The 576,716-nt window shown below is 43.0% G+C and overlaps 1 protein-coding gene and 2 long non-coding RNA genes across 10 annotated transcripts; 1 reads left to right on the top strand and 2 right to left on the bottom strand.

Moving 5' to 3' along the window:
• Positions 1-9,037: 9,037 nt before the first annotated feature.
• On the bottom strand, positions 9,038-50,461 carry LOC132526323 (uncharacterized). Of its 5 annotated transcripts, none has more exons than XR_009542528.1 (5): positions 50,298-50,461; positions 18,961-19,109; positions 16,691-17,046; positions 13,152-13,308; positions 9,038-9,167 (listed from the first exon to the last, which is right to left on the bottom strand). It is a non-coding gene; the product is annotated as an uncharacterized LOC132526323 (long non-coding RNA). The 5 variants fall into 5 exon arrangements; XR_009542526.1 differs by having other exon boundaries at positions 49,969-50,460; XR_009542527.1 differs by lacking the exon at positions 50,298-50,461 and adding an exon at positions 49,848-49,975.
• Positions 50,462-58,699: 8,238 nt separating this feature from the next.
• On the bottom strand, positions 58,700-60,305 carry LOC132525405 (uncharacterized). The gene is made up of 2 exons (XR_009542229.1): positions 60,117-60,305; positions 58,700-59,041 (listed from the first exon to the last, which is right to left on the bottom strand). It is a non-coding gene; the product is annotated as an uncharacterized LOC132525405 (long non-coding RNA).
• Positions 60,306-188,628: 128,323 nt separating this feature from the next.
• On the top strand, positions 188,629-523,101 carry CADM1 (cell adhesion molecule 1). 4 transcript variants are annotated; one of them, XM_060160428.1, is made up of 12 exons: positions 188,629-188,758; positions 455,553-455,699; positions 457,287-457,439; positions 464,023-464,160; positions 466,333-466,491; positions 479,112-479,211; positions 482,289-482,461; positions 487,333-487,419; positions 498,646-498,678; positions 506,193-506,246; positions 517,955-518,086; positions 520,071-523,101. In XM_060160428.1, exons 1-12 carry the CDS (start codon positions 188,635-188,637, stop codon positions 520,187-520,189), a joined length of 1,419 nt encoding a protein of 472 aa, XP_060016411.1. In that variant the 5' UTR covers positions 188,629-188,634; the 3' UTR covers positions 520,190-523,101. The 4 variants fall into 4 exon arrangements, with proteins under 4 accessions (XP_060016411.1, XP_060016412.1, XP_060016413.1 ...); XM_060160429.1 differs by lacking the exon at positions 506,193-506,246; XM_060160430.1 differs by lacking the exons at positions 498,646-498,678; positions 506,193-506,246.
• The last annotated feature ends 53,615 nt before the right edge of the window (positions 523,102-576,716 follow it).

The raw sequence follows: 576,716 nt of genomic DNA, 5'->3' as shown, positions 1-576,716 counted from the left end.
TCGCCCAAGCCTGCGGTATTCCTGGGCCCCGACCCTCCCCCAGCAGAGTCGAGGCCTACCTTTCAGCTGCTGCCTCCTGACCTCAGCCTGCTCCTCCCAGAAGGCTGGAGCGAGGAGGGGCGAAGGCTGAGATCAGCCAGGTGAGCTGCGATGGGGCCGGGATGGTGGGGGCGGGCGGATCTACACTCGGCTCCACGGCTCTCATCTGCCCCACAGGGAAATTCCAGATTAGGCTCAGGGCCTGTGCTCGAACCCCCAAAGCTTTTTTTTTTTTTTCGCAGTACGCGGGCCTCTCACTGTTGTGGCCTCTCCCGTTGCGGAGCACAGGCTCCGGACGCGCAGGCTCAGCGGCCATGGCTCACGGGCCTAGCCGCTCCGCAGCATGTGGGATCTTCCTGGAACGGGGCACGAACCCATGTCCCCTGCATCGGCAGGCCGACTCTCAACCACTACGCCACCCCCACCCCCGTAACTGTGGACAGGGAAGAACCTCTGGCATGACCCATTGATGAGGTCTGGCTGGTTTGGGAGAAAGGCTTCCTGCTGTCTTTTGGGGAGCGGCACCATGCACCCGTTCTCTCCAGGCACAAACTCCCTTCCAGGGCCCCCTCATCTCACTTGGCGCAGAGGTTCAGAGCCAAGCTTCTGAGCATCCCCAAGGGTGTGCAGGTAGCCACTGCCTCCTTCTGAAAAGAGGCCCAGCCTGGAGAGGAAGGGGAGGGAGGGGACACTGCCTTCTCTGCCCACTCCTCCTGCCCCAGCAGGGGTTCCCTGGTCCCTGCCTGGTTCCACCTCCCCAGGTCCCCAAGCACTGACTCACCCCCACGGCTTCCTAAGGAGCCACACAATAGATTTATTGAGGGAAGCTATAAATTTCAGCAAGGTCGACTCTGGGAGGAGCCCGTGACCTTCTGAGGGGGCGCCCTCTGGGCTGACTGTATCCAATACAAGAGGGTCTTTCATAACCACTCAGCCTTGGCCACCGCATAGGGCCGGCCCGTGCAGGGGCGGGTGCTGAGTGCACCCCTGACCCCCCTAATCTCCCCACTACCACACCCCCATTCCCAGACAGCAGCCTCGGGAGGGCAGCGGTCACAGGAACAAACACTTCTGCTTTGAAGGAGACTATTCGGATGGCTGCTTCATTGTTTCCCCCCATTTTTGGCCTCAGCCCAAAATCGAGTTGAGGGAAGGATGGAGAAGAATAAATAACTATATCTTGCAGGCCTTTTTTAAAGTTATGACACATCAGGAGATGCCGGGAGGGGAGGGGAGGAGGGGGAAGGGAGGAGGACCTTTTCCCTCTTTATTGGGGGGAAATGGCTACATTTTCTAATACCAAGTAACTAGAAAACAGCTGAACCTGAAAACTTCAAACTTCAATCAAAGTCACTCTTACAGAGGAGTAGGTGGTTTGCAAAGGCTAGGAAATAAGAAGAAAAAAAAAGGACAATTGGTCTGGAATTAATCAAGATATTAATATTAGAAAAGGTAGCAGAACAGACAGGCTGTACCCAGGTGGCTGGGTGTGAAGAACCCAGAGCCTAGGGTCCCCTCTCAGCCCATCCCTTGCCCCTGAGAAAAGCTCATGCGTTAGGGACAAGACCTTGACTGGGGAGACGTCAGGGCAGTGTGAAAAGGACGACCCTCCCAGCCGCCGGCCACCAACCACCCCGCCTCTGCTCTGCAGTGACAGGCCAGCAGCATGGGTGGGGACATCTGTCCCCAAGGGCAGGTAGCCATGGGGCAACGTTGACTGACAGCTACAACCTACAAAGGGACTTATTTGATGGGAAACAGACGCTTGGGCTCCCCATGGCTGTCAAGCCATTCCCTAGCTCTCAACTCATTTAAACTAAAAACCCAAGTATATTTATTCCCTCATAGACCTGATACAATTCAGTGCTCCTGCCAACTTGCTTTGCACCTTTGCACACAGCAGATCAATGTGTGCAATGTAGGAACAGAGAAATGAAGACTTCGGTGAAGACCGGGGGCGGGGGGGGGGGCGGGAGGGTAGGGGCGGGCAGGCTGGGGGCTTGGCTCCGGCTCACGGCCCCCCATCCCTCCCTCTGAAAACTCTTGCTTTCCCCCACCCACCTCATAGCACTGATCTCTGGGCCTTTAAATGGGGGAGAAGGTCTTTGAGGTGTGGACACAGAAAGACAACACTTCCACGTTACCCAGAACTGGCATCTTTTTTTCATGTGCCTCACGTATAGTACGGGACCGTGATCATAAGTTCATAAAAAAAATCCATCCACATGTCCTGTTCTGAAGGGCACCCTGTAGAGCTCAGGTCCCCACTCCCCCTGCCAGCCCAAGGAGCTCCCAATTCCTAAGCAGATATTAAGCTACGTGGGGCAGGTGACATAATGTTGAACAAATACAGATGCTATTTACCCTGCATCCATTTTCCTGACTATTCTTAGGGGACTCAAAAAAAAGTTTCACTCAGTTCTGCTGTGAAAGGAGCTTGCAGAATCTGCTGTTTTTAAGAGAGTGATTCTAGCAGGTTTTGGAAGATCCTTCTCCACGTTTCCAACCTCTCCTATCACGGAGACAACTCAAGGGGAGAGGACTCAATTCTGCCAGCTGGTGTTAAAACAACAGACCTGAAGCTCATTTTCATAAGGTCACCAGCAAACTCCCTCAACACTGAAGCAAGGCCTTCTGCCCACTTTCACATACACCCTCAGGCTGAACATGCCTCCTTTTTCCCAGCGAACTTGCCCTTGATGTTCACTTCCAGCTGAATTCACTTGAATGGTGACCCCAGGGAGAGGGGCACGGTGAATTTTGCTTTGGGGTGCGCAACCCCTGCTAGGAAGGATGACTGCCTAGTAGGGTTTAGATGAAGCAAAAAGGATTCTGCATCTGCTGAGTACAGGGCTCTGTGATGTGACTTTGTGTACATTTCTAGAGTCTTCTACCAGTATCACCTCCCCACCCCTGCCAAAACTCCCCAAACCACAGATGAAAACCAGTTAGATCGATTTACCCACAGTCACACAACATGTGAGTGATAGCGCTAGGATTCAAAACCAGGTTTTCTGACCCCAACGCTAGGGCCATTTCCTTGAAAGCACCATGATGTGGAGGAAAGACGGGCTCCTGGCCCAGGCAAACCTGGATTCAAATCTTAGGTCATATCTCATTCCAGCACTTGCTAATGGCATGGCCTTGGACAATTACACTTTTTGGGTATTAGTTTCCTCATCTGTGAAATGGAGGACCTAACACCTATCTCACAGGATGGTTGGGAGGGTTACATGAGTTAACGCCTGTCAAATCTAGCATGACGGCAGGCTTGAAGTAGGTATAAATAGATGTTACATCCCTTTCTCCTGACTTTCCTCCATTTTAGAAGAGAAAAATAAGTTGAAGATATGTTTTATGGTAGTTTAACATAAATGGACAACTCAGTGGTTTTCACCAAATGCACCATGATATCAAAGGAATATTTCCACTTGCCCTACCCAGGGGCTCCCCTTCTGCCTCTTCCCAGTTACCATCTCCCTTCAAAGGTAACCACTATCCTGACTTCTAACACTATAGATTCGTTTTACCTGCTTCTGACTTATATAAATGGAATCATCTAGCATGTTCACGGTTGTGTCTGCTTGCTTTCACTCACCATATTTATGAGACTTATCCATGATGCTGCATTGGTTATAGTTTGTTCTCTCTTTTCTATATAGTTTCCCAGAGTGTGAATGTACCCAATTTATTTATCCATTCCATTTTTGATAAATATTTGGGTTTTTTCCAATAGTTTGCTTTTACTAAAATGCTGCTCTGAACATACTTGTGTCTGTCTTTTGATAAATACATATGCTTTTTCTGTTAGCTCTAAGAAATGTGTACGTTTTGTATCAGTAGAAACCGCCAAAATGTTTTCCCAAGTTTTTGTTCCAATTCTCACTCCTACCAGTAGTGTTTGAGTTCTGATTGTTCCACATCCTCACGAAATACTTGGCGTTGTCTCTTTTTTATTTTAAACATTCCACTGAAAATGGGGTGATATTTCATAGTGATTTTAATTTACAGACCCCTGATTATCAAAAGAGGTGAGCACCTTTTCATATGTTTATTGATCACTTGGAGATCTTTTGAGAAAGGCCAGTTCAAGTATTTTGTCCATTTTTTCTATTGAATTATCTGCCTTTTTTCCTATTGGGTTGTAGTGTTCTTTACATATTCTGAATATGAGTCCTTTGAGAGAGATATATTTTGCAAATATCTTCTCCAGCTCTGTGGCTTGCCTTTTTTGCCTTCTTAGTTGTGTGGTTTTATTTTTTTTATTATTAATTGAAGTTATTAATTTTAATATAGTTTAATTCATCAATTTTTTCCCCTTATGGTTAAGTATTTTGTGTCATGTTGAAGAAATCTTTATCTAGCCTGGATTCTGAAGATATCCTTCCATGTTTTTTTCTAAAAGCCTTTATAATTTTACCATTCTCATTTAGAATTATAATTATATATTTATCTGTTTGGTGTGAGGTAGGGATTTAAAAAAAAATTGTTTTCAAATAAGGATATCCAGTTGACTTAGCATCACTTATTGAAAAAGGCCATCCTTGTCCCCACGGCATTGCAGCCACCTTTATCATAAATGAGGTGACTGAATATGTGTGTGGGCCTGATTCTAGACTGTGCCATGTTCAACTGGTCTATTTGTCTATCATTTCATCTGTAGAACACTATCTTTATTATTGTAGTTTTAGGTAAGTCTTCAAGATACTTTCTAAAAAACTAATACCAAGAGCTTCGCAATCCAGGAATTGAGGAAATCTGTGCCCCCTTCCTTGTCTCAGGTAGATTGTTCTGGTGCCAAACCATCCTTCCAGTTAGTTGGATGGGAAGAGGGGAAGGAGTAGGGAGAAAGTAGAAAAATTTGTTTTGAACATTTCATCTTCAGACTAAGTGAGATTGGGGTAAATTGCCATGTGTCCTTCAAGGTGACGGAGCTTCAAGGTGAGGGAAAAACCCGAAGACATAAGAAAGTTCATAGAGCAATGGGAAGAGCTTGGGCCTGACAGTGAGAATTCCCAAATTCTAGGCTCAATCATATCACTCATTAGCTGTGTGACCTTGAACATCCCAGTTCCTCTGTCTGGGCCTCTTTGCCTTCTTCTGTAAAAAGAGGGGATGGAACTAGATGTCCTCCAATGTCCCTTCTACCTCTGAGAGTCTATAACTCTGACTCTTAGCCAAGGAAAAGAGAAACTAGTGTAGGAAATGACTCTCCAGTCTATAAAGGTATTTTCTATTACAGCAATAGAACTTTCCTATCCTTATTCATCCCCAGTGCAATATCTATTCAAAGATGTGGGCTCTGTTGGGCAGGATGTCTCCTCTGTATTCAGCATGGGGCTGTTAATGACTTCCTCTGTGCTGAGATTTGGTCTAGAAAGAGACAGGTGTGGTTTTGGTGTGAGACAGCCATGGGGTTCAAATCCTGATTGTGCAACTTACTTGCTATGTGACTTTGGGATAATCACCCCACTTCTTTCAACCTCAGTTGCTTCATATGTAAAATGGAGGTTAAGAATACTTCTCATGTAATTTTTTTAATAGACCTTTATTGGTGTATAATTATTTTACAATACTGTGTTAGTTTCTGTTGTACAACAAAGTGAATCAGCCATATGCATACATATATCCCCATATCCCCTCCATCTTGAGTCTCCCTCCAACCCTCCCTATCCCACGTCTCTAGGTTATCGCAAAGCACCAACCTGATCTCCCTGTGCTATGCTGCTACTTCCCACTAGCTCACTATTTTACATTCGGTCGTGTATATATGTTGATGCTACTCTCACTTCGCCCCAGCTTCCTCCTCACCGCCCCCACCCCCGTGTCCTCAAGTCCATTCTCTATGTTTATGTCTTTATCCCTGCCCTGCCACCAGGTTCATCAGTACCATTTTTTTTTTTTTAGATTCCATATATATGCATTAGCATACGGTATTTGTTTTTCTCTTTGACTTACTTCACTCTGTATGACAGACTCTAGGTCCATCCACCTCACTACAAATAACTCAATTTCTTTTCTTTTTATGGCTAATATTCCGTCGTATATATGTGCCACATCTTCTTTATCCATTCATCTGTCGATGGACATTTAGGTTGGTTCCATGTCCTGGCTATTGTAAATAGTGCTGCAATGCCTTCTCATGTACATTTGCCAGCCTAGAATCTCTCCACAAGGACAAGCTACTATTTACAAGCTACATAGTGTGGCTGCAGTGTCTAAACTCACTGTCAGGTGTCTCATCGCTTCTGACCTGTCCAGTTGCTTTCCTGCTTCTCATCCCCATCTGCCATAAGCCAGCCAATAAAGGTATCAGCAAATTAATCATTCACCTGGAGCCAACCCAAGGTAACACACACCTGCTCAGAGATTACTTGGGTTTATTTTTGGTCTGAGTTCCCAGATGCTTCAATCCTGGGGAATGTGGTTGTGAGTGTTTGTGAGGTCAGAGGAGAAGGGCTAAGTCAACAGGAAGAGTTAATGGGGGATCACAAGTGATTATGTTCACAAACTATTTAGCCCAGGGGCTGATGCATGGTAAACACTTAATAGTGATATCTGCTGGTATTTCTATTATTCTTATTATACCTGTTCAGTTAAAGGACAGCACAGGTGTTCTTATGTGAAAAACACCTATGGTCCTGCCCCTTAGGTGGGGCATACCTAATGTGGCATTGCCTCTTCCAATGAGGAGAATAACCACAGGATTCCATCCCCCAAGCCAATTCAGCTTTTGGTTGAAACTAAACCACTGTAGGTTACTTCTTTGGCAGGAGATGGAGAGAAAAATGAAGAGATGGATTGTTAGGGAAGATGTCTGTGTCCTCCACCCAGTGGCTCCTAGGGAGCACTTCCCTTCCCTATAGAAAACAGGATTCTCGTATAGTTGGACTCTCTGAGCTGTCAAGGGCCCCTGTGGCCAGAGAGTAGGCCTCTGGTCACTAGTCTCTTAGCTTCCACTGGTCAAAAAAGGGCCACTTTATCTTTCCCACTCCATCACTGTGCCCTGCAGAGGTGACTGCCTGCTGCTCAGTGATGTCTCTGTGCTAGAATCACCCCCCAAACCCCATCAGACGTTACAGAGAGGTATTGCCTTCTTCTCTGTCTCTTCTTCTGTGTGGCTGGAGGGGAGCAGGTTGGGCACACAGGCCCTCAGCAGGATATAACAACAGATCTGTGCATTGCATGCAGTTCCCAGCATATTTGTTTGACCCATGTCCAGGTTCACTTAGACATCTGCTTCTAAGCTGACAGCTGAACATAAAAGCAGTCCCAAGTGGCTGTTTTCAGGTCTTCAGCACTGGTTAGCCGCAGTTGGGAAATCTTCTCCTTCCCTGTGCCCTTAAGTGAATTATCACATGTTATCAAGTCAGAGCTTCGGGGTGGCCAAGCCGTAGCTCTGCTGCTCCTCCTCTGATGATCCATCACCCACCGAGTGGGTGATTAAGATATTCTCTGCCTGGGAGTGTGCATCAATCTGCGGCTTGGCTGTCCTTTCAAGGCGGCATGGCAGAGGAGCGCCTGGCATTTCTGTCTCCTAGATGTTTGAGTTGCACGCTCTGTACCTTGAATCCACTGAGAGATCCTGAGTCTGATCACCAATCCACCTCCAGCCCATACTAACTCCCTCCCAGTCATTGCCCCTGTATCCAAGCCATTCAAGGGACACCTTATTCCAGCACCAGCCCTCCCAGAGCACAGGATGCCAGGTCTGCCCCACAGTGCCCAGGGACGTGCCCTCCAGCCCCTCCTTGCCCCTCTGCAACCAGGTCATCCCTGCTGCTCTCAGCCCCCAGGCCACGTGGAGGATTAGATTGCACATGAATAAGCAATATTCACTTGGCTCTGAAAGCCTAGAATAAATCCCTTGAGCTGCTGTACGGGAGCAGTGCAATATTTCCCATCTCCTCCCCATCCCCTACCTCCCCCCTCACCCGGCTCCTATTCCATTTGAAGGCCTTTTTTTCTGGGATGTACCTGCAGGTGGGTAACTATATTAGAAAAACACCATCAAAACAAAGCATTCAGAGCAGAATACCAGATCCCTAGGAGGAGTCACTCGACTAACAATAAGGAGAGGTGCTGGAAGGGAGCATCCCCCATCTGACCTCTCTCGGCTGGGAGGAGGATGGTGGTCAGTCCTTTGCTTTCTGCACAAACTCCTACTGGTCACCAGCCCCACCTGTGGAAGGAAAAACCTCCCAGAGGCTTCACAGGAGCCACCCACCCTGTGAAAATCCTGCCCTTCAGAAAGGGCTGGAAACGCAAGGCACCCCTGTGGTATGACGTCTTAGTTAGCTCAGGCTGCTTTAACAAAACACCATAGACTGGGTGCCTTAAACAACAGACATTTATTCCTCTCAGTTCTGGAGACTGGGCAGTCCAAGATCAAGGTGTGGGCAGATTCAGTTCCTGCTGAAGGTCCTCTTCCTGGCTTGCAGACGGCCGCCTTCTTGCCGTGTGCTCTCACGGCCCTTCTTTGGTGCTTGTGCATGGACAGAGTAGGGTCTCTCTGTCTTCTTCTTCTTATAAGGGCACTAATCCCATCAAGAGGGTCTCACCCTCATGACCTCATCTAAACATTATTACCTCCCAAAGGCCCCACCTCCAAATATTACTATCACATTGGGGGTTAGGGCTTCAACAAAGGAATTTGGGGAGGATGCAAAAATCAGCCCACAGCAAGGTGACTGACACTTTTTACCAACTCACAGTGAATAGTCAACAAAAATTGTAGGAGTCAAATCCCGCCTACCACTTACCAGTTGTGCTTCCTTAGGTAAGTGACTTTATCTCCCTGTGCCTCATTTTTCTTACCTGTCAAGGGGGAAATAATGCTATTCATTGTGATGCTAAGTCACAGTGAAATGTTTAGAACTGTGCCTGACCCATATTAAATGCTTAAGAAACATGAACAATTTTTAAACTCCTTTCATCCTGCCGCCTCCACTCCCCATCCCAGGCCAAATTCCAACAGGTATGCCAGGTACAGCAGAAGTAAATAAGAGGGAAATTTTATTTTGTTGTCTTTGATGAAGTATTACCACCCTCTCAATGGTCCTTCATCAGGCCTGGAAAATGTCTGTTAAACTTCTTTGTCTCTAGCACATGATGGGTGCTCAATTAATCTATTTCAAGAGAAGAAAGAGACAGGAAAAGGAGGGAAGGAAGGGAAAGGTAAGAGGGAGGAGAGAGGAGGAGGGGTAAAGAGGAGAGATAATGGAAGGAATTAGGGCAAACCCAGTCTGTACAAAATTGAACTCATCGGCTATCTCCTCCCACCCTGGCCCCAGCCTGCTTTCCCTCCTGACTTCATTCCTATCAGTGGTATTAACATTTTCTATTGTCTGAGGCTCAAAACTTCAGGGTCATCATCAACTCTCCCCCTTTCTTGTTCCCCTTATGCATCCAACCACTGACCCATAGTAACCCTTTTTTTTGAAGTATAATTGACTTACAATATTATATTAATTTCAGGTGCCCCACATAGTGATTTGACACTCTCATCTATTCCAAAATGATCACCATGACCAGTTCCAGCCACCATCTGTAACCATACAAAGTTATTAGTATATTATTAACTGTATTTCCCATGCTGTACATTACATTTATTTATTCATTATTTATTTTATAACTGGAAGTTTGTACCTCCCAATCCCTTCCACTTATTTCACTTATTCCCCCATCACCCACAGCAGCAACCTGTATCTCTGAGTCTGTTTATGTTTTGTTATGGTTTTTCTCCTGTTTTTATTTTTTAGATTCCACATATAAGTGATATCATACAGTGTTTAACTTTGTCTGACTTATCTCACTTAACATAATACCCTCTAGGTCCATCCATGTTGTTGCAAATGGCAAGATTTCATTCTTTATTATGGCTGAGTAATATTCCATTGTATATATACACCACATCTTTTTTACCCATTTTTCTATTGATGGGCCTTTATGTTGCTTCCATATCTTGGCTATTGTAAATAATGCTGCACTGAACATTGGGGTGCATATATTTTTTCAAATTAGTCTTTTGTTTTCTTTGGGAAAATACCCAGAAGTAGATTTGCTTGATCATATGGTAATTCCATTTTCAATATTTTTTAGGAACCTCCATACTGGTTTTTATAGTGATTGCACCAATTTACTATCCTACCAATAAGTGTACAAGGGTTCCCTTTTCTCCACATTCTTGCCAACACTTATTTGTTGTCTTTTTGATAATAGACATTCTCATAAATGTGAAGTGGTATCTCAACGTGTTTTTTTTTAAAATAAATTTATTTATTTATTTATTTATTTTTGGCTGCATTGGGTCTTCATTGCTGCATGCGGGCTTTCTCTAGTTGTGGCGAGCTGGGGCTACTCTTCATTGCCATGCGTGGGCTTCTCATTGCGGTGGCTTCTCTTGTTGCAGAGCACTGGCTCTAGGTGCACGGGCTTCAGTAGTTGTAGCACGCGGGCTCAGTAGCTGTGGTTCATGGGCTCTAGAGCACAGATTCAGTAGTTGTGGCACCTGGGCTTAGTTGCTCCGCGGGATGTGGGATCTTCCTGGACCAGGGCTCAAACCTGTGTCCCCTCCATTGGCAGGCGGATTCTTGACCACTGCGCCACCAGGGTAGCCCTCAATGTGGTTTTGATTTGCATTTGCCTTATAATTTGTGACGTTGAATATTTTTTCATGTGTCTGTTGGTCATCTAAATGTCTCCTTTGGAAAACTATTTGGGTCCTCTGCCCAATATTTAATCAGATTGTTTGTTTTTTTGATGTTGGGTTGTGTGAGTTCTTTGTATATTTTGGATATTAACCTCTTATCATTGTTTGCAAATATCTTTCTCCCATTCAGCAGGCTCCTTTTCATTTTGTTGATAGTTTCCTTCACTGTGCAAAAGGTTTTTAGTTTGATGTAGTCCCATTTGTTTATTTTTGCTTTTGTTTCCCTTGCCTAAGGAGACATATATTTAAAAAAAAAATGGCTAAGACCAATGTCAAAGAGCATACTGCCTGTGTTTTCTTCTACGAGTTTTATGGTTTCAGGTCTTACATGTAAGTTTTTAATCCATTTTGAGCTTATTTTTGTATATGGTATGAGAAAGCAGTCCAATTTGATTCTTTTGCATGTAGCTGCCCAGTTTTCCCAACGCTATTTATTGAAGAGGCCGTCTTTTCATAGTAACTCTTCATAATGTTTCTCAGACATATTTTTTTTCCTTTTCTGGTAACTCTCACTGTAGTTCACAGCTTTGTCATCTCCCCTTCCCCATAATGCGATGGTCCTGCCTCTAATCTGTGTCCTCGCAACCCATTCTGTCTAATGCATCCAGGTTAATCTTCTTAAATTACCATTCCCACTGCATTATCCTCTTTCAGAAACTGACAGTGGCCCTTTCCCATGGGCCCCCGCATCATTCCAGCCTCATTCTCCGCTTCTCTTCTGTACAGATGCCCTCCTCCAGCCTGATATGTCTTCTCTCTGTTCAGGATGCATTAAGTGCATTTGCATCATGAAAAATTTCAATTCGGTGCTAGACCTGAACTGTCTGAAATGGTAGCTATTAGCCATGCTTGGCTACTGAGCACGTGAAATCTGGCTAATGCTACCAAAAACTGAATTTTTAATTTTGTTTAATTTAAGTTAAAAAGCAGAAGCAGTGTAAAATATTTTGGCATTAGACACGCTTTTATTGTTTTGATAGAAGCCCATTTCACTTTAACCATCATATCCTGTGAGATATCACTGTTGTACTGTAGTACATGTATCAGCAACGTGTGTCATTTCTTGTACTGAAAACACAGCACAAAGCGGGAGAGAGATAAATTAGGAGTTTGGGATTAACATATACATACAACTATATATAAAATAGATAAACAATAAGGACCTACCGTATAGCACAGGGAGCTATGCTCAATATCTTGTAATAACCTATAATGGAAAAGAATCTGAAAAAGAATTGATATAAATATATGTATGTATAACTGAATAACTTTGCTGTACACCTGAAACTAACACAATATTGTAAATCAACTATATTTCAATGAAAAAATAAAAGATCAAAATAAATAAATAAAAACAACACTGGTTGTGTCAGTGTCAATGGATTGATTCAGTTGGAATGATTTTATTTTCTAGGCACTGATATGCCACCGTAATGTGATTTTTAAAATATTTTATGCAGATAGCATGAGCTACAGTGATACCTATTCCTTTTGGTTTCTTTTAATGTACCTAATAAAACACGTAAAAATACATATGTGGCTTGTATTATATTTCCATCGAATTGCGCAGTAGTAGCTCTGCGTGATGATGACACGCAGGAACCTAATGGTAAGGGAGGTGGGAAACGGGCCTCCTGGAGATGGTTACGGCAGCCTCTATATTGATCCAGTCCTGCCTGTGGCATCTAGAAACCAGCTTAGGCACAGTGGGGACCTTCAGTAAATGCTGCAGAAGGTGGTAGAGTGTGGTGAGTAGGAGGAGAAGATTGGAATGATCAGACGCTGAATTTGAATCCCAGCTCTGACAACATGATGGATGACTCCAAGCCTCAGTTTTTCCATCTGCTAAACTGGAGTGTTAACATTACCGAATTCAGAGGGTTAGAGAAAAATGACATAAGATAATACCTACTCTTAGCATGGTACTTGCCGGTAACGAGTGCTCAATAATTGAGCACTAATAAATTAGTTTTGGAGGCCCTTCGATTCCTCTTCTCTGTGATTCCCAGTCACATGGTTGCTGCAGAGGATGACCTTCTGACTCACAGATGAGGTTCATTGCAGCAATAAAACCCCCTCATAGAGAAGTATGTTTTACCCATAGACTCAGCACAAAATGCATTCTCAAATGCCCATCAGCTAACCACAATGACCTGCCCTTGCAAATCCCATGATCAGCTCTGAGCTCCACCTCCAGCCGCCCTGGAGCAGGAATGGGCCCTGTTTCTATGCAGTTCCCGTTTGTCAAAAAATAATCTTCAGGATGCCTAGCCCTCCTCCCAAAGCACACCTCCAGGCTCTCCCAAGGTCAACTGAACCCCCAGGCTAGAAGTCACTGGAATTGTGGTATAAGTGACTCTCCAGAGAAGTGCTAAGGAAAGCCTCTTCTCCTTATTCTTACCTTGCTCTCTGCCGATATAAGAGGGTGTGCTGGGTCCTGGCACAACCCCGCAGACAGACCAATGTCTTGGAAACCTCTCCTGGGGTCTTGCCAGGCAGGAGGAGAGGAAGCAGTTGTATAGCTGAGTCATTGGAGCTCATATTCTCTCCCAGTGCTTCTAAGTGGAGAAGAGAAACAACAGTGATTTCAGACAACACTCGAAGAAACAAGAAAGCAGAAACCAACTCCAAGCTCTCTGCAATGTTCTGGGACCCAGAACCAAGGAGAGAGCCAGAGTCTTGGATTTAGAACCAAAGAGGCAGAGAGTAACGCAGAGAGCAGAGCACCACAACCTTCTCACAGTGAACGCACATGGGAGCCAGTCCTCTAGTTAAAGTAACCAATAAACCTACAATGGCTGTTAAGAGTCCCTCCAGTGTCACAGGGAGCTGTAAAGGGGTCTTAAAGGAGAGGAATAGCAGGACCCTTGTGGCTGTGACTGACACTTTTTCTAATGAAAGAAAAGAAGGAATTTATTAAAAGGAGCCTGAGTATCTCCCATAATCAGAGCTAAGATTAAATAACCAAGCCATGGGAAATATAGAGATGTGACAACAGACCAGCTTCGTCTATGTGGCAGAATTACTCCAAGGAGCAGAGATTACTGGGAGCCTAGTACAACATGCATTCCTCCTTTCCTCCTTAGAACCCCGGTTTTATTGGGCAGCAATGGTTCCCAGCTAAAAGATTACATTTCCCAGCTATCTTTGCAGCTAGGTTTGGCCAGGTGACTAGGTTTGGGTCAATGAGATGTGAGGAGAAGAGTTAGGCCTTCTAAAAAAAGGAGAGCCATGCTCTTTTTCTCCCTTTTGTCCTTCCAACCTCCTGAAATGCAAATAAGACCACTGAAGTTCCTGCACCCTTACTGGAACAGGAGATAACTTGGAGGCTGGAAACTGCCCTGAAGATGGAGAAGCAGAAAGATCGGAGCCTGACCTTGGAGCCCTCAGCTGGCCCTGCACTGCCTACTTCTGGACTGTTTTTACAGAAGAGCAACATATATATCTATTTTATTTAATTACTATTTTTGTTTAGTTGTGCTTTTTTGTGGCATGGGTGGGATGGGGGTTTCAGTTAAATGCAGCAAAATCCAATCTTAACTGATATACTACAATTAGGCTGTCTCCTATTTACTGTATCGTTAAGCAGACATGGTCTGACTAGCTTCCTCAGTTCTTAATTCAAAATCCTGGGAAAGCTCAGATTGGCCCAGCCTGGGTCAGCTACCATCCCTGGACCAAGCAGCTATGGTCATGGGAGCATATCCTGAGAAAACCAGGAGCTGAGGGGGGAAAGGGTGGAGCCCATGCTGACGTCTGCCCACAGAGGGAGGGGTAGCAGGTCATAGAGGTAAAGACAGAAATGAGTAGACAATGCCCGCAAGTCTACTATAAGAAGAGATGGGTTTAAATTACCTTAATCTTGGATGGACCTAGAGATTATCATACTAAGTGAAGTAAATCAGACAGAGAAAGACAAATATCATATGATATCACTTATATGTGGAATCTAAAATATGACACAAATGAACCTATCTATGAAACAGAAATAGACTCACGGACATAGAGAACAGACTTGTGGTTGCCAAGGGAGAGGTGGCTGGGGGAGGGATGGAGTGGGAGGTGGGGTGAGCAGATGTAAGCTATTATATATAAAATGGATAAACAACAAGGTCCTACAGTATAGCACAGAGAATTATATTCAATATCCTATGATAAACCATAATGGAAAAGAATGTAAAAAAAAGAACGTATATATAACTGAATCAGTTTGCTCTACGGCAGAAATTAACAGAAGATTGTAAATCAACTATACTGCAATAAAAAAGAAAAATAATCCTTTAAGGTAGTTGTGTAATATCCCCATTTTACAGAAACAAAACTGACACTGAGAGAGGTTAAAGTCACTTGTCCAATGGCTCACAGCCAGGGAGTATTGGAGCTAAATTTCAAGTCAGGGTACAATTTCTATCGCATTAATTATTTGTCAAGCTCAATTCATTATTGAGCTTCCCTTACAGAGAGAACTGGATTAGAGATGACATACCTCCCCTCCCATCCCTACCTCCACCCCCTTAAAAAGACACAGCTCTGTAGTCATGTCACTTAGAATCTAACTGGGGGGAGGGAGCAGACAACAGTGAGCCTATGTAAAATTACAAAGCAGAAAAGTAACGGTAAATTAGACAATGTCTCCAGGAGGGATGGATGTGTAAGGACTGCCCGTCAGACCCTCCAGGAGAGTCGGCCATGATGCTGGTGTTAGCCAGAAAATCTGTGAACCTGGCAGCAGAGCTGTGAGAGCAACAAATATCTTTACTGGAGCTTTTTTTTAAGAGCTTTTGATTAGCCTGAAACATTAGTGTGACTTATTTTCTCAGCTCTGGTAAATATTTAATTATCAAAAATAATGGTGTCTTTTTTTTTTTTTAACCTTTTTGAATCTAAATCACAGTGAGAATTTTATTAAGGCTGTCTTGGCAGTGAATGGCATCCTAGTGTGGCATCTTTTAACTGACATCCCTATAATTAGAAAGAATTGTCTTTTCATACCACAAATTTGAACTGGCTAATTACTCAATGAATATTTAGCTTCTTACGTAGGCAAATATTATGTGAAGAGAGGAACTTTACTGAATAAGTTTTCAACCCAGAAAACTTCCCAGCAGCCAGCTATGACCCTGTCTATCTGAGGTCTTCTCCACTGCTCTTCACCCCAACTATTCACCACCCACCTCTGCCATCTCAGACTCACATACATGGATGTACACACCATACACACACACACACACACACACACACACACACACACACACCACGTCCTGGCACTTCTGAGGAAAGCCGAGGGGGTCCTTAGTTGTTTGGATTTTCACATTTTTATTTCTTAATACTGTAAAATATTTCTGAAAATATTTCAACCACTCAGAAAATTTAAGGAATAGTATCATAAATACCCTTGTGCCCATATCCCAGCATCAAAAATAAAACATGACCAATAAGGTTGGATGCCCACATACTGCAGCCCCTTCCTCCCAACCCTCCCTCCCACTCCCTATTCCCGTGCTCCTAAATTTGACCATCTTTGAATTTGGTGTCTATATCCCTATGTATCATTCATAAACAGTACATGGCTTGGTTTTGCATAGCTTACAGCTTTTATAAGTGGTGTCACAGTGTATATACTCTTCTGCAACATGCTTTTTTAGCTCCATGGTGTCTCATAGAGTCATCCATGTTGATACATGTAGTTCTACTTCATTTTTATTGCTGAAAAGAACTCTATTCAATGAGTATTTCACAACTTACTCAACTTATTCATTTCATTCACTTGTTCATAGAAATTTAGGTTGTTTAGGTTGTTTATTATTAGAGCCTGTGCCTAGAGTACAGTTGCCCAGTTGTAGGGCAATGTATCTTCAACTTTACTAAATACTTCCAAATATTTGTAGCTCAATGAGCAACAGATAAACCACTCAAGAAAAACTGATGTTTTTAACCCACCTTACAGTTTTTGGCCTGAAGGACCGTGTCAGCATTCCTTTCCAATACTCTCCCGTGGCTTTAGTAACTTTCCAGAAGCCTCTTCTATGTTCCTTTCTCAAAGGATGCTGGTGTCAATGAACTGCCAATCACAGGCCCAAAGCCATGGCCCCAGTGAGAAGGCTGAGAAGGCTTACCTGCTTCATGTTCAAGCTGGTCTCCTTCGAGCTCTCAGAGATTTGCAGCAGGCAGGGCGGCGTGATCCCCAACTGTGTCTGACACCCACCAGCACCAGAAGTACAGAAGATCAGTGACATATACCTCAGCTTCCCAGGGCCTCAGCAGGGACTGCAAGTCCTCAGGAAACTAAAACACAGCTCCAGGGGAGGAATATATTGGTTCTGTTGTCCTAAGGAGAAAGCTGAGAAGTCTTAAGGACTTACCTTGTCTGGGGCTCCATTGCACTAGGAGGATTTCAGAGAGGGACAAGCCCTCCAGATCAAAGGAATGAGTGACTGTCTTCTGAAGGATGAGCAAGCACTGTAGTGATGGGAACAGGGGAAAGATGGAGGGAGCACAGGTCGGACTGATCCCCCAGGAATCTCCTTCTATAAGAAGCTGCTGGGTCAGTCCTTCACCAAACTCTGAAGTGTGGAGAAAAGAGGCTCGTGTCTTGAGAGCTGACCTCTGGTCTCATCAAGGGCAGATTGAACCAGGCATCCAGGATGTGCTCTGGCAGTATCACCACCAGCCCCATCCAAGAGTTCCCTTCATCCCAGGCCTCCCTGCCCCTTCTGGGAGGGCTGCTTCCTTCCCACTTAAGCACACTGCCAGGTCAAAGTCTACCGGGCTTAGGGGAGCTGAGTGCCAACCTTGAAGAAAACTGTGTTTTCTGCAGCCCTGCAAGCCAAGAAGGAAACGCCCAGGGCAAACTGCACCTGACCCCGGGCGACCTGTCCACATAAGGTCTCCACGTAGCTTTGCAGCCCTGAGATCCTCCGTCCACCTCTGCCACCATATAACTCCCAGCACTTCACAGGACCTAGTCCCTCACCCTGCAGCTGGGGGGTGGTCTCTTTACGGACCTGGTGGTCTCATGTCTCGCTGCCTCTTCGTAAACCTGGGGAGGCCGAGGCACAGCCCTCAGTAACTGAGTACTTCCTTCTGCCCTGAACTTCATCCTCTTCCTCCTTTCCCACTGGGGCAGGAACAAGCCCTTCTGACAGGCCCAGTGTGGCTCAAAACGGAAGGTAGTTCCCAAGCCACTAGCCAATAGCAGAGCTGGAATTTGCCATCAGAGTCTCATCTACAGAGGGAGGAAAGTTCCAAGATGCTGGGAGCTAAACCCCAGGAGGACCAGGGGAGCCTTATCTCTGCCCCCTGGCTGTACAGTCCCCACTCCCACTCAGCTCCGCAACAATGCCTGGACTAATTTCATCCAATTCTACTTTAAAAAAGAAATCCCCGGAAATAATTACTTTAGTCAGCCATTATTTACTTAAGTAATTCTTTACTCAAACGTCTTTAGGCTTTATTTTACTAATACTACATAATTACGTAATTGTGTAATTAGGAAGAAATCAAATGACAAATGTTTGCTGAGAACAAATGGAAAAAAAAATAGATCCTTTATTTCCCTGAGTGCTCTCGGCTCAGTATGTTACATCTCCTTCCCCTCCTCCCAGCTTTCCCCGGTCTCCCCACCCCCAGCCTCCCGCAGTGGGGATCAAACAGGAGGGGTACCTGGACACGTAGGAGCAGGTGTGGGCACCCTGAGCTGGAGGCAGAAAGCAGACACCTGTTAGAACTAACCTGTGTATCTCTCTCTACAGCCCGACCTCCCTCCCCGGGTGGGAGGCAGGAGTCAAGCCTCCTTTGGTTTCAAACCCTTACTGGCCCGGGAGATCCACGGAGCTCCATCCCACGGCAGCCCGAGAAAAGTAAGCACAGCTGGCCCTACGGATTACCCTCCTGTAAGCAAGTCCAGTTCAGCTCATCCTGCAGATTCCCGGGGCGGAGAGCTTCCCTGTCTGAAGAAGAGGAATGAAGGGTCTACTAGATTGAGAGGGGGATGGGAACACATCTGCTTTGCCACCTTCACAGGGACCCACAGTGTCTGCCTGGCACTCTACCCAAGGAAGAGGCGTGGCACACACCCCAGGACTGAGCTGCTCATAGGGGGACCCATTCCCGTGGGCCACCACGCCTCCTCCCTCCTTTCCTTCTCCAACCTCAGCAGCTGTGGAAGCCAGTGGAGCTTCCTGCCAATAAAAATCCAATCAACCACCTACCCAACACCCATGGAGTGTGCCTTTTGTTCAAGTTCTGAGGGGGACACAAAAGAGCAGGCAGGCCACAGCTCTGCTCATTAGTACGTCAGCTGCTTGGAGCTTGGCATGTAGATCAGCGTTATTCACAGTAGAAAGTTTCCTAGGCCAGCCTGCCAAAAAAAAAAAAGAAAAGGTCACTTTAAATGTCCCCAGCATCCGTACAAATAAGGAGGAGTCTGCGCCGCGGACGTGGTTATGGAGGGTCACATCCGTCTCCAACACTTCCAGGCTGTGCCCCTGAAGAAGTCACTAATCTTGCCGTGCCTCCATTTGCCCATCAGTAAAATGGGAATGGTGCACACCCTACCAGATTACTGGGAGGATTAAATGAATTGGTAGCAACAAGGCACTCAGAACAGCACGAAGGGTTATTAAGCAGGAGCTGGGAACTACAGAAGCCAACCCAGAGTAGAAAGGCTGCGGGGTGCGGGGGGAGCTCCTCCCCAACCCCACCAGCTCTGAGCTGATGATGACTCAGGAGCTGGGGCAGGGCCAGCAGGGCAGGAGGTTGGGAAAAGTTGAGAAAGGTCTTAAAGGGACTCTGGTCCCCAGGGGCAGTGCCATGGTGCCCTGTAGGAGTCCTGCTGACTGAATGCTCCAGAGAAACTTCTGCCTGGGGCCTCTTGCTTCGGGGGCCGACTGTAGGAAGGAACACAGGGCCCCACTCTGTGACATCCTTGAAGGAAACACTTTCTGAGTTTGTCTTTTTTTTCCCCTCAACAAACGGGATCAAGGGATTAAAGTGACTTCCTCCAATGTCTCTATTCATTAGTTTCATATGAAACAGACAAAAGAGCCTGTCCAAACACTAATGGTGGGTCTTCGGGTGGCCACCGAGGTGAAGAAACCCTGCTTCTGGCCATCTCAGAAGGGATCGGAGGCGGGGAAGGGGGATAATAGACGGGGCTGGGCACCCTGAGCCCTTGCGACAGCAACAGAGGGAGGAACCAGGGGTTTTGCCTTCCCAGCTCCCCAGTTCTCTCTGGAGAAGAAAGAACGTCCCCTTCAGAGTCTGAATCCCAGCGCAGCAACTTGCTATCTGAGTGGCCCTGGCAAGTCGTGTGACCTCTCGGAGCCTCAGTTTCTTCTTTTATGAATCAGGTCTTATAAAATGATTACATGATCCTTCATGAGATTGTTAGAAGTATTACATGAGATAATGCATTATAAAGCACTCAGCTCAGGGCCCTGGCACATCATAAGGACCTAACAGATGGTCATTCCTTCCTTCATTATTATTACCATTCTTACCTCATGGCACCGCTGCTAGTCCTGCCACCACAGATCAGATCTTAGAGGGGCGTCCAGAGCGGGTGCCTAGGGTAGGGGTGGGTTCCAGGCGACTGCAGGCAGCTGTGAAGTCCGTAGAGGAGAGGGGAGGGGCAACCAGGAAGAGAGGGGAGTAAAGAAAATTCTAACAGTTGGAGAAGATGGGGCAGTTCAGAGCCAGGGCTGCTGTCCCCATGCACTGTCCAGATATGAGAGACAGACTGGTTGGTAGTTCTCGGCAGAAGACAAACATACACCCAACACGGAGGAATTTCTACCCTCTTCTTTCCAGCATCCTCCATGAAGCTTCTTATTTCTAGGAGCTCCTTTGGGGTCTTTAAATTACAATCTACTGGGGTTAAGAGTCACTTGTTCTCTGTCAGAGGCTAGCCTCAGAAAACTGCACTTTTTAAGGTTTTCCCATATTGACATTCGGCAAACCAGCTGCCCACACCTCCGTCACCCTACTCAGTCTTCTGGGCTTCTGTTCATGGGGCTCAGCCTGGACATATTCCATGTGATGCTCACCAGGGCTCTTGCTGTGGCCACGCTCCCACCCTGCATTTCCTTGAAGGCTGAGCTTGGGGTCTTGTCTATGTTGTCCCACCCCTGGCTGCCAGCCTGGCTCCTATATTTCCTTTGCTCCTGCCCGCTCATGGCCTCAGCCACCCCCTAGCTGAGGCAGGTCCTCCCACCTCGTTCTGTGTTGTCCTTTGTTCCAGGCAGCTACAGGGTCAAGCAGCAAAGGAGCCAGGGAAGCCAGAGGGAGAAGAGCCACACCCCTTCTCTCTGGGTTCAATTTCAAGTTTAATTCAATGCCACGGATATTTATAGACCATCGAACACCAGAAGGCTCAGAACCAAGTGTGTGTGAGTGTAAGTGTGTATGTGTGAGAGTGTGTGTGTGTCGGGGGGTCCTCTGATGGGAGAGAGGGAGACTCGTCTCTGTTGGTTCAGCTCATGTCTTTCAAAAACATGAAATTCGGGACTCCTTCTGAATGTTCTATAGAACACATTGCAGCCAGCCAATACTGACTGATGCATGAGCTGAGTTTTTGAATCCCAGGGCTTTCGTACAAGTTGGGTCCCCAGGGTAGGGACGAAACTCTACCCCAGCAGACATCAGCTGCTCCAAATCTCCCCACTAAGCCTTGGCTTTGCCTCCTGTGGCTCGTTGGCTGAGAGCCGGTAGTAACCAGGGTAAGTCTGCAATTAACAAGGTCTCCCCCGTCATCTAACCTTAACAAGGACAGAGACAGCCAGCGCACAGCCTGCCCTCGCTGCCTCCTCTGTGCTGTTTGTTAGCCTCACAGATTATTATTAGAGGAGCCACAGAGCTAATCACCTCCCTGGTGGACACCCTGCCTCCCGCTGGCTCCGGCTCCTACATCGTCTGCGTTTGACCTGGCTTCCCAGGGCTCCCAGGCTGCCTGCTGGCGGCTCCCAGGGAGGAGCAGAGGTGAGCCCACCGGGGCAGGACTGGAGGATCGTCTCCCCCAGGAGGGTGACCTCTGCCCTGAGCCCCCGAGGACAGGGGCTGGGGAGGTAGAGGGGTGGGGGGAAGGAGAGGGAGGAGGAAGTTTGGGGAAGTACTGTAAACTAAAAATGCCTTGGCACTTACTCATCTCTGGTTAAGCCCTTGTTAGTACATCCAGAGGGATGTGCACAGGGAAAGGCAGGAAGACCAAGCTACGGCAGAGCTCCCCTCCTACAAATCAATGTCGGGTAATGGAGGAAGGTCATTAGCAATTCTCTCCTTCCCCCAAAGACTGCAGAGGAGAAAACAAACTTCAGTTCCAGCAGAAGGAATTTAAGCAGGCAGAGGAAGAACCCCCTCACTGCGAGGAGGCTTTGCATCCTTGGATAATTTCCATGCCTTCTTCTGCAGCCCAGCTAGCCCTCACCAGTTTTCACCTGACTTTTCCCCTGCTCAAACCTCCTAGGTGGCCTCCACTGGGCAGGAGGAAGTCTGAAGACAGGAACCTGATGTTGAAGCCATGCCCTTGCCACTTCAGGGCACTCTCTTGGCCTATCTAAGCCCAACTCTTCCTGCCAAGCCAGCTCAGGGTCACTCCAGCCTTCTTCTGGCCTCGGTTCGCCTGCCCCCCAGCCTTGTTCCAGGGGTAGGACCCATCCGTGCCTTACACATTTCTGAGCTCCTCCCTCCTAAGTGCGGTATCTCACACAGAGACAGCGATCAACTGATACCATGTGCTTAACACGAGGGACAATGTGAGTCCTGGTTGTTCTGGTCATTTGTAGGATGTTATAATCAGAGTTTTAGAATCACAGGGAAGAAGAGCAAGAAAGGGAATGATCAGTTACAGGACCTTATTACCCCATGTCTTCCTTGTGACCACCCTATTTGGTAGGTTTTTTTTTTTTTTTTCAGTACGCGGGCCTCTCATCGCCGTGGCCTCTCCCGTTGCGGAGCATAGGCCCCAGACGCACAGGCTCAGCGGTCATGGCTCACAGGCCCAGCTGCTCCGCGGCATGTGGGATCCTCCCGGACCGGGCACGAACCCACGTCCCCTGCATCGGCAGGTGGACTCTCAACCACTGTGCCACCAGGGAAGCCCCTGGTAGGTATTTTTATTCCCATTTTATGTATATGCAAACTGAGGCTTAGAGAGGTAATTTGCACAGGCCCACATAGCCAGTAAGTAGCAGAGCTCTGGGATACGAATTGAAGTCTAACCCCAAAGCCTAAATTTCCTTCACTATAGGATGTCCACCTTGGTCAAAACTCCCTTAGATGTGAGGTCAATTTGACCTAGGCTTCTATTACAGAACTCACACAGGATTTGCAAAAAGGTGGAGTAAGTGAGACATCACATTTCATATCACGTCCATATCCTCACCACCCCTTTGGAAGAATCCCATTTCATTTAGTGATTTCTGAAAATGAAAGGTACTCACTAATTCAACAAATGTTCAGTAAGGAAACTGAGTGCATGCAATATGCCAGGTTCTGTTTTAGGTGCCAGGAATACGGCAGAGAACAAGACAGATAAAAAGCCCTGCCCACTCATCAACAACAAAACAAATAACCTGATTAAAAAATGGGCAAAGAACTTGAATAGATATTTCTTCAAAGAGGAAATACAAATGGCCAATAAGCACATGAAAAGATGCTCAACATCACTAATCATTAGGGAAATGCAAATCAAAACCACAATGAGAAATCACTTTACACCCATTAGGATGGCTATTACGAAAAACCAACAAACAAACAAAAACAGAAAATGAGTGTTGATGAGGATGTTAAGAAATGAGAACACTTGGGCTCTGCTGGTGGGAATGTAAAATTGCAGAGCCCCTATAGAACACAGTATGGCGGTTCCTCAAAAATTAAAGATAGAATTGTTACTGAGTCCCGGCTTATACTGCTTTACACACGACAGACCAATAAATCGAGGGACAAATTGTTGGGGCAAGGGATAGCGACTTTATTCAGAAATCCAGCACACCAAGAAGATGGGTCTAGCATCCCAAAGAACCATTTTACCTGAGTTAGAATTCAGGCTTCTTTTATACTACAAGGGGAGGGGATGTGGTTAGTTGGTGCCAATTTCTTGGTACCAGAATCCTTTGTTCTTGCAACAGTCCATGTAGATCTGGTCACAATGTTCCTCCAACAAGACAAATGTTATTCTCTGTTCTGCAACTTTTTATCTCTATATGAATGGGAAAGTGTTATACCTTTAAAGGTCAGAGGCTTGAGAAGGGGCTATCCTGTATATTTCAGGCTACAGGCAACATTCTTTTACAAAGGTGCAGAGCCAGCATGACTAAGCACAGGCAACAGAGCACAAGGGTTAGAGCTAAAGCAACAGATCCAATGTGGAGTCAGGTTTGTTCTTCTTTGTTACAGAATTATCGTATGATCCCTACACTTCTACTTCTGGGTGTATATCTGAAAGAATCGAAAGCAGAATCTTGAAGACATATTTGCGCTTGCATGCTCATAGCAGCAGCATTCACAACAGCCAAGAGGTGGAAGCAACCCAAGTGTCCATCCATCTACAGATGGGTGGATAAAGGAAATGTGGTATTTACATACAATGGAGTATTATTCAATCTTAAAAAGGAAAGAGGGCTTCCCTAGTGGCGCAGTGGTTGAGAGTCCGCCTGCCGATGCAGGGGACATGGGTTTGTGCCCCGGTCCGGGAAGATCCCACATGCCACAGAGCAGCTGGGCCCGTGAGCCATGGCCGCTGAGCCTGCGTGTCCGGAACCTGTGCTCCGCAATGAGAGAGGCCACAACAGTGAGAGGCCTGCGTACCACAAATAAATAAATAAATAAAAATAAAATAAATAAATAAAAATTAAAAAAATAAAATTAAATTAAAAAAGGAAAGAAACTTTGATTAATGTTACAACATGGATGACCCTTGAGGACATTACGCTAAGTGAAGTAAGCCAGTCACAAAAAGTCAAATACCATATGATTATACTTACATGAGGCACCTAGAGTCGTCAGCTTCCTAGAGACAGAAAGTAGAATGGTGGATGCTAGGGGCTGGGGGAGGCGGGGATGGAGAGTAGTTGTTTAATGGGTACAGAGCATCAGTTCTACAAGATGTAAAACTTCTGAAGATTGGTTGTACAATAATGTGAATATATTTGACACTACTGAACTGTACTTAGAGACAGTTAAGATAGTAAATTTTATGTTATGTGTTCTTAACAACAATTAAAAATAAAAAAAATTAAAAAAAGAAAGAAATCCCCTGCTCTTGTGGAGCTTCCATTCCTGCACTGAGTTCATGCCCTGCTGGCTTTCTCCTCCTGGGCCTCCTTCCCCTTCCATGGGTGAGAGGGGCCAGGCAGGCAGTCAAGTAGCCATAGGGTTCATACCCCTGCACTGCACACTCACGCCTGACACCCCAGCATTTCTTTGCAGGTCTCCTCAAGCTGCGAGGCTCAGGCCAGCTCCTCTCCTGACCCCTGTGGCTCGCCTCACTCTCACTGGTGCCCCCTGGAGGAGGGTCATGATAGTGCTCATCACAGCCCAGATGGAGGCTCCTTGAGGGCGCATCTGGGGTTCACCTCTGGAAACCAGAGGCCTTCTCGGTTTCACCCCCCAGACTCTCCAGGGCCAGGAGTTTGTTGACTTGTTACAGATCCCCCGAGGGGCGTGCATGCGGTGTATGTATATGTGTGTGCGTACACACAGAGTAGGGGTGGGAAGGTGGACGTGGAAGGAGTCCTTCCGGTGGGACCACAGATGTAGCCAGCTGCGCGCAGGCCTCCAGCAGCCGGCCCTTTCCCCAGGGGGCCCACCTGGCGCTAATTGTGTGTTGTTCTGCCGTGGATGCAGCTTCTCCCCCAAAGTCCTCTCTGTCCAGATGTTGTCATCCGCCAACCCCATCAAGTGGCGCCGGCCTGGGGTCTGGCTGTCGCCTGTCAGCCCTGACATCTTCAGTGGATAATGGAACGCAAGGATGTGAGAGGCAGAGCAGGTGCATGCTAATGAGGAGATCAATTTTAATTATGATTTTAATTAAACACCCGATCCAGTAGGAAATATGACAAGAGCTGGGCTGGGGCTATGCAGCCGGGAAGGAGGGAGAGCTGTATGGGGAGGGAAGGAGCCTCCAGGAAGCCTCAGGATTTAAAAGAATAAAGGGCAGCACAGTTGGGAAACGGAGAAAAACCTGTGCAGCCTGAATTTTGCACCTAGCGAGGCTCTTCCTCCAAAGAGTGCTCAGACATCTCAACTCCTGCAGAGAGGGTCTCGGCCACGAGGAGGCCTCGGAGAGGTCCAGGCCCGCCCTCTGTTCACCTGGGGAAATCGAGGCCCCGGGAGCGGGGAGCTGTGACTGTCTCTGCTCTGTCCCCACAACATGCTGCCCAGGTCTCCAATCAAGTGCTGATCACACCGCATCCTCCTCGACTCCTCCCAGCCCCCATCTGTTTATATCAAGTGTTTATAAAGTGAGGGCTGTTTGTGCGATGCAAACCCTTCAGGGGCAAGGCCACAGGTGGACACTTAGAGGGTTGTTGATGCTCCTGGTGGCCATGCTTCCTACCACGAAGGACTTCGCTGTCATAAGGGGTCATCCCCAAACTCCACATTCCACTGGTGCTCTGAACAGTACCTGGCATGTAGTAGGCATTCAGGAAATGGTGTACAATGAATAATTACATGACAAAGAAAGTCCCTCAAATGTAAGGAGAAGTCAGGAGTGCACCCAATTAGTCAGTTGTTCTCAAGTCAGGCTATGAAATTTCTCAACACTGCCCTGATTGGAAGAAAGCATTGTGTGCCGTGTGTGTGTGTGGGGGGGGGCATTGCTGTGTTGTGTAAGTGGTGGCAGATGACAGCAGCTGGTGGGGAGGAAACTCAAGGGGGCAAAGGAACTAATGCTGCGGGATTCTTGATAGCAGGCAATTCTAGAATAACGCAATAGCAGAATTGCCAGAGATGTTATGGGTGAGCACTGCCCACCAGAACTTTCTGCAGTGACGGAATGTTCTATACCTACACTGCCTGATGCAGCAGCCAGTGGCCACATGTAGCTATTGAGCATGTGAAATGTGGCTAGTGTGACTGAGCTGCTGAATTTTGTATTTAATCTCAATTCATCTCAATTCAAATAGCCACACGTCACCAGTGGCTACCATATTGGACAGCGCAGTTGTAGATCACCTAATCAAATTCTCTCTTGGTCCAGCAGAGGAAACTGAGGCCCAAAGAAGTAGTCTTTGGACATCACCCAAGCTCACGCATAGGCCTTCACAGCCAGCGCGTTAAGGCTCCATCCTCTATGGCTTTCTGGTGCATAAACAGAGAGCTTGTCAGCGGCTTCCACTTCTGGGAATGTTGATAAAGTCCCTCTATAAGGCCTAAGGGCCAAGTGCAGAAAGATTCTGCCCAGTTCCCCAGATAAAGTTGCACTGGGAAGAGCTGGAGGCCAGGGCAAGACTTGACTTAATAACCCAGCTACTTCTGCCCTGTCTCCACCACCACCAGTGCCCCAGCAGGCAGGGCCCTTCTGGTTGTTCCCACCTAGGTAATGTGGGGTCTTCCCAGCCTGTTGGCCTGCAGCTAAAGTCTTGTCACTGGCGTGAACAGAGAAGCTGAGATTGGAGATGGTGGCAGAAGTTAATTGGGATTAGATGCGCATGTTCCATGGTTAATGAAAGCGCATATGGTCCAGAGCTACTTCTTAAGCCAGATTATCTTCTAATTACTCTCCCCTCCTCCCTCTCTGCTTCCTCTTCACCCTACCTGCAGCAGTCCGCCTCCACAGGTGCTCTGGAGAGGTATCGATTGGGATGTTTCTCCTTCTTGCAAGTTATGACTCAATATCTAAACCTTTTCCATAATAAATGAGGTCATTTGCAGGAGGAAAGGAGAAAACAGGGACTCTGGGCCTCACTCTGACACACCCATCAGCCCCTTCTTTCCTTCCCTCTTGTCTCCTCTGCTGTTTGCTTCGTTCTCGGGCTGCCAATGGAAGAGACAAAGGCAGGGTACCCACAAATCGCTCCTATAGTCAGAACACAAAGGATGTCTGCTGTCAACACATTTCAGACTCCCAGATTGGCAGTGACTGCAAATCAGGGAAAAGCATGGGCTACAAATCCCCAGAGAATTCCCCCAGCCTACCCCAAAGCCCCCCACTGTTGGAGCAACTGAATTCCAAGCTTCAGATGAACTCTGGTTCTCAGACTCTGGGAGCTAGCTTACCAGGAGCACCTTCTTAGAAAAGACCAGCTCCGAATTCTCTCTTCCTTTCACATGAGGAAGAGATGGAGAAGGACAGAAAGTTAAGCAATTTGCATCTGTGATTCAAATTTGCTCCTCCCAAATCTGAGCAGGTTCCCTAGCAGCCAGACCCTGGTGTGCGGTCACACTGTCCTTAGACCCAGCTCCGCTTGGTGAGTTCAGGACCCTCAAAGTAGGACAGAGGCAGCCTCGCTGTGGCCACGGCAGTCCTCCTGGTAAGGAAGGACCCTGCCTGTCAGAGACCTGTTAGCTGAAACAGACAAAAGCGTGAGAGACAACCTGCTGACCTTCTGGGGCACAGGGGGAGAGAGGTGCATCCAGGGCGAGAAGGCAGCGCGTTGTGAGACAGGCTATGAAGCCGTCAGCGAGCAAAGGGCCAGGGACAGACACAGCGTGTAACCTTGTACATTGGCCCTTCTCATGCTAACTGCGGTCTCCGTAAGAGAAAGAAATTCTCTCTTTAAAAGAACTGACAAACAAAGTGGTTTTGCAACTCCCAATCAATAGTTCCTTTTGCCCCTTTTTTTTTTTTTTTTTTTTTTTTTTTTTGGCAGTACACGGGCCTCTCACTGTTGTGGCCTCTCCCGTTGCGGAGCACAGGCTCCGGACATGCAGGCTCAGCGGCCATGGCTCACGGGCCCAGCCACTCCACGGCATGTGGGATCTTCCTGGACCGGGGCACGAACCCGTGTCCCCTGCATCAGCAGGCGGACTCTCAACCACTGCGCCACCAAGGAAGCCCTCTTTTGCCCCTTTCTTAAGGAACTCCTTCCTGAGAGCAGTGTATCTGCTAAAGGAACCAGCCAGCGCCCCTCTGTTTGCTGGTGCCCAGCCCTCATGCCTTCTTCAATTCATTTCAACAAAGTCATTGAGCATCTACTCTGTGCTTTCTTTTGTGTCTCCCCGCACCCCCGGAGAACAATGGCTCTGGAGAGTGAAGTGGGGGTGGGGGTGGGAGTGGGGAGCCAGTGGCAGGAGCAGAAATGGAAGCAGAGGAGAGCAGTGACGGACACCATGTCTTAACGGGTATTCAGACTCTTGCCTGGCTTGGTTTTGTCCCCAGCATTAGCCTGTCTCCTAGGGTTCTCCTTGCCTTGGGTGACACCTTGAGCCTCCCCCAGCTCGCTTACATGTACTCAGTCAACTGGAGATGACACCAGGCTCCAGACAAAATCCAGGTGGGAATGCCTGCCACCCATCTCCAGGGTAGTACATTCAAAGCCAAACAAATGCAGCATTATTTTAAGCTGCACACCCACACAGCGCTCCTAGGAGCATCTAGGCAGGGAGACCAGCAGAGAGATGAAGATTTCAGCCTGACAGCCAGAGAGACCCACATCTTGCCCCTGACCCTGAACGAACATGTTTCTTCTCCTGCCTGGGACTGTCTTCCCATTACCGTGCTTTGCAGACAATCAGCAAGCCCTGACCAAGAGACAAGAACTTTATTAGCACTGGTAACATCTCACATCATCCCAGGCCTTTCTGCCCAAGATCACCATGTACCCTGTAGGCAAGAATCCTCTTCTGCCCCCCTCCTCTGGGATGGGGGAAGTGTGGATGGAGTTGCTCCTCTCTCAAATTGACGATGTTGCAACCAGGGCTCAGAGCTTAAGGAAAACGCATCCAGTTAGAGAATAAATTCAGGTGGAGCCTTGACATCCTCATCTTTGAGTTTTCTCACGCCTACTGACTGTGGCAAATCCATTAACAAGTATTTAATGAGCAACTATTATACGTGAGGCATCACAGGACACTTGCAGATGTCTAAGATAAGACACCTCTTCTTACTTGAAGAAATTTACACTTTTCTTGAGGGACACTGGTGGCTACTCTAGTGCAAACTGGGGAATCCACTCACATGGAGCACAGCAGAGGGGCCCTTGGTGGTGATGCCCATGACCGTGACTATGTTACTCACAACAGGAGGAGGGATGAACCAAACACTGTAGGAATGGGAGGGGGTCATTGTGGGATGAAGGGATGGAAAGGCTTCACCAAAGTCATGGGGCTTGAGTTTAGCTTAGAAGGATGATTTGGGTTTAGTTGAAAGGAGACAGGTGAGGAAGACATTCTGATGGGAAAAATCCCATTAGGTAGGAGATCTGGTCAGAAAGACCCGGAAAGAGTTCAAGAGACACTGAACAGAACAGTTTGGCTGGAAAGGAGAGCTTATGTGAAGCAGAGATGGGAGACCTGTTTGCACATGTAAACTGGGGGCCAAACACCACTAAAGAACCCCAGGCTGAACTTTGTCCTGTTAGAGACCCACATCCCAGATCTTCCTAGTGAGGACAGAGGGATCTTGGGTTTGCGTTACTGGATAAGGTTCAGATCTGGATTTGTGGCTGGATCCCCCGAGTGGCTGGCCATGCTCCACGGGCTGCAGGGCTCCATTCAGCCTCCACCTTGAGGACCTCTCCCCCACTTCTCCTCACCCGGAGCCTGGCGCCCAGCATCTAAGGACAGCAGGAGTGATTGGGCCTCTCACTGCTGTGGCCTCTCCCGTTGCGGAGCACAGGCTCCAGATGCGCAGGCTCAGCGGCCATGGCTCACGGGCCCAGCCGCTCCCGGACCGGGGCACGAACCCGTGTCCCCTGCATCGGCAGGCGGACTCTCAACCACTGCGCCCCCAGGGAAGCCCAGCAGGAGTGATTTCTTAAATCACTTAAGATTTATGTGACCCCAACAGAGTATTTAATATCTGTAAATTCCCTTGAAACCTCTGTTTCCTTAATTGTAAAGAGGGGGTAATAATAATACTTATCTTACAGGGCTGCTGTGAGGATCAAATGAGCTAAACCACGCAAAGTGTTTTGGCATATAGTAATTGCTCTGTAAGATTGGGTATTATGATTATTATACCCAAATCCCTAATAAATTGTAGCTGTTCTTTGTTACGATGGCACTTAATTTCATTCCTTTATCTAGCAAACGCTCAAACCTCAGCTGAAGTATTATGTCTTCGGGAAAGCCTTCTCCATGTCTCCCAGCAAGAGGTAGGTAGTTATTTCCCCTGTGCATTCCTATAACACCCAGCCCACGTTTCTATTACAGCATCAGTACACTAGATTGATTTAAGTGTCTGTGTACACCCCACTCCACCACAACCACACATGCAGGAGTCTGAGCCACTTGAGAGTAGATTCCATGCCCCCGTTCATCAGCATATAGCCAGTGTCCACTTCAGGGCCTCAGCAATACGACGTTTAAGAAATGTCCATTGACTGTTTAGAAATTACCATAACATAAAATATTTGTTAATTTATGTGTCTAAACATACATAATAACACTTTATTCGTATTCCAGTCGGTGAGGTACATGCTTTGTTCCATGGGAGCAGCATTCCTTGGGGTTTGAGCAGAATTGGACCACCGAGGGAGCTGCAGCCGGAAAGTAGGATTCCCGCGTGTCTGGCCCCACTCTCAGAGGAATCCTCTGGAGCGTAGCGTCCCTCAGACCACCACTCCCACCTGCAGCTTTGGGGCTTCCCTTCCCTGCTTCAGCAACTAGGCCCTGCAGAAAAAGTCTGAAAAGCATATTTTCATGGTAAGTCAAACCTCCTCTCCTACCTTAAATGAAAGGTATTATTTTTGAGAAGAGAATGTCACACTCTACCACCAAAATTCTGCTTCCTCAGCAGAAATGCTGGCAGTTTCTCTGCACAGCTGGCAGCTCTCCACCCAAGGCCAATGCTGGGAAATTCACCAGGCCTAACGCAAATCATGGGAGCACAAGCTCCTCTGTGATTAAAACAAGGGAAAGCAAAGTCAAGGAGCCTTCACTTTGCAGAAACAGGGCAGGGGTAGGAGATACTGTCCAGACATTCCACCCCAGGACCCAGAGCAGGTCCTAACTCTTCTTGGGAAATTCACGCATCACTTTGCCAAGTAAATAAACTATCCCTCCCAGCTCAGCAACCTCTGTGCCTTTCCTGTAATAGATGATATCCTTTCACCTTCATCTTTGGTATCGTATCTATAAAAATATACACTTCTTAGCTGCCAACAAGCTATCAGTCCCTCATCTCTAAGCAATTCATTCTAGAGACAGTGTGATTCACCCACACTGAACCTGCCCTGGGTTAAAAAGCTTTGTACAGAGCTGGGAGGGTGGAAAAGGTGTCAGGCAGTGAGTGGGTTCAAATAAATGGGTAACTGTCTCTACTTTTTTTTTTAAAAAACATCTTTATTGGAGTATAATTGCTTTACAATGGTGTGTTAATTTCTGCTGTATAACAAAGTGAATCAGCTATACATAAACATATATCCCCACATCTCCTCCCTCTTGCGTCTCCTTCCCACCCTCCCTATCCCACCCCTCTAGGTGGTCACAAAGCACCAAGCTGATCTCTCTGTGCTTTGCGGCTACTTCCCACAAGCTACCTATTTTACATTTGGTGGTGTATATATGTCCATGCCACTGTCTCACTTCATCCCAGCTTACCCTTCCCGCTCCCCGTGTCTTCAAGTCCATTCTCTGCATCTGTGTCTTTATTCCTGTCCTGCCCCTAGGTTCATCAGAACCATTTTTGTTTTTTAGATTCCATGTATCTGTGTTAGCATACGGCATTTGCTTTTCTCTTTCTGACTTACTTCACTCTGTATGACAGACTCTAGATCCATCCACCTCACTGCAAATAACTGTCTCTACTTTTTAATGAGTGAGAAGGCGCTTGGAGGAACAGGTCAGAAGCAGCCTTCTGCCCCTTGAGCTTCCTGTTGTGTCAGCTTCTGTGTGTGTGGCCTAGGGGCTGATGAGCTTCCAAGTCCCCAGGCGTCCCAGAAGCACTGGCTGCTTACCTAGCCCCCAGCTCTAAGTACGGGTGCAAGGGCACCGTGGTCACATTTTCCCAGACCTGGATGATTTGGGCCCTACTTAGCCTCTCCAGCCACTCCCGCAGGCTCCTGCTTCCTGACAGAAATGTGAGTCAGCTCTGGGCAAAATCCAGATGTTTAGCTCAGGTGTTCTGTGTCTTCTGGAGGCCCTATGGCTGCGCTCAGGTGCCGACCTATTCCATCCTCGCACCCTCTGTACGGATTCAGCGTCTCTGAGGCCAGGAGGACAGATGTTTTGCCGAGATGGATTCAGGGGCACAGGTGGTGACCTATGCGTGGCCTGTAAGGTCTCGTGGCAAGGCACCCCCATCCAGAAGTTCCCCCCTGCAGGCACCTTGGCCGGCAGGGCGCATCATGTCATCGTGCAATGCTTTCCAAGGGGCCCATCTCCTCCGGAAATCTCCCAGTGACCACAAGTACCCTCCTTACCAAGGACTCTCCACTCAGAAATCTCCGGCCTGCTCCTCACTCCATCTCGGGATGGGGCTGTATGCAAACATTTGCTTTGATTTGTAAAATGATCCATATAATTAGGGAAAAGAGTTAAATGAAGGGACTGATTTCAGAGAGCAGGCTCTTAATGACACTAATACCTGACAAACGGGGTCATTATGATGGGCTAATGGGGCTTGCGAGGCAGCGTTCAGCTCTCTCAGGACACAATCCAACACACTCAATTATCTGCTAATCGGGGCCATTTTGTCAGAGGTTATTGTCCTGAAGTATCAATTATAGGAACATTATTAATACTTTATGGAGAAACCGCTTGCATGAAAGTGTTAAACCCATGGGGCGAGCACTTCACCCTTCCCCTCCCCACTAGGACCCATCATCTGCCGTCTCTTTTCACCCCCATTTAATTCCCCAACTGGGTAGTTTTCCCAGACCCCACTGGTTCTATTGGGAAGGAGCCAGGGCCATGGTGATGTTCCCAATCCTGTCACCTATGACCGAACTGGCCGAACTCCCAACTCTTAATGCCACCAGCTGGCAACAAGTGGCTTAACCTGAAGCCAAGGCATCACTGCCTCAAGATGAGGGAGGGAAGCTGAGGGCCGTAGGGTTGTAGGAACAAGAGGTTTGTGTGTGTGGGGGGGGGTGTCTGTGTGTATGTCTTTCTCTCTGTCTCCCTCTCTCTCTCTCTCTCCAGTGTTGTCCTCTCAAAGAAATGGAAAACAGATACACAGGGGCCCTCACTTCCGGATACAGCCTGTTCAGGATGCCATTTTTGCTGTTCCCTAGAATCCACTTCTGCTCCGTGCCGGACACGGGAATGTCTCACCACCATGAAGGCACCATCAACACAGAAACTGGAGGAATAACTCTAAAAACATGCAAAGGACTTTAGAGTCAGATCAATGAGAATTCCAATCCCATGACTAACTGGCAGTGGGATCTCAGGCAAGTCACCTAACCTCTTGGAGCTGTGGTTGTCAGATCTCCCAGGACACAGCGTAGCTTAGAATACCAGCTGGGCCACTTACTAATTGTGCAAACTTGAGAAAGTTAGTCCACCTCTCTGAACCTAGTTTTTCACACATAGCATAGAAATAGTTCTGTCCATATGCTGGAGCTATGACGAAGGTTAGATGAGAATGTGCACATAAGCACTGGTCCTGCGCCTGACGCATTCCATCCACGGGGAGCAGGATACTTACTCTGCAGTGGGGCTCTGGGGTTGAAATACTTGCTCCTAAATAAACAATGAACATAAATGCTCAATGGAAGTAGTTCTCTCTGTTCCTGCACTCCTGAATAATTAGATAATGGCCAGGAGGGGGAGGGTTAAGCACTTTTTCCAGCTAGAACAGAAAGCAGGAGTGACCCCTTGAGACCCCTCCCAGTGTTCTGGCGTCGTACAGAGGTGCCCAGCCCACTTGGGAGAAGCTGGCCTTTGGGAATGGGTGAGAATCTCCACTGTCACGGCCCAGCAAGTCTAGACCTGCCCCTCACAATCAGGCACCTAGCCAGCAGAAAGGGGATTCGGCACCGTGTGGGAATCTCCTGTAATCTGGCTTAGAGGCAGAGTTTAGACTCATGAAAGAAAAGTAAGAAGGAAGGAAGGGGGAATTTGCTTTGGCATTTAATGGTCTCTCTCATCACTGTCAACCCTACTCTGTGGTTTAGAAAAGAGAAGTAAAAACATGGCTGTGCTCATGCCTTCACCAACTGTTGTTGAGGACCTGGCATGAGTTGAGCAGTGTGATCACAGTCTGAATGGGAAAGGCCAACTCAGGAACAGATCAATTCTACTAGAGTTTGATCTATGTGCTAATATAAGCTTTTATCTATGCATGTTTAAAGCTTCCTGTAACTCCTGGTTAAGCCAAAGGACTGTGAGTTATTCCATTTGGGAAGCAAAGATCAAGAACAGGAATGTAGGGCTTTCCTGGTGGCGCAGTGGCTGGGAGTCCACCTGCCGATCCAGGGGACACGGGTTCGTGCCCCAGTCCGGGAAGATCCCACATGCCGCGGAGCGGCTGGGCCCGTGAGCCATGGCCGCTGAGCCTGCGCGTCCGGAGCCTATGCTCCGCAACGGGAGAGGCCACAACAGTGAGAGGCCTGCATACCGCAAAAAACAAAACAAAACAAACAAACAAAAAAAACCCAAACAAACAGGAATGTATAAAAACATTCAAGTGGTGGAAGAATTGGCACAATTGGTGATCATCCTCAGCTCAACTGAGTACAGACATCGAAGAATGAGTTTCGTTCATAACTGTGAGATCTGGGGTCAAGAGTGTGAATCTGAACGTAGTTTAAAATGCAGAGAAAGCCTGCCACCTCTTTCCTGGAGACCAGAAAGCAGTCGAGGCGTTTGGTTGACTCAAGGAGAATCCCGTCCAGGGGAGAGAGATGGTCAGCATTAAAGTCAGTATCCTCCAGATGCAGCCGGAAAGGAGGAACAGACACTTATAGACAAAAGGTCTCCACAACGTGCTCAGGGCAGCCTGACGCAGGGCTCAATGGCGAGCAGTGTTGGTTGAAGGTCTGAAGGTGCTGAGAATCAATCCTTCCGCTCCTTGATCATGGGGTATAAATGTGCTGTTCAGTGAGCCTGGGTAATTAGCGTTTGCGGTAAGAAGTTATGGGGTTAAGTGCTACCAGGGGTTTGAGCTGGGCTGACAGAGCCTGAGCCGCAGAGTAGGGTGGTTGCCTAGCAACAACACCTGTAGCACATTAAGCAGCCAGTCAGCTTTGTCAACTTCTAGCAGGGGCTTTGTAGAGCGGAAGATGGGGGTGGAGGAAGGATAAGGGGGCACAGAAGTGGAAAGCTGGACAGTGGCTCTCAAGCTGAAAGAGGGGACAAAATTGAAGGTCCCACCAACAAGGCTTTATGTCTATTTTCCTCAAGCAGGAGGCAGGTAGGCAGCTCAGGTGGGAGTCCAGGGTAGGCTCTCGTCTCTTCCTAAGACCCTCACATGAAGCACGGAGTGAGGCTGGAACCCTATTCCTCAGCCCAAGCTCTCTCTCAAAGAAGGCATCTCAGGATTTGCTGCCTTGGGGAGGGGGTGGGAGAATGATAAGGAGGCGCTTTGTGGTTTTGTTTCTGGATTGGGAGGACTGAGAGCTCTTTCTGCTGACTCATCTTCGAGGAAGGGCCCCGGAACAAAAGCAAAGACCCTGAGAGGGTAAAGTCTTTCTCACTGCCTTCCTTTCTCACCTTCCCATGCATCCCTCTGGACTGCATCTCATGCACACCTGAGATCTGACTGAAAGAAAGAAAAGATTTGGGGAAGGGCAGAGACCTTAACAGTATTGTTGCCACTGTCTTCATAGAATTCATGGTCTAGCTAGCCCCTTGACTTTTCACAGAATTCCCAAGCTGCCTCTGTGGGGGCGCGGTGGGGAGCGTGGAAGGGCAAAGAGCCGTGTACCATGTGGGAGGGGCCTATTCAAAATGTAGCCCCAGCAATCAGAAGACTTGGGGTCAACCCCACTGTGTTATGTGTAAGCGACGTAGCTGTTGGCCAATACCTGTACTGAGGCTCAATTTTCTCATCTCTAAAGTGGGTGATAATTATATCTGCACTACTTACCTTATGGGGATCAAAGAAGGCATGTTACAAATGCTATAAATCCTCCTATGTGTATAAAGTATTCGTAATACAGAGAAGACACCGATGTATCTGCTCTTTGGGACTGGCCTGAGCTATTTGCTATTTGGCCCAAAGCAAAGAGAGAAGCAGCCACGTGACTGTTGCTGGGTAACTCAGTGGCAGAAGGGCTCTGAGAGGAGGCCTATTTAACTATTCTATTGTAGGTTCACTGGTTCAAATCCAGCCCTAGGCCAACAATTATAGTAATCATTGGGTTTGGAATTCAGAGAGTCTGACTTTCAGAAGACCTCTTGCTTATCTATTACCCACTGAGTTTCTACCGGAAGCTTATGCATGAGGTCACGAAGGAGGCTGGAGAACCTGACTCATGGCCCTAAACATGCATCCGCCCACCCTCCCCTCCGCAGACCAAGCTTCTCCTTCTAGATTATCTTAAAAGGCGGTCCAGTGACAAGGGGCACGCGTGTGTCCTCTGGGTTTGGAAATCCACATCAGCATGCCAGCCGGACCTGCCGCCGCCTGAGCGGCCCCCTCCTAACTTGATCCTCCCTTCACGTCTGAAAAAGCAGGAAAGTCTCCCTTTCCACACATCACTTAAGACAGATCCTCCCCAACTCTTTAAGTCACACCACATCTGATGAGGAAAAAGGAGAATCTATGCAGAGAGCAGCAGAGAGAAGGCCCACCCAGGCTAACGCAGCTAGCTACTCACCGGCCCGGAGGGCATCAGACCTCTGTGGGGTTTTGTGGGCTCTCTGCCTGGGTGGCCCCGGGGTCTGCAGTTGCCCTGCCACCCCCAGGGTGACAGACAGTGTGACTGTGTGTGAGCTGCTCACTCCATGGCTTCTCCGATCCCCATGTTGTGCTGTTATTTTCATGCTCTGGGTTATATTTAACTCAAGTCATAATATTTGGGGTGTGGGGGGGGGCGGGTTGGAAGCCTGCTGTTTCACCAAGAAAGGCATTTGAATATTCTCAGTTCCAGAGAATTCCAAGGGCTCCGGGAAGAGAGTGAGACGGTTGCCCCAGATTTGTCTGACACATTGCGGTCACGTGGACTCCATTAGCGGATGACTGAGGCGGTGAGCAGGCAGCCTAAAGGAATGTTGTAGACACAATGAAGAGGAGCTAGGGAGTGATATCATCAGGAGGCTGATGCCTCTGGGGGTCCCAGGGCACTCGCCCCACACATCCCCAAAGGGAGGGAATCTCTAATTGGCAATATGGCCTGCCTTGTTACCTCCCCACCTCTTACAGCTGGCAGCTTTGACGTCTGATGCAGAGGCAGAACTCGAGTCTCATGTGACGTGAGAGGCACATGCAGCTCATCCCCTCCAGAAACTCTCATTCCCGATGCCTCTGATAAGAAAAGAAAGCATCCAAAGGGAGCCCATCCTCATCCCGGGAGTCAGTGTTTCCCCCAAAGAAGCCCCGGCAAGGTTAGCACGGGGCAAAATCCAGGGCTGTCCAAAAAAATGTGGAAACACACATCATTCTATTTTGTTCCTTGCAGGATAAAGATATCCTTGAGGACACAGATGCACCTGTTTCCAGCTTGTGTGGACACTCTGTATGTACTTTTAAATTCTGAATCTCTATTTTCCAAAAGTTCTTTCTATGTTACATTATACAACACATTTCTCTGAGAGACTCCAACTTTTTTCTTTTCTTTTCTTTTCTTTTCTTTTTTTTGGCATCACTTCCCTGAGCCGGGAAGGGCAGTTCAGGCACAATCCCAAATGCACGGAGGTGGCGTCTCTGAGTAGATGGAGAGTGAGGACAGGCAGGCTCGCCACGTGTTTCTCATTATGGTGTCTAGACACAGGCAGGTCTCAAAGCTGCAGGAGAGGAAAGGTGTCATGTCCCAGGGCACCAAACACTTTCTAGTCTGAGCAGACACCAATCCCCTCACCAGTGAGGGCAGCTGGCAGGAGACCCACAGAGTACTCCAGGAGGACAGGTCCTACTCACGCCTGTGAGTGGAGGGGTCCAGAAGTCAGTGACTCAGAGGGCGGAAATTAAGGAGGCCCTTGCAGTCAGAGGCTATCTTGGTCCCCAGCCGTGGAGAACACCATCTCATCTCCAGTTGGAACTAAAGCACTAAAACCAGCCTTTGCTTCACATTCATGGAAACTGACATATGGTATAATTTTTTTTTAAATCTTCCAAGTTCCCTAGGCAGCTCTGACGTGAATATTAATACTAACATAATTTCATGATGATTAGAGAACACAATTAGGGGCTATTAATAATGACACAAATAATGACATTTAAGGCCTCATTTTTAATGTGAGTAATATTCTGTCTGGTGGTATTTAAACAGTCCTGTCTGGCACAATTAGGGCAGTGTTAGGGTGCAGTCACTGCTCACAGAATCTGCCAGACCCCCCTCTCCCACTCATCTGCATGGCAGAGGAGATAGATGGGGAACGTTGCCCCAGACCTGAGATGCTCTAGCCGAGGCCCCTTGGACAGAGGGCCTTGTGAGCGGATTGCAACAGAAGAGTCCAGCTCGAGGAAGATGGCTGGTGGCTGGATTGGAGTCCACTGAGAAGCTGGTTGCTTCCATCCTTAGGTATCACTCTCCTCCTCAGAGTTGGAGGGACGGTGCAGGTTTCAATGTTCCCATATCAATCATACTTGAGCTGCAGAATGTAGCTCCCCTTCCATCCCAGAAAGAAGCCTCTCCAACCCTTTTTCCATCCCATTATCCTACTCCTATCATAGCGTCTAGTACATTCGATTCTAATTATCTGTTTACTCATCCACCTCCCAGCAGACTGCTCACTTGTCGAAGGGCTGGGCTGTCTATTTGCCTTTAAACCCTCAGTTCCCAGGCACATAGTAGGCTCTCAGTGTTTGTTGAATGACTTAATGACCAAATGACAGTGTTCTACCTTCTATCCACGGGGTGCATGTTGGAAGCTGAAATCCCATCACAGCATTATACCTGCAGGAGCTCTAAACTGCATCTTTGGGGCATTTCTGACCAACAGCAAACATGTGGAAGATGACTGGACGGGTCGAGGGGGTACAGAGAGAGGAAATGTCCGTGAAGTACAAAACTTCAGGGGCTCAATGGGTAGAAGCCAGGAATGGTTAGGACTTAACCCAAAGACCTTGACCTTGGTTAAATGGCATTAACCCATTGGGGAAAGCATACTCTAGTTTCATAATATATTTTGGTGTTGTAGACCCAATTCTGTCTGAAGAGAATTGATAGATAAGCCTGGACTAGAAACTAGGTTTTCTCTCAATCCAGGATTCTATAGCAGAAAGAAGGAACCAAACCAACAAACTCCCTGATAAGTGAGGATCTTAGATGAATAAATAGGAAGAAGAGGAGGCCAAGAGGAGGAGAGGAAGGAGGGGGGAGTTGAAAGAGGTGAGGGCGCGGGGAGGAAGGAAAGAATATTGGTGAGCATTTACTCTGGGCAGGCATTTCAGGCACTTTACACCATCTTCTCTGATCCCCACAATAATCCTATGAGATATATATTATTATTATTTTCACTTCACAGATGGTGGAACTGTAGTTTAAAGAAGTTAAATTAACGCTCCAGGTCCCACAGCGGTACGTAGCTGATCCCGGCTTCAAACCCATGTCTGTCCTACTGCAGAGCCCAGATTGTCACCATCCACTGAACTGGGATAGGTGACCGAGGAGGAGGACATGGAGGATGGCTGATGCCTCACAAGAGGGACAGGACAGCCCCTTGATGCCCCTCCCACCTAAGGATCCTGCGGGGTCTGCAGGGGGACCAACGGAAATCCTCTGGCCAAGAGCCAGAGCAGGCATCCCTGGAGCCAATGAGGGCAGGACACTAGACTCCTGGATCCGGTGGCCCTGGACATGTCCGAGGACACAGCTGGCAGGGAGCCGGCTCCAGTGCAGGCCGACGGTGCTTTGGCCGAGGCCAGCGAGGCTGCAGAGGCCGGGGCAGGATCTACAAACAGCAGGGGAAGTTAAGTGGAACCTTTCTGGGTAATTGACTCTGCCTGCCCACAGGACCCCCTGTCAGGCCCAGGCAGGCCCGGGCCTGACACACTGCAACCTGTCTGGCGTCTGTTCTGTGGGGCAGGGCGCCTGGTTGACAGCAGCCTGGTAATTTCATTATAAGACTCCCCCTTCCGTTGCAAGCCTCCTTTTGTCTGAATCCCTGATGCCCACAGGCATGATGGGCTTGAATGGAGGATGGAGGACTGGGGATGGGGGATCCAGGCTGAGCCCCCGTACTCACCAGAGGCCCTCCAGCCTCCCTCAGCATCCCTTCCAGCTGGTGAGCTGGTACCCACACCCCTCCCAATGCCACGTGCACACTATCAGACAGGCGTGGGGAATTCAGAAGGGCGCTGGGTCCCCATCAAGGGATTCTGGTAGCAGCAGGAAGCCCTTGAAAGCCCCCAAAGCTGGTCACTCACCAATTTTCTCCTCCTAGGGCAGAATACTTATTTCCTGCTGCTACTTACCACCATCCCCCAAATCCTTCCCTCCCCCTCCTGATCCGCACAGCCTGGGCCTTCTGCTCACCCATCCCTCACACCCAGGCTTCCCAAAGCAACAGCAGGAGATGTGATCTGCTTTGACAGGGACCCAGGGTCCCTGTGCCCTGACCACTTGGGGAAGCAGCTGCAGAGGGCATGTGGGGGACTCAGGAAGGGCTCAGAGGAGACGGGAGCACAGGAATCAAAGGTAGCGTGAGGACAGAGCTTCCCAGGACCCAGGTGGGGGGACAAAGAAGCAGAGCAGCCATGTAGTAACAAGCCAGGGGCAGGGCTAGACCGAACCCCCGACCCCAGCTCCTCTTTTGGCTCTGGGGTTGCTTCTCACTCTAGTTTCACATGGGTTTAAACCAACCTTCTCGTCTTCCCCTACTCACCTGCAGCTTCTCCCAGTGCCGAGGTCTAGGACTGACACTGCCATTCTCCCAGCTGCGAGTTACCTCAGGGGGCTCCTGAGTGCACCTCCACAGCCAATCAGAAGCAGAGTAACACTGATTCCCCCTCCTGGTGTTTCACTACATTCCATGGGTACCAGTCAAGGTGAAGCCTTTAGACCCTCTTGCCCAGACTTACAACTGCCTCCTAGCTAACATCTGGGCCTTCTATCTCTCCCCACGTCACCCCCTGCTATATATACCATTATCAGAATTAAATTCCTGAAGGGTAAAAGCTATATCCAACATTTACGAAGACCTTACTGTGTGTCAGGCATTATTCTAAGCACTCCACAGACATTACTCATTTGATCCTTACAACGGCTCCATGGGGTAAGTACTGTTTATCATTCCCATTTTACAGATGAAAGAACTGAGGCACAGAGAGATTAAATAATCTGCCCAAAGTTGCACAGCGAGGCAGCGACAGGGCCAGGAAGCAAAATCTCCACTCTTTCTCCTATGAGTAGCAATGCTTACATTCAGACTCCCTCTTTCTTCAAAAATGTTTAGGGTTTTCTCACTCTCTATCCCACCCCAAGTCCACCTCAGTAGCTTCCACGCCTTCAAAACCCTGTCCTAACCTAGCTTCCCAGTCTCATTCTCAACCCCGGCTTTCCAGCCTGAGCTGCTACGTTTTCTTCCCCCAGAGCTATTGAGCCTGGGAAACTTTGCTCTCGGTGTACCTTCTATCGCCCCATTTCTGCCTGCCCAAATCCCTCCCTTCTCATCCCCTAGCCCAGCCAAGTCAGTCTTTGCCCTTTTTGAACTCTTCTTAGGAAAGCAGATTGTTACAGTGGCAAGAGAATTGGCCTGGGACATACTGGGTTAAAATACTTACTCTTAAATACCTATTCTAAAATACTTATTCATGGCTCTGGCACCTTGAGAAAGCAAATTCGCCTCTCTGAAAATCAGTTTCCTTGTCTATAAAAAGGGGGTGATGATAACAGTACTTATTTTCCAGAGTTGCTGTAACGATTAAGAGATGTGATTTGGGGAAATGACTACACGGCTCCTAATGGGTCCTCAGTCAAGGTTAACATCCCCACCCGGCCCCACCCCCCAGCTTCCTGCCCTTACAGCATTCACCATGTCTCCCTGGCATTTTAGCTGTTCAAGTCCTCAGGAAACTGTAAGTTACTTAAGGGCAGGGGTGACCCATTAGTCTCTGAATTCCCCTGTACAACTTGCCAAGTACCAGACATTGCCGGGGCTCCATCAATGAATGAATAAGTGTATGACTCCATCTAAATGCTTGACCAGGGCCAGTTCAAATGTGAGAGAGAGGATCCACCTACCAAAGAAGCTAGATCCAGACGATCTCTGAGTCCCCTTCAACCCTGAGAGTCCATAACTGGAACAATCTCCTTCCTAGACAGAACTTGTGCAAAACACAGAATTCTCTCCCTATCTCACTAACGACATCAGTGTGAGGTCACATTGACTCTTCAAATCCGTTTCAAGCCCACTCATTTTTCTCCTCCAAATTCTTTTTTCCAGGGGTCTGGCATTTCCAGTCCATACTAGGAGGCTGAGGTTCTCTGGCGGCCCCAGAGCACGGCGGTCCCTGGCGGAAAAGTCAAACCAGCAAATAGAAATGTCACTCAATCATTTCCCCGTGCTTTCCTCTCATTGGCCTTCTCCACCGCATATAATGAGAACTGCTTTTTGCCCAAATATTGTTTGAATTTCAAATACACAATTTCCCCGGGGTGACCAGATGAAAAGAGAACTCGGGTTTGCAGCGTAAGACCTCTATGAGGAAGCTGCCTTGAATGAACACCAAAACGAAATTTTTATTGAGTTCCTTGAAATGATAGAAGCACATCAAGGCAACCGGGCTCCCTTCGCACTGTGGTGTGCTAAAATTATTTTAAATGAACACCACGGAAGCACCCCTCAAGGGGTGAGGGAAGAAGGAAAAGATTTTAAACGCAGTGGGCAGAATGATATATCCGTTCATTGTGTCTACCCCATCCCTACCAGAACCCCAGCATGTGCCTTCCTACGTGCCTCTCTGTACAGGCATTGACTGTCCACAGCTGGGGTTCTTAATCAGAGTGGGGAGGAGAGTCTAAGGGGCCCTAGGGCAATGGTTCTCAATCTTGGCTGCATTAGAATCTCCTGGAGTGTTTTAGAAAAAATACTGATGTCCAGATCCCACCCTGGACTGTTTCAATCAGAGTCTATGTGTGTAAGGCCTAGACCTCAGAATTTTATCAGAGCTCCCAGCTGATTCAAATGTGCAGCCAGGATGGGATGTATACATAGATTCAGAGGGTGTAACCCCCCCAGAAATGGCAGCTAAACTTTTGTATGCATGAGAATATGTGTGTTTCTGGGATGAGGGGTCATAACTTTCAGACAATTCTTTAAAATATCTGCAACTCCAAACGGGTTTTAAAAGTAGACCTATTTGGGGGCTTCCCTGATGGCGCAGTGGTTGAGAGTCCGCCTGCCGATGCAGGGGACACGGGTTCGTGCCCCGGTCCGGGAAGATCCCACATGCCGTGGAGCGGCTGGGCCCGTGAGCCATGGCCGCTGAGCCTGCGCGTCTGGAGCCTGTGCTCCGCAACAGGAGAGGCCACAACAGTGAGAGGCTCGCATACTGAAAAAAAAAAAAAAGACCTATTTTTAGGTCTACAGCTTGTGTCTTGGGTTCCTTCCAGCTGGAAAATGATATGGACCTAAGACGTTGTTGAGGGTTAAGTGCTAATCAGCAAACAAAGTTCTCTGGTTCCTCGAGGGGTGAGCTTGTTGATCAAGATCCCACAGGGCAAGAAGCTGTCAGTGAGGGGCCCAGGGACACTGACGGGGGTGTGGGGGGAAGATCCACTGAAAAACAGAGGGGAGCATTCTTGCAGGCGAAAACTGGGCACTGGGCACTCGGTGTAATTTACTATTTCGGCAGCCCTGCCTGTGGCTCAGCTGACAGCTGTGCCCAGCTTGGCCTCGGAATCTGGACATCCGAAGCCAAGACCATAGAGAGGGTCGAATGCCCAGGATCTCTTATTTTGGGAGCTCCAATATCTCTGGCTGACCAGTGCACTCCATAAAACTGTCCTGAGAGCCAGCTGGTAAGTGTGTGTTGGGGGCTGGAGAGAGGCAGATGGGGGTGGAGCCCCTGAACAGCATCCCCAGGACCAAAGAGGTCCCTTGGAGCCTACAGTACCATCAGAGCATGATTTCAGTAAATCTGGGAAGGGGGCAGGGGGAAGGCTGTGCAGGGAGGGAGGGCGCTGGGCTCATCAACACCCCAGGAGCCCTCCCGTCAAGCCCTGGAGGCCGTCCTGTCATCAACACCACTCCCCTGCCCTCCTCCTGTCCCGCCCCCACCCCCATCCCCCAGGGCCTGGCGGGACCTCAGAATTTGGGTTCTGCCAGGGTACAGCCAGGTCTGCCTGCAGCTCTGCCACTGGCAAAAGGAAAAAGGGCCAGGCTCAGGGGCTTCCCAGCTCCAAGTCAGCTGCCTAAGTGCTCAGCCCTGCTCATGAAAGGGCCCCCTCTTCCTCTCTTCTCAGCCCTGTGCTCTAATTTATCCTCCCCTTTGATAACCAACTCCAAACACATTCAGTCAAGGCCGGGCCATCAGCGCACAAAGGCCTGTGCTCTCCCAGCTGAATGCGACACTTCACTCTTGGGGGGATTTCTATAGAAGGCAAAATCCACCAAACAAGCTATTACACTTAAATCAGACAATGCCCGAGGTGAGGAGACCAGCGTTAATGACTCAGCTAGCAGCGGGCTTCTCTATTTGGAAGCTCTACCCCAGCATGGGAGAGCAACCCGCTGCCCTTCCCAGCCTCACAGCCAGATGCCTCTCCTGCTGCCGGACTAGAAAGTTGACCCTCTGTGTCCGCTGGTTCTCTGAATCCTGAGGGTTGATTTTCCCCAGGCCTGCATAGACTGACTCTTGATTCCCTTTCTGCCTAGGAAGAAGAACCGAGAAATGAAGTCTGTCTGCCCCCTTCTCTATCCTTCATTCTGAAGATGAGAAAACCATGGGAATTGTTGAAAGTCACACGGGCAGCCAGAGGCAGAGCCAGGATTAGAATCCCTTGTTCTCACCTCATTCAATTCATACAAGAACTAATATCAATTAGGTGATGCACAGAACGCACTTTGCATAGTTTCCGGCAGAGGAAAACACTCAATAAATACCGGTTGTTTTTTGTTGTCGTGGGAGCAGCATTTTTATGTGTCATTCAACTACTCAGGCAGCACTTCTCACGAGCCAGACAGTCTTCGGGGTGAACATGACACAGCGCTGCCCTCCTGGAGCTTACATTCTAATAGAAGATTTGAACTGGTCAACAGACAGTTGCGATACAGAGTGGTTAAAGATAGCACAGGGGAAGTAAAGGATGCCTCAGAAGCCCACAGGAAGCGCACCTAATCCAGACTGTGGGGCTTGGTGGAGAGAATCTGGTGTTTTAGCTGAGACTGAAGGAGGAGTTGGATCTAGCCAGGTGGAGGGGGGTAGGAAGGAGGGGGACAGGTTGGGGAAGATAGAGATTTCTAGGAGGAGGGTATAATTGAATGGGCAAAGGCAAAGGAGGTATGTAAAGGTGAATGAGGGTAAGATGCAACGGGATAACTGGGTTTGATGGGGTGAAGACAGGGTCGTGCAGGGTGGAAGGTCAATGGTTGTGAGATGTGAGGCTGGAGAAATAGGCGCAAGTCATCTCATGAATCACATGATAAGCCCTAGAAAGGAACCTGGGCTGTATCCAGAGGAGTAAGGGGATGACAGGATCCATGGGCATGGTAGAGATCTCAGGATGTATTGGGGAAAATGGGCTGCGGGGGAGCAGGGCAGGGAGAACACTTAGCAGGTCAAGCCCCAGTTTAGCACTTGTTCCAAATTCCATTTCAACCCATTACGTGGTTCTAATCTTGAGTCACCAGATAAGGCTCACCATTAACAAGACTCACGGAAGGGGGAGTAAGCTTAAAGTAGAGAGCTGTGGCCCCAGGGACAGAGAAATCGAAAGACGGGTTTCACTGGCCACTTGGCCCATTATCCAAAGCCTGGAGCGCTATATAGTGAGAGCAAGTTCTTCCCCACCAAACAGATATGTGACCTTGGGCCACCTCCATTTCCCCATCTGTACAATGAGGATATTTACTAAGTGAGTGGTACGCTGCCTTGCAGTTCTCCCATTCTGTTGTTCTATTACTTGAAATATATATCATATATTTTTATTCTAAGAAGCGTTGCTTTGCATTTTAATGTTTATAAAAACAAGACAAAATGGTTTGCATATTATAATAGAGGAAACACAGCTCATCAAAATCAAGCACGCTGCATAACCGTCCGACATTTCCTCTTCTGGGTCCAAGAGAGGCCCAGATTTGACACGGACCAGGAAAAGCTGGTTGGGACCTACGGTCCTGAGTTGTCCCAGCTTCTCCTTGCAGCCTGTGAAACCCTCTTTCCCAGGCCCATTGCCCTGAGGACTGAGGTTCTACAGAAGGCCACAGCACTCTCTCGTCCAATAGCTCTGGCAGCTGCTAAGGTAGAGACCAAAGCTCCAAGGATTCTGGGCAGGTAAACAAAACAACAAATTCAGGCTGGGGTGAGAAAAGAAAAAAACACATTAGAGCTGTTTTTGGCTGGAAAGTTGCTTTCCATCCCGTAGCTTTAGGACGCAAGCAGCATAGTGTCCAGAGGCACACAGCTGTATAGAACAATTCAAAAATTGCCTTGTTGGACTACAACGTGCCAATTTTTCCAATCTAGAGCCATTTTCACTATTACAGTCTGTGCCGTCTAAGCCGGGAGAATTTTCTTCTGGGAGGGAAAATTGATTCCGAGGTTACCATTTACCCCCATTAGCACAGCACGCCCCATTCCAAAACTATTCTTGGGAACCAAGGGGGCCAGAGGAAGCTCTAGAGACCCCTGGCGAGGTTGGTGCCCAACATCCCGGGTGCTAACAGCCAAAGTCCATTAGCCCCATGTCTCAGGGGGGCAAGAGAGTGAGTGAGGCGGAGAGAGGCGGGTGAGAGGAGTACAGAGGAATCTGGGAACGCGTTTTTCCAGGAATTCCTGGGCTTCGGAAGTTTGCTCGCACAGCTCACTGCATCTGGGTGGATTGGGAACTTCCATGAGCTGCACAGCAGGAACCAAAGCTAAGCTCTGCAGAGACCCTCTTTATTCTGACCTGTAGCTCTCACCTGTGACTGCCCTCTCTAAAGGGGGCCAGAGCCCGGCAGAGGAGTGTTCTCCAGGAGCTGGTTTGGAGGTGCCCATCCCATTCCCATTCCTTGTACCCAGCTGCTCAGGGCCCAGGTCTTTGCCAGATAACACAGCTATAAGGCAACTGGCTTTGCCTGCCCAGGTGCTCTATATGGAAAATCACTCCAAGCCATTCTAAGCACAGTCAAGAGCCAGCAGCCTTGATCATGGGGTGTCCTGTGACCTCCATCTTCCCAAACATAGAGCAAAGACCCATCAGCCCAGCAGAGAAGGCAGTGGTGACAGCGGCTGCTACAAAACAAGTAGAGAAAGACAACTGTGGGAACAAAAGGGAACAGCAGGCAACGGAGGAAAGCAGCACATCCACTGACCTCCCAAGCGTTATTTTTTGCATGCCTATGACAGAGCAGTCGGCACTGGTCTTGGATCCAGCAAGCCGGACTCTGATTTCTGGCTCTGCCACTTGACCTTGAATAAGTTACTTAATCTCTCCCAGCCTCTGTTTCTTCTCCCTTAGCCTGGAGATAAAAATAACCACCTGGCAAAGTTGAAGTCAACATTAAATAAGATAATATAGCAAAGGAGTGATTATATACTAGTTTGCTCAGCAAATATATATGTATGTGTGTATATAAACAACTAAGGAAGCCCACCATCCACTCAAAAGTGTCTCTTTATTGTCTATAGAACGACATAGTTTCATTCTTCTTGCCAGAGTTTGCTTCAGTGTCTGAGATTGTGGCTATGTGGATGACCCGCTCCGAACTGGTCAGAGAGCTTAGAAAGGAGGCCCCCTTAGTGCTGGGGGCTCTGGAGAGAGGAAAGCGCTCCAATACAGCTTGTCTTCCTTCCGTAAACATTTAGAGCATCTGCTACATGCTGGTTCCTGTACTAGGCACTGGGGCTCCCCAGTGAGCCGTATTTGGTCCAGTTCCAGCCCCCTAGGTGCCAGAGAAGCCAAGGCACCAGACCCGTAAATAGAGCTCATTACAACCCTACACGGTGAGGTCAGGGCAGGCTCACTGAGAGGGGGTCATGGGACCGAAGGCGCGAGGAGGGCCTCCCAGGGGTGGGTCCGGGCACAGCGGCTGCTTCCGTCCCTGCAGAAACTGGGAAGTTGACCTCTCTTAGTCATCGGGTGATTTGTGTGGGAGGGGAGGGGAGCGCACGCGCAGGGCTAAGTGCTGACGGGACGTCCCTGTCAACACAATGTTCCGCCTGGCCGGGCCTTCATATATAAAGATATTTAATGAATTAGTTAATTAATGAGAGGAGTTTGATTGATAGATCATATGGCGTTCGCAGCAGGGTGAGTCTGACCCTCGATATCGCCGCCTCGGCTGCAATCCGTCCCCCTCACTGGTCGGGAGAGCGCGGTGGCTCCGGCAATTTGCATGCATTTAATGTAGCTCTTTAATAGGATGTAATGTTAGCGAAAGCCAAAAGCGCAGCAGCTGTAACTTAAAAGACAGCCCCATTACTGCAAGCCTTATAATTAGGGTAAGAGGGAGACTCGGTCTGCCATATGTTAAACTCTTTTGAGGTTAATAGCTCTGTAAGATTTTTGCAATTTAAAAAAATTACACTTGAAGGATGATGACAAGGCTCATCAATGAGGAGCTTCTCCACCGGAGGGAAGGGACAGAAGGAGCCCATGTCCCCCAAGGCCCTCTTTCCCGGGGACGTGGCCAAGTGGCCCCTCTCCCTCCACAAGTCACTCCTGTCCCCACCTGCTTCCCGCACCCCGGCCCCATTAGCGCCTGGCCGCAGCTCAGCTTCGCGGAATCAGAGCTCGCCCACCTGGCTCGGCGCAGTCCCCGCAGTCCCCGCATCCTCCAGTCCCCGCATCCTCCGAGGGAAGGAGGGAGGGCGCCAGGCGATCGGTGCGCACCGTGCCGGGAGGAGCGCGGCGCGTGCTTACCTTGCAAAGTCCCGGGCAACTCCAGAGCAATTACGGGTCCCCGCAGGTTCCCGGGCGCTGTTTGCACATTCCCGGCCTGAATCAGAGAACACGCAGCAGGCGCTGCCCCGGGGTGGGGAGAGAAATTCGCTGGGAATTTGCTTGGTAATTGCCGGGCACAAGGCCCTGGGGGTGTTTGCCATCTCTGTGCCACAGCCCACGCGGCAGGGTTGGGGATGGGGTGAGGGGCGAGTGTGATGCGGAGCCCTAGCTTGGGCCCGATGGACCGTGGAGTGCTGGCCCCTGCACCCCGACCGCGATGTGGAACAGGAGGGCCTCCCTCCACTCACCAAGCCCTTGTGAGCCCGGCTGCACCCTCCCAGGCTCTGGTGTCTTTCCCGAGGGCCCCTTCCCAGCGACCCAGAGGCCCCGGGTGGCGGTGGGGGGCAGTCAGCGGGAGTCTGTCTCTGGAGACTGGAGTAGCCTGCTCCCGAAGTCCAGTCCCACAGCCTGAGCCCGGCGGGGAGCCCGGGAGGGGCAGCCCGCCAGGCACATCCTCTTCCTCAGGAGTTCTGCCGCCGGCATCTTTCCCCTCCCCCTAGCTGCCACGCGGAGTGCGTGGGAGTCGGACCAAATTCCTGATAACAGACATTCCAGACAAAACAAGGGGAAAAAAAAGAAAACCCTCTTATTTTATTATTATTTTTTTAAGGGGACTCTTGTTAAAAGGAAATTACGGGAGCGATCAAATTACTGCTAATTGCACAATCACCTGATTATCTCTGGTACCAAAAATACACGCGATCCTTTTCCCCTCCCAGCCACTTAAAGAATTCTCAGGGACATCTCTTGGGGAAGGACACAGCTCTCTCTGGCCAAAACACCAAAGAATATGAGGAAAGGGGGCTCGTGGGTGAGGGTAGCAAAAGGAAGATTCAGAGAGGCCACGGTAGATCCCCAGAGAGGAGAAAGAAAGGTTTAGGACAGGATTAGGGAAGAGATGGAGTAGTGGAGAGAGGTGGCCGAAGAGAGCAAGAATGCATCTTCCGGGGAGTTATATGTCAGAGCTCACAGGGCTCCAGAGAGGTGAGACCCATGGAGGTGAGGTCACTTGCCCAAGGTCTTTGGAGCTCGCTGCCTGAGTGTAGGCTGCCTGAGTGTGGGCTGCCTGAGTGTGGGCCAATGTTGGGTGGGGCCTGGGGGAAGCTGTTGAAACCCTCTAAACCCTCATTGCATTTGGGGGCAGAGGTTATGGTGGGCTTCTGCAACCCAGGTACAAAAACCTTTGTTCATATTACAAATCTTGATTTGAAATGCTGCTTATTGGGAGCTACTGAAAATGAGCACAACAGGAATAGCTAAATTTTGTTAGTGCTGGTTTATAAAGCATTTTCCCATCTGCTTTCTCACATAATTCTCTCACCTACCCGTTCCATCGGAATCCCCATTTTCGAACGAGCTAACAGAGACTCAGAGGATGTGAAGAACTCCTCAGAGGTCATTGGAACACGTAAAACTCCAGGCCCGGCCTCTGCCCTGTGTCTCAGAGCCCGTCTTGGAGAGAGGAGCCAAGGCTTAAGGGATTTCTCTGTGTGGGTCTGAGGCCGTGTAAATAAGGTGCTGAAGTTAGGTTTTATTATCTCCTTTACATTCATTATTTTTTTAAGTCAATGGCCCGGGCAGTCTCTCCGCTTGGATGTGGCTCAGTCATCTGGAGCTATTTTTTTTTTCCCACGGGAAGGGACTTCAGTTGACACGCCAGCCTGAAATGTCACTTTCGGGTCACCAACGATGCCTCAGCTCCTTGACGGGAAAAGGCACGGATAGATCCTGGTTGAAGAGCCCACTTCCTGTTCTCCCCCACCCATTTTGCCAGCCAATCAGGATGAAGAGAGAGACCTTTCCCCCAGTTCCCCATCCTCTCTGCTGCCACAAACTGGGGAGCAGGAGGCTTAGAGGATGCAGCCCCAAGAACCCTGTCAGTGCCATGCAGACACGAGGGCCACTGCAACTTCCCGGAGACTCTTTGGCAGTCAAGACCCCTCCTCCATAGGCACCACATCCCCACCACTCGTTTCCCCTCGGAGCAGCCATGGCAGATTCAGGATTACCATCTACAGATCAGTAACAGGCCAATGACGGGCACCTTGCCTGCAGCCAGCGGGACCTCCCTCTGGAGGAGCAATGGGGGTGCATGCAGGAGCATAGGTTCCCTTCATTAGGGCAGCTGGCCTCCAAGTGAGACCAGAGCAAGGCTGAAGACTCTCAGGACTGGGGGCTGGGAGGCATCTTCCCAGGAAGGGCTTTGAACTCAGGAGAAGTGAGGAAGATGTGGAGGTGAATTGGCCTAAGAGGGTCTCTCAGGGGAAGAGGCTGACCCCAGGCCTGTCCACCCATCCAACCAGCTCCCAACATCCTCTCCCCCTACACACAGCCCACTTGAGAGAAGTTAATAAAAAGTAAACAAGCCAATTCTTCCCATCAACTACCCCTGGGCAGAAGGTCCCACGGCCGAAGGGGTCAGTGGGCGGTCAAGCAGGCTATCTGAGGCCAGAGCAGGCAAAGGGCTTGAGCTTAGGGCTATTTCCCAATAAAGCCCTGCTTGACGAAGTCCCCAGGCTCTAGAGAGGCCCCTTCCCCTAAAACCAAGCCCTCCATCTATTTAGGAAACGTGGTCCCTGTGATATAGATGCTGAGGGTTAAAGATGAATCAGGCTTGCCCTGCTAGGAGGTTAGAGTCTACTGGGAAAGACAGACACGTGGCCGCTTGACTTGGAGAAATCACATATCTCAGAGTTCAACACCCTCAAGTCATAGAGAAGAGGAAACAGAGGTTGGGAGTGAAATGCCTTGAGCCAGTTTCCCCAGTTAGCGGCTGGATCTCGGTGGAAAGCAGCTATCCCGACTCCCCGTCCAGTGCTCTTCCCATCACGAGGCGGAGCTGAGCGGGAGCTGGTGCTGCACTCAGGCCCACGGAAGAGCCGCAGCCCCCGTCCTCACCTGCCGCTCTCTTCCAGGTGAAGAAGCATGATTAGCAGCCACTTCTCAATCCTTCCCGCTCGGCCAAAGGTCTGGTGTTTCATTTCTACCCAGCAGAGGAGCCAGTAACATTTAAATTATTTCATTTGAAAGGAAATTTCCTCAACCCCATCTATTCTCAGGCAGGATACCTTGGCCAAGACAGGACATAGGGAGACTGGGGACACGGGGCCGCAAGAGGGGTGGTGGACCACAGCTGGAGTCCTCTCCTGGTCAACCAAGGGGAATGCATTTTGTATTGCGCTCTCTTGTTCAGTGAGAACAAGGTTGGGTACTCGCTACTGTTCTGCCATGCCAGACCACCTCCAGCCTCAGGGCCTTTGCTCTGACTGTTCCCTTTACCTAGACTTTCCCAGCTATCAGCACGACTCACTCCTTCACCTCTTTTAAGTCTTTGCCCCAAGGGGACATGGTGAAGGACATCTCCCCTGACCTCACTAAGTAAAAGCGAAATACCCTCCTCCCCATGTTCAGCATCCCCACCCTGCTTTCCAGTTCTCCATAGGACTTCACGACTTCTAGCTTATTATATAATGTATTCACTCGTCATATTTTGTGTATGTCCCACTTCTGCCACCACTAGAAATCAAATGTCAAGAGGCCAAGGGCCTCCTGTGTTTTGTTCACAGTAGCTAGAACACTACTTAGCACGTATTAGATGCTCAGTAAATAATGAGTAAAGGAATGAATCAAGAGTCTTCAAATATGAGAGCTGGGAGAAACCTTGAAAATGAGCTAATCTCAAACCCTCAAATTGTGGGTGAGGAAAACGGGAGCTGGAGAGAGTAAGAGAAGGAGGAGGTGGTGACATTTGAGGTAGACCTTCTTTCCCTTCTTCCTCTTTTTCTTCTTCTTCAACTAGTTCATTCCATGCATTTGTTTATTCATTTATCCATTCAGAAAGTATTCATTGGACATTTACTACTTTCTAAACACCGTGCAAAGAATAATCATAATGTTAGACACATATTGATCACTTTGTTCCATGTATCTCATTTGAACAACCCTGTAAGCTTAGTTGTCAGTATCCCCATTTCACAGATGATAAATTAAGGCTCAGAGAGGTTAAGCAACCTGCCTAGTCACACAGCTAGAAAACGGCTTAGGTGAGACACATACCAAGGTCTGTTTGACTCCAAACTTGTGTGTTGCACCACGACATCTTTTTTCCCTCTTTTCCTTTACCTTCCTGTCTCTTGGGCCAGACTAAATGGCCCAACCAAGGTGGCAGCCAAGGTCACCCAGAGCTGGAGCCCTTTTGAAGTGGCACAATCCTGTCGCTCCAAAGACCCCCTCGAAGCCACCTCTCTCCACCCCATCCGCCCTCCTCCTCCTGGCCACACGTGCTGAGCCCCACATACAGGCACTGGTATGATTCACAGCACCAAGATCGGTCCCTGGGAGGGAAAGAGGGCCCATAAAACCTTACGGCAGTTTTATGACGTATTCTTAGCTTTTACAGGCAGACGGGGCGGCCGAGGCTGGTGAACAGCAAGTGTCTTGGGCAGATGGGCGGGCTCCATGGACCAAGAGCTAGTGAGAACAGCTGCAAGTTTTTTTGTGAAGACAGCACCATCTTTTAGCCGCCCAAACGGGGAAGGGCAATGCAAGAAGCAAATATTTCTTCAGACCTCTATAGTTTAAAGAACGCCGACCAGGCAAAGCAGGTATTATTTCAGATTCACAGATGAGGAACCCTGCAGAGAGGTTGTGGAGACTCCAGCTTTCCTTCCTGAATTCAGATCTGATGCTATGCTCCTGGGACCGCCTGGCACAGCACTGACTCTCAATGACCCCTGCTACTTCTGCCCACAGAGACAGGCAGTACCAGGCAGTCACCCCTTATATGGTCTCAGTCCAGACTCCATCACCAGGACATCCCAGAGCAGCTCCCGAGTAAATTTCTGCTACCAACATCCAAGTATTGGGGAACATTTTACCCATGTCTGTGCCCCCGGAGCCCTAGCTCGACTCCTCCACCTCCCTTCATACTTCTCCTCTTCTATTCTGCAGGCCACCCCCATCTCATCATTTCCAATGCACAGCTTATATCAGCACCAGATGCGGGGGGGTTCGGAGAGATGGCAGTGCCTCATAGATGTAATCACCTGCAGTCTCTGATTTATTCGGATCATTCCTGAATTTCTAATGAAAAATAAATCACGTGGGTCTGGTTGTGCCTTTTGGACAGATGAGGAAACAGGTTCAGAGAGGTCAAGCAATTTTCCCCAAGTCACACAGCTGATGATCGAGAGAACCAGGATCTGAATCAGGTGTCCTGACTCAAGTCCAGGTCCCCTTCCCTTCTCTTCGGTAAGTTTCAGAGAGTCCCAGGTTGCTCCTAGTGGTTCAGTGTGGCACTGTTTCAGATTCAGTGGGAGTATTGCTTTCTCCCTAGTTGAAAGCTAGGACTGGCTTTCTTAGCTACTTTGACCCAGCGTGTCTGGGCATATTTTAGCTTGTGGTTTTTCTAGTACGTGGGTGGTCTTCCTTAGTTATCAAATGCCAACACCAGCCCCCCGCTGAACACAACTAGCACCTCTAACATCCCCTCACGTGGCCTGAGCTAGGGACCCAGTTAATCATCCTTAGGCCAGGGGTCCTGCATCTTTGGATTACTAAGTTCAAGAGGTGTCCTAACTGAAAATCATTTGTCCAATCATCTAGCATGGTTTAAACTCCTCTTCCATGGAATCTTCTTAGTGAGGCTTTTCCGGGCTTGGCTCCTTGACAACACCCTGAAGTATGGTGAACAGGACCCCATACTAATCTGGGCCCCTCCTGTCCCTGAAGCCTCATCTCTCTCTATGCCTTCTTCCCCTCTCTCCCCTGCTCCAACCCCCTCCTCCATGTCCCAGTCACTGGCAGTGCCTGCAGCCTCTCAGGGGCCGTCCCACCCCTCCAGCCCACGCTGCTCCCCCACAGCTGTGCAGCCCCCCTGTTTGGATGCCCTCCCAATCTCCTTTGCCTGCCAATCACCTACTCATCTGTCAAGAGACAGCACAAAGGTTGCCTCCTCTGTGAAGCCTTTCCTGATACACATGCCTGTCTCTCCCGCCAGAGAAATCAACCACCCCTCCTCTGCGCAGACCTCGCTGTACCCTAATGAAGGAACTAGCTCCCTGCTGGGTCTGTGAGCATTTGGAGAGCAGGGATGCTCTTCGATCTCTCTCATAATCTTATCAGAGATCCTGGTACACTGAAGATGCACCACGTGTGCTCACTGAATACAGAAAGACGTTAACGGATGACCATTGGCTGCATGCGTGGAAAAAGAAGAAACTACGCCATCACAGAGTTTAAAACTTCACCTGTGTGTCCATCGATGGATGAACTGAAAAACAAAATATCATCTATACATACAATGGAATATTACTCAGTCTTAAGAATGATAGGAATTCCGACTTGTGTTATGACATGGATGAACCTTGAGGACATTATGCTGAGTGAAATAAGCCAGACACAAAAGGACAAACACTGTACGATCCCACTTATATGAGGTACTCAGAGCAGTCCAATTCAGAGACAGAAAGCAGATGGTGGTTGCCAGGGCTGGCGGTGGTGGTAGGGTGATCACGACTCCCACAGGGGAGTCTTCCCATGTCCCCTCAAAGCCCTCCCTGGTAGTGGAGCAGTCTGCCTCTCCCCCACAGCTACAGAACATTTCATAGCAGTGAGTCTGCCCCGGTGGGATTAAGCTCTACCCTAGCCCTCCCCTTCCTCAGTGTAACCGGTGAAATGTTGCATCTGGACTCTGCCTCAAAAACCAGTGTTTGGGAGATTTTTACCTATACACACACACTTTTGTTCCTTGATTTACACAGAGGTACCACTGGCAGGCTTTGCATTTCTGGGCTGTCTTGCTTTGCTCGCCTCACACCCTTTGGCTCCTGAGAATGCTGGGAAACTCAAACGACGGCAGTGTCCCTGGCCTGAACCCTTCAGCTCTTACCAGACCCTCCTCACGAGTAGCTCTGCAACCCTCTGCAGTGGATGGTCGGGTGCTGACAGCAACGTGGTGGGAAGCAGGCGAGCATCTATCCAGGAGCAGCAGGGGAGAGCTGGCGTGAAGCCTCCCTTCCCCGCACAGGCCATGAGGAGGAAGAATAGTTAAGGCTGGAACCTTAAATGCAAACTGCTTTCGAAGAATCTGTCACACACGGAGCGCCTCCTAGGAAAGTCGGACCCTGAAAACTCAAGTCAGTGTGGTACTGGAGGACTCGTTTATTGAGCACCTATTATTTGCAACACGCTGGACTGCATACTTTGGGCTGTACCTGCTGCAGCACCTCCAGTCTAGAAGGGCAGATGCCAAGGGCCCAGGCAGATGCTACGTTGTAATTCAGGGCCGATGCACGGTGTCAAGACATGCATTTCAAATGCCTTAAGGGTTCAGAGTGGAAGCGAGATGCTCAAATCCTGGCAAGGTCTCCAGCGAAGCCAGCCTATAAACACAGATAGCCTGCGGGCCAGTGTTTCCAGGAGAGTAGGGAGCACATTGAAAGGCTGGCAGGATCCATTATTCGTCTGGAATAGAAGAGGCTAGGGCCATACACTGACTACTCCTCCCCAAGCAGGCACCTGGTGTTTTCCCAAGCCTTGGAATAGGAAGGAGAGAGATACTGAAGTCCCAACCAGTCCGGAAAACAAGATATAGGTTAAGCAGAAACAAAGCCAGTCTTCAGGTTCAGATAGACCTGCGTTCAGTCTTGGCTCTTTCACTTACTGTGTGGCCTTGGGAAAGTTACTGAACCTCTCTGAGCCCTAGGTTCTCCATCTGTAATAGGAGGATGACAACCCTTTCACGTTATGAAATAAAGAGGTGTATGGAAAGCCTCTAGCATAGACCTGGGAAGGAGCTGGCACTCAGTCAATGAGAGTTGGTATTATTGTTAGTATCTGTAAAATTTGCCTGGGTGTTCCTTTGGGGCTTTTGATTGATTTATCTGGTATCCAGGTAGGCCACATAGCCCTAGAAGTTTCCCAGTGCTGTTGGGAGATTCCTTATTTCTGAGCTTGAGACATTGGTGAAGATGTTGCATGGTCCAATGTTAATTAGTACTGATATAGGGTTTTGGTGAGGATGAAATGAGCTACCATACATAAAAGAGCATCTAGCAGCATCCGGCACAGACTAAGTGGCAGTGTGGTGTAGACGTGCAGAAGGGACTCTGGAGGCAAACTCTGGGGTTTGTTGCTTGGGGTGTGAGCCTGAGCACATTATTTTTAAGTTCTCTGTGACTTGCTTTCCTCTTCTGTGAATCGAGGATGGTAATAATGGTGCTCATCTCACAGCGTCGTGGGATTTTCATGGTATAATACGTACAGAGAACATGGAGAAGTCCCTCACCCTCGGTAGGGCTCTGTGAGTGTTTGCTCTCATGATTATGACGTTCTGTGTCCATCTTTGCCACGGCTGTTGTTTGGGCCAAGAGCACTGGACCTGAACCCAGGAAACTCACGTTCAAGTTCTGGCTCCGACAATCGACGGCTGCCTAACAGCGGACAGGCGACTTTGCTTCTCTGAATCCGTTTCCGTGTCTGAAAACCGGAGACAGTAATGCTCATCCCACTTACCTTGATGGGTTAATGTGAGAACAAAAGCACTTTGTAAACTGTAAAGAGTAATAACATTATAACAGGCAAATGAAAAAATAAAGTTGTAACACAATATTAAAGTACCTTTTTAATTTGTGGAAAAGAGAAAAATAGAGAGAGATAAACATGCATGTTTATTCGGAAATGGGAAATTTCTCAAAGGATAACTGGTGGGACCTAGGAGATGAGAATGAGCTTGGGACATTAACATTTTACTTGAACCCCTTCAGTACTATTCAAATACATTTTTTGAAGCAAGCATGTTTTCCTCACCTAACTTAAAACCAGAGCAATATTTTCCCGGACATAATGGATTCTTAGTAGATTTCATAGAACTTCAGACAATTCGGATGCTTGCCCTGGTTCTGAAGTAGAAATGAACAGGCACTCGTGGCGTCAGTTTTTCCATCGGTGAAATGGAATAGCCATTTCCTTGTCACCGCCCAGCTTTACAAAGCTATGGGGAAGATAAAGATATGATCCCGAGTAAAAATAAAAATGAAGACAAACACAAAACCTTTTTTGAAACTAACTTAATTACCTCTAACCGAAAATCCACGAGCTTCTAGGTCTGTCCTTACATAGGCATGGCTCCCACCCAGAGCCTGAGGGAAAGGAGATGCACTATCGTTTCTGCCCTGGGGGGCTCGGCATTGGTGTTCACAGTGACCCTGCACACAGCCTGAGCAGGCCAGGGCCCCTACCCTGCCGTCCGGACTGCCAGAAGAACCCACCCCATACACACAGACCCAGTTCAAGGATCCGGAGAGGAGGACTCTTCAAGGAGCCCCAGAAGACAGACTGCGTTACCTCCCACCTAAGCGAGACACCTCTGCTGCTCCAGAGGAGAGGCGAGAGGAAGCCAGGCTGGGGAACTGGCTTGAGCCCCCAGACCTCAGACCCCACCCCCCAGCCCCATGTCCCCGCCCTCCTCTCTCAGAGCCTCCCAGAAGCCTCTCTCCTCTTCCCTTCCCCGGGGCAGTGGCTGCTTGGTATTCACACCATGTCATGCTTGCCTGTCTCCATTTGGAAAAGTCTCTTTGTGACCTCTCTGTATCTCTCAGTTGCCTTTGTGGGGGGAGGGAGTGAAGGGGAAGGGAGAGAGAGATCATCTCAGCATTTACCCAATTAGTGGTAATTAGAAGGCAAGGCCCGATGCTCTCCTCGCAGCTGCTCCAAAGGGCAGAGACGGCTCCGGAGTAGCTGCTAAATGGGCATTGGACACACTCCGTCTGTGAGAGCTCTGAGCAGCCGGCTCCTGGCCCTCAGAGCCCCACCTCGCTCCCCGCCCAGCGGACACCCTCATCTTTCTCCCCACAGCTGCTTCTCCCAGGTCATTTCTGGGGTTTGCCCTGGATTCTCAGCCCCCAAAACAGCAACCATGGGCTGTGTCAACCAGGGCCCCCTCTGGGCCTATACCTGGGTTTAGGCCTGGTTCCCATGGTAACCCAAGCCCCACCCCCTGCAGAGTGCAGCTCCCAGGAATGGGCATCTACCTTCCCAGGACACCCACTGCTTTGGTTCCTAGTTACCTTGAAGTACTCCGGTCCGGCACAGAAAGCCCTACGAGGCAGGGCAGCAGGTCCTAACTCCATACTCTTGGGTCACAGTTGGGTCACAATTCCTCTTCCACTCACTTGGGTCCGGACCGCAGGTCTACAACTGCAGTGGAACCTTAAATCTGATGGCATCTCAAGAGGTCAGCGTGTCTACTCCTCCTCAGCAGGTGATCTCAGTAGGTGGAATGGAATTGAGAAGCTATTTTTACTCGGAGCACGGCCTGCCCTGACCCCGGCATAAGGAGCCAGCTGTTTGGGGACTGTCCATTTTATTAATGGCTCTGAGGAGCCTCTACGGAGATCCATTATCTCCATGCCAGGGAATATACTATTAATTCCCACCTGTGCCATATTACCTACAGTTAGTGGTTGGTACTTTTCCACGGTCTCACGACACATCTTAATCAGACGGTGAGTGAGTTTAATTAGCCGAAGTATAGGTTTTATTTTTTTATTCATATAACCACTTAATCTAATGGAAGCCTATTATCTGTGGCTTCTTTCCCATGCATAGTTATGGCTGTTTTTAATTGATGGTGCATCAGGGGTTGCAGCTACAATATGGCAGCTGGAACACAAAGTCGCCTTTCCCCAGAATGAAGGTTGAGAAAATGCGTTGTCAGGGAGGCATCAGATTTCCTGTTTTCACTGAGATGTGAGCTCCCATATAGAAACTGCTGGTACCCGCCAAAAGGGAGAAAATGCGGACCTCAGCTGGGCAACCCCTGGGCTTCACTGCTGCAAAATGCGCTTCAGGAGCCCTGGGGCAGAAGCCAAATCAGGAACAGCTGGGGAAGGTAGCTATTTGTCAATCCAACCAGATCATAATCAACCCCAGGGCAGGAACCAAGTCTTTTTCTTGTTCTGTTTCCTCCACGCCACAGGCCCTGGGACAGGCTCAGGTACCTGTGTGCTCTCCATAGACAGGTGGTGAATTAAACTCAGGGCTGAGATGGTGCAGGAAACCCGGACTCTTGCAGAGAGAGTCACCATCTTGAATGTGAAGATGATCCTGAAGTTGCCCACGCAGAGAGGGATCCGCGTTCAGAGGTGAACTGGGGCTCTCAGTCCATCCACAGAAGATCCTAGCTGTTCCCATTGAGAAATCAGACCCTGGTCTTCAACTGGGATGGGTTACCAACGTTCCAGTGACCATCTGGGACAGAGTGTGATCTCTAGGAACCAAAAAGTGTCCCATTCACCCAGATTGTAAGGGAAATGAGCGGAAGGGTGGAGTATCTGGTCAAAAGTAGGAATCCATCCATTTTCTTTGTGTGTGTGTGTGTGTGTGTGTGTGTGTGTTGAAGTATAGTTGATTTACAATGTTGTGTTAATTTCTGCTGTACCACAAAGTGATTCAGTTATATATATATATATCTTCTTTTTTAAATATTCTTTTCCATTATGATTTATCACAGGATATTGAATATAGTTCCCTGTGCCATACAGCAGGACCTTGCTGTTTATCCACTCCATATATAATAGCTTACATCTGCTAACCTAACTTCCCACTCCATCCCTCCCCCCAACCCCCTCCCCTTTGGCAACCACAAGTCTGTTCTCTATGTCTGTGAGTCTCTTTCTGTTTCATAGATAGGTTCGTTTGTGTAAATCCATCCATTTTCTAATAACTCTAAAAGGCTTGGTCTTCCTAGAGGTAAGCTGTCTTGAAGGCTTGGTAGGAGAACCTGGCAGCCGGTTAGCAAAGCCCCAAGCTGACCCAGAATGGAAGGACTCGGGTCTTTGATCAGTTTGCCGAGTACCTTGGGCTGAGCGAGACAGGGAGCCCTATTCACCCCTGAGGGAAGCTGAGGAGCTGCGGACAGGAAGTGTTGTCCCTCTTGCCCACCCGCACACGCCCACCCTCACTTTACCTCTTGCCTCCAGCTCTCCCCAGACCCGTTAGCTCCAGTCAGAGGAAATCTGCATAGCTAGGTTCAAAGCCTTATTTCCCCTCCTGCTTTGTCTCTTCCTGTTAAATAATGTGATACAGAAAGGAGGCCACGGGAAGGAAAGGTGCTGGATCTTTCAGGTTGAACCGTCTCTTCCAGGAGCCTCCAAGTTACCTGGGCAGGAGTCATGCACTTTCTCTCCTGGCCCCTGGCTCTAGTGGGGTATTACTGTCGGTGACATTGGGTTTATTCCTCCCTTCCCATTTTGCAAAAATATGTGTACAGAGACTCCTGTGCCTGACCCACAGTCAGCAGCAGACAGAAGCCACAGATTCCTGTTGCAGCATTTTACAGGGTGACGGATCAGATAATGTACACTTAGCGAGTGCACAAATAATGTGAATCAGGGTTGGCATAGTGCAGTGAGGTGTAAAAAAAGCAATTTGAATTGTTCTAGGGAAACGCCAGAGCCGCTCTGACATGCTTGCTTGCCAGAACGCTGCCCTGTGCCCCTCCGGAGGGCTGAGCTCCAGGTTCTGGCTGGAATGGCAACGAGGCTGCCCAGCACGGCTGGCCTGAAGGGGAGCTCCCCCAGAGACGGGAGAGGGTCTGCGTCCACACACAGAAAGGAGATGGCATGAGTGAGCGGATGAAACGGGGCTCCAACTCACACTGGAGGGGATAGTTTGCCCCACTGAGCTGTTGAGACAATCATAGTAAGGAGGGAGGGAAAGAGAACCAGAGAGACTAAACTCTGTGTCCCTGGGGATGGCCACACCTGGGCAGCAAGTTGATGCCGGATGTGTATCGACTGCGGTAGATCTACCCTTAGCCTCCCTGGACGGCCAGAAGTCATCTAGTCCATTCCTCTGCCTCCAGACAGAACTGTGCCTCCTCCCCCACACAAAAAAGTGGGTTCTGAACTTGTTTCAAAGGCTCTTCAAGAAAAGGAGATTTCACATCCTCTCTTCATCACCTGTTCTTAGTGTCTCAGTATGCCCACCCTCTGCAAGTTCTTCACTTTCAGTCTAAGTCAAATCCTTCAGGCACCCTTCAGCTTACACATTTTCACGAGGGTCTGGCCACACTTGGTCAGTTGATGGCATTCGAGATTACGTGTGCCCAAGCAAAGACCTGGCCGTAGTGCCACGTCCTCCCTCTCCCGGTGAGAGGGGCGTAGATGAGGAGGTAATCAGCTCATCCCTCGGGCCAGCCTTCCTCCCGCTGTCCATTCCAACCCTGGTTGCACTGAGCCTGCTTTGTCAAGTTCCCATTGCTCTCCATCTCTGCGGAGCCAGACTACCCGTTGACACTCTGCAGGTTGACGAAGCCGACCCTCCTCTGGTGCTGTCCCCATCAGCCTCTGTCCTCACAGCCCCTCCTCCCAACTTGCTGCTTCCATGAGGTTTCCTGTCCAGAGCAGGAGACAGGCTGTTTAACACTGTGACACCCACTGGGCAGCCTTACCTCGCAAAGCCAAAGTGTCTCTGCAACCCTCCCAATGCTGACCTTCCCCAGCCCTAAACATCATCCCCCAGCCCCCTGGGGGAAACCAAGGCTCTGCGCACAGAAGATGGTCAATAAAATGGTTTGAATTTATTTTTCAATAAGAGCAAGCAGACATTGCCAACCGCTTCCATTAAATACCTTAGTCAAACCAAGCTCTAAGCCTGAAACTCAGCATCTGGGTGGTCTACGAGACCTGGTCAGAGGGGAAAGTGGTAGGAAATCTCTTGACTGTTTCACATGAAAGCCGATTACAGGGAGAGTTTTTTGGTGGCTCGGGAAGCTGAGAGGTTTCGGGATAATGGATAGCCAGGCTGCCGCCTGCCCACCTGCGTTACTGACCACAGGGTGGCCAGGCAGGGAGCCCAGCGCAGATTAAGAACCCAAACAAAAGGGAAGATAAGACAGGCCTGGGGACAGGCAGCCTGCTGAGGGACTGGTTAAGGCCTCCAGATTTTTTTCCCAGGAAATCTGGGGACAAATTTCCATGTTGTCGTTGCATAAATTTGTGGGCTGATTTGCATACATTTGCATTTTGCCTTCAAAACACCCAAACTCCCAGAATATAAAATAAAATGCAATTAATTAATTAATTAATTAGCATGATGGATGGCAAATGCAGCCAAACTAAAAATACAGTATCAGTGAGGGACCTTGATAAAGGGACAGATTTTTGAGCTTGTCCCCCTAACCCAGGATGGATCTCAGGGATATGGTACAACCTGTTCTGAAGTTGTCTGTCTCCCTGGCTAACAGTAAGCTCTGGGGAGCAGGAACAGACAGAATTCTTTGATCCCTACATTCCTGGGCTCCAGCACAGGGCTTGTCACATACGAGATTATTAATAACTGTTTGTAGAATATGTGAATCAATGGCCAAGTGAATGAGCGACTCCCCTGCAAACTTATGATCAGATGATAGGATCAGAAAGAACTTGGGACTTCCCTGGTGGTGCAGTGGTTAAGAATCTGCCTACCAATTCAGGGGACACGGGTTCGAGCCCTGGTCCAGGAAGATCCCACATGCATCAGAACAACTGAGCCCGTGCGCCACAACTACTGGGCCTGCGAGCCACAACTACTGAGCCCACGGGCCACAACTACTGAAGCCCGCATTCCTAGAGCCCGTGCTCCACAACAAGAGAAGCCACCGCAATGAGAAGCCCGTGCACCGCAGCAAAGAGTAGCCCCCGCTCACCGCAACTAGAGAAAGCCCGTGTGCAGCAACCAAGACCCAACACAGCCAAAAATAAAATAAATTAATTAATTTTAAAAAAAGAAAGAACTGATGCTCCACCCTCCTAGGAACCAACTAGACAAGATTCAGGGCTGCCCTCGGAGGAAGAAATCTTCACAGGCCAGCGAATCAGTGACATAGTTCCAGGCAAACCCTCTGGGGCAGAGTTCTGGGAGCAGGTTTGGAGAGATTCCAGAGCATGTGGGCTGTCCCAGCCCAGGGGCAGGGGCTTTTGGTCCTGAGCAGGTGTGGACAGAGATCTGGACCACATGATGGCATAAACCAGAGTGCAAAGAAAAGGCAGTGGAATCTGCCCTGTGTGTCCAAACAATGAGGCTTTATGGTCTTCTGAACCCAGAAAGGACCCAATAAGTGACCCGGCGCATCCATCCTCTGTGCCTAGCACAGGGCTTTGCACAGAAGTGATTCTTAGCGAATTTTTACTTAAGTACCTTCTACTGAATACTCAACAAATATTGATTAATCCACTGATTGACTGACTGATTGATTCTCTGGTCACCTTTCAGCAGTCCTTAATCCTCTCCTCAACCTCAACATCTCACTCAATAGATACCACCCCTCCTCCATGCTTACAAACACACGGTTTTCAGAGACTCCAAGAGAGCCACCATCTTGTACCATGTAGCCCACACATATGATGGTGTTGGCCCCACTGTTAACTCTTTGAAACAGGCAGTTCTACCTGATATCTTACCTAATCTCACTTACTACAACAAGAGTCTGCTCTTTCTGATTCCAAACATTTGGAAAAAGTATCAAGAATTACTTTTCATTCTCCACACATCTCCCATATTGTTGATTGATTATAATGAACAGTCAAGAGAATGGACTTTGGAGCTGACTGCCCAGATTAGAATCCTGGCTCCACCCTCCCTTGCAGAACAAGTTGTCATCTCATCTATAAAATGGAGATAATAATGATAGTGACTCCATAGGGTTGTCGTGGGGATTAAATGAGACAATATCCACAGAACACTTAGAACAGTGTTGACACATGGTAAATGCTACCCGAGTGTTAGTTCTTCTTATTACTTTACAATTGAACCCCTCGTCCTCACTTTGGAGAGAAAGGTGAAACAGAAATGGCTGACTGAAAGTGATGACGATTTGTTGGGAGTTTCACAGAAGGGACTCCTCAGGATGCAGAGGGGAGATTGAATCGTTCTCTCTTCACTATGCATCTCGCAAAATATAAACTTGGAATCTAATGCCTGAAGAGAAGCCAGGATGCTGTTTGGATAAAGAGGCGAGAGGCTCTCAGGAGCTGACCCAGGCATCTTCATGTGGGACAGGTGGCCTGATTAGGGACACCGGTAGAGCTGGGGATTTGGGGATGTGCCCTCCGGCTTTGGGGATCAAGCTGATGTGAGGCTTGGGGAGCAGATGCAGAGGAAGCAAGCCCGCCCGGGGATTAGCAGCCAGGGCATTCTCGGCTTTGGGCTCTGGGGAAGACAAATGAGAAAGTCCTCACTTAGAGGATGCTGGAAAATCCCAGAAAGGGCACCGGTGCTGACACTGTTTCTCCTTCCGTTGCCCTGGCTCTATATGCAGCTTGGACACGTGACCAACAAAGAAGAGGTTTTGAAGAAGCAACCGGCTTATCCGTAAATTCCAAGGAAAACACCAAGTAGGGATTCCAGAGCCTTAAAATTTTCCTGACTTGATGTGAAGGGAATCAATAAAGTGTCAGGTTCCTACCGTAGGGCCAGGTGCTTTTTTGCTGACCTTATTAAATTCATTCTTTGCAACAACTCTGAGATGTAGGTGTTAACGGTTCCCATTTTACAGATGAGAGTAGGAGAGATTACAGATTTGCCAAAGCTCTAAAGGTAGATAAATAGAGGATGCTGTGTTAGAGGGCAGGTCTACCCAGCTCCAAAGCCTGTGCTCTATTTACCACTTTGAAGGAAGAAGGGCACAAATTGGGGACAAAAAATGGGAACAGAGGTGTTGAGAAAGGAAGGAGATGCAGGAGCTTCTTGGTGGTTGGGGAGGGGAAGAAGCAAGAGCTGGGAAGTTGTGTGCATATGACATTAAGTGAATAGTATGCAAATGAGATGCAAAACAACATGCAAATGAGTACGTGGAGTTTTTTTTTTTTTTAGCCAACCACTCAACTCCATTTGGCACAATTGCAGCACAAGGCGTACCTGCCCAAAGCTAGCAGTACCCGTGCTACAAGCAGAAATAGCTTCTGGGCTAGAGATGCCCCTTTCCCACTCTTTCTGGGGTCTCCTTCCTCCATCCTCCTGCACTTGTCCTTTGCGCCCCTCACCCCTCCCCCGATCCTGAGGCTGAGGCCAATCACAACAGCCTCCCCGCCTCCAGACACCCCAGAAGACAACTGGTCTCATCAGCCTCCTAATGCAGTGACCTCTCACCCCTTGATCTATCTCCATTTCTGTTTACCTTCAACTGGGAGGCTTTCTGGCCACCTGGGATCAACACTGCCACTTTCCTGACCCCGCTTGTCAAGTGAATCTCCCAGCCCAGTGCCTTCCTTCACTAAATGGCAGCAGAGATGAAACGTACCCTTTTAAGGGACTGCCTCTGACACCGACCACAGTCAGCAGCTTCTTAAGTTAAGTATGACAGCTGCTTCCCCGCTAGTCTCCAGGGAATCTGGAAGAAATCTTACAAGGTGATCTTCTGAGACGCTTTATGTAGACAGTAGCTGGTAGCCTCTCGCATTCTTACAGGTGCCTGAAAAGGAAACTAGGGTCGGCCCCAGCTACGCATGCCAATTTTAATCCCTTCTTTTCTGTTTGGAAGTTCTTGCCAACGTCTACCTTATACCCTCACAATCATAGTGTCAGCCTGTTCTCTGCTATTTTGTCCTTAGTGGAGGTGGAGAATCTCTGCCCTCTCACCTTTTAATGTAAGAAAGGAATGGGGAAGTAGAAAGAATACACTTAGCAATACAGAGTTGAGACACTTATTGACAAAATACTGGGCTTTTATTTTCTCCCGCCTGCTCAGAAACCGTAGCTCATGTCCAGGGCTCAGTGCTGAGGGCCCAGGAGACCTCCTGGCTCTTGGCACAAGCAAATCGTGCAATCTGAGGAAGGCTCTGATCTCTTTGCACTATGTCTTTTATGTTTCCAAAAGGAGCTCAGGGTAATCATTATGTTTTCAAAGTCAATATCAGAAGAGCCATTTGCAAGATGGACTGTCCATGAGGGGGGTCACTGAAAGGCAGTAACCTATTGGCCAAAATATTCTTAGGAGTTGACATAGTCCAGCTATAGGAGTTCATCTTCTTTGAGAAGTCTTCCTCCCTTCTCTAGGATTCAGATCCAGATTCAAGTAACAAATATTAGGTGTATATTATGTACCAACCACTGTGCTAGGTGCCTTCAGATACATTACCTTTTAAAAACTCATCATCATAAATACCTTCAAGATAGGTCTTCTTATCCCAACTTAGCAAATGAAGAAACCAAAAGTCATGGCTAATTTAATAATTGCTCAGTCTCTTTGGGTACCTTAATAGGAAGTCTTACCAGATAGCTACTTAAATGCTTTCTTTTAATAAATTTATTTATTTATTATTTATTTTTGGCTGCGTTGGGTCTTCGTTGCTGCGCGCGGGTTATCTCTAGATGCGGCAAGCAGGGGCTACTCTTCATTGCGGTGCTCAGGCTTCTCGCTGCGGTGGCTTCTCTTGTTGCGGAGCACGGGCTCTAGGCGCACGGGCTTCAGTAGCTGTGGCTCGCGGGCTTAGTTGCTCTGCGCCATGTGGGATCTTCCCGGACCAGGGTTCAAACCCGTGTCCCCTGCATTGACAGGCGGATTCCTAACCACTGTGCCACCAGGGAAGTCCCCCTCAAGGCCTTCTTAATGCTACTTTCTTCTCATCACCTTCTATTCCAGTTATGAAAATCCAGTGGTAAGCTTGACCTACCTTTTGTGGCATAAGGTTGGAGGTGGTTGCAGGTCCCATTCCTCAAAGCCTGCCCTGCCTCCCAACATTGAAACCCACACCTCCGTCCCTACTGGAAGGAAGGAAGCTCCCCAGAAAAGGTGAGTCAGTGGTGCTGGAAAGACCCTCTGGCAGGATCACCAGCAAAGTGCCACTCCCTTATGACCCTCTGGCTTCACGCTACATGACTCACGATTCCAACTTCAGGCAGTCTCTCTTTCTTTTGATCTTACCATTCCTGGCATCTTCAGCGGGGAGGCTGGGGAAGCAGGCTGGAATATTAAGGGGACACACGTAGGCTGGTGACTGCATTAAATGCTGTAAATTTGGCATCTACGTGGGCCGCCGTTTTGATAAATAGCATTTTCATTATCCAAATCTTTCCATCTTTGGGCTTCTGCTGATCTAATGCTGGGCTGACCTGTGTATGAAGTGAGCAATACAGACCTTGTTCTGCCCTCTGAGAGCTGAGATATGATCTCTCCTCAAGATGGAAACCTCCATCAGTTGAGACAAACACCCTAAATGCCATACCACTAGAAAGCATGAAAGAAATCAAAGATATTAAATTGGGGTAAGGCAAAAATTATAAAGTTTCCTCTAGGCCATTAGAAAATTTCCAGTTTCCCCTGAAAATTGTCCTATACTGATTCTTCTCCATACGTGGCGGTCTCAGGAACTAGAACAGCGTGGGGCAGCAAGTAGGCAATGCGTATATTTTATTTTTATTTATTTTTTATTATTTTTTAATGCGTATTTTTTTTTAATGCGTATATTTTAGATGGATGGCGAGATGAATGGATCTTAGATGAATGGATAAATACAGTTGGATCAAGAGGCAGCATGGAGAAAGTCTTCTCTGATGCCCTAAAACTCACCATCCACATTTGGGCAAATGACCTTGTCTTATCATTTCACCCCCATTCACACTCTGCCTACACCAGCCCCCAGGGAGTTTGGCTGTGCCTTCGTCACATCTCTACAGAAAGGCACGTTAGACACCTCTTTCTGCCTGGGGAAGCTTGTCTCTAAGCACGGGGACATCTGGGATTATGCCTGGCCCCGAGTTCTTTATAAGGAAGCCTTAGACAATGGAGGCCCAGCTCCTTGGGAGCCAAAAAGCTTTGTGAAAAAGGCAGCTAGTTAGAGAGTGGACAGTATTTTTAAACGCATGAGTGTGCTGAATAGTTAAGCAAAAACTTTTGTTTTCATGGAAAAATTTCCTCCAAATGCTGCATCAAGCAGGGTACTGAATTTGCCACAGGCAGTTGTTGGCAAAGACAATGAGACTGTGTTTCTTCCAGTCCAGGGGAATCCAGATCAGACCTCCAGGCTATGGTCTCCAGTCCAAACACAGCCCATTCTTTCTGATGCAGAACAGTCACTCTGGGAAAATGTCTTTCAAAGGTCATAAGCCTTTCCCCTGTGTTACCGAAACCACTCATGCGCTTCCCCTGTCTAGATTTTCCTGGATCGTAAAATTTTGAAGCAACCAGTCCAATCCCCCATTTTACAGAGGAAAACATCGAGGACCAGAGAGGTTAAGAGATTTGCCATAAGTCCCACAGCAAGTGAATGGCAGAGCTGATTATCTTAAATGCCGATTCTTACCCTTTGCTCTCTTCTCTGCCAACCCAAACACAATTCATCATTTAATACCCTGCCCAAGTCTCCCCTCCTCCCCAAATGCTTCTTGAACCCAGCACCCTACAAAGATCTTTCTCCCCTTCTCTGAATTCTTAAAACAGTTACTTCTTAGAATGTTTACACTCAGCATCATTCATGAAATCATTGGCTCCCACGAGGTCGCATGGCTAGTGAACGATCATCTGTCAATATCTTTTTGACAAATGTATTCCAAGGCCCTGAAGGGCAGGAACTCTCTCTTACACCTCTTTTGTATCTCCCCTCAGGGCAGAGCATGTAAGTGATACTTGATGAATGTATGTTGAAAATGTAGCTCAATGGATAGATGGATAGACTAAATGATGAATGATAGCGTTTAAAAGGTACTTAATGAATGAGAATAAATGAAAGGATAAATTAATAAAATTATTCTAAGCAGTTTAGTACAAGTATTTGCTTAAAGATGCAGCACCTCCTTACTGTACATATGTACGTACATATGTACAGTATATATATATGTACATACACAGTCACAGTGATTAAGTGTAACAGTCCTCAGGCCATTTCACTTTGTATTCATTTCATAGGTGATGAAATTGAGTCACAGAGTAAAGGGAAGGAACCAACCACTCTCTCATGGCCAGGAAAAGACACAGAAGGGATTAGAGACCCAGTTGGAAATACACAGCACACAGTCAACCATGACGAATTTCTGTTTCTTTAGAACAAAGGATGAATAATAACCTAGGGCACCTTCCAGTGGGTGCTCTCAGGCCCTGGGGGGCTGAGAGAAGATAATTCTACTCTTCAGAAAAAGAAAAAAAAACACACATAGTTAATGTTTCTTTTTTATACCCAAAATTACAGGTATGACTGGTGGGTCATTAATTACAAAACCGCCTTAATAAGCTCCAGTGAAGGCATTTTTAAAAAATTCTCTAAGTACTTGTAGCAAATGTTAGCATTAAAAATTACTCAAATCAAAATTATTTACCAGTATGGTAATCCTTTCCAAGACAACTCTAGACTTGAAGTCATTTTCCTTACTAGTACCACCCAATAGAATAATTGGCTGCAATTAGCAATGACTTTGTCATTCCTTCCAGAATTTGGCTTCAGCAACCGTGAAACATGCAGATTGTCTTCTCTTTCCCAACAGGGACTCAAAGCTTCTGCAAATCTTGTCCTCCATTTAGAAAGGGAAAGGAAAGTATTCCCCCATGTAATGCATCATGGCATCGCAGAGATGGAGGGGGTCTGCCATCGCTCAGCCCAGAGTTCCTCAGAGGGTAGGACAAAAGGTAATTTAGGTGATATACAGATGAGCCTTAAAGAAAATTAATAGTTAAGTTTACTTTAATCTACATTAGAAAAACATATGACTTGCTCACCAAACCCGGGTATTTTGCATAGTATGTTTAGAGCGAGGAAAAATTTTTTAGTAAGCCAATTGAAAGAAACATATTTAAAGATCTGACAAAACGCCTCATAAAAATAGTACTTGAATAAGTTGAAGTTTGGAAAATACTGATAGCCACACAACCTCATTTTATGGGACCAGAAACTGAAGGTCAGAGAGGCAGCTATGGGAGCAGAACTCAGCTCTGGGAATTGCCAGACCAGGTTTTCACTCCTCTAGACTCTGCAAGGTCTCCCTTCACCCCAGAGCAGCTGTCCGGAACAACGTGAGATTGGCAAAGTTTCTTGTGTGTCTAGGAAGCCACGTTTCAGGATTGTGCTTCCCTTCCCCAGCCTTCTCCCACTCTTTCCCCCACCCTCCAAAGTCCTGATCCCCCAGTGAGATAACCTATGTTCAGATCGTTTCAAAATCCACCATCTTCCCCATCACTAGCAACTCACACACCCACTAAACCATAGTTATCCTGGAGCCCCATTCCTTCATGGCCCCATTTCAAGTCAGTTATACCGATGGGTATTTTTTTTTAATTGAAATATAGTTGATTTACAATGTGTTAGTTTCAGGTGTACAGTGAAGTGATTCAGTTACAAATTCCTAATTTATCCCTCTCCCCGCTTCCCTTCCCCTTTGGTAACTATAAGTTTGTTTTCTATGTCTGGGAGTCTCTTTCTGTTTTGTAAATAAGTTCATCTGTATCATTTTTTTAGAGTCCACATGTAGGTGATGTCATACAGTTTTTCTCTTTCTTTGTCTGACTTACCTCACTTAGTATGATAATCTCTAAGTCCATCCATGTTGCTGCAAATGGCATTATTCCGTTCTTTTTTATGGCTGAGTAGTATTCCATTGTATATATGTACCACATCCTCCTTATCCATTCCTCTGTCAATGGACATTTAGGTTGCTTCCAAGTCTTGGTTATTGTATTTAAATAGTGCTGCTATGAACATTGGGGTGCATGTATCTTTTCGAATTAGAGTTTTATCTTTTCTGGATATATTCCCAGGAATGGGACTGCTGAACCCTATGGTAACTCTATTTTTAGTTTTTTAAGGAACCTCCATACTGTTTTCCATAGTGGCTGCACCAAATACCAGTGGTTTAATATGCTTCTCTTTGCTGGTTACATCAACTGGAAGATGCTATCTCAATTGGCGAGGTTTGGGATTTGGGTGACCCATTCTATGAAACAGTCGTTTGATTAACAACGCTGCTTTACAGAGAGTCTCCAGCTAGGGGACCCTCCTTGCTGGCGTTATCCTTCCTGCCCTCTGGCCTGAGTTGCACAGACTGTATTGATGACATTTTGTAAAGTTAGTATGCATCTCACTGAGTTCAAGTACATGGGCAACCTGGTCCCCCAGGCCAGGACCTTCCAGGGAGCCAGAAGAAAGACAGCACTGGTTGGTTAGCCTAATCCACTGACCAGAAAAGGATCCTCCAGTAGGAGCTGGGGCCTCAAGGATGCCTGCCTCTTTCAGAGTTTTGTTGTCTAGGGGAGTGTCAGCCTCATGACTGCTCCTTCTTTTTTTTTTTTTTTTGCAGTACGCGGGCCTCTCACTGCTGTGGCCTCTCCCGTTGCGGAGCACAGGCTCCGGACGCACAGGCTCAGTGGCCATGGCTCACTGGCCCAGCTGCTCCACGGCATGTGAGATCTTCCTGGACTGGGGCACGAACCCGCGTCCCCTGCATCGCCAGGCGGACTCTCAACCACTGCACCACCAGGGAAGCCCGACTGCTCCTTCTTTATCCAGAAGCTTCTGGCCAGTTCTGGCCTCCTTAAACCCCTTTGATTCCTAAGTCTGGGTCTTACAGAGGAAGATGCCCAATTCCCTGGCTTCCCTCAGCCGATCCCCACCCAGCTTCCCAGAAGGTCGAGTAGAGCTGTCTGGGGGCCACGGCTAGATCAGTGTGTTTCACTGCTGAGCCAAGTGAAGGGAAGGGTCAGACCCGCCCCTCCTAGGCCTCAGTCTCCTTGACTATAAAATGAAGGGGCTTGGTTTAGAGAATATCTCTGGCGCCCGTCCAGCAGTCCTTGACCTCTCCCTACCACCAGGCTTTCAAACATTTTTCTCTTGAGGTTTCCTTTCTGTGTCTTGTAACCGCATTCCCCGTGAATGATAAAAGCGCTCCGGGTGCCTCCATTAGATACCTTGACAAAGAGCTCTTCTGAGTTCCTTCTTGGCCTTGACAAAGACTTTAAAGCTGGAAGAGCGACAGCATTGTTTTACTCTTGAAGGCCTGGGTGTTCGAGGACAGAGGGCATGAAGAAAGAAGATACCGGAGTTGGGAGGACAGGCCATGGAGTCGGGCAGACCTGGGTTCTGAGCCCGGCTGTACCATTGCTGGCCGAGTGCCGGGAGCAGGTTACTTTGCTCTCTGAGCCTCAGTTTCCTCGTGGGTAAAATAGGGTAACAAAGGCACCTAGTTACAGAATGGCTGTGACAGTAAATATGATCACTTTTGGAGCTAATATATGGAAGTCGCTCGGCCAGCACCAATGGTTGGGTTTGAACAGCTCTGCCAAGAACCTGACCAATCCCCGTAAAATCAGTCTGCTTCCATAGACGACTTTCTCCCAAACCCCAGACTTAAATTGTGTATTGAATTTTATCCCAAAATAAAAGAGAGGAGGGGGAAAGCCTGGATCAAACACAGAACGGCCAAAAATAACAGTGTTGCCCCAACCCAAATGGCAGGGAACAGAGAGGGTTGCTGGAAGTCTGGGTCGCCAGCTTCAGAGTTGCTGCTTAAATCTGGAATCCTTATGCCCACCACTATCCCCCGCCACCCCATCCCTTTTCATCCCTTCTCCTTTCAATCAAAAACTTCAAAGAGACGCCCAGAGAAGAGAACCGTGAATTCTCTGCTCACTAGTTTTCATGAGAGGAAACCAAAGAATGTTTCTTTTTGAAACTGCGTCTGCTCATCCAAACCAATTTTACTAGCTGGGGGACTTGAGCTTACAGGCAGGCTCGGGGACTGATGAAATTCAGATGTGAGGCTGCAGAGAGACTGCAGCACTAACAGGAAAATGAGGGGAGCCGGGCATGGCTGGGCGAGGGCCTGGACAGCAGGAGAGGGGACTTGGAGAAGGAGAGAGAGGTACCCAGGGAGAGACAGAGAGGAAGAGAGGAAGGGGGCCAAGAAAGCCTGAAAGGGAAGAGATAGATGAGACAAAGCCCAATAAAGCATTTTATTTTTCTTCTTTAAAGAACAAAAAACAAACACACTGTTTCAACTGACGGGAAATGTTCGTCTGCCGAAGGCATTATTAGGACAAGAGATAAGGAAACCACAGAGATAGGAAATAATTATTTTGTATCTGTCTTTATAAATGAAAATGAAGGACATTAAATAGGATTTCGATTTTCAGGGACAGAAGGGAATGAATTAGGAAATATTCTGATAACACAGGAAATGTTTATTAAAAGGTCAGAGGGGGACTCTTGAAACTGACAAGGACTCCTGGGCGAGATAAAAAAACCCACTAAGCTGAGGAGGAGACGGGGGGGGGGGCACCCCTTGTGCGAGATAAGTCAGATCAGGATGGAGGATGGATGGAAAGGGTGACTGACCCCTTGGCCGCAGTTGGCAGCTGGTGACCCAGCGTAACAGATGTGAGTCAGGCAACTGCACCCCGAGCAAAGCAGATGCGGGCAGAGGCATCCAGGGCTGGACCCAGCCTCAAGAGGACCTCTCCTTCTCACTTCAGCCCTCCCCCCAGCTCGTGGGATGGATGGAGCTTGGAGAAACTGCGTGGGAAGGGCAGAGAGGGAGGGAGCCGCATCAGTGAGAAGGCCAAGCTCACAGTCGCTGAGAATCCCACACTCTTCAGAGACTCACAAGGCCACCGAGTCCGCTCACCCACCTCTTGGTCTTGCAGGTGTGTATCCCACCTGGCCAGGAAGAAGCATCTCCAACATTTCCCTACTCTGTCCAGGGAGGCAGCTGGAAGGCAGCAGTTAGGAGCCCGGGCTCTGGCATCAGATTGCCTGGGTCTAAATTCTGGTTCTGTCCCTTTCTAGCTGCTAGCCTTGGATAAAGTTATTTAACTTAGTGGACCCTCAGCTTTCTCAGCCGTAAAATGGAAATCTAACGGGCATACCTCTTTTGTAGGGTCGTTGGAGGGATTAAATGAGATTGTAAAAGAAAGTTCTTAGAACAGTAAATATACTACAGAATAGAATGTACTTCTTATAGCAATTATTAAAGGCATCCTGGCTTACTTTCAAAACCTATGTTCCTCTTTACGTCTAAGCTTCATCCCTCTTGCTGCCATTTGAGCCCCTCCTGTTTGGAATAAACACCCGCTCATGTCCACCTATACATCTTCCGGTCTTGGACATTGAGCTCTGTCTGTCCCAGAAATGGCTTTTCCTCACCCCCTCCTGTCCACCACCCCGACATCACCTTCAAAGCCCCAGCACGGCTGCGGGTGGAAAACTTTTTGACAGCTGAAACCAGTGTCTAACTGGCCATGTTACAGGTCCTCATAGGAGAGAAAGCGGTGGATCAAATTCAGGGGGGAAGGAAGAACAGACCCCATCCCCTAATCTCCCGGAACCATGCAGCAGAAGAGTAGTCCGTTTCAGGAAGATCCAAATGCTCACTTCATCTTTGATTTTCCCTTCTGGCTCTGCCATTCCCTACAGCCACTGATCCCAGGGACTTTGCTGGAGCCATACGGCCGCCCGCTAAATTGGCTGTTCTGGATGGTGAATAGAAAGAGGAGGGGGGCTGGGGGCAGAGAGAAAAAGAAAGATACGTTGAGGGGAGGGGATTAGGGAAGATGAAAGAGGGAGATGAGAGAAGGAAGATCTTTCACTGGACTCCTCTTACACAGACCTCCACGGCCCCCGAGAACTTGGGGAGGTTTTGTTCCAGGAGAACTTTCCTGGTCTTCTCACTGTGCGGTGGTTGTCACAGACTGAACTCTCATCTTCCCAAGAAGTGGGAGGGGTGGAGGGCCGGGCCCCTGCTGGAGAGAGAGACCAGAAGAGGTTGGCTGCCACAGTTTGCAGGGGAAGCAGAAGAGAAAGTAGACCCTCCCAGGCGGGGCAGGACTCAGCGGGACCCAAAGCCCGGCCAAGGAGCTGCGTACAAATACAGGAGTGGCAGCATGGATTTGGGGATGGGATGCAAGCAGCATCTATTCCAGCTGTAAATCTGGAAACAAACAAGGGCTACAACCCGGCTTGTTGGATCTAGTGAGAAGGCAGGCACCAAAGCAGCAAATGTCCCCCTCACCACCGCCATGGCTGGCCATTAAAATTCCCACTAGGCCTGGGAATGCAGTGAGGCCTCTGTGGGTCAGAGGGTCAGGAGATCAGAGCCTGCAGCAGCATCAAGGGGGGATGGGCGGGGGGAGGGGGGCACAGAAAGACCTGTGAATTGGCAAGTCACCTCTTTGTGGGGGACAGAGAGGGTCTTCTTTAAGGGACTGCTGCTGTAAATTCAAACCCAAGGCAGCTGGGTTTGACAATCGCAACTCAAGATATTTCCAGTTGTCCCGGTCTTAACAATCATTAGGTAGCCCACTCCAGGATAAAGTGTCCATCACTTTGTTTTCCCAGGGCAGCCCGCTGAAGCAGCTGCAGCTGATTTTAATGAGACGTAATAATATTCTCTCAGTTCCTCAAGCTATAGACTGAGCCCACCGAGGGAACCTGCTCAACCCCCAAAATGATCAGACTTGTCAAAATATGATCATTTTGTTCCTTATTATAAATGAAAAGAAGATATGATTTAAGTGTCATCCTCTGGCGTGTGAGCCGGATTCCTATAAATCAATCACCCAAAATAAACTCTTTGGAGTGATTTCACTACAAATATGCTGGAAACAATTTCTTTAAACAAAGCATAAAAGTATTACTGTATCCCTCCAACATCAAAATGGCTTTAGACGTGCATTATTGGGTTGCTGGGGTGTTCTTTGCTTAAAATGTGTTGTTTATGGTTTTGCGCCTGACAGGCAAAGTCAATGCCTGTCTGCTGGAAACCTCCTGCTTGTGTTCATATCAGGTCCCCACAGTAAAATGGTGAGAAGAGGAGGGATGCCGGGGCGGGGGAGACATCTAAGGGCCGGGCTGGGGTCCCTAATCTCTGCAGATGTGGCACTGCATTTCCAAAGTGGGTCCCATCGCATCAAAGAATGGTAAGCCGTTGGTGTCACGCTATGTTCTGCTTGGGGCGGATTCCCAGGTGTGTTACTTACTAGCCCTGGGATTTGGGCACATCTTTCTTTCAGTTTTGTATCTTCAAAATGGGGACCATGCGGACAACAATAGCAACTAGCTCATGCAGTTTTCGTAAGGAGCCAAGAGGGGTTAATACGGCAACGCACTTAGAACGGAGTCAGCCCTGTGTGGGCACTAGTAACAATAGATATTCTTATTGTGCATTATTTTTATTAGAAAGCCAGACACTTCCTGTCCCAAGGAAGTGCTATGGAGCGAAACTGTGCTTGGACCTCCACAGACTCTGTCATTTGTCTTGACTTTGTTGTTTTCACTTCATTCTATGCAGGGAGGTAGACTTGCAGAGGACAGTGAGTGGCCCGATGCCATGGAGTTTGGAAGCCCCATCAGTGTTAGAAAAAGACAGTGCAGGGAAGGGAGTGGGGTCCTCAGAAGTCTTCCACAAGTAGGATTTGTCTCTTGAGCCCCACCTCTCACCCCTTCTCATCTCTCTACACTCACCTGGACAGGCATTGCTTCCACGCCATTTTGTGATGCTCCAGTCCGTCTGCACTTTAACAACCTTGTACCTCAGTCGAGATAGAGTCTGAAAAGTTTAATATCATGTCAAATGAGAGAGCCAATAAAACTTGACATTATTAATAGGATGTCAAGGGTTTTTTCCAACTGCTTAGGGAAAAAACATTGTGTCCCATTAAGTGTAGCTCCTTGCACTGAGAAATATTAAGTGACTTTTCAGTGACCGCCAGCTGGAGCTGTTAGTTTTCCTTCATAAGCATTGATGCCGTCAATTCTGAGAGGCGAGGCGAGAACCTTTTAGGAAGGTGCTGGATGAGCCCGTGCAATCAGAACAGCTTTGAGGTTTCCCTGAGAGCTCTCCTTAAGTGGGCCTGCATATGGAAATGGGGCTATGAATTATGAAAAGACTTAAATACATTGGGCTGAGTGAGCATGAGATTTCAGACCCCCTCTGTCCATTTATCCCCAAAGGACTGCAGTGACCTCTCAGGACAATTTGGTGTGGACTCAAAAACAAGGCGAGAGTCCCCAGGAAGGGAAAAACAGGGCTGCTTCTCCCTGCCCTGCTGCCCCATCCCCCAGCCTTCAGTGGGCTCTCGATGGGCCCGAGAGCTGCGGGCGCTGCAAGTCCCACTATCACTGTCCCGGGGAGGGTGGGGGTGGGCGGTGAGTGCCACCAGCTGTTGCCGCCTCTGCTGGCACTGGGCTTCTGGAGAGGAGGCTGTCAGGGAGCTGCAGGGGCCTCTGTCTCCCTTGGCCTGAGGCCATGGTCGCCTTCCAGCACGTGGCTTTCCAGGCCGGTTTCCCTTCCCGGGAAGAGGTCAGGCCTTAAAATAAGCTGGCGTGACTCAGCGTCTGAGTTGGGACGTGCTTCACAGAAGTGCCGGCTTTTCAGGATCGTGCAGCTGGAGTGGCTGAAAAGAAAACTCCAGAGGCTCCGCCCTGCGATTCCAGGGTCTGTTGGCTGCTCAAGCCCAGCTAAGATTGTTTCTTCTGTTCCCACCTAGACCGCTTGGGAGCCAGCACTTCTATGCCTCCCTATCCCCGGAGAAGTAGATTCCGTAGTCTTTACCCCCTTTTCCATGCCGCCATTTGGCCCCGCTGTCTTGCCACCTTCTCCGTGGGTTGTCCTTTATGGTTCCCATCCCAGCCGCAGCAGCTTCTTAGGGCATGTACCTGTGTTTTCATTCTTAGGAATCCAGGGAGCTGGCTGAACAGACGGTCAAAGGCTGGTGCTTATTTATAGAAGGGTGCAGTATTTACTGGAGAGTTGTATTGCTTTCAGAAGATCAAAAGAAAGACCTGGGCAGCCAACAGGACAGTGCTTATTTATCCTCTTCTGATGTTCCAGTCAACAGGCTCCTCCTTGCCCTTTGTCCCCTGTCCTGCACCATCTGGGGGCACCTGACCCCTGGAGCCGGCAGATGGAAGGCAGCTTGTGCTTCTTAAATTTCACCCAACACTTGGGAGACCCTGGGGAGAAAGCCCTTGGGATGACCCTCATGGCACCCAGAGCACTCACACCCCAGCCTCAGCTGCCAGGATCGGTGATGAGGAAAATCCCTGCCGGTGGATTCCTCTCTTCCCCACGGAAGCTCAGGTTTGAGAGACTCGGCCAAGGGCAAAAGAGGCTGAGGGAGAAATTTGTCTCTTGCAACATAAATGACAGTAGCAGCCCCTCTGTTCTCAGTGAGCTCAGGACAAGAGGGAAGAAAATTATTACGATTGTGGAAGGGACTTAGGTCAGATGCTAAGAAAGAATCTCCTGACTCACAAGACGGTGGCCTCGATGAAGCCGTGGAATCTTTGCAAGTGCATTGGTTCTTTTGCTCTGAGGTCCCATCTTCATCCCAGCTCATATCTGACAGTGACTATCTAGCTCCTTTCCTTTTCCGGGACATAATCTAAGAGATTCAAATAGCTGACTTGGGGCTCTGAGGCACTAACTCCAAGAAGATAGGAGAGAGGTAAGTGATACTTGGGTAAAGAATGAAATACAACCAGGTACGCACACCTGGGTTAGCGTGGAGGCTGCATGGTGTTGTGGAGAGGATGGAGACCGGAAACAAGAGCCACCACGCAAGGGGTCAGGAGCAAATTCATCTCTACCCTCTTGGCGTTGATGTCACCCTCAGTAAAATGGGGAAAATAAGACCTGTCTGGACTTACCTTAGACTTGTTGTTATGATCAAGTGAGATAATAGATATAAACATCTCAGGAAAAAAGGCAAATTATTTTAAGAGATACTCTTATCAGCCCACCCTTCCACTCAGAGGTGGAAGTGAGGGTGTCCTCTAATGCCAGGAGGTAGAGCCAGGTGATATTTAAGACCCCTCTGGCTCTAAGCAGCTGTGGATATATTCTCCTATATGTTTCGCTTAACCAACTCTTCATTTGAGGCAGGGCAAGGAAGCAGAGTGTATGAGCTGGCAACTCTTGGTTTATTCAGAAGAAAAACTGACCTTAGGGACACAACCTACAACATGGATGAACCTTGAAGACATTGTGCTAAGAGAATTAAGCCAGTCACAAAAGAGAAATACAGTATTTCAGATCTCACTTACATGAGGTATGAAGGGTAGTGAAATTCACAGAGACAGAAAGGAGAATGGCGGTGGCTAGGGGCTGGGGGAGGGGGGGGGAGGGGGAGTTATTTCTGTAAAGGTGTAGAGTTTTAGTTTGGGAATATAAAATGTTCTGAAGATGGATATGGTAGCACAAGAGGGTGAATGGACTTGATGCCCCTGATCTGTACACTTAAGATGGTAAAGGTTATGTTAGGTATATTTTACCATAATAAAACTCAAACCAAAAACTGACATCAGGCCAAACAGCTATCAAGTAATTAATTCTGATTGATTCAAACTAGGACTAGCCTTAGCCACTAAAATGTAGTCCCATAACCAAGTGACTGGCCACAGTCACTGTGAGTTGGGAAGGCTGTCCTATTTGCTGTCCCATTGGTGAGGGCAGCAAGGCAGGGTTCAGCATTGGTATGGGGGTGTCATCAGTACCCCTAGGTGCCCAGTGTTGTGCATTCCACAAAATCTGGGGTTCTGAGAAAGCACCAAGGCTGCACCATTACAGCTGGGATAGCCCAGTACCATCTTAGGCCCAGCAATTGGAGCCTTTCTCCAAGGCAAATGGAAGGGAATTGTTCCCACTCCCTCTTGCTGCAACTCAACCTTCCTTCACCTTCCTGCTTTAATGTCTTAATCAAGTGGCAGATGAGAGGAACTGATCCATGCAAAGGACAGAAGGTTCGACAAGATGTGTGGAACCCACTGCTGCTCTCCTCCCCCGCGTCAGAGTCGACGCCCCACCAAAGAGAAAGACAGGGGAGCTAGAAAATGAAAGAGAAAAAGGCGAGAGAGATTTTGTACCCTTAAGCCTCCACTGCCACAGTTCAAAAGACCAATCTTTACTGAAAATAAATTTAAAGGAGAATTTTTGATGTATATTATGGTCTCTGGTGGTAGACAAGAGCGCTGCCGGCAGTATATGGAGTTATGCAAAACCAAACTGGGATTACTTAAAAGTGTCTGTAGTGCTTTGATTAACTGGTATGTGTTTTATTTTTTATACGACACAATCACAGGCCTACACTGATAATATCTTGCTATTACTGTTTGACACTTGAAGCTCTATTTTTCCTATGACTTGGAAGTGGGCCTTGTTCAGTCTGGGGCAAGGGTCAAAGGATCAAGATGATCCCAAAGGGGATAAGATGGAGACTTGCCCACCTCACATTTTTTTTAAATGCAATGTGTAAAAGACCTAGGACCCATCGTAGAAAGTAAAGAAGTGGGGGACAGACGTGGTGATTCAAGGATCTGGCCAAGAACATGGGCTATAAGAGAGTCCAGCGACCTTCTGAAGTTTCTTATGTCCATCTGGAAAATGTCCCCCCCCCATTAATACTTCTTCTAGAACTAAGGTTCCATGCTGATTAGAAAGCTGCAAACCCCTCTTTCCGTGTTTTGCTTTGTGATGCTGGGCTGGGACTCTGCACATTGCATTTCTCCTCAGCCCCCTGGCTCCTCTTTGGTTCTGTCAATAGGGAGAGCTAGAGGGAGACTGGAAAGCTCGAGGCCTGGAGACAGGATTTGCTCCTTCCTCTTCACTTGCTGCCTCTGCCCCAGCATAGGAGCCCTTTGCCCAGAGGCAGCAGTTGTTTCCAGGCTCATCCAGTACCAGGCTCACTGCATCCCCTCGAGATCCCAGCACCAGCCAGGCAGTTCTCCTTTGGCAGACAGAGTCCCAGCTCTGCAGATCCCCTTCCCTAAACTCGAGTCACTGGCAGCAGTGGGTCACACTGAGCCCTGGGGCCCCTCCTTCAAGCTCCAGGTGCATCAGCAGCCCCCCCACCCCTGTAAGGTCTAGATCCCAGTGGTACAGGGTCCCTCCTGGGAGCTTCTAAGTTCTGACAGCCCCAAGCTCTTCTCTTTGCTCACCCAGACCTAGGTAATAAGTGCCTGCTTCTGTTGAACCAATCCCCTGTGTCAAATCATTTCTGTTGAAATGCCTGGTGTGGTTTCCATCTTCCTGACTAGACCCCAACAATACAAGTCCCTTGAAGTAAAGTCATGCTGAGCACAGAGGGCACCATTCTTCCTCATCCCTGAGGCAAAGACGATGCAGACCAGAGCTTAGGAGTGACTGGGCTGCATCCCTGAGGCTCACAAAACCCAAGAGGAGAGGCCCACAGAGCCACATCGGAGAGTAATTCTGAGGGGGTAAGGGCACCAACTTGATGGCTGAGAGACTCAGGAGGAAATGAAAGAATGACTACACCTCTAAGAGTAGGCAGGGGCAAATCCATTCAGCCCTTTGCTGTTGGAGTCCTTTCTGACAGTGAGATGGACTCTGGAACGTATCTGCTCTGTTTGTGGAATGGGGGCAGAGCCATGGTCTTCCTGGCTGGCTTTCCCCAACTGAGTCTCCTGCCACCCCCGGCAGAGCTCACAGGACAAACTCAGAGACAATTTTCTTTCTACTTTTCAGACCTTTCTCAAGGACCAGTCTGCCTCTCCCCCAACTCTAGTTCCTCACCTGTCCCTGCTTGTTACCCACATGAGCTCACACACCGCACCACAGGGTCTTGTCTGAAGCCTGGGCAGAGAATTCCATGGTTGACCCTGACATCCTCGTCCATTGGTGTCTAAAAAAGGAGCAAGTCTCTGTCCTCACTGGGCTACGAGGCATGTGTTTGAAGGCATGAACACCACATTCCTATGTTCATGGCTATGGCCTTCCAGCCCACCCAGCTATCTTGGCACGAACTTGGGGCCATCAGGAGTCATTTCATTCCCCCCAGCCCCGCCCGCAGCCAGATTCTCTCTCTAAAATTCATCCATAGGAAGGAGACCTCTGTTCTTGAAACACACCCATGAAATTCCTTTATCACTGAGCTGTGTCATCTTCTCTCCCACTCAGGTAGACCTTCTTTTAGCAGAGTGAAGTCAGGAGATGGAAAATCTGGGTGAAGACTGACTATTTCACAGGGCTGTTGTGAGGGTCAAATAGGACGATATATGTGGAAGCATTTTGTGCACAGTCAAGCTCTGTACAAACGGGAGGTGATTTTATCACAACAGTTGCTACCCAAACCACTCACTACATGATTATTATTTAACTCCTCCTTCTGGCGCTTTAAACTCATTTCTTTTTGCTCTGTATGGTTGGGTGATGGGTGTAGCTTTCACCCTGGGGCTCCAGATGCACAGACAGAAGAAGGCCAAGGCAGCCATGTATCTCCAGCTCCGATTCTCAGAAGCCCCTCCATGTCCCTGGCTGGCCCAGTTCCCCAGAGCACGGCCCTGGCCATCCCTGGGGAGCCATATTTTCAGGCCTGTCTAGTTCCAGCTGTGGAGCCTCTTCAGGCCAGTCTGGCAGGAGCCCAACCAGCACCTGCATGAATCATCACTGCCCATGGCCCATTATGCAGGTCGGTGTGGCTGCCTGAGGAGGCCAGGGCCCTGACCTCAGAGGTCGCTGTATTATTTATCACCTTTTGTGTCGTGGGCAAATTTGGACCTTTGCCCAGCCCTGGGGAAATGGCTTCATCCCCATTCCTTCCCATGGACTCAGGGAATTCCACTCTTCATTTTCTACCTCATAGGAATAAACAGTGGGAAAGAGAAAAACTTTATGTGCTCCCATATACTATGTCAAATTCCGCAGTTAAAACACAACAACAATAGATTGAAGAGGGGACTCCAGCCTTCTAAGAGCTTATAAGGGGAATGAAAATCATCACCTATGGGAACAATGCTAGACCCTTACAATCAACCCAATGCAGCACATGTGCTAAACAGCACCAGGCAGTGGGGCCATCAGACTTGGGAAGGATTAAGGGAGGTAAGAGTAATCAGGGAATATTTCTTAGAGAATGTCCATTTATCTTTCTTTATAAACATGTGCTTTGCAGAAAGTTAGAAAATGAATACGTAAAAAGGAGAAAAAAAATCACCCATAATCCTTACCTGAAGATAACCATCGTCTACAGGTTGATATATGCTTTTCTAGACACTTTTTTTTTTTGCGGTACGTGGGCCTCTCACTGCTGTGGCCTCTCCCGTTGCGGAGCGCAGGCTCCGGACGCGCAGGCTCAGCGGCCATGGCTCACGGGCCCAGCCGCTCCGCGGCATGTGGGATCTTCCCGGACCGGGGCACAAACCCGTGTCCCCTGCCTCGGCAGGCGGACTCTCAACCACTGCGCCACCAGGGAAGCCCTAGACATTTTTTGATGCATATATTTATATTCATACAATTTTAATAAAAATCAGATTATTCTGGGTGTACTATATTATAACCTACTTTTTCCACTTAATTTCCTATGTCAATAGATATATATATATCTTCATTATTTTTAATGACTACTAAGTATTCTATTGTATGAATGTAAAAGAGAATGTGTAATATTTTTTAATGAGTCCTCTATTATTGGGCATTCCAGGCATTTCCAGTTTTGTGCCATCTTAAACAATGCAGCAGTGAACATCCTAGCACCTACCTCTTCATGTACATGTGTGATTTTTTTTTCTTTAGGATAAATTCCTAGAAATAAAATTACTGAATCAAGGATTAACATATTTCTAAGGTGTTTATTATACTTTGTCAAATTTTGACATATACTATAATATACTCTTTAAATTTTGCACCAAGTTCCACTCAAAACCGACAGAAAAATATCAAGTTTTAAATTAGGCTTTGGAGGTAGGGAGAGATGTTGACTCGACACTAGCCGTGGAGATGAATTTGGCAGCTACAAGGCACAGATGGGGTCTAAACAAGTCATTCATTTATTCAACAACGTTTATTTACCCCCGACTATGAGCCAGGCACTACACTCAGCTCTGAGGTACAAAGACAACAAGACCTTTGAGAAACTCACAAGAATGGGAGTTGGAAGGAAACTGAGTGTGGCTTAAGCAGAGCATCTGTGTTGGAAGAATGGAAAGTCATGGAGAAGAGCCCAACGGTGATGGCCCTGAGGACCTGGCTGAGGGGTGGGATAAGAGCCCGGTTCTGATGGTCTGTGGAGTGATGCTGACGGGTTAAGAATGAGGCAGTGAGTTAAACATACCTGGATTGCGATTCTCATTCATCCACTGTCTAGCCCTATGGTCCAAACAATGAATTTAACGTTTAGAGTCTCATTTCTTCAACTATAATATGAGGAATAGAATGGCTACCACATCTGGCTGTTGTGAAGGTAAAATAAGGTGCGTTAAGGGCATACTACGGAATAAGTATTCAGTAACCATTAGCTATCGTTCTCATGTTGAAACGAGGTGGAGAGCAGGTTGCTGCAGATCTGAGAAGATGTAATGGTCCCACATCCTTGGCCCAACGGCAGGCTGGGTTCTGTCCAACCTATACTCTGTACAGCTTAGGGGCCCCTTTCCTGTGGACCTCATAAAGGCTGATGTGGGGTGGTGAGCTCTCTCAAAAGAAAAAAAAAAAGGAAAAAGAAATAACGCTGACAAAAAAAAAGAATATCCCCGACCTAGGTGACCCATGAGGTCCTTGGGACAGGGACCCATGTTGGGTCACTACTATTTCACCGCAACACTCTTCCTGCGCACCTGTCACGTTGCTGGCCAAGTTCTGTGGAGGCCCCTCCAGAGCCTAGACTTGAGTCTCCTAAGCAACAGGGGCTGCCAGGCACCTCTATGAGCCTGTGATCTGCCTGTTTGTCCAGTGACTACCTGTCAATCTCCCACAGTGTCACTTCTGATAAACAACAGTGACACCTTGATACATCAATTCCATCTGAGGCTTCCCTGACAGGCCTTCCAGCTCCTGAATCACCGGTGATGATTCATGGCCAGGCATAAGCACTGATGGACCCTTCCTTCCTGGCTGGGCTCTGTGTCAGCCTCATCCTGTCAAAGAAAGCTCCAGCCTTCTCCTCAGGCTCGTTTTACCATCTTTTGCCTGCCTCCCAAAGAGAAGGGGGATATGTTTATGCATGCATGCTCCCATCCATCTATCCATCCATCTATCCATCACAAATGTGTCTAGGAAAATTCAATGTTAGCAGGAGGCTCAGAGGGGAGGGAAGAGAGATGAAGTCAGTGTCACAAGGTCTGGGTTCCAGAACTGGCTCTCCCTCAGTGTTCCCGTGGTTCTTAAAAAGTCATTTAACCTCTTTTCGGTGGTATAACTGCAAAAATCTCTGCTCCACAGGTAAGAAGATACGTTGTATGATTGGAGAATGTTAACGTAAAAGGGGAGACCTTCAAGATTGTCAGGTTTAACTGTATTTATATTCATCCATTGGACAAATATTTATTGAGTGTCCATTTTGCACCAGGCAGTATTTTAGAGTTGGGAACATATCAGTGAACAAACAGATGAAAAACTCCTACACTCACGGGGCTTACCGTCTAATGGAAAGAGACAGGTAGTAAACCAGATAAATAAGTACAATACAGAGTATATTAAGGAGTGATACGTGCTAGGGAGAAAAATAAAGCGGAAAAAAAAGGAATGGAGAGCATTCGGATTTAATTTTAAAAAGAGTAGTCCGAGATGACCTCACGAGGAGGGAGATCTTTGAATGGAGGGAGGGAGAAAAGTCACATAACTCTCATGGAAAGAGTACTCCCCTTGGAGGCAACAGCAAGTGGAAAGATCCTGAGGTGGGAATGACCCAGTGTGTGCCAAGAAATGAAGGCTCCAAGTGGCTGGAACAGAGTACCAAGTGGCTGGAACAGAGTACCAACAGAAGAGGTACAGGCCATCAACACTCACACAACCTTGGAGGAAAGGACTTCGGATTTTATCCTGAAGGAGGTACTGGAAGGTTTTGAACAGAAAAGGGATAGGGTCTGATTTATATTTTAACAGGATCATTTTGGTGCTGTGCTGAGAATAATATAAACAGTAATCACCCAAACTCTAACCCTAATACTTACGTAGTACTTCCTATGCACCTGGCACTGTTTTAAGTTCATTTATGCATCTTAACTCAGTCAGTCTTCATAACAACCCTAGGAGGTAGTCTATTATGGTTCCCATTTTACAGATGAGAAAACAAAAGCATGGAGAGGTTATCAAGAACCTGGCCACACAGCTAGTCAATGACTGAGCCGGTTTGGAATCTAAACAGGTAGGCTGCCGATTCTGTGATTTCCCCGCCCTTCCCTGCTGTCGAATCAGGCCAAGGGTAGAAGCAGCTAGACATGCCAGTGGTCTACAGCAAGGCATGTGGGGACGACGGTGGAGAGAATGGATCTCATTCTGGCTGTATTTGAAGGTAGAACCGACAGGTTTTGTTGTCAGATCAGATGCGGGGGCGGAGTCACGTTGGTTTGGTTGCTTTCATTTTAGCTTGATCCACTGGACAGATAGAGTTGCTTTTAACTGAAGTGGAGAAAATGGAGGAAGGGAAAGAGCAGGAGTTTGGGACACACTGATTGGAATCCCTGTCAGACATCTAAGTTGTAGGAGATGAGCTTAAAAGAAACGAAGAGCGTCTCAAGTATTTGCTCAACATCGTAGAGCTGGTTAGCGAAGAGAGTTAAATCCTTCCAGTATGAGCTTTTCCCCCTCTTTGTGCTTCTGAGCACCTTTCCACTTTCAAGTCTACTGTGGTACATCATTTGTTTATCAAAGTGGAAATCAGGTGCTGGAGGAAGCTTCTCCTTACCTCCTCTTTGCCGGCTGGGGTGACAGTGTGTGTATGCTGTGGTCCAGGGAGGGATGGGGGACTGGCGGGGACTGGTAACCCAGGTCACTCTCTCCCCAGGTGGTGAGGGAGAACCGGCTTTAAATGTTTACAGAATTCTACCATTTCTCCCTCCTCAGAGGGAAGGACCCCTGAAACCCACTGAAGCTGAGGCGTTTGGCCTCCCCAGAAGTCCATCCTATGTTGACCAGGAGGCAGGCAATTACATGGGGGAACCGCAGCAGCCCCTGGCATGCCGAGCTGGAGAGAGCTGCCGGTGTTTCTCTGGGTGGCGAGCTGCTATTTAAAATCAGGCTTTGTTTCTGAAAATGAGACAGATGGGGCTACATTCGGTGGATAAAGACATTTTGTTGAACTTTCAAAATGGGTATTATTTTCCATTTACACTTATTTCACGGAGAATTGTAAGAAGATGAGATTGTAGACATGTCTGTGATATGCAGTAATGAGTGACGGATCTTTGAAGGTAAAAATATCTCTAGGATACTTTTTTCTTCCCCCCCCCCCTTTTCCTCTTCTCTCTCTCTCCCCTCTGGGCCTCAGGTTGGGAGAGTTTAGGTTTTGTTTTCTTTTGTTTTTAATATCAAAATGGAGAGTGTCTCTGGTGGGAGTATAGACTCTTCTCAGCTCAATGTTTGTCTTAATAAAGGTTAAAAGAAATGAAATAATATTAAAAAGGCTCTCAGGAGACAGGAGCACCAGATGCTGCCTACTCCCTGGATCGCTGGAGGGGGAGGCAGGATAACAGGGCTGTGTACCCCACAGGTACCCTGAGTGGCTGATCCCAGCAAGGCCAAAAACCTCTGGGAACAAAGAAACAAGGGAAGACAAAGAGGACTGGAGAAGAAGAGGATAAAGGAAAGGACAGGAAGTCGGAGTCCAAGGAGACGCTGCTATCTTTCTCCACATTCAAGGCTCTCTCCTTCTCTGGGGTCTGGCATTGCAAAGGGTAGGCATCCCAGAGAAGCCAAAGTCAACATCCCTCCCCCTCTTGCCCTCTACCTCCCCTTAATTGCTTTGGAAGGAAACCAAGAAAAGAGAAACTAGAAGGTTCAGCTTGATTTTCTTGGATAAGAACTTAGATAAGGAAATCCATGGGTGTTTATTGAATAAATAAATGAATGAATCAGTAGTCTACTAGCCACTAGAGCAAAGAACCAATACTCGAATCAGGGAATGAATTAGGGAATCAGTGAACTTGGCATAAAGTCTCAGATTTCTTAACCTCCTGCTCCCATACACAGACTTCTTTATCTTTGTCTATTGACAAGGTTGACATTCTCAAAACAAAACAAAACAGAAACCCCATGGAATTTATCACCATCAAAGGCCTGTACCATGCAAGGCCTACATCCAGCTATGTCCTCGTAAAAATACTGGAAAAAGCTCTACCCTTTGTGTGTGAGTACTAGGTAGTAGAAACAAAAGTTTTAAAGGAAGAGAAGGAAATATTTTCCAATGTACTGAGTTCAAACCAAACATTGCACACTTGCAGCCTAACTCAGCCACTGGACAGGGTTCAATTTTAGAGAGTTTTCACTTTTGAAGTTCCTTCCAACTGTGTTTTCCTTCTCAGCGTGTTTCAGGTACAACCATCTTCCAACCAACCAGTACTGATTGAAGAGATGGGCTTTCCCTTCTTCAACGTAAATTCTTCTGGGAAGAGGTCTACATCTTCTTCCTCTTGGTGTTGCCCAGCATCTCCAGTCCCCAGTGATGGCTCCAAGGCCATCAGTAGCTGCCTCTTGAATTGAGCATAGTCGTGTCCAGAGTTCCAGCTTTTCTCCCAAAGACGATGTTTCATTAGGCTCCAGCAGATGTCAATTGTAAATAGCAACTTTGTTTTTCAAGGCCAAATACGCTGGAGTCATCCTTGACTTCTCCCTGGGATATTATCCATAAATTCCCCTGGCACTGGTGAACCAGCCTGAAAGACACAGGGACTTGCTAATTAACTCTTCCTAATAACTTGAGAGAGCTGAGAACTCGGATACATAAGATCCCGTTAAGAGAATGTCCTGCATTTTTATCTGAGGGCAATAGATCATAAGGGGCAAGAAAGGAAGAACTATTTGTCTCTGAGAGCATAATTTATATTCAATAAATTGGGAAGGGGGACCTGGGGGTCAAATATGGGGAAGGATGCCAAAAGCAATTCTCCACTCAGGGAAGGACTACGTGGAAGCAGAAAGTGAGTGGCGGGTCCTGAACAGCCCAGAGAAGATCACTTTCATGGGTTTTATTGGGCAGAGGGTAGGGTGACCTGCTTCAAGATTCCACCTCTGTCTAATGGGAAGAGAGACCAGGAGACCGAGTGGAAGAAAAAGATGGGAGAGAGGCAACAGGCCACGTGGGAGTGACACTTAGGGTACCCCAGCTCCTTTTCCTTACCTAGAAGCAAAAGGACCTCCTTCCTTGATGTCAGGCCATGTGGGAGTGGAGACATTTGGCCTGAAGACTAGAGATGCCCAGAGTGTCAGAGAAAGAAGGGCCCTGAGCGATCACCTCCCAACCCCCCTACCCTACAGATGCAGAGACTCAAGCTCAGAGAGGGGGCAGTGAACTGCTCTACCTGGAATCACCACCTCTTCCATAACCCTCTCCAATTTCCTCCATCCCACACCCATCCTCACTCAGAGGAGGAGACCGATGTTCCCAGAAAGCGCACCACATCTTGGGTCATATTTCTTTTTTTTTCCTACTGCCTTTCAAAGGAGTCCTGGATTTTGAAAACACAGTCTCCAGCCCTGACAAGTTTGAAAACTGGTCCCTGTGAGTCCCTCCCTATTTAGAAAGTAAGAAGGACAGCAAGGGTGCAGGGTTCCCAAACACTAGTCACTTGGGGAGCAGTTGGAGAGCCTGCTAAAAATGCATATAACCTTGTCACACCCCCTGAAAACCGACTCTGCATGCGCAGTGTGGGAATCTGTAGTTTTCATCGGCACCTCCGGTGATTTCCAACCATTGAGGATGGAAGACACAGGGACTTGCTAATTAACTCTTCCAACAACTTGGAACCCTGTGCTAGAGGAGAGCATGTGGATGAAACCAGTTGTATGTATGGATGGGGCTGATTGCCTTTGTCCATCCATACAGTGGGAAAGGAGTCCCCACTCTCTGCTTCTGACCTGCCCAGTGAGTGGGTGAAGACAAACACGATCAATGGATCAGAAAAGACACCGGGCTTCTCTGAAGATGCTCTGTGTGTCTAGAGTATTATTGATTCCGATTTCAATTATCGTCAGTTTTATCACTCAGTCCTTGAGGGAAGGCTGATCTGAGACAGGGCCACGCCTGCCCCAAAGTGACCCTTCACTCCATGGTCCACCTTTTGCCAGCCCCGCCCAGGATGTGTATTTCGGCAACTGACCCCCATTCTGGGCTAGCCCTTGATTTAAGACCATGGGGAAGTAATTAAAGGTAATTGAGGCTGCAACTTCTACATGAAGACATACTGTCACCTGGGCAGTAATTAATCACTTCCTCTACCCTCCCTGCAACCAGCATTTGGTTGAGACCAAACTGGACCTTGATATCCACCCACACAGGCTGACTTCCAATTCTCCCCCAAACCTTGACATGGTCAACATGCTTTAATTACCACCATGGCTCATCCTCCATGCTCCCCCACTTAACATTCACAGTGGTCCCCATTTAACATTTTTTGGATGTGCACCAAAGGCAGCAGAAGCCCTCACCCATGGCTTCTGACCATTTCACTTCCCCAAGTCTACTATGGAACATTCCAAAAAAGATAAAGAGCAATGCTCCCCGGTTGGTCAATGTCACCACCTGGGTTTTCTGCACAAGTCCTGGGTTTTACGTGCCCCACACTATTCTAAGCTCACAACAGAGATAACCATCTGGTTGTGGCCCGCCTTCCCTCCCAGGGTGGGCAAGGGATTATGGCTGCTTTAACGCTGGGAGATTAGGAGCTTGTAAAGAGCCTTGTGCTCCGAACAGGGATACAGTTACATAAGTCCACCAAGCTTGGCACTGTAGGACGGTGGGCTCCAAGTGGCATCTCATTACAGGGAGGCTGATGGCCACAGCTGAAGATACTGTCACAGGACCCAGGTCTTGGCCCGCTGATATCCCTCCAGCAGTTGCAGTAAAACGGAAATTAAGTGCAGTGTCATGGCCATTTAGGGCATTAAGAATGGAAGGAGCCCTGGTGCTGCTTCCTGGCCCCTTGCCCACCTTATGAACAAGGTGCACACAAGGACTTGTGCTGGGAGAGGGAAACAGCTGGAGCACAGAGACTTTCTCTGCAGGTAGGGATACGAGGAGAGGAAGGAGGTGAGGGGAGTCTGTCCCCAAATCACCTTAGCTGAGAAGGAAATTGGCTTGATAAATGAGGAAAAGGTATCAAGCTCTGGATGAAACTCTTTAAAGGACGTTTTCCAAGTTGCAATTTTCTCCAGGTCCTGAATTTCCACTCTGCCCCCCCACCTTCCACCCCAACACACACACAGACACACAGCCAGTGTGTGGAGAAAGGCATAGGCAGAGGACCAAATCAGCATTCTCTGACGCCCCCCCTCGCAACATCTGTAACTTGCTTGAAGCCTTCAGTCTACTGGGTCCCTGCAAGCCTTCACCAGCCGGCGAAGTTCTCTAGCTCTGAATCTGGGGAAATCCTGCCCTTGGTCACCATCCAGCCCTGGATACTAGGGCTATTTGCTAAATCCAGTCCACAGGCCCCAGCACTGGAGGAGGGGCTGAGGGCTGGCTGCTTTGCTACTCACCTGCCACATCTCCCCACCGACCTCCATGCCCATACAACCCTACTTCCTCTCCTCACTCACCCTGACCTTTATTTCTGGCCATTGTCAGCTCCTCCTAGAAATTGCAGAGCCAGACAGATTTGGGGAACGCAGCAGAGCGAGGGAGCACCATGGTTCCCTCTGCCTCTTTCACCCCATTCCCACTGACACGCACACGCGCTTCAGGGGTGCTTGTGTCACCTCCTGCCCAAGTCAGGCTGGCCTTGGGGGGACCCCAGGAATCTCTAAACAGCCAGCCCGAACCTTCCACTCAGCGCGCTGCTTTCTTATTTCTTTGCCAACAGCTGTGTAGCAGAGGTGAACTGGGACATGGGAAACACCAGCTCACTCTGGATAGGGGAAAAAAATTAAAAAGCCCGTTTTTCTGTCCTGTCAGGTCTATTTAAGTATTTAATGAGGTGAGATAGTACCAATAAATTTAACATGGCACAATAACTCTGATGATGTGGGCCACAGACTAATAAGCTTCCATCCCAGGGACAGAAGAGTGATCTCGCCTTCACTAGATCTTATCGGGTTTGATTGCTTTGTTCAGATATTAAAAAGGTTGAGCAAGGACTTTCGGGCACTGCCACAAATCTGTGCGTATACTCCCAGCCGAGATAGATTGAAGCCAGACCTCGGAATACAAGGCTGTTTATTTTAATTGACAATTGAGAGGAGTGGAATAGGTAGAGGGTGGAGGGTGGTGGGAACCACAGGGGTGCCCTGTGATTAGGTGGCTGGATGGTGTGTTTTCCCCTTCTCTTCAAAGTTGTGGCACAGTTTCAAATCTGAAGGTCTATCCAATGGAGTGTCTACTCCTGAGGCTTCAAAGAGTCTTTTCCCCACTTGTCTTGAGCAAGGAGACAGGACATTGACCCACGTGTCACCAGTTATTTCTGTCCTCACCTCCCTCGGGTGAGGCCTGCTGCAGACGTTTCCCAGGCACTCATGTACAGTCCAGGCTGCTGCCCCCAGATGCACAGAGCCTCCCCTTGGCCCGCAGATTTAGGGGGCCGTCAGTAAAGCTCTTTGAGGTCAGAGACCACATGTCCCACTTCTAACTCCCCACAGCATGCAGCAAAGACCAGAACTTCTAATGTGTGATATGCACACTTTGCGGGTAAGTACAACAACTTCACACTTGGCCTATGACTGCCATCTTTAAGTTAACATTTAGATATTTATATTAATGTACATTGTATGCATAAGCCTAGTGCCACAAACTTGCCCTTGGTAACTTATTTGTCTGGTTCAAGATAACTTTGTAGTTTCCTTTCCTAGGACTTGTTAAGCACCAAAAGACATTTTGAACTGTATATATAACCAGATGGTTAGCTGTTCTTGTTTTACTTCCTTTGACAACCTTTGAATTAAAAAAAATCAAATTAAAAATATATATTATATACATATATATATATATGACTAATACGTCACACAAAATATCACGGATATTATTACTCAGGATAAGGCAAAATTAGACCATGAGTTTTAAAGATGAGTCAAGTTCAAGTAAATCACTACAGGGAGAATCCAAAAGAGTCAAGTTTGGGAAACACTGTATTCGCTGATTTACTATTTGATTGATTAGTTGGTTGGTTGATTTGTTGGTGCCTTTTTGGTTGACAGATTTTTTTCCCCCAAGATTTTATCATGAACATTTTCAAACATAACAGAAAAATTGAAAGAACTGTGTAGTGAACACCCATACACCCACGACTTAGATTCTACAATTTTTATTTGTTTATCACATACCTGTCCATCTAGCCATCTCCCATCAATCTATCTTATGTTTTTGCATGCATTTCAAAGTAAATTACAGACATCAGTACACTTCAACTTTAAATACTTTAGCATGCATATCATTAGAGTTCAATATTTGTTTGTGGTTCTTTTTTTTTATTTTGGAAGTAAAATTTACATACCACAAAATGAGCAGAACTTGAAAATGAGTTTTGATAAATGCATACACCTATGTAACCCAAAACCCTATAAAATTATAGAACATGACCATCACCCCAGAAAGTGATGGTCATGCCCCTCCTCATGCCCCTCCCAATTCAGCCCCACTCCCTTCCTACAGAGACAACCACTGTTGTGATTTTTTTCATTGTATATCAGTTTTGCCTTTTAGAGAACTTCATGTAAGTCAAATAATATACTGTGTACTCTTAGGTAAGGCTTCTTTCACAATGTAAGGCAAAATGTTTTGCCTGTTGATGCAGGTATCAGCAGCTTGTTCCTTTTTATTGCTGAGTGGTACTCCTCTGTATGTATCAGTGCTCCTGTCAATGGACACCTGGGCTATCTCCAGGTTGGGGACATATAATCAATTAAGTTACTATGACCATTTTCCTACAACTCTCTTTGTAGATATACATTTTTATTTCTCTTGGATAAATCATTAAGAGTCTTATTAGTGATCATAAGACAGGACTATGTTTTAGTTTTAGAAGAAAACTCCCAGATCATTTTTCAAAGTGGTTGTGTACCGCCACCCACAATGTCTGAGAATTCCTGCTCCAATAACTTTGCCAACATTTGATATTGTCAGTCTTTTTCATTTTAGTCACTCTAATGGATGTATAGGAGTTGAACCCTTTTTAGTGTGCTTATTGGCCAGTTGTAAACTTTGCTTAGTGATGTATCTGTTCAAATCTTTTGCCCATTTTTCTGATTATGTTGTTTATCTTTTCATCCTTGAGTTGTAGCCATTCTTGGTACATTCTGGATACCAGTTCTTTGTCAGATATGTTTTGCAAATATTTTCTCTCAGTCTGTGGCTCACTTATCTGTTTTCTTAATAGTGTCTTTGGTGAGCAAAAGTTTCCTATTTTTATAAAATCTAATTTATAATAATTATTATTGTTTTATTTTATGGCTATTGTTGTCAGTGTCCTAAGATATCTTTACCTACTACCAAGTCACGAAAATTTCCTAGGTTTTCCTGTAGAACCTTTATGGTTTTAGCTTTTACATTCAGCTCTATAATTTGTCTCAAATTAATTTTTGTATATGGTAATTTTTGTATATGGTAATTTTGTATAAAAACAGAGCTCAGGCTAGATCCCAGGGCCTTTCACTGTGCTATACTGTCCCCCTCAAAAATGAATGTCACATTCTCTGTTATCCAAGAGCTTATGTTTTAGTGAGGAAGTCCAACATATTCACAACCAGCCATAATAGAAGGTGTTTTCAGTTAAGGCCCAAACCAGAAGTATGTGCCACAGGAACATGGAGATTCTGGGTAATCACGGAAGGCTCCCTGGAAAAGGAGGTCTTTGAGTTGGACCAGAGATGTGGAGAAAGAACACACCAGTCAAAGATATTCCAAAATGAGCAAAAGCTCTGGGGTAGAAAAGACTAAGCTCCTCAGTGTTAAAATCTGGATCCCTGTAGGTATGAAGCAATAGACATTGCCATGTTAATAAAAGTATTTTGATGGTCATAATACTACTCCTCACATTCCTTCTGATGGAAAAAGAGTCAATGGCTGGGGCAAAGGTCCTATGAGTTGATATTTCTTTTACACTCTGTCCCTGAAGCTATCAAAATTATGAATTGAAAACCCTGTGTTTCTGAGTGTGTTTAGGAAGGCAGGTTGAACAACCTCAAGGTAAGAAAAGTGTAGGAGGGGGAAAGGAAGCAGTAGAGCAGAAAGAATTCATAAGTTGGTGTCAGCAGACCTCAAATTGAAACCTGTCTCTTAAATTTACTAACTGTGTGATCTTGCACAAGTCATGTAACCTTTTGACCTCTCATTTCCCCATTTGTAAAATGGGACTAATCATAACGCCAACCTCCCTAGGTTGTTGTGATGTGTCAAAGAAATAAAATATGTGAAAGCACATCACCCTGGGCAGAGAACTGTGCAAAGGGAAAGTAAGTCATCATTATTATAAAGAGTTTTCTTGGGGCTCAGCTCTAGGAGCCCATACTGCTGGGCAATGACTCAGGGAGGCAGTAGGGTCAAGGGAAACAAAGGTACCCATATTTACAGCCAATCCCTGACCAATGTCTTCCCTCCTCAAAGACGAAGAGTTGGTGGATACACACACGGATAGCCTTATTTTTTAATCTTTCCCATTCAAAGCCGCCCTTGAAGTTTACTTAACTCTATATCTACTGTGCCTTGGGGCGGGTGGGTGGTCTTAGGAGAGGAGAGAAGATAAACACAGGTTATTATTTCCCCAGACTACATTGACTCCATCAGATGGAATAGGTTAGGTTATGCTGCAGTAACAAACACAAAGTCATACCAACCTGGAACAACAAAAGGTACTATTTTGTGAGCAATATAATAGACTGTAGAACAGAGCTGGGGACTTTGTTCTTTATCTCCTCACCCCAGGACTAGACTAACAGAGCAGCCACCATTTCAAATATTACCAGTCAGCGTGACAAAAGAAAAGCCAGTTTGGGAAGATCCTACATCAATAATACAATGCTCTGGCCTGGAGTGGCACTTGTGACTTCGGCTCACAACACATTGTCACCTGGTCAAACAGTCAAACTCAACACTAAGGAGGCCAAGAAATGCAATCCCACCATGTGTTTAGAAGGTGGCAAACTGGAAATGTGATAATAACTCTTATGGCTGCCCTCTTCACTGGACCCATCATGCTGTTTCACATTCGGTGGCTTTGTACGTTCTGTTTCTTCTGTTTGGAATGACTTTATCTCTTCCTAGAGGCCACCTATTCCTCTTCTAAGACTCATTCAAAGGTGCCGTCCTCTGCTCTCGAAGCCACTCCACAACTCCTTATCACATTGCATTGCAATGTTGAATTTATCTGTATATTTCCCTGCTACACTGAGAACTCCTTTAGAGAACAAAATAAATGCCTGTAGGCTGAATAAATGAATTCTGATCCTCCTTGCCCAAGATGGCCTGATCTGAATCCCTTACCCCTCCCTCAGAAATGGCCCAGAATGTTATGGAAGGAGAAAATCAAGTTTTGCCATATCCTCTCCCAGTGTCTTCACCATAATAGTTCACATTTAGCAAGTGCTAGCTTGTACCAGGCACAATTAAGAGTGCTATTTGGCATCTAGTTTAATCCTCACAACAGCATTATAAGGCCCCTTGAGTTAGAGATTGCAGTATTAAAGTTTAGAGAGGTTTTGTGACCTGCCCAAGGTCACACAGATAGTCAGTGAAAAAAAACAGGCCTGGAACCCAGGCCTAGGTCAGAGGCTAAAACCTGTGCTTTTAGCCACTCACTGTGTTGCCTCCATGGGTTACAGAGATAGGCCACTGATAACAGGCCCATTCCCGTGGGCTCTGATTGGCCCACATTTTATAAGCGCACCCCTGGCAACAAAGACAGTGAAGTCCCTTGTCCATGGTCCCTAATCAAATGTGTGCAAAGATTAGAGAATGAGAATACACTAGAAACCTTACCTCATTACAGTTCCATTTGGTTGGAGCCCAAAGGAAGACCCATCATGGTAACTGGCCTGCTCTGACCACGACAAAGAGAAGACTGGTATGAATAGTTCATCGAATTGAGATTATTTAGCCTGAAAAAAGAAAACTAAAAGTGACTTAATAAATGTTGGTTGATGACCAGATGTTTACTAAATCCACTGAGGATAAAAAAGACAGCACTTAAAATTCAGCTTGGGGGATTTCAATTAGGCAGAAAGAAGATGTTCTTAAATATCTTTGACTAATGAGGGATGATGGCGTCTTCTTTGAGTCTAGAGGCCTATTCAGTTATTTATTCGTTTATGTATTTAGCCACTTAGTCATTCATTCTTTTAGCAATCATTTATTAACCAGATACTGTGCTAGGTACTAGAAAAAACAAATATGAATAAAAATAATTCTCTGCCTTTGAGACTTTCTTCTTGGAATCTTTTTCCAAGATGTAAAATTTCTTTGAAAGATACACAACAACTCGTAACACTTTGAATACAAATACATTTTTACATTTCCCAGGGAGGCCCTGGTTACCAGACATGATGTATATTGCTTGAGATGGTAAAGGATGAAAAGAAAGGGAGGGAAATTTTTATGGATTCCATTGGTTTCCTATGGCTGCTGTAACAAATTACCGCAAACTTAGGAGCTAAAAACGACATGTATTTAGTCTCTCACAGTCCTGGAGGTCAGAAATCAGTTTCACTGGGCTGAAGTTGAAATGTTAGCAGGGCTGATTCCTTCTGCAGCCTCCGAGGGGAGAATCTTTTCCTTGTCATTTTCCATTCCAGTGGCTGCTCGTATTCCTTGGCTTATGGCCCCTTCCTCCATCCTCAAAGTTCATCAACCCAGTCCTTTCCTTCTGTCATCACACCTCCTATCTCTGACTCAGACCCCTCCTCTTTCTCATTCAGGACTGTTGTGATTACACACTGCCCATGATGATAATCTCAAGGTCCTTACCTTAATTACATCTGCAAAGTCCCTTTTGCCATATAAGGTAACAGGTTCTAGGGATTAGGAGATGGACACATTTGGGGAGCCATCCTTCAGCCTGCCCCAAGGACAGAAAGAGTATTACAGCAACTGTGCCTACTTGGCCATTGTATCAGGATTGGCCCTGACATTCTACATTGCTGAGGTCGCTATGGACTATGGGAGAGTGTCTTGGCCAGTGACACGTAAATAGCTGATGCTGGCAGAGTCGCTGGATTTACCCTGTAATACGGTCAGCCCTGTGGGGGAGTTTAGGTATTGTACTGGCTAAAGGCAAGGGAATAGATGAAATAAACCTTTTACATCCATTCCAGTTCTGTAATGATGGCTAACACTTATTAAGCATTTATTATGTGGCAAGTACCAAGCTAAGCACCTTATATATTTTAAAGTTATTTATCAAAGTAATCTGTGTACATAGTTTAAAAAAAACTAATAGTGCTAAAAGACTCAAACAATAGCAGTCTTCTGATCTACCCTTCCTCACCTCTTCCATCCCACAGAAATAACCTCTCTGAACTCAGTACTTTCTCCTGGCATTTACCTCCAATTTTAAATAACCTGTTTATACTGCTATTTCTTGAGTTATCAGTTTTAGACAGTTTCTATTAAATTCCAATTGTTGCAGTTGAGAATTCGCTTTCTTGTACACTGTGAACCTTCTTCCTACTGTCTCTCCCCTACCCTTCTGGTGTAATTATATAACAATTACTATAAATTAGTAGTCTACTATAAATTAGTAGTCTGTATTTATACTATTAAGACTGCATGAGGGGGGCTTCCCTGGTGGTGCAGTGGTTGAGAATCTGCCTTCCAATGCAGGGGATATGGGTTCGAGCCCTGGTCTGGGAGGATCCCACATGCCACGGAGCAACTAGGCCCGTGAGCCACAACTAGTGAGCCTGCGCGTCTGGAGCCTGTGCTCCGCAACAAGAGAGGCCGCGATAGTGAGAGGCCTGCACACCACGATGAAGAGTGGCCCACGCTTGCTGCAACTAGAGAAAGCCCTCACACAGAAAAACGAAGACCCAACACAGCCAAAAATAAATAAATAGATACATTTTAAAAAAAGACTGTATGAGTATTATTCACTGCCGAGACAGGTATTTTACCATAATTATGTGTCATTTCTCATAGATTGTTTTTCCTGGAGTTTATAATTGCCTGACTTTTTAAAGTTGCTGCTTTACATGAACCAATTACTCTTTTCTTTCTCCCAAATGCTCCAACTAATCAATCACCTAGCAAGAATTTTCAAAATATTTATATCCGTCAGTTTCTTTTCTCCCCATGGTCCTCCATCCTCCCATTCCAACCTGGACCTTTCCCTTTGAGGTAGGTGCAGGACTGTTGTCCCAGGACTTGACTATTGCCATCTTTCTACACTGGATACCCACAGCAGATAAGTGCCCCACAGCAGGTAAGTGTTAGACCTCAGATTTGAATACAAGTTTGTCTACATCAAAACCCCACATGCTTAGCTACCATTGCTATATAACTTCTATAATTCAAGCATTTTAAAGAGTGGCTATAAAGTTTGACCAGGAGGTAGTTACCACGTGGAAGTAGTTACTGTTGGTGGTTGTGTTGCTTCTGAACTCTACACTTGCACAAACTTTCAAAACAGATGACAGTTCTCAAAGTGTTGGGATTTACTCATCACACCTGGAATAAACAGCATGCAAACAGGGAATTTTTTTGTTTTAACCTCACAGACATTTCCATGTGAGTTTGTTGCCACTTTGGGAATCCTTCTTTCCTACTGTAAGGCTTTGTTCAGAAGCAACATCTGGTGGCTGTGGGTTTTTTTTTTTTTCTCCTTGATTTATTTATGTTATCTACCTTTTCCCTGTGGTCTGGAAAGACTTCCAGTGGGCATATAGCCTGCCCAAGCAGAGGGGCAATGCAGCTTCTGTCTGAACCACGTACCGCTCTCCCCATCCACCCCCTCTCCCCATGCACTCACACACACACAGACTCCTGGGCACTCAGCCCCAACTCTATTGAAGACAAAAGAAGGGTCTGGTCAGTGTCAAAAGATATGAGTCTTATCAACCTGTTTGGACTGGAATCATGAGGGTAAGAGGCGCAAGGAAGGGGGAAGAAGGGAAGGGAGCTAAGAGAGGATTTAAAGCTGTCTCAAATATTCCTAAATGCAATTTTGCATCTTCTCTTTGATACTCCCAACTCTACCACAAACATAGACAGATACCATGGAAAAGCCAAAATTACAATCAGATTTTACTATGTATCTAGGTGACACCACAGAGTCCCCACAGGGTATAAATCCTTGCAGAAACAAATGCCCAGTGATGCAATTGCACTGTAGTGGTCTTACCCCATACCTCTCTCTCCTACTTTCTCCCTTTCTCTTTTGTTCTTTTTCTTCTCCCTCCATTTTTTCTTACTCTCTTTCCCTTGTTTTTCTCTGGTGCTCCTTCCTTTAAAAAAAAACATCCAGCCACCCTCTATCTGTTTGTGCTCTGTGCGTGGAGCTCGGGGACCTCCCCAGAATAGTTTATTATGGCTTTTCTGTTTAGCTCAACTGCAGTCTAGCAGAGGCAATACAATCATGTCTCAGCTCCATATGGTCTCAGAGGCTGACAAGCAGAACAACCTCTGCTTTGTTTGTGTTTTACTTATGGTATTATGGGAGCCATGTGGGGCTGCTGGGCAAGGTTCCTCCCGCAGGACAGATCAGAGAAGGAGCCAGGCTCCACGTCATCCCTGCCCACCTCCTTACACACACACACACACACACACACACACACACACACACACACTGCAACAACTCAGGGCATGGTAAAGACAAGAGGATAAGGATCAAACCCAGAGAACATCAGAGGGCCCACAGGGAAGGCAGTGTTTCGGGGATGGTGGAGGTGAGAGGGGGAAGGGAAGTCATATTTATGGAGGTGTGCACATATTCTGCTAGACTCTTAGGTAATAATCCTCATACAGCTCTTTGGAATATATATTGTGCCTCATTTTCTCTCAGAGGAAACTGAGGTCAGGAATCTACTTGGCTTTTTAAATTTTTATCTTTTTAATAGATCTTTACTGCAGTATAATTGCTTCACAATACTGTGTCAGCTTCTGTTGTACACCAAAGTGAATCAGCCATATGCACACACATGTTCCCATATCCCCTCCCTCTTGAGCTTCCCTCCCATCCTCCCTATCTCTTGGCTTTGGCTTTTTCCCTATAAGTGGGAGAACTGGCATTGAACCTTTGTGTGTTTGATCCCCAAAGTCATTCACAGTTCATTTCAGTGTTTCTGTCTACAGTGGGTGGTGGGGTGGGTGCGATTCTTAACAGCTCTTCTCAGCAAAGAGCCCAGATACTATAGGCAGTGACATAGGGTAGATCACCACCCTCCCAAACTTGTAACAGAACATGGTTATGCAAGGTCACAGGGGGTACCATCATCTTTAGACCCCAGAAGGCATACGTCCCCAACCCCGGCCACTGGAACAAATGAGGTTCTATGTCTCAAAAGCATTTCGAAAAAGGTGAGATTTCAGTGCAGCACGCTTACAAGATGGCGTCATCATTGCTGCAATTACAATAATGAGGTTTTACCTAAAAATGCAGAGGATGACTCGGTGGGGAGGAGTTAGGAATATGTTAGAGATAGAACAATGGAAGGCCCAAGCCATGAATAATTATTGGGTATCTTTAAGGTTCTACAGACTAAAAAAAAATTTTTTTTTAATTTTAAAGCATGTGGTAGACAGATCCATGGACCACATAGCTTAGATTTTTCTGGAAAATTCCAATTCTAAATATTCTCTTTAATGGAAGAGAACCAATGACAAGTACTGTAAGGTCTACAGTTGAGCATCTGAACCATATGAAATAATAACAACAGCTAATATCTGTTCCATGCTCTCTGTGAGCAGATTCTGTGCAATTCATTCACTATCTCATCTAATCATTGCAACCACCCGTGATGCAGATGCTATTATTAAGAGTACCTGGCTCACAGAGGCGATCAATAAATATTTGTTAAATGAACATCACCTCTGTTTTCACCCCAGAGAAACTTCATAACATGTCCAGCATCACACAGCAGGTGAGGGTTGAGTGGGATGTGAACTCAGGCAAACCAACGGCCACCTGCCCACTAGACCCCTGCCCAGCACAGCCTGCATTTTTAACCCCCTCATTCTGCTGCTTCTCCATAAGGCTCTTAGATGGACTTTTCCACCTGAAAAATCATGTGATCCAATATGTAATTTGCAATATCTGACCACCCTATATGCAAAACGTGGCCAAGGGATCCTGTGTGGCTCCGGGTGCTATGGGGATCCTACAAAGGTTGAAGAAGTATTAAAGGTATAAGGGCTGGTTTCCAAGGAGAAGCAAACTGTTTCCCTGGAGAATACTGACAGCCCAGGCTATGGGTACCACCGTCTGGGGAGACCCATGGATGGCTCCTTTTGATTCTGGGCTTGAAGGAGGGATCGGAGGGGAATCCCTCTGTTACCAGGAGGGTGCCAGCCCAATGCCCTGGTCCCAGCCACGAGCAATGACTATCTTCTCCTTCCCTCTTCCCCTTCAGGCCTCAGGCCTGAGTCACAAGGAGTGATCCTAGTCTCTAGTGTATCTAGACGATTTCGTCAATTTTACTCGCAGTAGCTGGAGCAATGGAGGCAGTGAGAGTTTGCATTCGCAGGGCGCTCCTTATGTACTAGTGACTTGATTCACATTTTCTCATGTATTCTCCTCACCCACTTTGTGAGATCAATTTTATGAATCCCGTTTTGCAAATGAGGAAACTGATATATCGCAGATTAAAATGAAGCTTACACAAAAAGTCAGCACCCAAATGGGAATAAATAAATGTTACAGGTAGCCTTGAAGAAGAAAAGGAATTTTTTAAAAATCATGCTTAGGAGCTTAACCATGGGAGAAAGTAAGGAGAGAAGGTTCCTTCTTTCCCTTGGAAACAGGAGAGGGTTACGGGGAAGGTGACATGTATATGACTGTATTTTTTTAGTACAAGCTAATTGAACCCCCTGATTCTCCTCCACCATCTGTGTCCCAGACTCACTATCTCACTATCTTCCTCCCACCTACCGCCCAACAGCTAGTCACTATAGTAGCCTGGAGCCCACAATAACTCCTAATTTCACCAGAGCCAAGAAGAAAGCTTTGTACTCTCTGCACCCACAACTGGGTGCCTCTAAAAAAGAGTGTGTGCCCAGCATTCATTCATGCTACAAATATTTGTTGAGTCCCTGCCATGTGCCAGGCACATTTCTAGACGTCAGAACAGACCAGTGAACAAACCAAACTAAACAAAACAAAAACAAAAAAAAGAGAGACCCTGCCTTCATGAAGATTATGTTCTACCAAAGAGGCTTACAGTGTTGGGGATCATCACTTCCTCCAAGAAAAGTCAATCCACCAAGGAGCCCAGAAATAGTGACGGAGCTTTGAGGTGCTAAGCTTTGCATATGAGGCCTGTTGTCACATCCTCCCAGCACCAGCCTTTCCCTCAAGGGCCTTTTGTTCCAACAGAGAAAGACAATTCCAATTCCCCCTAAGTCAACCCTGCCCCAGCAGTGCCTCTGACTAGGCCCCTCTCAGCCCCTGCACTCCAAGCCCTGGCTTCTTCACTGGTTTGCATCATAAATGTATAATGCCAGTCGAGGAAAGGCACCCAGCCCAACCCGCTCTGCCTTGCATCCATAACAACCTTATCAAAGGGTTTTTTTCCGAGCACGGAGAACAGAGAGCCCTCCAGGTTTTGATTCATAGCAGGTGAAGGCTGGATGGGCTGAGAGCTGATTGAAATCATCGAGGTCAACAAAATACAGCTGAGAGTGCACAATAATTGAGAGAGAAGCATCACTTCCTTGTTTTTTGTGATCCCCTGCACTTTAGAGCTCCTGCTTAAAGGGAAGTCTTTGTCTTACACATTTTATGGCATCGGTGTGCGTCTTATTTGTATAAACTTCGGGTTTTGCTGACCCAAAATTTCCCCTCCTTTTGTCCTGCAGTCGACTAGGTATTTTGGTAGGGGTGAGGGGATGGAGACTGAAGGGGGCTTTAGACTCTCTGGATTTTCATGTTGGGAGGAAACACACACACACACACACACACACACACACACACACACACACACACACACACACACACACACACACACACACACACACACACACACACACACACATCCCTCTTTAGGTTTTGTTTCAGGAGAAGAAATTCAGCACTCTACCATAGCCCTTTGGTGCTGATAGGAGTACTGTGGTGTATCAAGGGTACAATTCTAACCAACTCAAGGGCAAGTGACTACACTGTATTCAAAGTCTGCATCCACACATCCTCACACACACACACGCACACATGAGCACTCGCGCATGCACACACACACTCCCTTTAAAGCGGTTCTCTCTGGACTGAGCGTCCACTGAAAGCAGGAGCTCTGTCTTGCTCAGGGGCTCCTGAATACGAATCACAGAGCTCAGCACAGGGTTGTTGGTTGAATGAATGACTGCCCAGCTGAGACTTAGCGATACTTCTAAGTATCTCCTGAGACTTTGCTTTGCCAGGAGATATGGATCTGTAGATGAGCTTTAGTCCTTACAGGAAAAGAGAAAACCATCATGTGGCCACAGCACCCAGAGGGGATACTGGCGAGGGAGTAACTAACCCAGAGCCTCAGGGGACATTGGCGAGGCGTCAAGGACTTAAATGGAAAGCGACATTCTTCCAACTCTGGGGTTAGCACCTTTGTTAGCTGTGAATTTGAAGGTGGTGCTGATTTGGACTCTTGTTGAGACTGGCTCAGGGAATTTTATCCACTGGATTCCACCCCGCCAGAAGGAACTCAGCATCCTGCTCCCCAGAGGGTTGATGATGTATTCCATCTCACTCTCCACCCAAAGAAGTTTGCTGTCTATTTGAGCCCCTCCCTGTGAAGACAAGTCCTGACGTCTTAATTCCTGGTCACAGAGCTGAACTAGGGAAGTTCTCACGACTACCTTCTAACCTGGGAGTCTGTTAGCAGTAAACCCAGAAAGATGTTTCTTCTTGGATTGAAAGCCCTTCCTGCGGGCTGAAAAGGGACCCTGAAAGCACATGCTGCCATCTACATAAGGGAAGTAGAGATTTCGTGGTCATGGTATCATGCTCACCTCCCCATTTGTAGAATTAGAAGAGGTTGAGTCAGGTTCCTTCAGTCAGTAACAACATGAGATAAGCAGCCCATTCTGCCATCATCACTCATATTGGCCATGGCAAAGGCCTCCAAATGTGTCTCTCCCTATGTCTATCTATGTTTCAAACTGCTGCCCCAGTAACACTCCTGAGAAATAAACCTGACAGATAATAATAAGTGTTGGCAAGGATGTGGAGAAACTGGAACCCTTATACATTGCAGGTGGGAATGTAAAATGGTGCAGCTGTTCTGGCAAAGGTTCAAAAGGTTAAACAGAGAGTTACCATATGACCCAGCAATCCCACTCCTTCGTACCCAAGAAAACATATGAAAACATACGTTTACACTAAAACTTGTACGTGAATGTTCATAGCAGCATTGTTTAGAATAACCAGAAAGTGGAAACAACCCAAACGTCTATCAACTGATGAATGGATAAATAAGATGTGGTATATCCATAAAATAGAATATTATTCAGCATTATGGAGGAATCTTGAAAGCATTATGTTAATGAAAGAAGTCAGTCACAAGAAGTCACATATTACATGAGTCCATTTATATGAAATGTCCAGAGAAGGCATAGCTATAAAGACAAAAAATAGGTTAGTGGTTGGATACACACACACACAAAAATTGCATTGTACACGTTTAATAGTGAATTGCATGGTGTGTGAATTGTGTCTCAGCATAACTGCTACCAAAAAAATAGAGGGAAAAATAGTTAAATCTGCTAATTTTCCTGCTAAAGACTTCAGCTTCCCATCACCCGAAAATAAAACCCAGGCTCCTGGGCCTGCCACCAAAACGTCCCTTGACAATTTGATTCTACCCTATTTTTCAGCGTCATCTTCCACTCCCCTCGATAAATTCCTAAACCCCAAGCCTCTTCTGTCCTGGAACGGAAAGTGCTGTTGCTGTCACAGGAACCCAGGCCTTTGCATTGTGCCATTGCCGTGTGGAACACCTTTCCCTGATCTGCACCTGCCAGATGCTGGTTTATTCTTCAGGATTCAAGATGAACATCACCTCTTCTGGGAAGCCTTTCCCAGCTTTCCCAGGGATGGCTTCTTGCGCTTCTGGGCTGCCACAATATGCTGCTTATAGTCTATTCGGGTGCTTATCACATTTTATTTTAATTACCTGTCTACATGGTGCCTGGACTGTGGACTCTTCAAGGACAGAGGTTTTGCCTTGTTTATCTTCATATCCTCTTCTCCACCTCACTCCCACCACATGTCGCTAAACAAGTGCAGAGAGACAGAGAGACAGAGAAGGAGAGAGATACTTGCACAGTTAGGACCTTGCACAGCTACCGTCCAACCCATAGCTAGTTAACAAATGTAAGAGGAAATATTTTTTTCTTTCTCTATAATTGAAGTACATTGACTTACAATATTATATTAGCTTCAAATTTGTAGCATAGTGATTCAATATTTTTATAGATTATACCCCATACAAAGTTATTATAAAGTATTGGCTTTATTCCCTGTGCTGTACATTACATCCTTGTACATTACTTACTTACTTAATACCTAGTAGTTTTACCTCTTGATCCCCTTCACCTGAACAAGTGGGAACATTAAATATTCCCAAACGTTAAAGGGAGGAGAGACGGGAAAGCAAGCGAAGGAGACAGACTCTGGCACGGGAGGAATGAGATTTGCATCTCATCCACTTGTTCCAGCTGAGCTACCTTGGTTGAAAACCAGTTTTCTCCATCACAGAAGATAGTACATAGCTGGGTGGTCTGATGCTCATATATAATAACAGTAGCTGAGTGGTGACCCTGTGTTGGTCACACGTGTTAAAGGAGTTTACATACATGATCTTATTAACCCCTGCAGCAACCCTTTGAAAGAGTTACTGTGCACATTTCTCAGGTGGGAGAGCTCAAGGCATTCAGAGGTCTAGTTCTGGACCCCAAAGCCTGAGCTTTCAATCACCTCAACAATTTGCATGTGTAAACTGCTAGTTGCTACTGATTGTTTCACTTTCAGAGGATCCTGGAGGTAAAGAGTGCTGGGTACCATTCTAAGAACAGCTTCCTGACTTGGACTCGATTCAGTTCCAAGTGCTCTGCCTTGCACATCAGTTGACTAACCTGGGCCTCTCAGATTTTACCACGGGGCAAATGTACACATGTTAACCTCCCTGCACTGCTCACTGCCCAGCCAGGCCTCATTCATTTTGAGGACCCAACGCAAATGCAGTCTCCTTTAAGACATCTTCTTAAACAACGTTTCCTGTATTCTTCAAGGCCTTACACTTTGAATCACTTATTTTAACCACAGCCTCTAAATTTCGCCTTCCATTCAGAGACAAAATTGTCGATTTATACCCCGGCTTCCATCTCCTTACCGCCCGCCCACTGATTGGGTGGCATCCTGCAATGCAGATTCTATCCTCGCCACCCCGTTAGAGCTACGTTCTCTGACATTAGCTGCAGCCCCGCCTCAGGGCCAGTTCTAACACATCTTCCAGGGCACTGCTCCCTGGTTCTCTCAGCACTTGACACATGACAGCCCTGACTCTGCCCTACTGGACCCTCCCGCCTCCCTCCTCAGCGTGCATCACTCCTACCCTGGCCCTCCCTCTCCCCACCCCCACACTCCTTTCCCTCCCTGGGCCTGCCCGAGGCTCAGGTATGTGGCCCTAGACCCTCCAGCCTTCACACTCTGTACCTTGAAGTTCGATGTCTTCTGTATCTCAAGCTCCAGCCCTATCTTCCTTCCTTAGCTCCAGTGGAGCATCTCCAACTGCCTCTGGACATCTCTACTTGTATACCTCACTGTCACTTAGCATTCAATCTGTCTGGACCCTGTGAGTGCTTCTTTTGTATAAGAGCTGTAAATATCTTGAGAAACTATAAGATACCTCTCCCGTTTTTCCTTACCCCACACTAAACTGATCTCTATCAAACCATCACATAAACTTGTTTATGCCACCAAATGAGTCAGCTGAGATGGGAATGTTCATTTTTTCAAGAAGATATCTAGATCTACCTAGATCTATCTTAATATCTATCTAGTTATCTATTTATCTATCTATCTATCATCTAGCTAGCTAGCTAGCTAGATCTATCTTGATATCTATCCACATCTATCTATATCTATATATTGCCTGAGATATCAGGGCCTGTATTTCATACCAAGTCCCTGTCAATGAATCATCAAGAAATCATCGTTTGGTACCTACTCTGTGCCTGGCACTGTGCTAGATACATCTTTGGTGATTGCTACATAAAACCCATCATCAAGCAAATGACAGCATGTACCATCTCAAAAATAGCATCGCATAAAACCAGACCATCATCTTCCCCCATGGCTGACCATCATTTCAGTCATCCATGTTTATAACATGGAGTTTTTAAAAAGGACAAAAACAAACAAAAAAAACCAGAGTGTTTTTTTTTCTTTTTTGGGCTATTGTTTCTTCATTTTCTCCACCCTTGCCCCGAATCTGATCACTCCCCTAATCCTGCTTGTTCCCCTTCCTTAGCTTCCCCTGTGCCCATTCTTTCCTACTCTTCACCTCAGCATATACATTTAGGCCCTTGTTACTTTATGATGAGGTCTCTGCAATGAGATCTTTTCTCTGCAAGTTTTTCCACAACCTCTTTCTCTTCTAAAGGACCGCTCAGACCTTTCAAATTAATCCTCCTAATACACCATTTCCAGGGACTCACTCTCTCTCATTACATTATGGAATCTTAAAGTCAGGAAGAACCATGTAGGTCTTTGAGTCAAAACTCCTACCCATTGTTGCCGTCCTTCTCTCTACAATACAGCGTCCTCTTGATTCATCCAGAAATGGGGAACTCACTCCATGGCAAGTGGTCCATTCCATTGCTGCCCTGACTGTTAGAACATCCTTCTCAAGGTGATTTGACTATCTTATCATTTCCACCCATGGGTTGAAGTCCTCTATTTTCACTTCCTACTATCTCTTCCATTGCTTTATTCTAGTTCCCTAACCCCCCAAAGATGTTCTCTATCCTCAAACTCCACTCCACCCAGTCTCTCCCTGCCTCCAATCAGCTTTTATCTTCTTTGTCCCCATCTACTGGGCAAAGAAAGGAAAAGGGCAGGAGGCTAATTGTAAAAAGGACATGGTATCTCTAATGCCAAAAAGAGAAGCACTCTCTCCCTCCCTCTCTTTCTCTGTCTCTCTCCCTCCCTCTCTTTCTCTGTCTCTCTCCCTCCCTCTCTTTCTCTGTCTCTCTCCCTCCCTCTCTTTCTCTGTCTCTCTCTCTCCCTCTCTTTGTCAGTGTTTGATGCACTTGCACGTATGTGGCTTGTGGATTCCCATGTGTGTGGCTCAGTTTACCTGAGTTCCATTTTCTGTGTTCACCCAGAGTTCCGAGGATGAGATCACGCATAAGCAATGTAAATGTTGCATGATGCTGAAATTGTTCGCTAATATACCAATCCCATTGAAACAAGTCCACCTTTAATCAGAGAAAACTCTTCCAGGCATTTACTATCGTGCGCGCACACACACACACAGAATAGCTTCAGAGCCAAGTTTAAAACTAGAGCCATAGGTTAACACTAAAAAATTAAACAAGTTGAGCTGATGTTTACTTCACTGTTTATTACAGTTGAATCTGTAATACTCTAGACCAATGGATCTAGGACAATTACCTCCACCGCCAGGGTCATGTGGCAACGTCTGGGGACACAACTGTGGGAAGTGCTATTGGCATCCAGTGGTCAGGGATATTGCTAAACATCCTACAGTGCCTGGGACAACCTCATCTCCAAAACAAAGAATTATCCGGCCCAAATTAGAGTAAGTTCAGGAACCCTGCTGTAAACCTACTCCTCTATTTTTATTTCCTCCTCCTGGCCTGCCTAGATTTGAAATCCTGTGTCGGTGGGACGGGTCAGAGCACTGGAATGCTGCCAAGGCAATGCCCACTCCCAGCAGACCTGGAGGTTTGTTGTGTGACCTCTTGTCCATGCCCTGACCTCCTGGGCCCCAGGTAAGCCCATTCAGATAATTAGGTTAGAAAAGCAGACACTTGGCTAACTACCAGCTGCTGTGTCCAGGCTGAGTGTCCTCGGGGAGTGAGGGCAGAAGGGGGAAAAGAAAACAGAGGCAGGGTAGCAGGATGGGGAGAAGTCCAGGCAAGGAAGTGCGGATGAGGTTGCAACATTATGGGAAGCCTGAACGTTTCTTACCTTCCATCAGCTAATGATAAAAACATGTCTCCTTACAGCTTAGTAAAGCTTTACAGGTTACAAAGTGTTCTGCATGTGTTATCTCATTTAATTCTCACGACCGCCCAGTGACAGAGGGAAGGCAGTGATGACTGGCCTGTTGATAGAAGGGGAACGAAGTATCGGGGAGACTCCAGACCTCAGGGTGAGCTCAGCACTTAGTACGTTTGGGAGAAATACTTAAAAGACGGAGAAAGGGAGGAAGAGAGGGAAGAGAAAAAAGGAAATAAATGAGATAGTGAATGTCAGGACAAATAGAAAGTCTTTGAAAATAGTCGATGCTCCATGAATGTGTGTTCACTCATTATTTGTCTTTAAGAAGATGAACTCTTTGTTAGGAAAATGAGACCATTACCTCAACAGAGTGCAATGGAAAGAACTCTAGACTGGGAACCCGAATCCTGGAGGGGCCCCCACTTTTGCCCTCCCTGACCCACTGCCTCACCTGGCTGGACTGGGCTTCTCTGAAGATGGGGAAGTTGGGGTCTACCGTTTCACGGGCGCCTTCCAATTCTTGAATCTCCTATCTCCTCCTTTTTCAACCTTCCCGGCTGCTCAGCCCCAGCTTCACCTGGCCACAAGGTCTGGCCAGAGCCCACAGCAGCTGGGTAAGGACCAGAGGGCTATAGCTGGTCCTTTGTATTTGTATAAACAGCTCTTGCAACCATCCAAAGCACCATCACAGGCATTGCCTTTCCATCTTCACCACAACTGTCTGACTGTCCAAGGGAGACAGGGTAGGGATTACAAGCCCCTCCCTTTCTGGATGGAGTCAGCACAGAATAGCAAGAAGAACACCAGATGAAGCCTCAAGAGACGTGCTCTCTCCCAGGTTGTTACCTTGCTCTGGCTCCTTCCCCACTTACAGCACTCCAGAGACTACTCTTTGCCATTAGAATGACACCTGGGCTCTTCACCTGAACCCACAAAGGGCCCCCATGACCCAGACCCTGCTTATCTTTCTGACTCTCCCTTCTATCACTCCCTGCTTTGTCACTCTAGCAACACTGGCTTTCTTTCTGTTCCTTGAACCCAAGCTTACTCACTCGGTAGAGCCTTTGCCCTGGCTGTCCCCTGTCTTGAGAGCTCTTCCCCCAGATATCCACAGGTGGCTCTTCCACATCATTTGGGTCTCTGATCAGAAGTCCCCTTCTCAGACAGCCTCTTCTAACCACTCTAGCTAAAGTAACTCTGATGTTCCCATGCCGCACCCGTTATTTTCTAGCCTCTGATTTTATATCATTTCTTCACAGATTCAGGAGGGAACACTGCTGATGTTCCCTTCCATGTGGGGGATACTTCCATTAGACAGAGGAACACTACTGGTCTCTCTCCCTAGCTTTTACTCACTTCTCTGCAGGGTAGGTATGTCTTACCTGATTGGCAAGTTTGGAGAAGGTCCTAGGACCACCTGGCTCAGTCTCTCCCTCTCTTTCTGGGATCTGCTTCATGCAGAGAGCACGAGCGCTGCTCTGCCCTGGACCAAGAAGCAAGCTTCGTGGAAAAGGTTCTGCCCCTCAGGGGAAGGCTTGTGACTGACCATCTCTGCCTGGGACTGGATGGCAAGTCTGTCTAATCCCAGCATCAGCACCATGAAGCCCATCACTGCTGCACTGCTAAGCTTCATCCTCCAAACTAGCTATGATGAGCCATAAGGCTGGTGCTTGCGTCTCCACCGTCTAACTCATGTGTCTGTCTCTCCGGCAGTTCAGAGCTCAGGCTGGAAATGGCTGTCATTAATGGGCTCCACTAAACCACATTTCCCTCTTCCTGAAATCATCGTATTTATTGGTTGATTCATTTATTCATACATCTATTGTCTGCACACACACCCCACCCCACCACCACACACACACACACACACACACACACACACACACACACCTCCCTACCACCCCCTACAGAATATAAATTCCTTGAGAGCAGGAATTCTGTCTCTTTCTCTCATACATCTTGTGCCTGGAAAAGTTCAAGTAAGAGCCAGAAAGTATCTGTTGAATGAATAAAAGAGACGTCCAGGGCTTCCCTGGTGGCGCAGTGGTTGAGAGTCCGCCTGCCGATGCAGGGGACACGGGTTCGTGCCCCGGTCCGGGAAGATCCCACCTGCCGCGGAGCGGCTGGGGCCATGAGCCATGGCCGCTGAGCCTGCGCGTCCGGAGCCTGTGCTCCACAACGGGAGAGGCCACAACAGTGAGAGGCCCGCGTACCGCAAAAAAAAAAAAAAAAAAGAGATGTCCAGATGCCTTGGCCCTGCATGGGACTCCAGGACTTTTGCATCACTGTAGGATGGGGAGTCCCATTAATGACTAAGACTAACTTTCCAACTTGCTCAGGAGAATGGGAACTCAGAATTAGATTCAAGTTGATTTAAAGAATTTTTTAGAGTATTTCTTATAATATCTCATCTTATAGATGAGATTCATATCTGTGAAATATGATTTCCCTGAGATTAGGAAGCTGAGGCACACTGAGGTCCACTTACTGAGGATCCACGACCAGCCAGTGGCAGAGTCTGGATGGCTGCTACTTTCCTCCATAGCCTTCTCCACCTGCAGAGGCAAACTGGGCTCCGGCCATTGCCTCATCCAGAGAACCACTGAGGGCTGATTTTCCCTGTCCTTGTCTTTGCCTGGGTCTATCAGTCTCTGCCAGGTCTCCGTTCCATTCCTTTCTAGAACCTGAGGACCTTTAATCTGCTGACTGCACCATGAGGCATGTGAGAGCTCCACCCATACCAGGAGGCATGGCCTGGATTTTGCTGTCCTAAACCCAGTATCTGGGGGACTTGGGTCCCCCTCGTGCTCCCCGAGCTTCATCTGGGCCCACTTGTGCTGGCCTGGGCAGTGTGATGGGCTCCTGCCCTGGTTTCCCGCTCGAGTCTGGGGCTGGAGAATGACCCTGAACCCTTGCCCACTTGGCTTCCATCAGCTTAGCCAGCTCTGCTAGCTTTCTCAACTCCCGCTCAAGGACCATGCCCACCCCATTATCTGAGCCACTGCAGAGGGCTCTATGGCAAACTCTAGAAGCCTGAAAAAGCAAAGCTCTGCCTTCTGACTCATGTCTAGAATCTCCATTGTCTACAACATCCCGCTTTGGATGTCAGGCCTGACTTGACCCTAATCTGACTTTGCCCCTGGGGATGTGAACCTAGAATTCCTACACCCACCATTTCTCTTCGGGAAACCCTTCAGGCCCACCCAGTCCACCTGCCAGCCTCACCCTCAGCAGCCCTTCCTGCACATCGAGTCCTGCCCCAGTCTTGGCCTGGCCCTCCATGGAGCCACTCTGGGTTAGGGTCTGCTGTCTGGGCAGCCAGAGGGGCAGCCCTGCCCTCTGGGGTGACTTCCTTCTTCCGCTGGCTGGCCATCCTCCAAGAAGGTCCTCTTCCGGAGCATTCCAGCTCTCTGCCTCAACTTCTCTCTCCTCCCCCAGGCCCTTCCTGTAAACATCACATTTGAAATAAATATTGATTTCCTCACGAGTACCCCTTGCCAGGGTTGTAAGACACACACATGTACACACACACACACACACACACACACACACACACACACACACACACACACACAGCCTCGGCAAACAATAAGCATGGGCCTGCTACCACTTCCACTGGAAATGAATGAGGTGAAAATAAGGAAAACACAAAGAAAAAACAGTGTGGCTTCTAGGCAAAACACACAGCTGCTATTATTTTCAGTATTTTCAGAGTCTCTCCCTGACCCTGGCACTGAGTTAAGAGCTCAGCTGGTGTGGTGAGTGTTGACTGGGAGTAAGAGACCCAAGAGGGCTGTTTTTCCATACAATTTTTTTAAGAAACAAAAAAGTGTTTTAACTTTTCCCTCTTGTTACCAGAAATGAGCATGAAAGCCCAGGATCAGCTTCAATTCCGTGACTGCAGGACTCCCAGCCTCGTCTCCCTCCCCCATCACCCTCCGCCAATTCCCTGTTCCCTTGGCTAATAAGTAATCCTGAAAAGGTTTGTGCACTTTGCTTACTGTATTTGGCTCAGAAATACATTCCCTTTGTCACCCTCAACCTCAGGCAAATGCTTTCTGCTCTCCATTTGTATGCCTGAACACACGGAGCAATTGGGTTTAATGTCATTTTCTGGGTAACAGCAGGAAGCGGAAGGTCACTGGGCACAGTGAGAACTTGGCCCTTCTGGGAGATTAGATGCCCAAGGCCTGGCCAGTTCCTATTTTAGGCTCAGCCACCTCCTCCCAGCCCCAGGGACAGGCCTCCAGGGCACCTAGCTAGTTCCACATCTCCATCCTACTCCCCTTCCGGGTAATTCCTGAATCCACCAAAGACCACACTTACTGCCATAGAATTTGCATAGAGCAGGGCAATTTATTAAGACTTTAATGAAGCAGAAGAACTGACTCCAAAATCACCTATGTCTTGTTTTTCTCTGCAGTGAGTTCAACACAAAGGCATGAAAGGTATTTCCTTCTCTCCTCCCCAACCCTTCTTCCAGCCCCTCCCCAGCCTTTTGTGTCCTTGCGGTCTAAGTTTCTTCACTTGGTTAATAACGTTTACCTCTGTTTTGTAGCACAAAGGAGGAGTTGCCAGGGGCCATTATTTTTGTTAAAACTCAGGGACAATCAAGTGATTAAATGGGATTTGTCATCTAGGGAAGGAGCTCGGTGGCTTTGCCATGGCTGGATTTGAAAGAGAAGGGCTGGTCAAGGAGAAGGGCCTGTCTCTGACCCCAGAGAGGATGACTGACCTCAGGAGGTGGAAGCAGAAGAAGGAAGAGGCTGACAGCTTCCGGAGAGGCAGACACCTGAGAACCAGGGAACCCAGACCTCCGAGGAGGGAGGACTCAGAGAGGGAGAGCTGTGTGGATGCCTATGAGGACCCAGCACCCTGGCCATGGTCTTGGGAACCTCCACGAAGGCCTCCCATGGCTGAGCTAGCACTGCGGCATCAACTCACCATGTGGGTCTGCACAAGGAGCATAGCCATGTAACCCCCAGACTGAGGACCAGACTGAGGACACCTCACTGCTACCTTCTGAGACCTGAGAAGCCCAGCTGTGTTTTTACTGAATGGGAGGATGCCCTGAAAACATGCAGACAGTGGCAACCTTGGAGTTTGTTCTGGGTGTGTTTTCACCACACCACACCACACCACATTGGGGAGGGGCTGCTTGTCTCCAGAGGCTTAGAAGCAGTGGCTGCCTTTTGGGATCAGGTGGGCTTTCAACAGCTCATGCAGGCTCCCAGGAGCTGCTTCAGGATGTCTGCAGCCGCAGCCAGCAGGCATTTAACTGGATCCCTTATTAGTCCGATGGGCCTCATCCAATTACAGGACCTCGCCATATTTATTTCCTCCCTGTGTTCTGTTGCTTTCAATGCTGTGCTGTTCTCTAATCATTGTGTCTATGATCTTATTACCTCCCAATTAGATCTTGGTGTTTCCCCTATCAGTCTCTGGCTTCAACCTACTTGCCTTTAGGATAGAATATATGATTTGGGTCCTTGCTATATTAAATTTTAGCTACTCTTGTTTTTCAGACTTTGGAGCCTAGCCTCATGTTGGAACAAATAGCTGCGTTCAGCTCTCCTCCTCTCTTGACCCTTTCAGCACATCTAACTGTGCTACCATCTCCCCAGTCGCACTTAGCCGTTCACTGACCTCAGTCACTTTCACAGATTTCTATAGATCTTTGACCCCTGGCTTCTTCCCACCTGGACCTCTGTCATCATTCCCATGGCTTCAGTCTTCAAGTAGATGACTCATCTAATAACTTCGAAATTTCTTAATTTCCTTTACTTCGACAAATTTAGCCTCCATTTAAATGACCCACTTCCACGGCAGCACCCTAGAACTTGTCATCACCTCATACTGTTCCATTGCCCAACTCTTAAGTTCAAAAACCCAACTTCTTTTTTTTTTCATTTTATTTATTTATTTGTTGTACCACGCGGCATGAGGGATCTTAGTTCCCTGACAAGGGATTGAACCCGCACCCCCTGCTTTGGAAGTGCAAAGTTTTAACCACTGGACCACCAGGGAAGTCCCACAACTTATTATCTTTTCATCTATGACTCCTTTAGAAATGCTCATCATTGGGCTTCCCTGGTGACACAGTGGTTGAGAGTCCGCCTGCCAATGCAGGGGACACGGGTTCGTGCCCCGGTCCGGGAAGATCCCACATGCCGCGGAGCGGCTGGGCCCGTGAGCCATGGCCCCTGAGCCTGCGCGTCCAGAGCCTGTGCTCCGCAACGGGAGAGGCCACAACAGTGAGAGGCCCGCGTACCGCAAAAAAAAAAAAGAAAGAAAGAAATGCTCATCATTTAAAAATTGTATTTATTCACTGTGTGTGTTTGTGATAATATTTTTTTCCAGGAATCTGATAGATTCACAGGATTTCCAAAAACATTTTTTAACCAACTGAGATAATGGAATTAGTGATTGGTTGTTGGAACAGACCTTGCCTACATTCCCCCAGATGGTTACCTAGAGCCCAGAACAAAAGTCTGACCAAATCTTTGGCCAAGGGCATTACTCCAGGGAACCTTGAACCCCACGTTTCTGTTTCAACATGATGCTTGAGAAAAAGAGCCTCAGAAATCTACTGATGGGGGCAGGAACAAGGGATCAGCCTGCCAGGAGAAAGCAAGACAGCGAGTTTAGGAAAGATAGTTTAACTATGTTAATAAAATTAGGATTCAAAATATTTAAAAGCACAAGGTTATAGATCAACAAAGCCAATGACAGCAGGCTCTCTTTTTGATCAGTTTGGTTTATGCCAAGACCTCAAGAACTCCAATCTCTTAAATTCTTCCCATCTTCTCTTTACTAGTCTTTCCGACCTCCCTGCCTTTACATCCAGTTCAGCCACGTAGCCATTTGTCTAATAAGAGTGGCAAACACATGGATTATTCGTGCCACAGCCTACTGAGAGCCCTTTCTGTACGTTAACTTTCACCTTTTTCATCAATTTACAAATGAAGAAAATGAAGTTGAGTAATTGTCCAAGGCTTCCCAGCCAGAGTCAGCTACATAATTTGTAACGCCCAGTGAAAAATGAAAACGCAGCCCTCTTTCAAAATTCAGGGGGAGAAAATGCCCTTAAAATACTAATATATAAAGTTTTTACCACCTCTACAACAAATGCTAAAGGAACTTCTCTAAGTGGGAAACACAAGAGAAGAAAAGGACCTAAAAAACAAACCCAAAACAATTAAAAAATGGTAATAGGAACATACATATTGATAATTACCTTAAATGTAAATGTATTAAAGGCTTCAACCAAAAGACACAGGCTTACTGATTGGATACAAAAAGAAGACCCATATATACGTTGTCTACAAGAGACCAACTTCAGACCTAGGGACACATACAGACTGAAAGTGAGGGGGATGGAAAAAGATATTCCATGCAAATGGAAATCAAAAGAAAGCTGGAGTAGCAATTCTCATATCAGACAAAATAGACTTTAAAATAAAGACTATTACAAGAGACAAAGAAGGACACTACATAATTATCGAGGGATTAATCCAAGAAGAAGATGTAACAATTGTAAATATTTATGCACCCAACACAGCGGCACCTCAATACAAAAGGCAAATGCTAACAGCCATAAAAGGGGAAATTGGGGCTTCCCTGGTGGCACAGTGGTTGAGACTCTGCCTGCCGATGCAGGGGACATGGGTTCGTGCCCTGGTCCAGGAGGATCCCACATGCCGTGGAGCAGTTGGGCCTGTGAGCCACAACTACTGAGCCTGCGCATCCAGAGCCTGTGCTCCGCAACGGGAGAGGCCACAACAGTGAGAGGCCCGCGTGCTGCAAAAAAAAAAAAAAAGGGGGGGGGAAATCGGCAGTACCACAATAATAGTAGGAGGCTTTAACACCCCACTTTCACCAATGGACCGATCATCCAAAATGAAAATAAATAAGGAAACAAAAGCCATAAATGACACATTAAACAAGATGGACTTAATTGATATTTATACGACGTTCCATCCAAAAACAACAGAATACACCTTCTTCTCAAGTGCTCATGGAATATTCTCCAGGATAGATCATATCTTGGGTCACAAATCAAGCCTTGGTAAATTTTAAAAAATTGAAATAGTATCAAGTATCTTTTCTGACCACAACTCTATGAGACTAGATATCAATTACAGGAAAAAGAACTGTAAAAAATACAAACACATGGAGGCTAAATAATACACTACTAAATAACCAAGAGATCACTGAAGATATCAAAGAGGAAATCAAAAAATACCTTGAAACAAATGACAATGAAAACACGACAACCCAAAACCTATGGGATGTAGCAAATTAGTTCTAAGAGGGAAGATTATAGCAGTACAATCCTACCTCAGGAAACAAGAAACATCTCAAATAAACAACCTAAACTTATACCTAAAGCAACTAGAGAAAGAAGGACAAAAAAACCCCAAAGTTAGAAGAAGGAAAGAAATCCTAAAGATCAGATCAGAAGTAAATGAAAAAGACATGCAGGAAAAAATAGCAAAGATCAATGAAACTAAAAGATGGTTCTTTTAGAAGATAAACAAAATTGATAAACCACTAGCCAGACTCATCAAGAAAAAAAAAGGAGAAGACTCAAATCAACAGAATTAGAAATGTAAAAGGACAAGTAACAACTGACACTGCTGAAATACAAAGAATCATGAGGGATTACTACAAGCAACTATATGCCAATAAAATGGACAACCTGGAAGAAATGGACAAATTCTTAGAAAAGCACAACCTTCCGAGACTGAACAAGGAAGAAATAGAAAATATAAACAGACCAATCACAAGCACTGAAATTGAGACTGTGATAAAAATCTTCCAACAAACAAAAGCCCAGGACCAGATGGCTTCACAAGCAAATTCTATCAAACATTTAGAGAAGAGTTAATACCTATCCTTCTCAAACTCTTCCAAATCATAGCAGAGGGAGGAACACTCCCAAACTCATTCTACGAGGCCACCATCACCCTGATACTGAAACCAGACAAAGATGTCACAAAAAAAGAAAACTACAGGCCAATATCAGTGATGAATACAGATGCAAAAATCCTCAACAAAATACTAGCAAACAGAATCCAACAGCACATTAAAAGGATCATACACCATGATCAAGAGGAATTTATCCCAGGAATGCAATGATTCCTCAATCAATGTGATATACCATATTAACAAACTGAAGAATAAAAACCATATGATAATCTCGGTAGATGCAGAAAAATCTTTTGACAAAATTCAACACCCATTTATGATTAAAAACTCTCCAGAAAGTAAGAATAGGGGGAATTTACCTCAACATAATAAAGGCCATGTATGACAAACCCACAGCCAACATTGTACTCAGTGGTGAAAAACTTAAACCATTTCCTCTAAAATCAGGAACAAGACAAGGATGCCCACTCTCACCACTATTATTCAACGTAATTTTGGAAGTTTTAGCCACAGCAATCAGAGACAAAAAAGAAATAACATGAATCCAAATTGGAAAGAAGAAGTAAAATTGTCACTGTTTGCAGATGACATGATACTATATAGAGAGAATCCTAAAGATGCTACCAGAAAACTACTAGAGCTAATCAATGAATTTGGCAAAGTTGCAGGATACAAAATCAATGCACAGAAATCTCTTGCATTCCTATACACTAATGATGAAAAATCTGGAAGAGAAATTAAGGAAACACTCCCATTTACCACTGCAGCAGAAAGAATAAAATACCTAGGAATAAACCTACCTAAGGACACAAAAGACCTATATGCAGAAAACTATAAGACACTAATGAAAGAAATTAAAGATGATACAAACAGATGGAGAGACATACCATGTCCTTGGATTGGAAGAATCAATATTGTGAAAATGACTATACTACCCAAAGCAATCTACAGATTCAATGCAATCCCTATCAAATTACCAATGGCAGTTTTTACAGAACTAGAACAAAAAAATCTTAAAATTTGTATGGAAACACAAAAGACCCCGAATAGCCAAAGCAACATTGAGGGAAAAAAGCGGAGCTGGAGGAATCAGACTCCCTGACTTAAGACTATATTACAAAGCTACAGTAATCAAGACAATATGGTACTGACACAAAAAACAGAAATATAGATCAATGAAACAGGATAGAAAGCCCAGAGATAAACACACGCACCTATGGTCAACTAATCTATGACAAAGGAGGCAAAGATATACAATGGAGAAAAGACAGCCTCTTCAATAAGTGGTGCTGGGAAAACTGGACAGCTACATGTAAAAGAATGAAATTAGAACACTCCCTAACACCATACACAAAAATAAGCTCAAAATGGATTAGAGACCTAAATGTAAGACCAGACACTATAATACTCTTAGAGGAAAACATAGGAAGAACACTCTTTGACATAAATCACAGGAAGGTCTTTTTTGACCCACCTCCTAGAGTAATGGAAATAAAAACAAAAATAAACAAATGGGACCTAATGAAACTTAAAAGCTTTTGCACAGCAAAGGAAACTATAAACGAGATGAAAAGACAGCCCTCAGCATGGGAGAAAATATTTGCAAACAAATCAACAGGCAAAGGATTAATCTCCAAAATATATAAACAGGTCATGCAGCCCAATATTAAAAAAAGAAACAACCCAATCAAAAAATGGGCAGAAGACCTAAATAGACATCTCTCCAAAGAAGACATACAGATGGCCGAGGCACATGAAAAGCTGTTCAACATCACTAACTATTAAAAAAAATGCAAATCAGGGCTTCCCTGGTGGCACAGTGGTTGAGAGTCTGCCTGCTGATGCAGGGGACACGGGTTCGTGCCCCGGTCCGGGAAGATCCGACATGCCGCGGAGCAGCTGGGCCTGTGAGCCGTGGCCGCTGAGCCTGCATTTCCAGAGCCTGTGCTCCGCAACGGGAGAGACCCCAACAGTGAGAGGCCCGCGGATGGCAAAAAAAAAATAAAATTGCAAATCAAAACTACAATGAGGTATCACATCACACTGGTTAGAATAGTCATCATCAGAAAATCTACAAACAACAAATGCTGACAAGGGTGTGGAGAAAAGGGAACCCTCTTGCGCTGTTGGTGGGAATGTAAATTGATACAGCCACTATGGAGAACAGTATGGAGGTTCCTTAAAAAACTAAAAGTAGGGCTTCCCTGGTGGTGCAGTGGTTGAGAGTCTGCCTGCCGATGCAGGGGACACAGGTTCGTGCCCCAGTCCGGGAAGATCCCACATGCTGCGGAGTGGCTGGGCCCGTGAGCCATGGCCGCTGAGCCTGCGCGTCCGGAGCCTGTGCTCCACAACGGGAGAGGCCAAAACCGGGAGAGGCCTGCGTACCGCAAAAAAAAACACTAAAAGTAGAACTACCATACGACCCAGCAATCCCACTACTGGGCATATACCCAGAGAAAACCATAATTCAAAAAGACACATGCACCCCAATGTTCATTGCAGCACCATCTACAATAGCCAGGTCATGGAAGCAACCTAAACGCCCATCAACAGATGAATGGATAAAGAAGATGTGGTACATATATACAATGGAATATTACTCGGCCATAAAAAGGAACGAAACTGGGTTATTTGTAGAGATGTGGATGGACCTAGAGACTGTCCTACAGAGTGAAGTAAGTCAGAAAGAGAAAAACAAATATCGTATATTAACAGTATATGTGGAATCTAGAAAAATGGTACAAATGAACCAGTTTGCAAGGTAGAAACAGAGACACAGATGTAGAGAACAAATGTATGGACACCAAGGGGGAAAGCAGGGGTCGGGGTGAGTGGGGAGCAGGGGGTGGTAGGATGAATTGGGAGATTGGGATTGACATATATACACTAATATGTATAAAATAGATAACTAATAAGAAACTGCTGTATTAAAAAATTAATTAAATTTAATTAAAACAAAATACATCAACAACATGGACACACCTGGAAGGAGCCACGACCTTGTCCAGAGCAGGTTTTATGGCTCTTAAAAAATAAATAAGCAAATAAAGTTTTTCCCTTTAAAATATTTTATTACTTATAAAACATAATACAAAAAATCATCATTCTAAATAAAGTAAAAATTTTAAATTATTAGCCTAAGTTTTACTGTTTATATCGTGCAATGCCAGTTCTAAATGTAAATATGAGTGTTTAACTCCTATGCAGAACCACCAGTATTTCATAGCTTGTACATGTATTTGTATTTTACTCTTACCAGAACAGTGGAAACGCTGCACAAAACTAGCTGTTTTTATTTCACTTCTTGATACGCACACATCCTGTCAACACTTCTTATCTTCAAATGGAAAGACTTGAAGGAAAGGGAACTATGGGCGGTCCTATCTTTCCCTTTCCTGGTATGTCATGATTTCCTGCATAAGTGATTGGCTAATGCAGGAAAGTAATGCAAGTAAGAAAGGATGTGCTTGGGTTCCTTGATTATTTGGAGAATGCCAGTGCCTTTGTTTTCCCAGCAAGTGCTGGTTGACAGGGAAGCATGGCCTGGTCAGGGCTGTTGGTGCCTGATTTGCTAGTTGTAGATTCGTTCTAGCATGAGCACAGAATTCAGTGGACACACAATGCATGTGAGTTCAGCAAGACGCAAAGTGAGTAGAAATTTAAGTATGTTATGGAAGCTGCAGGGCTTCTGGAACGCTACGTGTAATCGAGGCAGCGAGTAATAATGGTCGTGCACGTGTGCCGATTACTCTGCTCATATACACGCTCCATGGGCCCATCCACCTCAACAAAACACAAGTTCAAAGACAAAATTATTAAGAATTTGAAGCACAGGACCATTCTGAGAGCAGGAGTCTTTCAGTGGCACTTTTTGCACCCAAGGAGCCAGCCCTGTCCTTAATTCAAGGGTGGTGCCAGGATTTGAACCCAAGACCCTGATTCCAGAGCCTAGGCTCTGAACCACTATAAACTACATACTCTCTCGACTATATAGCTTTTCTTACTGTATTAATTTAGCTTTGTCGTGCTCATCACTGCTTCTGTGTCAAAATTATTGTCAATAATCACATCACTAGCTGTTTGGGATCATCAGGTTACTAGGCATTCCTTTTTTTAGACTCCAGTAAGCTCCCTTTCCTGTCTCCATGGTGGCTATTCTAAACTATTTTTCAAAACTCTTCTCTAGATTTAAGTTTCCTCTTTCCCACTAAACCACAATTGTTCTATGTCAGTACATTGTTTTCTTAATTACCATGTATTTTGTCCAAATGATACACCAGAATTTACTCAGCCATTTACCTATTGCTGTCCATTTAAGTTATCTTTAATGTTTCTTCTAACACTACAACTTTGCAATGAATTTATTTTTAATTTTTCTTCTAACGCTACAACATTGCAATGAATGGCATGCATCTCTTATGGGATGAACTTGCCTCCAATTTTACAGGAGAAAATAGAACATAACAAATATGAAATCCTTCTTTCCCAAATGTATATATATCTCCATCGAAGTTCATACACTCTGTCACTGGTTGGGTTCCCTGGGAAGCAGACTCTGGAGAAGGAACTTAATATTCAAGAAGTTTATTAGAGGAAGTTGCTCTCAGGGGCAACACCTGTGTTGAAGATCAAGCAATCAAGATTGGGCAGAGGGAGAAACTGGGCTGTGATGCCATCACTATGCAGTCTCAGCCAACCCTACAGAGAGCTCTGGAGCTGGGATGGTCCTTAGAATTGTCTGGGTTAGAAGGATGGAGCTGTTAACCAGTCATTGCCTGTAGGATGCCCCAGAACAGGGTGTGGGCTTTCGCAAAGAAGTTGAGAATGCCCAGCAGGGGGGAGGATAACTCCTGCAGTCCTGAAGGGCAGATGTGGTCCGTGCAGCCCAGCATCCAGAACACCCTCCCTCTACCCCCTGGAGAGAGATCTCTTCTTCCTCCACTTCCCTCATATCTTGTCCAATTAATTATCCCACTTTTCTTATCTCTTCAATTTCTTTTCCAATAACAGCTCCTTTCACTCGGCCTAAAAACCTACATCGTCCCTCAGTATCCACAGGGGGTTGGTTCCAGGACCCCCGTGGATACCGAAATCCACAAACGTTCAAGTCCGGTATATAAAATGACGCAGTATTTGCATAACAACTACACACATTCCTCCAAGCTTCCCATCCTTTCATATACTTTAAACCATCTCCAGATTACTCATAATACCTTATACAATGTAAATGCTATGTAAATATTTGTACATAGTACCACGTAAATGCTCTGTAGATAGTTGCCAGGTGAGTGGCAAGTTCAAGTTTTGCTTTTTGGAAATTTCTGGAATTAAAAAGAAAAACATTTTCAAAATAACTGAATGATTCTGAGTTGGTTGAATTTGCAGATGTGGTGGGTGGGGGGCCCTACTGTACTTAAGTCTCCTCCCATTAAAAACATCCCCTTATTCACCTCTGCTTCCCCCAGCTCTACAGTCCTCTCATCCTGTTACCCACCAACATCCCTCAGAGTAGTCTCCACTTGTGATCTCCAATCCCTCACAGTGCGTTTACCGTCCAGCCCGGGGTCATCTGGCTTCTGCCTCTTAAACTCTCCTGAAACTTCACCCACGGAGGCCATCTGCTCATCTTTATGTCCAGTAACTGTCCTTCAGCCTTCAAGTTCCCTGACTTCTTTGTTGTACGCAAAACAACTGACGGCTTCTTTCTTTAAGATGCCTCTCCTACCCTGATCTTTGTCACAGGACACTTTTAGTCTTGTTCTACCATCATTTCTTCACCATTCCTTCTCAGACCCCTTCATTGACTCCCCTTCATTAACCCTGCAAAGGTTGTTATTCTCCAGGACTCAGTTTTTGCTCCTACCTGTTCTTCCTGGTTGATTCCATCCACCTTCACCTATAAGTCAATGACTCTGAACTCTATTCTCAGTACGTACTACTTCCTAAGATTCAGATCTATTCATTTTGTAAAAATAAACTTGATCGTCCAATACTTTAGATTTTAAGTCACTTTTTAAGATAACACAAATAATACCTGGTTTCTACAGAAGATTGGGAAGTCTAGGAAAGCCAAAAGAATATAAAATGCAAAAACCTGAAATTCAAACTTCCAGAGATAATCACTATTGGTATTCTGATGTATACCTAACTTTATGAACCTTTTCTGTGCAAAATATTGAATTTGGGGTCTAAAAATTTCTTGTTTTCCAAAATTTTGGTCATACTTTACATAGGACTTGGCAGTCCTTTTTTATTTTTGTCTTTCAAATCACTGAGTATAATTCTACAACCTCATTTCAATGGCTGCACAGCATTCCATGGTACAACTGTGCCAAAATTTGTTTAAACTTTTCTTCCAGTTTTTGTACATTAGCCTTGTTTCAACATTTTCCACTACTATAAACAATACCACATCCTTGTGGCTAAATTTCTGGGAGCAAGCATGCAAACATTTTTAACGTCAAACAAGATATGTCAAATTACCTTCAAACAAGATTGTACCAATGTATGTTCCCCCCAGCAGTAAATAAGAGTACCAGTTTCCCCAAACCCTCATCAAGAATATCTAACAGCATTGGTTTTAATCTTGTCTCTGTACTTCCTCATTATTTCAATAGTACTTCTTACTTTTTTCTATTTGTTTATTGTCCATTTGTATATCTTTCTTTGAAAAATGCTTTTTTGTTTTCTTTGTCCATTTTATTCTATACACATTTTTTGTTTATGGATTTGTAAAAAAAAAAAAATCTACTATTTCTAAGTACCTACAAGGTGGCAACAACTAGGTTTCCCCAGACCACTTTCAGACCAAAATTTCCACAACCAAATTGATTATCTCTTCCATAAAGACCAGTTACCCCTGTTTCCCCTCTCTCGGTTAACAGTATCACCACCTTCCAAGTTAGCCAAAACAGAAACTTCAGAAATAAGCATATCTCCTACTCTGCCTCTTCTAATCCACTTACAAAGTCTTGTCCATTTACTCTAAAATAGCCCTCAGGTCTGTCCCATCTTTCCTATTCTCCCTGTCACTGTCTTAGCCTGGCGGCAATCACAACCTCACATCATATATATATATATATATATATATATATATTTATTTATTTATTTATTTATTTATTTATTTATTTATTTATTTATTTATTTATTTATTTATTTATGGGCCCAGCATGCTTCCACTGAGCAACTCTGCTAACATATATATATATATTTTTTTAATTGAAGTATAGTTGATTTATAATGCTGTGTTAGTTTCAGGTGTGCAGCAAAATGATTCAGTTTATATATTTTTTTTCTTTTTTAGATTCTTTTCCCATATAGGTAATTACAAAATATTGAATATAGTTCCCTGTGCTATACAGTAGGTCCTTGTTTTTTTATCTATTTTATATAGAGTAGTGTGTATCTATTAATCCCAAATCCCTAATTTATCCCTCCCCCACCCCACCTTTCCCCTTTGTTAACCATAAGTTTGTTTTCTATGTCTGTGAGTCTATTTCTGCTTTGTAAGTTCATTTGTATCATTTTTTTAAGATTCCACATATAAGTAATATCATATATTTGTCTTTCTCTGTCTGACTTACTTCACTTAGTATGATAATCTCTAGGTACATCCATGTTGCTGCAAATGACATCATTTCATTCTTTTTTATGGTTGAGTAATACTCCATCACACACACACACACACACACACACACACACACACACACACCACATCTTCTTTATCCATTCATTTGTCGATGGACATTTAGGTTGCTTCCATGTCTTAGATATTGTAACTAGTGCTGCAATGAACATTGGGGTGCATGTATGTTTTTGAATTATGGTTTTCTCCAGATATATGCCCAGGAGTTGGATTGCAGGATCATATGGTAGCTTTATTTTTAGTTTTTTAAGGAATCTCCATACTGTTCTCCATAGTGGCTGCACCAGTTTACATTCCCACCAACAGGGTAGGAGGGTTCCCTTTTCTCCACACCCTCTCCAGCATTTATTATTTGTAGGTTTTTTTTATGATGGCTATTCTGACTCATGTGAGGTGGTACCTTACAACCTCACATGTTAATCTCACCATTTCTTGTTTGAACCATTGCAAAAGCCTCCAAATGATAGCCAGCTGTCTCCTCCTGTATTTTATCCTCCATTCTGACACAAGAATACTTTTTCTATCCTGACAGAATAGGAAAGAACAAATCTAGTAGTGCCAATCCCCTCTTAAAATCCTGCAGTAGTTCCCCATCACTTCCAGTGTAACATGATCTTTCCTTAGCATTGTATATGAGGCCCTGTACAACATGGTTCCCACACTTTCATATTCATCTACACTATTCTAGCCTTTGCACCCGCAGCCAGTCCTACTGACTACTGTTCCCTCCAAATGTCATGCTCTTAAACAACTTTATGTCTAAGCTGTTTTGCCTAAAGCCACATTGTCACGATTCAAGACTTATAGCACGTCTTACCCCTGGAAACCCCTAAGAAATAAGTCAAACATACAAGCTTTGGCTCTTTAGCCAGCTGGGAACTGGGATAAAATCTGACCCCTTACAGCTGGAAACTTGACGCGAAACAGCTGAAGGCGTTATCCTCAGTACGGCATGGTATCTAAGTGAAAAACTGAGCTCAAATCCTAGCTCTGCATTTACTGGCTCTATGGTCCAGGGAAAGTTACTTAACCCTTCTGTGTCTTAGTTTCCTCATCTTTGAAATGGTAATCACAATTATGACTCCCTATAGGGTCTCATAAGTTAATATATGTAAAGCACTTAGAAGAGTACCTGTCATGAATTAGAGTGAGCCATTATTCAGTGTCACTCAAATAGATGATGTATTTAGGGCAACTAATGTTTGTGTCATCTGACTGTACATGTAAGTGGTTAATTGGATGAAACGGTAAAATGTGAATGCAAGCTCTTTGGAAACATTAAGACACTATGGAATTTTGTGGTATTATTATCACTCCATTTTAAACATGGTAAGTCTCTATACTTCCAAGAAAGTATGTATCATGATCAAAGTCATAAGATCACTATAAAAATTAGAGATTTAAAATTACATATACCCCTATATATAATGGAATATTACTCAGCCATAAAAATGAATGAAATAATGACATTTGCAGCAACACGGATGGATCTAGAGATAATCATACTAAGTGACGTAAGTCAGACAAAGACAAATATCATGATATTACTTATATGTGGAATCTAAAAAATTGATACAAATGAATGTATTTACAAAACAAAAATGGACTTACAGATATAGAAAACACACTTAGGGGGTAGTGGAGGTGGGACGGATAAATTAGGAATTTGGGATTAACAGGTACACATTACTATATATAAAATAGATAAACAACAAGGACCTACTGTATAGCACAGGGAACTATATTTAATATCTTGTAATAACCCATAATGGAAAAGAACCTGAAAAAATAATATATATTTGAATCACTTTGCTGTATACCTGAAACATTGTAAATCAACTATACTTCAATTAAATAAATAAAAATAAAATTACATCTATTCCATCTCATTCCAAAACGGTTTTGAGTGTTAAATTCAACCCCAAAACTTACACAAAAGCAAGGTGATACAGTACTAAGAGCACTTAAGAATTTAACACACTGGGTGTAACTCCAGTTTCTCCAGCTTATTAATACAATGACTTCTCCAAGGCCTAGAGGTGTTTGTGAGGCACTGGGCATTCAGAAATGGTCATCACTGTCGTTCGGTTGAAATACAACATCAAGGCAATCTTGGCAGAAGGAGTAAGGCAGACACTCAAGCAGACACTCAGAGCAAGGAATTAAATGCTGAGGGATATTGAGGGAGTTCAGAAGAACTGGAGGAAAATGGCCCCGCTTCCCAGGTAGTCAGCAGCTCAGCCCAGACTCAGCAGCTGACTGAATCTCCAGGCAGAAGTCATTTCAAATACTGCTATTTAGCCCTTATTCCATGCAGCCTTCTATCATAATTAATTATTTCTAGGTCTGTCTCCTCCATTAAACTATATCTTCCTTGAAGTCAGTGACCTCGTCTTTGTAAACCCAATACCTGCAGAGCACGTGCCATTCAGAATCAGGCATCATTGCTTGCTGAATGAATGCTAGAAAAAATTACCATCTGCCCGGGGAACTCTAGACACGTGTTCAGGCCAGTTCTTTCTAAATGAACTGAATTAAAAAAAGAATACAGAATTCTTGCTTGAAGAGAGAAGTAATGACGGACCTGGATGGAGAATACCAATTCTTACAGAAATGTTTCCAGAATCATGGGGAGTCAGAAAAATTCTGCCATTACACTTAGAGCATGGCTGGAACAGCAGCTGGTGTCCTGAGACCTTGCACAAAGGCAGAGACAAGCAAAGCCACAGCTACACCGTGAGGCTGACTGTGTCACTCAGGAGAGCTTGGTGGGTGCTAAAAGAGGACTCTGCCACTGCCCCCCAGCCCACCCCAGCATCCATACCAGCTCTGCAATACACTCATCGTGATGATTGTCACAGCCTCAAGTCCACCAGACGAGTTGCGCGTTCCTAGAGTTTCCAAGGGATGTTGGATTTCTGTAAATATGCTCTTTCTTCACATACTTCCTTTATTTTCTACCGACCCTGTTCAGCCTAACAGTCGACCTTACAAGCATTGGTCAGTGATCAGAGGCAAAGTTGCCCAAAAAAATATCAAAACATAGTGGCTGAAGGTTTCAAAGTATTTGGACCTCCAGGGATGATAAGGAACTCCTTTCTTACTCCACAGCTGCTGGAGCATTTCTCCCTGTCGGTGGGGGGCGGGGGGGCTTGATCCATGTTTGATCTGGACTTGGGAGCGGGTAAATCTAATCTCACAGATCTAGAACTTTCAGGATCCCCTGGGGGTTCCCCACTGGTTTCTAGAGTTTGCATCTGACCAGGAAGCCGGTGGAGGTAAGACTGGGGTGTAAGCCTGTGATCCTACAGCTTGCAACACAGATGGTCTGGGCAAAATGGGGTCCAAAGCCACACATATCTGTGTGTTTTTCTTCCCCTTTTCTTCTTTGTTTCTTTTCTCCCTGTGAATTTCTTTCCAGGACCTGGGGAGTCAGAGAAACCCAACAAATTGTTACTTTCTTCAGTATTGTAGCAACTTGAGCTCAGATTAGCCCTGCTGGTTTTAATCGGAGACATTTGCAATTCCTGAAGCAGTGGGTCCTTGGAATGCCAGCCCCAGATCACATCTCTGTGGTCTGTTGGGAGTGTGTCAGGGCCACTTGGGGGCAAGGAGCGGCCACGAAGTGGGGGCAGGAGGAGGGAGTCGCACACAGGGGCCTTTTGTCCCCTGGACTCTGTGTTAAAGCGAGTACAATGTGAAAGCAAAGAAGAGATAGGAGGGGAAGCTGTGCTGTGTCCCAGTGTGAAGAAAACAACTTGCTCTGAAGTTATCGCGGCTCCAAATACAATGTAATTTCATCTCAGGCTGGGCTCTGATAGCGTGACCAGCAGGAAGGGCTTTACGCCAGGCAAACTGACAGAGGGAGAGGGCACAGGGGGGCCGATGTCACCTTCCCCGGCCCTGGGCTTTCTCCTGGATCCCACTTGGGGCACAGAGAGTGCCGGCGCCTTCATGCTGGGCTTGGACCCAACCTCCAGCCAACCTCCTCCAAGCCCAGCCACGCCTGCCTCCCCCTCGCCTGCCCTTGAATCCCAGCCGCGCTTTGCCCCTTTTGTCTGAACTATAAAGACTCCACCAGGCACAGAGGTGACGTGGGCATCAGAAGTTAAAAGAAAATTTCTGCCAAGAATTCCAAAAGACGCAGGGACCAGAGCCACAGGAAGTACCCGGGCAATTCTCTGGTCCGTGGGGAAGCATCCTCTTAAACCCTCTGGGATATGACTTCCCATTAGTTCAAGTCTTCAAGCGAAGATTCATCCACCTCCCTCTGCAGCCCATTCTAACACCTACCGACCCTCACACAACCCTTCCCACCTCACCCTGAGCCCCCTTCCTACCGTTCTGGCTCCAGAGACCATCTCATGAGCAAGATCTTCTCCACCCAAACACACAGAACTTTCCACCACCTTTCACAGGGCCCAGAAATCTGGGAAATCCAGAAGAAACTAGTTGCCTATGGGTAGGGCCAGCAGCATCCTTTGTTTTGAGGAGCTCTGACTAGGCTGACTGAGGTAATGCAAGAATGAGCCAGGTGTCACTTCAGTTATCTGGGTCATTGTGTCCAAGCGGCCCTGGCCACAGAAGCTGCCTTTCCTACCCTGCCAAGTCATGAGGGAGAAAACACTCTGCTGGCTGTGTCTCCACGTTTCTCCGGGGGGGACAGAAGGGAAGGACTTGATGGACCACCGCAGAGGCCTGACACTTAGAAGCGGTGTCCAGCTTGGGCCCATGACTCCCCATGTCCTTCAGCAGGAAGACCGGTGTGGGACTCCTTTTAGGGATAGAGGGAGGGTGGTGATGCTCGTACCCTTCATCCCCTGACCCCACAAGCTCTGGGGAGCGGGGAGGGAATGGCTCCAACATGGGGTGAAGGACTGTGGGGCTGAAGTGACACAAAACTATGGCATGGCTGTGGGCGGCCCACAATTTCTCTTAATTAGCTATGGCGTCTTGCCCATCATTGAAATAAATAACAGGTGTCCCCTAAGGACACAACATGAGAGGCGCCATTTATCGCCGTTCTCAGAGGAAACTGACAACGTGACGGGTGACATAGCAGAAATAATGAAGAAAAATGGTAGCGGGCAAGGAGGGACCCCATTGAGGAGCCTTGCAATCAGTCCCCAAGGGGAAGCCCCTGCCCAGCTGCCCCCCTCGGGGGAGCAGAGCCTCCCAGGGTGACCCTCGTCTCCAGGCAAGATTGACAGCTTCCATTAGCACAGGCAGGTGCCACACGGGAGCACTTCAAGGTCACCTGCCATCCCTCCTGTTCCATCATGGGTCACTGTGAACGTGGGTCAGAGCCCCTGACATGCCACTCAGAGAGTTTCATTCGTTTAGAGATTTCAAGTTCAGGCCACTCGAATTTGTCTGCGTGGATTCTCTCTGCCGAACGTTAGACGGTAGGCCACCGATCGGCCACCTGACATCCTCTGGTCCCTCGCCTCAACTAAAGGTTGCTAGATCGAGTCCAAAGGCGAGGAGGCGGCCTTCTCCTGGCAAAGGTGTATCTCACCACCTGTGCTCAGCATTCCCAGCCTGCTGCCTCACCAGCCATTTCTCACCACCAGTCATACCCTCTCTGTTACTGACCAGGATTCTTGGCCATCCGTAATCAATAGAAACTGATAAGAGGCCAGACAAGAAATTCAGGCAAGGCTTTACTGGGGCCCCTGCTGCAGCAGGGGGTGGTGAAAATAAGTAACCGTTTCCCTTGCTTGCTTCCTGAGAAGGGGGGCTAGCGAGCTGCTCCTTATATGGAGTGAGGGTAGGGGTGTGTCCAGGGGTCCCACCGGAAAGGTGGCTTAGGTGGTCTGCCCACCCCTTTGGTGGTGCTGTGTGCAGTGGCCATGCACGGTAGCCTGCTTCTGCATCCGGCTCTTCAGAGGTGGCAGCTGGGATTTTGGTCTTTTTGCATCTTGTTGTCCATAATTTACCCCAACTGTACATGCGTGCAGTTATTTTTAGTCCCTTATAGTTTATTTGTATTCTGTTGCTTGAGGAGACGTTTGTACAGGTGCAAGCACTTCAGCAAAGGATCCCGGGTCCCAGGTCCCAGCCTGTCTCATAACCATTATATTTAACTCTCTTTACTTCCCTCATGGCTCAATAATACACAAGTCTCTTGTATTAAAAACAAAACAATCAAACCAGCCCTCCCTGTAGTTTAAACTCCTCTTCAGCTACTCCCCCCAACATCTCTTCCCTTCTCAGCCAGGTTTCCCCAAAGCATCTGCACTTCTTGTATTGACTCCACAGCCAACTTCAGGTTGGGTTTTGCCCCAAGACCCCTGAAGCAGTTCCAATGTAACCAATGACATCATATGACCAAATCCAACAGCCACTCTTCAGCACTTATCTTGCTTATCATTCCTCTTTCTGGAAATTCTTTTCCCCCAGGGACTTGGGGAGACCGTTCTTCCTAAATTCTACTTCAACTTCTCCAGTTCCTTCTTCTCAGACCCCGAGGCAGCTCCTTTCCCACCACCCATCCCATAAACGCTGGGAAGCTTCAAGGGTCAGGCCTCAGATCCCAGTTCTTCTCATTCACTTCTTAAGCAGACACCTGGATTCAACGCTCTTCCATGTCTTGTTGATTCCCAAGTCTGAGGCTGCAGCCCAGACTTCTCCTTTGAGTTCTGCCCTCATATATCAAATCATCTACTGGAAACCCCTGGGATGTTCTAGAAGGCCCTCATTTTGAATATATCTCAAACTGAATTCTTGTTTTCCTCTCTTTCACACCCATGTGCATGCACACACACGCATATCAGCCAAACCTCCTGCTTAGGAATGACACCATCAGCCACCCTTATGGGGGAAGGGTAGAGACAGAGAGCCAGTAGCCACGCAGCTTTCACACTGCTTCACGTAATCCCCGGAGCTCTGAGAGCAACTGGCCAAACCCTGCTGGCTGGAACCTTGAGATAGACCCAAAAGTTTAGTGTGTATATGTTTGCCCACACAAAACTGGGCTAAAGACAAACACGAGACTGAGGGCTTCTGAAGATCAGCGATCAGTGAGACCAAAGGGAAGGGATACAGCACTGATAATCTAGCCACATGTAGCAAGACTCTTGTAATGGGTGGAGGGATGAAAAGAGATGGAATCCACGCAGCAAGGAGCACAAACAAGAACTTTTAGAGACCCCAACGTGGATGGGTTTCAGGGCAGCGGTCCAAGTTGGAAAGGGCTTGGTCTTTCCAGACAGGGAGTCCAGAAGAGAAAATGCGAGTGGGGCATTAGCGCAGAAGTCCTAGACAATGAACTGAGTAATAGCAGATGCATAAGGAAATGATCTGACTAGCAGGCTTCTGGGTACTTCCCAGGACTCATCCAAGGCAACAAGAATCAGTACCAACCTCACCAGATGGTTGGACGGATGCTACTGCCTCAGTGAAGACTTCCTTAAAAACTAGGGAGGCTTAGCTGCAGTTCTCTTTGGAAGATGGAGGGATGGGAGAGAACTAAGGCAGGAAAACAAGTTAGGGAGACTGACAGCCAGTGTGCTCTACAATGGTTGACTTGTATGCATTTTGCACTGTGGTGTGTGGGGGTCAGTTCTCTGTGGTCAGCTGGCCTTCTCTCCCCCGTGTGCAGTTTGGTTGGGTGTTGCATGTTTGGGGAATGAGTAGCCCAGGGTGGCTGAGGGCACTTTCTATGGGCAGCAACAGAAGGATGTTGTCCCACCAGAAGTTTTGGCCTCAGACTTATTGGTGGGCCAGCAGGGGCTTTCCTGTGTTTCAATTGAGTCTATTGAAGACAACATCAGGAAAAAAATAGACTTGGTGATGTAATAAATGTGGGAGCCGAATGCCTGCTAAGTATAGCTACAGCGGGGACCTTTATGTGTTGACTGAGGATGCCCTTTGTATGGGGATGAGGCTGCACTCCAGTCCCCACTCTGCATTCTGATGGCAGCATGAAGGAGAGGGGCCTCAGTTGGGAAAAATAAGAAATAGGATAAAACTCTTAGAGGGAAACATAGGAAGAACACTCTTTGACATAAATCACAGCAAGATCTTTTTTGATCCACCTCTTAGAGTAATGGAAATAAAAATAAACAATTGGGACCTAGTGAAACTTAAAACTTTTGCACGGCAAAGGAAACCATAAACAAGACGAAAAGACAGCCCTCAGAATGGGAGAAAATATTTGCAAACGAATCAACGGACAAAGGATTAATCTCCAAAATATATAAACAGCTCATGCAGCTCAATATTAAAGAAACAAACAACCCAATCAAAAAATGGGCAGGAGACCTAAATAGACATTTCTCCAAAGAGGACATACAGATGACCACGAAGCACATGAAAAGCTGCTCAACATCACTAATTATTAGAGAAATGCAAATCAAAACCACAATGAGGTATCACCTCACACCAGTTAGAATGGGCATCATCAGAAAATCTACAAACAACAAATGCTGGCGAGGGTGTGGAGAAAAGGGAACCCTCTTGCACTGTTGGTGGGAATGTAAATTGATACAGCCACTGTGGAGAACAGTATGGAGGTTCCTTAAAAAACTAAAAATAGAATTATCATATGATCCAGCAATCCCACTACTGGGCATATACCCAGAGAAAACCATAATTCAAAAAGACACATGCACCCCAGTGTTCATTGCACCACTATTTACAATAGCCAGGTCATGGAAGCAACCTAAATGCCCATCGATAGACACATGGATAAAGAAGATGCAGTACATATATACAATGGAATATTACTCAGCCATAAAAAGGAACGAAATTGAGTCATTTGTTGAGACGTGGATGGATCTAAAGACTGTCATACAGAGTGAAGTAAGTCAGAAAGAGAAATACAAATATCGTATATTAACGCATGTATGTGGAACCTACAAAAATGGTACAGATGAACCGGTTTGCAGGGCAGAAGTTGAGACATAGATGTAGAGAACAAATTTATGGACACCAAGGGGGGAAAGCCATGAGGGGGTGGGGATGGTGGTGTGATGAATTGGACAATTGAGATTGACATGTATACACTGATGTGTATAAAATTGATGACTAATAACCTGCTGTATAAAAAAATAAATAAAATAAAATTCAAAAATTCAAAAAAAAAAAGAGAGAAATGGGGACGAGAAGAGATAAGTAATACTTTCCTTTTCTTTCCATTTCCTTTCCGTTATTCCTGGATGTCAGACTACTGGGTAGGTGCTAGAGGAAAAATCTCTACTCTCAGAGAGTTCACAGATTTGGGGAAATGAATATGTAAATGAAGCATTCTAATAGTACAATATGATGTGGAAAAGCAATGGTAGAGTAATGACGAGCAATGACGAGTAACCTGACACGGACTGAGCACTTATTATGTACCAGGTACTGTAGAAAATGCTGTAAATGCATGAGATTCTTTAACCCTCCTACCAACCTCATGAGGAAGACGACTTTATTATTTCCACGTTGCAGATAAGGAAGTTGAGGCTTCCAGAGGTCCAGGCCACGAACTCATCTGCGATCACTTAGCTACAAGTTGAAGCACTGAAATTCAAACCCATGATCTGTGCTCCCAGAGCCCATACTCTTAACCCCTCCACCTTCTGCTGCTTCCCTAGTTTAAGGCAGAGGGAAACAGAAGAAGAGAGAATGAGCATCTCTTCCCAAAAAGTTCAGGGATGGCTGCAAAGAGGCGATGGTCTGAGTTGAATCTTGATAAATTAGTAGGCATTTATGGAATGCGGGGAAGACCAGGGCATTCCAGGTAGAGGGAGAAGCGTGTACAAAGGCAAGGTCCATTTGTAGAACTAGAAAGTATGTCTGTCCCAACACACATGCAGACACTCACATGCTCACACACAGCCACATATGTGTGCACACACTAACGTGCACACGTACACATGCATGCGTTCTTATACATTCTTTCACACACATATCACATATACACTCACTCTCACACACACTTATACACACAGCCAGACCCATACACATGCACAGACGTGCACACACACTTTACTCAGTCTGTGATATGTCTGCCTGAAGGTGACCTTCATTCCCGTTATTCCTTTCTCCTTCCTGGTTTCAACTCCAGTGGTCCAATGATAGTAATAATAACTGTTCATTGGGTGCCTCCATGTTCCAGGAACTACACTAGGTGCTGTCTATACATTAACCCTACACTCACAAGAAACCAACAAGGCAGGTATTGTGACCCTCTTTTATAGATGTGGTTACAGGGCCTCAGGCATGCTCAGGGTCTCCCCAGGGGCCACATAATTCATGGGTGATTTTTAAACACAAGTCCATCTCTTTCCAGAGCCTGAGCTCTTTAAACCACCAAGCTGCCTCTCAAAAGATAACAGCGCCTAGAGCAGACTTTGTCCCAGGAGGGAGTGGTCCAGCCCATATAGCCTGGAGAGCAGTGGGCTTGACTGGCAGAGTGATGGACCCCATCAAGACAACCCCTTCTCCCGTCCAGCTGTGGCTTCTGTCAATGATGGCCAAGATGCTGGAGAGTCACTGAGAGAGATGTGAGTGCTTCATATCACTGTGGAGACAACGACTGCCATCATCACAAAAGTCTGAAGTTCAAACTGATCTGAAAGGATGAGGAACTGAGGTGTTGACCAAGGGTTAATGGACTGGTATCCAGAGATTCAGAGAAAGCCAGTAACAGACCTGGTCCCAGACCCATCCCGCTGGCCACACTGCCTCGCAGCAGTCACAGTGCTCCCTAGAAATCTTTACCACGGGGACTTTTGATTAATTCACCTGTAGGAGCAAATATATAGGGTTGGAATCATTTGCATGTATGAATTTGTTTTGTTTCTCTGCACATGCTCTAGTTCCCAGGAAAGCACAAGACTGAGCGAGGGCCTGGAGAGAGCCCACCTGAACAGATGGCCTAGTTGTAGACCAGAGAGATTAGCTGAAGCAAGAAGCTTAGAATAACATCTTGAAGACCAGAGTCTAGATCTCCTTTGTCCCCAATCTGGCCCTGCTGGGTTGGTGTAATTTTTTCTCTTCGTGTTATTTCCTCAAAAGATCGCTCTTCTTTCTTCCCCCGATTTCAGGGTCTCACACCTCAGGTGCTGTATCCTTCCTGAGTGTCTATTTTCCTTCTTACTGGATCCCTTCCTTGAGTTTCCCACTCCATTCTGAGCTGATTTATAGGCTAGAGTCGTCCCCTGGGCTGGACAGAAAAACAGCAAGGAGACAGATTAATGATCCCCTCAGCATCCCCAGGAAAATGCCAGTCCAGGAGCGAGACCCTGGTCCAGCGGAAGCTGAAACAGCCTGCATCCCTGACCTGCGTGTTTCTCACCGAGCCTGACATACTCAGCTCAGGCCAACACGTGGTCTTGGGGAAAGGGAGGAAGGATTTGGAATGGCTCTGATCGTCAATTCCACCTACTGCTTTCCTTTTATTGTGAAGGTAGAAGGGAGGATCTGGGGGAGCAAAGGGAGAGCGGAAGGAGGGGATAGTACACGGGGATTCCCTAGAGAATCTGAACTCCCAAAGTTGACACGGATTAAAGCTTCCAGATGAAAACAACCTTTGCTACATGGCTCCCCCATCTGAAGCATGGCACACCATAAATCCACACCTACAGTCATAACACATCTTCACACATGCTCTCACACACACACACACACTCTCACACTTTTCTAGACACATATCTACATGCAGAGCCATGTGTTCCTGGCCCTGGAGCCTCCTTGACTTGAGGACAGGGCCTGCCCGTGTTGGGAGGTACCGTGGCTGGAAAAGAAGAAAGACACAGAAAACTTTGCAGCCCCACGTCTCCAGCACGCAGCCCCAGCTCCCTCTAAAGCCCCGGTGGGCTAGGATGGCGCCCCTCCTTCCTCCTTTTCTAATTATGACAGGCCCCAGGGGGCCAGAGCAAAGAGAGGGGAAGGCTGAATGAGGACTGCAAGTGAGAAAGCAGGGCACAGGAAGGGGGTGGGGGGAGAGAGAGTGGGAGGTGGCTGAAGCAGATGTTTTGTTTTGGGGAGAAGAAACAAGGATGTGGCCAGACACAAAGCGTGGCCACCCCTCACCTTCCCCACATCCTTGGGGAGGTAAACCCACAAGAATCCCATGGCCGGGCTTGCTGTAGGACCAGCGCAATGGAAAAGGGGAAAAGCCTTTAGGTCTGAGTTTCGATGGCTGATTTGTCTTGGAACCATAATCAAGTTGGATGTCATTTATTCCGCTGGTCTCTCTGTGAAGCCGAGAGATACGAAGGGTTTTGTCATTACTTACATGAAGGGAGCCTGAGCTGCCAGAACCACTTGACTGCAACCATAGGATACAGGCTCTTTGCTCCTAGCCCAGGGGATACATCACCGCTCTACCTTCTTGGAGAAGGACCAGCTTCCTCTTTCATCCTTACAAGTGAACAAACAGAGATGTACAACATCATCTGTCACCATTATGAATGAATTCACAGCCGTTTGCTCTAAATGAGCACATTTTTAGTGAACGTTCGCTATTTTCCAGGCACTTCTCTGAGTGATGGGATGAACGTCTGGATGAGCCCAATCCTGGCCTCATGGAGCTTGTGACCTAGCGGAGGACAGATGCAGGGTGACACGAATTGTTATTTCATGCACGGTCCTAAGAGCCCTGCTAGACCACGGGAAGGTACTCACACCTTCTCAGCTGAAAAAAGAATGACCCTCGGGAGGAGGAATTCGCTGTGGCACCTACTTCTGTCTTTCTCAGCAGCTCTTGGATAACCCAGTTCCCCAGGACCTTCTCTTGCCCAAGACAGAATTAAATCAGAATGTCAGCTCCTCTCCAGATGATGGAATTTCTTTTCCTCCCAGATCTGTTTTGTTGTGGTCATAAAGACTGCCTGGCCAAAGATTCGGAAAGAGCAACTATCACAATTACGTAAAATGTGATTAAAGCAAGTGTCGTGGCCCTTCCAGGCACCTCTCACTTAATTCTTGCCTTGCCACCCTTGCTTGGTCTGACAAGCATAATAGATTTGCTTGATATATCTTGTGCTAAAATAAAATGTCTGGTCAAAAGTGCTTAGAATCCGTCAGGCTGGGGTTGGCTAATGATGTCATTACTCCACAGGGCCTGGCGTTATTTTTAGGATGGCCATTTCCTCCCCCATTAAGGCCCATTAGGATTTTTTTTTTTCTCTATAGTATTCTACCCACACAATAGAGGTCACACGCAGGGTTGAGGCCTGGTCTGAGCCCAAGGTGGGTCACTTACCCTTTCTGGACAGCTGAGTTCCGAGGAAGGCCACTTGAAGCTGAAGAAAGCTTTTCTTTAAGGGCAGGAGATCAGATCAAGGTCAAAGGATGTCTGGAATGGGCTTGCATCAACATAGCTGGCTTGCCAATATTGAAATGGCCAGGTTTAGGTAATGTATGCCTCACTTACCTCCTTTTTTTTTACACCTCTTGTCCCTTTGTTCCTCTTAGCTACTAGCCTCTTTAAGACACTTCCAGCCTGGCTTAAATCACAGGGCTAAAATAGCCTTGCAAATATTCCATCATCCACGAGATAAATTCTCTGGACTCCAGCGTGAGGCAACCTTCACCATGCAGGGAAAAACATTAATCTAGTTTTACCAGCATAGGCTTTGCAATCAGGTTGGATCTAGGTTCAAATCCTAGGGCTGTCATTGACTGCCCATGTGACCTAGGGCAAGTTTCTTAATATCTCTGAGCCCGATCCTCTTCCTCCCTAAAAGGAAGATAATAATACCAACTGCCAGGACTGCTGTTGGAGAACAAATAAGAAAATATAGGAAAGGCACTTAGAGTGCCTGGCAAAAGGAAAACACTTATTACATGCAACTGTTTTTATTATTCGTCATCATCTCTAGTATTCTTATAAATCGCCAATCTGCAGTTTTGAAATCCAAAAAGCTCTGCATACTGGAAGGTTCTTCATAACTCATTTGGCAATAAAACCTGACCTGAACTGACCTGGGTTTCTTTGTAGACCTCTTTTATCCCACTTAAGATGAATATTTGCTGCAGAAATCAGCACGGTTTTTCCTTCCAAGTTGCTGCTTCAGACTCTGCTGGGGGTTTTATGTAATATCTAGTATCTGTAGCACATGACTTTTCAAAAATCTAAAAAATTCTGAATTCTGAAATACATCTGGCCCCAGGGGGGTTTGATAAGGGATTGTGGCCAGTATTCTTTTTCAAGTCAGATAAATCTCACATTGCAGGACCCATGCCACAACTACTCCTTCCTACCTAGAAAAATACCAAAAGTGTGGATTTCCTTAGTGGCTGCATCTCCCTGAAAAATCACAGGGAGCCCCCAGGCAGAAAAATCTGCCCACTTTGCCACTCATAGCCCAAATCTATTACTGAACCTAGATTGTTAATTCTTGTAAGTCTGCACCAGAAAAGGCAACAAAATCATCTTGGAGTCATATGTTCTCACTGTGCTCTCACATAAGCAGCATTTCCATCTACCTACTATGTGCTAGGCTCTTTACCTACACTTTAGCCTCAAAACAAGAGCAAACTTTACAGATTTGTAAATAGGGACACAGAGATGGTGGGAACTCAGAAAAATTCCACTCTGATTTCAAAACCACTGTGTTTTTCTCTATAGCATTGCTTGCTGATTCTCAAAAACTACAGAAAAAGAACAAAAAGGGAAATCTTATTTCAAATTGATTTTAGTCCCATTGCTATTATATTTGAAGTATGTAGCATTATTTAAAACCCAGGCCCTCGATAGGAGGTCTGTTTGCAAGTTTGAGAAATAGTGACTTTTTCTACTGCCAATGGTCTCTAAGTACCAGTGTTCTCAGAAAACGACATTGACCTGTATTACTCAGCCTTAATCCTTCTTCCATCTCCTGCAACTTAACTTGTGGGAAGAGTTTCAACATTGCATTGGTGGCAGAGGTGGTTGTTTTTGGGGGTTGGATTTGTAGCTGTGTTCTTTGATCTGATGAGATCATTTGAGCACGAAGGGCAAGGAAGGCGATCTGGTAACCTTGTCCCTGAACCCACTGGTGAGGGTTCAGAGAGATGCTCTTCAAGCACACAGCATGCTACGCCAGGCATGAGGCTCTATCCATGACAACCTGCCTTCCCTGGAGCCAAATGTAAAAATCAAAGGCAGCAAAAAAGATTAAAAAGCAAGTTTCCAAAACCAGAGAGAGTAACTCACCCTCCCTCATGACACCCGATGAGACAAAGACCACGAAGTAAAGGTGTCGGGCAGCCCGCAGATAAATCTACACTATGCAGAAGTGGTCAGAGTCCTGCTTTCCCCCATAATAAGGTGCCCAGGAAGCCTCACGATGAATGCTTCAGTCAACAAGGTAGCAAGGACTCTGGCTGGCTGGCGGTGTATTGTTTACCTGCCACCTGGGGCTTCACATTATGAAAAGATGTCAGAAAGAGACTTTGTGATCTCCTTGTACTTCTGCAAGTCGCCACTCAGCTCGTGAGCAGCACCGCTCCTCTTAGAATTCCTGACTTTTGATTTGAGGATGAGATTGTTCCTTAGACTGACCATGGTAGGCTTGAAACCCAAGGGTGGCAGCCGGCCCTGGGGTCGCCTGCAAAATGGAGGTACAGCTGGGGTTTCTGACAGGTCCCGGTGAATTCCAGGCAGCCTGCCAGGTGGCAAGGCTGTCAGTGATCCATGCGGTCACCAAGGTATGAATCAACGTTGGCAGCATCGATGGTCGCATCCATAATATAGATGGTTCATGTAGCGTGTCACAGGCCAGTGAGAAAGTGACTTGTCTTGGAGGACTTTTTCTTTTTTTTTAATCCCAGTAGCAGAGAAAGCAATCATCCAAGAAGTGGAGGGTGTGAAACAGAGAGCCCTGTCCAGGTGGGATACTCCTGTAGCTCTGCTATGTGGCCATGGAAGTGGCATAAATGCTGGTCACTGTGCCCCACATTATAAAGAAACTCTGATCCCCTTCTTTCTCCACCTCAGATAATTAAGGACATTCCTCTGCTCTACTTTCTCAGTAGCTGCTCAAAGACTCACCAAAAATCTCATCAAATAACCACAATTTATAGATGGGGAAGCTGAGGACCAGAGAAGGGAAGTGACTTTGCCCAGGTCACAGAGTACATGGTAGCAAAGCAAGATGAAAGTCATCTTTTCTGATTCTCAGTGCTTTTCTTACCACCACTCACTCAGAAACGAAGACCCTGAGATTTTCTAAGCCTGAAAATCATATATGCAGGAGAATGCTGTAATTTAAAATGAAAATCTGCTCTAGAACTCTGATGACAACTGGTGACTACCGCCACGTCTAGAGATAGCTTGACACTGACAAAACCAAGTGTTGCAGTGTGAATAAGTGTGATGCTAACAGATGATTCTCCATAATATACTTTTCATGAGCAAATGAGACGATAGGAAATATATATTGTGGAAGATTGTGTTAATGTCATGTTTATTTATGCTGTAATAACCTGATATTCTTTGCATTGTGCTTTCTCTGTGCCTGAAGATGGTATGATGCTGTGAAAACGGAATTTGGCTCCAAACTTTTCACAAATGCAACCAAGAGTCTGTCCCCACCACACACACACACCCCAACTGAAGGATGGCTTCAAAAGACGGGTCTATAGCCTAACAAGCTGGTGAAGGGTAAAGAATTCCTCCCATGATGGGTCATCATCTAAGAGTCACCCCTCTTCTCCCTCTCTGCCATTACATTATTCACACATTGTAGTCACTCAACATAGCCCTCCTCAGGGGTCCCATATACCTCTTGACTGAGGTAGGAGGAGGGGTCAGTCTCCATTCCTTAGGTGAAGCCCTGCCTGTCCCCACTGAGGCCCTTGGCAGTGGTGGCAGTGGCTCCCTCCTAGGACATCCCTCTCCACGTCTGGCACTGAGGAAGGCAAAGTTAGACTGACAACAACACTAACAAAGATTAATTCCTGTGTCTGATGAGAGTTAATTTCTCTGATTAGAGGACTCTCAAAGATGTGCAGTGACTAAATCCTGACTGGAAATATTTAAATGGCAGAACAACAGGGCAAAGAGCCCCAGTCACACACAGTGGCTGACATAAGACCTTCCGGGGACCAGGCACTTTACGAGTCAAACAAAGAACCAGGATAAACACACAAGGGCAAGCAGGTAGGTGTTTATGTATTTATCTATTTCAGTCCATTTATTTGTTTATTATTTATTTTCCTTTCCAGAGCTTCTTGGAAAGTCTTGTTTGGCACAGCATGTATTCAGAAAGAAGAGATGAGAGGTACGGAGGACATATCCACCTGGAGAAACATTGGCCCATGGAAACTGATGGCTAACAGGGCTGCTGGACTGCTCCATCCATCAAACCCTTCCCCAGGAATTTCCTTTGGATTATGGAAGAGGAAGAAGTTGATGGACAGTCGGGATGATCCACCTCTATCTAGATTGTTACGAAACTAAGGGCAAGTGCACATGGGTCAAGCAGGTGGAGGAGGGCGTCTGTTTAGAAACAGTTGACATTCAGAGTGACAGCCTCAGAGGTGTCTGTGGTCAGAGGGAAAGTGGGAGGTGACTGGAGAGATGTGAGCTTGCAAGGCAGACTGACTTGGATTTGAATTCTGGCGCCATCGTTTACCTTTGTATTAATCTGGACAAGGCGCATGACTTCTGAGAGCCTTAGTTAACTCACCCAGAAGGAAGATCATCCCATTTATGTTAATTCCTCAGCATACCCAACTTGTAAAGAACCTGACAACAAGGGCCCCTCTGTCCCCATGCCACTCCCCACCTTTGGGACCTAACAAGAGAAAGGTCCTCTGGCTTCATTCCAGGGAGACGTGGATGCTGTGGGGTCTGCTACTCGTAGAGAAGCTTAGCTACTTCTGGCTGAGGGAGAAATATAGTCTTCCTACTGGCAGGTGTGGGGTGGAGGGAAGAGCTACTTTTCCTTATCTCTCTCCCTTCCCTTCCCTTCCCTTCCCTTCCCTTCCCTTCCCTTCCCTTCCCTTCCCTTCCCCTCCCCTCCCTTCCCCTCCCCTCCCCTCCCTTCCCCTCCCCTCCCCTCCCTTCCCTTCCCCTTTAACACTACCTGTCATTCATTAATCCCATAAGCATACACTGAGGGCTCACCAAGGGCCAACACCACGCTGGGAACTGTCCACATTGTGACTCCCTTTAGCAGAAGACTCCCTACTCCATCAAAGACCAATTCCATTAGCATTTATTGAGAGTCTGTTTTGTGCTGGGCACCAGACTAGCATACCCCCAGACAGGAAGACAAGGTCTCTCTCCTAAGGAGCTCACAGCCTACTGATGGAAAAAGAAGCTGACTTTTGTCTGCAGGTAGTTTGTTCCTTGGGGTTTGGGATGTGAGCACCCAGCGCTCCGCTCTTGAACTGGGCTAGTACAGATGTAAAGCTGCAGTCAGCACACCACTAATGGGGCTTTGAAAGTCTCTGCTTTATTAGGGCAGCCAGGAAAGCCGATTTCAGCTGCAAATGCCTTCATTGCCTCCCCAGCAGAAATGGCTAATACCTGCTTTCTGGGACGCGCTCATCAAAAGGAGACTCTCAAAGCCCCATTAGCAGTGTGCTGACGCTGGCTGTACATCCTGAAAGGGCAAAGTCCAGCGGCGTTAAAGGAATCCAGCCTATTTGTCAACACTAGCATGAGTCAGAGCTCCCACATGGTCCCAGCCCGCCACCCCCATTCTTTCCAATTTCTCAGCAGGGGGCTCTGCAGTCCTATAACCCACACACTTCCTCCGCCTTCTTTCAGCTCTCCAGCCTCCCTCCCTTCCTGTCTCAATTAATCCTACAATCCCGAGGAAGCCTAAATACCCAGCACAGAACTGTACACCCAGAACTTCCGGCCACCACATGAATCCACCTAGAGAAGCTCTTGGGCTCTGCTCCATCATCACCTTCAGGGGTCACCCAGGCTTCTAGAATCTTGAGGTCGGACAGGACCTTAAAAGTCAGCTGGCCCAACCTGACCCTGTAGAGGAATTTTTCCCTCAGTGCCACCAACATGTGGTCATTCGGTCTCCTAGGGGCAAAGATGGCAGTCACCAGCAAGCCACAGGAGGCAGACAGACTTGGGGGTCCAGATCACACGCAAGCTATGAGACTATGCTAGTGCACCTGAGGCCAACAGGGAGAGCTGCCATCACTGCCTGGTGATGCTGGGAACGCCAAGAAGATGGTCTCACCTGAGATTTTCACCAGCCCGCTCTCCCCGACCCAGACCTCATAGGACCTCATCTCAACTTCTGCAATGTCCCAAGCTCACATGCAAAGGATGCCCAGTACCGAGAGAAACTGTTCTTGCCCTTTTCTTGGGGACCTCAAGAAGAAAGAATTGAAATTCTCTCCACCTTGTTTATTGTCCCGTTATTCAGTAGACAGCAGGGTCATGTGGACCACTAAGGAACTGGAGTCATTAGACAGTCTAGCTACACCTGTGCTGCAGGCGTGTGCTCACCCCTGGGTGTACGAGGCTGAATAATAAAGTCGGCCCCTTATGTTGAGGACTCACGGCTTAGTGGATGAAGACAGGCAGAAAGAGGAATTATATGTAGCCTGAAACACGCTTTATCAGCCGTATGAACAAATGGCTTTGTTTTGTTCCTTATCTTATTGGATGTTGCCATGACGTTTGTCACTGTTGACCACTGCCCATTTCTTGAAATTCTCTACTTACTTAGCTTCTGATTTCACTTTCTCCTGGGTCATGTTTACTTCTGAGACCACTCCTAAGTCTCTTTTATTGAATCCTCTCCCTCTGCTGACCCCCTAAATATTGGTATTCCCTAAAGAATCCATTTTTCCCTTTTCACCACTCCTTCTGCAGCGGACATTCTTCCTGGAAAATATCTTTGCCCCTAAGCCCTGACAACACTTACATACTGACAGCCCCCAAATCCACATCTCCTACCCTCACTTTTATTGAGTGACACCTCCGGAACATATATTTTTTGGTTTTGTTTGTTTTAATTGCATCTTAACCACTACATTGTACTTATTTTTATTTCCTGCTGTTTTTTTAATTATGCACTGTCAAGCATATTATTTTCAAAATTTTTTATTTATTTTTGGTTGCTTTGGGTCTTCATTGCTGCGTGCGGGCTTTCTTTAGTTGTGGTGAGCGGGGATTACTCTTCATTGTGGTGCGTGGGCTTCTCATTGCGGTGGCTTCTCTTGTTGTGGACACAGGCTCTAGGCGCACGGGCTTCAGTAGTTGCAGCACGCGGGCTCAGTAGCTCTGCGGCCTGTGGGATCTTCCCGGACCAGGGATAGAACCCACGTCCCCTGCATTGGCAGGCGGATTCTTAACCACTGTGCCACCAGGAAAGTCCCGAGAACATATAGTTTTTCAACAAACATTCCTTTAAAATACTATCAATAATATTCTAAGTGCTTTAGAAATATCAACACCTAACAATATAACAACCCTATGAGGTGGGTGCTATTATTATCCTCATCTTAAAGACAAAGAAATTAAGGTACAGAGAGGTTAGGTAAGTTGTCCAAGATCACACAGCTAGGGAGCATTGAGGCTGAGTTCCAAACACACGTGGTCTGGCCCTAGAGGGTGCCATGCCATACTGCCTCTCCACCTCTACATATTACAGGCATACGACACATAGCAGGGCAAATATTAACTTGGGTATCAAGAAAATTCATGGAGTGAGATAACATGAATGTGTGTGGGGAAAAAAAAGAAACTTGGTTATCTTCTCCCCAAGTCTCCTCTTCCATTTGTATAACCAAATCTTCCACTTTTGTTAATGGCATCATCATCTCTTCAGGCTCAAAGAAAGAAACTTACAGCCTGACATGTTCAGTGAAGCTTTCTGAGTTATATTGAATTGAACTGTTCTAAACTGAATTGAATTGAAGCATAAAGGGAGCTCAGAGTGAGAACTTCCACTGGAGAATCGGGGAAGATTTTAGACAAGAGGTGACATGTGAGCTGACCAGAATATAACACATTACATCAAACATTCCATATTCACACTGCAAGGGGCTAAGAGGCCAGGCAGTTCTATACTCTCATTTTACAAACGGTGAACTTCAGGCAGATAAGAGGAACCGACAATGGCAACACGTTGAAAACCCAGTGAGGTAGGAGCCTTAGCCCCTTACTATTCAAAGCCTGGCCCACAGGCTGGCTGGACCTGTGATATTGTCATCACATCGAGGCTTCTTCCCACAGACCTGCTCAGTCAGAGTCTGCATGTTAACAAGATCTCGAGGTGATTTATCTGTGCATGAAAGTTGGAGAAGCATTGGCCTAGGATTGTTTCTACAGCTGGCCAAGGGAGTCAGATTATTTAGCCAAACCTCAGGATCCTCATGGTTTCATTCCCTCTGGAACCCCTCTAAGTTCTGGTAAACACATCTGTTCTGTGGTCTGTTCCTGACAACCTCATGGAAATTAAGAGTAATATGATTGTATACATATCTCTACTGTGTAGAGAAGGAAGCCCAAAGGAGGCACAGTTGTGAACGATGTTGGGAAACACTCAACAGTTGGTTTTGACCAAGGAGGGGGGACAGAAGGAAAGAAGATGGTTTTGCTCATGGTGTTAACCCAGTCCCAGGCATCTGTAGTTCACGGGGATACTGGGCCTCCTGCAGTTTAGAATTAAGTGCTATGAAGGGAGTGAAGAGATCTTGTGAGAACCAACTGCTTGATTAATGTTGTTGGGGGTGGGGTGTTGGTTAAAGTCCTGGAACCTGGACATATTGGGATGACCCCAGCTTCAGAGTATTAACAGGAACTGGATGGAGACTTGAGGCTTCCAGTGGAAAAGAAACCAAGGTCTTGAGGCCTGGGTTCCCATCAAAAGTGGATGCCCTCAGGATGGAAGGGATGGAATGCCTGACAGAACCAACAATGAAGAGTGGAAAACATGATTAGGAATCAGGGGAAAGTATAAAAGCATAGGCTACATATAATGGGAAGGAAATAGTTAATTAAAACAGAACAACCTTCAACCACAGGGGCTGTGTCTGAGGGCCATTTAATGATTGGACACAGGATCCAACCGTCTTAGGGAACGGAAAGAGCTACTAATGGAAGAGGGAAGTCGTCCAGGCAGCTCTTCACCCCAAAGTTACTCCTTTCCTGTCTAACCCCACAGAAGATGATAAAACCCCTTTTTCAACAGCTGGGGAAGACATTCACAGACATTTCATAGAGGTATTTTGCTGCAGAAGTCATTCATGGAACAGGTTTACACTGGAAGAGAATTGCACCTCCTGAGATGCCTACATTTCCATGGATACGTGTGCTAGCAAATAGGAGCAGAAATAGCTAAAGTAGAAGAAATTCAAACATCTGTACGCTCTGGAGTGAACAGTTGGAGGCCGACTGCAATTCCGCAGTTGGCCTATCAGCTCTGCTGCAAGAAAGGGATGGGTCCAAATTCCACTGGCTGGGGATGCAGAAGCAGACTTGCGGCCAGTGCGGATCCAGCAGAATAATGCTTAGAGAGCATCAGGACGAGCAGTCTAGGTGTACCTGGCACACGGCCGAAGCAGAGTTCTATTGGAACACTAGGTAGAGCTGTTAACTCTAGAGAAACCATATTGTTCATTCCACAGAGTAAGGCCCAAACTGATGCTCCTTGTTTCTGTCCCTATAGAGTTTAGAGTTTGGGATGGGGGGATCCCTTCAAGTATTTAACAGCAGACGGATATGATCTCTGAGACAGAAGATTAACATAGCGTCCCCGTTCCTTCCCTTCCCTCCTGTCTTGCACAGTCTCCAGCCTCCTTCCTTTTCTTCCCCAACCCCCATCTTTTCTCCTTTTTTGGGCCTTCTTCTGACTCTTCTGGCTATAAAATGAAACTAACATTTATCTCATTATTTATTACAGAGAATTTTATGTTTCCTGGTCTTGGTTTCGAAAATGCACAAATGAAATAGCTTTATTTATTTATACATTTAAATAGACTAAATTAACTCAATTTTTATGTTGTGTGTATCGACCCCTGCCACCCTTTGCCCTAAACAATGGCACTTTCGATGCCAAGATGGCATCTACCCAGGTCTGGTACTAACACAGCATTTGCAAAGGATGCTTACAGAGAATGGTGTTGTAGATGCCTCCTGAGCTTGCCTGGTAATTCCAGCCCTTCAGAGCGTAATAGGAAACCTCTTATCTAACACAATGAACTGAGGATAGAGCCAGGGCATAAAGACAGGCAGGTCAGGTAGCAATTCAACTGTGTCCACTGATTCTGGGGCTTTCTGTTTGAAGGTCACAGAATTCCTACTCCCTCACCTCTTAAATCATCTGCTTCTGTCTGCAGGTGGTGACAGAGACTCCAAAAAAATGAAAATAGTCATCTTTCAAGGTTAAAAAGGAACTGCTTAGAAGTCCCAGCGTGACTGTCAATAGCCAATCAAAGGGAGCTGTCAGTGGCTCCCCTGAGGAAGGGTTTCAGTTAATGCAGAGAGTAAGGCTGGGGAACCCACATATGGAGAAGAACCAGCTGTTTGGCTTCCTATGTGGGAGCCCAATGCTGAAGGCAAAGGGGTTGGGCTTTGCCATTCTCCCAAGCAGAACGGACCAGAATGGTCCCGGTGGGACGTCTGCAACCAGGGAAAACTTGCTGCAATCTGGGGCTCATTCAGTGAAATCCACTGTTGTCTCCCCATGAGAGGGGTTCTCAATTAAATTTCTCCTGAGGTCCTTTCTCTCCCCTAGTGACCTGTTTTCTTTTTTTTTTTTTTTTCTCAGCTACTGTAAGGTTGACTCAAGTGAATACTATAGTTCCAGTCTGGGATCAGATTTACGCCATGCCCTTTACTGAAAGTAAGCCTCAGTTTCCTTCTTTGTAAAATGAGAGAGTGGGCAGATACAAAAGGGAAACACAATCACTCAGCCCGACAACAACACTATCAGGAATTTTTTTGGAAAGAGAGTCATCTGAGATTAATGAAAATTAAAAGGGCTTTCCTCGGGGTTCCTCCATAATCTTCCCTCTGAGTTCAGTGCAAGAAGAAGGGGAGAAGGCGGCTGCTTAGAGCAAATGACTTCATGCTGATTGACAGCAGAGAGAGAACAGAACCTCTCAGTTCTTTTTATTTTATTTATTTATTTATTTATTTTTATTGGAATATAGTTGCTTTACAATGTTGTTAGTTTCTGCTGTACCGCAAAGTGAATCAGTTATACATATACATATATCCACTCTTTTTTAGGTCTCCTTCCAATTTAGGTCACCACAGAGCATTAAGTAGAGCTCCCAGTAGGAACTGCTATACAGTAGGTTCTCATTAGTTATCTATTTTATACACAGTAGGGTCTATATGTCAGTCCCAATCTCCCAATTCCTCCCACCCACCCCTCCTTTCCCCCTTGGTTTGTTCTCTACATCTGTGACTCTATTTCTGCTTTGTAAATAAGTTCATCTGTACCATTTTTCTAGATTCCATATATAAGCCATATTATACGATATTTGTTTTTCTCTTTCTGACTTACTTTCCTCTGTATGAGCCACGTCTCTGTCAGCTCCTCTTAACCTCCGCCTTCTCTACCACAGAGACCAGTCTGGGTCTGGGAAGGGTAGGATGAACTCAAGTGGGAACAGCCTGAGGCCCATTATGGGCGGAGATAGAGTAAAAGAGTTCAAGTCTTCAAGCCTAGACAAATTGCCTCCCAGGCAGGCGGGACTGGGGAACTACAAGCTGTAATCTTGGAGAAACAGTCAAGAAGAAGAGGTGCCAAGTGACTGGCAATAGCACGTTTGTCCCGATTTTCAAAGAGAGGGAAGAGCTCCATTCTGGAAATCACAAGCTGCTGAGCTTCATACCAACCCCTCACAAAATTCTAGATGGCAGGATTAAAGAGGAGATTGGGAACAGTTTGCGAGGCAAACAGGAAGCATCAGCAGCTGGCCTGGGTCCATTAACACAAAGTCATTCCAGGGATGGTTGCTCTGATATAATGTCAAGTTGGGAGAGATAAGCAGGATGTTTTTTAAAGTCTCTTTTACTGAAGACTGAGTTTAAAAAATTATTCATTCATTCATTCATTAATAAACATCTACTAGAATGTAAGCTTCATGTGGGCAGGGATTTTTTGTGGGGGAGGGAGGTTGCTTTCAGTTCACTGCTGTACCTAGAACAATGTTTAGCACATAGAAGGCGCTTAATAAATATTTTTGAATAAATCAATTTATGTGCATAATAAAAGACTGGAAAGAGACATAGCAAGAGTTAATTGAGATTATCCCTGGGTAATTAGACGCTGGGTGGTTTTAAATTTCTTCTTAATACTAGGTTTTTTTCCTCTATTTTCCATATTTTCTATAATAAGCCTAGGTCACTTTTATAATCACAAAAGTAAAAACACTATCCTCTTTGAAAGATTCATAACAGACTGTCCTTATTTTATTCTCTTTGTAAGTATTACAGTACTGGTAAACCAGGGGAATGTGGATTTCCACAAAGTGTTTCCCAAAACCTCCCATGTTACCCTTTGACCCAGAAGGACACTTGGCGGCTCAGCAAAGGCCGCCCTGGGTGGATTTGTAGAATGACTAAACCCAAGTATTGTTGATTAAAAGACCAATGCCAATGCCAAGGAAAATCTCCACTGGTTTGATACAGGGATCTGTCTCACTCAGCATGTTCTTCAGAGGCTTGGATGAAGGCCTTCCTTGAAGAAAGGCTTACTCACTTGAGCTGTAGACAACAGATAGCTGGGGTACCTAGCTGATACGTGGGAGGGCAGGATTCAGATCAAAAAGATCTCAACAGATTTTATGGACCAAAACCAATAAAATTAAATTAGATAGGTCTTATGCTCAGTTTCCAAAAATATCTATAGCCCAGATTCTCAAAGGAAAAAACCTGTTTAAGGAGGTTTGTGTGGAAAAAGACCCAAGCAACTTAGCCAGCCTCAAGCTCATAATGAGTCAACAGAACTATGTAGCTGCTCAAAAAGCTAGTGCAGTCTTAGGTCCCGTTAATAGATTTCTCCTGTCTAGATTTAATGCTGAGTCCAGATTCGGCATTCTACGATCTATGACAGCATTTTCCAAAGTGTCTTCTGGAATATTCCACGTTACATGGGAGTTTGGTGGCCACATATATTTGGGAATCACTTTATACTGGGTTCCCCTTTTGGAGATGCATAGTGCCTATTAGCATATTAAAGGTGGCGAGAAGTGCTGTAATAAAAGCCTGCCTAGATTATTTTACCAGGAAATGTTTCTTGCTTTGTGTGTGTTTTGTGTAACATCTGTTAACAACCAGAGCAGGCTTTGGGAAAGGCTGATCTACCATAATCTATACTAGGCATGAACTATATCCTATATATCTTTGTCCTCCCCATCAAATAGCGCAGGGCAGGGCACACAGCAGGTCCTCAGTACCTGCTTGTTGAATGAATGAAAAAGAAAATACCAGAGTCCTACAGGATCACAAACTCTCCAGATCACGTTACAGAAAAGGTGCACAGACACCTGGCACATTTCCAAAGGAGAGCTAACAGGATGGTAGATTTGGAACCTTGGTTATCTAAAGGAGGCTTTGCCTGGAGAAGAGAAGATTGGTCAGAACAAAGCCCTGGTAGGAGAAGGATGGGCTAAACTGAGTCTGGCTGGGGTCTGGAAATGAGAGAGACCCACCAGAAGAGAGTAGGGCATCACAAGTGATTAGCAAAGTCCCAGGGTCAAGCATGGGTAAAGAAGCATGGTTAAGAGCCCCAGGGTCCTGGAGTGCACTTCAGGGGAAGAGACCCCAGAGAGGTCATTTAGTCCAGTGATCCTCAACCCTGGTTGCACATATTAACCTCTGGCATCATGTTTTAAAAATGCCGATTTCTAGGCCTCTTCCTGAACCCAATGGATCAGAATCTCTGGGTGTTGGCCTTCTACTGGCAGGGCTGGGACTAGCATGAGGCAAGCCAGACTCCTGGGGCACAAAATGTAAGGAAATATCGCTCACAGGTCATACAAGTGCCCCTGAGGGTGAGTCCCTCTCACCCTAGGAGCCTGGCTTGCTTCATCTTAGTCCTTGTCGTGGGCATTGGTACTCTGTAAAGTTTCCCTCAGGTGTTTCTAAGTGGTGGCTGTTTTTAGAACCACCAATACACTCAAACTCATTCAACTTATAGACCAGGAAACGGAATCAGAGGTCATGCAGGAAGTTAATGTCAAAGGCAGGGCCAGAAAAGACCAGCAGAGTCTGACAGCAGGCAATGAGCCAAGGAGAAGCACTTGGCATCAGATACTGAAGACTCATCCATAAGGATGGGGTTTGGCTTCGGTCCTAGGAAGGCCTTGTGAGGGAAGATCTAATCCAAGGTAGTGGGTCCCAGACTGGGAGCTGAAGCAGGAATCCAGGCACTAGAGAATAAACATGGCCTCAGGCACAGGAGCTGGACCTCATCATGAGCAGATGTGACCTAGTGACGGGGCTGTGAGGACAGTGCAGGAGCTGCTGCCCACAGTTCAGAGGCCTCCAAGTTCCTTCCTGCAGTCCAGCCCCTGAGCAGAGCTGAGCTGTCATGACAGGGCTCCGCAATACAGTGGGAAATGCAAACATTTGAATGGAAATCATATGGAAAAAGAATCAGATTTACTTCAAGGGGTTTTGAAAGGCCGGACTCAGACCAGCAAGAGAAATTACAACTTTGCCTCAAGATGAGGCGTTTCTACCAATTAGAGATTTCCAAAAATGGAGCCAAGCAGTGTGTGTGATCCGAGTGGAAGGATTAGGGGATGTTTGAAGAGGGCAGACTCCATAGAGGGAGGGGCTGCTTTGTATTAAATGCCTGCTACTGTCTTTCAATTCAAAGATTCCAAATCCCTGTCTTTATTTTTTCTTACCTCAAGGAGCTCCGCTTGGATTCTCCAAAATGCTCTATCCAGCTACACAAGCTGGTAAGGAAGACCACATGGGGTATTTGCATATAATTAGATTATGAAAGACTGAAATTTGAATACACTATATAGTCTATTCACAGATAAATTTCAGGTTAAAATTACATCACTGCTCCCCTTACAGTCCATCATCCTTTGACTCTCCTCTGTTTCTCCTCCTGTACCTATGTACATGGACCCAGATCAAATCTAATCAAATCGTCCAGCATTCGTGGAGTGTTTGCTGTAAGCCAGGCACTGCGCTAGATGCATAGAAGAGTGAGGCCCTGTAGTCAGGTTGAGGGGGAAAAAGAAATCCAGGACCTTGGGAGAACTTCCTGAGGCCACAAACCTTCACTTCCATCACTGAGGCCCAGTGTGGAGAATAAAGCTGTGAACTCCCACACATGCACTCCCTACAACTCTCACTTCAACCGCCCAGAGCCAAAATCAAGACCAGGGTACGTCGTGGGAATTCCAGAATGTATCCACAGGGCTTCTGCAACATAGTACAAGAAAGAAGGTTTAGTGCCATCCCTTCCTCCGGAAAGCATTCTTTTTTTTTTTCTGTGGTATGCGGGCCTCTCCCTATCACGGCCTCTCCCATTGTGGAGCACAGGCTCCAGACGCGCAGGCTCAGCGGCCATGGCTCACCGGCCCAGCCACTCCTCGGCATGTGGGATCTTCCCGGACCGGGGCACGAACCCATGTCCCCTGCATCAGCAGGCGGACTCTCAACCACTGCGCCACCAGGGACGCCCCGGAAAGCATTCTTGATCCGCCAGATAAAGCTGGTCATCTCTCCATAACATCTTCAAATTTTCCTGTGTAACATTTTTTGCAGTTGTACCCAGTAACCATTTGTGTCATTTTCTTCTCTCTAGACTATAAGCTCCTTGGGGGTAGGGATCTTGAATGAATAACTGAATGAATGCCATAAGTCAGGGAGCACAAAGCAGCAGCAGCAGCTAGCTGGAAGCAACAGAAGCAGGCAAATTGAGACACCAAACCTGGAGGCTTAGCTGAAGCAAATAGGAAACCAGAAGGGCAAAGCCTGGGGTCAGGAACATATCAGGTAAAGAGGGAACCAGGGCTATTGGACCAGGACTGTTGGGCAAAGCTTGCAAATGCTGGATTGCAATAGTATTCCTTGGAGGGAAGGTTTGGTGCTCCCTTCTTTGCACAGGGCAAGCTTTAGAGAGGAGAGCTCCACTGTACACCTTTGTTTCCAGCCCAGGCAAGATAACCTTCCCATGGCAGAACTAACCATCCAATATAAATTAGGCTGCACATGGGTTTATGGGACATCTGTCTTCACACCACAGGGATTTGAGATCCCTACTTAGCAAGGCTGCCATGTCTCACTTACAGCTGCCCTGGCCTTCTGTTGAAATTTTTTTTTTTAACTAGAGCTAAAGGGACTCTATCAGCCTCTCTCTCTGTACCGTGGATATCTGATGCCCTGAGTACCTCTTGATTACCCAACTGAGACCTCTGTGGGAACTTAAAAGATGGAAGAAGGATGGTTCGTCCCAAGGGGAAGGCAGAGTCATATCTGAGAAAACAGTTGGCCATGGACTGATTAACTGTATTAGGACAGGAAAGACAGCAGGACTCCTGAGATCTGGAATTAGACTCATCTACTCAGGTGGGGCAAACACCGAGGGGAGAGCAGAATGACCAACCCAGTGGTGGGGGACACAGAATTTGGTAGATATAGTAACAGGTCACATGAGAGTGGGAGTAAGAAGTTAGCTTTGGGGCTTCCCTGGGAAATATTGGGGGTCACCTCCTGGGTGGGTGGGCACAGCGATGCACATAAGAAATAAGTCAAATAAGGCCAGCACTCAGGAGTCCCAGGAGGCAGGAAGCCACCTCTGGGGATGTCTGTTTGCAGGTAGCAAGATCAAAAGGCAAGACGCAGACCCCGAGGGGACTGGAGGCCAGGGAAGGACACTTAAGCAAGGAATGAATGTCCTCAGCTTCTGAGGCCCTGAGAACGGAGAAAATAACCAAGGCAGTGACTTGGGGACAGAGGTGTATGTCAGACTATCCACTTGTCAGGATGAGCCACAAGATGAGGGACAACAAGCAAGTAGCCAGGCTGACAAGAAGAAATCAACGCTGTTGGACGGCAGTAGCCTGAATTCTTCCAGCCGGAAGTCAGAGTTGCTCCCGGAGCCTGGGCAAAGCTAGGCCTGCAGACCTGGCAGCCAAACAGAATCAGCTTAGGGAGAAGAGGGGCAAAAAGTCTGGGTACAAGGGCGGCAAAGCCCACATCAGAATCAGGCTCCAGGCGCACGTGTCCGCAGGCTGCCTCCTCTCTCTCAGGTCTGAGCTGTCCAGGTGTGTTTGTGAGAATGTGGAGCAGCTGCAGAGAGAGAAGCCCTGACCAGCTGGGAAGGACCGGGTCTTCGTGGAGTCTACAGTCGGCGTGTGACACGCGCCAGCGTGCGGAAGCCTGAGCGAGAGATCTAGGAACAATTCAACCTTCATCCTTCCAGGTAACTCTGGGCTGGAGGAGAGGAGGGTCACCACTTGAAGTGAAATGTTTCAAGGAAGACAAAAATAAAAACAAAAAAGCAACAACAATGACAAAACAGACCATCAGGGGTAGTGACTGGAAATTTGTTGATTTCCCTTGTGGGTGTAAATTACAAATGGGGTGGAAAACGATCAGTACTAGGGCTGCTCCTGTGAGAGTGTGGCCCTTGCTGTTTCTCACCCACTCACTGAATACCTACCTCTTGTGGTCCAGGTGCAGTACCAGGTGCTAAACAAATAATAGTGAAGGAGGTGGGCCTGGCACGTGGAGACACAGACAGTAAGAAGGCAGACACTAGGATCGATAGCAGAGGAAATAGTGCTGGGCAAGCACGAAGAAGGAACACCCATATCAAACTTGAGGGGTGAAGTGAGGCCAGGGCAGGCTCCCTAGAAGAAATGACATCCCATTTCCTAAATAGGAAGGATCCATCAAGCCGCGAGAGGGAAGAGGATTCCAGGAGGAAGCCTCCCCAGGCAGGATGCACTGAGTGAGAAGAAAGCAAGGTGCCTTTAGGGAACGACCCGGACTCGGCCTCGTGGGAGTGCAGGAGGGAGTGGTGAGAGAGGAGAGGAAGCAGAGGCCAAGTCCTGAAGGACCTTATAAATTATCTCCAGAAATTTAGATTTATCATGTTGTCGATGGTGGGGTGGGAACGCGTGATCGTGGGAGTGCCAGTAGAAGGGTTTTAAGGAAGGGAGCGTGTCCTGGAATAATCTCTCTTTCCCTACTGGTTATTCTTAGAAAACCTCCCTGCTAATGTTTTAGAAGGAGGTGTCTTTCCATTTTCACCAAGTAGTTCCTAAATCCATCTATTTGGTGACACTGGTTCCCACGGACTGCATCCCACGGGCTGCATCCCCTGGCACAGAGCCAGGCACACAATACATACTCAACACACGGAAGCTGTTCCTTTCATGAAGAGCACGGTAAGATTTAAATGGCAGAAAGGACACGTTCCGTACTGTACTGTCCTTACCTCAGAGAGCTTGGAGGAGGAGACCATGCATACAGGCAGTAAAAGTGGAAATGCTGTCCCAGCCTGCAGCCAAGACTGCTATATACTCTTCAAATCCCATTTCCTTTTCCTTCTGGACAGACTTTCCCCAGCTCCTTAGAGAGAGGTATCACCGTACGACTGAATTCCCAGCACTGAAATGTTGGCAGAAGAGATGTTTTCCACTTACAGGTCTGACCCATAGATCTTCTCTCCTATGATCTGCCATCTCCTTTCCCTTCTTCCCGTCGAGTGAAGAGGATTTGGAAGATCTACGGAAGGCTAGACCACAAGATGGAAGGAGCCTTAGTCCCTGAATGACCGCATAGATTAAAAGCAGCTTCACTGAAGTATAGTGTGAGTTAGGAATGAACTTCTGTGGTTGAACCGCTGAGATGTGGGAGCTTACCTGTTATAGCAGCCAGTTCTATTTATCCCAACTAATACGTAGCTTACTCAGCCCCACCTTCACCAGACTCACTCCAAAAAGCCCCAAGAGGAGGCTTAATCTATGCCAAGCTGTCTCATTTTGGATGAGAAGAAGCACCACAGTGCAGAAAACGCCCTTTTCTTTCCCCAAACAAAGTTCTCCTACTGGAAGAACACAGATCTCCCCACTTAAGAGAGTCTCGATACCTCTTCTGGAACATTTTGGATTGCTCGTTCCGATGCCCGGTTGATGGAATTCAAAATAAAATCTCTAAACTGAAATAAGCAACCGAGTCGGTCATTTAATTCTGTGTTTTTGCTGCACATAAATGTTCACATGGATGTGAACTAACATGAGAAATGATATAAAGTCAATGAGTTCTATATGGTGGGGAGACTTGTCTGGCTACTATTAAAATGAGCAGTGATTCACTTCTAACCAACCCCCCACCCACCCAAAATAAGTCAGGGACCACAAAACTCCCCCCATTGCTCCTCACATTAGCTCAGAGAGCACACAAAGCACAGAGTTCAGCTATGGTCTGTAAAAAGATAATATTCTTGGGCTTCCCTGGTGGTGCAGTGGTTGAGAGTCTGCCTGCCGATGCAGGGGATGCGGGTTCATGCCCCAGTCCAAGAAGATCCCACATGCGGCGGAGCGGCTGGGCCCGTGAGCCATGGCCACTGAGCCTGCGCATCCAGAGCCTGTGCTCTGCAACGGGAGAGGCCACAACAGTGAGAGGCCCACGTACCGCAAAAAAAAAAAAAAAAAAAAAAGATAATATTCTTGGGGTTTTCGGTAATTTCATAGAAAATTCGTAGAATGAATACAGAAATGGTTCAGTATTGAATGGATCAACACAGTAGCTATTATAAACAGCAGTAGCTAGACCTACAGAAACACAGCGAATGCAGATTCTGTACTTAGGGAGAAAACTAAGAAGTTGCTACCAGAGAGACTGAGAATTTTTTACAATTAGTATAAAAGGGAGCAACCATTCAAAATTAGGTGGAATGTCTAAAGTGGCAGGGGATATAGTCAAAGATTCAGAACAAAGGAAATGAAAAACGAATTTAAACCGAAGCAGGATTTGCTTGGCTAAAGATTCTTTTAAATTTCCTCCTGATTCCTTAAAAAACTAAAAATAGAACTACCATATGACCCAGCAATCCCACTACAGGGCATATAACCTGAGAAAACCATAATTTAAAAAGAGTCATGTACCACAATGTTCATTGCAGCTCTATATACAATAGCCAGGGCATGGAAGCAACCTGTGTCAATCGACAGATGAATGGATAAAGAAGATGTGGCACATATATACAATGGAATATTACTCAGCCATAAAAAGAAATGAAATTGAGTTATTTACAGTGAAGTGGATGGACCTGGAGTCTGTTGTACAGAGTGAAGTAAGTCAGAAAGAGAAAAACAAATACCATATGCTAACACATATATATGGAATCTAAAAACAAAAAAAGTTCTAATGAACCTAGGGGTAGGACAGGAATAAAGACACAGACATAGAGAATGGACTTGAGGATATGGGGCAGTGGGGAAGGGTAAGCTGGGACGAAGTGAGAGAGTGGCATGGACATATATACACTACCAAATGCTAGTGGGAAGCAGCCGCATAGCACAGGGAGATCAGCTCTGTGCTTTGTGTCCACCCAGAGGGGTGGGATGGGGAGGGTGGGAGGGAGATGCAAGAGGGAGGGGATATGGGGATGTATGTATATGTATAGCTGACTCACTTTGTTATACAGCAGAAACTAACACACCTTTGTAAAGCAATTATACTCCAATAAAGATGTTAAAATATATATATATTATTGAATGTCTGTTATATATAAGCTACTAGGAGGTAAAAACTAACAAGTTTGAGAAAAAGTTTTAAACCAATTGAGGGGAATAAATTTTAGTTTCTAAGAGCCAATCTATTACACACATGTTTTTTAAGAAAAAGAGGAAATAAAGCTTATTTAAAAACCTAAAAAAAAAAAATTTCCTCCTGAGAAGGGAGCTAGAGTTAGAACCACATTAAATGTGATATCCTGCTTGAGGTGTGTCTACAGTTAATTCCATCAGACGTCAGTCAAGATGGATGCCTGAGCCCATAGACCTGGCTGAAAATTGCAATCAGGTTTCTTGTGTCCCGCAGTGGGGAGTTCAACCCCACAGCACTCTAGAAGGATAAGAACCCTACCAGGTTTTATTCTGCGGGTATGTTGCACATATTATATAATTTCTTAGAAAGCATGTCCAGATTATCAAAGCTCTTGCCCCGCAAATAGCCCTTGTGGAATGCCACTTAAATGTCTGAGCCACAAACACGATTTGGACAGTAAGATTAGGGGGTGTTACCTCGATACCGGCAAAGCCATCTCTCAATTCTCACTTTTCTTCCGCCTTGTTCTCCTTTCTCTCCCCAACCAACCCCATCTTTCAGACTCCCTCTCACTTCCCCATCTTCTTCTCCAGCCCAAGCCCTTGGCTTTCCTTGTCTAGAGATTCTAAAAGGAATGAACCTGGCTCTGAGTCTGTGTCACATTGAATATGTTCTTGCCTATCTGACCTGCTTGAGCGGCCCCTCCTGCGCGTTAAGGCCTGAGCAACTGTTGTGAGAACAACTCTGCATCAAAGGGGCCAGGGTGAATACCAGCAGCTCAGCTGGGCCCCCAGCAGCACCAAGGGCATTGGGCTACTATCCTAAGAGATAGAAAGAGCTGAAGGGGCAGGAGAAAACAGCAGGCAGAAGGCCGGGAGGTAGAGTTGAGGGAAGGGGTCCTTGTGATAGAACCTTTCGGAAGAAGCAGGCTGAGATGAGCTGAGAGTCACGCTCCCTCTGGGTTGATAACGCAGAGGAAGGCCTATCCCTTCCTTCAGAAAGAGAATGGTTTCAACTCTCTATCCCAGGATTTCAAAGGGTTCCTTCAACTGATTATTATGGAGATGTGTATCAATTGGGAGGCTGCATCAGCTTCTTAATACTTGCCCTATTACTAGCTTGAGAAGGAACTCTGAGGAGAAAATCCAGTCCAAGGTGATTGGGTGCTGGGTAGGGGAGGTTGAAAGGGGCTGACACCAGTCCTCAAAGCAGTAGCGAACCAAACCAAAACAAGATCTTAGGAGCAGAAGCAGCCATGAGATTATTACTACCACTGTATGAAAAATGGACTTGGCAATGTCAAAGCCCTGCCGTACCTCCATCCTTCCCAGCGCCTCACAACGAGGTGTCCTGAGCAGAATAAACCAGACACAAAAGGACAAATAGTATAGGATTCCGCTCACTCTTTGTGAGCAGAATAGGCAAATTCTGCTCACAAATAGTCTAGAATAGGCAAATTCATAGAGACAGAATGTAGATTAGAGGTTCCCAGGGGCTGCGTGTGGGGGGACTACTCAACGTTACAGAGCTTCTCTTCAGCTTGATGAAAACGTTCTGGAAACGCAGAGTGGTGACGGCTGAGCCCTGGGAGCATAATTAATGATGTACTGAATTGTAATACATAAAAATAGCTTAAATGAACATCTATGTTATCTATATCTTACCACAATTTAAAAAATTGATAGTGTAATATACCAAAGCGTACCCATTGAATTGTACACTTTACATGGATGAATTCTATGGTATAGTGAATTATATATCAATAAAGCTATTTAAAAAATACTAGATCTACTAATGACCCTCACCTGCAGACAGATTCAAGCCTTTTCCAGCTTCTTCTTTCCTCATTCCCTGAGAACTTTTTATCTGCTACGTACTCTGCTACGCATTGATGAACAGAATAGACATGGCAGGAATTGTTTAAGTAGCTTACATCTCCTCTTTCTAGTCATCTGAAGGCTTTAGTATTGAGTATCCCTTCATGTTAATACTCAGTTTTACTTTCCTAATACCAACCACGTAATTTTTTGGCTCCAGCTTTATTTCTGAGTCTCAGCTCACTGGCAGCCCCTTATTCTGGTACAGAGGTCTCTGTTTTCCTCTCCACCCTGGGTTCCTATTCCACCAGCCTGACCAATCTCCAGTTGACCTAGAAGACTCTGCTTTGTAAGTCCGTTTCTAACCACCCAAGGACAGTGGTTCTGACTTAAACTCCATCCACTGTCTGGTGCCCCGCTACCCTGTAGAGAGACCTCATTGATGACCACGGCCCATCTGTCTGAACTTCTAACCCCTCACCACAATTCACCATATTGTTTTTACCATATTCTTTTCCTTCCTGGCAAGTAACTTCTCAACTTTCCCATGGACCTCCTGTTATTGACTGCAGTGCAATTATAAAGACCATTCTTCAGCCTTTCTTGCAAATGTGTCGGCTCCCACATGTCCCAAAGAGTAGGTCTTGGTACCACCTCAACTCCCTGGACCCACTCTGAGTAATGAGCCATGATCACAGGATATGACAGTTGTGCCCAGTGCTACATCTGAAACATGGTCCCACCTAGGCCAGGAGGTAGCTTACAAACGCGCACTGATGGATCTAGGGTGGCAGCTCCTAATCTTGCTCACATTAGAATCACCTGAGGCTTTTAAGAAATACTGATTCCAAGGAGCAGACTGCCTTCAGACTTCATCTGCACCATCGGCTGTCTTGGGTTTCCAGCCTCCTGGCCCACACTACAGATTTTGGACTTGCCAGATTCCGTAATCACATGAGCCAATTATATATGTACATACACTGATTCCTAGACCATATCCTCAAAGATGCCGACCTAAATGGTCTGGGATGGGGTCCAGGAATGGGAATATTTTAAAAGCCTCAGGCGACTCTATTATATACCCAGAGTTAAGAGCTAAGGGGACCATATAATATAAGAATATATGTATTCATTAATTCAACAAGTATTTATTGAACACCTACTATACACCAGAAATAGAGTCTAAGGTGCAGTGAACTAATCAGTAAAGTTTCCTGTTCTTCTGGAGTTTCCAATGTTGGCGGGGAATGAAAAAAAATAAAGTATAATTGTATAGCTAGAGATAAAGCAACTATAAAATATATAAAGTGGATTTTTAAAATATGTACACAAGTCTCAGGAACCCTAGATTTAGGTTTTCAGAACATATGAGTAGATGACTGGCGTCAGGGTATGGAGGTCCCCCAGTGGAGACCAAGCAGGATCCTACTAGCTTTTGGAGTTAAGTGTGAAATAGGAAAATATTCCTTTAGAGAAAGTCAGAAACTCTTTCCCTGTGTCTTACTGAGCTTTAAACCATTCATAAAACTAGGGTGGTCCTCGAAAGTCACAGCAGCTGTGTTTTCATGGGGGAAAGAGCCAATGACAGAGCTCTCCTTGGTACTGGGCTTTAAAAGAAAACAAAACAGGTTAAACAGGTTTGATGGCAGCCTGTGGGAGGCAGAGGGGGACTGAGCCTTCCAGACACTTTCTTTCTCTTTCATTTCAAGCTGTTAAGAAGGAAACAATATGGAGGAGGCAGGGTTTCTCAGCTCATTCTCCCTCCCGTGAACTCAGCAGGGCTCTGATTGGAGATCCCAGGAGAACCAGGCTGACTCAGACCTTGCCAGCCCATGCAGGGAAGCAGATCCTGGGAGTCTGTACCGGGCTCTGTGTACCTCATACTTCTGGAGGAAAAAATACAAAAACAGGATAGCAGTTAGTTGGTCCACAGTCAAATATGGAGCCAGTGCCTGACACTGCCATTGTTGCTTTGAGGAAACCCCTGCCCTCAGGGAGCTTATGTTCTGGTGGGGAATTGAATAATAAAGTGACAAACAAATAAAGCATGAGATATTTGGAGGGAAGTGCACAGAGAGCTAAGTAGGGTACCATTTTAGTTGATGTTTTCAAGGAAGTTCTCTCAAAGGAGGTGACACTGGAGAAAAGGCCTGATTGAAATAAAAGAATAAACTCAAAATTCCCAATAAATAGGAAGCCTCTCACCAACTTATGGCTCTTCCTTTCTCCCGTTCAGATAAAAAATCTGCCCTCCTCCAACCAGCCCCAAGCCCAACTCTCCACCCCAGAAACCGCCTTCCAATGGTTTAGGGGTATAGGCCTCCTGAATCTGGCATCTTGAACCATGCTTTCTTCAGTGAATGTCTTCATCTATCCCTTGTCTATGGTCCATAAGTCCTGCTGCTGAGTTCAAGGTTCCTTAGAAAGTTGTGACCTCCCAAACCAAGGTTCTTCAAGGCCTCAGCCAGCTCTAACTCATCTTCGTAGATGGAGCCGGCAACCCCTTTCCAGGTGCTCAGGTTTGTTGTATGTCATATATTATCAGGGGAGGATGGTTTCCCCAGATCACCAAGGGTGATCACAGCCCCCAAGCCATCAAGCCTGATGCTCACTGTCAGCCCTGTTAGCTAGAAATGAGGGGACAGTGGGACCTGTGACAGCCTCCTTCTCCCAGAGTCCAGGCTGATGAGGTCACAGTCTCTTCTGTTCCCCAAGGAAAGACCTTGGGAAATTCTTCCATGTACTTAACTTCAGTCTCTTTTCTTCTGACCTCCCCTCTCCTATTGCCTTCACCTGTATTTCAGCAACGAGCTAGAGAGGGAAGGGGCAGGTCTTTCCCAGCCCAAATTCACCCCCAAACTTCTCCTGATTCTTCTGTTGATGAGGAATAGACCTGAGTAAAGGCTGGAGGAGAAGCGAAGGGTGAACCAAGGCCCTACCAGCCGCTCTTCCTGCAGTGATGGAGTTCAGGGCCAATGGGCATGTCACAGCCAGAAGGATGATGTAGACAAATTAGATAAAACTCAAGAAAGAGCAACACATCAAAAAAAAAAAAAAAAAGATGATGAAGAGACTGGAGGGATTGAATGATGAGGAGAGATTAAAAGAACTAAATATGGACAGACTGGCTAAACGCCGATTAAAAGCAGCGATCGGAACAGTCTGCGGGTATCTGAACACCAGCAGGGAAGAGGGGCTGCACTGGCAGGTGTGGGGTCAGGCAGGCGGGGAGGTGAGGTGGACTGAGAATAAATGAAGGGAAAGTATTAGTGGCAAACTGCTGGGTAATGAGAGCCTCTATTAAGGGGAAAAGTGGGGGCGGGGAGGATAGAGGGGCAGTGGGTATAGAAGGGGGGAACTGTAACACCTGGATCTCCCTCGGAGACTTCTAAATATACCCAATGATATTAAGCAGACCCTGAGGGGATAGAAAGCATACCCCAGGAGACCCTAGATGTGTCACGTGGGCTATGTCCTTATGTAACATCTAAAGCCATAACAGCGAATTCCTGCCGGTCTGGATCCAGGATGGTCAGAAGTCAGGAAGGACAGGATTATTAGCTGGAGCATTGGGACAACACGAAGATCAGACTGTGACTGTCCAGTTGACACTGACCTCTTATGTCCCTTTTTGTTTTAAAAGTAAAATCCTGAACCAGAAATATTCCCCCTTCTGCAGAGAAAGAGGCAGCTGGTCAGCTTGACAGGCGGAAACTGCAGCTTTCTCGTTAATGTGCAATCCTGAAATGGTGATGTATGGCTGGTGATAGATCATGTTGGGTTTCCGGAGAGCAGGGAAGGCTAAAGCCGGAGTCTAATTCATGATGCATGAACGCATTGATCTTCCTGGCTCTGAAAATACAGTGTAATGAACCCCCGCTAACACATCATTTTTATTCCACTGCACCTCGCTAATATCTAATGATTTCACCTTCTACTGTGATCAAATATAATTGTATGGGAGTTCCAACTTTGTTCTTTGATATGGGAACACCACTGCCCAGCACTGTTTTGCTCTTTACTAGTGGTAGAGCCAGTCTGGAACTTACACATGCAATGATTAAGATCCTACCGATGAGCTGCCCTGTGGGCGTTTGAGGGGTCCTATGTATTCACATGTGCATACATGTGTGTGTGGTTGTATGTGTGTAGGTAAGCACAAGAATGTGTTCAATGTGTATGTTGAACCAAAAGCTAATTGAAGGAGGGAAGATATTCAGAAGCAGGTGCATCTTCCCTGGGGTGGCTGTACCCTTTCCCACCAACTGGCTCTTGGGAAATGGCAATTACTTAGAATGGAGGTTACCTTGTAAATATTATTGTTTGTGGAATCCCGTCTGCTGATTGAAATCACTATAATAATTTGGTTTGAAGTCCATGAAGCTTCCTGAGGGCCCCTTACCAGCCTGTCCTTGACAGTAGCCCATCCTGTGTGCATCTCATGTTTCTTGGACAGAGATTTCAATTGCACGGCTCCATTCTTCATTCTAAAAAGAGCTTTTTGGAAAAAAATAATATTAGTTTTATCACTCTAGCCATCTGGCCTGAAGGTAGTTGGTTTCTGATGAAGGAACGGATATTTACAACCCTTCTGTGGATGAGCTGAGCTCTCCTTTGCCAGCACGGTACTAGGAGGCGGGACAGGAGGCCACTTCTGACACTAGCTGGGTGACCTTGGGTAAATCACTTAACCAGTTACCTTTTCTGGATCCCAATTCCCCCCAGACAAAAGGAAATTCTGATGTCTTTCCTTGTCCGAACGCAGGTGGCTGAACCAGATGATTTTTTAATGTATCTTGCAGATCAAGGATTTATGGTTCTGTGATACGGCACCCCTCCATGCTGAAAGCTCCTTTCTTCCTTCTGTCCGCAGAGTCAGCATTCCTTGGGGATCCTGACCCTTCCCACAACAAGAGTTGGATGTGAGTAAATCATAACCTCACAACTTAATAAAGGGAGAGATCTGCACTTCTGTTGTCTTTTTTTCCTTAGATTTGTTTTTAAAAAGAAGAATGACAAAACAAGAGTGAATTAAGGAGAATGGTTGCCCAATTATTTAGATTCTTTAAAGAATCTGTAGCAATATTATGTTAATGCAAAACTGAGTTCTCAAGGTCAAGCTCCAGCACAGCTTCATAGGTAAAACTTTGACCCTTGTCCAGGCCTTTAATTTTGGCCTCTGCTCTGTTCCATGAGGAACTGGTAGAAGGTTAATACATAAAAGCTAGTATTCCAGAGAAATACAGTCCAGAGCTTGAGAGGCGGGTCAGAGTACAGTATCTGACTGCAATCAATATGCACTTAAATGTTTGGATCATCTAAACCTCCACTTGGCACAAAGAATCTCCAGAGAGACCTTTCTTAGGAGCAGAGAAATTACTATTCCAGAGGTGACTGTGGGTCTTCTTGGCCCATTTGTGTTTCAAGGGAGATGCTGGTGAAAGGGGCAAGGGAGGTCCATTTGGGATGAATTGGCTGGAAAGTAAACAGTCTGGGGAGTAGGTAGCCTTGACTCTAATTCTGACCACCACTGCTGAGAACAGTTTGGCCCAATTCACTCTCTGCTTCTGCAATGGGGTAATTATTGAGACGTGTTAACAAGGTGTGTTGAGACCGTTAGCTAGAAGACAAATAGTATTGTTTATACTCATAGACTTGACAGAGCTCGAAGAGGAAAACTTTCAGCCACCCATTGTTCTAACTGCAGGAGAATGGAAAATGTCATCTATTCATTTTCATCTTTGCACTCCTAAACCCTATTCATTCTGTGACCAGAATTGAGTTCAAATTCTTTATTTTAGTTTTCAATGAGTCACAGACCAGGGCTGGATTAGAACTAGTCTTTTTCTTCTTACTTTGCCAATTTCTTGAGAGACACAAGAAATGGAAAGTGGAAAAGAAGTAGATAGACCCCAAGAAGCTTGGGATCATGGCCAAGAATGGGGGCAGGGGTGCAGAGCTAGACTTGGGGTTGAAGGAGGGGGCTGTACTGGCTCCCATTTTGATGAGAAACAGAAAGAACAGCTCTATAGCAAGATGGATACATGTTGCATTTATCACATATAGATGTCAATTCATACATTTCCTTAAAAGCTCAATGATATTATGGGGAAGATCTTTGGTTGGGAGCGAAGCTGAATTATGGGCAATATCCCAGATCAGAGCAATGTGGGTAGTAGGTGTTTTTGAAAGACTAGGGGTAAATGAAAAGGACAGATTAGAGGTAAAGTCTTAAATTGTAAGGCAAGTGTTCAAATAGACTCTCTCGGTCTTGCTTAGAGATTGAATATCAGAACCAGCAAGTGAAAAAGCTAGAAAATCTCCTTCCATGAAAAAATTGAACATGTGACACCCTTTCCTTAATGGCTTGGGTGTGCTCCTACCTAGACACCTGATACTTGACCAGACAATCTTGTGCGGTGCCTTTCCGGTCTAGAAGTCAATGAAGACAAGCCCTAGTTCAGCACATGGATCAGTTATTCTCCTTTTCCCATCTGTTCGTTATTTGGCTTTTTTATTTCACTCCATAAATGTTTTTAAAAAATTTAAATGTTAATGCAAAACCTGGAGGAGGGGAAAAGATGTCAAATATACAAGCATCACTCAGAAGACATGATGTCTCTGCTGAAGAGTTTGACCCCAGTAATCTAATTTGCTTTAAATGTGAAATGATCCTTTATTCCCTTATTATAAGGCTCCATGTCGTTGGCTCATAAAGATTACAATTTCTATTCTTCCAATTGTAATAAATCCAATGCACATACCCTCTTGACTTGGAAGTCGGAACAACAACACGCAGAGGGCCATGCTCCCCTGAGGTGGCTCTTGGGGAGAGCACGCTAATTTCTTCTGCTGGAGAAAGATGATGTCAGACTATAGAGTGAGTCTCTCTCCCCTCCCCTTTCTCTCCCCCACCCCCCAAACTTCAATATAATCTGTGAAAAGAATACTGTGTCTAAATTATAGCTGATTCCTCATTATCTGGCAGTAAAAAGGTTAGGAAAGCCAGAAAGCCAGACTGACTGCAGCTTCACATTTTATCTTTCCGCCTGGGAATAGTTCAGTTTCTCAAATCCATTTGAAAACACTTCAGCTCATTCTATCCAATCTAGGGATTTTAACCTTTTTTCTTCCTTTCTTTTCCTTTTTTTTTTTTAAACTGGCAGTTTAGAATTATAACTGACCAGGCTATAGCCTGCATATCTGTCTATCTGTCTATTGATCAGTCATGGGTCTAGTGTCTTACAACAGAACTTGACTTTTGGATAACATTTGGTATTGATTCAGAGCTAAATTGGATGGATCTCTGAAGGACTTGGTTGTACTATCAAGGGTTTTCTGAGTGATAAATCGTCACAATAATTATAGCACTTGGTATGAACTTAGTAATCACGAGGCCTCTGGCACCCAAAGATAGTATTTTGCCAACCAGTAACTATCTTGATATAGATGGGAAACTTGACCTCCAAACTGCCACAATGTGTTACATTAATTAATATGAACTGAAGGAAGCCAGCCACTGTGATCAGACCTGAAGCTAGGGAGCAAAGGGTCAGGAAGGAATACTTGTGCTCTAGAAAAACAGTAGCTCTAACCCAGCCAAGACAGTTAAATCTACAGGCTCAACCATTATTAATAGCGAAGACTCACCACAATGACGAACCTCTCTGTCGTAAACGTTATCACCAGATATAGAAGCATACAGGCAGTGGAGGGACGTATGCCAAGATACTAGACAACAAAGATGATGGGCAAAACAATATTAAACACTAACTAAAATATAAAATAGTAACTAAAACAACAAAGAATGGATCAGAATACCTAAACTATGCCATCTCCCTGGGGCAGAAGGAAGGATGGGGGAAGAACCAGATCTAATGTTGTGGGAGAAGCAGGGGAAGGGAGGAGGAGAGAGTGAACCCCCAGGGTGGTTCCCAATGTTGGCTACACACCAGAAAGATCGGAGGAGCTTTTAATACAACAGTTTCCTTCCCAGAGACTCCAAGTCAGGAGGTTTGGGGTGCGGTCCAGGAAGAGCCCCCTCCACCAGAGGCTGTGAGGCATACACATCCAGGCTTGAAACCACTGCAGTAGACTATACGTGTCATGGGGAGAAGACCAATGTCCTGCTCATCGTTGTCTGTCCAGTGGCCAGCTTAACACCTGGCTCATAGCAGATGCCCACAGTATTTATTTCAATGGCTGAACAAATGGCAGACTGACAAACGGAATGAATGAATAAGCACTTATTGAGTGCCCACCACATGCAGGCTCTGTTCTGCCTTATCTATGGTATCTCCTATTATTCTGCTGTTCCCAATGAAGGAGATGTTATTTGTATTTCAAAATTGAGGCATCTAAGACTCAGGAAGGCTAAGTAATTTGTCCAAGTTCACATACTAAACTGGACAAAGGAATCTGATGTAAGGGAGGGGAGAGAGCAGAGTGATGGTCTGGAACAGTGACCATTTCAGAATTTCTATAAAGAAGGGGTGTACGGATGGCGATCTTGTTGAGTAGAGGTCTGCAGACTTGTCCTGAAATTCTGTTGACCTTGCAGCACATTGATTTTTACATCTCTGTTTACTTGGAACTTGACAGGGGGATGGGTTATGGAGCTTCTGGGAGTCCCCTCCTCCTCCCCTGTCTTATCCCACTCCGCAGCAAGTCACTGGTTTGGAGGAAAGAGTTTGACAGTTCCCAGTTCATCCTCCCAATATCTCAGGGAGACAGAGAAGATAGCCCAGGGTTCTCTTAACCTCCCTCATTTCTCTCTGTCTGCCAGCTAATGCCTGAAATTTTTGTTAATGAATAAAAAGTTTTAGTTCTCGTAATTAAATATGAAAGCCTTCAAGTACAAATGTGATTATATATTGTGGCTCATTCACACTAAAGTCAATCTACCGATAAGAGTAAATGACTGATAGCAGACACTTCCTTATTTTGAAAGGCAAAGGGAGGAAAGAGCACGCCTGACATTTGCTACCCAGGTAGAATAAAGGAATCCTCTTCAGCCTTCAACAGATTTGCCTAGGATGAGCCTTATTTACATTCAACTGGGAAGGGACAAATAGAAGCTGTGCTCAGAGGTATTTTTGCCATGGGCAGCTGTGAATACATGCAGCTTTTCTTCAAATGACATATGAAGGGTTTTTTGTTTGTTTTTAAAATGTGAAATAAAAGAGCTCCATTCCCTGAGGCTTCATTAACCGAGGTACCATCATCCCCAAAGCTGCCTATAGAATCTGCCACGTGCTCAAATCACCCAAATGGGAATCAGGGCCTGGAATTCAAGAAGCTCAGCTCTGCCCCCAGCAAGTTGGGGTCCTTGAGCAAGTTCCTTATTCTTTTAGGACTAAAACAATGGTACCTATGTTCATGGAGTATTTATCAAATGTCAGACAGTGTGGGAAGCACTTTTCCTGCTTTATCTCAGTTAATCCTCACAACACCACAAAGTACACATTCATATTTTTCAATTTTAGAGTGAGGAAATGAATCTTAGAGAGCTTAAACGGGGCTGTCCAAAGAAGCTAGAAATGGGAAAATTGGGTATGGAAACTAAAGCCTCTGACCTTAGAGTCCACTGCCTTAGATACACGATGTTACAATGCTACTTCATGGGGAAGCTATGAGGATAAAAAGAAGTGATCTGAGCAAACATGCTTTAGACAGTTATACATACATGTTCACATATCGTGATATACATATATACATAATATATATTATGTATATGTGTGTGTATATACATATATTTATATTTATATATATCTATTTAACACTGTCCCATGCAGCCCAGGTTGGTTATGTTATTTAGTTCTAAAATAGGTATATAAATCCATTTCTTGACACCAGTGCTTTTCAAAATGTGGCACCCAGATCAGCAGCATCTGGGAACTTGTTAGAAATGCAAATCCTAGAGCCCCATCCCAGGCTACTCAATCAGAAACTCTGGAGATGGGGTCCAGCAATCCGTGTTTTAACAAGCCGTCCAGGTGATTCTGATGCCTGTTTCAGACTGAGCGAAACTGAGTACTATTGAGCTAACACAGAAGAGGGTCTGTTCTCAGCCAACAACTGTAAAGGCACCAGACTGCAATATACTCATCCACTGAGCTCTCCATTGTCCTATGGATAAACTTATGGCTTGTCTTTTTTTTTTTAATAAATTTATTTATTTTATTTATTTATTTTGGGCTGCATTGGGTCTTGTTTGCTACGCATGGGCTTTCTCGAGTTGAGACGAGCGGGGTCTACTCTTCGTTGTGGTGCGCGGGCTTCTCATTGTGGTGGCTTCTCTTGTTGCAGAGCATGGGCTCTAGGCACGCGGGCTTCAGTAGTTGTGGCTCTCGGGGTCTTAGAGTGCAGGCTCAGTAGTTGTGGCACACGGGCTTAGTTGCTCTGCAGCACGTGGGATCTTCCAGGGCCAGGGCTCGAACCCGTGTCCCCTGCATTGGCAAGCAGATTCTCAACCACTGCACCACCAGGGAAACCCTGGCTTGTCTTCTTGCCATTTATTTTGTATTCTGGTTTTGAACCTTAATGACCAAGAAAAAATTGTGCATGTAATAGTAATGAATTTACCTCGGGAAAAGAGAGGATGACTATTATGTTGAGTGTTAAAGGCTTCATGGAGGATCAAGTTGCATTAAAATAAATGGTCCAGAAAACAGGGAATTACAGATGGGTAGATATTTTTTATGTTATGGAGGCCATGATATATATCACTGTATCCTGGGACAATTGACCAACATTTCTAGAAAGAATAACAGAAAGAAATTTGTTGAAGGCAGGTCATGACATCAGAGGATCTGAAGAGAAGCAAAGAACTATTGTCGAGAACCATCTCCATAAGGATGATGTTAAAGAGAGTACAAATGTGTATGCGTGTGCATGAGTGTGCATGTGTGTTGTACATCCATACTATTTACCATATATTTGGCAATATAACATGAACTTCAGAATTAGACATACAAGTTCCTAACTGGTTCCACCACTTATTAATGGTTATCTTGGGTAAACTACTTATTATTTTCAACCCACACTTTATCTGCAGTTAAGGAAATGTGGATGAGAATAGTATTTCACTATTATACATAATATTAGAAATGATAGAGCTCTCAGCATAAACCCTGGTGTGTATATAGTAAGCGTTCAGTACATTTCCATCATTACCATTATTCTTTATAGACATAGTAGCAACAGTAATGTTGTTTCCTTAAGTTAAAAAGGCTTCTTGGGAAAAGATGAGGTTTTAGTTGAGTCCCCAAGGCAAGAAGGATGGCATCGAATAGAATCCAGTGACAGGGACCCAGAAGTTTCTACCTGAGCCTGTTCATGGCGGATGCCTGTCTCCTTTGTGAGAAAACATGGTATCTTTTTCTCGTAAGCTATGGATTGCTAAGCATGGGCTGTTCTCCTCAGCCTTTCACAGCATCTTTACTTGACTCACGCCAGGCTCCATCTCTTTCTTCCTTTCAAAAGTTTCCCCTCTTGCATTTGATTTTGCTTTCCTTCCACTGTTTGATATCCAGCTTTGGTTGTTTCCAATCATCTTGTCAGTACAGTCCAACGGTCTCTTGTGGGTTTTTTTTTCATTGCAATCTTTGGGATCTAGGTATGTCTGCTTTAATAGGAAGCAGCCCTCTGAAAGGTTTTTTCTTTTTCCTGCAAGAAAAGCTAGGTTGGATTCTATTCACAGCCCTTCGCTCCTTCTCATTGCCCCTTCCATGAAGCCACTGTGGCTCACTTCTTTGGTACCAAGTTAAGCCTTAGGACAGTACGAACCCTAACACATGGCATTATATACTATAGGTGCTTGATGGGTGCTTGTGGCATGAATAGGCCATGCAGCAGTTTACAGTTTATTAGAAAAGAAAGAAGACATAGAGAGCTCAGCCCCAGAAATTTCAAAAGGATTGGGAAAGAGGGTGGTGGGGAGAAGTGGGAGTAAAGAAGCAAAAGGAAAGAGATGGGGGTCGGGGTGGGAGGTTTTCCTCTTTTTCCTGACATCACAGATGATGACTTCAAGAGGGGAATATCATCTGAGAAGACAATTCTGGAGTCAGAAAACCCTTGTCCAAAGCTGATCCTATTTAAGGCCTCACGACCAACGTACCAGTTGGGACTTGTCATTTGACAGCTCCCCTTGTGAATTACCCCAGGGAAGAAGTGTTGCCACAGGGCACACCTGCCAAGCTGGGGAGGGAAGGCAACAGCCCTTCAGACTCCTGCCAGTGGTGTCTGGGCAGCTGGCATCCCCTCCCACCATGCTGTGTATTTACCCAACTTCAAAAGCCAGAGAGGCCATCAAAGGGAGGAAGAGGAAACAGAGACGAAATTAACTCCCCTCCACCCCACCCCGCACCTCAGCCCTCTCCTCTATTAGAAAACCTCCTTTGCCAAAATGTTAACTAGCAATGCGCACCGTTCAGCATCAGATAGGTGAGTTTTGCAGCAGTAGCCAGGAGGAACTTTGCAATTTGGGGCAGAGACACAACTCTTCCAGCCAGGTAAGGGTTAAACCCTAAGGACCTGTTCCAAAGGGGGACTCTCAGCCCCAAAACATTGTCAGTTTCCACAGCCAGAAGGCAATGGTGTTTTTGTTTTGTCAGGATCTGAGTGTATGTGTTGGATTAGAATGGAACCTGTGAGGCAGACAAAAGGAAAGAAATCTACACATGTACGTGTTGAAGTTGGTTACATTTCACATCAGGCTGGGTTATCCTACCCTGACACAAGCATGACTGCCAATCAAGGGAAAAGAAAGGTGCTGAGAAAATATGGTATCGGATAAAGAGCATGGGCTTTTGAAGTCAGAAAGATCCCTGCCAGCTGCTTTTTTTCTGAAAGAGCTGCAATTTTCTCATTCACATACTACTACTCCTCCTCAGTTGTTGCAAGAATTAAATAAGATGTTTTATCTAGAGTAACTGACTCACAGAGGACACTCAGTAAACATTAGTGTCTGTATTTGTTTCTTGAGGCTGCTGTATCAAATCACCACAAACTTGGAGGCTTAAAAAAAGAGAAATTTATTTTCTCACAGTTCTGGGGGCCGAAAGTCCAAAGTGAGTATCACTGTGGAAATCAAGGTGTTGGCAGGGCTGCACAGCCTCCAGAAGCTCCAGGGGAGAATCTGTGCCTTGCCTCTTCCAGCCTCTGGGCACTACTGTTATTTCTTGGTTTGTGGCCCCATCACTCCAATCTTCAAGGCCAACATCTTTAAATCTCTCTCTGCTCCATCTTCGCATCACCTCCTCTGTGTGTATGTCACATCTCTTTCTGCCTCCCTTTTATAAAGATAACAGTGATTGCATTTAGGACCCACCTGGATAATCTCCCCATCTCAAGATTCTTACCTTAACCACATCTGCAAAGACCACTTTTCCATATAAGGTAAAAGTTCCTTGTGAAGGAACATTCAGAAGTTCCAGGAATTAGGACGTGGATATTTTGGGGGGCCATTCATCAGTCTACTACAATGTCCTTCAGGTTTTTGATTGGCAGGAAAGAAGGAGAAAAGAGTAGGAAGGGAGAGGGTATCTTTTTCTATGAAATGAAATCATATGCAAATTTAGCATCCAGTTCTGATTTTTTCTCTCAAGTTGGCAACTCAGAATAATAAGGCATCAATATCAGTAGGTATATCAGTTGAACGTACAAGTATAGTAATATTTTTTGAAGTTTGATTGCATTTATGGTCAATTATGTTATGTAAGGTCTTTTCATTTTATTTGCATAAGGAATATAAGCAGGTTCTTGAAGTAACTATATCTGTATGATAAGAAATCATTTAACAGGATTCTAATATATTTGCCTAGCTTTTCATATACTGCCTTGAGCTATTAGTTAACTTTCCACAGATCTTGCCTCTTTAATTCAATTATAAATTCTTCGAGATAAGATATGTCTTGTACACTTCGTATCTTTCTTAATGCCAAACGTAGTATAGTCATCAATAAATAGTTGCTTGACTGATTAATTTTAAAATACCAGGAAAGCAATTGTAAAGGAAAATGGAGGCAGAACCAGTTAACTTTTGAGCTGCATGGAAAGAGGTATTAGGAAAAAATATCTTAACCCTTGAGGGAAATATTTATGCTTCTCTCTTTTATTCCATGTTTCTCAGCTTTGATTAAAATTTGTACACATTTGTCAAAATGCATTTCAAACTAACCAAAGAAAAGTAAAGCATTCGAATACAGATTTTCTCTTATATCCATATTTCCAGTAATATATGCAGTGAGGTAGTTTGACAATCTGAATCCCCTCAGCAAAAATTCAAATAAAATCCCCTTCACCTTTTTTATAGGACCAAAATAAGCCTATTTCAAATTTTTCTGCCAAAAAGGGCTTTTGTATGATATACTTATCAGTGTAGGACAAAAAAGGAGAGCCTCCAAAAGAGACTACATGACATATGTAAGGCAAACAAGCACACAGCCTGGCGTATAGTGTTCCAAAATATCAATTTCCTCCAGCTGTCCATTTCACTTTTTCACCCTAATAAACTTAATAGTCAATGGAATGAGCAACTAACCTTCAGAAAAATGATAATTCCTTCCAGAGTTGAGGGTTTAACCGAAATGCAAAGTATCTAAAATGATGCATTTTATGGGAGATTGGAAACCTAAAAAGACATCCTATAAATACTCTGAAATAAAGACTGTTTAGTAGCGAGTAGGGGGCTATAGTAATGATCTTCCTAATGTGGCTTCTAGGTTGTTCTCCTGGTGTCCTTTCAGCGATTTTGAATTAGGGAGCTTTGTGGGAATGGTAGGGATCAAGAGTACTAAGCTCTCTTTGATAAAGAAGATGTGGCACATATATACAATGGAATATTACTCAGCCATGTAAAAGAACGGAATTGTGCCATTTGCAGAGACGTGGATGGACCTAGAGAGTGTCATACAGAGTGAAGTAAGTCAGAAAGAGAAAAATAAAAAGAAATATCATATAATATCACTTATATGAGGAATCTAGAAAAATGGTACAAATGAACTTATTGAATATTTGCAAAGCTGAAATAGAGACACAGATGTAGAGAACAAATGTATGGATACCAAGAGGGGGAAGGAGGGGTGGGATGAATTGGGAGATTGGGATTGACATATATACACTACTATGTATAAAATAGGTAACTAATGAAACCTACTGTATAGCACAGGGAGCTCTACTCAATGCTCTTGGTGACCTATATGGGAAGAAAATCCAAAAAATGTATATATATATATATATATATATATATATATATATATATATATATACATATGGCTGATTCACTTTGCTGTACAGCAGAAACTAAAACAACATTGTAAAGCAACTATACTCCAATAAAAATTAAAAAAAAAAAAAGAATACTAAGTTCTCTTTAACCGAGCCTTTCCAGAGAAGAGATGGGTTTTTTCTTTTCTTCATCATGTTTATTTGCAATGCCTCTCAAAAGGAGAGGAGCAATCTTTTGAAAACGATGAGAAGATGGGACTGGCCATTGTAACCTGATTCTGCAAACCAGTTCCATTTGGATGGTTTTTAGCCTGCCTCGGATAGACAGAAATGGGCAGGCTGGAGTCTCACCAGACCCCAGGTAATTGAGTTGAGCTAGAGTTGTGTACTAGATGTTTGTGTTTTAGCTGCAGCCCTCTTGCCCTCTGCAAAAGCATATCTCTTTTCTCAATTGTTCAAAATAAATCAATGATCCAGTTTTTTAAAAAAAGGAGAAGGAGAAGGAGAAGAAACACTGGAAATACCAGCCCCTCTGTTTCCATCTGGAAAGCACAGCCTAAACTTCAATGATTTTAAAGACGATTTTAGTGGGGGGAGAGAACCCACCTGTATGGCTTGGCAAATTAATTTTGAATATTCGAAGATAAAAGGGCTGAGTTCCTAGGAACTGGCTTTAAAAGTCACCATCCCTAGCAATCTGAGGGATTCACTGACAGGGGCTCTTGTGTTTATTCCAAATACCTCTTTATCATTGGTTTCAAAAGGATATGGCTCACTGTAAAGCACTGCCAATTGGGAAAAGAAGCAGATAATGAAGAAGTGATGCTTCCATGATGACACGCCTTTAGGTCCTCAACAGGATTTCTTCTAAATCAAAAGATGTGTTTTATTAGCGCTTACAATGGAGGAGGGGGAAAAGGAAGGAGAGGGCTTTTTCTTTTTTATCTTCATAACAAAACACATATTGAGTAAAAGCCCCTGGATGAGTCACAATGCAAACCCAGAGGGTGGAAGAGATAATTTTTGTAAATTGTAAAACAGAAATTCTATTTGCAGTAGACGTTGAACATATGTAATTTACCAGCGTAACATTGTTACGCTGAATACAAGTGTGATGGATGCCTTGTAAGTTTGAGAAGAGAAGACAGAGTACCTTAAATATCAAGTATGATGTTTCTAGGTTCTCTGGAATTTTCGCATCCTTGGGAGATCCTTTAGGAGAAGAACATAGACCCACTGGCATTGCCTGGAAATGGAGGGCTGGACAAATGACGGAGAACCTCCCCCTTGGCCTTGTTTCATGCTCAAACAGGAATGGAGTCAGATGAAGTGAATTGGTGGTGTCTGATATTAAGATGATCTTGCTTTACAAAGTGCACCTTTAGGAGGCTAATATGCCAGAGGCCTTACCAACTTGGAATTGCTAACCTTTCCAAGTTTGAATTGACTTCATAGGATTTTCCCTTCCTTTGCATTAGCAAGCAAAACATACTCCTCATGTCGGCAGTACGAACTGAGAAGCCTGGTAATTGACTTTCCCGTGGAGTATCTCTCCAAGAAAAGTACAGTCATCCCTCGATATCCATGGGGGACTGCTTCCAGAAGCCACTTAGGTACAAAGATCCCTTATATGAAATGGTGTAGTATTTGTGTATAACTTCCTGTATACTTTAACTCATCTCTAGATTACTTATAATACCTAATACAATGCGAATGTTACGTAAAGTTTTGCTGGCACGGCAAATTCAAGCTTTGCTTTTTGGAGCTCTCTGGAATTTCTGTTCCTGAATATTTTTGATCAGTGATTGGTTGAATCCGCAGATTCAGAATCTGCAGATACTGAAGGCAGACTTTAGGAGGTTCTAGGGTCCCGATCCTTAATTTCTCTTCCTCATGCTAGTGTGGGAAGCAGCAGCTGTATACTTTCCCCAGTGGCAATCCTATTTCTGGGCCAAAGCTGACACAGACAAGAGGAACAGTTTAGATGAAAGATAAAAAACAATTATTAGAAATCATCAGGACTTTTTTTTTAATAAGTGAAGTCAGGAACTATACTAATTGCCTCTGAAACTATATACTTTTTACGGCATTTTATTAACTGCAGTGTATGAGAGTATGCCTGTTCTATGTATTGCTACCTTGTAGATACATTGAGATTTTTTGCATAAATGTGTTACTCATCACAGACTGAGCTACATAAATAAAATATATAGACAGATATTAGTACTGTAACGAAGGTCTTAGAGAAATAGCTTAGGAAGTGACAATGCTGTCAACAAACATGAAAGATTGAAATTAAGCCTTGCTTTTCTTCAAAACATGATCTTTAAACAAACTGAACTTCAGTTCTTCACTCTGTGGACAGGTAAAAGAAGATATTCAAAGTACCACGTAGGGTTCCTGCTAGCTGATGGAAGGGTATCCTTGGAGAGCTGAAATAACTTTTAAAAAAGGAAAAAAAAAAAAAGCTCTACCTAAATCTGCAAAAGAGTAAGATGATTGTTCTTCTTCCGGAACCCTTTTGACAAACCCCTACATTTTCAAAGAGTTACATGGGATTTAGGCAGGCACTGGCTTTAATGTGACCTGCGTGGCTACACTACATGTAGTCCTTTGAAAATTTAGGATTTGGTTGTTTGCTATAAGTCAGACGATGATTTGATTTAAGTTGACAGAGTTTGAAGAATGAATAAACATGGGCACTTTGGTGCAAAAATACAAAATCTAGAAGTAGCCCATTAATCAGGTAGGGATAACCAGGAAGAAGAAGAAACAAAAGTATAGTATCAATTCAAAATGCAGCTGGAGGATTTGCGTGTCATTTGAAATCAGAAGGTCAAACATGAAAACTTGGACAGGGCCATCAAAAGACTCCAAGGATGGGCTTGTGAGACCATTCTCCTAAAAACTTTTTCCTGGTTGGGACTGCAGGATAGATGATCAAGACAATTTCTATTCAGAACTTGTCCTGTTTACAACTTGTATTACAAAAGTATATTACCATTGTCATCTTTGAGCAGCATGAGTGATACAATCTCACATTCATAATATGGCTATTTTATATTTGCAGCTTTATGAAAATCTATAGATATCAATATCTGTCTTTAATGGATCTTGCTGAAATCCTGCTGCCAGGGAAGTTATGCTGTACTGCTACGGACTTATCACTAAGCTAGATCTGACAATTATGATATCATACCAGGATAATGTGACTTTTAAAATTGTTGGGAAAAACTTTTACAGCATCATCACCAATCATATTTTAGTTTGGAAATAAAAACTAAGGTCTACATGTGATAATTAGTTGAGTTACCTCAGTTGCAAGGATCCCTCTATCCTACCCAAGGCTGTCTTGTCAGTGTCAATGAAATTGAATGTCAAATTGAAAAACTCTAAAGCTATTTCTTCCATATCAGAAAATCACTAGCAAATCACATCTTCCTGCCCTACTGGCAAGATAAGTAAAGTGAGCACATATCTGTCTCCTTGTATTGTCAAACTTGAATCAAGCTGTTTACATGGGATGTCAGACTGGTCACATACTGGACCTCAGCATTTCATCTCTGTTGTCAACTCTTGATAATTCTTGTGAAATGTACATTTTTACTTCTTTGTAGCAAGAAATTGACACAGTTAATCACTGCCTCTTCCTTATTTAGCTCTCTTTTTATTCTTTCCCCATTCCCATGGTCTCTCCTTCCTAAGCTCCATCCACTCCTTAAATAATTGGTGTTCATCAGAGTGGTACACCTGGCTTATTTTTCAAAAGTCCTTCAATATATTGTCTCTAGGTAACCACTGCTTCCCCCTTGCCCTACCCCTGCTCAAGTCCCTGGCTTCAACTTCTACCTGCATGCTCTTGACTCCCAGCTCAGTCACTTTTCTGAGTTCTAGACCAGCATTTCAGACTTATAGCCTGGCTAAGTATTTCAAAGACACCTCAAAGCCAAGTTGTCCCAAAGTGAAATCATCTTCTTCCACTGCCCATCCCCCAAACAAACAATAAGCAATCAGATGGACCTATTCCATATCCTTGTACTTGTCTTGGGTGAATCGTACCAACATTTACTCAAATGCTGAAAATACAAATCTAAGGTTCATTTTAAGGCCTTTTTTGTAAACCATGATACCACTAAAATAATCTTTCCAGAATGTAAATCTGACCATGAAATTCTCCTAATTCAATGGGTTCCCATTACCTATCATGACCAATGAAAACTTCTTAGTATGTCAGTCAAGACATTTCCCTGATCCCTGTATATTTTCCCCAGCTTCTTCTCTTGCCACCTGTCCTCTGGCGACCTGTGATCCTAAACTTTCCTAAGAGATCCGTGCTTTCCTAAGCTTTGGAGCCTTGTAAATGACCTCCCTCGTCACATCTTCCCCCTCTGTCCTCGTGCACCCCATGGAGTCTTTTTCAACTTCCAGCACTCAGCTCATGAACATTCTCCTGTGTGAATTTTCCCTTGATATATAGACATTCACACTTGCCTCTTGGATATAATAGGTGCCTCCCTTCTCTGTTCATATAGAGCTGTGTGCACATACTATAAAAACACTTACCATATATAGCTGGGCCCGTGGGCCAAGGCCGCTGAGCCTGCGCGTCCGGAGCCTGTGCTCCGCAACGGGAGAGGCCACAACAGCGAGAGGCCCGTGTACCGCAAAACAAACAAACAAACAAAAAAAACCACTTACCATATATAATAATTGTACTGTTCATACTATATTCTGAGTTCCTTGACAGTAGATAGTTTCTCATTCATCTTTGTATTCCCACAACTTAACAGTGATTGTTCCATTGGGGTGTGCTATACATTTCTTTCCTTTTAATGAATATATATTTGGATCAGCCATGTATACCTGGATATATTCCTAGATATGATGGAAAAAACTATGACTTGGGTCCCTATGACAAATTTCCCTTCATGGCCATTGGGGCTGCTTCTTGACCTAGTGTGTGTGTAGTAGTTTTCTGTAACCTACTTCGGTACTTCACTTTTCTTCACACTGATATTCACCTCTTGATATTCAAGGGTTTGCTGTCAACTCTATGATTCTAGAAGAATAAACCTGTGGGTAAAGTGTTTAACTACTCATTTAAAAATATAGATCTAGCTAGCTTTATATTTCACAAAGATTCATAAACTGATAGTTGCTTGGTCTTAATAATCTAACAATAGGTGAGATGTCTACTGGGTAGACCAAGAGTCTCTCCAGTCCAATATCTAACATACTGCTAGCTTACTTTAATTTATGGAAGACTTTCCATTAAAAGTCGACATTTAATATAATTTTAGTAACCTTTTTGACAATGGAAGTTGAGGTCTAGGGATTATTTTAGTCTGCTCGGGTGGCTATAACAAAATGCCATAGGCTGGGAGGCTTAAATAACAGACATTTATTTTTTCACAGCTCTGGAGGTTGGACGTCTGAGATCAGGGTGCCAGTAGGGTCGGGCTCTGGTGAGAGCCCTCTTCCTGGCTTGGGATGGCTGCCGTCCAGTTGTGCCCACATGGCCTTTCCTCCGTGCCTACATGTTGGAGAGAGAAAACTCTGTTGTCTCTTCCTAGGGCATTAATTCCATCACAGGGGGCTCACCATCATGACCTCATCTATACATAATTACCTTCCAAAGACCCCCCACCTCCAAATATCATCACATTAGGGGGTAGGGGTAGAGCTTCAACATATGAATTTGGGGGTGGGGGGGACAAAAACATTCAGTCTGTAAACTGATTAAACCACTTTCCTATGGGTACTCAAATAATCCAGTAGCAAGGAAAATGCTGACTCCAAAATATTGTTTTCTTTTCCCTAATAATTTGTCTTTTTATACCTGGGTACTCAAGTAATTAGCATTTTTGAAAAGCAGGACATCACTAGTTCTCATTGATTGCCTCTGATGTATTTCCCAAAACATGAATCTTCCTTTAATGCTTATTTTTCATATATGTTTATCCATATTTCTCAACTGTTTTAGGGAAGGCAAACAATCTAGGGTCTCTTTCTCTTTTGCTCTTTCAAGTTTTCTTAGGGAAAAGAAAAGAACCGGGCTCTTGGTGCTTCTGGCAATTTTATTCTAACACAAGTAGCACCCAGATTGTAATTCTGATGACTATTCAGCTCTTTCTTGAAAAATTAAATTCACAAAACAATTGATTATCAGTTATAAATGGCAAAAACACCATCTGGTTTTCAAAATTGGTTAAATTCATGTAGCAAGGGGAAAAAATGTTGGAACTCATACTTGGGGAGGAGTTCTAGTCCATGAAGCAGAAAATGACGAGCTTTACTATGAGAAAGCCAGAGTAGTCATAACTTGTATCTAGCAGATGCAGGAATTTGATACGTTCTTCACATGTTCCATATGTTAAATCATTTGGCAAGATCTTCAGTGTGAAAGAGCTGAGGGTGGCAGAGGAGTGTGGCTAGTGGATAGGGTAGCAACAGCTTCATCCTAAATTTTCAGCTCTGGTTGTTTCCATGAAGACGTAGTGCTAAAGATGTCCCATGACCTGGGAAATTGGATGTGCAAGTTCCTTAAATGTCTGGCAGGGGTGGCATTTTCTGGTGGAAATTTCTAAAGCTATCTTCATTCTTCTGGGGAGGTAAGTCATACAGCATTAGCATTTCCTACAGAAATGTCCCATGTTGTTCTTTGCCAACTGGAAATCTGCGTAGGTGTTCATTTGATGTGCCAAGAGAATGAAGGGAGATGAAAACACTCCACATCTTCCAATGTCCCCATACTGTGTTCCTAGTGTGGGAGGACTGGGGCCTGACTAGATTCTCTTGGAGCTACAGCCTCATGAGGAACGCTTTTCCTTAGGAGTATAATGCAATCCTGTTATTTAAAAAGATGCTTCTGAGTTGCTGGCATATTTTCACCTTATGTTAAAATGTAGCTTATGCTTATTATTCATGCATTGTAATGTGAAATTTATTCATTTACTTAACAAATATTTATTGAGGCCCAGTATAGCATAGTGGTTAATTGCATAAGCTTTGCACCTTACAAACTTTGACCTTAGGGCAATTACTTAATCTTTCTGTGTTTAAAAAATACAAGAATACTGTGTGCCATGAGGATTGTTCCAAGGATTAAATGAGATTACACATGTAAAATACTTAATAAGAACTCAATAAATGCAAAAGTAGTAATAATAATAATAATAGCAAGTATAAATTTACGCTAGGGTGCTAGATTGACTGGGATATAGGAACTTACTTTATAGTTCATACATCTTTCAGCATACATATGGCCTCAATTCTTTTTATCCTGATTGTGGAGGGACTCTGCTTTGTATTTGGTCTGATCAAGGTAGCTTTACTTCTGGAGGTGCTAAGACTAGGTAGGACTTTGCGGACTGGACATTATCCCGGTGACCATGTGTTGATGGTTTCCTGCCTCATGTAGTGCTGTTTGCCTGCTGGAGCTTTCTAGACTTCTGGAGGACTGCCTGCAGTTCATGTATTAGGGCCTGTAATTACAGTGCAGAATATCCAGGCCTGTGAAGACAGGGTAGTCTTGAAATTAGTTTATGCATAATGGATAATAGGAGGCTGTTTTTAAGTGTAACTCATTTGGTGGGTTGGCAGATCTTGACTTCCTTTCTGATATGTAACATTTATTTATTTCTTTTTTAGCAAGATGAGGACAGAGGGCTTCTCTAGACTATAGCTCAGACTTAGCAATTTACATTCAGTAATCTCTTGGTCATTTAGCCACAGATAATTTGTCATGGTTTGTTTTAGCTGTTGTGATATTGATATTTATTATGCAAATTGTATTTCCTACATCTTATTGTTCTGCATTCTATGAATACTTAAATTATTATAAACCTTTACACTTAATATGGCTCGTCCTTCAATTTGATGCTTGAGCAACAGAGGGTCAGAGCGCACACGTTCTTCTAGAGGGGAAGAAAATAAGTAATTAAAAAGCAGACAAACAAGAGAGCCGGCTGCCTGGCTCAGAAGAAAGCAAAGGCAATTTCGGGGAGGGAGAGCGAGTCCGAGAAGCGAGTCGCTTCAGCCTGGAAAGCCTCTCCCAGAGACGCGGGAAGCTCAGAGCACCTGTTGGTCCCCAGCCGCCTTAGGCGGGACGAGGGGCAAAGGGGCGGCAGGGGGAGTGGGTTTGAGCCCTGAAGGAGGAAGATGGCAGACCTTCTCTTCACACCCCGTCTCCGCCCTCCACCCCGAAGCCTTCACAGAAAAGATTTTTTGTTGAGTGTGTGTAATCGTAATTATCTAATAATACATGTGCATCATGTATATTAAATACACATATATCACATATACATTAAAACCAGGGAGGAGACCTTCAGCAAGCTGGGGAGCCTGAGCCAACCCTCCTCGATCTACCTTTCCCGAGATCTACCGCAAACACACAGACTCGAAAATCCCAGATCCCGATTCCGGCTCCTTTCTCCCAACTATGCCCAAGTCTACCGCTAGGTTGTTGAGCGGGCTCTCCCGCTCCGCCGGACCTGCAAAGCACGCATGCACTTCTCCCAGATTGTTTTGTCAATCCGGGGGCCTGCCTTCTCACTCTCTACTCCCGAACAGCCCCCGTTGCCCAAAGATCTATTCCTTCGGTGCAAGGTGAGTGACGGAAATTTGCAACGTTTTGTTTCCAGGCCAGTTGCACTCGGCGTACCGGGCAGGGGAGCCTCCTAGGGAGATTCTCGTCGTCTGGTTGATGTAGCGATTGCTATAAACATTCCTAATAAAGGTGTACGGGAAGCTAGACCCGCCCCCGGAGCCGGAGCCCCTGTGCGCCAGGGGCCCAGGAGAACACTTTTTCCTTGATCCCGGGAAACCGAAAACGAATTTTAACATAAACATATTTGCATACGCCCCTCCCCCTGGCCCCGCCCCTAGGTGGCGCGGGCGCGCCGCCGAAGCCAGCGCCAGGGGGCGGGGTGGGGGAGGGGGTGAGTCCTCCGAGAGCCGGGTTCGGCTCGCGGCGATGTGATTGGTCGGTCTGGACTCCTCCTCCAGCGCATGTCATTAGCATCTCATTAGTTGTCCGCTTGGGCTCGGGAGGAAGCCACCGCCGCCAGTCTGAGGCAGGTGCCCGACATGGCGAGTGCTGTGCTGCCGAGCGGACCCCAGTGTGCGGCGGCGGCGGTGGCGGCGGCGCCTCCCGGTCTCAGACTCCGGCTTCTGCTGTTACTCCTCTCTGCCGCGGCACTGATCCCCACAGGTAGGTGTGGGCACCGGCCGGTTGGCCCCCGAAATCTCCTAAGGCACCCCAGTGGCCGTAGCCATGGAGGGGGGAAACGTTTCCATGACAACCTTCCCCCACTTCCTAAATCCAAATCGGAGGGAGTGTGGAGAGGAAACTCAGGGCTGAGAATGGAAGGGGTTGAGGGGATCGGTAAATCTCCTCTCCCTTGCCCAGCTCGGTGTGAATTAGAGCTCGTAGGGATGGCTGCACCCACACCTTTTCTCCCCGGCTTGGCGCGGGGCGCGGAGTGGAGTGAGAATGTGGGGCCCGGGGGCTAGAGAATATAGGGGAAGGGGGTGGATCGCAAGCACCCCCGCCAAACCTTCCGGACCCTCCCTAACTCGCTGTTGTCCCCGTAACTTGCAGGTCCTCCCGCTTCCCCGGGCTGCCCATTCGCCCCCACCTCTCCAGCAGGCCCCCCATTCCCCATCCCCGAAACCTCCCCATGGCTGACTAGCGGCCCCCTCCAGCGCGATTCCTCACTGGTGCACAGGACATCTCCAGATTTGTCTGATCGCTCCTGCTTTCCCCGCGCTCTGCCTTTCTCCCCTGTCCACGAACAGCTCGCCCCTCGTGTCTCCTTCCAGCCGGATCGCGGCCCCTCCGCCCCCACCGCCCCCTCCGCCCGGCTGCGGGTCTCCTTGGCCGGGCTCCAGGCAGGGAAAGTTCCCCGGGCCCGGCCCCACGGGGGGGCGGTTGTTGTCGCCGCCTCTGCGGGAAGAAGCCGGGAACCCGCAGCCCGCCTGCCCCACAGCGTCCTCCGCCGCGAGTGGGGACCCCGGATTTCCAGGCTGCCTGTCATTTTCGGCAGCTCGGGGGTGGTGGAGGGAGCGTTCGCGGCCTCTGCGGCCAGGCGGGCACCCTCCGGGCCTCCGGGCGTCCCCTGCGTGCAGAGCTGTCTTGGGAATTTGCCCAGGGGCGGCTCTGCGCGCCCCGCTCCTTCCCTGAAGATGCGGAGCACTCGGCTGGAGCACGCTGTTTGGCTGACCGTGTGCCGGGCGCGTTGGCGCGGTCGGGAAAGAAGAGGGCAGTGTTTGCTTTTGCTAACAAAAGGGAGCTGGAGCTCTTCCCCAGCGGAGAGCCCGGCCGTGCTGCACCCTGCCTCCCCTTCCCTCCACCGCCGCGCTTGCTGGCCGCGCGGCGTCCCAGCGCCCCTGGCCGCCTGCTGCGGGCTGGGAGCAGGGAGCCGGGACTCCAAGGCGCAGGGCCGCGGGGGGCGGGGAGGTGCAGGAGGGGATGCAGCAGGGCTCGGCGCCTGCAAAGCCCCTCCTCGCAGCTCGGAAGCCGCAGGACCCGCGAGCAACAAGTGGCGGAGGACACCGAGAGCTCAGCCCCCACCTGCGGAGCCCCCGACCCGGGCGGGTGCAGCGCCGGGGCCACCGTGCCGCTCCCGGGGTGCCTCTCCGCTTGGGCTGTGCCTTTTGTTTACACGCTAGAGGACACACAGTTACATAAACACCGCAGGAGACACGCTGTAGGAAATGGGGAGATCTGGGGGTGCTAGCTTTGGATTTGGGGGGATGCCGGGGTGGTTGCTTCCCCCCCACTCCTCAAGACAGGCTTGCAAGGGAGCTCGACTTGAGGAACCTATCGGGGATCCATAGAGGTGGGAATCTGGCGGCAGCTTCAGTTCCAGAGCTGAGGATTTTTTCTTCCATGCCACTGCCTCCGGATGTTGTTTATGTGTTTTTGCACTGTGAATTCTTAATTTATGAGTTACGAGATAATTGGGTTCAGCCGATGCCGGTGTGGTTACAACTTCATTTCGGGTGATGTCTCTGACTCGATGGGCTCAATGAAATCTTCCTGAAAGAGATTCCTGGTTCTGCTGCATTGTAAAAGGCGCCAGTGTCGGTTAAACGTGAGCGTTACAGGCTCGGTAACTGGCGCATAACAGAGGCAACAATAGACTTGTATCGGCTGCAAAAAAAAAAAAAAAAAAAGGCGGGGAGGGGGCAAGCGCTGGTCGGGATATTGTCTTTGGACTAAAAATGGGAGCCGTGCAATGCCGCTTGCCAGCAGAGCAGCATCAGATTATACCTTCTCTGTCCAGCCTGCTCATTGAAGGCTCCGGGTAGTAGCAACAGTACTGTATTTGTAACTATCTCGCGGTAAGAAGTTGCCTTCCCAGCGAGGGCTATATGCTGACTTAGAAAGGAGCGGTCTGGAACTCAACCGTGCATGTCAAAGCTACAAGAAAATTCTGTTGCCAGTTGCCATGGAAGCAGCTTCCTGCTCCTGTGTACATCCCTGTTTGTATGCTGTTATCAGATTGTGTTCAAATTAGAAAGTAATTGGGTTTGATTTGTAGTGAGGGGGTGAGGCGCCTTTCTTTAAATCTTTTTTTTTTCTTTTAATGCGTTTTTGGTGCTGAGTTTGAGAAGGGGTCTTGGCCTAGCCCCCACATCCTAGTCCCGGAGAGTAGATTTCAGGTGGGGACCAGGGGACTTCTCTTCTTTACTCCTCTTAGTTTAAGCTTTCTCAGAGACCTCCAGTTCCTACTCCCAGGATTAAAGAAACCTGTTGGCGTTGCCTTTTAACTTCATAAGGCTTGTTTCGTTTACAGCCTTGCTGGAATAGCCATCAAGGGCCATTGTGCAGTGGGTCCAGGTTCTGTCTTCCCCTGTAACTGAATCCATTTATCCTCTGGAGAAAATCTCTCGTCCCTCCTGTGGTGTTTGGATGAAATGGATGTTAATGAAATGCAGCTAAAATGGGCTTGTCAAAGCTCACTCCTCAGTGTAAATCACGCCCGTTTAGTTTGGGATGCTTGCATGATGTTGTTTCTGACCCCCAGTAAACCCGTGGTTGGTCACCCTCCTCTTACATTTTCAGCAGTAGAGAGGATGGCTAATGGGTGGGGATGTGTGGTGGTGCTGGGAAGCCCAGGAACTGAGTTTTTGCTTGTCGTGGCCTGTTGGGGCTTGTGTACTGGGGATAGGGACTTTACAAAAGTGCCGCCCTGCTATTGTCGCCTTTCCCTGCATCAAATCCAATAGCTGCGGGAGGGACTTGCACTTGTCTGTGATAGCTTTGATAAAATATCCCTCATTTAATGCCACTTTATATTTACAGTGTGTCACTGGAGACGCACAAGGCTTCATTTAGTGACTTGTGTGACGAGACAAGCTTGCATTATTTGCCTGGGACATTTTGGAGGAACAAGAGACCCATTGAGCAATCTTTTGAAATGAACAAATACGAAAAAAGGGGGGAATAAAAGAGCAGGCAGTTCTCCGGAACAAAGAGCGTTATTCATATGGATGTTGTACATGCTTTATCCAGTTTTCCCAATGGCCCTCCTGGTAAAGGCGAGTGGGATAGGGAAGAAGCCAAGGCAGGACACTGGCGCTTCCTCTCTTTTTTCCTGACTTCATATTCTTATCTGACTTTGCCCTCGACTCCCTGGACTCCCTGCCTGCTCTGCTCAGCTTGCTCGGCTCCCTCTAAAACCCCAGAAGGTAATGGGTTCCTGGGTCTAAAAAGGAGATTTTGAAATCCTTTCTCCCAGCTCTGAATTACAGCGGAAGAAAGTGCTAGTAGCTACCTGTTGAGATGGATGGTCTTCGGCGGATATATCGGTTGAATGGAAAGAGATGTCACTTTTCTGTGACATGTGTCAGGAAGTGGTTGATAGTGAATGTCAGATGGGTAAGAGGTCTTGCAATTATAATACTAGCCTTACTATTTATTTTTAAAGAAATGCTGTGAAAACTAAAATCCAAAATTTTCATGATCGTGAATGGTGCTCTTGGAGTTTTCAGTGACTTTTGCCCACACCTGGTACATTTTGGCCTTATTATACATAAGTGAATTTTTATTATTCCTTGGCCTATATTGCTAAGTGATTTTCAGGCTTTAAAAACTTGATAATATTGCTGTGAATATAAATCTCTCAGTTTCTGTATGTGACATATTAATGCTTAATTGGCCACTTAGAATTTACATTTTAAAAATGGTTTTGTGTGTGCCTGTGTGTTTAACGGAAGGCCCATTTTTATGCAGGGGGATCTCGTAAATTGCTCCAGACTAATCAATGTTATGATTTGAATGGAAATTTACCAGCATATAAAGAAATTTTATAAAAAAGAAATCCAAAGGATTCAAATGTTGTATCTCTTTCTTGGGAAGAATAGTACTGACCATCATGCTGGGCATTTTCAACTGAAAATCCAGCATAGAAAGGAGAAATCACACAGCGACATCTGTTGCAGAATTGAAAATTTGCTGCTTCTAGTTGCAAGCAATTAGTCCAATATACGCACCTAATGGTATCAGCCTGTATGTGTGTGTGTGTGTGTGTACTCACACAAATATGTATGTATCCACATGCATATATGTATATATATGGACGTATACAGAAGCTCAGCCAGTGTTCATAGTCACATTTAAAATTATTTAATAGAAAATATAACATTTTAAGGCAAAGTTCTTTTTCTTAATATCACCTGTTGAGGAACTAGAGATTCTTATAATCATGGAATTTTTGAAAGGGGAAGGATATAGAAATCATGTGGCAACGTCTCATTATTTTGCAGTGAGGCAGCCAAAGCCCAGAGAGGGAGGGACCATGCTTACCGCTGAACTGAGGCTGAGTTAGCTGTGCTTCCAGGATAGGGAGCTGGTCTCCGGATAGCCAGCCAGTGAAGCTTCTCTTCCACCTCCCAGCAGGGATGCCCAGTAAGGGATATGCATCGTGGGTAGATGCTGTCTTGGGTAGGAAGAGTTTGTATTCTGAAGGCAGCAAGAGTAATTATTGCTCTATGTAATAAACCGAGGGATCAGAGGTGTGACCTCTGGGAAGAAAGGACCGGTTTTTGTTAAGGTTGTCTTCAGTGTTGACAAATCATTCTGAAACCTCTGGACGTCATGTGGCAGCCACACGTGAATGTTGTTGTCCAAAGCACCTGAGTAGAGGAGCGCTCTGGATGTGTGTCCTGGTCGTTTAAGTCAGATGCGTGAAAACTAGGCTTCACAGAAGCACAGAAGCCTCAGCTTTAGACTTTTAACCTTTCGTTTTGTCATTTCAAGGAGTCCTATTAACAGGAGAACTGGTTCCACATAACTAAAGAAAAAAAGAAGGGTCCTTAAGTCAAGAACAAAAACACATCTTGATTTTCTTACCAGGTACTTGTCCCTTTCCGTTAAGGCTGGGAGAAAGCTCAGAATAATTTTTTTTCTTAAAGAAAAAATTATTTTATTGTTGCAAGATGACCCTTTTTTTTAACATCGATCATATTTTCTTTATTTTTTCATTTTATTATGGAAAATTTCAATTATACACACATGTAGAGAGAATGCCATAATTAACCCTCTTTGCAGATCATCAGGTTTGGTACTTATCCACCCATGGTCCATCACCTTCTGTACACCATCTCCCCTCCCCAGATTATTTTAAACAAATCCTGGACATCCTATCATTTCTTCCATAAATTACTTTAGAATGAATTTCTGTAAGATACAGCTCTTCCTCTACGCCCATAATCACAGTATCATTAGCTGCATGTACATTTTATCCACTGGTATACAGATTTTTATCCTACTCTTGCTTTACCCAGGAAGGTAGAGTGAAGGCTTGGTACAGTGGGTAGAAGCTGAGGCGGGAGCTAGAAAAGCCAGAGCATGATTACTGCCTGCACCGAGGAGACCTTTTCCTGTGGTTTGGTTTATTTTGAGCAAGGTTTTGTTTGGAACGGATAAGATGAGTTTTATTGTGTAAATATGGTTGTGTAAATATGCAGTAATTGTAGCTAGTTCCTCAGTGGCGAGCTGTGGAAAACACCCTTGGTGAGATTGGCCATTTCTGGATGTGCTCATAATGAATACTCTCCGTAGGAGGACTTCTGTAGGAAAGGCTAGTTTAGTTTGATGGCTGTGAGGTGCCCTCATTCGGAATATTTTCCTCTAAATGTCTCCGTGGTATGAGTGCCTTTGCGTTTTGTAAATATATGGCTTCAAAGAAAAAGATATCTTTTCCCATTTCTAATTGGCTAAGTATTCATTTCAGCCTGTATTCTGTAACTGAAGTGATCAGAAAATGCCTTTGGTGTGGGAAACCCATACGGAGCTGTAAGTTTTGGGGCCTTATTTTTGTAGGATGGGGGTACGGGGTGGTAGGAGGAGAAACTGTTACTCTTTTTTACTTTTCAGTATTTGCCCCATTCATTTAAAGTGTGAATTTTTAATTTCAGCTAGAAATGTTAGAATGCTTCAGCGTTAATTTCGGAACTTCTTTGGTTTCTCGGAAAATAGGTTGGTTCCATTTTCCAGGGTTCGTGAAATGTGAGATTTTGTGTGTGTGTGTGTGTGTGTGTGTGTGTGTGTGTGTGTGTGTGTCTGTCTGTCTGTCTGTGTGTCTGTCTTTTAAGAAGTTCCTTCTCAAATGTATCTAACGTGGACTATAAACTGAAGCATTGGGGTTTTTGGTTTCTAGCCAAACAAGTAATTACACATGAGATGGTTTTGCGAGTTCCAAGCAGCCCTGGCCAAGGAAAAACCCGCCTCCTGTGCCCCTCTTCTGAGCTGGCCACGGCACCAGAAAAGCACAAAGGAATGTCTACATTTAGCGTTTGGGGAGCGCCACCAAAATCGAATAAAAAGCCTTTGTTTGGAAACCATCAATGAAGGAAGGAACCCACTGGAATGTTTGTAATTACAAGTGGCACCTCCTTGTTTAAATTTCAGAAGCCACAGTTTCTTTTTCAGAGATTTAAATTGCAGGCTGTAGCCAGCAGCTGCTGTTGTGGTTAATGGGCACTTTCTCTTTGAAGATCTTCCCGTGCTGGTTCTCAAAAGCTTTGGAGCAGTTGGCCTTGAACTAGGGTTAGAAGAAAGGGAGATGGAGGTATTTATATACATGCACAGCAGAAGTGATGTGTGGCCTTTATTATTACTCAAAAGAGGAGCTTGGTGGTAAAGTTTTGAGAAAACTGAGCGCTAAGAAAAAAAAAAAAATCTCTTATGACTGACAGGTGTCTTGAATGGGGTGATTATCTTATGAGAAATGTGGGGTGGGGAAAAGTTTTTCTTTTAGTAGATGCTTTACTGGAACATAGTCATTTGACCCACCATTTTGATCTAGATATTTCAGAAATGTTAAATAGCCTTGAAATGAAAGTGCTCTGTTTCATATTTAAATGCTACTCAGTGTTTGATGTTGATATTCTAGTGGCATGGACTTTTAAAAATGCCTAGAATAAGTGGCTTGCTCTTGGCAGTCTTCCTTGGTAAGGTAGGCATTCTAAATCCTCTTGAGCCATCCAGCACTAGACGGCAGTGTCAAGTTGGAATTGTTATGAGGTCCCTGGAGGGGGTGGGGAGGAATCTCCCTAAAAACAAAGGGCTCCTGGGCCCCATCTCTCCCATTGTCTGTACCATATCTCCACTTGGCTAGGAATAATCTAGAAGTTAACATGTCAGAAACTGAACCTTTCATCTTAGATCTCAACTTTTCACAAAGTCTCCATTATTGCACGTGACACCATTGTCATCTCGGTCTCCAAGGCCCTGAAATTTGGAGTCTTTTTTTCCCCTCCTTAGCTTTCACCCTTGGACTGAAATAAAATGGGGCTGATTATTTCTCCACAACATTCTCTGGAAGCCTCAACGTCCTCTCCAAACCATGTTTTACTAAGCAGAAGCTCTCTAGCCAATTCCCCCGATCCCAGGCTCTCTGAGTCAGAATTTAAGTCCTCCTACCACAGCTGTAATTCTTTCCTGGACAGGATCAGGACACTGCCCTTGCAGGAAACCTAATCTCAAATTCTTGCTCCTTGCACCAGATTCAAAATCCACATTGTTTTGTCTTAAGGTTGTTCCTTCCTCAATTGCTTTCTCACTCTTTCTCTAATTGCCCTCATTTCTTATTACTTTTCAGCCCAATCCCGATGATTCTGGAAGACTGATGATTCTCCAGTGAAACTGAGGAAGAAAGTGGTTTCCCCTGATCAGCCTTCAGCTGGTTGCCTTTGCATAAAACTGCTCTCTGATCGGTTTTCCTCTTAACTGTTTTGGTTTATAATTGTAGGACGGCTGAATCTCCTTGCCCACCTTGAGAATGAACATCTTTCCTTTGCATCTTTCAGTTTAACTAACACGTGCTTATCTAAAATATATGCCCACACAGACATTTCCTTTTTCTGCTTTACAGGTGTATACATGTCTTTCTTTCCAGTAAGCCACAATGTATGGATATTATTGCCATTATTTTAATGAAAATTTAAACCCTAGGACGCTGAAAGTGTATTGTGCCTATTTTGGTAGCATGTGTTGGAATACAGGCATTTACTATAGCATGAAAATAGTGTAACTGAATTCACAAATTACAAGCTGGCAAAGTAAGACTTTGGGGCAAAACGTTAAGCCTTGAGGAGTTGGAGACTTTGGAAGGGTCAGAGTCAGAGAGCCTTGTCTGGAGCTGCTGACTTGGCATACATGAGATCAGCCCCTCTGAAGATGCTCCAAAAGATGCAACCTCAGAGGAGCATTTGGTGCTCATGTTTTCGGTGCATCAGTCGCTAAGAAGCACTACCCGGGAAGCCAGAAGGAAGTGCACTAACACCCAGGTCTTTATTAGCTAACACTTTAAATAGCGTTGACATGGGGAGCAGTGCTGTCTCACTAAACACAGGCATCTCTCCCATTGTGGCAGATCGCATGTTAGTTGATTACATAGAGGGTGAATTGTTACTGGCTTAAGAAAATATATGAAATCTTTGTTTCTCAGTCTAACTGCTAAACTTGTTATCTGAAGGATCTTTTCAAAGCCTTTATCTGGTACTAATATCTGCCATGGTTCTTCCCTTATTTTTTTCCCCTCCTGGCATCCTTCCCCCGCAGAGTTCAGTTTTTGCTACTGGAAGGTTATGCAGCACGATAATTCAGTGGTAGGAACACTTGATTATCATGGAGTATTTGGGGACGGTCTTGGGGGGAAAGGTTGTATGTCAAACGTGGTATGTATTTGGCTCTCTGCTGATTATCAGCCTGGGATAAGCCAAGCCATGCAGAAGTTACTGCACATAATCAGCTTCTGAATAGAAGAGGAACCCGGCTTCATTCTCTTGCAGAAACCCTTACTTAAACAATGAAAACTTCAAAGATAGGGAGAAAAAAAAAAGTTAATTCAGTACTAAATTACTGCTCAAATGGTTTTATCTCTTAAAAGGTTCAAATAGAGATTAGCTTAAATGACACCGAACTTCACTTTTCCTTGTGCATATCTTGTGCGCACACGTCACTGTGAAGAGACCTCTTGTCTCCTTTCTTTTAGTTTTGTTAGTAATCACATGAATGTTAGTTGCTGTTTGTTTCCCTTTCCCGAAGCAAATCTCTCCATCTCTGGGCCAGCTTGGCAAGCAGAATACCCGGTCTAGATTACAGAACAGCATAAACCTAGGGCTTTGCTTAAGAGCTAAAAACAACAAAAACAACCTACCTTACAGGGTGTTAAAAATAAAATAAGATCATATGTATGAATGTCCTTGAGAAGGAAGTATTTTATATATATGGCTTTCATTAAAACAGCCACGGTTTAGTGATGGGGGTTATGTTTCTGACCACTACTACTGCTAATCACGTTTGTAAGTCCCTCACACGTTTGAGAATATTGAAAAATTCTGTGCTGAAAGGATTAATTCAGGATGTACTCAACTGTCTCTAAGGTGAAAGTGAAGAATAAAGTGGCAGTAAGATTAAGATCCTACGCGGAGTTGAATGTTTTTTGGAAGTAAATGGAATTATCCAGTCACCTTGGAGAAATAGACAGTGATTATAATCTCAAGTTTCTGGGCCTTTTAACACAGACAGGACTTTATGATTTTACTTACCCCTTATATTTTATATACTATATTTAAATCAAGTACTTGTATTTCTGTAGCTAACCCATAAAGCACTTGGAAGAAAAATGAGAATTTAAAAATTATTGTTAAATCAAGTGTCTGCTTTTATACCAGGCATTGTGTTTGGTGCAGTTATAGTTGGATGGGTTGATTCCTGAGGGATACAGTTGGTTTTCTCAACTTTTACTTTGAAAACTCTCAAAACGGCAGGAAAGTTGAAAGTGTAACAAATGCGTGTACACCCCTTACTTAGATTCATCAACTGTCAGCATTTTGCCCATTTGTTTTATCTCTAGCTCTCTAAACAATGTATCCACACGTCTTTTTGTTTTTTTCTGATCCATGTGAAAGCAAGTTGCAGGCCTAGTGACACGTCACCCTTGAATACTTCAGCACCAGACTCCTGAGAATAGGGACATCTTCTCCCACAACCTCATTACATTCAAGAAATTTAATATTCACCAATATTATTTAATGTCTAGTCCATATTCAAAGTTCCCCAATTTTCCCAGTAATATTCTTTATCTATCTGTGTTTCTTTGTCTTCCCTGATCTAGACTCCACTGGAGATCACACATTGGATATGGTTTGCACGTCTCTTTTTCTTTTAATCTAGAACCATTCCCTTGCCCTCCACTTTTTTTTTTTTGTTTGTTTGTTAAGGTTCTTTTAAGGAGTGTGTGTGTGGGATGTCTTTCATGGTGTTGACATTTTGTTGAGTCCAGATCTACAGCTTTGTGGAATGTCCCACGGTTCTACAGATTGTTTGCTTGTTTCCTCCTAGTTTGATTCAGACTGTAATCATAGGCAGGAACATGGCACAGCTGATGTTGCCACCTTTTAACATCACATCAAGAGCAACATAATAGCAGTTCGTACTAATTTTAGCAGTGGCAAGTTTGATCCCTTTGCTAACTGTAGGTTTAGTACTTGGTTGATGTGGATTTACAGATGTCTCCACTTTTGTCCCTTTGTCATTAATAAGTAATTTGTGGGATATTTTGAGATTGAAGATCCTGTTCTCAAACACTTCATCTAGTGGTTTTAGCAGCATTGATAAACCTTGTCTAAATCAAATATTACACCAGTGTTTATAAAATTGTGCTTTTTCTAATTGTCATTCCCCTGTATTGGGCAGAGGCCTTCTTGAATAAAGAAGAGCTCGCCTTTCCCCCATCCTCTCCTTTTTATTTGAAAATCACAATGGACTCATACATTTAAAACAGTTTCAGTGTGATAATATTTCTTTACCGTCAAATTTGGCTAAAGGGAACCCCTTCAGTCTGGCTCTTGTATCCTTTTGACATATCTCTGTTAATTTTTAAGTTCTTTCTTATTTTATGTCACAAGAAGATGTCTAAGCTCACCTTGTATTTTCCCTGCTCCAGATCTGGAATCAGCTATTTCTGCAAGAAGCTGTGTGGTTCCTTTCAGTGGGCAACTGGTATTTAGATACCAAAGAGTTGTGCTCATTGCGGTTGACTTGTTTCAGTGGACAGAACTAGGAGATTACATGTATATTTATTATTATATAAATTTATTTATATTTATATATATCTGAATACATTTAAAATTTATACTTATTCATTTAAATCATGATTTCATACTGATGTCTTCAATTCTATTGTAAAACTAAGGTTCTCTCTCCCCTTTTCTCATTCCTTATTTGTACTTTTTTCCCCCACAGTGAGAACCTTGATTCCCAGCCATATCAGTTTCTTATAATTAATGCAAAAAATAGATTTGGAATTACTCCACAGAGAATACTGTAGACAACAAAACTGTCAAGTGAAGCGCAAGATTTTTGCCATTCTTTTTTGCCTTTAAAATAGATCCAGTGAAGGTTGACGGTCAGAGTACTGTGTTCACAAGTTCACAAATTAGTGCCTTGTGTGTGTGTGTTATCAATGAGATGTATACTAAGGATCATTGATTTCTGTTTCTATTCAATTTTAGTGTTTTACCTATCCTTGTTGATTTAAGTTTATATGTCGAACATGTAAATCATTACCATGGCTCAAAAATCAAAACTATGTAAAGAAGTGTCACTCCCTTCCCTGTACTTCCTGGCCCATTCCCACCCACCTTCCTGTAGTAGCCAATTTCATTCCTTTCTCATGTATCTTTATTTTTCCTTTGAAAAAATAATAGGTAGTGTTCTCTGTTTTCATACTTTTCCATAAACCATGTTAACATCTGCCTATAATGTCTTTTTTTTTTTTTTTTTTTTTTTTGTTGGTACGCGGGCCTCTCACTGTTGTGGCCTCTCCCGTTGCGGAGCACAGGCTCCGGACGCGCAGGCTCAGCGGCCATGGCTCACGGACCCAGCCGCTCCGCGGCATGTGGGATCTTCCCGGACCGGGGCACGAACCTGTGTCCCCTGCATTGGCAGGCGGACTCTCAACCACTGTGCCACCAGGGAAGCCCTATAATGTCTTATTTGACAAATCCTGGGTTCTCATATTAATTTGATGATTTACCCCCATTTGGCTTTATTTCACTTTAGAAACCTTTTTATTTTACTATATTCATATCTCTTCCTTTTAGGGTACTAGTTCTCTTTGGGTAGTTAGGAGAATGCTTTATTTTTTTCATTTAACTCACCATATTACTTGCAAGAAAATAGGCACTGCCCTTTTTCATATAATGCAATGTGTGTCTCTGATGTTTATTAACTGTGCCTTACTTTGCTTCTCAGCAGTCATCGTTTACCCTTCTCCTCATCCAGTAAATTGGCATATCTATGTCTCAAGTCCCAGTGCCCCAATTCTTCCTACCCCTTTAAAAAAATTGTGTTATACTTACTGTAAAGTGCACAGCCTTTTGCATCTAAACCTCAGACCATGTTCCAAAGGTGCCCATTGAACATCTCAGTCTGGATATTCCACAGTTATCTCAAATAATATTAATGACAAAACAGCAACTGTTATTTTGTATCTTCATTCAGGATCTCATTTAATCCTTACTGTCACCCTGTAAGTAGTTGTCTCTCTTGCTTCATTTTACCAATGAGGAAGTTGAGAGGATGATAGGACCCTTGTCCAAGAGGCACAAATAATAAGTGGTAGAACCAGGTCTATCTTCAAAACCCATCGTTTTAAACACTTAAGTACATTTTCCTAAAGTTCAACATGTCTAAAACTGAATTTAGCACTTTTGCTCTCCCCAAACCTCCCACTATCCTATATTTTCTGTGCTGATGAAGGGTATCACCAAGCTGCTCAATGAGTTAAGTGAATCTGGGAGACATCCTAGAGTACTTCCTCCTTCGCTACCCTTTCCCTCTGTTAGTAACTAAGTCCTGCTTGTCTCTTGCATTCACTCCTGTCAATTTCACCACCACTGTCTTAGTTACCCTTATGTTCATTTTACAGATGAGGAAAGTAGATTTAAACTGATCAAACAGTCCCTTAATTGGTCTGTTTACCTCTAGTCTCATCCCTTCTAATGCATCCTTAACACTGCTTTTAGGCAGATCTTTCTGAAACACATATTAGATTGTCACTTTCTTGCTTAAAATCTGGAAATGTTGGGCTTCCCTGGTGGCGCAGTGGTTGAGAGTCTGCTTGCTGATGCAGGGGACACGGGTTCGTGCCCCGGTCTGGGAATATCCCACATGCCGTGGAGCGTTTGGGCCCGTGAGCCATGGCTGCTGGGTCTGCGCGTCCGGAGCCTGTGCTCCGGAACGGGAGAGGCCACGACAGTGAGAGGCCCGTGTACCAAAAAAAAAAAAAAAAAAATCTGGAAATGTTTTCTTGGCACCTTAAAGATGGCGCTTACACTCCTCCAGTGTGGCCTACAGTGCCCTTTATCACTTGACTTATGTCTTCCTCTCACGCTCACCTCTTGCCAGCTGTGCACACCGTGTTCTTACTTTAGGAGCTGCACACCGTGTTCTTTTTTTTTTTTTTTTTCTCGGTACGCGGGCCTCTCATTGTTGCGGCCTCTCCCGTTACGGAGCAGAGGCTCCGGATGCGCAGGCTCAGCGGCCATGGCTTACGGGCCCAGCCGCTCCGCAGCATGTGGGATCTTACAGGACCGGGGCACGTACCCGTGTCCCCTGCATCGGCAGGCGGATTCTCAACCACTGCGCCACCAGGGAAGCCCCACCGTGTTCTTTACTTAACCAAAGTAAATGTGTCCTAGATATGCCACGCTCTCTCAGCCTTTTTGTATGTCACCTCCTCCTCCTGAAGCATGCTTATCTAGATAGCTGATTCCTACATATCTTTCGAGATCCAGCTCCCAATTTCTCAAGGAAACTTACATGAACTCTCAGGTGGGTTAGGTGCCTTTTCTTTCTGCCCCTCTTCTGTACTTCCTTAGGGGCTTTCCCAGACTTATCTTCTTTCTTCCCGTCAAACATCTTTCTCCAAATTGCCCCAGGTTCCCTCTCTATACCTGTGCATTTCATACTTGTCAAACTTGTTTTCACCAACAGAAATGCCCCATCCTCTGGTCTTCTATATCAGCATGTTTCAATCCTGTGCGTACATAAGACCCAAGTCCAGTGCTTCTTTTTCAAATCTTAATGTACTTTCCAGCCTGAATGTAGTATTTTCCTTTCAACTTCTTTTACAATTTCTCTAGCCATCCCATGATATTTAACACTTCTTACATTATCATATGTTGACATGTGTCCATAGGTAGGTGTCTCCTAGCCTTTCTACAGGAGGGACTACTGCTTATTCATCTTTGTATCCTTAACAGCATGAAGTTAATGCCCTACACGTAGTATGTGTTCAGTAAACATTTGTTAAAGCAATGAATGAATTGGAAATTAGGTCTCCATTGCCCCTGAAATCATCAGCATAAATGTGAACAGAGAACATGGTGATAATAATTCAGTCTTGAAAAGCAGTATAAAGATGCATCACTCCAAAGGTTGTTTATTCACTCACCATTTTCCTGTTACACAGTCTGATTTCCAATACGTATATAGCCTATCTTTTCTCATTTGTCGTGAATACTGGTAGTTGGGGTTTAGAATTTGCACGAGGCCTTTGTGTATGAATTTAATTTAGTGGTTGCCTAGTTATGAGCTTTTAGAACTGGAATTCTTAGTAAACGTTGTTTGTTCTCTCTTAATGGATGAAGGGCTGTCACTATCTGATGTTTTCATAGCCTGAAGGACTGACTTCTAGCGTGTTTGATCATACTTGGTTGTTGGGTAGTCGTTGGAGAGATTTAGATACCAGCCCAAGTAAGAGAACCTCTTTCCATTTACTTAATCACTGTGCAGTCCTGGTATGGCTGGACTTTGCGTCATTGCTAGGGCCATACTGGCACGTTAGAGTTGAAGCAACAAACCAAGAAACTTCTCTCTGAGGCCATCGGCCCCTCTTCCTCTCAGTTTTCATGAGAGCCTTGTCTTAAAATGGATATATTCTCAGGAGAGGCATGGTACACATAGGAAAATTTAAACCTCAGGGTGACAGTTTTCCTTGTACAGTAATAAAGATATATGTGGAATCTGTGGCTTCAGGGTCAAAAAATAGATCACAGTTGTTGGATCAAACATGAGAAATGGCTTGTTGCTGTGTTTTAAAAAAGTGAGATGGGTAGGGCAGTCTGTTCTGTGGAGATGCTTCCACTATTTGTGTGACTGGATAGTTGGTGATAAATAAGACTGTGGCAGAACTAAGCTTATAAAGTTAATTGCCTACAACTGATCTAGTTTTAAACAGAAAGAAGATTTCCTGTTGTTCTTCCATGGAAGGTGGGAGAGATTTCATATGCAGGCGGAGGGAGAGAGAGTTTGCTAATGTTACCTTTTAATTTAGGAGAAGTTTGGAGTTTGTTCTTTCCTGTGAATATAGAGGTGGAACCCACTCTAACCAGAGTTTATTGCTGTAATATTTTGTAAATGCATTTGTGACACTGATAAATCTGTGACCTTGTCGAGGCGTTTTTGAAGGGGAGGGGTGGCCTTTTTCTCACTGTCCTAAGTGATGTCTACTCAATAACTCTAACTACCTGACAGTATTGGGAGGGGAGGAGGGCTATCATAACTTGTTTTTATGGCCTATTTCTAAAGTGTTTCCTTCATATTCACATCCATCCATTTAGACTTCTCTTCTCCCTGCCTAAGGCATGCATCCAGCCTAGGCTGTGTTTGGTGCTTTAAATGCTTTGAATTATGGGGAATTGTAGCATTTTATCGATGCTTCCCTTGTAGCTATACAGCTCTCTATTGTCTTAGGCTACACGGCTTGCATTTCTTAGGCATCGTGTGTGGATTACTGCAGTTAGTTGAGGTTTTGAGAGGAATGACATATCTTCCTTGATTTTGTGCCATGTGCCATCTTCTCTTTCTTGGTAGACGCTTTTTCAGAGATTGCCTTCTTAAGAAATCTTCAAGGCAGAGGAATTAAACCCTTCCTTTCCACTATAAATCTTGGTAAATATATCTTTATCAGTGTGACCTACTGTCAGGTAAATAATGATGTGATAGCGATGTTCACGAAAAATTATATCTTTGCAATACACATTTTGTCAGTGTGTTAATATATAATATATGATTGGTATTATCCAAGAAAAGGAAAAGATTAGTAAGTCAGTTTCTTCTAGAATTAGGTGGCTAACGCTTCAGGCATTCTAGTTAAAAACAATTGCTTCTGGGTCCTGTTGGCAGCATTGCTTATTTCATTATTCTGGTCATTTGCATGCAAACAAGTTGATGATTCTTTAAATAACCACCATGTTCAGTCTTCTTTTCCTCTTGAAATGTTATTCCTCCAGCATTGTATTCCATTCATGCAATAGCATGAATCTGGTGCAAAAAGAATTTCAGGCTAAAGAAGTAGCAGAACTTTTCTTCACCTTTATTTTTTTAACCAAAAATGATGTTTCAGTTTTATATTAATTTAGCCATGATGACATCCCTTTATCCTTGTTTCATAAGGTGAGTGCATACAGAGTTATGCTTTAATAGAATATTTTTCAAGGTCTTAGGATATTTTTAAATGAGGTCATCACCTTCAAGATTTTGGCCTGAACTTTCCATGAACTAAAGGAGGAAGAAAAGGATAGACTAAAAAAAAAAAAAAGATGAATATATAATCTACTTATAATGGAATAACTGATGAGAGTTAAATTCATTTTATAACATTTATCTGGTGCTAGTTCCAGCAAGATAAGTTCCACATTTATACGTTGGATCTCTATAGGAGGCCCTTTGAAAAAGTGTTATACTCTTTTAAAAAAGGTTTGAAAACCACAGATCTAAACAGAATGAGTCCTTCAGGTTCAAAACAACAAGGCTGGAGAGAATGAGCCCTGGTTCCTGAGATCATGTCCGTGCTGAGGCCAAAGTCATAGGCAGTAACAAGGAATGCTCATCTACCTCATCTTTCCTTTCCTCATATTCTCTTTGGGGTCCCCGAAGGTGTGACTGTGGCCGCAGCAGAGGACTGGATAAGGAGCTGAGATTTCAGATCACTGTCATCTCTGTCTTTCTATCAGAGGGATATAAAGAAGGGAGCTAACATGGAGTTGGAACGTAGAAGGCTTTTCATTTAAATGAAGTCTCGAAAAACACAGGGAAGATTTCTACCCAGAAAGAGGTGAGGAGAGAGGACATTCCAGGTTGAAGGAGAACCACATGAGTAAAGGCTTACAGGTAGGAAAGCTAAAATGGCATGTGAGAGATGGGATTAGCAAAGGATAACTGGGGGCCAGATTGTGGAAAAACTTTGAAAGCCAAATTTAGATTTAATTCTGGATGTCATTGGGAACTATTGAAGGGATTTTGAACAGGGAAGTAATGTCAGATTGGTGCTCTAGGACTAGGAATCTGGCAATCGTTTGTGATCAGATTAGAAATGAGAGATTGGTTAGCGGTATAATAGTTCAGGTATGACTTTACGAAAACTTGAATTAGGGCAGTGGAGGAAGAATGGAGGTGGAATGGACTGGAGAATGGGGATTGAGGGAAAATAAAGACTAGAAACGAAGGCAGGCTTCGGTTTGGAACTTGAGTGGCTTAGGAGAGTGGCTGTTCCAATGAACAGAAATCAGAATATCATGGTGGGCTTAGTAAGGGAAAACAGTGAGCTTGGTTTTGGACATGTTAAACTTGAGCTACCATTAGAACATAGTAGAAATGTTCAGAAGGTCATTTGAAATGTGATACTCGAGTTTAGGAGAGAGGCTGAGAGTAGAGCTAGAGATACAGATTTGAAAGTCATCTGTAAAGAGTTGATAGCTGATTCTACATGAGGCATTGATTCAGTTACTTATTTGATACACATGTACTGAGATGCCCGATGTGTACCATTGTGTTAGGCGCTGGAGAGGAGTGGATGAGGAATCCTGAAGAGGGTCATAGAGGTAGAACCTTAAGGGAGGTGTGTTTTTTATTTTTTATTTTTTTGCGGTACGCGGGCCTCTCACTGTTGTGGCCTCTCCGGTTGCGGAGCACAGGCTCCGGACGCGCAGGCTCAGCGGCCATGGCTCACGGGCCCAGCCGCTCCGGGGCATGTGGGATCTTCCCGGACCGGGGCACGAACCTGTGTCCCCTGCATCGGCAGGCGGACTCCCAACCACTGTGCCACCAGGGAAGCCCAAGGGAGGTCTGTTTTTAGCGGACAGGATAAGGAACTGTGATGAACTAGTCAGGACTAATCAGAGGACTGGAGATTAATGCTGTGGAAGGGGGAAGGAGTTGTAGGCGGGGTTGATGTGGGTTGGAAGTCTGTTAACTAAGTTGCTGAAGAGTCTTGAAGCAGTAAGGATTGTCTTGAAAGTGAATGAACTCTGGGGAGGAGGTTGTATAAGAATGAAATTAGGTAACTTAGCCAGTCACACAGCTAGGCTATTGGAACACTTATTTGATTCCCGATTCCAGGTTTTTGGACTGGAAGTACTCCAGTGAGTCCGGTTCTCATTGTAGTACACTGGTACACCACACTGTGCCTTACCACTCATTGTATAGGGGACTGTGAGAGCCTGTTCAGTCTGTCCGTAGGACTTAAAAGGTTTAATTACGATTCTAGAGGTTGATGTTGAATAAAAAGCACATTAACGAACCTCACAGTTGTCCTTGTATTTCACGTAATGAATGACAGCTTTGGCAGGCTTAAGCATGGAGGCAGGATGGATGGAAGCTGTTTTTCTGGAAGTGTGCTTCTTTAACAACCACCATCAGAGAACAAAAACAAATCCTAGTGTAGGGCGGGAAGCCCTTTCAGGATGGCAGGAAGAATCTAGGTCAGCCTAACGGCAACTCCTATTTTTTTAGGTAGATGAATGTTTGCTACCCTGGCTTTCAACAAGCTGCGTGAAGTCCAGAAGGACTGGGCATGGTTCCTTAGTGCATATTAGTCAGCAGGGGGTCACGAATTAAATTGATGTGTGGGAGCATTTTGATTTACATTTGACTAGTGAGAGTGTAGCTCAGGCCGATATGGCAGTCTGCTGAGTTGTAGCCTGCATTTCCTTAACTCTTCCATGTAAAAGGTAAATCCTTGTGGAGTTTTTGCACGTTACCTTTAGGACCTGACAAGTCTCCTCCTATAGGTAGAATGATCAGAATGGAACTCAGTTGAGCAGTGGAGCGCTGAAACTTTCCAGCCATGTGTCTCCAGTGCTTTTCAGTAGACCTTTCTGTGATGATGGAAGGATTCTGTATCTGTGCCATCCAGTAGTGTAGCCACTAGCCATATGTGACTATTGAGTGCTTGAAATGTGGTTCGTGTAACTGAGGAGCTGAATTTTTAATTCTCTTTAATTTTAATTAACTTAAATTTAAATAGCCCCATATGGCTAGTGGCTACCATGTTGGACAGCATAGCTCTAGACTAAAAAGTAAGAAGCCAAATTCTCATGCTTATCATTATTGGAAGAGGGGTTGGGTGAGGATGTTGACTTCATGCCAAATTCAGTAGATTTGTATTGAATCTTGGACTCAGCTACTGTGGGTCTCCAAATTGTGCATTTTTCTCTACTCTCTCTTGCTTTTCATACCTAAAAGCTTCTAGAATATCTTAATTTTTCTTTCTTCATTTGAAGAATTATCCCTTTTGGCCCTAGAGGGATATAGCTCATCTAGTGCACAGATTAATAGCTCTAGCTTTGTCCTTAGAAAGCTAAATCTTGGAGGTTACTGTTACATGACTGTACTGCCGTATGCCAATTCACATTGTTATCTTTTCTTTTTTTTTTTTGGTTGATGCCGAAAGTGAGTGAAATGTGAAAAAAACATTATTCATTTTAAATAGTTTTGATTGCCAGGTTAATGCGACTCTTAAGTGGAGTTTCATGAGGTCTGGCCATAGTAACTGTTTTTAACTTGATTTAAAGTTCTTAAACATTCTGAATTGCTTCACCTAATCTTTTTATACTGACATACAATTTTCAGGCTCTTTTTTATTTTCAAATCCATAACTGACAGCTGCTCAACACTTCATTCAAATAGTTTTAAGAGTTTTAGAGAAAAGTTGGGACAGGCTGGATTTACTGACATCAGTTGGATTGAGATATTGTGGATTTAAAGATGATAGAGAAGGAGAAAGAAAAATATGAAATAATGATTGCATGTTCACTGCTTGCCCAATGATGGTGATTTGAAGCCTAATAACCAGCAAAACTGAGAGATAGCAGAAGGACATTGGCATTCACTTTCAAAACTTAACATAAGGAATGAATATTCCATTTGGAAGCAAATTTTTCATGTGTGGTCCCATTCGTTTTATGACATTTTAAAGAATACTGATGCACAGAAATGCATGTATACCAAAAACTTACTACAAACTTTTTCTTGAAATATATTCTACAGATTCTGAGACTGTAAACTCCCAGAAGGAGTGAACTCTTTAGGGGAATCTGTGACTTCTAGTGCACAGCCAGTATTTTTCAAGTGAAATTGACCATTTTATAGAAGAAACAAGATCATGAGATCTCCCACCTTTACTTCCCGTGACAAATGGAACCTACTCCATGACTCAACTCAAGAAGGCTCTGTGCTATAGTGACTATAAAGAAGCTATAGGGTGTAGTGTTTGTCCAAGAGTTAAAATTAATGTGACTATAAATTTTGTCCTCAGCCTTTTAATGCCTTTTGAGTAAACGCTGCATGCCTATCTGTGTGGGTGTGGGGGTGGGTCTGTGTATCCCCTACTATGTGCTGGATACCGTGATAAGTACTAGATTTACAAAGATGAATTATATAGGGTTTCTTTCCTTCAGAGATTTATATTTTAGGTTCTTGTGCAGGAGATAGTGAAAATAACAATGCTACGTGCTTAGACCCATAATAGACGTAGTTTGGGAGTGTTACAGAGAAGGAGAAGTGCCTACACACAGTATGGAGACATAGCATCAGGAAAGACTTTCAGGGGGCCCTTGAGTTGGGACTCGAAAGATTGGTAGGAGAGAGCCATACAGATGGTATTAGGAGTTTTTCCAGGTAGAGATCTAACATGTGGACAGATGTGGAAACCTAAAAAGCATGGGGGATTCTGGGAATTGCAAATCGTTTGGCATGGCAGGGGGAAAAGCCTTTGAGGATGCAGCAAAAGGCGAAGGTGGGGAAGGTACATGGGAGTCAGATCATGAAGGATCAACTTAGTGTTGAGGAGGAGCTGAAGCTTTATCCCAAGGAGGGTGTCAGTAGCAGGTGGGGAGAATCCAACTGGCTGTGTGTGGAATGGATTGGGGAGATTAGAAACCAGAGGTCAGAGAGCATTTAAGGAGAAGCTGAGGGGGAGTAGCTGGGATTACGAGGGCCTTAGCTAAGGTATCTGATGTGTAGTTTGGGAGGAGTTGCTTTCAGGATATATCGAAGAGGGTAGAATTTCATGACTGAATGAGGAGTGAGAAGAGGGCGAGTCTAGACCAAGTTCTGGCTTGGCCACCTAGGTGAGTGATAGGTACACTAGTCAAGACAGAGTTTAGAAGGTGGACAAGATTGGGGATTGAAGATGATGTTCTTAGCTTCAGAGATGGCTGCGGCATGTCCAGGTGGAGGTATCTAGCAGCCCTCTCCAGTACTCAGTGGAGCCATGGCTATGATGAGCTCTCCTAAGAAGAATGTATACACTGGGTAAGGAGAGAAGAGGCGTTCCAGGATAGAACTTGAGGGAACATTAACAGTTAAAGATAGACAGAAGATGATGAACCAGGGGCAGGAATGAAGAAGGAACTGTCAAATTTTGAGGAAAACCAGCAAAGACTTTTGTCTTGGGATCCAAGAGAGAAGAGAGTTCTAAGAAGGAGGGAAAAACACTGTCAAATGCTACGGCGAGGTCAGATTAGATAAAGGAGGCTGTTCGTGGACACGGCACTTAGGCATATAAAGGGGAGCTCGGCCTAACAATTTTAGTGCTGGGTGAGTGTGGAAAACAGACGGCAGTGGCTGGGGCAAATGGGGAGTGCAGAATAGGAGGTGGGAGAATAGACACGTGTTTTTGTTTGTTTTTTTAAATTTATTTATTTATGGCTGCGTTGGGTCTTCGTTGCTGTGCGCGGGCTTTCTCTAGCTGTGGTGAGCGGGGGCTACTCTTCTTTGCGGTGCTCGGGCTTCTCATGGCGGTGGCTCCTCTTGTTGCATAACACGGGCTCTAGGCGCATGGACTTCAGTAGTTGTGGCACGTGGGCTCAGTAGTTGTGGCTCACGGGCTCTAGAGCGCAGGCTCAGTAGTTGTGGCGCACGGGCTTAGTTGCTCCACGGCATGTAGGATCTTCCCGGACCAGGGCTCGAACCCGTGTCCCCTGCATTGGCAGGCGGACTCTTAACCACTGAGCCACCAGGGAAGCCCTGACATGTGTTTTAAGAGAGGTAGCTGATGAAGTTAGGACGAGGGAGGAGGAAATGGAAATAAAGAGATGTAGGAATGAGGGAAATTAAAAAATATATATACTTTAAATTAGGGAGATTTGATAAGGTTTATATAAAAACCAGAGGGAGATTGAAGATGAAGAAGTGAGAGTTGATCACTGAAGGAGTGAGGGCTGTGATGAAGGCCAGGTAGGGGGCATTGGCTTGGAGAGGAGGAAGGAGAGAGACAATTTTTCTTCTGAGATGGAGGTAATGGGAAAGGCCTTGAGAAGAAGGATGGGTGTAAGCTGGACTGTATGTGGGAGGGCTGAGGACCCAAGAGACAGAGATTCTCCTTGGGAAAGTTGGAGCCCATGTTGTACCTGCTGACGTTGGATGTGATACCCACCAGGGTTCTTGGCCTTTCCCAATCAATAGAAATTGACTAGAGGCCAGACAGGAAGTTCAGGCAGGGCTCTACTGGGGCTCCTGCAGCTGCAGGAGGGAGCAAAAACAAGTAACAGGTTCCCTTACTCGCTCCCAAGGCAGGGTGAGCTGGTTTCTTATACGGGGTGAGGGTAGGGGTGTGTCCAGGGTTAGGGCCAGAGGGGTAGCTTAGGTGGTTTGCAGACCCTTTGGTGGTGTTGAGTGCAGGGAGCATGTGCAGTACCCTGCTTTTGCTACTGACATCGTTTTTGTTCCAGTTCTTCGGAAGTGGCAGTTGGGATTTTTGGCCTTTTTGTATCTCATCCAGAACTTGCCCCAACTGTGCATGCAAGCAGTTATTTTTAGTCCCTTATAGTTTCTTTGTATTTTCTTGCTCGAGGAGACGTTTGTCAAGTGCAAGCACTGCAGCAAAGGGTCCGAGGTCCTAGGTCCCAGCCTGTCTCAGACGGAGCTGGAGGGAGAAAGGGGGAAGGTTTGAAAATACCTGCCCACTGTGGGAACTCAGAAGATTGTGGAGAGCACCTGGCTAAGGTTGGAAACCTCACATTGCAGTGACATGACCGTAATCCCCCTGGCCTTGCCTTGGCAGCAGACGGAGTGCTCCTCTTTCCCAGATGGACACTTTACTACCGAGCGGTCCTTGATCCTTTCTTCCCTTTTAGAGGGGCGGCAGGTCAGTACGTCACGGACATTTAGAGCCAAAGCGACTTCAGAGATCTACAGACTAGCCTCCCCATCTTATAAATCAGGAAACTAAGGCCCAGAAAAGTGAAGTGATTTACTCAAGTAAATCGAAGGCCAAGACTTGAGCCCCAGACTCTGACCGGCAGCACGGGGCTCTTTTCTGTACCCTTGCTGCCTCCTCGATAAGGATTATGAATAAATTCCACGCATTGTCAATGCTCTTAATATCCTATTTTGGACACTGGGAATCCAATGCCATTTTCTTCCTCTCTGCCAGGTTCAAGCAGGTATAACTATACTCTCAGCTACTAAAAATAATTAGGCTTATCTATTTTTTTTCCTAAGTGGAGGTGATGTTTGATTAGATGAGAATATTATTTGGGACTTGTAAAAAGGTAGAGCTTAATTGGTGAAATGTTTGAAATTTCTAGTCTTAGAAACTGTCTAATTTGAAAGGTAGGTGGATTTATTCATTCATGCATATATTCATTTAAGTTTCAATTATTCCATATTTCTAGAGTAAGTACCTGGCGCCAGGCATTGTGATGATGTAGTAGCACGAATTCCCATATCTGTCCGAACGTCTGTTGAGAGTTAGCTCTCATATTATACCTTCCTCATCTAAGTTATCAAGTTTAATATCGGTAACTTGTGAATGCCTCTTTGGGATATGCCATCTCCAACCTTAGCGTAGAGGAGAACTAAGAAGCAGATAATAGCATGTCTGTTGGAAAAACACAGATTTGGCAGGAATGATTTAGTGAGGAGCAGGGGACCCTTAATTAATTACATTGTTTATAATACATTTTCTCCTTTGTTTCCAAGAATAAGAATTATTCAGCAATATGATTGATAAGTAAAACATAAAAGGTCAGTTATGGTTGCCCTGGTAACTATATTTCTCAGTAAGTATTTTGTTTACCATGAAATGTGTCCTGAGTGATTTACTGTAAGTCAGACTCTGAATGTCATGACTTTTTGCATTTGCGTTTCTTATGCACTCACTTAGGAGTGACAGTTTTGTAGGGTTTTTTTTTTTTTTTTTTTTTTTGGCGGTACGCGGGCCTCTCACTGCCCTGGCCTCTCCTGTTGCGGAGCACAGGCTCCGGACGCGCAGGCTCAGCGGCCATGGCTCACGGCCCCAGCCACTCCGCGGCATGTGGGATCTTCCCGGACCGGGGCACGAACCCGTGTCCCCTGCCTCGGCAGGCGGACTCTCAACCACTGCGCCGCCAGGGAAGCCCTGTAGGGGTTTTTTTGGGTTGGATTTTAAAGCTCTATGTGTGATGGCGATCCCTGTGTTCTTTTCCTTTTTCTGGAAGACAAACAGGAAACTGATTACAGTGAATCTATCTGAGTCAAAGAAGAACTTCCAAGTCTAATGTGGGACTTAAGAGGATTTGAATGATTTGGGGGATACATGAAATCTCTTAAAACTAGAATATTTTCTGCAGAATGTAGACAAAGCGTATTTTCTAATAAGTGATCAGGAATGTGTTAAAACTTACCTTTTGATTTAATCCCCATGCAATTAATTTTAAGTAGAATAAATTATTCTTAAAAAAGTATTAAAGATGAAAATCAAAATAATTAAGCAATTAAAGCAATTGCTACCTTGAAGGTTTTTGGTGGTATGAATTAAAGTTAAGTGGATAATTAAAAGAAAAAAAGTTTAGCATATTCTATGACCCCAAACAAAAACCTACTTCAAGGAATTCAGCTTACAGAAATAGTTGAAATATATACACAGAAGGCTGTAACTGCTGCATTGTTTTTAATGGCAAAAAAATTGGAAACAACCCAAATGTCCATCCGTAAGAGATTGGTTAAATAAATCGTGGTCTGTCCATATAATAGAATACTTTCTAGCCATTAAAAAGAGTGATGTCCATCTATGTCTACTGACAGGAAAAGATTTTCAAGATATATGTCAGTAGGTTGCAAAAAAGCACCTTGCAGAACCCGGTGTATGTGGAATGATCCTATTTCTCTTAAACACTTATGTTTTATGTATAATTCATCTATAATGCATACTAGCTAATTAGAAGATTCATTTAAAATTTGGAGAATAAACATAAAGCTGTTAACAAAGGTTATATCTGAAGAGTGGGATTATGAAGGACTTTAACTTTCTAAGTTATATTTGCAGGTTGTTTGAAATTTCTATAATGAATATGCGTTACCTTTGTAATTAGCAAAAAAGAAACGACACAAAGCCTCCTGTTTAAAAGGTCTAAAAAAGAGTCTGTTGAAATGGATGCTGTATGTAAATATATTAGGCTCTGAAGAAACCTTATATTTACAGTTTATTTTTGGCTAGATACCTGGGACTCTGAAGAAGTGTTACTTTTATGTCTCTATACCCTTTATACTGACTGATATCTAGCTCTTTCCTAGGTATCTACCAGCTGTTTTGTTTTCTCACGTTTCATTTGCTTTCCAGTATATCTTTCTCCTTAGATTATCACTTTGCAAGGCAACCTGTTTTATTTCTCTTATTTAGTTGCTATCGATTATGCTTTGATGGACTTTTGCTTTTTGTTAAAAGAATTTTTGGTGGCCCAAATACTGGATTTCTTTTAAAGTTATATAAACTCTGTATACCATGGAATTTAGGAATGGAATTTTTGGTCTTCAGGATTTCATCTGCTTGTGATTTGCTAGCTCCTGGCTCTATTGTATTGCACCAAATGTATAGGTGTGTGTGTGTGTGTGTGTGTGTGTGTGTGTGTGTGTGTGTGTGTGTGTGTGTGTGTGTGTGTGTGTGTGTGTGATCCCAGTCTCTGCCTGGACCCCAGTTGTATCAGCAGTCTGGAGAAGAGGCTTCTGTAGTACAGTCAGGTTTTTTTTTGGAGAGGAGTCATCAATGCAAATAGGATTAGGAAGAGAACGCACATGGGCCAGCCCTTGATTGCCTTTTTCCGTGTATAAGCTTAGTTTATTAGCACACAGAGTGGAGCAGAAAAGGGTCACTGTTTCAGACCCTTGCTGTGAGTGAGGCTGTTTCAGTACAGTGACGATGTCTGTGAGGATAAAGCTACACACTGAGGTAGATCTTAGGTCACAGTGCTGAAATTATGGGTATATTTTATGGATCTGGTGACATAATACAAATTTAGAAAACAGCTTAACATGTTTTACTTTCTCCCCTTCTGCCTTGGTTACATAGAGCTGGATAGGTAGTTCCTTTTCTTGGAAATAACCATTGGATTCTTGTCCTTGGGAAGAGTATGAAAACATGCTTTTAAAGAAGTTTTAGACAAGACGTTATTATACCATGGGTTAAGATTTAAGGCAGTTGTTTTCAAAAAAATTTTAGACCATGACCCATGCAACCATATACACAATAAATTACTATGTTTAGTGTCCCTTGCTTTTTTTAAGTATACTTTGATGTTTTTCTTCCTTTCCGCTTTCTGTCAGTCCTAACCTATCCACTGTGTGCTTTCCACTGTAATCTATCCATTCCTTTTTGTATCCTATCTTACCCTACTGTACCTTGCTCTATTCTGCCGTATCCATTTCTAGTCTATTTCACTTAAGCAAATGCTGGGTGGGATCCATTAAATTTATTTTAAGATGACCGTTTGAAAATCATTGATGGGAAGGATGACAAATTGCGGTAAATAAAATTGCCAAAGGGCTTGGATGTTGTATTTATTTTGAGTGCTGTCTGCCTTTTTCCGTGCAAGTCAGTGTGTTAGCTCTCAGTTACGGTGTGTCCCCGTGGCTTGTTTGCTAGTGTGATGGGTTGCCAGAATTAAGCTACCTCATTTTGCGCTATACGTAATTGTTGATTTCTGAGCCATCTTTATTTCAGGAGAGTTTTAACCAGGGAATCTTTATCATTCCTGATTCTCTTATCGTGTAAGTGTTGAGCAGTCCAAGTATGTAATGATGCTAATAAAGTCTGCATTTTCTCAGTGTGGATTGCAGTGTTTAATTCTAGGACTGCTTTCTCCTACCACCCAGCGTGTTTCTGGCCCCCTCCTGCTGCCATCTACTGATTTGCATAGAGAATACAAATCCATTGTAATATTGGACTAAGCCTCTGGGCCGAAGCCTCAAAGGTGAGGTAAATATGCCTCTGAGGGAAAAGCAAACAAATATATCACCAATCCCCCTAGTATACTTAAAAACCACATGGAAATGACCTTGCATTATCTGGCCTTGGTCCTCTTTTATTATTGATAATTTAGTGTTGACTTTGCTCCTGAACAATTTTATAGCTGAATTTTAACCTTCGTTTTTAGATTATGTATAACCAGAAGATGTGTTACATTCTTGAAACTCTTGAGAGAGTACAGACACTCTATATGTCTTATATTTACTGTAGAAGCCAGCTCTGTGCTGGAACATAATTGATCCTTGTTAAATATATTAATTTGATTTGAATGTGGATTGCATATTAAATACTGAGACTGGGTAATACTATAAGAATTTTAAACTTTACTGAGTGCTTACTCTGAGCACATAGTCATCTCATTGAGTTCTCACAACTGCTCTATGATTTGTCTAGTGATAATTTTGTTTGTTACTTGTAGGAATTTTTAAAAAATTTTACATAAAGACTAAAATTTATTTTTTTGGGTCTCTAAATTTTGGCAAATGCACAGAATCGTGTCACTACTGTATGACTACCACAGTCAGGATACTGCTGCCTCATTTACCCAAACCCCTTCATGCTGTCCCTTTGTAGTCAAGCCTTTCCCCCACCCTTTTAAAATAATTTATAGTTTAATTTGATTTTAAGAAGAGATGTGTAGTATTTTAATTAAATAATTTGTAAAATAAAACTTTCATTTTGAATGTGAGTCTCAAATTTTGCAGTGACACAAAGTGAAAATTTAAAGGAATCATTAAAAATTCACATTTTTACATTCAGAAGACTTGTCTGTTAAAAAATGTTCATATGCCTTGCTTTCATTTCGTTCTTTATACAAAGAGTTTAGTAAATTTGCCAAAAATACAATGAAGAAAAAATTAAAAAAAAACATTCTTTGATATCTTCTGAATTGATACTTGGAGCTCTGTGATTCATTATGATGTATGTATATCTGCATCTCTTCTCAAGAGGATGGAAAGTCTACTTCCTTAGTGTTAAATTTACTAATCTAAACCCTTTAGTATAAATTTAAAGAATGCACTTCAATCCACATAGCTTTCGTAGCTACCAACTTGTTCTCCATTTCTATGGTTTTGTGTCTTCTCCAGCATGTTATGTAAGTGGAATCATACTGGACGCAATCTTTTGAATCTCTCTTCTTTCACTTAACATGTTGCATCTGAAATTCATCAGTGTTGTTGCATATATCAGTAGTTCATTCCTTTATATTGCTAAGCTGTATTCCATTGAATGGATGTACCACAGTTTATCCATTCATCTATTTGACGGACATTTAGGCTGTTTTCAGTTTTTGGCAGTCTCAATAATGTGACTAGAAATATTCGTGTACAGATTTTTTTGTGGATATAAGCTTTCATTTCTCTTGAGTATATGCCTAGAGGTGGGATTACCAGGCTATGTAATAAGTATAACTTTTAATAAGTTTACCTTTTAAAGGAACTGCCAAACTAATTTCCAGAGTGGCTGTACCATTTTTCATTCCCGCCAAAAGGCAAAAGGATTTCATTTGCTCTGCATCCTTGTCAGCACTTAACAATGTCAGTGAGTGTGTGTGTTTTAATTTTAGTCACTGTAATAGATACATAGTGGTATCCCGTTATGGTTTTATTTTATGTTTCTCTAATGACTACTGTTGAGCATCTTTTCATGTGCTTATTTGCCGTCTGTATTTCTTCTTTGGTGAAGTGGTGTCTATTCAGATATTTTGTCCATTTAAAAAATTGTTTTATTTATTTTTTTACTCTTGAATATTGAGAGTACTGGATAGAAGCCCTTTGTCAGATGTGTGATTTGCATTTATTTTCTCACAGTCTGTAGCTTGTCTTTTTATTCTCTTAAGAGTGTCTTTCACTGAGCTTTTAATTTTTATGAAGTCTAGTTTATCAATTTTGTCTTTTATGGATTGCGCCTTTGATGAGGTTACTAAGAACTTACTGCCTAATCCAAGGTCATGAAGATTCTATCCAGTTTTCTTCTAAAAGTTTTATAGTTTTACATTTTACATTTAGGTCTGTGATTCGTTTTGAGTTATTTTTTATATAAGGTAGTAAGTATGGATTGAAGTTTATCTTTTTTGCATACGGATGTTCAGTTGTTTCAGAACCCTTTGTTGAAAAGACTAGCCTTTCCTTTGAGTTGCCTTTGTACCTTTGTCAAAAGTCAGTTGGCCATATTTGTGTGGTTCTACTTTTGGACTTTTCGGTTTAATTGATTAACACGAATATCTTTTTGCCAGTTGTGGTAGATGCTTTTTAAATCTTGGATTACTGATGAGGAAACTGAGTCTCAGTCAAATTAAGTTCCTTGTCTAAGGTAATTCAGCTAGCAAATGGTTGAACGAGTGCTCAGACTGGGCTCTCTGACCCCAGAACCCATGCTATGCTGGGAAATTACGTAGGCATCTTAGTTATATTGCTCCTGGTTGAAATGTTTGGTTTTAAGGAAATGTGTAGTGTGTTTCTGGAAGGGTAAATGTGACGAGTAGATTGCATTGAATTACCTAAAATGTGAAATCAAAGTATTTTCTGCTTACTAGGCTATTAATTACCAGAAAATAATTAGTTATCAATACCTTTAACAAGGTATAACCTTCTTTCCTAAGTCCAGGATAGCTGTATGTCATTTTCCTTTTATTTTAAAGAGACCAATAGAAATATATGTTCCTTGTATGGCAAGAAAAGAATGGTTAGGATTTGTGAATGTGGGAACACAGATGGGTGAGACTGACTTGAATCCAGATGGCTTATGCAAGGAACTTAGTAAGAGGTGAGCGTGTCGCTAATGTGGTGGTGAATAATAAATTAACATTTCAATATTGGCAAACTGGGGAATTTTGAAGAATGTCATATTTAATTAACTTCTGATTTTTAAAAACCAAGCTTGTACATCGATAGGTTAATGCCCAGTGTGCACACACTCCCACACATACCCACCCTCACCCACACCTATATATATAGTTTTTGAGAGTCATCTTTAATGACTTCAGCCTAGGTACTCTGTTCTTTTTCTTGTTTTTAAAAATTGAGGCATAACTGACATATTATATTAATTTCAGGTGTACAGCATAATGATTCGATATTTGCATACACTGCAAAATGGTCACCACAATAAGTCTAGTTAATATCCATCATCATTTAAAATATCAGTCTGGAAATTCGCTTCCTTGAGAAAGGCTTGGCTTTCTCTCTGAGTAACAGGTGTTCGGTTTATACTGTACTCATTTCTCCTTGACTGTGCTCCCCCGGAAGGGCTTTGGTTGATTGCTGTAGGTATTCTCCATCTTTTCAACAGGTAGGATGGTGTAATGTGTTCCCTTAAACTGGGGTAGGATGTATTTGGTACATATTTTTGACATGTCATTTCACTAGAATATTGGAGAAAAAATAAATTAAAAAATATCAAAACGATAAAGGCATATTACCATGTAGAATACAGAACACGCGTGAATTTTCAACGTTAGTGATGTCTGTATACAGGCAACTTTTGGCTATGTCCTGAGCCCCCTAGAATCATGAATTCCCTCTCCTATGATTCTTGAGGCATCTTGGTTAAAAAGGCCGGGACACTTCAGATGACGTGAGGAAAGGGGACACGCACTGTGGACAGTGGAGCCGGTTTGGACTTCTGGGTCCTTCACTTCTTATAGTGATTGATGCACATGTTTGGCCTTAGTTTCCTCATTTGAAAAATTATGATAATACTGCCTACTTCATGTGATTGTTGTATTGCAAGGATTAAGTGAGATTTCATAGGTAATGTCCTCCTACAATCCCTGTCCTACATTAGGGGATTTATAAATGGTACCTTTTATTATTAATTCAACTAGGACAGGGTATTTTTAAAGAAAATGTCAAACCACAGAAGCAGTTCTGTTCTCTGCATAGTAGGTACTTAGTAAATGCATTGCCTGGTGTATACGGCATTTCATGGTCCTGCTCTACGCAGCCATCCTAATTTGCACAGGGCTTTCAAGTTTTAGTGCTTTATAATTGTTAATGAATAGTAAGAAGTACTACTTGACTCTTTGACAAATCCATTGCATTTCTTAAAATTTTTCCATTCAACTTTAGTTTTAATGGATGATAGCTTACTTTCTAATAGTATCTTAAAGATTTTTATGGTTTTTTCTAGTAGCATAAATTAGGCTAGCTAAATGGGCTTTTTGACATAATGCCCTACCATGAATGTTGTTCCGTTGTCAATGGCTAGTTTAATCAGTCTTATTTGAAGGCAGTTTCAAACTACGTGGGGTACTTTGTTCTTTATTTAGTTTTTATTCATTTCCTAATGCATCTAATTAATGGAACTGTCCAGTGGTCTAACACTGAGAAGGAGAGAAGGTGGCATTATGAGAAGTTTAATCATTAAAATGGCACCTAACATTTCAGACAAATGCTATAGTTTACAAAGTATTTAACAGGTACTGTATCATATCTCACATTATCGTTTGATGTGGGCATTGTTTTTTCTTACTGGGCTGATTAGAGAACTGACTTTCAGATTAATAACTTCATCTAAGATCTCAGAACCAGAAATTAAGGGTAATATGGTTATGATTAACAGTACCACTTCCTCATGGGGTAAGACATAGAGACAACTTACAGTTTCATGCCATCCAAAAAGCACCGTCTCCCACAATTTACTGATGTGACACAGGAGTCAGATCACATCGGGTTCAAATCCTGGCCGTGCTACCTTAGGCAAGTCATTGAACCTCTCTGAGCCTCAGTTTCCTCATTTGTCAAATAGGAAGGATAGCAGAATTGTTGTATTAAAATTAGGTTAATAAGTATAAAGCTATTAGAACAATCCCTGGGACATAGTACACACTATATGAGTGTTAGCTATTATTTTTTTTATTGTAGTGGAGAGGTTGAAGTGCCTTACATGAAAGGTAAGTGATTGTACTTAGACTAAAATTGTAGAAGTGGAAATCAGGGCTTCCATAAGAGTTTGTTTTGACAGAACTGTGTAATTCTTAAGCCAGCCTCTATTAGGGTAGAATACATGTATTGTGCATTTTAGGTAGGTATCATCCCCATCTGAATTTTCATGTAGACTTAGTTCATTTACTGCCCTGGGATAAATGAAAATTTGGAGCACCTGATTTTTGTTTCTAAAGACTCAACCCACGTAAGAAATACAATAAGGTGTACCCCTGCCCTATACCAGCAGACTCTTTTTGCCTTCTGAAAGAAACACACTCACACCACCCACATGGATACCACACACACACACACACACACACACACACACACACACACACACACACACACACACACACACACACACACACACACACACACACACACACACACACACACACACACCCCTAAGACATAAGGTACATTAGCCATTTCCGTGATAACTAAGTTGTTAATTGCTTTCTTTAGAAATTGTAGTCTTACTTTTAGGATTTTCACAAGTGAAACAGATATCCTATTCATGAAGTTTCATCTGTTCTTTTCTTCTGGATTAGGCAAATCACCTGTTCGAGGAGAGCCTTTATTACTGTAGAAAAAGCTCCAGATCTGGCTGTCTTCAAGCTTTCTTCTTCCCGCTTCTCTGTCTCATCTCACATAATGTAGTGCCAGGAGTACAGGGCTGGTATTATGGTGCTTACAGCCTTTCTTTTTTGTAATTTTCTGTGTGGCTTGAATTGTTTTTTCAGTGAACATGTAAAACTTAAAATTCTGGTAAATGTTGGAAGTAGGGAATTAACATTTGCAAAATTGCAAATTATTCTTAAAGTTTATGCTTATCTTTCTTATGGATACCATATACAGGCTGCTTTTGCATTAATTAAGTCTCTTTGTATATCAAAGCCACAGGCTGAGTGTTGCACCTGGTTATGAAATGAAATACTTATAGAAATGTATTCACTTTTAATTTATTAATGGCTATAATCAAGATGAAAAGCTTTTCTTAATAATTAATGTCAAGAAGAGAAGTGTAAACTTAAGGCAAGTTGATGACTTCTCTCCAGAGGATGTATAGATGTGACTGGGTTTGTGCTTAAAAAAATTTTTTTTTCAGTTCCTTTGATTTGTTTTCTTTTGTTTGAAGGTCCTTATGTTTCAGCCTTGGCTTGCTGTAGAGTTAGGAGCAACCCCTAGTGTGCCTATAAACTCATTCACTCTTAAAAGGATGAGAATGTTTTAGATTTCTTTCCTCCTTTAAAGAAATTGTTCAGTTGCAATGGTATTGGTCCAGGTGGTCCCTGCTATGTATGGCTCCTCTCTTTTCCATGCTTAACTCAGTGTGTTTATTTCATAATGTCTTGAAATACCCAGCAAAACTCAAAATGGAAATGTCCTAGAAATCAAGCTTCTTATATGGCCCCACGAGCATTTAGGAAACACTTTGTGAAACTGTTTGTGGGCACCTTTTATTCTGGTTCCGGTGCTTCTGTCCATCATTTGGGGGTCATGGCTCTTCTAAGGAAAGAGCAGGCCTGGCCCCTCAAGCCTTTCTACCTTCAATCAGTTAGGTGCTCGTATTTGAGCATATTGCGTCCCACGATTCGCAGCCTTTGTGTTAGGTACCCACTCCGAAGTGTTCCTTGTCGTTCAGAAGGTCGAAGTAGTCGTCAGTGACTGAAGCCCAATTTAGATTCTTAAATCGAAATCACCGTTGAAGAATACTGTTGCTCCACTACAAACGTCTTCTGCATACCCTGAGTGTGTTCATCAGAGAACAAGCTCTCACCGGGTCTCTCATAAGATAAAAGCTTTTTTTAATCCCTTTTAACAGGTGCTGCTGCAGTTTATTTATAACCAATGCATTAACATGAAAAATACTGAAAGGGTCCTAAGTGGAAGGCGGCTATTGAAATATTGCCGTATTTAAATTATAGAATTTTGTCAGGCTGATTTGTGGAAAGGACGAGTCAATGTTGCCTGGTAAGTGGTGTACTCACTGGTTTCCTGTAAGTTTCTGCAGTGTGTTTGAGTCATGCAAAATCTGGGGCTTGCAATTGAATTGATTGCTCCCTTGCATATTTATAATCAGATTCATATTTGGCCAGCTTTCATGCTCCTTGACATTTCTGATCTTTCTGAAGCATGGCATATGTTAGAACTCTCTTGGTCTTCTAGACTTACTGCAGCACAAAGACTGGAGATCCTTCATTGAAAGAATTGCCAAGGAGGTTTCATTTAACCCCTTTCTTCCCAGTCCAAGTTTGAGCTCACACAGAGGGAAGGTAAATGGACCCTTTCATATTGTGCAGTATGTTGGCATTCTTGTTGATGTATATCTCTACCGCATTTTCTCCTTCCTGAAAAATCTCCCCAGAGACTGAAGTAGTTGGGCTGTATTAATGGATGTTTATGTTGTCCTGTGACAGCTGGTTTTGCTAATTTGTTTTTACAGGGCAGTTTATAGTAAATGAATGGCATGCTGAATATTTTACTGAGATTTCAGATTATCTGAAGAATATTTTCCGGTTTACTAATTGGTAGATAATGCTGAGTACATTGATGTTGACATGAGCAAATGGATTTAAAACGATTTGAAGTGAGCTTCATTAAAAGATGCTCTAATCACAGTCAGCAGGAAATGTCAAACTAGTTCTGCCTTCATTCACACTGGTGGACCAGAACTCTTGTAGACTCAGGGTGTTACGCGTCATCATGGTTCTGGTTTTAGGGTGGTCCAGGGTAGGGGAAGTGATAGAGACTTTTTCATAGCTTTTTTGGCTCTTCAAGTAAAGTAAATAACATATCAATTATTAATTATCTGTATGGTTAAATGAACATTCTCTGAAAATCGTGGTTTTACTGCTGGAGCCCCGTAATGCATTATGGATTGGATACACGGAAATCATATTTGCTGCCCGCTCTGACCTGGAAGGCAGTAAATTACGTGGTACCCATTCCAGCAGAAACCTATTCTAGAATTAATGCTAATGTGCTCATCAAAACATCAAGGAAAAACCTAGGCAAATGCATTCTAAATTCCCAGGTTAAAACTTAACAACGCTGGTTCTACTTGTCATTCCTGTAAAAGCTGTAGGGGCTTTTTGATCAAAATTGACCATTTAGGGGGGAAAAAAATCTATGGATATCAAATACAGGGAGTACATTTAACAGTGAAGAAGAGAGACTCCGGAATAAGACTTTCCAAGATTCAAATCTTACTTTTTCCATTCCAACTGTGTGTGTTTGTGCAAGTAACTTAACCTGTCTGAGCCTTACTTTGCTTATCTGTAAAATGGGGATACTAACACCTCTCTTGTGAGGTTGCGGGAATATCTATGTATCTATGTCAGTGTTTATATTTCTATCTATAAAATGTTTATCAAAGTATAAGGCACTTGGTAAGGGCTCCATCAGTGTTTGTTAGCTCTCGTAACCAAAGTAAATCTATTTCGTCTTTCGGATACCTGCGCTTCATATGCGAAGGCATTAACCAGGCATCTTATCTGCATTGGTTTTAAGTTTTAGAAACACCTCTCCTGTCATTCAGAACACAGCTATCTAGAACCATTGAAAAGTTCCTGATGAGGATATGATATTGGCTGTGATGAGACCACCCCCAGATTCATGCAATCGGTTGTGGGGAAATCTTGCTGCAGAAATCTTATTTTTCTCTTTGAATCCCATCAAAATGCCTTTTTCCTTCCATCCCTGACACAGTGTGCTGAGGGAGTAGTGCTCCCAGGCAGAGATCCAGGGCTCTAATTATTTTCCAGTAAAAATAATATGATGCAGGAACTTGTCTGATGCTAATGAAATCTAGCCTTGTGGCAAGCAACCTGTTCTTTTCAGTTTTCTCATTAGCATCAGATTTGCGCTGCTAAACAGCCGTACAGTTGGGGTATCCTTTGAAGAGCATTCGTGGGGGTCAGCCGACATGGAACATTGAAAGCTCCATGCTCTGTAGTCAGGAGGGCCTCCTGGCAATTGCTTTACCAGATTAGGAAATTGGTAAAGTATGCTGATACCGGCATAGGATGTTCTGAACTACACAAACAACATCCCTAAGTGACCCAACGTTGTTGGTTCTAAGCTTCTGGCTGTATTACATGTGAATTTGGGCTGTGTGCTTGAGGAAAAATCGTCCAGCTCATCCATTCATGGTTCTGCAGGGCAGCTGGAGCTGTTTTTTCCCTGCTCCTCAATGGCACCGTGTGTTTTAAAGCGGGGAGAGGGCAAAGCAAAACAAAACTTCTCCCTTGAATGACCCGATCGGCTTTTCACTGTCCCCTGTAAACTATGCTGGAAATGTAATAATCTGTGATGCCTTGAGTGCAGGACACAGCCTCTGTTGACAAATGTGAAAAATGGCCCACCAGACTGCAGATGTGGTTTGTGGGTTAGTACAGACTTCCCTCATCAATGGGGAAATGGGGCCTCAGTCAGGCTTAGAAAATGAGAAGAATGCTTAAGGGATGTGACTGATGTCTGCCATGTGCACTATGCTACATAAAACCATTATGCACTTTAATTTAATGTTCTCTGTAAAGACTCAGGACCTGTCAGGAGAAGGAAAGAAACAAGCGATCCATCTTCAGTGAATTGTGTGAATAGATTTTTATATTTTTCAAAACACCCAGTCACCTAAAACCCACTTTTCCCTTCATTCAGTTTTCTCCACGTCTGGTCCTTTCCCTATCTCACACGGCCACTGCGGAGGCTGCTTGTGAATTGTTTTGTTCAGTGAAATAACACTAATGTTTTAAGTATTTAACATTGCTAATTGATTCAATGTAAAGGAAAAGGGAAGAGATGCAGAGTGCCCCACATCTGTCAGCAGACTTGAGCAAACAAGACTGCGTAAAGTCTGAATTGAAGATGATTCATCTCTGAGGCTGTTGGCCTCTGGATAATACAGCATTTCTTGCAGGTGGTGATGGGGCTGAAATGGGGAAAAGATTAACTTCCACCTGGGAGCTGGAAAACCGAGTAACTATTTTTAATAGAGAATTTGGCTCTATTTCTTCTTCTTTTCCCCTCAAAGCTTTTTGTTTTCAGGCTTCAGGTGTAGACTGGGAGATGACCAGGCAATGTTGGACTTCCAGCAGTGTCATCCTTTTTGCGTGTTGGGAACATTAAAACACTTACCTGTACTTCACTAAAGCAAGCTGAAATTTGCTGAAGATTTTAATTGATGAGTGAGGAAGTAGAAACCCCAGTGGGTCAGAGAGAATTTCTCCATTATAAAAACATAACCTTTCAGAGAGTACCCAATGGCAGTGAAATGTCAGGAACCTGGATTTTTACAATGGAAAGGGAGGCAGACTTGCCTTAAGTTTCCTATAATATGATTCTGAAATATGAATGTACATGTATACCTCATTTTTTCTTGAAGTTGTTTTGTTGGCTCCTGTGTGTAGGTGAAAAGTAATAGCGATATCATTTTTGGCTTTGAATGGATTTTTTCTTTAAGATCAGAGAAGGCTAATGGCATGCTGAGAAATTACTTAAAACCAGGAAATATAAATATTGAAACAAAGGTTGATCTTAGGAGTTAGTCTCAGCTTTTCTTTTTTTCTGAAGGAGAGATGGTAGTAAACTGAGGGCAGGGGTAGACTCGTTTCACTGGTTGTGGTCAAAAGTGTAGGTGCTGCAAAAAACCTCAGTTTGGTGACATCAAGCAGTGGGCTCCCATGTGGGGTCCATGAGATCCCTCAGGAGATCCATGCATGGCTTTCAGCAGGTCTGTGAGTTTCCTGAATTACATGCCATGTTCTGTGTGCATTTTTCTGCAAGGATCCGTGTTTTAATAAATAAACATGCTGAAATAAAGCCACTTCTGCCAGCTATCTTAAGTGCCTGTTTTACAGGTTGACGTGAGCCTGTGTGTCTTGTTCTTTCCCTTCCCTGTCACCCTCCCCTTCTGCAGAGCACACCGATGTCCCCTACCTCACCCCCTGCCCTTCTTTCTCCCCGTTTTATCTTTTACACCACTGCCTCTCTTATTTGTGCACCCTTTATAAAAAGATGATCTGGGTGCTTGCCAGATTGACTGAAACACAAACTTCAAGGGCCTTCCTTAAACCATCCTTGCCTTCAAGTCAGGGAAATTGACTCCCATGCTCTGCTGCTGGGATAGAGCAATTAAGTCGTGTTTGATTACACCCCTTACCTCGTGGCTGGTCGGATTCTTGCCAACAAAACGATGGTTTTCTAACTTCCCTTTCTTCCCTCCCTCCCCCTCCTCCACATCAAAAAGAAATTACTTGTAGAATATTTAATAGGTTCATGGGGCTCTGCTCTGGTGTAAGCTGTTTTCATTCTGTGTGAGATGAGATGAGGCACTTGTCAGCAGAGGCCTCTGATGATGTCGGCCCCCCTAGCTGAGCATGCGTCACCGTGGCCTGCAGACCTAAATTGGGTGGATCAGCAGAGGAGCTTCATGCTGTGGAGTGGGACGGCTTCCGGGTAACCCGAGGTGTCGCTGGCAGTTCTGCAGGTGAGAGGCCCAGGTTCTTCCTTTCCGGTTTAACTCTTGCCTTCTCTGCTGCTCTCCGTCCTTCCTTGTGGCCAGCTGAAGCAGTCAGCCTTCTGAGCTGGGTCTTGGAGTTTAACTTCTTCCCCCTCCGCTGTCCTGAAACCATACTTCTGAAGGTCACCAAGCACCAGTAGTCCTTAGTTAAGCCTTATCTTCCTTGCCTGCCCTACAGTATTTGGCGCCATGAACTCCTGTTTCCTTTGAAAAATGCCACTGTTTCTTCTGCAGCACTGCTTCTGCCTTTTAGGTTGGCTTTTTTGGGTGGCACTTGTGCTGGTTCTTTTTCCTTCTTCTCCCAGCCACATGTCTTCCCCAGTGTTTTGTCCGTTTCTTCTCTTTTCCATAGGCCCTCTTTAGTGTTCTAGATCTCATTCACTCCCACAGCTTCGAGTCTGGCTTTTCTCTCCAGAGTGACCTTTTTTTTTTTTTTTTGGAAATCCCTGCACTGCATTGTCAACTGCCCGCTGTTCCTGCCACCCCTTGGAGTCCCACTGCCCCATCAAACTACTTTGGTTTCCAACAGAATTTATCCCTACCTGTTTCCCATCTCAGATCACCAACAAATATACAAATACACCCACCAAAGACAAAATCCCCAATTGGAGAGTCTGCTCCTGCCACCACCCTACACCTGCCAACCCAGGTCCTTGTGCATCTCCTTTTTCCTTTCATTGCTCACCCCCCTTCTCCCAGGCAGCCCCAGGCCTGAGTCTCCGCAGACATCTCTGTTTCCTCCTGTGCTTCATGTGCGCGCAGGCACCAGGTTCTCTTGACCGTTCTAATAAAACCTTTCTTACCTCACACTTCACTTCATTGCCATGGCTCACGGTCAGCTATGTATTCCCTCGTGGCTTTTGTCTGTACAGACCCCATCCATCCCATGGACTGTGGACGGATTTAACTTCCTTAAACCCTGTTCTGCTCACTCCCTGGTCCCAAAGCATCCTTGTTTTAAAAGCAGAATTTTCTGGCCTGCTGAGCTCACCAGATGCTCCCCTCTGCCAGTCTGTTGACCAACTTACCATCAACCATGGTTTGCAATTTCTGACCCCCTACAAATTTTTTAAAAACATTTATTGTCTCATATTCTTATATTGAGATATTACTCATCCTTTTTCATCTATTACATTTCTATATGAAGATGAAACCTTCCCTTATCACCTTGGCTTTATCTGAACTACTATTCTGAACTACTACTAGAACTAGTAGAATCTGAACTACTACTATTCTTACTCTCTATGAGATTTATTGTATTCTAGTTGGTTTAGAGTTACTTGTGTTTTCATTTTATCACCGTACCGGACTATAAATAGCGACAGAGTAGGAGCTTTATCTATTATGTATATACGCTGCCTAATATAGTGCCATCTACATGTTAGGGGGTCCAATAAATATTTATTGAGAGAATTAATGAACTCCTACACTGAAATTCTACTTCATGTTAGCTGTCTAACCCAAAGTTACTAAAGATCTCTTCCTGCTAAAGATCTTTTGACTGATTTTTTTTGGAGCCTTTCTACTGAGTCTTGCGAATTAGCATGGGTTCACAGACTCAGAACCTGAAATAAATTAATCTATGTTTGAAAGAAACCAGGGTGTGACTGTATAAGGATCTTAGTAAAAGTACGATGGCGAATACAGAGCCAGTGACCAGTAGTTGATATAAGTGAGGTGGTTTTCTTTTTCTGTTTTCTAGCACATGGGCAGAATAAGGTGGCTTTTACCTCCAGTAACCCAGGCCAGGACCACATAAGGTTAAAAGAGCTGAGGCATGGGAGAATGAGATCCATGAAAGAGAGAAAGTACAGTGCCTGACCATGTTAATTACTCAGTAACTAACTTCATTACTATTATTCCTGTCACCATTGTATTTTCACCATTTATGGTCATTAAAAAAAAATAGTGGGTACAGTACATTTAAAGATCATCAGAGGAATAATGAAAACCCAGTTGTAAAAGGTTAATGCATGGTTCTTAGGCCCTTGGACATGTTTCCCCAGCACTTCGTTACTGGTGGGGGAGCATTTTGTCAAACTTATCAGTAACGCTGTGTGTAGCTGAGTTGTATTGTTTCAGGCTATTTGTAAATATTATTTTGTGTGACACACTTCCAGGATCTGGAAAGCCTGGCCTTTGGGACTGATCCGAAGAGCTGTTTACAACTGTGGCAAACCAATACCCGTGGCCAAAGGGAAAGGTTTACACTGGGAGTCAACTTAAATGAAAAGGGAGGGTGTGTGGCTTCCTTAACCTTGTGTGGACTGGCTGTGCCGCAGCATTTGCTGCCAGGAGATAAGATTGCGAGGCTTAAGAAAGCCTCAGCATTGGTGAGAGCTCCTCTAGAAACAGAAACCTCCTTTGCGAGCCTATCTGCCAACTGGAGAAAAAAGGTGTCAGGTGTTCGGGGGCTGCTTTACAGGTACCAAAGCCCCTTAGTACATGTCCAGTTCCAAAATTTAAATCCTATTTGTGGGAAATCAGTAGAGGGTTTAATAGAAGTTTAACCAAATCATACATATACACACAGAAAGTCTGGCCTGAGTGTGGAAAGGCCGGGGAGTCTGAATGTTCTGGTGAAGTACTAGGAGGTAATTTATTTTTAAAATTTATTAAACCCACTGAAGCATAAGTGTGAGGATAAGAGAAACCATATGCACATATGGTCCAGAGTGAAACTCTTCAGATTTCTGAGATGGTTGCAACCAGTGACTAAGCCATTTTGAATTAACATGGTGTGTGAAAGTTTTTCCAGTTTAGCCTCTTCAGGTTCACTAGTGGTGGAGAGACAGCTAACTAGTCAGTGATCTCGTTAGATGGGATTTCAGGAGGGAAGTGGGACCCTTCTCATCCTGGCTCTGGGCTGACTCTGTCTTTCAGGGGAAGAAACGGGGTTGGGGGGTCCATGCGGAAAGGAGATCTCTGCATCTCTTTTCTGGAGAGTAAGACAGGTCTGAATGCAATTTTATCCGAAGCTTTTGGTTTCTCAGGGGAAAATTGTGACACTGTAGTTAGAAATTTTATGTTTTAAAAATATACAGCTCTAACAAGAGACTAGACATTCTTTTGGTTTTCAAGTTATTTGTTAAATGTAGGCCTTTGGTTGCATGGGGGGAGTAAAGGCAGTAAGTATGTTTGTGATAGAGAGGAATCTGCAGGACGATCTAATCAGAGGAAGAATTTAGAGGAATCAGACCAGAGACAAATCACTGAGCGGGATACAGAAGGGCATTGTGTGGCAATAACACTTCTTTCCATTCATTATTGCAGTTATAATTATGGAACCCAACATATTTAATTGGCACGGTGTACTCTTCTCTACTGAATAGATTGCATTGTTCCTGTTGAAAAAATACCCTTCTGCGTTGGGAATCTCCACATGCGGCTCTTCGGCTCTCGAGAGGTTTCTTTGTTTACGTGATGAGTGATTAACTGAATTGTGGAGCCTTGCTAGGCGTCATCCCCGAAGATGAAGAGAAAAGGGGGTATCTGCTCTGCTCTAACGTTGAAGGGATTTGATTAATTAGGAAAAAATCTATTAGATCTTTGTGAGTATGTATGCCTTAACTTAGAAACACGTAAATGGAAGGATCAGTTGGGTTTGATATCTGGGCTAGTCTTGTATCTGATGCCAGAGGCCCCGTTCAGGGAAATTCTGTCTCCTGAGATGTTACTGGTGTGTGCAATGGGATGTCGGGTGGCAGAAGCGGTATGTGATTTCAAGTATCCCTCAAGAGATGTGTGGCGACTGACCCCTATAAATCAGAGCAGTGCTAAATGTGGAGGGAGAGGAAAGGGATCTTATATAGGACTTGTTGGTGAATACCGGAGACGTTTTGTTTTCTAACTTGCAAGATGAAATGCAGGTATGGACTGGGGCAGGGTGTAACATAATAATAATAATAATTATCGTTACAGTTATTACAACCAGCATTTATGAGCACAGGTGGCCTGCCAAGCACTGTGCTAAAGCATTTTACCTTCATTGTCTCCCTGAATTCTCACAACGATTCTAGTGTCTACTATAGTCCCCATTTTACTGATGAGGAAACCGAGCCTTGGATAGATTACTTCATTTTCTTGTCTGAAGATCGCACAGTTGATGAAGCGGGGGTGGAGCCTGATCCCACATGCCTCTCAAAGGCCAGGTCTGTTTTTGCTCTCTGCTGTAGAACAGGCTGGAAAGGCATAGCTCATTGTTTTAAAGCCTTATTATTTTAGCCATGTTGTTCCTCACTACATGTAAGCATTCCTACATCTGAAAATGAATCAGAGCTTAATGTGGTTGGAGGATCTCTGTGGAGATTTGGGGGTGGGGTACCTTAGCACCCCTGGAACATCAGGTTGTTGCTCTACCCAGAACTGTTTTCTGTGGGCGCCACAGGTAGTCCTGCTGTTCTGGATACAAAAGGTCTGTAGTTCAATTTCTTGCTGGAATGGATGCTTCACAAATAAGGATAATCTTTCATTTGATGTTTACTCACGTGAATTCCTTCTGTATTCTGTACTGTCCACATTGGGCTTTGCAATTTTTATATATTCTTGCCAGAATGCACTTATTCATTAGCTGTTTTTATTAGTGTTATGGTTGAGATGACATTTTCCGTTCGAAACTCCAATTTTCTGTGGCTTTTAATTTTACAAAACAATTACCGATCAGACTGAAACTCCTTAGGCTGGTTTTCCTCTCAGAGAAGAGGTTTGGGGGGAGGTTTTAAAGTCTGTTCCACTTCTTGGCACCCTAGGCATTGAGATTCGTGTAAGTGCTCTTTAAATAAAGTTGGAATCACTTAATTATTTAAATAAACAGGAGCTGAATTATTTAAGGGTTTTCTGGCAAGACAGAAGGTTCCAGATTTTCTCTTCTACCCCTCACTCAGAATTTTCCATCCCATTTTGTGTTGGTCAATGAAGAATGAATTTTTCAGTTGTGTTTTGCTATGTCTGCGAATCTAGGTGCATTTTGGGGAGGTCTTACCCAGGCTTAAGCCCATGGATTTTAAAAGTCAAGTTTGCCATTTTAGTTGATAGTCAAATGCATACTTTTAAGTTATGTCTTTTTATGCAATGTGGTTAAAATGAAGCCTTTGATCAAATTCAATTCATTGGGCACCTACAATGTGAAAGGGAGAGTAGCCGAGTGGAAAGAGTACAGTCTTGGAATTTGAAGGACCTGGGTTTGGATCCTGACCCTGGCATTGATGTGGCTTTATCACCTTTGCAAAGTTATTTAAGCTTTCTGCGCATCAGCTTCCTCTTGTGTTACCCATCTAATAGGCTTGGGGCCGGGTGTGGATTAAGGAAATGTATATGAAAGCCCGATGGTACCTAGCGTTTAGTAGACACTCAATATATAGTAACGAAGAAGTCTGTGCCAGGCACTATGCCAACTTCTGGGAATTCTGAGGTGGATAAGACAGAGGGGCTCCTGTCCTTACTGAGCTGTTAATCTGTTAATGGTGAAGCAGAAGAAATTTCAAGCAGAAGGATTAGCCTGAGCACAAGTAGGTTTGGAACCATGAAAGTCAGTTAGTTGGCAAACTGTTAATGTTCCAGGGTGTTTAATCTTTTTTTTTTTTTTTTTTTTTTGCGGTACGCGGGCCTCTCACTGCTGTGGCCTCTCCCGTTGCGGAGCACAGGCTCCGGACGCACAGGCTCAGCGGCCATGGCTCACGGGCCCAGCCGCTCCGTGGCATGTGGGATCTTCCCGGACCGGGGCACGAACCCGTGTCCCCTGCATCGGCAGGCGGACTCTCAACCACTGCGCCACCAGGAAAGTCCAGGGTGTTTAATCTTAACATGAATATAATTGGAAATATTAAATTGATGTGGTGTTTTTGAGGTTTATAATGCACATGACATACATTATTTCATTTGATCCTTGCAAAAACCCTGTATGGCAGAAAGGGATTACTGTATTTTATAAGGGATTTGAGTGATTTACCCATATTCATATAGGTAGTGGAAGAGCCAGGATCAAAGTCCAGGTTTTTGCATTTCCTGTCCAGTGCTCTTTCTACTGTGTCATTCAACTAGTCGTATATCTCATCTATATACACAAGTGCTAAGCCTTTAATGATAATTTAATGAGACTTTAAGAATGTTCCTTTTGCTTTTTTTTTTAACTCAAATTTGGTTTTACTCAAGTTCATCTGACTGAAGATAAAATGATACAAAATCAAATTGAGGTTATGCTTTAGCCTCTATATGTATGTAACTTGTAACCTTGTAATTAAAAAAAATTAAAGTTTAGTTGTTTCCTCCCTCACACCCAAGTATAGTAGAGTCACATTTCACCTTCGAATTTTACTTAGAGTGCAGGTTCCTTTTTGTATCAATATGTTTTATGTTGTCTTACTGAATGGACAGATCACTACTTAGACATTCAGATTTGCCCAGGGTACAAATCCACCCAGTTCTCACTATTCTTCTCTATTAATGGCAACAGTACATCTTTTGGGGGAGGTATCCTCTTTAAAGGGCCACTTTTGTTTCACTATACTTCATTCAAACCCATTGGATTTTTGCTGAAACTGTTAAGATTATAGATCTTTGGCCATCATCGAGTTTTAAAAACAAACGCACAGACTAGAAACTAATCCCCCGCACCACACACACACACACACACACACACACACACACACACACACACTCAGAGCCACTTGTGTTCTCTTTGCTCTCCAGGAACAGTGCCACTGGGCCAACTGTGGCATATTCAACACACGAGGCAGAAGCATGGCCCCACTTCTGAGAGAGGACTTACTTGCACCCCACAGTTGCTTTTGGACCCTGCCAGTTATTGGCATTTCCCCATAAGAATGCAGAACATGTGCGTGGTGTCAACTTGATCTTTGAACAGGAAGTTGCTGTGAATGGATGGCAATGCTAATGTGCCAGCGATCTGTGAAATGCTTCACCGTGTTGGGCACACAGCAGATTAACAGGTTCTTTCCTCTCCCAAGGAGGAGTGTTTACAAGGACTGGCTGCTTCTGGGTGTGCAGGGAAGATATTTAACAGTTAGGGAACAACTCACAGAACTTGTGTGGCCTTCCTGGAATACTGAAAGATTTTCTTCAGGGACTGGTCTCTGTTGGAACCTTTTCCACAGTTGAGAGAGTCAATGAACATTCCATGGGCTTTGTTCACATTTTGAGTTCTGTTTTTTTTAGAAGAGAGACACAAACATTTATTTAACATTCACTGGTATTAAACACTGGCCTTAGTACTTAATCAGATCTGATCCTCATAATAAACATGATTCCTATTTTAGAGATGAGTAAAGCACAACTCAAGAGAATTTGTAACTTGCTTAAAGCCACATAATTATTAAATTATAAAAGTGAGAGTTAAAAAAATTTATTGCGCCAAATAGAAAAGGTACGTATTATTCATTCATGTTTCAGAGTATTACAAAGTGAATTACTAGTGAAACTACTACCCAGGAATTCTGAGACAATGGATGAGTTGTCTACTTCTGAAATTTATATAATTTTTTAAATTGAAGTATAGTTAATTTACAATATTGTATTAGTTTCAGGTATACAGCAAAGTGATTCAGTTATATATGTGTGTGTGTGTGTGTGTATATGTATTTTTTTCAGATTCTTTTCTACTATAGGTTATGATAAGATATTGAATATAGTTCCCTACACATTTTGAGTTCTTAGTACATTTTTATGTAAAGTACATACGGGGATTTTTCCACCAGACACTTCCTCACTGTCTTTATCTATCTTTTTCCCCGTTTTTTTCCTTTAAAGTACTTCTGTTCTTAGAGATATCCTGCTCCCTTGCCATACAGACCTTTTTTTTTTTTTTCCCAAATACATTGAAGATTTGGAAAGAAATGATTATTGAATTTTTCAGTGAGGGTTGCTCATGAGATTTTGGAGCTTCACGTATGAGGCTTTTGGAATTTATTTTGATTTTTCAATTGTGAAAAAAAATGGAAGGACCTAAAGCTAGTAGCTGGTGCGATCCAAGAAGGAGTTGCCATACTGATAAAAAGAATCTGAAAAAGAGAGCCCAGAAAGAGCTGACTTCCCCTCCTTTGAGGCCTTTTCCAGTTTCACCTGAGGGAAGTCCCCCCGCCATCTCTGGATGGAAGGAAGATCTGAAACTTCTTCTGCAGTCCTTCCAAGAGGTCAAAAGCTTTTATTTTATAAGCTTTTTATTTTATGAACCGGCAAGAAAACTGGGTGGGGTGGCGCCAGGAAACGGCTTCTTCCTAAAATATCAGAAGACAGGGTGTAAGACTTGTCCCTTAGGATAGAAGGTGGACAGACTTACAGCATAAGCAACAGTAAAAGGCACATCCTTTAGGATGAAATTTGCCTAAAGGAATGGTCTTTGACCCTCTCTCGTGGTGTCTGACCTGAAATAAACTCTTGAAAAGACCTAGAGTCTTCTCAGCTTCACAGAGAGGAGGGGGGGCCTTGGCAGTGGGCAAGTGGATCCCAGCGTCCATCAGGAAGGGCAGGCGTAGGTCCCATCTCCTGCTGGGATTTAATGGGCTTTTTGATTTGTCATTTTGCCAGGAGCTTTCAATGAATTTGAAAGGTGATATGATCTAGTGTCATTGCATTTTATGAGGTTACATTGAAACCCTTTTCCTTGATCCGTGGCGAACCCAGCTTCTTAGGGTTTGAAGATATTTTTAAAACATAGCACAAAAGTGAACATGAAACACTGAAAGAGAAATGCCTGCCTGGCAGACTGTGATTCTGCTCTGAGAGGAGCAGTTTACTTCCACCTTGATTTACCTGGCAGGAAAGTATCTTTTGCAGACACTGCTGAAGTTTTTCTTAAATTCCTCTGCTTTGAATTGTGTCTCTGGGAGCCATTCATCTTTGTCACCTGCTATTTTTAGCCAGGTGCCAAAGACCTTACAGCTTCCTCAAGTGAATGATAAAGAAATAAGATCAGTTGTAAACAAAGGCTCATCACAGCATTGTTTTTCTGCTGCAAGAGCTTGCTTCAAGCTTTCCTTTGAGTCAACTTTAATTGCCTAGAACCTAGAGGACTTAGACTTTCTAGGAGAGAGGGCTTTGTCAATTTTGCTTCCAAATCTTTGGAGAGGTAAGGCCTTTTTTAAAAAAAAGAACATTCTGGAAGTAGTGATAAATACAATTCTACAATGAAGGACTCCTCCTCCATCCCTATTCTCATGTTATAATGGTAGATTATATGTAGTCATTAAAAAAAATAAAATAAAAGTGAGTGGAGTGCCTTCCAGATCTAGGAGGCTGTATCTTATAAGTTGATTGATTTTGGAATATGCCAGTATTTTTTTTAGCTCAATTGGTTTTAATCTTGGGACTAAGGAATTATAGTGTTTAAATTTTCCTTTTTAGGCTGCTGTGTTTGGGGGGGAATACTTATTTTAATGTTCATGATTTGTGGTCAGAAAGTATGTTTTTGGTGTAATTCGCAACTACCGCTGGGAAGAAAGTTCAGGACACATGCCCCGTGATGAATGCCTCTCTTTCCATGTGACCAGTGTATTTACATGACAACTAGGCTAACTAGACAACTAATGTAATTTTATCTAAGAAATTAGATTAGATGAAATTGATCCAACTAGTTAAGCTAATATAATTTTCCATGCAAATGTTAGATGTTTACAGGTTTGGTTTTTCCCTTTAAGGAAGTGAGTCCACCTCTGAATCATTTCTTCCATCTAAATGTTAAGCACTGCCAACTTCCCCCCTTAAAAATTATTTTGGAGGCTGAAGTATAGTAGATATTTCCTAGTAGTGATATTTCTTTCCCATATAGTTTGTACTTAATTTTTTAAAAGATAAAGAAAAAACTTGTTGCATGTGCACAGAGCCCAGAACTTGTATTTTATTCTACTGTTCTTCCAAGTTGAGTTTTGTTCTGCTCTTATTTTTATCTCTCCATCTATGTTTGCAGGGCTGTCTGTTTCCCCCAAGTGTTAATGTAAATACGTTTTATTTTGAGACAGATCAGTTCACTTCCCTCTGGAAATCCATTCCTATAATGTGGTAAACCTCAATATAACTCTCTGGTCCGAATGACATTTCATAACTGTGTACAAATCAAACACACTGTTGATATTAAATGACAACATTTAATGCTAATGTCAACAATTCACTTAAGTCTCATTTCATTAAAATACTCCTGATCTGGAGAGAAGCCGCTTGTCTGAGCAGATAAAGCACTTGGCTTTCACCTCTAGTTTCCAGGTGAAAGTGCAGTTGGTGAGCTGTAATTCAGGTGGATTTCATAGCTTTTGGCCAAGGGGATTGGAACTGAAATGGAGTTCACATAATCAGAGTAAACCTTGGGTCACCTGGACAAGAGAGCATCAAAACCAGAGATTTGGCTTTATTCCCTGTGTAAATCAGCTGGTCTCTGGGGGTGACTTTCCCCCCAAATCTTTGATATAAGGAAGTTAAATAAACAGCTGTGGTAAATCAGAAAGATACTGTGCTGAAGACAGAACTGCAGCTGGCGTTTTGCCATGAAAGAGAGGCTGCTGGCAGATAAGAGAGCAAGCAGGGGCAAACACTGCAGGGGGTGGGAGGATGGAAATTTGATTATAAGATACATTATTGGACTTTTTAAATGATATGCAAAAGTTAAAAAAAAAAGAAAGTTAAATAAGAAATTAACATAGTTAAGAAAGTTAACACATTTCACTCCTCATTCCCCCTCCATTACTTATCCTTCACAGCCAGCTTCAGGCCCTTCATTCTTAACGAGGCTATTTTGAGAACCTTTCTGTTCCCTCCTAGCACTGGATGCGCTCCTGTCTCTACCCAGGACCATCTTGAGGGGACTGGCTTTTAATGTCTTCCAGGGTATAATCCTAATTTGTGTACTGGTCTTTTATCCACATTTACTCCTCTGCTTGTTTCCCTGCAGTTAGGAAAGAAGTCCAACCCAAGTAGGAACCCCCTCTGATGCCTAAATTAGCAAGGACAAGTGTTTCCCACATTTCCAAGATCATGGTATCTCCACTTGGAGAACAGCTTTGTTGGCATGGCTCGTGTCTTAAGCTGAAGCCTGTGAATAGTCTATAACTCCAAGTGGTCTGTAAGGGACATTTGCATAAATAATAGTTGCTGCTGTTCTATAAATAATCCCATCATGTTTTTGTTTCTTAGAACCCATTGAAGTCTGGGGCTTGGCTACCAGTCGCTATCTAAACGCCTTTTGTGTTGCATCTCCCGAGAGCCCTCAGCCAGTGCAGGATAATGGTGGTGGGGAGGCAGGGACTGGGACCGAGCCTTGTGGCTGGGAGTAACTGACGTCCTCAAAAGCCTGCAAGTTGTAAAATTCGGGGGTTGTGCTGAATGTACACATACCTGTGTAAAGGCAGAAAGACCTTGAGATCAACTACAGCACTTTCCAATGTGGAACAACGGCCATGTGAAATGAATGGCTGTTAGGCTTCTCTCAGGTCTTGATAACTCAGGGAAGGCAAATGATAACTAATACAACCACGACGACAGTGGGTCGTAACTGGCTGCGTATTATGACGTTTAGACATATCCCTCCCTTCTCTCTCTGGGAGAAAGAAATTGCTCTGGCATATGTGTGTAGAAGACATAAAACTTGCTATAGCAGTATTTTTATTTCCAAATTACTCTTAAAGCTATTTAAAAGTCACCACAGAATGTGCTTTACAGAAGCAATTTCATGGCTCCTTTAGGTTTTTGTGTAAATCCAGGTAACTGAAGTGTTAGCCCTGATTCATCATTGAATAGGAAGGAAGTACACCAAAGCAGATGGTGAAGTCTGGGTACAGTATAAAGGAATTGGGGGTGGGGGGAAGGATCTCATCAGAGCCTCTTTAGTTCTTTCAAAGAATTTCTGTTGTGATTGGTAATGTAAGGGACATTTAAAGGATGATCCTTATTTGAGAAATGTTTCTGAACTAGAAACTTGCCCGCTTTGAGTCCTGTTAATACTCACTGGTGATGATAGCCATTTTCCATTCTATGAGATCAATTTGGAACTTGAGCATAATTTTATTTCTGCTTCACAGTTCTTAAAATCCTGTTTGGAAATGTCATTAGGAGGATAAGGGATGTAATGAAAAATACGTTTTCTCATGTACCAAATCAAAGTGTATAGTTCGCGGAGCTGGCTATCTATACAGAACAACATTAACAAAATGAATCGGCCGCTTTCTGCATTTGAAGTTGTAGAGTGTAAAATTCAGTGAAACATTCAATAACTGGAAAGATCACATCAGCATCAAGGATGCATTTAACCAGTTTCCTCCTACCGTATTACTAGAGAAGAGGCATAGTTTAGAACCAGGAATAAAGGCCGTGAATGAAGTTGAGAATTGTGGGGCTTCCCTGCTGGCGCAGTGGTTGAGAATCTGCCTGCCAATGCAGGGGACACGGGTTCGAGCCCTGGTCTGGGAAGATCCCACATGCCGCGGAGCAACTAGGTCCGTGAGCGTGAGCCACAACTACTGAGCCTGCGCGTCCGGAGCCTGTGCTCCGCAACGGGAGAGGCCGCGATAGTGAGAGGCCCGCGCACCGCGATGAAGAGTGGCCTCCGCTTGCCGCAACTAGAGAAAGCCCTAGCACGAAACGAAGACCCAACACAGCCAAAAAAAAAAAAAGTTGAGAATTGTGGGAGGCCTGGATAAAAAAGTAAGTAGGAATGATGGTGCCTGGAAACCCAGACTTGGACGCAGGTGGAAAGAAACTCACGGAAAGATGGGCCTTTGGGGACCAGTATTTCATAAGAGTGGTGCTCTTGTCAGCATCTTCTATTGAAGCCTTAAAGTTATATTTCGAAACTGGCATCTGTTAGACCCCCCCCCCCCGCTCCTTAGGGCAAAGGACCTTGTTTTTAGTGGTTGAACTTGCCAGGTCAAATAGAGCGACTATGTTCGATTCCCATGCAGTTTGGAAAAACATAGGGTGGGTGAAAGCAGCTCTCTTTCTAGCCAAAAATCTTAACAGCTTTTTAGTGTGGGAAGTCGTTCCGTAAATAAATGAATTGAATGAATGAATGAACGAATGAAAACAATAAATGGCAAGATTTGTTTCTTCTAAACAGGGTTTGTTTGCTGTCAAGAGGTCTGGCATAATCTTGTTTTCTCTGGTATAAAATGAAAAATAAAATCCAACAAAATGCACACCTAAGGGGTGTGTTTGTATGTGTTCGTTTCACTATATTATATGAGCTTGTTGAACTCACTAGAATGTTTGGAACTATAAACTTAAACCGTTTTGAAATCTTTCTCTGTTACACACTGGCTTAGAGAAATATACGTTTTCATATAAGACACCAAGAGCATGAAGTGATGACATTGCTGGGAAACACACCTTGCCATCTCAAGCAGTAGATACAACTTTAAAGAATGCAAATGTGCAAAACTGACAGTGGAAAATTACAAGAAGCTCACGTGTTCTCGAATGTTCTCCATCTGAGTTTTAAATAGGGGCTGTTACTACTTCTGGCTCTTCCAGGGGATAAAACAGTTTTACAGGACTGACCTTAGTGCAGAATGGACAGTAATTCGAAGCCCTGAGGGGGCTTAAGAAATGAAGGTAGCTTATTGTTTTTGTCAGGGAAAGACCATTGAGCCCCTTAACTGGAAATGCTGACAGGCTGAGCAGAAAGCGTGTGTGCTGTACCAAGCACGGTCATTATTTTCATTGGCAGAACGCATTACTCACAGTTTTGGGTAGTCTGTCCATTTTGTCGGTAATTTAATCTAGGTCGGAAAAGGCATGGGGTGCGACTGCTATTGTGGAGCACCCCTGCAGGCATCCCTGGCAGGGTCCCTTCCAACTTTTAATGAGGAGCCTTGCTTTATGTTGGGGTCCTGTGGCGGCTCACAATATCTATTTTGGGGTGTTTTAACGTGAGGGTTAGCTCTTGAAATCGGACAAGGTGCCTGCCTAAAAGATGATGAGATTCTTTTCCCCCCCTTGGTCTCTGCTCCTTGTTAAATTGATAATTAGGTGAGACTTTTAGACACAAGGAAAAATACAGATGACATGGGATTGTGTCGAAGGTGAGATAGCTTTCCTTTCCGAGGAAGAGTAATTCTGAGGATTAGAAATAAAGAATTTGAAGACAGAAACTTAATACATTTGAGATCTTCTATATTTTTACAGTAATTTCATTTCACAATGTATGCCAACAATACATGACATCTTGAATAATGTATTTTTACACTCCTTTACCCAAGAATGTAGCCAAGCTGGTACATTTGCAAGATGAGGAAATACATGGTGACTTTGTAATATTGCTGCTAAACCCACTCTGTTTCTTGCTTTCCCTGGGAGTGGTGCTCTCATCCCCAACCCCTAACACAAATTCATCTCTTATTCTGGGATAGGTAATGTTCTCTATTTTCTGTGAGTTTTCAAAATATTGTAATTTATTAACATGAGTTGAGACAAGAGTAAATAAAATGGCTGCTCCTTAAATTTTCAAAAATACTGGTGAATTTGGTTCTTTAGATCATTTTGGGAATATCCTTGGCAAGAAGAAGAAGGCATTTTCACATTTTGTCACATTTAGGTCAGCCAAGGAAGTTGCAGAAAGAATTTTCTAAGCTACGTGCTGAATAAGGGGACAGTTGGTTGTGAGGCAGCCTTCTTTTTTATTCGATTCATATATTTGGCAGAAACAGTTTGGGCGTTCTTATTAACTCATTGCTCCACTTACATCATGGAGGGATTTTTGTAGTAGAAATAGGTTCATGTTCTGGTCAAAGTAGAATGAAAAAGGGAAAGGATTGCCTCTTAAGAATAGGGATGAGAGGAACTCAATCATTTATGGTTGTTATATGTGCTGTTTATTGAACATTAACTATAAATCAGGCACTGGTCTAGGAAACTGTATTAATCTGGGTCCAGTTAAGAGAGAGAAGGCACACAGTAATTTGAAGAGGGAATGTTCAATATAGACTCATTCACTCTAACGGGGGATTCGGATAACAAGGGATTTGCTAGTGAGATTTAAAGAGAATTCTGAAGAGTGTAGGATTAGCAGATACAACCAGCAGTCACGACACTGAGGTTGAGATAGAAAACCCTAGGAAGAGCCCCCTTCATCCTACCCCAGGCTGAGATGCAGAGTGTATTGCCGTGGGCACAGTGACTCACCGTGTCAGGGAAGTTCCTGTGGTGCTGTGGAAGTTGCTGGAAATCCGCCCTCTAGGATGCTGGGGGAAACTTCATGAGATGGTGTCTCTTTGGAGGCACTTTGATACAGAATTGCCTGAGGAGGGTGCTGGGGAAGCTACGAGCCTCTGGATGCTCTTGGTCACTCTGCTCTGTAGGACCTGGGGAATCGGAGCACCTCAGGAGCTGCATACTGGAGAAGCCTTATTCCTTCTACAGTGTCCCTCCAGCGTCCTCTACTGACAAAGCTTAACATTGTGCCCGTGGGTAAAGGAAAAACATTCAAAGGGCTCAAATCCATTTCCTCAGAGCAGGCAAAAGGGGTGAATTTGAAGTTAAGAGGCAATAAACCAATACCCAGCAAGGAAATCTATGCTTCTTATTTAATCCTAAGGAGAGTAGGACTAGCTATTGTTTATCCCTTTTCAACAGGAGAAGATTAAATGACTTTTTCAGGGCCATATGGCTAATAAATGGCAGATCCACATTTCAAACCCAGATTTGTAACTTTTAAGGCCCACGTGCTTTCCACTGGCCTCTTTGAAATACAGATGTTTACAGTCCAATCTAGAACCTGATAATGGCACCAAATACCCTTATCTAGATAATATACCAGAGATCACTGTTTAGTTCATCATATAGTTCACTTCTCACTGGTCCTACGGACAAGGGGTGCTATGTGGATAACCACCTGTTCTGTTTTTACCAGAGTTGATCAGATTTTAAGTTTTAAAGGGATAGGTTGTGCCTATTTCAGTGGAGTCCTGAAGCTTCTTTTTAACCATATCTTAGCCGACTTCAGGTTCCATGTCTGTTTGGCCATTTGACAGCTCCCAGGGTTCTCAATGTGGGCTCTCTGAAGAGCAGGGACAGGTGATGAGGATGGCTCTCGGCTTTTTATTTGAAATGTTACTTTTTCTTACCCCAACTTCTCTCCCCAAGACTACCTTTCCAGGACACCCTGCTCTCGTTTGTTTCCTGGTTGAGACTGAATTTGCAACCCTGTTCTTTTGGAACCTTTGTGGTCCTATTAGGCTTCTTAGGTTCACCTCATTTGGGATAATAGATTTATTTATACATCAGACTTTTCTAAAAAGAAGTGTCATTTTCGTACTGATTTACACTATAATTTTTAGAACTACTTTATCTTTTGACTTTAAGTGAATTACTTAACCCCTCTGGGGCTTGGCTCCTTAGTCTGTAAAGGGGGGTGGCCTTTCTGAAGCTCCTCTCATCTTAGAAACACTCAGTGCCTATTTGTAGTTTAACATCTTCTGGCAGCAGTTCCAAACACGTGAGCTTTCGGTTGCCTGATCCCGTCCCTGGCCAAGTAGCCGATGAATTACAAATAAGTGGAAAACAGTATGATGTACTGATGAGAATGGGCTTTGAAGCCAGATCCACAAGGGTTGAAATCTTAGCACTAAAACTTTGTTGTTAGGAGACCTTGGCCAGTAATTTATTTTTCTGTGTCCTAGCCTTTTATTTCGTGTAATGGTCACAGCAATGCCTGTCCCATTATATTCATGTGGAGTTAGAGAAATCATACATGTAAAGCACTTTATATAGCTACTGACACATAATAGGTGTCTGTAAGTGATAGATACTATTATTACTGGAAAATTGTAAGCTCCTTAGAGCCAGGTCCCCATCTTGGTCATCCTTGAATTGACTGTAGTTAGTTTTTGATATCTAACCGGCACTCAGTAACATCATCGTTTTGAACTAAAATGCTTACATCCACTAGGGGAGTCCTTTGCAAGCTGAGTCTCTTTATAAAGTAAACACTTTTCGTATGAATAATCACCCTGGAGTTTATCTATTTTATAAGCTTTATTGCCCATATTCTTCTGTTGTAAAGCAGTACATCTTTATAATTTTATTAAATTTCTTGTTAGTAATATTCTGTCTGATGACATGATTTTTTTAAACCACTCTTACATGGCATGGTAGTAATAGTAGTAACATTGTTAAGGATTGACTATGTGCTAGTCATTATTCTAGGCAGTTTACACATACTCATCCTTTAATGCTTATAACCCTCTTATGATCTCCATCATCTAGACGAAAAACTGAGGCACCCGCAGGTTAAATAACTTGCCTCAGGTCACGCAGCTGGAGCAGTCTGGATCCAGAGCTGCTGCTCTTCGCTCCAGTACTGAATTACTTGGTTCAACTCTAGTTTTGAAACACTGCATCAGAGGTCACTGATGAAAATCCAGTCAAACTCAGATCAGCTCAAGTCTAGAAGGAAAGGGAAGGTGTAAACTTCAAAGCAGCTTGACATAAATCTGTTTTTAAGCCTTTAAATATATTTATGGGGGATTACCTTCCCCTTTCCAAATAACTTCTGAAATCAGGATGAGCAAAAGCCAAACACATGTAACTTTTATGTTTTAATACTAGAACTGTCTTTGATACCAGGGTCTCTGGCAGTCATTATTTGTCTTCGTGCATGCCTCATCTCTCCCCTCTGCACCCCGTCCCCAAAAACAGAACGTCAGTCATGACAACCTCAAGCTCTATGGATGTCCATCTTCCCTACACGGGATCTAGGGTTCGCCTCTCTCTCTAGTGTCCTAATTTGCTTACGGAGGTTGTCTTTGCTATGTGAGTAGCCTTTTAAATATGAGAAAGATAAAGAGGATTTGATTTTCTACTGATAATGTGAAATATTAGTAATTTAATTCCACAGTATTGATAAATAAGAAAATGGGACCAATGGCTTATTCTCCATTGAGAATATGTTAATGAGGTCCCCGCCTCTTGACAGTTTGGAGATAGAGACCTGAGAACTCGGGAACCTGAATGAAGTGTGTGTTCAGATGCCAACAGTTTATTCCATTTCTCCCTTATTCTAGTAACAGCATGATTTTCACTGTTAGGGAAAAGATTGGCTTGGTAGACTTCAGGAACCACTCTAGTCAGCGTGGATAAATGAAAAAACACAAGTGATCAGCTTTCATCATGACACATAGAAACTGTCATTTCATTTTTATCCCCAATTATACAGCTCCGGGACCAAGTTTTCAGGTGGAATGTTGGAGCCATTAAAAAGAAATAAGTAAACTATACCATATTCCATCATTTTTCTGGCAGCTAACCAACGATCTGTAGCCATATTACACGTACGTTTTTATAGAGATATTTTTCTCTTAAGTTTGTAGAAGGCTTTATTAACTCTTTACTGATTTCTTCTGGAATGCATTTTTCCAAATGAGTTTTCTCTTTATCACTGGGTGTTGGTTGGGATTTAGTTCTTATTTTTGGCTGGCAGCTATTTTCATCTTTTATATTCTTCGATTACTAGAATTGCATGGAGCAGTGTTTTTTTAAATCCCAACTAGAGTTATGTTAATGGTCCTAATGTTGGCTACAGACTGTGTTCATTTGGATTTCAGAATATGATTGATTGGAAATATAATACATATATAAAACCCAACCAACCATCTCTTGTCTCCTACTTTGACAAGATACTGAAAAACACAGATACTCCCTTCTCTGCTCCTGTAGCGTTTTGTCCTTTGTTCTATTGTAGCACTTCATATGTCATGTTATAATATTACATCTGATTTCATGTTCTCTAGTAATCTGAAATGCAGGGACTATGGGCACCTTACAATTTGGCTGTTTTATCTTTGCATCCACCAACACAGCTGAATGCCTGGTACATACTAGATATGCAAAAATTATTTTTTTGGAAGACTGATTCAGTGCTTTCTTTTTTCCCTGGGGGGATATTTATAATTAAAAATTCTTCAACAATATTGAGATCCAGCATCTTCTGAGGACACTAAAATCCTTCATAACCATGTGTTTAATCATTTTTATTCCATCTAGAAAAATTTTGCACCTGGCAGGTAGTCTTTGAATTTTATAGGTGAGATAAATTGAGAGCAAAGGTTACTAATGATTAGATATTAAGAACTCTGATGATATCACTTATATGTGAAAAGAAAATATGACACAAATGAACCTATCTATGAAACAGAAACAGAAACAGGGACATAGAGAATAGACTGGAGGTTGCCACGGGGGAGGAGGGAGGGATGGATTGAGAGTTTGGAATTAGCCGATGCAAACTGGTATATGTAGAATGGATAAACAACAGGGTCCTACTGTATAGCACAGGGAACTATATTCAATAGCCTGTGATAAACCATAAGGGAAAAGAATACGAATAAGAATGTATATATGTATGTATAACTGACTCACTTTGCTGTACAGCAGTAATTAACTAACGCACATTGTAATTCAACTATACTTCAATTAAAAAAAGAAAGAAAGAAAGAACGTACTTTGGAGAGAGGCATTGCTGGGATTGGAACCTTTGACTTCTGGCTTCCAAACCAAAAGAGGTTTGGAAAAAACCCCAAGTTACACTGATCTGGGCCTTTGTGCTCAGATTGTACAATCTGCCACTACATGTATCATCAGAAATACCAGTGATTATTTTTGATGCGTGATTAACGTATAAAGCGGTGGTAGGAGCGATGGTTAGAAAACCCGGTGGTTTTGGCTTTCGGAGAAGCTGGTTAATGGATGAGGCCTATTAGCTGCCTCTATCTACGTGTGTTCTTTTGTTTTTTTTCCTGGTTCATTCACCTAATTAGTAAATCATGGGAGCCTTTGGCTCCGAGCTGGAGAATGTTCGTATCTGCTTGACGTTAGCATCAGAATAGTGAAACTTAGTTTTCAACAGAAGAGGTCCTGGAGTGTATTGTGAACAGTCCGCGGCATTTTCTTCAGATGTATGCCTTGGCATATGCTTGGAGGAGAAATGATACCCTCTGGTATCTACTTATAAATCTGTCATCTGGTACTGTTACCATTAGAATACGTGAGTAAGCTTGTAAACATGCTGATGAGAGGACTCTCTGGGCGTGGAAACTTGTTAAGTAAAAGGTGTTAGATCATCTATCTTGTCCTCAGGGGTTCTGGGCTAAATAGCTGCACTTATCCTTATTAATGCCTGTAGACTTCTGCTTCTGAAGACACAAATAGTCTTTTGTAAGAGTTGCTATAGTTTGAAGTTTCTTTTAGACAGGCTGTTTACTGGGAATATGAATATCCTAATACTAGCTTTGCAAAGAGCAAAAAACTTAGCAGTTGGGGAATGTTTTTCCTAGTTTCTTTTCCATACTTATAGGAGGAGTGAATTCAATGAAATAAATGTACATGATTGCTGATCTGTCATAAATCATCGCTTGTGGTAGGTGTCTATTTTTAAGGCTACATTAGGTCTTCTGATGGGAGGAAGAAATTTTGGATTTGGTTAATGTACCTGCACTGATGGAAAGATGGTAATATTCTATTTTCTTGTGTTATAAATGACGACTTTTCTCGTGGCTTTTTTTGGGGGTGTGGGGGTTTGGAATTGGTGAGTCACAGAATTGCAGAGTCAGAAGAGACCTCAGCATAAAGCTTAGAAGTGGGCCTTTTCATGTTTAGACAGCCATACTAGAATGGTCTTACATATATTATGATGATATTAATTATTCTCTGTAACATCCACTCATCAGTCCCTTGCCTTGCATCCCAGAGTCTAATCCTTGCTTGTCACTGTCCATTTAGTGTGACATCCTTGACTGTGCACATTCTTGTTTTGTTTCCTTATATATCAGATTTTATTTTTTTGTTCTGAGATTTTCTTTTTTTTTTAATTGAAGTATAGTTGATTTACAATGTTGTGTTAGTTTCTGTGGTACAGCAAAGTGATTCAGATCTCTCTATATATACATATATATATATTCTTTTTCATATTCTTTTCCATCATGGTTTATTACAGGATATTGAATATAGTTCCCTGTGCTATACAGTAGGACCTTGTTGTTTGTCCATTCTATATATAATAGTTTGCATCTGCTAATCCCAAACTCCCAATCCAACTCTCCCCCACCTGCCCTCCCCATTGGCAACCACGAGTGTGCTCTCTTTGTCTGTGAGTCTGTTTCTGTTTTGTAGATAAGTTCATTTGTGTCAAATTTTGATTCAACATATAAGCGATATCATATGATATTTGTCTCTCTCTGTCTGACTGCCTTCACTTAGTAGGATAATCTCTAGGTCCATCCATGTAGCTGCAAATGGCATTATTTCATTCTTTTTTTATGGCTGAGTAATATTCCATTGTGTATATATCAGCTGTTTTAACATCTCTATGCCTTTGTCACATGCTGTGCCCTCAACCTTCCTTGTCATCCTAATCATTAAGTCATTCAATTCAGAAGCCAGTTCCTCAGTACATCTATTCCTGTCATTGTTTCTCCATCCCCTAATCCCCAGGTAGAGTTAGATGATCTCACCGTGTTGTGTCCAACTCCCCTCTCCCCTTCAGCCTGCCTCACGCCTCCCTTCCCACTTAGAACGTGCCTTTTATCTGCCTGTACTTTCTGTATACTCTAGTATACGTTCCTATTTGTTCATCAGGCTCCATGCTGGACTGACTTCTATGAAGGCAGGGATCAGATCTCAATGTATCATAGAATTTGGGGTTCCTACTACAGTGCCCAGGTCTTAGTAATTTATGTTACTGAGTGTGTATTGTTCCTGTCAGCTTAAAGTGGAAGTAACTATCACTTTTCTTGTTTTTTCCTGTTGGGGCAGCTTTTAAGACACCTGATTACATGTTGCTCATTGAACTTAAGATCAACCGAAACTCTTAGGACTGTCAGAGTTGCCTGATCTAGGGTTTTACATAATACTGGGGATTGTAAAATAACAAGAGGGGTGCTGAAGGGGCCCCAGAACAGCTTTTCATTGATTTCAGAGTCCATATTGTTTTCTGAAAATATTAACCTGCAGTATCCAGGTGGTTGGTGTGCATGAGGGTCAGTATTTTGCTCACTTTCTATGAAGTTTGATCATTTTCACAAATTGACTAGCACCATGAGCAATTTTCTCACTTGAAGAAATAAATCCCTTACCCGGTCTTTCATGTCATGAGAAAAACTCACCTGTTATTCCCAAGCAGTGAGCCTAATCTTTTTTCCAGTGTTTTTACAGTTCCGTGTAGGAGTTATAATTATTATTAAATGTCTTGGTAGAAATCAAAGAGTATTCTAGTTTTCTTTCAATCTTGTTTTTGTCTTATGGCATATTCAGTATCTCTGTAAGCTTTATCCATTTTTATGGCATATTTGAGTGGCCTTCAAGGCATTCTCTTCATTGTCAGAGTTCCACCCTTTGTGGTGCATATCCCCCTCTTTTCATGTAAGGGGAGAGGCCCTCAGCCAGCAAGACCATGATATCTACACCTACAGGGAAAGGCCTGAGAAGGCAAGGACTTCACTCTCTCTGGGCCTAGTCATTTGTTTTACCTTTTTTTTTTTTTCCAGTAAAAAAAAGACATATTTCTATTCCATATTTCTAAGAGTGATTGCTAAAATCTTGAACTAAACTTAACTTAGGTTATTGTCCTTGAAGAATGAAAGCCAGAGGGCCAGTGAATATCCACAGTGTTTTTCAGAAGCTCCAAAGGAAAACTTCAAGAAGCAACGTCAGTTCAATCATTTTTCAAATGGTGGCCTCCTGGTCGCATTGAACCTAGTGACTCACTCTGTGGAATAAATGGTGTTTCCCCCAAATTCACCTTTGCTGTCTGCATGGAGTTAGTTAATACATGGATACTTGCATATGACGAGGAACAGTTCAAGGCTCTGGAGTAGTAAAGCACCCTATTGCATTTAGTTAATTACTTTGAGATTTTCCTGGGTGCAGTGCATAATTTCTTTCTTTATATTTGATTTATTTTGCACTCAAGAATTTAGCAATATTTACTGTGCACCCATCGTTTACCAGGCACCATGCTGGATATTGGGAAATATTGGTTAACAAGACAGAATCCCTGCCCTCCAAGAGCTTAGGGTCTAGCAAGAATACAGGCAGTGAAACAATTATAGCATATTATGTATGGTAAGTATAGGGAAAATCTCTGTCAGGAGATGAAGTGTTTGCTGTTTAGCATATTGATACATATTGATACAGTGATGATATATTCTGAACCAAAATCCCACAACAGATTATGGGAAATGAAGATTACGCCAAATAATTTTTTTCCCCAAGACCAAGTAGGTGTGGAAATGTTGCAAATACAGTTTGGACATTTCGGTGATTTATGAGTACTAAGGAGTAGAATATTTGAAATCAGACCTGCCTTGGCAAACCCAGGATAAATGTTTGCTATACTTTCTGGTTTCTGCCACTTGTAGAGCTGCTAATATAGGGAACAGATTTTAAAAATTTACGAGCATAAAATAAATTCTGCTATTACGAGCATAACAGAATTTATTAAAAATTTGATTCACTTTAGAAATTCTGAACCCAACTCCAGTGTTTTGATGGGAAAAAATAAACTAGAAAAAAGTGAGCAATTGTTCATGCTCTCGGTGCAGATATTATGAAAAGACCTTCTGTTCTACTGGAGTGTAATGGTTTCCCTCTCTCAAAACACCACTTAGCTGTGCTTTGTCACTAGAGTTGATCTGACAATTTCCCATAGATAACCCTGAAACGAGTATACAGTCATGACTTTGCATAATAATTGTATGCCTTTAATATTGCTGAGGTCAGCATGTGGACATCTCTGCAAAACATTAAAGAATTGGTTCTCTTAAGCTGCTATCTGTCAACAGACACATCCTTTGAGGCCACAAATAGAAATGTGTACTGCTTCAGTGTATTAATCCACACCAGTCAGTGATCCACAGGCCAACAAGGGTAGTATGGAAGAACTAGAAGGCAAACATATTTGAAATCATGAATGGGTTCTAGAAGAGAGCAGCTATCTGGTCTACCTCTTCCCTGCAGTCAAGTCACCTAAATCATCCAAGATGGGTACCTATCTAGGCTCTTTTTAAGATGCCATGGCACCAAATCTTTGGAAATATGGTCTTCCTTGTGCCCATAATATTATCTTTCCCTCCACCCCATTCCTTTACATTTTGGCCAGTTTTTTCTTTGGGAGGTCATGGTTAGCCTTTCCTTATAAAATCATTTCACAAGAGCCCCGTGTTGAAGTAGTGCTGGGGGCTTGATAGATTTCATGTTTGAAAGTCCTTTGATTTGGAATAAGTTTTGTAACTGCTTTGCATGGCAGGTAGAAGCCCCACTGATGACTCACTGAGCCACTCTCAGAGTGGGTGCTCTGTTGATAATGTGTCACCTTTAATACTGCTTGACAGGATTTAACCACACATGCAACTAATCAATGCAGTCTAGAGCACAGATGCACTTGATCTATATGTTTGTCTTCCTTTAACTGATGCAGGCAAAAAAAACCATCAGATAGTTTCTTGGTTAATACAGCTTTGTTCTGATATATTTGGGGGTACATATGGCCAAGGCCTGAAACAAGGGAGGTATTTACCCGTCTGGACAATCGATAGTCAATATGCAGCTAAACCATGCTACAAAAGGAACTCGGTTCTTTGGAACAAACAATATTATGTCAAAGTTCTCTAACAGTTTATTAGTATCATTGAAAACTACAGCCCACTAAAAATCATAAATGATCATTTTAATGACAGCTGCATCGTTTGTGAGTGGCACATACCTATACATTTTTGTAATAAATTAGACATAAGGCTGATGGTTCTTCTTTCTTCTTCTTCTTTTATTTTTTTTACCCCTTCCAAACCTCCATGAACAGTTCTGACTGTCTGATTTGTTTCATCGTTTTCCTTCCACTGCCTGTAGAACATCTCCTGGAAAATAATGCTTGTCCTGTCAGTTTCCAGAATCAGCAGCAAACCAAAGTGTGTGCTCAAGGTAGATGTCAGCATTATACTGCTGCTGCCACCAGGCTACTGAAAGACAGAATTAATCCTGTACTGGTAAAATTCACTTTTAAAAAAGATCTGGACACCTCAATTCAGGAATAGGAAGTTCATCCCAAAAGGGACCAAGCAGAACACCAGCAAAGATGTGATTTTTGGACCGAGGGCGCAAATAGAGCATGATGATTGCTTGTTATTTAGTGAATGATTCTTTGTGCTGAGACTAGGTTATACTGTTGTGCTGGAAGCTCACAACAGATCAATAGTAATTTTGTGATGGGCCAGATGTCAAAACAGAAATATGCTCTCAAATCCCACTGACTTGCTATGACAACTAGTATGCTAAAATACTTCACTCAGCAATTAGGCATTTCACAATACTCCCCTAGTTCTGTTTTCTTTCATGTGGAGCCTTAAAGCTAGGCATTGTTAGCAGAGATTCTCCTGTTTTTGTTTTCCTTTCTCTAGTACCTACTTCTTTTGATCGAGAGTAGAAAAAACCTCCCCAAACTCTCCCTTTTTCTCCGCCCTGATAATGAGTTAGGTGATGTCTACACTGTAACTTCTGGTGACAGGTATCATTTTCATGGCAATAAATAAAATCTGAAGTAGGAAAGTGGTTCTGAAGGAAGGCCAGCCAGCAAGAAGTGTGTTCTTTGTTTAGTTCCTCTGTCATCCAACTTTGAAGTTGTAATTTTGGTCTGATTAGGATTTGGGAGTTAAACGTTTTCTGATGAAAGGGAACTTCAGGGATATTGACTTGCTTCTTGCTTTGGTACATTCCCGTTTCTCTGTTCTGCTTCTGTCTTTTGTGAAACTGCTGAGTATCCACCAGCTTTTGGGTAGGATTAGGACAGCATTCTGTACTCATGAACACTTCTTGTGCTGATTTGTTTTTATAGAAATATTCAGAATAAAGCCGGTGGCAACAACTGGCAGATTTGGGCACATGTGGCTTGGCAGTGTAATTTAAGATGGTGTTAGCTTCTTAAGTCTGTTTGGTCTTGTCCTTGTGTCTTGTCTATCTGGGCCTAGCCTTCTTCCTCCTCTTGTTCCCCAAAACAGGAAAAGGAAAAAGAGAAAGGCGTTCTTTTTCAGACCATGAAAGGATTGAACAAGCTCAGAATTTATGTGTTCAGTAATGATAGAACTTTCCATTCTACCTTTGGGCAAGTCTTGCATTTCTTACCATTACGATATCTTTTTGGAGTAGAAATATCTCCAAGTGGGAAGAAACATTACATCCAAGGATGTAAGTCCTCTTAGAACTTAATACACCCTGCCAGATTTTGTTGTGTATTAGTATATATAATCCTTGGTGCTGCCCTGCAGATTTCTCCAACAGACATTTTACTCACAAGAAGGATTACTCTCATTCTGTTGTTCTTTCATATCTTTATTGTCAGTGCTATTCAGAGCATTGAAGCTGCTAGGAGTAAAGTAAAGAGAACAAAGTTCAAATCAGACTCAGGTACCTCTTTTATAGTAGCTCTTCAGTCTATTGACTGACCACTGAAAGAGGGCCTTTTTAAAGCAAAAATTAAGTGCACTGTTACTGCATTCCAGGCTCTGTTAGAAACAGAGGGGACTGCATGATTAGTTTATATTTTAGAAATTTATAAGCAACTCATCATACGTGAGGCACTGTGCTCATTCTACTGGGGTGCCGGGGTGGGTGGGTTTGCTTTCATTTATCCTCATTCTCCTAGTTGGTTCTTCTGAAAACTAAGTGCATAAATTACCAATCATGGGACAGAAAAGCTAAATGGTCCACTGAGAGTTAAGGTCAAGTCTTGGACTCGTGGGCCAGAGCTCACCGATTACACTTTTTGTCATTGCTGTTACCTCAGCTGTATTTAAGTCCCAAAGAGTCAAAGTACATAACAAAGGAACTTGAGACATAGAGCAGAGTCAAGGAGAGAGTACCAGGTGGGTCCCCCCACCCCAAACAAAATTCAGTAAATAGGTAGGGGTTGAATTTGAGAGTGCAATTATTATCTGAGAGCAAAGCAGAAAAGACACTCAGGTGGGTGACATGTTTTCAGGAACACTTTTGGAAAAAGCTCTAACAATATTTACCCAAATTAAAAGATAGAAAAGATTTCAGAATTAGAAAAAAAAGAAGAAAAATGTGTGACCATTTGACCCTTCGTGTCCTATGATGGACATAAAGTAAGCATTTCCTTTTTTTTTAATTGAAGTCTAGTTGATTTACAATATTGTGTTAGTTTCAAGTATATAGCAAAGTGATTCAGCTTTATATATATATATGTATACATATATATACTTTTTCAGATTCTTTTCCATTGTAATAGGTTATTACAAGATATTGAGTATAGTTCCCTGTGCTCTACAGTAGGATCTTGTTGTCTATTTTATGTATAGTGGTGTGTATCTGTTAATCCCAAACTCCTAATTTATCCCTTCCCATCCTTCCCCTCTGGTAACTATAAATTTGTTTTCTATGTCTGTGAGTCTGTTTCTGTTTTATAAATAAGTTCAGTTGTATCATTAGGTAAGCATTGCTTTATGTGAGGAATGTATATATACATGTACGATGTATATATGTGTATGTATACGTATACAGTATGTAAATAAATTTTTTTCCTAATTTGGTTTATTGGGCTGAGTGGGTCAGTGAATAAGATGAAGAGCAGAAGATAGTTACCTTTCTCAAGTTCAGAGCCCCCACCACCATGATATATGTTAGCCGAAACCCTGTTGCCTAGTGTCTTTGTAGAGATATTCAAGTAGTACCATGTATGGTTTTCCAGAGGCTTTTGTAGGTTTCTTAAATGTTCACCATCATGTGCTAAGCTTTTTCGAAACCAGAAAATAATTGGTCTATGTCAGGAATTGGAAAACTTTTTCTGTAAATATTTGAGGCCTTTTGGGCCATAGGTTTCTGTCACAGTGAGTCCACTCTGCTGTTGTAATGTGAAAACAGCCATAGGAAATGTGTATGAGTGTGGCTGTGTTCCCATAAAACTCTATTATGCATACTGGAAATCTGAATTTCATGTGTCGTGAAGTATTCTTCTTTTGACTTTTGTCAACCATTTAATGATGTAAAAATCACTCTTAGCTCTCTGGCTGGGTTTGGCCCACAAGTAGTAGTTTGCCAACCCCTGCTCCAGACCCTCTACTGTTCATGTTTCCCAGCCCATGTTATTAGTTAATCTGAAGTTTTACCATGTTATAATGAAATGTGGTAGCAACTATGTAAGAAAGTGAAACATTCATGATAATCCTCATAGAACTGATACTCTAATCAGAACTCAACTTTTCTGAAAATCTCTTGTAAAGAGTGTAGTTCATTCCATTTGTATTGGGGCTGGGTAGGAATTCGGTGGCTTGCAGAGTAGGAAGGGAGAGGTGAAAACCAGCAAGAGTGACCAGGTCCTTGCCTCCCACCAACAGTGTGTTAGTGCTGCAGACAGATTACCTCGCTTAATCCTCACAAGATTTGCCTGAGGGGAGAACGGTTTTCACCCCATTGTACAGATGAAGAAACCAGGCTTGTAGAGTTCAGAAACTTGAAGGTAAAATAGTAAAGGGCAGAGCCTGGATTCTAACCTAGCTGAGGCCAGGTGGGTAGTCCGAGTAGGAAATGAAAATCACTTGGCTGATTTAGAGCACTATAGCTGGGGGCCTTGCATATGGTAGGTCCTGGGTACCTATTATCAATGTGTCTGTTTTAAAAGAGAAGGGAGGGGTGATGAGGGAAGTTATAATAAGACCTTAGGGACTAAAGAATTCGATACCTTTGTCAGAGATTCAGTTGAACCTTGTAGTCAGTCTATATCTTGTCAAGCCAGAATATGCTTTTGGAGACCAAAGAGGAGTCATAAAAACATAAAAGTTCAGAGAGACTCATGTATTTAAAAATGTGGCAAATCATAGACACAGAGAACCCACTGTGAAGGTCCTTACTCCTGAGTTCATGAATTCCCATTTGATGGCCAGAGTGTTGTGTTTTAGAAAGCTAGAGGAAATTTTTTGACTCATTGCCAGTCATTTACTTAAACTTAAAAGATCTTAGCATTAAAGTTACTTACTTGAAGTGCTGGCAGGCTAATAAATTCGGGGGACTATTTTAAACATTGTCAATCTAAGATGTAATCCTATTAAAATAATGGAATATTTTCTGAGTGGAGAATTCGCTCGTCTTCCTGTCCACAGCTCGCAAGAGAACAACATAAAAGGAATCCCAGAATGTCCTCTGAGCATCATTGAACCAACTGATGTAGTTGCACATTCTCATCAGCAAAGAATTTCCTTGGCTGTACCTCTTTGAAAGGCAAAACCCCACCATAGTGACAGGTTTATTCTAATAATGGGAAAGGGGGTTTCTGTTTGGAATGATCCCTTATAGGTCCTGGGAACTTTCCTGGTTTATTAATTTATGCTCATTTCTCTGTGTGATTGAAGATCCTGTGTAACTTGAAATGTTTGCATTTTCTTCCTCCTGTTCGTTCCTGGGGCTCCTCTTCACCCAGCAGGGTGGGTTACCCTGAATTATATTGGTTTATGGCATGCCATTTTTGGTAAAACTCGGCAAAAGGAATGGTCACATAACTCAGAAAGGTTTGCCCTTGGAGTGATTTAGTCATGCTAGATGATAGCTGAGGAGGCTTATTGACTTTGAGCTCCCTTTGGAACAAGATTCAGAAAGCTTGGCACTTCTGTGGCACCTGGGAGACACTCAGTTGAATAGAGCTACGGAGAAAGTGTTTCAGTTATTGGCATTTTTCCTAATGCATTTTGTATGTGTCTATACCGCAGGGAGAAATGTGTGGTTATTGTTGAAATATTATCTACATGGCTTTGCAGAAGAAAAGGCACCGTACAACAGTCAACACATTAAGTTTCATGGAGTTGTAATGGTTTGGGGACTGTGCATCTGGGGGTATTATTTGGATACCCTTACTGGACTTACAAAAGCTCTTAAAGGGACCTTGAACTTGACAAGTTGGACCTTGAACATGCCGTGACTTGGAACGTTGTTTAAATACTAGTATTCTTTTTGTTCACTTGGTTTTAACTAGGAAGCTAAGCCTTGATCATCTAAGTGTGCTGTGCAAATCTAGGGTAGGAAATCAAACTCTCAGAAGTGGACAGAAGTTTAATTTCTTTCTCCTTCTGCACAGATAGACTCCTGTTTAAATAAAAATGTGTGTGGACAGATTTTTGTTTGTCATGTGTGAGCTGGGCATGTTGTGTTAGTCTAAAGGGAGCAGTTTTAAGTGGGTGGATGTGTCAGACCCTCAGGCTATCAGAGCCACCTTATTCATTTCCACAAATCTCTTCTCATAGAACAGCATTGCAGGAAGTTTGGGTAATTGATTCTCCTGAGCAATACAAATATTGGGATTCTTAATCATTCCAAGAGATGGTCAGAGCTACTGCTTTTATATTTTAAAAACATTTGTTCACTCTTCTCAGGCATTCATTAAGCACTTATTGATCAACAGTCTACCATGGGCCAAGCTCTAGGCTAGATGCTGAGGATGCCAAGAGGGAAAAAAGCAAAATCTCTGACCTCACAGCCCACTAAGGAAGGCAGATCCCAAATGGACAATTGCAATGCATGCAACAATTAATTTGTTTTTATTTAATGAGTATGTGCTAGGTGCTGGGTGGAAGAGGCCAGTGGTAAGCAGACTTGGCCTCTGCTCTAATGCTCCTTGCAGTCAAGGAGCAATTATTAAATATTTTAATATAATTATTTATTAAGCAAACATCACACAAATGGACAATTATAACGTGGTCCAAGTGTCTTGGAGGAGAAACCTATGGTGCAATGAAATCGTAAACTAAGCGAACTTGATCTGGTCTAGACGGCCAGAGTGGGCATCACCGAGGAGTGATGATTGAACTGTGGTCTGAAGAAGGGCCGGTGTGAGTTAACCAGGCTATGAAGGGTTAGAAGAGCTTTTCACAGGGAACCAGGTGCATTGAAGGAATTGAAAGAAGGCCATTGTGCCTGGAGTCAGAGGGGCTGGGACAGAGAGGCAAGTGGAGAGGCGGGTAGTAGCCAGATTGCTCAGGGCCCTGCAATCTGTGGGGAAAGATTGGGGGCTTTATTCTAAGAGGCCTGGGAAGGCTTAGAGGAGTTTTAAGCAGGTAGAAAGAGGTAACATGATCCTAGTCGTTTTCTGGAAAAGATCACTTTGGCTACAATGTGGAGGGGTGTGAGTGGATGCAGATAGGTACCCACAGTTTAGGAGGCTACTGTCTGGACAGGAGCGGGCAGTGGCTTGTATTAGGGTAGTGGTGGGGGGCAAGGAGAGAAGTGGGTGAACTTGAGCCGTATTTAGGGGCCATATCTACAAGCTTGGTGATGGATTGGGTATGGGCTGTGAGGAAGAACGACGGTCCAAGGACGACAGAGTCAGAGGTCATTTAATGACATTTTGTACTGATGCATTAAATAATCTGAAATATTTTATTTCTTATTTTACTTCTCCAAGATTAAACTTTGTGTATTTTTTTTTACAGTAGTTGTCAACCTATCTTCCAGTTTTCTGAGACTGTTTTGTATCTTTAAGAAAGGAGGGCTTCCCTGGTGGCACAGTGATTGAGAGTCCGCCTGCCGATGCAGGGGACACGGGTTCGTGTCCCGGTCTGGGAAGATCCCACGTGCCGCGGAGCGGCTGGACCCGTGAGCCCTGGCCGCTGAGCCTGCGCGTCCGGAGCCTGTGCTCCGCAACGGGGGAGGCCACAACAGTGAGAGGCCCGCGTGCCGCAAAAAAAAAAAAAAAGAAAGGAAATTGCAGTTCTTACCCCTCCTGCTCCTTTTAATATAATTAGGGCAGTGGAAGTGCTCAGTTATGAGTCCAGAAAGAAGTGCAAAAAGACGCAGACCCAAGCCAGAAGATCTCAGAGTAACATATTTTCAGCAATGTCAGCAAAATGTAGAGATCCCATCAGAAACAAACACGAGCTCCTTCCCACCTTTCCTGCCGATTTTAATTCAGAAAATTTAAATAATTTTTCTCATGTCAAAGATGAGTGAAAATACTAGGGAGTCTTTTTATTCTTTATAAACTGAAGTTGGAGTAATTTATTTTATCTGGAGGAGAGTATTAAATTAGCTGTCAACTGTGCTACACAGGTGGATGGTAACTTTGGAATGAAATGACCAAATCTCTGGTCCTGAGGCATTCATTTTAATCTCTGCTTTCCATTGAAATAGGCAAAACATGAAATGTTGAGATAATAGCACTAAAATTCCAGGTAATTGCTTTTTTTTAGCTCAACTCATGTTTACTCATATTAATTACTGAAATTTGATAACCTCTTTGTTTTCTACTTAGCATGACTCTGAATGCAGGGACAGAGCCATCAATCAGGTAGGCGGTTCTCACCAAAGGCAGGACTCCTTTGCTTTGATGTTGGCAGCTTAAGGCTAATTCCCTCTACTTGATAGGTTTATAATTCAAGAAGATGTGATTTAATGTTGATGGAATTTATTTTTGAAACACATACGAGGACGAAAGCCTTTCAAAGTAAAAACTGAAGTTTTGAGGTAAATCTTAAGTAAACAGAGGCTGTCAGGCTCTCTCAACACCCAATTTTAGAGATCTCTGTAGAATCATGGACCTGTGCCATGCGTGTCCACCCTTTAGCTGGAGGCGATGAGGAAGCGAAGAGAGAAAATGCAGGCGCTCTGGAGTTTTATGAAGAAGCTAGGCAATTAAAGGCATCAACTTTTTCTTTCCTCTCTTTCTAAATTTGTTTAACATTACCTTCTTTTCCTTGTAACATTTTATTCATGGTATTCCCTAAATAACAAAAAGTTGTTTTTCCAAAGGTGACCCTGAAATATTAAAATTTTTAATATTTCATTTGAACTATAAGTTTGTAGAGTTTGGAAAAACCCTGAGCTCGTTTTTTTCCAATCTGCTGATTCATACATTTTTTCAGCCTCTCATTCATCTCATTTATACATTCATCCCCTCAGGAAGTGTTGAGTTCCAGGCACTGCTCTACGCCTGGGGTTAAGTAGGTAACAAACCACACTAAGGCTTTGCCGTCAAGGACATCTTTGTTTTGGACACTACTATTATTAGTACCACCTTATTTTTATTTTTTTGGTAACCTCATGGCACTGGCAACTCAGTAGAGCTCACCAGACAAACTTAGTGCCTGCTGTTTGATGAAAATTGTACCAAAATAAAATACACAATTCTCTTCCTTTTAAAAAACATAGGAGATTGAATTCCATTTTGTGTAAATGACCCGAGATCTTGTAGAATACTAATTAACATGTTTTGCTTAGAGACCATTCATATGGATTGGTTGTTTTGTCTCTTCTACACTCAGAGAGATTGCTATGCTTTTCTGAGTTCTCAATAATTTTTAAAAATAGTTTTTCTTGTCTCTTCTTTTGCCCTCAGCTTTTTCTTTCCCCTTAAATTTTTTTTTTTTGTTTTGATTTTGTTGTAGGCTGGAAAACTAGATAACTAAGACTACTAGATGTGTATGAAAAGTATGTTAATGTAGTATATGGTGACAGCCCGTCGTCTTGCACTTAATAGAGCTAAGTGTTGTCCATGACTTACAGTAGGACTTAAGTAGGCCAGTGACATTTGAGTGACTTAGATGCTCCCCTGTGAAGCTCTGACACTCCCTCTGATGCTCTGGAAAGCTGGGCTTGCTGGATACGTGGCCTCACAGATAAGATATTACTACAACAATCTTGCCTAAGGCATGTTCCAATCCTTTGAGGATTGGAACCTCTTAACTATAATGAAGTATAATGTTTTATAATTTTATCCTTTCTGGTTTCCATGCATGCGTGGACACACACACACACACACACACACACACACACACACACAATGCTAGCTTTTTTTTTCTCTACAGCCAAGCTTTGGTGAGTGAAGTCTTTAAAATGATATCTTTAAAATGATATCTCTATATTCTGTCAGTTGTATATTAAGAATTATAACAAACCAAGGAATTGTGAAAATAAGAATTGAGGAGCTTGTAGACAATTGCAAAACTTCTCGACTGCATACTGGATTACACGAACACATAACATATTGATTTGGGGAATAAGAGCTTTATATAATTCAGATGCAAGCTATGACAGATGGGGGTTCACTAGCAACAAATCTGATGACTTCTAGGCACAATTCCAAACACAAAAAAATTCACCAGATGCAAGGACTCTTGCCATTCTTAATGGATTCACTTTTATATAAATGAGTCCAATTTATATATTTTCTCCCATGGCCAATTATCCTGAAGGTGTTATAAGAATTACATTTTATTATTATTTTTCCATTTAATGGATGTATTGCCATGTGGTAGTAAGGTAGTTATATTGGTAAAGTTGGCTGTTTTCTAAAGGAACCCATAAATATTTAGATATTTTAAATAAATGTCTAGATATTTAAAACTTAAAGTGACAATCCACTAAAACTTTTTTTTTTTCTAAATATTTGTACGCTTGTCTTGGAACGCTTTTCAAAATTAACACTTTCAGAGGAGGTAGAGTAAGTTCATCTACTAGTCCTTCGATAGAACTTAGAAGACTCAGACTTATTTCCTTTAGTTCTTGACATTGTCCCCTTTAATTACCTTCCAGTTTATGATAAATATATCTTCATTTTCTTTAATCTCTAATTAGTCAAGAAATACATGAACATATTTCCCTTTCAACATATTTTAGAAAAGGCTGAAGTCCTCATTGATGGATTCCCCAATTGTCTCAGTTTAGCTAGCTTCTGTTTTCTTCCATACTTTTTCATCTATCTGTCTACTTATCTCTCTGCCTGCCTGTCTATCTATCTATCTTGATGTAGATGTAAACATAAAATCCATGGAAACACTATGGGGTAGCATATGTGGTATCATACCGTACTCATCATTCTGCAGCTTGCTTTCTTCCTTAGCAGTGTCCTAGAAGCCTGGCCATGTTGTTACATGCAGGTTTTGCTTGTTCCATTTATGTGCTACCTCGTATTCCACAGCACACATACGCCTGTTTATTTAGCCATCCCCCTACTGATAGGCATATGGGTTGTTTGCAGATTTTTCCTACTGTAAACTGTACTCCAGTGTAGATTCTTGTACATGTCTCCATGTGCACATGTGCAAGAGTTCGTTGAGAAAACACACCAAGAAATAGCATTGCTGGACCAGACAGTATATGCACATTTAAAATTTTCATTGTTATCTTCCACATCTGGCTGCTGGTCATTTTAAACTTTCTGTCAGTAACTAGGTGATTTTTTTGTTTTAAGTTAATAGAGTGGACCAAGTGATGTTCTCATAAGGAACAGAAAGAAAGGTGGATTTATTGATCCCTCCTGTGTTCCTGCACCCTCCCAATTCGTACCTTTCCTGGAGTTTTAGAATAGATTAAGTGAAGTTTGTTAAAATACGTGCCTTGGGAAACATAGCAATGTTTTTCTGGCTCTTGCCTTGTCCATCAGATCTCTCTTCCTGTTTCATCTTAGTCTGTCCTCATCCGTGAATGGTAGTGATCCAGCCTTGCCATTCTAACTTAAATTATCCAGATTTTAAAAAGAACTAAAATAGGTCAAACCATCTAAGCTGTGGAGAGACCCAGAGGGAGCAAAGGGAAGGAGCGGGTGGTGAGTGAAGAAGGAGCTTCATGGATGACACCAAACATGGTGCAGCGGACCCCACGAAGACCTTGCCCTACCTGACAGGGTGGAGGTGCTTCTCCGGCCAGGTGCCTCTGCACCAGGTCTATCTAGGGAGGTCCTGGAAGCAAAACCTTTTGAACTCCTACTTCTCAGACCACAAGGGAGCAAATAAGAGGGAAGGATTGCCCACTAAGCTAAGGCTTAAGGTAGGGAGTGAAGCTGCTGACTCCCACCCCCCTCTGCCTCTAAAGAGATCGGGCAGCCGTACCTTGAGTGGCACTGAAATGATAGGAAACAAAGCTCTGGGTCCACAAGAGGCTGAGGGTCGGAATCTGGTTCCCTGTCTGGGTCCTGCTCCTGAGCGTGATTAATTTCCTTCAATTTTATGTCCTATGTGAGAGAGACCATTCAGCCCCATTGATTAGTTTCCTTCAATTTTATATCACATGTGAGAGAGACATTCAGCCCCATTGACAAGTTGAGGTGATAAAACATTTTCTGGCATCCGCTAATCATGTAGGATAAAATATTCCTGAAGCGAAAAAGAAAATTCACGTTTGGTAGATGCCTTGTGCCACTTGCTAAGATTTATTTTCTTTTTAAAATGTCAGTGTCTGTTGCCTTTCCTGCAGGTAGCCCTCCTGCTTCCTTGTCGCCCGAGTCCTTCAGTATCTTAGGTCGGGCTGCATCTGTTCCCGCAGAGCTTTCCCTTTCTCCAGCAGAAAGCTGGTTTGTTTGGCTGGGGTTCCTGCTTTGGCCTAGATGCACCTAGGTAAAGGGTTTCTGTCTGAAGCCCGCAGGTGAGGCCCAACTCCACACAGACCCCTGCTTACAAAGTTCCCTTCATGGCCACGTAAAGCAGTAAGGAAGTTTTTAATTGACATTGTCTACTGTTAAGAGGGCAGAGCGTGGACATCTTTCGAGAGGGTTTACTTTCTCTGTGAAGTGTCAGGCTATCAATTCGTTGGATGACGCGGTGGGTTTGCTTTGGGGAAGAAAGAAAGATGTTATTGTAGTGTATCTTTTAGAATCTCGGCACATCAAAAAAGCCCCTCAGAAACAACCATCCCCCAAACCTATGTTGCAATTGAAACCAAAGCTTAAACTGTTTGAGTGATAGGTATGGTTGAAATAACAGTATTTAATGCCCAGAGCACGTCAAATTTGGGTGAAGAGGAGGCATTCTGCATAATGCCGAGAGATGTCTCGTTATGGTGTGGTTACCTAGCAACAAGTGGAAACTGTATGAAAATGAGGTGCTTATCTGTTGTTGAAGTGGGTGCAATGAAACTTATTACGCTAGCCTGTTTTGCTTGGCATGTTATTAAAATCACAGCTAATGTGGAAAGAGCTGGAGCCTGTTTCCATCTGATACAGAAGCAGTGTTAAATGCAGCTACTGTAAAATGCCAGTACTTTGGTCAGGAAAGTAGAAGTGCGCAGCCTCCTTAAACACCCAGCGTTGAGATGTTAGAATTTGATTTATATCGTCAAAGATTTATTAATAATAAAAGCAGACAGAATCTGTAGAGTGACTTAAGAAGCAACTGGTTGTTTAGATTTCTAAAATAATTTCCGAGAGCCATTTATAGATTCGTCTGTAATAATAGCTTGGTACAGCTCCACTTCTCCTCGCCAAATTGTATTTAACTGTCTGCCGAGCTTATCGATGCGTCCTAACCACAGCTTTCTTAAGTTTGTTTAATTTGTAGAACTGGGATGCACTGTCTCCATTTTTAAAGGTTCTACTTTTATTTAATCACTTTAAAACAGATCTTTCACAATATATACTGGTATATATTGGGGGCAATGGAAAAGCTTCTTGTCTTTGGTTTATCGCGGAGCTTTGCTGTCATTTGTGTTTCAGAGAAGTGTGTTTTACCACAGGCCTGTGCTACCCCTTCTTTGTGTATACTTCAGGTGGCTTCATATTGAAGTCTTATTTCACATTTATTTCTCAAAAAGTCAAACTGAGAACGCCTACTCAAATATCTCCTTCTGGGGAGCCCGTGATCCTAAGATGATATAGCACCGGTTACCCCACGGAGGAAGAAAAGTTCAAGTACTTTCTGTGCTCATCAAACACCTGTGATGACACACAGAAATCTGGCATACAGGACCCAGCTCTGTTAGTTGTATTCTGACATTACTTCTGGGGCTCTGGAAGGTGTTTATGTGTAGCAGATGGAGCTATTAGTTAGCTGTGCTATCTTGAAGAATTGCTTTCCCAGGTAATCAGCTCTGCTCATTTAGGATGTCGTTTCCCCACCTTGCTATGTCAGCTCAAGAAGCAGGAATGATTAATCGCAGTGACCAGGCAGTGTGCTAGAATAACTCTGTAAGGGGAACCGTCCCCTGATGCTCCCGTGCAGCAGGGAGTTCGGAGTGCTCTGATGCCAAGCAAACAGTATGGGAACGATGACCAGGATGCTTCCTGAAGCTTACCTGTCAGTGTATAGAGTTGCTGTGGCAACCTGAAGATTTGCAATTCATAGGAAGAGTAGAGCTTGCAATTCATAGGAAGAGTAGAGCGAGACAAAACCTTAAGTCATGGCTGTCATTACAGTGGAATGGATGCCACCAACACCTGGCAACCTCTATTACTTCAACTTGTTTCTTTTCACGCTTGGAGGAATAAAATGCATAAAAGATTAATATGCATAGTAAACCTTTTGGTAAAATATGTATGTGCTCTGCATTTCAGATGAGTAAAGAAACTTCAAGGGTTCCCGCTCCACTTAAATCAATATTAGTTAATAATGTTCAAAGTGAGTTTGTCGTCATGCTCTTAGAGAGAAGAAGGACCATATGATGCAAGGGTAGAGAACATACCACATTCTCTTTCTAGTTAAAAAGAAGGGATAGATCACTATGTATTTAAAAATCTGTTGTCCGTCCGGGAGATGCTCATAATTTATTAATCTAAATTTTGTGACTCCCCACCTGTATCCCCCTCTCCCATAGTGATGGGTATTTGAAGTTTATCCAGGTGCTAGTACAATCCATAAAGGTGAGTGAAAAAGCATACCACTGAAGATTTTCTTTCTGGGAAGAAAACCCCAAACCACAGATGTTTCTAAATACGGTCACATCATTTATGCAGATTCTGTCATTCCATCATTTAATGGAATTATAGGATTCCCAGCATCAAACTAATGTTACAGTTGTCCTTCTTAAGGATTCCCTTGAATGTTGGCGGTCGATGGCTACGTAAATTAGAACATACTTAAGTTTTACCCTGTTGTCACTAGGGCTCAGCTTTTGTCTTTGCTGTCTTAAAAATGCACAAATATTTAAAAACGCAATGTCTGCAGCATTTTCTACGTTTATATTTTGTGCACTTACTAACCTGTTATCATTTTTTTGCTGAAGGAGAAAATGTTTTCTTGTAGAAGAAAAGGGTTTTTTTCCAAGTGTGTTTTAAAAACAGTTAAATTGAACCTTGCTTGGAATTTTCTGGGGTACAGAATCTTTTGCAAATCTGTTTCTGAATGTCAGAAGAATGTATAGTTGCAATAAAACCATCGCCGTCAGTATCCTGACAGGTGCATTACGTCTGGAATTAAATCTAAAGGGCTGATGTGTTAAAAACACATTAAATATTTAATATTAAAGATCAGCCCATAGTTTTTCTCTCCTCTTCTCCAAGGGCAAAGTCAACCATCAGTGCCCTTTTAAGGAGTTACACTTGTAAAAGGGTCTATTCAGTTTAAACCAGGATCCAGAAATCTAGGTTACGGCTAAGAGGATGAGAAAACAAATAGAGGTGTTCCGCTTCTACAACGGACTTGATAGCTTAGCTGCCATGTTGTCCCTGTTGAGATGGGAAAGCTTTTTGGCTGGTATATTTCTGCGCTCTGCTGCATTGGACATTTCTTCAAACCAGCATTGTGTTGTAATTGGAAATCATCTTCTTGAAGATGGAGCCTTTTATTTTTGTGGCTTTCTGGGGAGTTGTAATGCCTGCCTGCTTTTCCTTTTAATTAGATGTTTGCGCTGCAGCTTCGGGTCAAATGAGCATATTCACACCTGATTTTTACAGGATTTTCAGTAACTTGAGAATTATGTTTAAATGGGAAACTATCCTTTTAGGAAATTGTCTGCCGGAGAGCAGCATTTTCCAGCATTTGGTGGATTTGAGAGAAGGCACTGACATCTATAATTTGTAACCCAGTTAAAATTGTTTACCTTGTCTGGACACACCTGTGGACAAGGGGAAAGCTGCTTACTTTTAAGTTTAGCTGTGTAATTTTACTTGTATGCCCAGATGTCCTTTAATTGATTTTCGGGGGAACTGTTAACAGTAGCAAGTTAATTGCCAGACTCCAGTAAGGATTCCTATGAATGGGCTGGAAGAATACCCTTAGGGCACAAGCCTGTGTGCAGTTATGTGACAAAGTGCTAATTCTGAGTTCACATAATCATAGTACAGAAATATTTAAGATGAGGATCTATCAAGTCTTATCTGTTGAGACGTGATCTCTTTAGTATCTGGCAGGCCTCATGCAACAAATTTTCTTTCTTTTAAGTGATCTCTGAAGCTGTCAAGTTCATTTGAGTGAACCGTGCTTGAGGGAAACATGTACCATTTTCTCTGGCAATGGCAAGCTGCTGATGACATATTTTTAGAATTAGCTTTTTCTCTCCCCCACCCTTCTAGAAACTGAACTTTTATTTAAGCTCCCTGCTGTTACCATTGGGAAGAAAGTTTCCCGTGCCAATGTTTGCCCAAATGGAAGGAAATGTTTGCATTTTGTATGCAGTGTTCATAAACTTGATGAGTCTAACAGTTTGGCACCGCTGGTGAGCACGTCTGCTTCGAGTTCTGAAGGGCAGGAAGAAAGAGTGTGGAGAAGCAGTGTAACTATGATAAAAAGGGGTGGCTGAGGGTGACTGAGATGCTCCTCTTAGAGGCTGGAGGACAGGAATTCAGCATTCACTTTTCCTAGTGTTTTGGAGGTCAGTACTTAGGACAGAGACCTCCAGTTTTGTCAAGTAGATGTGAGCACGAGGATCCTTTCTTCCCTCATTCACTTGATCAAAGTTAGCTGAAACCCCAGGTTGATTGGATTTCTCCAGGCAGTGTGTTTTAGCAAAGCCATTTGACTCTCTTTGTCTAGGTGTTTGGTTTTAGTTGTGAAGATCTTGCCAGACTTTGCCAGAGTGCATTATGGTCTTTAAACCTTTGTTCTGGAAACTCTGCCATCATATTAAGTATCTGTAACATGTTATAGGAACACTGTAAAAAAAAATCACTGTGGTTTGTGGTTTCACATAAAGTTAGATTTTGTGTGTGTGCGATGCAGAGTTCAAGGAACAAGGGATTTTTAAAAAATAAAAACCCTACACAAATGAGTCATTTGCATGCAAATGCACCATCGGATGATAAGGAGTGTGAATGCAGTAGGGAATTAACTGATAAGTGTATGGCAAATGACCTAGCCGAGGATCCAAGCAAGAATGATTTGTTCCAAGAACCTCTGTTAAGACAATTTAGGAAGATGCACTTTTCTTTGGCTCCCATACTATAGCAGTGTTGAATCAGGTAAACGAAACCGCTTTGGCTTTGCTTACCATCAGTAAGCCAAGAAGAACATGACATGGGTCATTAAGATTTACAGCTGAGATGTAAATAATTCAGGACCCACAAACAATAATTAAAAAACCAACTGTGGCACTGCTTGGAGTCAGGTCCTCTGGGCCTCCTTTGAGGGGGAACCTCTCCCGTTTTGGCTGGAGACCTGTCCATCTGGGTACAGATGGTTGTAAGAGCTTTTTAATGACCTTGGCTAATGCCGGTGAATGTGTCTTTGGACACCATCGTAACCAATGGATGAGGAGGGTGGAAACAGCAGGACGGTGGCAGCTGAGGAATTAAACGTCCTGAATTTGTTAGACATCTGCAGAAACATGCAATTTGTTGGGCAGGAAATTGTAAACAAAACAGACTGAGTCAATTATCAATACACCTGTGACACTCCAGGATGCCAGCTCTAGTGGTATAATGGCAACTTTCAAAGTCCAAACCCCCTGGAGCAACCTGTTGAATATTCCAGAGGAGTGCCAGGGCTGTTGGATGCTTCCTTTGCCCAGGGGGCCAGAGCCTGGCTGACGCTTTCAACCAGCAGAGGAGGAGAGGGCATTCACCGACAGGAGGAAGTCACCTCCAGAGTCTCTGCTCTTGCCTGTCGTCTTCCTTATGCAGTGATCCTGTGTGGCTTTCCTTGTTACATTGTACCCATTGTTCTCAATTCTAAATCACTGGTGCTCAACCAATGGTGTCCTTCAGAGGGGCTTAAGGAGCTTGAAACGTGTACCTGCTTAGGGGCTTCTCCCTGGAGTGTCTTAATTCAGTAGTTGTGGTAGGAGACCCTGGGCATGTGCATTTCTGTTTTAAAACATCCCTAGATAATTCTGATATTCACACCAGTTGAGAAATATTCTCCAGAGTGTCTCCAAGAAAACATGGAGAGTATGAGAGGTTTTGGACCAGGTCATGGGCAGCCTCAAACGGAATCCATTGATCAAGAAATCAACTCACTATGCAGAGAAATACCATTTGGAGCTTGAGCACAATTGAGGTGAAAGTGGGTAAGAACAGAAATGTGTTCCCTTGACTAATCTCTATAGAAGAGCCAAGGGACTGACTTTGGGCTTGGATGGAAGCCCCTTCCTGATCCTAGCATCTGTTCCCAGCTCTGGATCTCCCCATCTAAGGTCCATTCTGTCGTCGTGTTCACCCAGTTTAATCAGATTACTGACTCTCGGGGGCTCATTTTCAGGTTCATGGTCAGAGATTTCTTAATTCTCTAGAGGATTCAGTTAATTTCCTACTTTAAAAGACCAGATGGGGTATTGGCTTTATGAGCCTGAAAACATAGCTTTCATTAACTGGGAGATTTTTGCAGACTGGACATCTCTGATGATTGTAAGTTTTAATAATTATTAGGAGTAGTTGGAGTTTAAAAAATTTTAAAGTAATATATCTGTTTATGGTGCATTTCTTAAAGGCAGGGGATGGGCGTCAGAGGGAGCCCCCAGCATTCTTTTACCTTATCCTGGGATTGGGGAAAGAGGGCAAAGGGTAGAAATGTTGTTTCAAATTACTGGAGTGTTTCAGAGTGTTTATGAGGGATTAAACATGATTGTGAGAAAGGAGAGTGGTTAGGGGATCAAAACAAAGGGGCAGCCTATGTAGGAAGAGGCAAATGGTTGGAAATTCTTTAGGAACTGGAGAAAAGTGAGAGGTATGTGATCGTGACAGTATAAGGATGGAATGAAATGAGAAGGGGATTCTTTTTTTTTAATTTTTAAAATATTTATTTATTTATTTTTGGCTGCGTTGGGTCTTCCTTGCTGCTCGTGGGCTAGTTGTGGTGAGCGGGGGCTACTCTTCATTGCGGTGCGCAGGCTTCTTGCGGTGGTTTCTCTTGTTGTGGAGCACGCACGGGCTCTAGGCGCACGGGCTTCAGTAGTTGTGGCTCGCGGGCTCTAGAGCACAGGCTCAGTAGTTGTGGCGCACGGGCTTAGCTGCTCCACGGTATGTGGGATCTTACCGGACCAGGGCTTGAACCCGTGTCCCCTGCATTGGCAGGCGGATTCTTAACCACTGCGCCACCAGGGAAGTCCCGGGAAGGGAATTCTTAAGGATAAAAACTTCAAAGGGGACTGTCTGGCCAGTACAATATGCTGTAAGTAGCAGACCGTAGCAAAATAAGAACCCCATTTTGCTTTGTGTTAATACATTTATATTTTCACCCCCTTACTGATCTTGTCTTTTGCCTTCAAAAGAACTTGCACTGCACATTCATTTATAGGACCCAGTTAGCAGAGCAGTCTCCTTTCCTTCCCTCCTGTAAAATTGGTATTCTAAATTATGATTTAATGGGCTCCTGAATCTTTTATATTTAGTAGATTATGATGTTGTATAGTTTATGTAAATATTTGTCTTGAGGTGCTTTAAGTACTTGCTCCTGTAAAGTCTCACATTTGAATTGTTTTATCGCAGTCACTCTGTTTAAAGTAAGCCCTAATCTCTTCAGTCCTGTTGTCAAGGCCTCACTCTTGGCTTGGGTTTAATGGAGATCAAATTTGGTTGGTTGCTTAATGTGGTATGTTTAATTTACTTTTCAGGTAGTGATAAACAGTGGGGTTTGGGCTATAGGCTCTTTGACATTAATATGTATAAACCCTGATCTCAAATATGGAACAGGTTAAAATGTTGCGCAATGCAATTTGCAGCAGGTTTTTTTTTTTTTTTAAGTATAATATAGAATAATATTTCTGGTTCAGATTCTGCTGAAGCAAACCCCCAATGGCTCACGCTTTCCTGAGGCTAACAGAATTTTGGGGGGAAGCCTGAAAGGGTAGTAGTTTGATATTTATCTCTCAGTTCTTATGTACTGTAGGAATTTTCTAAATAAAGCTACCTTGACTGTAAATAGATCCCATGAAGCAGTAGAAGAATGGATGTCCCTTCTTGTTAAGCTAATCATATAAACCACTTGAGTGGTCCACTTACACCCCTGGGCTATGTTATTAAAGAAGTTTCCTTTTCTTTTGTGCGTTATCAAAATATACAAAGCATCCCATTGAGCCACAGGTGACCTTTGCTTTCCAGAGTGGGTGAGGCAAAGGTTTTTCTCTTAGTGTCTTCATTAAATCTTACTTTGTTGAAGAAAGATTTGTTTTTATATGTGAAGGCTGGGAGAGGAGGGGGAGCCAGTTTTTCTTCATGTCAAGTTGAAGTCCCTTACTACTCACCAATATTGCTTCTTAGCTACTTCTGAATAAGGTGTCAAAGAGTCAGAGCCATAGAACTTGAGGTAGATCAGTATAAACTTAACATCTTTTTACTGCAGGTGTCCATTAAGCAGACTTGATATGTTAAAATCTGAGTTATTTCTATCGGGGGGGATGTAGTTACTTTAGCGCAGTAATGAATTACTTCACAAATTTCCTCTAAACAGTGAGCTGCCTTAGTCATGTATTGCATGATTCAATTAAAAATGTTTTGATTTGCATTTAACTTTGCAGGAAGTGACTGTCAAGGTGATATAACAGTTTAATGAGCTACAGGGGGAAATTGTGTAGTCTCCAGCCAGCCAGTTTTCAAGTGAGTTGAAATCTGTTTTCCTCCGGATGGTGAAAGAAAGACATGTATTGGACCACATTTTCCCCTAAATGTTTCCCCCTCTTTTGTGTTTCTGTAAACACACCTACACTTACATATAGAATTATTTTAAAATCTGTTTATGGTTAATAAATGTCCATCTCAAAAGCCACTCGATTCACTGAAACTCCTTTTGCTATATTGTTTTACAAACTTTTCCCCTTTCTCATTTCTACATTAAATTGAACGCCCTGTGGCTGATAAGATTCAGTCTAAACAATAATTATTTGAATAGTTTGAAAAAGCCAGAAGAGTGTACAGAACATTTTCTAATTTTATTTCTTGACTAGCTGATCACATCTTGCTTGCCCGAGTTTTTAGACTGTGAGTACAAAATTGACCAGGTTGTGCGTGTGTGTGTGTGTCTATAATCCTTGCAATTAACCTGCATGAAGGGGCTCAGTGGCTACAGTCTCTGATAGTAGAGCCAACAAGTTAGCATGGTGGTTATGTGCAGAATCTGAGAATAAGCCATCTAGGTTTGTATAGGACAGAATACTAGGACACCAGAACACCAGATGAATTTAAATAGTGTGGTGTGCTTTATCTGTGGTTGTTGGTTCTGTCTCTGCTGCTTAAATACTGATAAGGAGAGTCTACAAGAATACTAGATGTGATTTGTGCTACTTGAGTTTACTGTTACCCAGCAGATTTATTCCTTCCATGTTTACAATCTGAGCAGTTTGCTTCATATCAGGGTTTAGTGATTCTGATGGGCAAAAATAGAAATACATTGTTTAGTATTTTTTCACTCTGGAGATTTAATATAGGAAAGCAGTAGACAATTGGCCAAAGAGGCACAGCTTTTGAATGTGATTCCTGCTTTTCACAAAAATGTGTCTTTGATTATCTCTTCATAAATGCATGACCTGGAGCTAAAATTTTCTGTCAGTGTCTTCAGTGGAGCTGTATATTCATGGTTTGACTTGGTATTATGAGCAGATGAGCTATGCCACTACAGTATATTTAAACTGCATGCCAGACATGGCAGGTGGCACAGTAGATAATAATGAATTGAACGTCTTCGCAAGCCCCATGTTACCTTGTCACCATTGTTTGTGTTTTGAGGACTCCTTTTACAGGGACACAAAAGGAGTAGGATGAACCCAGTGAAGTTGGATGTAAGATCTTTCAACTCTAAGATCACCCTGACTTAATCTTTCTTTCATGCAGCTTCTTTCAGGAGGCCTACCCTGATTATCCTAGGTGGAATCAAACTATTTCTTAGGAGTTCCATTGTTTCTTATTTTTACACCTTTAATGTCATATTACTTATTTGCCTTGTATGCTAATTTTTTAAAGGAAAACCTCTTATAAGCTTTGAAAACTCACAACTCAAGCAGACTTTTAAAAGCAGGTATATTGTTTTAGTTTTTGGTTACTTCCCTCAGCATCTAAGGTATACAACCAAAAGGCAATCAATATGTAATCTATGAATGATGAATGCTTGGTGAAATTGACTATCCACTCATGGAATGGCAGTTGAATGTGAGAATAACCAACATTTGTTTAGCCATTTACAGGTGAAAAATCGCTCTCAGATGTGCTATCTCATTTTCTACTCATAAGAGGACCATAAGGTAGAGAATATTCCATTTTTCCAAGTGTGCAAACTGTCTGAGACAGGTTAAGAGATTTTTCCCAAACTCGCTGCAGCTGTTGTGCAGTTCAGTAGGTATTAGAAACCAGTTTTTCAGACTCAAAACTCTTCCCCCATTAGATCGCTCTGCTAGAAGATATGCTAGTTCTCCCTCATCCAAGTCCGAAGTTGTGAATTCCTTTTAAAATGCAGATTGGGTACAGGAGATCCTCCTTATTAGATAATTGACGCCTGGAAAAGGTCACTGAAGTGAATTCACTTAAAGCAGGTACCAGAATTTCATGTAAATAGAAGTAAAGAGATTTGACTGAACTTTATCATGGAGAGTGAAAGTAAAAATGAGGAGTATTATTTTATCTTATATTTAACAGCATTTAAAATATAGGACTTCCCTGGTGGCGCAGTGGTTGAGAGGCCGCCTGCCGATGCAGGGGACACGGGTTCGTGCCCCGGTACGGGAGGATCCCACATGCCGCAGAGCGGCCGGGCCCGTGAGCCATGGCCGCTGAGCCTGCGCGTCCGGAGCCTGTGCTCCGCAACAGGAGAGGCCACAACAGTGAGAGGCCCGTGTACCGCAAAAAAAAAAAAAAAAAAAAAAAAAAAATATATATATATATATATAATTGCAACTCTAATTCTTAGAATGAGCGAAGGATCAAGTGGTGACTGTATTTGCCATGCAGTTTTTCTGATAAAGTTGGATGACTGAATGTCCCTCCCCTCTCCAAGTGTTTAGCCCCTTTTTGTCCTTTCTGACTTTCCCTCCTGGTTTTTTATATTTGATTAACTTTGCCAGATGCTCTTTGATTGGTTAGTGATCTTGCTTGGGATTCGAGCAGTCTTTATCATCACTTTCACTGGTTTAATGAAATTCTGAATCTTTGATAAGAGCTACAATTTTATATTGAGGGCTGTTGTCTTTGTACATGCAGTGTAGAATCTTGCAGAGACCTATACAGAATATCATTCTATGGATAGAGATAGATTGCAGTGTGATTAGGGTTATAGGCAGTTGGTATGTTTTTTATGTTACGATGACTTTTGCCTTCTTGCTAACTATGGGGGCTCAAATGATTAATATTAAGGTAACTAGGATTCCCTGAACTAACAAAAATATTACATGAATAAATATCATGAAGATGTACTTTTTTACATAGTAGAAGTGTTGGGTGTTTTCTTTTCCTATTCCCTAATAATACACTTTCATGAAAATAAAAGTCCATTAGGTTAAAAATAATTGAGATCACAAAAAATAAATGATTCTAGAAGAGGATGTTATTTTAATGCAGCATTACTTAATGAATTAACAATTATATGCGGTGTGTGTATCCATTTGAGTGTGATGTGATGAGAGGGATGGTAGATATTGGCTTGAAATTAATTTTAGCTTAGTGGTTAAGAGCTGAATTCTGGAGCCAGACTCCCTGGGATCCTGTCCTACCTCTGCCATTTATTAACTGTGATCACGTTCAAGTAATGTAGTCACACTGTGCCACAGTTTCCCTGTCTGGATAATGGAAATACTTACAGAATCTTTCTCCTAGAGCTGTTTCGAGAAGTAAATGAATTAATATTTGCCAAGTGTATAGAACAGAGCCTGGCACATACTAAGCACTCAATAAATGTTAGCAGTTGTGATTTGATCATTATTTTAGATTACTATTAATAATGTTGAGTTTTTGCAGAAAGAGGAACCCCGAAGAAAACTGGTTTAAGTTGGGCTGAGAATGTTGGTCTATCTTTTGTTTTGTTGTCCACAAAGTCATAATCTCATAAACATTTGTTGCAAGAAAAAAGTATGAGTAGTGAATCATTATTGATTTGCTATATATTGAATGACATATGAGAGCTCATAATACTTCCGAGCAAACATTTTGAGGTCTTCTAAACATTTAAATGTATAAATGTTACCTATTCTCAACTCCCCTCCCATGGGTAAATAAACAGGGATTTCTTTAGGTTTTTACCAAGAAACCTTCAAGTGACTAACTTAATGGCTGAAGGAAATGGTAGTTTTAAAATTTCTTTTCTTATGTGTAAACACAGTGGAAGTTCAGTGAGACTTTATCTTTCAGGTGATTACTTGCTTTGGGTTTTAGGAGTGATGGTGACAGATGAACAGTAATTGAGGTGTGAATAAAATTTTGGAAAAGATAAATGATATCATTTCTTGTGGAAAATATTGCATTCTTCCATCACAGTGCACGGCTATTTATTAGCTATTTTTAATGGGTAAGGGCTCTGGGTGCTTGTAAAATAACCTGTAGTTTTGAACTGGCTCAGGATATGTTAATGGTAAATGATGTCATGGAAGTAGCGACCTCACTCACTGGTTGTCTTAAACAACAGAGCGATTACAAGACAAATTTCAGCAACAAGACTTTGCTTCTGTTTTTCCCAGAGAGGTAATGACTCACAGGAGGGCTGTGTCACTGCGTTGCTCACAGCCTCGCTGGCCCTCTACTTTAGCATCAGTTGGGAGTCTCTATCGTTCTCCCTCGTATAGACATGAAATCGTGACTCACTTTTGAAAAGCAGATTCAGTAGAATTTTTTTAAATACTGAAGTTTGCTTCATAAAGCTGTTTATAAGAGCAGACTCAGTATTCATTTTTAAAATTTCTTCAATCCTCTTCATATAGCTGTTTTATCCTTTCGCACATCAACTTGATTTAGTCCTGAGCCAAAAAAAAAAAAGAAAAAAGAAAAAAAGGCATATATTACTAAAAATGAAAGTAGAATATTTCCCAGCTTTACACGAAAAATATCTAGAAGTCTGTCATTTAGGGTTTTGTAAAAATTTTTGTTTTTTGTGTGGTAAGGAAGTGGTTCATAAAAATCAAACAGCAATTAGAATGAAGAAACTTAATTATAGTCTTAAGTTATTATTTGAGTTAATGTTTTAATTGACTTTGTTTTTGTTTTTATTAAACTCTGGTTCTCTTTGGAGAAATGAAACTTCAGAAACTTAGGAAGTGACAATTTCCCAGTGAGGGTATATAAAATGACATGCAACAAATGACTGATGATTGACTTTGGTTTTGTGAAATTCTTCTAAATAGGATTTCCACTGTCTTCCGCTTTCTTTGCCCACACTTTTTAAAATTGTTTAAGGATGAAATTAAGTCAGAGACTGCATGAAGTCTACCTATTTCATGGGGTAGACTTGTTTTGCTGTTTGAATACCACATAGCAGATTAGAGTCAGGCTCTCCTAAATCTTAACCTGTCCCACTTTTTATTAAGTTTAAAAATGTAAGCACTTCCTATCATCCCATAACTAAATATAGTGATGTCATTTTATCTGAAGTCAGGAGCACTATCCCGATCTGATTTGATGTGTGTAAGGCACTGCACATTCATTGAGTGGTACAGATTGTGTTAAATGGGCCTGAAATAATGTTCAGGAAAGAGAATCACTTTCCATTCTTCTTGACACAAACAGTTTGTCACAGATATGCATTCCTATCCCTATCTTGTTAGTGTAGTCGTTATATTTTTCATTACAAGTTTCATGCAACTAATTCTAGTTTTCCTTGATTAGGTTTACATGAATACATTGCAATTATAGACTAGGTGTTATTAATATGTGCGATTAAACTTGTAATTAACATGTGTAATTACATAGTGAGAGGTACACCGTACTGGGCTTTGTGCTGATTTATTGTATAGATGCTGCATGCACAAAGCCACGGTTGGGATTTTATGCTCAACATTTACTCCAGCTGTAAATCTGCAGTGGTTTGTTGTATATGCTCTTTCATTTGAGTGCAGGAGAAGCATGTTTATGGTCATGGGGGCAACTGGATCATGATTCACGATTGCCTTTTACTGTGGTTATGACAAATATTCTACCCAGGGAACCCACAGAAGAAAGGTTTAGCGTGATGTCATGGTCCTTCCTGACTGTGTGACTCCTGTGCTAGGCGTAGCCAAACTGGGGAAAGTACAGATTTTATATTTTCTGAAATTTTATTTTATTGAAGTATGGTTGATTTACGATGTTGGGTTAATTTCTGCCGTACAGCAAAGTGATTCAGTTATGTATATAAAGTACATTCTTTCTCATCTTCTTTTCCATTATGGTTTACTACAGGATATTGACTGTAGTTCCCTGTGCTATGCAGTAGGACCCTGTTGTTTATCCATTCTGTATATAAGAGTTTGCATCTGCTAATCCCAAACTCCCAGTCCATCCCTCCCCGACCCATCCTCCCCCTTGGCAACCACAAGTCTGTTCTCTGTTTTCTGTTTTGTAGGTAAGTTCACTTGTGTCATATTTTAGATTCCACATATAAGTGATATCATATAATATTTGTCTTTCTCTGTCTGACTTCATTTAGTATAATAATCTCTAGGTCCATCCATGTTGCTGCAAATGGTGTTATTCCATTCTTTTTTATGGCTGAGTAGTATTCCATTGTATATATGTACCACATCTTCTTTATCCATTCATCTGCCGATGGACATTTAGCTTGCTTCCATGTCTTGGCTATTGTACATAGTGCTGCTATGAACATAGGGGTACATGTATGTTTCCAAATTATAGTTTGTCCTCCAGGAGTGGGATTGCTGGATCATATGGTAGCTCTATTTTTAGTTTTTTAAGGAACCTCCATACTGTTCTCGATAGTGGCTGCACCAATTTACATTCCCACCAACGGTGTAGGAGGGTTCCCTTTTCTCCACACCCTCTCCAGCATCTTAAATTTTATTTTAATTAATTGATTAAACATTTTAAGCTCCAAGTTAAACTTATCTTTAATTAATTTATTTTTTTACAGTCAGATGCGTTAGCAGATAGAAAACCTTTTCACATCTGTTTTTTCCATCAATTTTTTTATTGTGTTAAGCCATTAAGGGACAGAAACTTTTAAAGATCCAGACTCGCAGAAGGCTTGAGATGTACTTGTTTTTTCTTAAAAAAGGCTAAGTATCTGGCAGAGTCCATATAGTAGGCTGGATGTATACTTTGCCTTACAGGAAAAAAAATCACTTGCAATGGGTAGAAACTACAGCCCACTGTTTGAGAGATGGGATGGACAGATAACATGAATTTCAAATCCTGTGAATTTCAAATAGTCATTGTCATCCATATACAATTAAGCGTATCTTTTAAAAGTCTTCCCTTTCTTATATCTTTGGTTACTTTTCAGCTAAGAGAGCTGAACTACCCCCTTTTAAGCATCTTAAGAGCTCCTTTCTGCTTTAATTATGCCCATCTGTGCCCATCATATTCTCACCCATGTCATCATCATGGCACAGTTTTTGAAGCTCTGTAAACAGGCAGAAGGTACTCTCTGTTTCCTTTTCAGCATTTATTCTATTGCTCTTTCCCTATCTGCCATCCCCCCCGACCCCACACACTTCTTGACTGTATATTTCTTTTTCTTAGAGAGGAATTCTGAATTAAACTATGCCAAGAAAAGAAAAATGGCAAAGAGACAACAGCAGAAAGGACTAAAGGGGAATAGAATCAAGTGAGATTATTGAAATCTTCTGGATGTGAGGAAGTAACAAGGGGAACCGACGTTGATTCTGGGACATACCCTTTCCTCACATAATTATGCTGGACAGACACAAGATCAGATGGAAGCTAAGGAGCATAGTTGATAAGAGGTGGAAAATGGCAATGGAAGGCATCCTTACACTTGGCGTCCTAAGCGAGCAAAGTAGTCCAGGTCATAGATTGGAGTCTGCTCAAAACCTTGTGTGGAATGTTGTTCTCAGAGTTCTGGTTAGAATGTGGGGGTGGCCCAAGGGTCCAGTCACTGCCAGCATATCATTTTGGTTTGAGTGCTTCAGTGGATAAGCTTTCCTGAAAAAACATGAGCATTTAAGGTTGACTTGGATTTGTAGTCGGCATGTCTCCAAGGGGGACCTGGGAACAGATGTGTTGTCTGCTCTGAATGCATTGGGATCCATCCATGTTTTGCTTACAGAACCCCTTCTGTCTGGTGCACTCTGCCCTCTAAAAGCTTCCTGAATTGCTTTGTAAACAAGGCAGCTACTACAGCTGCAACTGTTGGATTTGGACTTGTGCCAGCTTGAAATTTATCCCTGCCCTGATGCTATATATCTGGGAGCAGGCAAAGTGGATTTTTTTTTTAAGCATATGGAAGCATTCCCTGAATAAGATTGTATTGAGGGTAAAGGAGCTCAGATTCCTTAAAACTGCACGCTTCCTCCATGGGTTTATGTAGACTTTGCCGCTTTGCCACGGGGTCAGATTTCAGCACCTTTCCTTTCCTTTTCCCTACTTACTTAGTCGGTCTATTGCTTCATTAAAAACTCATCATTCCAATGCCCTTTATCTTGGTGGGCCCTGTGGGTTCAAGAGGACTTGATGTAGCCCCTTGAGTGACTGAAGATTGTTTCTTCAAGATTCCTTTCTCTAATATGCTAATATTTAACAATGAAAGAAGAGAGAAAAAAGCAAAATGAAAAACCAGAAAACAAACAAGGGTTAACGTGGAGAATTCGATTTCTTAAGAAATCTTGTTTGGGGATTAGCCCTACCTGGCAGTTGCTTCAGTGACTACATGCTACGGGATTTCAGGATTTCACATTTCCTTTGTATACAGAGAGGTGTAGCGACAGCGTCTCCTTTGAGTGCCAGAACGCCTGTATTCTTGCAAAAATTGAAGTTTAGTTTTGCTTTATTATATTCTTAGCTTGTTGATGAGTTTTCCATTTATGCCTCTTTCTTTGTCTTCCCTTATCTAGCTTTTGAAGTCTTCTGCTCAGGTGGACTCCTTTATGTCTTCTCACTAGATCAGGATTAAAAAAAAAGTGCACTGTTCATCTCTTCGTATACTCTATGACTGCCTGGGCTTCTTTTTTGACCTCTTTAAACTGATGGTGTGTGACACTGGGCAACTAGAGTTAGTATTTGCCAGTCTGTCTGCTTTTGGTTTGTTTCATGTTGCCTGATTAGAACTCAAATCTATTTCATGTTAGTAACAGCAGAAAGCACAAAATCTTTCTTGGAAGTTCCTGCCAATGTTCTCTTTTTGGAACAATTTCAAAGTATAACATTTCTGTTTAGAATAAGTGTTTTCTGGCCAACGTCTCTCCCTGCCCCCACCTTCTGTGCAATGAAATAATGCTGACTTCAGGTTTTGATTATTTAGAAGGCCTTCCACATAAAAGTGATGTCTTAACTAATTTTCTTGGAGTAGAGTTGATTCTGAGTAAGTGCTAGGAGGAGCTACATAGAACCCTTGTGACTGCAACATGGCAGAGGAACAGCAGGATTAAGTGAGATTTCCTAGGATTAGGATGGGAGCACACCTTTCCCATGTCACGTAATTTTAGCTCACTGACCAGAGCAGTTGTGAACTTCCCCACTGCTTTTTGGCCTCTCCTCATCTTAGAAGAGTCTAGCCCTGCTTGGTGGGATAGAAATCCAGGCCTTCATTGATTTATTCCTTTTGGTTTCAGTCCCAGATCTTGAGCTGTGCAGTGATTTCAGCTGATCAGGGACAGCCAACTAGCAGTAGTATAAAAAATGAGCTATTGTGCTGGGGAAAAATTTGTTGTTTGAGGACCTAAAATTGACACATTTTCTTTAGGTAGAGGAAAGGTAGTACGTTGGACTGTTATTATTATTATTATTTTTTTAAGGGGAACATCACTGCTTCCTTCTTATTCCCAGTATTCACATGTAAAAATAAGAAACAGTGTGGCTTTTGTTTAAGCTGTTGCCAATACCAACATTTACCACCTCCTTCCAGTCTTTTAAAGGACTCAGTTTGAACGAAAATTTGCTTAGGGCTGAAACTTGTCATTCAGTTTCTGAGCCCACGGGCAAATTATTCTCCCTCTCGCCTTTAGAGCAAAGAGAACACATTTTAGAAATTTGATACTTAAGGGGCTTATTTGCTTTTTAAAATTGCTTATCCTTATTCAATATACAAGAACTAAAACTCTGGCTTTAGAAAACAGCTCGTTATTTCAAAGTGAATCTTGAAATAAAAGTCATCCTCTTGGCATGGGTTTTGGAAACATTCTTGATGTCGACCGTCAGATTGTTGGGTGCATATCTAGTTGTTTTAGCAGCACTTAAAAAGCATGCTCCAGCCTTTCTACACCAAGATGCTGCTGGCCCACCCTCCATACCTGTGCTTTGGTTCTTTTTCCTTATGGTGGTGGCAGATTTGCATTGAACTGTCTAGTGGTTCAACCTGAAAGACAGTAAGCCAGGGTTAGGAAACCATGGAACTAAATTTTTTTCCTGTGTGAAATTAATATGTGGGAGGTTCCCGGTCTCATTGTTAGTAAACATTATTAACCCATAGAGCTCTTAGTCTTGGAAAAGTGCAGTGAATAGGTGAATGGGATCTTTTTAGCCTTCACCCAAACCTTTGTAGCACTTCTAAGGCTAGAATGTGTTGACCTTCTAGGCGGTGAATCAGTATAGTTACTTGTGAAAAGTCAGTAGCAGTAGCGCATAACACTTAGTGTGATACGGAAAACTGCCTTTCTTGTATATATACTCTATACCAGATTATTAAATTTTTATCATGCTTCCTCAACCGTGGGGTATTTCACAATTACATATTACTTTTCAACATACAAATTGCACAGTAATGTATAGCCTGACATTCATTATGGAAGATGCAATTTTATTTGGTTATTTAATCTTCGCTAAAGGCGTCGTAAGTGATCTGATTTTTTTTTAAATCAAATTTCTTTAAAACATCTTAATATTCTGATTATATTCTGGGGGTCTAACGTACTCCAGAGGGATCTGTTTAAAATTTTTCTGCATAGAAATCCTTTAGGAAGCAACTGAATAATATGAATAATGAGGGAAGAAGTATTTGGGTACTTCCAAGGAAACAAAAAGCAGCCTTATTCTTAGAATTTGGGGTCTGAAGGTAACCTGTATGTTTTTATACCAATATAAAAATCAAGAAAAAGGAAATACCTTAAAGAAAAAACTGCAAAAACCCATCAAAGTTAAGCAAAATCCAATTGTATAATAAAGGCCCATACTTTATTATGCATATTCTTTTTGAAATGATATATATTTTGCATTTATAGAAAAGCTTATAGAAAATAATATAGGAGATACATGCGCACACCTGGCTTTGTCACATCTTAATACTTCACCATGTGTGCAAACTCTGTTTTGCATTTGCCTTTCCCTCACCTCTTTCCAAGGGTTAAACTATAATCCTGCATTTAGTGTTTATTACTTCCTTATCTGTGTTAGTCATTTTCCTACAAACATGTATCCATATATAGTACGCAGTAATTTTGCTTGTTTTTAGGAAAGTATTAAAAATGATGATATAAATACTATCATGCTGCCATATTCTGAAATTCGGTTTTTACCTTCACCCTTTGTGTATGAAATTTATTCATTTTGATGCATGTAGCTCCCGTTTGTTTATTCTCACTGCCGTATGTTATTCCACTTTGTGAATATACCACTGTTGGTTTCTTTATTTGCCTTTTGATGACCTTCTAGGTTGTTTCCAGTTTTTGACTCTTATCCCCACTGATAGGATGAACGTTCTTGTATGGAGTGCCCAGTACAAGTCTTCTACTTTTGAACACCTGTGGGAATTTCTCTTGGCTACTATCCGGGAGTGGAGTTACTTTGGACACCCCCCACTTTTCTAGATAAAACAATCTATCACTTTCCGATGTGATCGTGCTCTCACAGGTGCAGTGTGAGAGCTTCTGTTGCTTCCCATCTTCTCCAACCCTGGTAGCACCAGATAATAAAGTTTTTTATCAATTTGATGGCAGTGAAAAGATATCTCCTTGGTTTAATTTGCATTTTCCTGGCTCCTGAGGTTGAGTATCATTTCATATTTATTGGCTGTTTGGGTTTTCTCTTCTGTCAGTTGCCTGATCAGATCTTTTCTGTTTTTCTATTGGATTGTTTTGTCTTTCTGTTTGATATGTAGACATTCTATATGTTCGGAATACTAATCCATTGTCGCTTATGTGCATTTCAAGTGTATGGCTTGCCTTTTTACTTCCTTTGTGCTATCTTTTGTTGTACAAAGTTTAATTTTAACAGAAACAAAGTATGTTGTCAAACTTTTGGATTTTTGCCAATCTAATCAGTGAAAAATGAATGCATGTCTCTTATTATGAGTAACATGGAGCATCTGTTCATATGTTTTGGGCCATTTTCACTTATTCTTCTGTATATTTCCTGTTTATATCTTTTGCCTATTTTGGGATGAGGGGCGATGTTGGTATTTTTCTTTTAGATTTTTTAAGGAGCTCTTTGTCCATGATAAGTTGCAAATATTATTTTTTTCAAGTATGTGATTTGTCTTTTGACTAGTGTATTTTTATATACACTCTTATGTAGACAGATTTGTTAATCTTTTATTATTTTTGTTTTATTTTTAGTTATTTATTTTTTTATTGCAGTATAATTGATTTACAGTATTATATTGGTATCAGGTGTACAACATAGTGATTCAATATTTTTAAAATATTTTAAAATCATTTGTTATTTTTGGAGCTGCCTTTTCTCGTCCTCAGTTTATAATGGAGTTCACGCAAGTTTTCTTTCTCTCGATAATTGTGTGATTTTATTTTTAAATTTAAACATGTGATTCATTTGGAATGTATTCTGGTATATAATGTGAGATATAAATGTAATTAATTTTTTTTCCAGTAGCTATCCAGTTGTCCAAAACACCATTTATTAAAAAGTCCATTTTTTTTTCCTTCATTGATTTGAGGTGGTACTTTATCATATACTAATTTTCCATGTGTACTTGGGTCAGTTTCTGAGCTTTTTGTTTTGCTCCATTGGTCTGTTTACTTATATAACAAACCACACTATTTTACTTACAGAAGCTTTCTAATATGTTACACTATTTAAAGGTTTACCCTATCCCCATCCCAACATACAACACAGACACACACACACACACACACACATACACACACACACACACCCCTTTTCTGTCTCAGATTTTCCTGATAGCTCTTTGTTGGGTTTGTTTTTAACTTATTTAAGTTTTGAATTTTATTACCAACAGATCTAGTTGGCATCCAAATAGTTGTAATTTTTTTTGCTATTTCCAGAGACGTTTTATTTATTTATCTATTTATTTACATCTTTATTGGAGTATAATTGCTTTACAATAGTGTGTTAGTTTCTGCTTTATAACAAAGTGAATCAGTTACACATATACATATCTTCCCATATCTCCTCCCTCTTGCATCTCCCTCCCTCCCACCCTCCCTATCCCACCCCTCCAGGCGGTCACAAAGCACCAAGCTGATCTCCCTGTGCTATGCGGCTGCTTCCCACTAGCTACCTACCTTACGTTTGGTAGTGTATATATGTCCACGCCTCTCTCGCGCTTTGTCACAGCTTACCCTTCCCCCTCCCCATATCCTCAAGTCCATTCTCTAGTAGGTCTGTGTCTTTATTCCTGTCTTACCCCTAGGTTCTTCATGACATTTTTTCCCCTTAAATTCCATATATATGTGTTAGCATACGGTATTTGTCTCTTTCTTTCTGCCTTACTTCACTCTGTATGACAGACTCTAGGTCTCTCCACCTCATTACAAATAGCTCAATTTCGTTTCTTTTTATGGCTGAGTAATATTCCATTGTATATATGTGCCACATCTTCTTTATCCATTCATCTGATGATGGACACTTAGGTTGTTTCCATCTCCGGGCTATTGTAAATAGAGCTGCAATGAACATTTTGGTACATGACACTTTTTGAATTATGGTTTTCTCAGGGTATATGCCCAGTAGTGGGATTGCTGGGTCATATGATAGTTCTATTTGTAGTTTTTTTAAGGAACCTCCATACTGTTCTCCATAGTGGCTGTACCAATTCACATTCCCACCAGCAGTGCAAGAGTGTTCCCTTTTCTCCACACCCTCTCCAGCATTTATTGTTTCTAGATTTTTTGATGATGGCCATTCTGACTGGTGTGAAATGATATCTCATTGTAGTTTTGATTTGCATTTCTCTAATAATTAATGATGTTGAGCATTCTTTCATATGTTTATTGGCAGTCTGTATATCTTCTTTGGAGAAATGTCTATGTAGATTTTCTGCCCATTTTTGGATTGGGTTGTTTGCTTTTTGTTATTGAGCCGCATGAGCTGCTTATAAATTTTGGAGATTAATCCTTTGTCAGTTGCTTCATTTGCAAATATTTTCTCCCATTCTGAGGGTTGTCTTTTGGTCTTGTTTATGGTTTCCTTTGCTGTGCAAAAGCTTTGAAGTTTCATTAGGTCCCATTTATTTATTTTTTAATTTCCATTTCTCTAGGAGGTGGGTCAAAAAGGATCGTGCTGTGATTTATGTCATAGAGTGTTCTGCCTATGTTTTCCTCTAAGAGTTTGATAGTGTCTAGCATTACATTTAGGTCTTTAATCCATTTTGAGCTTATTTTTGTGTATGGTGTTAGGGATTGATCTAATCTCATACTTTTACATGTACCTGTCCAGTTTTCCCAGCACCACTTATTGAAGAGGCTGTCCTTTCTCCACTCTACATTCCTGCCTCCTTTATCAAAGATAAGGTGACCATATGTGCATGGGTTTATCTCTGGGCTTTCTATCCTGTTCCATTGATCTATCTTTCTGTGCCAGTACCATACTGTCTTGTTTACTGTAGCTTTGTAGTATAGTCTGAAGTCAGGGAGCCTGATTCCTCCAGCTCTGTTTTTCGTTCTCAAGATTGCTTTGGCTATTCGGGGTCTTTTGTGTTTCTATACAAATTGTGAAATTTTTTGTTCTAGTTCTGTGAAAAATGCCAGTGGTAGTTTGATAGTGATTGCATTGAATCTGTAGATTGCTTTGGGTAGTAGAGTCATTTTCACAATGTTAATTCTTCCAATCCAAGAACATGGTATATCTCTCCACCTATTTGTATCATCTTTAATTTCTTTCATCAGTGTCTTATAATTTTCTGCATACAGGTCTTTTGTCTCCTAGATATTTTATTCTTTTTGTTGCAATGGTAAATGAGAGTGTTTTCTTGATTTCACTTTCAGATTTTTCATCATTAGTGTATAGGAATGCCAGAGATATCTGTGCATTAATTTTGTATGCTGCTACTTTACCAAATTCATTGATTAGCTCTAGTAGTTTTCTGGTAGCATCTTTAGGGTTCTCTGTGTATAGTATCATGTCATCTGCAAACAGTGACAGCTTTACTTCTTCTTTTCTGATTTGGATCCCTTTTATTTCCTTTTCTTCTCTGATTGCTGTGGCTAACACTTCCAAAACTATGTTGAATATGAGTGGTGAGAGGGGGCAACCTTGTCTTGTTCCTGATCTTAGTGGAAATGCTTTCAGTTTTTCACCATTGAGGGCGATGTTGGCTGTGGGTTTGTCATATATTGCCTTTATTATGTTGAGGAAAGTTCCCTCTATGCCTACTCTGCAGGGTTTTTGTCATAAATGGGTGTGGAAATTTGTCAAAAGCTTTCTCTGCATCTATTGAGATGATCATATGGTTTTTATCCTTCAATTTGCTAATATGGTCTATCACATTGATCGATTTGCGTATATTGAAGAATCCTTGTATTCCTGGAATAAACCCCACTTGATCATGGTGTATGATCCTTTTAATGTGCTGTTGGATTCTGTTTGCTAGTATTTTTTGTTGAGGATTTTTGCATCTATGTTCATCAGTGATATCGGCCTGTAGTTTTCTTTCTTTGTGACATCCTTGTCTGGTTTTGGTATCAAGGTGATGGTGGCCTTGTAGAATGAGTTTGGGAGTGTTCCTCCCTATGCTATATTTTGGAAGAGTTTGAGAAGGATTAGGTGTTAGCTCTTCTCTAAATGTTGGATAGAATTCGTCTGTGAAGCCATCTGGTCCTGGGCTTTTGTTTGTTGGAAGATTTTTAATCACCGTTTCAATTTCAGTGCTTGTGATTGGTCTGTTCATATTTTCTATTTCTTCCTGATTCAGTCTTGGCAGGTTGTGCATTTCTAAGAATTTGTCCATTTCTTCCAGGTTGTCCATTTTATTGGCATAGAGTTGCTTGTAGTAATCTCTCATGATCTTTTGTATTTCTGCAGTGTCAGTTGTTACTTCTCCTTTTTCATGTCTAATTCTATTGATTTGAGTGTTCTCCCTTTTTTTCTTGATGAGTCTGGCTAATGGTTTATCAATTTTATCTTCTCAAAGAACCAGCTTTTAGTTTTATTGATCTTTGCTATCGTTTCCTTCATTTCTTTTTCATTTATTTCTGATCTGATTTTTATGATTTATTTCCTTCTGCTATCTTTGGGGTTTTTTTTGTTCTTCTTTGTCTAATTGCTTTAGGTGCAAGGTTAGGTTGTTTATTCGAGATGTTTCCTGTTTCTTAAGGTAGGATTGTATTGCTATAATCTTCCCTCTTAGAACTGCTTTTGCTGCATCCCATAGGTCTTGGGTCGTCGTGTCTCCATTGTCATTTGTTTCTAGGTATTTTTTGATTTCCTCTTTGATTTCTTCAGTGATCACTTCGTTATTAAGTAGTGTATTGTTTAGCCTCCATGTGTTCGTATTTTTTACAGATCTTTTCCTGAAATTGATATCTAGTCTCATAGCATTGTGGTCGGTAAAGATACTTGATACAATTTCAATTTTCTTAAATTTACCAAGGCTTGACTTGTGACCCAATATATGATCTATCCTGGAGAATGTTCCATGAGCACTTGAGAAAAATGTGTATTCTGTTGTTTTTGATGGAATGTCCTATAAATATCAATTAAGTCCATCTCGTTTAATGTATCATTTAAAGCTTGTGTTTCCTTATTTATTTTCATTTTGGATGATCTGTCCATTGGTGAAAGTGGGGTGTTAAAGTCCCCTACTATGAATGTGTTACTGTCGATTTCCCCTTTTATGGCTGTTAGTATTTGCCTTATGTATTGAGGTGTTCCTATGTTGGGTGCATAAATATTTACAATTGTTATATCTTCTTCTTGGATCGATCCCTTGATCATTATGTAGTGTCCTTCTTTGTCTCTTCTAATAGTCTTCATTTTAAAGTCTATTTTGTCTGATATGAGAATTGCTACTCCAGCTTTCTTTTGGTTTGTATTTGCATGGAATATCTTTTTCCATCCTCTTACTTTCAGTCTGTATATGTCTCTAGGTCTGAAGTGGGTCTCTTGTAGACAGCATATATATGGGTCTTGTTTTCGTATCCATTCAGCCAATCTGTGTCTTTTGGTGGGAGCATATAGTCCATTTACATTTAAGCTAATTATTGATATGTATGTTCCTATTCCCATTTTCTTAATTGTTTTGGGTTCGTTATAGTAGGTCTTTTCCTTCTCTTGTGTTTCTTGCCTAGAGAAGTTCCTTTAGCATTTGTTGTAAAGCTGGTTTGGTGGTGCTGAACTCTCTCAGCTTTTGCTTGTCTGTAAAGGTTTTAATTTCTTAATCAAATCTGAATGAGATCCTTGCTGAGTAGAGTAATCTTGGTTGCAGGTTTTTCTCCTTCATCACTTTAAATATGTCCTGCCAGTCCCTTCTGGCTTGTAGAATTTCTGCTGAAAGATCAGCTGTTAACCTTATGGGGATTCCCTTGTGTGTTATTTCCCTTGCTGCTTTTAATATGTTTTCTTTGTATTTAATTTTTGACAGTTTGATTAATATATGTCTTGGCGTATTTCTCCTTGGATTTATCCTGTATGGGACTCTCTGTGCTTCCTGGACTTGATTAACTATTTCCTTTCCCATATTAGGGAAGTTTTCAACTATAATCTCTTCAAATATTTTCTCAGTCCCTTTCTTTTTCTCTTCTTCTTATGGAACCCCTATAATTCGAATGTTGGTGTGTTTAATGTTGTCCCAGAGGTCTCTGAGACTTTCCTCAGTTATTTTCATTCTTTTTTCTTTATTCTGCTCTGCAGTAGTTATTTCCACTATTTTTTCTTCCAGGTCACTTATCTGTTCTTCTGCCTCAGTTATTCTGCTATTGATCCCATCAGGAGTATTTTTCATTTCATTTATTGTGTTGTTCATCGTTGTTTCATCTTTAGTTCTTCTAGGTCCTTGTTAAATGTTTCTTGCATTTTGTCTATTCTATTTCCAAGATTTTGGATCATCTTTACTATCATTATTCTGAATTCTTTTTCAGGTAGACTGCCTATTTCCTCTTCATTTGTTAGGTCTGGTGGGTTTTTATCTTACTCCTTCATCTGCTGTGTGTTTTTCTGTCTTCTCATTTTGCTTATCTTACTGTGTTTGGGGTCTCCTTTTTGCAGGCTGCAAGTTCATAGTTCCCCTTGTTTTTGGTGTCTGTCTCCAGTGGCTAAGATTGGTTCAGTGGGTTGTGTAGGCTTCCTGGTGGAGGGGACTAGTGCCTGTGTTCTGGTGTATGAGGCTGGATCTTGTCTTTCTGGTGAGCAGGTCCACGTCTGGTGGTGTGTTTTGGGGTGTCTGTGGACTTATTATGATTTTAGGCAGCCTCTCTGCTAATGGGTGGGGTTGTGTTCCTGTTTTGCTAGTTGTTTGGCATAGGGTGTCCAGCACTGTAGCTTGCTGGTCGTTTAGTGAAGCTGGGTGCTGGTCTTGAGATGGAGATCTCTGGGAGATTTTCACCATTTGATATTATGTGGAGCTCGGAGGTCTCTTGTGGACCAGTGTCCTGAAGTTGGCTCTCCCACCTCAGAGGCACAGCAGTAACTCCTGGCTGCAGCACCAAGAGCCTTTCATCCACACGGCTCAGAATAAAAGGGAGAAAAAGTAGAAAGAAAGAATTAGTAGAAGTAGAAAGAAAGAAAGAAAGGAGGGAGGAAAGGAGGAAGGAAGGAGGGAAGGAAGGAAAAAAGAGAGAAGGAAAGAAGATAAAGTAAAATAAAATAAAGTAAGATAAAATATAATAAAATTATTGAAATAAAAAATAATTATTAAGAAGAAAAAATTTAAAAAATAAAAAACGGACGGATAGAACCCTAGGACAAATGGTGGAAGCAAAGCTATACAGACAAAATCTCACACAGAAGCATATACATACATACTCACAAAAAGAGGAAATGGGGAAAAAATCATAAATCTTGCTCTCAAAGTCCACCTCCTCAATTTGGGATGATTCGTTGTCTATTCAGGTATTCCACAGATGCAGGGTACACCAAGTTGATTGTGGAGCTTTAATCCGCTGCTTCTGAGGCTGCTGGGAGAGATTTCCCTTTCTGTTCTTTGTTCTCACAGCTCCCAGGGGCTCAGCTTTGGATTTGGCCCCGCCTCTGTGTGTAGGTCGCCGGAGGGCGTCTGTTCTTCGCTCAAACAGGACGGGTTTAAAGGAGCAGCTGACTCGGGGCCTCTGGCTCACTCAGGCCGGGGTGGGGGGGGGGGAGGGGTACAGAGTGCACGGGGCGGACCTGCGGCGGCAGAGGCCGGCGTGACGGCGTGACGTCGCACCAGCCTGAGGCGCGCCGTGCGTTCTCCCGGGGAAGTTGTCCCTGGATCCCGGGACCCTGGCAGTGGCTGGCTGCACAGGCTCCGTGGAAAGGAGGTGTGGATAGTGACCTATCCTCGCACACAGGCTTCTTGGTGGCGGCAGCAGCAGCCTTAGCGTCTCAGGCCCGTCTCTGGGGTCCGCGCTTTTAGCCGCGGCTCGCGCCCGTCTCTGGAGCTCCTTTAAGCAGCGCTCTTAATCCCCTCTCCTCTCGCACCAGGAAACAAAGAGGGAAGAAACAGTCTCTTGCCTCTTAGGCAGGTCCAGACTTTTTCCCGGACTCCCTCCCGGCTAGCCGTGGTGCACTAATCCCTTCAGGCTGTGTTCACGCCGTCAGGCCTCTCCCTGCGCTCCAACCGAAGCCCGAGCCTCAGGTCGCAGCCCCGCCCGCCCCAGCGGGTGAGCAGACAAGCCTCTCGGGCTGGTGAGTGCAGGTCGGCACCTATCCTCTGGGCGGGAATCTCCCCGCTTTGCCCTCCGCACCCCTGTTGCTGTGCTCTTTTCCGGAGTTTCCGCTCCGAAGCTTACCCCCTCCGCCACCCGCAGTCTCCGCCCGCGAAGGGGCTTCCTAGTGTGTGGAAACTTTTCCTCCTTCACAGCTCCCTCCCACCCACTGGTGCAGGTCCCGTCCCTATCCTTTTGTCTCTGTTTATTCTTTTTTCTTTAGCGCTACCCAGGTACGTGGGGGAGTTTCTTGCCTTTTGGGAGGTCTGAGGTCTTCTGCCAGCGTTCAGTAGGTGTTCTGTAGGAGTTGTTCCACGTGTAGATGTATTTCTGGTGTATCTGTGGGGAGGAAGGTGATCTCTGTGTCTTACTCTTCTGCCATCTTCCCCTCGTCCCAGAGACTTTCTTTGCCATCTAGTACTGACCAATTTTTTATGTGTCATTTATGCTTAAAAAGAATGTGTCTTTTCTATATGCTGGGTGCAAACTTTTGTACATATATTGCACACATTTTTAAGAATTTAAAGTTTTTGTGGGTTCTGAAGCAATTTGAAGTATATTTAAGCTTCAGGGATATCCTGCAGCCCAGTCTTACGTCAGATATTAGTCTTAGGGTCAGTGGGTGGATTGCAGGATGGCTGTGAACCCACCGAAGCTATGTGAAAGAGTTGTCTATATGTAGTTTTCTGGAGAGAGGATTCATTAGTCTTTTAAAATCTTCTGTCATCTCAAAAATATAAAGACTATGATGGTAAATGGGATCATTTCCTTAAGTTCTCTTTCTGATCTTTTGCTGTTAGTGTATAGAAATGCAACAGATTTCTGTGTATTTATTTTGTATCCTGCAACTTTACTGAATTCACTGATGAGCTCTAGTAGCTAGCTTTCTGGTAGCATCTTTAGGATTTTCTATGTGTAGTATCATGTCACTGTAAACAGTGGCAGTTTTACTTTTTCTTTTCCAACTTGGATTCCTTTTATTTCTTTTTCTTCTCTTGTTGCTGTAGCTAGGACTTCCAAAAGGAGTTTGGGATTAACATATACACCTTACTATATATAAAATAGCTAACCAACAACGACCTACTGTGTAGCACAGAGAACTATACCCAATATTTTGTAATAACCTATAAGGGATAAGAATCTGAAAAAGAAAAAATATATATATACATATAAAACTGAATCACTTTGTTGTACACCTGAAACTAACACAACATTGTAAATCAACTCTACTTCAATAAAAATAATACTGTTCTAAGTTAAGGTGAATGGAATTTAAATATTCAGTAATGAAGAATGAGAGTTGGCCTTGAAAATTGAGAGATATGAAGAACTAGCTCTTCTTATACTGTCATGCTCAGGATCTATTGATTGTAAAATGAAATTATATTTTAATATTTTGTTGATAAAGTTTCTAGGAAGTCAATGTCCACATTTACAATAATGATGTTTTCTTTCATCTTTCTTTTAGGTAAGTGGCTGTCATGCTTGAAAGCATCAACTTCAGAATGGGTGGAGGTTTGAGGGCTCCCTCTGTCGTCTCGATGCTGTGGTAGTAAGTTATGGTTGACATGTGTGCTCTAGTCTGGTGTGGGCAGGGGTGTTGCCTTGACAAACTAGATAGTTTCTTATAAATCCTTTGCCTATTACTTGTACATGTTAATTAAGAACTCTTTGTATATGTAGTCTCTGAGATTACAGGGAAGAATTAAAAGCCATTGTTCCTGCTTTTAAGAAGACTGAATTTCAGTAAGGGTATAGAAGAAAGAATTTGAGTTCTGGAATTGTATTGGGTTTGGATTTCACACAGCTGCTTCATCAGACTGCTGGGAAGGTTAAATCAGGGAATAACTGTGTTTATTACACTGTTCCAACATGTAGATTTGTCCCTCATTTCTTCTTCTCAACTCCAGCTCTTTATCCAGAGCCTCAGAAAGAAACAGCAAGGTTTAGAAAGCAAGAGAATAGAGATCGGCTGTTCTCCTCTTATCTGAAGTGTCTTTGGCTGAGAGTCAGGGAATCTTGGAGACCAGGCGCCAAAGGATTTTGTGAAGGAATCTGTAGTGGGTCTAAGTAGGCTCTTTCCAAAGCAGCAAACATTGCCTTGAACTTCATGTCACACTAGAAAAGCCTAGTTAAGTGTGGCTTAGGTGTCGGTTCACAAGTGGGCCTTAGTGGAATCCCTGAGAATATGCTAGAACATTATGTTGGGAAAATATTGCTTTGTTTAATCTAAGATGGAATTCAAACAAATGACTAAAGAATGTAAGCTGAGATCTTTTGATCTCATGTGATTTTTTAAATAATTGTCACATTGTTGTGTTCAGAATTATCTAGCTATCTGCCTTAGTAAACAGAAGAGCAATATTCACTGAGGAGGGGAAGTGTCCACAGTCTGGTTTGGAAAGTGGAAGGGAACTGTGCCTCAGCTGGAAAGACACAAATCAGAAAAGGCAGAGGGAACTGCACAGGCAAAATGCAGCTTAGTTGGTGCAACTCAGATACCTCTTACCAATGGCAAAAGTCCTAACTAGAAATGTCCCTCTCTAAGGAGAGGCTGGGGCCAAGGGAGACTACAGTTCATTGCACATTCAGAGATTAAAATATCTCCCAATTAGTTCCAGTGAATCATTTTAAATTATTTTAAAAGCTCTTTATATTTTAATCAGAGCCTATTCATGACCAGTTAATTTGGATGGTATGTTCTAAAATTACTTTCCTCCAATGATGTCTTGTGCCATTGCCTTAGAATGCAGAAACCTCATGGAAGATGGGAGTAGGGAAGTTAGAAAGTACCAAGGGGCTGTCCATCTTTGTTAAATGTTAACCTTACGAGAGGATTCAAATTTTGTTCTTGCCACCTGGTTTAGAATGGATCATGTCAAAATCGCTACTTTTGTAGAGTAAGGCTAGATGATTCCACAAGGTGCCAGAGGTCTAGCAATGTGCCCACTTTCCCAGGGAAGACTGGGTGCTATGACATTGCTCTAGTACATGCGTTTTTAGACTTGGGTGTAGACTTTGGTTTAGTGACGTACTGCTTTAGCAGCCTTTGATAATCTCAAAATGTTTATCCACCATTTTGCTAATCTTTCCTACAGTTAGTGCAACTGCAGACCTTGTTAAGGGAAGTTTTAAATGCATGGAACACATCCTTAGTCATTAAGGTAAACATCATAGAGTACAATGTTCTTTATTGTCACTTTAGAAGAAATAGAGGCCTGTATGGATTGCATGTTGATCCCAGTTGGACTTTTTTTTTTTTTTTTTGCGGTACGCGGGCCTCTCACTGTTGTGGCCTCTCCCGTTGCGGAGCACAGGCTCTGGACGCGCAGGCTCAGCGGCCATGGCTCACGGGCCCAGGTGCTCCGCGGCATGTGGGATCCTCCCGGACCGGGGCACGAACCCATGTCCCCTGCATCGGGAGGCGGACTCTCAACCACTGTGCCACCAGGGAAGCCCCCAGTTGAACTTTTATGTCTCATGCTTAGCAGTCCCTTTCTGCGTCCACCATCCCATATCTTTTTTTTTAAAGCTTGATAAAGTAATAGATTTTAATGTTAATTACAGTATTTTTAAATTGTTTCTTACAATTTTATATATACCCCCACACACAGATCATATGTGTGTTGTGAGGGCACATCCCATGCCTTATACATGCCTTGTGTCTTTAGCAATATCCAGTTAATTGATACATTGTGAACATGATGAGACTATGGATTAATTTAGCTCAAAACTCTCTCTTTTCCCATTGCCTTATATTCTTTTTTTTTCTTTAACATCTTTATTGGAGGATAATTGCTTTACAAGGTTGTGTTAGTTTCTGCTGTATAACAAAGTGAATCAGCTATACGTATACATATATCCCCATATGTCCTCTCTCTTGCGTCTCCCTCCCACCCTCCCTATCCCACCCCTCTAGGTGGTCACAAAGCACCGAGCTGATCTCCCTGTGCTATGTGGCTGCTTCCCACTAGCTATCTGTTTTACATTTGGTAGCGCATATAAGTCCATGCCACTCTCTCACTTCATCTCAGCTTACCCTTCCCCCTCCCCGTGTCCTCAAGTCCATTCTCTACATCTGTGTCTTTATTCCTGTCCTGCCCCTAGGTTCTTCAGAATCTTTTTTTTTTTTAGATTCCATATATATGTGTTAACATACGGTATTTGTTTTTCATTTTCTGACTTACTTCACTCTGTATGACAGATTCTAGGTCCATCCACCTCACTACAAATAACTCAATTTTGTTTCTTTTTATGGCTGAGTAACATTCCATTGTATATATGTGCCACACCTTCTGTATCCATTCATCTGTTGATGGACGCTTAGGTTTGCTTCCATGTCCTGGCTATTGTACTTAGTGCTGTAATGAGCATTGTGGTGCATGGCTCTTTGAATTACACCATCCCATATCTTGATACATAGACTTTTCGTTGTGGGGAGAGGGCAACGTCATTTTCCTGGAAGCTGTTCCTTTTGTGGTTAACTAAGGTAGAGGAGCCGTTCTAGTCAATATTTCCATGCTTCTACCCCCAAAGTGTTGGTTCAAATGATCAGAATCCATCTTGGGATGTTGCATATTACCCATTAGTTACCAGTCTTCTGCAGGGGAAGAATTGAAACAGAAGAGAGCTAAACAGGATGGGTTTTTAAATTCTAGCACTGAGTAGCAACTGCTAGTCAAGATTTTTTTTGGCGGTTTGTTAGAATGTCATTTTAAAGCAATAACACACTCAGAGTTGTATTCAAACACTGAGATAAATGCATCAACCTAAATTCATGGTTTTGTTTTTTTCCATGTAGCTGCTAATTATTGAACATAACGAGGCTTATTCATAATTTCTTTTCTCCTGCTTGATAGCCATAATCTTGTATTTGTGCTGCTGTCATTCCCATGGTAACAGACTAATGTCTGAAGCATCAGATTGTTAAATACAGAACAGTACATTAAAATAATGCTAAGGTTCTGACTTAACAGAGAGACTTTCACTCTGGGGCAAACTTCAAAATAGAGAACACTTATACAAAAAGATATTTACTCGACCAGTAATGTTTAGTATTCCCATAGCTATTATGGAAGAGATTTGTTTGAATTATAGCCTCTTCCTTCCTGGCCCATCATCTCCTTTGGCTTTGCAGCCAAGTCTTAATCTGGTGTTTATGATGTCAATCTGTTGCCATGGGACGTATTCTGTCACAGATGCATCGTGACTTCACTGCAGGATAGAGGCAGAAGAAAATTTAGGGCAAGAGAACAACTCTAAAGTTAATTTCTAGCATATCTGTTCTGCCAAGAAGTATTCCGTTCACCTTTATGTGGTATTAAAAAAAAAGTTAGTTAAGTGGTGCTTTGTCGAAGGTTGGTCTGTCATAAACGTCGTTGAAATCACCAGAATGCCAAAAGCCAGCCCAGAGGAAAAATGTTATGCAGCTTAACCTTAGGTCTTTGAAGAGTGATCCAGATTTATCTGTTTAATCCTATGCTACAATAAGGAAGCAAACCATGTTTATAGCACATAAATTGATGCACTGATTTTCCTGATTTTCTCTAAGAGAATTTCTTGTATCTTAATGTGATGTGATTGCACGCACAAGGATGTGCTTGTGCCCTTTGCTTCCACCACCATTAGCAACTATGTCTTTACTATTCACGGAGATCTGTGGAAGCACTGCCAAACTCAGTGTCTTTGGAGCCAAATTTTATAGTGCTCATAAGCATGTTAGCATTATAGTTCCTCTGGGGCCCCTTCATCATCTGGTATCTGGGACATTCTCCCATTTGGATGGCATAAAAATAATCCATACTCTTTCCTAGGGATGACAGATTTCCACAGATTGAAGCTAAGTACATAGGTGGTGCTCTGTACATGATGAACTCTATGAATGTCATGAACCAATAGTACAAACAGAACACATGCACCTTTAACCATTTTTTTTTTTCAGAGGTATAGGACATAGAAAGAGCCAGAGGGGAAGAAAATGATATGTAATGAGTAAGATCTTTTGGACATCTTTAAGTTATATGTACAATCAGAAAATTAGCTTCAGTAAGTCCTTTTTAAAATGGAATTAAGGGTTTAGGATATTCTTCTTTCCCTTCTTCTCCATGTGTATACTTAATAGATAGAGAGGGTTTTAATGTTATTTCCCTTATTAGAAGAAAACTAAGGTAGGTGAGGCTAAGCAAATTCATGTTCTTCAAACATCTCTTTCTAATTGCTGCCAGTTTGTCACTAGAAAGCTGTGATAATCACCTTGGAATCTGCATCACCTCATTTTGAGTTTATAATAAGACTCTCTCCCTTCTGCGTCTTCACCCAAATCAGCATCCTTCTCAAAGGAATGATGCTGTGCAGTATAAACTCATGTCAGCATAACGTGCCGTGTACCTTGATAATGATTTTTTCCAGCATTTTGTTGAGCCAGCTTCAGTAATGGCTGTGCGTATATGTGTAAATGATTTTCTTTAAAAAAAGCAGAGATTACTGCATTGGTTGAGTGGTATTTCTTTTTATTTCTCTTTTTCCCTTTCTTTTCTTTTTTAATTCCCTGGGATGACATATATGGTAAATCTCAAAGGAGAAAGAAGAATTTACTTGGTTTTCTATACTTTGTGTCAGTGGTTCCCGAACCTGTGGAGCTTCAAAAACTCCGATGCCTAATTTCATTCCTCAAAGATTGTGGTCTACACTACTATATGTAAAATAGATAACCAACAAGGACCTACTGTATAGCACAGGGAATATACTCAATATCTTATAATAATCTATAAGGGAAAAGAATCTGAAAAAGAATATGTGTGTATACACACACACACACACACACACACACACACACGAAACTGAATCATTTTGCTGTACGCCTGAAACTAACACAACATTGTAAATCAACTATACTTCAATTAAAAAAAAGAAGGAAAAAAAGAGCTAAAAGCAAGTGGGACAAAATGTTGTTAGTAATTGTCAATTCTGGATGTGTTGTTACATGTTAAAAAAAAGATTGTGGTCTAATTGTTTGGGGGTGGGACCTGGCCTTTGGAATTTTTAAGAGATCTCCAGATGATTCTAATATCCAGACAAATTTGGCAACCCTCTGCTTTATATGTAGTAATGGCTGAAAATTAAGATGTCAAGTCGAAAGTATCACAGATATGTTTGATTTTTATAAATCTGCTTTGTCTCTCCTTACTTTATGCTGAATCTCCCTGGTATTCTCTCACTTTCTCTTTCATAAACACACCAATAAAATAATCCAAAAGTTCTGACCCACTATTTCATCTTTTTCTTCTGGAATGAGAACATTGGGTGGGCAGTAATTACCTCTGATGTTTTCCTTGACATGCTACATTTGTCTGTTAAAAAAATTGACTCCAAAATTTTAGAACATTTTGAATTAAGACTACGAAAGAAAAACAAAGCACACAGCTAGTAGGGAAAAGAACAGAGTTCCTGTTTCAGAAACTTGATTAGCAGTGGAAATTGAACTTGAGTTTTTGACATTGGGTTCCACATGATGCACCATCGTGCTCAGCCTGTATGCAAATTGTTTTCCTTAAGCTCTTTACAAATGATGAGATGACATTAAAAGAATTGTTTAATCATGTTTTCATTTTTCAATATGTAATACTAGAGGAGAAGAGGAAAGTAGATTTCTTCATCTCATAAAACAAAGTACTTTTGCAATAAAGTTCTGACTAAAACTTAACCCGGCGTTTTTTCATTTACCTTGGTTATTGCTTTTCACGTGTCTTGTGGTTCTTGTAAACATGATTTTCCCTCTGGAGCTAGATTCAAAGCAAAGGTTATAAAGGAAAGTCTTGGTATCCAAGCATCATGCTTCTGTTGTTTAACCTTAAGAAATAGATTTGAGCTTAAAAGAAAAGTAATAGGTTTGCTTGAATTTTCTTACCTTTTCTTCGCAGTTGCTTTTACTGCCTCTATGGATAGCCCTAAAACTTGGTTTAGATAGAGGTCTGATGTAATTTCATGAAGCAGTGCTGTCAGATGACTGCAAAGGATGTTCATATTTGTTGACACAGTCCTGTAGATTTCCAAAGAGCATGAGCAGATGTTAGTCTGTAGGTCTCTATCTGTAAGCACAACAATCTTCTTTGTTTTGAATGTTTAAATTTGTTTTAGAATGGTTTTAGGATGGTTAAATGATTACTGTGCCTGTACAGATTAAGAAAAAGGGCTTTCCTAAGAGCTTGGGTAGTTTTTCTTCTGACCATCTATAAAGATAGAGTTATTTTTATAAATTCAGCCTTTTCCTACCAGGTGATTTATAGCTGTGTTCAGTGACTCTATATTTGGCTGATTTATTGAAAAGTCCATTTATTATCAATAATTTTAGTTTATATTCATGGAGAAGGACAGTGCTAATGCCATAAGTATTTTGTATTTTCTCTTTTTTTTATTTTAGACTTGTTTCTCTTTTATTGCTATGTGAGTTAGGAAATAAAACTTACAACATTCCTTGTCTAAAGATTCCCTGTCTAATTTCATACTGAATTTTAAAAGAAAAATTCTAAGGATATACTTTTGGAATGAAAGGACCCTATAGAGGTTATTCAAGGCTGTGGTTTCTTAATTTCTGTTTTTTATTTAAGGGGATTAAGGATGTTCTATTTCTTAAGAATGCTACTTTTGTGTTTTTGCAGATGTTACTAACATTTGCTCGTTTTTTTCAAGACTTTTCTTTACAAGATTTTCTTCTTGATAATATTGACAACTCTTAAAAGCATATTTTGGGGCTTCCCTGGTGGCGTGGTGGTTGAGAGTCCGCCTGCCGATGCAGGGGACACGAGTTAGTGCCCCGGTTCGGGAGGATCCCACATGCCGCGGAGCAGCTGGGCCCGTGAGCCATGGCCTCTGAGCCTGCGCGTCCGGAGCCTGTGCTCCGCAACGGTCGAGGCCACAACAGTGAGAGGCCCGCGTACCGCAAAAAAAAAAAAAAAAAGCATATTTTTTCTCTTCTATGAAATATTTCTTTCATTTAAATTTCTTTCTATTATATAGGTAGAACATGTTCAAAATAAATAAGAAAATTCATAAAAGTATAGTGTAGAGAATAAAATTCATCTATAATCGTACCTCATAGATAAATACTCTAGATAATAGTATTTTCTGCCTTCCTTGAATATTGCCCTCCATGGTTCAGAACAGATTGCCTTGCTTTCATTTATTTGACATCGTGTTATTCACATTCTTGTCTTTATAAAAGTTCTTCAAGCATACATTTTAAAGACTGTATAATAATTAATTTAGTGGCTGGGCCATAATTGAACCGTTTGTCCATTGTTAATCCCCTAGATTGTTTCTAGAATTTTGCTGTTATAAATAATGCTTTGATGAACATCTTTGTATTTGATCTTTGTCTATATTTCAAAGTACTTCTTTGGAATAAAGTTTCACAAAATGAAATTCCTAGGTTAGAGATATAGACCTATTTAGCTCTAAATTCTTATTTCCAAATTATTCTCTAGAATGGTGGTTTTAAGTTCACTCCTACTGGCTGGGAATGACCATTTTACTGCACTGTCATTGTGCTGTGAAGTTTTAGTTTTAAAAATCTTTGCTAATTACCCAGTGGAAAAAAATCTCATTTTGTTTTATTGTTTATCTGATATTAGTGAGTTTATTTTTCTTAACCATTTGCTGGGTTTTTTTAGCAGCTGTTGTTTAGGTTCTTTACTCATTTCTGAGTCAGTGTTTGAGCGGTGTGGGGGGAGAGAGAGTGTTTGTGTGTGTGGTCTTTAATCAATGTAAATAGGCTTTTTATAGTAAAGATAATAACCCTTTATCTGATCTATTACAACTGTTTAAAGATTCCCTGCCTAATTTTTGCCTTTTCTGTTTGACTAAGAAGAGCTTTAAGAAATCATTTAGCTTAATGAATGATTCATTCATTTAACTGACATTTATTGAGTGTCTATTATGTACCGGACACCGAGGTATATTAGTGAACTAAACAGACAAATATCCCACCCTCTGTAGAACCTACAATCAGGGAGGGCAGAGGAAGGGGTGAGTGAGAAATAAGCAATTAACATAATAAATGAGCAAATTATATAGTGTTTTGAGTGTGAGAACAACTATGGAAAAAATAGAGTAGGGTGAGGGGGGCTGGGAGTGCTTGGGTGGGGTTACAGTTTTAAATGGGATGGTCAGCATTGGGTATGAGAATATGACAGCTGAACAAGATTTGGATTTATTGTTTTTACTTTTGTAGAACTCTTTATTCTTAGTGGTGGTATGGTCCCTGTAGCCCTACTATTCTGTTTTCTTTCTTTCTTTCTTTCTTTTTTTAAATAATCAGGTTTAATTCTGTGCTATGCAGGTTATCTCTTTTCTGGGATGGCCAACAGAAATCCATCACCTTGGTCCAGAGCCTTCCATACACATTGCTGGAGGGTTTCTGAAGCAGGTCTTTCTGTCTGAATGCCTCTGTTGGTAGATTCTCTGCTTTTTATTGGGGCCCCACCAGCTGCAGCACCAGAGCGGTGGCTTTGTGGCCTCTGTACGTCGGAATATGTAGAGCTTTAAAGAAGCTTTATAAATGTGGAGGGTGGGGAGGCAAGTGGTAAAACTGGAGTGAGATTTCTTCACCACTCGGTAGGAAATAGGCTAGTCTATCCCACAGTAAGTCCTAGTGTTACATTCTATTTCAGGGGAAAACAGGAAGGACAGTGATGGGAGTGAATTTTCAGTTTTCATTATTTATGTGTTGAAATTGTAGGGGTTCCCCCTTCCCCCTCCTCCTCTTCTTTTTTGCCTTTTCCTTCTCCTTTTATTTCTACCCCTTTTTCATGCTTAATTTTAGAATTTGATAATGTTGCTGGGTGTTACTTATTCTCTGACATAACCATTGCAGTTGCTTCTTGGAGCTGTGTTCCCAGTCTATTCATATTTGAGAATGGTACTATGTTGTTTTGTCATGCATCACTCAAGTCTGAAAGGCCATTGTAACCATTTTGCTGATAAAGAACATGAATGCCAAGAAGAAATAGTGGTAAACTAGACAGCCCTGAGAATTGTGCTGCCTTAAAAGGGAACATGGGATCATAGAGACATTCTTTATTTCTGTTCATTCAAATTGATGAATTCTTTAAATTGTATGTCTAATTCTCATTTTTTGTAGTTAAGTGCAGGTAGGTTATAAGAGTCTAGAAATTAATGCACATTGATTTCTTTCACAAGTTTGGAGACAATTGTTGATTCATAAAACATGACAGGAACTTTGGGTAATTGTCAATTGTCTATTTTTCTTCTTTGCATTCCTATTGCTTTGCTATTGCAGTCATTAAATTGGTTCAATTTGAAATCTGAATGAGAAATTAGTGTATTCTTATGAATGTACCTCACATAAACTTTAAATGAAGTGTTTGAGTTTTTCATCCAAATCAGGTTTGGCAAAAGAATGTTAATTATTTCATTGACTGAGTTATGAGGTTCAGTCGAAGTTCAAGATTACTCACACCAGAGTATATTGAGAAATAAATATAATTAAATGTTTCCAAATGTGCGTATCTTAAACAAGAACTGAGCTCTAATAATTGTTTCATCGAGAAGCTTCCTCTTTTGTTTACCGTACTCACTTCTCTTAAAAACCCCATTAAAAAAGATAGCCTGACCTTTTTGGCAGTGACTGTGGGAGCCTCACGTGCTGTTAGAAAATGAATGGTGGTGTGTTTCCGTTTTCCGTTCAACCTTTCAGTTAACCAAATGTTTACATCTCATCATTTTCGCCTACTTTTTAAAAGCCCTGAAGTTTTCTCCCCCCTCCCCCTCCCTCTCCCTCCCTCCCTCCCAACACACACGTACACACACACCTCCTCTCTCTACCTTCCCCCGCCCCGCCGATGAATACCACAATGAACCCTGTATGTAGACGCAAGTTCTCTGCCAGAATAATTGGGCTGGTCCATTTCCACCTGTGGAACACCAACGCTGCCTACCAGGACCGAACTGAAGGATTTCAGCTAGAATGTGTGCTCTCTGGCATCTGAGCAACGGTAGTGAGAAGTGTATTTTTGAGCTTAGCCAGGTGCGGTGCGGTAGACTGCGGCCACCACCATGTGCTAGTCCCTGTTGGTGCCCTGCTTCTCTTTTTCCCCTCCTTCGAGGTTGGGGGTGTGTGTGTGGGGGGATGGGATGGTGTAAAGTGATCTCACCATCTTCCTGTGGCTCAGAATAAGGAGAAAGGAGGCATCTGTGGCTCATGAAATGTATGGTTCACCACCTTAAGTAAGTTCTACTAGAGACCACCATCTCCTAGTATGGACTCCCCATTTCTCTGTTTTATTTCCCATCTTTGGGACCAGAAGTAGCTCAAATTAAATTTGGATGGTTGAGGGAACTATATTCAAAGTCCTGTGATAAACCATAATGGAAAAGAATATGAAAAGGAATGTAGTCATCTATATATATGTGTAACTGAATCACTTTGCTGTATAGCAGAAATTAACACAACATTGTAAATCAGCTATACTTCAATAAAATAAATTAAAAAAAAATAACTAAATAAATTTGGATGGTCGGACATCCACAGTATTTCCTTTTTACAGCAGATGTACCTGAAGAACTAGTTTAATAAGTAAATTACACTTATTTCTTTTTACTTCTATTATATTATTATTCTAAGAATAAACCTTACTTTTATCATAACATTGTAATACAAGCATTACATATCTGAAACCTGCAGAAAGCAGAAGGGAAAAAAGTCCTCAATAAGCCATCTCTGGGAGGGATGACCAGTGTTGGCATTTTCTTGTGTTTCTTTGTAACCTTTTTACTGTGATTTTTTTTTCTCTTTGTCTGCTTTACCTACATGTGATCATGCTATATATCATCTTTAATCCTGTTATTTTCACTTAATATTATATAACATATTTCCGATTGTTATTATAAACTTTTGTACACACATTTAAAGACTGCATAGTGTCCTTTTTTTAAAAAATAAATTTATTTTATTTATTTAGTTTTGGCTGCATTGGGTCTTCGTTGCTGCTCCTGGGCTTTCTCTAGTTGCGGCGAGCAGGGGCTGCTCGTTGTTGCGGTGCGCGGGCTTCGTATTGCGGTGGCTCCTCTTGTTGTGGAGCACGGGCCCTAGGTGCGCGGGCTTCATAGTTGTGGCATGTGGGCTTCAGTAGTTGTGGCTCGCGGGCTCTAGAGCGCAATCTCAGTAGTTGTGGTGCATGGGCTTAGTTGCTCCGCGGAATGTGGGATCTTCCTGGACCAGAGATTGAAGCAGTGTCCCCTGCATTGGCAGGCAGATTCTTAACCACTGTGCCACCAGGGCAGTCCCTGCATAGTGTTCTTTTGAATTTACACAGCATAATTTAATTAACCATTACCCCAGTTTTTTAAAAATACATATGGTATTTTTTTTGCTTTTATAAACAATACTGTAACAAACATCTTTGTGCATAACACTTTCTCCACATTTAGGTGATCTTAACAGAGACAAAGTATGAGATAAGCGTGAGATTAGGAACACTGAATCTGTCATTTTAAATTCACTGGGTTGTACGCAAGAGGAGGTTGACCTTTTTTTTTTTTTTTACTTTTTTGAGAAATAGTTTCAAACTTACTGAAAAGTTGCAGGAATAGTACAAAAAACACCCATATTCCCTTTATACAGATTGACCTCTTGCTGACCTTGGGCTGTGTATGCTTTATGGTTTGTGTGTATGAACATTCCTTACCTCTGTTTTCTTTCCCCATCTTTAGCTATGCATTTTTTCCCTAAATCATTTGAGAGTAAGCTGCATATATCATGTCTCTTTGCTTCCAAATACTTAAGAGTGTATTTCCAAAAAATAAGAACATTTTCTTATATAACTACAGTACACTTATTAACTCTAGGAAACTCAACATTGATATAATGCTATAATCTTGTGTCCATATTTCAGATTGGTCAGTTGATCTAATGATTTCCTTTTTGCCATTAATCCTCCTGCAGTACTAGGTCCATTCCAGGATCACACATTGCATTTAGTTGTTATATCTCCTCTAATGGGGCTGTCTCTGTCTTTTATGACACTGACATTAAAAAATGTATAGGACCCCCCCTCCCTTTTTTTTTTAATAAAAATGTGCTCATTTGTGTTCGTCTGATGTTTCCACATGGTGAAATTAAGGCTATGTATTCCCAGCTGGAATAATAATTAAGTGACATGTCCTTCTTGGAGTATTACAGCCAGAGGTACCCAGTGTCCTTCTGCCCTTCATTGGTAATATTAAATTTGATTATCTGGTCAAGGTGTTAGCTGATTTTTCCACTGTATAGTTACTCTACTTTCCCTTGCAACTAATAAGCAATCTGTGGAGAAATGCAAATATCTTATTCCTCTTCAAAAATTTCCCCTTAGGTTTAACTTCTCTTGATGCTTCTTGCATGAACTAGTCTTTCCTATGATGAGTTGGAATTAGAGCATCAACAATTACCAGTCAGCAGTCAGCATTCTCCTTTAAAGAAGAATCCTTCATCCCACCCACCACCCATCCTTCCATCCATCCATCATCTGTCTCTTCTATCATTGGTATTGACTCTTAGACTCCCCCTTTTTATGGTTTATTAATTATTACTTTTCTTAAATATCTTTGTGCTCAAATTCTAGATTTAATCAATGAGAGCCCCTTCAGGTGGTTTCCTGTGTTCTTTTGACGTGCCCCCACCATTTTTTTTTCTTTGAGTGCTAACTTTCTTTCTGACCTAAGATGTTCTAGTCTCATCTTGTACCTTCTCTGCCATAGCCCTGTAATCAGCCATTTCTGTGGAGATTTCTGGTTCCTTTTAGAGGAGAATGGTCTTAGAAACTGATGTTGCAGTGCTCGGTGTGCTACTTACTAAGAGAGCAGATTCGCTTCTAGGGTCAGAGTTAGGAAAAAGACCAGGAGCATGTGCGCTTGCGCACATGTCCGTAGTTTAGAAGTTGTGAGTTTGCCCTAGTGCTTCCAAGTCCAAACGTTTGATTCTCCTTCTTCCACATTGAAAACCCTGGCTCCTAATACAGTTACTGATTTACTCAGTCTTACAGTACATCTAAACATAGTTCCAGAATCGCTTCACTCATACCACTACGGAAAACAAACTACTAAAAAAAAGTTCAGGACATGTTTGCTGTTTTCCCTTCATGCCTTCTTAGCATGGAGAATATAGTAAAACACTGAGGTCAAACCTGTATCTTTTTCTCCTCTCCTTCACAGTGGTTATGTCATTAATTTCAGGGACATTTGTGTTCATTTCCTTCAGTTTGCTTTCAATTTTAGGTTTTTTCCCCCACCCTTGTTTATTTTAATATTAATTTTTGAATATGTAAAACATTAATATGCTTCCCAAGTTCCAGACTCTATATAAAGGTATACTGAGACATGTATCACTGTAGAAGGTTGGTCATTTATTTAAAGGAAATGTGGTCCATTCTCTTAAAGTTTAAAATCATCCCCTTATTTTATTCTTCGAAAATTTTTTTCATAATCAAGCATATTCCTCAGGAATTCAAAGGGAACAAAAGCCTCTCTTGATTCTTGCATCCACCCTAAGTTTTTGGTACAGTAGATAATCAGAAGCATTTGGTTCACAGATGGGGAAAGTGCCAGGTAATTTGTGACATGCCCTTTCTTAGCCCCTTTGTCTGTGTATCTTGGGGACTAAGTTCCCTAATTCCGTACACCATTGTTACCTGTTTGGCTTTTTTCTCTCTTTGACTCCTTTATAAACTTCCCAGTGATACATTTCACTAGTTTCCACCATTCTAGTTTCAAAAAAACATCTTTCAGTGGTGGGCATATCAAATGATTGCATTTATTTAATAGTTAAGCTCCTTATTTAAATATCTTTTGGTTTTTTTTCAAAAAGAAGGCTTAAAATGTATTTAATATAAAAAGGCTGGCATATACTCTAGCTCCATATGGGATATGAGTCTGTTCTCCCACTTTGGGTCATGGTGAAATATATAGTTTTTCTTTATTAGATATTTGGAAATTGTGGACTTGCCCATGAGATATCCTTATATCTTCCTCTTGTTCAGAATTACAATTGGGGTTTATGGAATGATGGACTCACAACAGTTAATCCTGAATGACTAAATAAACTGCCAGGTAGCTTCAGGTGAAATGGTGTTCCAGGAAAGACTTGATTAATAGAAATACGGGCACAATGAACTTCGCAGTTGCTCCTTTCAGTCCGGCAGGTCATTTTGTTAGAGGTATCCTGTGTAATCTTAATATCAGAATGTGTCCGATTTTGTCCTGTTCTTATATAGGAAAAATCCCAGTGAACAGAAAGAAATAAAGCAGCTTGTACACCAGAAACACTTAAGAATTAGTGTCTGAGAGGCTGTCAGCAAGCTTTATTTGTATTTTTGATACTGGCCAGTTGTGACTCTTGTAAGGCGAAGAATTAGAAATGGATATGAAAGGAGGCTGCCTTTGCGCAGCCCATTAGCTGTTCCGGAGGAATCTATTTGAATGTTGAAGTCAAGGCTTTATCTACTTGTATTTGTGAGGATTTTCTGACAAACAGATTGTGAAATTTTCTTGATCAAGTTAGCCACTAGTCTAATATGTACCTAACTGAGGTGGATGGCTTGTTTGTGGTTTTTTTCCTTCAGTCCTTCAAATTTTCCTAGCTATAGCAAAAATTTGGCTTCATATTAGATAGACCTCATATACGTTCCAAGACAAACTTAAAACCCATTATTTTGAATGCATGTCTAATAGAATAATTGAGATGATCATCAAAAGTCTGCCCCCTAGTGGTGTCATATTAATGACACTGGACAGCTAGATGGAGGCATTTCTTTATAGCCCGTTTCAACTATAAGAGAAATGAATAGATGGAGACCTGCGTTAAAAAGGACTCGCATATAGGAAAAGCTTTGGAGTTTCTTCAGCATTTTACTCAGGAGCAGCAAATCTTATTTCTACAGTTTTTTATTTTTTAACATGTCATGTTGTTGAGCCTTTTTTCCCCACCTGCATTTAATATTTGTTGTTAATTGAAAACTTATGTTTCTTTAAAAACCCATTAAAAATAAATATATGCTGTTCAGCTGGGTGATAAAAACCAAAATGAGTATGAATGTATGTTTTCTGTAAGGATTCTGAAAGCAATAATGGGATCTCTTTAAGCTCTACTGTATAGGAAGGCGAGCGATCCATCAGAAGCGCAGTCTTGGGTTTGGGTCTTCTGTTTAGATTAGGAATGTTAGGAAAGATGGATGGTAACTGTCCCCCAAACATGAAATGAAATCTGAAGACTCTCAAAGAAGGTTTCAATTACACTAGCAAATGACTTGAACTAGGATTGGGTAAGGGGAGGTCACGGGCCAATGGAATGCCAGTTGTGGATTTATACTGTTTAAAATGAAAACATTATTTCCATTAACCCCTTTCCACTAACACCTCCACCAGAGTTATTTTCAGATTGTACGTTTGTAGGTGTTAGTCACACTTGATAGAAATACCTTATCACTCGTGTGAATTGCACAGCCTGTCCATGGGTGCATTTTTTTCCCTGTTCAATCCACAATACAGGGTTTCGTTTGGCTAATCCTCTAGAGGGATACTGGCATCCTTATGTTCTCCAAACTTGATTTTATAATGTAGCAGTAAGCTATCCAGTTGCAAAGAAGCGTTTATAAATGTTTTAAATAAAAACAGAAGAAATGGAGTCTCTGTTGTGGTTTTCCACGATAACGGCTAATCAACTGCCAACTCACACCACGTACTTGAGTTGAGGGAGGGAAAATTCTACTTTTCAGGGTGACTCTCAATAAATTTGCCCTTAACTGTACATATGGGTTTGAGTGTGGTTTTTGCCCTCTTATTACAAATGGAGAAAAGAGTTGGTAAGCAGAAGAAGCAGCATCCTTTTAATGAGTCGGCTATAGTGTGTGCTCAGGACAGACACTTTTTAAAAGAGCACCATTAATTTGAATAAAACAGGAGAAAGTAGGTACTTTGTACATCCATAAAGCACTGAAGGGGATAAATCCAATTATCTGTTCAATATTTAATGGCCATAAAGTTACAAATTTTAAAGGCAGTACCTCGGAGACTGCTTAGTCAATCCTGTCCATATTATTTTTGACATTCAAAAGTCAAGGTAGACTAGCCATATTGACAGCAGCACTCATCACATTGGTCTGCCGATTTAGTGGCAGCGATCTTGGGATTTGTATTTCTCTACTCTGATGAAGATCAGTGGCTTTTTTTTTTTTTTTTGAGGAACTCTTATGGGCTCTTTGGGATATACTGAGCTTCTACCTTTTTCTTTTCCCCCAGTTCCCTGCTGTTGGTTCTTGGTATGAAAGGTGTTTAAGGATGACTCATGAAAAAAGCAGAAAACAGAAGACCCAGAATAAAGATCAGCTGTTTGGACTAAATTATTGCTTTTAAAGAAAACAGAGGATTTAAAAAAATATATTTCAAAAATTTCTATCTAAGAAACTCTTTTAGAAATGCCAAGCCTATGTTTACAGATTTTTTTGCACCATGCATATTTCCTAAGCAAGCTGTGAAGAAAAATGATAATTTATTAATTTTGCCACCTCTATCCATTTCTCTTCTAAAGCTGTACTTAGCTAGTGATGCAGGTGGGCATTGCTCTAACTGTGGTTCAGAGGCAGCTGAATCATGAAACTTCTAAGAAAATCAATGCACTAGCGACATTTGGAATGAATGTCAATATGACAGAGTGATTTTGTGATATGGTGAAGCTTTATTCTGCTCTCACCTTGTATGGTCCGAACTATAGAAGCGTATCTTGTATTTCAGAGAATGTCACTGCTAGTTATCTTTTTACTTATTCTGTTTTATATGTTTCCTTTCGCACATAATGTTCCCCTTTTGTATATCTCCGCTATAGAACTATATGCTCCTTGGTCATTAAACCCCTGTCAATATGGCTTTGGTTGCCTGCGTGTAGCTTTTTATCAAAAATATTTTTTTAAACTAATACTGTGTGTAGATAAATTTTGACATGATGGAGGTTTACTATTAAAATGTTGTAAAGGAATCATGAAGAAAGACAACTTCAAGAGAGATTAAAGAGCACAAGTTAATATATTGCATGAATTATGAGATGATAAGGGGACATTTGTTTTTGTTTTAAGATACGTAAACATTTCAGGAAGGTCCTACCTGTTGTGAGTGCTTTTAAGGAGTCTGTGGTTTTCCTTGGGAATACATACAAAGTGCTTTTCTTTTTCTTTCTTATTTTGCTATTCATTTTCCTTGACGAGGACACTTTGTTTGTTTTACTCGATTTTCAAATGCAAATTCAGCTTATTCTTGTGGCATGTAGGGTCTCTAAGGATGAGACTTGCTGAAATCTAAAACGGTTTCGCATTCTTAGATCATATAGTTTTTAGTAGATTGTTCCTTGTTTTGCTCCAAGTGTCTTGAGTGATTTGGCTGTTGAACCAGCAGAACCTTTTGTTTTCTTAGTTTCCCATAAAGAAAATAAAGGTGAGAAAAGAATGATTTCCTGGATAGTTCAAAGAGAAGATTTAACATACAAATCCCTAACATGCTACTATACAAGGACTTCCAAATCAGCTTATGTTACAACTCAGCATGATGATTGTTAAACTCATTTATTTTTAAAGAGCTTTTATGTGTGATACATGTTAGAAGAGCCAAGAAGAGGGGGACTTTTAACACCATTCTTCTTGAATATGACTCTGAACTTGGAATATATGTGGTATTTCATTTGTTTGCTCACTTGAGATCCACACAGTCCTTAGAATGTAAACTCCTTGATGACAGAAACACTCTAATGTATGTGTGTGTATACATATATATGTATATATGTGTGTGTGTATATATATATATATATATATATAAAACATAGTGTTTCTTTCCTGTATGATTTTTGCCATATCTTTATATTGCCAATATTATTCGTTACATAATAGTTCCCTTTAGGTTGATTAATCTTTTTTACTCAACCTCATCCAAATCAGTATTTGGCATGAAATTACAGGTTTTTTGGGGGGCTCTATTTTCTTGTAATCCATGTTTAAATTAAAATCTCAAATATTAAACTTTTAAAGTTTTAGGTACCATTTAAAATTATTTCATGCATCATACTTGAGAAAACAGTGTCTTAGCCTGACACATTCGCACATTTAGTGAATATTTGTTTAGTGTGTGGGGGGCAATTGATTTATGATGTACTTACAGTGTCAAGTACTGTTTTCAGTAGTTTGTATATGTTTTCTCATTTAATCCTGTTAACAACCCCAATAAAGAAGGTGTTCCCATTTTACAGATAAGAAACCTGAGGCTCCAAAAGGTTAAGTGACATTCCTAAGGTTAAATAGCTTAATAAAAATTAGAACTGAGATGTGAACCCAAGGCCATTGGACCAAAGTCTGTGCTGTTTTTGCTACATGTTGCTGACTCCCTGTTGGCTAATAAGGTTAATGAATTAACCTTATGCATTCTTATAATGGTTGGCTTTACTCATTGTGATACTCTCCTCTGAGTGGTAATTTATAGATTGTGATTTTCCTCTGGAATTGCATTTTGCATGATCTTGAAAGTTGTTATCACCTTCCTTTTGGGTTTTGTGTGAAAGGGAGCCTCTCAGCACTTCTGAGAGGAATCTGCTCATTTTTTATTTTTTAAAAGTATCACTGATTAAGAGTTGAAAACAAATATTAAGATCCTTATTTAAGTTAATGCTATCTCTGTAGTTGTTTTTCATTTTATGTGGCTTCAGTCATGTTACACTTTGGAGATGATCTGATCCAATTCACCATCCTTATTCAAAATGGATGCTTGAATCCCCTTTTCAGCACACACACACATGATCATCTAACCTTTGCTTGGTTACCTCCAATTATGGAGTCTCACTCTCTGCCCTGTAACTGTTAGTGAAAAATGAAAGAGGGCTTAGGCAACCATAGTCTTTTTTTTTTTTCCGGTACGCAAGCCTCTCACTGTTGTGGCCTCTCCCGTTGCGGAGCACAGCCTCCGGACACGCAGGCTCAGCGGCCGTGGCTCACGGGCCCAGCCGCTCCGCGGCATGTGGGATCTTCCCGGGACGGGGCACGAACCCGTGTCCCCCGCATCGGCAGGCGGACTCTCAACCACTGCACCACCAGGGAAGCCCCCCAACCATAGTCGTTTAAGACTAATTTCCTAGTACTTACAACTTGCAAGTTAGCCTAATGCTTGTTTATTCGATTTATTTATTTTGGTGGTAGAGAATAGAAAAAAGAGTTTTAAAATTACTATTTGCCTTTTGATAAATTCAGAAAATTGTATGTTGTATATTTCCCTTTAAATCATTTGGTTCCCGTTTCAGACCATCATTAGGGTTTCCTCTTCATTCAGCTGGATGGAATACCTAGAGATTGTTTAATGGGACCATTTACATTGATGGGCGGTTTAACATTCCGAAGATAGCACACAGTAGCGCTTTGAAGAGAATAATCAGGATGGCACATGAGGGATGTGAGTTGCTTGAGTTGGATATCACAGCTTGTGTAAGTGCAGTTTTGTGGAACTTTTCTTCAGCAGCTAACAGAGTATTTTATACTCCTTTTTTTCCCCCAGATTGTACCCTTTTTGACTTCCTGTCTAGCTTATTTACCACATTCATTTTATGTCTTCTAAATGTGGGGAAATAGAGGAACTGCATATCTTCCTTTCTGACTATAGATTCTGGCTGCTCTGGTTTTGAGTGGGTTGGAGCTACTGGGTCCTAGGAGTCAATTGTCTTTTGAGGGTTGGAATTAGTGCATCTTCATAGCCAGCTTCAAATAGGTTGTTTTCACCCCATTGATTTGGCCTATATCTGTTGATTTTATTATATAGTCTATACTGTAGGCAGAGGAAGAGGTTGCTGTTTTATTATTCCCTCATAAAATTAATTGGGGCCTAAAACAAATATTATTAAAGATACTATATTTTATAACACACCAAGATGATTGATGTAGGTTCAGTATGGAGTTTATGTTCTGTGTGTTTATGTCAATAAATGCATAAAATCTGGAAAATGAAATAAGCCATAATTTCATTTTAGTCTCAAAAGGTAAAGTGAATCAGAGGTGGTGACCATGTAGTTCCCCCAGTGACTCAAACAAGCAGATGATTTAACATGCCCATGTAGGATTTTGCTCATTTCAAGAAACTGGATCACCGTTCCTTCCTTATTTCATGTAGAGAATTTTAACTTTATTGAAGCCAAAAATCTAGTGCAGCGTTTTGTCAGTTAGAGAATATTTTGAGCTTCTGTGTTTTGCCTGTTGTTTTTTTTCCCCCCTGCAAACCTGTGAAATGTTGGTATCACAAGAAAACCAGGCTATTTTTGATGTTCTAAAATGTAACTCCATGGTCCCCATGCTGGACTGAATTCTTTATAATGTGCTGTTTTCTTCAACCTAACCTTTCTATAGGGAGGAGTAATAAGTTTATTGTCATATAGTGGATATTTTAATTGAAGATAAATGAGTTTTCTTTTTAAATGTCTACCGTATTACGTCTTAGGTTTTATGATCCTTATTTCAGTAGATTGGCAAAGCCAGACAAGCTTAACAACCCTGACCTGATTCAGCATTCATTACTGTTGCTAAATCAAATAAGACCTGGCTAATAGAAACAGAGCTTGTGCAGCCATTTTTCAATTTAATTAGAATATTGTACATTGTATTCTACTTACATGTATATACTAGAGACAGAACTTGATCATCAATTTGGAAACACTCATGCTGCACCCTCCAGCTAGAGATATTTATCATTTATTGTAAAATCTCCTCTTTCAGGGGGAAGTCTTTAAATTATTAAATATCAGGATTGCTTGAAGGAATGGAGATGGGGCCAGCTCACTTGATATGCCATCCAAGGTGAGGATTTTAGGTCCCACTTCATTATAGCAGTGGTTGGCAAACTTTCTCTGTCAAGGGCAAGGTAGTATATGTTAGACTTCTGGGGCCATATGCTGTCTTTCACAACCACTCAGCCCTCCGGCTCTAGTGTGAAAGCTGCCGCAGACAATATGTAAACCAATGAGCATGGATATTTTCCAATAAAACTTTATTTATGGACATTGAAATATGAATTTCATATAATTTTCATGAGTTGTGATTTTAGTATTATTCCTAATTTTTTTTTCAACCAATTAAAACTGTAACAACTATTCTTAGGTTACAGGCTCTACAAAAACAGACAGCGTGGGCTTCCCCGGTGGTGCAGTGGTTGAGAGTCTGCCTGCCGACGCAGGGGACACGGGTTCGTACCCCGGTCCGGGAAGATCCCACATGCCGCGGAGCGGCTGGGCCCGTGAGCCATGGCCGCTGAGCCTGCGCATCTGGAGCCTCTGCTCCGCAACGGGAGAGGCCACAACAGTGAGAGGCCCGCGTACCGCAAAAAACAAACAAACAAACAAACAAAAAACAGACAGCGGACTGGATTTGGTTCCTGAGCCTTAGTATGCTGGCCCCTGTGCTGTCCAGTCCTGCTTCTTACCCTATCTATCTATATATCTATTTATCATACATGTGTCTATTATTTTTCAAATTCTTACCCATTTAGGTTATTACAGAATATTGAGCAGGGTTCCCTGTGCTATACAGTAGGTCCTTGTTGGTTATCTACTTTAAATATAGCAATGTGTACATGTCAATCCCAAACTCCCAATCTATCCGTCCCTACCACCCTTCCCCCCAGTAACCATAAATTTGTTCTCTAAGTCTGTAAGTCTGTTTCTGTTTTGTAAATAAGTTCGTTTGTATCATTTTTTTTTAGATTCCACCTATAAGCAACATCATATGATATTTGTCTTTCTCTGTCTGACTTACTTCACTTAGTATGATAATCTCCAGGTCCATTCATGTTGCTGCAAATGGCATTATTTTATTTTTATTTTATTATTTATATATTTATTGACTTACTTCTCTTAGGTGATTTGCTGTGTGTCTGTGCTCGTTCACTTTTCCACAATGCAGGAAATGTGGGTGGACTGACTTTTTCCTGTCATTCTGTTATCTGCCAGTCTCCCCTTGATGGGGCAAAGGAGAATCAGGTGTTGAGCCTCCAATGAGAGTAATTTCTGTTATCAGTTGGTAGTTGCTGTTTAATTCTCAAGGTGCAGACCATACAGCAGAATTGACTTATCTCATTTTCACATTCTGGGAGATGATATGTTAGTCCTGAGGATGCTGTCATTTTTCTGGTGTTCCTTGCCCTGCGTGGTCATTAACAACAGTGGAGCTCATAAATTGATCCCAGGTTTGAGTTGTAAGTTGTTGGCACTGCAAACTTGGTGGACAAACTTGCTGTCAGTGTTTGTGTTGATGGAAATAGTCTGATCTTGGCCACATGACTGTACCTTGTCTAATACGCATGACAGTAGATTCTTAGGTTGTGTTGGAAGAGAGTTCTTGTTCTGGAAACTTGCTACCAGACATATTCACCTCAGATTTTTACGAGACAACGAATCGTTCAAACTTAAGGTTGACATTGTCTTTTTAAAATGGTATTCAAGAAGGAGTGGATTAATTTATAAGATCCAGATTTTGAGAAATTCTTTTCTCTTATAGTGAAAGTTCAATTTGCTGATAAATCAGTGAGAACTCTGTCATTTGACATTATGGATGGATGCTTGTCTCTTTATAAATATAGAATTAGCCATTTAAGCTTGCCACTGGCATCTTTTGCAAGAGTGGACATACTCTTGTCTTTCTGTAAGATACCTTCTAGTTTCACTCAGAACTAAAAGTGAGTCTACTAGTTCTCTGTCTTGGTTAGTGGAACTTAAAGATAGCTTTAAGTATATAAATTATTACTATTGACGTTTGTGAATGATGACTATTCAGCTTTGGTAATTGTAACCAGCCTATTTCTAGAATTATTTATTAAATAAAACATTTAACTAACTCTCTCCTTTGTAAGTTTAGCTAAGTCCTTCCTGATCAAATAGCCCTGTGGTTTCCGGCAAAATCTTTTAGTCCTTGTTTCACATCATCATGAAGAAAATTTAACAAAAAGATGAATGCTTGCTCTAACTCCTGGCATTTTTAAAATTCATTTCTCTTTTCTGTTCTGTGGTATCTATAAGGTGATTAGAACACAGCTGACTTCTTCAAAAAGGTTCTGCCATTTCCTTCCCTGCAATAAGCAAATTACAAATGACTTGAAAGTAACTCCAAGTGTTGGAGAGCTTTCTTGGTAACCACTGCTGGCAGATTTTTAGGTGGTACACAAAGTTCTGTAGGTCAGCTTGAAATCATAGTGCTTGCAAGGAAAAAAAAATTACAATTGACTTCAAAGGACAACTCTGACACGGTCAATTAATAATTAAAACAGTTTTTTAATGAGCTATGCAATTACCTGTATGTCCCTGGAGATGATGGTTTATGGTATTATTGCAGTGCCCTTTCTTTAGTCGTGGCGCATGACATTTGTAATTTAAAGCCAGCTAGACATTAAAGTGACAGAACTTTCATTAACCTTGTCTAAAGTTTGCTGATGACAAATGACTTATAAAACATGCTGTTGTCAAAACATACCACATATTTAAGTACCTTAAAAGTCCTTTGGGCTCTGAGAGGCTGTGGAGCCTGAGAGAGAGACCAGGACCACCGGTGTCCTCGGGAATTACCTGACGGATCCCCAGTGATGGGCATTATGTCTTCATACTCAGGTAAGTGGTACCTGCTTCAAACAAGAGCTAATGTACTTTTCATGGCTCTCAGGTTTAGGTGGGGTTCCCATGGGTTTTATACCGCAAGACCTGATTCTCTCGACCCGTGGGTTATGACTATGGAATAATTTCTTCTAAATCTGCTTTGCACTTTTATTTTTTCAGCTTGAAACCAGTGATTATGTTTTGATTTTAGCTTTTCTGGTATCTTGCTTTTAAATTTTTAGCCATTTACTTGTGCTTTGTCATTTCCCCCTTTATTTTTTTTTTTGTGTGTGTTTTCTCCATCTTATTTAAAATAAAACATTCTTTTTTTCTGGCAGAGCCTATATTTGTAATTTTCTTCGTCATATTTCTTTGAGAGGAATATTTTGAAACTACCAAGGGAGATATTGCAGAGGGATATCCTTTTATAATTACAACAATAATAAATATATGGTAATTACCATTTAATGATCAGATGCTGTATGCCAGGCACTGAGCTAAGATTCTATCTCGTTTAATCCCATAGTAACTAGAAGTGAAAATACCACTCCATTTACAAATGTGGAAACGAAGGCACAAAAAGATTAAGTACTTGCTTGATGTCACACAACTTGTAGGTGAGTGAGGATTCCTGTCTAAGACTGATTGACACCAAAGATCTTGCTTGTAACCATTTAGCAACATGACCTTCAACTCACTCTGGCTTTTTCAAAATAAGTTACATGTTTATTTGCTATACTTTCATCTTTGTACAGTACAGTAATTTCATTTTTGTACAATATACCAGTAAATAAATGTAGACTGGCTAAAATATCAGCAAAAATGAATTTAGCATTACAACTGAAAATGCAGTATTTATACCTCATCTGAAAGAATAGTTAAGAGAATTTATAACCATCTTTTAACTCAACTAACACATGATAGATACTTTATAGGTATTTGCTATTATTATTATTAGTGTATTCCTTGTATTTAATATGTCCTGATTCTGTTGGGTCTGTGTCTTATGATTAGTTCTCATGAGATTAAAGGCTATAATACAACGTTCACAACACGTTGTCTTTTCCTTTTGATCAATGTCCATAAGCTTCTTAAACACTATGGAAGTATTATGCATTACAAAGTATTAAATACTTCCATCTTATTGAATGCATTTCCTGTGATTATATTGATGAATAATAGTCTAGATTTCTGCATACTAATTTTTTAAAAATTAATTAATTAATTAATTTTTGGCTGCGTCGGGTCTTAGTTGCAGCACCAGGATCTTTTGTTGTGGCGTGCATGCTTAGTTGCCCCGCGGCATGTGGGATCTTAGTTCCCTGACCAGGGATTGAACCCTCATCCCCTGCATCGGAAGGTGGATTCTTAACCACTGGACCACCAGGGAAGTCCCTTCTGCGTACTGATGTTGACTAATTTTGGTTGAAGTATAACACCAGAAAGTTGCACAAAATATAAATGTTCAGTAATAGCACAGAATATAAATGTTCAGTAATACTACAAAATAAGCACCTGAGTTTACTCAGCTCAAGAATTAGACTTTATCCAGTACTCCAGAAGTCTCCCTTCATGCCCTCTCAGAATTACTGCTCTTTTCTCGTCCTCAAAGATAACCCAGATTTGAACTTTAATGCCATAGTTTTGTATCTTTTGTTTGTTTTTTGCTTTTGACATTTTTAAACCCCTTACTGTGAAAAATGTCAAACGTACAAAAGCAGAGGGAATAGTGTATTGGACCCCCATGTTCCCATCATTTCAACAGTTATTAACTCACGGCCAACATTATTTCATTTATAATCTCACCCATTCATGCCCTTTCACCCCCCTGAATCATTTTAATGTCAGGTATCTTTTAACCTATAGCTTCTCCCTCATCTTTCTTTTTTACCCCTTGAAGTTTATTTGTTGAAGAAACTAGACTGTTTGATTTGTAGTTTCCCCCAATCAGATTTTGCTTATTATATCCTCATGATTTGTTCAACATATTTATTTCTTAATTTCCCATAAATAAAAATAGAAGTGTATCTGATCTGGGTCTGATTTTCTTTTTCTTTTTTTGAGGGGGTGGGTATATGAAGTGCAAGAATCCATGGGCAGGAACATAATACATGTACCTTTTGGGGTATGTGTGATGTTAGTAACCATTCAAAGATCATTGCTTAGATTCTTTCAGTAGGGGCTGCAAGATGGTGATAATCTTATTCTGTTATTCCTTCTTCACAAAAAGAAACTTCCCCTTGTCTTTTACCTTAAGGTACAGTACATGTAGGAAGGACAAGATAAATGATTGATTCTTTACCTTTATTTAGTAATTTTCCAAATAATTAGTTGGTTCTTCAGTATCCTTTAAAGATAATTGTGGGGGGCTCCCCTGGTGGCGCAGTGGTTGAGAGTCCGCCTGCCGATGCAGGGGACACGGGTTCGTGCCCCAGTCCGGGAAGATCCCACGTGCCGCGGAGCGGCTGGTCCCATGAGCCATGGCCGCTGAGCCTGCATGTATGGAGCCTGTGCTCCGCAACGGGAGAGGCCACGACAGTGAGAGGCCCGCGTACCGCAAAAAAAAAAAAAATAATAATAATAGTGGGGCTTTGTTTTGTTTTGTTTTAGTATTATTTTGAACTAATAGCTTGAAATACACTTTATTACAATTATTATTCTATTCATGCTCAACTTATCCTGTTTTTGCCATGGGAACCTCTTCATGTTGGTTCCTGAGACCTTTTAACATGACTCCATGTTAATCTTTGTTAACATCATTTTTCCTGATATGATGAGATATTCCAGGTTTATTTTATAAGGTTTGTTGGTTCCCCCCACCCCTTACACCTGGAATCAGCTATTTCTCCTAGGAGCCTGTTCCTTTTAGTGGGAAACGTTATTTAGAAACCATAATCTGGTCACTAGGGGACACATTGCTTTCGAGTAAATCATTGTTTTTAGATCTTTTTAGTGTACAGAGCTAGGAAGTGCATTGTTGTTGTTCTTAAAGATAAAATGCATAATGACTACATCATGACTCTTCCAATTCAGTACTACACAGTTTTTACTTAAAATCACACACTTACTTAAATCACGCATTTCTTTTTCACCTGCCAGCCTTGTGGCCATTTCCAGTTTCTCCCTGGACAGTGCCACAGGGCTTGAAGTGGCTTATGCATGCTGTCCTCTAAATCACACATTTGTATTTTCATTTATTTGTTTATGCCTCAAATCCTGGTTCCTAATGAAATTAATTAACATTAGAGGTACTCAACATCAGACACACACTGGTATTGCCTCTGGTAGATAAAGTTTGGCATCTGCATTTTTAATTTCCATAAGGGATTCTGATACTCACCAGCATATAAGAGCTGCAGATCTATTTTATGAAATATGGTTGTGGTATAGCTATTTAGCTGTGCCTCCAATTTTCTTCTGAGAATTCTCCTTTTCTTTCTTGACTCACCATATTTTTGCTGAGCCACCTGTGTACCATCTGAATCCTTTTTTCTTGTTTAATTCATTGCTCTACACATCTACTAGAAAAGACTTGTAGTTATTTCAGTCCTATAAAAGCTAGGCTGCAGTTATCTTTGTCCACCTGGAATGCTAAAATACAGGTGAACCTCACAACTAAGGCTCTGCCTGAGGCCAGAGGGAGAATTCTCACTGCTTAGAGCAGAATGCCTAGTACTGGAGTAGGTTTGCTTAAGGGCAATTCTGCATTTGATAAAATATCAGAACAATTTATGTTCTTGTACCCTTGTTCCCTTTCTTTCCTCTTATGCAGAAATGTTGATTGACAATCAAAGGAGTAACAAGTGCATACCTGAATTCACAAGTCTTTGGGGGCCCATCTTTAGTACTTCTGCAGATCCAGTCCTGGTTTGGGTTGTGCCTTCTTTCCTCCATGCTCACCTGAGAGTGCCACTGTTTTCCTTGTTCTTGTTTCTGGATTCAGAGTTCTGAAATATAACTGTGGCTGGTCATTTTATTGCTTCTCAGAACATACTCTAGGCTGCTGTGGGTTCATCTAGCTTTGAATTGATTTAATATTGATAACGGGAAAAAGAGTTAACCTGGAAATGACTACATCATAAGATGAGATTTCAGTTTTAAAAATATAACCACATCAATTTTGATAATCCTTTTAGCTTCATTTAATATTAACTTAGCTTTGTGTTTTTAAATCTGTAGACTTTCACATTTTATTAAAATTCTTGTTTTAATTTAATTTTTTTTTTTTTGTATAGCAGATTCTCATTAGTTATCTGTTTTATACATGTCAGTGTATACATGTCAATCACAATCTCCCAATTCATCCCACCAACACCCCCACACCCCTGCTTTCCCCCCTTGGTGTCCATACATTTGTTCTTTACATCTGTGTCTCTATTTCTGCCCTGCAAACCGGTTCATCTGTACCATTTTTCTAGATTCCACATATATGTGTTAATATACAATATTTGTTTTTCTCTTTCTGACTCACTTCACTCTGTATGATACTCTCTAGGTCCATCCATGTCTCTACAAATGACCCGATTTCGTTCCTTTTTTATGGCTGAGTAATATTCCATTGTATATATGTACCACATCTTCTTTATCCATTCGTCTGGTGATGGGCATTTAGGTTGCTTCCATGACCTGGCTATTATAAATAGTGCTGCAGTGAACATTGGGGTGCATGTGTCTTTTTGAACTGTTTTTCTCTGGTATATGCCCAGTAGTGGGATTGCTGGGTCATATGGTAATTCTATTTTTAGTTTTTTAAGGAACCTCCATAGTGGAGGTTCTCCATACTGGCTGTATCAATTTACATTCCCACCAACAGTGCAGTTATTAAAATTCTTAAGAGAGAGATAAAGTAGCCACTGTTATTCTCACTTTATGGTGCAAAATGAAACTTCAGAGCTGTTATTCAACCTCTTTGTGATTTACATCACACATGTTATAAGTGGTGGAGCAAATACTCATGTCTCATTCCTGATATTCTTTCTGTTATAAAACATGACTCTTAAAAAAAAAGAATTCAAAGTAGTTTCCAGTATTACAGTGAAAGTAAAATGATCTTAGGAGAGGTCAACAACCAAGTAGAAGGAGAGAGTGGGTATACTCCTAAGTGCCTGGGGTGGATTTATTTTTAGACTTTGGCACTAAATTGAGCTTTGGCTTTCTGATTGTTAGCCAAGGCATAAAGGGAAAACTGGCTCCTATAGTACTTACATGATTTAAGAAAGCATATGAATTCACATGGAATGCAGACATTTTCCTGGCACTGAACTATGTGAAGAGAATATATTATATGATTCTTTAAAGGATATTTGTTACAATGAATTATACCTTCCCAGATGATTTTGTAAACGATACGAAAATAAATTCAAAAGAGCCATTTTCATACTTCTCTTAACCAATATTATGTGAATTCTTTGATAGAGTATTACACTTGAGGTATATCACACACTAGAAGTACAGTGCTTAAGTAAAGCATTTATACTAGCTTTTAGTGTTGACACGAGAAGTCTTTTTTCATCTTTTTACTTTTAACCTATTTGTGTCTTTGTATTTAAAGTGTTTTTCTTGTAGTAAGTATATAGTTGAGGCTTGCTTTTTAAAAAACATGCAGTCTGACAATCTCTGCCTTTTAATTAGGGGTATTTAGACCATTTACTTTTAATGTGATTATTAACATAGGTTAATTCATCTTGCTGTTTGTTTTTTATTTGTCGCATCTGTATTTTCTTCCTTTTTGGCCTTCCTTTCTGTTAAGTGAGTACTTTTCATGATGCCAATTTATCTCCTTTGTTGGCTTATTAGCTGTAATTGCTTTTAAAAACATTTGTGGTTGTTTTAGGGTTTATAGTATATATCTTTAACTTGTTAAAGTCTATCTGCAAGTGATATAATACCACTTCACATGTAGTATAAGAACCTTAAATCCTATACTTGTAATTTTCTTTCCCAGCTTATGTGCTACTTTTGTCATACATTTTACTTTTACATATACTATAAACTTCACATTATTATTATAATAGCACATTATTATTATTTTTGTTTAAACAGTCTATTAATTGGCTTTAAAAATAAATAACTAAAGATATCTTTTAAATACTAATAGAACATTCTTATACATTTATCCATGTAGTTATTATTTTTGGTATACTTTATTTCTTCTTTGTATAGAAATATTATACTCATATTTCCACCTGATATCATCTTCCTTTTGCCTTATCAAGTTTCCTTAACATTTCTTGTAATGCGGATCTATTGATGATTAATTCTTTCAACTTTTGTATAACTTAAAAAGCCTTTTATTGTTTTTAGAAGAGAATGTCACTGGATATTTAATTCTAGGTTGACAGATTTTTTTTCTTTAAATGCTTTAAAGATGTCGTTCTACTCTATTTTTGATTGCATAATCCTAATGATAAATTTGATGTTATCTTTATCTTCCTTTTTATATAAATAGCATGCCACTTTCTTTGGCTCCTATTAAGGTTTTCTTTTTATCACTGGTTTTGAGCAATTTTGTAGTGACATGATTGGGTGTAATTTTCATGTTTCTGTGCTTGAAGTTCATTGAACTTCTTATATCTGTGGTTGTCCCACAGCTTAATGATTATTTTTGTTTTGTTTTGTTTTGATATCTTTTTAAAATTTTGTCTCAGTGTTTCATTTTGGGCAGTTTTTACTGTTATATCTTCAAAACTAATTTTTTTTTCTTCTGAAATGTCTCATTAGCTGTTAATTCCAGTGTATTTTTCATTTCATGTGTTGAAATGCCTATCTCTGGAAGTTCTATTTGAGATTTTATTTTATTTATTTATTTTGGCTGTGCTACGCAGCTTGTGGGATCTTAGTTCCCTGACCAGGGATTGAACCTGGGCCTTGGCATTGGAAGTGTGGAGTCCTAGTTACTGGACTGCCAGGGAATTCCCTATTTGAGCTTTAAAAAGAAAATCTTCTATGTCTCTATTTTAAACACACGCAGTGCAGTTATATTAAGTCTTTTAATGTCTTTGCCTGCTAATACTATCATTTGTGTCAGTCTGGGTCAGTTTTGATTGATTGATTGATTTTTCTTCTCAATATGGGTCTTATTTTCCTGCTCTTTGCATGCCTGCTACTCTTTGATTAAAATGCTAGACATTGTGATTTTTCTTGTTTGGTGCTGGATATTTTTGTGTGTACTCTTGAGTTTTGTTTTGGTATGCAGTTAGTTATGTTACTTGGAAATAGTTTGATCCTTTTGGTTCTGCCTTTAAGATTTGTTTGGTGGAACTGGAACCGTGTTTAGTCTAGGACCAATTATTCCCACTACTGAGGCAATACCTTTCTAAGTACTCTATATAGCCTGGGAACTATGAGGTTTTTCTTCTGTCCAGTGGGAACAGGCACTATTCCCAGCCTGATGTGTGTTACTTACCATTTTCTCTAACATTTCAGATAGTTTTTTCCCCAACGCAGGTAGTTCATCACACTCAAGCCCTGATGAGTGCTCTGCTGAGTACTTGAGAGGGAACCTCTACAGATCTCTGGGGTTCTATGTCTGTGTGGCTTCTCCTCAGTACTTGGTCCTGCACACTCTAGCTGCCTTGGTCTCTCTGGGCTTCACCTCAGTTCCCCCTCCCTAGGCTGCATCCTGGAAAGTAAGATTGAGCCAGTAGTAAGGCTCACCTCATTTGTTTCCTGTCTCTCAGGAACCACTGTCCTTTGTTGTCTCATGTCCAATGTCTTGAAAAACATTGTTTTTTTAACTCATTTTGTTGTTGTTTCAGATGAGAGGCTAAATCTGGTTTCTGTGACTCCATATTGGCAGAAAGCAGAAGTCTTCATTAGTTTTAAATATAGGTTAAATAGCCAGTAATTAATGCTGACTTCTTTAATAGCTGTGTTGTGGTGGTGTTAGGTATTCACTGTGGACGCTCCTGACTCTTCCTTCGGATGTGGGGATATAGGGATCAGGGAGACCAACTTTAAATCCAAGTTGAGAGCACAGCTGCGTTAGTCCCCTTGGGCTGCTGAAACAAAATTCCATAGGCTGGGTGGCTTTAACAACAGGAATTTATTTCTCACAGTTTTGGAGTCTGAGAAGTCCAAGAGCAAGGTGCCAGCAAGGTAGATTTCACTCTGAGACCTTTTCTCTTGGCTGCCTGGTGGGAACAGGCACTATTCCCAGCTTGGTGTGTGTTGCTCAGCATTACCTCTAACATTTCAGGTAGTTTTTTCCCCAGCCCCAGGTAGTTCATCACACTCATGCCCTGATTAGTGCTGTGTGCCATCTTGCTGTGTGCTCACATGACCTCTTTGTGCACAGAGAGGAAAAGCAAGCTTATAAAGGCACAAATTCCATCATGAGAGCCCCAACCTATGACCTCATCTAACCCTAGTTATCTCCCACAGGTCTCATTTCTAAATATCATCATATGGGGGGGGGGTTTAGGGCTTCAACATATGAATTTTATGAGGATACATTCTGTTCACAACAGCAACCATAAGTGTAATGTTCTGTGACCTGAATCTTTCTCTATATAACTCGCACAGATTATCATTAAGGCCCCCTGAACCATACATCTGCTCTGATCTCTCTCTTACTGCTCTAGCATGCTCTGTGGCAAAATAAGGAACACTTACCCATCAATAGAGTAGAGCCTTACCTGTACTTTTCTGGCAAGAGAATTTTTGTTCCCATAATTCTTTTTGAAGTGCCAAGAACTTATTCAGTTCCAGTGGATTAAAGAGAGCAAAATTATCTGCTTGAATCAGGAGCAACTTATAGGAAGAGATCAGGGCTATGAAGCCTGTTGGGAGATCTGCATTTATAAGAAGGTGGCTTCAGCAAGAATAAGTCATATCTTAACATCTTAGTCTTAAATGACAGATTTGTTGCAAAGAAAATGGAAGTGGATGGAATCAATGCTGTGTCTTTTTTCCTGTGGCAGCATTTCAGAATAATGTATTGTAGCTCGATTTTTGCTTGTGCTACTCCCTTCAGTTAATATTAGAATCAGAAGCCTGATCAGACACAGTGCTGTTTATTTATTTTTTCCTCTAATCAATGCTTATGGACAGGTAAAATCTGTAAGGATATTAATAAAATCAAAAATCTTCTGTGAGTGAGATGGTTGAATTTTATTTCAGTTGTTAATGTTGTGTGAATACAAATATACTTCTTTTGTTACAGAGATTCTGGGATGCCAGTATGCCCTTAGATTTGTTCGGAATTTTATGTGGCATCTGAATTTTATATTTTAATTTACCGTATAGCTTGTTAGCTGTCTTTCCTCTGCCAGTCTGAGAGAGAATTTTCTTCCCAGTTTTTTTTTTTTTTTTTTTTTTTTTTTTGTGGTATGCGGGCCTCTCACTGCTGTGGCCTCTCCCGCTGCAGAGTACAGGCTCCGGACGCGCAGGCTCAGCGGCCACGGCTCACGGGCCCAGCCGCTCCACGGCACGTGGGATCTTCCCGGACCGGGGCACGAACCCGCGTCCCCTGCATCGGCAGGCGGACTCCCAACCACTGCGCCACCAGGGAAGCCCCCTCTTCCCAGTTTTAACAAATAATTGAAAAATAAAATGGTGACTACGTTTTGTTAATTAATGCATCTTCTGCCAGGCTTCTTGTAGCAAATGGGATTATAAAATCTTACATGTCCAGTTTATATTTCGTCCTTTGAATGAATGATTAAGCATTCCCATAGAATCTTAGACAGTTTAAAAATAAAATAATTGCCTCTCTAATGTTTTGTAGGTTTGCCCAAGGGTTGCAAAGAAGGTGCCATAGGAAATATTAAGTTTGGATTGTGGGATTTGTCTTTCTTTCAGTGGCTGCTTTGCAGTGAGACTGGGTTGTTCTGCTCCTTTCGGGGATTCCATGATGCCCTTATTAAGGAAAAGAGGCCTTTCTTCTTAGGATTCATCTAGCAAATTATTATTACTTACATAAAAATGCAAAACAAAACAAAACAAAAAACAATGTTCCGCTGACTCTGCTGAACCCTGGGAAGCGTGGAGCTGTTAGAAGGACTGACACATCCCTTCCCCTCTAGAGCTGCACTTTCAGACGGGATAGCCAGTAGCTCACTGTGGCTATTTAAATTTAAAACTAAAGTTCGTTTCCTCAGTCGCATTAGCCACGTGACAAGTGCTCACTAGCCACATGTGGTTATTGGATGCCACGTTGGACAGTACAGATAAGAACATTTCCATCACTGCAGAAAGTTCTCTTGGACAGCACTGTACAAGAGGTTATTGTACAAATTCGTTTACCCCCAAATGTGGTTGTCCTAGTGCTCTTTGCAGTCTTAGAATCACAGTAACCAGGAAAACAAAACACAAACAAAAACATGCTGCAAGAAAAATTCCTATTGGCTATTGATGTGTTCTTGTCACTATGTCTGCCCCTAATATTAGGATTTTTCCCCAAAAATATTATTCCCCAAGAGAAGTCGTTATATATATTCAAGTTTATTAAAAGGCTCTCCTATTATAGATCAATGTCCCAATTACTTTGAACATCAAAATGGCTTTCATGAATGCTTGCTGAAGATGCAGAGTCAGATTAAAAAAAGAGAGATAGAAATTTAACACAAATTTAATAATTTAGGTATGACCTCTCAGTTACAAGTGGTGGATATTATTGTAAACAAGGCTTTTTTTATCCCTTTTAAAAAATTACTTTTTTTAAGTATAGTTGATTTACAATGTTGCGTTAATTTCTGCTGTACAGCGAAGTGATTCAGGTATACACATATATACTTTTTTTTTCATATTCTTTTACGTTATGGTTTATCACAGGACATTAAATATAGTTCCCTGTACTACACAGTAGGACCTTGTTGTTTATCCATTTTATATATAATAGTTTGCATCTGCTAATCCCGAACTCCCAATCCATCCTTCCCCACTGCCTGCCTTGGCAACCACAAGTCTGTTCTCTATGTCTGTGAGTCTGTCTCTGTTTCGTAGATAAGTTCATATGTGTTATATTTTAGATTCCACATGTAAGTGATATCATATGGTATTTGTCTTTCTCTTTCTGACTTACTTCACTTAGTATGATCATCTAAGTCCATCCATGTTGCTGCAAATGGCATTATTTCATTTTTTTTTATGTCTGAGTAGTATTCCCTTGTACATATATATATATTTGGAAGAAATGCATGTTCTAAGAAATGTGAACACAAATCTCTTCTTGGTATGAGATTTCTCTTCTTTTCTATTCCAGTGCCCCTTGTTACATTACACAGACTCAGTAACCAAAAGACTTATTTCTTTACATGTTGTTGTAAGGAGCGGAAGAAAGAAAAAGTCTAGAAACTTGCTGCATTTCGAAAGGGACTTTTTTCAAGGTATCCCAGGGGATGTGGACTCTAGGTTCTAGAAGACTAACCCTCTTTACTGCCTTACAGATGACCTGCATGTAAAACATGCTGCCTGTTGCTTTGGACATCACTTGACACAAAAAGCTATGCAGTTTGGATTTTTGCATGTCAGAATCTTAGCCAGAGGAATTAAAAATAAATATTTAAGTAGGTTCCTGACTTTTCCTATCAAGGAGGCACGGAGACAGGCAATTTGCTTATCAAGTCTTTTTGTTCGCCTGTTTTGTGCTGTAGAGAAATGTGATGTTTGCTTCTGATGATTCCAAATGCGCATGCATTATATGATCAGAGCAGAGTCCAGAGTATGCCAGCGCTATCTGTGGAGGGCTGTATGATAACATGTGACCCTAGTGACAGGAATCACTGGGCCCTGGCAAAAAAAGGAGCCATAAATCTAGATGAAAATGTTACCACACAGTGTGTAGATTAATCCTGGCCCTTTCATGGCAGCAGCCCACATGTAGAAAACCTACTCTGTGCTCTCACAAGTGGGTGAAATCCTCCCGTATTATCAAGACTGAATTTCTAAATGCTCTGGTCCTGAAAACTGATTCTTGGTTTAAGCAAGATTAGCAATGTGAGCATTTTGGATTTGATATTTTGAAAATATTCAAAATTTGGGTCCCCCCCATTTTTTTTTTGCTGCATTTAGGACACCCAAGCTATTATATGAGGTGATTAAAAAGTTATAGTAGGTCTTCTTGTCCAGTTTGATTCTAGTAGTTGGCTAATCAAAAAAGTTTTAACAAATTATAAATACATACTTTCAGCTTTTTAACATTTATAGCTATTTTTATCATATACATATATATTTTCTTTTTTTATTTGCCAATCTTTTTTTTTTTTTTTTTTTTTTTGCGGTACGCGGGCCTCTCACTGTTGTGGCCTCTCCCGTTGCGGAGCACAGGCTCCGAACGCGCAGGCTCAGCGGCCATGGCTCACGGGCCCAGCCGCTCTGCGGCATGTGGGATCTTCCCGGACCGGGGCACGAACCAGTGTCCCCTGCATTGGCAGGTGGACTCTCAACCACTGCGCCACCAGGGAAGCCCTTATCTGTCAGTCTTTGATGTTAGTTCAAAACATTTTCTTTTCTAGTTGGACTTCGCTGTCATCTTTCTTGCATAAACCCACAACCACAGTGAAATCCCTCTGATTTCCAATCCATGTCTGTCTAAATTGGAGTAGTTATTTAAAGACATTGTGTAACAATCTCTGCTCAGAATTTTGCTAGACTTTTACTAAATTTCCCCCAAAACTGTTCAATTATTTAACCTACATGTATTCAGTGATTATTGTTATATGACTTATCTTTATGAAGTTCTTTCAAACATTCTGCTTAAGTTTGATAGAAACAACAAATCACTTTCTTTTCCACTTAGATTTCATTGATTTACATTGTATCATCTGTTCACATACTATTTAGTTACATTTTGTAATTACATTAGCAAATAGAACTGGAATAAACAGGTTTGGGAACAAACCCAGTGAACTGATGGTAAAGTGCAACTCACCTGGTGGGACTAGTCATGCATGGGCATAGTAGAGAATCCCACATGTATGACTCTTCAGAATACCCTGAGCATCAGTTAGCATGTTTTACAGGGGAATGGAGAGCATTGTTTAATCAAGCCTATCAAGTTTTTCTGTAAACATCTACAAAGAGCTACAGCTGAAAAAGCAATGAGGAATTTAATTTTCACCATTGTTTCTCTTTTCCAAATTAAAATATTAAGTAAATATTAATGAAACTGTGAAGTGAGGTACATGTCAACGTTGATATTATAAGTATATAAGTTCTGAATTGGCTATTTTACTACTTTGAGCATTTATTATGTATGTAGCATATTAATTGATTGGTTTGTGATGCTATTTAAGATTTTCAAGAGCACAGAGTGATAACGTGCCAAACGTGTAATAGTAACTGACCGTGACAGGATTCTAGAAGTGTCACAGATATGTATATACTGTGTCAGAAATACAACGTTGCCAGAGTGGATCTGGTCCCTACCAAACAAGTTAAATAAAAGGCTTCTCCTCCCCCTCCCCTCCCCCTCCTCCTCCCCCCTCCTCCTACCCCTTCGTCCTCCCCCCTTCTCCTCCTCCCCCTCCCCCTCCCCCTCCTCACTTTATAATTTACTCCACTATAGAAAATGCATGGGGGACTTTGTAAATGGTGACATTTCTGGCCGTGATAGATGTGTGCTTCTACCAGACCAAGTCCAGGTGTTTCTGTTAGGAATCCAAGGAAGGGGTTGATTTAAAAAGGAGTTTACTTAAAAAGGAAAAGAAGGAGTGAAAGAAAGTTATAAGAGAATGTTAATTGGAAGGGTTTCATGTATAAAAGAGAGTTAATGATTGGTGTAAATGTAAATGTTAGGAACGCTTTTGAAAGGAAAACCTGACCTTAGAAAAGAGTTTATAGAAGCAAACATTTCAGGAACTGTAGGTTTGAAAATGAGACACACTCCATGCTAGAATAAGAATGAACATATCTTAGATTTCACTGAGAGGGATCACACATGTATTCTAAATTACCAGAAGAAGCAGTCCCAAGATCATTTGATTCAGGCCCCAGTGAAAGCACTAGAATAGTCCAAGAAACTTAGCCTTTCCTATTAGAGAACGAAGTACATTCTTCAGCCTTTCCTAGCTGAACTGATGAACTGATCAGTAGACCTTGAATCTAAGGAAACAAATTTCTGTTTATCTTAAACCTCCTCTATTGTGTTTTTGCATGCATTCATCTTATTCTTTCCATTATTCTTAACTTAGTCATCCAGATTGCTGCTTAAAAAGGAAAATTACCCTAAAACGGACTTGGCAAATAAACAAATCTATCACTGTCTGGGGTTTTTGAATCCTTCTTAACACATTTCTTATAAGAAGAGAAGGAACTGTTTTCTTTAATATTGCAAAGCCATTACCTGGAACACCCCTCATCAACCTTGGTCCAAATGTTCAGTGATTCAGTAGAATTTAGAGGGTTCTGACATTCAGAGAACAGCGGCCAACTGTCATAAAACAGTAGGAGGTGGTAATAGTGACCTCCATTTAAGGTCACTGGTGCTTGAATGCATGTGGTACTTTGGCACTGGTTATGCCATGTCCTGCTGATTGTGCAAGTGGTGCCAGGTTTAATCTGTGGCGTCAAAGGAACTTTGTAGCGACAAGAGGCCAAAGAGCCTGAGCTCTCGGCTTGTACCATTGATCCTTAAGGGAAGATTTATCTGGACTGGGCATGTCTGTCTGATTTTCCTGTTGGTAGAGACTTGAAGAAATCAGTGAATGAGATAAACATTAAGTTCAGATCCTTTAACAGATAATGGCAGCTTTCCTCTGTGTTCCTGTCCCCTAGCACCTAGTAGGTGCTTGATTATTGAATGAAAGATCAGCTGCACTACATTTTCTGGATAAGAAACATTGTGTAGACGTCTAATAAATTGAATTCCTGCACTGGATTTGTAAAAGTGATGATGTTACTGGTACACAAATAAACAATGAGAGGAGTGCTTCTTTGGGGTTATATAAGCATAAAAATACTCAACGAACTCATAGCTTTATTGACGTTTATTTGTGAGAAGGATTAAATAGTATCTTGCGTCTTGTACTCTGCTTTTCATCATTCATTGTTAAATACAGGCTTAGGCCCTCTGTCTCTGCCCAGATCTGCCTAGATATGGAAGACTGTATTATAGAGATAATAAAAAAAAAACAACAACGCTCTAATAATCTGTTTATACTATTATCCTCCAGGCATTTCCCTAAAACAGTTTTAAGTAAATTTCCTACCAACTAAACCACACATTTATCTGTTAATTAAAACTATTTTTGTTGACTAGATCTCAGTGCTCTTGAGGCCTCTGGGGATTGTACTTCGCTCCTTTGTCTCTTGAAGGTAAAGATAGAAAACAAAACCTTGTCAGGTTTAAAAGGTAAAATACAAAACTGCAGTTTTCTGATATCAAGGTACATTCTTTTGAGAATCAACATTCCAAATGGCTAATTTAGTTAATTTTCAGTGGTACAAGATAGGGCAGAGGGGATTGACCGTGTTTTGGCACTTGATTTCATTTTATCTTATACCAAGTGCTTCTTAGGCAAATTCTGCTACATTAATATTCCATAGGTGTAGGCATTGTTAACCTCAGTGAAGAGTTTATTACAAGCCATTGTTAGACCTTGTTTTTGAATAATATTACTCCATTATTTAAATGAGACAAACTACCTATACTCAAGTGGAATCGACAGAGTTTAAAATGGAAGCAGCAGGTTTGGGTGTGTGATTTGGGGCACGGCTGCTTGCTTGTGTGTGTGTGCAGGCACGTGTGGGGATGGGTGCACATGTGCCCCCAGACATGCACAATCTGAAGATACAATATGAATTTTCTGTGGTATAAACTTGGTTCTTAGAATTACTTCCCTCTCAATCAGATGCAAAATATGGTGGAGAACAATAAGCAATCATAAATAATGGCTCTATACACCATTCAGGGTCAACTTCAACAAGACACAGGTCCCTCAATATATTCAGAGGCTACAGTGCTGAATCTACTCTGGGACTCTTAAAATGTTTCCAGTGAGTCCTGGGTAGTCATAGGCAGAATCTGAGTTATCCAATCTGATTTCCTTTATGAGCTGTAGATTAACTACAGCACTGACGACTACTTCATTATAATCCTCCTGGCTTCTCTCTGGTAAGAGAATTTCCAGCATACCCAGCTTTGAGAGTCTGGAAAACTGTCAGTAACACCAGTTTAAAAAGGATTATTTGTTAGTGATATTGCAGAGACAAACACTAGGTATTGATGGCGGTTCAGTGTTTTTATGCTCTATGAATGGTGTTTTACTTGCTTTGATGCTTTTTCGTTTTCCGTTTTTGTAATATAGTTCCCGTCCCCCCACCCCCTTTTCTCTTTTTAGCGGAATTTGAGATCCAAGCAGTAGGGCATTCTCAGTTACATCTAGACATAGAGTCTTTTAGGGATTCTTAGTCAAAATGTAAATTATAGGTTAAAACATAGCTTGAGTATACTTTGAAGCCCAAGTACATTTGTACCTGGTAAATATTAGTGATCGCCAGGAGGACCACAGATGTATCCAGGCAGCTTCATCTTACTGTCAAATTAAAATCTCAAAAAAAATAAATTCTTGTTGGATCTTGTGAGTAGGCTACAGGGGCCCAGTAAGACTTTAAAGAAAGCACACCTTTTAGAAGGGGCTCAAGGTCACAGTCATCAGTCTTTCTTTGAAGTGCCTCCCAGACACTTTTATTTCTCCTTCAGACTGCAACAGTGTTCCGTCTAGGGGCCCTGCTGACAGCGCGACCACACAAGTACAGTCCCCTTTCTGTGCATCAGCACAATCGGAGATTGCAAGGCTGCCCGTGGCCATTAGGATTTAGTCATGGAATGTAAGGAATTTGCAACAGGAAATATATCTGGCTTTGAAATATTTTCATCTGCTGCAGTCGCTGAACCTACATGCCTTTTGGGTGTCAGCATTTCATTCTAGGATTTCATCTGGAATGTGTGCGTGTATGGTTTTCTCTCTTAAGTTATTCATTGGATGCTGTTCATGTACGGTCCCGGTTACCATTCATAATCACGTAAGCAGTGTTAGCAGGTTTTGGCAAATGCTCCATTTCGTCTGTGCCTAAGAACGGAACACTTTGATCAGCAAGATAAATTAATTTCACCGTCTATTTTTGGTTAGGATGCGGCCACAAAGTCAGCAAAACGTTCACGTTGTCTTCAGGAGGCTCATTTGTATTGTAGCTGTACTTCGATGATATGGCGGCTTTTTGAGTTTTCAGTAACAAATACAATATCAATGTCAGCTTTTCTATGGAACGTAAGCAAAAGTCACAAAAGCAAAAGTGTATTATTTTGTTGCCAAAGAAAGGCTTACGTATGCCCTCTTCTATGTGATTAACCTTCTTACCCACTTGCCTGCAGAATTTGGCATGGCAGTGCCCGCAGGTAGTAGGTGCACAATAAACAGATGCAGCCATTAGTGTGGTGGTTATTCAAAGCTCTCAAAATAAGTTTGAGTGACGGAGACCCAGAAATTGAAATATGCTGGTTCACATTTTAGTGTAGCCCTTCTTATTTTCAAGGGTCTCAAACTTAACCCTACTAGAAGAATTGTATTTGGAACAGTACAAAGCCAGTGTGTGTGTGTATGTTTGCACGTGCCATTCTCTTATACTTAAACTAAAGAAATCTGGAACATTCAACAGAGATTGAGTTGGGAACATTTTATCTTAGTCATACTTAAAAAAGACTTGTTCAGGGCTTCCCTGGTGGCGCAGTGGTTGAGAGTCCGCCTGCCGATGCAGGGAACACGTGTTCGTGCTCCGGTCCGGCAAGATCCCACATGCCGCGGAGCGGCTGGGCCCGTGAGCCATGGCCGCTGAGTCTGCGCGTCCGGAGCCTGTGCTCCGCAACGGGAGAGGCCACAACAGTGAGAGGCCCGTGTACCGCAGAAGAAAAAAAAAAAAAAGCCTTGTTCAGTGCTAGGCGCAGGAGACACTTGGTAAATATTTATTGGCCAACTAGCCCGGGGCTGAGTACATAGGAGATGTGCAATTTTGTGGAATGACTGATTGAAAAGATAGGAGTCACTGTAATCAAGGAAGGGACCCATTTCTCTAAGGAGGTTTGTAGTATGACTATGTCTTATCTTTACCTTGGGCTGGTTTTCTACCAAGGATGTTACTCTAATGGCTGTGCTATATTGAGGTACCTACTATGTACCAACCATTGTACTTGGTACTTGGTATCATCTCATCTTGATGTATGACACTAGTTAGAAATATAAGAAATTTCATATCGAAATGAAAGAGAATTTTTAGTGCGGTTTTTATATCCTAATGTTACCTAATAATCTGGTAAAGGGAATCACTTGCCTTACCTTCTGCACTGGTTCTTGACTAGAAGCCCATGCCTTCGAGCAGTGTACTTGACCGCTCAGCTAGAAAATAGTCAGTCTTTATAGGAACAATATTTTAGATCCTAGAACATCTGTAGAACAGTTTCTCAAAAATCCCCACCATCTTATGACAAGCCACACAGATGTGCCTCTCATTTTGTAATGTTTTTTTTAAATGGTAATGCATGTATGTATACAAAGCTATACTGAGAGTCCGCTTTGATGATTGTTTCAAGATTACTCATCTTGGTTTTGCCTGCTTGATGTGAGAGGTACAAAACATTTCTCTTTCTGTTCTGACAATAAAAATAGTGGTTAGTATGAAATACTCAGTGGGCATGTGAAACACTGAATAATGGGGGTAAAGTATTCAACACGTCGCAGTTGGGAGGCAAACCATTAGAAAAGCAGTTAATTCTAGATTGATTTGTACTCCTCAGGCTTTAAAGGGGTGAGTTTAGTGGGAGAGGTGGTATTTGAATCAAAAGGTAGAGGTTTATGTGTGGCAGAGTAGATGAGATGGTCCTGTTTTCCAGTGTGTTTTAAAATTACTGACGTAACATGAACAAATCTCAAAATAATTGCTCTGAGTGAAATGAGCCAGGTCCAAATACATACTGTATGATTCCTTTTATATAGAATTCTAGAAAAATGCAAGAAACTGCAGTGAGACAAAAAAGGATTCATGACTGCTTGAGAGGTAGTGGGAGGTGGTGGTACCTGAAGGAGGGATTCCAGGTGTGTACAAGGACATTTGGGGGGTGGTACAGATGTTCATTATCTTGATTGTGGTGATGGTTTTGCAGCTGTGTACATATGTCGGCTCTATATACGTTACACATGTGGAGTTTACTGTGTCAATTATACCTCAATAAAGCTGTTTGGAAAAACACTTACCACATTATAATCAACTAATTGTTTAGTATCTGTCTCTTATACTAGACTGTAAGCTCCAGGAAGACAGGCTTTTTCTGTTTTGTTTCTGTCTGTGTCCTCAGTACTTAACATGTGAGTGGTACCTACTAAGTACTCATCCGAGTATGATGAGTGACTAAATAGCCGTGGTACTCATGTTGCGTGACCCACACAGACAGCTCTCATTCACTGAGCACTTGCTATGTGCCAGGTACTGTGCTAAAAATATATTATTTTATTAATCTTCTCAACATATTTTTTGGGAGAGACAATCTCATTATCCCCATTTGACAGAAAAGGAAACAGGACTCAGAACAGTTACATAACATGCTGGAGACTACTGGCTTGGGAGTGGAGGGAAAGTTAAGAGCAGGCTGTCTGAGTTAGTCTGTGATAACCTTTGCCCTTGGGCCCTGTGGCATTTCTTTATGGCTTATGTGGATATTTATGAAGCTGGGACAGGGAGATTTGCAAGAACATAAGACTCAGTTCCTGGCACTTTATCTTCAGCACAATAGGAACTCAGTAAACATTTAAAAATGAATGCGTGAACCCAGTGCTGAAAGGTCTTCTTACAGGAAAATTCTTTTCCTTTTGTTTATTTTCCCAGTATTAATAGAGCAAAGTTGACATATTACATGTGGCTCTGTCTGTACTGCATGAAACCTGAATGTGGTGTGGGGCCAGGCAAGCAGAAGAAAGCCCTCTGGGGCGGGTTTCCGCCCTCACCTCCAGCGGGGGCTCCTGAGCGCTTCCTCTCCGTTGTCACGTTGGGAGTTTGTGCCAGGAGGGGAGAAGAGAGCATATTTTAAAATTTCCTTCACAGTTGTATTATTTGTTAGGTTCTTCTAAAAGCCAGTTGAATTTTGTAAGCTAACATTAGAATTCCAAAAAGGGATTAGAAAAATGTTTGCATTGTGCTATTATAACATGGTGGGAATACATTCTTTCCCCTTTTGGTTATAAAAACCATCTTGTTTGAATTGTAGAATACAAAGAATGGATACATTGCTAAAATACATACTTTTTTTTTTAAGGTAATTGAGTTTTCTTTTAAAGCCTGTTATAACATCTGTTTATCTACAGTTTGTGTGTGTGTGTCTTTTAATGGTAGTGCATTAAACTTACAAACACTGCCAACATTTTCTGAGTTTAAAGGTAGTAGTTCCCAAACAGTGGTGTTATTTCTCATATACTGCTAGGTAGAAGTCATTTTGGGATTTTATGTGGACTGCTATTTTCCCTGTAAGTGCTACTTAAAAAAACAACTTGAAATGCTTTATAGCTACATTCAAAACAAACAATATACCACCGATTGCATTAGACTCATTCATTGACATTCTCTTATTTGTCCATCTGTTCATTCAGAAACAATTTATCAAAGCCACATTCTGTGCCAGGGTCTGTGTTAAGTGTTGACGATAAATGGAACGTTCATAAATGCCTTCTGTTTTCGTGGAGGGAATTTGTCCTTTCTGCCGATCGTTTTTTTGTTTTGTTTTGTTTTTGCGGTACGCGGGCCTCTCACTGCTGTGGCCTCTCCTGTCGCAGAGGACAGGCTCCGGACGCGCAGGCCCAGTGGCCATGGCTTATGGGCCCAGCCGCTCCGCGGCATGTGGGATTCTCCCGGACCGGGGCACGAACCTGCGTCCCCTGCATCAGCAGGCGGACTCCCAACCACTGCGCCACCAGGGAAGCCCTGCCTATAGTTTTGCTTCTGGAGATACTAGAAGTTTCTGAATTGTAAATCCTTTTATATTGACTTGTCAGCTCTACCAAAATCACAGGTTATTTAGGTCAAGTTCCTTGGCCTTACTGCCCTAGTTTCTTATGTTATAAAATGGGCATAGTAACTGCTTCTCCCATGTGAGTTATGTAACAAATAATGTACTTCAGGAAGAGAGTTATAAAAATGCATAAGGTATAAGAGAATAATTTAGTGATTAACCCACTTTCTGAGTTTGTGCATGTGACTCTGTGTGTGTGTGTGTGTTGTGTGTGCGCGCATGAAATTTGAAGTTGAACTAAATCTATTTAGTTTTCAATTTCTAGGTAGTTTGCCCATAACTTGATTTCTCTTGAGATGGCCTATGAATTAATTATTTCCTTATCTTTGTGTTCTGGATCAAAAATCCTGATAATTTGGGGTTTGGAGTTGGATAATTTCAATTAGTGTCATTTCAGCAAATTAAACTTCTGCAAGATGTATAGGAGTGTTTCTGTTCAAGTAGAAGGGAAATTAGCACAGACAGGATTCCTTTTAACTGACATAGGTGGATACATTAGAGATGTTTAGGGAAATCCTCTCTACAGTGTGTTGGTGGTGAATAAAATGAATGCATAATATCTTATAATTAAGTTAATGATCATAATTTGTAGACAGTCCTTCTTTTTAATGATACCGAGGAACACTCTGGAGACTCTGAGGTGGTTATCCTTAATTTCACTGTTATTTGAAAAATTCTAGTTACTGCAGTTCTGTAGTTCCCAGGGAAATTTCTTATGCACCTAGACTTGCTTTTTCTCATGACCTGCCTATTGCTATTTAGGGTTTAATTTATCTTAGTTTGTAATTATCTGGCCACTTGCAAATCCCTTAAAGACAAAGACTATGTCACATTGAAGTTTGTGTCTCCGGTACTTTGATCAGGGCCTGTTACACCATCAGCTTTAGAAATTGTTGGCTCACTTAACAGAAAGGTACATAAGGCTCAGAAACCTCCTAGTATTTCTTGACCCTCCCCCTTGCCCTTCTTCGTGCAGTTGATTTCCAAGTCTTGAGAATCAGGGTTGCGTGGGTGGAAAGAGCGCTTGGCACCTGACTGAAGACAGATCTAAGCCTGCGTATCTCCCACCAGCTGTGTGACCTTGGGTAAGTTACACGTACTCGGTGCCTTCGTTTTTTAATTTGAGAGCATGAATCATGATGCTTACTGTATAGATTTGTGAAGACTAATTAAAATAATGACCAGCATAATGGTTGGCACATGGTGAATCCTCAGTAAGTGATACTTTCCCTTTATCAAACAGTTAAGCCTCTTCAATAATTTAAAAAAATCTTTCTTTGCCCTAGATTATTGTAATAGCTTCTTAACTGTTTTCCCGATGTTTTCAGTCTCTCCTGCTTTCAGATCAGGTTACATGTAGCTGCCAGATTAAATATGTATTATTTACTGTATGCTGGGTATTAGGCTTTTTCTGTCCTGTTCATGATTTAAAATAAACAAACAAGGAACCCATCACTGCTTTAAACCTAGAGACTAAAAGTTACTTCGGTTGGTAGTCAATCTGACCAAAACCTAGTTTTCTAGCCTTATTTTCTACCACTTCCCTTCACTTTACAATCCTTACAAATCAGACACTCTTTTCTTCCTATTTGTTAGTGATTGGGATGAGATATGCGAGGACGCAGATAGGCTCAGACCCTGTCCTGTCAATCACCTCTCCCACTTACTACCCTCTCTTCCCAGAGCAAGAAGGTGCAGAATGGGAATTTAAGTACCAGCACTTGGGACTCCAGTGCAGAGCTCTGATAGAAGCTGGATCAGATCATGGGTTTAGGCTTGAACCCAAGTGATGCCTTCAACTCCTCTCTCTGTTCCAAGTCTTAATCTTGCAATCTTACTGCCTTTTGGTAACCACACTAAAGACAAACTGAGAAGAGAGAAGGAACAGATAGAGCTCCTAAGTGAACGTGAATGCAAATAGGACAGCCATTCTGCCTCAAGAGACTAGGCCTTGCGGCTCTGCTTTCTGCATGAAGCCAAGAAGCAAGAAGTTAAAGACAGTATTAAAAGTAGGTGCTGGGGCTTCCCTGGTGGCGCAGTGGTTGAGAGTCCGCCTGCCGATGCAGGGGACACGGGTTCGTGCCCCGGTCCGGGAAGATCCCACATGCCGCGGAGCGGCTGGGCCCGTGAGCCATGGCCGCTGAGCCTGCGCGTCCAGAGCCTGTGCTCCGCAACGGAAGAGGCCACAGCAGTGAGAGGCCCGTGTACCGCAAAAAAAAAAAAAAAAAAAAAGGTGCTGAACCTTCAACACCCAGTGCCTGTCCAGTTGGAACCCTCAGTGTCATAGACTCTGTGCTCTCATGATAGGTGGAAAAGTCCTTCTTTTTTGGAGATGAATGAGTTGGACGGTATCTAGGAAGGCAGTGGATGGCAGTGGGCCAAAGTGGATGGCCTGGAGAAAATGGGATAAATGTTTTATTCTCTCCACTCCTATTTTATGACATGAGCTGATAATTGATAATGTTTGTGGTATTCCCTCTACTTAAAATTTACTGTAGCTCATATACCCCTTAGAATGTCTTCCCAATTCATTCTTTGTTCCTTTTCCTATCAGCCCAGAGCAGTCTATAAGTTGTTTGTATCCATTATGGCAAATATAACTTCCATCTTTCATGATCAATTTTCTCATATTTTATTTAGTTCAATAAGTGTCTTCTCAGTTCCTACTGCCTGAGAAGTATTGTACTCAATCCTGGAGATACACAATGTAAGGCTTAATTTACAATCCTTGAAAAAATTAAGGTCTACAAATATATAAACAGAACACTACGAGGTGTTCGTTAGTTCCCCAAAACGTGCAAGTGAGTGATGAGGCCAGAAGGATTGTCACTGACCAAGTTACCATGTCCAGGAGGTACCAAACTAAGGAGCTTGGATTTTATCTTATAAGAGTGAGAACACACTGAAGGATTTTAACCGGAGGTGTGCCTATGTCAGATCTACATTTTGGGAAAGTCACTCTAGGAGTTTTGTGAAAGATGCGTTTGAAGGAAGCAATATTAGAGGAAGGAAGCTCAGGACAGAGACCATGACAAAGATCCAAATGAAATGATGCAATTATTGAGTATATACTATGTGGCAAATTCTGGACAAAAAATGTGTATATAGTGTGTGAGTATGTGCTTTTGTAGTATTATATGTTTATCCTCATCATAGCCTATAGTAGTTGCCTGGTGATATTTGTTGAATGAATTAGATGAAAGATTCCTTGAAGATTGTTTGAGAAATATGACTTAGAACGAGAATACCTGCTATTGACTCCATCCCCACCCCCAACACACACATATACTTGCAGGGAAATATGGACAATATGACATTTACAAGTTATAAAACTCTCTGTGTCGGACTACTTTTATCACTCATATGACAAAATGAGTAGTTATCGAACTTTGACTTGTGAACTCCTAGGCAGAAAATTGCCAAGAGTTGATTTCACAAAGGGTGACATCTACAGTATCTTGCATTTCATTAGCTGAACAAATTGTCTATGTTATAGAATTAAACTGAAGTGTAAGTAGCAGCATGTGGCTATTTACATTTAAACTCAATTAAGTAAAATGAAAACTTCGGTTCTCCAGTTGCTGTAGTGACATTGCAAAGGCTCAGTAGCTATGCGTGGCTAGTGGTTTCTGTATTGGACAGTGCAGATGTAGACATGCCCATCATCACAGAAAGTTCTATTGAATAGTGCTGTTATAAATAGTGTAGTGTAGGTTAAAGCATAGATTCAGGATCTAACTGCCTGGCCTTGCAATCTGGCTGTGCCAGGCACTAGTTGAATGAAACTTACCTCTGTCTTTACTCAGCTGTAGGATGGGCATAGTAATACCAATTTGATAGGCAGTTGTGAGGGTGAAACTAGTTAATTTGTATAAGATACTTTGAACAGTGCCCAGCACTGAACAAATGCTATGTGTTTGCCATCATCATCATCATCATCTTCTCTCTTCTTATTAGGAAACACATGTTCCTTGAATATGGAAGAGAAAGGAATTTACTTTGCCCACTCTACTATTTTATTTTTTTCCTGCAGATGAGCTCTTATCTGGCTCCTGGGGAAAAAAAAATCCATCTATTTCAGCCAGCACTCTACATTGCCTGTGTCGGTTTAGATGTGTTAGAGGCTGCTTTGGAAGACTATTCCGTATAAATTGTTCATTTGTTCCTTCATTCAACAAGTGTGCAGGGATTGCTTCTTGCGTGCAGGGCGCTGTATTTGCACGAGCTGGGGACGAAGCGGCATCACTCAGTGCCGAAAAGCCCTGTGCCGTAGGGATGCCTACTCATTGTACGAAGCCAAGACGGGCTTTCCTTTACAGGTCTGTTGTGAGACTCTCGGCTGAGATGTGACACTGAATTCCCTTTTGTAGATTTATACTGTTTGGGAATTTTTGTCACGGTAACTTGGGGACCTTTCGTTTTTTTTTTTATGATTTTTTTTCTGGATTCTTAAGGCAGCATCCTTTTCATCCCTGTGCATATACAAGTTGTTCTTGGTGTTGCTGGGAATTGCCGATGTTAAACATTCTGTGACTTTTGGGAATATTAATAAGCCTCTTAAAGTACATGTTCAGTTAGATTCCCTGACCTGCTGTCCAGAGGTTGAGGCATCATTAACCTGGGAAGCTTTCTATGGTTTAAGCAGTAGTGGGAAAACCATTGTCTTCCTCCTCACCTTTGTCTTGCCTGTTTCATTGGCTGTCTTCCTGGGAGCAGTGGAAAAGCAGGGCGCCCCATTCTAGAGCTCCAGAGGGGCTTTCATGCCCTAGAGAAGGAGAAAGCGAGAGCCGGTTAGGTTTTAGATTACTGTTTTGCCTGTTTTTTTATTTAAAAATGTTTGCTAGATCCAGAGGTTTGACAGATTAATAATTTGTTTTCCTTATGTGGAGAATTGCGTCGTTCCGCCTCATGCATCAGAGTCAGGGTACCGTATTTTATTTGCATAAAATTTGAAGTATTTTCTTTTAGGTCTTATAGGAGTGAATTTGGAGACTTAAATTGTTCACAGGCTTCAGTCTTACTAATGCTGGGCCTTCAGATCAACTTGCCTAGGGTAGAAAAACCATTCTTCCTTTAAGGACACTAAATACTGTCCTTTGGGACTCCAAGTGGCCATGAAATACTTGGGTTTGATGTTGGTACCTCAGGCTCTCAGCCACTTATCTGTTGTGAAATTCTTTTGTTGTCAGATTTGTAGTTTCCTTTTCAGATAATAGCTCATCTGATTTAGAGCATGAAGGTACACCTTCCCAAGTTTCTACGACAGAAAGATATTGAGGAAGAGGGAGAAAAGCCAAATTCCAGAGACCAGACAAGCCGGCAGGAAATTGCAAACATGGTGGAATTTTCAGTGCTTCCCATTTTTTGAAGTCATGGGTAATTTAAAAAGTACTCGCTTTTACTTTTGTTTGTTTCTTTGCTCGGAACCACGTCTATCTGCCAACCTTTCTAAAATGTCATGATGTAATTATTTTAACAGGCACTGTATGCTCCTTTATTTGGGGGATATTAACCTTTCTAAACAAAAGGAATGTTAATATACACTGGAGACACAACTAATGGGATTTCATTTTTCTTGTTAGTCAGGAAGCTTGATTTTTTAACTTCTCATAAAAGAATGCAGCCAGTGAAATAATTGCCTTAAGCTAATCCACGATAGCGATTTTAAACGTGACTTTCCAGATCACTTTTGTATGGCTTAGAAAGAATAATGTGATTTTCTTGTTTTTGTTTGCTTTAGCTAAACAGTGTTGAAGGATGATATAAATTCAATGAATCCAAAACAAAGAAAATGCTAATTGCTAATGCGCTGAGTTCTTTTGAGGCATGAAATATAGTGTTTAATTCATAAGCGTTGTTTAATTTTACATAGATTTAGTTAATTTTTTGAAAGTTAGCATAGGACAGACTCAGAATAAATTAGCTAGCTAGCCATTTTCTTGATCACTATGTATTCCTATTTGTAGTGGTCATAGGCTCTGAGACAGTAAGGCAGAGCACTTTTAAGATTTTGCAGGGAAAAAAAAAATCTTCCTCTCTCCCTGGTTCTTTCCCTCCTCCCTTCCTTTTTCCTTCCCTTCCTTTCATGACTGGGATCCACTGAACCATTTTCATGCACTTCCTGAATCACCCTTTGACCAATAGCATACGTTTGCAGTGGGATGGCTAGTGCTAAAGATGGTAAGGCAGTGAAACAGATGAAAACAGATTGGTCCACGTGGGTGTCAAGCCCATGATTTTGGCCTTGTTATTAAGGACTCTGTCACTGAACTGCCCAGCCTCACCATTCTATAGACATGTACCATCTGAGTGAAATATGCATCATTAATCCCTTTGCTGATGGGATGGACCTAGAACCGTGGGGTGGGGAGGAGAAGGGTTGAGAATGCTGTTGAACTGAACTGTGATCTCTGCCAAACCCTGGAACAGCTTTCCCTTTAAGCAACAAAGATGACAAGTTTTTGCTATTTTGGATTAGTGAGATGGTATGAAATGGTTTCCCTTTCCTTCCAGGCAAAAATACCAACAGACTCTGCCTTTGGAATGAAAGTGCTAATTTCATTTGGTGACTTTCAGACTTGAAATATGGGCTTGAGCAGGAATTGTGCATTAGTCAGCTGAGGCAGTGGAGGGTATTTTTACAATGCTAATTATTATTTCATGACAGTGATTTACTTTAGGATGTCTGCCGTTTACACCCCCAAACTAGCCATTGTTTTGGGAACAGAATTGGTTGGGCTGTCAGGCTCTTTTTCAAAGACAAATCTTACTGTTTTATGGGTATAGATACTTCCTACAATAAAGAAGGGAGCTTTCTTGAAGAGAGTCTTGCATATGAAATGTAATCTGGATATATATTCAAAACTAATAGGTTTATATTTTAGTGTTGATTTTTAAAGTATATTTTTCTGACACCTTAATTACCTACCTTTATCTGCATTAAACTTCATCTTTACTGGGATGTTTTACTAGGATGCAGCTAAATTTTTGTTGCTTACATTGAACTTAGAAAGGAGCGACACACATAGTTAACAAATAAATACAAAATGAAATTTCATATAACTCCTTGATGCGTAAAGGAAAATGAGTGCAAGACAGAGTTGATTGCATGTCTGGAAGCATATCTTCCTGATTTATACTCTAATTTTAGTACTGAGTTTCCTTTGTAATAGTAAAATGTCACATTAGCATGTCCCTTTTAATAATCTAATATGCTCCCAGTGACAATGAATACACGCACTGAGTCTAGCTAGCTGAGGGTTTCTCAAACTTCGTAGGCCTGTGGCCCTTCCTGATGTAGTTAAATTTCCCAGATGACCCTCCTGTCATATATTTTTAATTGTAAAGCACTCGAAATTAATCATGTTTTATTTCTTTTTAAGTAAGCACCTCGAGAGTAGTGGTGAGACGTTTTGCTCATGACACTTATCCACTCTTCAAGAAAATTAAAGATTGGAAAGGGCCTTGAGTCTCAGTGGCAGCAAAGCCATCCATCCACACTGGGGGACAAACAGCAGACAAGAACTGTGGTGAATACTTCTCTCCACAGTCCCTTGCCTGTGCACTTAGTGAAAATTGGCATCGGTGAATAGAACAAAGTAAAAGCATTTTGAATTATTACTGCAAACCTTCAAGTGGTCATAATCCAAGATTTTCAAGTACCTCAGTGAAGGCTCAGGTTTTCAACAATTTGTATGGTAACTGAGTGCCATACAAACGTGAATTACGCCGAGCTAATCTTCAGGAGAATTGGAATCTGCCTCTGAACTACTTAGGATTTACATAAATTGATAATTTGTCTTCTTCATGTGTCTGCAGGAAGGAATTACTATTCAATTTGATTAACAAACGACAGAATTCAGCCTGGTAATTTGCCATCTTTATTAGCAAACTTAGAAAACTTCTAATAGTAATCTCTCCACTTACATCAACTCTATTCTGGTAAAGTTTACCTGGAAATAACAGAGGTAGTATGACCCACCTCACCTTTAACAAAGAATTCTGGGTGTGGTTTATCTTTTCAGTCCTTGAGTACAACCCAAGCGCTCAAATGGAATTCCCATGAAACTCGAAACTCTAAAATAATGTGTAATTAACTTCCAAAAATGAATGCTCCCTTCTTTTGAATACATTCCTGAACTCCCTCACAATATATAACATTGTATAAAAGGAAGCAGAGCATTATATTAATTTTATTTTTCATGCCCCACTTTGTCCAATGTCTCTCTTTCTCTTTAAACAGGTTGTAGTTGTGTGTAATGGACAAAACTTTGGGGGGAAGCTGAGCCATAACACGCAATTGACATTGTGAATAATTCAGAAACCTATTTCGGAGGTACATAACCGAGATGTAAAACTGCTGTAGCACGGCATTAAAGTGAGGGCAATTCAGCTTTCTTTACATGGGTAACGTGGCGTGTTTTTAAAATATATTAGTGTACATATGTTTATACAGTTGAAAAAAAATAATCTACTGGACTGAGCAGCCTAGTAGTGCTTACAGATGCCCTCACAGTGCTTACAGGTGCCCTTTCCTATTTTAGTGTCAGGAGAATCTTATCTTCTTGCATGTGAAAAAGGGAAGTTGAACTATTAGGCTTTTCAAGACCCAGAGTAAAGTTTAATTTTATAATGACATGAAATAAATGCTCTGTTATCTAAGTAATAGTTCACCAGAAAAGTCTGAAACGGCCCCCTTTCTCAAGGATGCAGCTTGTATGTGATGCTAATATTAAAATGGACCTGCCAAATTGAGTGATGGGAGGTGCTAATAACTCCAAGTGGGGAGATGCAAACAACATATTGCACACACCTGCTCTCTGCTTTACGTCAGTCTCATTAAGTTATTGAATGGGTGAGTGTAATGGTGAAGGAGGGGAGTAAGACATATGCCAGGAAGAAGCTATGTGTGGGGCTGGAGCCCTGCAACATTAAGAGTAAGCTGGCATGAAGAACCTAGGGGTAAGACAGGAATAAAGACACAGACCTACTGGAGAATGGACTTGAGGATATGGGAGGGGGAAGAGTGAGCTGTGACAAAGCGAAAGAGAGGCATGGGCATATATACACTACCAAACGTAAGGTAGATAGCTAGTGGGAAGCAGCCGCATAGCACAGGGATATCAGCTCGGTGCTTTGTGACCACCTAGAGGGGTGGGATAGGGAGGGTGGGAGGGAGAGAGACGCAAGAGGGAAGAGATATGGGAACATATGTATATGTATAACTGATTCACTTTGTTATAAAGCAGAAACTAACACACCATTGTAAAGCAATTATACCCCAATAAAGATGTTAAAAAAAAAGAAGAGTAAGCTGGGTGTCTTTTGCTTAGAAGTCCATCCCTGATGTTAATCCTTGATGTTAGACTTGAGAATGCAAAAGAAGTTTAGATCGTTAATAGCAGTCTATCCTGGGCAGATGTATTGGCAATGAGGATGGTTTTATTCACCTGTACCCCCAGCTCAGTTTATTGGTGTTGCATTGAAAATGGGTATTTATATACCCATTTTGTTGAGGTACCCTCTATTTTGTTCTATCTCTTTGACTTTTGAAATAAATCAATAGGTATTTTACCCTGACAATGTAGGGTGTTAATATTCTTTTTAAATAGGGCTGTACGTCATCTGATCAGGTAGAAGGAATTACTTCAGACAGTTTGCTAGCAGTTGTTTCTAGTAATGGTCACTAATTTCAACCGGAACAGTTTAACAACAAGCAAAATATAAACCCAGGAACTGAATTGTGGGGCAGGTCCTCATAAGGCATGATGGGCTCTAGGGTGCTCCAGAGGGGGAATCCATCTCCATCTGGTCCAATCTAGGCCCCTCCCTGGCAGCTTCTGTTCGTCCAAAAGAAGCCAGGGCGAAGTTGAGTTCCAAAAAGAATGCTGGCCAGGTCTTCATTATTCGCCCCAGCAGAAAAGAAGCTTCGTGGAATGTCTTTCAACCGTGTTGTTTAGAGTTGATTTTGCAATGTATTATAAAATTTACCCCTGTTTTGCTTATTCTCACACTGACATTCATTTATGTCCCTAAGCACATAACTTCTGAAGACAAGGCACGCCATGCAGTGGGTGGCAAGGTATCAACGTGGGATTAAAAAGGCTGGGATAATGCTAAACCGCACGTGGATATTTGAGAGGGGACTGCTGCTGCTGTGCCGCTGTCCAGCCTGCAAACTGAGGATCTCTGGGAAGAGGAACTTTTTAAGATAATAGGATTCACGTGAGCAAAAGGGCCCATCAGAGGTTGTCTGGTTTCAGTGGTATGATCAACAGATAATGTACTGAATGTGGGCTAAGAAGAAAGGACATCTGGAAAACCTAATAAAGAAGATGATTTCAGCTCATGTTTTCAGAGAACCAGTTAAATGCATGTACATTTTCTCTTTTGATTTAGAATTTTTTAAAAAATTGAAGTGCCAAAAAAATAATTGAGTAAAGAAATGCTTGAACATCTGGGAGGTGAAGCGAGAGGGTTCCTGGTTTCTGGTAGGGTAAGAAGCACTGTGGTTAAACTCTGACAAATGGCACCCCTGCCTCTGGCCTCTATCAACAAAAAGTGCTTCTTGGAGAGAACAATAAAACAAGCAGGATGTAAACATCAGCAACTTAAGTACTTGCCAGCTCAGTTGTTAGGGATGGAGGTGAAACTAAAGATTAAAGACAGCTTGACAAAATCCTACACACTCCCCAGCTGGGCTTTACACGTTATGAGATGTGGTAGGACAGAATGAGGGTGTTTAAAAAAATGATTGCTATTATGCAGCTGGAGGGCATTGGGCTGAGTTGGGAATATGCCAGGAGAACTTGTGCTGCTTGTGTAGATAAACTTGCAGGACTTCAGCTCTCAACTCCATCCAATTCTTTCTGTCAGATTCTCTTAACCTTGTCCTGTCCCTTGCTGAGCACTGACATTTTCAGAGCAGAAGAAAAGCATGTTAAATTTATGTATGAGGAGGGGGGATGTCTGTGTGTTCTGCGGGACTCTGGTTTTAAGTGTTTGGGCTCTTTTGATTAGTTCTGTCCTGGGTTTGTTTTGTAGTCTCAGAAGAGCTTATAAACCAGTGTTGGTTAGGAGTCTAATTTGGATTCTCGTGTTCTCTGGCCAGCATGGTGGCGGTCGGTTCTTTGTAGTGGGTCTGCCGAAGAGCTTCAGCCCCTTCTGCGGAGCCAAAGGGCCCCTGAGTAGCGTGCTGTCGCTGGACCGTTAGGTCTGTTTCAACCCAGGCAGTGCTGTTTTGTCAATTTAATTTATTGGGATTTGGCCCAAGATTTTGTTTGATGAAAGAGTTAAAAAACTGAGAAATATTTGAAAAACTCTGATGTTGGATTGTGAGAGACAGGCTAGAGAGGAAGATTTGGACCAAATTGTAGAGGATCTTGAACATCTGACAGAGGTGAACATGTTTTTATTTTCCCTGTAGACAGATAGATGATGGGGAGCCATTGAGGACGACTAGGCTGGAGAGAGACAATGTAAGGACGACTTAGAGAGAGACTCATATCAGAGAGCGGTTAGAGGGCTATTGCAGTGGTGCAGTCGTGATGTGATAAATGGTTTGTAGAAGAGAGGCAGGAGTAGTCATGGTTAACAGTATGGAGAGCAGTGATGAGAGCTGGGCTTCATCTGACATCCCAGCTCCAGTCAATGGCTGTGGCTCCCTGAAGTGCTATGATAGTAAGGATTGTAAAGCTATGTCTGGACTCAGGCGAGGGAGTTCAGTGGTTAGTGATGTCTATCATGGGTGAAAGAATAGGGGATGGTGCACCTCTTCTGTGCATATGCTGTCCCTGGTAAATGTAATCCACAAATCCAATAGGAGAAGTATTGGGGATTAGTGACAAACTGAAGGAGAGAATCAGGATGCTGGAGGAGTAAATTGTGACTGATGTTTAAGCCTACCTGACCTGATTTAGAAAAGTGCCAATTAAAGGAGAAACATCCAGTAAATGGAGATATGATATTCAAGTTTTGGACTGAGATCAGTGCCAGAGAATTAGACTGGAGGTGGTTTGCAGAGATGTGAAATTGATTTTGCTCTTGCGAGTTGGTTGGGGACGGGGAGCAGGAAAAGGCTCGGGACAAGTTAGTAGAGATCAGCTCGAGTTGCCATGTCCGTATGGCTGCTGAACTCCGAATATGGACATTTTTACATCTTGAGTCGTATTGCAAAGAGATCAAGAATAATCTTGTAATTAATGCTGGTGTAGTGTAATAAGCATTTGGAAGTAGGTAAGTCTTTAGGGTGCTCTATCTGGACAACATGTAAATTTTGTTAAAACTCCATTGAAGTTTTTTATTTTTATCTATCTATCTATCTATTTATGGCTGTGTTGGGTCTTCATTGCTGTGCATGGGCTTTCTCTAGCTGTGGCGATCGGGGGCTACTCTTCGTTGCGGTGCGCGGGCTTCTCATTGCGGTGGCTTCTCTTGTTGCGGAGCATGGGCTCTAGGCATGCAGGCTTCAGTAGTTGCAGCACGTGGGCTCATTTGTTGCAACACACGGACCCTAGAGCACGCAGGCTTCAGTAGTTGTGGCTCGCGGGCTCTAGAGCGCAGGCTCAGTAGTTGTGGCACACGGGCTTAGTTGCTCCACGGCATGTGGGATCTTCCTGGATCAGGGATCGAACCCGTGTCCCCTGCGTTGGCAGGCAGATTCTTAACCACTGCGCCACCAGGGAAGTCCCTTTTTGTTTATTTTAAACTCTTATCTGAACTCTACCTTGTTTATTAATTGGCACATTTTAGTGTTGGCTTGAGCAAAAGGTCTCTTCTCTGCTATCTTGAGATTATAGAATATTGATGCTAAGAAGAAACTCCATCTGAACTCTTACTATAGAAGAAAAAACAAGGGCTCAGAGAGGTTAAGATTTTGACTAACATCACAAAGATAATAGGTCATATGGTTGGATCTGAGACTCAGGTCTTATGATTCTCCTTCAACATCCATTTTCTGTTATTCCATGCTATCTTTTCTAGACTGTATATGATATGGAAGTGAACTTTATGTATAAAAATAAAGGATGTGCATATTCTGATGGAATAATTTGGAGGAATGGAGATACTGGCAATCCACAGCTTTTTGCCCTTTATGTTTTTTTTTGTTTTGTTTTGTTTAGAGAGGGCCATTCACGGTGCTGAATAGGCAGGTGACTTGGAGAAATACGGAATATATTTGAGCAGTTTGGAAACAGTACTGCATTTGTTCACCCACAATTAGCACAATACTCAAAGCTCAGACATTAGATTTTAAAAGGGGCTTGCACTGCAGGGCAAGACTGTACAGAACTAGGGAAAATGTTATATTGCATACTTTATCACAGTTATTTAGTTTCATCTCTTAATCCTCACATTAGATTATAAGGTCATTACAATAAGGAAATGTTCATTCTTGAATAACCAACCATGCCTAGATTGGTAAATTGCACTATTATGTGCACAATAAAAGTTGGCCTTTTTAAAAAATATACAAAGGTTTATTAAAGACATTTTAGAAAGTCAAAAGGAGCAAAGCAGTTCTACTTCTAAGAATTTACCCTAAGGAAACATTCATGAAGACGTACAAAGGTTTATGTGTACGGAGGTTCATTATAGCATTATTCATAACTATAATGATTATGATGGTAATAATAAAAACAATTACCATGTATTGTGTTCTTATTTTAAGTCAAGCACTGTGGAAGCACTTTATCTATATTACCTCACTTAATTCTCATAGCTGCCTATAAGAAAGATATTATTATATAAGCTCGGAGAAGTTAAGGTAATTGTCCAAGGTCAAACAACTAGTAAAAGGATGGAGCTAGAATTTGAACCCACAAGGTCTGACTCCAAAGTCTATGTTCTTACTATATAGAGCTTGCCAAGTACCAAAGATTGTCCTAAATACTTTACACATCCATCCTCATTTAACCCTCATAGGAACCCTCTGAGGTCAGCAGGATTATCGTGCCCATTCTACAGGTAAGGAAACTGGGGCACAAAGGTTAAGACACTGATCAGAGATCACACAGGCAAGAAATGGTAAACCTTGGATTTAAACCTAGGCAGTGTAGCTGTCTTTTCCTATTTAACAGAGCAAATGACTAGAAATGACCTAAATATTCAAAGACTGGTTTAAATATATTTTGGAATATGAGAACAAAGCAGCAACACATCACTGAAAAGGAAGAAAGTTCTATGGAAGAAGATCAGTTGGAGAGATTAGCTTTGGCTTGGGGAAATCAAGAAAGGCTTCACGAAAGAGATGACACAATTGGATATTGATGGTGCTTAGTCTTTTGATAGATGGAGATCAGGAAGGTTATTCTTGGCAGAGCAAGGCCTGCTGTATGGCTGTTTCCGTCACTGGGGTCTTAGGGTTTAAGCCCATATACTAACCATTGGCTTTGGAGACTTAAAAACTGGTAAGGAGCTTATGTTCTCCACTCACTGTTCCTCCAGCTAGATTTAGATTCTCTTTATCTTCCCTCTGTCACAGGCAGTTTTTGGATTTCCTGATTTCTCTTAGAAACATGGTTACCACGTCATGTGTTACTTAAGTCTGATTCAGGCCAGAGTACACATGCAACTCTTTAATTCCTCAAATTGGAGTTCACTTTCTAGGTTCTCTATGGTTTTTTTTAATCTGATTTCTCTGAAGAAAAGTTAATCTCTTGTTATAGTGTGATGGCAAGGCTTTGCAAGTAGAGGTATTTAAATGTAGTCAAAATTCTTAAGGTAAGTTAAAGCCTTTTCAGTTGTTACTTATTTTGCAGTGACAGTTATGACAAATGGCTGGCATAATTTATTTTTGCTGTGTAGATGGCTCTTAACTGGGGATCTTATATATCGGGTATGCACTTTTTTATGAATTCATAAAATTTCAGCCTAAAGCACTGGATTAGACGTTAAAGCATTTATGTTGACAAGCAAGAAGTAAATTGTATTCCAATCCAGTTTGTATAATAAGGTGCAACTCAATTCACTAAGTTTGTATTGGTAATTTTGCATTGCTGTGAGACTTAAGTTACATGTATAAGAGTTGACAGTCATTTCAGCGTGTGTTAGACTTGAACTCCAGAAGGTAAAGGAGAAGTTCTGCTACTTAATTTCTGTTCAAACAGTGAATAAAGGATCCCCATATAATTCTCTGCCACACACTGGTAAATACACAGTCTAACTGAATCCACCAATAACCAATGCTGTGAGAGGCTTGTTTCCTTAAAGCTTTCATGTGACAAATTTATAATTTTATATGTTATTTCTAGGTCAACAGTTAGATTAATGTTTTATCTACTGAGCAAAACACAGTGCTTCTTTGTAAACTTTCTTATCATACTCAAACTGAAATTGCAAAACAAAGAATTTTCTAGTTCTCACATTCCTCCGTGGAGAGCTTTGTTTATATAGAGGTTATCTTGTGGTTTATTTTATATTCTACTTAAGTCTAAATTTTCTGCAGGTGGAATAAATATCCTACTTAAGGCTTTCAAATCTTATTAATTAAAGCTAGTTAGTAGTCATTACCAATCGTTTACTTACTTTATTTTTGCTTTGTTATAGCCCAGCAGGAGGCTACTTAAATTGATCAGAATATAAGCCTGTTTGCTCACTAAAATATACCTAGTGCCTGGCCACAGAAAAATACTCAAGAACTATCTGTTGAATGAATAAACTGATTATGTCTCTGACTTAGGAAGTTATAAATCTAGAAAAGGAGTTTAGAATATGCAGACCTCTGCATCAGTCTGAGAGCTGGTAACTTTGGACATTTTCTTTTTCTGTTTGAGCTAGTATGAACTTAATGTTTTTCAAGTAGGATATGTCACCAGTTCTTAAGTACACACGGGAACTCCTCTTAATGTTATTTTTGAAATGTATTACATTTTAGGACTTTCTACCAATATTTCCTTCCACTTGCGTGGACTGAAAGTTTATTTTGTTCTGTGACTCTCACACTGCGGGAAATTTGGTTTTAAATGCATCCAATTACATACCACGTGTATTATGATGTGACTTTTTTCTTTCTGCATCTCCATCCTAAAATTCTGGTACATTTCAGCCCCTGCATAAGCCTCATTATTAAAAACTCTGTTTTCAGTACAGTCAATTCTAGCTGTTTGTCAGGGAGTTCCTAGAAAGACACATAAAAGGGATTGTCATAAAGGGTTTTGTATCTCCTCACAGGAACAATGGAGCTTGCATTTACGACCAAAGATGCAACTAAGATAATCGTAGATGTGACCCAAATGCCATAAAAGCAAAAATTCAGCCATAAACCTACACGTTACTGTATCTTTCTTTTTATTTAATAAACATTTTAGGTATGTCAGATAGGAATCTTAAGTAGTCGCTCTGCTCAAAACAATTTTTCAGTCATTGAGGGAGAAAGACACTATCAGAGTGGACTTGGGAATAACCATGTATGAAGTCAGCCAGCGTTCAGCATGCATGCTGGATGATTTGGAATCTCGTCCTTATAACTCAGATGCCCTGACTGGGGTAGTGAAGCAGATCTTGTTAAATAAACTGATTTAAAATTTGATCCTAGGTAGTTTGGTGATCTTATTGGAAATACAGATGAAATTTAGAATACCTAGAGAGATCAATACTTTTATCCTCTACCTCTTTTCATGTAAAATATTATGAATCTCAGTCGGGCTTATGAAATGGCAGATTGAAGAGGGTTCATGCCTGAGCTCTCTGGTAAATGCTTTGATGCACTTATTCTGTGTCGTAGACTGGAAGGGAATTCGCTCTCTTATTTGACGGTTAAGAGACTTGCCAAAACTAAAGTTGCCCAACTGGTAATTTAACTTTGGAGCCAATACTCTTTTCTGCGTTTCCTGTATTCTGATATTAGATATCTGCTTGTATGGTCATAAATCACTGAATAATTGGAGAATTTAAAAATTAAAATAATTCTGAATTAAGTAAAATTAGTGAAGAGGCAAAAGATAAGGACAGCTTCTGTGGAGCGGGTGTGACCAAAGCTCCATGAAACTATGATGAGATGTGTTTGCTTTTTAAATTACAGCATCTTTAAATGGTAAAAAAGATGGAACAAGCCTCTTTAACAAGAAGGTACAGAATCTTATAAAATGTACAGCACTTGCAGTCTTCTTCTCCTTCCTTAACAGTTTTATGCCGGGAAAAATTGAGAAACCTGGATATTTGGAGAGATAGCAGAGGGAGATGTAATTGCCCAGTATTTAAGGAGACTTGAGCCGTGGCAAGACCAGAGGAGGGATGCTGTGACCAATTATGGCAGCAGGCAGAGACAGTGATTCCCGCACAGCGTGGTTCCTGTGTGTAGGCATCTGCCGTTGGTCACTAGGAGCCTTCAGAAGGCTTACGTCATCATGATACTTGAAAGCATATTGGGTTCACGGATTTCTAATATTCTTCAAAAAGACAGTAACTTCAGGGTTATGGAGAGAGAGTGCAGTAGTGTGTGCCTAGATATTAGTAGTTCTTTAAATCTTTCTCCAAATGGTAATTTAGTGTTGGGCAAGTATTTCAAACATTTAAGTGAATTTACTGTGTCCCAGCTCTACTACTTACTAGCTGTGTAACCTTAGGCAATTACTTATTTTTTGTGTGTGACTTAATTTTCTCATCTATAAAATCCAGTTACAACCTCTTAGGGTTTTGTGAGTATTAAATGAGTTAACATGTCAGGTGCTTAGAGCAGTGTCTAGCTACTAGTAACACTGTACATATGTCAGCTCTCATGGTGATGATGATGGTGATGATGACGGTGTTGTTGTTTTCCTCCTCTTCCTCCTTCTTCCTCTAGTATTTATAGAAGTGTGAGCTTTCTCCCAATTCAGTCATTCACTACTTCAGGAGAACCAAGCTTCTAGACTAGTATTTTATATCCCAAGATAATTACAGTCCACTCAGGGCCAATCAGTATGTCACCCGCTTTGTCCTTAAATTATTCCCAACTAATCTCTTGGAGGCAGGACTTACAAATTCAGTCTCAGTTCAGTAATGGTAGTTGTTTTTCTGGAGGTGATTTATTACTAGAAGCACCAGTGTGACCCTCTTAAAACACGTTTATCTAATATAAATTCCTTAAGAAATGGATTTTTAATAAATCCTTACTACAACTCCATAGAGAATTAATTCAACAACATTTGCGGGCCTCTAGTTTATATATAGTATTGTGATAGAAGTTGTGGGGAATACGAAGAGGGCAAAAAAACAATTACGACTTAGTTGAGAAGATACAACAAATGCATATGCAAGGTTAAGTAGCATTAAGAAAGATATAGAGCCAAGGGGTAGAGGGTAAGGAGACAGAACACCCGCCTCCTGTCTTAGGGAAGACTTCACAGAAGTATAAAAGGCAGAATTTCAATAGGCAGAATGGAGGATTACAGGCTGAATGGTAGAGGAAGACTGTGGTGTAATCAAAGAAATCACGAGCCACCAAGTTTTACTGGAAAAGAGAGTTTATGTTGAGGAATAACTGAGGAATAGCAAGTTCGTGAAGTAGAAAGATATACAGTTAGGCGGAAAGAATGAAATTTGTGTTGACTGTGAGACAATGTCTACAGCACATCAAATTAATACATGTATTTAGCATTGACTCCACCAACTGCATCTCAATAGGAGGCTAACAAACTGGGGAAAATCAGGGATGTAGTTGCAGGTGCCCATCAGAGCTGCCGGCCCGGGAACCCCCGAAAAGAGGCAGGAACGAATAGATTCATCTTTGGAGTCAGTCAAGCTTAGACAGACTGGTTTTAAATTCAGCTCAGCTACTAACTACTTGTATTAGTAGACAGTTAATTCTCTGAACCTCAATTGCCTCATCTGTAAAATGGTGGTCGTATTAATAAGAAGGTGGCAACTTTGAAATGTTGTGAAGACTAAATGAGGTGGATAATATATGTAAAACTTACAAATTCAAACATATTGTGAGCACTTAATTAAGGGTAGCTACTAATAACAGCAACACAGTATGTTTCAACCAGAGAGAATGACTTCGATTTATTTTTTTCCCATATTGAGATGCCACATACAGTGTTAACTATTCAGTGTTATACTTCTTGAAGAAAAAGTTGGAACAACACTCCTGGTGTACAATTATTTTTAGCCTTACTACTGTGAAATGATAGTGCTTCCAATTATGGCTCTGAGATCTGGTAATGCTTTTAAAAGAACTAAATTATGAATATACACATCAGGAAAGGACTTAAATTTAGTATTTTACTGAATTCATGTTTTGGTTCCAATTAATATATTGTAAATATTTAAGAAGAGTAGGCATCTAAAGAGCAGGTATATGAAAGAGTTAATGATAAAATTAAATAAGGGTTTCCCTTTACCAACTGTTTTAGGAATAGAGGCTTTTCTGTACTACGAATCCCTACTCCTTATTTCCCCCCAGATTTGTCACTCAGTTTATTTATTTTTAAATTATTTTTTAAAAATTTATTTATTTAATTTATTTTTTTGGCTGCTTTGGGTCTTCGTTGCGGCACACGGGCTTCTCATTGTGGTGGCTTCTCTTGTTGTGGAGCAAGGGCTCTAGACGCGCGGGCTTCAGTAGTTGTGGCACACGGGCTCAGCAGTTGCAGCTCACGGGCTCCAGAGCACAGGCTCAGTAGTTGTGGCACAGGGGCCCAGTTGCTCTGCGGCATGTGGGATCTTCCCAGACCAGGGCTCAAACCCGTGTGCCCTGCATTGGAGGGCGGATTCTTAACCCCTGCTCCACCAGGGAAGCCCTCAGTTTACTTTTAAATGCTGTCATAAGTCCATTTTAGTTTTCTGTGCAGTGTCATAAAGTGAAAAGAATACAGACTGAACAAGACCCTAAGTTAAATTCCCTCCGTGTCATTTTCTAGCTGTTGTGATCTTGCATAAATAATTTCATACTCTTGAGCCTCACCTTCTACAAAATGGGGATGGTCAGGATACTTAACCTACGTATTTCACAAAGTATTTAGGATTGAGTAAAATAATATATTTGAATATACATTATATATGTATTGAATATATGTATTATATCTTTCATAAACTCAAGTGTGGTTCTCAAAGTGTGGTCCAGGGGTCCCTGGGGATCTCTGAGATCCTTTCAGGGGATCCATAAGATCAAAATTATTCTTATAGTAAATACTAAGATGTCGTTTGTCTTTTTCGATATCTTGACGTTTGCACTAACGGCACAAAAGCAGTGGTGGGTAAAACTGCTGGCACCTTAGCCTGAATCAAGTCAGTGGCACCAAACTGTCCTAGAAATCATTATATTCTTCACCCCCGCACACTCTCAGTAAAAAAGAATGTCCTGATGAAGCGGTAGCACTTACTAATCTTATCAAATCTTGGCCTTGAGTACACATCTTTTTAATAGTCTGTGTGATGAAAGGGGAGGTACACATGAAGTGCTTCTGCTTCATACCGGTATGATGATTGTCTTAAGGGAGAGTACTCATGAGACTGACTTACAAGCTGAGCTAGCTGAATGTTTCATGGAACGCCATTTTACATAAACAATGGGTATGCAGACTTGGGTATTTTCTTGAAAGTAAAGTGAGCCTGTCCTTTTGAGGGAAACAGCGGACAGTGTTTGTTAGTGATACAATTCAAGCTTTCGAATGATAACAGGAATTTTAGGAAACTTGAATCTCACCGAGAACTTGACAGCTTCCACATACTTAAAGACTTTTCTGATGAGCTTGGTGGTGATAAATGAATTTTTTTTTAAAAAAAAAAATGAAATGTGTCAACATTTGGAAGATCTGCATAACTTAGTGAACTAATATTTTCCAAAGGACCAATGCATGATGTTACAAAAAAAATCAGGCCTGGGTAAAAGATCCATTCAAAATGCAAGATAGACCAATGGATCCTAACGTAAAGTCGGAAAGTTCTTTAATACGGTTTCTGATTCCACATTCTAACGTAGCATTAAGAAACTACCACTTGTTGAGTTTTGGTATAGTATCGAAGAAGGATATTCATAATGATCTGAAAAGACTGTTAAAAGATTTTCCCTTTTCAAGCACATATCTGCCTGAGGCTGAGCTTTCCTCATCATTTACCTCAATCAAAGCAACATATCACAGCAGATTGAATGAAGAAACAGAAGAATCCTGGTGTCTTCTTTTAAGCTAGGCATACATTAAAGAGATTTGTAAAAATCTCTCACTACTCTTTTTGCTTTGGACAGTGTAGTTATTTCACACAAAATATATTATTTAGGTTAACAAGTAATGCATTTATTAGTATTTTAAGTGCATTAATAGAAATATGTAAACTTTTTTCAATTTAAACTACTAATAAGATAAAAATTGATAGATATAACCTACATAAACAGAAGCTCTCTGAGGTCCTCAATAATTTTGAAGAGTTTTAAAGGGTCCTGACATCCTCAAGTTTGCGAACCGCACTTCTAGAGAGATAAATACTTAACGGTTTTTATGGTTTACTAATGCATGATATCGCCATCTCGTGACAAAATAGGAAAATGCAGGCATTTTTGAAGCAGTCAGCTGTAAGGCCCTTTAATGATTTCGGATGACTGCTTCTTGGAAATTTATCAAGAGAAAAAAGACATAAGTTTATATTTCCAGGGGATATGTCTGAGATATATGTGCCAAAAATATTAATTTTCAGAAGGCAAGCAAAGAACGGTTAATTAAATGTTTTTTTTTTTTTTTGCGGTATGCGGGCCTCTCTGCTGAGGCCCCTCCCGCCGCGGAGCACAGGCCCTGGACGCGCAGGCTCAGCGGCCATGGCTCACGGGCCCAACCGCTCCGCGGCACGCGGGATCCTCCCGGAACGGGGCAGGAACCCGTGTCACCCGCATCGGCAGGCGGACTCTCAACCACTGCGCCACCAGGGAAGTCCCTAAATGGTTATTTTTAAAGGCTAACATTGGTTTTAGGGCAATCTTGTAATAAGAACGCATTTAGTTTTTGTACTCAATATGTATATTTCATAGTACATAGAGCCCCCTCATATGTGGTATTGTATGCTATGGAATGTGAATCTACTGTTTGATATATACTGATCAATGTTTTTCGTGGTATTTCACTTTGATGGCATAGCATCATCATCTGTGATTGACTTAAGATTTTTGTCATTGGTCAGTAACACAAACTTTGATGATCACATTCTTCTGAAGGGGGATGGGATCAATTTTTTATGATGAGGATTTTAGGCCCACACTTGGTACGGAATTTGGGTCTGCTGCCGTTGGATACATCCCGGCAGTCCCGGGTGATGGGTCCTGTACAGACATGCAGAGTAAGCATTGTTCCTTGCCTTATAGCTTCTGAGAACTAAAATATACGGTGTAAATATGTACAAACATGTTGCAGGACATATGGACAAATAGAGCCAAAGCCAAATCGTGGAAGATACAGCTGCAAGAAACAGGCTCATGAATAATGAACATGTATGCTCTAGATTCAGTGTGCCTATTTTTGCATCGATGAGCTGTGTGAAAAGGAAGGAACCTTAACTTCATTTTCATTCAGTTAGATGAAGGCCCACTGGCTAGTTTTTTTGACTGAGTTGAGCTGATTGTTTTCAAGATAACCTGTTCTTTTTCAGACAGTTGTGTGTGTAGGGACAGCTGCGCTCCAATGAAATGACTGTGAGCCCTACCCTCTAACCACTGTACTAACTTTTTGCCTATATTCACTGTGCACCCATTGACCCCGCTGATGAATATTTTAGACATCTGCATGAATAATCAGACTGCCCACAGGAGAGTCACTTGCTTGTTTACGAGGCTGGAAATGCCATCGAGATGCTACTGGCTCCAATTCTGTGCACCAACGTGAGAATAATAAATACCTAAGTAAGGTCTTAATCTGGATTGTCTCTGAGCATCCCCAGATGCCCTGAAACTGGATGCTGAGGTGCACCTGCAAGTAGATGCTGATGTTTGTGTTTTTGAGAAAACTCCACAGCTTATATCAGACTCGTCCAAGGGACTGTGACCCCCATAAAGGCTAAGAACCACTGGATAATCCTTTATAGCTTTGAAAGTGCATCTACATACATTTTTATTTGATCCTCCCAACAGTTCTGAGGGAGATGTGGCAGGAATTTGCTCTCTCTTTCTCTCTCTCTCTCTCCTTAAAATAAGAACGTGACTGGGAGCTCAGGGAGCTTTGTTTCATCCTATAGGCACAAGGAGCCATTGAAAGTTTTAAGCGTGCAAGTGATCTGATCAGATCATTGTTCAGAGAGAATGCCCTGGTGATAGTGTAGAGGATGTTTCTGAAGAGTGAGAAGCTAGTTAGGAGACCGTTTGGAAGATCAGGTGAGATCAGGTGAGAAAAGATGGTTGACCCTAAGTTTGTAGTAGTCAGATTTGAAAATAGATGATGGATTTGCAAAATCTTTGAAATCCTTGGGGAGTGTTTACCAATTGGTTTTGGAGGGAGTGGGAGGGGAAGAGAATACAAACATTTTTGAAGATGACTTTCTCAGTTGATGAAGTGAATAGAAGCAGGGAGGGTGGGGGGCAGGAATATTATAAACTTAATTTGAACCATGTTGATTTGAAGAACTGATGAGACCGCCAGCGAGAAAGACGAGCGATCAGTTTAGAGTGCTGGGCTGAAACTGGTGAGGTGAGCTTGACGTTGCTTAGAGTGTGTAGGCAAAGCAGAGAAGAGTGCCAGGGACGGAACTGTGAGAAAATATCAGCCAGTGATATTTCAGGGAAGCCCCAGGGAAATCCAAGAGGAACATCACTTCATTTTTTCCCTCTATTCCAGAGTAGAGTAGTAGGAATTAGAGATATTTCTTGACTCTTTATTCACTATCAGATTACTCCATCATTCCATAAATCAGATATCCCTGTAATCTACCTTCAAGTCAGTGGAGGCATCAAACCAAAGATGGTTGAGGGGACTCCTTTATGATCTCTTTAATCTTCCCCATTCTTAGATATGGAAATTGACAGTGTATCAGGCATTTGTAAGTATCACACCAATCCACCTTTACATGCCTCCCACTCCCCCCACCCCACCCCACCCCACCCCACCCCACCCCACTCCCCCCACCCCACTCCCCCCACCCCACCCCACCCCACCCCACCCCACCCCACTCCCCCCACCCCACCCCACCCCACTCCCCCCACCCCACCCCACCCCCCCCACCCCACTCCCCCCACCCCACCCCACCCCACCCCACCCCTCCCCTCCCCACCCCACCCCACCCCACTCCCCCCACCCCACCCCACCCCACCCCACCCCTCCCCTCCCCACCCCACCCCACCCCACTCCCCCCACCGCCCCAGTAACAATTCTGGAGCCACAACTGCTTCGAGACTGTCTGTTTCCCCAGTGATTTTTAAGTCAGGATCCTCACTAAGTGTGTGTAGCATTCCTTCTGATGACTCTGCTACTGCCCAGATCTCATAGTTCTTCTCCTTCAACTGAAGTGACCTTCATCTTCAGTCCACTTCAGCTGTGCCCCACACATGCCACACTAAAACACCTGCTCCACTTTCAGTATTTCAGACTCCATTAGGCTCCCCTTTGAAATAGCCTTCTCACTTCTATCTGCCTATCCCTCTTTTGCTTCTGAGCTTGCTGTTTTCCTCTCCTCCTCCTTCCCTTCCCTTGTTGGCATCCTTTCTTGTGTCCTTGTTTTTCAGTGGGGGAGGGAGGAGGGGGCAAGAGGAGGCTGGTTACTCCCTTCAAATATCCTCCTTCTGTGCCCAGCTCAGAAATAATCAGATGGTTGAGTAGTGATTGTGCTGGCCTATAGATCTCCTCACACAGTGTGCTTTGATAATTTCCAGTCCAAGTTCCTTCCCTGTCATCTGTTTACTTTTTTTGTTTTTCCCCTCCAACTTTCTTTCAGTGTGGCATTGTTAGAAAACCTCACAAAAACTGGGGCAACTGGATCGATAAGTGTACGGTGAATAAAGAAATCTATCAACACCCCCCCTTCCTGCAACACACACACACCCACACACATACACACACAGCGAGAAGGGAATGATAGAACTGTGCTGAAGAAAAATAGATCTGTATTTCATTTTAGTTTTGCTTGATCATTGTGTGTGTGTGTGTGTGTGTGTGTGTGTGTGTAAATATTTTGTATGTGTCAACTGATAGCTCAGAAATTTGGGATCTTAACTTTGTTTTTGTTAGAAAATCAGCCTTTGTACCCCCATGTTTTTCACTTACAGGTATAGATTTGATAAAAAATCTCCCCCAGATATTTACCCTTTTCCAGTTAGGAATGGGACTGTTCAGGAGCCTTTTCTTCTAAACTGTGAACGATATTTATTTATTTTGTTTTTGTCAGTTGGTTCCATGGTTCATGAAATCTTTATTATAGTAGGAGTCATCAACTGGATGGAGAATCAATGAAATTGTAAGTTTAGGACATTAGTTGGGATAACCTGAACAATGTGCTTACTTTGGGGGCCCTTCATTTAACTTAAAATTAAATAAGTCTTATTTTGGCAAGCTTCACAGATATGCCTGCAGGGCTTTCGGGATGGAAATGTGTGTCTGGAGGGGGGCTCTTTTGTTTAGCTGGATAGGCTAGGAAGTCTTTGTCCCACAACATTCATTGTTTTCAGTGCATCAATAACTGAACATACTGTTAGCAAGAAGTTTCCTTTGAGATTGAACCACTGACTTCCAAGAATGTAGCAAACTGAGTGGAAGTGCTGTGAACAATGTCTTCCTTATTTCCTTTAAAAGACCCATGAAATTGTCTGAAGAGGAAACAAATCCCCAGAAGTCACCACGATGAGTATCAGGCATTGAGCCCATTCTAGTTTCTGGAAGGAATTTTTATTCTTCCTTGCGGTTGAAACCAGATGAAGAGGTGCCCCTTCTTCAGCGACCCCCATTCTGACCTGACCCCCTCTGCCCCTGCATTTCCCCCGCCTCGCCCCAGCCCTTTTCTGCCTCTGGTTCTGGAATCCTGCTCTCTCTCTCCTTGTACTGACCTGTTTTCCCTTTTGTTCATCTCCAGTGCTGTTCATTGCTTTAGCTGATTTGGTAAATAGCGCTACCTGCTCCTTCTCTGGCTTAGCTTTTTTGTAGGGTTCAGGGGAGGGAGTGGAGACTGATCTCATTCCAAATAGACTCTACCTCCCCTCCTCTACCCCCGACCCCAGCTTCTGGCTTGGTCTGTGACCCTTGGTACTCCAGCATTTGCACCTGCCACACCTACCACCAGTCATCCTCTGTCGCCCCACCCCTTCATCACAGTGTATGTTTTGTTTGTCTCCTGGGTTGGTAAGCTCCATAAGGGCTGGGAAGGGAAGTTGGAGGGGTGCTGGATTCCTTATTATTGAACCCCCGGCACCTTGCTCAGTCCCTGGCACGTGGTGATCATTGAAGAGACTGTCAAATTCATTAATGAAACTCAATTATTGGTAAGGGCTTTAAAGCGGTCCTCATGTAGGTAAGCATTGAAGACCAAGGTCAACAAACCAAGCTCAAGAATGTAAAAAAGGAAGCAAGGCAAATATTATAGGTGAATAATGAAAGCAAAAAACAACAGCTCTAAAGCGAAGGAGTTGTAGGAACCTGCAGTAAAATATCTCTGAAACAGATCCGCTTTATGAAACAAGGAACTGTCAGAAAAGCTCTGCTTTGTAGATTCAGTGAGATACATAAAGAGGTTGCATCACGTAAATGAGAATTTTAGAAAGGGTATAATGAAATGAGAACTATAATAGGTAAAATAAATCTTCATTATAAATATTAGAAGGAGACTTAGAAAACTCAGCCAGTGATAGAGAATAAAGTTCACGAAAATGCCCAGAATGCAGCGGAGAAGCCTAGAAAGATACAGCGCCAACCTAGAAATGAGAGAGCGTATTGAGGAAGACAGTGCAAAACTAATGCATCAGCTGTGATAACTACTGGAGGGACATTTTTAGGATATAAAAGAGACTCAACCTTAGGTATTGATACCACATTCCAGGTGGAGTTTCTAATTCCAAATCAACACTGAACAATATTCTGATGACTTCTTCTTTTTTAACTGGAAAACTGGTAGGTAGTGTAAGGGAAATAAAAGTGCTAAATTATGAGTCTTTCATTAAAAGAAGACTAACGTGATCTTTTGGGGTTACGTTAAGAGTAGATACATAGTGTTTTAAGATTTATTAAAAGTTTTTATAACTCATTAGGTAAAGAAACAGGATGCCTATAAAACTCAATACAGAAAACAGAATCAAACACCATAATCCCATCTAGCTATAGAAAAACAGAATAGTTTCATATTCCTTTCCTTTTTTTCATTTGCAGACTCACCTTTATATCTCATTTCAAAGAGAGATTGAATTTGGAAATATAAATATATGTATATATTTCTAAATAATACATGTATAATTAATTTGACTCTTAAAAGTTTTAACTACTCTTTTCAAACAACCTGTGTGATCTAGGCAGACAACAGAATTTAGCGCCTAAGCTTTCATCTTTTCATTGCACAAGCGTATTATCCACCCACTATGGCACATAGTAGGCAAAAGAAATATTTGTTGAAGAAATGAATGAAGACATATATAAATTAACTAACACTATATATTTGGAAAATGTAATTTCATCTACAAACAACAACTTTGTAAGTAATGGCACTGTTTCTCCCTCATTATAAGAGAGAGAAAAAAGTTTTTACTCTGAAATGTGATGAAACGTCTGTCCTGAGGTAAGACATGGAGGAAAGGTGGAGATTAGCATGCAGTAAGGAACATATTGCTAAGTGCTGGGGAAGGCGGAAATCAGAATTCAAATTAAGTCCTGATTTTTAGGCTCTCAAAAGGTTAATTCAGATTGTTCTGGATGTCATCATAGCAGAAAGATTTGGCCCATCTGGTAGAAAATGGTAGAAAATCAGAGGTCAACAGAAGTGATTAAGCAGCTAGAAAAATCAGGTTCAAAAAGAAGATCTTAGTCTATAATTTAGAAAAAGAATTTGAATCTCTCAAAGCCCAGGGAAACAGAAGAATAACTTAGAATGATTTGGAGAGCTGTAGAGCTGATAGCATAAAATTGAGTAGAAAAAATACTTATTGAGTGTAAGACAGTTCTTAATAGACAAATTAAAGAACCATATAGCGTCCAAGGGAAGTAGTAAAGATGTTTTGATAAAATCTGACACCCCAAAGAAAGCCAACAGCTAACATTTATTGAGTACTCACTATGTATACCCTGTATGCATCATTTCACTTAACCTCGTCAGTAATCTATGAGCTAGGTACCGTCGGCTTCATTGTCAAATGAGGCTGTTGAGGCTTGGTCACATGACTGGTAGGAAGTAGCACTGTATTTTCAACTCCAGCTGCAGAGCCCAATCCCAATCACTTCCACCTTCCAGGCTAGGCAGTTGGGTATATTGTTGATATATCAAACAGGTCTATTTTGCAGAGATTTGACAGGGTTGTTGGTATTTTTTAAATTTTATCGAAGTATAGTTGATTTACAGTGTTGTGTTAATTTCCGCTGTACAAGTGATTCAGTTATACATATATATATATATTCTTTTTCATGTTCTTTCCCATTGTGGTTTATCACAGGATATTGAATCTAGTTCCCTGTGCTATACAGTAGGACCTTGTTGTTTATCCATCTTCTCTGTAATAGTTTGCATCTGCTAATCCCAAACTCCCAATCCAACTCTCCCCCGCCTACCCTCCCCATTGGCAACCACCCACAAGTGTGTTCTCTTTGTGAGTCTCTTTTGTAGATAAGTTCATTTGTGTCAAATTTTGATTCAACATATAAGCAATGTCATATGATATTTGACTCTCTGACTGGCTTCACTTAGCAGGATAATCTCTAAGCCCATCCATGTTGCTGCAAATGGCATTATTTCATTCTTTTTGATGGCTGAGTAAGATTCCATTGTACATATGTACCACATCTTCTTTATCCATTCATCCGTTGATGGACATTTAGGTTGTTTCCGTGTCTTGGCTATTATAAATAGTGCTGCTGTGAACAGAGGGGTGCATATATCTTTTCAAATAATAGTTTTATCTGGGTATATGCCCAGGACTGGGATTGCTGGGTCATATGGCACAGAGTTGGGTAAGAACAGGTGTATTGTACAGAGATTTGACAGAGTAAACTAGCTGCTCTTCCATGTACTAAAGAGGTGATCCCAATAGGCCGTTTTTAATTAAGTAAAAAATAATAGTAACAATAATCTTTTCTACAGTCCCATCAAAGGTGCACTTCTGTTCAGTCTTCTGGATGAATGAATCCTTACAGAAATACTATTTGTATACGAGAAGGTTTTCTTAATGCAAATATAAAATAAATAGGTATTAAGCTGTGGACCCAACAGAGTAAGCAGTATCCAGCAAATGTCAGCCCTTCAGGAGGTTGTTTTCTTTTTTTAAATAAAGTTATTTATTTATTTATTTTTGGCTGCGTTGGGTCTTCGTTGCTGCGTGCAGGCTTTCTCTAGTTGTGGCGAGTGGGGGCTACTCTCCCTTGTGGTGTGCGGGCTTCTTATTGCGGTGGCTTCTCTTGTTGCGGAGCACGGGCTCTAGGCGCATGGGCTTCAGTAGTTGTGGCGTGCCGGCTCAGTAGTTGTGGCTCGCGGGTTCTAGAGCACAGGCTCAGTAGTTGTGGCGCATGGGCTTAGCCGCTCCGCAGCACATGGGATCTTTCCGGACCAGGGCTCGAACCCGTGTCCCCTGCATTGGCAGGTGGATTCTTAACCACTGCGCCACCAGGGAAGTCCCCAGGAGGTTTTATATGACAGAAAATTGGCTGCATAGTAGTATATAGGGGATTGGAGAGATAAACCTGGGTTGGAATTCTGGTTCTACCTTTCGTTTGCTTACGACCTCGAGTAAGTCGTCTAACCTCTCCAAGGAAAACAATAGCTTACCTTACAGGGTAGGAAATTTCATATCGTGTTGTGTATGTAAAGGTAGCATGCATGTATGCAAATAATGTAGTATGTATGTGAAGATGGCATGTAGGTAGATTGCATGTATATTTCAAAAGCATGCATGTATGTATATATGTAAAATGCTCAGTGCCTGGCACATGCTGACTGTTCAGTTCATAGCAGCTGGCATTGTTCAAATGTAGTCCTCAGGGAAATACTTTAGAAAGTACAGCCAAGTGTTACTGTGAGGTGGTAAGTTTTCAAAAAGATTTAAATTTCATGCAATCCTCTCAGCTGATGTATTTAACAGTAAAATTTCACCCTCTGTGTACCTTTTTCACAATTTGGGAATATACGGAATGCTTTGGTGCTTTAAAGGCAGTCGTTTGTTTACCGAAAATGTAGCTTATGACAAATTCAGTGGTTGCCAGGCTCTAATATGTTAGCAGGCAGAAGCATGCTTTTAATATTCATCATCTTTAAGTGCTACCGATTGACATTCAGTAGTAAACGTGCAGATATGGTTGTGGAGCAAAACAGAGCAAGGAAGAGGACGTGCTAATTTGTATTCTAGATGGAAATCTTAAATTAGTTTCCAAGATTTTTAAATGGATTTTTAAATGCTGGGCACATAGGAGATTGAGGTCATATTAATATTTATAAGGTTTGAGACGATATTTAGTGAAATATTTGTATAATTTAATTTTGGTCATTATCAAGTAGGAAGCCATAACCAGAAGGACACTGTACTTTAGTTTGGTGACTGTTTTGTGCCTTAGAGTTTGGAATAGCGTGGCAAAACCTTGGACAACAGATACATGCTTAAAGAGCCCTTCTTTCTTAGAACCCAGAAGTCAGCGGTTACTTGTGTATAAATTCCTTGGCTTGGACTGTTTCATGTTAATTTCATTTAAGTTAATTAATTTAGAAATCAGTCTTGGTAATGATTTTTTTTTTTTTTTAAAAAGGGCTTCACATGCTTGGTTTTTTATTTATTTATTTATTTTTGGCTGTGTTGGGTCTTCATCTCTGTGCGAGGGCTCTCTCTAGTCGTGGCAAGCGGGGGCCACTCTTCATCGCGGTGCGCGGGCCTCTCACTATTGCAGCCTCTCTTGTTGCAGAGCACAGGCTCCAGATGCGCAGGCTCAGTAGTTGTGGCTCACGGGCCTAGTTGCTCCGCGGCATGTGGGATCTTCCCAGACCAGGGCTCGAACCCGTGTCCCCTGCATTAGCAGGCAGATTCTCAACCACTGCACCACCAGGGAAGCCCGGTAATGATTTTTGAAAAGCATTTATTGACAATTCTGCAGAACCCTGTAATCTCGCTGCTTTTATATTCTTTATTATACAGAACAGCTCCTCCGTTGGTTCACAGAAAACCTGCTTCCTATAGTTTTGCTTAGGGCTAATTGGGTTTAATGTAGTTTTGTGTGCAGAAGGTATTGACTTTTTGCATAGTACTTAATTTGTGTAAATATGTGTGTATGTAATGTTTTGCCCCTCCGAGTTTTATTTTAAATGTAACCCTTGAAACTGGGATAATAGAAATTCTTAGCTTAAGCCTGCTAGCAATCGCAGGTGCCAACGGTTTAAACTGCTGTAGAAATACAATTATGAGCAGCCAAGAGCAAATCTTGTTTTAAGGTCTGTGTGTAATGAATGCCTGTTAGTATCATAGAATACAATTAAAAAGAGGTTTACGTCTCCTGAGCTGTGATTGGTTCTTTCTGATGGAAGTGTAGACTCCCACGAGTAGCATGTGTATTCAGCTCCTGGTGATTTAGACACCAGTGAGCCTGGCATGCTGCAGGCTTGGATAAATTCAGGGCAGTTATAGTCAGGCAGAGATGGGAAAAGACTGAAAGATTAATGAGGGAGCTTAAAACAAAGCTCCGAAAATGAGAGCAATGCACTGCTTGGTCTTATGTAATTGTGCCGAATGGAAGTCAGTCTTGGCTGCCGTTGTTTAACAATCTTAGGAGGTTGGCAGGAAATGTTTGTTTGTTATAAACATCGGATCTAGAGGAGGATCTAGAGGATAGCTAACTCTCGCCTGCCTGCGTTTGCCCGCAGAGACACACCCTTCTCTTCATCCTCCTTTTATCCCAGCTTGACCAACCCTTCCTTCCCAGCCCCGCCCCAGCTCCCCAGCACTGCTTCTTTGGGGGCGGGGACCCTTGTTGAGGATGCACTGAGATCTGACCCATGGCTGCCTTCAGAACAGGGCTACCAGGAGATGCATGTCTGAGGCGTGTTTCTGACACTCTTCCACCCCAAGGCCTGAAAGATTGGGCACATATGTGGGTGTCAGCGCCGCCTGAGAAGGTAATCCCAGTTATTGTTGCTTCCCTGTGGCTATTGCGGGGACCAGAAACAGGGTTTCATTCTGGTTGATGGTTGTAAATAGCAGTTTTGTAACATTTCTTCCTAGAGATTTTAACTTCCGGGATCCTAATGGCTTTAAAATGCTATTTTCCCTTTGAAAATGCTTTTAATAGGCGCTGTAATGAACCTTCCATTTATGTGATGGGCACAGTTGAGTTGTGCAATGAAGGTGGTCATACTGTTAACATGAAGCTGGGCACTTAGAGGGGAAAAAAGAAGTGCATAAATAACGTGACGTAGGTGAATCACTTCTGAAATGTAAAGCTTGCCAATACCAGTGAAGAAAAGCTGCCTTGAAAGAAAAATTGCCAACTCACAAGCAAATTCTTTAGCCCTTCAATCTAGACACACACCAGCCCTTTAACTTGGCTTTCTGTTTCCTCTTCAAGGAGTTTGGCGCCACCTACCGGGAGCAGGAAGCACAGAAATCCGTGCAGCCACTCTCCGTAGCACCTGGGGTTCTCCCATTGGTCATTCCTCATCTTTAGTTTTTATAAATTTGATCACTTTTTCATCATGTAGTATTTATCAAGCTGCTTCTTGTCCATGGAATGAAGCTAAGCTCTGTGAAAAAAAAGGTTACATCTGTACTAGCGGTTTGGCAGGAGATTCCTCACCCTTAATTGCTTTTTAAGGTCTCTGTTTCTGCTGTCGTGCACCTTTTCCACGGACATACCAACAAGAGAGAACAGAGTTATCGATTGGGGGCCTGGAGTATATCGCCGGTAAAGGTACTGCTGACTCCTTTACAGTTTTGCCTTCTTTTGTTTCTTGTAGAGAACGTGGCATCCAAATCATCATGCTTATTGTTGCTGTCATTTATTTATTTTGTTTTTATTTGTCTTATCTGGAGAGAAATGTTACGGAGTTTTAAAAACCTGCACAGCGAAGAAAGTTAAAGGTGCGTGATTCAGTTCAGAGAAGTCTAAAGGGAGACACGTGATTACTTTTACGGGCGCAGTAAGGAGGATCAATTAGTTTCATTCATCAGTATCTCGTAACTATATCACTGAATTAAGTTCCCCATTGTTTCCAACTAGAATGATTTGGCTTGAAAGGAGTTAAGAATAATGTCAGGTTTTTCTCTGTTGTGTGAACAGACTGCAGCTCTTTTGTTTCCCACAAGCATCTCTAACCCACACCCTCTCCTGAGCGCCATCCTGCTTGGGTTCTTTGCATGGTCTTCCCCTCTCCTGCCCTGGAAAAACAACTCACATATCCCAGACCAAATCCATTGTGGCCCAGATTGGCCCATTATTTTTTGGCCCATTATTTTTTCCTTTTTCAAATCTCTTTCCTTAAAAGAGCAACAAAATCCACTACTCCTCCTTCAGTGGGTCTGCATTTTATTTTGCTCCCCTCCTTCCCATCCCCATCCTTGCTTTTCTTCTGGGCCAGTGACACCATGATTCATCCACTTTCCTAGGAAATAACTCTTAGTTACCTACAAAATCTCTCTACTACTGTCTAAATCAGTCAAGCTCTCCTGAGGTTGCATTATCTCTCTAACGTTTCTTGAATTTGCTTGTTGTGAAGCTGAATTTGTTCTGAATTCTTCTCACCATCATTTCCTCCTCTTGAATTTCCTATAATTCATCTACTCCCAAGTTACATATCTTCTTCAGAAATTCTTATTAGTTGACTTTTAGTAGACTTGGAAAATGGGCTATTGGCTAGAAAGAACGAACTAGTCGAGTGAAATTTCACCCACCTATTCTTACCCCCCACCCTTTAAATTATGCTATAGAATTTCAAGACTTCTTTGTATTTGGACATACATATTAGTGTGTGCATTTAAACATCAAAAGGAACTTTAGGGTGAGAAGATTAATTAGAGTTTTGATGGAAAATGTCACACATTGGTGCTGGGAGATAGCAAATATAATACTTCATATATTTCTACCGAGTGGTTGATTAAAAGTTGCTCAAAATATATAACACATCTCTCCAAAGAAGTTATATAATTGGCCAATAAGCACATAAGCTCAACATTATTAGTCACTAGAGAAATGCAAATCAAAATCAAAATGAGATACCACTTTACATCCACAAGGATGACTAAACTAAAAAAAGACAGACAATAATAAGTGTTGACAAGGATGTGGGAAATTGGAATCTTCATACATTGCCAGTGGTAATGTAAAATAGTACAGCTAATTTGGAAAGCAGGTTGGCAGTCCCTCAAAAAGTTAAACATAGAGTTACCATATGACCCACCAGTTGCACTCCTAACTGCATACCCTAGAGAATTAAAACATATGTCCACACAAAAACATGTACAGGAATGTTTATAGCAGCATTATTCATAATAACCAAAAAATGGAAAGAACCCAAATGTTCAACAGCTGATGAATGAATAAACAGAATGTATACACACAGACACACACACACAGACACACACAGGAATATTATTGAGCAACGAAAAAGAATGAAGTTCTGACACATGCTGTAATATGGTTGAACCTCGAAAACATTACGCCAAGTGAAAAAAGCCCAAAGGCCACATATTATGTGAGTCCATTTATATGAAATGTCCAGAATAGGTAGATCTATAGAGACAGAAAGTAGGTCAGTGGTCTGCTAGGGACTGGGAGAAGATAATAGGAGTGGCTGCTTGTGGGTATAAAATTATTTTTAGAATGAAGATGATGTTCTGAAATTGGATAAGGGATGATAGTTGCACAGCTCTGTGTGAATATACTATACTAAATTATACTAAAAAAACCACTGACTATACTAAAATATACTATGAATGAATATACTAAAACCCACTGAATTGTACACTGAGTAAATTGTATGCTATGTGAATTGTATTGCAATAAAGCTATTATATATATACACACACATATAGCCATATATGTATATCATTAGCAGCTGGGCATGCTTAGAGTCTGCATCTGATGCATCTTTGTATCTTCTAAAGTACCAGACCGAATGCCATGCATAAATAAGCCTTTGATAAATGGTTGAAGAATGAACGAATGAATGATATAACAAACAAATTTATGAGTGGTCTTGTAATGTGAGGAAGAATTTTTTTTGGCAAGTGCTATAGGAGAGAGGTAAAGACAACAGCCAAGAATTGAACCTTCTGTTCACTCAGGCTGACAGTTCAGCTGTCCCGTCACTGATCTGCGATCATGACTGATAGAATCACGCAATGCCTTGACGTCAGCTAGATGGTGTGTTTCTTTTTTCTTTTGAGTGATAGGTTGACAAAATATACTTTAGCAACTGTATGTTGTGTGGATGATGCATGATGCTCATACTCTGTTGTGACCTTTATTTTTATGAGCTGTGAGAATTAAGAACCTACCAGTTTTAGTTTAATTAAGCAGTAAGACAGAACAGATGGTGCATTTGTGGGTGATGATTGCATTCCTCTGGTTCCCTCAAGCAGGGCTCTAACCCTATGGAATGCTTTGCCTAGAGTGTCGCACCACTGTTGCAAAATGGCTAGGAAGACAAACAAGTGGTACTAATGTAGTCAGAAAATCTTAGAGGACAATTTACAACAGGACCTGACTACCGTAGGAAGTTCTGGTAGTTAGCAGCTATTGGAACTAGGGTTAGGAAGAGGAATCCATGACATTATATGGTTGTAGTAGTTTCTGCCTATCTTATTTCTCCAACATTTGTGAGTAAAGCATAGGAAGATTTTTGTTACCCTGGTATTCTTTTGCGTAATCTGGGTCAAACATTAGGAATGCACTGGAATATGATTTGCGTGTTTTAAAAGGCTCAGACAAGAATAGGTAAATGAGGAAGCACTGAGTTTATGGCAGGTTGTTTTATTATGTTTGCTTTTAGTCACTAGGAGAGCCTAGAGAATGTCCTACAACACGCATTTTTCCCGAGTAGTATGTGCTTACCGCTAGCATATTTACTCCAGAAGATGTTTAAAAACATACATAAGCAGAGAGAATATGGAATTAATCCATTGCTTCTCACTGATCACACAGCTCTTCAGGGAGAAAACCGAACTGTTAAGTTGAATTACTTTCTCTTATTGTTCAGAGAGAGAATATCTGTCTAGCTCAGATTCTTTTCCCTTTACTGTCTTTGAAAAACGGAATTACTTGAAAGCTGGCATAAAACTTGTAATTACACAATATTTTAGATCCTCAGATAATATACCTCGATTTTTCTCATTAATGCAATATATGAAATCATCAAGATGAAATACATTCACTTACTGGCTATAATGTTGTTTAAAGTATGAACTATGTGGATATTTTAAAATATAGCTATCATTGCTTTAGATAGAAGAAACCATTTGTCTTGTCTCTCTGCTACAGAGACTGGAATTCTAGTTAAATCATGAACTTCAAAAATAATATTTTAACAGAGGATATAATTTCTCTCTGGGAAAACCACGTTTTGTATTGAATTTTTAAAAAAAATTTTATAAAGAAAGGATTTCCTTTGCTTTTTAAGGGTGTTGTCACCGCAAAACCTGAAACTACATCATCCTTCCAGATATTCTTCTAGGAGACCTTTTCTAATTAATTAAATGAAGCATTTCTTTTCTGAATTCCCACCAACTCCAGCACACCCAGGCATTGACGATATAAAAGTGAAGGTTAAATACTACTTTTGCAATTCTTCTTGTAGGAATAAAGGTTATTAACCTTCAGTTAAAACTCACCAGTGGGGCTTCCCTGGTGGCGCAGTGGTTGAGAGTCCGCTTGCTGATGCAGGGGACACGGGTTCGTGCCCCAGTCCGGGAAGATCCCACATGCTGCAGAGCGGCTAGGCCCGTGAGCCATGGCCGCTGAGCCTGCGGGTCCGGAGCCTGTGCTCCGCAACGGGAGAGGCCACAACAGTGAGAGGCCTGCGTACCGCAAAACAAAACAAAACAAAAAAACAACTCACCAGTGTGTAATACAGGGAAGATATCTATAAACATATAACTGCATAGGAAATCCAAATCCAATCATAATAACTGATTTTAGCCTATAAGTTATTAATGCTTTTGACAGGAGAAATTGTACATTACTTTTATATGGAAACATACTTCATTGCAAAATTATTAGTATTTCATTTCTTTACAGAACTGGATTTTTATCCAATTAAAATTTAGGAAAGAAGGAACTAGATTATTTCCCATTTACTCAGTATATAAGTAACTTGCCAATTCTTTTGTAGCTCTGTTTAATAAAAATATTCTACAGGACTCCAAAATGAGACCTCAACAGGAAGATAAAATTATGCCTGATAATTTTAGGAACGTTAGAATTATTTATTTTAGTTCTCTAAAATCAGTAATATGTTAATTCTCTATCATCGATTGTTTATCTAATGATAATACTTCCCTTTTATGATGATGCTGAATAGTTTGCATTATTTTTGTATTAGAGGAAGTAATGAAATCTGTCAAGATGTGCATACACCAGTAATTGACAATCTGCACCTATAGCCTCTGTCTCTCCTGAGTAGTCTAGCCCTTTTGTTACGAGCATAGGATTTGGAATCAGAAAGACTTTAGTTTTAAATCCTGCCTATGCTACTTATTCGCTGTGTGACTGTATCATTTAGGAATTCCTTTTGGCTCTAAAAGAGATCCCCAAAATGATGGTTTAAACACTTGTTGATTTTGTCACCTGAAAGATGTCTGGAGGTGCGCAATTCAGAGCCTCCACCCGATCTTCAGGAATTCAGCCTCCTTCTTTCTGCTTCACAATCCCCAGTTGGTGCCTTCTTATCCAGGATGACTGCTGGGGGCTTAGGTAGAGCAGCTGCCTCTTAGGCAGCAGGAAAGACAATGAAGAGTCCTCCAGGCCGAACCGGTTTCTTTTCCAACCCACCCAGCCCTTCTACTTACAGTGCATGCCCTAAATGTGAAGGAAGTAGGAAATGTTATCTTTACCATGGCCAGCTAAAAAAGAAGGGTTCTGTCATCCAAGGACTAAGGGAAGAATGGATATTTGCTAAGCAACTAGCCTCCTCTGCCATAGTGACCTTGGGTCATTGAGCCTCAGCTTTCTTGTCCTTAAAAATGGTTGTAAAAATAGAATCTAATTCATAGATCCTACTGTTTTGAGTATCAAGTGAGTTGATACATCTAATGCGTTTAGCACAGCGCTTGACATATAATTAATAAGCCATAAATGTTAATTATTATTCTTTCTAGCTATTTCCTTAATATCGATAGGTTAATATCCTATAGATGTTGAAAACTTGAAGTGTTCAAATGTATTACAGATCCTTATTGCATTCCCTAGCTCATCATCTGTCTATTCTTACAAGCTAGAAACCATAGAGCAGTCTCTGAATAGCTCTCTATTCCCATCTGTACTCAACAGTTACCAAGTATAGTTCTGCCTGCAAAATCGTTCATGGATTTCTCCACCCTGTCCCTCCGTGTCCATTACCACTATCTGATTTCAAGCTGTCTTCATCCCTTGCTTTCAACAGGTATTCGCTGTCCACCAGGTAACATCCAAACTCCTTAGAATAGTATTCAAGTCTTCATATAATCTGACTGCGGTATTAGCTTTGTCTTGATTCAACCACACTCTCCTAGTTTCTCCAGATCACACCTTTCTTGTTCTCTAACTCCACTGAAAACTCACTGTTCTCCAGATAGGACATTGTGACTCTAATTTCATCTTCAGGATAAATGTTGAACAATTCTCAAATTGAAACACGAGGAAACTAAGCATAAATGTGTTTCAGTCTGTAATTTTGAATATCTAGATGTGATTTCTGGAAACTACTTTGTGATTTCGTGTATGAGTCCAGCAGATAGATAGGTATACCAACACTCCTTATCATAGCTGTATAAGTGTATAAGTATAAAAAGTGTATAAGTATATACACTTATAAGTGTATAAGTGTATATACACTTATATACACTTATAAGTGTATAAGTGTATAAGTATAAAAGAACAAAGGGCTCTTGAGTGAAAGGAATGGGTTTGGGGGGAGGGGAGTTGATGTCTCTCTAATGGATGGGTTAGTGTGCTCAGCAATTCTCAAAGTATAGGTTTAGATCTAGAAACTCATTATTTTTACTTTGCTAGACAATAGCATTAGTTTAGGTGCTTAATGTGAATGTTATGGATGCATTTTGCTTTCAAATTGAAATAAAGAAGTAGAGAAGGTTAGCTTTATTGGGGTGTGTGTGTCTGTGTGTGTGGAGTGCCTAACAGGGTGTATAATATAATTTCAAAGCCCTCTGATGCAATATTTGGAAAATTAAGTTTGTAGTACAATTAAAACATATCTTTGGTCATAGATTACTTGGCCTTTTGCCATTTTCATAGGCAATGTCCTACTTAAATAGCCTGGATTGGCTGAGAAAAATAATTGCTGCTATGAAATAATTTCGCCATTACTGCTGTAATTAAGGGCAGTTTGTTAATGAAAGTGCTTGGTGAATAATGACTGCAGGGCACTCCATCTTGCAGCCTCATGCCAGACGATTGGTTCATGTGGTTGAGGCAGTTAGGGAATTAGTGACACAGCTGTCATGGTTACAGGATGGATGTAAATATCCTCTGCAGTTGATGATGAAGAACCGTCATTAGCCTCCTGCCCCTTGGGAACTGGTCAGAAGAACAAAAATAAACTTAACACACGATGGTAAAAGCCATTCCTTCTGTCTCCTTTTCTTCAGTTTGAACAATTAACATTCTAATGGAAGCTGCAGAGAGTGTGCAGATGAGCCCTCTCCACTTTTTCAGGCATGTTAGTGTGATAAATGTTTCTCCTGGTAGGGCACTGGTTGTTCACAGTTTATAACCGCTCTTAATAGCTTATGGGCCAGTTAAAAACTGCTCTTTAGGGACCCACTGGCCCCATTTAAGTTCTTCTTGTTCATCTCCAGGTGTTGTGGATTCAGTCCCACCCTTTGAAGAGTGCCCACGGATGGATTTTTGCATGCTGTCTTGCATGGCTGCAGGGGCAATGGAAGATCAATTTTCTGTAGTTGGGCTTATTTGCTTGTGTAAAATTTATGTTGTTATAACTATGACCGGGATGCTTATCTGATCTTGCTTTGTAGTTTGAAAAAGTCCTTGTTGAAGATCTTTTTTTTTTCTTCTTAAAATAAGACACCCTTGGTGTCTAAGTGTGCTTCCTATTGATATTCATTCCACTTCCTTGGTGTTTTGATGTTGTTTTTCATTGTAAATTTGCTTAAGCAATCTTTTGTAGAGTAATTTCATAACATGCACACACCGTGGTTTTACATTGAGATGCTCGTGATCTGCAACTCATTAACTTTTGCTGACTGGGAAGTCAGTATTGCACTTTGCGTTTTCTCTTGCTTTATCTTGCTATCTAGTCAGTTTTGTTCCTTGTAAAAGATGTTAGTCGAACACTTCCAGGGAACTTAAGCACGGCTTCTCTTGATATCCAGTATGCTACATCTTCTCTTTGGGACCCTAAGGATAGATCACTGGAGTTTGTGTCATTACGTGCGAGTCATTACATACCCTCACGGAAGGGACCTAACAGTTTTCTGGGTTTCAGTTCACAATGACTGTTCATGGCAACGCTATACATTTGAAGGATGAGTTTCTTGCTCCCTGTGTTTGGGTAAGTGTTTCCTGCACTTGCCTGATGCCACTTTTGATGCCTGGATCTCCTCTTGGCTTTAGCAAGAGGTGCCTGATGTAAAGGATCGGAACTCTCACACTCAGAACTATCACACGCTGTGGCCCAGACCTCTACCTCTTCATTTTACCTTCACTGGCTGTCACAGAGAATGAAAAATGTCAATAGGCTTAGGTATGAACAGAGCCTTGTTCTGATATTGAAATGCTCCCTTGGCTACTGAGTCGTCTGACTCCCCCCTAGATGAACTCCTTACTCCTTTTCTCATTATTCATAGATAAGCCACTCTAGAGATTTTTCTAGCTAACTTCATTGCGATCAGATATTCTAAGATAGATGTTACCTTGCTGGTCCCAAATGGTGAGTCCTTAAAAGCCAAATAGCTTGAAAAACCTCACATGTTAAGCATTAAAAAAAAGTTACGTGTGTGTGTGTGTGTGTGTGTGTGTATACATACACACACACACACACACACATATATATATATATATATATTATATATGTATATCTCAGTCCAATAAATGACACCAAGGGTATTCTCAGGCATGGCCATGGCTGGCAAAATTATTTGGTTTCTGACGGAATGTGACTTTCCAGGCATTCCTCTTCCCAGAGGGCCTGCGTGCAAGAGGCGCTGGCACCAGGCTTTGCATTAAATCAACAGTGGAAAGGAGGCAGAGAGATGTGTGCTAGAAAACACCTTCTGAGCCTAACGAAAATTGCAGTATATTATTAATTAGTCTGTTTTTAGCTAGAGTAGGGGCTTTTGTGGTAGGTCAAGATAACTAAAATAGGAAAAGAAAAAACAATTGTGTCTTTTTTTTTTTTTTTTTGTGGTACGCGGGCCTCTCACTGTTGTGGCCTCTCCCGTTGCGGAGCGCAGGCTCCGGACACGCAGGCTCCGGACACGCAGGCTCAGCGGCCATGGCTCACGGGCCCAGCCGCTCCGCGGCACGTGGGATCCTCCCAGACCGGGGCACGAACCTGTGTCCCCTGCATCGGCAGGCGAACTCTCAACCACTGCGCCACCAGGGAAGCCCAACAATTGTGTCTTTTATTGGTGTGGCTTGAGGTAGGGAGACTGGGGAACTCTTTTCTCCCTCAGGAGAGATGTGACACACTGCAGTATGTAGATATTCAGTGTGTGTTTCCATTTTTGTTTGGTTTGGTGGCGTTTTGATTTTTTTTCTTTTTTGCGGCTAAACATATGAGACATGAGTTTAATTGAATTGCTAAGCCAACTCTGCAGGCACCCTCATAAAGTATATTTAAAGATGCTCTACAGATTCTTAGGAGAGGTGGCCATGTGAATTTAAGAATCTGTTGGGGGTAGAGGGGCAGTTTCTGAGTTTGGATAAGTAGTTGAAATTCCCAAGTAAAACAGAATCTGTTCTCCTGCAGTTTTCTGGGATACTTTGGACAAGAATTGGAGTCTCCCTTTTTCACGTAGCAGCTTTTATCAGGTTTCCCTCATTTCCCCAGGACAAGTATAAAACGTCCATATTTCTCCACAATGAAAATGGATTGTGTCCCATCCTGTCCTCTTGCCATCCTTTCTATGAAAGCAACACTAATTATAAAAATTGAACATAAATTTGTACTGTTTAATAGGTTTGGGTTTAATTTTGCCTCAGTGGAAAGACATTCGATTAAACTAACCTTTTTTTTTTCTCCTTCTCCCCCCTTTTCCTTTTGGTAGAACAGTTAGTGAAGGCGTAGGAAATTGATTTTAGTGTCACAAAGGACATTTCTGACAGGAATGTACTTTGAAATGATTCAAGGCATCTGTTTCTCTTGCATATGCCCAGTGCAGCTGAGAGCTGTACCTAAATGTACACTGTTCAACGTGTCAGCTCTGAATCGGATCACAATTTACATCCAGTTGCTTGGTTGGAATTTTTAACATTTCATGAACTTCCTCCCCTAACTTATGAAACGAGTACTCGCTCAAAGTGACCGTTGGTTCTAGGTGCCAATATGTCATGGTAAAATTGACTGAGCTTTAGACTTATTCGTTTTCGTATGGTCACTTTGCCTGTGAAACGAAATCCTCTCTGCAGTCTGTATTTCTCCTGGCAGGACTGGTGATGATGGCTTGGTGGGTGTTTTTGTTACTGTTCACCTTTCCCCTGGTGCTGTGTCTGTCCTACAGTCTGGCTCCAGGAATTCCACTGGTCATAGCTCCTGAGTACAGGAATCACGTGTACTCTGTTTACTACCATATCTGGGGCCTCCAGCATAATACCTGGAAGGCGCTAAATGAATGGGGAATGAACACTTTCTACATGATCATACCATCGTCTTAGACTCTCGACTCCGAGGGCTCGCTTGTCTACCCTGCTCATGTTGCTTAGAAATTAGTAAGGCTCACTTGTATCAATTATAGTCAGGCATGTCCTTTGAAGTTGAAGGGCAGGGGCAATTATTTTGTGTGTGTGAACCTTTTACATTCATAGAAGAAATAGTTTACTGGGAATGAGAAGGGAAAGTGACTCTGTTGATGCATAATAGGGACTGGAGCTCATTAACTTAATTACTTGGTGGTTCCTGACAATGCTTTTCTCCCCCAGTGTTCACCCACATACCCTTACACAGTAGTTATCAGTGGCCTTGGATTACAGAATCCTGAGGAGAGTGGCTTCTACCCTTGCCCTTCCCTGTGCTCGCAAGTCCACAGCAGACCGAGGTCACGGTGATGTTTGTACAGGGGTGTCCTGGGGCACTAGTGCTGCGGCGAACTCACTTGGTTGACCTTGAAGATTAACTGGTCACTCCTGGTGAGTCTGTTGAGAACATTATCCATAATATTGTCATCGATACACTTGCATCGCGAATCGCAGTTCTCTGAGAATCTATTAGTGAGGATAGAAAAGCTGCAAATTTTGCAGTGAGTTAGATATTTAGAAACTACATGTTTTTTTTACCTTCGTAGTCTAGGGTGGATGTTCCGGTTCTGTGGATAGCCCGACCTCACCCACCCAGCCGTTCAGTGACCTAGGCTAACGACGCTCTGCCGCCTTCAACACGGAGCTCTGGAGCCGCTGCGGTCACACCATTTTGTCCCCTCGGAAGGGAGAGAGAAGGGGGGGCAGGCTGCTCTTTAGGCACCAGGTTGGAACTGGCACAAGTCCCTTCTGCTCACGTTGTAAGGACTTAGTCACCTGACCAACCTAGCTGCAGGGAAGGCTGGGAAATGCAGAGCAGCGGCCAGCCTTGTGCCAGGCTGCCTGGAAGAAGGTGAGAGTGGGTGAGTGACAGCAGTCTCTCGGACCACAGGCTTGCTTTGTCTTGCAAAGTCCCACAGTTGACCGTAGACTTGAAACAATCTACAATGATCATTCCCCCTTTAGTTTCTTGGGGCCAAAGCTATTTATAAAGATGAGTGTAAATAATCACTGGCCGAGCATCTAGCTCACCTCCTTCTGCTTAATATCAAGGGCTCGGCACTTCTCACACACACGTTTTTACACTTTGAAAACAGAACATAAGTCGTCTGACAGATACTTGCCATTTTACCACATTTGAATGCTTGCTTAATTTTCTTCCACTTCTTAGTCTTTGGGAAGCAGGGTAGGTTAGAGATATTTCGGTAGACTTGTAATTCCGTTTTCTCCATTTGGGAAGATACTGTACATACCCTTGGTATGTTCATCATTATTCAGGAAAACCCAGAAGGCATAATCACTATTGTCTGCAAATATTATTGTCTAGTATATACAGATGGTCACTGCCTAATGTAAAATTAGGTTTCCGTTCGGGATCTTTGTTCAGAAACAGTTCTTGAGTTGACATGAGAAATTGTTGCCAATATTATTGCTTTTGGCTCTTCTAGTATATTTCCCCCAAGGATCTACAACAGACCTTGATTAGATTTGAGAGACAATGTCTGATTTCCTGCTCACATTGTTTAGAGAAATGATACTCCCAACCATCTCCTGATGGTTTAGTATGGAATATGTCAAGATGTTTGAGACATTTAAACCTGTGTTGAGATTGGCTTAGTCTCCTCTGCTACTTTACCACAAACAAGGGATTGTCAGAGTTCTTGCTGTGCAATAGATGTTATTTTTAAAGAGAGGATTTAAATGATAGTCATCTGACTTTTTTTTTCACATCTTTATTGGAGTACAAATGCTTTACAATGTTGTGTTAGTTTCTACTGTACAACAAAATGAATCAGCTATACGTATACATATATCCCCATATCTCCTCCACCTTGCATCTCCCTCCCACCCTCCCTATCCCACCCCTCTAGGTGGTCACAAAGCACCGAGCTGATCTCCCTGTGCTAGGCGGCTGCTTCCCACTAGCTATCTATTTTACACTTGGTAGTGTTGATGTGTCAGTGCTACTCTCTCACTTCATCCCAGCTTCCCCTTCCCCCCGTGCCCTCAAGTCCTTTCTCTACGTCTGCATCTTCATTCCTGCCCTGCCACTAGGTTCATCAGTACCGTGTTTTTAGATTCCATGTATGTGTATTAGCATACGGTATTTGTTTCTCTTTCTGACTTATTTAACTCTGTATGACAGATTCTAAGTCCATCCACCTCATTACAAATGACTCAGTTTCGTTCCTTTTTATGGCTGAGTAATTAATATTCCATTGTATATAAGTGCCACATCTTCTTTATCCATTCATCTGTTGATGGACATTTAGGTTGCTTCCATGTCCTGGCTATTGTAGATAGTGCTGCAATGAACATTGAGTCATCTGACTTTTTAAGTCTTAGCGCAACCAGACAATTTTGGTTTTGTGCAGACAAAATCACCTTGAGTTTTGATTCATTTTTGGTGAGGGAGGGCCAAGAAATAAGTTAGGTATATTCTAAGCCAGGATCAATAGATGTTGTTTATTTTATGTAGAAGATAGTTTCATTTTAAATATACAATTTTTCGATATATCTTACTGCTCTAGTATTGATATGCATAAAATAGTTGATATTTTTTGAAGTGTTTTGAGTATGATTCATTATAAGGTCACAGTCCTGTGATTTCAGCTATATTGAGGCTACTATTAATGAATTAGTACACTTCCACAGTGTATTTATATAGCATCCTACCCTCCAGTGATCAAAACATGAGATGCTTCAGTGTAGAAGTGCTTGCTAAAGGTGAAAGGGAGAAAACACACCTAACCAGTGGTGATATTAATCTGTTTTCAATGTCTTGTGAATGTGCTTAATGTCTAGGGCATGTTAAATTGGAGTTATCAAAAAATAGAGTCCCTGAAATTTAAATAAAGTAGCATTGGAGCAAGAAACAAATCATTTTTTTCCCTGATAGTTAACCAACTGCCACCTTGTCTTGCTCACTTATTATAGCATCTTGTGTGACTGTCACTGCACTGTCACATCATTTTGTAATTCTGTGTTTGTATTTCCGTCTTCTGTACTAGACTGTGAGCTTCTTGGAGGAAGGGGACATGTTAATTTCAAGTTTGCATGGCACATCTAACAATAAATGAGTGATGAATGAACTAAAGGAGGAATAAATATCTTAAAGTAGGAAAATTTTATCCCTATGTCAGTTGGTGGAAACTAATCTAAAGACACTTCCTCGGAGTTTGGAAAAACTGGTATTTATATTTTCTGGATATAGGGAATCTTTTGCTGTACTTCTCTGCTCATCTGCCCATCTGATTATTTAGCCTTTTCTTAAAAATCAAGAAAAAAATACACACCAGGTACATTGGTCTAAAATGATGAAACTGTTGTTTTATTCTCCTCGTTGTAAAAACAGAAGCTTTTTGTGGGGGGAGGGATTTTCTCCCATGACATGTGTCTGACCCCCCCTGGCAAGCTCGTTGCCCACCCTAAGCCTGTTTACTCCTCTGTGATACTGACGACCTCACCACCTCTGTGTGGACTGAAAGAGGTGCTTTAGCCCAGAGGCTTACACGTATTAAGCTTCCAACAAGCATTAGTTATAAAGATAACGATTATTATGGTTTGTTCCTTTCCTCATAAGTCTTCCTTGATTAAATATTTACAGTTTCTATTACTTATTTGTGGTTGTTGTTTTCCTTTATTATGCTCTTAAGCAGAACTGTTTCCATAGAAATCAAGTGACATCCTCCATCACTATGAACAGGGCTTAGGGAAAGTTAGGTATAGTTAGTTCTACTCAGTCACGGATAGCAGGATGCAATAAGATTGTCTTTCTCCCTGCTTTATAGAGGTGTCAGATCATGCATTGGTTGAACTATGTAAAGTGGCACTTGTTTGTTTTTCAAGCGTATAATGCACGTAACTAATAGAATCCCTTCCTATCAGATGGTTCTGAAAGCTTGCTCAAAGCACAGTGAAATGATAAGATGCCACAGACTTTTGTGTTACCTACAAATATTACTCCTTTTTCCTTCAATTTAAAGACTAGATTTCTAGGTCAGCAGTTGTGTTAAGGAATTTTCTGTTCTTTCTAGGATCTAGTGATGTGGTACAGTGCCTCCTCATTTATCTGGAGGTCTTGTATCAGATGACCTCAGCTATCTGGAACACAGCTGAGGGGCCCAGAGTAAACCAGAAAAGCCTCTTGAACTTTCTGCCATGAAAGGTGTCACAAAGTCTTTGCATTAAAACGTATGCAAATTACTCAAAGAAAACTCCCCAGGGTTTCACCAAGACCAAATTATTTCTGAATTTTACAATCCTATAGAACATGTACAAAATCTTATCTATTTTGTAATCTTTTCTCCAGTGTCCACACATTGGTGTCCACACATTGGAGTCAGGTTTGAGAAGTACAGAGTAGAGAGATGCTGCTAGATTCTAGAAGCCTCAAGTGGAAGGAGAAGTTCACTGGTAACACTGGGCAGGATGCCGATGTGAAAGTGCTCAGTAATCCTTGCGGCAACAATGGTTTGAGATAGAAACTGTTTTTATCCCCATTTACAGATGAGGATTTGGAAGTTCAGAGAGAGAGTGGTTTGCCTCACGTTACTGCCAGAGCGGGTAGAGCCAGATGGAGCATGGGCTGTAGTCCCTGTTGCCAAAGCTGTATTAACTGCCTGGCTTACTGCTCAACTTAAAGAGAAGCTTGGTATTCCTGGACTTGCCATTTCAATTCTACATAACGTACAAGAACTGAGTTCCTGTCTCTTAATTGACAAAGAGTGAAAAGAAAAAAAGGACTGATTGAAATCCATTATTAAACTTCTCTGGTTGATTGAATTGGCATAGCTGCCTAGCTCAGAAAAGGAACTATTTGAAGAGCACGGAGATTTCATGCTCACCCCATACCCCATTCACCTACTCTTTTATTTTCTTTTTTACTTTGACAGAATTCTTGGGTTGTGTACTGAAAAGCCCATGAGTTACAGCTAAACTGTACGTTTAAAATTATGCATTGACACTCCTTTTGGTTTTACTTTTTTTAACTTTTTTTAGAGGGTTGACAGCTTTAAAAGAAATAGCATGTTCCTTTAACCTCAAGAACATTTTATTTAAATTTAGTCACTGGTTTGGAGAAAGAATAAACAGAACCTTCACTTAACTGTTCCCATGTCTCAGAAGAATGAATGGGTAGTGATATGATTTATAGCTGGAATAAGAATAAAGAAGATAAAAGAAAAATGAAACCCCAAATTATTGGTTTCACCAGAGCATTTCTGATTTAATTCAAAATCGTGAATACAGTTTACGCCTTGCTTAAATGTTTCTTGCCAGGTTGTGGAAGCAAATCTCTACCCTTTGTGTAGCATGTAGCTTAATTCAATGCTCATTGTCTATATAGATAATTTAAAGTGAAAGGAGGTAAATCATCATCTATATTTATATCCAGCACAGTGCCTCAATAAATATTTGTTGATTGAATAAATAGAAGAATGAATGAATGAATTTCATTCAAAAGGTAAAAATTGATGAATTAGCATTTAGGCTATGTGTAACAGTTATGTTTTACAAAAGTTAGTGATTAAAAACTAGAAAGAAAGTTTCTGCTGTCATTGATGCCTGTACCTTGCTAGAAGAAAACCCAAGTGTGGCAAATGGAATAGGTTGCTCTGTTAAAGAATTCACTCTAAGATTCTAATATTTTCCTTAGGAACCCCAAAGGTCAGCTTTGTACTAAATGGAAGTTATCGTTCATGGTCTTTTAAATGCTTTCTAATATATTTAGTGAGTGAAAGCACAGATTTAGAATAAATAGTGGTTACAGGTTCTATATACATGAGCACATTTACTGCTGTCTATGACTTAGCCTTCTTATGTCTGAACTTCAACCATGGGTTTCCCAAAACTTACTTTTAGAAAACAGCATTGGATTTATTCAGCTGAGAGTAACATGTTTTGCTCCACAGTACTGAAATTTTCTGTTGTGATGTTTAAAACTTCCACCAGTTAAGGACAAAAACCTTGTTGCAGGTAAAAAAAAAAAAAAAAAGTATGTACTTTGTGTCTTTTATAGTAGTCATTTTAGAAAGTCATATAGAGATATTTCATTGAGGCTGCCGTTGAGCAAAACCTTTTTTCTGTGTCTCTTTATGCATTTTATTTGGATTATTTGAATAGTCTCAGCAGTAGCAGATCTTTATCCTTTGGGGTAATTTAATATATTTGGAACCAGCCCAAAGTCACTTGGAATCACTCTTTGAGGTGGGCGTTGTAGTTGTGGCTTTTTAAAAAAGGAACGCCAAGTGTAGCTATGAAACACTAGGATATAAGTGTGTCACACTGACTGTCATGGACGGGGAGGTAAAAGGAGTAGTTCAGACTGTGTGAGGGCAATGGCAGCATTACTTGGATAAGCAGATGGCCTTTCAGGGCATAATAGAAATTTGATAATAATAATAATGATAATAATATAATGTTAAGGATAATATGCATTTAAATTTTTTAATCTGTAAACTCCAGTAATTTTTCTTGAATGTTTTAACTTCATTAATTAAAGCCTCACCCTATAAAGACCTAAGCACTGGTGTGCAACACAATGATGGGAAGAACCCAGGCACTTAGGACCTAGTTGGTCTTAAAGACCTGAAGGAGAACGTAAGGATCAAGTTCAACCTTGGCATTAGATGACGCTGGTAATTGGGCCACAGCATATTTTTGTCTCTAGCTTAAATAGTTGAAAATCCATTTTAAAATCCTCTTCTGACTTTATTCTTTGGTGTTTATATTTTTTGCCTTCTTTTCTCATTGGAAACAGAGTAAGTGTTTTGGGGTCCTCTCTACTGATGGAAGGCAGTAGGGCCCTTTGCGGAACATTTTCTGACTTGCAGAATCTGGCCACCTGGGGCATTTTACCTTTTCACGTTGCTTTTTGCAAAGGAAAATTACATTGACAAAAAATTATTTAGGCTCTAGTTATCACACATGCTTACTTCTGCTTGAAGTTTTGACCAAGCAAGCAAGACCAACAAATACTTTTAATGGGTTGGAGGAGAATCTATAACAAATACCTCTGCAATGTGGGAAATTAAATTTGCACTCAAGTATGGAAATCCAGATCAACAGAAATGAAAGCATTTAAAATCTATGTTATACATATCTTGTAATGAGCATCAGATGGGCCTGAAATACAACATGCATTTTTACTGCAACAGCGTGATGCCAGCTCTGACATTCTGACTCTGCATCACTCATTCACCCGATCGATTATTCATGGACAACTTAAATATTTCTCATTTTGAAAAGTGAAGCCTGAGTAATTGATGCATCCATAAGTTGGAAATCAGGTTTTTACTGAAGCCCAATAATGAATAAAAAGTGCATTAGCCAAATTAAAACTCTTGCATGTCTATATATTGGCTATTGATGTGACTTTGTGAATTTCATTACTGTAGAGTGGAATCATGTTCATCAAAGAGCTTCCCAGAATTTCCCTTGTATTAAAGCTCTGGTTTACTTCTAAATTGGTTAGGGGAGATAACCCTGTGACAGTTCATCTTGCTCACTAATTTATGTAAGATAATTCTAATTCTCATTGACTCGGAATTCTAGAAAACATATTACAGGCCTTTTCTCTCGAGCTGTATTCAGTACACAAATAAATGTTTTCTCAGATTCTGTTGTATATCAATGTTTTATATAGGGAAATCATTAAAATGGTGCACTGCTAAAGTGAGTGGATGACTAGTAGTCTTAGTAGGTGATGTATGTGGGTATGTCTGTGTGTGTGTGTATTTCCCCCACAAATATATCTTACATAAAGTTTTGAGGTTAAATAATACTTATTTTTGAAAGTGATTTGATGCATAGAAAGACGTGTTGGAATTGAATATAATAGAAATTAGATATTACACTGCCTGAAAGTTTACACTGCATATTCTTTTGTTTCATTTGAAACAGAATTTTTTCAGAACTAAGCATCCTAAAATGAATGACCAGTCTGTTTCTACCTCTAACATGAGTCACGGATAAAACATTGAGGGCACCCTTGGTGCTTCACCTTTTTGAATGCTGTTGTCCATCCTCCAAAAATCTGAAGTCAAGATGCCAGTTACCTATTAGCTGCAGAAAATACAAAAAGGAGGGAGCTAGTGGTGGTGGAAGGAACTAGGTTTTAATAGAACTTTAAAGAATCCCTCTTCTATTGTGGCCAGCCAATGCTCTATTTATTCTTTATCTCATTGTGCTGTGACTCTCCAAGCTAGAGAGGAGAGAAAAGATTGAGAATCAAAGTGCGGATAAGAAGCAGAGACCAAAAGGACAAAAAAGCAAAAACTGACTAGAGGAAGCAGAGGACTGCCAACACAGAAAAGGAGAGGAATTTCAAAGACAGAATTGGATGGATACGTGTTGAAACTAGTAAGAGAAAAAGTTCTTTCAGATAATGCAAACTGGGTTGAGGTCTGTGTACGTAATCAGAGACTTGTCTGAGCTGGAAGAAGCCCATGACCGGGAGTGTAGATAAATCCTCTGGCCTTCTGGGGGTTGGATGGCAGGTGAGGCTAGAATCTAATTTTTTCTGTCTTTGACATCGTCTCCACTAAGCACTGTCAAGCAGTGATTTGAGGGCTCCAGGGGATTTGGATTCTAGTGTAACCCTTAGAAGTTGGTTTCACCCTTAGTTGAATGAGTCTTCATTTCACTGTCTGAGCTTCTGTGTCTTCCCCCTAAGTTTCTGTTTCTTGCATGGGGAGATGGTCTGTGCCATCTTGGATTGCTGTACCTCTAACAGGGGTAGTCATTCCTTCACTGTCCATCTCTCATCAGAGATGGTAGGTTGATGGGTTTTTTCCATTGTCTGCATAATTATCGTGCACAGCTATAAACACGGAGGCAGTAATCACGTATTACCGGGTAACTTGACTACTCCAAAAACAAGGACAAAAATTGACTCTATAAACATAGGGACTTAATAAAGTGAAGCTTGTCATTTGTTTTGTTTTCCTTATTTGAGTTGTGAATTGAAATATATTTGTTTGTTATCCATTTTATTAATATTTATTGTGTATATGTAATAGGGCTTTATCTTAGGCAGTTTTAATTCTTTGTATGTCTGTATACCTGTTTGAAGTATGATATCCGATCAGATTATTTCTTTGATAATTCTAAGATGAAATACATAGGTAGTGGATGTGTCATTGTTAGCACCATGTCTCTTTTTAAGTTTCCTTTGAAGCCAGGAAGTTTGGACATAAGCTGTTTATTATGCCACAGTTATATATCTTCCTAAAGAAAACCACCATTGAATTAACTTTTGCATACTGTATTTCTATCAGAGGATCTGATCCTTGTTTCTGCAAGATAATCCTAAGAACTTTTTATTTTGAGAATAGAAAACCATGACGGATTTAATTCATAAAGGGAAGCTGCTGCAAGAAATGTAAATGTAAGCGCTTGATAAGGTAGGATTTCCTAGTTGCTATGGCAACCTTTGGGTCATGAGCCTGAGAAAATATAAAGTAAGTCCTGAAGCTGTGAAGATGATTATAAAATTTAACTGTCATTCTTCATTTAGAGTTGATGGCAAACATTATTTACTTAAGTTTATCTCAAGGCAAGTGAGGATCCGTTTTTAAAAATCTGAGGCTCAGATCACAAATGAATCCATGTTTCACATGTCTAACATTATAACGCACATGCAGCATTTATTATTCTAACCAGACTATTTGTACATAATATCCCTGTAGATTTGGTCGCCTTCCTATGGAAGCCAACAGTTCTCGTCGCTTGAATTCTTAATGAAAACTGTAGAATGCAGCCATATACATTGAGTAATTTTGCAAAAATGTGTGTGCTTTCCATGCCAAAAAAAGAAGGCCTAGGGGATTGTGTAGGAAGGAGGCCTTTGTGCCTTCTTTTCAAGTTCAAATATAAATAAACTATTTAGGGTGGACAGGTGCCAGGAAGGGATGTTAATACAGTTGCATATTTTCAAAATATATCACAACCTGGAGATTAAAGACGTGGGTTAGAATCTCTTTATTAATGCTTCCCTGCTCCCTGCCAGGAGGTGGTGGTGGTGAAATCCACTTTTTTTCTACTGTGGAAGAATGAATACAAGGTGTCAGATCCCTAAATTGAAATATGATGCTTAACCGTGCACTATGGCAAAGTACCCGCTTTTCTTGCTTCATCTTTCACAGAATGCTGTTAATTTGCACTAATGACCTATGAGACCCATTGCAAATTACCCAGTCTTGCAAATTAGTGAGTGTGTGAACAAATACTCTAAAACTATCAGATACAGCATCAAACAACTGTAGTTTATTGCAGGAAGAAAAATAGACCTGCATATTGAGAGGGAACATATTTTTACAACCAGATAAGTGCTTTCCTGTTGCCTGCCTGCCCTTCGGGAGCATCAACACATTATATGGTCTGTGGCAGCCAATGGCTTACTGGCTCTTGAGCAAAAACATCATTTTTTTAAAATGCAGGCATAGAAAATCTCAGTGATTACATGCATACTGGAATCTGGTATTGAATTTTTTCCCATATCCTTTGCCTCCTTTAAAAAAAAAAAATTCCTCTTTCCAACTTTGTATGCTGAACCTTTACACCAAAAAGGAGAACAGAATTTAAGGGTATTAAGAACAGAATGTATACTTGGCTGGCTTTTCTGCACTGCACCCATTCGAGTCTGAACCTAAAGGATTATTCATCCCCTCCCTTTTGGAGGATGAGGTAGAAGCCAGCCCACACACACAGCAGCATACACTCTGCTCATCAAAGCACTTTTCTCCCTTGGTTTGTTTTCATGTCTAGCAGTAGAAATAGCTGCTCTTTTTCTTCCTATTTTTTATGCTGGCATCTTGTAATTGCAACTGGTAATGTGTCTTCTTCCTAACCTGGGAGCAGCACAGAGATGGCAGCATTCTCCCACTCATACACAGCCAGGCTCCCAGCTGGATCCCAGTGGCAGTTGGTGCAGCTCCACTTCCCTTTCCGATGTTCCATCCCTCTTCATCGGTGAACCTTACCTGGGTCTACCAGTTGCCTCCTTTATTTTTGTCCTCCTTGTTACTCATATTCTACACGGCTTGCTAATAACAACCACAGCAGCAGCCTCAGCAGCAAAAGCCACATCGATAATGGGCACTTTAAAATGCTTATTATGTTCTATAAACTGTGGTCAGTTCTGTGTTGTTTGTATTTATTGAATGCTTTACCCAGTGTTATACACACACACACATATATGTATATATAATACATATATGTATATAATACATATGTATAATTTTCATTTTAAATTTCCATTTTAAAATGGAAAAAAAAGATTTCCATTTTTTTCCTTTTTGTGTACAGTTCTATAAATTTTAACAAATGTGTATGCGTTATCAAGCTATAGGACATTTCCATCACCCCAAACAAACTCCCTCATGTTATGTGATAAGCATTTTGAATGCATTTGCTGTTTAATCCTCATGATGTTATGGGGTATGTACTATTATCTCCCTTTTTAATTTTTTAATTGTTATTTTTTTTGACGAGGAAAGTCAAAGTCAGAGAAATGAAGTAACTGAGTCAAGGTTGTACACCTAATAAACAGTGAAGCCAAGATTGGAACTCAGATCTGCCTCAGTCTAGAACTCCAGCTTTCATGCACTGTTCCATACTAGCAATCACGAAAAGCGACTTGGGGGTTGTATTCTCAGTAAAGTACAAAGGTCTACACATAAGTTTTAAATGATGTTGCAGCTTGTAAAGGATCACAGATATTTTTATGTGATGCGCTCCCCAAAGACCCTAGTAGACTAGGGCTTTGTTTGTTTGTTTTATCTTGTTTTGACTTCAGGTAAGACTGGTAAGGGGACTGAATTGAACATCTTCTTGGTTCAGCTAGAAACCATGAATGCTTTTTGGACTAAACTGTCCAACACCCACGTCTCGTTACCGTCATGCTGTACCACCACCCAACCCAGGCAGTGTCATCCAGCTACACATAGAAACCGAAGCTAGGCTTTTCCATTAGCCATGGTCAGCTCACGCTATCCTATCTGTCTTTTCAAAAATAAAACCCTTTTCAGTAGCTGTGGGCTCTTCTGTGAGGGTGAGTCAGCTTTCGGAATAATAACCAGCATCTTTCACCCACGCTTTCACTCTAATGTGCTGATGCTCAAATCATCCTAAATATCAATACAGAATTTTGCTTTAGACTAGGGATTCTTCCGCCATCACTCAGTATAAATCCCCTGAAGTGCAAAAGAAACTATGAGCAATAAAGGAAGTACTAAATTTCTCTTTGGAGAAAAAAAAGGGGGGCAAAATGCTTTGTTCGGGGAAAGGCAAATGCTTCTTAAATGGTCAGAGAAGCTCCTCTCTCAAAACTTTCCCAGTGTAGAGCACCATCTTAAATTGAGCTTGAGAGGATAAATGGGATTATGACCAGAGCCTACGTGGATGTTTAACAGTTTTAAATAACCTATTTACCTCTTTAGGATGACCGTAATCAATGATGATCATGGAGAAACTACATGTTCTCGTTTTATTCTTTCCTTCTTCTGGTTTTGCTTCTAATATAATCATAAAAGATCTAAGCTAAGTAAGATACGTTGTGAATAAAAAATATGAGCATTCCCTTTGTACAAGTTCAGGAATATTCCTCCTGGAATTTTGTTTCAAGAGATCTTCTCCGGAACAGAATTTGGATAGTACTTGCTTTGTGTAATATACTTATATGTGCTTAAGAAATAAGATCCACCTTGTATTGGTAAGAAACAAAGGAAAGACACCAGATATTAACACAAAATCGTATTTTGGATTTTTTGATCCCTTAATTTGATCCTTCTCAAAGCAGCATCGTAGACCTTCCCTCCTTGTTGGAAAAGACATTCCTGTCTGAAGACAGATGATAAGGTCTGTTTTTTGTTTTAAATTAATTTATTATTTATTTTTGGCTGCATTGGGTCTTTGTTGCTGCGCGTAGGCTTTCTCTAGTTGCGGCGAGCGGGGGCTACTCTTTGTTGCGGTGCACAGGCTTCTCATTGCGGTGGCTTCTCTTGTTGTGGAGCACGGGCTCCAGGCGCGCGGGCTTCAGTAGTTGTGGCACGCAGTCTCAGTAGTTGCGGCTCACGGGCTCTAGAGTGCAGGTTCAGTAGTTGTGGCGCACGGGCTTAGTTGCTCCGTGGCATGTGGGATCTTCCTGGACCAGGGCTCGAACCCGTGTCCCCTGCATTGGCAAGCGGATTCTTAACCACTGCGCCACCACGGAAGTCCCATAAGGTCTGTTTTAAAAGTGAGGATGTGAGTATCAAAAGCCTAAAGCCAGGGAAAGAGTTTCTTTCTTCTATTTGTAAAACTATTCATGATGAAGAGGGTAGGAATTATTGCCATAATTTAGCTGAGGGAGCCCCCTGAAAATCCTTATCTTGCAATAACTCCTCTCTAGTAATGTTATTCACGATTATCATTGAGCAGCTAATAGCACTGTGAGTTTTACATATCTATTTAAGCAGGTGTGGGATTTTTTATTATTTTACTATTTTACTTCCCTACTTGTAGCCTCATTTAGGCTGGATCAACCGAAAAGTCTGTTGCATTTGCCTTTTATAATACATTTAGAGTAGCTAATCTGAAATCACACTTTTCAATCAGAAAGGACTATTGGATGCCTTTATGGAAAGATTACTACAAACTAAGTTTTCTTTCCTTTTTTTCTGAGTTAGATTCCTTGAGTGCACTTTGCTAATGGTTGAACATTGAATCAAACAGTATATTTCTCCCATTTTTAAACATTGCAAATTCAAGGCAGAGGCTTCTGCTTCTGTCTTCAAATGAATGAGAATACCATTTTAAGGGAAAATGGCGGCTAAAGTGTCAGCGCTCTGCATCACCTCTATCAAAGAGACCGATTACAATGTTGATGGTGATTTTCAAGGCCATCTCCGTCTTGCTTCTGCTTCTTAAGAATGTATAATGCAGTCCAACCTTAAGACAAATAGGTCAAACTGCAAAACTCTGCAGGAATAGAAGAATGAATTTCAAAATAATAAAGCAGTCCAACTTTGAGATTCTATATACTGTATAAATATCTCCCAACTTAGAGGAAATGCCTGTTAAACGGCTTTTCCATGGTGATGCATACTGTTGTCTAGGCTTGCCATTCTCACTCATTTTTAGCTCTTGCTTCTAGAGTTTATTAAGAGTTACTGATGTTTAATCTTTAATGATGGTTGAAGGAAAAAATGTCCATATGCAATGTTCACCAATTTTTACTGTCAATGAACTCTGGAAAAAAAGCTATTCTCCTGTGGGGCAAGAAAACATATTTTTGAGAATATCTCAGCTGCAGATAAAGTAAGTGGCCATTTCTGGACCTGTCAAAGATAAAAATAAATGCAGTGTTCAACGGTATTAAATACCATACTTGAGCATAAGGGAGAGTGCATTTGTCTTATTTCATTTGTCTTCCCAGCCTGTGCCCATTTAGCACTGCAATAGCAGTGAGCTTCACGGGCAGTCAAGCCTACTCTTTCATGTTTCCTTCCAGTTCTAAATTGAAAATATTTTTTTTGAAAAGAACTATGACAAAAGCAATTTGAGTTATTGATATCTTGAAAGAGAACCTAATTTAAGATTACCTTTGTGGTTGGTCATTGTTACCTACAGTAGGCAGATGTCATGGTGATCTTCTTAACATTAGTATTCTGAGAGAATCTGACCTGACAGTGTTCAGGTAACACCACAGATTGGGCTATCATATTGAGATTTCAAGTGCTTGTGCAAAGGGCTGCTCACAGAAATCTGCAGTCACAGAGAGAAGCACAGTAACTGAGAAGGAGTGGGCCATGCTCTTCCCTTGGCCCGTTCTCTGTGACATACTTTTATATTTGGCAAAAGCCACGTGATATTGAGTGGCTGATTAAAATGTGTTGGGAATGGGCTTTGTAACTGTAAAATGTAAGAAGGAAAGGGGAAACAGCGGTGTGTCTTACCTGATTTTCCAACCTCTACATGAAAATGTTGTCTCTCTCTATTTCCTCATCAAAGACCCCCCACCCCACCCCATGCCGGTGTAGTGTGATCAGATCTTCCAGAGGCGTGCCCTTCCAATTGTCACAAGATCAGTGATTTCATGAACATATGGAACTGAAGTCTTTCACAGGATAAAGTGATGACTCTAGAAGGAGACATTGTTGTTAAAGAAGGCCATCTGTCCCTGGAAGTATGATTTACAGGGGCATTCACCTCTTCCCCAAGCCGTAAAAATAGTTCTAGTGACTGGATCTCTTCCTCCTTCTCTCTCTGCCTACTTCCCTTTCTTCCTCGCCCTCCTCAACCTAACCCTAGAGCCAGAATCATTCAACAGATTTTGTGAGAAATGATGCTGTCATTTAGCTTCTTCTGAAAAGAGGAATGCAGTATACCGGCATCTTAGTTATACTCCTAAAATCCCCCCCAGACAGAAAACAAGTGTTACAGTTGTCTCCGTGTGTCAGAGGAGGAACCCAAGGCAAGGAGATAAATTGGAATGCCTAACACAGAAGGGTGTCGATAACAGCGCTAAGACTCATGCTCAAGTCTCTACCATGGGGATTATTCACAGCAACTATTATTCCCCAGAGCATCCCTAATTACCACCTACAGCCCTGTCAGCTGGTGTATGATCAGGAAACCTACCCTCATTTCAAACTATGCGGAAACGAAACGAGAAGCCGTTACTTCTAGGGGACCATGCAGTGCATTCCAGAGGCAAGTATGAATGGCATTTAGCGCTGCCATCTTGGCTCATCCCCATTAGCGCAGCTTTCCATTCTCTCTCCTAAATAACGAAGACTTAGTTATTCTTTAAGCCCCTGTGTCCTGCCTCCTGATTCACGATTTACCTTCATTTTCCAAATTTACAATCCCGTAGTTTGCTTGGCTTTTAAATCCACTTTGGTGCTTACAGTTTGTGTCATGTTCTCGGCCCTTGGGGATGTTTCAGATCACATAGAATACTCTATTGAGTATATATTAGTTTCTTGATCTCAGCAGAGTAATGGATGCTGAAATATTTCAGATAGATGTATTCTGTAAAGATTCACGAACTGCATACTCAGCCTGTGTCAGAAGCACAACATGTATGATTTTATTTGTGGCTTAATCAAAAGGAAAAAATGCCAAGCAGCTTTGACTAGCTGGCAGTGGATCTGTTTGTGTTTGCCTTGTTTTCTCTATAAGACACCTGCTGGAGATGAGAGCCGGCAGAAACACCGAGTAGATATGCAGAGCTTCATTATAGCAGTGTCTCTAATGATCAAAGAAGCCTTTTTATACCATCTTGTTCCTGATCATGCAGCTGAGCATCTGTCTACCTGTCTGTCCACCTTTTAATTGCATCATCCCCGTCTCTCTGATCCTCGATGGTTCTGTCAATGCAGTTCTGCTTTCTACCATTTCTGATCATAGTTAACACAAAATTGTCTGCAAAGCTAACCAGTAAAACGGAGAGCTTTCTAATAAACTTGAACCAAACCATTTTAGGAGAAGTTAATTTTCTATTGCATATCCAGTTAAGCCCTTGTGCTAATTTATTCTTCGAAGCCAAATACTGTGTAGCAAGGAGGGGAGTGTGGTTTAGGAGTACTTGAAGCATTATGTTTATTGGATACAAAAGGAGCTTGTTCTCAGATGCTGCAATCTACTAAATACTGATTCGTTAAAAAAGAAATTGGCAGTAGGAAGTCAGGAATTTAATTCACTTGATTTGTTCATTTGTCAAATACTTATTCAGACAAGCCCATTATGTGTAGGACTATGTGTTTGATTCAAAAGTGAGATACTGCCTGAATTCTAAAATGAGATGAGGTATGTACAGATTAATTATAAGAGAAATATTATATGTTGATTTCGATAGAAAAATACTCAGAAAGTGGTCTGATACTCAGTGGAGGAAGAACTCACTTCTAGTTGAGCGGATCAAAAATAGCTTTATGAAAGGAGCAACCCTGAAGTTGGGCATTGACAAATGGGGAAGATTTGTGACATGTAAGATTATAATAGTTGAAGATATTCTAAAAAGGGGGACCAGCATGAGATAAAGCATGGAAGCAGGAAACCCCAATTCATGTTGGGAGGTTGGTGTGTTGTAGGCTAGCTCGTCTGAAACCTGGGGAGGCTAATCACGAGAAATAATGCTGAAAAGGGAGATTATAGAGGATCCTTGAGAGATTTCAGTATCATGTTAGCAACTCTGGATTTTCTTCAGAAGAAACCAAGAAGGGGAAATAGGGGTAGTACATATGGATTGCAGAAGGGAGCGACTGAAGGCTGGAGGATCACAGTGGTCCAGCCAAGGGGTAGTGAGAGCTTTAACCAGGGCCAGCACAGTGAAGAATACATATGAAGACCAGGGCAATGAGAGGGGTCAGATGACTAGAGAGGATGCCCTTAACAGTGATGGAGGGGCCAGGAGGAGGGCCAGCTGGGTGGATGGGTGAGATAGGCTTTGTTGTGGACTTACTGAGTGCTCATTGATCCAGGTGAAAATGTCCCGGACTCTGTTGTCATTATGGACATGGGAGTGGATGAAGTGTGTTAGGGTGCTGGGGAGAGATTTGAGAGTCTTCTATGTATAATTAATAGTTGAATTGATAGGAAATTTTTGATAAAATTTGTCTATGGAAACCATATTTATTAAGTAATAAGCATTGTGTCTCATTGAGCTGATTAATGCAGACACATTTTGAAAGTTTGGCAGTTATCTGAGATACCTCTCTTTATTACTTATAAAGACCCTGAGGAATAACTACATTTAGTGTGCAGGAAGAAGAGGCGGAATGGGGAAGGAGGTACAATACCCAGAAAAGTTGGCCAGGAAAATGGGGACTCTCAAAGTTGAAGGGGGAAAAGTATTGAAGTGGGAGTGGGTCAGTGCAGCATTTAAACACTGGAAGAGATTGAGGTAGATGAGAACAAGCTATTGGATGTAGCGCCCTAGGAAGAAGTTGTTTTAAGAGCATAGCTTCTGTGGTTTGCTTGCAACTAAATTGTAAAAACTGGCAGCCACTTTGGAGAATAGTATGGAGGTTCCTTCAAAAACTAAAAATAGAGTTACTATATGATCCGGCAATCCCACTCCTGAGCATATATCCAGAAAAGATGAAAACTCTTAATTTGAAAAGTTATCCGTACCCCAGTGTTCATAGCAGCACTGTTTACAGTAGCCAAGACAGGGAGGCAACCTAAGTGTCCATCAACACATGAATGGATAAAGAAGATGTGGTACATATGTACAATGGAATCTTACTCAGCCATCAAAAAGAATGAGATAATGTCATTTGCAGCAACATGGACGGACCTAGAGATTATCATACTAAGTGAAGTAAGTTAGACAGAGAAAGACAAATACCATATGATATCACTTACAAGTGGAATCTAAAATATGACACAAGTGAACCTATCTATGAAACAGAAACAGACTCACAGACATAGAAAATAAACACATGGTTACCAAAGGGGAAAGGGGTGGAGGGATAAATTAGGAGTTTGGGGCTAACATATACACACTACTGTATATAAAATAGATAAACAAAGGCTACTGTACTGTATAGCATAGGGAACTATACTCAATATCTTGTAATAACCAATAATGGAAAAGAATCTGAAAAAGAATGTATATGTGTGTGTGTGTGTGTGCTTTATAATATATATATGTGTATATATACACACATATATATATATAAAAAACTGAATCACTTTGCTATATACCCTGAAACTAACACAACGTTGTAAATCAACTATACTTCAATTTAAAAAAAATTGTAAGAACTGAGGGAAGGAGTGTTTGGTGAGGAAGTGGAAGCACTGAGTATAGACACTAACGGAGAGAAGCCTGGATTTCCCTGGGGTACAAGCCTTGGCCTCCTCTCCTTGCAGATGTGTGACTCGAGTGTCCCCGTGAGGAGCCTTCAGGGGCAGGGGGTAGGGGCCTCCTGGAGGCTGCATCTGAAGAGGCAGGCTGGCTCTGATCATGTGTCCTTGCCGATAGCCATCTGAGCACAGTCCTGGTTAGTACCTGTACTGCCAAGATACATCTCTCCACCCGGTGCTCTAAACTGTACTGTGGTGGCCATTGGGAAGCCATATCTCAAAACTTGGATCTCGTATTTGTGCTTGTGAAATAACTTAAGATGTGTTGTCTTGATTATCTTATTCACTTCTCTTAATTATAGAGTCTGATCCAAAAGATTATTTATGAAGTATAACCAGCCTAATGGTTTAGAAGAAAGAAGATTTGCTTTTTGTTCTGTTCCTAGGCCTGAAATTAGGATTTAAATTAGAGTATGTTGATTACTAATCAAAATCTGCAAAATCCTGTGTTGTTTTTTTGCTTAAGCAGCATAATGATAACAGAACTAATCATAGCCAATAATAATAAATATTATTAAACGATGATGATACGAAAACTACTATGTTTATCTCATCAGCAATACTGACTGCAGAGCAGTGCAGTGTAACATTTATTTGTTTGCTTCAAATTAATGGTTTTGGATTAGAACCATTAAATTTCAGGTGGAAACTTTAAGCACAAGTTAGCTTGTGTTGTTCATGTAGTAGAATAAAGGATAAGAACCTCTGAGATCTTTAATGGATTTTGTGGGATCTCTGTAGGACAGAAGAGTTATATTTAATCTTTTTTTTTTTTTTTTTTGCGGTATGCGGGCCTCTCACTGATGTGGCCTCTCCCGTTGCGGAGCACAGGGTCCGGACGCGCAGGCTCAGCGGCCATGGCTCACGGGCCCAGCCGCTCCGCGGCATGTGGGATCCTCCCGGACCGGGGCACGAACCCACGTCCCCTGCATCGGCAGGCGGACTCCCAACCACTGCGCCACCAGGGAAGCCCCATTTTTAATCTTTTAGCTGTAAAGAAGTCATTGAAAATTTTGGTTTTCTGCTTATTTCCCTTTTTTAATGTGATTCCTTCACAGTAGTTTAAATCACAACTAATCGTGCCACAGCATTTGGTAAATGTCATGTACCCTACTTTTCTAAAAGCAGTGAAGTAGTGTAAACATGTGGCTTCGTTTTTCAAAAGATCTATCCAATAATTATCCTGAAGGCTATTACAATATGCAAATAGCAAGGGGCGGCCTTGTCTCCTAAATTAGAATATCAATATTGATTCAACATGTGCAAAAAGAAAACAGTATTTCTGACCAAATGTTAATCCTGTTTCAGGATAGTGAAAATACCACGGGATGTCAAGTTTCCATCAGGGTTTGGGTTCTAGCTGCCCCAGTGAGCGATCTTCTGTGTTATTAGCTGCACGGCCACCCCTAGTGTCATTTTCTCATCCACAGAATGGATGTCCACTGTCTGTCCTGCCTGATACAGGTTCCTGGGAGCATCAAATGTGATGGTGTACTCAGCACACCATAATGTCCTAGACAAGTGTAGAGTATTATTATTTCAGAAGAAACTTTTGTCTTCTCTGAATTCTTAATTATCACTGATTTTAAATGTATTAAGCATCTGATTTGTCCTGGCGTCCACGTAGAATTTAAATTGGCCTTGGATAGGGATGTGATGGATTTCCACGCTCTCATGTTAGGGAAACTGAGGCATGTAGAAATAAAATAGACTGCCTTTTGTGTTCCATTTAAATCATTTTCTCTTGCATAGTATTAAGGAACTTAAAACACGTAGTAGAAATTAAGTTCAGATTGCCTGAAATTACTGCATGAAGCTGCAACAAAGAATTTCTTCTGAAAATTAAATGGTAGTCTTACAGTCGCCTGCCATTTTAATGTAAACAGGACAGCTGGCATTCTGTTCAGTTCTCCCATCTGGCTGTGCATATATGTATTTAGAATCCTTGGACTTCAGACTTGAACAAGGTTGGCAGTGACTGTTCAGAAATGAGTGTTTTTGCCATCACACCAGGTCACTGACCCCTCCAGCTGTCATTTCAGTGGGTGGTAAGAGACCAAGACAAGCCCCCAGTCATCATTATTCTTAGGCTTGAAATTCTCCCAGTGTGTTTTCCATAGGTTCCCAACATACAGATTACTTCCTAATGTCACTCAGACACCTGTATTCTCAGAAATGCCAAAGAAGGACTCCTCTGTAATCTCTTAGAATTATTTTCCCAGCTGAATTTGTCAGGCCAAATTTAAAAGAGCAACATGCAGTTAGATACTCATTTTTCCTTTTTTTTAATTCGATTACTGCTCCAGATCACAGGTGTTGTAAGATTTCTCTGACTCTGTAGTATTCTATTCTGTTTTATTATTATTATTATTATTATTCCTTTTCAGGGCCAAGTGATTGTGAGAGAGATTTAGCTGGCCATTTTGGCAAAGTAATGCGAATTCATAGGTCTTTTCCATGGAATATTCTAGAAGGGTGTGATGATAATATCAAAACTGCATTTAATTCGTGAAGAGGAAGGAAGGGTAGTACATGAGAGACAGAAATCTGCTGTTCTCTTTGTAAGTGAAAGGTCACGCTACTGAGCGCTGCAGGGTGGATTGGTGAGAAATGAGCTCCAGTTTGCTAGGAATTAGAATGAGTCTATCTGATTTTCCTTCACTTGTGACCTTTAAAGATGCAGCTTTTAGATTGATAAGCAGGTGGATGCTTTTAGTAACCCAATGCAGAATTTGTTTCATATAAAAAGACTATCTTTCAGACACCGAAGATATTGCTTCCACAAAGGGTTTTTTCCCTCCAGAGCCTCTGGAGAAAGAAATTCAATGATCATATCTTATCTGTCACACAAAAAGAAAATTCAGAATTACTGTATGTTCAATTAGAACACGTTTTTTCCCTCAAAGCATTAATCATTTTCTGGAATACACATCCTCATGTTAAGAATCTCTAGGATGGTTTGACAGTGGGCAGTCCTCAGAGCTCTCCCCTCCGGATCTTCCATCCGGCTCCACTCTAGGAAACCTCCTCCAGGCCGATAAAAGAGCTTCCCGGGTTGCTATAGTGATCCTTTCATGTTGGGCCCTGTGCTATCTTGAAGGCAATCAGAGGAGAGCAAGGAGTGGGGAGCAATATAGAGTTAATGTCAGGCAGCCGAAGGGGATCTGCACTATTATATTTGGAGATGTTTTGGTTTGCTGAAGACGGGATGGCGGTCAATGCAAACCCTCAACCCACCGTGGACCCAATTTGATGCTTGGATATTTAAACATAGCATTTTTTTATGATATATGTAGACTCTAAACCTGCCCTCCTTTGTATTTAAAAAGGTTGAAATAGCTTACTTCCCATGGCCAACAAGCTCAAATGTCTCTTCCTCTCTGCTGGTTTTCAGTTCTTAATTACATCATCCATCTTATTTGTTCTAATTTCCTCCTTTTCTTTTCCTTATCCCCTCAGCCGTCAACAGCTCCAGCCCATCAGCATGTTTTATTTTGTCAAATGCTGGTGTTTTATTAGGCTTCTGTGCTGTTCCTGCTTCTCATTTGATATTCCTCCCTGATAATAAATTCTTCATAAAGCGCCCCCGATCAGATACATCGGGTCTTCTTTCTTTTCCTGTGTACAGGTTTTAATTTCCTACTCAAAATCACAAATGAGGTTAAAAAAATGCATGCCTCCGGCACAGTGTATCCAACTTTTGAAATGTTTAGGGAGAGAAGAGGAACTAGCTGGGTGACTTCTGTCCTGCAGCCCCTCTGTAGCAGTCAATAATAGCAAGAATGGTCAGCGCTTGGAGTCAGCTTTCATATAAGCAGTTCTTCTTTCATTTAAAAATACTGTTTACGAAAACACAGTTGTGTGTTGTAGAGTCCACATAGAAAAACAGTCCCGTCGGAAGTGTCTCAGAACTTCAGAGCTACGGGGAATAGAAGATGCCAGCGTATCCGCAGTCAGTACAGCCGGTCCTCTGCAAATGCCAAGCCTACCCTCTGATCCCTTCCTTCAGCCATTCGTGCGTGCACGTGTGATTCCTCAGACGCTCACTGAGAACTTCCCAGATAACATCACAGGCTGTGAGTGTGACGAACAAGGCTCTGGTCCTCATGGAACTTGCATTCAAATCAATTTGGACCTGTCTGAAGGAGAGCCCATCATGATAGAAAATTCCAGAACTGTGCTGTGCCTCACAGAAGCCACTCGGCCCCTTATGGGTATTTGAATTTAAGTCAATCAAAACTGAATACAATTAAAATTCAGTTTGTCAATCGCTCTAGCCACACTGCAAGTCCCTCAGACATCCAGTAGGTTACCCTGTTGGACGGTGCAGATGGAGAACACTTCCATTATCACAGAAATTTCTACCATCCAGGGCTGCTCTGGAACGTCCCCCCTTCTTAGAGCTAAATAATGATTAAAGAGGCAAATATGTAAGTGAATAACACTCTTATCTTTGACCTCCAGAAATGTTTAAGCTTCTTTGGATTTCTCAGTTCTTCTTGAGAAGAGTCATCCTGAAAAGCCATTTGTAAGCAAAATCAGCATGGCGCTTAGCCTAATCCGGGGGGAGTGTGAGGTGAACAGGCACAGGACAGGGAGAGAGGAGGCCCAGGGCGAATGAGGCAGCCTCTAGGCTGTCTGAGTCATCCCCGTCCGGGTGGAGTGAGCAAGGTTAAGACGGGGTGGCTGAGCCCTACCCAGCTTTTCATTCAGCTCTTCCACAAACTCTTCTTAGGCCTTGAGAGGCCATTGCAGTGAAGTAAGTAAAACCTTTTCATCCCTAGTGGAAGGAGACAAGTGTCAGACAGTGACAGGGCAGCATGGTGAGTACCATGGCACAGGAATTCATGAAAGTCTCTGGGAAGACCGAGGGCATTGACCCTGACTCCTGGGGGTGTGGGAGGAGGGAGAGAAGTGGAGGGAGGTCCTCAGGGAGGGTCTGAGTGGATTTTTTGTTCAATGTACCCTTCTTTAGCATAAACTAGTTTAAAACTCTAGGCTGTGTAGAGACCAGTCTCTACACAGCCTAGATTGTCAATTATATAAAATAAGCCATCAGAAAATTCTTCAAGTAGCAAAGCTCGGTGGTTCATTTGAAATGTTTGCTGTAAAATGTAACGTTCTCCTGGTATTCTGGAAAGCGCGTTTTATTTTATTTTGTTCTAGGTGTGAATTCCTAGAAGATAAGCCATTCTCTCTCTGTCGCCATCTCTTACTCTTGGCCATGCTGGCTTCCGTGCTGTTTCTGGAACACACTAAGCCCATTCTCCCTGGAGGGCCCTTGCTTAATTGCTCCATTTGCCTGGAACTAAAACACGCTTCCTCCCAGATATCCATTTTGCTCTCCCACATGTCCTCCAGATTCTGCTCAAATGTCCCTCCATCACACAGGCCTTGCCTATATAAAGGCCTATATAAAAATATGAGGCCTACATAAACATTAGCCTCCCACACATGGTACTTCCCACCCACCCCCTCCCTTAACCTGCTGTATTTTTCAAAGCACTGATCATCACCTGGCATATTATATGTTACTGTCTCTTCATGGTCTGACTCCCGTCTTTAGAATGTAAGCTCCATGAGAACAGGAACTCAGATTTGTTCAGTGTCATATGCCCAGCACCTACAAGAGTACCTGTCGTAGAGTAGGTCTCAACAAATACATAGTGAGTGAATAAATTCTATGTTAATGTATATTATAGGCCCCCAAAGGAATGGTTAGATTAACCATTTTTTTTGGTTTTTTATTGTTTGTGTAAAGATAACTGATATTTATACTTTGTAATTCAGTAATTCTCTGTGACCAAGTATTAGAGTCGACTCTTAACATTTCGCTGCACCAGATAACCACTGGGCAAAGCTGATGCCCTGTGCTGTCCATCAGACGCCCAGGTGGACCCTAGGATGGCATCGTTCAAGTACAATTCGCTGTGTTTGAACACTCCTCCCTGGCATGTGACTGGAATGCTGGCAGTGTGTGGCCAGACCAGGGAAATGTCAAAGGACCACCCTATTGCTCTGATTTTAAATCAAGCACCTGGGCTTGCCTTTTCCCCCTCCCTTCCTTCCTTCCATCATACCTTTCAATAGAATAACAGCACTAATAATAAAACAATCTTCAAGTTACATCCCCAGGAACCTTGTTATCAGTGCTGTAGATTATCAATGTAGAAACCTTAGAAGAAAAACTTTGGTGCAAGATGTACGAGGCCCTTTTCTTTTGAAGCATGTCCTTCTTAATTGAGAGACCACAGTATGTTCTTGCCTCTCTTTGGATACTTGGCCCTAAATCTAAACAGGAGAGAGAAGGAAAGGCATTATTTCAGACAGGCAATGGTTAGGATAAGGGGTCAGGAGAGACCTACTTCTCCTTTATTGATTTTGTGAAATTGTTTGAAGAATGATTCAGCATTTTGGGGTATAAAAATAACAGCTTCGAGTTGCTTTTCAATTAGGCGCATGTACTTCTGCTGAAAAGTTCTGTTGTTCTTGAAACGCACTTTCCTTCTGTTCTTTCAGAGCCTCTTTAATCAGTAGTGATGTGACAGGAGGTACAGCCACCTTCCTGACACCCCCTGCTTCTTCCCTTCCCTCACTCTTTTGTGAGGCTGAGTCGCCAGGAAAACTGATTGGCAAAATTGTTCCTTAATTGGGGAGAAAAGTAGTTCTCTAAAGACAGACGCTATCTAGAGCATAACAAATTGAACTACCAGAATGTATGTTTCACCCTGGTTCGGTTTTGTTTCAACTAGGAATCCTAAGCAGCCAGGGATTGGGTTTAAAGCAGGCATTTATCTGAACATTAAAGTATTACTGAAGTTTAATTTTTTTATATTATTATTTAGAGCATGGTAATGAGATTCTTGTTTCATTATTGTGTCCATGGTCAGGTCAGTGCATTTAAATTCCTTTTAAAAATGCAGACAGTAATGAATTTTGTATCTACGCTGAATGCCCTGGGCTTTAACAAAATGGCTAATAGGTGTTTCTGTGGCCTAAGCAAAAGAAAACCCCCTTTGATGTCCTTTTTTTGTTTATTTGTTTGTGTGTCTGTGCGAGTGAAAAGATTATGATGTGTCATTATATTACCCCTTGTTGAATGTTTATTACAATGGGTGATACGTGTCTGCCCTACATGCTGAATACACTTCGGTGGGCATAGGGCTAGTAACAATTTTAAGTTCTCTAATTTTTTTAAAAAAATTAATTATTCACATCTAATAAAATACCACTCCCTTTAGAAGATAAATGGAAGAACTAAGAAGTGAGTGTGCTTACGATTGTCTGTACTTCTGCAGTTTCCCCATGTCTTTGACTTTAGAGTGCCTGTGATGCTTTCTGTGAAATTATTTCCGTAACTAAGAGAGGTGGTGGGTGTGCTACTTAACTTGACTGTGGTAATCATTTCCCAGTGTATGAGTATATTAAACCATCATGTTGTACACTTTTCAAGAAAATCACGTTGTACAACACACAACATGTATTCATCGTTTATACCCCAGCATAGCTGGAAAAAAATTATTTCATCTTCTCACAACAGCCACATCTGGGATAATTTTATAGATGAAAAATGCTGAGGCTCAGAGGAGTTAATGTCACCAGGTAAAAAGCAAATATTGAGTGTTAAGGTTTCAGGCTCCAGCTAGGCTCAGGGGACTCGTGGTCACCAAGTGGTCACCACTCCTGCAGGAAGGGACCTTGCAGTGGGACTTCACCTAGAGGTCATGAGTTTTGGGCTCAGCCATAACCACCTGTGTGCTCTTGGATAAGTGACTTAATTTCTCTGCTTCCTCATTGAGCAAAATGAGGCTACTGATACCCACTTTGTCTTTGTTCTAGGATTAAATGAAATAGTTGAAAACACTTAATAGTCATTCAGTGAATGTTAATTTTTCTTATATTTCTAGTCCAAGTCTAATGTTTCCCCTTACAACCCCACTTTGCATCACAGACATGACACCTATAAACCTCTATCCAAGTTTCCAGACTTCAACACTTACTAGCTGGGTGGCCTTGAACAGGTAAGTAAATGCTCCCTGCCTCAGTTTCCTCATCTGTAAAATGGGGATAAGAGCACCACTTCATTGGGTTTTTGCTGAGGATATAAGAGTTAATGCATCTGAAGTACTTTGAACAGTTCCTATCAGAGTAAGTGCTCAACACATATTGGATATGATGAGCTACAATATTAGCCTTTCTCCTTTTAAATTGTATTCACAAGTATTTTCACTATGCATCTATTAAAACATTTTAGTCAGTTCTAATGTATTTGATCAGATTTTAAACCGGAGTCTTTGGACTGTATAAATCAAGGGGTTGGCAATTTGATTTCTGATTCCTTGGCATTGACTGATCAACATTTGGTTCATTGGTGAGCGTTTAAGAACCACCAGTGAGAGCGTTAGAAATTAGCAATCCTTCATACTGTCAGGAAGCATTGAGATTAAGCTGTCAGAGGCCGAGGGTGAATGCTTCACTGGATTGAGCCACTGAACCAGTTGGATTCTTTGTCTTCCATGGCATTCCTGGATAGAGTCCATTTAACTAGGAAGTAAAGACTTTGGTCAGTCCATTTAATAGGAAAGAGCTTAGAAAATCCTGTGTTAACCATTTAGACATGTTGGAAACAGGAGAATGTTAGTTATTGAGCTAAACACCTTTAAAAAGAAATCAGGAAAATACTATGGCGTGAAGGAATACGTAACCTTTGACTTCAATATACAGCCTAAACCATACCTTTAAAGCATTAGAAAAATTTTTTCCTTATCTTTCTTTTTTAATTCATCAGAGTGACCCTGTTTTATTGGATGCTGGGATGGAGTAGTGGTGAGGAGAAAATGAGAAAGGAGACACTGAGCCCTTGGCATTGTGGCTGGTGACAGATTCTAAACTTATGTGAATGTGCTTTATTCTTTCTTGATAACTATCTTCCCCTGTGTTTTTCCTTTTTTTTTTTTTTAAACAAACCTTGTCTGACTGACTATAACCTTTAAATAATTGGTAAACTGAAGCAGTGAAACTGACATTAAAATCTAATGAACAGGGCTTCCCTGGTGGTGCAGTGGTTGAGAGTCCGCCTGCCGATGCAGGGGACACGGGTTCGTGCCCCGGTCTGGGAGGATCCCACATGCCGCGGAGCGGCTGGGCCCGTGAGCCATGGCCGCTGAGCCTGCGCGTCCGGAGCCTGTGCTCCGCAATGGGAGAGGCCACAACAGTGAGAGGCCCGCGTACCGCAAAAAAAAAAAAAAAAAAAAAAAAAAAAAATCTAATGAACAGAAATGGAAGGAGGGAGCGTCATTCTAGTAAAGCGCTGGCCAGCCCATTGTCCCCCTATTTTGCGCTGAATGATTTCTTCTTGCAACGGGCAACATCGGCAGTGGTAGTGTTAAAATATTTCACATCTATTTCTGTTAGTAATAGTACAATAATGCATCATCTCTAGGCCATGCAATGAGTGACCCATTTCTAGGAACAGAAAGTCTTCAAACAGAAAGCGCTTCTCTGTCCAGCCCTGGTCTGTCTGTCTTACTTTCTCTCCCTGGGCGCGTGCACGCACACACACACACACACACACACGCACACACACACACACAGCCCATGCTATTAAGCCTCCGCCCTGGTTCCTGCAGGTCCCCCTGCCTGGAATGGCTCCTTCAGCCTCAGTAATTCTGTCATCTTTAGGAGCTAGTCCAAGGCCCAACCCCCTCAAGAGCTTCTCCTTACTCTTCCTCCCTGGTTTGGATTCAGTCCAACTCTAGATGTATTTCCTGAGTGTGAGAGGCCCTGGAGTTCCCACACTGAGCAAGGTGGGCATGGCCTCTGCTCTCAAAGACCTTACAGGGCAGGGGGGGATGTGGGTGAGGAAAGGCTTTGCAGCAGCATGGAAGGTGCTAAGACACGAGGTACAGGGTGCTCAGGGAGCTCGGACAGGGTGCCTTGTCTAGACCTTGCCCAGTCTTCTCACAGATCTCACCTTGCCCTGAGCATCTAGAGTAGCTCTAGAGGGTTCCAGGGAAATTGGCATTTCATTTTATGCTGCCTTGCATTGTTTTCTTCTGTGTCTCCGCAGCTGGATGGTAACTCCCTTGAGGGAAATAGCCTTTATTTTATTTTATTTTTTCTGCTGCCTTTTGAAACTCTGTAGGGGTCTTACACAACACCCAGTGCATGGAGAATACTCAGTCAACACCAGTTTACTTAGCATCTCTTCCCTTTCCTCCTCTTCTTTTGGCTTCGCACAGAAATGGTTCCCCCTACTGCATTCCTGCATGAGGCTCTATAATTTGAAAATGGCTGTTCTCTGAACCTTGTTTGTTTCTGGCTAGTGAACTCCAGCTGATTGGTTCCTAGGCAGCCATGTGTGTTCTTTCTGCCACCACATCCTTCCTTCGTCGGGGCCCATCAATTTAATTATACTCCAGGCTCTCCAGACCTACCATCCCCTCTTTTGCATAGCCTCTAAAATATTGTCCTCTTTCTGGGACTGTTTTCCTAATGAGGGTGGAGTATAATTTAAGGGCTTAATTTTAGATAACTATAAGAAGCAGCAGACCCATAAAATGTGACGATTCACGACCACTTGTTTTGGTCTCACGATGCAACCTAAACTAAAAAGCCACTCCTCAAAGCTATAAAAACTGTTCATGGATGTCTTTAGTATATCGTGTGGAGTATAATTCAGCCCACAGAGAGGCAAAAGATGGATTCATGGGGCCATTTGCCTTGGTATATGTTAAAGGCCAGTAATTTCTAAGCTCTGTGGAAGACCTTATTTTACTATAAACCCTGGGCTCTTTCTTAATCCCGCTTAGTTTTCCTTTCCATTTTAATATCAGTGTGTCCTCATTTATAGACCCTTTCTTGCCCCTATAAATTATTTCCAAGACCCTGACTGTGCCCTCATCCATGGCCCTTCTAGTCTCTGCTATCTTTGCCTGTTGAGATTGGTATATGAAGATGCATTGGCTAGAAAGCCAAAATGCAGCCTCCATGGAGAGTTACCCTGGTCATTTATCAGCTCTGACAACCCCTGGGAGAACCCTTGGTCCTCCCCTCACACCTCCTCAGAGGGCAAATAAACAACATTTTCCTGGAAATGAATGAAAGAACGAAGCCCATGGGCATTCTAGGCTCTGTTTTTCTAGTATTATGATAGAACCTCAGTGTTGATCGTTAACCCAGATTGCTAACTGTAGTTTCCTCAGTAAGATACCTCAACTTACGATACCTCTTGTTTGGATTCATATTTGAACACTGAGGATAGTTGCCGTGTCTTACCTTTTACTTTTCTTCATGATGACGTTATCTAGGTGATTGCACTTTAGAAAGTACACGTGTGATAATATCCTGGAAATTAAATGTTTAGGCCATAGAGTAGATGAACCTGGTTTGGAATCCTGGCTTAGGCACTTATTCAGCTGTGCTCCTTAGACAGATTACTTAGCCTCTCTGTTTTCTCATGTGCAAAATGAGGTTAATCACTGAACCTATCCCATGAGATTACTGTGAAGATAGCATGAGATAATCTATATAAAAACCAGCATAGGGCTTCCCTGGTGGCGCAGTGGTTGAGAGTCCGCCTGCCGATGCAGGGAAGATCCCACATGCCACGGAGCGGCTGGGCCCGTGAGCCATGGCTGCTGAGCCTGCGCCTACGGAGCCTGTGCTCCGCAACGGGAGAGGCCACGGCGGTGAGAGGCCCGTGTACCGCAAAAAACAAAAAACAAAAAACACCATAGTACTTGGCACGCATTAATCAGCAATACTCACTTACCAACGCTTATTTTTATTAAGGGCCTACCAAAAATAGTCATTAGAAGGAGAGGAACCAGGAGCAACTTACCAAATTCAGATAAACTCGACGGTTTCAGTAAAACTCCAAGATGGACCACTTGTATGTCATTGATCCCTGCTGCACTTGGTGAAGCCAGTTGAGATTGTGTTGTAAATAGAAGTATACCTGAAAAATGAACCACTTATTAAACTCTATGGTTAAATGTCAGTGACAAGGTGTTTTGTTTCTTTCTTCATTAAATACAGTATTATGACGTTTAACTTACTTCTTGCACATCAATTGTTTAGCTGAAAAGGAAATTCTTTTTTGTGGTAGGAGCTAAGCTTTTTTTTCATTGAACACCACCGTAGTTATAGACAGCTCATGTATTTCCACTTAGGGTGTACCTTGTACTGCATATTTGCCCTGGGTCTGAAGATCCGTCTCTTTTAGCTGACTCATTTTAAACTCTTATTTAAGTGATTTCCTTGAAGAACAAGTTTCATTATTGGGCAGGTGAAACTGGCAGTGGCCATTCAGAATCTTAAGCTAGAGAGCAATGATTTACAAAAACTCAGCAACTTTGAAATAAGTTTATGCATAATTAATAATAGGATATTGGCTAAAAAATATTGGAGAATTGTTTTGAAAATATCTTTGTCCCCCTTTTAAAAAATCCATTTCCCCCCAAGAGGTAAAAATAACATTTATCTTGGTATTCTCTTTAAGCTCAAGTCTTGAGGGGGGCAAAATTCTCCAGAGCCAAACCCTTGATTTGGTGGAATTAATACTCCCATTATTTATTATTTATTTTCATTGGGAGTTCTGGGGCCTTCCCTGTACTTCAAAAGAGCTCACCCTCTATGCTCTGGAGAAGTTTGGTAGCTCAGCTTGACCACCATTACTGTGGTCAAGGGTCTTCCATGACCCCGTGCCTTTAGGAAGGCTCAGGCAAAAAGACACAGCCTGGTTCTCTTTCAGCCCTTTTCCCTAATGAGAGAAATAGATTCTGCCTTGTACTTGGGTGGGTTTCCTGATCTACTGGGAGTCCAATCCATTAATAGGTAACATTAGGTCACCGCCAGAGGCGCCATGGTCCCCGCAGTTGTCATTAGTGAGCTCTTATTTCTATTCCATTGAGAAGCTGAAATTGACAAACTGTCTAGGGAGCTGTGTGACTCTTTGCTGCCTACTTTTGAGCAGGACACATTAAGGATAAGTTACTTGTCATGGTGGAATTCCTCATCATTAATCAGTGAGAGACCACATTCCTAGGTAAATCAGTAAGCTTGTTGACAAAGCCACATCTTGATAGAAGATGTACCTTTTGGTCGTCCTCTCGCCTGCTGGCCTGGTCGCAGTGTTGCCGCACACCCAGAGCAAGCTGCCTTATTCCATTCTGACGATGGTGCTGCACCGTGTGTCTGTGAGGATCTGAGCCATCGCTGCTGCATGAGGCCTGCTTTGATTTGTACACAATATGAATAACTGTCTGTGTATTAGGCATGCTATAATTGTTTCATCTTCTCTGCCTACAGGGACTGTATTACCTTATCAGGGTAAAGTTCATTCTGTAGGACTGATAATTAATCCCCTATTCCTTTTCTTTTCCTCCTTTCTTATCTGGTGGTTACATTATATATAAATTCCAGCATTTTTCATCACTATGCCAAATAAAGCAATTTGGAGATGCAAGCAATAAAAAACTTATTTTTATAAGCCCTCTAGAAAGAAAACAGCACAGATTCCATTTTAGTGATAAAAAGGCATTCCATTATGTGGTCACATGTACATCTACTACTAAAACCAAATGCTGGACAAGTAAGATGGCCAGCTGCAACTGATGAGTTTCTGGTCTTCTGAGAGTATCCCAGAAAAGGTGCTCTATTTGTTTGATATTTCCACTACCGATGCATTTCCTGCACACACCACATTGTCTGTGCTCCTTCTCTTGCTTTATAATTTTAAAAACAGAAATAAGATAGTCTGTAGAGGTTATTAACTCAAGATTCACATCCTTAACTGGATAGCACATGTCATACTAATTGAAGCTTGTATTTCACTGGATTAAAATCCAGTGGCTTGATGTTAGCATACAGTGCAACCAAGTCCATTGTCCTTCGATGAGAGGGGCTCAGCTTTGTACCGCCCTACAGTATTCAAGTCTCACACTCCTCCTAGGGTGCTGGCTTGCTGTAATTTCATTTGGGGACCAGGGAACATTACAGCACGGTGAACTGGGTAGGAGCTAAATATTTCAGATGTAGGAAGGAATACTGTTCTAATTAAACTGAATCTGGTGCCTGTGGCAACATATGTGCTTAATATATTGGGGTATGTGTGAAAAATTACGTGTATTTTCTTAAACTATTTTCCCCCCCTCTCATCCTTGCTGAAGGGCTTTTGTTTTGGATATTGTTTACTGCAGAGGAATTATTTCATTACTGATACGGGATAACACAATAAAATCTGGAGGGTCGCAACAGTTACCCTGGCCCTTAAATATTTCTCTTCTTTGGATGAACAGGGAAGAGTTCAGACTTCTCCTATAAGGTGGAAAACGAAAGAGCATAATTTTTCTGCATTATCTAATACAGAATCCCAGGTACAGATCCCTGGGCTCTTACCTGTTTTTCACTTAGAAAAGAAAAGCAATTTTAGCGTAAAGTAGATCTTGAATATTCAAGCAAAGATCAAGGCTGAGCACAGGATTTTCGTAGCCCGACACTTTTATGTTAGGTGCTCTTTGTGAAATATTTGATTTGAGGGGTCAAAAATGTTAAATGTGGCCGATTTCACTTGATAGCCCATTAATAGGCATCGACTGTACCCAAACTCCATTTTTGTAACCTAAGAACATCTATATCATGATACTGTAATTAGAAATAAGTGCTAGTGCATCTAATTTTCTGATTTGTGTGTTGTTATAGGGTCTGTTGACAAAGGGCCCAGTAGGAGGTGGACTTGGGAGGGATGACATTCTTAGAGACTGTCTTGCCTGATCCTGTTTTGCCTCCTTTCCAGTGACCTCTGAGGGCCTGACTCAGCTGTCATCTTGATTTACAAGACTCCCAAATCCGCATCTGCCTTTTTTTTTTAAATTTATTTATTTATTTTTATATTTATATTTGGCTGTGTTGGATCTTCGTTTCTGTGCGAGGGCTTTCTCTAGTTGCGGCGAGCAGGGGCCACTCTTCATCTCAGTGTGTGGGCCTCTCACTATCGCGGCCTCTCTTGTTGCGGAGCACAACCTCCAGGCGCGCAGGCTCAGTAGTTGTGGCTCACGGGCCTAGTTGCTCCGCGGCATGTGGGATCTTCCCAGACCAGGGCTTGAACCCGTGTCCCCTGCGTTGGCAGGCAGATTCTCAACCACTGCACCACCAGGGAAGCCCCACATCTTTCTTTATGCTTTGAAAACGTAGAGCTACACATCACTCAGCTATTGAATACACCATCTGTCTTCCCTGCCTGTATCTTCCAGGCCTTGCATCTTCATTGATGAGTCTTAGCCCTCCAGACTCACTCTTGGCATTTACATGCATTCTCTCCACGCTTCTCCCACACCACCATTCAGACCAGGTTGTGTAACTTCTCCTTTGTGATTCTAGGATCTGATCTTTCCTCTTCATGCCTGCTGCTCCTCCCACCCTCATTCAGGCCAGCCTCAGCTTGCCTGGCAATGCTCCAGTAACCTCTCGGGTAGTCTCTGCACGTCTGTGGCCCCCCCACTTCCCACCCTCATCACACACACAGCATTCAATCCATCTCTAACCTCTGTGGAATTCCTCTTCCTGGCGGATGGTGTGGTACATGATACCTCTTCACTCCATTCCATGCACACTCATAGGCTTAACCACCTTCTCTCACTTTGCAGCATCCAAAGGTTAAAGGCTGTATTTTCTTCCCTGACGTTCAGAGCCCTCAATCGTCATCTCCAAGTAAGGCCCTGCTTCGCCCATTCCTCTGAAACATTCACAGGATCTTTATCATATCCTGTCTCTTATAAGACATATCCTGTCTTATTCTTTGAAGACCTGTCTTATCTATCCTACTAAATCCTGAATTGCTGGAGAACAAGTGCTTTTTCTTTAACTTACTTATATCTACCACATGCCATTATAATCAACTGACCAATAATACATACAACTGACATTTACTGAGCATTTACTATGTGCTGATTACTCTTCTGAGTGCTTTACATACATATTTTTTCTCATTTTAGCTCATGAAAAGGTATTATCATTATTTCCATTTATAACAGTGCACATGGAATTCAAAGAGGCAGGAAAGATCACTTTTCTGCAACATAGTCAGGCAAGGCTTCATGACATTCCACAGGACATGGTAAGGAGGGAATTTATTGTACAGATGGGCAGCTGTGAAACAGGGGCATGAGGACATGATTGGGGAGGGGGCGAGAATTGCAGGGCAGGTAGAGCAATACATGGGACTGTAAGTATGATATCAGGGTTGAAAGAAACTGATGATGGGAATGAACACTGCACCTCGGCAAGCAGCAGGAAAAGGAGTTCCACAGAGCTTGGTGCCCACAGCCCTCCCTCAGTACTCAGCACAACGGGCTTTGTATTCTTCTGCTCCTTTTTACTTGTCTGTCCTGTCTCTACCTCTAAACCCTGAGGTCCTTGAGAAAGAGAAATGTAGCCGGTTCATTTTTGTAGTTTCAACATTCAGTCTGTAGTACGTGCACAATCAGTGTCATTTGATGATGACCATGCAGCAAAAAATTAAAATATTGTAACAGGCAGCCTTCCCTCCCTCAGTAGAAGCCTCCTTCCTGTGAAGCAGGCAGGAGAATAGTGTGGAAACCCTATCTGGAGGAGGGACTTTACAGAGTACAGAAGGGCTTCTCAGTCCCCACGCCCGCCTTTTTTTTTTTTTTTTTTTTTTTTTTACCAATTTGACCACATACATTATATCGCCGTAACCTCTGTCATGAGAAAGGACGGATTGGGGTGATTATAACTAGCAATCCTACTAGTTAAGTTCTGGTTTGATCTTGACATTCAGTGGAATGGTCGCCAGGATTTCAGTGGACTGTTGTTGTTGTCATTGTTAATGATGGTGTTCTGCAATTCTGTGCTCCTAAGTTGAAAAAAGCATACCTTACTCTTTTAGCCTGCATTTCAGGGAGTTGTGAGCCCTGTGTATTTTGTCAGGCTGTGCTTTCATCAAGTCTCTGTAGCAACATTAGAGCACAGTGGCCGATCGTCAGCTTTCAGAGTGTCAGTGCTGTACAATAATAATAGGTAAGGGCTTCCCTGGTGGCGCAGTGGTTGAGAGTCCGCCTGCCGATGCAGGGGACGCGGGTGTGTGCCCCGGTCTGGGAAGATCCCACATGCCGTGGAGCGGCTGGGCCCGTGAGCCACGGCCACTGAGCCTGCGCATCCGGAGCCTGTGCTCCGCAACGGGAGAGGCCACAACAGTGAGAGGCCCATGTACCACAAAAAAATAAAATAAAATAAATAATAATAATAATAGGTAAGACAAAACAAAAACTTACCACAGCAGAAGAGATGTCTATGGCCACCTTTGTGGTGGGCATGGTGTTGCTGGCCAGCACTATGTTCTTGTCTACTCAGGCTGGCTGTTGGCTACCAACTGTGAGATGCTCCCTTGCTGACAAGCCTCCCCCACTCTGTACTTTGCCCTCAGGCTCACAATTTGCTGGATGCAATCTTGTTGAGAAAATGTGGTCTTTATTAGGGTTCGGCACAGATCGAATTTTCTTTGTCCGCTTTTGCAGAGCTGGTAGGATGCTTAGTGCGGGGAAGAAACAGGGGACAGGTGACAGTATGAGGACAGGAGAATGGGAGTTTTCAGGTGCTTAGAACCAGACTGCCGGCTTAGAGAGATGATTTGAGCACACCGGGTAGAAATAGCTCATTGGCACCCATGGAACTTTTTGTAGCATTTCAATCGACGACTAATTATCAAAGAGGGTATACTTGTCAATAAAAATGGAGTCAGTTAGTTTATAGATACATGAAAAATAAATGTATATGTCAAAAACAGCTTTTGCCGTCCAGATGTTTATGATGTGATGAGAAGACAAAACATATATATGTTGATAACCCTCAAAGTGATATGGCGGAATGTACGACTTTATATATAATATTCTGTTTTTCATTGTGAGGCTGTACTGCATATTCTCATGTATATTTCTCTATTGGTCTCCACCTAGCTTTGTCTGTCGCCTTGGCTCTGTTTTGTTGGTCTAATCTATTCTACAGAGAGATTTGTGAGTGGCGTGCCGCACCTACTCTTTCTTCTCCCGTACGCTGTCTCTTTAACAAAGGCCCAAACGTGTGACTTTTTTCCCACCTAATCTTGATGGTGCCTGTTATTTTAAACAGTTCCTCGATTTATAGGTATTACTGGGTAGCTTCTTAAGCACAGATACAAATGCTTTGCGAGTAGAAATGAAATGCCAGAGAATCTGTAAGAAATAGAAATCATAGTCATTTAAAATAGTCATTCTATAAAGAACTGTAGAAAGGCGAAACTAATAAATACTAGTGTGAGCATTAAATATTCACTGCCTACCACTTCTGAAATGGTACAACAGCATCATTTTTTAATGATGGGTAATGATAAAACACATCCATTTTAAATAACCTGTTTTCTCCTTCCCTCTTTCCAAAGCTATGAGTTGGCAAGCTTGAAATTAAACACAGGTAATGGTAATAACTAAGCTTCTGCTAAACAATCATGGAATAGACAGTTTGTTTTCTGGATGTTCTGTGGCTATTTGAAAAGACTGGGAAATTGAACATTGGTGCTAATGGGATCAGCTTGAATTTAAAGAAAAAATACATCTCTGTTAGTGGCAAGCAAGAAATGTAGAACCTTAAATAGCAAGTGCACCATTATCCTCTAATGCATCTTATTAAGGTTCACCAAGTCCTCTTAGAATAGTTAAAATGAACCTTTAACTATAACACATTTCTACTCCTTTCCCTCCAACCCCCCTCTAAAATCCCTTTAAAAATACTTCTATGTTTAGTTGTGCTTCACTTGTTATTTAATAAGTGATTTGCAAAATACAAGAGGAGCAAATAATGATAATATCTTGAATTCATATGTTTCTTTGCTATCAAAGAACTGTATATACCTTTCATCTTCAATCTTATATGCCATGCACATTTAATTGACAGAATTTTCTCCCTGTCTTATAGATGGGAAACACTAAAGCATCTGTTTCCTAAGCTTATGTTGTAAAGTGATTTAAGAGCTTGTAAGTCCTGAGATGGGGAAACACAGGGTGCTGTGGGACTGACCCTATAGGAATCCTGAGCCTATCTGGAAAAGGTAGAGTCCGGTCAGGTCTCATGCAGGAAATGGTATCTGAGCAGAGATCTGAAAAATGAATTGGAATTAATCAGGCAGCAAAGGGGTGTGAAGGAAGTAGGGGAGAGCAGGTTGCTTTGGGAACACATAGAAATAGCTGTATCCCTGCAACGATGGCGAAGCTGAAGGGACAACAAGATGCTGAGCAATGATGCAACATGAGAAAGGGTTTTTGTGTGTGTGTGTGGAATTGAAAGAACTGGGTTTCCCCAAGTGTTTTTTTGATAATTCTGAATCTCAAGAGAATGGTGGCTGACCCTTTAGAGTGATTGAAATGTGTAATCTTGATTGATGGGAAAAAATACCTCATGTACCTTTGCTGAAAGGGACCATGGTGGGGATGGAGGGTGTCCTGAATCAAGTTCATGGGAAGGGGTTTGTAGAGGAAGTAGCACATGTGGGAAAAATCAAGACAGGGACAAAAGGAGGAGCGCTTGTGGGGAAACAAGTCCAGGTTGGGGAGAAGACACAAGCTCTGCACTCCTATTGCAGCTGCTGGGTCACTGGGAAGCGACCCCACCCAGGAAATCCTGGTACATAGAGATGCTTGAAGCATGTAGCTGATAAGGAAAGGTAAAATGAAGTTAATAACAGCATGAGGACTATATACATCAACTCTTCCGAGGGATCTACTTCCTTTTTACGCCAGTTCGAGAGCTGGCTATTGTTCCTCCCAGCTTTTGTTACCGTTGTTGTCACGCACCCCGGTAGGTTTTAGGCACCAAGCTACAAAGGACAGAAACGTTGCCAACGGCATTACTACCCTGGCCCATTGTCAAGATTTTATATTAACAAGTTGTGTGAAACTGAAATAGGGACAAGGGGAGAAGTAGACTCTTTTTAAGTCCAGCCATTTTGTTTTTCAAAGGACAAATCTCCCTGGGTGATAACTACCAGATTGATGGGGATAGTGAAATGGCACTCAGAAAGGAGAACTGTTAACACAGTGTGCTAGCAGAGCTGGTGCTTGTGCTTAAGCACCTGGGCCGTTCCGTGATTCAGAGCAAGAAATGAGAAACAAGCCCTGGTTGTCTAAAGAGAACCTGGCAGGAATAGTCCCTGGGTTTCCATTTGAACACAACTCCATTAAGAGATTACTAACTAAGAAGCACTAAAGTTTGTGGTTGAATAAGCAATTGAATCAAACCCGCAAGCTCATCTGGATGAATTCACACGTTCCTCAACCTGCAGAAGTTGGCTGGGATTACACACATCTGATGGCAATATTTAGGAGTGTGGGGAAGGGGGTATGATTTTCCAGGGAGGAAAATAGATCTTGAAACCCCATTGAAGTGTACTGTGATTGGGAGACTTCTCTGGAGAGAACAGAATTTCTATTAAATGGGCATGCAGATCACCACTGTAGTATGTCAGTTGTATGTCTTTTGGTGACACTTCTTTGTCATGTACTTTCAAAGATGGCATTAAATTTGTCACTTGCTCTAGGCGTCCTCTTTCTCCAGGCGATGTTTTGATAAATGTTGATGAGTTCATAAATGTAAAACCAAATGACATTTACAGCGTGATACACGCGTTGCCCATTGCATAATTATATCTAATGGCTTCGCATGTTGAAAGGCATTTACCATTTACTTTTGTGTAAAATGACAATCTAAACCCCCAGGCCTAAATTTTTTTTTTTTACACAAAGACTTAATTAAAAACCAAACACAATTTATTTTTGTATCTTGCATTTAAGGTACCTAATTCTTTGGTTAAATTTGTGATAATCATGACGTTTCTAGTAACAAAGATCAGCGGGTTTCTTTTTTTTTCCCCCTGTCTTTGAAACATCGGTGAACTCGTTTAATTATCAAGCTGATATCTGGTATGACTTCTTGTTTCTCGTTTCTAGTTAAAAGAGCTATTTTGAAATTTAGCGCAGAATTGAATTATGTGTTCAGTGAATGAGGAACATTTAAGAGGCGTTTCTAAAATTAATGTGATAGCAAAATGATAAACACCGTGGAGGTATAGACATACTTAGACGGTGATGATGTTTCAAGCCTGTTGACTGTGGTCGGGCAAAGTTTTGTGGGCTTTTACTTTTTGGTTTGATATTTTTTTTTTGTATTCTGACATCTAGCATGGAGATAGCCATTTAGACCTTTTAGAGCACTTATGGTCATAAAAGAGGTGACTTAATACAGCAAAACAGTTTTGTTCTCTAGCCTGCATGTCAGACCAGAAATACAGCTTCTAGTATCTTGCTAGGATATCTACTGTGTGTTCCTGGGTAGACAACTGAGTAGCTCTTGGGGAAACAGGCCCATATAGTAGTGGTTTATCTTTCCAGCCCTGTCTTGACCCTACCACCCCGATATGAAGTCCTCTGACTTGCTTACCAATGAGCAGAAGTTAAAGTTGTTCTCTCCGTCTGCCTTTCCATCGTATAAACGTTGTGATGTTGCTTTCTTTCTTCCAGACATAAATAAAACTCCATCAAAATAGGTCTCTTCTCAAGTGTTTGGTCATAGGAATATTGTTGCTTTGAGTCTCTTCTGAAAAACAACTACTGAGTTATTCCTGAATATCATAGAATTTGTCCGCCTGCAATGACTCCTGTTGGATCCTATTGAAAACCTAAGCTTTGTGGAATGCTGAAGAGTTAAAAGATTTTCTTTTTTTTTTTTTTTGAGGTTAAACTCATCACGATCTGGTTGTTGTGTAAGTTTCATTTAGTTCTAAGTGACTTTTAAATTAATTTGTGGGGGTTTTTTGCATATTAAAATATGAGCACCAGTTATTTATATGCACTTGACTAAACCTGAAGCCTAAGGGAACTAGTTGATAATAAGCAAAAAAAAAAAAAAAATGTTTAGAGTGAGTGAGCTCAAAAAACCGATTTCTGAGCTGGGATACAACAGCTGAAGACATGTCGCAGCTGAATATAATCCCTTGGCTAGGAGGCTTAATAGAAATGAGAAATGCAATGACTACAATTAAAATGCAGGTGTGAGACTGTGGCTGGTGTCTCAGGTCAGGATTTTAATAACGCGCCTTTGAACTGCTTTCTTTTGCCTTTAACAAAATCATAGAGCAATAGTCTTTGAAAGTTTGTAAAAAAAAAATCTATAACAGAAGAACTGTTGTTAAACCAACATTTAAGACCTTCCAGAGAGCCTTCAGAATTTATTGGAAGAAGGGACAGAATAATTTTCTGAGGAAGAGTGGTTAAGAAGAACCATTTTCATGCTTTTAGTCTGGGACAGGTGGTATAGATTAATGTTGAATACATATAAAATCTATTGAGACTAATTAAAGATGCATATCCACATGGAATACCACATCTCAGTGGGTCTTTGGCAGCCAATCCAACCAGCACATACAGTGTTTATGCCAAGCATTTTTCTAATTTAGCCAAGAATGGTATTAGTGAAACTTCTGAAAAGTGCCTTGAAAATCCTTAGTCTCTTTGTATTGTAGAGTCTCTCTTTAAGAGTCCCCATCTCCAAGAAGGACTTCTTTGAATAGAGAAGATTATAACCTATGTTCACCTGTAATGGGTACAAACATACAGCAATACAGAGTAAGTAGTTGACTGTACCTAGCCCCAAATCTTATATGTAGAAGAACTTCAATTTAATTATTTGGCAATGGCTATAATTATATATCTTGGCCCTTTACCTCTTGGGAAGACATCCATTTGTAACCCGGTGCTTAGCCCAGTGACGATGAAGCTCTACTAAGGACCTGTCTCTGGTGTTTAATCCAGGACAGTGAATTAACACATCAGTCCACAAGCCTGTATCCCTCATCTAGGTTGGCTTAATACCCTTCCGTGACTTGGTCATTTCTCACAAATGCTAATGAACGGTTCACTTTGACACTGTTGACAAACACAGGCTGGTTGTTGTATTCAGATGTTTTTCATACCTGCTAATGAATAAACTCCCAACGGTTCACAGGTGTCTGAAGGAAGCAGCAACTTGAGGTGTATCCCCAAAATGATTTATTAACTGTGTCTTAAACCAAGAAAACGGGATTTTAGAGAAAGTGGGAACTTTTTTTTGAATTCAAGAGTCAAAGTAAGGAGGATTCTATTTTAAATAAAGGAACTTAATCATCTTAGATTGTACTCCATATTGAAGTTTTTATTGGGAGTAGAGGTAAGAGTAGGGAGTACATACAGGCAGATAAGAGTGCCTGTTTATCAGTTAATAAAAGAGGTATCAACATTTGTCCATAGAGCTTTCTTTTAAATAAACATTGAACTGGAGCTTTATTGGACCATCACCTACCCAGTCATTAATGGGCTTCAAAGAGACCACCCTTTCCAGTCCTTTTAAGGTTTAAGCCAATAAAGCAAATCCTGTAGGTGCAGCAAGAATAAGGGGGAAATGTTCTGGAAGAAAAGGGGAAGGGGCCACCCAGAACTTATGACAAATAGATTAATATTTATAGACATCAGCACTGGGCTCTTACCAACATTTATAACTCGCAACAGTGGCAGATTGAGGGCTGAATCAACATTTTTCCCCCTCTGTAGAATAATAATATGGTAAAGGAGCTCTCAGAACTGCCTTTATCATAGGGATAAATCAGGACAGTTTGTGTTGCAGGAGAGACTTAAAACTTATAAATATGTTGCCCTTTAGGCTACTATTCATCAAAGTGTCTGATATGAAATCTAGACTAAAGGCTTTTGTTATTGTGTCTGCTTATTCTCTTTTAGAAGTATAAATTGGAAAGAGCACTGTCATTTTGGTCACACTGGCCTGCTGTGCTACTTAAATGCATGTCCCTTTTGGGATGTATTCGAGAAGGAAATCGTGGGAGCTGACTACTGCACACTTCTACACAAATCCTCTTCATCCCCTAAACCTTCCTCGAAGAAGGCATAATTTCCAGCAGGAAAAATACAGCACATAACTGCCTGACAAATGGCCTATTTTGGTGCAGTCAACTTTCTTTCTAAGATACTAGAGCAGAGAAGTTGTTCCTTAAAAGCCTCATAAAATCCAGAGGGACCTAACTTTCCTTCTGGGGGCTCCTGTCCAACTGTGCACCAATGGGCGTGGGTTCTTCCACTGTGCAGAGTGTAAGCAGGCCCGGCTGGTGACAGATGCTTTAAGTCACGTGACCCGATAGGTATTATTGCTGGTGAAACCTCATGCCGCTTTGCGGTTCCGAATCTGAATTTCTTGGCTTCTGTGGTTTGGAGTCAGAGTGGAGGCCCCAGCTCTGCCCGCTCCTCCCCACCGCCCACCCCAGTGCCTTTAGATTTGGGATCACAGATGGTGTGTGGCATCACCTGCCGTTTGGAGAACCCCACAGAGTAGGTACTGAGCAGTTCTCTTTTTCGAATGTGTAGTACGGCTCCTGGTTTTCCAGAATAACTAACTGGGAGCACCAACCTCACTTTGCCCTTGAATGGTTTACAATTTAGGAGACCTGAATGACGGAAATGGAGGGCCTACAAAGGAGACATTGAAGCCGGCTGCAGTTTGATGATTTGCCCACTTGTCTGGGGGAAGCTGCTGGTGTAGAGTTGCCCTGGGAAGAAATGCCAGGCTCTCTCAGGTCTGCGGGTTGTTTCTGATGGTAGTTAGGGGGAATTTAGAGAGTTGGGGAGCTCTCACTGACCACTTGGGGTCCTTTCCTGCCAGATCAACGTTTCACAGGAGCACAGTGTGGACCACTGGGTTAGTTTGGATTTGCTTGAATGCCAGCACGTCGGACTGACGTCACACCACGATGCTAGATCATGTGTGGGGATAGTTCTTTCTTTCTTTCTTTGTTTTGGCCGCACCACACAGCTTGTGGAATCTTAGTTCCCCGACCAGGGATTGAACCCAGGCCACGGCAGTGAAAACACCAAGTCTTCACCACTGGACCACCAGGGAAGTCCCATGGGGGGGATAGTTATTCTTGGAACACCAGTCTAGGAGCCATGTTAAGGGAGAGAAATACTTCGAGCCAGGGCATCCAAAAATACCCGTCCCTATGTGATACCCAAGCATTTTCACCTCCTGCTGGTCAGTACAGACAACCAGAATGGGGCAGTGATGTGATGTCAAGATCTACCCACGTGAGGGGCTGAAAGGAGGGCAGCTTGGGGGTCCCACGTGTCCTGTCGAGTTGGTGGCAGTTTGACTTGCCAAGTCAAATTTCTCGTCCTCTGTACGAGTCAGAATGCCCAACCTTATCACCGGTAACTGACTCTAAAGAGGGGCTCAGGACCAGGAGAGCACAGGTTTTCTCCTTATCAGATGTCTTTAAAGCCGCTTCGCAGCGCATCCCTACGATTGCTAACACCATTATGAAGATTGACAGTTTCATCAAGAAAGCAAAGAAGAAAATGTGCACACAATAAACGGACGCAGTGCTGGGCCTGGCTTCAGGTCCTCTCAATAGTGCTTCCAGAGCACTGAGCCGGGGGCCGGGGGTCCTTTGCTCCTCCCAGACCTGGGGCTTTTTTACTGAGCACAGAGCCCGAGGTCTTTGGTGGCCCCTTTCCTGGCACTAATAGGTACTCTAAGACTGACTGAGGAGAGAGCTGAGAGAGAGAGAGACTGGCTTTGTTATGATGGTGAGGATTTTTTTTTTCTTTGCATGAAGAGGATATTCTGAGAATAAGCGTCCAGTGTTTTCTAGCAACTTTCCCACCTCCCAAGCTGAAATACATATCCCTAGGTCTGCAAATATTTTAGTACTGGCCAGACCAAGTGGACCCAAAGCTCAAATGTAAAAATCAAGAATGTCTTCAAAGGACATAGAGCATCTCTGAATTGTGAGCATGTATCCACAGCTGAGAATTCCAGTCACCAGCCTCTTACCCCCAGGCAGGTGCCCCCCAAATGTGTGGGCTGTCACCTGAAAGGCCAGCGGTGTGATGATTCAGTGCAAACCCATCAACACCACTGGCAAAACAATTCTTAGTAAAGACTTACTGAAAGATGATTCCGTGAAACCATCGTAGAAGGGAGCCGCTATGTGACATCAACACTTCTCTGAGTTTGCTACGTGTTAACAATATATTCTCAGTGGTAAATAACCCTCTGCTTACAAGACCAACCTTAGTTACTGAGTTTTGTTCCCTTGAGGTTTGAATTCAGCCCCATGACCATGTCATAAACACAGTTCTGACCTCCGAGGGGGCTATTCCTAATCTTACTTCTTTTGAGTGTTCTTCTCAAAGGTTAAACTTTCCACCCAGCTCGGTTGCCTTCTAGTCATCATATTCTTTAAAGGAATCAAAGGGGTTAATTGGTTTCTTCAGTAAGGAGATTTGTGTGGAAGAAAGCAATTTTAGGTTAGTTTGAGTAGTAGCCAGGGAAAGGCACTGAAAGGGGCGGCACGTGTTTCTGTTGGGCAGATAACCTACAAACAGCTTCCACAATGTGTGATTTCCAGCGTATGCTAAAATAAGAAGTGCTTATTTGATTTATTTCCCACAATGGTATGGCATTCTCTTCTTAAGTGGCATTTCATTTGCAAGCCAGGTACTGTAAATTTGAACTGAATATGTAAGTAAATATCCCTCAAGGAGATAGCGGGCTGGCTGGCCGCGGCTGAGACTACACTGCTCAAAATGCAGCTCTTGGCTTTTGGAAAAGGCTCCACACCTGAAATGCATAAGCTTCCAAAAGGGGGCACGGCGGACCAGCCAGCCCAACCCGGTAAAGGTGAGTCTGGGCTATAATTTTGGAGGGTCACCTACAAACAAAGTCATATTTGGGTGATGTCGCCTACATTAGCCCTCCAGCACTTCAAATTATATTCAACCCATTGGAACTCTGCTTTGGACTTCCTTGTTTGGGCACATCGCCTTCGTGCAGGCAGCTTGGTACATCATAGCTTTTACTGTAGCATCTTTGCATGGCAGGGACAAAGACAGTGACAGTGTTTTACCAAGTCCTAACAAGATTGCCTCTGTGCATAATTGTTAAACTAAAGGGCTGTCGATCCACTGATTTGGAACAGGCAAGAAGCTTAAAGAATGGAGAAACCCCATAATTGCAGAGTAACTCGTATTCTGATTTATTATTTATCACATCATGGTTAAAACAATTTCCTACAGTTTTATGTATTCTTAATATTATTTTGACATTGAATTTTCAATGTAAGATGCAAAGGCAGGTTTCAGAAACTTTTTAAACATTTATATATTCGGGTAGTTACGGGAGAAAATCCCTTTTTTTATTAAGATACAAAATGCATGTTTATCAAAATTCATCTCAGATTCCATTTAGAAATAAAGATATCTCGGCTTTGAAAGAGCTTACCGAACTACAAAGGATGACAGATATTACTGACAGAACAAAGTTATGAATGATAAAAGAACCCAGGAAATGTTTATACTCATGTGGCTATAAATTAGCAAGTAGTAGAAGAAAGAGTGCTGTTCTTTGGTTTGCATAGAGCAGGCACTGAGTTGGTGAATATGGAAGATAACACACAGTGTACGTTGCAGTGTGCTTTATGAGGAGGTATCCAACATCCTCTGTGGTCCAGTCCTGTGTGGCTGGGGGTGTGAGTCCACCCCCCACACTGGGTTTCACTGGCTGATGGATGCAGACATAGCAGTCAGGATGACTGGCTGCTTCTCTCATCTCCCATAGAAATGATTAACAGGAGGCCAGAGGCAGAGTAGGGTAACACAGTAAGCCTTGTGCAGCGATCCCAGCTGAGAACCAGAAAAACTGGGACTTGTGAATGTTAGTTATGGTTCAGAGATGTTACATTTCGCAGCTGTGAACAGCATCCGTGGAAGCCACTCTGAAGGACAGTTGCCTGATACTAAGGCACAGCTGACTATAACGCTGTGTTTAAGTACAGTAACCGGTTCACTGGAGTAGTAACCAGTGGACCCAGGCACTCTGCACATCCTATTGGCGGATGCTCACGACACACTGGACGTTGGCAGGTGGATGCTACTCATCTACACGAGCAGGTCTCATCTCTCACCACGGTGCTGCTCAAACTTCAGGAGACATCAGACTCACCTGGAAGCTTATTGAAACAGATTGCTGGGCCCCACCCAGAGAGTTACTGATTTAGTAGGTCTGGATGGGAGCCTGAGAATTCAATTTCTAACAAGTTTTCCTTGTGATGTGAGACTGTGGTCTAGGGACCACGATTTAAGGACACCGTCCTGCTAGTTGAGTTATATGCTCACCAAGAAGCAACCTCACTGATTCTCAAACCATTTGAAAGAAAAGGCTTGGATTTTACACCAAGAGGTTGGTCAATGAAAGTACAGCTATATGTTTTAAATTAAAATAAAATATTTACAGCATGTAAAAAAAAAAATGTAAATGCAACCCTGGAAAGAATCGAGATAGTAAGAACAGCTTTATTAAAAAAAAAATTGTTTTTGTTTTCTGTGCTTCCCCACAGTGTCATGTTTTTGACCAATGAACTGCTGGCCCCAAAGACATTTGATAAGACGATCTATACTGTAGGAGGAGCGTTGTTGCTACGGCACAGGGAGGTGTGGTCAACGGCAGAGAGGAGGAAATCTTTTTCACAATTTTATGAGGGATCAGTGCTGGGGCATGTACGAACATAAGAAATAGGTTCAGAAAAGCATTTCCATATGGATAGAAACAGCACTCAGTGACTGCTGTGAGCAGTGATGAAACTGTAGGAGCTTAAAAAAATACAACAGTAGGAATGGACCAGCCACGGTGCCCAGATTTGGCATAAGACATAGAGGCCCAGGAAGATTAAGAGCCAGGCGTTATTCTCATTTGCAGCAACATGGATGGACCTAGAGATTACCATACTCAGTGAAGTAAGTCAGAAAGAGAAAGACAAATACCATATGATATCACTTATATGTGGACTCTAAAATATGACACAAATGAACTTATCCACAAAACAGGAACAGACTCACGGACATAGAGAACAGACTTGTGGTGGCCAAGGGGGAGGGGGAGTGGGGGAGGGATGGATTGAGAGTTTGGGATTAGCAGATGCAAACTATTATATGTAGCATGGATAAACAACAAGGTCCTACTGTATAGTACAGGGAGCTATATTTAATGTCCTGTGATAAACCATATGGAAAAGAATATGAAAAAGAATGCATATATATGTATAACTGAATCACTTTGCTGTACAGCAGAAATTAACACAACACTGTAAGTCAACTATACTTCAATAGAATAAATTTTTTAAGAAAAAGAGCCAGGCACTATTCTAGGCACTGGAGAAGGAGCCAAGAACACACAAGTTCCTTCCCTCAAAGAGGTTAGACTCAGTTTTTTTCTTATGAGAAAAGAGGAAGATTTCAATATTGGTATTGAATTCCTAAAAACAAGAAGATGTTAGGATTCCTCGGTTTTAAAAATTATCAGACCATTATTCTCCAGATAAAGCCGAGGCTGTCTAGTCTACTTCGTTTCAAGTGAAAACACAGTCTACTGAATGCCGTTAATTTTCCTTAACGCTGACTGGCTTTGCGTTACTAAGGTAATGGTTTGCATGTATCCATTTCCTTCCTAAGAGATGGAGAAGTGCAACCATTTGCTTGCCTCCATGGCATTCCTATTTGGTAAGGTCACCCCACTTGCAGCTTATCCTCATTTTTTAGGAAATGAGGATAGTAAGAGAAATCATCATTATCATACAATCTCCAGTGTTTATTGAGCCCTTATATCGTCAGCCCCGGGCACAGTCATCCTCTCCTTTAACCTTCACAGTAGTCTTCTGCAATGGTTCCTTTTTTAAAAAATTTTTAATTGAAGTATAGTTGATTTACAATGTTGTGTTAGTTTCAGGTGTACAGCAAAGCGATATAGATAGATAGATATACAGATATATTCTTTTCCAGATTCTTTTCCCTTATAGGTTATTACAAAATATTGCGTATAGGTCCCTGTGCTATACAGTAGGTCCTTGCTGGTTATCTATTTTATACATAGCAGTGTGTATATGTTTATCCCAAACTCCTAATTTATCCCTCCCCCTCTTTCCCCCTTGGTAACCACAAGTTTGTTTTCTATGTCTGCGGGTCTATTTCTGTTTTGTATATAAGTTCATTTATATCATTCATTTAAAAAAATTCCACATATAAGCAATACCATACAATATTTGTCTTAATAGTTCCATTTCTGTAGATGACAAAATGGAGGCTCAGGTGAAATTACTTACTCAAGGTCACAAAGCTTCACAAGTGGAAAGGGGACTTGAGCCTAGATCCATCTGACTTCACCATTCCTACCACACGCATCCTTGTACAGGAGCTTTCATTGTGTTTGTGGAAACACTAGGGCTCTTAAACCAGGGCTTTGCACAGAATGTCTTTCTGTGGTCTTGAGATAGGGTACACCTGTCCTTGGTCACTGCAATAGGTGACGGAGATGGAAGTGACTATTTTAGAACTGAATGTGCCATATGTTAGCCCATAGAAGGGAGCCATTGTTGAATGTTTGTTTTTTCTAATTGTGTATATTAAGTAAAGTGATTGCACAAACAGTCCTCTCCCGCCTGCTAATCTGCTATAAATCAACCTGCAGATGTTAATAAAACAAGTCAAGACAGACGAAGTTCCATTTGTATTTTAAACTCCCAATTCATCAGGGTCTCCTCCTTTATATCTTCTGTGCGAGTGTCCTTGGTCTTAATGTAGCTGGAAGATAAAACGCAGATAAAAGAGCCATTGTCTCAGAAGAGCATTAATAAAAAATGAATGTTGATCCTAATTGAGTGGTATTTAAACATACAGGGTGGAGGCTGCAGTCTGCAGTGAGCATCTGAGTCTCTTAGAATTTGACTCTCTGTCTCATGTTCCTCCTCTTATTAGTGTGCCCTTACCTCCCAGCTGCCTTACAAGAATGTAAATGGTCCTTCGCACTGGAATTAGAAAAGGTTTATATAAACATAGTATGACAGCAGATTCCCAGATCTTTTGCTATTGTTGTTCTTAGTTGGAAGCGATGTACTTTTCCTCTCCTTATCTTTTTCTGACATCTGTTTCAAAAATGTTCCTCAGTTGACTCTTTCACTGTTCTGTCTTTTTCATTGTTTGCCTATTTCTACTGGTTCCTGGTAACTTTTAAAGTTCTCCCTAATTTTGTTGCGCTGAATGTAATAGAAAGAGCTCCCAATGGCCAAGGTGGAACAATTTGCACAATAATATTAATCATGCTAGTTATCAGATTAAAGCCAAAGAATAAAATAAACATCCATTTGAGTCCATACTAATATAAATAAATGACTGAATAAAAAAATAAATAGATAGATAGGAAAAAAGGGAAAGCTCTTCTACACAACAAGAACTTCAGTTAAAGGAGTGGGAGAAATTAAAAATGACCACTTGAACACCATAGTAGTGATTGTGCTACAGGCCAGATCCATCCATGAATGCTAAAATTAATGAGCGAAAGTTGAAGGAGAAAACAGGATAGTTGCATAGCCTCAAAGTATCTCCCCCAAATATTTATTAATTGCGCTAGTGATTTGAACATGTACATATATCCACAAATTCTTTAGATTTCTCCCTCTAGGAGGTACAGCTGAATTCCTCTCCCCGGGAGCAGTGGGCTGGACTTCAGTGACTCCAATTCTAACAGATGGAAAGAGAAGAATAATTCTTTTCCAGTGGTGAAACCTTCCATATGTCACCATAGCCAAGTGGCCAAGGTTAACATCACCAGTAGAAACTGATATCGTGTCTATTCTCATGTGATGTGAGAAGGGTACATGACCTCTGTGGTACTCTTCCCCCAAATCCATGACCTCAAACCATTTATGGGAAAACGTTAATCAAACCTAAATGGAGGGACATACAAAATAGCTGACCAGTATAGTACTCTTCAAACTGTCCAGGTGATGTGGTGGTATTTACCGTGTCAATTTTATACTTTTTATAATTGTGCCATGTTCACATTAGGGGAAAGGAGTTTATTTGAACACTCTGTACTATTTTTGCAACTTTTCTGTAAATCTTAAAGCATTTCCAAATAAAATGTTAAGAAAATGACACCTCAAGGGCGTAGAAAGCTTAAGGTAAAGAAATGGTGAATTGAATTCTCTTTTATTCCCTCATTTGTTCATTCATTCATTCAGCAAATGTTTGCTGCCAGACACTGTATGGAATCCTGAGGACATGGTGGTGGTGTAAAAGATACGTACATGCTCTTCCTTTGCAGAGCTTGATACAGTGCCTTGGTCAGAGGAGATACTTGGTCATCACTTGCTTCTGTTAGTATCACAGTTTAGTGGGGCATGTGAAGGTTTAAGCAGGTGCTGAAATAGGACAAGTGGTGTACTTATGGGAGCACGTAGGAGTGGTACTTAACCCAGTTGTGAAAGACTATAAGGGCTCCCTGGTCGTTCTTTGTAATATGAGTAAACCCATTGTTTAGTCTTTCGTTTAAAGTGTGTTCAGTGTTCTCTGTAGGAATGATGTACTCATGACCTAAATTTTGAAGTTGATTTCATCTTCTTAGTTTCTGAATGCCTTAAAAGTAAGAATAGTGTCATAAGTGTTTTTGTGTGCCTCAGATCCCGAGAGATGCAGAAGAGTTTTTGTATGAGGTCAAAGGGGCCTCAAATTCCTTTGGGTCGGAATCACTATTACTTTGAGTTATATTTAGCAACAAAAAATATGTAACATAGAGTATATAGATGCTGCTGTGATTTTTAAAAAATTGAATAGTAAAACTATACTGGAGTGCATGAAATTTATGATGTTAAAAAGATGTTCTTGATATATGTGGAAATCAGAACAAATATATTTGCAGAAGGATTTTCATTGCAGCATTTGTTAGAATCATAAAACTTTATGATTTATAAAACTTTATATATTTAGAAACAATCTAAATATATAACAAGAGCAGGATGTCTAAATTACTTTTCTGGTATACTTATATGATGTGCCATAATACAGTAATTAAGGATTTTATACACACACGTGCACGAGCACACACACACACACGTGCACGAGCACACACACACACGTGCACGAGCACACACACACACATGCATGAGCACACACACACACACATGCATGTCCCATATATGGAAAGGAATATACTAAACTATTAATAATAATTATCTCAGAGTTGTGGTATTTTTTTGTTTATACTTTATTTTACTTTTTCTTCCATGAGTATGTATAATTTTTATAATTAGGATACAAGTTAAATTTTTGAGAAGGGTATTAATTCTTAAAAGCGGTCAGGTAGAGGTCCCAGGACTCCTAATGCAGTGGTTGAATAAACAACGCTTTCAGTAAGATGAGAATCCTTCCAGAGGATTCTCAGGAAAGCTGGCCTCATTCTTCTTGTGTGGCATAAATAATAAGTTTATATTAGCTTCATTTTTGTGCACCATTTCTCAGTATGCTTTTAAACAATGTCTTTGATGGTTTTGTGTAGGAAAAAAACATTGCGTCCAAAATAGGTCACCCTCAGGACACTTAGCCCACCTCATGGCTCCTCTCTCACAGCTTGTAAATCTCAAGCATTGAAAAGTATTTGGCCTGTGTAGCAAGTGAGTGAATTCTACATTGCACATTCCTAAAAGGTACGGATAGTCTCATTAAAAGCATTTGGAAATCTTTTTCTTAAAATCAGTTACAACCTGGTAAATAAGCATGGTCCCTCATTTATCGGTGTTGGTCATTCTCATGTGACTATCTCATCTATTGTGAGCAACTGTGCCCATTGTTATTCTGAAGACTTAGGTCTGACCTAGGCCACTCAGGCCATCAGGCACAAAGGTAGAAGCCCACTGGCCACACTGGGAGCTTCTTGATACAATATGCTTAGGTTTCAAACCAAGGAAGGGGGAACAGTTCTTAAAATGCTAAGCCCAGCCTGCCCCCGACTCATTCTATGTCCCTAGATCATTAGAGGCTGTCCTAAGACCAAGCCAGAGAGGTCAGTCTAAGCACATGCAAACAAGAGGGTGAAGAAGAGCTGCCATCTTGAAAATGGAGCAAATGATGGAGAAGCAAGTCAGTTGATAAAGGCACCAGAGCTCAAGACAGAACTGAGCAAATGGGAGGCTAGAACCAAGGTGGAATGAGGAGGGGAGAGGCATGGATCCAGGAGTGGGAGAGGGAGGCAGTGATGCAGAAGAGTCCAGGAGATCTTTGGATGGCATGATTTCTGCTTGTAGTCTTTTGAGGAACCCTTCCTTTAGTTCCACTTGGGCTGTACTCAGACTTAAAGCGGCAGACTTCTAACAGCCAGGTGGGGACCCTAGACCTGCTTTTTTCTGTAGATAAAGCAACTTTCCCTTGGGGAAGAAAAATCAAGTTAGAAAATTAACTTGCCTCCTCTTTAAAAAAAAAAGGTTTCTAGGACATCTATAACTAGATGTTTTCTTAATGTGTTGAGCAGCAAGCATTTAAAATATATATATGTGTGTATGTATATATATATAGTGCTTTTTATCTTCATTTCACCCAAGCTAAGACTCTTCCTATTGAAAGATGGATGGAGAAAACAAAAAATATGTGAACCTACCATATCTCCTTAGATTTATTTAGCCTTTGCCTCCAAAGAGCTCAAATATCTTATCGATCTTGGTCATGTGTTATAATAAAAGTAGATTTTTAGCCTTTTGGCCTCACCTCGCAGTGTCCATGTCAAGGGTTACTAGAGATGGTGTTGGACCCAGGGCCTAGTTCTGAGCCCCACTATATTATATGGTCCAAACCTTAAACGGATAGTTGAGAGCCAAAGCCAGGTTCTGGACTAGGTAGGGAAACAAAAACTCGTGACACCGTGCAGCTGGGATTCTCTCTTTGACCTGTTCACAGGCCTTTCATTGAGCCTTGTTTACCATGCTTTTCTTGTGGTTTGTGACAGATAAGAACTGTATTGATTCCTAGCATCTGCTAGCAGTAACCTTTGAAAGGGCAGGTGATGCATCACCACAGAATTTTATCTACCAATATCGGAGTAATAGAAAGACAGGGATGACATCTAATCACAACACGGCTGGCAGCTCATAAATCTGAACTGATATGGTACTAGTAATGGGCGGTAGAAAAGGGACACGGATTAACATTCGGATAAAGTCAGGGGGACATTTAGATAGAAAGGACGAGATTTGGCCATGGGAAACGTCCTCATGGGAATGGTCACCCTCACAGAGACGTGAGGAAGTTAAGTATCTTGCCCAAATGCATACAGCTATTAAGTGGCAGAGCCCCTCTCTGAGCCTCAGTTTCCTCACCTATAAAACGGACACAGTGAAGGATTCAATAAGATGATGTGGCCAGTTCTCAAAGTGTGGTCCCTAGGGTAGCAGCATCACATCGCCTGGGAATTTACTAGGAATGCAAATCCTTGGGCCCCACCCCAGACCTGCCAAATTAAAAACCCCAGGGTAGGGCCCAGGATTCTGATGCATGCCAGAACAAGTTGAGAGCCACCATGGGTGTGGCAAAACACCCAACAGAGTGCCTGGCACAGAGCTAGGGTTCAAAGAAGCAGCACTTAATTGGTGCTTTTTTAAATTATTAATAATATTTAGCCTTACCATTTATATTAATAATGTATTCTGCTTACAAACTCTACAATCCTCATACTTTTTTTGACTCTCAGGTGAATTAGTAGGAATTTTTTGACAGATAGACATTTTTTGACAGATAGACATTTTTTGACAGATAGACATTTGTGACATGTAAGCAATGTCATAGGACTGGATATCTAATTCCTACACTCTGAATTACAAGGCTAGAGGATACCAGCATTCTAAAGGTTAATGTTCAAATGTGTGCTTTGGACATATCGATATTAGTGCCTTTGACATGTCGGGAAGCTTCCAGCCTGGACAGTGAATAGTGCTACTATTTAATAACATAAATGGAGTCTGTCTGATTCTGCAAAGAAACGGCCTTCCTTAGGGCCCAGAATATATAGTCCCTTCTGCAGTTACACTCACAGTATTTTTAATCATTTCATGTTTTCATTATATCCCAAGTACAAGGTGTTACAAAGAGTCCCTGGTGCTGGCAGTCACTCAAAAATTGACAAATCTAAAAAGTGAATAGAACAGCAAGTAGCCCATTAGAGGTTTTCTTTTTCTCTATTTAAGGGAAAAAAAACTTTTTTAAAAAGAAAAACTATCTTATAATGTTAGGAGGGTTGATTTTGGCTTCTTAAAAATGAAAACTAGTAGTAATAAAGTTCCCCAATTGTTGGTCTTTTCTCTGTAAAAATTATGGCTGTGCACAACTGTGGCAGTTTAACTGTGTTTCCACGAAGTACGTAATTCACACGCTAAATGTGACAAGCGTGACTGCCTGTAAACCCAACGACTTTTTTAAGAGACTGAAATTCAGAACATTATTCTCTCTGAAACTGCACTTTAGTAACCCAGCAGAAAACCCTTCAGATGTATTCTCCCACTGCAGGAAAGCCATCTGGGTATGCCAGGAGTAAAAACCCTGAAAGCTTTCATATAAGAACACATTGGTTGGGGGAATGAAGTGCAAACCAATTGCAATCACCATATATTAAGGAACAGGAAGAACAGAAACTAGATCGTGGCAATGACCATTGTGCTGCTCCACCCCTCTTCCCCCCACCAAAAAAATAAAATAAAATTAGAAAAGTTTATTAGGAAACTTACACAATGGTTGAAATTCTAAACTTTATATACTTAAGTTTCAGCGTGATAGGAGAGAACCTCTCCAAGCTGAGGTTCTTACACTTAGGTGAAACCTTTGCTTCTTTGCTTTCAAGGTAAGTGTCATTTCCTCCTGTGAGCTGCTGCTAAGGATGCTGTTAGCCTGCATCCGGAAGGCAAGGCACATTCACTCTAGCATCCGCTCCAGGCTGATCCATGGATGTTCATTAAGAGGCCGTGTAAAAGTGAAACTCTTGTTTACCTTTTCTTCCCCTGAACATTCTACGAGGCTCTTTCTGTGTCTGCTTCTTTCTGCCTACAGCTTATGACTCTTATTATTTATTTCCCTTAAACCTCTGTTTATGTTATTACCTACAGTTTTGCCGCAATTTTTTTTTCACAATTCCGGTTTCTGGTTGTTCCCAGAGTACCCAGAATTTTATTTTATTTTAACATCTTTACTGGAGTATAATTTTATTTTAACATCTTTATTGGAGTATAATTGCTTTACATTGTTGTGTTAGTTGCTGCTGTATAACAAAGTGAATCAGCTATACATACACATATATCCCCCTATCTCCTCCCTCTTGCGTCTCCCTCCCACCCTCCCTATCCCACCCCACCCCTCTAGGTGGTCACAAAGCACCGAGCTGGTCTCCCTGTGCTATGCAGCTGCTTCCCACTAGCTATCTGTTTTACATTTGGTAGTGTATATATGTCCATGCCACTCTCTCACTTCGTCCCAGCTTACCCTTCTCCCTCCCCGTGCCCTCAAGTCCATTCTCTACGTCTGCGTCTTTATTCCTGTCCTGCCCCTAGGTTCTTCAGAACCATTTTTTTTTTAGATTCCATATATATGTGTTAGCATACAGTATTTGTTTTTCTCTTTCTGACTTACTTCGCTCTGTATGACAGACTCTAGGTCCATCCACCTCACTACAAATAACTCAATTTCGTTTCTTTTTATGGCTGAGTAATACTCCATTGTATATATGTGCCACATCTTTATCCATTCATCTGTCGATGGACACTTAGGTTGCTTCAATGTCCTGGCTATTGTAACTAGTGCTTTTGCAGCAAATTTTATGTCCTGGACACAGAGTGAAAAAGTCTGCTGTAATGGGGTAGTATAGATTTCTTTTCCCCTCCCTTCAGATTGTATAGTTGAATCTCATCACTTTTGTAACAAACCTGGGCTGCCTCTTTCAGTTTTCATTTTGGACTGCTTGCTTTATTTCCCTATTTGTTGTTTTGTCTTCACTGGCTCAACACACACGAGCACAAAACATACAGTAACAATGAAACCAAAGAAGCAAAAATTAACCAGAGTGCGGCATGCAAACTTACAAACCCACTGAGTGTGGGAGCACCAGCTGGAAGAAGTCGGGTTTTTTGCGGCTGAATGCAGAATAATCTATTTGCCTTCATTGCAGTCAGCTAGCTGCTTTGGGAGAGGATTTTTCATTTGTGTAGTGGTGGTTCTGTGAAACTTGGAAAAGAACCCAAGGTTCTAGTTCCTACTGACTTCACGAACGATTCACATCAATTTATCGTCATCGTGCAAACTTGAAGTCGGTTTTTACAGAAGGAGAAGTTGCAGAAGCCACGTTACTCCCTGGAGATGGGCCTCACTTGGTGGTGCGGATTCACCTTCTTCTTCACCCCATGACTCACTGATTCACTAGTTTCCTTGAAACCTGTTGTCTAGGAACAACACACTTCTTTCTGTGATCTTCCTTGGTTCAGCCATCAGTCTCAATGTTTGTGATCATGAGAGAATTACTGTACTCTAGGCCAGAGCTCCTCAAACTGTAATGCACATACGAATGATTAGAGTCTCTTGTTAAAATGCAGATTCTGACTCAGTCAGTCTGGTGTGGTTTGAGATTCTTCATTTTTAATCATCTCTCAGGGATTTTCAAAACTACTGGTCGACCACACTGAAATAGCAGGGCTCTTTTGGGGGTGAGGGTTGCAGGGGTGGAGGGACACCCAGGTACCCTAATTCTATTTTTGGTACAAGTGAGGCTGCAAAAACCCATCTCCGTGGTGAACAGCAGTGGTGATGAGAATGGGTGTGTGAACTGCCGTCCAGCTCCTTTTGAAAGTTAGCTCTTTGCTGGTCCTTCCTTAGAAGGCCACTAGACACTAACTGGAGTTGAACAGAGGTGACTGAGGAACACCCAGGGCCCGCTTAACGGAGCTGAAAGCCCACTAATGTGCCTCACCTGGAAGGGCTCCCCACTCCTCCTCACTCTCCCTCCTCCCACCCTGGGCTCTGCCGTCCCCGCTCCGGATTCCCTTACCTGGCTCTTATCAGCTTCGAGTACTCTGTGGCTGAAGTCTCTTAACTGATCTTCTCGGCTCCAGCGTTTTCCCACCTCCCGTCTTCCCTCCCTCTCTGCACAAACGTTATCTTTCAGAACACAGGTGTGATCATATCACTCCCTGGATTAAAATCACTTAATGGTTCCCTATTAATTACAAGATGAAGTGCAAATTCCCTAGCCTGGCCTACAGTGTCCTTCAATATCTGGACCTAATGACCTTTCTAGAAAGCGCCCCTTCCTGGCACTCTTCAGAGCATACCACACTCTTCCCTTTGTTCTAAACACACCACGACCCTTCTTTCTAGTGTCTCTTCTTCATCCTCTCTGGAATTTGCACCCCCACCCTGACAGGGTCCTTCCTGGCTTCTCCAGTTTCCCATCGTGCATTAGCATCCTTGTGGCTTATGGGTCTCACCACACTGTGCTGTCCTCACGTACACATGTCTGTCTCCCTCGCAACACCGGGAACTTCATTTTTTTTTGGAATTTGATTTTATTTATATTTTTATACAGCAGGTTCTTATTAGTTATCTATTTTATACATATTAGTGTATACATGTCAATCCCAGTCTCTCAATTCATCACACCACCACCACCACCCCCACCCCCACCCCTGCCACTTTCCCCCCTTGGTGTCCATATGTTTGTTCTCTACATCTGTGTCTCTATTTCTGCCCTGCAAACCAGTTCATCTGTACCATTTTTGTCGGTTCCCCATACATGCGTTAATATACGATATTTGTTTTTCTCTTCCTGACTCACTTCACTCTGTGTGACAGTCTCTAGGTCCATGCACGTCTCTACAAATGACCCCATTTCGTTCCTTTTTATGGCTGAGTAGTATTCCATTGTATATATGCCCATCGACAGATGAATGGATAAAGAAGATGCAATACATATATACATCAAGAACTTCTTAAAGCTGGGCTGTTTACTCTGTTGACCACTGGAGGCACAGCACTAGGGCTGTTTCTTTTCGACCTTGTGAAAATGTCTGAGCCATGGAAAAGCAAATGGTTAGCTTCAGAATATAACAGACAATTGGAATTAATCATTTCAGAAGCAAAATTAAGGAAATTCTTAAGTTCGTTTGAAGTTCACAGTTATATTTAATGAGAGATATGGGTACAACTTAATGTTTTGATGTTAAGAGACTTGTCTCCAAAAATGAGACTGCCTCAGTGTGAAGGTCTTAGTAACTCCCCTAACAAGCATTGATTAAACACTTTCTCTGTAAACTGACTCTCTGTTATGCTTTGGGAGTACAAAGATGAAGAAGATAGTATGACTGTTCTCAAGGAGATACAATAATTATAATTTTTAGACCCATTTTACATGTGTAAAACCTGAGGCTTCAAGAGCTTAAGTAACTTTTGCAAGGTTTAGCTAATAACTGGCAGTGCTAGCAGTTGAACCTAGATCAAAATATTTTTAAAAAGGAAACCACCCTGTAAATAAATGACCATAGAACTATCAGTGTAATAAGTGCCGAGACTGACAATTACAACACACCATGAGCCAGAAGTCTAGGAACGTGGGGCGGTATCAGAGCTTCATGGGGAAAGCGAATGACTTCCAGCTGGATCCTGCGGCGTCCTCCGTGGTCAGTTTACCTGCCTTTATACATAGCTTAGTAATAGATGGGTTTGAACTAATAATAATAACATTAAAAAACAAAGTAGAGTCAGTCACCAATTTTTTTTTATTGGTTTGCTTCCTACATTCAAAGGTGTATTTTTACCTAAGAATATCTATTGGGCTTCCCTGGTGGCGCAGTGGTTGAGAGTCCGCCTGCCGATGCAGGGGACACGGGTTCGTGCCCCGGTCCGGGAAGATCCCACATGCCGCGGAGCGGCTGGGCCCGTGAGCCATGGCCGCTGAGCCTGTGCGTCCGGAGTCTGTGCTCCGCAATGGGAGAGGCCACAACAGTGAGAGGCCCGAGTACCGCAAAAAAAAAAAAAAAAGAATATCTGTTAGTGTCAAAGTATTATTGTCAAACTAAGCCAAATATTATTGTTAACTAAATTTTGTCTGTGCACTTTTCTTTCCTCCAGTGTCAAATGAAGGGGGAAATTACACCCCCCTCATGCCACAGTGACACACCACTTAGTGAAGGTTAGGTTTCTAGAGACCTCAAACATCCTGGATTAGTAAGCAGGAAAGGTCTTAGCACCAGTAGCTTTCTCAAAGCTCTTGCACTTAGTAATAAAGGAAGGAATTATCTTCAAGAAGTGACAGCCAGCATTGGAGGGAAGCAGCAAGGACGTATACAGGCCTGACAGCTGAGATTGTTTAGAGAAGGGCCACATAGTCCTACGTGTGTCATTAACTCATGTCATCCTCCTTAAATAGGAGCATAGGACAAAGTGGCAAGTCAGCAAGCTTTGTGGAAATTGTTTTTGTTTCATTTCATTTCGTTTTAATTTTGGCCTTCAGAGAGAGATTCAATGATATGGAAAGCTCACTTTTGTGGAACAGCGTATTCAGTAACTTGATATCTGAGGTGTTGACTGACGGTTGAGGTTTTCCAAGCAAGGGTGTTGTGTGTTACATGACTAACCTAACACAACCTTAGAACACGGAAATTGTCCACTGAACTAATCATGACCGTATAATTAAAGGAGGGAAAACAGAAAATAAGTCATGTTTGTAGTGCTATAGATTGAACCTAATTTTAAATGTTCACTCCTCTGCCTGCATCTGCTATTCACCTTATACTTTTCATACTGAGGATGGTTTTAGTTCGCAATTTAACATTAGTGATGAAGATGTTTTAATTTACTCTGTGCTTTTGTAGTTAGCCTTAGAATGAAAAGAATGCTCGCTAAAGCTCTGAAATTGAAAAAAAAGAATTCCAGCAGATCATGGAAGCCCATAAGAAGGTCCGAGCACTATAGACAGAGGCTGCATGGAGATAGCTGGAGAAGGAAAAGATTATATCCTTTATTTAGCATTTTTGGAGCTCAAAAAATACTGTTACTCACATTTCCTCACTCGATTCTCATGATAACCTTGGAGGAGAGATGCCATTTACCCTTTTGAAAATGTGAAAACAGATTCGGAGTTTTTCCCGGTTTCACCACCAGGAAGCTCAGAACTGCAGCACAAATTCCTTTTTTCCGAGTTTTATGGTCTCATTTTCCTTAGATGCCCTCTTAAGTGAAAATAAGGTACAAGTGATGTCCTTATCACATATCTCTAATTTCAATGGTGATTAATCAGCAGCCCACATTCAGATGATAACTAATCAAGTTATTTTCATAATGACACCGCTTTGGTTAGCTGCAGGGCCCCTCTGACTGACATAGGCTTTCCGCCGGGGACTCGGCAGTCAGGAAAGTAGAATCTGGAATCTCCTTTGGCCACTCTCCATATGCAATCCCTTCATCAAAACCTGGCTTAAGAAGAGCTTTCTAACTCATATGTTTCTTCTCAGACTCAGCTGGGACCAACAGCTCAAGAGCCCAGAGGTTAAAAAACCACCACTTGCTTTGTGACTGACGGATAATAGAGGGCATAACTCACCATAAGGGCCTTAGTCACAGAACCCAATTTTCCAGCTAAGAAACTGTCATTTCATAAAATAGTCCAAAGCTGCTTGGATTCCTGGTAGGAGATGTGAATAAGTTGAATGTTGCCACATTATTCAGCATGATGCTTATCATGGATTTACAGCTGTTTCTTCAACAAACCATATTACACACGCTCGGAATACCCTCTAGAATAAGAATATGAAACATCCATCCCCTCCCATTTCCCCGGTTTCTGTTTCTGTAGTCATGTCAGTTGAGGTTGACATTCACTCTGAGTCCATATCTGATGTGTTCCAACTGATATCCTTACTTGCTTGTCCTGTCGGCTCTAAGCTTTAAATTTGGAAGGTGTTCAATGGCTCTTGTTGGCAGGAAAAATGAACGAGGAGATGTAGAGAGAGACTGCTATTACAGCCAAATTTCAGTCACATAGATTGTCAATACTAATGAATGCCCTTGAAGCAGACACTCTAAATGCCTGAAGTTGGAGTTGAACTGCATTTTGAGTCGGGATCATTCGGCAGAACAGACATCCTCTCTCTAAATACTAAAGGACCAGTATTTGGACTCTGGTTATAGAGCTAATTATATCGCTGTCACATATTGGAACATGCTGATTGCTGATGGATAGGCTTCAAATTCCTTCTAAGCTGTATTAGTTTAGTTTTAGTCCTAACTCATAGAAATCAGATACAGTAGATTCTTCCATTAGTTCCCCACCGTTCTTTTAGCATCATAAAATAAAGCCTCATTAACATACTGTAATTGTGACTAGTGCCACAGTTAAATAGACGGAGGTTTGGATATTGGTTCCAGCCACTTATTTAACCTCTCTAAATCTCAGTTTCCTCATCTGTATAATGGGGATGATGATAAGATATTGAACCACATAGGATTGTTGTGAGGATTAAATGAAATAACACAAAAAACAACGCCTAGCGCCTGGCACACACAAAACATTTTTAAAGTATTTAGCTATTGTTGTCATACAGATAATTAAAATAATGCTCCCTCCAGAAATAATGGGAGTTTTCTTGATATTAAAAAAATTAAAATAATAATGAACGCTTTAGAAATGTGTTTCTCTTGCCTCCAGACGTGGAGAAAAGCAGTCACTTCCCTTTTCTTTTCTGTGTGTAGTAATCATTGTTACATGTGATAAGCCTTGTGATTTTAAATATCTTACACTAATTGTTAGTCTTTTAACACCCTGGAGGCAAACGTAAAGAAAAAAAAAGAAGTCAGCTTTTAGTAAGTTGAAGCAAGTGACCCGGGTTTAATAACGGTACCTCTCATCAAAGGGAAAGATGATATTAAATTGGGTGCTTAAAAGCAGGGTATAAAAAATAAGGGAACTGCACGTGCCATCTCCATTGAGACTTGAGCTTAAGGGTTGGAAGGAAATTCAATTTAAAGCACTTTGTAGAGGGGCAGTTATTGTAAACAGTCTGCATCTCTAAATACGCTTAGCCTGTAGGGAAATTGAGAAGCATCAGTTAAGAAGAGACCACAGTAGAGTCTGCTGTCTCCGTAGCTTTGAGACAGAAATTTGTGAATTTCTTTTCAATTGGTTAGAAAAACAGGCAACATTATATTTTCTTACAGAGTGAGGGCTCACCAGAGGCTGCTGCAGTGTGTATAGTAAATGGCTTGGCTACCAAGGTCTCTTCCCGGGTAAGGAAGAAGTCCAAGTTCCCTTAAGTATTTATAGGAATAATAGAACCTAATATGTGTGTCGTCCTTTGTGGTTTTCCGATATTTTAATGCGTATTTTGAGTTTTAATCATTTAAACCTTTTGTTTTCATGATGAATAGCTCATGGTTTGAGAAATGTGGATAGTTCTCTATATGAATTAAAATCGTCCATTCCCATTATCCCAGGCTTCAGCTAACTTTGGGACCAGTGACCACCCACCCCACTGGATGGTGTGAGGGTCTGTGCTTCATCAGTTACTGGCTTCCACCTGCACAATGCATCCATTTTAGAATGTGATTTTCTTTCCCAGTAGTCCATGCTCATGGACAGCAGAACTGTACAACTAGTTTTCACTCTGCAAAGTAGCCATTTAATATATCCCAGGGAATGGAATATCATATTATCAGTTCATTAGCAAAGTGGTTGGTGCAGAAGAGCAACAGTTGGCCTTCAGCACGCTCTGTCTGAAAGAGACAATGTATTTTGAAATGCTGGAACACTCCCCCTCTTTGAATTGCTACTGCAGCAGAACAATATAAAACTGTTCTTTTATTCTTCTTTTGCCATAAACGAGCATCACAGAATCAAATCCATTGAGAAGAAACTCCTTGCTTTGCCAACACAATTAGTTTCGTAAGAAGCCTCTGTATTCAGATTGTTCTCCTCCAAGGTCCAAGTTGGATGGCTGTGGTTATTTTTTAATTAATATTTTTTTAAGAGCCTCTTTTCTCCCAAGAGCCTCTAAGAAGATTTAGCAGGCTTAAAATGACTGTTCCACAAGGTGATTTCAGTGCCATCTCACAAGCAGATAAAACAGTGGCTTTCCCACTTTGGGGGCTCTGTTTTGTCCTCTCTCTTTTAATTCTCAGAAAACGTGTCCACTGGAGGAAGTTTTTCTTCAGGGTGAGGCTGTCTTCTCTCCAAAAAAGATGCTATCTTTTTGATGAACGAAAATGCCATGAAACCTGTCCAGCTATGAAAAGGAGTGAGAGAAGAAAGTCTGGGATTTTCACATTTCATTGTGAAGAGCAAAAGGATTCAGTGATTATTATTATCTTTTATGGTTTATTCTTATATTCCTCTTTCTTTGATTGCCTTCGCTTCTTGGATAAGTGGATTTTAATGGAAAAGCTAATTCAGATCTTCATGTTTAGTGGACGGGTATCACTCCCCACAAACATTCTATAGAGGGCATTGAACCTCTGCGCTTTATGGGGTCAGGCAGCTCAGATCATAAGCATCATAATTGCTTGGCCCTCTTGGTGCTGTGGGCTCTGATTAAAAAGTCCTATTGAGCTCAGTCTTTTAAGAGGAAGGCTTCTAATGCGATGGTTAAAACTGAAATAGCATAGGCGCAGCTGCTGTAACTACTTTCTTTTGTCACAGTATTCCTGGAAAAGAGTTTTCACACATCTAATCAATGTTTCCTTTCACAAAAGAGATTCTCATCCTATATGTAAATACCAGTCGGACTGTATTGACCAACAGTCAATACAGTTGAACTGCTTGACCGCGGTTCTTCAGCCTTAATGCTGAAAACCAATACACCCAAAGGTAAAAACAGCTTGACGCTTATTCGTCTTCAAAGTTAAGGCCCGGGTCACCTTTGGTTTGGCATGGTATAAGAGCTCATTCTCTTGGAAGAGAAAAGCAGAAACAGCTCTTCTTACAAATGAAATAGCACAAGATTAAAGGATTTCATGGGGACAAGAGAATCTTGACATGGTCCTTTGCAATAACTTTTGTCCTGTTTTAAATCCTGAACTTTCCAATTTGTAAGGTGATGGTGGAATTATCAACATCTATTCACTAGGTCGATTTTGTTAGCCTTAGATCCATCAAAACCTGGGTTTGGGAGCTCTGAAGGCAAAATCTGGCCGTGCTCTTTCAGAGCTACCCCTTCTAAAAGGGATATTGCAAGACATGAGATTTGCAGAACTGGACCTTTGTGTAAGTTGGTGTGGCTGAACGCATTGTGGCAAGTCACCACTATGAGCATCAGTATTCTTGGCTGTCCCTCCTTCGTGTGCATTTTCCAGTTAAAGGTGAAATTCCATCTTTAACCCCCTTGTGGTTGTCTGAACAGTGATTAATGAACTAGATGTGATTCCTTGCAGACCTTTCAAAGGATGGATGAAGGATGGAATTTCAGCCTTGTGTTTTTTTTTTTTTTTTTGAAACCAGGCCTTTTGCATCATACAGCTTTTAAAATCAATGTCCTTTTTTGAATGCTGAGAAAACAAAGGGAACTTCTCAAAAGTGTATGCAGCTTGACACAATAGGCCTTAATTGGTGTCAAGGAGATGTTGGGATGAATGGGGAAATGCCCATTTAGCTGGTAAGACTGAAAAGTGGAGCCTTGTTACGAGCTCTCATCTCAACGTATTTAAACTATAGCAAAACTGAAACATATTTGCAATATAGACCATAATGACTCCAAAGGAGCCATTATACTCTATTATGTAATTACATAATCAAAGCATGCATAGTAATCAGCTTTTGGAATTCAATGCTAATCAAACATACCTATAGTATGTGTTTAAGCCAAAATAGAGAACGTTAATTTGCCATTAGTCAACTAAACAAGAATGTGTATACAGAGTATTCATGAATTGCTTAATGTTGTGTCAGATGATATTTTTTTGTTTTGTATTCAGGGGAAATCAACAATTTTAATTGAAGAAAAAACCAGCACTGAGGGAAGATTACTCTTTAACTTGCCGTTCAAAAATTTGCCTCACCTTTTTACTGATTATAAAAGGAGATTAGATTAAATTCAATATTTTTTTTTCCTTCCATAAGCTCAAGTGATACAGCAGTAATTATATAACAGGAGATTCTTAGGAGATCCTGACCATCTCCATGCCATAGGATAAAGTGTTATGAATACTACACTTGAAACAAAGCTTTTAATAAATAAATAAACAAACACACCTTGAGCATCTCTTGCTTTTGTAATTAGAAGCAAATCAATAAATGTTATTTAGAAATAACCAAGAATAGAAATACCTTGATGAGCCGTCAGGAGATGGGGGCTCATACTTGCCATGTGATCTTACTTACATATCTCCTCCCTGGGCCTCACTGTCTTTATCTATAAAATGAGAGAGTTGATCTGGAGGTTCCTTTTAGTTCTGTTGGCCTTGGTTTCCACAAGGCTTCTATGAAAAAGAAGGTGACACGGAGGAAATGCTTTGGTCCGTGCCACGTACTCTTGCCCACTCAGTTATCTGTGGAGTTGGTTTATCTTATTTTAACTCTGAGCTTGTGAACTGTATGGTTTGCATTCATACTTATTTTGACCATTGAGTAGACAGTCCTTGGAGCAGTCAACAAATTCGACTTTACTGTCTGGGATAGCAAAACATGGATGAGGATAAAAAGGTTAAGAGTAGCTTTGTAAACAGCAGACAGATTGAATGCTTTTGATTTTAAATAAATATTCTAGTATTCACAAAGGTTGAAGGATTGTCTCTCTTCGAAATAAAGAATTGTATTTATGTTGAAGAGGGCTCACCCTTAACCTTAATCCACAGTTGATAGACCCATCGTTTTCTGTTTCGGTTTTTTTTTTTTTTTTTTTTTGGCCGCGCCTCGTGGCACGTGGGACCTCAGTTCCCTGACCAGGGATGGAATCTGCGTCCCCTGCAGTGGAAGCGTGGAGTCTTAACCACTGGACTGCCAGGGAAGTCCTGGACCCATCGTTTTCGACACAGGTTCTCACTGTCTTTTATTTGCACATTGGATGACTGAAAATGTTACTGTAATATTTAAAGGGGTCTAAATTCTTTCATGAAAAGCTTTTGTGGCTTGAACTTCAAATAATTTATTTTCAAATTACTTTTACTGTAATTCTTATTAATTCAAATAGGTTTCTGATTTGATATAAAACTCTGTAAATGCAAGGAACAGTTTAATGAATTGAAAGATAGGATTGAGTCTTTTAAAGGAAGTGTACGAAATATGCTGACAATAATTGCTTAGATAGAAATCACATCTTAATGGCTTTGTTAATGATTTATAGTGAACGCTGTGTTTACGTTGACTTGGAGGAACATGTGCAGTTAGAAAGATTTCTCCCTCTGGGTTTCAGCAGAATCTTAATTTTTTTTTTTCTTTTCCTGAAATGTACTCAGTTCTAAGGCTAGCTCTCAGAAACGTTAGCAGGAATTGCAGCGCCTCTGTTGGTGATGGTTGTATTTGGGTTGGGGTCAGGGGTTTTTCTTTCAAGTTGGGCACGTAACTGATATGGTTGTAAAAATGGGATCCAACAGAAATGAGAATGGGGGAAAAGCCATTTGAAGCTTTAAGACACAGGGCTCACATACCAATAAGAAATAAGTGTTTCAAAAACATGCAAGTTTTTTGCCTCTTTAGAAAGTCTCAACTTAGGTACCATTTGGAGGGGAAGAATTAATAACCCCAAAGCTTTAATTAGTGTAAAATTTCGATAACTCTGGTGGCGTTTTTAATGGCTGCGTTGATCATTGGCAGGATGATTTTTTTGTTGGTTTGGTTGGGTTTTTTTGGACAGCCTGTATTGTTGGTTGGGCTTTTGCCTATTTAGACAACCTGACTATGCTGATTTCATGTTAGGTTCAGTCTTCCACACAGCAGAGGATTAAAAAGAAAGGTTCCCCTAATACGATTTTGCAACTGAAAGAGTAGAACAGGGGACCTTATTTGCTCTTTCTCTGGTCAAGCTGTCTTCCCAGTAAAGAGTCATTGGTGCTCCTCGAGTCAGGAAGAGTTTACATAGTTGCCATAGTATAAACCGAATTCTGTTCCAACTGTGACTTGCCCTTTTATTATAGACTTGACCGGAGAGACTTCCCCGGTGTAAATGAAGTGCTTTATTTATTAACAGCCAGGCAGCGGGGGCCAGAGCCCTCGGTGCTGGCAAACGCTGGCCGTGCACTGGTAATAAGGCATTCTCCAGGGGCAGTGTGCTGAGTGCTAAAAGAAGGAAGCAGTAGTAAACAAGGTGTTTTACATTCAGGACAGTTTCTCTCTCATCTTGAAGTGTGTAATTGTGTTCTGGATAAATTATGGAAATAAAAAAAATTCAGAAGTTGCTCATAGGGAAATCACCTTCTTTAAAAACAAGTAAATTTTCCAAGGCAGAGCCAGTAGATCCTTGGCAACAAATCTTGAGGTTGGCTGGTTAAAAAGTACAAACTGTATGGGCTGGAGAATCTGACGTAACTGGGTTCAAACACCAGCTCGGCCACTTAGCTGAATTCCATTAGGCAGCTTATTTCAATTTCTCCGTGTCTCAGGTTCTTAATCTTTAAAGTGGAGACATTGAAAACTCCAGGAGTTTGAGAAGGAAAAGCGTGCAAAGCCACTAACACAACGCCTAGCGTCAGAGTAGCATACGTTCCCTTCTCCCAGTCCCGGTGCCTGAGAATGCTATTTCTCATTTCAGCTTCTTGCTCGAAGATTTGCCCCATCACCCCGGCCTTCAGGCAGTTCTCTTGTTGGTCAAATAGATTCCAACCCAGGCTTAGTGTTCTGTGTAATGCATTTACATAGTGTTTATAACAAAATGAGGTTTCAGGAAAGAATCCATGAGTTAAGTCAACTGATGATTGAATTAATGGGGGATTTCTGAGTCCACTGCATTCCCAAGCCCACTCCAGCCCTAACCAGCTCAGCTGAAATGGTCTTTACTGATCATCAAAATAAATTTTATCTTTTTTTTTTTTTTTTTTTGCTTTAGGTAATATGCTTTTTCTTCCTTGTAATGAATGTCCTGGCAACTTCTAGAGTACTTTGGGAGACCTACTTGCGAGAGAATGGGCCTCTCTAATGCCAGAGTTTTATTTTTAGAATTTGTGGGTCAGATAGGGAAGTTATAGGGAATACAGTTGCTGGTATAAATTAAAAGCCAGTTTGATTCCGTCTCTTAAACCTCACCCACATATACCAACTAGCAGTCAAAAATGTCTATACGTGTCAGACGTTGTTCCACCCTTAAAATAAATTACCTTGCTGATAACAGCCTTATTTAATGGCTACAGTATATTGTACCTACTTGATTTCTTTTGCCCAGAACGTGTGCTGTTTCTGCCCTGACGGTATATCTGCTAATTGAATTTTAGAAAATCGGAAGAGTTTTTTAAATGGATTATTTAAGAAAGGCACCAAAGTTACCTGTTTGTAGCCTTCTGCTACACATCAAATTGTGTTTTGTAACAACCTAATTGTCATGATATCTGTTTCAAGGGGAAATTTATCAAGTCACAGTGCACCCTTCTGTTTGGAAGAAATAGTTGCGGACGTGAGCAGAAATTATTTTTACATAAAGGCTTCAGGCGGTTAGGAGTACTGACATACATATCATATTTTCATCACTGTCATTCGCTTCCTTTGCCTCAACTAAATAGGTCATTATTATTCCATTGCAGCCATCTTATGATGCTCCAAGCATGGAGCTCTGTGTAATATAACTACTGTCCAGCTGACCCATATAATTTATTGGTGACTTTTACAGAGTGACATCCTTGGGCCACCACCATCAGTCAAGGCACTTTGATATCTTGCAACACTTATAATTTTTTAGCATTTGTATTGTAACCATGTTAACATAGCTACGTATTGTCCTTTTCTGAGACAGTGGATTTTAGGTTGGCCTTAGCAATTTCAAAAAATAATACAGTAGTGATGATGATGCCACCGTGGATTTGCAGAGCCTGTTACGTACCAGAGCACAGCAAGGGCAAACATTTGCAGTTGGCAAAAGTTTTACCTGAATGATTTACTCAGTAATGACACATTAAAGGGATCTGGTCTTATATTATTTAATTATAAGTAATAAATAAGAATGTTTAGACTTTTTAAGAAACGTACAAACAAAAAATCCCTCTGGCTCTGTTTTATTACTTTCCTTGCTTTAAATACAAAACCACAGTCAACTCCTCTGCTCCTGTCTCCTTTGCAAATGTTTTATAGCCTTAATATGAATATAGACAGAATATACTAGGGTTCTGAGTAAAGACTAAAATTAGAGTGGATGGTTATTTCCACAGTAACTATTCTATTAGAGCTTAATTGAATTGCACTTGGCTTTAAGTCCCAGCATCTGCAAGATGGTAGTCAGGATCTATAAGGCCAAAGGGATTAAGGCCTTTCACTGGGTAGCCTTTCCATGTGTTCCTTTTATAAGCTGAAGATTCTTATTTGTGTTGCTAATAAACTTCCTTTCGGTAGAAGAAATCTCCTCCACAATCCGGTAGACTGGTTTGATAGTCTAACCTCCTCAAGGCAAGTCCCATTTTTCGAGACAGAATAGCATTTGAATCATGCAGTTTAATGTTTCCTTACTAGGTTGGGTTACCCTGAGGAAATGGGGTATTGTCCTTTCTGTACAGACCTCCCCGCCAGGGCCAGCAAAACCACCTTGAAAAACTTGCTCAATTGGCAGGAATTCCCTTTCCCTTGTTTTAGTCTCAGATCTGAGAATAAACTACTCCCCCCAGCTTGGTTCTGAATTCTGTGTTTGTCACGGTGACCCACTGAGGAAAAAATAAGCATGACTTCGTCTCCTCTGATCACTCTTCCTCTTTGATATTATTCTCTAACACTCTTCAGCCCACTAAGCTTTCACTGCTGGATCAAGCTAGGGAAGATTTACCTTTACACTTGCTACAAGCCCTGTGGGCCTCGTTCTCACACCCAGGTTACTTCCCTGGATCAGAGGTCTCAAGGTTGGGTTTGCTTTTGCTCTGCTCCTCAAGCTTCAAGAATTTTTGTTTATCTGTGCCTCTAATAATTTTTTCCTCATCCCTCTAGTTGCCTCTTTTCTAATCCTCTCCCGTAGGCTGGTCTATTTCTAGGTGGATTTGGCTTAAAGCCATCTTAGACGTCCCTTCTCACACTTCCCAACTGTGTCCTGCCAAGAAAGGATCCTTCAGCAGAAATATGAGAGCAGGTGGAAATCCTCCATTTACTCAAATTGCGTCTCTATTTATGCGGTCTCATTTTTTTTTTTTTTAGAATAGTACTTATCTTTGACCTTTGTTTCTTAATGTGACAGGTTTTTTTTAGAGAGTGAATAAGCCACCCCGAGTTGATATATAATTACATAGAGAGCTCCTTGAGAGCAGGGACCGTGAGCTTTCATTCTTGTATCCACACTACTGGCAACACGTACAGTTGCTTAGTTGGGATTTGACATCTAGAGAAGTGATGGTGGTGATGATGATAGCAGCTACCATTTATTCAGTTTTACGAAAGATAGCCACAGTGCTAAATGCTTTACACTGATTATCTTTCTTTTTTTTTCTTTAAATTTGTTTATTTATGTATTTATTTTTGGCTGCGTTGGGTCTTGGTTGCTGCGCGCGAGCTTTCTCTAGTTGTGAGCGGGGGCTGCTCTTCGCTGTGGAGCACGGGCTCTAGAGCGCAGGCTCAGTAGTTGTGGCGCACGGGCTTAGTTGCTCTGCAGCATGTGGGATCTTTCCAGATCCAGGGTTCGAACTCGTGTCCCCTTCATTGGCAGGTGGATTCTTAACCACTGTGCCACCAGGGAAGTCCCTGATTATCTTTCTTAATCCTCCCAACAGCTCTGTGAGATAGCTTTTAATTACTATCCCCACTTTACAGATGAGACATTGTCTCAGGGACTTTAAATAGTTTGCCTAAAATCTTACAGCTAAAAAGCAATGTCTCTTGTCCCCTCCCTGATTGACCATTGTACCTATTGCCTATATTATACTTTTTGTTCTGTAAGTGGGAATTAGGGATCAGTTTTCACCAATATTGCAGCTTCTTAGAGGCTAGGACAATGTCTTATACTACTAAATCCCCTGCTATGCCTGGTGCGGAATTGGACATTCAACAATTATTTCATCTTTTGCTTTTGAAGTCTCCTCTCCTCCTACCTGTGCTGTGGATCGTTTAGGACATTTATGAGGGGCCCTGGCTACTGTCACTTATCCTAGAAGTAACAAAGTAGAGCAGATCTGGAGATAATCCAGATATCAGTGGATCTGAAAGCCTAGACTTTTTGACATGTTCTGTAAGAGATTTTCTAAATGGCTGGAAGGGGGTAGTCTGTAGAAGGGGCGTGGTTCAGGACTGCCTGGAGCAGTCCTGAAACTACATGAAGATGTAGTTTCTGAGAACAGAGTAATAAAGTGAACTGTAAGGCTTCCCAGGATTTTACTGAGTTTCCAAAGGGTCATAGTCAGGTCCCCACCCCTACGCAATAAATAACGGAACTGCCTATACTTTGGGAATCTTGACATCCACTAACAAGGTGAGATTGTTTACTGAGCCCTCCCACCTACTTCTATTAAGTGACCCCTTGAGTTTTCTGTGAGGTGACCAAATAGCTCAAGGGCATTTGAGCTGAGGTTCAGTACAGTCATTCCTTAGTATCCATGGGGGATTGGTTCCAGGACCCCCACGGACACCAAAAACCTCAGGATCCTCAAGTCCTTTCTATAAAAGGTATACTTTAGGGCTTCCCTGGTGGCACAGTGGTTGAGAGTCCGCCTGCCGATGCAGGAGGCATGGGTTCATGTCCCGGTCCGGGAAGATCCCACATGCCGTGGAGCAGCTGGGCCCGTGAGCCACAGCCACTGAGCCTGCGCGTCCGGAGCCTGTGCTCCACAACGGGAGAGGCCATGACAGTGAGAGGCCCGAGTACCCAAAAAAAAAAAAAAAAAAAATGTATACTTTAAGTCATCTCTAGATTACTTATAATACCCAATACAATGTAAATGTTATGGAAATAGTGGTAAAAACAATGTAAGCACTATGTAAATAGTTGCTGTCGTGCAAATTCAAGTTTTGCTTTGGGGAACATTCTGGAATTTTTTTTTTTTTTTTTAGTATTTTCGATCTGTGGTTGGTTGAATCTGCGGATGCCGAACCCGCAGATAAGGAAGGCTGATGTATACATATTTCCCCTACTCCGTTTGTGGGAGCTGCTGTTCCTCATGACAGCCAATACTCTTACCTTTCCATACGTCTCCAGCGTACTACTTGGCTAGTAAAAACACTGGAGGCTGGAGCATGGACATCACAACTTCTGACAGCACGTTGATTCCAGGCTTAGTTGTATTTTGCCCCTAGATCTAGCTCAGCTTAACAGACTCGTGTTGTGGACTATTGGAGAGAGGTGTGTGAGCCTTACCAAATATGGCTCCTCCTGTCTATTTTCTTTTTTGGCCGCGCAGCTTGTGAGATGTTAGTTCCCCGACCGGGGCGTGAACCCGCTCCCTTGGCAGTGAAAGCTCGGAGTCCTAACCACTGGACCTTCAGGGAATTCCCATCGTGTCTATTTTCTAATTCACTTCTTGTTTCTTTCTAATTCACTTCTTGTTTCTCATTTTAATTGATCCTATTAACCAAATTTTAATTGATGGAATTTTTTTCTCCTTTTTGTAAAGGTGATGGACAGAATTTGTTTACGAAAGATGTGACAGTGATCGAGGGAGAAGTTGCAACCATCAGCTGCCAGGTCAACAAGAGTGACGACTCTGTTATCCAACTACTGAATCCCAACAGACAGACCATTTATTTCAGGGACTTCCGGCGTAAGTTTCCATCTCTATAGCATTAGATGGCAACTTTTTTTCCTACACGTTGTCTTGATAAAGAGATTGCCAAGGCCTCCTTTTTTTTCTTTTTTTCTTTTTTTTAATTTAATGTTAGATGCTTAAAGTTTAATCAGTTCTTCAGAGGAAAGAAGAGACATGCAATCATAATCTTCCTACTTAATAGAAACCTTGAATGGTCCTTTTTTTAAAAGTAAGGCAGTCTTCCTTTGCAATAGGAATTGATTGTAGTAATTCAAGGTGAATTGCCGTTGAGTCCCAAATACTTAGCTGACACAAACAACTCAAACGGGGTAAAGCAAGGAAAATATAGTATTCTCAAAGGTAATCTGTTTGGTTTGAAGACTGAAGTTTCCTAGGCAATCTGTGCCTATAAAGACAAAACCAAATCTCCTGTCATCATAGCCTGTGGTAGATGGAGGTGCCCATGTGCTGAAATCCTTCCAAATATAAGATCACAAAAGCCAGTAATCGAAACTTAATTGTATATCATAGCAATGGTTCAGATGGGTGTCAGGGTTTGGCAAGAGCAAGAATCAGGTCTTTCGAAAAATTGCGATTTGAGAGCATTGGTGCCTAACCAAAGTAGGTGTCAGGCATGTCGCCTCCTGCCCACTTGTCCCCATTCTCCCCAACACCTCAGAACATTCATGACCTGTGGAAAGTGTTATGAACATAAGGAACATTAAGAGGACTATGGAGGGTAGAAGGAGAGAAGCCAGCTTCTCATTGTTAGAATGAATTTTTGTCATTAGTATATACTGATCTAGCCTTTGCCAAATTAATATAAGGATTTTAAAAGTGAATATTAGACATCAATAAAAAGCCCGCATACATTACTTTTGGGATGACTCTGACTTCCTACTTTATGCCTAATCAGTTTCATCCCCGTGGAGCTGAATGCAGTTAGAAAATGGGGTCAGGTCTTAAGGCCCCTGTAGGCCCCAGGCCATGGACTTTTGGCAGTGCCACCTCAAACCACATGAAACAGAAAGATGCATCAGAGTTAAATTGGATTGTTTTGCTATAAAGTTTTTTTTTTTTGATGATTTTCATTTTGCTTTTGCAATTACTAATAATGCTTTTTTAAAATTTTCTCTCATAATATTAGAACCTCTATTTCTTTTAAGGCCTCAGATTCTTAGAGACAATTTAAAAGCCTGTAGGTTCTACTCCCTGAAATTTCAGTGCCAAAGGGGGCTCATTGCCTGCCCTTTCCTCCTGTTCTCATTCTGCCTGTCTCCGATAGACGATCCGAAACAATTTATGAATAAGTGCTCAAAACTGACAGCAAGGGATATGCGTGTGTACACAGACACACACACCCATGTGTGTGAGTTTCCTTTTTGGGCAGGGATATATATATATGTGTCTACAAACAGTTATTGCAGAAGCCCTAACTAGGAACTCAAGAAGCACAAAGAAGTACCCACCAGGTGCAGAAAGACTTAATCCGTGTGTCTGCTCTGTAGCTGCCTTTCTAGTCACCTGCCTTTTGCCTCCCCTCGGGAAGGCAAATAGACTGTCGTCTTTCCCACAACACTAACTCTGTGTTTTGTTTTCCAGCTTTGAAGGACAGCAGGTTCCAGCTGCTGAATTTTTCAAGCAGTGAACTCAAAGTGTCGTTGACAAATGTCTCAATTTCTGACGAAGGAAGATATTTTTGCCAGCTCTACACTGACCCCCCTCAGGAAAGTTACACCACGATCACAGTCCTGGGTAAGCAATGCACCAGGGCTTGTCCTGGGAAACGAGGGGGTGGTACTTACTGCCAGATGGCTTCCAGCAGCTAGGAAAAGGTTAACGGTAAATTTTACTGTTTTAGGAAGACTCAGCGCCCATCTTGCTGAATTTTAAAAATAGCCTATTTTACCAAACACTCTAAGGAATGGCAATCAGCAGGCTCTCTAGATTTCCCCTGCTCTCGGGTTTCAACCCTCAAGCTTCAGAAGCAAAGATCAAGAGAATTTAGAGCCCTCAAATGAATCACTCACCACATGTAATGTCGTTGCTTCTACCTCCCAGGACTTTTCTTTCCCCCCTTCTGTGCAGTAGAGGGGGAAACAGGCTACCACATCTGCACCCTGTGGCAGAGCTCTGATATGAAAGCCACTTAATGATTTTTCCTTCTGAGTTACATCTCGTTTAATATTGTTGATCTCCTTTTCTTCGGCTTGACTTATTGCCTCATTTATTGCTCCCACTCAAGATTATGCTGTAAAAATCATACCCCATGAACGCATACTTTGCCACAAATTGCAACCATTAGATGTAAAAGAATGAAGAGCTTCTAGGGAGAGAAGGCTGATAATAAGCGAGGACCGTGGATCGGCTGCTGAGTACACCTCTACCTCTAGCGGGTTAAGTGTCTTCACCAATGATGGCTAGAGTGCGACGTTCAGCAGAATCCCGGTAGCCAGGTTTCCGTGTGTATGTTTTGATAGAGTCAGCAGATACTCCTGTGGTGAAGGTGGTCTGAACTAGTCACCTTTTAGACAAACATATACTACAGTGCCTAACACCAGCCAATTTGGATTTTTGAAACTGAGTTTTCAAGGACCTACACTATAGCATGAGGCAAGATCTCTGATTTATACCTTCGGAAAGATGATGAATCAAAGCCTATCTGAGGCGGCAGACTGCAGCTTTTCAGTGTAACGATATGAAGATTAAAGGGGAAAGATAAATATGAAGGCTGTTTTTGCTTAGTGTGTGTGAACATATGTGTATTCATGGGTGTATGTATTGATCTGCTGCCTCATTACTTTATTTAAACACAGCTGTAATAGGGAACATTTTTTTAATTCATTAAACTAAAAACATATCCCTAATGCTGACATATATGTTATTGATAAGAGGAACACTGATTTTAGACAGTCAGGTTTCATGTCTGGCCATGTTGCTTCTGCTGTGGTCTGTGTTTGGTGATGTGTACGTGTTTATCTCTAATTGCGCCTTTGATCCCTATTAGATCTGCAGAAATAGTAAGTGTGGAAGGTTTGGCTAGGATGAACGTTTTGGAATTTGGCAGATGTACCGAAAGTTTTCTGGAGAGGTCTTTGAAACACTGTTTGCTTGTTGGAGTAAGTCATCAGCTTCATAAACTTCAAACAGGCCATCTTCCCATTGACCCACCATTGTTTATGGTGTGTCCACAAAAGTGACGGCAATTAGATGGAATATACTTAAAGGCATTTTGCATTTTCAGAATGTTTCGCTACATATACCTTTAAGTATGGATGTCTTTATTTCAAAGAAAGAGATGATAATAATAGAGGTTAGTCGTCTTGCCCAGCTTACAAAGCACATGGTGAGAATCAAGAATCTTAGACTTCGAAACAGACCTTACTCTTCTGCCTCAGAACCTCTGGGTCTTCCAGTCTAGGTTGTTTTCAACAAAATCCTGAAGGCTGCTGTTTCAAGATTTTCTCCCTGAAGGTGCACATCTTTTGTTTGCAGGAGTGTATCTGGTCTTTGACAAGCAGTTACTGCCTGTCAGTTTTCAGTGTTTGGTACATTTGTTCTCAGACTCGCTAGACTGGGCCAGTTGGATGGAATACACCCAGCACTAGGCTTTTGAGAAGCATTATGCCTGTAATCCTTTTGGAGGTCTGATTATTCTAGAAATAATAGGTTCCTTGCTTGTATTGTATAGAAACATTAACTTAAATATACTTGAAAGTAATGCTGGTAAATGCTCTTTTTGCAGATATTATGCATTCATTTAATATTCCTTCCACTGAATTTATTCTAGGATTCCTTGACGGAGTCAAATTATTGTCATCGGCACTTGAGTCTTTCATATTCCAAAATCTGACAGTTTCCACTGATACTCATATATTCAAAGCTTCCTCCTAAGGTTTAGAGTTTTCAGGTATCATAATGAATGAAGAATGATCTATTAGCATCATCTTCGTTTCTATCTGTGGTTCTCTGAAAAGGACCCCATATGTACTTACACAGCTGTCAAACTTCCTGATCGGATGAAGATGCTCATTTTAGTGCATGCATCTTTATTAGTTGTTTGAAGCATTCAGCAAAAATTTCAGCATAATTATAAGGCATAGAGATGGGTATTTGTTAGTTACTATTCTGTTTATTATCTTATCCATGTAAAAACCGAAAACTCCCCTGTGATATTTCGCATGCCTTTGGATGCCTTTTAGGATATTCATTCACTTCTCCCACTTGTGATGAGTTTGTTTCTTTCTCCAGATCCTACTACTGTTCATGAAAGGAGATGAGTGAGAGAGAGAATATGCTGCTTTAACGTTAGTATGGTTACTGATAATAGTAGCTAATATTATTACAGTCCTGTCCTTCTAAGATTAGTGTTCACTCAAGATTCCAGGAGCAGGAGAACCTAATTATTTTAAAGGGTCTTAGAGTGAGATTCCACATACCGATCAGCTTTAAGTCTCCTCTTTTGTTGTAATTAACGTGACTCATCTTGATATTGCTGATTTTTTTAATGTTGTAGACGTAATGTTTATAATTAGCACTCTTATAGATGTGAGGTTAGCTAAGAAGAACGTCAACATTTCTTTGCTATTTTCTAGTATTTCCCTCTACATGACTTTTATTCAAGTTTCCATCTCTATGCACCTCCTTAGATATATCTTTGGTTGTTTTCATTAATGGCTGCAGGCAGTTTTCACTAAATATGTCTGTTTAGTGGACCATGTATAAGTGTATTCTCTGGTTAGTAGCAGTTCTAATTCATTTTTTTCTTATAAATGGATTTTGATACCTTACTAACTGCTTTCGTATTTGAGTAGACATTATGAAGTTAAAGGGAAAAACGGGAGAATGAATAGACCAAAATAAACTTTAAGATTTTCTTGTCCTACCCCCCCTTTTTTCATTTATATTTTCTAAAGCTTTCTTGCTTTAAAAAAAAATCTGCGAGAAGTTAACTTTATAACTGATATCAGTGAACCATTATGACTCACATTTTATTTTATATTTGTAAACCAAACAGCTCCTACTACATTTGACTCTTTCTTCTTCTAAACTTCGTAAAGATCAGTAATACTGGTCACAGTCTTGAGAAAACTGTTTATGGACTTGGAAAAAGTCATTCAGCCATTTCTCAGGATGTTCTTCTCAACAATAAACAAGTCCTTTATTTTTCTACACTGGTCATATTTTCCACCACTTTTGAAGTTTTCCACATGTCTACCTTGGCTGTCAAGTTACAGGTGATGTCAGCTCTCCAGGAGGAGCTAGCATTAGTACAGGAATCACTGGGAAGGATTAGGGAAGTGTAGATTATATCTGCTGCAGTAGAGGAGGTATTAACATGGATAAAACCAAGCAACAGGTAATCTAGATAAGGACCTATTTGCTGCCATTCACACTCTCAACCCCCAAACAAAATCTAAGAGACATTGGTAAATTTTCCTCTGGCCTAATTTATACGTACCACTTGCCATTTCCTTACTTTTTTTTTTTTTTTTTTTTTTTTTTGCGGTACGCGGGCCGCTCACTGTTGTGGCCTCTCCCGTTGTGGAGCACAGGCTCCGGACGCGCAGGCTCAGCGGCCATGGCTCACGGGCCCAGCCACTCCGCGGCATGTGGGATCCTCCTGGACCGGGGCACGAACCCGTGTCCCCCGCATCAACAGGCGGACTCTCAACCACTGTGCCACCAGGGAAGCCCCACCATTTCCTTACTTTGAAGTAGCAGACATTATTGCTAATGTGAAAAGAGCACGCCATCATCCTTATGACCTTCTCCATCTGATGGAGAGAATTAAGTACTTCCTCTACTAAGAAGTACCACTGAAGGTGAATTGCTAGTGGAGGTTAGAAGAAGCCTGTGAGGAGGAGAGAGAGCTCTCCAGTATCTTCAGACTCAACACGAGAAAGGAGAGGATGAAGGAAAGATACCCAGGAACACACAGAAAACTAATATCTGACAAAGACTATGTTTGAACCTTAATGCCGTCAAGACCTGACAATTGATATTTGCTGGAACCTTTTAACAGCTCCTGGATCTATTCCCATCAGGAAGATTCCCAGGTTACCACAGAATGACCATCAAAGTGTTTCTCCCAAAGTTATCCATGCATACTGAAATCTGCTCTGTCCCATCCTGTAGTATTTTCCAAGGAAGAGAGCCTTGTGTATTACACATTACCTTTAGCTATTTGCCCTCTTTTTCTCATCCGAAGAGAACCCTTCTGTGAGTATCCCGTCTCAATTTAAGTTTGCTTAAATTGAGTAGTATCCCATCAATTACATTACTCAATTACATTTCTCATTGAAAACCATTGCACATGTCAATATCAGAAATTATTTTCATCACTCCATTTTTATTTCTGCCTGGACCTTGAAAAGAATTAATACTGTTTGACTTTCAGCCCTACATTTGTTGGGAGGACATTCCTAGCTCTTTTACTCCTTAGTTATTCCCTTTTTATCTAAGCCTCTTCTTCTGTTCCCCATAGCTCACCAAGATCTTATTTTCTTTAGGCTTGGACAGTCTTTTCCTCTGACATTTGCTCTAACAAAAGCATTTTTTTCAATATTCCTACTATACGGCACACAGAATTTAGTAGTATTTGTTGGGCGTAAACATCTAGTCTCTCGGTGTACCCCATATCAGCTATCTAGGTACGTGTAATGAAAATCTTTAACCTACCTGATTGTCATCTAGGAAGGATAAACTGCGTTGAGGAAATAGCTAGCCAAATCATCCCATTTACTTTTATACCTGCCTTTCTGTCTCTTAAAATGTTGGCAGATGTGCAACTCCAAATTGGATGTTAGACTATCTCTCTTTATGCTTATTTTTTCTTAAAATGTAAACTAGGGTAGTTCTTTGCCATATTTAACTACTCACTGGGGCCACATCACTTTAGCAACACGTCCAGTTGAGCAACTGTGTTAGCTTCCTGTGATACAGGGAACACAGAAGAGACGTGATTTTGCTCCAATAGTTACACTCCCCCTACCAACTATCTTGCTGAGAAACATATACAATAAATCCTTTTCCTTTTCCTTTTCCATAATTCTCTATAGAAATTTTCAACTGCTTCAATTCAGTGTAAAAGTCTTCCTGTGGGTAGAATTTTCACATTGGACTAGAACAGTTGGAAATCTCAAATACATGGTTTAATCCCATAATTTATTGAAGCAGTATCAGAGATTTATTATTCAACTTGATCATCAGGATGGCATATTTATACATATTTAATTTCTTGTTTCTCTTCTGAGTTGAGAAACTTATTAATCATAAGTCTTAGAACCATCTTTGCTTATTCATGGTGGTCAGGACATATATTTTTAGATTCAGTCTGCTGAATTCAGTATTCTTATTGATTTTTATTTCAAGAAGCTCAGTCTTGACATAAGGTTGCACTTATATGGTTTCATTGTCAACTCAGTTTCCGAAAAGATAACATGCTTTCTTTATCAACCACTGTCATTACTCTTTATTTGATATTCAGCATTTTAGCCCCCAAATATTTTATTCTGATCATTTTATTACATATATGTTTAATATGCTTAGACAAGAGTGGTTTTAATTCTGAGGTAGAAATCTAACCTACACTCAATCGTCTTTTCCACCTTTGGTTTCTAAAATTTGCAGCTTTAGATTTCAGAAAATCTAGAAATAGAAAATCATTACAAATTAACTGGCATTTCCTACATTACTACATCTTCATAGCTAAAGGATCTTATTACTACGCCATCCATCAGAGGTCAAGATCATATTCTAGATCTCTATAAATAATTTGAATTGAATGGAAGTGGCTCTGAGGCACAGTTTTTCTGTGTATGTTTATGGGGAGTGATTCTTTTACGGGACTCCATGTTTTTGATCTTTGCTGGTTGACTTTGGAATCTTTCATATGAAGATTGAAATCCAAGGGTTGAGTTTAAGGACAAATATTCCTCTCAGAGACTTCCAGGTAAGGAGGATAATGTCAATAGTGTTTACTCCTCTTGCTTTTATATCTGCTTTCTGGTCAATTTTCTAATGACCGATTGATAGCAAATCTAGTATCTATATTTTTATAACTTGGTCACTGATAACTTAGGAGTGGAAGACTGGTCATTTTATCAGATAACTTTAGGACGAATTCTGAAGTAAGGGATTTTACGTAACTCGCTTTATTTGGTAATGACTTTGTCTTTCTTCTGTTTCCTCCAGTGGCAGTTTGTTTTAAATTCCCATCAGGAATGTCTATTGTTATCTCCTTTTTTTGAGAGCAATGGTCCTAGTTTCTAATGAATAGAAGAATATGCCCAGAAATAGATTCTGTGTTTAAAAAGCACACATGTTTAATTTGTAGTCCCACCACGTAATCTGATGATCGATATCCAGAAAGACACTGCGGTGGAAGGTGAGGAGATTGAAGTCAACTGCACTGCCATGGCCAGCAAACCAGCCACGACCATCAGGTGGTTCAAAGGGAACAAGGAGCTCAAAGGTAAGATGCGAATTGCCTGGTACTGAGGAAGCCAGTCCACACTCGATCCCAGCAGGAGTACATCTTTGTGGACGTTAAAGACAAATGCAAAACACACCCCTGAACAAAAATGCTCATTTATATTGGGTTGGCCAAAAAGTCCGTTCTGTTATAAGCAAAAATGAAAGACACATTTTTCATTTTCACCAAGAACTTTATCAAACAATGTATTTCTTAACCGAACGATCTTTTTGGCCAACCTAACATATGGTTTGCAATCAGTTAGTAAGTGTGTCTGAGCCCAAAGCATAACGGCATTTTACTGTTCTAATTCATATCCTCATTCTGTCGTTTGAGGGTTCATGGTGATATGTGCTGCTAGGTGTTTACTCAGAGGCTCAGAGAGAACCAGACCTGTAAACTAGAACTCGCTAGACTAGTTAGAATCACTGAGGTATCCCCTGAGCTCAGGCTGGCCATGTCTGTATCCTTAGTTCTCCTTGCTTTTACCCTGTGACCCAGGGTGGGTCAGGACCCCAGATTCTTGTGTTACACCTTGAAAAAAAATGTATAGCAGTCTTGGCCATGGTGAATACCAAGTCATTCTAACATCTATTGGACTATTGGTTGTTTTGACAATGGGCTTTCCTGCAAGGGTGCTTGTGCTAAGCAGCTGAGAATCTATCTTCATAGCGAACTTGCAGGCACCACCCTTCTTGAGAAATCTGTGATTCAGTTGCCCATGTCAGCAACCTATTCTTCTGCAACGTTTCTGACTTTGTGCTGGCAGCACAGGCAACTTTTTTAACCCTGCTCCTATTGTCTCTCCCTCAGTACCGGGCCATCCAGATTTGATTCCTGGATCCTCGGACATCTGCCCTCTTAGCCGCTGCATTGGCTGAAGGATACAGCCTAGCCCCTATTTTTGACTCTCTTTTTGCCAGTTATCCTAAGTTCCTCATGCATGTCTGCATTCCGATTCCTTTCTTTGCAAAAGGTTGCCTTGCAAGTAGTACCCAGGACAGAGGACTCAGGGCCTGAACTCCTCTGATCATTTGACAGAAATGCTTGCTGTGTGCCTCAATTTCCTCTAAAATGGGGATATTAATATTTACATACCTTGTGTGATTCTTATGAAGATGAAATGAGTGAATATTTGTAAAGCATGGGGCTAGTGTCTGGGCCAAGGTAAGTGCTCTGTATGTGCTTGTTAAATAAATAAATAGTTCCAGGAAGAAAAGAAAGTCCTTTTAGAAAGAGGATATAAAAATCTATATCTAGAAACAGAAAAATCTATATATAATGGCTTAAGTTTCAAAAAGCTTGCTCTGTTTTAATCTCCTATTTCCTAGGTATGGCTTTGGAAGGAAGGAATTTCTCATTTCCCCTCTGCTTTTCTGTCTAAGTGAATTGAGCCATTAAATGTGTACCAATAAGTACAAAACATTAAAAGAAAGTTAATGGTGCGTCATGTCCCAGGGAGTGCTGAGTTCAGGAAAGGGGCCTCCTTGGCCTATTCATCCCATCCGGAAGCCTCCTCCCCCCCTTTTCTGGGTGTTCTTGGACGTGGCTCCCTTCTGGCCTGAAGCCTATATCTTACTTTGCTCTACCCACTGCCACTGCATTTTTTTGTGTTCTTCCAAAAGTCTCAGAGTTTAAACATTTCAATTACAATTTCATTTAATTGTCGTTGCTTTCCCTGTTAATTGCTGATGGGGGTGGGCAAAGAGGGTTGTTTATATCTTTACTCCTGATTGAAATTACTTAAGGGATTTGGATGACGTCCTGGAATTTTTAAACCGCATTACAGCCTAGTAGATGTGTTAAGTTCAGATGGTTGTAGGGGGAAAAAGCACTTCTCTTTTCTTCCTCTCTAGGGCCTTGAGCAGTCAAATGTCAAAATGGGTCAACTTTCAGCTGCTTTTCTGTGGGAAAATTTAAGACAGAAGAAACATATATTTAAATAAAAATAGTAAATAGTATGTAGAGTTGATTATCTTAAATACTACCCTGCAAGGCTGAAAAGTAGGAAATTATCCTTTTATCAGTTATCTACCCCCAGATTACCCTTATCTGGAGTGACTTCCATTATGTTTATTAAAATAGTAATGTTGGGGCAGAGGGAGGGAGGGGAGGATATTTAAGAAAAGAGTGAGACTCACTCAGCTCCGGTTTCTTGGTATGTCCCCCCAGGCAAATCGGAGGTGGAGGAGTGGTCCGACATGTACACCGTGACCAGTCAGCTGATGCTGAAGGTGCACAAGGAGGATGACGGGGTCCCGGTGATCTGTCAGGTAGAGCACCCTGCCGTCACTGGAAACTTGCAGACCCAGCGGTATCTAGAAGTACAGTGTGAGTACCTGTCTTAGTCCTTTCTGGCTGCTGTGCAAACTACTACAGGCTGGTGGCTTATAAACAACAGATATCTACTGCTCACGGTTCTGGAGGCTGGGAAGTCCAAGGTCAGGGTACCAGCATGGTCAGGTTCCAGTGAGGTCCCTCTTCCTGGTTCATGGCTGGCGACTTCTCACGGTGTCCTTTCATGGTGGAAGGGGCTAGAGATCTCTTTGCAGCCTCTTTTATAAGGGCACTAATCCCAGTCATGAGGGTTTCACGAACCTCCTGACCTAATCACCTTCCAAAGGCCCCACCTCCTAACGCCATCACATTGGGGATCAGCATTTCAACGTATAAGTTTTTGCGGCGTGGGGGGGACACAAACACTCAAACCATAGCATTACCCAAGTATTTTATCCTGAGGGTATAGAGTAGCAGTTCTTTAAAAACACTTCAGAAGCCACTTATTGAATACATATGTTTTTATATAGTTTAGGTAGAATTTTCATCTTGTTGTCTTGGTAGAAAAATAATCAAAGGATTATTCTACTGAAACACTGCCATATTATAGAGTGCCAATGAGGATTTTGAAAATACTACATTTAACCCAAATGTAAAACTTGAAAATGATTCCATCTGCTCTAGTGCATGACTTAATTAATTAAATTTTGTGAATATTGACTGTAATCATTTCTATGCCAACTTCAAAATCTAGGGTAATTCCAGCCGCCCCCCACCCCAGCTTTATTAACCCCATCATAAGTGCTGAATTTTTTTATAGAAGGGATTTTATTCCCACTGAACATCAGCATCTTGTTTTAGATTGCAAGTTCTCTTCTATTTTAGCTTAAATTATAGCGATGAGTTTAAAAGTGGAACTCTTTGGGATGCGTGCCGCGGTCTTGATGGCTTCATCAGTAAAAGCTGGAGCGTGGTGAGTGAGGTTTCTCCTCACTGTGCCCTATGGACTAAAGATGCTCTCCTCATCTTCTCCTCTGGGCTCTCCTACTTGTGGAAAAAATATCTGTTTTCTGCACAAAATTATCCTTGCACCAAAGTTGTGGCTGAGTAGCCAGCTTCTCACTTTTTATCAAAAGACTTCTGTAACTTGGCCTCTGCAAAATTCCAGGTGGCCTTTGGGTGTGCCTAATGAAAATGTTACAAGAGTTTGATTGGATGTCGATGATTGGGCATCAGATAAAGGAAAAGCATTACTCTCTATGAATTATTCTATTAATTTTCTAGGGCTGCCATAGCAGATTACCACAAATTTAATGGCTTAATAAACAACAGACATTTATTCTCTCACAGTTCTAGGGGACAGAAGTCTGAAATCAAGGTGTCGGCAGGGCCAAATTCCCTCCAAAGGCCCTAGGGAGAGGATCCTTCCTTGCCTTTTCTGGCTTCTGGTGGCTCCAGGTGTTCCTTGGCTTGTGGCCACATCACTCCACTCTCTGTCTCCATCTTGACCTGGCCTTCTTCTCTTCTCTGAGTGTCTCTTATAAGGACACTTGTCATTGGACTTAGGGCCCACCCGGGTAACCCAGAATGGTCTCAATTCAATATCCTTAACTTAATTACATCTGCAAAGAATCCTTTTCCAAATAAGGCCACAGTCACAGGTTCCAGAGGTTAGGAATTAGGTATGTATTTGGTGGTGGCAGGGGTGGGCACCATGAATCCCCCTATGATTTGTATCACCTGCTTAGGTTGCCTGAGCAAAACAGGGGATGGAGAAAGTTATAAAAAGTTGCTTCTACAAAGCCATCCCATTCCACTTTGTGAGCTTGGCTCAATTTAACATTACATAATGCCAGTTTTTCTTGTTAATTCATTTCATCTACTTCATTATGTAGCTTCATTATGGGCATCATGCTTATAATTTTCATATCACTAAAACTATTGTGGTGTAATGTCCCTATAATGGGAAAACAGAAAAGATCAGATATTATCTAAATTGGCAGATAGTAGATTTCTTGTGACTTTGTTAATATGTAATTCATTTAAGCAAACTTAATATCCATTAACTTTCCTTGTAGGGGCCCATTAGCTTTAATAATACATTAGCTCCTTTGTGAGACCTGAGTAGCTGTTCACCCAGTTCCCACCCCTAAACTCTTAGTTTCCCAGAGTATCTTCTAAATAGAACATAGCCCCACCCACCTACAAAATTACACTCATTCCCAAATGCAAAATATTTCAAGCACTACACCTCCTACCCCTTGGAAGACTTGCCAATGATCTTTATAAAGCCTTTTCTTTTGAAGATTCAAGTGAGATTTGTCCTTCTAAGAAAAGGAATAAAGCTGTGTATCTGAATCCATTTGACTTCAGTCTTACGAAGTACTGCTGGCCCTTAACTGCAGGAAGGTGACTTTAATGCCTTCCCCAAATTGAAGACACATCCCTGGGTCATTTTTAACTTTAACATGGCACCTGTTTATGGGAGACTCTGTTCTTTTACCCAGCGTAAGCCACACAAACATTTTATCCTTTGATATTCCATTTCTTGGAATGTATATAGGAAAAATGTCTTTTTGCATAAAAGAAGGTTAAGGATTTCAAAGCAATGTGTTAATCTGAATGGAGTTTAGAGTCCCATATGGCATCTTAATACGATGCTTCATGCTCAAGAAAGTCACCTGACAGGTCACTACCCTCCCTCTCTCTAGAGCACTACTGAAAAATTTGCGGAGTCAGCCAGGAATTCCTTACGTAGCATCTTCAGACACATTGGAATTCTCTACTTCATCACCTACCAGCTTTACTCTTCTTGAACACCAGCAGCTATGGACAACAAAAAGCCTCGTGCCTCAGGTGCTCAAGGCACTCAGTCTTCGGGCACTAGAACTTTCTCAGACCTTGGCCAGTGGTGTTGGGGGTTCAGCTCCATTCCCCCCATAGGAGGCCCCTCTCTGCAGACAAGCCACACCATGTCTCTCTCTTTTTTTTTGAAGTATAGTTGATTTACAGTGTTGTGCCAGTCTCTGCTGTCCAGCAGAGTGACTCAGTTATACACACATAGACATTCTTGATGGCCATGTAAACAGAAGAGATACTTGAATGCCTGAGATTCAGTAGCCAGTGTGCGTGGATGGTGAATTATTTTGGATACTCTTTGAGGAGTAACATTAGACCATTATTTTTTAATTGACCCAAACTCTGGACTCAGCAGTTCTTAAACTTTTGGGGATCGTTGACCCCTTTAAAATCCTTTGACAGCTATAGAGCTGGAAATGATGACATTCACCACATTTTACTTCCAGTATAAGGGGTGTATTTACAGTTTTCCTAATTTGAGGTATTCAAGGGCCACTTTCACAAGTTTTACCAAATCCACGGGTCATCTGTGTTCGTATCATATTTAGAATTTTTAAGTCATTTTATTGCTTTAACCTAACCAAGACCTGTGTAAAAACACCTGTAAAATTATGAGTTTTATTTGCTATGTATATTCTATCTAGTAAACTTTAAAATAAATGTACAACTATTATTTTTTAATGTCCTTTCCTTTGCCACCTAAAAAGATTTCTTATACTATCAGTGATAAACATTAGTTTATCACCAGGACATCCTGAGCTGGTCCATGGACCTCAGATTAAGAATTACTCTACTCTGGGGAAATGAGACTACCTTCGAGGCAAATCTAACCTGATAGGATTGGTGTTAAGTATACTCAGTTCAACCTTGGCCCATTTTGCTACATGAAGATTTTTGGAAACCTCTCTCTACCTCATCTAAGATGGATGGATATTAATCAGGATAAGAACAGAGTAAAATGACAGATAATGGATTTGAATGCTGTATAAATTATGTCCTTTTAGAAAATACTATTTTTTAAAAAGGAAATGAAAACCTACATTGTATGCCACTAAATATCTTACTTTAAAAATGACAGGAGCAAGGAGGAGGGATAAAATGAAGGGAAGGGTTGCACGCTCCCCTTGACACGGAGAGCCACCATATTGTCTAGAAGACAAGGCTTGAGCTCCAACTTGGAATCCCTTTTGTCGTGTGGGTTTAAGTCCTAATTAATTGAACACAGAATTTTGCAGTGTTTGTTTGTTAAGCCACTTGTATATGGTACCAGGAGAAATTGTGGTGCCCAATTATGTGAAAAATCAGCCAGATGTGTATGCTGTCATGCTTTAAATAATCCTTAAGTGTTTGGTGAGTACAGATATTAATTGTGTAGTATGCATTGAAGTGATTAACGTCCATGTAATTTATCATCTGGAAATTTCTGAACATAAATAAGTGAGTTGTTTTGTTCAGCAAGGTGTTGACCTCTCAGAATTAGTGAATTAAAGTCGCCCCTCCCTTCTTTTTATTAAAAATATGAAAGGCACCACAATTAGCCAAGTGTTCGGTTATTTGATTTTCCGGGGCATTAGCTGCTCTTGTTTGTGGCATTTCCCTGTTGGGTGCTCGTTTGCAAGCTCATTAATAAGGTTTTCTCATAGGACCGTTGCTGGGAAGGAAGAACATACAGTAGGGCTCTTAGTTTTCTAGCTTTCATTCTAAGACTCAGCAAGGATACGGCAGCACGCAGTTAAATGTTTAAAACAGAAAGTAATTGTGCTCGCGAGCTGGAATTCAAAGCTCTCTTTCCTTACATGTTAGGCAGAGAACAGTTTTGCTTTTTTAATGTTCTGAGCTATATGACCCTAAACTCTTTCTGTGCAGTTTTTTCTTTCCAATGTCTGTGTATATAGCGTTGCTTAAATTTACAACAGGGTTGATTATAGCAGAATGTGGTAGAATTGTAGCACGGTTAGTGGAGCTTCAGATCTGAGCGAACGTACTCTTGTCAAATAAAAGCCTGTTTAAAGGAGAACAGTTCACTGTCTGCACGTTAAAAGAAAACTGTCTAAATAGCATCAAGGTGGAAACACATAGCGACATAAGCTGGGAATTCAAAGAAAAGGTGTGACCCTCAGTATGGAATTCAGATTGCTGTGCAAGGGGGGAAGCCTTACTCTGGACCGAGGTGTATCCGAAGCTCTGGAATTACTGCTGTGTGTCTTTTGCTTTCCCCCATCGTAGCCTTGCTCTTTAAAATGTTTTGCAAAAATCCTCATCTAGTGAGGGTTTTGTGTGTGTGTGCATATCTGAAAAAGAAATTTAAGAGATATGTTTTGAAAGGGAGAATGAAACCAAAGACTCAAAAAATGGATGTTTGAACGCCTTCCCTGCTCGGATTATCATCTGCCAGTTAATTGTGTTCGTGGACATCATTTTCCAAATGAGTTTTATTGACTCAGTGTAGCCAGATATTTTGTAAATCCATATTCCTGTTCATTGAGGGTCCACAGAAGGCTAGATTTTTCTTCTTTCATTCCCTCAACTGGGGGAAAATTGGGCATTGAGGGAGATGGTCAAAACCTGTTCCTTGTGCCAAAATAAATGTTTCTCTGGTATCGATAGTGTCCTGCAGTGAAGGAGGGAGAAAAAACCTGGAAATGGGAAAATCTTTCCTGTTTGGAGTGGAGGATAAGACACAGTTTACCACGGCAGCTCCCACATCCCATCCTCTCCCCCATCAATTCTATTCCCAGGTTATATTCTTCAAAGCGTAATAGCTGGCGTTTTCATATTTGGCCTGTTTCTCTCTGATCTCCGGTCTCTCTCTCTCTCTCTTTTTTTTTTTTTTTTTTTTGTGCGGTACTCGGGCCTCTCACTGCTGTGGCCTCTCCCATTGCGGAGCACAGGCTCTGGACGCGCAGGCTCAGCGGCCATGGCTCACGGGCCCAGCCGCTCCACGGCATGTGGGATCTTCCTGGACCGGGGCACGAACCCGGGTCCCTTGCATCGGCAGGGGGACTCTCAACCACTGCGCCACCAGGGAAGCCCCTCCGGTCTCTGTTTTTTTTAACAGAATATGCTCTTCCTCCCACTCTCCCTTTCTTTTATTTTATTGCTTTTTTTAAAGCAATGAATTGAGTTCCAGGGAAGTTATTTCAGTATTTATTATTCCTCCTGAAAAATAATCAAGGCATGGAGACCCCCCCTGATTCAAACTAATGTTTTAACCTATCATTTTTTGTGTTAACACACAGTAGAAGCGGGTCCAAGTTCCTGATGCCATTAACTCTATAGAGTGTTAGTGAGGCATTCTGCAGTGCCAAAGGGGGCAGGAGGCTGAGTCACTAGTACTCAAAAAACAAAGAGTAAATATTGGGCCAACTCCATTGTGAACAAGACTTGAATGACATGACTCTTAGGGAAGAAAGACTTTGCCATCATCCCTGCCTTCTGAAGCCACACCCTGTAGAAAGAGGCCTCTTCCCACATCTGTCTTCCCACATCTCACTGTCTGACCTAATGTATTTGGAAAAGATGTGTCTCTGTGGCTGTGGACATTGAATACTATGTAGTGAAACTAGTCTTCTAATGTGCTCTCTTAATGGTTTTTAACTCAAGGTCAGATTTTGATTCTGTGGAAGGTTCAATGGTTGTAAAGCTAACATCTCAAAATCTAAAAAGAATGTTCCAAAGGGGATCGCTGGGGGGAGTGGGGGATTAATCAGGAGTTTGGGATTAACATATACACACTACTATATGTAAAATAGGTAACCAACAAGAACCTACTGTATAGCAGAGGGAACTATACTCAATATCTTGTATTGATGATAACCTATAATGGAAAAGAATCTGAAAAAGAACATATATATATATATATATATATATATATATATATATATATATATGTAAACCTGAATCCCTTTGCTGTACACTCGAAACCAACACAACATTGTAAATTAACTATACTTCAATTTAAAAAAACATATGTTTTTAAAAATGTTGAACAAACAAAACTTCCTATACTTAAGGTGGTTAACAAAAAATAAATAAAAAGAATGGTTCAACAACATTCTTTATGATTTCATTTGAGATACCACCTTGAAATATACCCAAAATGCTAAATAAATGTGTAGTGAAGTGGAAGTACGTAACTCAGACACGCGGGTTGAACCTCACATTTTGGGAGCTGGATTAACCTTCTAAAAGAAAAATAGAATTATATTTTGCAATGAGGGCTGTTAAAGTGATTAAACAAGGAGGCCATTAGACCAATCTAATAAGGTGACTCTGATACCTTGGTAGCTTATGTAGGCAAACCAAAACCTAAACCAAAGCCAATGCACTCCAAGGCAATGAAACTTAGGCCCAGCCAATCACAAACAGCTAACCAGGCTTCCCAGAAAAGGCAACTGCTCAAGCTCCAGCCAATCAGATCATTCACTTGCTTTACTTCCGTGTCTTTTCTATTAAAGCCTTTCCCTCAGCTCCTATTGGAGCATTTTCAGTCTGGGCTGCCCTGTTCAAATGGATGCTCAAATAAACACTTGAAAATTTTAATGGGCCTTGTGTATCTTGTAACAGGGCTTCGAGGGATTCATGGTCTGCTTGTTTTTGTTTTGTATTTGTTTAACCAGTAGCAGAGCTAGAAGTCCATGCCCCAATGTTCCCCCACTTTCTCATTCATTCATTCACTTGGTAAATATGTATTGAACGCCTACTATGTGCCAGGCACTGACACTGTTCTAGGCACCAGGGATACAAAAAACAAAACCTTTTCTTGTTACAGAGCTAACGTTCTCGTGCAGAAAATCTTGCTACGAGAATTTTCTCACCCAGTGTTCACTTTCTAATTCTGAAGATTTCTCAAAGATATGGAAGAGTGCTGTGTGGGTGAGTGTGCACCCCACTTCAAAGGCACTGGAAGCTACTCTCCGCCACAACATCACAGAATAAAATTTGATTCTGTTGGGTAAACAGTAATTTCAATATCCACAAAGCTACTTACAAGTTGCAACAAGAGGAAACTGCATTTTACTGTGTAATGTGGCACATGCTCTTCGGTCCCACATCCGTCCCCCCAGGTTTGACTCATCCCACTCATCATAGCTCAGCCCTCCTCAAGAATAACAGTTTAAGTGCTCCAGTTCATACAACAGATGTAACAGCAGGAGGTCCTTCACCTTGCAAACAAACAAAATAAATGGCAGTGAAAATTATTCGTGAATGTATTATGACAATGGGAAGCAAACCTTTTGCAAGATGTTCTTTTTAAGTCCTCTGAGAGCTCGCTGTGACTGTGTTCTCTCACCAGCCCCAATGACCTCGTGATACATCGCCCTCCCTCAGAGCAAAGCTGGGCTCTCCCAACAGCTTAGGCAGCCATGTTATAGGGGTTGATTCTGCTTTGAGCTCAAGCAGCCCCTAATACTCACCAAATCTCAGGTGCATCTCGGCATTGTCGTGCTCCTCCAAACTGCAGTAATCCCCCATGATTGACAAAGACCCTTCTGTCAGTGCTTCCCCACCTGAATGCACAGGCACTGACCCAAACCAAACCCAGCCATTCTGATTCCATCTGGGCCCACACTGCCCTTGAGTTCTCCCTGGTAGGCCCAAAACAATGAACACTTGGTCAACAGGCATCCAGTCTCACTCTAACAGGTGTTTCAGAATGTTGGATGAAATCTAAGTAAGGGATGCAAAGAGCCTGCAGGAACAGATTTGCACTTGGGTTCCTGGGCCTGCTTGCAGTCAGCACATCAATGAACGAACGTTTGAGGCCCACGTCCCCTGATTTAGAAAATCTCAGGCAGGGAAAGCGTCAGGAGCCCCTGGGCTAACAGGTCTCCTCCTGCCGCGGTGTCAGGGCGCCTTCCCTCTTATCTCAGCAATGCTCCTCTCTGGTACATGGGGAGGATAATATCCCAGGCAAAAGGAAACCACGGTGTACTTTTTTTAACTAAGAAATTTTAAAGACCTGATATGTTAGTGCGGTAATCTAGAGCGAAGGAGACCGTGACTTTTCATTTACATAGGAAAGCGAAATACAGGTTCCAGAGTCTTGAGTTGCATCTTCTGAAAAGATCATAGAATATGGTACAAGGTCAGACTGGCATGACATCAATTGTAATCTGCCAGCAAGCCATTCTAACCTCTTTAAGAGTTTCCTTTTATATATATTTTTTTTCCCTTTATAGAGAGAGCAAAGTCCATCTAAAGAAAGTCTCATCAGATCAGAATGTCTTTCTAAGATGATTTTTTTAATTGGCTGCTACTGTAGTGTGACCTAAAGTCTCCTGGTATTTAACCCTCTGTGCGACTTGGACCAATGGACGAATTTTGTCTGCTGGAGTAGCCTTGCTAAACGTCTTTTACGGGGTTTTTAAAAAATTACAGTGGATTATGAAAACCCCAGATCCCTCGACCTAATTTATTAGCTGTTGGTGGTACCATCTCTGTAACTGTAATGTTCCATGAGTGCACAGACCTAACTATTTTTCTTATTTTTATATAGCAGTTCCATTTTATAGTGACATTAAGCCATTCTGCAGTACATTTCTAGACAGTTATTGCACTTGGGCAGAAAGTGTCATCTGGCTTTTGTGCCTTCCAACACCAACCGAGGCGTAAAATGATCACCCAGAAAATGTTCTGGGCCTTACCTCATTACTTAAAAATAAATCTTGGAGTCTGGTCCTGTTTCAGAAAAGATTTGGTGGGTTATAACGTTTGATTTATGGACATAATTAAAATATAAATGATGAGCTTCTGGGCTATTCAATCAGCCATCTGGAGTGTTCAGTATTTTGACATAGTCGGATTGTGGTCAGGATTATCCTGGGAAAACGTAGCAGCCCTGGGTTCTAGAGGTGCCAGTGGAGCCCCAGGGTTTCTATTCCGCCTGTTGGGAAGGCTCCAGTTCCTCTTTCAGGGCAAAGGAGGGGGAATTGAATTTGTTTTTTAAGTTTCCTTCACCCAGAGATGGATCTTGGCACACAGACCCTCTATTTGGCTCCTAGGCTGGGCGTGAAGATAGCTCAGCTGCCCACGGTCGAATAATATGCCTATAAATACTGCCTGTGTCAACAGAGGAGGACATTTTTCTGTATACTACAAGCAAGATTAATGTTTACCTTTCCAGCGACCTATTAAGATGACTGTAGCAGCTGTACCCATAAGTAGATGGTAGATGTTTCTCCAGAAACCTAGGGAGTAAATTGGGAAAATCCGTTATCAAAATTGAAGGTGTATTTCCTATGGCTTAGTATATGATTTTTTAAATGTAAATTCCAGGTATAGCAAGGCCTTAGCTTGTTATTCCTAATTTATGTGAGTAATTGACAACTGGCAAACAGCCATTAGGAACATAAAAAGCATTTAACTAAAACAAACTCAGTGGTACTGAAAAGGCAGGGTGGATAGATTTTCAACACCGTCTTTATTATTAATGGAAGCTGAGCGTGTAAAAACCCTTAGTGCAGTGTGCTGAAAAATATACTCTCTCTGTTTGCTTGTAAATTACACAAAGGAGAAAAGAGGACAAAAGAGCCTTCCACACTGGCCAGCAAGCCTTCTGCTTCTCCTTAATTAATGGGCCGAAGTCGGCAGTGCATGGAAAATGTAGACCTTCTGTGGATCAGAGATTAACCTATAAGAAAATGTTACGTTTCAGCCCAAATTCGAGGCTTTAAATTTAGGTTTCCTCAGAATGGTTGGATAAGGATGACAGAGGTTCCCTAACCAGGAACTCCAGAAGTGCTGCTGTTTCTGAGCAGGGGAGCCGGTATTTTGTTGTCTGTGTTTTCAGTGGCATAACCTTCTACCATTTTTTTTTTTTTGATATCTTGTGGGTTGTTTTTTTTTAATAAACTTTACCAACTAGCTCTGTGTGCAAGTGTATTATACCACCAAAAATAATAGACCCACATATGTCACCCAATGGTTGTATTTAGCCTACAGTATTGTCTGTAGCTCTCAAAGGTGGGTGCCCAGGACACTTGCCCAGCAGCCAGTGCTCATTTAAGGTCATCCTGTTTATCCTTTTTGAGTATTTTTGCCTTTTTTTAATGATTAGCTTCCCCACCCAGCTATCAGTATCTGGAGACCTCTAGGCCATTTTCCTCATAAACATTGCCTTTGCCAACAAGTCTAAGAATAGAATCGTGTTACTTTCAGGGGTCAGCTGGACCTTTCAGTCCCAGTTAACTTATGTTCACTGGCAAGTGACTTAGCTCCTCGGGAAGCTAAGCATTACCAATTCAGTGTACAGTGCCCACCGATGTACAAGAAGCCTCTCTTAAAAGGTTTTGAATGCCACGTGGTTTTCAGAGACAGAAAGATCCAGTGCTAATAACACGACTGTAAAAATACATCCAGAAAACAGCCATCCCTAGAGAGGACCTCGTGCAGCTTGTTTGGCTGTGTACAGGGAGAGGTGGTTGAGCCCCGCCATATTTCTCTTTGCTCCCTGATACCATAGGGTGAATGATAATGAGCAAACCACTGCTTGTAAAAGGCCGAGGGGCTGTTGTTTGGGTGGTGTGATTGTCCAAGAAAGTAAAGTTGTGGCAATTGTTCTGACCTTTCAGCCAACTGATGTCTTGCCCTCTCACATTTATTACCTCTTGGGTACATTTCCAAAAATATACATTTACAAAGTCATGAAATTAAATGAGAAAAATGATTTAGGGATTAATAGCTTATTAGTTCAGCAAAGGGGAAAAAAAAAAACCCTCCCAATTCCATTCAGGTTTTATTTGTAAATGTATTTGTGTGTGTATCTAAGTTAATTCCAACCCCTCCCCCTTCCCTCCCCATTCCCTGTACCTCCTAGCGTTCCTCTCATATACCCACAGCCCCACGAACTCACAAACACAGTTTTTAAATAGCTAGTGGAAATAAGAATACCTACATCACTGAAGTATTCACTTACGCCTAGGAATACATCACTTAGGAATACCTAAATACCTGACTGCATTAGGAAGCTATACTCGGTATACTTGGCTTTAATTACGGATTGCCATTGGGAAATGTGGGTTTGAATCAATAATCCCTCCAAACGTACATTTCATGGGGCCGTCTCTCATTATGCTACCTCTATGACCTTGGACAACCTACATCATTCCCTAGGTACCAATGTTCTCGTCCCTAAAACTGGGCTTTTTCCACCACCAAGGACGGTTCCTACCATGGTAGACTCGGTAACCATCAGTTTCCTTCCTTCTGATATGTTTACCTTGAGCCATCATAGAGTTTCATTAGGGGCCACCAAAACCTCCCAGTTCTTTATTCTTAGACATTGGAGTGGAATTCAGAAGTTTTGCCTTTCCCATTTGAAAACAAGAGCACAGAAGTGGCAGACTTATTAATATGCAGTGTCACAACATATTGTCACATAGTAATATATGATCTATGATAAAATGTATCAATTCTGAGCACAGATAGTAATATATGATCTATGATAAAATGTATCAGTTCTGAGCAACGCAGATATCTGTGGCTTCACCTCAGCATGAAGGCAAATGAATTTCCTTTAGCTTGAGTGAGTCTGGAGATAAACTTAAATGTAACAAAATGTATTTCACAGGAAATGTTTGATGTGGCGTGGTTGGCTTATGAATCTCTTATCTATTTGTGGTTCACTTCTTAGAGTTATTAGTTTAATTTGAGCAAATGCCAGGATTACTTACTAATTAGAAGGAGTTTACTGAAGGCATGAGGATGGGAAGCGTGTGAGTGCTGGTAGTATGGGGTTTGTGACAAGGTGCAAGTCTGGTTCTGCCTGATGATATCGTTTGCTAAACATTATACTTTGTGTTGTTGTCACACAGATAAGCCTCAAGTGCATATTCAGATGACTTATCCTCTACAAGGCCTAACCCGGGAAGGGGACGCGCTTGAGTTAACATGTGAAGCCATCGGGAAGCCCCAGTAAGTTCTGAAGGCCAAGGTTGGCAGAGGGTCAGGAGCAGTAAATGTCACAACACACAGATGTGCGTTCACAACGCATTGGCCTGTCACCTGTCTCCTGCTGTAAAGGATGGAAGATTTTTCAGGATCTAAAAGAATATTCAGTGAAAAGGGGAATAAATATCTGTGGTTCTTAAGGGTGAAGATTGGGAGAAAAATGAAACGCCAGCTAAGATTGAAATCTCAGCGAATTCTCTTTTATTATCATCAACATGACTGTCAGAACTATTTTCTCTCACCCACATAAAATAATCCTAATAAATTTGTAGTGTGCCCACAATCTAATGATATGTCTGCTACCTTCTGTGTTAATGTCTAACTAAGACGTTGGAAAGATGGTTTTCAGACTTAAATTAAGCTGCTGTGTGTAGGGCCAGCTGTAGGCAAATGAATTTGCCTTACTTTTCATTTTGCTTCTTCCCTCAAGGAAAAGTGACTACTAGAAATCGTTTTGTTAGTGAGGAATGGTTTGGGAATTTTTCTCAAGGAATATGTATACATACTGCATAAGGGAAAAGACTCGCACTCTTATTTTATCGAAAAGTGTAAAAAAAGCTACTTCACTTGCCCCTGCTAAATTAATGAGAGTGAATTGGAGAAACTACATGTATTATCACTAATAAAGCAAAAGCCATGTGGTGGTACCACCTTAGCTATTATTCCATTTTGTTTGGGGAGGAGGAAGAATCCTTTCATCTTTCTAATAGAGTGAAAATTGTTTTTAACTGTTTCCGAGGGAGAAAACACTCCATGTCACGTGGAACAACAGGTCAACGTAGTGATGGGGAGCAGTCAGATTTTATTGGTCCCCAACAAAAAACAGCATTGAGCTCCCTCTGCTGTCCCCTCGCTATGATTTTTTTCCCCCTCTCAGAGTTTTGCTAACTAGCATATTCATACAAGGACCTCAGAGCATTTTCACAAAGCTTCCCCCAAGTCTTCGGAAAGAATTCTCCCCGTGACAGCTAAGCGCTGATCTCTGAGAGAACAGAGAGCCGGAGGGAGCCTGGCTGCAGTGGGCTGTCTTCCCACGTCAGCCCTCCCTATTTTGTGTGTCCTTCTCCAGGAGCGAGGATTTGCTTCTCTCTCTACTCACCGTTTGGTGTTGTAAAGATGGCCTTTAGGAAGGAGGAGATGGTCTTCTGCTTCGCTTTTCCTTGGGTGTTTCGAAGTTATTTGGTTTTAAGTACTTCCAGCTTTACCAGAGCAGTCTTCTTCTGCTTTGAACACTGCAAAAGATTCAGCTCTTTCTTTGTGTAAACTGTTTGAATTAGGCCCCAGGTAGCAAATTGCCTTCCTTCCAAAACGGTCCAGTGGCAAAAAAAAAAAATTCTCTCAGGCCTCTTGCCACTTACAGTACCAACCATATTAACTACATTTACAGTCTGTGGCTTGCTAACCTCTATTTTGTTTCTATATTTTTTTCCCCTGAAGAAGGTACTGTGTTCAGTCGCATGTGCCACGGGGACAGCGAATTGTATGTTTCCTTCGGGACACTGATGCCAGACAGGGTATTTGCTTGTTCCTCTCAAATCGGCCCGGGTCCACGGTTGTCTGAGAAAAGCACGGGTTACTTGACGGCTAGCCCTTCTAGCATATCCCCTATTTATTTTCTCAAGAAATTGCATACAGTAAAAATGGTAATTTAACTTGCCGTTAAATGTTGTGAATGTTCTCAGCATTTACCCCCACTGGTGGTTTCAAGCAGCGGGACGGTAGGTCTGATTGCCAGGCAGAGCCGTTCGCCATTGCCTGCGAGGAGGACGGATGCAGGGCTCATTTTAAAATAATTTACTGGGTTGTGATAACAAACCCACGTGTCATTAAAGAAAAACTGTGACTTCACATCCCATTGGAACACCGGAGTGCTACTTGACAGGGCTGTCTTGAGTGCCCGTTCATACGAAGCACGGGTCTGTGGTTCTGATGCTGCTCCTAGCGGCAGTGCAGAAAATGGAAGGAAGCTGCTTCTGTGCTCGAATCTCTGTGGCCCTGCCTGGGAAATGGCAGCTTTCAGGCCCAGCCCTAGATGTGGCCTCGATTTCATAGGGGCTGCCTTGAAGGATTATAAATTCAGTGAGTTTGAAAAAGACTCGGTGTGTGTGCGATTTGGGCCCTGGAGCATCTTGTGAAATTTGCTTTTTCCTGATGGATACAAATGTGGTCTTTAAATCACGAAAATAAACTCCCCTCTGATGAGCAAGTACCATAGGACCCCAGGAGTTCACGTGGAGGTGCTGTCACTCCACAGCCATTGATCTGGGAGCCTGTCCCTCGAGCTGGGGGCCTGCAGGTGCACACACAGGGGAAGGGGAGCAGTGTGAGGGCCTTGGAGAGCCAGGGAAGACAGGCATTTTGCCAAGGAACACATAGATAAGGTGGCTTGGGGCCTCGGAAGGTGCGGTGGGGTCTTGGGTTGGCGGAGGGTGTGTTATGGGTAGGGGGTAAGGGGACAGGAAGTGATTACATCTTTCCAGAATGAGAAGAGGTAATTTTTGTCCAAACAGCAGAGGCCAAGGAAAGCACTATTCAGCTGTAAAAGTCCACTCCTTTCTGCGAAACTCGAAATCCACTTAAATATCACAACTTTCTATGCCACTATCTCGGCCTGTTAGTAACCATGAGATTAATGCATGTATCACTAGCCCAGGATTTGATTTTTTTTTCCCCCTAATTAATGAGATGATTAACAATGGGTGAGCTCTGTCCTGTCTGAATTGGTGTGAAAGCACACAGCAGGGCATAAAAATAGGGCACATTAGTTTATTTGCTGATTTGTTGAAGATGAATTGGAAATAATGAGACTCCTGCTTCTGGTCTGTTGAAAGTTTTTCAACACCTGATAATATTTTTAAAAAAATGATATTCCAAACAGATTTGTGAAGCCTTCACAGCTATCATTCTCTGAACTTACAATAAGTCCTCTTCAATTGTGTCATCCTGCATGGGATTCGTTTACTGTGTGGGTGGGAGGTTTGATGCAGACATCTTGGTGGGAAATCGTAATGCACCCTGTCTCTCTCCCATTCCCTCTGCAGGCCTGTGATGGTAACTTGGGTGAGAGTCGATGATGAAATGCCTCAACACGCCGTACTGTCGGGGCCCAACCTGTTCATCAATAACCTAAACAAAACAGATAATGGTACATACCGCTGTGAGGCTTCCAACATAGTGGGGAAAGCTCATTCGGATTATATGCTGTATGTATACGGTACGTGAGAAGATGAAGCCCTCTTCCGTTTGACTCATTTATTATGTAGCTGCTGCTTGTGATTCACTCCTAGAGCTTTTGGTCAAGTTGAAAACCAAAAAAACAGTTGGTTTCCTTCAAGAATTAAAGAAGCCTGGCCCAAGGTGGACCCCAGTGCTACCACTAGGAGGACAGCAACTTTTCTTCTCCCCTTCTAATCCTGGGGGCTTCCCTCTAGATCACAGGCTCTGGTCATGCTGAGTAGGAAAGCTCTGTCCTCAGGCGCACGCTATGGAGATTATGTTAGAAATAATGACTGCGAAATCCAACCTTACCAATTAATGGCTTTTCAGCTCAGAAAGTCTATTCCCAGTGGTCTTTTCCGATGAAACCTGGGCTAGCCTTTCTCCTGCTTTGATGAGCACAACTATCCTACTTTCAGCATGAAGCTATTACATTCCATATGTCGCAAGCCCGTAAATACTTGGAAAAAAAATTGAAGGTCCTTGGTAGCTCTGTTAACCACCTATAGCTACTGCTTTAGACAGAGTGCTTTTTTAAAAAATGTGTCTGTTTTCTTAATATCTTTTTGCAGGATTATTAAAACATATGATCACGAATTTCACTTTCTAGTCAACAGATATTTATTGTGCACCTACTTGTACCAGCCATTTTAAACTTATTTCCCATTTATAGCTCATGGTCAATTTTGTGTCTGGTGAATATTCTCTGTTTAGTTGAGGAGTGCACTGCCTGTCTAGTCTTATGATGACGAATTGAGTCTCTTCTGTCCAGTTGACTCTCTCGGTTACTTTTACACCAGGAAAAATAGTCATGAGCTGACATGACACAGAATGAGTAACCATAGGCATGACAATTTCAGTATCTTGTAAATATATGAACATGTGTGTGCATTTCTCTCTTCATGTGAGCCAGGTAAATAATCCAAGTGTAAGTGTATGTGAATATACACATATACACATGTAAATCTACATATGGGATATTTACACCATAACGTCTTAGAACCTGGCCACTTTCCTTATGAAGAAAATAGGAGTAGCAGTCTCTTTGATGAAATAGAAGCATGCTTTACCTCATATCTACATGGATATTAAAATATAATCCTTAGCCTGTACCTGAGTTTTGTTTTCCTTAGCATAATGCAAAGTTAAAGGCTCACATCTAATCACTTTATGTATAGACTTCTGAGGTGTGATTTCTTTGCACACTACCCATGTTGTCTGTGGTCTACACATAATAGCATTCATTCTCCCCAGTAGTTAAGGAGATCAGAGTGAAGGGAATGGCTCTCCGTGTAGGTGCAAGGAGGTGCCGAGTGCCCTGTTTCCAGCCATCCCCCTTTTGCTTCTACATCCCTCCCATGCTCAACATCAGGGTTTAAGCCTCATGCAAGGCCCCAGCCTTGCTGTTATCCAGGTTTACAGACGACTCTCATTCAGCTCTTTTTTAAAACGGCAGATTATGAAAAGCAGAGACAAATTTCCACCAGTCTATTATGTGCTTCCTTGATTCAGAAGACTCAGTTATCTGGAAAAACAATTTTGACTTATTGTACCCACTGTTCCGACATCTCAAGATGAGAAGCGTTTTGTGGATTTGACAGATAGATTTGAATAATTTTGGATCCTAGCTCTGGCTAGCATTTATTGAGGGCTTGCGCACTTCGTTCCATGCGCTAGGGTGACAGTTTTACATGCACGATCACCTCTGATCTCCACGATAACATGACGAGGTAAGCGCCATCCCATTTTACAGATGATAAAAGGAAGCTTAGAAAGGTCACATAAGTTGCCCAAGTTCACATGGTTACTAAATATGTTTCAGAGCCACGATAACTTTGACTCTAAAGTCTACAGTGAAATGTGTGTCTTTCTTTGTAGTTTCTCTTACTCTCTCTGCTTCCCGGTAGAACAGTTCCCTCCAATGCAAGATTGTCGTTTGGGAATGAACTCGCTGGGCCAGAATGCATTATTTGAAAGCCAGGAAACAGAGACCTGCCCATGTAGGCAAGCACATCTACCTCCACCTATCTCCCCAACCCAAGATGGTGCACTTCGCCTGGTCTAGGAATTTGCTAGATGCACAATATGCTACCTCCCTCCCATAACCTGTACTAGCAGTAATGCTTGGGATGACAGGCTAGAACACTCACCTGAGGTGTTGCTTGTCTAGTAATAAAATATTCTAGCAGTTTGAGAAGATGGTGGGTAGGTTTTCTTTTCAAAGCCAATTTATTGTCCTACTACAGTAGCTTTCAAAGTTCTTTATGAACTCAGAGTTAACATGCTTTTAAAATGTTTAATTCTCTAGAGGTAACTTCTATACTTGGCGAATCTATCTGGTTAGCGCCTGAGCCCCAGTTGGTTTTGTTCTTCTAGCGTCTATGTGTCAAACATAGCTTATTAGCTCCAACTCTGTATTTTCTTAAATAGTGACCTCACGTTGCTCTTATCGCTAGAAATGATCTAGGCATTACACCTGGTAACGGAATCTAATTCATTTAGGTCACTTGAGCCACATGTGAAGGACAAGTTACCCCAGTAGTGATGAAAATAATTGGAAGTGTGTGATTTTCACAAAATGAAAGGAACTAGTGACCTTTTTTCTGAAGTCTCTGCCCTCGTTAGTCAGTCTCCGTTCCACTCCTGTTGGTAATGGTAATTTCAAATCACCTTCAGGTGCACTTTGATTGTATCGTGGACATCGCACATTTTGTGCCAATACTTTTGAAACAGAGACAGAAATAGCATTGTAGCATACCAGCTACAGATGTTCCCTTTCAGTGATAAATATTGTCATTGAATCAGAGCAGAGAAGGCACATCTCTGGGTACAGCTGAATTGGGGCGTGGAGAGAGCAGGTTGTCTTCAGGGACTGGTGCCCCTCGGTCACCTGGGTCCCTACCTGCACCTGTACCTGCACCTGCCGCAGGATGTAGGTGCATCCAGTGGTCTCCCAGGTCACAAAATGCTTCCCCACCTGTGGCCTCCATAAGAAAGTACTCCAAAAAGCAAGACTGAACGTGTACTGTCCGTTCTTCTTCTAACAAGGTAGTTTGAAATTATGAATCATTTATACTTCTTGGAAGAGAATGAGATTTTTTTTTTAATGGATTCTTTTTTTGCACTCATGTGTGAGGCTGCTTTCAATAGTCGTTTAAACTGCTGGCATCCCCAACTTCAATGAACAGAGTCTCCCCTAAAACAGACAGGTTTGCTCTTGATTCTTCCCTGTCAAATTCGTACATTTGTGTACGTGTGAGAGAAGTTTGTGAGGAAAATTAAAACTGATTATTGATCAACGGTAGGAATCTTTTAAGCAGACCTCATAACCAAACGCCAAGATAATGTTTTCGTAAACTTCCAGGAAGTTCCGCCAAACCCAATAAAGACACGGTATATAATTAAGGTTTGGATGTATTAATTCGACAGTCTGAGAGCTCACTTGGAGATAAAAGGACACCAGATGTGTCACGGAGAAAAAGTTGACGGGCGTTAGATAAAATTTAAAATCAAAAGCCTTCAAATCGTCTTACGCTCTATTATAGCAGAATGATTGCTTAGGTCAAAGTCTTGCTGACAATTTAACACATTCAGTTTGATCAGTTGGGCTGAGATTTTTTTTTCTCTTTCATATTTGCCTTCTCTTTTCCCCCAAATAATTTTGGAGATGATAGAAGAATATACAGTATATCAGACACCTGACGGAGGATTCCCTATCGGATTCCTGTCTTGGAGGGTTAAGCCTTGTTTATGTTTAATTCTCTTGTTTACAAGATGGAAACGTTCTTCAGTTTTATCATTGTCGCCCACGTAGGTCAGGCTTGAGCAAAGGCAATGAACTGATTAATATTTATAAGTTGTAAAATTTATTGACTTTTAGAAAATAAAATCTCAGTAAAATCTCACATGCCTGGAACTTGATATTTAGTGGTGACATTCTCTCTTCTGTGTATTTATTACAAGTATAGAAGTAGTTTTACTTCCTGCTGGGATGTATTGATGGAGAATAATGAAGTTAACAGTCAGAGACCAAGAGGCAGGCGCACACTTTCCCTTGGCCGATAGGAGCCCTTTAGATAGATCAGCGCCATCTCCTCCTTTCTCCCACCGGTGAAAGCATAAAATGAAATGACAACCGTCGGACCCTCTCAGGGGCTGAGTTGGTCTAACCTCACCCTTTGAAATCGGATGGGGGTGGGGGGGCGTGTCATATGTTTTGATTTTTCCTCCCTTCTCTACTTCTCATCTCCTCATCCCTAGTTCACTTCATTGATACAAATCTCTTTTCTTTTTTTTAAAATTTTTTAAATTTGTTTTATTTATTTATGGCTACGTTGGGTCTTCATTGCTATGCGTGGGCTTTTCTCTAGCTGCGGCGAGCGGGGACTACTCTTCGTCGTGGTGCGCGGGCTTCTCATCGCGGTGGCTTCTCGTTGCAGAGCACGGGCTGTAGGTGTGCGGGCTCAGTAGTTGCAGCGCGTGGGCTCAGTAGTTGTGGCTTGTGGGCTCTAGAGCGCAAGCTCAGTAGTTGGGGCACATGGGCTTAGTTGCTCCACGGCATGTGGGATCTTTCCGGACCGGGGCTCGAACCTGTGTCTCCTGCATTGGCAGGCGGATTCTTAACCACTGCGCCACCAGGGAAGCCCCCAAATCTCTTTTCTTCTTTTCTTAGCTCTTCCGAATAAGGCCTTGGGATATGATTATAAGACATAAATTTTTGCGGGGCTGGGGCGGCGGGGGGAGTCTTTGGTTTTTAAAGGGAGAAGTCATCAAACAACATGTCAGCGTCTTCACGCCTTTGTTGTGTCGTTACTGATCACCGCTGTGCTCAGCATTGTGGGTTTGATTCTCCTTTTTTTCTTTATCCAGATCCCCCCACAACTATCCCTCCTCTCACAACAACCACCACCACCACCACCACCACCACCACCACCACCATCCTTACCATCATCGCAGGTATGGTACCTTCATTGCCATTGCAGATGTCCTGAATGTACACTGTCTTTCTGGTATGTATAACAAGAAGCCTAAAAGGCCCCTTTAACTCCTTGGAATAGAATTATTCCTTTATTTGGGAACTTGAAAGACATTAGATACTGTGTTCTCAAGTCGACTCTTAAGGACCTCAGAAAAGACTTTAACATCCAAGCATTTAACAGTAGATCAGATATTTTGCAGAATTCTTTTTTAAGCATCACCATGCAAAGAAAAATGCTAGGGGGGAAATGGCAGCCTGGCTCTTAGAGAACACGCGGATAGCTTGTGCTGAGCCACGGTTGACGAAATGGTAAGTATCCCGGCTTTGGATCTTCCTCTTGCCTTAATTTCATCTTAATCCACATGAAGGAAAATACACACCCTTTAACACGTCCACGTGGGCCATGTTCCTACATGCATCATCCTTCCTGCCCCAGAGAGTACCCACTGACCGCGTGTCACCTGGGGAGTCACCGTCTGTTCCACTCTGGGCACTCGAGTACCCCTTCCTGCCCTCCGTTAAACACTGGAGGAGCCGCTGCGGTTGTCACTCTGTGGTTTAGCTCTTTGGACTGTCTGAAACTCCTATTCAAAGTGAGTTTCGCGGTCTCCTTTTTTCTGACCGTCACTGAGGGAGGAGGTTATGTCCTCCAGCCCCTTCCTGGTTGGTCCCCAGCGGCTCTCAGTGCTTGATGTCGCTTGTCCGGGAGACTTGTTGTTTTCTCTGCCGACCAGGGTGGGAAAGGTTATGGCCGCACCGCGTCGAGTAGACGTGCAAGATTTCCTTAGGTAAGGCCATCCTTTACATTGACTTTCCGGAGACATTTTTAGTTTCCACGGGAGTTGGTGTGATAGACATGATGAAAATTCTAAGTGTTCAGTGAAAGAGGAGGCCTCATCAGTTTATGAAATATAACAATAGATTGTCTAATTTCAGTTTTCTTCACCTTTCTAACCATTAGAGTGGAACAAAGAACTTTTAAATAAGCCACTAGAGAGCATGGTTCTGAATGATGTTTGCGAAAACATCAGTGCCTGCACTTAATTGAAAAGCTTCTGAAAATCCATCAGTTGGTTTTTGTGTCTCACCCTAAACTCGGCTCCATCCAGGCTGCTTCCTAAATTCTTGTCTGTGTGTATTTGCCTTTTAGCTTTTTGTTAGTTTCTTCTGCTTCTTAAGTAAACTCAGTTTGTTAGCAGTGCGGAGAGATTCCTCCCACTTTCTGCATCCTTAATAAGCGCAACAAAGATGCTCCTCCCTGACTGATTTCCAGAGCAACCATGCTAACAACTTTCCTTGCTGCGAACCAGGTGTTTACCTTTCATGATTTCTTACCTCTTATCCGGGTAGTAAACCAATTAAGCTTGAGCTGCTGTTACCAGGTTTTCATAGTTTCCTATGAACGGCCCTTTGGATGTCAGTGTAAATTACACCACCCCTTTCGCCACTGCTCTGCATGTGTGAACCCATTAAGAAAGCCCTTCTGTGGTCTGTTTTGTCTTTGCAGCAGTTGTCTTCTGCAAAGAAGAAGGCTGGTGTGAGCCAGCCTTGATTACCTCTCCTTGTAGAAGGTTCCGTCTAGGTAGCTAGTCAGGTTTACATTTTAAGGCGGTCAAGGCCTTCATGCATTCGGCATAAATACCACATTTCTCTTTTTTTTTTTAACATCTTTATTGGAGTATAATTGCTTTACAATGGTGTGTTAGTTTCTGCTTTACAACAAAATGAATCAATTATATATATACATATGTTCCCATATCTCTTCCCTCTTACGTCTCCCTCCCTCCCACCCTCCCTATCCCCCCCCTCCAGGCGGTCACAAAGCACAGAGCTGATCTCCCTGTGCTATGCGGCTGCTTCCCACTAGCTATCTACCTTACGTTTGGTAGTGTATATATGTCCATGCCTCTCTCTTGCTTTGTCACAGCTCACCCTTCCCCCTCCCCATATCCTCAAGTCCATTCTCTAGTAGGTCTGTGTCTTTCTTCCTGTCTTACCCCTAGGTTCTTCATGACATTTTTTTTTCCTTAAATTCCATATATATGTGTTAGCATACGGTATTTGTCTCTCTTTTTCTGACTTACTTCACTCTGTATGACAGACTCTAGGTCTATCCACCTCATTACAAATAGCTCAATTTCGTTTCTTTTTATGGCTGAGTAATATTCCATTGTATATATGTGCCACATCTTCTTTATCCATTCATCCGATGATGGACACTTAGGTTGTTTCCATCTCCGGGCTATTGTAAACAGAGCTGCAATGAACCTTGTGGTACATGACTCTTTTTGAATTATGGTTTTCTCAGGGTATATGCCCAGTAGTGGGATTGCTGGGTCGTATGGTAGTTCCATTTTTACTTTTTTAAGGAACCTCCATATTGTTCCCCATAGTGGCTGTATGAATTTACATTCCCACCAACAGTGCAAGAGTGTTCCCTTTTCTCCACACCCTCTCCAGCATTTATTGTTTTTTTTTATTTTTATAGATTTTATAGATTTATAGATTTTTTGATGATGGCCATTCTGACTGTTGTGAGATGATATCTCATAATGGTTTTGGTTTGCATTTCTCTAATGATTAGTGATGTTGAGCATCCTTTCCTGTGTTGTTGGCCATCTGTATATCTTCTTTGGAGAAATGCCTATTTAGGTCTTCTGCCCATTTTTGGATTTGATATGAAACAGCACTTTTCATTTGTGGCTGGCCTCTCACTAGCTTAGGCTTTTTTAAAAAAGACCTTTCTTAACACTCCCTGAACTCCTCCACCCTCACCATCAATCTCAGAGACTCAGCAGAGGCGCTTCAGTTCACAGCTCCTAAACCTTCACTCCAGACTAAAGCTAATCTCACGTCTTCAAACAGCTACAACTCACTGTTATCACAGTTACAACCACAGAGACTCCATTTAAGAGGAAATTTTAAAAACAAACAATGCTATATTTCTGTCCACATCACAGGTACCTTTATAGGGACTTGTCTTCTCCTCTTCCTCTCCTCCTGGCCTCTTTGCTCAAGGTAATATAAGATGATCTCATACGTGCACTTTGGCCTCTTGATGTTAGCAGCTGAACCTGCTCTACACACAAAATGCATTTGTGGTGGTGAATGCCCTGGTTCTCACTGGCACACCCAGGAGTCGTTACACTAAAATTGCCACTAAAACAACACTGTAGAATCCACTGCCTTAATGGATGTGATCTTACAGGCTTGCTGTGTCTTAACAAGCAGTCTTATATATATTTATCTTGCCCAGAAAGTGTACTTGTGGAATTTAGCATTTGGTCCTTTCTTCAAACAGATGAAAGGTTATGGAGCTGAATGATTCTGTGTCCCATTTTAAAGGTCCAGGCTATCCCCTAGATTTAGATTGGTTCCTAAGAAATCTTCCAGACTGAATCCTGACAAATGGAGAGCTAAATTAATCTCCACTCTTCTTCTCTCTTGTACTGTTTGGTACATTACAGCCACCATTAGCCTTAAAAGCTTCAACAGCTAAATCTAGTGATACTAACATAAAGCCTCAGCTTAAAAAAAAACTAAGAGGAAGCCCACGGGCATCTATTTCTTTTCTCCCAGGCAAATGCAGTGACTGAAACACATTCCCTAGGTCAGCGTTTCATTACAAGAAAAACGTACAAATTGTTTTTAAATGCAATCGAAAAATGTTTTTAAACTCGAAAGGTCATAGTTGATTTCTGATGTCTCTGAAAGGAAGTGTTCCAGTGTTATCTTTTATCTTTCATAACCAGAATAATTGAATTGTTCTCCCTGTTAGGGAGGCAGGCCTTCGTGAGTTCCCAGTCGCCTGACTCCCTCAAAATATGTTAAATCTTCATCCTGGAGGCCCTTGAAAAAGAGGAATTGTAAGCCCAATCTGACCCGATGCTGCCCACCCAGAATCACAGGTGGGTGGGAGGAGCAGGGCGCCTCTGCCTCCCATCCGTCCTGCGTGGGGAAGCTCTCCTGACTTACCTGTGAAGGCCACATCTAAAGGTAGATTCGCCTGCAGAAGATTTTTGCAGGCTCTAGAGTATTTGATATCAATTTGCCATATCAACATTGTTATGGTTTTATAACTGTTCAGCCACTAATGTCATTAGAATCGCTTTCCAAATAAGAAACCATCTGAGGGATAAAATTGGGATGGGAGCCGCGCAGAGCCTCCTGTGATTTCCCATAAGATTCTTTGGTGTCTCTGTTCTCTTTCATGTACGTTAATCTTCTGACCATATATTTCTGTTTTGACTATTGCTACTGGCAGACCCCCACTCCCCTTTTTTTTTTTTAATATCAAGTTGTCCATGTGGTTTCACTCATGAAGATATATGCTATATTATAGGAGAGCAAAATGCCTAATTTAAATTGCACTTTAAATCCATCCCCGGCATCCTCTGTGAAAATACAGAGACAGCCAACCATTACCCGGGGTAAGAGGCCTCCATGCAAATTCCTTTCAAAACCCAGAATCAAAGAAAAGTCTACTGCCATGGGAGGGTGGGGAGGGGGGAGGACGTTGTTTGTTTTGTTTTGAACTTTCTTTGAAATTAGTTGACTTTGTATATTAGATGTACATAAAAATACCTGTTTTTGTGTTTGGTGATAGCTTTTGCCCCGGTCTGCCAGTTGGATCAATCATGTTAGGAAAATATTCTGTGTTTCCCTCCCTAGTTAATGTGGATATTGTTTTATTTTTGCCTGGTTTTGCCCTGAGTTACGTGCTTGATGAGAAGTACCATAGAAAACACTCAGCACTCAGTTTTAAACACCCTTAGCAGCTTAAATAAAATTCAGGCCAGGAGGAGCTCAACCTGTAGGTCACATTTATACATGTGACTGTCATAAATTAAAAAATTAAAATCACCTTAGAATAAGAAATGAATAGCTACAGGGCCGAATTCTGAAACACATTTAAGAATCCTTTCATAAGAATGAAGTAGGTCATTTATAAATGAGTTTTTCTCTTTTTGAAAGTCCATATCCAATTAAATGTTTTGTGTTTCTTGGAAAAGAAAACAGTAAGGTTTTTCTTATTGGTATCTAATCACTCAGTACCCAATATACCTTGGAGAAAGTGAGTCCCACCCCCAGGCTCACATTATTATTTTGGCATTCATAGCCTCCTATCATAAGCTTTTTTGTGTGTGTAACGTGGGTCAGGTCACATAAATAAAGAAGGTGAGAACAGCCCTCATCCTTCCGGCGGATGCCAAATTGGGGAAACTCAACAACCAAGCACATGTTTTCAGTTTCTTAAATACGAAGGAAAGAAGTACACCTGTCTTAAGACTGACTCTGTAGCATGACCAGCTATGTTACAATAGAGAGCTTTGCTCCACATAGAGCTCTCTGTTCTCCAGGATCTTAGCGTCATGATTCCTACTCTGTGCTATTGATATCTGCATGACATAAGGGGTAATGCTTTTAGGCATTCATTCAACGCGTATCAAGGACCCATAATATGTACAGCACTGTGCTAGTGCCCACGGAGACAGAAAATTCTTGGGACCCCTTAAAATATAGCTGAGGAAATAGGTTATACCCATTGGAACTCCTTAAGCAGGAGATACTGTGCACTTAGGGCTGATTCAGAAGATTGAAGAGACTGTCACAGGAGACGTAGAATTTGGTCTGTGCCACCAAAGAATGGATAGAATGTGGATAAGAAAGGATGGCATTTTGGAAATTAAGCCTGAAGGCCTAACTTACTTCAAGCATCCATCGTCAGTGTTTGTGTCTGTTGTGTGTATTTATATTTGGGATATATATTAAGCCATCGTTGCTAGGAAATGCACATCTCTCATCCTAGAATGTTTACTAAATTGCCTTTTTTCTAGAGTTGGCATCTACTCCATCAAGGCTGTTTTTCATTCATCATTTATTGAATACTTATCGAATGTTAGTGATATACATACCAGTATGCCTGGTGACAAGAATATTATTAGGGCACTAGTAGACACTCATGAGCCACCTGTTTTGTCACGAGCTCCCTTTCCAAGTTTTTGCCCCAGAGGTGCGTGGACCATGTTTTTCCATACTGTCTTCAGTGTGTACATTTTTATTTTTTTGATGATGATAAACTTATTATAAATAGCATCATAGCCAACCAGTTTTTGACCCATATTGACTTATGAGGGAATGGAAGAAATTAGTGATGAAGGTCACCTGATTCTGCATTTTTTTCAAAAAGGAATGAGAGATGGGAAGTCAGTGTGATTTTTTTTTCCTAATGCTTCTATCATCATTTCCATGCTCTTATGTTCCTTGTTGAAAAATAATCCAAGAGAGAGGGAATTGACATGTTTTCATACTAAAGATTCATGCACAACAGTGCAAAAGAATAATCTCATAAATACAGGTTTCTTAGGATTAGAAAGTTGGAGCTATCTCAGTGGTGGGAAATAAAGGACTTGGCAGGAAGGACCCAGCCCTCCAGGAGATGAATATAAACTACTACTTCTAGAGCTGCTGCCCTCTCCCCACCATCACCCTCCTGCATCCCTCTCTTTTCCTCCCCTCACCGGTGCCTCACCCCTCTCTGTCCCTCCTCCCGCCCAGCAGGGACACAACATAGGATAGGAATTGTTTTCCTTGTTAAATGAAACCACGGTACTGGTGGTTATTATTATTATTATTATTTTGAGAACATCTGGTTTGCAAATGAGACGATCTCAGGGGTACAGTAGCACTTGTGAACAATTCTGAAGAAGCTTTTAACAAAACTGGAAATTAACCAAAAAGAAAGAAAAAAAAACAACAACCTACTCCCCTTCCTGCTGTTCCGTGGCACACAATCTCTTCACTCAAAGGGGAGATGACAGGAAGACAGAAGAAAGCTTTCTTATGGGTCTCCTATTCGGGCCTTTTAGCTTCAGTTCCGTTCCTATCCATTTCTCCCGTCCCTGAGCAATGGGAGTTTAATTAAAGCTGAACATAGATGGAAAGAAAATTAACCAGGAAACCAGTAGAAAATAAATTTCAAAGTTTAATTTTCCAGCAGGTATGTTTGCTTTCAATAGATTTCAAATATGTCAAGAAGAAAGAAAAAGAGGGAACTATACTTAATATATATTGGCCAGCACAGCACCATCGTGAGAATAAAACCGTCAGGGGAGGTCCTTGCCTACCCTAGCGTCTAGCTTTAAGGCAGCTCCATAACACAAACTGAAGGGGAATTCAATTAAGAAAACCCATTGGCTCCTTATTGACTTTAGTTAAGAAAATAAACTGAGAGAGAGTGTATTAAAATATGTCTGGACTGCTTAGTATGCTTTCATTTACGCTTATGACAATCAAAATGGCAGAATTTAAATTCTTTACAATTAAGCTCTGCTTTTGAGCAGATTGGGTTATTACCCTATGCATTTTTTAACGTACAGCCTACTCATACCGTCCCCCCTTCCCCCCAAATGCAGCCTTGCAGTGAATCTGGGTATTATAAAGCAGGAGTACCATAGAGCAGTTGGAGAAGAAAAAGTATTTAAGGTTGTGAATTTAATTTCGTTCCTGGATTTTCATTTTCATTTATGACACCCGTTGTGTTTGAGACCACGGACTAATTTATGGATTAGTTTTAAACCCCCAGTCTGTCACACTCAATGAACAATTCTAAGTTGGAGAGAATCCATATGAAAGGATTAGAATGTGCCACAGTGGAGCTTACACATGACTGTTTCAGCTAAACATTGCCCAGCTGCCTCGCATGCGGTTTTTTTGTTGTTGTTGTTTTTGGTTTGGCGTTTTTTTTGCTACTTGGTTAAATGGATGGTGTCTCTAATCTGACACATTGTCTGAGCCTTTTGATTTTGAAAATATCTGATACTGCCACTGTGAAATATAGGTGATGTTTAATGTATTCAAGGTAGGGTCCCATAAACTGTATGGCTGGGAGACTGAAAGTCGATATTCAGTGAAATGTTCATCTTTCAAATAGCAGTGCAGGCCCTGCCCTTGGATACCTTGTTTAATTATACTCATAAAACAGCTAGAGAGTGACTATTAAGACCATACACACTTACTGGGTTTGCAGGAACGTGGGATTGCTTTTTCTTGACCATATAAAAATAGATGTACAATAAAGTTCTCCCTCATTGTAATTAAAATTAAAAGAGACAGTAGCTCAAAGAGGCTTTTTTAATTTCATAACCCTACACCACTGTAAGTCCAGCTCAACTTTCTGTGACCTATTTTTCTCCTAGGCCTAGCGCAAAGATTATTTTTTAAAGGCAGCCGCAGAATGAAGTTTGAAACAGCCTCTGTTAGGGCAATTAGGCACTCTCATTTTTCAAGTTAATTAGAGCCTACGTTATCTTCTGTTGGAAAGTTACTGTTTGCATTTTGCCTGTACACTTAGAATGTTATCAAACAATATAGTGACCCCACAAGTTGATTCACAGGGGTGGGCTAGCACATCTCTCCAGTCTCCTGATTAAGATACCTTAATAAATCCTACTTCACAGAGCCGCACTCACTTCAGAGCCAGGGTGTCTGTGGTTTCTGCATGACGTCGTAATGCAATTATGAAGGAGAATTAGATTCTGTCACAGTGCTCTCCTGCGGGGAGCACAAAGTCACTTCTAAAGATTTTTTTTTTTTTTCATTCTTTACTTGAAATAGCCTCTGTTCAGATACCACACCAGATGCTCTTAGAGAAATGGAATCAGCGATTCCCCCATTCACCCTCAATCTCGGTCTCAACTTTGTAGCCAAGCCTGTGTGTCTGCTGCCCTCTGCCACTCCATTGCTGATCCCTGGTTTTGCCATTCCCAGCTGCAGTAACTGTGTTGTTTGACTTGAACATGTGTTTGCTTTTCACTGTTTTAGAACTGTGTGTTTTCCTTCTCAACATCCCTTTCTCTTCCCTGTTGGGCGCAATTGATGGATTTCCCATCCCCAGAATGGGGAGGCAGGCTGCCCTGTGAACTTCCCTTCATTTGTTCTCTGGTACCCACAGGGAAGCGTACACCCAGCTTCCCTTAGTTTGATTTCGTCATAAAGCTGACGTGATGTTGTGATGTAGGCAGACAGTAAATTGGGGAGTCGTCGGTTAATGCTAAGACATTATTTTTGAGGACCCTTAGATTTTACTCCAACCCCTTTCTTTCATTTTATACTAATGATTTACCTGGTGAAAATAAAGCATATTAGAAGTGCTGCTACAAAACTAACGAGCCAAAATGTTTATTGCTTTTTTAAAAATTAATTTTGGAAAGAAGCCAGTGTCTAGCCATAAAATATATTAACTTTCATATAAGTGTTTCTGTACAAATGTGCATTTGATTTTGCCCCTGCAATTGAAAGCACCTCAAACTAACACTTGACTTGAATGTTTCAAGTAAGGAGACGTGTCAGACGTGTCATGAGCATCTGATGTAGAGATGTTTCATCTGAACAATTTTCGGTATTGTTTTTTAACTGCTTTTTTATGCATACAGACTTGTAAGTAAGTATTGCGTTCTGGTGTGGTTTATTTTATGTTTTTCTTTCCTTCATCTGTTCTTCAGAAACTCAGCCATAAGTTCTATTAAGCTGTAGTGGCCTCTCGGACTTCTGGTTAATTCTGGCTCCTTAGAAGGGCTCTGATTTTTTGATGGTCTAGGGGTCTGAGGAAAGGGGAATTGAAGGGGAACACTGGTGTGAATTCATGTGTCATATTTATAAATCAGAAGCACCAGGCTCGTTGGACCAAAAAAAAAAATGTTACATTTGGCATTCTGGTGCATTTAAACATTGCCTATGTCAAGTCCAAAGGCGTCTTTTGGTGTCTCCAGAACTCATGAAAATAATTACCAGCTAAATAGCTGCATGATAAAAAAGGACAGGTAACTACTTGCAGTGTCAACCCAGGATCCCACTACAGCTCGACATGACCAGCTCACGTGTGAGTGTCTCCACTCCTTTCTGGCCAGAAAGGCATCGTGGAGGGAGACACCTTGAGAAGGTAGAAGTGAAAATTAAAACCCGGCCAGATGGGTTGACGTTGGAATGAAGTTGGCTAGAAGAGGGGTATTAAAACGACTCTGGGAGAGGAATGTTGCCGTGCATTTTGTTAGATATTTATCCCACTTCCCCTCTAGCCAAAAAGAAAAGGAAAATTTCTGGAGCCCCCTGAGGAATTTCCTGTGAAGAGGAGCCAGTATAGCAGGCCTGGTTTTGAAGCCTGGTAGAAGGAGAAAACTTGAACGGCATTAGAAATAGAAGAAGAGACAAACCACGGTTTCTTCCATAACAAGTGCATCTGGCAGTGAAAAAACCTCCCGTGCCATCTCCTGATTCACCCTGAAGGCAGGACTCCTGGCAGCTCACAGCAGTGAATGTGGTTCTGGATCGTGAGCAAAGGGACGGCTGGATGCTTTAATTTTTGGAATGTCACATGATGAGAAGTGGCATTTGGCAAATTATGTGGACTTGGGTGTTTTCCATGCAAGACTTCTTGCCCTTAGATTGTAACATAGTAAGATCCGCAGAGTGGAGGATGGCTGAGTGGTGAGTATGAGTGCATGTGTGTGTGTGTGTGTGTGCGTGTGTGTGCGTGTGTGTGTGTGTATAGAAACTAATCTGAAAGCCTTTAACATGTTCATTCCCCTGGCCTCCCAGTTAATTGAACTTTCCAGCTGAACCCTGCTGAAATAACACACTGGATGGAAAACTTGAACCCATATATTCATCTACAGGCATCTGCGCATGAGCCATAAAAGGATCCTAAATGTGCAATTGATTCAGCGACGCCTGATTGGCAGTCGTAAAGCCTGAGTGCCCGGGTGGGTTGGGTTAAAACAAAGGCAATGTTTGAATGTATGAATCTGTTGTTCAGCCAGCCTCCCAACTGAGCTTTTCTGTCACAGTCCTGAGCCTTGGTGCGTTCAGAGCCATCTACCAGTCACTGAGTTTGCACTGGTGTTTCTCATCACTTTGCATGTTCCCCTGACTATTGACTAGCAAGTAGATGTATCCTGGCAAGACCCCCAGAACCAAAGAATCTACTGTTTTCCTCACTGGCTCGCAGCTTTGAGCTGAAGGCATGTCTTAAAACAGTGCAACTCACTTCAGATGCTTTTGGCTTTTCATTTATTATTGCTTGTCACGCGATGTTCTTTGAAAGCTTGCTCATATATTATCTGTTCCATTTTTTTCCATTTTCCCTTTTTTTGCATGCCGTTCCTCCTGTTTCTTCCCTTCCTCCAATCCTCTGTTCCCGTCTGTAGACACCACGGCGACGACAGAACCAGCAGTCCACGGTTGGTACCACATTACTGTTTATCTACCTTCTCAGCACTGCTGAGCGGCAAGGCAAGCCTGGGAAAAAGAGAAATGTAGTCTTCAAGGGAAACTGTGTTCCGAGTAGACTGACCTCATAAATATACTCTAATTTGTGAGGCTTGAAAGGATGTCGAGTCTTGTCATTTCTGTTGTGAGTTCGGTGTTCAATGGTTGCAATCTGAGATGAGGCCTCCCTGTCGGCTGGCTGGGCTGCAGGAGTTTTAGCTGCACGTAGCCCTTAATTCTATAATGCCGCCAGACATTGAAATATAAGGGACTCCAAAAAAAAACCTAATATTTGCCTAAAAATCATAGCATCTGAATTAAAGGCCCAGTTGCTTTCTTCGTTCATAGGCTAGAATCTTAGGTACATTTTGAAGAGGCGTCATTTATGTCACTTAGTAGTTGAGACTGAAGGACAGGTCAGGGCGGAAGATTCCTGTTTAAATTCATGACGTAGGGATGAGGAAGAACATTGTTCTTCTTTAATTATCATATTTACCTCCACGGCCTCTTGCAGGTTCACCCTTAATCTCCACGTGTGCATAAAAGTTTATGCGACCGTTTGGCGGGAAACATCTCCAAACAAGAATGACACCATATGTACATTTCAACAGCATTAACTGGGACTCAAAAAAAAAATCATTTGTGTGTGGGTACCTTGTAGGCAAAATACTAAAAAAAAAAAACTCCTCACGATGTTAGCCAAAAGCTGATAAAAATCGAGTAAATAAAGCTCAGCGGGGGCATCAGGAAATCCTTTTCCAAATTAATCCACTGACTTCCTAGGTTGGAATAGGTCCATTCACTTTTCTATATGTCTCCAATCAGAAAATGAGAATCACGTTTCATCTGTATATTACTGTATTACTTAGCTCACCTCTCACCCTGGCGATATTGTGCTTTGGAGAAAGATATGTTAGTTAAAAATGGGCTGAATTTTAATAACTGAATTCAAGGGAATCATTTGGTAAAGGGCCTACTTACATCGCTTTGCACATTGTGCAGGATTGAAATCTATCAGTTAAATGACAAGAGGTGATCAGCCAACCCTATGGTGTTCATTCAACTTTTAGAGAAACAGCTCTTCCCAGCACGACTGACCTTCTTAAACAGACCTGCATTTGAGGACTTAACCAGTTAGAAATCTCTGAGCAAAACCTATGCTGTGTGAGCCGTCCTTGAAGGTCAGGCCTTTATGCTTGGCTGACCACCCCCCGTATTTGGACCTTCTGATGAGAAATTCTGAGAAAGCAAAACAAACTTGGGTATGGGGCAGTATCTCTCCCCACCCTAACCCACCTTCCCCTGCCCTCCCTGTCACTGGCACAAAGGGAAAAGTTCATAAAATTAGTTAAAGGGCCAGATACACCAACAATCATGAGAAATCAATTAGATAAAAAACTTCCACTTTCCAAGGTAATGCCCCATGGTGCTCACTGCATCTCAGACACTGCACTCCATTAAGCTCAGTTATTTGTAGGTTTCATCATTAATTGAGCACTTCCTGACTTTTATCGATTATTCTCAGAGCTTTAAGGCTATTTTAATGTAGTTCAAGAGATTTTTGTTCTATTCTTTTTAAGATGCTTTAAGTTCTGAGCTTTCTATAATTAACTCCAGGGTCAAATGTAATCATAAGATTCCTGAATTCTGTGAGATCTTTGAAGAGATACTAATCATTTATCTCAAGACTCCAGGCTTCTGTTTTCTAGGTCCCTTCAGTAACATTTGTGTAGTTATATGACTCTAATAGTTGTAGGTCTTGGAGTTGGGTGGGGTATTCAAGGTAAAAAATATGTCCCCCTGGGCTTCCCTGGTGGCACAGTGGTTGAGAGTCTGCCTGCCGATGCAGGGGACGTGGGTTCGTGCCCCGGTCCGGGAGGATCCCACATGCCGCAGAGCGGCTGGGCCCGTGAGCCATGGCCGCTGGGCCTGCGCGTCTGGAGCCTGTGCTCCGCGACGGGAGAGGCCACAACAGTGAGAGGCCCGCGTACCACACACAAAAAAAATAACAGAAAACAAAAAAATGTCCCCTGAGCTGAAAAATGAGAAATTAATTTAGGGAGCCAGTCCTGATCTTAGGATACTAGTATTTGAACATGTATTTCTCTATGGAGAAAGAAAGTGAAGGTGATCTCTTTTTGTAGTATAATAAAGAGACACTTGGAATAGGACTCTAGCATTCGTGTGACAGGAAACAGAGATGCCTGTGTACTGTGAGAAACAACCACTGTCTTACTAGTTCAGGGATAGTGTTCAAGCCAGCAATGTCCCAGTAGGATGCTATTGACCAGCAGTGAATGAGAAGTATACCTACAGCCAAGAAATTAGGGGAGAAAAAAAAGGAAGTAAGAATAGTATAATATATATGTATGTGTGTGTGTGTGTGTGTGTGTGTGTGTGTGTGTGTGTGTATAAATATATGATCATCATATATAATATATGATTCCTTAGCAGGTAGAGAGAAGTGATAATCCAGGTTGATTCCTATAAAATGCATTTATAAATACATGCTCCAACTTGTCTAAAACCCTCACAGCATCCTCCCAAAGGGATCTGACCCCTCTTTTCAACAGCATACTCTCCAGCCCACAGCAAAAAGCTTTAATGAAAGCCAAAGTAATATCTAGAATTTTACTTAACAGGGGGAGAAAGTCTTCCAGGTCAGTTGTCAGGATAGAAAAGGCAATAGAATATGATTGGAGTTACAAAGCAGGGGACCACGTTTCCAAGGAGATGAGGATACAGAACTGACTTTATTCAAGTGACTTATGGGTAAAACCCAGCTTCTTCCATATAACAACCATGTGACTTAGATTCATTTGAGAATTATCCTGAGATGGTCATGTTGGAGATCTGGGCCTAAAAAAATGTTGTGGTTTGATAACTTGGCAACTTAAATGACAAGACGTACTGGGTCAGCCAGTTGTGACCATTGTACTGGTCTTAAAAGTTTTCATACCGGATTTCTTTCCATACTTTTCCATACTCTTTTCTTTTCTAAAAAGGAAAAAAAATAATTTTACAAAATGTTTTCCCTTTGAAGACTCATTAAAATATTTTATTCAAGCTTGTGTTGCTAGAGTATGTATGAAGTATATCAGTTGTTTATGTATGTTGACCTTTTGTTCTTACCAATATCTGATTAGAATAAGCATGTATTGGGAGGTTAGAAGTGCATGGGCATGATTCAAAAGCAAATGGATTTTCTCCAAAAAGAAACCAAACAACAGTCAGCCACAATGTGTCTTTAAGGATATAATTGATAGTACAGTAAAGATAAATGTGAGTGTAAGAGTGGGATTCCTAGACTAGGGCGATGGAAGGGGTCTTTGAAGAAAGATCTTGAGCATTTGTGTTTTGGGAGCTCATCCTTAAGGGATCTTTGAAGAAAGATCTTGAGCATTTGTGTTTTTGGAGCTCATCCTTAAGGCCTGGACAGGAAGAATCCTGTGTTATGTGTGCATGTTGAGAAATGCAAAAAACACTCTGCCAAATCCTGGTACCACATGGTCTGAAATTTATGGCAGAAATGCATGAGTGATGTTAAGCACGGATGGTGTACTCGTTCCTATGATTATTGATGTGTGGGTGCGTGTGATGGTTTTTATTTGTTTGTTCCAATGTGGGGCGCTTCTCTGTAAGTGTCTTGTGCCTTGTTCTTTTTCTGCCCTGTGTGTCCCCTCTCCCTTCCCCCACCCACCTCCCTCGTGTGAGGTTTTGGGTGACAGCATGCCCATGGTCTGGAATAGTGCTTGTGCTTTTGCTGCACTGTAGTCAGCTGGCTTCCTCTGGGTTTGGGGTTCTCTCTCTCTGTCTCTCTCTCTGTCTTTCTCTTTCTCTGTCTCTCCCCCCACTCTGCCCCACCGCTATTTCATTATTTTCAAGTCTACCCGTCCTTTTGCTTTCTACCTCTTGGTACATTAGAAGCTGATGATCTCATGAATTTATAATCCCAAATGAGTTATTAACTAGTTTTTAATTTAGTATGCAATTGTAGTGAGACTCAAACTGGGAACCCCTCTGACATAATTTTTCACTTTCAGTTTTGGTTTCAAAATGTTTGGCCTGTGCTAGATACATGCTTATCCCCTAGACCTCTGCCCTTAGGCAACTACCCCACGGATCTCCCTTTCCCTGACTTACTTCATAAGTCGTGCAAGCCGTGATGGAATTCTAAAAGCACATGAAATTTCTTATCTTTCTATTCAATTGTGGGGAAATTCTGAAGCCCATTTTAAAGAAAAATAGCCAGCAGTGCGCATTATTACAACCTCTATGTCCACCACCTGTGTATGCACCCCTCTGCACATCTCTCTGTATGAGTACACAACAGTGGCATTCGAAGGCTGTCATTCAGTCAAGGGACTCTGCAGACATTGTATGTTCTACTCAAGAACAAAGCTAAAGAGGTTTACGAATGGCTGCAGGACCTGAAGATTGTGTTTCAGCCTTGATATGCAGTTTGGAAACAATGTGCTACTGTTTAACGGCGTGAACCAAATTTCTGCTAATGGGACCAAGGGAAAAACTCTCCACAAAAGCTGACAAAGCAGGAAGAACAGGATGACTGACTGAGCATTTAGATTAAAACTGCCGGGGCATCTGAACTCTTATGGCTGGTGATGGAAGTAACAGATTCCATAATATGGCCAAGTGATCAGACATATGCTGCTTAGGTAAGAGAGAGACCATCGCCTATTTTTTCATAATGGGAATGATACTAGGGCCAGTGGGAAGTTTTTTTGTTTCCTAGAGGTTTTATTTGATCATTCTGTTTTAAAATTTTCAGGAAAAAAAAAAAAAAGAAGGAAACCCTGATGAATTGAGCCCCAAGCATTTAGATTTTACTTGACCTTGACCTTGAATTTAACTAACTCTAGGATTTCTTGCTGTTTCTAATTTTTGAGGTTTTCCTTAACCTGGTTCAAAATTGCTACGCCATACATACCATTATTAGAAGCCAGCGATTTCTGCTGGAAAGGAGAAGTAACCATACCAACAGCAGAAGCACTGTCTGAGGAGGCTTAGGGCACGTGCAGCACGTGATTGATAGCATCACGAAGGAGCAAAAATCACGTCTGCGGAAGAGACGATTCTCGTGCGTGTATTAAATTATCATGTTTGCACCTTAGGATTTTATTAATTGCTCAAAAGAAAATCCCATATGGACCAAAAGTAAACTTTCATTTGTTTAACAAAGTTTAAAGAAATGTGTTGAATACATTTTAATTGAAGTGACCAGGAAGGGCTTGAGCGGATGATATGAAAAGTTCAAGAGAAAAACCCAGAAGTAATTTCCCACTTATTGTTAAATGGTGGAGTTTCCTTTTGAAGACTATTCTCTGCCTCACAAAATGCATCTTTTTCTTTGAGAAAAATGAGAGCTGTATAATTTTTATCACGAAAGAAAACTGCCTAAGTCAAAGTAATTTTAGGAGGTAAATTTTGCTTGTACACTCAGTGCTTCAGTAAACTCTTCCTAATTATATTTATTTTGAAATTATCCAACTATGGCGGAGCACTATAGATTCATAAAATACAATAGTAGTGCAAAAACAAATTTAACGCCACTAACCTAGATGGCTTCCCACTTTTGGATATAATCTGAGCTGTAGATTCCAGAGGATTTGGTATATTTTAAAGTTTATGCCATTAAAAATGACAGTTTCATCTTTAATGAGGTGTGTATACACTGTCTGTCGCTTTTTAATGGGAAACTTTGCATATCAATGATATTTCATAAACATATTTGTCTTTATTTTTTTTAAATTAGCTTTCTAATGCCCTCCCCAGGGAAACAAGTCTTCAGCAGTAACTGCCTACTTGAAACATCCTCGTTTAATATGGTTCAGTGGGTGCCAAGCATGTATGTAGCATGCTTTGATATTCATTGGGCCACGTAGAAGTGAGGGATTAGCCTCCTGAGAACTGCAAATTCATAATTAACTACAGAGGAGAACTTTATGTTGCCCATTTATAACAATTATTCAAATCATTGTATTCATCAGTCTTTATACAATGAATAAAGCCAATTAGAAATAGGAACACTTTCAACCAATCAGATTTCAGAACCAGTGGATAACATCCCTACTCAGTTGCCTCTATAATTTATTGCATCACTCATTGCTTTCCCATAGTTGCCTAAATCCATAGTTTGGGAACATCCGTGGACTTCAAATCATCCCATTTTTAATTGGCACGTGCCATTGAATATTGGCAAGGGTCATGATGGAAATTCTTCAAGAGCTGGTATGACGCTTTCTTTCACAGCACCAACCTAGCTCTCAATATTCATTTGGCCTCTTTATAAAACAACTCACAAAATCCAACCTTTTACTGTCCATTTCTACATTAAGTGTTTCTGTTGATTTGGGAGCTTCTGAATAGTGCGGTCAGTTTGACATTGCTTGTTTCCAGAACATTTGTTTTAGTTGGTAGTTCACTAAGCATTACTCCCAAATCATTAATTCAGCAAATACTTACTGAGCTTACCTTTTGCGCTTGGCTATAAGAGAAGGGAAAGATGAACAAAGAAACAAGGCATGCCCCTCATTCCTGTTTAATAGGTCCACAAGTATCTTCAAAAGTGACAAATCTCATCAGAGAAGGATTAGCCAGTTGTTGTGCCAATGAGAAGACCTGGAGGTCTGCACAAACCAGACACGACTTTGTGGTGTTTTTAACTTCATTAAAGGAGCAGCCTGCAAATACAGGAAGAGGAAAGGGAGGCCATCTCCTAACTGAGCCCCCCGTGGTTTATCTGCTTTTCCTTCCAGGCAGAGCTAGCCGAGAGCCATCCCAGCTGGCCAACATCGGTGCTAACTCGGATACAGGCACTTCAAGCTCCACTTGCTTATCTCCTGACCTAACTGCTTTTTCAGCTTTGAGGGTTTCATTTTTTCAGGAATACCACTGATTTTTGAAATTCTCTTTTTGAAAAAAAAAAACATTCTGCAAATCAGATTTTCTGATGAAGGCAAACTGCAGTTAGCAGATGCCATACCATTTTGAAATCGATGATCCCAGATCATCCTCAATTGATAATGAACTGTGTTTGTCATTCTTGCCCAAGGATTTCAATTTACAGTGAAATGTGAACTAAAACTTACATACATCCGTATGTAACATCTCAATATATTTGTATTTAAGAGATCTATCAGAACATCAATAGCTAACAATCCGGCTTTATTTTTTGCTTTCTGCATGCTGTTATGAATGAGTGATTAGAAACATTCACCTTCATGTTTCATGTGCTTTGAAAGTGGAGACTGAGGAATCTTTCTGCCTCAATTGTGTATCTATAACAAAATGAAATGATTGGAGAAACGTACTTACGGATTAATACATTCAAGCTATCCATGAAAGAGAGAGAGATGGCAAGAGATTTGGCTCATGTTTTTTTTAAGAAATTCATCCTCAGTTCTTAAGTGTTTTGTTTATGTCCCTTGAGGAATGAAAAGAAAAACGATTTGTTTTTACTTGTAAGGCCTTACTCAGTTGCCCAATTCCGCAGAAGAACTGGACAGTGAGGACCTCTCAGGTAAGGGCTAGTCATTAGGTAAAAGGCTCTGCAGTGTCCAACCTGTGGGCCCTCCATCCACTTCCACAACACAGCCATTTGGATCGCTGGGCAGTCAATTCGCAATTGTAGATTTTAAGACTCAAGAAAAAAACAGCTTTTTATTAACACTTTCTTCCTCCCCCCACCTCTCTTCCCTGTGTATTTTCAGATTGTATATTGTGTGTATATTTCAGATTGGGGGCTGACCGCTGTAAAGACCTCCAGGTCAATAATGACCTCCAGGTTGAATCATCTTTGGGATTGAACCAAAGCCACTCTGTTCAGTGGCTTAAAATAATTTTTATGTTCTAGGCATATAATGGTTCATGAGAAATTTGTTTTATTTCAAAGCTATTTAAGGATGTTGGATTATGAGACAAGATCTTTATTAAAAAAAAAAACCTCCTTCTGTGGAATAGACTAGAAAAGCCAGGTCATAGTTAATCTTAGAAGGAGGGGGAGGGGAGGGGAAGGAAGGAAAGGGGGGGCAATTGTTTTGTCACACACCATGATGCAAACTAATTATCCACCTCAGACCTTTTTCACAGCACACTGAGCTCTTGCAAAAGTAGGTTTCATGCTTGATTCCAGGATTTAGGTGTTACTAATCCAAAATAAGAAGCATATCCTATAAAGGAGGGGAAGGAGATTTAAAATGGTCAGAGCTAAACAATTATATGTGCTCCCATGATGTTGTGGGACTTCACTGCCAACCAGCTGCAGCTTTTGAAACATTCTGATCAGTTGCTTCTTAATAAGTCAATAAGGAAGGGCCCTTCCTCATCAGGAGAAACCAAGGCAGAGGACTGTAGATGCTGACTCCAGCCTTTTGGAAACAAGGGTTCCATGTTGCCCTTCTCGAAGAGATTTCACTGCAGCTCCCTTGAATAGCTGGTTGCTAAGGTGCAGCTTTAACTACAGGTCTTACCCAGTGAGAGAATAAGATGGTACCACTATCTTTCACAAGCGATAGATTTCTTGCCTCCTCTGTGCTTCTGTCAAACCTCAGGGACGCCTTTATTTTTCTGCTATGTAGCGTGTCCCAGTTTGAACCTGGCTGATGGATTTTCCCACAGAGTGGAAGCTCCAGGAGGCCATATTGGTTTTGTTCACTGCTGTACACCTGTCGTATCATAAGCACGCAGTTGATACTTGTTGGACGAATAAATGAATTCCAAACCCCAAGGAGTTTAGATAGATAAATAAATAGAAGATTAGAAACGTAGCCAGCCATCAAAGGAGTGTTTTATTTTTGCCTCTTGGTGGTGGTATATTTAGAGAAGTTTCAAAAATGTTAGCTTGATTTTTTTTGGGAAATAAGAGCAAATGAGTCCTTCTCCCTGCTTGGAATATCATGCTGAGTGTAAGAAGACTGACTCCTCAGTTCCGATCCTGGCCCTAAATAAAACGGCCCTCTGACACAGTGGCAATTGTATCTTCTCAAGGATCCGAAGAAGGGACCAAGTTCTCCTTGGCCCTGATCCCTCTCAGCATATCAGCCAGACAGGATCACTCATATGCAGGAGTCATTTTTCTCCTCTTTAGGAAAATGGGACGAAATCAGCCCTTATCCCTTCCCCGAGCATCATCAAGGAAGGAATACTCCAGGTCTCTCTGCTCTGCACCAAGTCAGAGGCAGCCTTGCTGCAGCTCTATCAATCACCCCTGAGTCGGGAGTGATAAGCCAACAACTGTTTGTGTTCATAATAATTTGGTTAAATTAATAATTACGTTGTCCCCCTCCCCTCCCCCGTCCAGGAACGCTGCCGTTGTATATTGCGAGGGAGCCATAAGTCAAGTAGAACCCTGACGATCTGTCAGGCTGGGGCCGGGCTGCCTTTGCATCTGGTTTGATGAACTAATCAAAAACTGATTAGCACCTTTGTTCAAAGGGGATGCTGATTAATCAATTACTATTGATTGTGAGCATGGCTTCACTCGGCAGCAAAGAGACATCTGAAGGGGAAAAAAAAAACACCCGATAAAAATTGAGCAGCTGTCATAGTGTTTAAATTTATTAAAACAAAATACATTACTTTTTATGAAGCTGTCTTGAAATGGGTCACTGAAGGAGAGCATATTGATTGAGAAAGGATGAACTTCTTAAATTTCTGTAGCCTAGAGACTGAATTCAATTATAATACAAGACAAACAGGTTAACACCCGTCTTAAACAGTCCATCAATAAATTAGAGGAGGTGTTGTACATTTAATGCTAAGCTGTGGTAATGAATAATATTACCATCCATTCCCTGCTCCATCTGGGTAGAAATTTCATTCTTTCCTTATCATGGATAAATGTTATATCCTGCGTTCCCTTCACAATAATGATGGTCCGTCTTCTGCCGGCCCCTTGTCCCGCTTCCTCCCCCATACACCACTGCCACCTCAGCTAATGACGGTTTCCTCAGCAACATATGGTGCCCCAGCCTCACCCGGCAAAGCAAGTGGCCCAGCTGATCCTCCTCTTTAATCTGCATTAAAAAATTATGCTTGTGTGTAGTTCAGTGATTTAATTATTGGAGGACCTGGGGAGCTTCTCCAGTTCTACTTTGAACCCTTTCATTGACTTTTTGGGTGTTAACTTTATTGATGACGGATCCACAAGAGTTTTGCGTTGCTTTATCAATTACATCTGCTATTTCCCGGTGACAGCTGGTGGTTATTGCCACCCATGTGGAATAGAATAGCTTCAAGCCTATTTATCCTTCTATTTTATTTTAAAACTTTAAAAAAAATGCCTCCAACTGCCTCCCTCCCTTCAGCAATGGAAGGTCCTTCGGGGACTGTTTAGTGGAGTGTGGTGGTGAATATGCCGCGTGACAGGGAATGGCCCTCCGGCACAATCAGAGCTATCCGTCAGGCTTCTGCTTTGGAAGCAAAGGCACCAACAAGAAATTTCAGCGCTCTCGTGCTTCCCGGAGAGAGACACGTTTTCAACTCTGGCCCTACATACAAGAAAGTGATCTGGAAAAATCAACATCTCCCTCACAGTCCATAGAAAAGTACGGATGGAAGGCAGATTCTAAGTGGCTTTGATAATCCATGCCAGGTGTTAAGGAAGAATCTAGGTGAGCCGGCTATAGTCCCTTAAGTGGATTACAGAGGAAACGAGCTCAAAATATGGTCTAGATGTAGTTCATGGAAGCACTTAAAGGCCTTCAGATCCAGATTATCAGTTCTGGGGTGGGATATAAGACCATCTGGCTGTTGTGAGTGTCCGCAAAGTCCGGCTGAACTTGCTTGAAATGTGTGTAAGAAACTGTCAATAGACATAGCATTTGGGGGGACTCTTTCCTTACTGGCTCCCACGTAAAGTATGGCCCAGACTTGGCAAACAGGCAATTGCATTTTTTTGTTAGGCTAGTAATAATAATGATGATAAAGAAAAACATCAAAAACCAGCTGGACTATGTAGACAAATTCAAGATCTGGCCCCTAAATCGCAGGTGAGGTCTCATTTAGCTTGTATTTGTATAGTATTTGACCGCTCAGGAAGCTTATGCACGCATACGATCTCATTTGATCCGCATTCATTCAACAATTGTTTGAGCTCCTCCTGTGTGCTATGCTCAGGCCTGGGCACCAGGGATGCAGCAGTGAACAAGACCAACCAGGGGCTGGAGCTGCCCTGGATTTCACGTGCCAGGATCCTGCCCTCATACAGTTACATTCTAGTCAGGGAGACAAGCTCAAAACACAAGATAATGTCAGACTAATGCTGTGGGAAAGAATAAACCTGGGTAAAGTGAAAGTGAGTGACTGGGGCTGGGAAGAGGTGGAGGGTAGCCTAGAAATGCTCACCAGGGGAGGCCACTGGGACAGGAAGACCAAGAGATGAGCATGAGCCAGCCGTGGGAGGATTGTCATGAAAATCCTGGGAGACTGTTAAGGAAGAGGTTGTTTACAAATGAGGGAACTGGGGCTCCAGAGGTTAAAATAATTTACTCAAGAGACAGAATCAGAATTTAAACATATGGGTCTTCCCGGTTCTTCAGGAAACAGAGACTTAGGTTGCCATGGCTCACGGGCCCAGCCGCTCCACGGCATGTGGGATCTTCCCGGACCGGGGCACGAACCCGCGTCCCCTGCATCGGCAGGCGGACTCTCAACCACTGCGCCGCCAGGGAAGCCCGAGACTTAGGTTTAAAGTGGTTATCCTTCCTCTGTGAGATCCACACTTCCTTTGCCCTGGTATCTTCTTGGGAACTCTTTCCCTCTTGGACCCTTTTCGATTCAGTCTGTGCATCCAAGGAATGAAGCAGGGAACGTTGAGCTCTCCAGAGCCCATCAGGTATAGAGCCACGTGCTGACGACCGGGAAAGATCTCTTCCAGCGTTGAATCACGCTCTTTCCCATTCAAAGGGGACCTTAAACTCTGCTCAGATGTTTTCAGTGCCATTGTCCATTGATCTCCTAAATTATGGGATGGATTTCCCACTGAGACGGTCCTAAATGCCATGGGAAAGTGTTGAGTTGCAGAAGGTTAAAACATGTAGATTACCTTATTTTAAAATTCCTTTTAGTACAAGGCAGTGGACTGACAAATCATATTGGGTCCGTGCCAGCTTGGCCATGACTTTACCACCATGATGTAAGTTTGAATTTCATGGTATTGCTGATCTTCCCATAATCCAACATGCTGCTGTTTCCCCCATGGGGAGGAAGGAGACCATCAAATAGGAAATTTTCCTCCAAATTAAAGAGTTGGCAGGCTACAACACGAAATATGAATTCCAGTTCTACAGGTTGGACACTGCTTTGGGGTGACTTCACCATATTCATTAATCCATCCTCACACCCCCAAATGCCTGAGGTCCACTGAAGCATCTTTCTCCAGAGAGAGATTCTAGTGGGAAATGTATGTTTAGAAATACTTTTACAACCCTGTTCTCTTTATCAGATGTATACTCCTTTAAGGAAAACTCCAGTCTCATCCTCAGTGCCTTCCTGTTGCTTAAAATGGAAAAGGCAATCACACTTCTAAGTCCTTATTGTTAGATGAATAGGGAGGACTCGGGAGTGCGCCTTGTGGTCTCTTTGGTGATGATTAATGTCTTCGGGAGGATTTGCATCAAGTCATTTCCACTGTTGGTTACATTAACAAAATCAAGTTACTTGAGAAGGGAGAAAAATCAACATTAAAAAAAAATCTTGTTCTCATGTTTAGCTGACAGCAAGAGCTTAATATCCTGATACTTAAATGGTACACCTGAGTGATAACTTGGACTGGGCGGCTCACAGGACTGCCAGGCTTAGAGCCTTGACCACCACCCAGGACCACCAGTCACACTGTGTGCCATTCTACATAAATGAAAAGAAGGGGTTTGGTGACTTCAACTCAGCTAGTGTCTATGGGGCATCTTACCCTCTGAGAACAATGCTGAGTGTGCAGTATGACCCTCACCCCAAAGAGCTAGTAAGTATTTGCCTGGAATCAGTGATTGGAACTGGAATAAAGCCCTCTGTAGGCTTTATTACAGCAGATTTCAATTTGGCAAACACTTCTTGAGGGCCTATGATATGCCAAGCCCTGGCCCAGAGAGGCCCCTTCATATTCAGTGACACACTGGCCTCTCAGAACACCCCTGTGAATTGTATGATGGTGTTCCATGGCTCAGAGTAGCTGATTGACCTGCCTGAAGTCTCACAGAAAAGCAGTGAAGCCCAGCTTCTAGGCCAGATCTGTGGGCAAGTCCAGCACACTTTCCAGCGGGCCATACAGGATGTGAGGTCCTAACTCTTCCTGCATCTCCTGTTCGGGCCTGTTCCTGGAGGATGACATAGGCAGTAACCGCCTAAGAGCCCGTGTGCGGTACTTCTGATCTCAGTGAATACCTGCGGAGCTCTGGGTGGCAGGATGACGATGATGATGATGACTGCAGTTTTCCTTTAAGTAGCTTAACATAGTTCCTTTGAAACAGTAGCATAGCTGCAGTGACGTTGCTAGAATGAGATGCAGCCAAGGGGTAGTCCTAGATGCCTGGGATGCTGTGTGAGAACCTTCATGATTTTTCTTGCCTTACATTTATTCCTTCCCTTCCACTTTCTCAGAAGACAGAAAAGAAATGTTATGCTGCACGGAGGCTAGTGTGCTCCAATATATATTAACATCTTAATGGGAAAGCTGTGCATGTACTGTATACATTTACTACTCTCTGACAAGAGGGAATTAAATGTCAGAAGGATTTGTAGCATCTATAATTGAATTGCTGCTGAGAAAAGCAAATCTTAAAGAAGAATAACATATTAGGATTAGCAAATAATGTGGCATTTTGTCAGCGCATGCCATTCAGTTTGTTCCCCTTCAGTAATAAAGTTGTGCTTTTTAAAATGCACACTTATTTTTGTTGCCATGGCGGGAGCTGCAATAGGTGATGAGAATGAGAAGCTGCGGTTTGCAGATGGTGCCAGGTTTGCGGCTTGGTTTTGTTTTGTCTTTGAGGTCAGATTTTGGTTTTGTCTCAGATGTGGAAAATCCACTGTCAGGCTTTTTCTTTCTTTCTAGTAAGAAGTAACAAATGACATCATAGTCATTAAGCTTCCTATGCAATAGACTAATCCCTACAGCCCTAGGAAGCAGGGGGCAGCGATTCCACCATCAACACCGCTTCTCGAAGTTTCTAATTAAACTGACTTGTCTAGCCAGACCGCAGCCCAGGAAAAAGACTAGAACTAAAGCAAGTGACAGAACTGCTGTGAAAAGTCAACAGTTTCACTTTTTGCCCAGCTATTCATCGATAGAGAAATTACAGAAGGTTGAGCATATGAATTGTCCAATAAATAGAGGTAGGAAGACCCATCTCCTTAGAACCTCCCCTATGTTTTAGGTATTAATTTTGAAGATGAGACCTCAGGTAGTTTATAACCTTTGTTTAAAAATAGTATGTGCATTTAAGGGGAGTGTCTAGCTCTTCACAAGTTTTTAAGCGTGCTTTCTAGCCCAGGCCAAGGGTGGGTTGAAAGGTGAAGGAAAGCCAGGGCAGGGTGGTCCTCCCGCCCTCCGCCATGTGCTCGAACCGTATTATTGTATCACACTTCAGCTCCTCCGAGGTGGCAATGTGAGTGTCCGCCTGGGCTGAAGGTAGGCCGGCTGCAGCTGCAGCGGGCAGTCTGCTCAGCAGCCCCTCTGCCCACGTCGCTGTCTGCCAGGAGCTTGTCTAGGACATCCTGGCCATTCCCTAGCTATCCACGGATCTCTGCCTCGGGCAACAGAGCCTCCCAGGCTTTTCGCAGATCCATGATTAAGGCATTCACATGGCAGTTGATGTCAGGCATCCCGTGCCAGGTGGTAAAGTAGCCATAGCAACCGGGATCTGTTAGGCAGCGTGACTGCCGGAGCCCCGGCACTCAGTCATTTGAGGAGTAAGAACAAGTAGAGAAAAGGAGGCCCCTGCAGGGAGGGGAAGGAGGCTGAAGTTCCACTGGCCGTCACTCTTCTTGTCAGACCCTAAGGAACGAGCGTCTTCAGAACTCCCCCTTGCATATTGCCCACGAGGACAGGATCAAGCCAGGCCACCTGGCCCAAAGTAAAGAAAACTGAGCAGATTGGGCCATCGCTCTTGGGAGAGTCTTTGAATTTTTTTGTCCTGGCGGTTTCTAAGATGCTAATGGGAACCCCATGTGGTTGAAGCTGTGACCCAAGCAGTAGTAGCCAACTTAGAATTCTGCAAGCAGCTCAGTAAACCCTCACCTGGAGCCAAGTTGTTCCAGCTTTTTGCCCAAAGAAGAGCTAACTCACGAATACTAAACAGTTCATGACTGAGCTGTCCTTAAAGAGTCTCGTGTTACACCTAGAGCCGTAGACGGGGCTGCAGCACGGGACAGTGCAGGCAGGAAGGATTGGGCCCCAACTCTGAGTTGACACTTCCCAGCATCTACAAAGCGCCCCTGAAAATCAGGCTCATGGAAGGACAACGCCTCAGTTACTTGAAATCCCGTGTGAAGTGATCCGGGATGGCATTCCACAGTCCAGTCGGAACGTGTCACCCAAACTTTCTTGGTTCTTCAAGGCTGGAATAACCTTTGTGCCATAAATGTACACCAAGTCAAAATGTGGCTTTCCTCTTTGCAGTGACGGGGAAAAGCTAAGTCCCAGCAGGACGAACACTGTTACACCCGTTCCTGAGAGGAGCAATCATGTCTCTTAGAGACAGGAAAACACTCCCTCTGAACCAAAGAGCTGTCCACGTGCCTGAGGATCGGGCATGTTGCTAGTGTTTATTTTTCCTGTAGAAGCTGAGGACAGCTGTAGAATCTGTAGGTTTCCTTCTCTGCCTGATTCAGAAAAGTAGCCCGAGATCTGGAGAGGATGTCCCCCGTCAAGTTCATGGGACCTGAGGGAAAGGGTCTGCACCCCAAGAGGAGAGGGATCTGTGGATGAGGGTGAAAGTCATAGACTTTCCCAGGGTTTTGTCTTTGAGGTAATCGCTCACGGAACTGGCCAGAGCTTTTGCTCTGTGAGCAGAACAGGAAAGGCCACAGAGCCGATGGACTTTGTCAGAGCCGTGCTCCTGTTGGTGGCTGATACTACCCTGGGTTCCAGTTTGCATCCTACTCCCTTAGCCCGGTGCCTCTCTGTGTAGAATCTTGTGTTACTGCTTTGTGCAGTGAGCCAGGCACCAGTCCACAGCCTCTAGGGGTAGGTAACCAGCCTCCAACTATACCCCTCACCACCTTGGACCAATCAACGGCACTGTAAAAACTCCCCACCCAACCCACACGTGGACACACAAAAAGGAGTGAGGCGAGTCTGGAAACAGCGCCACTCTTCATAGCGGACGCCAGGCTATGCCAGGCGCTGGAGGATGGCCAGGACTGCATCAGTGCCCGCTGCAGTAAACCCCGGGGCGGGCCAGGGGTGGGAAGAGGCGGGGCAGAGCTGCAACCCACACTGTGCCCTGTAAATGCAGCATCACTTACCTTCTGGGTCCGTCTGCAGTGACTGAAGGCAGGGAAGATGTCTCGGGGATGAACTGGTGGTAGTAAACTTTCTGATCAAAGTGAATATCAGAAGATAGCTGGAGAGATTACCCCTATAAATAAGTATCTGTAAAATATGTATGTCCTTGAGGGTAGGGAAGATAACTAGAACCCAGGTATTTAATGTGGGCACAGGGCAGGGAGGAAAGAGCCGCACTGAGCCTCTTCAGCTCTGAGGTTCATGGGGAGCAAAGGTCAAAAGAATGGTTTTGGCTGGAAAAATTAATCCCACAGATCCGTATCCTGTGAGGTTGGTTGGTTGGTTCTTCTTTATCACAGAGCTTCCCCCTCCTTCCTCATCTCTCCTCCCTCTCTCCCTCCCTCGCCCCTGTTCTCTCTCTGGCTCTCTTTTCCTAGGCTTCTAGAATGTTCCTGTGCCTAGGCATGGAGAAGTCAGTCCTGTAACAGAGGACAGGGGAGTGCTTCCCCCGGTGGGTTAAGCCTGTGCTGGGGCAGCTTCCCTCCCCTCCATCTGCCTGGGACGGGACCTCTCTTCACCTCTCGCCTCTTGTACCTAACTTTCCCCGCTGCTCAGGAGCTGGCATCACCCAATTCTAAGACACAGGGAGTTAGTTGAAAGAGCCTTAGTTGAAAGAGCCTTATCTCTCAATAGGTCTGAAGCTCATGGCCACTGGAGATGAGCTAATTCTCATTCCCACAAGGTCCCCTATTTTGACAGCTCCCTAAGGAAAGCACAACTTTCTGGCTTTTCCATGACTTTGGTCTCCCACTGAGCAATTTTGAACGTGTGCAGTTGGGGTGAGGGTCTCCAGCATGTAAAGCACCATCCTCCAGCAGATACCCCGTGTCCAGGGGCACCCTCCAGGGCACGCTCCCCTTCAACAAGCTCTGTTGTCTTAAAAGAAAAAAAAAAAGTTTCCGTAGCAGAGTTCTGCCTCGTTGAAATGACTTTCAAGACACAGAGGCTGTTGCCTCTGCAGTAGGCAGCACGTTGGGCTGCGGAGGGAGATTCCACTCTGCCACATTTCAAGCGGAGCTTGTTAGACATGTGGCTGGAGGGGCCCACACATCACGGAGTGGGCTAATTGGCTGCAGTGCACTCCGCCTCCAACCCATCTCCATTCTCCAATTAAACTTCCTTCACCCTGTTGTCCTGGGCGACCCGCTGCTGCCTCTGATTTGGCACTTATGTTTGGGTTTGGATTGGGGATTTTTTTTTTTTTTTTGTCGTTCTTTCAAAGGTAACTTAATGAAATACTTTAAATACTTCATTTTTTAATTTAAACTCTTAATTAAAGCACTTTTCATGGAACCCTCAGTCACGAGTTATTTCCCCACATCCTTCAGTGCTTAATCTCAGAGTAGAATTGGAAATATCGATAGAAAGTGTAAATCGTGCCCTCCTGCTGAGAGCGTTGTATCAGGTTTCGGCTCAAAAGAGCACCATTACCTTTAGCTGTCACGGATCTGTACACTTGATCGATAAACTTCAAATATTATTAGAGGTGGAGGCTTCAGAGATTTGCTCTGTTCTTTGGAGAGAGACAGAGATAAATCTTTCTTAAAAATTGACTCGAATTTGCACTCTCCGTCTTCCTGGTGAAATGCATTTCTCTTAGGCGTCCAGCAACTGCTACGGGGACAGATTTATAGGCCGTGCGCTTCCTGTACTGAAAGATTTAAATGGTAAATCCTTCACATATGACTTCACAAATCATGTAAAGTTAAAAGTTTTTTACCGTTTCTGTTGCTGCTGTGCTTAAATTGTAAGGTGCAGCTAGTAAATCATTTTAATGGAGGTGTCATACTTGACTCAATAAAAAAAAAAAAGACAATGGTTTAGCTTCCACTCCAAAATGTTAATGTATTAATCAACGGGAGAATAATTGTTTTTTACTACATTATAAATCTCGGGTGCCATTAGGATTTCAGCAAGGGGTGATGCAGACACATTCCTAAATTAAAATTGTTCACACTGCCATACATCCATTCTGCATGGCCATAGCTCATTCGGGGTTCACTTTGGAGTTGTCCCCCAGCCAAACATGTCGTTCCCCAGTCGAAAGAAGACATCCCGAGGGAGTGATGCTTATAAAGGAGAATTAATTGCATCGTGAAGTGTTAAATAAATAAAAGAAAAACCATCTGTGGCAATGGACCATTATTCCTTGCTGTCTTTTTTGAAATAGGTTTTTAGACTGAGGCTTACTCCCTCATACATCCCAAATGTAGCAGGTATGTCACTTGCCTCTAGTTCCCTAATCCTTGTTTTATCTCTAGGCAGCTGGGGCTTTTGAGCTCCTTACTTTTCCCATGCAAATGCCTGGCAGGGAATAAGTCCCTGGGCATCTCTAGAAAGATGCTCCAGCCAGCCCTCCACAGCTCCCGTTACGGCCTGAAGGTGCCATTCTGAGCGCCCTTAAATAGTTAGGACCTGCAGCTGGTTACAGAGAGAGGGAATGACCAGGTCAGGACTGGACAGACTCTGTTTCTTCTCTCCCTGCTCCCTAAGCTTGTTTACATGCGTTAGCATCCGATGCGGCTTAGAATGAAATGCCTCGAGGGGAGCACAGATCAATGCAGCGCTGAGCAGGTCCCCTCGGTGGAACTTGATCCATCTTGACTGTTCTCTCTGACTCTTCCATTAAGAAAGAAGGTGACCTCTGACCCTGGAGGCAGTGTCGCCAGGGCTACTGGTGTCTCACAATACCCTCTACATCCCTATTCCTCTTCTGATTTCAACAGATTCTCGAGCAGGTGAAGAAGGCGCGATCAGGGCAGTGGATCACGCCGTGATTGGCGGCGTCGTGGCCGTGGTGGTGTTTGCCATGCTGTGTTTGCTCATCATCCTGGGGCGCTATTTTGCCAGACATAAAGGTAAGCCAGGCGCTTGGGCAGCCAGGAGGCCTCGTGTCACCACGGCGCCTGCCTTTGGGGGACTTGGAGGTTGTCCTTGATAGGCAGTTCGGTCTCTGTGGCCACACAGCCTCTTTGATTCCTGAAACTGGGAGAGAAAAAAACAGAAATCTTAGCAGCGGCTGATTAGGACTCTGAGAGGTGATGAGCAGCACTCCTTGATTTGGGTTTTTCTCTAAATGAACAGCTTTATAGGTGTGTTATTCTACAGTTCATTATTGGGGATAGAGTAAAAATTAGGAGGGGCTGGTGTGTGAGGTATGGTTTATCAAACCCCTAAATGATAAGCAGGGAAAAGGCAGCTGCATAACCTTCTGCTTTGCGGGATGCAGGTAGACTAGCCCTGCTCTCCGACCCCCACCTCTGGGTAAGCTGGTCACAGCAGCTAGGATACTTTCTTGGTTTGATGTGCCTTAAAAGCCACATAAATATGTATTTTTAAAATTATGAGTGCAATTGATTTAAATTGCCATTAATCATGTCACTTATCAGCTGTGCCGTCTGGATGGGCAATCATCTTCGGGAAGGCTCCTCCTCTCTGCCCCATGCTGCTCTGAGCCTCTTCTCTCCCCTCCATAATTTATCCTTGCCTTTGTTTGTCGGCCCTTGTCTTTCTTGGGTATTTTTCTCAAGTGCTGTGCAGTGGGCTCCCGAGCCTTTCCTATAGTGTAAACTCCAGGCACTGGCAGTCTGCTTGATTGTAGAACTCGGGCTTGGGGAGGGTCCCCTGAGCACAGCAACAGAGGTCCAAGGTGTTTGACAATCACCTTTAGAATCCGAAGTGCCCGTCTCGAGCGTAAAACGGTTTGGGGCCCTCAGTACTGGGGGTCCTTCAATGAGTGCTGCACAGGCCCAGCACTCTGTATACCCTCCGCCCACGCCCAGGAGGCAGTCTGTTTGGCCAGAGAGCAGGGCCAAAGTCTGCACAGAAGCTGAGGGGACCCAGGGAAGAGGGCATACTCTATAGCGGAAAGGGACGTGGGGGAACCATCTGACCGCCTGCCTTCTCAGACTTGTCACTTTGAAAACTTGAAAATACAACAAATAGATCGGCCTTTCTTACTTAAGAATCTTGGAGAATACGATAGCTAATGGGAGGAGGGTGATTTGATTATGACGGGCAGTGGAAGCTCTACCTGTATTTCATACTGAGGTGCAACCCTTGTCTTTCTCCGTGTAAACCATTGGGACTTGCTGATAAAGAGTGTCACCAACTCCGTTAACGTTCTGTCTATTGTCATTATAAAGTGGCTATGCCAATTAGCAAATCCATGAATCTGGGTCCGGGCTAGAGTGACATCAGGAGCGAGAATCACTTGTTCCTTAAGGCAGATCCCACGCCTTGATTCCAGCTGTTACAATATCAGATTGTTTCTTGATCTGGAACCCCACTCTGTGATGGAAGGCAGAAGAAAACCAAACCTCCTTGTGCAAGTTGAAGCACATTTTCACTTACGGACAGGCAACAGTGCTTCCTGAAGACAGGAGACGAGGGTTCAGATAAATGATGTGAGATGACAATAGAACGTCAGCAGGGCCCTAATTCATTTATTGGCTAATTGCTCTTCCTTGCTTTGGTCTTTAACCATGTCCGTGTACATATCTGGCCATTGGTCCTGGGCGTTTACTGTCAGCAGCTCTCCAGCTTTCTGCATTTTTAGCTCCCACTCACGTCTTCTTCTGCTGACATCCTCTGGTCATAATCACGGCTCTAATGTCTCATTTGCTGAATTATATCGCAGCGGTTCAGTTGGAGTGGTGCCTTTGGAACCCCCGGATCCCCATTTGTCTCACCCACCTCGCTCTCTTCTTCCAATTGTTTTTTCCCCTCTGCTGCCTGCACACCACTTCGGCTGATGATGGCCATAAAGCAGGTTGCCATCTCTGTACCACTTTACACAGAGGCCATCAGACAGTCACGGTGCTTTACCCCTTCATCTTTCAGGTACATACTTCACTCATGAAGCCAAAGGAGCCGATGACGCAGCAGACGCAGACACAGCTATAATCAATGCAGAAGGAGGACAGAACAACTCCGAAGAAAAGAAAGAGTACTTCATCTAGATCAGCCTTTTTGTTTCAATGAGGTGTCCAACTGGCCCTATTTAGATGATAAAGAGACAGTGATATTGGAATTTGCGAGAAATTCGTGTGGTTTTTTACGAATGGGTGGAAAGGTGTGAGACTGGGAAGGCTTGGGATTTGCTGTGTAAAAAAAAAAAGAAGAAGAAAGAAAGAAAGAAATGTTCTTTGAAAATTACACTCTGCTGTTTGACACCTCTTTTTTTGTTTGTTTGTTTTTTCAATTTTTATTTCTTCCTACCAAGTCAAACTTGGATACTTGGATTTAGTTTGGATAGATTGCAGAAAATTCTGTGCCTTGTTTTTCGTTTCTTGGTTGTGTTCCTTTTTTTTTTTTTTCTCTCCTCCCTCCTTTGTGCGCATTTATTTTTCCCAAAAAACTTTGGATTTTTTTTTTTCCAAAATCTCCCATTTTGGAATTTGCCTGCTGGGATTCCTTAGAATCTTCCCCCCCCCCTTATTTTCTTATTGTTTTTCCTTTCCTTTGTTTATTTTTTGAAGTAACTGCTTTCTGTTCAAAATTCAGTTTCATAAAAGGAGAACCAGCACAGTTTAGATTTCATAGTTCAGAATTTAGTGTATCCATAATGCATTTCTTCTCTGTTGTCGTAAAGATTTGGGTGAACAAACAATGAGAACTCTTTGCTGCTGCCCATGTTTCAAATACTTAGAGCAGTGAAGACTAGAAAACTTAGACTGTGATTCAGAAACTGTTCTGTTTGCTGTGGAACTACATTACTGTACAGGGTTATCTGCAAGTGAGGTGTGTCACAATGAGATTGAATCTGTCTTTAATTCTGTATCTGTAGACGGCTCAGTATAGATACCCCACGCTGTCCAGAAAAGTTTGGGGCAGAAAGGGCTCCTCCTTTTTCAGTGTCCTAAACAGACGTGACAGGTGAGGTCTGTTCCATTTATATAAGTGGGCAAATTTGAGTTGCCACAGAAAGGGAAGTAGGGAGGGGGGAAAGATAGTTCTGCTCTGGTTATTTCTGTTCCAAATGATTCCATCCACCTTTCCCAATCGGCCTTACTTCTCACTAATTTGTAGGAAAAAGCAAGTCCGTCTCGTGTGCGAATGACTGAATGGGACAGGGTTTATTTTGTTTTATTTTTGTTTCGTTTTGTTTTTTGCTTTGTGCTTAGTTAGGAAGGCAGTAGGATGTGGCCTGCATGTACTGTATATTACAGATATTTGTCATGCTGGGATTTCCAACTCGAATCCGTGTGAAACTTTCATTCCTTCAGATTTGGCTTGACAAAGGCAGGAGATACAAAAGAAGGGCCAGTATTGTTCTCAGACTGGTCTGCTGTCCATCTCAGTTCTCAAAAGGTCAGAGCAGAGGTGGAAAAACAGCATGTAGGGATTTTTCAGTTACTTAATCAAAACTCAAATGTGAGTGTTTTTATCTTTTTACCTTTCATACACTAGCCTTGGCCTCTTTCCTCAGCCTTAAGAACCGTCTGCCAACAAATTACTGATCCTCGCATGATGGCAGCCATAGTGCATAGCTACTAAAATAAGTTACCTTGAACATATCTTGGATGGGGAGCCTTGGGAAGAGGTAGAGGAGTCAAGTTACCATTTACCTTTTTTTAAAGAAATGTGGGGATTTTCACTGAAATGTCTAGGAAATCTAGAAGTAGTCCCGAAGGACGAAAACTAAACTCTTACTGTACGTTTTGGTAAGGCTCCAGACTCCAGAATACAGTCCCTATGGAAAGATGGCATCAAAAAACAGATAGATCTATATATATATAAATATATATTATATAACATTTTCAGTGAGTAATTTTGGATTTTGCAAGATGCATTTTTACTATTGTTACATTATGTGGAAGACTTACGCTGATTTATTTAAGGGGAAAAAAAGTGTCAACTCTTTGTTGTTTGAAAGCGTGTTTATTTTTCTTGTCTTTATTTTAACCTTTGATAGAACCATTGCAACATGGGGGCCTTTTGGGAACGGACTGGTATGTAAAAGAAAATCCATATTGAGCAGCATTTTGTTTTCCCCTCTCCTATCCCTAGGCACTTAACCAAGACAAAAAGCCACAACAAACATCCCTTCTTCAGTGAATTTTATAATGTGCAGCTCTATTCCGAGCCCTTAGCACCCATTCCGACCATAGTGTAATCGTATCGAAGGGTGAGAACCATTTAGCATGTCATTGAAAGGCTTTTCTCAGTTGTTCTTTTTAGGAAAACAAAAAAACAAACAAAAAAAAACAAAACCCCCCCACAAAACCCTACCATTGCTCACTGAATTGGCATCTCATTTTGGGGACCTCCCATCTTTCCGTTTTGAAAAGTGTACAGTAGTGCAGTGCTCCTGATGTGACTCTATGGCTTACAATGTTGACATGTCTCAGGTTCATGTGTTTTGATTGGTGTTTTCCGTCTCAGGTAGATTGCGAAGTGTAGGCCCCATGCATTGGAAAAAGATAATAATAATAATAAAACAAAGCAAAAACAGGAAATTATGGATTTTAGTTGTATATTGGTTTATGTATTTTTTTCTTAAGTATACAGTGCACTGTTTGAAATGTATTGTTGAGTATTACTTTGTACAGGTTGATCACTTTTTTTAGAGTGAAGAAAGAACAAACTTGTTTTTTGTGTTTTTTAAAGGAATATAAAATAATGAAGGATGTATAATTGATGCCAAATAAGCTTGTTCTTTAGTCACGCCAACGTCTGACTTTTCCCTTTAGGCAGTTCTGGTTTTGAGGTGTACATGAACGATGTTACGGTGTATGAAACTCCATATCCATATGTTCCATTCCCATTTTGTATTGGTTCATGTATACCATTTTTACAAAAAAAAAGAAAAAAAAAGAAGTACTATAAAATATCTGTCTTCTTAATAAAAAAAATTAATGTTACAAAGTGATCCTTTTTTCTCATCATGGACTTCTTACGGACGTCTCGGCCTGGGAGAAGATGGGCCCCTGGTCCGGCTTCCTCCTTAGCACCTCGCGCAGGGCCAGGAGCAGGGGCAGTAGATGCTAGGAGGTGCTGCCGGCTGGGCTTCTCGGGACCGCCTTCTCTCCTCCTCTGCTCATCCTTCCTGCCCTTGATCTCTCCTCCCCTCTCAGCGGACAGGTGGGCCAGGTGCTCTGGCATCGCGGACTCAGCCGTCTGTGCAGGTGCGCAGGCTGCAGTGCGGGCCGGCCCAGGACGGCCCCTCCCGTGGATGCGTCTCCCGCCCTCACTCCCCTGTTTCCACCCAGCACCCCACACCCACTCCCCTGTGTTGCCTGCTCCACTTGTCTCTTCCTTTGGGATTTCGTGTCTTCACAATTCACCCTTCTTCATTTCAAGTTCTCTCTCCTTTAACAAAAAGACGTGATCTGCAGAGGACGAGCCTGGCCGCCAACGGAAGATTGTTCTCACTTACTGTTTAGGCTGCTGGGGCTTCCAGGCCGGGTGTACAGCAGGATTCAGTCTGTCACCGTCCCCCTTGCCTTGCAGGCCGAGGCGAGCAATGACTGCACTTCATGGTGACCGATCTTTCAAATGCTCAGATCACACGTGAGCCGCCCCGAATGGCCCTTTCCCACCGTTCACCCAGCTGTGGCTGAGTTCCCCTTTTCTCTCTCAGGCAGGTGGTGGGGAAGGTTCAGCGGTGGGAGAAAAGGTAAGCTCCAGAAAAACCAAAGGCTGCGTACTTCATTTCAGCCCTTCCATCCTGGCCTGGTCTCTCGCCTGTCTCTGTAAAAATCTGCTAATTGGACATGCAGTTACTGGGCGACTGCTGTACGTTCAGCATCGCGAGAAACACAGGGAAGTGTAAGATCATCTCTGGAGACCAACCAGGGCATCGGTTATACCCACATAAACACATGAAATGGTCCCCAGCTGTGGGGGGCACCCCAACTATGGTTAAGGGGCCCAGAGAGTGCCGTGGAAATTTCTTGGAGAACGGAAATCAGTGAAGCCTGGAGAGTCAAGACAGCTTCCTGGAGGAGCTGGGATTCCAGCTAGACCTTAAAGGATGGCTAGTGGAGAACGAAGTGAGTCGGAGGTACAGACGGCAGTAAGCCCAGCCAGCCCGCTGATTCGTATGGGAAGAAAAAAGCAAAATCAGGAGAGGTGTGGAGCGTGGGATCAATCTTCCAGCTGTTCTCAAAGTCCAGACAGGAGTCAAGATTTCAGGGGCCTCTCCCAGCCTCTGCCCCCGGGCAGGGAGCAGTGGGGAGCCCTGATTCATCATAGCTCTGTAAAAAGACCTATAGGTGATAGAGGCTAGAGATCAAGAGTTCGTGCTAAGAGACAGCCTGGCTTCCGATCTCCACTCCACCGCTTGTTAGCTGTGAAACCTTGGGCGAGTTCCCCAACCTGCCCGGCCTTGGTCTCCTGCTCTGTAAGGGAGGGGGTCACCGTGTTAGGAGAGGGAAGTGAGATTGGCAGTAAGTGCTGAGTCCATAATATGCCAGATGCAGAGTAAACATGTTACATGTGAATCATAACACAGGCTAGAGGCGAATGGTGGTTAGAGAGACAGAGGTTACCCAAGGCTACCAAGAAGTGGTCACGACTCAAGTGAAGGGAGCCATCTGGGTTCCTGTGGACACCTCGTGCCCTTGTGGAGCTTGCCCTAGCGTGTTTAAGGACCCCTTTGTCCTCAACACTCACTAGGGTAGTTATTCCAGTCCACGTGGTACATGGTATGCTTAGTGTCCCCAGCCCTCTCCCCTTGTCTGTAGCGTGATGCTCCAGATACAGCTGCGACCTGCAGACAAGGGGGACCCGGGGTGTTCAGTGAACGGAGGCAGATGTGAGGTGGCGTCTTGCTGCACTTTTGCCACTTGGGTCCCACAGGGTATGCAAGGGGAAGCTTCCAGAAGCAGTTCCCGTCAGCAGGAGCTTGATAAGTTGCCCAGTCCTTCCTTCGGTGTGCGAGTGCAAATGGCCCTCATTTCCTCCAGAGAGTTTTCATGAATGTTTTGGCCTGCTTGCCTTCTCCAAATACATCAACTGGAACCCCGAGGTGCTATGTGGATGGTAATTGGCGCAATCTTTCACTGTCCTCCATCTACTGGCAACGTAATCCTTGTACTGCTGTGGGCTTAGTCCACAGAGAAATGTTCCTTTGATTCTGTCATCCAGAGCTTTAAAGCAACCAGGCAGTCACCATGCTACAGGTGGAAGGACCCTGCTTAAGTGAAGGCATTTTGTTTCATTATAAAATTATGCCCAAGACCCTTTTTATACTCACACCTTTTTGCCAGGATGCCAAGTACATGGCCCTTAGTCATGAAGAGCTGGCTGCCAAATTCCTTCAGAGTGAAATTTGTATCCAAAGCTGCACATGTATGGTTTGGAAATATTTCCCGAATGAAGTACTTGGATGTCCTGACACACTGTGCAGGAGAAGGGGAGGGGACTCTTGGCCGTCATCCAAAAGACTCTGTGGGCAATACACTGAAGTCAGTCGTAGGCCCATAGTAGGCACGTAGCAAGTAGTAGATCATTACAGGGAGACAGCCCAAGCATCTGGTTGCCCGAATCTCACTTTATACTTAGTCTGAACAGGTCACCAATTCTGTATTTCAACCCTGACATTTAGAAGTCCATCCTCAATATAGGTAGCCTTCGGGTTGGCCTTGAACAAGTTAGCCAGCCAGCCCTGAGTTTATTGCTATTAGTCCCATCGTTCTCAAGGACCCGCTGGGACAGAATATCGTTCTTCCCTACAGAGAATGACATTTTTGCTAATGGCTAAGCAAAGCCTCACCATTGCCCACATACATTGTGAGGGGCCTTCAGAATGAGGTATGACATGTTGCAAACATTCAAACCATATTCCTTGCATTGTGTTCATCTCAAAATTGTGAAGTGCGCCTCCATAAGAGCCACATGTCATCCCCACGCCGCATCGTTACACATGCCAGCAAGAGGGTGTTAGGCACAAGGATAATGTCAGCACCCCAAAACTGAGACTTGAAAGCCAGAATCTTCTGTTTTCAAGTCTTCTAATCCTCAGCTTCCAGGCTCTTCTGTACACAGGAGATGTTATCTGGTTTGTTTTTTGTGTTTTTAATTTTTCCTCCCAAAGCGAACATAACATGTCTACTGCCCCTGGTGGTCAGTGCAGGAAATGCAACTCGGATCTTCCATGTTTAAATACAGAATTAATTCTAGCAAAGAATGGGACTTAAAGTCTACTGTTTTTTCTCTTCACACACACACGCACACCCACCCTCAAGTCCCACTTTACTCCCTCCTAATCCTTGGAGGTGTTGAGCTGTGGGGTGGTGATTCCTGGGAAAATGAAGACTACCACTGAGGGTCAAACCGACGCAGGACTCCAGCTGTCCTCCAAACGTGCACGGCTCACAGTCATATTTCAGACATGATCACCTTAAAGCTTCCGTAAGTGCTACCTTCTCAGGTTAATTAACCACCAGGCTTAAACTTGCTGTTACCAGCAGGAAGTCCATCCTAAAGTCAGCAATGTTACCATTGCATCTTCTAATACTGTTTATCTTGCATTAGTGTTTACTTAGGGGGAAATTGATCCGTAATTGACATTTCAGTCTTCCAGAGCTGGTGTCGGAAGAGCATATTGCAAGCCTTTAATAGCAAGCGAATATCTAAATCCCTTCATGGTTACCGAATATTGAAATGTGTGCCTTTATTACTCTTTTTGGTTTGTTTTCTCTGTGGTTGTGTATTTCATCATTTAAACTTGCAACGGATGCTGGCAGGCTCGGGTCTAGCTAATCCACAAAACCTGTTTGCCCAGACACAGCAGCCCTGATTAAAAAGTATTGCTATGGAAGGGAGCCTTCTGTACTAATCAGTCTCTGTTAGCTAGTGACGAAATTACTATCCATCTCTCTCTCTCTCTCTCTCTCTGTCTCTCTCTCTTTCTCTCTCTCTTTCTCTCCCTCTCTCTAGGCCTGTTTTCTCTAACCTCCTCTCCCTGAATAAAGTGATGGGGGCAGCTCTAGTGTTGCAATTAGGAGCATGAATCTTTTATCGTTTGGACAACGAAGGGAAAATGCCATTACTGTCAACCGAAATGTCCTACTTGGGTTTTTTTGCTCCTACTTCCCTGCCAAAGCCCATTGCTGCTGCTGAAAGTGTATAACGTTCACAGCTGTTCCTGATGGCTTGATTCTTAACACAGCCAGAAATGTAGCCCGGGAGATGCTTAAGACAGTTTATGGAAAATAATAGATTTCCTTGCAGAGACACCAATGCATCAAGAAGGGTTTTGAGTAACGCTAGACACAGCCAAGATCACCAATTTTCTCCCTCTCTGGCTTCAGTAACAGAGGCTATTGCTTAAAAAAGAAAAAATCAGGCCCTCTTGAATCCTCTGTGTTTTCCCGGTTGGTTTCTATCAGCACCCACAAGTCTCTGGCTACAGCGGCCTCTGTCTCACCACTCATCTCCAGCAGCCGTGAGATCTGACCAGAAGCAGCGCCTACAGAAGTGGAAAGGAAGGGATGCTGCAGAGAGGAGAAGAAGAACTCCCGGGACAGCCAGCCACTGAGAGCTGAGACTAGGTCCACCAGCCGGGCTCCAGAGACAGAGGTGGCCATGTTGAAGGTCACCGCTACCGTACTAGCACAAAGGTGGGGTCCTTCCCTGTGTGGCATCCCCACGTGGCCATCAGAAATGCCAAGAAGTGGTGTAGGTAGTTCCTCTGAGTTTCAGCCAGCCAGCCCCATCACCATGCTGCCTCCCAGACCCAGCCCTTAGTCAGGAACCTCTGGGAAGGAAACACCCTCCCCTTGGCAGGTCAAGAGGGAGTAGCTTCTCGGACACAAGTGTTTGGAAGGCTGCAAGGAGGAAACGGCAAGCAGTGCATCACAAGTTTGCAGCTTTCAGACTGTTCCTGCAAATGCATGTCAAAAGCCATGTGTTTCTTCGCCCCAGAGTGCCTCCCCAGTCGTGCCAGTGGCCACCACCAGCCAGATCTCCCTCACCCTTCTGCCCAAGGTGCAACCACAAACACCCCCAGCCAAGTTGCTACCACTCCCCCACTGTTTTCATTCTCAGCTTCTCCTAAATGGAAACCATTAATCATACGAAACTGTGCAATGATTCCGTGATAAGGAGAACGCTGACGGCAAAAATCATTCTCCTTTGTTGTTCCAGGCAGGCAAAAGGCAGAAGTATTAGCTCGTTGCCCTGCCTGGCTCCTTGCAAATGCTGACCGTGTGTTTGCCCACGCAGCTGCCTCTATGCACACAGCTTATTTTAGCACCAGTCTAAGGCATCCGACTGTTGACAGAATACGAGGCGCCCAGCCACCTCTTCCTTATTCCGAGGACCGCCAGTAAACTTGTAACTGTGGGCGCTCCCTGAACTCTTTCCCATCTCAAGGGCCCCAGAGCTGGGGGAGAAATGCTGTGGGACCCGGGGGGGAGATGCTGTGGGACTCGTGGAAGACCCGAGGTGGCCTCAGACAGGGTGAGCTTGTGGGGTAAGCTACGCCACCAACCACACATTTTTGCCAGCTGCATTTTGGGAAGAAGCCAGGTGTGGGTACCAAGGAGGTTTTTGGCCTTTCAGAATTTGATGTCTGCTTTGCTTTCAACCAGCCTCTTTGTAAGCTACCCCTTCTGAATTAGAATCATTTTCCAAAAGCTCTTAAGCTATGATTAATGCCAGGGTTGTTTTTAACAATCATCCTGCCAGTCTTAAGCTGTAGTCATTTTCAGTAATTTGGAGCGCTCAGAGGCAAGCCAGGAGTTTGTTGACAACAAAACCCACAAGAGCACAGCCAGGCAGCCACAAAAGATGGAAAAGCCAAGGGACCATTTGGGCCTAGCTGGCTTTCTGCTCCCAGAGTTTCACCACTAAAAGTTTGATTGAATGCTCACAATGCATTAAAGATCCCACTGTGAACATGGCTTGGTGAGAGGGCTGCCAGCCTAGCTTTTGTGTGAACAAACGAGCGTGCTTGGAGGGCTCCTGGTTTATCTATGGACGCGTGTGGTTCATTCACGCCGTCCCCCAACCAGAGAACCCTCATTTGTCTTCCCTTTGCCAACATCAAAAACCGGGAAAGAAAAGTGGTTGCTTTGCTCTGGGGCTGTTTTCTTCCTATGAATGCTGAGTAAGTCCTGAGCCAGGATTTAGGAACCCAGCTCCATGGATGGCCCCGGCCACTTCCCCAGCCATGTGTATTAAGCTAGTGTTCTCTTTTTAATCTTGGTAGTTTCATGCTAGAGTGTCCATCTGTTTGAAAGCCCAAACTGAAGCTGTGGCTTGAAACGTCCGTGATCACAGGTTTCCTTAGCCTCGGCTTCAGATGGTACTTATTTCTAGCTCATTACTTCCTCCAGTAGGAAAGGGTCAGCTCTGGGTGATGGAGTTTAACCCAATGAATTTGGTCTGATTGATAGATGTCTGTGTCTCAATCCAGCACTAGCTGTTACAAGGTTCTGTTGCTAGCCAGGAAGGATACAGATTTCTGTGTGTAGCTTGGAGCTTTCATGAGCTAACTTCCAATAAACTCCCTTCACCCATGAATCACAACTGGAGCCCCAGTCCAGCGTCCAACATGGCCTTAGAGGCACCTGTCATGTTCCCTCTCGGTCCCTACTGATTTCAAGCCCCTTTCTTCTTGAAGCCAAATGGACAGATTTCTAGGGTTTGGTCTCTGGGTCATGCTTCTGTTTTGGCCAAAGAGAAACACATAGTCTACCAGTGACTCTCCACAGCCCTGCTCTCCCCACCTCTTAAAGAGTTTTGCTGGTTTTTCCTGGCCGCTTTTCAAGGGCCCTGTTGGGACATAGCACCTGCCTTAGGATCACGAGGCTTTGGGGAAATGAAAAGTGCCCCCAAACCTTCTTCTTCTCTTATATCCCCTTTCTCAATGAATAACCATCATCATTCAGATGAACCAGAAACCTGAGAGTCATTCTTGATTCCTCCCTCACCCTCATCTCCCACTTCCATCTGGTTCCTGAACCCTGCCCGCTGCCCCCTAAACACTTCTCCAAGGTGACCCAGCCTCATCATTTCCACGTCATGTGCCCGGACAAGGCCCTTTACCTTCAACGGCAGGAATGCAATGGCCTCTTCTCTGGTTCCCCAGTGCCTCGGCCCCTAGCTCCATCATCAGCCCTAACTGGAGTGAATGGGGTCCCTCCCCTGCTTGGAACCCATTCTTGGTTAACCTTAGACTGCAGAATACAGTAAGTCCCCTACGTATGAACCTTCAAGTGGCGAACTTTCAAAGATGTGAAAGTGCATTTGCATGTCCCATCATGTAAGTTAGTTCACGTGTCTGGCGTACCTTGTCACATGTATGCATCCTCTACAAGTGGTTGTGCTTTTGTGGACTTTACTGTACAGTACTGTATAGAGTGCAGTAGTGCAGTATCTTTATTTCAAGCCCAGGATGTCCAGAAGCAAGTGTAGAAGCAGCGGTGACGTAGCTGGTGCTACTGTACTGTAAGATTAAAAATGTCTTCTTTATTTTTTGTGTGTGTTTGTTTTTTAGGTATTATTTGTGTGAAAAGTATTATAAACCTATTACAGTACGGTACTATATAGACGATTATGTTAGTTGGCTACCTAGGCTAACTTTGTTGGACTTATGAACAAATTGGACTTAGAAATGCGCTCTCAGAACGTAACTGGTTCGTATGTAGGGGACTTACTGTAAATCCAAATGCTCACAATCTGCTATCAATTTAGTCTGGCCTTTCAGTCCCACCCTGTGACCCTCCACCTCCACTCACACCCCCTGCCCCCCGACCCCTACCTGACTTCCCCTCAAGTTCCATTTCATCACTGGTCACACCTCTGTGCCTTGGAACATTCCGGGAGCATCTCCTCCCTTAGGTTACTGCTCTGTGCTTTCCCAACCTCTCATGCCTACTACAATTCATGTCCTTATCACATACCTGAACTGCTTGTTTACCTTTCTGTCTCCCTCAATAAAACAGTAAATTCCTTGAGAATAGAGACTGTGTCTCATCCAGCTCTGTATCTGGAGCTGGAAGCCAAGCACAGTATCTGGCCCTGTGCTCAATAAATTATTGAATGATCAGAGAGAGTTTTTCTTCATCTGTGGTTGGATTGGTCTTTCATCTGTTCATCTTTTTTCCTAGAAATATCCTGGTAAGGCCTGCTTTCTTTCTTCTTTCTAACCAGCAATTCTATCGTTTCGAGAACTCCCTCTGTCTGCTTTGTAAATGTTTGTCTCAGTGTGGTTTTGATTTTGTTTCTTGCTGTCCTAGTCAACATTCTTTCTTTCCCATCTCTCCCTTCTTCTAGCCCTCTGGGCTGTTTTAAGGTCAATATGTAGAGTGTCTATGTCTTATAAACATTTCAAGAGCCTGGAAAGAAAAAATATGAGCTCCAAAAGACAGAGAAGGGAAGTGTAAAATCAAAATTATTAAATGCTTAAATATCTACAAAACCATACCATTGTCAACCAGCAAACTGCAACCAAACTGAACTGGTAAATAATCAGGAATAAACTGTATTCAGTGTGGGATTGTAATGTATTTGATACATTGTGGGCACAGCTTCCTTACAAAGAGGTCCTGGGGCCCGCAAAGGTTTAAAACAAGCCCACCTCTCTCTGTTTTCCTTTTTCCTTTCTTTCCTTTTCCTCTCTCTTCGTTTCTTTTTTCTTTGCCTCCTCTCTTTCACCCTTTCTCATGCTCTTTCTCCTCTCCTTCTCTGAATCTCTCACCCCAACCCTGGGCACATAGACCAGGTTCTGGAGAGAACCAACCCAGAGAAAGGCCCAGACCTGCCAGGTGGGCTGAGCACAGCTGTGGTGTGAGCCATCAAGCCCTCCTGGAAGGCTGACACTTTGAAGAATCTGATGAGCATACTCAGAAGCTCAGGACGGAAGCCAGGCTGACCCACATAAGCGTAGAACCCTATACGTTTTCACTAGCAACTACTTTTCCTGGTTTCAGCAACTGCAGTCTGTGAAGACATCTGACCTGCACACCCAGCTTCCATTCTGTAGAGCAAATTGTCAGCGTGGACATGTTGGGCTTTGGGCAGGTGACCTCTCTGCCCTGCTGTTATCTCCTGACTTTGGGGGTTTGTTTTGGTGTGTGGGGGAGGGGGTGGGCTGGTGGTGCTGAGCTCCCACTCTAGGAACCAGTATTCATGAGTACTGTTTCCAGCTGTGCCTCTGATTCAGCCCGTGACCTTGGGCAAATCGCTTCCTCCGTGGGCCCTGCTCTCCAGCTATAAAGAGCTTCCACCCCAACATGTTTCCAGTTACTTGTTTGTGAAGTACTTTGACATCTAAGGTCCAAAGCACGGTAAAGTACTGCTGTTGTTATAGTGCGTTTAAAACCCCAAATAAAATGTGTTGTCAGCTCTTGAGTTGAAAATTAAAAAGGTGTTATAATTGACAACTAATTCTGCTGTCGCTTTATGGTACCCTTGCCATGCTGAAATCACCCCGGCTATGCCATTCTTCTTTAAAAATAAATAAAGGCTCCTTTGTGAAGAATGGATGTCATTTAGTAAATAATTTTGACTTGTGTAATGACTTCTGTGACTTTTCTTAACAACTTGGCTTAGCCGAAGAAAGCCTCACGCCCGCCACCGTCTTCTGTCCCTGGCGCTCCATAACGTAATTGTGTAATTAAGAATATCACGTTTCTCTATGTTTTAAGTTCGGAGTCTGACTTTGACTCCCCGCTTGCTGGAGTGGGTGAGCCAGCCGGTTATTAAAAAAACAATTATGCTGTTAAAAAATCAGGAGCTCCACCAGTGAAGAGCATCGATTGAAGAGAGCTGGTCAGTTATCACCAGAAGGTCCTGACAACACACTAATAGGTTTTTCTGAAGATCCAATCAAATTTTCCAGGCAGAGGCTTGAGGTGTTCCGCGTGGGGTAATGCTTGTCCTGGCCAGTATTGACTTCAGGGTGGCTCTCCCCTCTTTCCCCCCTTGCTGGCACGTGCTCTTCAGCTGCTGCTCCCTTTTTCTTTTCTTTTCTTTCTTTCTAATAAAGACTTGAGCATTGTATTTTGTGTTTACAGTTTGATGGGGAAGGGGGCTCCTCGAAAGCCTTGTCTGCCCTTGACGGTGCCTCTCCACACTCTCTCCTTTGTTACTCCAGCCTTAAAGTCAGATATAGCATCGCTGCTTTCTGCTCTGCTTCTCGCTGACCTTGTGGATTTTATTCTCATGGCAGCTCCCAGCCCAGCCAGCAGCCCCTCTTAGAAGAGATTCGGTTAGGAAGACCGCGGGAAAAGAGGGATGAAGTGCTTAAAGTCACACAGGTTTCCAGTCTCCTCCGGGGAAGTGAATTCCCTGGGCAAGGAGAGGGTGTCGGGTCCACGTGTGAGTGTGTGTGTGCGCGCGCGCGCGTGTGTGTGTGTGTGCGTGCGTACACGCACGTGTAGTGGGAGGGAAGCAAGTCTCCCAGATAAGTTGTATAGATCGTTCACTTGACCACAGTATCAGATCAAGCAGGCACGGGGGACAGAGATCCAGCCCAGCTTCTGCTAGTGAAACTTGGGAACTTGATGCCCAGGTGCGTCTGCTTGGAGGAAGGCGCGCCTTTTCTCCAATCCTCACAAAGACGCTGTATAAGAGAAGCGACCTGGAGAGAAGCAGTGGAAACCCAGAGCCTCCAGGATCCCGAGTACCTGAGCTACTGCGCGCACTGCTCCAGCTGGGCCCCGACCCCTCCCCATGGACAGCCCTGGACAACAAAGTTAGCAACACAGAACACTTCTTGCAGCCATTCCATGATCCTGAGCATCCCATCATACTCAGGGACCCCAGGGAGGCTTTTGGGGTCTCTACCAAGTCAGCATGCACCTCACCTGCCCAGCCTCTTGGGCCACTTCGTCCTACTGAGAACCCCCTCACTTGCACAATTGTCCTTGCTCCCCGGCCCAATGTTTCCAAGAACGTGGGCTTTGTTATCAGTAGAGCCGGGTTCAGCTACCAACTTCTTCACTTAATAAAAGTTGACTATGGGCAAAGTCTTGACTATGGGCAAGACTCTGAGTCTCTTTCTTCATCCTTAAAATACCCACCTACCACCAGGCTGCAGGGACCACGAAGGTACACGCCACGCTGCCTCACAGATGGTAGTTATAGGTTATCGTCAACGTTCTAGACCCCTCCCTGGGGCTTCCCAAACCCTGCCTGGAGCCCCTCAACAGACTCGCGCCAATGAGCACCTGGTTAGATGCTGACACACTTTCCTCCCCTGGTTTCAAGCATGTGTTTTGTCACCACGGCAGGCCGTTGGTGCCTCGCACAGTAGGTTCTCATCCCACACTCATCCTGGATTCCCCAGAGCCCCAGGGTACGCCGAGCACACAATGACTCCCCCAGAACTCCTTGACTTCCCTGGGCATTTGTTGTTACACAATGTTCCATCTGTAGCGCTGCCCACCTAGGAATAGACTTCAATGGACTCTGCAGCTCTGGTTGAGTTCATCCAATCACAGAATGCAGAGTGTCAGATCTGCCGAACACCTCAGAGCTTGCGGCGCGCCCCCCTGGTTTTATACACGTGGACTGCAGGCAGCCTCACAGACAAGGACCAGATACCAGCCACCCAGGGGCTGTGCTGCCGAGCCGATCCCCACCTCCCCCAGCCGGGACTCCTGAGCCAAGTTCATGAGGGAAGGGCGCTTGCCCCCCACCACCAGGCAGCACACTGCAGGCCAGAGGGTCTCCAATGGTGGCAACAGACCCTACAGCAGGGTGTCCCCTGGAGCTCATTAAAAATTCAGATTCTCAGGCCCCACCCGTATCTATTGAATTGAAAACTGGGAATGGGGCCTCGCCCTCTGTACGTCAGGGAGTCCTCCAGGCAATTCTGATGCCTGCTCTAGTAGGAGAGCCCCTGGCTGCTACAGGGGAAAGGGCGCTGGTCTTAAAGGCAGCAAACCCGCCTTTACATCCAGGTCCTACTCACTAGGGAGCGTTAGTAGCTTCATCGGGAAAGTGGGAAGCAGGGCTCACCTCGCCAGGCTCTGCTGCACACTAGCCGAGGTGACACGCCTGGTACACAGCAGGCACTTAGGAAACGTTCGCTGAATTTGAGCTGCCACTTGTGTTGGGTGAGTGGCTGAATGGCTAATTGCAAAGCTGATTGGAGGACATGCAACTTTCATCACTTTCATCGGGAAAAACAAATCTATTAAGGCCTAAATGCAAGATATTCTGTTCTCTATATTCTGAGAAAAGAAGCATGCCGTAAACCTGGGAAGATGTGGTAGAGCGCACAGGCCAAAGGTTTTGAACCTGGGAGGACCATGGTCCAAAGCCAGCACCTCCACAGTGCACTCGCTGGGAGGCTCTCGACCTACACCCGATGACATGCTCATTCATTCAGCAGATATTGGCTGGGGGGCTGCTACTATGTGCCAAGCAATGTGCTAGGCATGGAAAACACACAAGCGAACAAGCTGGACCAGGTCCCTGTGGCAGAGCAAATATTTCACTTGTTCCCCTATACATCCCAGCCTCCTAGCAGCTGGGCAGACAATGTGAAATGGAGCAGAAGGGGTGCCCATCATCTGGGGCTGAGCCCATAATTTCCCTGCTCACACCTGATTCTCCAGTCTTTCTCTTCCCCTACTGCAGCCTCCAAGGAGCCTTGGTGTTCCAGATGGTGCAGCCACAAGGCGCTGAAGCCTCCAATGACCTGGATCCCTGAGTGACCAGGTGGAGTAGAGGACTTTGCCGTCCCACATGGGGCACGTAGCAGGAGAGAGAAACGTGCGATTTGGAATTTATGTTCCCACTGCTTAGCCCAGCCTCTCCTGACTAACACAGACTCTGTCTATGAGTCTTGCACTCTAATAAGACAGAAAACACACACACAGTTGAGTGTTTAGTCACAGTTGTAAGAGATTTAATGAAAGAGACACAGGGGTTGTTATCAAAGCATACATTACTGGGGCCTTATCAAGTCTGGGGGACTCCAGGAAGGCTTCTCCTTAGAAGTGCAGGTTGAGACCTGAGGGATGAATAGAAATTAATTGGGCAAACAGGGAAGGGAGGTCAAGCCCAGGCAGAAGAAACAGCACGTGCAAAGGCCCTGAAGCAGGAGGATGCGTGACATGGACAAAGAACGGGTTGGCGAGGTGATAGGACCAGGCGTGAGCAAAGGGTGAACGAGGAGGTATGTGAGAACTAGACTATGGAGGGTTTTATAACCCATTCAAGAATTTGGGGATTTATTATAAAACAAAAGGTTAACTGAAAGTTTTAAACAAGACAGCAACAAGAAAGCTGCTTTTTAAAATCCTTTGAGCCTCACCTCCTCATCTGTACAATGGGCATAATAATATACACGCTTCAAGATCTGTGAGGATAGAATGAAATAAGCTCTGTAAAACGTGCTGCCTGGTGCACTGTTAATCTAAAAGGATCCAGCCTTTTCTCTTTGTCTGGTTCCCTCCTGCCTGGAGTTTACTTCTAGCACAAGGACTCTGCATGTTCTTTGTGGGGGATGCTGAGATCTGAGGAAGAGACTCAAAATACCTTTGCAATAAAATAATAGCTAAAGTTTGTTGAGCACTTACTGTATGCCAGGTACTGTTCTAAATATTAACTCACCACCATCCTCTGAGATAGGTTATTATTATTATACCCATTTTACAGATGGAGAAACCTGGACACAGACTGATTAAACTATGTACTCAGGATCACACCTGGTCAATAATGGAGCAGGATTTAAATCCAGACACTCCAATGCCAGACCCTCACTCTTAATTACGACATTTCACTGCCTTTTTGAAAGACATAGGATTTTAGGGACACACAGTGATCAGAAGAAACAGCTCTGGCCAGAACCAAAGGGGTGAGAGGAAGAGACACACCCAGCCTTGATGCTGAACAGACAGCCTGTGAGAACCGTGGGTGCGTCACTCCCTGTTACAGACCGTCTGCCCTGCAAGGCAGAGGCAGAACTTCAGATGACCAGGGCGTTGCCTGCACCCCACAGCACCCTGGGCTATTCTCTAAGTCAGCTCCATCAGCCTTGCCCACCCCTTCTAGAGATGATCCCCGCCAGCCTAGCCCCACTGCACACGGGTCCCTGCTGGGTGAGAACCTGGGAGCCACAGGAGGCATTAGTGGGGGTGTGTCCCCTTAAGAGGAGGCCGGCGGGCTTGGCACGGCCTGGGGGAAGGTGCCCGAGGCACATGGCATGGGCAGAGCCCTCCATGAAGGCCGGCCTAGCTGGGCTTTGAGGCCGGCTGGCATGATGGCCGCCTCACTTCTGCCACTCTCTGCAGTCAACCAGAAAGTCAGAAAATGTGCTCGGCGACCAGCGAAGCAGATGGTTGAGAGTATCATGTGTCTACAATATTTATGGAATGTGAGGCGAGCAGAGCTGCGGCGGAGACTCCCGTCCCAGGCAGAGTAATTCAGCACCGTGTGATGAACAAGATTGTAATTGGGGTAGTTCCAATTTACTAACCATTTGCAAAAGATTACGTACCTCTCACATATTATCCTCTCCTAATCTTACTTTAATGAACACTACTCTATCTGGATGTATAATTTCAGGCCGGGGGAGGCCAGAAAACAATTTCTAGCCTAGAAGGCAAAGCTGCAGCTAATACATTAACATCCAAATTAGAGAGAGGGAGAGTAATTGTGAGATCTATAGCCGAAGTCATTTCAAGTCTCCCTCCCCTTCCTCGCATTAACAGACAGACATACCGTTCCTGTGGCAACCAACCATGTGGATATGGGGGTTGAGGACCTTCCCTCCACGATGGCAGCCTCACCTGAAACCGTTCTCTTCACCTAAAGAGGGACCCCATGAATGTGCTCCTCAGCTGGTCTTCACTGCTGGCAATGGGCCCTCCTTGAATTAGGAGGGAAGCGAGTCAGACTAGCAGAAGAACTTCCAGGGAGTACTGAGTTGGTAAGCACGCCTTCCCTAAAAGCCCAAGGCTAGGAGGGATCTTGAGTTCATTAACCCAGCTCTACCTCAAGTTTCATCATCTATGAAATGGGAGTGGGGTGGAATGATAATGCTGCTAATTTATTCCTTCGCCCAACAATTTTTATTGAGACCTACTATGTGCCCGGCGCTCTTCTGGGTGTTGGGGAGACAGAAGTTAAGAAAAAAATGAAGTTCCTGCGCTCATGAAACTTACATTTTCTTGGGGAAAGGAACACAAACATCCAGAGATTGAGAATCGCCCAGTCTCCTTCTGATATTTCTTCAGAAGTATAAAGACGTTTTCCCTCCAGCTGTGAAGCATAGGACAGTGATGCTCACTTGATCCTACACCGGCTTCTGAGGAGCAGACCATAGGTCCAGAGGGGCCCTTGCCCCAGATTCATGAAGGTGCACCTGTGGCAGGTGCAAGGACCAGAACCCAGGCCCACTGACTCCCTGAATCTGGCTCCCATGATCCAGCCTCCCGTAATCCCAAGCGCTCTGTCTTCTCTGAATTCTCTGCATTATAAAACATTCTTTGCTCCTTTTTTTGGATTAAAAGAAGGGTGGGTATGAACTGGAGGAAAAAAAGAACTTTCCAAGAAGCCTAAACGTGTCACCATTCAAGGAAGAGACACGAGACCCCCGGCTGCAGTTCAGTCAGGGCAGGAGCGCTGGGACCCTCGAGCTCGCCAAGATACACGACTGAGCCGCCCAGCATCCCCGCCCCGAGCCTCCCCCGCCCTGCGCATCCTCTGCCGGCTGCATTTCCAGCCACTTGCTGTCCCATAATCAGCACCATTATCTCTGGATAATTTTCCCTTCTCTCGGCAATTCGGCCTGTGAAAAGAGCCCGAGGAAGGACCGGTGTTTCTGAAACTACGAGAAGGGGGGACGTGGCTTTGATTGCAAATGAAAAATTAAGCCCGCGCGTCTCGCGTTCATGCCGGCGTGATTGCGCGCCCCCCGCCGGCCCACCCAGGCTGCCTGAAGGGTAGCAATGATCTGTCTACCTTTTCTTTAGCTCGCCTCGCGTTTAGCAAATCTATAATGCATTTAATCTCCGAAAGCCACAGCGCTTGGCTCTAAATGCCTGATTTGCTGTCGAGAGCTCCTGTAATTCTCTCTCTGCCTTCCCTGTCGTCGAACCCCAGGCTTTTGTTTGTCCCTTGGGCGGGGCGCCCCTCAGGGTGGAGCGCACTGAATTGTGTGTTTGATCCTCCTCTAGAGGGGGAGGAAGAAAACAACGCTGGAGGGGCGCCAGCTCACCCCACAAGCAGGCTGCCCGGGGAGGCGGGAGCATCTCCTCCCTCACACAAAACCCGCCTGCGCTACCAAGATGACAAGGAACCAGCTCCTTCCTTAAGGGACTCGCAGGCTGTTGCGGGGAGACAAACCGATACACGAATAACTACCACACAATGGAATCAATGTCTTAATAGAGGTGTGTGCCCGATGCCGGGAGAGCGCAGAGGAGGAAGTGACTCAGCTTCTCTCGGAAAGCTGATGAAAGCTTCTGCCGCCTCGCGGGGTGAGCAGAAGTTCATGGGGTGGGCAGTCTGAGACCCGGCGCTTCCAGCTGGGGACGGCTGTGCCACGAGGGTGACCTGTCTGGGAGATGGCCACGAGTGGGGTGACGGTGAAGCTGTGCAAGGAGAGTGCTGGAGTGGTGGAACCTGAGAAGGAAAGGAGAGCCCCCAATTCTGGGATTAAGATCTTGTGCTGTGACCATGGAGAAGCAATGGAGGTTTCATGCAAGAGTACACGTACATATGCAGAGAGAGATAGGGTCCTAGATGTATAGATACAGATACACACATCTACACATGTATACGCATCTATATTTAAAAGTATGTATCTATTTTCCTATTTGTATAGCTATTATATAATTTACTTTATATATTGTATTAGTTTGCTAAGGCTGCTATAACAAAGTATTATAGACTGGGGGGGGGAGGGTTGCAGAGGAGGAGGGGGCTTGGCTGGAAGTCCAAGATCAAGGTGTCTGCAGGGTCTGTTTCTTTTGAGGCCTCTTTCCTTTGTTTGTAGATAGCTGCCTTCTTCTGTGTCCTCACATGGTTTTCCTGTGTGTGTGTGTGTGTGTGTGTGTGTCCTAATCCCCTTTTCTCCTAAGGACATCAGTCATATTGGACTAGGGCCCACCCATATGACCTCATTTTACCATAAAAACCTCTTTAAAGGCCCTAAATCCAAATGCAGTCAGATTCTGAGGTACAGGGGGTTAGGACTTCAATAAATGGAATGGTGGGGTGGGAGGGGCACAATGAATTTACATTGTTATACATTTATTAATTTTAATCTTCCTTCCAGAAGTGTTCCCCAGTCCTTAGACTTTCCCAGCAGTGGCTTGATGGGAGAGGAGGGCACTGCTGCAGATGCACTGCCACCCCCTTCCCCAGGGCAGCAATGACATGTCTCACCATCTGCTCTTACCACCAACTCGTGGGCTTTTGTACCATTTAGCCAGGTGTTCCACTGGCCCCAGAAGCAGCCTTGATTATCAGGTAAAGCCCAGGCACCCCTCAGTTCAGAGGATCAGGGATCCCCAGAAATGCCAAGCAGATTGTGGTCTTTTCTAGAATGGAAGTGCCTCACCTCCAACCAGGATGGGGGCTGAAGCCAGATAACTGGGCTTCTTGACTCCTGTAACTGCTTTTTCTTGGTCAATTAGGACTCTCCAGGTTGTAAGTAATAGACCACAAGACTCCAACAGGCTTAAAATCAAGAGAGGATTTTATTGGCATATGTAACTGCAAATTCCAGTGGATAGACCTAGATTTTCAGGAGAAGCTGGCTATGGGGGTGTCTGACATTTCCATCCACCAACTCTGCTCTCTTTTTTTATGTCAGCTTCTTTCTCAGGCAGGGCTGAGGTTGTGGCAATATGACTCACCTCAGTTCTAAGCCCACGTCCTGCCAGGCCAAGTCCAATGTCACACACACAGAGGAAAGAGTTCTCAACAGGCTCATTAAAAAAAAAAATCACATTTGAATGTCTTGTGTCTCATTGGATCTGTCCAGGTCACAGGAACATCTCCAAAACCATCACTGTGGCCAGGGAAATGACTGACCATTCCAGGGTTACCTGACATACCCACCCCATGGAGCCAGCTACATCCAAGGCAGGGGTAGGAGTGATTCCCCAGAGAGAAAGTGGATTTCTTTTCCCCCAAAGAAAGCCATCTGAATTGCCGCTGGTGAGTAAAAACAAAAAGCATCCACTATAGAATCTGAGAGAAGAGCTTTTGGGACAAAACCTTAGCAAACAATCATGTATGAGACTGTTCTGGTTGAATGGTAGCATTGAATGCAATTATATAACAAGTTTGCTGCTTCTTACCTAAGCTAATTTCATTTCTGTGACGTGGAATATTGTTTTGAAAAGAAAAAAATAATAAATACTTTTCGTAAGCAGTTTGCAAAAGGACAGTACGGCGGTTAAGCAAGACCTACAACTGTCAAGCCCCACTCGGCCATTTGACAGTCATTTGATGTTGTCAGTGACTTAACCTCTCTGCACCTGTTTTCTACTTACTCACCAGGGTTGATAAAAGCTGCTTCTCATTATGAGCCTTCAGTGAGAGGATGGACACAAAGCACTTAGCACACAGAGCCGGTAAACGTGAGCTGTTCATTTTAAGAGGTTTCAAGACGCCACGGACTCACTGCATTGGCCCTGAAAGGCTGTTTCATCTACGTTTTCCAGTTGAGAAAGCTGAGCAAAAAGTGGGTAAGCGGCTACTGCAAGGTCGTGCAGCTCACTAGGCTGCAGAGGTGGTTTGGAATCCAGGACCCCTAATTCCCAGGGCAGCCAGCTGCACCATGTTTTAGCCAATCTCCTGCAGCAGTCCAGGATGATGACTCCATGCCTGGGACGTGCAGTCCCCAACCCAAGTCTCTTTGAGCATCTGCCTGGGAGGTGAGCTGCATCTTTGCCTTTGTAGAGTCTCCTGCATGGTGAGGGGTGAGCTCTTGTCCTCGAGCTCTAGAGGCCTGGTATGTGTGTGTGTGTGTGTGTGTGTGTGTGTGTGTGTGTGTGTGTGTGTGTGTGTGTGTGTCCGCGCGCACGCACTTGCACGTGTGCTCGCACGTGCGCTCTGGCCCCATCTGGCCATAATCATGGAGCAGGAGGCAGCCTCCAACCTGACCCTGAACCTGTGTCATCTCCACTGCCTGAGAGACATCACTTTGTCAGAGTGGCCCTATGCACCCCATGGTTTCAGGCCCCAAAAAGGCAAGCAGAGAATCTTGTTAAAGGCTACAGATCCTGACAAGAGTCCATTCTCCGCTGTACAAGGCAAGAGCTGAATGCTCCTGTGATTCGTGTCTTCTTGAGGGAAGGTGTAAGGTCTTACTCCGGTTATTTAGGGGAAGATGCCAACCTCCAACCCTGATAAACCCAGTGCCTTTGGCCTGCAGAGTGCTGGTGCCCTGAGCCCAGCTCACTGAATGCCTACAAACGTCCTTGGAGAGGACACAGCATTTAGAGTGAGGCCTCCTTCTGCCTCACCCATACCAGTCATGTGCCTGGGGCAAGTCCCTTGTCCTTTCTGAACCTGTTTCTTGCCCCGTGAAATGGAGATAAACCAGCTGTCTCAGAGTGGCTGTCTTAGTCTGTTTGGGCTGATATAACAAAATACCACGGACTGGGTGGCTTATAAACAACAGAAATGTGTTTCTCCCAATTCTGGAGGCTGGAAGGCTTCCAGATCCAAGTGCCGGCAGATCCCTTGTGGTGAGGGCCCACTTCCAGCTTCATAGATGGAGTCCTTTGGCTGTGTCCTCACATGGCAGGAGGGGTCTGGGAGCTCCTGAGGCCTCTTTTTATAAAAGGGCACTAATCCCATTCCTGAGGGCTCAACCTTCATGACCTAATCACTTCCCAAATCTCCCACCTCTAATACCATCACATTTGGGGTTGGGACCTCAAAAGATGAATTTGGGGGTGGGACACATTCAGTCTGTAGCAGATGCCATAAAGAGGAAATGAAATGATGCATGTGAAAACTACTTTGCAAACCATAAAGTGCTCTATGTTGCTATGACTGGGATTAAGTTTTAAAAATTGGTAACAGGGAAGTGACTGGTCATGCTCCAGTGGGAGGCAATCACCAATCTTGGGCAGGTGATCAAACTGGGGCTAAAAAGTGACAATGAATCATGTCAGGGAGGCCAGGGTGCCCCACAGCGATGGGAGACAACCTTGTGTCAGTTTCCTGCTCCATTCCTTGTGGTTGATATCCTCCCCCTGATACACACACACACACACACACACACACACACACACACACACACACACACCCCTTTCCCCAGCAATGGCAGCTCCAGTTAGAAGCCACTGTGGAAAAGATCTAGAAGGCTAATCAAGGTGTCATAGTACCTCCACCTTAACCAAGGGTTATCCCAGAGAAGGAGGCACTAAGGCAGCTGAGGCAGCACCCCTAAATGGGGGGCTCTTAGGGGGAGAAGACCTCCAAATCCTGTCATACGGTCCACTGGTTCTCAAACCTGCCTGCACATCACATTTTAGGAGTTTCAAAAAAAAGAACACGCAGCGCCACAGGCCCTGACCAGGCTCCTCTGAATCCAGATATCTGAAACTGGGTGCTAGGAATCTATAATTCTATAAAGCATCCCAGATTATTCTGATGGACAACAAGTTGGAAATCCCTAAGAGAGGGACTGCTGACTCATAAAACCAGTCCTCAGAAGCAGCCCCTCTTTCTCCTGAGTTTCCCAGCCCTTAGCTACAAACCGGCCCTCCTAGGCCCCTGTGTCAATTGCTTCTGAAAACAGAAATGAACCTTCTTTAAAGATTTATGTGGCTCCTGGCAGACGGGGCTGCCAAGTCCCTGGAAAGGCTGGTGTGGGAGGTGGCAGCTCCCACCCCTGCTGGACAGCTGGGTGGGCCGGGTTTCTGAAGCAGGTGTGCCCGCTGGGGCTGGGTCTCCTGCCTGCAGATGCCGGTGTTTACCCAGGGTGAGTTGGAGGGGCCTGGATGCTGAGCCCAGTTCTTGGGAATTTGGACAGCTGTCCCTGGACAGCCACCAAGACTCTGCCTCCCAGACCAAGATGGAGAGCCGAGCATGTGGCAGCTACAGGTAAGTAGCTTGGTCTTCCTGGTGTTTTCTGCCAGACTGGCGTCTGTCACCTTACATTATTGTCATCTTCCATTTAGGTCCCTGCGTTGTGATTCTTTTTTAAATAATATATTAAAAAAAAAAAAAAAGGCAAGGGAAGCGGTCTGTGGCAGGGCTCCAAGCTACTCTTAATTGCAAATTCCGTTAAGTACCACTTCCCTGGAGCTACAGGCCCTGTCTGCTAGTCAGGACTGCTTGAGCCTGACTGATTTTTAATAGGCATGCAGTAATTTTCAGCCTCTTCTAACTTTCCCTTTTGTTCATCTGCAAATCCTGGCATGTCCTCATCCTGTGCAAGGGATCTCAAATTATTGGAAGGAATCCTCCAATTTCTCTCATCTTTATACTTATTTATTTTAAAATAAATTTTTAAATTTTATTTATTTATTTATGGCTGCGTTGGGTCTTCGTTGCTGTGTGCGGGCTTTCTCTAGTTGCGGCGAGCGGGGGTACTCTTTGTTGCGGTGCATGGGTTTCTCATCGCGGTGGCTTCTCTTGTTGCGGAGCATGGGCTCTAGGCACGCGGGTTCAGTAGTTGTGGCATGTGGGCTCAGTAGTTGTGGCTTGTGGGCTCTAGAGCGCAGGCTCAGTAGTTGTGGTGCACGGGCTTAGTTGCTCTGCGGCATGTGGGATCTTCCCGGACCAGGGCTTGAACCCGTGTTCCCTGCACTGGCAGATGGGTTCATAACCACTGTGCCACCAGGGAAGTCCCTTTTGTCTTTATATTTAAAGGAAAGAATGAGAAAGGGTGGATGAAAGGGGGGGGGAGAGAGAAGGAGAGGGAGAGAGGGTGGGGAAGGCGTGTTTGAAACTGAATGCTGGAGTATTAGCGTTCACAGGTGGGGCTGATACTGCAGCAGTAGGACTATGGGAGTTGATCAAATATTGAAATACGTACGGACTCACTGCCCTGAGGTCCTCGCCCACTTCTCTTGCTCTGGTCTCTGCCTTAAAACCCATGGGCCTTGAAAGGGTACACGCTAAGAGTCTTTTTTTTTTCCTTTTTAATTTTATCGTACTGAGGTATAGCCGATATACCATATGACATTAATTTCAGTTGTAGACACTAAAGGGTTAACCTGGCACAACAGGGAGCTTTCAAGACCATGCTGGGCCCTAAGGCATTTGTTCTGCTTGTTTTGTGCCCTAGCCTTAGAGGATGCTAAATATTTTGAATATCACCTTAGGCCAAAGCATGGAGAAAAATGCGGGTAGTTTTGCTTTTTCGCTTAGGGGAGACAGAAAGAAGAATGGGGGAATGAAAACCAAAAGCAGATGTGGAGTCAGTAGGCAGCATCCCCATGTGGCCGGACAAGTATGCTTTGTGCGACTCAGCTTCTGCCTTTGTAAAATGGGCCCAATCGTATCTGCTGTCACAGTGCTTGGAAGTAATGCAAGTATATCATCAAAGTCCCAGCCAGCCATAAGAGCCACGAGGCCTTGCTCTAAGAGAGTCCGGCTTGGAGTGGGTCTGTCTTCCAGGGAAGCAGGGCTGGCCCCAGGTGGTGCCCGCTGCTGACTCTTGCAGCCAAGAGAGGTGATGTCCATGTAGGAGAGGCAGCCCCGAGAAAGCCCTGCGAGAGTTAATATCAGAAATTGCTGGACTGATGCAAAATACACTCGCTAAATTGCCCTGGTGCCCAAGGAAACAGTTGCACAGTAATATGGAGGGCGTGAAGGCCAGGAAATGGGAATTGTTCTGGACACTTCATCCTTCCCTGACTCAGTAGGCCTCCTCTCCTGTGGTTGCCAGGCCAGTAACCTGGCCTGCCCGAGACCTGCAGGGCCACCAGGGACCCAAGAGCGGGCTCTTGGCTCTCTGAAGGCAGCAGGCAGCCGTCCAACCGAGTGGGGACGGGGGGAGGCATGGCCTGTGTTGTGGATGGACCCAAGGAGCCAAAAAACTGGGCTTACGGTCCCGCAACCTGGTGACTACTCAGGACAGTAAGAGCCCTGGAAGCTGGATGGACTGTTGCCATTGCTTGAAAAAGAGGATGAGGGGAGCTGATCCCCCACTTTTGCCCCCCGTGTACAAACCCCTTTAAGGCTCAGTTTCTTTGTTCTTTTTTTTAAAAATATTTATTTATTTATTTTTGGCTTTGTCGGGTCTTAGTTGCGGCACACGGGCTTCTCTCTAGTCACAGCGTGCAGGCTCTCTAGTTGTGGCGCGTGGGCTTAGTTGCCCTGCGGCATGTGGGATCTTAGTTCCCTGACCGGGGATCGAACCCGAGTCCCCTGTATTGAAAGGCAGATTCTTAACTGCTGGACCGCCAGGGAACCCCAAGGCTCAGTTTCTATAGCTCAAACCAAGTGGGAAACTCCACCTAAAACTCAGTGACACTTAATATATCTCCTCATTCCCTTAAGGCTGTCTACAAATCATCCCTGTTAGAAAGAGAATGGAATTTGGAGCCAAACACAGTTGGGACTTCTGTTTTGAAACTGCACACTCTAGACTTCACTGAGTCCCAGTTGCCTAATCTGTAAAAATGGGGTCAGTGGTCCCCACAGCCAGGTTGAAAGGAATCACCGATCTAGAGGAAGAATCCACGCAGTGCCCAGGCCTGAGTGAGAGCTCAGGCAGTGAGCTGCCCCCTTCTCTCTGCACCTCACTTCGTGGTCATCCATCCCCACAGCCTCGGCCCCCTTTCCGTAAGGTGTCAACGCAGATGCCCATCTCCCAGGGCTGTCAGGAGGAGGAAGTGGACATGGGTGTAAAGGGCCTGGCACTGTAGGCACCAGGCAGATTGAGGCTGCCTCTCTCCACTTATTCCATCTCCCTGCTTGTTCCCTTCCAGCTTTGATCTAGAGAATCACAGCCTTTGATTCTAGAGATGGAATTCTGGTAATCTGGGATTTCTGGATGTGCAATCACTCTGCACATGTTTCTGACCAGAAACCACATTCTGCCCCGGGCTCAAGGAACACTGGCTCCATCTGCTGTCACCTGGCTTCTCTCCTGGCTCCTCGTTCTGTCTCGGCAATGCCTGACCTTGCCCTCTCCCCTCTGGGGCCTCAGAGCCCCACCCCCGCCAGTAATCCTGGCTCTTGGCTGCCCCATGCCCAAGGCAGATGGTGTTGAGTAATGGGGCTTCTCCCTTCGTTGGATGGGCCAGCGTCAGCAGAGCTGACTTCAGTATCGTGCTGGCAAGCAGCTTTTGGAGCTTAGCACTTTCTCTTCTTCACGATCTGGGTGAGGAAGGGGGAGGGAAGCGGGATGACTGTCTTGGAATCTTTCCTGCAGCTGGGGTATTTGTGGGCCGAATGCATTCTGAGCCTCCAACTTCGCTGCCACTGAACTTTCCTGAAGACATCTCTCTTTGTTTGCCTGTATTTCACTCTGTCGGTGTCTAAAAGGCTTCTTCCTTGTGCTTTTATATATTCATTTGAAATGACTCCTCCAATATTTAATCTTTATCAGAACCTGGAAGCCTGGTATTTATTTTGCAGGTCAGTTGCTCATCCATTTTCCTTGAGGCCTCTGGCAGGAGGCTGGAGAGCCCGACGCCCCCAGGGGGTGCTGCCATCAACATTAGTCCTGGTGACAGGAGGACAAATCAAAGCGCTGCAGGCTACCAGGAAGAAGATAAATCTGGCAAAAGGCTAATGAGTAAACTTGGCTGCGACAAGAGAGGGCCTTCAAGATTGCGGGGTGTGGGTCATCTTCCGGGGGGCTGGAGTGAGCAGGCATGTGGTTGGCGTGAGTTGGGCTTTTCCCGAGTGAGGCGCTGGGTTGCCAGAGTTTAAACTCCTGGGCAGTGGCAAAGGGCAGTGAGCAAGGATATATTTATCAAACCATCTGACTTTTATCTCCCATGGGAGAGAAGCCCAGGAATGTAATTATACTGCAGCAGGAAGGATTTGGGTTAGACATCCGAAAGAATTTTTAGAGGGTTAAGCCTTGACCGGGTACTTACAGAAAGTTGTGGAATAGCTTTCTTTTGTAGGTCCAGGGGTGGTTTAGAGTGCACACTCATGTCTAGGCAGGGGAACGGTCATCTATTTCATCTTCAAATATGTATGGAACACCTATTTTATATGGGACATACTACCAGGTTCTTAGCATATAAAGGTGGTGTCTGATTGCAAGGAACTTACAGGCGGATATCAGAGAAACAGCATGGCAAATGTTTTTTTTTTTTTAACTCTCCGACTTAATTCCATTTGATTAGAAGTGGCTGCTTGGAGGCTCATGTTGAGAAAAATTGGAACTCTTCATCTAGGTTTAGGAAGAAAGCACGCAGAAATCATTTGGCAATGCCTGCATTGGTACAGCACAGGTAGTGGTATCTGCTGGCCAACCCTGCCAAGGGAAAGGAGCATATCTAATTCAGCAAAGGTGTTTCAAACAGCTACTGTGTGCCCAGTCCTGTGCTAGGAACTTGGAGCGGGGGAGGGCAAGTGTAAGTCTTTACGCAGAATCCAGCCTGGTTGGGAAAATACAGGAAATAGTGATGAAACACTGTTATCAGCACTGTCTAAAGTCCTCAAAGATGGGAGCTGGAGGAACTCATGGAAAAGAGAGGTAGCGTGGACTGGAATTCTCGGGAAGTTTTCTTGGAGCAGTGAGGAAGAAGAGGAACCCAGCACAGGACACAGCGGAACCACCTTGAATATCGGTATTCCGCCATCAAAAGCTGTTCTTGAAGAGCAGGTGAGAAAGGAGGGACCAAGGAGGACAGGAAAACCCAAGTGGGCCAGCTTGTTCTTCCTTCCTTTTAACTTTCTCTGCCCCCTTCTCTCAGAAGCCTCTCCGGCTGCTCCCAGCCTGCCTGGGCTGGTGCATTTCAAAGCGCTGCCCGGGTGGAGGGAGCTGTCCCCGGGGAAGCAGTGCTGACCCTGCTCTTGCAGGCGTGTGATGAATATTTTAGAGCCCAGATGTAATCCTGGCCACAATTTTCTCTCCTTCCCCTCGCCAGCACCCCTCTCCTCACGATGCTCCACCTCCACCCCAGCCCCAGTCCCCAACCGCTCCTAAGTCAGGAAAATCAGTCCAAACACTTATCAGGCATCGGTATGAAGCATCCAAGCGCTGTGAAGAGCTAATCTGTACAGAGCTAATAAGAATGAACAAAGTCACCACAGACTTCACCATGGGCATTGCTGATAAGGATTTGTCAGAAGAATTGCAGGTAAGATCAGAACAGCCCCGGGAAGTGGAATGCAAATGCCTCCCTTCCCATGGCTCTGCTGACGTCCCCTCTGCACAGACCGGAGGCTTCAGAACAGTCAGAAACTCACCCAGGAGTGGGGCAGGCAGGGAAGATGGCCAGACACGGGTCTTGGAGAAACGTGGAGCAAAATCACCTGAGCCGGTGGGAGGGAGCGCGTGGACAGGGGTGGGGAGCAGAGGGTGGGAAGGGGTGGAGTGGGACCGGAAGAGCTCCTTTTCTCTGTTCTTTAGCAGAGGGGACACGGTCTGCAGGCTAATGATGGGGGATTAGGTACATACATTAGATACAAAAAATAACATCCCAAACAACTGGAAGGTGCTGAAGACCCGAAGAGGGTTTCAGAATTGCCCACCTGGAAACCAGATGCTCTAGAGTGGTGGCCAGAGCTAGGGCCATGGGGTCAGACGGACATGGCTGTGAATCCCAATTCCAACGGTTTCTAGCTGTTGAAACCTTGAGAAAGTTGTTTACTTTCCTGAGCCTCAGTTTTCTCATCTCTCCGAACAACTAGTATTACCTACTTCACAGGACCAGTCGTGAGAACTTAAATAGGGTAACATTCCTGTGGGCATGGTACCATGCATGGCACAGAATAAAGCTCAAAAAATATTAGCTGTTGTCCTGTCATTAGCTTTATGGGCAGTTTTGCCTAAAGACAACCTATAACCTAATGGTGTCATCCAGGCGTCAGCAACCTTTTTCTGTAAAGGCCAAAAAATATATAGTTTAGACTTTCAGGCCATAAGATCTCAGTTGCAATTACTGAACTCTCCTATTATAGCGCCGAAGTAGTCATAGGTGAAACCAGCGTGGCTGTGATCCAATAAAGCTTTATTATAAGAACAGGAAGCCAGCTAGATTGGGTCTGGGGGCTGTAGTTTCCCACCCCTAGTGTAATTGGTCTGCAAACTGTTTCAGCCTGAATATCTTATAGGGACCTCAAAGGGAGACCAAGGGCCAAGTTGCCTTTGAGCCAATAGGCTCCCTGCAGAGGCTGGAGGTTAGCTGGAAGGGTGAGACCCCATAGTTTTCAGAGGCTGTGCATAGGGCATGGGTGGGAGGCAAATTTCCCTATAAATGAGACATTACTGCTCTGACTACACCATGTCTCCCCTCTATGCATCTTCACTGCAGAGTTTATTGTGGGGCTGACGCATTTTTACCGCGTCTCCTAAAAGTGGACACATTTTCATCTTTTTCTTGAAATACATATCGTTAAATCTCTCTACCAATTCCTTCTGGCTTATTGGACTCGGAAGCAAGCTGTGAGGAATGCTTTGTCTTCAGGCCACAAGGCCACTCCCAAGACAGGCCTCTGTCACACCCCTGGAGCCACAGGAGAGAGTCGGGGTAGGGAGAGTGGGAGGCTCTGGTGTGGGGTGTAAATGAGGTTTTGGAATAACATTCGTTTCCTATCCCCTCACAAGTTGCAAAATCTGATAGTTTCCTCAAGTGCTGAACTTGCCACTCTCCCAGTGCAATAATATTGTCTTGCATTTGTGTGGGGCTTTACAGCTCAGAAAATGCTTTCAATATATATATTACCTCTCAGTCCTCACCACCACTCTGTGAAGAAGCCAGCAGATCCATAACATCGTTCCTGTACCACAGAGGGATAAGCAAGACTCAGAGGGCCTGATCTAGGACATTTGGACACTCATTCAAGATCAGAAGAGATGGTAGTGGGCAGTGCAGGAGGTGAATAGTGACCCCCAAAGATATCAGGTCCTAATCGTGGAAGACTGTGAGTGGGTCCTTATTTGAAAAAAGGGTCTTTGCAGATGTGATTAAGATAAGGATTTTGAGATGGGGACATTATCCTGGATTTTCCCCCGTGGAAAATGCCCTGGAGAAAGACCCCTGCCCCAGAAGGAGGGTCAGGTTAGTGGGCATGTTGCTGAGCTCAGCCAGTCAGCTGATATGAACTGAGCCCTCACTGTGATGCTGGGAACTTCACAGAGAATTGGAAGCTGTGGTCCACACCCTCAAGATGCTCACAGGCTGGCTCGGGAAGCAGGAGGCCCAGGCGTGAAACAATTAGCGAGGCCAACAGCCCAGTGCCTGACGGAGTGCCTGCCTATGAAATATGCACCTTCATTCCTGAGTTTGTCAAGCTTCTAGCACAGGCTGGAAAATGCCCTGGCTCCTCTGCGGAGGGTCCAGGAAGAGGACCGAGCACTGCCCAGATCGTGTGTTCCCCAAGAGACTCTGAGACCCTTTGCTTTAAGAATACTATTGGTGTAAAGTTAAACACACTCTACCAGGCAGGCGCTTCCCTTCTGTTGTGAGAATGGAGGTGACCATGTCCAGGCAGGACCAGTGACCAAGACCAAGTGGCAGATGTCCAGGCTCTGCCCAGTGGAGGGGATGGTGAGGGTGACATTAGATGTGATCTCGAGGAGGCGGTGGGGGCGATAAAGAGAAGAGTGAAAATACATTACAACAGAACTGATTTTTTGTGTCTAAGAGTTTTTCTTTCTCTGTGTCTTTTAATTTTTTTTTCTGAAACAGCACTTGGCATATGTAATAAGACACTGTCTGAAGCCACTACAAGGAGTTGGAACCAAACTGAAAAAAACGTGATGGGGGGGACTCAGCTTCATGTGAATTTCCCCCAGCCTTCCAGTGTCCCAGGGAGGAACTCATTCTCAGCTATCCTAGGACCACCCTGCTGTCCAATCTCTTGACAGCGCAGTTAGGAGGGCTCTACCCTCTGGCCCGCCTCTGGGAAAGTGGGCCTAACTTTAGGTTGCACCCAAAACGTAAATATCCTAATTGGCATCTTATTAGTACAAGAGGAAAGCCCATTGTTATGGAAGAGAAATCTCCCAATCCCCCACCAGTTAATCTTTGACTACAGGAGGCTTGTGCTCACCCATCAAGGGGGGCCCGGGGCTCTGGAGTGAGCTGGGGAGGGGGACAGTGACAGCAGCAGATGTACCTGCAGAGTCTGTGAGCTGGAGAATCCCGTCCCCCAGGGGTCCAGGCTCTGGCCACCCTCCCCAGGGAGTGTCCCCACCACGAGTGCAGGGAGGATGCCTGCCATTGGGCCGTCCCGTGGGCAGCGCAGAGGGAGACTGCTGTGGAGGAGAGGATGGGTGGTGGACGGTTGTGATGGACATCTGTCATTTCGTTTTCTTTTTTGGGGGGGAGGGATCAGAGGCGTCTGAGTACTTTGCTGGTAGGATGGGGAGTCCCCACCATCTGAGTCTTGGTGAGAGGCAGATCATGCTCTTCTAAAAACAAAAAGGGACAATTCCAGCTACTTGCTTTCCGAGCAGGGCAGGCACATGTCCCCGGCTGGGCCAATCTGGTCCTCCAAACTTAGGCTCATCCACCCAGCGGCAAAGACACAGGACAAGGGAGATCTGGGCCATGGAGGCTGGTGGCGCTGGTGGCGATGCTGGTGCCATCCGAGGAGGGCCAGGCGTCTCCTCAGCTTCATTTTGCTGGTGCCCTTGGCCACATACTCACCCATTTCCAAGCCTGGTTTTCCTGATGGACTTCCTGATAACTGGGAACTATTGGACATCTTTTATTAAATAAATTCATTTTCTGCTAAATCTGCCAGAGTCCGTTCTATTGCTTGGAACTAACATATCTGACTACAACGATGCATTTCACCAGACAGAACAGGAGGCAAGGAAGGAAATTCAGATTTCTGGAGAGTCTGGCGTAGGCTCGGCTTGGGATTTGTTCCGTTGGATCCTCACAAAACCTTTTGAGGTACCTAATGAATTACTTCCTTCACTTTCCAGTTGAGGACGCTGTGGGCTTGGCCCTAAGTGGTAGAGCCACAAGTTGGAAGCCGGGTTGCTGCCTACGGCATCCTGGTTCTTGCTCCATGCCAAGCCCCTCCAAGTCCCCCGCCCCAAGGGGCAGTAGGCGTCATGCTTTTGGACTGCCCCTTCTGTCTGGACCATCCCCACTCATCTCTTAAGGGTTGACGTACACTCTTCCTGGGAAGTTCCCCAAGATCCTGCACCCCAGGCCAGATTTTATGCCCCTCTTCTCTGCTCCCACAGAATCTGAGGCAGAGTTCTGTCCTAGCACCTACCCTGCTCCTCCGAAATGCCGCCTGCTCATCTTTTCTAGAGACTGTAAGTTCCTTAAGCCCAAGAACTAGGCCTTTGACTCACCAGATCTCCTGATGTTAACATCTAGCACAACGCCTCCCACTTCTTCTGAGGATCAATAAATTCTTATCAAATGAAATTAATAATGATCCAAGTCTGGACAATACAGATAAAACCAAATATCTAAATTTTTCGCTACAAAAGGCACATCTGACGCAATAGAGGGAAATCTCCTTTGTGTTTTCATGGTAGAACCCAGAGGAGGGAATGGTCTGGTTATGTAGAGACCTTTGTCCTAATGAGGATGATTCAAGGCTGAATTCAAGGCTGGGGGTCTAATATATACGCCCTTCCTTTGGCCTCGGGTCTGGGCATTAGCGAAGACTTGCCATGGGACTGAGGTGGTGGTGAGGGCTGCGTCTGCCCCTGTCTGCATGCTGCCCAATCACTGGCCTCGTGGTGGGTTCAAACGCTTCCTCTGCGTGATGCTGGATGCCCAGTAGTACCCTTCGCCTCTCCAGTTTTCCGCTGGTACCTCCTGAGAATGGCCCAGCTCCAGGCACTTTTCTGGAAAATGAATTTGAAGCTACGAGAGCAAAGGAAAGCAGCCTGAGGGATGGCAAAGGTGATCGGCGTTGTTCTCACTCAGCCTGGCTCCCGACTCCCTTGCTGGGCTGTACTAAAACTCCGGCTGAAAGAGACATCTTGCCTCTAGGAGGTGCTGCCACCGCCAGTCGGCTTCGAGAGGCCATGCTTGCATTCAGAACAACTTTGATCAGGGGGGCGCTCTATAAACATGACTCAAAAGACCATCTCGGCCACCGGTTCTGCATCCAGAGGTGGCCTTGGGAGGCAGCTCTTGTCTGAGAGAACTTCCCTCCGTTTCATTATGGAACTCCACTTTCCGTGGCCCCATGTCCCCACCTGCCTGGAACTCAGCTGAATGAGGGGAGAGAAGACTGTCCTTGGCTTGTTCGCACCACTGAATAATCTCCAGGCAGCTACGCGGGAGCCTCAGAACCACGCGAAGTGTTGTCTGGAGAAATCTGGCCCAGATAGAACACTGAGACAACATTTAAAACCTCATTTAAGTGAACACAAAGAGAGGGCTCCTGGGTAAAGAGACTTAATTAATCTCGTTTCTGTGTAGATACTTTTAATTAAATGTAAGTCCACGTCCCTTCCAAATAGATTGGAAGGGCCGGGCAGTCTTGCTACTGGGTGAGGCTGAGTTGGGGGAGGCTGGCAGGTGGGTACAGGTAATCAGAGGTGCTGGGAAGTGTGCTGCCAGCCCAGGGCTAGAAACCTGGGAAGCGGCCCTGCTTCCTCCCTCTCTCCATCTCCGAAGCCAGACGTGCCTCCAAGCACAGGCTCAGCCTTTCTGGTCATCCACTAAATACCTCCTCTCTCTTCATCCCCCAAGCTCAGCTCCAGCGCAGGCCCTTGACATCCCTCTCCTAGATGATAGCAGTCATCTCCTAATTTCTTCCTCTCCCAATCTCAATCCCTTTCAGTCCATTCTAATTCATCCAGCTAAATGACTCTTTTTTAAAAAAAATTTTATTGGAGTATAATTGATTTACAATGTTGTGTTAGTTTCAGGTGTACAGCAAAGTGATTCAGTTATACATATACATATATCCACTCTCTTTTCGATTCTTTTCCCATATAGGCCATTACAGAGTATTGAGTAGAGTTCCCTGTGCTATACAGTAGGTCCTTATTAGTTATCTATTTTATATATAGTAGTGTGTATATGTCAATCCCAACCTCCCAATTTATCCCTCCCTACCCCCTTACCCCCTGGTAACCATAAGTTTGTTTTCTACATCTGTAACTCTATTTCTGTTTTGTAGATAAGTTCATTTGTACCCATTTTTAGATTCCATATATAAGCGATACCATATATTTGTCTTTGTCTGACTTACTTCACTCAGGGTGACAATCTCTAGGTCCATCCATGTCACTGCAAATGACATTATTTCCTTCTTTTCTATGGCTGAGTGATATTCCATTGTACATAAATGACTCTTCTTAAAGCCTTGCTCTCATTGTAATGTTACATCTCTGGTCAATAACTCAAGATAGCTTCCAATTTTCGGGTTAAATGAAAGCTTTTCCTCTCGGCATGGCCGGAGTATGGTATCTCGGAAGACTGGTCAAGTTGAGGAGCGGTTGGAGTGTCTGGAGAAGGAAGTGAGATGGGGCGGAACTAAGAAGAAATCTCCTGGGAGGGACTAACCAGAGTCCGGCAGGCCGTACAGCAAGTCTAGGTGTGGCTGGGATTTGGATCTGAGGCAGCAGGAACAGGCATCTAGAAGAGAGGCAGAAATCCAATTGCAGGTGAAAGCTAGAGAAATTTTATGAGCCCATGAGAAGTTAGCCACAGGGAATTTTTACAGGGTAATCTCTGCCTTGGACGGGAAGGAGAAACCAATCTGATATGGACAGAGAGTTACACTATAGTTGTGGCAAAGATTGGTTGCTTACTGACACCCATGTTTCTCCTTTTAGTCCTGGAATGGTTCAACAACCTTTTCTACCCTCCCTCGACTCACCTGCAGATGAATGGGGCCAATGAAATGTGGGTGGAAGTGATGTATGCCACTTCCAGACCCAGCCACTGAAATCTCCTCTGAGGTCTTCTACACTGTGTGCTTTGCTCAATGTCTGGCTGGATGAAGTGGATCCAGAAGAGGACTCCAGGGCTCTAGAGAAGGACAAAGACATTAGAGAGATGGATGGATCCTGAGTCTCTGAATGACTTTGTGAAGCAGAGCTTCTCCCAACCCTACCACCATATTGGATTGTGACATGATCGAGAAATAAACATGCACTGTGTCAAGCCACTGAGATTTGGGGATAGTTTGAGATAGTGGTTAACTGTCCTGACTAATAAGTTAGATATCCTGCCCTTAGGGAGACAGAGGAGAAAAAGAAACAGGTAGACCTGGACTACACTCAGCCTCTACAGTGAGGACTTGGGAAGGTTGCTCTACAAGGGTAGGGTCACCTCTCAGCCTTATCAGTGTCTCTGGGCCCTTCTTCCCTGTTTGTAGACTAAGGTGGCAGCCCTGCTTCAGGCTGAGGACTGTGTTCAGGTTTGCTCCACCTGTCTCTAATTCTGGGACCGCAGCCTCATGGCAGATGGCGGAGGCCCAAGCCACCAAGCTAAAACCACTCAGGCTCCTTCTCACGGTGCATCCACTCACATCCCACCCAACAGAGCAAGTCACGAGCCCAGAGCTGATAGGGTGGAGATGTTTACTCTGCAGTCTGTGAGACACGGTGGAGTCTGAAAGGAGGAAGGATTGTGGACAAATCATATAATGTGCCACGAAGACCATCTTTAATAAGGCATTAACCTGCCTAAAATCCAATGTCCCTGGGCCTGTAGGCCTGTGTTTGAGTGAGTGATGTCAGAGGCTTCAGAGAGCTGCAAGGATTGGCCAGGCTGTTTTGGGTAATAGGGAAGGGAAATTGGAGTGAAAAGCTTTAGTTTCATAGAAAACAAACTTTTCGTTACCAAAGGGGAAGGGGGGGAAGGGCTAAATTAGGAGTTTGGGATTAGCAGATATACACTACTATATATAAAATAGATAAACAACAAGATCCTACTGTATAGCACAGGGAACTATATTCAATACATTGTAATAAACTATAATGAAAAAGCATCTGAAAAAGAATATATATATATATATATATATATATATATATATATATATATCTGAATCACTTTGCTGTACACCTGAAACTAACACAACATTGTCAATCAACTATACTTCAATTAAAAAAACAGTTTCTTGTCCTGCTGCTGAGTGACCATGGACCTTTGGCAAGTCACTTCTCTCTGGGCCTCAGTGTAACTATCTGGGACATGAGAGAGGTGGGCAGCGTGATCTGTAATGAGCTTTCAAGCTCGTATTGTTGAAGACTCTACGAAACCTAACTCTGTGATCCTAAGCCCTGACTTCTGAGATCCTATTGTCTTCAAGCCAGAGGTGTGTGCTGTGCCCCAGCAGAGTCTGGGAGGAGATGCTTTTTGCAGAGTCTTCCCCAGAGGGACAGTGGGGAAGAGAGAGGAGGTTGAAAGAGGACTCAGGTATATTTCACTGTGCACTTCTAAAAGCCCTTAGATCAGGCTGCTCAGGGCCTGATAATTCTTCCATTAAGAGGAAATAATTTTCTGGGTCTGTTTCAGTTGTATTTATCTGCAGTTGACAGCATCAGCCGCTGCAGCTGTGACACACCGCCCGTCCCCCAGACCGGGCACGTATTTGTGGGGGGAAGAAGGGGACAGAGGTCTCCGCATCTCCCAGCCCGGATAAAGGGACCAGACAGCTACCGCATGACCCTGGTATCTGTCTCATCTGACCCAGTTGTGACCTCAGGTACCTCCCACTCCATTTTCTAGCCTAAAAAAAGAAATGTTCACAATAGCCCAACCAAGAACCCCCACCCCCACCCCCCACCCCCGCCACTGTGCTGTCTCCGCCCCGCCCCCCGCCTCCTGCCTATCGCTTCTTCTAAGCTGGCTTGACAATAACCATTCATCATGAAAAAGAAAACAAAGTACGGAGAAACAAAAACCAATCTAAGGCCGCAAATTGACGTCAAACTTTGAAAAATGGACTGTGAGATGGTGTTGCGGTGAGCTCCTTCTGCTTTCCAGGACAGATGGGCCTGGGCAGCTCCTGTCACAAGCCGGCATGGCCCCAAGTTCAGCTTGGAGGTGACTACAGTCCAGGGAGCAGATCTGACTTTCAGAGGTGACATTGGGCAGAGGAAGGGAGGAAGAGTCCTCCAGGCTTTGTGGCAAAGGAAAGTCACCTCTGGTGCTGGGAGGAGGCTTGCCCTGGGTGAAGGTCTTGAATGGGCCTGGCCCGGAAGAGGGTGATTCTGGCTCCATGCCATCCTTCTGGATTCTGTTCCCTCTGGAGCTGGGGTATGGATGAGATCCTGGCAGATCTGGCTTTAGCAGAGGCTGGGAAGGGAAGAATTCACAGATTTTGATTCCTCACACATGTACGTGTAAAGAGCTTTACCAAGTTCAGAGCATTTTCATAGGCACAATCTCACTCCGGGCGAGCCTGGGGAATCAGCAGAGTAGCTTGTCTTGTTCTACTGCTGAGAGTGAGGTGCGAAGATATTATATGACTCACCCAGAGTCACACAACTTATAAGCAACAGGATTGGACTTGAACCTAGGTCTTTCTGGCTCCAGAGCTGGTGATCGATCCTCTTTCTCTACAAGATGCTTTGAACTGGTGGGAGTCTGAGGCATCATCACAGTATCACTAGATGCCTATGTTTTTCAGAAGGGGAATCTCAAGACCAAAGAAAGAAGAGCTGAGTTAGCTGAGGTTCCTCAGGGTCCAGAGTGTGGGTCTCCTGAGCCCCAAACTAGTTGAAAGTGTCATGTCAGCAAAGTCCCAGTGAAAGCTGGGAATCCTACAGTGAGATTCCCCTGGGAAGCACCTGGGACGGTGATTGGTGGGGGCCAGATGGAATGTTTTGCTCCTTGGCTTTGTCTAGGGATGTGGTAGCCTTTTGTCTCTTAGACCAGACCCAAGGCAGTCAAAGGATGGCAGAAAGCTGGGAGGGATGGCCATTGCCCCCAGCTAACAATATGTGAAGAAGGGTTGTTCTGTCTCCTCGGGAAAACATTTTCTTCCCTCACTTCTCCTCCTCTTGGAATCACATACCTACTCTCTAGCCTAGTCACCTGTGCCCTTGGCCTGTCCCCAGATGCTCAGGAATCCCTGAGGCCCTGGTCCAGATCTTATCTCCTCAAGGAGCACCAGAAACTGTGAGCGTCCCCCACTCGCTCTCTGTCCACGGACAGACTTCCCTCTCTCCTGATCCATTTCCTCGGGACCTGCACTCTAAGAGGATCCAGCTAATCTGACAGGCTTAGTGGAGGCGGGCTCTCCAGGATCAAATCCGGGTTCTACCACGTATTAGCCCTGTATCGCTGGGCAAGTTAATTAACCTAGTTTGCAGTTTCCTTATCTGAGAAATGAGGGTAACCATACTTACTTCATAGGGTTATTGGGAGTTTAAATGAATTTATGTAAAGAACTTAGCACCATGCCTGAAGTATAATAAACATTCAATAAATGTTAGTTATTTTTAGTTTTTAAACTTATTCACGCTTCTATCTGGGTGGAGGCTAATGATTTACTCCAAAGTTAAAACAGACATGTTTTTCCAGAGATGTAATTGAGGAGAGGCCTTACCAGAAAGGGATGGAGATTTTAGTCCCAAGTCACTCCTCTGGGACAGATCCCCTTTGAGTGGTGGGGTCTTCCAGCTAACCTCAGAGTACATCACAGGTTCCAGATGTGAATCACTAGGTGAAGTTTAGATCTGCCTGCCAAGGCCCTGATTTGAACTGGAACCCACATTCCTCAGCTGAAGCATGGAGCAAGAGGCTTTAGAACCACAGCTAGGTGACAAAGGGGGTGCAGGTGGAAGAGTGAAATGAGACAGGGCAACAGGTCCCCAATGGGCTGGGTACCATCTCAGCAGGGCAGGGTAGAACACATATGGGATTTGCAACCAATGACCTAGATTCCAGCATTGCCTCTCACCCTCCATCTATTAATGGTGCATTTTTGGAGAAGGTATTTCATTTCTTTGAACTTCTAGTTCCTCTTTGGGACAGGCTGAAATAGATAATATAGCACTTTGTAAAATGACATAAAAGCACTTTGATAAAAGCACTTTGTAAATGACATACTAAGATATTATCTTTTTCTTTGCCTAGCTTTCACTTGAAGTCAAATAATTTTAGATTTGGTAAATACTCAAATATTCATGAACTCTGGTGGCCTTGCTGTTCTTGACAGATCTGTTGGTTATAAGGGGCAGAGATCCCTAAAAGGACTCAAGTGGTATGGAGGGGAGGGGAGAGGTTATTGAGGAAACAGGCATCTCATAGGTGTCTGAGGGCAGGGGCGGCAGTACTGCAAGGCTGCATGGGGGATGAAGGTGAAGATGAGTCTGGGTTCACAGTGGCCCTTGGGAAATGCTTCTCTGTCTCCCTTGGCAGCCTGGTTTTTCCTTCTCAGCATTTTGGCCTTTCTCTGTGCATCTGCTCTGTTCCTTCTCCATTCAGTCAGCTTACACCCCTTACTCATAATTTCTCCTCACTTATCATTTCAACTGATTTGTGCCCATGGCCTCCCCAGCCCTCTCTTTGCACAAACTTTCTGCTGTACCACCCACTACCACCAACAGCAGTTTTCCTCTGAAAGTCTTTGCTCAAACCCCGGAAAGAACCTGATCTTTCTTATCCTCCTAGACCATAGATCACTAGCCACTGTAAGGATCAGTATTTCTTAGGTACCATGCTCACCTCTTATGGAGTTATCTCAGGCTGGAAGAGTTCGGTCATGTGCTACTTAGGTGATGGGGGTTTAAGGTGGGGCAGGTTCCCTTAGGATGAGCTATAGATGGGTTAGGAAGTGATCAGCACCCCTTGGACATGTAGGCAAGTCACAGTGTCTCAATATTAAACTCTCTAAATTCTTATCTATAGATGATGTCGATTATTATGTAGATTAAATGAGTCAGTTAGTGAAAGTACCCCCCATAGATCAGGCCCCTCCTCCCCATCCCCACAGCCACTTTCTTTTCTTTTTTTTTAAATTTTATTGGAGTATAGTTGATTTACAACATTGTGTTAGTTTCAGGTGTACAGCAAAGCAATTCAGTTATACGTATACATATATTCATTCTTTTTCAGATTCTTTTCTCATATAGGTTATCACAGAATATTGAGTAGAGTTCCCTGTGCTATACAGCAGGTCCTTGTTGGTTATCTATCTTATGTATAGTAGTGTGTGTATATTAATCCCAAGCTCCTGATTTATCCCTCTCCCTCACGTTTCCTCTTTGGTAACCATAAGTTTGTTTTTGATATCTGTAAGTCTGTTTCTGTTTTGTAAATAAGTTCATTTGTGTCATTTAAAAAAATTAGATTTCATGTATGAGTGATATCATATGATATTTGTCTGTCTTTGTCTGACTTACTTCACTTAGTATGATAATCTCTAGGGCCATCCATGTTGCTGCAAATGGCATTATTTCATTCTTTTTTATGGCTGAGTAGTATTCCATTGTATATATGTACCACATCTTCTTTATCCATTCCTCTGTCAATGGACATTTAGGTTGTTTCCATGTCTTGGCTGTTGTAAATAGTGCCCATGGTGACTTTCTTAATTCAGGCCTTTACCATCTCTCACCTGGACTAATTCAATAGTCCTCCAACTGGACTCTTGGTCTCCAGTTTTGCCCCTCTCCCCATTGAATCAGATCTATTTTAAACAGAATTGCCATTTCTAAAATGTTCATCTGAAAAGCTATAAGATCAAGGGCTGATCAAGTATGTGATGAAACAGGGATCCTTAATTTTACTGATAGGACTGTATATTGCTACAATTTTAGGAAAAGTAAGCTAGCAATACCTATTAAAATTAAAAATACTCTAACCTTTGATTCTGCATTCCCACTTGACAATCTATCTGCTGGGAATAAAAGCACCCGTACATACTACCACATGGGTAAGGCTATTTATTGTAACATTATTGTGGTATCAAAATAATTGTAAATGACCTGAATGTCCAACAGTAAATGGTTGAATAAATTTACTACATTCATGAACTGGAGAATTAAACAGATATTTTAAAAAATGAGTCATTTCTCTATCTGTCGACTAGAAGGTGTGTTGCCATATGAGATAGCAGGTTTCTTAGTAAAGGGTATGATGCATTTTTGAAAAAAAATCAGTGCAAAAAATGGCATTATATTGTGTACATGTTCATATTTGCTTGATGAACACAGAAACAGGTGTGGAAAATTGCTGGGTGTGGGGCAAGGGTTCTCAACCTTTGTAAGCATCAGAATCACCTGAAGGGCTGGTAACTCTTGCATTTATTCTGTTTTTTTTTTGCTTTTTTTTCAATTTTTCTGAGGTATAATTGACATATAATATTATATTAGTTTCGAGTACAACATAATGATTCGATATTTGTATATATTGTGAAAAGATCACCACAATAGGTCTAGTTAACACCTGCCACGACACAGTTACAATTTTTTTCTTGTGATGAGAGCTTTTATGATTTACTTTCTTAGCAACTTTCATGTGTACAAGACAGTATTATTAATTGCAGTCAGATTGCATTTCTAACAAGCTCCTGTGTGGAATACTATTCTTTTGGGGAATACACAATCACTGGTGTAGAGGGGTAATAGAAATGGAGTGAGAGAAATCGTGGAGGTTTTCTTCACATAGCGTTCATTCTTTCACCAGTTTTAGTACACTTAGGTAACTGTTACCAATTTTGAAGAGGAATATGGTAAAAGAGAAAGATACAGGAAACATACTTTAAAAAAAAAAAGAAAGGAAATCTGCTTAGTCCTGTCACTTCCTTTCCTAACATCCTTCAGCGGTTCCCATTGCACACAGGGTGGAATCTAAACTCATCAGTGTGGCACGAAGGGCTCTTGGGATGGGCCCCTGCCTCTGACCTCTTCATCCCCATTGGCTTGGCCCATCTACTCTGTCCAATCAGAGCAGCTGACCATTCCTGAATGTGTTCACTGTATCAGACAGCCTGGTCCTGCTTCTGTAATTGCCCTTGTGAGCTCCTCAAAGGCAGGGATGTCTTGCTTGTCTTTGGATTCCCAGCAGGAAGCGCATTTCTCTTGGGATACAGTAGGTGCTTGGTAAATTTTGTTGCATGGAAGGATGAATGAATGAAGAGTAGACACCCAAAGAAAGCTGCTGATCTGAGCCTCCTATCCAGGGTTCGCCATGCTCTGCCAGGTACTTTCTCCAACGGGGTAGGCTGTTTCTTTGGTTTCCACATGCCTCTTAGTCAAGGAAATGCAAACAAATCCAAACACTTGGGCAGAACGTGCAGGTGTGGGTTGAGCAGTCTGTGCTCCAGACCCACCTGCTTCTCCTTGAAGCTCTTCAGCCCCTCCTCAATCTTCCCGAACCCACTCAGTCTAAGTGCGTCATGGACCAGGGAGGACGGAGGGCACAGGGAGCTTCCAGCATGTGATTTCACAAGGGGCCACGGAACGATGCTAATTTCTGTTTGGAGGAAGAGTGTGTGCATTTGAGTGAACGGCTGCCTGTGGATGTGGGTGTGTCGGCGTGTGTGTGCTCATCTATAATTAATGAAAAAGCCTCACATTTGTGTGGTATTTCACAGTTTATAAAGTGTTTGACGTCCTTTATGCCATTAAGTCCCCATGAAACCCTGTGACTTTTGCAGAGTGAGTCTTATCACTTCCATTTTTCTGATGAAGAAAATGAGGCTTAGAGCATTTAAGTGAGTTTTTTTAGAATTACATTTTGAGGACGCCCAATCAGTGTAGAGAACAAGGGCATCTCCTGGTTCTGTTTCCAGGGACCCTGCCTTCCTCCTGGCATTCTCAGCAGTGACTGAGATGAGGGGAGGGCTGAGCGGGGCCCCCAGCACATCCCGGATCCATAGACCCTCCTTCCTGGAACCCAATCACCACTTCTGCTGATGGTGCCTCATGCCCTATTAGCTTGTCACTCATCAGATGTTTGTTGAATATGGTGACATGATAAGAAATATATCTTTAGTCTTTGATCCTGGTTCCTGACACAAAGCTCCTAAATCCCTCAGACTTTCCTGGGGGATGAGAGGGTCTTGTGTATGCTAATGAATGACTGGTGACTGGGGACCCATGGAGAGATTCAGGATGGGGACTGGTTGCCAGAAAGACCAAGATGTGATTAGAAGGTTGGAACTTTCAGCCCCACCCCCGACCTCTGGGGATGGGAGAGGAGTTGGAGATTGATCGTGCCTATATGATGAAGCCTCCATAAACATTCCTAGAGCATGGGGTTTGGAGAGCTTCTGGATTGGTGAACACATCCACATGTTGGGAGGATGGAGTACCTTCACTCCATGGGGACGGAAATTCCTGGGCTCAGAACTCTTCTGGACCTCACTCTCTATACCTGTTCATCTGGCTGTTCATCTGTATTCTTTATTCTATCCTTTATAATAAAGGCAAATATAAGTGTTTCTCCAAGTTTTGTGAGCCATTACAGCAAATTATTGAACCTGAGGAGAGAGTCATGCGAATGCCTGATTTCTAGTCTGTTGGGCAGGTGACAACCTGGACTTGCAGCTGGCATCTGACTTCCCACCTGGAAGGAAGGGCTTGGGGCTGAACCCTTAACCTGTGGGGTCTGGACTAACTCAGATAGTTAGTGCCCTAACTGCGTTGAGTGAATGGACACCCAGTTTCACTGAAGAGTTGGAGAATTGGTTGGTGTGGGGAAAACCTCCACACATTCGTGTCGGAAGTATCCTGTGGGTGGAAAAGAACAGTGTGTTTCTTTTTAAAATACCTACTCTATGTCCAGTCACCGTGGGGGGCACAGAGCTGCTTGTAGGAGGAAGGGTGTTGTAAGGGACAAGAGTGAACTCTTTGGAGTCAGGCAGGCCTGGGTTCAGATGCTGTTTCTGACTCTCTTACTGGCGTGGGCTTTGGGGCAGATTATTTAACCTCTCTACCCCTCCATCGCTGTGTCCTCACAGGGTTGCTGTGAGTATTAAAGGAGGAAGTGTACGTAAGATGCTCTGCAGAATGTCTGGTACAGAGTAAGCCTTAAACAACAGCACAGTAACAGTAATAATTATTCCAGGTGATGCGGTAAAGGAAGGCTTCACCGAAGAGGTGCCTCTTTCACTGGGTCTCACTGGGTCCAACTGAGCCTCAGAGGCCTCAGGAGCTCCTTCAGATGTTAGGATATGGGCACCAGGGTGTCTGGGTGGACCAGTCCAGTCTGGTTTTCTTTGTGGACTGCTTCCAGGTCTGTGGGCCCCCCTAGGGCTGTGAGCACATGGAGAGTAGGAGGAGCCTCTGAGAAGAGGGCAGGCCTCCCAGGGCCACTGGGACAGCTAGTGGGAGGAGGCCAGGGGATGAGCTCAGAGTGGATACGGTGCAGAGTGACACAACCAGGTAGAGAGTGCAGGACTCAGCCTGCACCTGCTGTAAAAGGAGAGGGTGGGTGGGCGTCAGCTGCCCCCATGAAGGCTGAAGGGTAGGACCCATCATACATGTACCTCCCTCACAGCTACTCTACAATCTTTCTTACTCTGACACTTTTTTTTAGCATCTGTGTTACTATCTGCTATGAACTGAATGTTTGTGCCCCCTTCAAAGTTCATATGTTGCATCCTAACCCCCAGGGGGATGGTATTAGGAGGTGGGTCTCTGGGAGGTGATTAGGTCAGGAATGGGATTAGTGCCCTTATAAAAGCAGCCCAAGAAAACTCCCCCACCCCTCCCATTCTCGTGTGAGAATGCAGCAAAAAGTCACCATCTATGAACCAGGAAGAGGATCCTCACTGATACTGAATCTGCCGGTGCCTTGATCTTGAATTTCCCAGCCTCCAAGCACTTTGAGAAATTAATTTCGGTTGTTAATATGCCACCCAGTCTGTGGTATTTTATCAGAGCTGCCAAATGGACTAAAACACTATCATTTATCTTTTTCTCTTTCCGTCTCTGGCTCTTCAGAAGGGGCAATGGAAAAACAAGGGTTCTGGAACCAGGTAATCAGGTTGGACCCTGCCTTCCCTACTTTCTAGCTGTGTGATCTTAGATTAGTCCCTTAGCTTCTCTGAGCCTCATTTTCCTCTTCCGTGAAATGTGGTCGATGGTCATAGTACCAAACACATAAATTTATTGCAGGAATTAAGTGGAATACTTCCCGAGCCTGGCACATAGAGGCCGTGTGATGAACTAGAGTCCCCTTCCCCTACTGATCACGACTCTCCTTTCTCTCCCCTTCACCAGATGTCAGAACAGCCATCCGCCATGGAAAGCTGAAGTGAATATGCATTTTAATTTTCTTTTAAAAGTGTGTAGGGAACTAAATATTGATAGGAGCAGAACATTCCCAAGGGCAAGAATCCGGCCGTGGTGGCAGGACGAGGCAGCCTTCGGGACCTGAGGAGAATGGTTGGTGGAAGTCAGGACAGCAGACGGGGAGGCTCCCCCAGCAGCCGTATCAGCTCCCTCCTGTCTACCTTCAACACCCAGCCAAGAGATCCTTCTAGAACCCTCAGAATCATCTTTGACTCCTTTCTCCCCCTTCATCCAGATTTAGTTTGTTATTCTTTTCTACAAATATTTTTCCAGTGCCTACTGTTAGCTAGACACTCGTTTTCACCCTTCACTTTTACTTCAAACACATCCCTCCTATGATTTTGCCTGAAGGCGAACCGTCATATTTTGAACGCCTAACGTGAGCCAGAACCACCCTGTTGGGTGGCTGATAATATTTTCTCAGTGAATCCTCAGCACAACAACAAAGGTGGTATTATCTATATCCCCATTTTACAGACAGGGCTCCTGGGATTGGTGAGGCTCCCTCTCTGATGAGAGCTAGGGTGGGAGCCAGCATTAGCGTTTCTTGAGCTCAGTTAAAGTCACACTGTTAGAGGTATCTCCCTACACACTCCCTGTCTGGGTCTGCTCTCTGGGCACTGTTCTCTGTGAGACCCACCCCCACCTATGCCCCCTCCAAAACTCCCCTAGCTCTCTTCCCTTCAGGAGCTGTTGACCGACAGTCCAGTCTTGGCAGGACCATCGCCTTACTCTGTGACGGTAGTGGGACTCTGGCCTCTCTGAGTCCCTGTGGCCCTGTCACCCCCCGTCCCTTCCAGCCCCTCATCATTCAGAGGAGGGCCTTGTGCCTCTGGGAGGGCTACAGGCCTTTCCTGGGACTCACTGGATCCTCCCGGACTGGGTGAGGATGGGGGGGTCACGTTCACTGAGCACTTCTCCTGGGCGTTATAAACACCATACAACTGACCCCACAAACCCCTAGGGGGTCCCACTATCACCCTCACCTCCCTGAGAAGGAAACTGAGCTGGGAGGGGGTGTCGTGGTCATCAGAGAGCAAAAGTCTAAAAAAATGATACAAAGTAACTTATATACAAAACAGAAATAGACTCCTAGACATAGAAAACAAATTTATGGTTACCAAAGGGGAAGGCAGGGGAGGGATAAATTAGAAATTTGGGATTAACAGATACACACTATTATATATAAAATAGATAAACAGCAAAGACCTACTGTATAGCACAGGGAACTCTACTCAATATCTTGTAATAACCTATTATGGAAAAGAATCTGAAAAAGAATAGATGTACATATATATGTATAACTGAGTCACTTTGCTGTACACCTGAAACATTGTAAATCAACTGTACTTCAAAAAATAATAACATATCAAAAGAAAAAGAAAGAGAATATTCAACTTTTAATGAATACATTGGTTTTTTATGAAAAAGTCTTTAGGAAACATTGCAGGACAATAGGTTCCAGTGTTGTTTGCATAAAAAATTCAAAATTGAGATATATATTATTATTAAATTTTGTTAAGAAATAGAACCCTTCTACACATATTTAAATGGAATTGTAGTTTCCCAATTTTGATAACTATGTCAATAAAAATTTAAAAAGGAAGTGAGGGAATTCCCTGGCAGTCCAGTGGTTAGGACTCAGCGCTTTCACTGCCATGGAGTGGAGTTCAATCCCTGGTCTCGGATCCGCAAGCCATGTGGCGTGGCCAAAAATATTGTTTTAAAAATAATAAATAAATAAAAGGAAGTGAAATTACTATTGTTGGAAATAAAAGAGATTCTAAAAAATAAAAAAGTTGAGGTAGGATTGGAATCCCTTTCTGAGGGTAGGCCGAGGCCATCAAACCTCTTGGGTGTCAGAAATGACTTGACTTATGATGGTGAAGGCTGCTAGGATCCCTGAGTCTGGCCTACAGCCAGTGCAGGAGGAAGTTCCCCGAGTTTCACGCAGCCCTCTCAGAGCTGCCCTGTTCAGTCCACTCTTCCTAGCTGGCTGCCCATTGAGTGGTTTTGCCTCCCTGTCCCGTTTCTCCTGCTCGCCCTCCCCCCAGCCGTCCCCAGCTCCTTTCCAGTGCTGGGTGATGAAGACTCTCCTGACCAAACCTGAGTCAGGCTCCTCTGAGCCTGTTCCTCTTCTAGGTCTCACTCGGGCTTCCGAGTCCATCCCTTGCAGAGTCCAGTTTGAGCAAGGATGCTGCTAAACCAGCTTCCAGAGAATCCCCCTACTCTTTTTTTTTTTTTTTTTTTTTTTTTTTGCGGTACGCGGGCCTCTCACTGCTGTGGCCTCTCCCGCTGCGGAGCACAGGCTCCGGACGCGCAGGCTCAGCGGCCATGGCTCACGGGCCCAGCCGCTCCACGGCATGTGGGATCCTCCCGGACCAGGGCACGAACCCGTGTCCCCTGCATCGGCAGGCGGATTCTCAACCACTGCGCCACCAGGGAAGCCCGAATCCCCCTACTCTTGATCTCTGATCTCGCTGGCCTGCCTTCAAGAATCCCCTACCCTGGGGAATTCCCTGGCCAGTGGTTAGGCTTGGGTTTGATCCCTGGTAGGGGAACTAAGATCCCGCAAGCCGCGCGTTGCGGCCCCTAGCCTGGAGGTCTCCTCTCTCGGTAACTTTCCATGCACTCTGCTCCTTGGCTCTAAAATCCCACTTGTCCTTGCTGTATTCCCGATTGAGCCCCATCTCTCTTGCCTATCGCAGCAGCCCTGAATAAAGTCTTCCTTGCTGTTTTAACGAATGTCAGATTAATTTTTTCCTGCCCCAACCTCCTGATCATGGGCAAAGACAAGCAAAAGCAAGTGAGTCACTCTCACACCTTCCCACCCCTGTCTGTCTTTGGTCCTGCCTGGCACAGTGAGTGGGAGCCGCTGCAGGCATCAGAGTGGGGCTGGGAGCCTCAGGTCCCCAGGAAGGAGCTGGGCAGGGCAAGAATGATTAGCCCGCTGAAGAGCAGGCTGCCTGGGAGTGGGGTCTCCCTGGTTACCAGAACGGCCAGCCTGCCTGTGTAGTGAGCCTGGAGTTTACCACGCATCCGGTGTACAAGGACGGCCACGCTTCTGCTCTATTGACCTTTCAAATTAAATGAGATCTGACGCTGGGTCCCATCCACCAGGTTGGCAGAGACTCTCCCCGGCCCTTTCCCTTGGGCCAGGGTCAGGCACTGAGGAAGCTGTGGGAAGGTCCTTCCGCCCTTGGTCCCCACTGGTCCCCACTGATGTAGCCGTTTCCAGGCCTGCAGGAACCTGGAGGGTAGGTGATTCTGTTGCTTTCATACCAGATCTGGGACGCACGCCGAGGCTCTCGGCGACACCCACGAGCCCTTCCCTCGAAGACCCTCTCCCCTGCCTGGCCTTGGAAATTCCTCAACTCCCCCTGTACACACCCAGCCCTCTTCCTTCCCTCTCTGGGAAGGCCTGGCAAAATCCCTCCAAGAAACCAAGGGTGGAAGTTGTCTTCCTGTATCTTCTGCTTTAGGAAATGCCTGCTGCCTTCTGAAGAGGGCGAGAAATGACCTTCCGGGTAAAGCACAAATGAGTATCTCACGGAGTCACGCTGCCCGGGCCTCTCTTCACCAGGATGAGGTGAACGTGTGTGACCTCTTGCCAGGCTGGGTGGAGTGGCAGGGGGATGGCAAGGCACAGGTCCTGGAGTAGAGTGGAGAGTTTTCAAAAAAGGAGAACCACCAGTACACCTTGAACACAGGATGGAAATGAATGAGGCGTTACAATGCCAATCCCCAGGGGCCCAGCTCAGCTCACATCTCCATTAATACACTCTTGGTGTTCATTGGGATTGGCATCGCCACAGTAAACAGTAAATGAGTGAATAATAATTGGCTATCTATTTGAAAGTGTTACTGAGGTTGCCATGGCAATCACACCTTTTATTAAGCTTTATTAAGCTGCAGCTACAGGGAGGGAGGTGGTGGGAGACCAGGCTCCCTGGGCCCTCAGAGAGGGGCTGACCTGCTGGGTGACCTTTCCCAGGAGCTCTGGACACACAGGGGCCAGAAGGGGCACTGCATTTTTTTTTAAACAATTCACCTGCTTTGGGGCCTTTGGGAGGAGTCATTGAATCCCCAACTAGAAAAAAAAAAAAAAAAAAGATTTCTTTCCTGCCTTTTTCCTTTCCTCAAATATTTGAGGGATGGGAATGGGGGACAATGTTGTTTTATTTTTGCCCTGAGCATTTTCCCCCCTGAACAATGGTAAACATGAAAATTAGAAACATGTTGGAAAATAAAATTCATTTCAGGGGCAAAAATTATATTCATTTTATTTTAGAATGATGACTACAGTCTTTCAGATAAGGTGCTATTATCCTGTCTTTATTATTCCTCTGTCTCCCTACCCTCCACCAATGAATTCTAAATCCCTCGATGCAAGGGAAAGATTTTAATGTGAAACTACCTAGAATATCAGATCATTGTAATTCTTGTCCATCAGGAACAAGCAGTGCAGTATCATTCTCACAGTCAAGAGTAAAAGACACATTTCTGCATCCAGGGGCAAGATCATTACACACACACACACACACACACACACACACACACAAACAGGAGATTCAGGAAATTCTTTCTCTGTTTGTGGGTCTGCTCTTGCTGTATTTTGATCCCAGTGTCAATGGATGTGTTCCTAGGCATCGAGGGTTGAAGGAAAGGACCATGGAGAGAGGCAGGAAAATTCCTTCATTTCTGTGGATTTTAAAACAAGTAGCAAATTGTTACACCTGCTCAGAACTGTCTGCCTTCTGCAGCAGGAGATGAGTCAGGCTTGGAAATGTTCACAATCAAATCAGGGAAACATTAACTTATAACATTTTTTTCCTACCAAAGGTATATGTTACACTGTCTGTAGTTCATTTCAAAACATTTTTGGCACTGTACAGAAAATGAGCAGAGTTGCCAAATTTAGCCAATAAAAATACAGAATGCAGAGTTCAATGTGAATTTCAGAAAAATACCAAATAACTTCTTTGTGTAAGTATGTCCCAAATATTATATATATTTTATCCGGCAAACCCTGACTGTGAGATATCCTTTTGATCCACATTCTAGGGGGCAATTAGCTAACATGGGAAGAATCCTAATCAGGAATACAGACTTCAGGGCTGGTTAGTTGAAAGACTCCAAGCAAAAACCACACTCTCTGGGCAGCTACTTCAAGACTTTCAGCTATTTTTATCTCCTATCAACAATAGAGGCTTTGCTCATTAGCATAATGGATGTTAGAAATGGTTCTCTTTGGAGAAACAAGTAGGCTTTGACATGTGCAAACTGGCCAGAAGTATCATACAGGAGCTCTGCCCACCGTGCGTGGGAAAGGTCTATAAATTGACCAAGGCCAATGGTAACATGTGCTCTTTGGAATGGCGCCCTAAGATTTAAAACCAGTTCTATTTATTTATTTATTTTATTTATTTACTTTCAGCTGCGTTGGGTCTTCATTGCTGCGCGGGGGCTTTCTCCAGTTGTGGTGAGATGGGGCTACTCTTCGTTGCGGTGCACGGGCTTCTCATTGCAGTGGCTTCTCATTGCGGAGTACAGGCTCTAGGCACGCGGGCTTCAGTAGTTGTGGCACAGGGGCTTAGTTGCTCGGCGGCATGTGGGATCTTCCTGGAACAGGGCTCGAACCTGTGTCCCCTGCATTGGCAGGCGGATTCTTAACCACTGTGCCACCAGGGAAGTCCCCAAATCAGTTCTATTTACAGTCACTAATCAGAGAATTTGAAAGCCTGACTCCTAACCCATCCCTAGAATTTTGCTACACCTTTGTGCAAGGTGCTCTCACATGGCCTCAAAGGTCAGAAGGCTGGGACTTCACTGACTTTGTTGGAAAAGCTGTTTGTTTGAGGCCAGCTTGCCAATAAATCTGTGTCTGCATGGGAGAAGCCAGCCTGAAACTTGTTTTTATTGTCACATACCACCTGCAAATGAGAGCACGGCCCTCAACTATCTACAAAAAGGACCAAATTGGTTTAGGTTGGTTTGTAATGGAAGAGAATCTTACAGTAACCAAGGCAAAGCTTTTGTTCTCAAGAAGTGTGTAATGGGAAGGAATGGGGTATTTGGAAGCAACAGAAAGTGCTGAAAAGACTAGCTGAGCAAATAAAGTGGCTTCCTTGGGGGCAAAAATTATGTTCAGGGCATATTCTTTTTTTTTTTTAATTGGAGTAAGATTGCTTTATAATGTTGTGTTAGTTTCTGCTGTACAGTGAAGTGAATCAGCTACATGCATACCTATATCCCCTCCCTCTTAGACCTATACCTCTCCTCCAATCCCCCCATCTAGGTCATCACACAGCACCGAGCTGAACTCCCTGTGCTATACAGCAGGTTCCCTTAGCTAACTATTTTACACATGGTAGTGTATTTATGTCAAACCTAATCTCCCAATTCATCCCACCCTCCCCTTCCCCCTCTGTGTCCACATGTCCGTTCTCTACGTCTACGTCTCTATTCCTGCCCTACCAATAGGTTCATCTGTACCATTTTTGTAGATTCCACATATATGTGTTAATATTTGCAAATGAAGCAACGGTCAAAGGATTAATCTCCAAAATATACAAACAGCTCATGAAGCTCAATATCAAAAAAAACAAACAGCCTAATTAAAAAATGGGCAGAAGACCTAAATAGACATTTCACCAAAGAAGACATACAGGTGGCCAAGAGGCACATGAAAAGATGCTCAACATCACTAATTATTAGAGGGCATATCCTTTTAAGTTACCATTTTAACCATTTCAAAATGTATAGTTCAGTGGCATTAAGCACATTTACAGTGTGCCAACCATCACCACTGTCCATCTGCAGAACATTTTTATCACCCCAAACTGAAACGCTGCACCCATTCAACAAAAACTCCCCACTCGTCCCTCCCCCCAGCACCTGGCAACCACCATTCTACTTTCAATTTCTATGAATTTGCCTACTCTAGATAGCTGATGTAATTGGAAACCTGCAATATGTGTCCTTTTCTGCTGGCTTATTTCACTGAGCATCATGCCTTCAGGTTTCATCCATGTTATAGCAAGTATTAGAATTTTTAAGGCTGTATGATATTTCATTGTAGGCATATACCACATTTTGTCAATCCAGTTGCCTGTTGAGGACATTTTATTGGGGAATCTTTTCTAACGGTGAGTGAGCCTGGGCTCTGGGGTCAGAAGACAGATATAAGCTCTGCCATTCCTGTGTGACTTTGGGCAAGTCACTCAGCTTCTCTGAGTTCCATTTTCCTTATCTTAAAATACACAGCCCTTGCTTTTTCTGCTTAGACTCCTGTTGTGAAAATCAAACAAGGTAATGTATATAAAGGAGTCTTATAAAGTAAAGCACTGTGTCATGTATTGTTTGGCATCTTGTCCTTCTGGGCACTAGAAAATGCCAGAAAACAAACCCTTTTTCTCATTTTACTCTAATGCTAGTGATTTCTTCTGTTCTCCAGGTTTTGCCTATTTCTCAAACACCACTGAATACAAATACCTTGAGGCTTAGTATCTTGTAGCTCAATTTATTAAAAAACTTTGAAATATTTAAAGATAAATTCAATTAGTAAAAGTGTAATTACTGGCTGAATAAACTATACTTTAAATTTTAATATGCCAAAGAGGATCACTTTATGAGCAGAACCAGCTTTATGTTATACATTTTTTTTGTGTGTGTGTGGTACGCGGGCCTCTCACTGTCGTGGCCCCTCCCGCTGCGGAGCACAGGCTCCGGACGCACAGGCTCAGCGGCCATGGCTCACGGGCCCAGCAGCTCCGCGGCATGTGGGATCTTCCCAGACTGGGGCACGAACCCATGTCCCCTGCATCGGCAGGCGGACTCATCCACTGCGCCACCAGGGAAGCCCGATGTTATACATTTTTAATGATCCTAAACTAACAAAGTGACATGCCATCTATAAAAGACACTAAAAAAATTATCTCATTCATCTTTACATTCCCCCCCAAATCTCCACCCTGCCCTCAGCCAGAACAAACAATCCCATTTTATTCAATAGCTTCAATGGTTCCAGACGTTTTGCATGTTTAATCACTCCCATTTTTTTCTGGGTTATCTAGTCCAACTTGGTTAACTAGAATAAAGGAGTTACAAGGGATTAGGCCTCAGAGTTCAAAAGAGAAGAGAGAAAAAGACATTTGCAAAGAAGCTGCACTTTTTTTTTTTAACATCTTTATTGGAGTATAATTGCTTTATAATGGCATGTTAGTTTCTGCTGTATAACAAAGTGAATCAGCTACACGTATACATATATCCCCATATCTCCTCCCTCTTGCATCTCCCTCCCACCCTCCCTATCTCACCCCTCTAGGTGGACACAAAGCACCGAGCTGATCTCCCTGTGCCATGCGGCTGTTTCCCACTAGCTATCTATTTTACATTTGGTAGTGTATATAAGTCCATGCCACTCTCTCACTTCGTCCCAGCTTACCCTTCCCCGTGTCCTCAGTCCATTCTCTACATCTGTGTCTTTATTCCTGTCCTGCCCCTAGGTTCCTCAAAACCATTTTTTTTATTCCATATATATGTATTAGCATACAGTATTTGTTTTTCTCTTTCTGACTTACTTCACTCTGTATGACGGTCTCTAGGTCCATCCACCTCACTACAAATAACTCAATTTCATTTCTTTTTATGGCTGAGTAATATTCCATTGTAGATATGTGCCACATCTCTTTACCCAGTCATCTGTCGGTGGGCAAGAAGCTGCACTTTGACACCAAGTCGCTAGCCTGCAGCGACATGATTGCATCAGCCTCTGTGGGCAGGTGGGGCACAGCCGGGCCGGTCCCAGCCTTGGTCCTGGGGTGGGAGTCCTGTAAGCAGTTGCCTCCGTCAGAGAGTGCAGGAGCTCAACTTTGTGGGACGAAGCAGGTAGGCTGGGGTTGAGTCTGGTCTTCAAAGATGCCAGGAAAACCTGCAGCAGCCTCGATCCCGCAGCCAATGCCCAGGCTTCTGGCACTTGCCGACAGCCTTGAACCCGTGCCAGAAGGAGAGGGAAAGGAAAAAAGAGGCCAGAAAAGCTGAAATGCGTGTTCACAAAGCAGCCTCACCCTCGCCCATCCACACTGTCTAATTTTCAGCTGGGCCTCCAGCTCACGAGAGACACGTGAGGCCTCGAGTTGGCCAAGTTCTCTCACCTGCAGTTTCCCAGACACTTGGAGGGCCAGTAATTACCCAGTAATTACCCTGTTGATTGCCTCATTATGGGTGACCACCTCTTGGCAAGCATTGCCCTGGGAAGGTCTCCTCCCAGCTCAGGCTTCTCAGCAGTGGAAAGGGAGCAGGCAGGCCTGCTGGGCTCTGGTGCTGCAGCCGAGCTGAACTGGGCTCCCCCCATCACCCTCAGGCCACCCCAGCTTTGCCCCCCTCCTGACCCTGTACCAAGCCCTCCACCTCTGCTTTCACTAAGGATTAGCTGCATCGGGTGGGACACACTAGGACCGCTTCCTCCCCTTTAACAGCAGCCCATCTCCTGATTCCCGGCTCCAGCTCCGTCACAATGGCAAAGACCCCACCAGGAGTCTCTTTAGCATCTGATCGTCCCCCATAGACCTTCCCTGACTCAGGGGCTTAGTTCAAAGGGCTCCTCTCGGGTCGTGTAGATTCCAGACACCTCGGCACCTCCCGGTTGGGACAGCTTCTCACTCTCACCCTGGCTCTGGAGCAGCTGCTCTGAATACATCTCCCACTCTGGTGAACAGCACTGGCTGGTGGTGGTGCAGGCTGGGGAGTGGGCAGTGCGGATGGGGCGCTGGATATGCTGACGCTTGCATCTCCCAAGCCAGCTACATGTAAAATCAAGCTGGAGCTGGAAAAAGGAACTTGGGATGCTTTTTTTTTTTTTTTTTAAATGAATACAAATGAGTAATCTTTGGTGGGGGGTTTGTGGAGAGGGTACTGGCATGGATTCATGGCCAATAGCTCTAGAGGGACCTAGATCTTGTCCAACCCCTTCTTTTACAAAGGAAAGAACGATTCCTGGAACAAAGTGGTGACACAACCACAGCCGATCATCACCAGAACCCCTGTCCCTTCACTCCCAGTCCAGAGCTGTCCCTTCTGGGTGCGGGCAGCTTATTTGGCACATTCCAGTCTGTTGTCTTTTGATGCTGTTTCTGCCTTCCCTGCCGTAACAAGTGTCAGCCACCTTCATCCTGAGATCATCTCGTCTGTTTAACTGTGGCTTGTGTAAGATCCTGGATCCTCCTCTGACCACCAGCCGGGAACTCACATCACGGCTGAAATAGGGTTTTGGGGGGGAT

Source organism: Lagenorhynchus albirostris, chromosome 9, assembly GCF_949774975.1.
Source record: "Lagenorhynchus albirostris chromosome 9, mLagAlb1.1, whole genome shotgun sequence".
Classification (NCBI taxonomy): Eukaryota; Metazoa; Chordata; class Mammalia; order Artiodactyla; family Delphinidae; genus Lagenorhynchus; species Lagenorhynchus albirostris.
The sequence above is the reverse complement of the archived record's forward strand: the minus strand, read 5'-3'. Positions and strand labels throughout refer to the sequence as shown.

Bases quoted from the DNA above. Each gene is read 5' to 3' on its own strand.
- CADM1 (XM_060160428.1), top strand. From the start codon at position 188,635: ATGGCGAGTGCTGTGCTGCCGAGCGGACCCCAGTGTGCGGCGGCGGCG. The intron at 466,492-479,111 runs GTGAGTACCTGT...GTTGTCACACAG, and splicing joins GCGGTATCTAGAAGTACAGT to ATAAGCCTCAAGTGCATATT. The intron at 518,087-520,070 runs GTAAGCCAGGCG...TTCATCTTTCAG, and splicing joins CTATTTTGCCAGACATAAAG to GTACATACTTCACTCATGAA.